This window comes from Balearica regulorum, chromosome 3 (genome assembly GCF_011004875.1).
Source record: "Balearica regulorum gibbericeps isolate bBalReg1 chromosome 3, bBalReg1.pri, whole genome shotgun sequence".
Taxonomy (NCBI): Eukaryota; Metazoa; Chordata; class Aves; order Gruiformes; family Gruidae; genus Balearica; species Balearica regulorum.
In genome coordinates, this window is record NC_046186.1 from 34,579,193 (window position 1) to 35,097,295 (window position 518,103).

The following is a 518,103-nucleotide window of genomic DNA, read 5'->3' on the forward strand; positions in this document are numbered from 1 at the left end:
CTGCAGTCACTTGGTGATGCTCTTGAGTTGTATTTCAGCTTTGGAACAGATAATTGGCAGAAGGGAATATATTACTTAATTGTTCTTCCATTTTCACTCCTCTCTCTCAGCTGATTCCTGAATTTAGGATAGGGTCCCACTGTACGCTCCTGAGCTCCCTCCTAGGTCTCTCCTGCATAGACCCAATGACTGACGCTAGACTCATTGTGAGTTCTTCTGTGCCAGAAATGATCAGCCCAGGAGGTGGGATTCATCTCACTATTTCCAGCCATCTAAAAATATCCACTGAAAAGTAGTTGTTCAGACTCTCTTCATTGTTGCTAAAGAGACAGAGGCCCTTCCAGAGAGTACTTCATCTCAGCTCACCATAAACCAGGTAGCCAACTCTCCTTTGACCACTGAAGCAGCCTACATGAGTATTATATACTAGATTCCTATTTTTCTGGGGTGCCCCTCCCTAAGTTCCTTTCCTCTTTTTTGGCCCTGTGGGCTAATCCGGTCCCATGTTCATTCACAGTACAGCAGAGAGACAGCAGAGAGCATGTCATGCTATAGAAACCAGCATGAGGCATATGACCAAATGTTCAGAGATTTTTGCAGTATCTTGACTGTAACAGGAATCCAAAGAGCAAAACCATATCTTGAAACGGTGCTAAAAATAGCTGCCTCAGGTCTGCCCTGGTATTTCCAAGACTTTCCAAGACTTCTGTTCATGCCAACCTCCCGCGGATGCACTGGGGAGATAAGTCTTCTGAAACTACAGTTGCTGAAGATCTGGTGTCTTGGGACTATTCTGACACATTGCTGCTCATCTGAAACACTTAAAAAGTGTTTGGAGTAATAAAACAATCTAGTCAATTCTGACTTGTATACAAGGCCAGAGAACCCAGTCACATTTTATTTTTCAGCATATATATCTTTCTGTAGCACCTTTTCCCCCAGACGGGCATGATCTTTAACATGTTGACTCCTTGGATGAAAAGAATATCGTAAAGCATAAATACTTACATATGCACTTATGTTTTGTGTTTTAACTGTGTAACAAAGGAAGCTACCTTTGTGATGCCAGAAAATACGCCTTAAATAACTGGTGTTTCTGAGAAAATAGCTGCAAGTTACACAACTGATGATTTTGTATTTAAAGGAACTCAGTGGGAAGTGGATGACTTTTAAACCAGACTCAATATAGATGTCTTTTTATTGGCAATGTCCTGTCTTTGCAAAGCGTATGCTTGAAAGCTGTGAGTTAGACTTCATTTGTTTCTTAGGCCTCATGATCTGACTAATCAGACAGCTTAGAATTTGTGAACATTGAATCAGCACCAGTTTTCCTTAAATTCTGGGTATGTTGATGTGTCATTTGTCTAGGCATGACTTTTCAGTGTTTGTTCTTGATCAACAGCAATTTGAACGTGATGTAGCAGACTCTGTCGGGACTGAATTTGGCGTTTATGTTGCTGTGAGATCTCAAATAAATGCTATTGGAAAAGTTTATTATCTGCTGTGAAGAGTGGAAATACCAACAAGGAAGGTCAATTAATCTCAAACATTATTTTCACACTGACACATCCTGAGGGTCACTTAAACCTGATCAACTGTATGGGGATGTAATGGAAATAGGGTACAGTAACAAAGTGGAAAAAGCTACTGAAGCACTGCTGAAACTCCATCACGTGTATCCGAGGAATTCTGGCAAAAAGGTGCTCTAAGGGAAGCTTGCAAGCCGAACGCAGCCTCCTGTGGCTCAGAGTGTCAGCGGCTGAGCCACTCCTACCATCGAGCTGTCACTGAGGCTGACCTGAACTTGGACTTTCTTTTTTTTTTTCCAGTCTGCAATGGGTTGATCGATGTTGCTGGCAGATTTGCCACTGCGGTATTTTCTGATCCCAGTGCCTGGAGGCCCCTCTCTGCTCGTGTAGAACAGATTATCCTGTCACTGCAACGCAATGGCCATGGAAGTTTTATCCCTCACTCTAGGAACAAAAAGGAAAATGAAGAATCCAATTAGAATTGTTCCTAAGCTTTTAAAAATAAAATGCACATGGGTCAGAGTCCTTGGCCTGTGTGCTCCATCTATGGAAAGAAATAACTAACTGCCGAATCAGTGAATTCCTCTCTAGTAGATTTCTCAAGAACTATAAAAGAGTCTGATACATTGAGTAAGACATCTGTGTTGAAGAGTTGAAGAAACGCTTATTCCTATTTTGTCTCAATCTGTTTTTCTTTCCTTTCTATTTATTTTTCAAGAAAAGAAAACATTCTCAGTAGTCGTTGTCCTGATATCTGTTAAATATTCTGCTACTTTTTCTGAATGACCACAGAAAGAAGTCTAAAGTTGTATGTTTACTCCAAATTTTATAAATTATATGCATTATTAGTCATACAAAAATATTATTTTTATAAAACAAGGAAGAACATATGTTTTCTACTTGATGTAAAACACAGTCGTCTTACAAAGAGACAGAAAACAGTGAATTCCAAGCAACAGAAGAAATAGTAATCCAGAATAGTTTTAAAGTTTATTGCCACAGCCTATGCCAGTCACTGAAGGTGTTTTCCACTCCTTCCTCCACCTGTTTGGTTTCTTCATACAAAACCACACTGTGCAAGAAGAGGGATTTTATATCAGGACTTGATTGATAGCTGAATGTAAGTGGTGTTTTTCAACTAACATGTTTGAATATTCAGTATTAGCCATTTCTGGCAGAATGGGTGCCTTTAAAACTTAGGAGGTTATTCTTGCAATAGTTACTAACTTTATTCACAGGATTCTCCGTTTTAAACGTAGTTTATACTGCAAATGACATATTGAAACCAATGATTTCAGTAACCTCAGAATATAATATTATTTGTAGATTGTTGTTTCTAGGCTAAATGGTATGAACAGGCATCTTTTTACTGCATTCTAAACTATATTTGAGTGATGTCTCAATATAATTTAACTGATGCATCCAGATAGGATAGACCTTGTGGAAAGATGATTGAGTGATACTTCTTAGGTTGGACTTTCCTAAACTTGACTGGTTACCAGTGAATACCATGAAAGGTTCTGCAAATTTCTACTGCAGAAAACTTAATTGAGTCAACTTTGGAATGGGTAGAATGGGGGTTATATCTGACTTACAGAGTTCTTTAGCAATCTGGGAATCAAACTGTGTGGATTTAATTCCTGACCTGCCTAGTGGGTCTAGGTATAGTCCCCATGTGCAAAACTGGAGGGTCATAGGGGCTACAGCTAAACTGTGGAGCTCAAGGTACTTCATAGCTCCCAGCAGCAGGTAGACATCACTTGTGGTCCAACCCCATTTAGGACAAGATCTGCATGAATGTTAGCGCTCCTTCACCTTGCTTTTCATTGGAATTGGTGGCTTGGTAGGGAGCTATGGATGACTAGGGGCCAGGATTATAAGGCATTTTAGGTGTGCTAAATATATTAGGATCCGAGCCCAGACAACCCAATTCTCTACTCAAATGAATGAATAAAACTGCATTCTTTGAGTTTTGAGCTGCTATTTAATAATTGTTAATGACAGATCTGCTAAATAGCTTGGAATATACTGAGCAATCACTAAAATGTGTAGTTTTGTGGCAAGCCAGGAGATAATGGTGCCTCTGCCAGCAGCTGTTGGTGCAGAAGACCAGATATAGTCTGCACAGTTTCCATCTCTTGTTCATATGCTGAGGTGTTTTAGAGCCAGCTGGGTCTAGTGGAACCACAAAGATGCTGCACGTTGAGGATGGCCTGGGAAAGGGGCATGAGATACTGGCTCAAAAGCACAGATGCCTGAAAGGTATTAAAGGGATCAAAGAACAGTGGGTAGGCAATTGGGAAATAAATGCCTTGAAAAGGTATCTACATCAAGAACAAATGTGGCACGGCGTGTTCCTACCCAGCAGAGGGAGATCTGCTGTGAGTGCCTCAGCCAACCTGGCAGTGTCACCACATGTCACACTGGGTCACTTTGCCCCAAGGTCCCTTGCACTGGAGCACCAGCACGCAGCGGTGTAGCTGCAGTGATGTGGACTCAGAGATATTTCCTTGAGACCAACTCTGTCTTTTGCAGTTACTGGTTGGATGACACTTAACATAAATTTGCAATATTTAGTGAGTCATTTTAACCTTCAGTTTCTTTCATGTAGAATCACTGCCTAGCCGGACTTTTCTGCAGCTGATTATGCCTAGGCAAGTGTGTAACAGTATTCTTACCAAGGTGTTCTTTGAGGTCAGTTCTTTATTTTGTGCATCAGCATTCCCATTCTACCTACCCCAAACTTGACTCCAGCATTTTTATGCCTTTCCAGCTCTTTCCCACTCCAGCATCACCTGCAGTTTCAGTGGCAGTGCTCTCTTTGTCATTGAGATCATAAGGGCAACAGCTGTAGATCCAGAAGAGATTCCTCTGGAATGCTTCTTGAGATTCCCAGTTTGGAAATTAATCTCTGATAATTAGCCTCCAGGCACATTTACATGAAAAAATTAAACATGCCAGCGAATGATCCTGGGGTGAGGACTCCATCATTTGTGCTATTTATAAACTGCTAGAACAGTTATGGTTGTGACTTTGGTCCAAGACAGCTAACACTTCCTCAAGTGACATTTGAGCATGGGTGAGGTTGACATGGACCAGAGGACATGGATCGATTAGGCTGAGCCACAGGCATCTAGATGTTGTCACCATGTTATGGAGGGGAAGTTAAACAATGTGGACATAGGATGTTCTGTGCCAGAAAATGGGTCTAAGCATAGTTTACTTCCCTTGTAGATTTGCGTTGTCTGCATATATTTTTTTCATAGCAGTGGCAGTATTTATTTACAATTTGTACATTATTTATTTCTAAGTTATTTATGAAAATGTGATGTAGGACAGTGCCAGAAAGTGTGTGGATGTTAAGAAACACAGCATTTCCCCTACCTATAAGGCCCAAACTCCTTTTGTAGGAGTAAATTAGATGGATTTGTCAGCACTATATTGACTGTGAGTCATCTCTTTGCTATTTTCTGAATGTTTTCAAATAACATGGATTTTCATTCTAGTACTGACCTGAGGTTAGGCTAACTGACCTCTAATCCTCTGACTCCCATTTCCCTCATTTTCCAAAGGAAGACCCAAGACCATTGATCTGCCCTTACCAGCCTTCTGGAGCCTCAACTTACCTCCATGAACTCTTCAGGGTGATGGCTTTGAAATGATGTCAGAGCAAATTTAATCAAACCAGCTTTTATCACTGCTCTTTCAGCTGCTATTTCCCTGCTCTAGACTGGATTCTTGTTCACTCACAGTAATATCTTTATGTCCTTCAAACTTTTTAATGTTGTTGTAAGCTTTCTTTTTCCACCAGAAGGGAACCATTCTTTGAAAGGTCTTCAGATATTTACCTTGAAATAAGACACAATTTTTAATAAATTTGAGTATTCGATTGAGTTGTGGGAAAGTAAGGCATTCATTGGTCTATGATCCCAGAATAAAACCTGTATTTTTTTAGTCATTAAATACATTTGTGTGAAGACATTTGAGGAAATGTGGCAAGGAGTTGTGTCAAAAGCTTAAAGACTATGTCATTTGCCGCAGTGATTCTTTTACCTTTAGTGGTCATTACACTGTTTAGCTTAGATAGGAAAGAATGGCTTATGCATGGACACATGGCAAAGCATATAGAAAATCACTTTATCATTTGTCAAAACCTGTGCTGAACAACTTGAGACAGTGTTATGCAGTCTTTCTTTTTTGGGGAGTGATACGAGTGACTAACTTGGTAATGGAATTGGCAGATACTGTGTTGGCTAAGTGCTTGGACCAAGAGCTTTGATGTAATAAAGCTGCAATTTCAAGGCCTTTTCTGCAGTGTTTTGGATAGTCAGGATATCCAGTGATTACTGTTCCAGCGGGTATTGCATGCTGATCCCCACCAAGTTGCTTAAGTGCATTAACTTCCAAGAACTTATAATTTAACTAATTCAATTTTATTTTTTTTCATTCTGGATTAGATTTATTAATTAGTCTTGTATGGACTTAGAAATTCCATGTATGTCACATTTATTTCTGGTATGAATGTGAGTGTGGTGCTGAGTCTTAATGGAAATGGAAAAGCCACTTTAAGCTCTTCTATCAATTTCATTTCGACCAAAACCTTTTGTTTTCACATGGACTCTAGTTAGGAGCATTCTTAATAACATGGTTACTGGTAGAATCACTACAGAATTTTATCTCTGTTGCAGGCACAGTCTGCCCAGTGAGACATGATGTATTCATCATCTGTTCTCACGTATAGAACATATTTAATTATAGTCTGACATTTCCTAGTTTTCTGACTTGATATTCTGCAATGCTATATTTTGGGTAGAATTAGAATACTATCATTAAAAAATAACTATCACATTTTCTAGCAAAAGCCAGCAGCTCCTCTTAGACATTGAATACCTGAAATACATTGTTATGAGACTGATGCTTCCACTCTACCAGTAGAGTGTTTAGCAATTTACTGACTTCTGTTATTAATATATGGTAAAAACCGTAAAATTTTATCAAAAGGTTGGTCAGTAGTATATAAGAGACTGATCAGTCTTTCAGGGTAGGATTCATTTGAGACTGAGACACCTAAATTTAGATCCATAAATATAGGTGCTTGGGAGTTCCTATTACAGAATCAATGGTGCTTGGAGACCAGCCACTAATTTGATTGCCTGAACTTAAGGTCTCCACCATTACTTGGGGTGCCTCAGGGTGTATGACATCCACAGGACAACACCACTCTGGAAGACTGTGGTCCTTCTGCAGTGAAGATTAAGGTGAAGCAGGGTGTCCTACTTGACATTATACAAAAAGCAGTGAGAGTTTCATTTCAGGCAAATGAATCAAGCCCTCGACATTTATTTTGGGGCATGATGAACCACTCTGCAGGCTCCACTGACTGGGATGACCAGAACGCTGCTGTCTGTGGAAAGCTTACACAGCTGGCTCACACGTGGATGCCTACACGTATACATCTGAATTTAGGTATTCGAATCTGCAGCCAAGTTCCACTGTGGTGCAGGAACTGAGAGCTTGCGAACAACTTGGAATATTATGCATATGAAATCCTTGTACATGGAACAAAGAGAAACAATTCCATGTTTTAAAAAAATAATTTCTGTGAAGTTCATGGAATACTGTTAGGGAAACATATTCTTTATCTTACATCTTCTATACCATCCCTATTTTCTCCAATGACTGGAAACATACTCTCTTACCTATCAGAGCCACTTTGAAACTTTTGTAATTCATGGTTTGCTGCAGATAGCATTTGGGCTTCACATATGAGTCAAACCTGTGGTCAACATGAATGGGTGAAACCAAGCACAAAATGCTGTCTTCAATCACTTAAGATGTTCTCTTGAGAAGGATTTCATCCTCCTCTTTGCATGGAAAGGCATATTCTTTAGCCTTTGTGTGACCAAAATAGCCCTTTTAAAGGTGTCCACAAAACATCATTGACAGTTCTATGTTCTCAGCTTTCTCTGTTCATGAAACTCCAGAGAAGACCCTCACAGCTAAGCACAGAATTATGAAACAACTGTACGATAGGGAAGGCTCAGAGTTTCCCAGTCCAGCTGCATAAAAGCTTTGGAGGGCACATATAAATGCTTTCAGGTGCATTAGGAAACCAACCTAGATTTTTAAAACCTGATAACTAAATTATCTGGAAGTAATGCTGTTCCCTTACTCATCATGCAAAAGGTATGAAAATGAGCCCTCATGTAAGGGAAAGACTATAATCATTCATTTATGCCAGTCGCATGTACTTTAAAAGATTGGGGCATAATTTTCAAATCTACCCAAGGCAATTTGTATGAGTAAGCAGCAAAAAATATCTTTTAACTGCATTACGGGTGAAAAATTCTCCTTATGTGGGGGAACTTAGCTGCTAGAAGGACTGCAAGATCACCCTCCAGTCTCCAGTGCCAGCTCCCTTGTTACTTGCAGCAATGGAAAGTAGTTGTCCTTACTTGTGCTGAAGCATCATCACAGAACGGTGAGAGGCACTTCCTTTCTTGCTTTTATGTTGGGCAGAATTTGGCTGGAATGAGCTAAAGACCTAAAACCATGAAACCTGAGGCAACCCCTTTGTTAGTGGTGGGACAATGTCAAATGAAGCCTCTGAAGAAAGTTCAGTGTAGAGGCTCTTTGCACTGCGATATGCACTCACATTAGACATTTCTGTATTGTTGATTCAACATTGCTATAAATCTGTATGCTAAACTGATTATAAATCCCATCTAGCTTGGCAGTAGTTACAGACTGGTAATCCTGTTTGAGGCTTTCAGCTGATGTCATGACACATAGCTGGACTGAAGAAAGTAAAAAAATTTTCAGTAATGCTGGGCTTGTTTTCTGACGTAGGCTTGGTTTAAACAGCTTTCAAGATCTGTCACATTTTAGTAAAATGGAAGTTGGGAACTCTTTCAAAAAGCAGAGAGATGCTTGATAGCATTAGCCACAATAAAATCTGGTGTTGCTAAGAGAAGAAACTACTAACAGGCATTTTGCTTTTCATCGTGAAGCAGATAATACATGTAAGGCAGCACAGTATGTAAGTCAGGGTTTTTCTCTGATGGAACATCTGCCTGACATACATTACGGCACTAGTGCTCAGTTTCAGCACTAGCTTTTACTTCTTTATTTATGGAGAAGGAGTATTTGTTCATTCTAACACCTTGCATGCAATTAAATTGATGAGTTTGCGAGTCACGGCTGTTTTAGGAATAAGCTGGGGTATAGTTGAAACAAAGTTCTCTGCATGGCAAAGTGGAGGGTATGTTTCTAATAGTGCTGGGCACCTTCAGGTGGCATTGGTGGCGGTAGCTTTGGTTCTCCCTGGAGAGGGAAGGAACGGCGTGCAGGAGGTGTCTGTCTCTCTGGGCTGCCCCAAGAGTGGTGGAGTTCCACTGCAAAGTGTAATGAATTCCTGCCAGGATATTTGCCTGGAAAAGAGCATGTTTTTACCAGCTTAATAATAAATGAAGTGGCTCATCTTTTGCAAGAGCTCATCAGGGTTTGGAAAACAAGCACACAATTTTCTTGACGAGTAACTCTCTGACCAGATCACTGAAATCTGAAATTCTTGCCATGATGTTAACACTACCTGCATCTTAGGAAAAAAGTATGAAAATGCAAGATTATATGGTAGGTAAGGAACAAAACATTTCAGAGTTCTATTAATTTGCACTTCCCAGTTTCATATGACAGATTTTTCTTTCTTGTCCCTTGAGCTGTTCTCCACTTGATATCCATGTCTCTGCTTCTTGCAAATTTGCTGTATAAGTGATATGTTTCTCTATGTCATGGCATTCAGAGTCTTTTTCCCCTCCCAGATATTCCTTAGTGTTACATCCTGCTGTCACTTTCAAGCTATCTTTGGTTTCAGGTATATACCTTGTATTTTCATGTACTTCTACTATAGTACCACAGATAACCTTGGAAAAGCTACACTGCTGAGAGACTAGACTACCCATAGTACAGGGTCATCCACCTGTGAGTTCTCCTGGTTGCACAATGTAGTCTTTAAGGTTCTGTTCTGGTGGTGTGAGACTTTTTTTCTTTTTGGACAAAGCTCTTCTTATATTCAAGTCAATGGAAAAACTGTCATTTCATTACAAATATTCCTCTGATATCCGTAGTTCTCTGTGAAGAATTTACAAAATCTTGTTCAGAGTAAACTTCCTGACCCTTCATGTCATGCCATGTCAGCAAAATATGACTCAGATCACCTTGATTTCTTCCTGAAAAGATCCTTCTGTCCACTGACAGATAAAATCCAATTGGTCTGGCTTCACGCACATGGCCAAGGTCACGCCTTTATGGGACAAAGCGACTTTTCATGCTGACTACTAGCTGATATTCCTAGCCAAACTGACATCCTGACAGTTGTCTGGCAGTACCTTAGCAAGTTATTAACATCTGAAGAGAAAACCTGAGCAGTATTGGAGTTTACATATTCTAAATGAAGACAGGATATTCAAGAGTATTCCTTGTTGACCTGATGGCATTATCGCTGTGAAGAAAGGCAGTACTGCCAAGGCTTGGGCTAGGAGGCAATATAGCGTATTTTGCAAAACATAAAAGAGTCATAGTATTTATTAGCCTTTCTCTCTTTCAATTTCTTTGATAAATTGGTGAATTTACCATCCAGATATATGGCTAGATATAAAAAAAAAAAGTAAATGCAAATTCTTTCATTATCACAGGCTAGAAAATATTGGAATCTAGATGGCTTTTATGGGAGAATCAGCAGTTAATAATTATCCAGACAGACTGAAAGTGCAGTTGCAGAAGGAAGCTGGTGTTCTGTCTCTGGTGAACACAAAATCCAAATTTACATTTCATTTTGTGTTTCTACTTAAGAACTGTAAGGTTCCCAGTATAAAATTATTTTAAAATAATTTTATAGAACCATTATTATTTAAGTCTTAAAGGTTGTTAAATTTGTGCTTGAAAAACAGAGGGATCTAATGGATTTAATGGTAATTTCAATATGATTAAAATGCACTAAGCTTCATTCCTTGTACTTTAAAACTGTTTGCATCAGATTGCTGTGTGTGTACATGTGTGAGTTCAGAATGTGCACATGTGAGAGTCAGGGGACAATAAGCATGCCTGGGTTTGCTTGGACACCGTTTCCATTCCACAGTTATAATCAAATGAAAATATGTAGAAGTTTAATTTAAAAAGCATCATTAAATTGTAAAACATAGTAGTGCTAGGACACAAGCTGTGTAACAGACCACATGGGAAACCGATGATTACAGTTCTTGTGGGTTCTGTTGGGTTCATATGACGTGTGCTACCAAAGTATGTCTGTTCTCCTTTCCTTTCCTCAGCAGAACAGAAGTCTTATAATTGCTGCTTTCCTCTGCATTAGCCATGGTGTTTTATTTTGCTCTGTGGACGTACCATCAGTCCTGTCATTTATTTTTGTTTCAGTGCAATGTTTAGGTCCATGCAGTGTCTCCATGAAGACAAGCAGGACTTTCCTCCCGCCCTTGCTGTGTAGCAGGCAGGCTGGCAAAGGTGACACAGCGGATCTCAATGGGTTCATTATGTGTGATTGGTAGCTAAAAGCACTTCCCTACATGATTTATTTATAGATGATAACTGGTAGAGGCTGGACTGTGTAATGAAGTAGATTACTTGGTCTCTTGTAAACAATATCCTGTTTCTTAAGTGAAGGCGTTGAAGAATTACTGGGTGTAACCCTGCAAATTGACACCATTCCAGCAGTTTTGGTCAACTCATAAAGCCGACAGCTTCCAGTGGCAGTGCAAGTGGCACCTTCTATTTTTCAGCATTTCCCCCAGCCCGCTACAACTATAAAGAAAGGCTATGAATGGTTTTATTATGAATCACTGAGCTGATGCCAAGTAAAGATAGACCAGAACTCTCTTCCACCAAAGATCCTAAGGGCTTGCTCACGACCCTGTAATTCTGGCCCCTGGCAAACTTGGCAACTGTCAGACTGATCTGTCTCACTAGTAAAGGGTGGGACAGTGGTGGGTCATACAAAACAAGATACTTCACCACCCAATTCGCTCACCTGACGAACTGAATTAAGCTCTTTCAGAGGTTATCTGAAGTCTTATTAAAGACGTTCACAGCAGTTCTGCTGGGTGAGCTCCAGGGTGAGTAGAAGTCTAAATCCTGAATGGCAAAGAAGGGAGCTGAGGAGAGGGAGGCCTTGATGTGTTGGTGAGAGCTTGAGCACGAGGAGCACAGCTCCAGCTAGGCTGTGTTAAATGGGTCATCGATGGCTGCATTGGAAAGAAAAGAGGCCACAACTTGGGTGACAAAAGACAGGGCTCTGACAACTTGTTAAAAGGCTGGTGGGACACCTGGACACCTGCCTCAGGGGAGGGCTGCCAGTGTTTCTCTTGCTACCAAATAAATGTCCTGGCTCTTTTGGGATGCAGCCCACGATGCCCAACTCTCCCTTACACACAAGTGTTGGAGGGGGCTCACTTACTTATGGGCATCACTTCAGCTTTGCTAAAGCCTGGCCCGTGAGTCCCTTTTTTGGGAGCTTACAGACCTGCAAAAGGTATTTTAATGCCAGCCTTGTCTCTGTTGGTAAAGAAATTATTACTCTTGAGAAAAAAAATAAAAATCTATGTATGCTGACAGAAACTCATACACTGTAATTTAGGTTTCTAAACTATGTGATGTAGCCCCCACATTGATTACACTGTAGTTATACTGTGTAGCTATTACTTGTCTCTTGTAGGATGTGTTTTGGTATGATAAAGTCTACACAGAAAAACAGATCTGCATTTTCTAATTTTCAGGATTACTAATCTCTTTCATCAGGAGCCTAAAAAACATGAGTGTGTTAAACAGAAAAGCCATAACATATGCAACATTCTAATAGATTTTTTAGTTTACAAACTGACTAGAAACTAAGCTGGGCAACAACTGTAGACTTGAATATTTGTCTGTAATTGAAAGACTGCATTTCACTCTGTTATATACATGTAAATTCGGAGTAGATCCAAACTCAGGAACTTCATTTTCAGCATGTATAAATGTAGAGACTAGACACATTGTTTTTGTCTTGTGAATGGAAATATTATTGTATTAATTAAAAAAATACCCAGCTTTCACATAAGTAATATTTCTAGCCACAGGAAAAAATAATAATTACAACAAGACTCACATGCTTTTTCTTTCATGGCTAGTAATAGGGAAGAAGGGAAAATCACAGGTCTTAAAGAAAGAGATGTTTTACTCCATCACAAACAGAAGTTAAAACCTTGGAGAAATTACTATTATAATTTATTAAAAAAAAAGTGGTTATTTCTATAGCTGAATAACCAGGAAAATAAATCTCTCTAATATGTTTTGACTGTAGAAAAGTCACATCAGCTGTGCTCTGCTTATGCCTTGTGTCCTAGACTTGCTCTGTAGAGAACAGGTGGTTTGAAAGAAAGGAATTCATCAGCTGGCACGTGAAAAGATGCCAGACCACAGGCAAGGTCTCAGTCAGCAGGTCGTTGATTTTTGAATGCATTAGATTATTCTGAAAGAGTCTTTGGGCCATTATTTAATCCATTTGCTTGGCTAGCTGCAGGCTCATGGAGTTCACCATCATTCTTGACTCAGGTGTTTCGCTTGTTGTTACCTCTTCAGTGGCAGACATTCTTTGACCGTGGAGGTGCTCCAGTTCAGCACTTTTTTAGTCCTAGATTGATTTCGAAATTTCTCTCCCCTTTTCTGCGGTTTCAAACCAATGACTTCTTGTCCTGCTCATGGTAGAGAGCAATTTATTTCTTTCTTCTCTGCAGCAGGCTTATGTATATGAAGACTGTTACCAGTCTAGTTCCATCTAGACCAAGTATCTCCAAGTTCTCTAGTTGTGTTTTCTGAAAATAATTATGTTTTCATTTTTTGTAGGCTTTTGCAGATCTCCTCTGGAATCTCTCCATCTGCTTGAATGAAATGCCCTCAATTGCACTGTGTTGTGCCTAGAACAAAATATGTTTAGGTATAGTCAATTTTAGCTAGCAACAAAAGTGGGAAAAAAACATTTTTTTGTGTTTTTAGTAAGGGTTTCCCTGAAATATGGTTTAACAGAATTCTCCCTGTCATTCTGTTTCATATTACATTCTCCCTTCCAGACAATAAAAATCAGTTTACATTTTGGATACTATAGTTGAGTAATCATAAAATAAAATGTATGATGTTAAGATTAAAATAAACAACCTGAAAGCAATCTGGCAATATGATAAAGGACTGATTTAATTGTGAGAAATGGCCAAACAGATAAAAGGGGAAACCCAAGTAAGGATAAACGCAGATGAAAGCCCTTATAATGGAGTTTTTGTTAACTTTTTAGCTAGAATAATCCTTAGCTATGACATAGAGTTTTTTTATAATATTTTCCAGAAAACATAATAGAAAAGTCTTTGTAAATCATTAGCTGATCAAATGACCACTGTAGAATTATAATTTCTCTGTTATGCCATATAAATTATAACTAAGAATCCAGTAAAGTTGTGTAATTAACTTTTTATTGTTACTTATTCCTGAGGAAATTATTAAACTCCACAGAGTCCAGAGAAAAATACACATAATAATAAGTTTTATGTATTCCAAATTCTCTGTTGAGGAGTGCCTATCCATTTCTAGATGGGCAAATAAGCTTCCCCTTAACTTTTGTGGGTGATAGAACTCTTGCAGAAATCCAGGTGAATGAGGGTGCTCCATAGTCTGGAGGAGCAGCCTGATACCATTCTACTCTTCCATATCTGGTATCTGCTCCTGTGTATTCACTGGCTGGAGATCAGCTCTACTTGATCAGAGACCCCATTTCTCACCATTGTAAAGAGCTTCCATGTGTCCCTCTACCTTCTCTTATGTTAGGGTGGACACTCCTCTGCTAAGGACTGATTTGCTGAACTCTTGTGGCAGGGGATGTTTTTGCAGTCATATGAAAACATGAGAATCAGTAGAGGAAGGGAATTCTCCCTTCTCCTCTGAGACTGATCACCTGCTGCCAGAGGCAGCATATCATAGATGGACAGACATCCATAGATGGAGCCCCACATCCTGGTGGGGTTCACAGAAAATCTGTTCCCCACACCTCAAACCACAAGACCACTTCACAATGTCCCCCAGCATTGTCAACATTCGATGGTTGAAGCCAAAGGTGAGACAAAGCTACAAAAGCCTCTCTAAACGGTTCTACCTGGGAGTGCAGGGTCTAGCCACATGCACGTCTAAGCTCAAGTCAGTGCAGCCTCCCTAAACTCTCGGTTTCCACAGAAAGAGAGCTTGGCTGTGTGGGCTGAAAAGGAGCTGTGGAAGACTGTGACCTATTGCCCTGCCTGGAGGTTTGGAAGATCTGGAGCACAGAGCATGATCACACTTACTATAAATGTTGCCTGTGCTGTAGGATTATACTGATTGTTGTGATTTATTTTGTGAACCCTTCAGTCAGTATGTTTGCTGTAATTCTTAAAAACATCATCAGATAGAAATCACAAGAAGAATTACTTCATTAAGGGGTTCTGCTGAGATCTGGGATTATGGTAATAGAAGATCCTATTTCAATTTTGCCATTACATCAGACAAATGACTGCTATTACTGCTCTAGTGGTTGTTTACTCAGCAAATGAATTTAATTCCTATTCACTTTATTGTACTTAAAAATTTATTTGCGTAGTGTTGTTTACAGTGTGACTAAACTGACCAAGGCTTTACCATGTTTACATTGAGCATGCTGTGAAGAAAGCTAAACGAGTTGGTGTGTGTCCCATGTACAGCAAATGTTCCACTGTGGCAAGCCACTAGCAACTTGATACATACTTATACATAGGAAAAAGAGCTGCTCAAAACTGATGACCTTGTAAACCCACAATTTTTAACCTACACTTTTTATTTTCACAAAATAAACCTGGTAATCACATCTTCCATCTGTTTTTTAGAACTTTTTGTTATTGCCAGACGAGTTAGTGTATCCTTACGATTGAGCATGGTCTCAGGTCCAGGATATCCTTTCTAATACAACCCTGCACCTCTCTGTGCCATTACCTTTTTTGTCCTGGCTTAGCACAGGTCTCGATCATAACAGCCTTCTGGTAAGTTGTATGCAGCAAGTGATGCAGGGTTGAATTCTTCAGGCTCTGCTCTTTTGCAAGTTCACATCCACATGCAGTGACTTTTCCAGCCTGCTATGATTTGGGAGAAGAGTCACTCTGTAGCATGCAAAACATCTTGTGTCAATAAGGGAGGTTTGCACTCTTAAATCCAGTTACAGCAATGAGTAGCACCAAGTTTCACTCCAGTCATCTGGAGAACCAGTGGCCTCCCTCACATCAAGTCATCACTGTTTGCAAAGACCATGTGTTCCAGAATAAATGCTTAGAGATGGCATTTTCAAGAGTCAAACAGAATTTTATACCAGTGTTAGTACAGCTGGTAGTTTGCTTAAATAGGGCCATAGACGCCTCTCTTAGGCTGGAGAATATTTGTCAAATAATGTAGTTTGAATCTGGGAGTGTCTGTGCTCATTTGACTTTTCATTCATTGAACTCTCATTCTGCTGCAATGATAAACACAGCAAATTTGAACTGATTAGGGAACATGACCTGCAAGAGAAAACATACAATAAAATACAGCAGTTACTGGAAAGTATCAAAACGTTTTTATGTGGAACCTTTTGGATGAATTTGGTGGCCATTTGGAGAGTTGAGCCAGTGTTGGAGCCAGAGGATGGGGGCATGTATGCATCCAGGATTAATCATGAATCAAAACACGTGGAGAATAAAAAAATGGATGGGATGCACATACTGTGGAGTTGCATTATTATGGGCCATGTTAGTCTGGGTAACCTGGTTAGCTGAGTGCTATCCCATTGCCACCTCTGTAGCTCCTGCTGACCTTGTTTTCACAAGAACCATGTTTTTAAAATTCTCTGCACTTTATTGTTTTTTAATATTTTGTTTGAATCTGGTATTACTTATTTTGGAAAAAAATGCAATTGTCAGTGTTGTGTTTTAAAGAATGTCTGCTGTAGGAGTTCATGGCAGGCAAATCTGACTTGTTCTTAAAATAGAACAAGCATGTTAAAATCACTGTTCATTCACATTATTGACACAGTATGTTTTCTGTAGATGGCAGAAACTGCATTTTAACTAAACAGTTTTCCCTCTGTCTCATGGCACTATTTGGGGTTGTGACACATTAACATCATAACCCTGAAAAGAGTGCTATGAGGAAGAAACATGTTTGTCTTCATGACAGAAGTTATTCACTGTGCTTGTGTTATGCACTACATGGAACACTACAGAGGCCAATTGGTTATAGTAAAAGAATTGTATTCAGTGACAAAAATGTCCCAGTAGAATTATTTTACTGATAAAATAAAAATAGAAGAGCAGACTCTAGAAAATAATTTTGCTACATTAGGATTGCTAGTAATTAAGGTTTTCTGTTTCCTGTTATTCTGTTCATTATTTTTTTATGTTTCTGATGTAATTTTTAGAATTTTAATAACTGCATTTCTAACTGCACTGGGTAAATTATAGAGTAAGATTGATACATCTTTGTGAAGTTTCTGTAGTCTAAGACAGATGTGAAAGAACTTTAATTTTGGAGAGGTCAAAATGAGAAGCACAAGTATGTAGAGATTTTTTTTGTTGAATTTCTTTGTTTACCTTAAGAAACGCTCAACAAATGAAACACATACACCAGTACCTGAGAGTTATGGGAAGAGATTTACTAACTTACATCTGTTGCTGTTAGCATGTTTTTAGTTTGTCTTGTTTACAGCTCAACCCCACAGCAAATTTGGCCTGTAAGTTATTCATCCATGCTAATGCTAATGAGCGTATGTGTATAGCTACATATTACTTGTCTGTGGCTTTTTCTGGAAGAAAATAATTTTCCCCTGTGCTAAACCCACAAGAACAATGCGTGTATGGCTTTCTGCAGCAGAAGACTGTTAGTGCCATATTTCATTTTCCTTGCTCTTTTCACTATGGTATGATATTATAACATTTTAAAAATAATCCTGTATATTTTACATTATAGTTTATAAATCACCCTTGAATTGTTACCCAAACATTTCCTAATAAGGATACATAATTCTTGGATTAACATCTGTCCAATAATGTTTTGGGTTTGTATCAGCAATACATAACAGTTATAGCAGAAATTAAATTTCAGATATCATTCCTAGTAAGAAAAAGTGGTCTTTGGCACACGCGTGTAAGACCTTCCACTAAAACAATCCATGTATTCTTTATAAACATCTTGATGTGCTCAATATTATGAGTCTGTTTCTTCAAGAGGCCCCTATTTTTCTGATGTGTATGCTGTTTCCCACACAAATAATTGAACAAGATAGCATGACATTTGCAAGCAGAAGAACCTGCTCTCCAATGGCCAGCAGAGACTCAGGTGTTACTGATTTGTATGGACAGTAAGGACATCCTTCAAAAAAAACCAAAAAAAACCCCAAAACCAAAACAAAACATGGCAGCAGTGAAATGCTTGGTGTCTGGCACCTTGATGGAGATGGGAACTGGCCTGATGTTGTTGGCTATGCTGGTGTTGGTGATGGCAGAGAGCCTTTCTCTGCTGACAACAACCCAGCCCCTCTCAGGCTGCGCCTGTGTGAGCTTCTACAGGCAAGCATGCTCCAGCTCTGCTACAGTCCTAACAAATGTGAGCTGGCTCTTGCGACTGGTCGAGTCGGAGCACAGGCGGGTCTGGCCTGTGCTTACAAAAGGTGATGTTGATAAACCATTCATTTCACTGTCCTTAACAAGTTCACATGCATGATAATGATAAGCGGAAGGGAAGTCTTTGGGCAGAAGGAACTGGGTAATTAAAGCCAAGTGTTTGCACCCAGTGTGGGCTTAGTATGTGACGGAAAACTGGACTGCCAAATACTAAACACAGCCTCAAGATCAGTTTTACTTGCCATTCCCAGCGTAAACATTTGAACACACACTAAACCAGCCTAGCTCAAACACTTGATACCTTGAGAAGGAGAATTCAGGCATGCATGATAACATATTGTCAGCCCAAGCTCTAACTCAAGTGGTTTGGATGCACCAGGTGCAAGGCAGGATTACTGCAGTCCAGTCTATCAGCAGGTGTCCTGTACATGACTCTTCCTATGCATTTGGTAGATGTTTCTGGTGCTGGAGCCAGAACACAGCTGAGTTTCAGACATCATGATGTTTGGCAGGTACAAACCTCAGCTTCACAAGACAGACATGACCTCAGGATGCTCAAGTAACAAGGATTCTAAAAAATTCTGGGAAACAAGGGAAAAAAAGAAACACAGAACAAATCCAAGTAACCTTTGAGAAGCTACTATGAAATGTAAATCCATTTCTTTATCATCTTCTCCTTCTACATCAGTAAATTTGTATTTTGGAGATGAAAGATGAATAGAAATGTACTGAATTTTCCAAAATGCATCAATGTCTATTTGTATGTACTTTGAAGCCAACACTCAAATTAATAACTATGGCAATTTCTATAACAAAGTATATGGATTCTGTGTCACAATAACATTCCATTTGGTGCAGTACCCAGTCTTTGCCAGTGGCAAAGAGTAGGTGCTGGAGAGGAGAAAAAAAAATATCAAGCAGATGGTGACATTCCCCAGAGTAATGTAGTCTCCAGAAGTCTATGACTTCTTCACTTGAGGCAGTTTGTGTGAATGAATGTCTGTAATTGCCTTTAGACTTCTGACATCCTGTTGAAATGAATTCAAGAGGTTAAGTGGATATTGTGTGAAGAATACCTCCTCCTGTTCACTCAGAACTTGTGATGTGCTGACATCTTCTGATAGCCCTCTGTCCCCCTATTGTGGGAGACTTCAGAGAGGCCAAGTACTGGAACAGCAAAAAAACAACAACAAAAAAAATTGTAGACTGATGTATTTTTCAAGAGCCCTTATACAATCTAAGTAAAAGCCTTTGGCCAAATATGAGAACACTCAGACCTGACGGTGTTTGAATCCAGGCCCACCTTTGCATTTTGTACCCATTTCTAAGGAAAACACATTTGTGAAACAGGGCTGAAGCCACTCTCTGAGAGGTTCCCATGAACTGCTCTGGGGAGCCGTGTTGTACGGTCACCCTCACTGTGATCTCCCATTGCCATTGGAGGCAATTCAGAGGGCAGAAGACGTGCAGGACAGCCAGTGCAAACCTGTGATGCGGGTCGGAGATAGTTTCCCTCAAAGCATTCGAAATAGCAGACAACAGCTGGGGATCATTTCCTTTTCCAAACAAACATCACAACCTGATCTGGCTCTTCAGACACTTTAAAATTCCATTTTCTTCAAAAATTCATCCAAAGTAATATGTTAGAGAAAAGATCTTAAAAGCACTATGACTAAAAGGGCTCTAGGGAAACAAGATGAACTGATTAGACATTTTTGTCTAGTTTGATAGTTCAGCACCTCTTATTCTCATATTTTTGGTACATCTAAAAGTAAAGTATTCCTTACTCTATAAATAGCTTGTTGGCTAGAGAAGCAGAGTGACAGATGATATATTATTTGGTTGCTTTGATTTAAAAGATGTGCTCTGTTCTAAGTCCTGCAGAGTATGCCTGTGTGTGTGTAGCTTTTGAGGGACAGTCTAGTGACTGCCTCTGTCTATTTATTCATCTCAGGATCCCTCAAATAAAAATTTTTATCCACATGAAGGTATAGCTCACAGAAGGATGTGATAGGGACTGGCAGGCCAAACCTAAATCAATATTCCTTGTTTTATACTGAGCCTGGAATGAGTTTGTGGAGAGACAGCAAGGATGATCTATGAAGAATGATAGCTTTAAGGTCAACAAGCCTTTGAAAGACAGCCATTGCTAAAAACATTGCTAAAAACTATTTGGATCATTAATGCTCCACTGTCTTTGAGAAAACTGTGAAGAAAAGTCCTGCTCTGGTACCTCTGAACTTGAGGCTTTCATAGCTGAGCTTTTAAAGCTGCAAATAGAGATGGTAGGTCAGAGATCTTCCATTCTTTCCTCAGTCAATGATCACATAGATGGATATATTTACTTATAGAAGTGTGCTGCTGTCAGGATGTACTAAACAAACACTGTGAGAAGACGTTGGTTTTCAGTGGATTTGAACTTCAATTCAAACATTTCTGAGAATATTTCCCTTAGTTTTGTTGTCCTCTCTATTGTCCTCTATTCTTGTTCAACAACTGGGAATATCTCTGAGCTCGTAATCAGCCGCTGCAATTTTTGGAGTTCACCACCAAATGTTTTTGTGCAACTCGAGTAAGCCCATGGCATCCTTTTCTCCCAGCTTATCTGCCTCCAGCCTGTCTGTCTGATTTACTAACCCTCTGGAATGAACAGTTTCAGTCTTTGGTATCCTCCAGGTGCTTGCTGCCTTCTTTTCTCACAACCCCCTTCAAATTTACTACATAAATTCACATTCTGTACATGTTTATTATTTCCTAGCAATAATAAGACTTCTGCGGCTTGAAAAAAGCAAACATTCTGCCATGGCATGCTCCCCATGAAGAAAAGCTCTTCTAGTAAGTTATATACACTGCTTCTGCTACGAAGTTTAGAAATGTGAAATAAAACAATGAACTGCTGTTTAATACAATAGCCTTGTTCGAGTATTGTCTTCTGGACAGAATGTTTGCTCAGGTACAAGCATTGCTTTGGGTTCCAGAGGCATATCTGTATGTCATCTACTATGTAAACCTACCTCTACATATTATACATACAATTTTAAAGTATGAACTTGGTAAGAACATAACGCCTGTGATAGTGCATGTGGTTTGTATTTGGATACTTCAGCACCTTTTGCAGAAACAATGTATAGAATTGTATGTGTGGCAACCAAATTGGGACATTTGACTGTGCAACCTGTGAAAGAGGACTTTTAAAAGGGAGTGAACCTCTTCACCGGGAAGAGACGCATGCTTATACAGCACATAAAGGAGATGCTGAATCTGGTAGCCTGACAGGTGAGGCTGCACAGCTCCATGCCCTGGGTTCAACCTCTAGTAACGCTGAGCATGTATTATTTCCAACAGGCACGCAGGCAGATGTGTACATGTGTGCACTACACGTATCCACACATCTGGCCACACAGATTGACACAGGCACACACACTCAGCACTCGCACAAACACAAAAAGCATCAATGTCATCATCATGTTCCCATCTCTGACTGATCAGGAAGAAGGTCTGTTATTGGGAAATATGTATATATATATATGTAGAGTGGGGGTACCCCCAGCAGCTGGGCTTAGCTGCTGGACTCCTGTGATGGGCCTGAGAGGAGCTGGGGCTGATGGTTATCTGAGTTCCCCCATCTGCCATTGTTCCTCTGCGCTCCTTTCCATGTCCATGGAGATCAGCTTTTCATCGCATAAGCTGACATGTAGTATGGAATTAAAAATTATCCTCTTTGAAATACTGGCTAGCAATGGAGTGGAAAGGCGTCTGGAGAAGTCAATAGAAATCCAGGGACAACAGCTGCTGTAGTATACTTACAGGCAATCTGCAGCAAATGTTAAATGTTAACAGCTAGCATGCAGGCTACAAGGGTAATGTACCCTCTGCACAATGAAATAAAAGTGTCCAGTAAACTGTACTTGGTTTTGGCTTTGCAAACCTTATGTTTGCTTTAGTTTTCAGCAGAGAAATGATGTGAGTGCTCAACGTCCACTTGTCATCTTGCATCATAACACTTCTGTTTAAAAGGAGCTTCGGGATTCAAAACACTGAGCAGAAAATTCTAATAAAATGGAATGAATTTAAAGGTTTTATGCAGATATTCTAGAAAAAAAATTGAATTTCAGCAAAATTACATCTGCAGATTTGACCTTTATGTCTCCCTGTTTCCTATTCTGAATGTTGAAGATATGATTATTAACAATAATAATAATAATAACAACAACAGCCATCGTAATATAGGGTGTGGTCTCAGATGAAATAGCCATGCTCACGCAGAATGGTGGCTGCCCGAATGCTTTTCCAGCAGCATGAATCCTCGGATAATGCTTGGCAGTGCTTTTCCACTGGTTCCCCACATAAGGCTTTGTGTTTCTTATGGGGGGTGAGGGACTTGGAGTTGTTTGGAGACATGAAAATAACAGGAGTTCCATTAGATTTCACAAAATTTTTCACTTGCCTCCAACAAATGAGCGAGACATGAAAGTTTAATGCATGCAGCTGATGTTTGCTAAGCCTGAAAAAGATGACTTTCCAGGACCTCTATACTTTTGGGCTTGAGAACACGTTCATGAGCAGTGGAAGGTCACGGCTGACACTGAGCAGCTGGGCCTGTTTTGAAAGTTCATGGTCTGGGAGCAGTAAGATAAACAGCAGCTCAGCAGAGTCCTACTAAAAAATAAATAGACCATGTTATCCCCAACTTTTGAACAATTAGGAAAAAGTACCATCATGTTGAGCAAGGCCTTTATTAGTTATAGTTTGAAAAAAAGTCCAGAAGGCCCTGATTTGTGGGAATTTGAGTTTGATCTGGAGGAGGAGAATAATGCTGTTCGTAGCAGTTAGTTGTGTATCCCACGATCTTCATGAAAACAGCAGATTGATTTTCGCCTGAATCAGTTTCCTTTATGTATAGCTGATATCCAAAGTTCAATTCGTGGAGCTGACTGTGTACTACAGCTAATTGTGCTTAAAGATTCATTATGACTAGGTTTGAAGGTTTATTCTGCATTTTCCCTGCCCCTCGCTTCTGTTTATAACTTCAGGCAAAAATGGCATCCACAGAGTGTTGGTCTCAGAGCTGAATATGAAACTGGTGGTCCTGAACTAGACTCCTGCAATTTACCATAGACTTGGCCTCTCTTCTCTTTTTTAAAAACAAATGATGATAACATCTATTAGTTTTGATTTTAATGCACTAGAATTAGCTGTAATATAAGTTTTCCAAAGCACTGTAAGCAGAAGTATGTAAAGTTGTGCCAAAAAGACTATGAATAATAGATCTGAAGAAAATCCTGGAATTGCATGGGTTCCACTATCAGACTGCATTAGGCAGAACTAATTTGGCAAATTTACTAGGTTTTAGGGAGTATTTATTTTTATTTTTCTTTGTTCCATTTTTGCTCTGTGGAACCAGAATTCCACACACTATATATCAGCCATTGGATGGGAAATTTGTAATGTTTTACAGAAGAAAATAGATTAAAAAATACCTTTTTTAAAAAAAAAATAAGAACTTGTCAGTTGCTTTGTTGAATGCGAAAGAATACTTGGAGAAAAGTAGAGAGCCTTGTTGGTTTCTTTCACACACAGCCTATAAGAGTGTGTATCTTCAGACCTTCTCCACAAATAGCTCCAAACCCTTAAGGCACTTCAGAACTGTGTTATTGCATTCAGGAAGCTATTAAAACTTAACTTTTTCTATATTTCATACATTCAGTGGTTTGGAAAAATAAGGATTGAAGAGATCAAAATAATAAAAAAATGAAATTAGTTCAGTGCCCCTTCCCAAGCCAGGTGCCTGTTTGTTTTTCAAATTTAAGGTTTGGCTTGACAATGAAGAATCACTACTATTTGTCTAAGGGGATAAAAAAATATTTTTCTCTTTTTTTCAGCTACAAGTCAATGTGTACACTTTTAATCTTTTTGAGTGCTCCTGTGTGTTTCTTTCAGTTCTTAAATTCAGCTCTAGCCAAGAATTATAAAAGTTCTTAAGGGGCAGTGTTTTAAATATGAACTATTTAAATAGTGATATAATGACCTAAACAAACAACAATTTACAAGCTGAAATGAAATACAGCCTTATCTTATAAGGAGCTCCAGGGCAGAGGTTTTCAATTAGTCAACTTTTATCACAGGTTGCTTGAAGTATTTAAATGTTTTGTTTGCTTCTCTTAAACTGCTGTAACTTAGGCTTAGATAAGTACAAGGAATGGTCATATTAAGAAAGGAAGTATATTTTTTCTGAGGCAGAAGAGGTATAAAGATCTAATACAGATGCAGTAGAAACATTCAAATGGACAGACTGTGTTCTCTGACTCATGGTGGGATGGAAGAAATGTGTTTGTAGGCAGGGAAAGTTAAAGAAAAAATGCTCCAAGGTCTGACATAGTTTTGGTTCAATTACTGGTTCATTACTGTGATTAGATCTGCGGTATAAGAAGAGATAACACACTTTGCTGTTAATTTGTTACTTTTAAATAGCTGAAGCAGATAGGTAGCTTTAGAGTTTGTCAGCATCTGAAGTAAAAGATCACAGAATCCACCACCAACGAGGTGGAAAACCACCACAAGTGGTGGTTTCTGCCAAGCTGCTTCCACTGGTTGGCCTCCAGCATTTACTAGTGCACGGGGTTATTCCTCTCCAGGGGCAGGACTTTCCATTTCTCTTTGTGGTCATGAGGTTCCTTTCCACACATTTCTCCAGCTTGTCCAGGTCTCTCTAAATGGCAGCACACCCATCTGGTCTATCAACCACTCCTCCCAGTTTTGTATAGTTTGCAGCCTTGCTAAAGGCACATTCTGTCACATTGCCCAGGTCATTAATGAAGATGTTAAACAGTATTGGTCCTAGGATTGACCCCTGGGATACATTACTTGTGACTGGCCTCCAACTGGACTTTGTGCTGCTGATCACGGTCTTTGAACCCAGCAGTTTAGACCCCTCATTGTCCACTTATTTGGTCTGTATTCCATCAGCTTGCCTTTGAGGATTTTGTGACTGATAGTGTTGAAAGCCTCATTAAAATAGGGGTAAATTATGTCCATTCCTCTCCACTTATTCACTGAAATCGTCATCATAGAAAGCTATCAAGTTAGTCAAGCATGATCTCCCTTCATAAATCCATGCTCACTACTCCCAAACACCTACTTGTCTGTCATGTGTTTGGAAATGGCTTTCCAGAATTAGTTGTTCCATCATCTTCCCGGAGATTGAGGTGAGACTGAGTGGTCTGTAGTTCCCTGGATCCTCCTTCTTGACCTTCTTGAAGACAGGAGTGACATTTGTTCAGAGTTGTTCAAGTTGCCTCTGCATGGTCATGTTAACTTTTATGTTGAGCAACAGTAAGTGCATGGGGAACCGAGATAGGCAGCGGGGGATATCCCATGCTTTTTGCAGTTCCTCTATTCATTTCGAGGCTGTGGTTTAGCAATCAGCTTAAGTCAGGCTAAGCTGGCATGGCTGCCAAAAGGTGACATTCAGAAATGTGCTTCTGGGGTGGGTGAAGGAGGAGAGTGCACCGCTCCTTCCAGTGGAAGTATGATTGTAGATGTCCTTAAACCGACTGTGAAACCATCCTCTGGGGCGGACTACAGTGCATAGGAAAGGGTGTGTGTGACTTTAAAATGGATAGGGAGTCCAGCCTTTAAAATTCCATCACAGAACAATTTTCTGGTAATGCAGACGCAACATCATCTTCAGACCAGGAATGTTTAGTGTAAGTATTGTAATTTCCATCTCCCCTCTTGCATTCAAAACTACTAGAAATTATTAGATTGATTCCAGACGATTGGGAGATATAACTGATTTACAGCTCTGTTCCACAATATACTGAGTGGAAAAGAGTTACATCAGGTTCAATCAAAGTTGTAGTCATTTTTTTATTCATCCTTGTAAGTGTCCACTTGTTTTACTTTCAATATGTTGAGCAATATATTTGCTCAATATATTACAAGTATGATTGACTAGATATTTCTGATATGAAATAGCTTCTGGAAAAAGTACACTGGTTAGTTTCCATGATACATTTTGTACTGCTGTTCTCTTGAAGTAGCTCTCAAAAGGGAAACCATCACTTAAGTCATTTGTCCAATCTGGCTATAAATCAGTGGAGACTACACTGCAGAAAATATTCCTTCATTGGCAGGCACTGCGATGGGATGACCTCATCATTTTTTCCATCTCCAGTATGGAGGTGTCTAAGATTTATTACAATCTTAATATAAATTCAAGACTATGGATATGTTTTTATGACTTATTGTCAAGATAATAAAAAAAAAGGCCAATATAAGTACAAGATAGCTTTATAGTGTCAGGATATTAAAATATGTCAATCCAAGCTTATGGCAAAATTAAAGTAGGGAGCATCTGAATATTGGGTATTTTCTCATCTCCGTTCTTTTCTAATATATTAAACTAATTAATTCTATTACAGAGAAATAATATTTTTCCTATCAATTCAATAGACGACTTTTAAAAAGCAAATTGCAATTTCAGATTGATTTTAAAACTATACCATTGCTAATATTTCTGGATCAGATTCCAGGTAACCATGGCCCATATTGTGACAAAGAATTAGAGTAGGAGCCAGATCTAAAAAAAAAAAGACTACAGGCCTGAGTAAGAAGATATAGGCAGACTTCTGTTGCCTTGTTCAATGATGTAGTCTGACTACTTCTTACCTAATAGTTCTGTCATTCTTGAGGTTTTTTAAATGTTGGTAAGAACTGAAACTCACAACATTTAACCTAATGGCTAGATACCTACCCTCCATCTAACCATCCCTAGAATCCAGAAAAAAGACAGGGACAAATTTAATAACCTGAATGACTTTTCTGATATTACTGTGCAAAGTAAACCCTGAAAAGACTTTCAGTAATGTTGATGCTAGGGTAACAGGAGATATTACTGAAAGGTTACTAAGATACTGAGAGAAAAGCTCAGAAACAATAGAAGAACTAAGGGTATGAGGGAAACCCCTCAGATAGGGCAAGGAGGTCAAAAGGGCACTTGTTAGGAGTGAGAAGGAAGGCTAGGCAGGACCACAGAGTAAAGGGTTATACCAGGCAAGGGAGCATAAACAGGGAGTCTGGAAACCATCCACACAGAATGGGATTTGCAATACCCCCTATATTCTATAGAACCTGCTAAAGATGAGAAGGGGAAATTTAGCATTGGGGGCACACAGTTACCATGTAAAGCCCAGCTGTAGTTTTTCAGCACTAATCTGCAGAAGAAGACACAAGCTGTGGGCACAGCCAAGTGTCTGCTGTGTCCTCAGCTCAACCTTGCTCCTACTGTACGTACAAGCCATGTGCCGATTGTGAGTCAGGACTGATCTGGCTTTCCTGGAATCCAGATCTTTTCAGTAGGTGATAGATCAGAACACTGAAACTATCCAGGCTACTGTCTACAGGATGTTGGACCAGTTCCTGAGGTCATGACTTCTCCCCCTTCTGACTTAATCACATTTCCTCTTGGTTCTGCCATGCAACCAAAGTAGATTTAGCTGTCGTTTTGCCATACCCTTTCTTAAGGGTGAGATCTTTGGCACATTCATATTTGCATTTGTCAGCAGATGTCACAGTTACACAATGAAGAACTTTCTCATGGCTGGCCTCTGGAGGACAGTTTGGACAGCCCTTCTGAGCGTCCTTTAACCATGACCATCAGATGGCCCTTTCGAGCTTCCTTTAATGATACGTACTAGATGGTCAAGATACAAATACTCTCCAGTTAAGTCACAGAAACCACCCCAGACTACTGACATCTCTTCAGACTAACTCTTATCGGACTACTTTGTGACTGTGTCCCTTTTTTCCCATGCAAATTTGATAATTCATCTTTGTCTCATTTGATTTTTCATCTGCAATGGTCCAACTAGTCTTTGCAATCAAGTGACATTGCAAGTGTAGCCATAAAGTCCAGGCCACTGTCAAGAACCACCTGAAGCAGGAGACTTCAAGCATCCCTTGTCCTAAAACACTCTCTAGAGGCAGAGCGTGTGTGGATAGCAACAGCAGGCAGACTCTCTGAAGCATATGCTCTGTCCTTTTATTTACTTTGGTGGGATGTGAGAATGATATGGAAACAAGAAACCAAAACCCAAGTCAACATCACTGAACTTTCAAATCAGTGACAAATCTCATCAAGCATCCCATACACGTAAAATTTTTTTTCTTTGCCTGTGGTTGCTCTGTGATGTTGCTCTCCACACAAAATATATATAGTACATACAGGCTGGAAGGCTCAAGATGAATATGCAGTGTGCAGTGTGACATACAGTCATGGTGTCTAGGGAAATGCACCAGGGAATGGCTGATTGCATCAAGCGGGGTGGTGATTCCCCAAGCACTCTCCAGAGAAGGACTGAGAGCTGTGCATTGATTAGGGCCACTTGCCTCTACTGAGATCATGAGTTTTTGATGGTACCTGGCAGACAACTGAGAATAATACCAGGGCATATCACATCCTGGGGTGAGTTGGCACAGTTGCAATGTCAACATGATTGGTAAAAAGGAATTTGGGGCTGGGAGGAGACTGTAGGAATGATCTGGGAAGGAAGGTGGAAGTGGATGGATGGAATCATTGTCCCCAAGCAAAGTGGAAAAATGGTTTACTCGGGATGTCTGGTGATCCAGATGGCTAGAGTGTGTCAGAGAGAAAGGGGAACAACAAAGTAGCTGAAGGGGGTGTGTATGAGCAGACATGGAAAGGAAAGATGAGGAAGAGGAAGGTAGAAGTGCAGTAGGTCACCCAGGACTTCTGTGGAGAAAAGAGGTATACAAGGGTGAAAGGAATGTGTGGTGAAGTGTGATCCCTATAAAGGGATCGATGAGGAAAAATAACCTCTTGCCCATACTATTGCATTTTCAAGTTAAAGAATGATTATAGTAAATATCACGTATGACTAACTTTCAGATACAGATATTTAATTAAATGCCAAATTCATATGTCAATGAAGTCAATTGCAAAACTCTAGGTCAAATCAGTCCAAAGATACTACCAATACAGTATAAAACACTACTAAAGGAAAAAAATTCTCATTTTGGTTTTGTATAAAATAAGTAGATTAACTATAGGAAAATTATTTTTCCCACCTTCACCCCTGTACTTTCCACCATCATCCAAATGCCCACATCCCTCGAAGACTTTGGAACTGGCTGCCCATTCATGAATGCCTCATAAGGTATTTATCATAGTCATAAGTGTTGGCCAAATGTGTTTCTTGGACTAACAGCGCGCAACAGTCTTTTTTAAGCAGTTGTTGCTTCCATTATGTTATTTCCTCACTGCTGGCTGCTGTTCTATGATTCAGATTTTTTGCTGATCATAATTCGTTTCAGGTCACAGTGTTCATTGGCTTAGCTTCTCCAGAAGACCAGGTATTAGGAAGGTAAATAGGTAAGATCACTAGCATTGAAGACGGAAGAGACACTTTCATATTTGCAGGAATGCAGTTACAGAGGAAGAAGTCCCATACATTCATAGTACAGGAGCTCAGGAGAGACCAGTATGCCTGGTTCGTTTCACTTCAAACAGCCTGTAGATTTCTGGAATGTCTTGTAAAAAAGCATCAGAACTCAGTGTTATCCATGAAAATGAAGACAGTAGTTGATCTTTCAATACTTATGTTGATAAGAAGTGTCTTGGAAACTTCTGTGTAAGGACACACCTATAATATAATGTTTGTGGTTCCTCAAGGCTGACAAATTTAATTAGTGGACAAATGCAAGTGTGGTCGTTAGACATAAGATCACTCACTGCTCAGGTGAGTTCTGACAGGTTTTTGTCCCGTTCACAAAAGGAAAGGAATTGCTTTATTTGGTTATTTTCCAAAATGACCTTCTTTGTGTATCACAGTGAAAGAGGAAGAGTATCAGCTCCACCAACTAAAAGTTCAGTCATGGTTCACAGCTGATTGGTCCAAGGGAAGCAAAACTGGTTTTGCACGTATGTATATGTGTTACAACTGTGGCAGGATCTCCACTTTCAAGATAATGGTTGAAACACAAGCCTGTGCTCATACACTGAATATTGAATCAGTATTTTGATGCCTTGCTGCTGTTGACAGGTTTCTTTTTCTTCTGTATAATTTCCTGCTAAGACTAGGAGAAAATTTTGTCTGTGAAGGCATGGGAGTGTGGAAGGTGGCGGGCTGCAGAGCTGGAGGCACTCAGAGGGATCAGCTCCAGCTGCTCTCTCATATCCTGCCTGTTTTCGACAGGGCTGGGGGAGACTGGTTTGCTCTGATTGATGTATTTAGCATCTCTCTATCTGCACTTGCATAATGATAGTGATGGAGAGTCTATGGAGTGTCTCTTGGATTTAAAGCTTCCACATCTTCCCTTTCCACCCCAGATCTCCAGGCTGAAAGTGACACAGGTTATTTCATTAGACCAAAATTCTGTTTCCTCTCAATGCTGCACTTGGAATATAGCTGGCAGCAGTTCCAACTGCAACACTGTAATTAAATTGCCAGTGTTTTCCACTGTAATTATTATGCCTTGCAGGATAGGTGTGGGTTTTTAACAACTTGTTGCCAAGCAAAGACTTTCTCAGTAACGTTATTACTTATTTAAGGGCTGGGCATTTTTTTTTTTTTTTTTTTTTTTTTTTTTTAAATAATGGCATATACTTTCTTCCTTGCAAGAGTTTCTACTTCAAAACAAGATTTCTGTCCCTGCTCTGATAACATGGCTGTGAATTCCACCTTCACCATTCCCTTTGGTAAGACAGCCTTTTGGAAGGCATTCTTTAAGGATGTTTAGACTTTTGTCATAGGCTTTCATCCGGTTTATCCTCCTGTGAGTGGATCTTTCATGAGATCTGTCAAGTATACTAAGAAGATGGATTATGAAGTGATAACAGCAACTTTCAACATTCCCAAATGACTAGTCATCCAAATGCATAGCACTGTACTTTGTAAAAACCTCTGTTTATAGTGTTTTGAACATGGGTGACAAGCTACGTTTCTTAAAGTGTATTCTAGAGTATATCAGGAGGGAGAAAGTATTTTTCTGATCTGATAATTTTGCTCGACCTCCTGAGAAAGAGAGACCTACGTGAAATAAGTGAAAGGTAATTTCCAATAACCAGTTAGGTCTTTTGTTCTGATGTGTTGGACATTCCCCATGCACTACAGCAATTTTTAACTGAGATTAGATGATACTCGTGAACCCAGGAGGCAGCACAAACTAACCTGAGGTGAACATTTTAAAAAAAGAGGCCAAGTGCAGTATTGAATTAGATTTATATCTGATACTACAGACTGGTTAAACCATAAAAAGCCTTAAAGATTGGATTCGTATATATTCATGCAATATATTCTTAACAAAGAATTACTGGAAGAGTCTTGTAACTCCAGACTTCCAAGTATGGCCTGATTTTTTCACACCTTATGGGCTCATCAGCTTCCACACTTTCCATGTAGAACAGATGAAGCCCCTGTGACATCTAATGTATTTGAAGCCCTGCCATGGATGTGCAGCTATCCACCTCGGTGGTGTATTCTGTGTATCCTATGGTAGGAGAAATGACAGACAGAGGAAGACGTGGGGCTCCTTAGGACAGCAGTTCTTACGGCCAACCTAGCTAAATGTTGTACTGAGTGCACTGAAATAAAACACTTGGAGAACACCCTGGGGAAAGGGAGTTTTAATTCTGGTACATAAATGAAAATATTTTAGGGTTCTACTTGAATTTTATATGTGAATTCTTGATAATTGTGGCCTCAGTAGGCTTGTTAATTCAACTGGCACTGCAACTATACACATCTGCATTTCATCAGTCTTGACCCTGTGGATCTAAGGGCATGAAAGGACAAATAGAGGTGGTGAGAATCAGCCTAGGGGCTTGCCTCCTAACTTGAAAATATAAAATCTTCTAGGTCAGAAAGAGGAGGGATGGAGGAAAGGCTAAGCTGTTTCCCAGAGAGGACAGACAAGGCTCCCTGATATGGAGAAGTAGGCAGGGTTTGGGGTTTTTTTATCATTGTTGTTGGTTGGAAAATAAAACTGATTCTGAGCTGTTTCATCCAAGTAGCTGTGGCAGCCATTGACCTGGCTTGCAGGGGGGTACAAACAGCCCTTGTTGATATCTTAGTCAAATTTTCAATGCAGCTGATATTTCATTCTGAGGAAATTAAACATTCAACTAAGCCATTCATTTGGCCCAACAGATAAAGGTTATGTTGGTATTTTACAATTTATGAGACAGCAAACCAATAAGGAGAATGTATATAGGCTGAGCTTTGGTTGGTTATTATACAAATGCCATTGCTGTTAGACAAATGGAAAAATTTATTTGGACAAGCTGTTTAAAACTTCTCCAGAGTCAGCTGAGGGCTAGTCCATTAAAGTGGAGCTGCCTTAAGATAGGCAGAGGCAGGGGCCTTGACAAGAAATATATATATGGTGGCTTCTGGTGAGGTTTTCTGGAGGAGGCTGATGAAATTTGTCTCAGCTGTTTTGAGAAAGGATCCCTGTAAGGAGCAGAACTTTGTCCTAGTACAGAGGTTGCTTTCAGATACGCACCTTTGTGAGATCTCAGCTAGGAAAATGAATGAAACTGGACTCACACATTGATTTTGTGTATAAGATATCAGGACTTTTAAATCTGCTTCCAGTAGTAAGTGATGTGCACTTAACAAAATGCCAAAGCCAAGGGCTCATCCATTTCATTTTATGCATTCCATTGTGCCTTAAAATGTCACAAATACCACCACTTGAACTAAAGGAGTAATTACATCAGTTACGACTGAGGAAAAGTGCATTAGATGAATCTTGGTCTGTGAGACCTGAAAGTATCCTTGCTTTTCTTAATGTAATTTATGCACAGGAAAGTTAGGCTCCTAATTTAAATTAGACTTTTTTTATTGCCAATAGACAGAGAGACAGACAGCTCTTAAAGGGGGATTCATCTGATTCTAATATCCCAAGATACTTGTTTCTTTGCAACAGTATTTTGCAGATTTCAAGACTTTTAGGAAGTTTACCTTCAACTTTCTTTCCTTTAAGCTAAATAATTCCAGTTCTTTCAAGCTCTCCTCATAGCATATATTTTCTTAAGTCTGTCCAATTGATCTACAGTCAGAGAAAAAAAATGAGCAAAATAATTCAGTTGAGGATGACATCAATTCAGAGTAGAACAGGTTTACTTCACATGGGCTACCATTGACTCCTGCTCACATATCCCATAATATTGTTTGCCCTTTTTGTAGCAGCATGACAACATTAAGTTATGTTTAGATCGTGCCTGTTTAGACTGCTGTTAAGCTAGTTGTCCCCCACCCAGTTGCTCATTGCTACAAAAATGTTGAAACTTGCACTTGTTTTTATTATATTGCATCTTACTTTTTTTCCAGACCACTTCTCCAATGTGTCAAGAGAATTTTAAATTCTTATCCTGTCATTCAGTGCTCTCTTAGCTGTTGATCTGCTTATTTACACCTTTTCCCATCATTAAGATGAAGATACTGACCAGGGCTGGAACTGTAGCATAATCCCACTGAATACTTGCTTTCATTTTGATACTGTATGTTTTATATCTTCTGTCTGAATACTGTTTTCAAATAAGTTTTGCACTACCCTAAAATCGTTTAATCTGGGCCACATTCCCCTATTTCATTTCCAAGACTACTCGCCTATTTCACTTCAGGAAGGCAATGTCAAAATTCTTACTAAAGCTGAGATATACGTTACGTATGCTTTCTTCTATCCCCAGTGTCACTTAGAGAAATATTGTAGTTAATCTGAAACATAAAAAAGCCACGTTATTCATACAAGTAACGTATTAAGATAATCTACTAAAATGACAGTGAATAATACTACTTAAAGTGGTCTCTACATGACCTTTTTTCAGTCCTCTTATAGTGGTCTTCATCAGATTATACGTAAATATGGCTGTGAATTTTGTCTCTGGAAAGCACTTTCCTGTGACTACTACTTTTGGCTATGTATTTTCATGAGTTCTTTTTACTAAAGGGAAGTGCTCTCCCTGTATAGAGGAGACCTCACAGTCAGTCCTCTATTTCCTTTTTTGTAACACTCCAAAATCCATCTGACTTAGGGACCTATTTAGAAAATTAATCTCTCTCTCTCTTTTTGTCCCGTCAAAAGAACAATGGAAATCACTAAAAAATTAGACCACTGGGTTAGCCCCTGCAGGCCCTTATTTTTAAAGGACTTGTTTTTTACATCAGTGGAAGGCAAAGATGTATTGTACTTGGCACATGCAGAGACAATGGAAAAACATTTCCTTAAGAGTAGGTTTCCTGTACTTCAGTAGTCTTCCTTTCCATCGATTTGAAGTGCAATACAGTGAGATTTTAGGAAAACAAAGGAATAAATGCTCCACAATAATGATTGCCAAAATATCTCTGCAAATAAACCAGAGTTCATGCAAATGAATGTGAAGAGCCGAACATTTATGTTCACACTTTATTTCACATTCATGAATTATACAGAATTTGTTGCAAAAGCTTGGTTGCCACACAATCTTATTTTTGTTTTCATAGTGTTTTGAGATACCTTATATGAACATTTCTGAAGAAAATTAGGCTGCCCTGAAGTGAATTGGAATTACATATTTAGTTTGAGCTTTTAAAACAGATAACGATCAAATGAACCCTGGTAATAAACCAGACAGCACTCTGAAAACAATTCTTGTAATATCTGTAATATCTGATTAAATCATTGTGGATGTTTGTGGTACATCTTGTAGAAGCAGCACAGAGTATTCCTTCATATATGAAAAACACAATCTTGGCCAATTTTATCATGCAAAACTTTTTTCTTGTTTCTTTCCCAAGAATATTGTAGTAGTATGGCAAGTGGCAGCTGTGTTCTGGTCCTGTAAAAAAGGTGGTTTTCCCTTAGTCCTGAAGGACAGTGAAGGCATGTCACTGCACTAAGAGGAAATGGTAGATATTTGCAAGTCTGCTGTGAGGCATTAAATATATTCTCATTTATTATAACTACATTAGGGTTTCTGAAATTCCATCTACAGGAAAGAGTATCTTAAACTTAATCCCTCTGACATTAATTTTTTGTAGTTTATGTATGCACATATTTATGTATATATAAGGATAAATATTAGAGAAACGTATATGGAAAATAATATGCCTGGTGAGAGACAAAGAAAGACTTTATTTGACCATATCTTAAAGTAAGGTTTGTTGTCTTCATTTTCAAACCAAAGTTCTTTCCTCTGTGATGATTTGTCTGTCTAAATTCCTTTTTCATCACATCATATATGGACACTTCTTTGTTAGGAAAGTCTCCTGCAAAGTCTGATGTAGACTACTTATTTCTTTGTTTCCTGACAAAAAGCCAGCACTTCTATTAAACCAGTCTTGCTGTATAGGTTAACTATTCATGACATTTAAGAGTATTGGCTAAGTTTATACTAGTAAATTAGTACTTGCTAAGGCCAGTCCACTACCACAAGGCTATGTGGCACAGTCTGGTGACCTCCCTTCTCTTCATCTGTCTTACGCTACAAAGCAGGTGGCTGCACCCAGGTGTTTGCTGAGAATGAGCCCTGGTCCAGGCCAGCTCATCAGCCATGCCCGGTACTCATCTGGGAGAGCTGCTGTCTGTCTGGCCAAAACCATGCTGGGAACATTGTAGAAGATCATGTTCTTGTGCCTGGAAACATTCCCTGGCACTGCTGGCTTTACTTGTATAAATGTAGCCGTGATGTCTAACTTGAACCCACTGGTAAATAGGGCCATTAGGACAGTAAAAGTTATGCTTCCTAAACTAGATTTAAAATAAATATATATATATATGATGGTGATTTATAAACAATCTGATACAGATAGTTTATTTATTTACAAAGGAAACAGGTGTAGATTGTTATAACTGCTGTCTATATGGAACTGTAGCAGTGCAGCATATGTGGTCGGTACATGCAGGATGCAAAATGTTGACATGCAAAATGTTGACATACAAAATGAATTGTGACACCATGCTGCCTGCCCACACGTGCACCCTGCCCTGGACCCTGATGAGGCTGATGGCTGCAGTGAGGGACAAGACACAGGGGTGGATTGGCTGGCATGGCTGTACTTTATCTTCTTATTTTCTCTTTATCTTCCAAGCCCATGGCCCAGGATCTCATCCGTGTCAATCCCCCCGGGGCCATCAGCCCCTGCCCCAGTGATGCTACAGCAGGGTCAGCCTCCAGCTCTCCTGTCCCAGCCTTGGCCCATCCATATCCCCAGGGAGGTGTCCGATGGCTGGGGCTGGGGCTGCCCCGGTGTCCCCGACTGCCCTGCTCCTGACAGTATCATAGCAATTCCTCTCTCTCCTCCTTACCCTTCTCAATACCTCTGTGTTCCAGCTAGAGGCAGAAAGACATCTCTCTTCATGGGAAACCACCAAAGCAAAGCAGTCTGAAACCTTTTCTTGGTTATTTTAAATATCACCATCTGGCATTTTAGGTATTGCTGCTCTACTAGCATTGATCTAGGAATTAGAGTAAACAAGCTACTGTGAAGAAAATTAACTCTAACCCAGCCAAAACCAGCACATCCCTAGATACAACTTCCTGAGTAACCTTTCTTGACTTAATGTAAATTGCTAGTCGCTATGATTACATTAAGAACTTTCCAAAGGTTTCAACCTCTCATCAAAAGCACATGCTCCATCTAAATATTGTTATACTTACGCAAATGGCAGGACATGTGTAAGCTTTCACACCGAAGATGAGGAATGCCATCATGATGACATTCCATACATGTAACAAATCTGGGAAAGGAAAATTCTGAACACTTCAATTTTCAGGAGAAATGGCAATGCCAATTTTATCTGAAGTTCCTGCTGTATTTAAAATTTGCATTTCTATTATTGAGATCAGGCAACTAAGAAAAATGAACTAACCCCAGAAGGAATTTTTAAAACACAAAAGGTTTGCAGACTTAATACAGAATATACATAAAAAGAAAGCATAATAACCCCCCAAATAATATATGGAATTGTATTTTGAAATGATCGTTAGTGTTTTATTTTAAATTGGCTCAAATACAGCTAAGAGGCAGGAAAATACAGCATGTGGTTATAAAATAAAGATGTTTTATGTACATTGGTAAGCTCATTAATACCTTAAGTAGTTCAATAGGTTACATGTGAAAAATTAAGTATTGTTTCTGAATTCCTAGATCACATAAAATTCAAAATTATTTAGATTACTCAGGTCAATAGTAAAATACATTCATTTCCTACGTAATGGAATTTGGTTTACTGTGCATTCTTTAATTAATTAGCACAGGGTGCGATAATATTTTCTACTTATTTTCAAGATTTTAACTTTACCATCAACAAACAGTAATTGTTATACAGAAATTCTAATATTTTAAAGAATATAACATTATTCCAGTTCTTGAAGGATTCTTATTTTCATCACCTGCAAATCAAAAATTGCTCATGGATTTCATATAACCTTTACAAATAAGTTTTTTTTTTATATTAATATTTCCCCATTTATATAGAATGAATTCAAGTGCAACACACTGCAGGCAAAGGGAATGGATAATGTATTTGAATCCAGAAACATTTTAGCCCTGCTTGTGCTGAATGAAGACAGGATGTATTGATGAAAAATAGCTTTTATGGGTAATTGATATCTACTCTTTTATATGTTACATTTTTCAGTACCAGAGTCAGTCATCTTTCACAAATAAAACTAATATTCAGTTGACCTTCATAACCTTGCCCAGACATTGACATCCATCATTGGTAAGTTTGAGGATGACAGAAGTAGTTCAGGGGACATCAGAAGACGGTTTAGTCCAGAAGTATGCACTGAGGGATTCTGAACAGATGTAAAGCAAACCTGCCAAAAATCTCCAAAGATTTTCTAAAGCATTCTAGCAGCCTTTTAAAATTTTTTTTTACCAGCCTGCTGGCTGGAGTTTTTGCTTCATGTTCAACACCAGATCTTCCTCTTTGGAAATTTTATCAATTTATTCTGCATAGCTGTTGAGTCTGAATGAGAACAGCTGATTTGCCATGGAAAACAGCTGGTTACTATCCTATAGCTTTTTTTTTATGCACTGGAAAAAAGTTATCCTGTTTTCTTTCTGTCTTTTTAGAGTAATCAAAGCTAATGTCTTCATCAATCATGTCTCTTAAATCTCTCAGTGTTCTTGCTGCTCTCATCTGGATTATCCCAAATTATTGACCTTTTTCCTTGAAGGACAATCCTTGGATTGGACCCAGCAGAAGATTTCCTTCTGCTGTATACACTCAAATATTGACCTGCTGTGCCCTGCATGGGATGCTTTGTTAATAGAATCTAAGAATTGCTTTCTTTTCTTCTTTATATTTTTTTATTTTTTTTTTTTTATTTAATAGAAAAACTTCATTGCTATTGCTGTTTTATATTTCCTTTGTAAACCGCTAAGGCCTCCAGATCTTGCTCCACCAGATCTACCACTTTTTCCTTTTTAGAAAATTTTTCATTCCCACTTCTGTTGTATCAGCCTTTACAGATAATTTCTCCATTTCAGCATTACTTTCAATTGTAATGTGCTTGCAAATCTTCCCAGTCTTGTATCAACCACATATTTTATCAGTACAATTTCTACTCCAAATCTAAGTTATTAATTAAAATACTGACCAGATACAGACCTCTGTCTGTGTTGATGTGTATCTTTTCATTGCTTACTTAGGGCATCCTATGCTAATGTAGGTTTAAAACTCTCAAATAGGGAAAACTTGCTATGAATACCCTGCACGGTGATGCCTTGGTGCACGTATTATGAACATTTAATCTGCTCTTTCAGGACTCCCAAGGGGTCAGTGATAAATTGAAACCGTGATCTAAAGTAAAAGCATGCAGCTGTTTTGTTTGCGTTTGCAATCTCCAGCTTCATGGCCTTTTCACACAGTCTTTGAGTCTCTGGACAAGATTATCACATTTGATTTTCCTGTGCTGTTGTAAGCTGAAAACAAGGTGATGGTGTGATATTTGCTTAATTTCTCTCTATTTTTAGATAGTTATATATTTTTGAACATTTTCGCTAAAAGCAATCATTCCTTGGGTTTTTTGTGGACTCCATTCAGCCACACTCTGGCTGATTCTGTACCGTAATCCCGACTGATGCTCCCTGTCAACTAGAAAAGAAGTTCTGAAAAGGCATACAAGAAGTCTAAAGCAAGTTATATATGCTGTTCGACTTTGGCTGCGAGTCTGGCCCTGAGCCACTGTACAGCTTTAGAGTTGTATTATAATTCTATTTTAGAACCCTAGGAAATATGTAACATTTTAAAAGTGTATTATCCATTTCAAAGCATACTACTGTCCTTGAGCCTGCAGGTTTTGTCTCTTCTGTGAAGATTTTTAATCTTACAACATCAGTGAAGATGTGAGAATTATGTTCCCACTTTCCTATTGTGTACGTTAGAAGTTACCATCTGGAAGAGCAAGAACCTGCAGTTAAGGACAAGTCCTTTACCAGACATGATGAGGGGAGGGGGTGAGAAATGTGGCTTGAATTTAGTGTTCTGCTTCCAGAGTTGAAAGCCAAACCTACTCCTGGCATGTCTTCGAACAGCCGGGGGGATGCACTAAATAATTCTGGCTTTATGCCTGCTAATGACTCATGTAAGCATTCTTATCACAAAGGGACTTCAGCAGAAGCCAAGGATCAGACCTTATTTGTGTATCTGTGTGAGTGATAGCAGAAGGGAAAGAAGCAATTCTTCATCTTCTTTTTCTATAGGTAAATGCTTATCTTGTTCTTTAATGAAATGTTTTGCATGGGAAGGAACTAGGCATCAGCTATTCATTCTTAAAATATTTTTGGAGTTGTAAACAACTTCTTGCATATGCAAGTCTTCTGCAAATGAATCTGTGAGAATTGAGCAGAGCATGTCATTTTTGGAAAGAATGTGGACTTTTTCTAAATGGGAACTATTAGACTTCAAGCCATAAACCCTTACAACTCCTTCACTTTAGAAAGTGTTGGATATTGCCATCCCTAAGGAATGGAAGTTGAAAAAAAAAAAAAGTGCAATTCTGATCTACATATATAATATTTTGTGTCATCACGGTGCATATGAAAGACTTGGCATATCATTTGGAGCTACGGAAAATTAGCATTATATACAGCACAGTTTACCCTGTTCTCATAACTTCCATGCACAAGCAAGGTAGGATGGTATTTCCTAAAACATGGTTTTCAAAACTGGAAGGTAGGCTCAAAGTAATATAAGTTGTGTATAATGAACAAAATCGTGTTTTATGTATGCCCATTAGCAAATGCAGAGCTCAAATGCAGTGGCTTTTTGTGATGCTATTACTCGTGAAATTCAAAACTAGAATTCAACAGTTTGTTTCTAGTTTCTCTCTCTCTTTTTTTTTTTTTTTTAATAGATGGTTCTGTTCTAGACTGTAAGAGAAATGAGAATGAGAGAAGGAATTGGCAAAACAAGGCTTGGGAAGGTAAAAGAAGGAAAACTGTCACCTACAGTAGAGAGATACATAATTTTTTTTTGTGAAGGGTATTTATCAAGAGATAATGTCAAAGTTGAAAACTGAGATGTGTAAAAATGACAAATGTTTGCAATTCCTGTAGATGCTTTACCTAACAAAGTGAAACATCAAAGGGATTGTCTTTGGAATTCCTCCTCCAGTAAAAGGCCTCATTATCACTCACATCAAAAAAGCAGTAAAAGTGGGCAAAGTCAGGTCCCATTCTGAATGAGCACAGAGATTCAAAGGTTGTGATTCAATAGCAAATTTAAATAGGAGATTTAAGATTTCATTTTACTTTGAAGTTTTCTGTTTCATTCAGTTCCAGGCTCGAAAGTAACTTGAGAAACTTAAGAGAAATAGTGTATGTTCACAAGAAATTAAATAAAATATGCAGACAAGCCTTTGTTCACGTGAAAGCTCCTACCATTGTGGTGTGATAGTGCACACAAAATGATAAAATACTGCATGATGGTACAATGCTTATAAGAAGTATGAAATGTTTGCAAGCAGCAGGGCAGTTGTTTAAAGCTTCTAGGTCAGAATAGAAGTGTATGACCAACTGGAAAAGGCTCTTAAAGGACCAAACCAAAAAGAATCAATGAGGCAATAAGAGACATTCTTTGTTCAAATAATAGAAATACAAGAGAAAAAAAATTGAGACCTAGTGGAGTAAATTGCTAGAGGATAAAAGCAAATTATAAGATATCAGTGTATTTTTAAATACATTGGATGCAGAAGCCTGGCAGAAGTCTGATGTATAAAATGTGTCAAGGTCATCCATGGCAGAAAAGTTGAGCAAATTCATTGTGTTAGTAATATCCTTCCTCAGATCTTCCACCCTGAAGTCTTTAAAAACTTGAGAATTAGACAATGTCTCAAGTGTCAATGGAAGATTTTTTAAAAATTATAAAAAAATAATGAAAACAGTATTCAGTATGGGTTGATAGTCAAGTATGTAGTTAAAATGGAATAAACCCCAGACTGCTTCTAAACAGTCTGACATTGCAGGGGTTGCTGCTAGATGAAGGCTTACTTCATACTGGCTCTGTTTCTTACACTGTCCCTCAGGATGTGCTGCGTTACCTCTGTTGGTACTGGATACTGGGACAGATGAAACTGTAGTCTTAACTGATAATGGTTCTGACATTCTCCTGTGTTTGCCTCAGAAAACACAGAAAATTATTACAGCTACTTTGTAGTTGGACTTTTTTTCATGTTATTCATATTACTTTATTATTATTAGGATGACAAACCCAAAAAACTTCACCCATCTGGTCTAAAGCACATCTCACAAGGCAGTAAGCTTGTCAGTTGTTGCAACAGCCCTTGTGGTGGTGGTTACAGTATTTTATCTGTAACTAGAAAGAAAAAAAAAAGATATAAAGGAAAAGTAAAAAAAAAGCTGATTGTGTAAGTAAGCCTTATGTAGTAGTGTATAGTTATTTGGAAGATACCTCTGTGAATTTTCTAATTGTGTAAAAATCAAGGATAGGACTTTTGTAATACTAATTAATAAAAAGATAGAGATTTCAAACTTATATCTGTAATAATCCTAACTTCATTTTTTGTTCATAACATGAAAACCAAAGTCTCTGTGTTATAAAAAGAGAGAAAAAGTTTTGACTCGTAAATCAGGAGAACATAAGTTTGCTGAAGTTAGAAGAAATTCACCGTATACTTTAAATACTAATTTGCTTCAAGTTGGTTTTTTTGGTAGTTCAGTAGTAGCTCAGCCTGCCTTATATCATCAACATTCATAAAAAATTATAAATACCCTGAAACTCTTGTTTCTAGTAGGCCAAAAATTTTCATATGAGAAAGCACTGTCCTTGTCTTATGCACATGATGAACTCTTTTTCTGTCTCTATGTTGCTGCCTTTATTGTGGTGAATGGTTAAGATTGCCATCTGATCATAGCAAACTGTGATTAATAATGACCTTTTCCTATCAAAGACTGACACACACACACTTAAGAGCAACAACATACAAGCTGAGAAGTGCTCTGGATGAGTAATGCATATTTGATGACTCTTGTGTTCCTCACAACTCTGAAAAGGCTTTAGTTGAATGCTAGCAAATTATACCTCATTGTATGAAGTGAGCCCGTGGGATTAAGTGAAAACTTCTTTGGGAAAGGAAGCAATCCAGCTATTGCCAGTAATTGTTGGATACAACATAAAAAGTGCTAATAGTAACTTGAAATCTGAATAAAGTAATTTTGTGATATTCATTGAAAAAAATCTGTCTGAACCTTGCTTCAAAAACATTGAATCATTTTGCTCATCTCAGTTTTTCTGCTGTGCACAGATACACACTGACTGTGTGTAGGAGGGAATCTTTGAAATTGCCTGCTAAGTGGCACAGTGACCATGAATGTACTAAACCATGAATGCAGGGCATCTGTGCTCAATAAAAATCCTTTTTCAGTAAGGGTTAGGAAGAGTTAAGAGCTCTAAAGAGGGATGGCATTCTCACTGACTGCTGCAGAGTAACTCCAGTTGGTGGCAGGAAGAGAAAGCCTTCTGCCGTGCCTCCCATCAGACTGCTCCCGTCAGACATCAGCATGAAGTCTCTCAACATTTTGTATGGCTGTCTTAGCATGTTGGCATCTTGGTAAGTGTAAAAAAGGAAAGTGCATTGACCTGTTAGGATAAGATTACTGTGCTTTATACCAACACCACTCAACTTTTACTGGTGAAAGGAAGGGAGGGTATGTGCCATTTTTGTATAATAGGGATAAGATATTTGAAAGCACAACAGGAATACACTCTCAGCCAGAGAGAAGTTGTTGGTGGTGAAGTCTGTGATATGGAGAGGGAGAAGGGGAGCATTGATACCTCCAGACAATGCCTTCCTCTGCTGTGGCTGTGCTGCTGCAGGGCTGGGAACACCTCTGCAGAAGGCCTGCAGAAGGCAGTCCTGGAAGAAAGAGATGGTCCCACATCTGGCTGGCCATCAGGACTGTGCAACTGGGATGGGATCTTGCAGGGACAGGGCACCAGTGGGCTATGGACCAGGGACATTGGTCCTACTCTCACCTATTGCTGCATGGAGCAAGAGGGAAAAGAGCAGAGGCAGCAGAGTTTTCTCCAGGAGACTGAAATGGTAAAGGAGTCTGGGCATGGCTCAGCTCAGCACCTGCAGTTCTGGAGAGCCTGTGACTTCCAGACAGCTCTGCATGTAGTTTTCCTGCAGCTTTTTGACATCGCTGTAAGATTGGGCAAAATGTGTTCATAGTACGAATCTGTACCAGACTTCCATTTGAGTAGTCCAGTGAAGACTGAGAACTCACCTGGACAGGAGAAAGTTAAAACAGATAAGACAGATATCATAAGAAATGGAGATAATCATCAACATGTTATAAAAAATATTTTCCAAATTAGAAAAAATATCAGAGGAAGTAATATCTTCTGAAAGTTAATTTATTGGGAGAAATGACAGGGGTTTTATGAATGGTTTTATTGTCACAGAAGGCCAAAATTCTTGGAGGACTTTGAAAGTGTCATAAAAGTATTTATATGTGCTATATTAAACACAGGTAAAGATTGTTACAGGAGATTCTTCATAATTTACATAGAAGCCATAGAAAGACTTTGGGAGGAAACTTGATGCCACCTTGCAGGCTTATGTACAAGTTTATATACAACTTCAAATACAGTCAAAAAATTTATTACCATCAACTGTAGCCATCAGACTAAACATCTGATGCAGCTCAAAACTGATTTTCTTTTGTTGAAGAAAAAAAAATATAACTAATCACTCCAAGTTTCTTTATCTGTTACAGTTACATCTAAAATGCTAGAAGAAAGTCCTTGTTTGGAGAAACATCGTCTTGTAAACATTGTGTAAGAAAGCTGTACAACAATAAATATAAGAAAACTAACAAGATCCATTCCATTAAGTTTTCTGAACTGTGAGTAGAAATAAAGTTGCTTACAGCTGCTTGAAGGAATATACCTGTGATTCATTAATTACATTCCAACATGTTAATAAACTTTGATTAAAACTATCTGTTAGTAGTAACTAGTAGTGGATAATGATTTTTATTAAAGAAAAATTAAAATATTAAAGCACATTAACAAATCTGCTTTGCTTTCATTTACTTCTTTCATTTGCTTCCAGAAGTAGGGCCACGAATATGGCCAGAGGCGGGCCACAAAGATGATCAGAGGGCTGGAGCACCTCTCCTATGAGGACAGGCTGAGAGAGTTGGGGTTGTTCAGCCTGGAGAAAAGGCAGCTCCGGGGAGATCTAATTGCGGCCTTCCAGTACCTGAAGGGGCCTACAGGAAAGATGGTGAGGGACTGTTTATCAGGGAGTGTAGTGACAGGACAAGGGGTAATGGGTTTAAGCTGAAGGAGGGTTGATTTAGATTAGATGTTTGGAAGAGAGTGGTGAGGCACTGGAACAGGTTGCCCAGAGAGGTTGTGGATGCCCCCTCCCTGGAAGTGTTCAAGGCCAGGTTGGATGGGGCTTTGGGCAACGTGGTCTAGTGGAGGGTGTCCCTGCCCATGGCAGGGGGGTTGGAACTAGATGATCTTTGAGGTCCCTTCCAACTCAAACCGTTCTATGATTCTATGATAATTAGAGTTTTTCAAATGTATCTGGAGTTTTCTTAGTTGCTGGTAACTCGCTTCTCAATTTTGGCGATGGATTATGTAAATATTCACTTTGGTGTCCTTTGGAAAACAATACTAGAGTACCTGTAAAAGGTAAAACCCATATCTTTATAAGTTTCCTATAAATCAAGCAATTAAAGCTGGAAAAATAATTATGATTCTGAGCTTGATATATGCCCTCGTATTACTAAATACTGTGGCTTTAATAGTTTTCTGTGTAGACGATATGTTTTGCTATTGACATCACAAACATATATCTAATTTGCAGACTGATCTTCCAAACTTCTGTCGGTACTTGGGAAACTCCAAAATCTGTAAGTACTCTTTTTCTATTGCAACAGTTCCCTAGGAAAATCTGCTAGTGAGCATGCCCCATAGGGCCTGTAGTAATTGCTTCAAGTGATCATCTACTTGATTAATGCCAATGGGTCCAAAGAGTTGTCTGTGCCTTGTCTACATAGGTGCGAATGTGCCAGTTGACAGCTTAGACATGCTGCCACCTTTTGAAAAACACTATGGATCCATCCTTGGTTTTAGAAAGAGAAGATGACCGTGATTAAAAGTTCATTCTCTCCATGGGGCTGGTTACAAGTGGAGCTCCTTGGGGTTTCCTTCTTTGGAGGTTTTCAAAACCTTAAGAAAAAAGCACCTAAGTAAGCTTCTGTGAATTCAGTGTTGACTCTCCTTTGAGCAGGAGTTTGGACTCGAAGACCTCCTGAGACCTGAGTTATGCAGGAGAGGACATTCTGCTGTGGATCCTAAGAGGTTGTGACAACTTAGTTCTGGGGAGACATAGGATGCCAGATAGTTTATATAGTCATACTGGCTAGATCAGGTTGGTCCTATCTTAGCATGGCGGCTTTTATGGGTCTCATTCTTGGATGCCCAAGTCTTCTTTATAACATAATGAACTGATATTATTTATGACAAAAACCTAATTAAAACAGGCATCATAAAGTTTTTCTCTCGTGTAAAAGAACATCAGAATAGAGGGCTCATAATTCAATTTGTATCAACCCCATAGCTAATCATTACTAGCATTTTTATGACTGCTTCATGGCAAGGATGATACCACTGAAACTTGCTTTGGGTGAATCATTCAGATGAGGTGAGCCAACATTTGCCTTCCTTTTTTGTTCATAAATTTTATTTAATGGGTATTTTATCTATCTTATTTACCTCAAGATATGTGTGTTTATGAACATTTATCTTCCACAATTGTCTAGATATCTCACCATCACTTACAAATTTTATCTTTCCACCAAGAGAGATGGGAACAGTCATCATACTAAAGAGGACGAACAGAAGACAATGAGAAGATTACATGGACATAGTCTCATACGATGACCAAACAAGAAGTGTTACCTTAATCTCTGCAAATCCGCTCAAATAAAGGAGCTGACATAGTATGAGTGAGAACCAACTCATAGTCTGTCTATCTAATATCCTGTTTCTGATGATGAGTCATATCGCTTGCTTCAAAAGAAAATATGGCAAAGTGAAAATAGATATATAGGTGTGGAAGATTATACCAGAAAAGTTTCGCTCTAGTCTCTAGTAGTTACAGATTTGTTTAGCCTTCTGAAGTGTTTTTTGGATGTTGATAACTATGGTAACTCTTAATCTATACAAGGATCTGCTCACTCTTTCCTATCTGAGAACGGGAATGTGAAATATTCATGAGGGAATTCTGAAGCCAGATGGAAGACCTTGACTCCCTCAGTCTTACGGAAAATAACATTGGCATTCCTTATAATTTACAGACATTTCCCAGTACACACTAATTTCAAGATGCCTTTAATACAATCCCACACAATATAAAGAAGTCCAGCTACTCACAACTTTACCTTTTTCAGTTTATGCATTTCTCTCCCATATAAATAATCAGACTTAGGTGAGACCAGAGCACGTGTACATGCATGTATACATGCACATCCACACCTTTCCCTGGAGACTAAATTTGCTGATCTTCCTGTAGGAGTTCAAAAAACATCTGCTAAATATTTTCTGCTCAATGAGAAATGAATGGTGGGTGTTTTAACCTTTACTTTTTCAGCCATTAAATGATGTTTATTCTGCATATTGTTAGAACATGAAATCATGCTCTTCTGCATGACTTTTACATTGCTTTACTATCTGATATAAGAAATACTATACCAATTAGTCACTATCCTCAAATTGCTTCCTTCATGATATTAAGTTGTTGAGTCAAAGACTGAGATAGAATAATCTAACTGTAGGGGAAATTATTAAAAAAAAGAAAAATCAAAGAGATAGACTCCTGGGAAATTTGAGATATTGTACAGACTTGAGAAACCTGCCTCAAAATACCTTCAGTCTAATGATTTTGCCATTTGCATCTCCCTTTTCTAAGGAGATTGTGACATCTCTAGCTCCAGGCAACAGTTTCTGAGAAAGGTGAAACTGACACAATTACATTTGTGACGGATGCCTGTTAATTCCTGACCTCAAGTTACTAGCATACATCTGCACTGACAGACAGAGCCTGGCATGCATGATGCCTTATTTTGCTCCCCTAAAGGCTTACTGTTCTTCCATCATGAAGAGCAGTTCTGACAAGCGTGGACTGAGATAGCAGGTATCTTGCAAGTGAAATGGAAACTCCCTGAGATAGAAGAATCAGTGTCAGAACTAGGCATAATATGGCAGAATTTCACCTTTTCAGATTAGTGAAAAAAATTAAGAAACAGCCTGCAAGCAGCAGGCACAGCCGGTGCGAGCCACATGCCTCATTCTCCTGTTCTTTGCTGTGGATCTCCTGAGCTGCACTGGAGTCTGGAAGCACTGACAATCCAGCACATGGTCCTGACTCTTGTGAAATGGGGGCAGACACAACATTGTGCAGCCTCCCTGAACCTTGTCTTGCTTCACATATGGTCTGTATCCACTCCTGTCTTTTGAACAGTACAGGGTTACTTGTTTAAACACTCAGCCAAAGCCTGCCTCCCAGGGATCTTTAACTTCCTGAGAAGTCTTGTGGGTTGTTTTTTTTTTTTTTTTTTTTATTCTTTGCTGGAGGCAGACAGAACTAAAATGTCTTGCAAAGCTCTCTGTAGTGAGGGGAAGTAACTAAACCTTCCAATTTATGACAGTAAATTGCACCAACTCTGTCATTTTGCTGTAGAAAAGACAAAAGTCTGTGTTAGGCAATGAGCAGCATTCAGGTCAGTGATATCTGCCAAGAGGAGGATGCAATTAGGAAGGTCTCTGATGAGCACTGACCTTATCAAGAAAGGCTTTAATGGTGTTTACCTTGAAATGAAAAAGGAGTCTAATAGGGGAGCAAGACCAATAATCAGTCTCCAGCCTAGGCAAAGCATCCTTCTCTGACAGAGAAGCAAGCGGGAAGGAAAGAGGCTAGCAAAAGGACTGCCTCTTGCTGTCTCAGGGGCAACAGAGACAGGATGAATGCAATGCATGAAAACAATGAAATATTGTAGAATCATAGAATTTAAAAGAAGCAAAAGGGTGATTAGCATACTGTATAAAACCTAAACTAGGAGACATAGTGTATAAAAGGCTGCTCAGGAAGGATTCAGAAATGGCAGAAGTATTAAATCTTTAACAAAGGCCTGTGACCTTCCAACTGTCAAGCTTCTAACTATTAAATGCATGTTTCAAAAAATGAACCAAAATTTGTCTTTAGGGAATTTAATGGAAAATTTCTGCTCTATTAAGTGGTTCCTCTTGATAGAGCCTCTGTTCTTTGTTTCGGTTAAGCTCACCTTTTTTCTGGCTGTCCAGCAATTACATTTTCTCTCCCAGTTTAATGACCCGTGGTATCATATATAAATTAATTTTTAAGTGGAATATGAATCTTTCTGTCAAAGAAAGTCCAGGTATGGATAATCTATGTTCTTAAAAAGTAATTATTTGGTACAGTCACTAGCTGAATAGTCTAGGAAAATGGGAACTGCTGACTTTTTCTAAAAAACCACAAGGTGAAGGTGAATACAATACTGTTTATATTAAATTAATTTTGGGAAACTAGAAAGAAATTAAAGGCTCGATCTTTACTACAGTCAAGTGTAAGAAGAGAAGCTGGAGGGAAAAGTGCCATTCTGAGCAGTTTCTCTCCAAATACTGCAGTGTACAGCACAGGACAGTGGTGGCAAAACTTTTTACTTCATGGACTAAGTGCATTTTTCTTGCTTACTCTGGAAGGTACACAGTAGGCAGTTCCCCTCTGCATGATGTCAGCAGGGAGGGCCTGGTGCTGTGCGGCATCCTGAGGAGTCCTCCTGACCCAGTCCCAAATGCCTTGTACACCAATGCCTGTTGCTTCCTGGACTTGGCATGCATATCCCAGAGAATCCCATCCGCCTTCGTTACACCATCAGTATTCACTCAGATGATGGCTTCAGACCTCACCTATCTCAAAGACGTTGAATTTTTCCATAGTTCACCTTTTTTACAATGTGTGGCTCAAGGTTTCTTACTAATGTTGGTAGAATTTCATATTGCCAAAGATAAAGTGAATGTTTCAAGGACCATCCTCTGTGAGCCGTTCACGGTGTTCAGACCTGGCAAACTGCTCGGACCATCAAGTATTAGTGGGCCTGATTTTGTGAATGCCTCCACTCCTATTCCCCTACACTGCTGAAAGCTAAAAGTTTTGGTGCAACTAGTACCCACCAAAACTGTACATCCCTCCTGCCAACTTCATCTTCACAATGATTGATTTCCCTGCCATATACCTGAGGGATGAAAAAAAAGGGGGACATCTGGGGCAAGTCACTCTGCTTTACTGCTGAGCTAGCACTGACCATGGAGATAACACTAAATGTGAAACCCAAAAAATGTCTTGCAATCAAGACCATAATTTTTTGTGTTTCCCTCAGTCTGCTGTCCTCCAGTTATAAGTAAGTGAAGTCTGCAAAATATTTCACCAATACTTCACCTTCTTCTGATACTGATCAAGGGGAAGTCTTTTGGCCTTAATTTAGATCAGGCCTTTAAAGCAAAGAAGTGGTTTGTTAACTTGAGGAATGTTCCAGTTTCTAAGCATGGTTGATTTTGGCAGGGCTCACGTAGAGTAGCCAATGTAATGATAAACTGTCAACTGTTATGGAGCTGTGAATCAAATGTTCTGCTGAGGAACTGAAGGTCTGCCCCTTGAAAAGGTTATCATCTTGCATAGTCCACAGTTTTTCTTTTTTTTCCAGGAAAATGACTTCACTTGTATAACTGTCAAAGGTTTAATATATAGGCTGTAAAAATGAAACATTTTCTGCCTTAATTAGCCTAAAGCAGAAAGAAAATATTTTTGCCATTATAGCAGTTCCCCATTGTTAGCCATATTTCAACATAACTCAAAGCTTGAGCAGTGCTCAAAGTTGGTTTTTTGGGGGCTGAGAAAAAGTACGACTATTTTAAAGAATCTCACATAAACCACATAGCATTATTTCTCTGGCTCAGTGATCCAATTTTTACTGTTTTATATTTAGGTGGACAGTAGATACACTCAAAACTCTTTTGGCCAGAGAAGAGCTAATGTGTGGGGGGTACACTGTAAAATTTCAGTGATGGATGGATCTTTTTTCTTACATTACAACTATGATTTCAATTATTATTCAAAATTATTGCTGTGTTTTATAAACACAGAAATGGACAGGGTTATTGACACACAAATTCAGTTTATTTATTCTTATTTTAAGTGAATCTCTTAGGGATTGTCATATATAAACACGAAAAAGACCTCAATCAATGTAAGTTCATCTGAAATGCTTTTATTTCTGAAATTAAATAATGCTTGTCATCCCTCTTTATGTCATTTTTTTTTCAGTTGTATGAACAGATAAGCTGCACTGCAATGTTCCAAGTTTCTGTCTGAAAAAAAAAGTAGTAACATCACATTATAAAAGAGATGAAATTTTAATGTAGATTTTCCAAATATTAAAACTAGATATAAAATGCAAATCCTTTGCTTTTCCTTTGTTTTTGCTTTTTTCTTTGTACTGGACAGATATGTATAATGTGAGACTCATTCCAAAGTAGTGTTTCTGGATAAATCAAAGCTACACAGCAACAGGAGCTCTGTCTAAATTGGTGACTGGGACAAAGTGCTTAGTTTATTCTCTATGCAATTCCAGAAGTGAAAAGATAGCACTGTTAAGCTGCAGTAATCAGACTTAGCAGCTCAGCAGGGTATCCACAAGGCTACCTTACAGTTTGGAATACAGTCTCTGGCAAGTCTTAACGAATTTTGTAGTTGTTGCTCAAAGCACTCTTGTGGTCCATTGCAAAATAATGTATGGCTGAAATACTCACAAAGCAATTACAATGATTCAGGTTTTGGAAAACTGGGCTCACTGGAGGTAGAATCAGATATTCAGCTATTATAAATCACTGACTGCATTAATGTCAATACAGACTTATACTCTACAAAGGCCTGATAATCTTGGTTTGTAAGAAGACAGTTCCCTAAAGATGTGATCCAAAGACCAATGAAGTCATCGGGAGGTTTTCCATTAATTTCAGTGACTTTTAGATCAGTCTGCAAGTATTTAATGTTAATCTATTTTTAAAAATAAAATACAGGTAACCTTGGAAGCAAGTACAAACACACATATATTCAGAAAAAGACATATCCAAAGCATTAAACTTCAAATGAAACTTCAAACGAGAAACAGATTCAGAATCTCTAACAACTTTAGGCAATGAATTCCACAGATTATCACCACTTTTACAGGCTGTGCTTTGCTCTCCCACTATACCTTTCTTTAGTTTTTATCTCTGCTATGAAGTGGATGTAAATACGTGCAGCAGTATAGCATAGTACAATTACAATGCAGAGAAAAGGGTTTATAGCAAAGACTTGGAGCTGGACAATTAATGAGATTAATTTTGATTGGTGTGTCCAGCTGAATCTATTGTGATCTATCCCATTTCCATTTTTTTTTTCTTGTTTATTATGGCTGACCACTGGAGGCCCGAAGCGACATGTTTCAAGGTGATATGTGTGTTTGTGAGCTGTTTGATTGACTTCATGTATGCACTAGTGCCTACATAACAGTGTAACAGGGGCAAATGGTTATTAGAGGACAGGAAGAGAGACACCACCCGTTTTAGCAAAAGTACTGTTACCTTGTGCCAGAACAGACTGCTTGTGGAACTGTAGTGTAAAATAAAACATAGAATTAGACACTGATCTCATGAAGAAAAATCCAGGTCATTAGGTCTTTGAGCATATATCCCTGATAAACGCATGAGCACGCTTGTCATTAGATTTCAGACATCTATTTCTGCCATATTTGGGACCTCTTAATTCTGCCTTTTTTTCCTCTGATGGCAGTTATTTACAGTAACATTTCTAAGATATCACACTGTCTTGGCTATTCGCAAAAAATAACTCTTTGTAATAACAATGGTCTTTTGACCGTTTTGAAAAGTTATTTTTATTAATATTGCAAAAGATTTATAGAGAATGTACAAAATCATTAAAATCTTGCCCCAGACATGGACGTTTTATGGGCAGGAAAAAGTGACTCCTTCCATTTATGAAAAATAGAGTCACATCACAGGAAAAAGCATTATTTTACCCACACACTCAATCACATATGAAGAGTGAAATAGTACTGCTAGCACCCAGTTTATACAGTCATAAAAATTATGACTTCATTATAAAAAAATAGTTAACTGAAAATGCTTGACAAAGTTTTTTAGTCTTTGTCCAGCCTAGGGGAACTAGTATGTGTAAAATTATTATAATAAATTATTTAAGGAAAGTAATGAGACCTGGGTTTTAAACAGTGATTCTGGTTTTGAATTATTAGACATTCAGGGCCAATTTCAGACATCATGAAAGAAAATTCAACTTTGTTGAGGTTGGTGATTGTAAAAGAGGCAAGAACAGGTCATACTTCCCTCAAATTATTATTTCTACTACCACTAAATAATGTCTTCTGGTTTAGAGAAAGAGCAATATATTGTGGGTATTTTTATTTGATTCATTTACTCTTTTAATTATTTCAAACTGCCATTATTTTGAAGCAAAGATCAACAGAGTTAGCATAGGAAAATGATACAGTATAAGCTTCTATAAAAAATACTCTTACTGTACCAGGTAATATGTTCAGCTACACTGAAGTCAATATAGTCTTTTGGCAACAATTATTTGTTGTTCTGTAAACAAATTCACATTTTCAAAGGACCTTTACCCTCTTCCTGGAGAGCAGTACTGCTGCTGGCACTTTTCCCTTCTTTACATTCTGATCTGATGCTATTCAGCAGAGGGGTTATGCTGCTGACTCAGAAAATGATGTGGGAAGCAGGTCCTGAGATGAGGCACATGGCAAATGGCAGGAGAAGACACTACTGACATTGCTGTGGCAGACCAGAGTAGTCTGACACTTCCCTGAAGATAGTGCTATCTCTTCACTTCCCATTGGTGTCTTGAAGGTTGCTTATAAGCTTTTTTCCTACTATTTCCCATGATGTTCCTGTATTTCCCTCTTCACCCCCCAATGTCCATCTCTCTCCTACTGAAAGCAGAAAAAGTTGCCACCCCGGTAAATTTACTAAGATGTGGATCTGAAATCCAGCATGTTCCATGTGAATCTTTCCCTGGACATCTCTGGCTTTGGAAAATGTTCTAGACACAATCAGAAACAACTAGTCTTCTAACCTTTGGGTCTTTCTGCTGTAACATGAAAATATACCTTTTTCTTTTTCTTAAGCTCCCATGTCTATGGTCTCTGATGATGAATCCTTCTGTCATTAACTTAAATGGAAGAATTCCATAAAATTCAGGTGTAGCATGTAACTGGCATTTTGCAGTGTTTAGTTGATGTGCACCTCTGCATTTATTCTGAGGAAGTAGGTGGAATGGTACCAAGCAGCAATGAACCTTACCTGTCCTGTTTAGAAAATGAAAATCATGAGCTCAGCCATAATTGTGTTACGCTATTTTTGACAGGTTCTAGATGGCTTTGAATTATTGGTAAAATTATATATAACTTTAGACAAAATAAACTATATTCCCAATTGGCTTCTGCTGTCAAGCTGTTTTCGTTTATTTGATACTCAGCAGTGTCATAGTAAATTGCTGAAACAAAGTTATTTTTTCTTCTTCTTTACCAGTATATGAGTGGCATTGATTTCAGCTGTTAACAACCCTTTTGATGTATTTCTTACTGTACACCAAAGGCACTGTCATAAAAATATGACTTAGGGTCACGTTTAAATAGGATACCTACCACAGGAAATTCTGTCATGATCAAGTGAATGCAGATTATATTATCAGGGAAACATACTCTGAAATGATTTTTCAACTTGAAATTGTTGAAAATTTTTTCAAAAGTTTCAGTGCTCTGTGAACAGAAAATCTGTGTATGGAAGTTTTAGTCTCAAAAAGATTCTTCCAAAAGTTGTAAAAATGAAGCTGAATTAGAAATAAATTATTCAAACCCATTTGGGGCCCTGAGTTATACTGTCTGTTTCTTGGCATTAAGTGTCTATTCTTGCTGGAGTGTGTCATAGTTTCTGTTAGAAAGTGTAAAAAAGCTGACCAGATGATGTCAGCACAGACAAGGTGGCTCCTGGCAGCAGATATTAAGTAATAGCTGGGCTTAAAAGCTGTGAAATGCATTTGGCTAGCTGGCGTCAGGCTGTAGTGTGTGACCTCTCCTTCTAGGTGCGTTAGCCTCAGCCAGCAGAGTCCCTGGCACAGGGATGTGAGCACGAGCTTGGAAACATGTACTTACTGCAGGCAGAGGCGCGGAGGCAGCTCCTTGCCCACTGCTGGCTCCTCTTCGCTCTCCCCTGGCGGGAAACACCTCCCTGAAGGTTGCTTCCTGAATCGGTGAATGTTTTTTCTCTGGAAGGAGCAAAACATGTTAAAATTGGGGAGGTGGGGGGATGAGGGGTGGGTTCCCAAAGTTTTCTTTCTGGAGGGCTATGTGATAGATGGGAAGACCATAATAAAAGCTGACTGCTTGCCAAGGCCTAAGGGCTTCCCTGTTGTCTTTCTCCTCTGCTCCAGAGGCTGTATGTGAAGCCAGATACCTGGTCCTTTTGTCTGTCCAGCTGCTGTGACTATCCTGGATTATTGCCCAGTCCTGGCATTGCCCATGGAGCAGGCCCTGTTGAAGCTTCTTGGGGTTAGTGTAAAGGTAAAAAATGAGTTGGGGCCTGAAGCATGCACTGCAGTCTCCAGGATCCATCAGGTGGGTCAGTGCCAGCCTCTGACCACTGAGAGTTATATAGGTCCTGGCATGAGGATTGCAGCTCTCTTGGGAATCTCTCCACTAGAGGGGACCTGCCTTGCACCCTCAGCTGAGACTGCCATGCTGTCACTCCCTTATTTGTTAAAAAATGCATTTCTGTACTTATGCAACAAATAAAGTGTTGTAAAACAAGGAAGCAAAAGCCCACCTGCAAACCAACAGACGAACCCGAGTGTTTTGTCAGCTAGGCAGCTGGATCTGCCTTCTGAATTTGCTGTTTGTAAATCATAAAGTCATAGATTGGTTTGAGTTGGAAGGGACCTCAAAGATCATCTAGTTCCAACCCCCCTGCCATAGGCAGGGACACCCTCCACTAGACCACGTTGCCCAAAGCCCCATCCAACCTGGCCTTGAACACTTCCAGGGAAGGGGCCTCCACATCCTCTCTGGGCAACCTGTTCCAGTGCCTCACCACTCTCACAGTAAAGAATTTCTTCCAAACATCTAATCTAAATCAACCCTCCTTCAGCTTAAACCCATTACCCCTTGTCCTGTCACTACACTCCCTGATAAACAGTCCCTCACCATCTTTCCTGTAGGCCCCTTCAGGTACTGGAAGGCCGCAATTAGATCTCCCCGGAGCTGCCTTTTCTCCAGGCTGAACAACCCCAACTCTCTCAGCCTGTCCTCACAGGAGAGGTGCTCCAGCCCTCTGATTAGCTTCGTGGCCCTCCTCTGGACTCGCTCCAACAGCTCCATGTCTCTCCTATACTGGGGCCCCCACAGCTGGACGCAGTACTCCAGGTGGGGTCTCACAAGAGCAGAGTAGAGGGGCAGAATCACCTCCCTTGACCTGCTGGTCACGCCTCTTTTGATGCAGCCCAGGACACAGTTGGCTTTCTGGGCTGCAAGCACACACTGCTGGCTCATGTTGAGCTTTTCATCAATCAATACCCCCAAGTCCTTCTCCTCAGGGCTGCTTTCAATCCATTCCTCGCCCAGCCTATAGCTGTGCTTGGGATTGTGCTGACCCACGTGCAGAACCTTGCACTGGGCCTTGTTGAACTTCATGCGGTTTGCATGGGCCCAGGTCTCAAGCCTGTCCCTCTAGATGGCATCCCTTCCCTCCAGCATGTTGACCACATGACTTGGTGTCATCAGCAAACTTGCTGAGGATGCACTTGATTCCACTGTCCATGTCACCAACAAAGCTGTTAAACAGTGCCGGTCCCAGTACTGACCCCTGAGGAACGCCACTTGTCACTGGTCTCTACTTGGACATCAAGCCGTTAACCGCAACTCTTTGAGTGCGACCATCCAACCAATTCCTTATCCACCATGTGGTACATCCGTCAAATTCATGTCTTTCCAATTTAGACACAAGGATGTCAGGTGAGACAGTGTCAAATGCTTTGCACTAGTCCAGGTAGATTACATCAGTTGCTCTTCCCTTATCCTCCAATGCTGTAACCCTGTTGTAGAAGGCCACCAAATTTGTCAGGCACGATTTTCCCTTAGTCAAGCCATGTTGGCTGTCACCAATCACCCACTTATTTTCCATGTGCTTTGTCACCAATTACTCACTTATTTTCCATGTGCTTTAGCGTAGTTTCCAGGAGGATCTGCCCCATGATCTTGATGGGCACAGAGGTGAGACTGACCAGCCTGTAGTTCCCTGGGTCTTCCTTTTCTCCATTTTTAAAAATGGGTGTTATATTTCCCCTTTTCCAGTCAGTGGGAACTTCACTGGACTGATGCAACTTCTCAAATATTGTGGCTTAGCCACTTCATCCGCCAGTTCCCTCAGGACCCATGGATGCATCTCATCAGGTCCCATGGACTTGTGCACCTTCAGATTCCTTAGATGGTCTCAAACCTGATCTTCTCCTAGAGTGGGCAGTTCTTCATTATCCCATTCCCTGCCTTTGCCTTCTGCGACTTGGGCAGTGTACCTATAGCAATTGCTGGTGAAGACTGAGGCAAAAAATACATTGAGTACCTGAGCCTTCTCCATATCTCAGATAACCAGGGGCTTGCTGTGCGCCCTTCTTGCTGCCCTGCACCATTTCATTGTCACTGCAGCCAAGGCTGCCCTTGAGTTTCACATTCCCCACCAGCCCCTCCTTGTTGGTGAGAACAGCCTCTCCCCTCAGCATCTCTGTCTAGGTGGGGTGGAGGCATCAGCCACTGCTGGGGTAGACAGTGCAGACCTCCCAGCCAGAGTTGCAGCCTTTGCTCTCAGACGAGTGCCCACCATTCTGCCTCAAGGGCCAGGTAAGATGGGTGCCCTTGACCTGTCACTGAACAGTGCCCAGTTACTGGGTGATATGTGCTTCAAGTCTCCCACTGGTGGAATATCCCTCCTTTGACCAGGCACCCTCCCACACCAGCTGCCGTGCCATGCCCTGGCTGAGGCGCCATGCCCCGTTTGCCGGCTCTGGTCGCAGTGTTCCTGGTGGCTGGTGCTCCCTGGGCTGCCTTGGGTAGTTGTGGGGTGGCCGCTGGTACTCCTGGCCCTGCCCAGGCCGTGGCAGTGCCTCTATGAGAGCTGCTGGCTGCTGGTGGGTCTCTCTGCTCCCCTGACATCTCCCTGCCTTTGGAAATACTACTGTGCACCAGGATCTGCTGCTTCACTGCGGGTCAGGCCAGCTCCAGAGCAGCTCCCTCGAAGACCCTTCAGATATAGTTTGAACTCCTCACTTGACACACTTGCTGCTCCTGTAAGAACTGGCTCAACTTCCCCTGCTGCTGATGTGGGAATATTAGCCTCACTTTTTTCTTCTAAAGAGGAAAAGCAAATACCGATCCATGTTTCAGGTTTTTGCATTATCCTGTTTCCACTTGTCTCACCTGGAAACATGCAGCATTGATCCTTTAAGATATTTGACCTCTGTCTTTGGAATTACTCAAAACCAGTGTGTTTCATATATCTGAAAAAGAACTGGTTAAAACATTTTCTTTTCCTTGCCCTTGTTCGGTATCACGCAGTGTCCCTGACAGCCTGCATGCAGTTCTGAAGAGCTCCTGTTGGTGCAGGTGGTGTTATCTGACTACCCTGCAACACCAATGTCTCCCTCAGACCAAACTGGCCGTGTTACAGAGGTGAAAGAATCCTTCTGATACAGGAAATGGTTTTCACCTTTTCCTTTTAAATGAATTTTTATTGCAGAAGGCTACAACTCAAATGAGCTCAGAGGCTGCTAATGACTTCTACTTCCTAACACTCATCCAAACACCTCCTGCTGCCCTTTCAGCTTCGTTCATTCACTCCAGTACCTTTTCTCTCCCCTTTCTCTGCTTAGCTTGGGCTGTGAGACACTATGTGATGTGCTGCCCAGGAGGGATAAGAGGGGAGAAGAAGCAGAGGGAAGTGGCCAACCAGGAGATGTGAGTCCTCTGGCAGGGCCAGTATGTGGCAGAACTTTCTCCTAGGCCAGCCAGCAGTCAGGAGACATAAATAGTCTGACTGGCACCAGCTGGGAAGTGCATAGTCAAAAGGCACATGTTGCCTCATCCCTGGTGGGCAACAGAGACTGTCTTGTGGGCCAGACCTGGCCTGCAAGCTGGCTGCAGTGCAAGCCTGCCTTACAACCTAAGATGGAGAATATAATTTTCCTTCTAGAATAACGAAAAAATTGCTGTTAATTTACTGAGCTATTTTGGAATATGAGATGCAATTGCTATGTTAGTTACTTGGATCGGTGTTGCTCCCTTATTTGAATTTTCCAGAGAATGACGTGCATGCCATCAGCAAGGCATGCCTTTCTGGTTCCCGCTTCTCCTCACCTCATTCACCTCCACAGTGCTCTTTAGACATGTATGATTTGCTGCCTGGCTTGGAATAACAACCTCTGCCCCGTGGCTTCATTCTGTACTACAACAATCTTTCTTAAACCGAGGGCTGTGTTCTAGAAAATAGTAGCATTTTCCAGTTAAAACACATGTTTTCTTCCTGTATGAAAAATACCTTTAAACTTCCTCAGAAGATTGGTTCCAAATAGCACTCCTATGCTGATGCCCCACTCTTCTCAAGCCCCTTGCTTATTTAGTGTTGTCAGTTACACCATTTTCCATTAATATTCTTCAGTAACCTTGGCAGGGCACCATTTTCTACAGCCCCCCTCTACAAGAGAGAATTTTTTCCAGCTGTTCAGGTAATATAAAAATGTATTCTTGAAAACTAACCCATGCCTCAGGCTACAACCTTTAGTTTTAACTCACAGACAGGTACTATTTGATAGAGGAAGAGTTCAAGGACACTGGTGGCTTAGAATTTGCAGGTAGGTAGTTTGTAACCCTATTCCTGTAGTAGTCTTTCCAGCAGTAGTGGGAAATCCCATTTAAAATGTCCAATCCTTTTTCTTTTCATATGAAATAACATCCTCTGTTTTACATACAAGCAAAATTTGATTCTCTGCTGTTTATTTCCATTGGCTTGCGTAAATTTATACTTTGTGTTGCTATTTCCCTTCTGATCACAAGCAATGTTCTCTTTGATATAGTTTCTTCTCTGCTGATCCCACACGCTTTTCTAGCCTGCAGACCAGTGCACCTTTGCTGTCTGGTCCGATCGCTTTGCTGAATGTTACAGGTTTGGGATTCACTATTGTATTCCTATAACTCTGTGGCTTGCATTAGCAATGAGGTAGTTTTGTTCTAGGCTAGCCTGTACTGTCACGTCCCACACTCTCAGATTTTTTTGTGGCTGGATGCCCGAGATGATTTTCTAAATCTCTGCAAGCTTTTCTAACTTCTTATTTCTGTACAGGTATTTTGGTACAAGAAAAAAGTGCAGAGGGAAATTCTAGCTTCTCTCTATTCTCCAATTCTCCTGTCTAGTAGGAAGCACTTAATGATCATTCTTTCCAAGATTACTTCTTAATTTGAGCGTTTTCCCTGGGTATTCTGATCAAGAGAAGGAAAAGAAATGCCTCCTGGGAAAAGCCACAGCCTTTTGGGACTACCTATGGATATACTGCACTCACAGAACCATGAAGCACAGTATTATGCTACAGGATTTAAGACACATCAAACTCATTATTTTGGTAGAACAGGGGAGGAAGAGTTAGAGGAACCTGCCTTCAACTTCTCCATGAGAATCAACCTCAGAGTACAAAAAGAGCTTCATTAATTGCCTGGGGAGCTGATAAAATAATCATAATGGATGCATTTGGACAGAAAGACAGTTGTTAACATGCTCCTTATTTTCTGGCAACAGGAGCGTGGGGGCTGAAATCAATGTCATTTCACTCTATCTGTGTGCAGGAAAAGAGCACAAAATAATCTGATTTTTTATTGTTAAGCTGGCACTACACAGACTAACAATTTCTGAGTTCTGGAAAGCCAGACATTCTTCTTAACTGAAGAATATTAACTTAAGACAGCTTGAACTCTGCTTTAGGCCCAGAAGTGTAAATCTGGAATAAGTTCACTGATTTTGATGAGGATACTTTGGATTTACACCAGTGACTGAGAATAGAACTTGGGTCTGTATCTTACCCTACTCATGGTAGTGAAAAATACGATCCTAATACAGACGTGCAAGTGATCACAGGAGTATTCTCATACTGGTTCTACACTTAACTTTTAGATGCAGGATTTAAGACTGTGGAACAACATCCAGCTTACACAAGAGTACCTTTCAGCAACCTGGTAAAGAGGATCTATAAGAGGAGTAGCAATCTAATGCTTTCATGGCTCATACAGCTTTCCTGTACAGGCCTCTCCTGCCTCATGAGAGGACATTCAGAAAATATTGTTGTGTTTTATTTTTTCTTTATTGAAGTTTATGGGTATAACACACAAAAATAGTTTATGCAGTAATTGTTCAGGAAAAGGTTATGTGGAGATGGGGGAACTGAAAAAGTCGGAATAGTTTTTATTGTCATGCCTTTGCAGAAATGCAGATCATTATAGACACTGGCATTATCAGCTTTTGAACTGCAGCATTTTTCTTTCTAGCCCAAACTTGTTTCCTTGCAAGTAACTGGTTTGCAAATGAAAATGTTCTATACACAGTAAAGCTTCATAAACCTCATGTGCTGTTTTGACAAGATCTTTTCTTTTGTGAGAATATGTATGGAAAGTGTCACAGTCATAAAGCTCAACCAGTTTTACCCTTCAAAGGTTAATTATTTCTTTTCTTTCAGATAATATTCCATATCCTGCTATGACTTTTCAGTTGTTTACTTGCTATAGTGCAAAAACTTCCTGAGCCACCCTTCTTGGCATGATAAATCCACAGATACTGTGCTTTAAAATGATACACAGATGGGAAAGTTTCTAACAGGCATCAAAGCCATTAGATTTGTATTGCTTTTCTTATTGTTTGGTAATCATGGAGAGGGATTGGATCCCTCTGTGACCTGGCTAATTGAAATGAAAGTCACAGAGTATTAAAAACAAATGGGAAGATGGAAAAGAAAGTTGCAGCAGGATTTTCAAAGGAGTTTTCAATCTCATGGACACTCATTGTCACTTGAGTGCCCAATTGCCTCAGGCTGCACTGGAAGACCCATCATGAGAGATGGAAAAAACAAAACCCCAGCTAACCCATATCTCAAACTTAAAAAAAAGAAGAAGCTACAGTCACAGACTAAATAGAGCATGATTTGGGGTTATGCTGTGCTCTGCCACTGGCTTTAATTGGGCAAGCGTGTTCATGTGCTTTGATTTTTCCTAGAGACAGAAAAGAATCAATAGAAGTGTCATCAGGCAGCATATTTTGCTCTTTATTCACTTTGGTAATCCCTATCTTTAGCTGGAAACTGCTGCCAGTGTACTTGAAACGTAACATCATAATCACGCAATTCCTTAAACTCAACAAGGTGACATTCTTTAAAGTTTAAAGAGATGATACAAGAAAACCCAAACAGTTTTAGTGCTGAACATTCATGAAACACAATTTCTGTGGCTTTTCTCTCATTTCTGAATACTTAACAGTTGAAACCAAGTGATGTCCCAGTCCAGTAAAGCACTTACAGTTTGCATAATAGTTGAGGGACATGAATGGCTTAATGAAACTAATTAAACCACATATGAAGTTAAAATAACTACGTAATGCTTTCAGATACATTCTAGCCTATTTTACTTCAAGCCAACAAATAGATCTTCAATTTTTTTATTGTTTGTTACTTTCAGCCTTCATTTTCCATCATTCTCTCATTGCATGAGAAATTGGGATAAACCAATAGACTGACTTCACTAGCGTGGGCTTCTTTTGAGGGAGAGAGCCATGTCTTGATGTTGTAAAAGAAGTATCTAAGCATGTCTCATCGGGCATAATGAACAGGGCTTTTATTGATGTCATTAGAGATGATATATTTTAGTGATGTCTACTTTCTAATGAAGAGCATGTTCAGTCACACAGATTGCACATCTGTTTTATATGACATTTCTTGAGAGTTATTTACATGAAAGTCCATTACTATTCTGGATTCTGTTTATATTTGTGGGAGTTTCCCACATGGGGTTGTTGGACATACTTAATACCTACAGAACCACCAGCACAGTTACAGTAAAATACATACAACTTCCTGGGTAATCAAAGTGTGACATGAGTGAAAACATAAACGTAAATGATCTCAACATGATTGTCTGGGTTTTTTTTTTTTTTTTTATTTCATTTGCTCTATTCATGGAAAATATTCACAGTGTAGATCCAAGTATTATGCAGACATCAATATCTTCTTTTTATGCTCTCAGTATTCTTTGGGACATCAAGAACTTTTACCAGTGGTCACTATGTTCTGCTAGTGGTATGGCAGAAATATTGCTAGGGGTTGACAAAGCTCTTACTAACCTTCCTTGACCCTTCTGTAATAATGACACAAGGCTGAAAAGTTTTCTCACTGCTATGCTGATTGACAGCTGTATGGCTGCACACTAAGAAATCTGAGATGCTCCAGTGGTGAGAGTGTCTTAGGTCTACAAGGGAACATTCTAATTCGGTTTTTCTCTATAACCTTCAAAACCAAATATTGTTCGATGTGCTCAGACTGTAGCTCAGGTAATTCTACTACTTTTTTGCTTATTAGATATGTATTTAGTCAATGTTTTTTCTATCAGTATAGCTATTAAACACTGCATGGGGTAGCAGCCAGTGGGACAATTAGTAGCACTACTTGCAATACAAGTTGCGGTATGCCTATATTCAGTTAACAACTAATGGAATCAGAATACAATTACCAGTTAATATCATCATGGTTGTTAGCTGATCATTCACCAGTTAGGTAGAGGAACACAGCATTAGAAAAAATGGGCATATATTCTATTTGCATTTAAAATGCTACTTCTTAACATATATGAACTGATGGTCTTTCTCCAAAACTCTTCTTCAGTTAAAGCTTTGTCTTATTAGCCTGACAGAGTTTGCATGAAAATAGGATACCAGATTTTACTCCATAGTCTGAAAGCATAAAATAGGATACAGTAAGGATAAGATAAATACCTTATTTCTTTGTCAGAGGTTCCACTGGTACAAAATGCTATTGGCAAAGTGATATTAATGAGAAAACCACAAATCATATCAAATCCTTTTGTTTAGAAAATGACATCCAAGAAGGGAAAACTAAGTTTAGATATGGTGATAGATATGGCAATTAATAAACCTTAGAGTATACATCTATTGCTACAGAAAAAGTTATGTCCCTTCTAAGCTGGTAGAGTATTTATGGCATCTCAAACACTGACACATTGCTGAAAAACATTCTTAATTCGAAAGTCCAAATTCGTTATCTTTTCACACCGCACAGCTGACATCAGTCAGGGTATTGAAATCCATGGTTTGACATGCAATGCTTTGAATGTCCTGGGAGCATGGAAAAAGCTGTGTGACTGTATCTTTGTCCTCTTTCAAATAAGTCTTTCAGGCACAGTTCTGGCATTACATCAGCAAAGCTTAGGCTGACAGTCATGGCCAGGCCAGTAGGAGGCTTTTCTTCTTCTTCCTTTCTTCTTCTCTTTTTTACTGGTCCATGTGTAGCCCCATCTATTCATCCTTCTATTCTGTCTTCCAAAGAATCAAGACAAAACAAAAAAAAAAGAAATAAATCTTGCGACACATGTAACTAAGAAGGCTGACTGGATTTTTAACCTCATTTATTTGTATTTTTACTTCATAAATCCTTCACAGCAGGAACTGTCTCCTTCCCAAGATTGTACAAGATGCAAACCTGGAGGGGGCCTTTGGGAATGACTGCCATCAATCCTAAAATAACAAATGCTGAGTTTGATCCAGAATGTTGTGTTTGCAGAGCATATGCACAGTATATTCTCAGTTTCCAAACTTAGAGCAGTTAACAGAGTGAAAGGAAAAATCTTCCCACCTCTTCCTTATATGACTAAACAAACATTTCTAAATAGTTTTCATTAGAACTAATAGGCAAATTTCACAGCCATCAAGGTCTGATATACCAAAAACGAACTACGCTACAACTTCAAATCTTCAGCTGCATTTCTACATAAATCTGAGAAGCCCCTGATTGCTTGAAGGTCTGAACGAGTTCCTGCATGTAACTTATTCTTGAAGATGTACATACGGTAGATAAGTATAGAAATGCCATAGCAAGTTTTGTATTTTAAATTGAATATACCAATATATAGGAGTTGTTATATAACATAGACCAATAGTTCTTGCATAACATATCAATTTTCTCAATCTTTTCTGCAACTTGCATTTCTTCTAGCAGTTCTTCCCTTCTTAAGCTTTCTGAATGCCTCATCCGTTTTGCAACTATTGAACTCACTTGTGACAAGTCATGCTACTTTCAGACAATGGTAACTAGTAATCAAAGTTACCCAGTGTGTCACCCAGGATTTAACACAGTAAACTTTGTGGTGGTGTGAGCTACAACCCCTTGAGTGGTTGAAGTCTCTACCACAACCTTCTGACAGCAGCAGGGGGGCTTGCAAGGGTTGCTGCATGGGACAAACACTTACAGGGGTGTGAGACCCACTGCTGAATGTCAAAGATGGGTGTTCATGAGTCATTCACTGCCCATGGTGCAGCATGGGTCTGTGTTCTCCAACTCTGCTCCTGCTGTGCCTGGTTTTTCCAGCTTGATCTCTTGCCTATTGTTGTGCTCCCAGTTTCAGTTGCTCTTCTGTTGATTTGGCTGTAGTCAGCAGGGTTTATGACTGTCTTATACAAGCCCTGAGAGACAGCTTTGTTGGTGTGAATAATTCTTTCTCTAAGTCCCCTAATTACTGCTAATATTTGTTTTGTTTTCATAACAGCTCCAAGCCAGATTTTCCATGAGGAGGTCAGCAATAATGCTGCCTGCCCTGAAGAATTCATGTGCATGCTCTCCTGCTGTGTCAACTTTTTGCTCATTCTTGGTAAACAGATCTTGTCTGGGACAAGTGTGGCCCGAAAGATGACATGTGGTGCACTGATGCTCATCTGGGTTTTAGGAAAATGCATGACCAGTTGAAGTCAGTCCCATATCTGTCTGCCAGTGGTATCAGATTCCCCTCGCACACTGTCTCCTCTGTGTGAGCAGCCAAAGCCAAGCTGCTTCAAGGTACAGGCCAGATTACGGCAGTGCCGTTTAATTTCCTATCCAGCATTTAGCTCCCCACATTTTCCTCATGGATTGCTCCAAACTGCCAGTCCAACCACATGATCCAATGTGCAGCCAGCTGGCTGGAGTACAGTCAGAGCCTGGTCAATATTTGGAAAGTACACATGCTGCCTGATTTCAGCTGAAATAATGGAATATTCATAAATATAACATGATTTTTGAAGAGGCTGAACAGCTAGCCATTTGACAGATTGGTTAACTATGCCCTTAATCTATCCATCAAGCAAATTAAAGCGCTGCTACAAAAGCAAATCAGAAAACAAGGTAGTGCAAAACTGTCTCAAACACCTTGCCAGTGGTTCAAAACTTGAGCTTTGCCTCTTGCAATTCTGTTTCTCAAAAGAAGCAGCAAAAGCTGGGGAGAGAGGACAGGATTATGAACTGGTTGCAGGATAGCATGTATGTATTTCCACAAAGATGTCTCTCCGACTATTTAGTGAGGCTTAGGTCCTCAATTTCCCTCTGCATTTCTGTCTAACCTTTTGAGTTCCAGTGACTTGGGCAGTTTGGACAACAGCAGCCTTATGCTACAAGGGAAAACAGAAGTAGGAAAAAAACTCCAACATTCCAAGAGAGGGAGGATCTCACTTTTGCTGCCTGATTTTCCTTCATTTATTTAAGAATTTACAGAAATGCACTCTCATTTCTATTCTACTTTGGAGTTGGGGTTTGGTTCATTTGCTTTTGTAGGAGAATTTTCAAAAAACCCCTTCATCTTAGCTTTCACTTAGCAGAACAGAGCTTTGTGAATGTGAAGGTTTCAGTGTTTGTTTCCCGTTCAGTCATACAGGAACTTATACAGGAAACTGCAACCAAGCTGGATGATATTATGAAAATATGACAGAGTATTAATAAACTCTGAAGAATGGTGAAATGGCATCTCATGACCCTAGGTCAGCAACAGAAGAAAGATATATTTCATTCAACACTTAATTTAATAGAAAAAAAAAGATATGTTTGCTCTACCTTGACCAATAAAACTAACTAGGGACAAAATGTTCCTGGTTGTGTATGTTAGACATGTAGTGATTCTAGGGTGTGAAAAATAATAACATATAGAACTGAAAATAACCTGGACAACATGCAATAAGGTACTGTACAATCTGCCAATGAACAGCTATATCTGGCCTGAGTACGCATCTCACCTGTTGTCCCACTGATATTTATGAACATGTTTCTGTGCTCCACCAGGCCCTGGACAGCAGGGGGTTAGCCCTGTCATATGTACCAAACCACACTACCTTAACGATAAATATGAGTGCATTTGTAGAATGAAACCACAGGCAATGAGGTCTTGATGCCCAGACTATGTGCATTTCAAAGGCATATACTTTGGAGTAATTCTAGTCTGTGTTCTTGGGCTGCTGGGCCATAGTGGTTGGGAGGTAGAATCATAAGAGCAGTAGAATGGTTTGGGTTGAAGATCATTTAGTCCATTTCCCCTACAGGTTAGACATTAGAGGCATTCTTTTCTTTTCAATCCCTTTTTTCAATCCAGCTTGTGTCTTGATACCACTGCACAATGTGAAGTCAAGCATGGTAAGGGGAGGTGGCACAAAGACCCATGCAGCAGTAGGGTGCAGTAAATTCATGAGACCACTGGAAAAGTTCATACTCTACCAGAAGATATGCCAGGCTGATTCCTAGCAAGGCTTCACTGCCTGGACATCAGAGAAACCAGAGAACACCAGATCCAGATGCAGAAGCCAGTAACAAATTACAAAAACAATGTGGATAGTTTAAATGACTTGACTTGGCAGGGTGAACAAGACATGACAAATATTGTTAGTGCAGATATCCTGAGACAAAGAATATACCTAGGCTAGACTATAGCAGAATTAATTCTATATACTAATTTACTTCTTATTTTTCTAGTTACTAAAAATGGGTAATATTTTTAAATTTTGCTACAATTCCAAATGCAAGCTCCCCTGCACCTTCATAGTCTGGTTTGCCCTTATCTTTATAGACAAGAGCTGTCAGAAAGATTGGGGCAGTAAAAAGAAAAACATACTTCCAAACAACATTGTGGGCTGCATGGGCCGCTGTCCTATTTTGAATACCTCTTGACTTGGTCTTATGAACTAAAAGAAGAAGAAAAGTCAGGGTGCAGACATCAGATCTGAGAACTGCTGAGCAGAAGCTGTGCAGGGGAACTATGCAGCAATTACTAATTTATTTCTTGTCATAGATATCTCGTGCTTTCCATGCCATGGCCACTTGTCTTGCCCTTTAACTAGTTGCTAATCAATCTACATTAACCAGCCTGCTTATGGATAGGAAATTCATTAATGAGTTTTTTAAGTAACTGGATGAAATCCTGGCCCAACTCTCATTTACCTCAATGCGAGGATTTTACCCCTCACGTCTTAAAAAAGACAGTCACTTAGGTATTGCTTGCTTCCTTAAGTACAAACAGCCTATGCTATTAAATTACCTCATCATGTTTGTATTAATGTGGGATTTATTTATTTATAAGGAAGAGTGCAAACATGATCGCTGTAACACAGCTGAGAAACATAGTGAAAAATAAAAGAAGGATGAATGTCTTTCAGTAAATACATTTGCTTTAATTCATGACTCAGGCCTAATTCTTGCCATGATTTTGTTAGAAGAAATTCTAAAGAAAATAAGATTACAGTGATAAAGCAACATCTCTTACCAATAAGTACCTAGTGCACACATGCAAACAGTTAGGTTTTCTGCCTACTCTGCCAGCTGAAAAACACCTCACCTAATCTTTCACTATTATTTCCAAAACCATCTTTGAAGCTTGATCTGAAACAGCTCATCCCCTGAACAATGACTTCCCTGCCCAAAAAATAATTTGATTAGAAGAGAAACAAACAATCCTTTTTTGATATGCATCTGAGTTGCTTGAAGTAAGAGATGTCTCAATTACAGCAACCCAGAAGTATTAAAAATGAAAAGTTTTTGGTTAGGAAATATAATTTTATTGAAAGCAAGTTGTTCCTCAGGAAGGAACAGTTTATTCTTTTGATCTAAAAGTAAAAATAATTTTGAACTTTTTATGATGTGAAATTTTAGCATTTTTAAAATTAATTTTTTTTAGTATCTGTACGAGCATAATAAATCCACAGTTATTTGTAAGTATATGACATTTAATGATATGTAAAAGGTTAGGACTAGTTAAGAGATGCTTACTAGTTAATTCAATGCTTACATTTGAGAAGATGTTTCAAATGAAGAATGAGGAACACATGCAGTAGCCTATGCTTTGGCTTTTGTGTTATCAGTCAAGAGAAACTGACACTATTAAAGTGCAACAATTTTACATGTTTACTTTAGGCTGAAATGATTTACACTTAAAAGTACCTATAAATATGTACTTTCTAACTTACGATCACTATCTCAACTACAACTGTCTGCAATAGGTGAGATGATAAATCAAAAGGAAGAAGAATTAAAGTATATATACTGCCATGTTCCATCTCTTCAACTTTCCTCATAATTCCTGTTTTTCTGTGCTTTATCTTAGTATACAATTTCAAGGCTTTCTGTTTCTAGAAAACTAGGTTACTGAGAGTAAAACTTCCACTCCCACTAGTGTTTTCCAAGTTGCATACAGTGATTTAGTCACTTGCATATTGCAAAATCAGCGGCATGAAAAAGAATGAACAATTCCTGTAATATTTTTTTTCCATTTATGTTTTTATAAAGTTGTCACAGACAGTTACAGTCTTGCAATGTAGTGAAGTTCACATTATGAGACAAGAATCTGATTGGTTATAACAGGAGCAATAAATGGAAAAAACCTAATCTGTCAATTTTTTGAGAAGAAAGGAAAGCACTAAGATTTTATAATTTTATCTCTTTATTTAGTTAATTTTTATTTTGTTGTACCAAACTGGATCTCAGTGTTCTAGTATACCTCTGGTGACCATCGGCTGTGAGATACCTCTATGCACGGAGAGGAAAGGAGAGGAGAAGAGAGGAAAGGAGAGAAGAAGAGAGGAAAGGAGAGGAGAGGATAGACTATGTGAGTTGGGAGGGACCTACAATGATCATCTAGTCTAACTGCCTGACCGCTTCAGGGCTGACCAAAAGTTAGCGCGTGTTATTAAGGACATTGTCCAAATGTCTCTCAAACAGTGACGGGCTTGGGACACTGACCACCTCTCTAGGAAGCCTGTTCCAGTGTTTGATCACCATCTCAGTAAAAAAATGCTTCCTAACATCCAGTCTGAACTCCCCTGATGCAGCTTGGAACCATTCCCAGGCATCCTATCACTGGATCCCAGGGAGAAGAGTTCAGCACCTCCCTCTCCACTTCCCCTCCTCAGGAAGCTGTAGAGAGCAGTGAGGTCACCCCTCAGCCTCCTTCTCTACAAACTAGACAAATCCATGAAAATGTAGAGGTTCGGAAAAAAAAAATCAGAAAAATGAAAGGAAAACAAAATTAAGCTATTTGCTTGGTCTTTCCCTTGAGGTAGCAGATAATCATCAGATGATTCCAAAAGTGCAAAAAAAGTTCAAATATGATGTGTACGTGTGTGCCTGTGGGTCCCTGTGCATGTCTGTTGTTCCTAAATGCTTGCTGATCCTTTTCCATTCTTGTGAAACTAGTTGTCTCCAAATCTTCTGCTCTAATTTCAGACTTTTTAAATTGCTACTCACCAGTTTCCATTAGCACAAGTGGAAACAAAGTTGCAGTCATTTTTGGTTTTTTATTTTTTTTTGGATCTGAAAACTAGAGGTTTCACAGGCCCATCTTCTGTAATTTTCTTAGCCATCTTATTAATCTATTAAGCAATAAAGCCTAGAACAATGGGTTCATAAAAAAGGACAGCTTTTCCAATGTTTTTCTTATGAAAAATACAGTTTAAATGTATGATTCAGATATACCCCAGCAAACATAGTATTCAGGGGTTTTTTACTATACCATGAAATCCCTGAATGTATAAGTTGTGACTAAAGCTGGATCTCTTACCCGCTGCAGTTTTCTGCTGAGATGCCATGAGAATGAGGGTGCTTTATGTCTAATTAGGAAGTGAACAGAAACTTGAATGTGTAAGTGACACTCAGTAGAGTTACATGCTTAAGTTTCTTGATTATATATTGAAAATGGGATGTCAGCTTCCATGTTATTCTGGTATCATTAAAGATTGTATCATAAATCTTTTAAAGTTTACTGCTCAGCTGTGGTAGTAGTGTATGTCTCATAAATACATATGTCAGACTAGCACAATAGATCAAATTAGAAGATACAATCAGGTATTAATTTTATGAATATTTGTAAATATTGTGCAACAAATATAGCTTCATGAAAAGTAGGTATGCACAGATACATATTCCCCATCATTTGATGACTTATGGAATTATTTCAGTTGGAAAAGACCTCTAAAATCATTGAGTCCAAGCATAAACCTAGCACTGACAAGTGCTAGGGTTTAATGCACTTAGGGGCATTAAACCATGCCCCTAAGTGCTACATCTACATGTCTTTTAAATACCTCCAGGGATGGTGACTCAACCACTTCCCTGGGCAGCCTGTTCCAATGACTGACAACCCTTTCAGTGAAGAAATTTTTCCTAATATCCAACCTAAACCTCCCCTGGTGCAACTTGAGGCCATTTCCTCTTATCCTATCACTTGTTACTTGGAAGAAGAGACCAACACCCACCTGGCTACAACCTCCTTTCAGGTAGTGGTAGAGAGCGATAAGGTCTCTCTTCAGAAAAGCCTCCTTTTCTCCAGGCTAAACAACTCCAGGTCCCTCAGCTGCTCCTCATAAAACTTGTGCTCTAGACCCTTCACCAGTTTCATTGTTCTTCTCTGGACACGCTCCAGCACCTTAATGTCCTTCTTGTAGTGAGGGGCCCAAAACTGAACACAGTACTTGAGGTGCGGCCGCACCAGTGCCGAGTACAGGGGGACAATCACTGCCCTACTGCTGCTGGCCACACTATTCCTGATACAAGCCAGGATGCTGTTGGCCTTCTTGGTCACCTGGGCATACAGCTGTCTGTTGACAAATACCCCCCCAAGTCCTTTTCTGCTGGGCAGCTTTCCAGCCACTCTTCCCCAAGCCTGTAGCATTGCATGGGGTTGTTGTGACCCAAGTGCAGGACTTGGCACTGAGCCTTGTTGAATCTCATACAGTTGGCCTCGGCCCATTGATCCAGCCTGTCCAGATCCCACTGTAGAGCCTTCCTACCCTCAAGCAGATCAACACCCACCCAATTTGGTGTCCTCTGCAAACTTACTGAGGGTGCATTTGATCCCCTTGTCCAGATCATTGATAAAGATATTAAAGAGATCTGGCCCCAGTACTGAGCCAGATCAGAGACACCACTTGTGACAGGCTGTCAATTGGATTTAACTCCATTCACCACAACTCTTTGGGCCCGGCCATTCAGCCAGTTTTTTAGCCAGTGGAGAGTACAGACTACACCTGTCCAAGCCATGAGCATCCAGTTTCTCCAGGAGAATGTTTTGGGAAATGGTATCAAAAGTTTTAGTAAAGTCTAGGTAGACAACATCCACAGCCATTCCCTCATCCACTAAACAGGTCACCTTGTCATAGAAGGAGATCAGGTTAGTCAAGCAGGACCTGCCTTTCATAAACCCATGCTGACTGGGCCTGATCACCTGGTTGTCCTGTATGTGCCACATGATGGCACTCAAGATGATCTGCTCCATGACATTCCCCACTTGATGAATTGCTAAGCCTACTACAGCTTCAGCAAAAACAATTGCTTTAATCTATAGTTTTGATTATCAATTTAGGCTACATGGACATTTGTATGGGAGTATAGGCTGACCAACACCTATTCATCCATAGCAGTTGTTAGAAATGGTAAGATGTCAATAAACTGTATGACTGACAAGATCTTTTTACAAAATTTTAATCTTATTTAGCCAAATAATCATGTGAAAAAATAATACTATTGTTTGAACAAATTAGTAAATGTAGTGTAATTTTCAGTTTCTAAAAATGTAGATGTGGGTGTATGTGTATGACATGTAAAACACATTTTGAAATTGTAGTATTTAATGTTGTTTCATCGTTCTTTTCTCTTGTGATTTATTGTTCCAACACTGGTATGTATCTATAACATTGTCAGTTAGCCATGCATTCTGATATGCTACTTTTTTAATTTAATGAACTTGCTAAGGATTTGATAATCTTTACGTGTGACTTAACATCAACATCAGTGTAAACTGAGTGCGGCATCTTGGCCTGCCAGCATGTATTTTGGACATATACTGTTAAATATACTAGTAGGCAAAAGCAATTCTTCCTAGGTGGCATAACGACAGAAAAAAGCTATGTTAAAACCCAAGTCAGTGGGAAAAGCAAACTGGTTTAAAAGAAGGTGGTGGATAACTGAATTGCCTTTCACAGAACACTCTGTGCTGCAAGTCTAAATAAGAGAGATGTACAGTTCCTGCTGTGATATACATCATGAGTTCACGCCAGTGATTTGGAATAGCATTTCCTCACATCTGATCCTTCTTTTTCTGTGTGTCAAAAACTTTGGAAGAAATGGTTTGAAACCACTTAAAGACTTGCATTTTTTTTTTTTTTTTAAATAAACCTTTTTCACATTAATAGTCTATTTAAACATGACATGGTCTGTCATAACTCAATCTGCAGTCTAGTTTTCTTACGATTTGTTTTATACCACTGTGGTTTTTTTTCTTGGAAGCATAGCTTCCAAATAAGTGATCTTCATGGATGAAGGTAATTGTTTGTCATGGTAAATAACAGGAAAATCATGGAGAAAAACCACAATAGCTGGCTTTTTGAAAAAGGCATAAACCAACACTCCCTGAAACCTGAACAGAAAAATTTAATTAAGGTATTTGTCCCAAGGACAAGAATAGTCCAAACAACCCTGATTACACAAGGAAAATATTTAGACTCATGTGATGGTAGTAAACTAATAATTTTTAATAATTTTAACAATTTTCACTCTTTTCTGAACTACATATGGTACCTTACTGTTCTAATAACTCCCAGTTTACAGCTTTGCTACACTTCACTGAACTACAAAGATCATTTGCATTCCCGTGGACCAGGTCTTTCATCACCTTATATATGGCTGAGTTGACTCCCTTAACCCCTTTATTTCAGGCTATATACAGCTTTTTTTTCCCCATTGTCTGGTACACACTGAGGACTTTAGTACATACTAAGGACCTTGGATTAGTTTTCCAGAATGTATTTATATTTTCAATTGTCTTGAGACATTTGTCTATTCATAGTATCAGATCCTGGAATTTGTTTGTCATCATCCGAAATTCTGATTTAAGCACGTTGACGGCAGGGTACTCAGAGTGCTCAGGTACTTTTATATGTGGACTGTAAGGTGCATGGGCCTTAAGTGGATACCTGTCTGTTTCTTAAAGATTGCAGGCAACCTGGCAGTGCACACATAGATGTTATACCTCTGGCAGTGTTTAAGATGAAAGTGTTGTAAATTCTTACTTTTCCCTGGCTGTGCAGGAGGTCAGGCTCTGGCTGGACACAAGATTATTTGCCTATTCTTTTGAACTCAGACACAATAGCAGGGACAACACGTAAGAGAGAATCTGATAAAAGGGGTCCTGAATATGGGTCTTGCACACCATACTATTACTTTTTCTACAAATGCCTTAATAAAAGAGATTGGCTGGGAGTACCCATATCTAAGAAGATTATGAGGGATTCTTCATCTGGATGATTGCAATATTGCTACTGTTTTTGTGTAAGGGATGTATAATTTAAAGCATGTACAACAACCCTTTTTGTAACTGTGATTTTTTTTTTATAACAGTTGTATCCTAGCAAAGAGTGTAATGTGGCTAGTTAGGTTTGCTAGCTTTTAAATTTTATTAGCAATTAGAGTTCAGGCATGTAGGAACTGAAACCAGCCTGCTAACTTCACTTATAAAACCTCTGTGATGTTGACTTAGCTACTGTTTTAGCTAATGTATGTTAAGAAAGTTTGTTTGTTTGTTTGTTTTTCTGGTTTTGTTAAGCAGTGTGAACATATCCTGTGAATGAAGATCAGAAGGAAAAAATGAGACACAGGGAAAGAAAGAAGAATGAAGAGATGAAACTACAGATCATGAGAGTTCAAGTTTATGTTGCTATAGAGTGTGTAACTATGGAAATAACTTCCCATTTCTATTGGATTTTTAAAAATTGCATCTTGCCACACTGTAAGTTCTATTGTGGAGAATTTTTTTCCTCATTAACGAAGTTTACTTAAGATAAGTAAAAATAAAGTAAAATGAAACTGTTATAACAGAGACACATGCTGGAGGGAGCAGATGGTAAAAGAAAGAGATAGTTAAAATAAGAGGAATGCACAGGTATGTTTGGTACCAAAGTTAGGAATATAGTTACTTAGAGTCTTTCTATAGCCAGTAGGAGACCTATTTCCAGTGAGTGATTCAAACCTTCAGTGAACAAGAAAAGGCTCACCTGAACTTACTCATCAATACAATAGCTATATATACATGAAAACCCCAGCAATCTTGAAAGACAGGAAGGTTGTGGTTTTCATTGTTTTGATTGTTTAGTGAAAAAAAAGGAGAATGTGTTCTCACTATCTCTCATCGGCATGGGAACTCTAAACATCATTTAGAAAATTACTAACATCTATGCATGATAGAAGGTTATAACATTAACAAAGTATAAGCTAATGGTCAGTACTCACAAATGAGGGAGGTTATAGCCAGTGGTCTTTGGCTTTCAGATGTTAGATGCCTGGAGCTCACTGCATTGCAGTTTTAGCAGAAATATACCCATGACTTAATTGCTACTTTCTGAGTTGTCTAAATGAAGGTGCTGGAAAATAGAATTCATTTCACTTAGCATCAGAGGTCCACTACTCACTCTAGGTATTCTGTGTAGCCAATGAATAGAAAAAGGCTCTTTGAAGGTGTAAGTCCTCTGAAGTACGTTAGATAGCTGCCTCAGAATAAGAAGAATCAGTCTTTTCTATTAACTAATCAGAGAATTCAGAAACTAGCTTATAGGTTGAGATGCACATTTGGTACCATGGATCCCACCCTGAGGGCTGAATCTGCTGCCAGGTGATATTTATGACTTTGGAATTGGTAAGGAAAACAGACTTTGGGAGTACCTGGCTGGGAACAGGGACTCTGGAGGGATCTGCAAAGCCTTGGCGTTGCTGCAAAGAGGATAGGAGATGACTCCAGGAGGAACATCCATCAAAGAGACAAGAAGTGGTCATGTCACTAACAGACATCTCGCTTGAGTAAGATGAATCCCAAGCTTAGTCTCCACAGAGCTTTTTCTCATTAAAATACTGCTAACTATACAGGGATTCAGGGGATCCTTCCACCTACCCAGGGCAAGGCATTATGAAGTGAGAATTTTATGACTATTTTATCATTGACATCACTATGTGGTAAATCTCCCCTGGAAAGAAAAAAAACATCTCTTCAGGTTTCACAGGGAGCCTGATGAACAATATTTCATAGTCTCCAGAAGCAGCTGAAATAATACTGCTGTGTTGATATGCTCCTTTTCTATCAAATGTTTCTTTTTGATAGAGAGAAACAGACATTTAACGATTCAATGCCACAGAGGTTTGTAGTATTACCATTGTATATGTGAAAAAAAGAACAACAATAGATACTATATGAATTATCAATATATTTCTCAACAAGGATGATCACGAGAGATCAGATTGTGTTGGCAATGACTTGTCATAAATTTGGCATTTCCTTCTTTCTACGTTGTCAGTATATTTCTATTTGCTTATTAGCTGGTTACCTGTGTTACATATATTGGTGGTTTCAATCTAGTTTCTGTTGCGCCAGCATGTATCTGTGTCTGTATCTAATGCTGCTTCAGTCAATTCAGCTGAAGATGAAGACTTTTGAGTGGTTGGGTAAAATGAGCTTCTTTCTCCCACTAAAGCTAGTACCTGTCTATCAATCAGAGATGAGTATAATTGGGAGACCAGCTCTTTATATCATCCTGAACAGAGATGCTGGAGCACATGGCCTATCTGCAGTTCTGGTAATATAAATAGAAAAATACTGTATGTACATTATTTTGGACATACTTTTCCTGAGAGCTAAAAGAACCAAACTTATTGATGCTTAACTAGACCTACAGAAATACTAAGTTAATTTACCAGTAGCACAAATGCCAACAGAAATCTTACAGAAAGACTGAGTACAGGATGTACGGCAGAGAACAAAGATGTTTTGTCAGTGAAGACAAAATGTTCTTCCTTTTGAGTGTGCTGGCACAAAACCCTGTTGATTTAAAGATATCACTAGTAAGGAAGGGACCAAAGTGATAGACTGGTTGCAGTAGCAGAATAACTCATTTTCTCCAGCTCCCATAAAGCTTCCAGAGGGTTAATGATGAAGTACAGGCTTTGTGTGTGGAAGACTCAAGGCCAGACATGCTTGCTAGTATGGGGAAATAGCTGAGGTTTGTTTTTTTGTGTTTGGGGTTTTTTTTTGTTGTTGTTTTGTTTGGGTTTTTGTTGTTATTTTTGTTTTTTAATTCTATGAAGAATGAAAACTATTTTGTAAGGTGTTTCAAAATTAAGTACTAAATGGAATGAAACTCTCATCCTTCATGTGCTAAGTTTATTCCTTTTGTGGTATTTCCTGAACAAGAAGAGCAAGAGTTTCAGCTTCCATCTGGATGCAGTTCTGAAATATGTCAAAGACAGTGACCAGGCCCTGATATGGATGAGGTTAGTGGAAAAGGAGTTTCATAATCATAGAAATATTCTCTATCACAGCAAAAGATTCACAGTCTAATATATTTTATAGTAAAATTTCTGTCTGATTTATCAAGATTCATTCTCTGCAGATATTAAAACACCCACTAACAGATGAACAATTGCTAATGTATACATTGGTATATATACATAAATCCTTTATATTGTAAATTTAATTATAAGGTATTCCTAGGACTGATAAAAAGGCAAAAATGAATGCCAGATTCTTTCTTCCATTTCCAATACCTGTACAGAAAAATGATATGAAAAAAAATTGAAAAGCATTTGTTTTATACATTCCTATAATAATCTTGCTGTATGTCTTCCCTTTCTCTTTTGGAATTCCTAGTAGCCTTTCCAGGATGAAGTTTAAAAATAACCCCCAAAGACCTCCTCTTTTAGTTATTTTATCAGGGCTGGTTCCTGTGAAGGTACAGTTACTGCAAAACTTCTAGGAAGAATCCTAAAAAAACCCAGAATCTACCTTTAATAAATACTATGTGTGACCTCATAGCATTTATTCATTATGTTCTCATGGTAATTTCAGTACAGGATTCTTGTTCTTCCTGTTAATTCCCACTGCATGCAAATGGACTATGTAGGACGCCTCTGTCTCCAATCAACGTGCTAGAGACATTCTCAGAAAGAAGGCATGGTTAGAAGTAGGTCCAATAATTCCAGAGTACAACAATAGAATCACTGCATCATCTCAAATTGCTGTTAAAAATATTTTCTTAACTTGCTTTTCCAGCTGGCTTAAATTCTTTGTTTTAGCTCTGTGGAAATCAGATTCATCTTGACCCTGAACACATTGATGAGTTCCTGGTCCATTTGTTATTACAAATGGTTATTTTTTAGAGTACAAACAGTGGCAAGCAGAAATGTCACAGAAATGTTATCTTAACTGTGGTAGACCATGGGAAATCCAAGTTTGGGCAAAATTTTAACCTTTTACTTTCACTGCAAGGTGGGAGCATTTCAATTTTACTGACTTCTTTTAATTTCACATTTGTTTAAAAAGGGCCTCTGTTGTCTGTAACAAATTCTGTGGGTCTCCAAAAGCAGCTATGTGGACTACATGTGCTGTTTTTCCTAGTATTTCATCAGGCTCATCGTTAACATTAAACATATCAAAGAGCCAAAATAAAACAAACTGCAACAGCAGAGATGCACATTTCTGTATACTAGCAGGCTAATTTGTGAATTATACTTTTTAAATAACTTCATTAAAAATTGTCATTTGGAAAAACCCAAACCACATATCTATGTTTTTTTTCCAAGCTTTTAAGCTTTTTACTTCCCTTGCATTCCTGAAGTGATGGAAACATGGTGCAAAACATGGCCAAGGGATTACAATAAAATCTTGAAGGGCAGAAGTAACGTGCTTGAGATATTTAAAAAATTCAAAACTGCGGCCATAGCGGTTCCCCCAGTACAACAGAGTTACTGGGAAGCTGAAGTAAACTCAGAGGGCTCCCTAGATGGTTGGGCAGCTGGAAAACATGGCGTGGGTGGACTACTCCCACTTAAATATCACAAAGATATTTAAGTTATTTTTGGATTTGCTATGGTTTCTAATTACTTGTTCTTGAAGTAATAACTTTGAAAATTGGATAGGAGTATTTTCCCAAAGGCATAGTATCTTACACCTTGTTTGACAAAGACTGAGCATGTTTTCTTATTAGACAGTAAGGCTTAAATACTTAGGCCTCACCATGAAAAAAACCCAAACAAACAAACCAAAATATTTAGGGTAGGAATTGAAGAAATTCTTGAAGTTGTGCAAATGAGTGACACTGTTTAAATGACTCTTGTAATAAACAGACATATTAATTTTCTTTAGAAATCAATGCATCAAATCTGGGATGTGAATCAAAACCACAAGCAAGTTATCTAAGTACATTTAGAAATTCACTTTTAAAACTACTGAATTTGAATTTTCATGTCAATGGGCTCTGACGTTAAGTGGGTTATTTTAAACTCTTCTGTGAATGTTCCTCATATTGCTCACTGGGGCTGAGTCTCTGGATCTATGTGGATCTCAGAAGAGAGGACAGTGAAACTCTTCCTATTAGTTAGACTGACCCAAGCTAGCTGATCAACTGCTTCATACTCTTGGATTCCTTGCTAAGCTCTCACATCACAGCGTTTGTGAGTAATGTTTCACATCATCTCCAGTTGGCTCAGAGACCATGTCCCATTCTGGCGGGTGATGACCCAGTGACTATTATTCATGTCTTCATCACCTCTTGGCTAGAGTATAGTCCTGTGATAAACCTGGACATGATGCCTACAGCACGTAGGAAACTACAACTAATAGAGAAGGCTGGAACACGTCTCTGCAGGCACACTGGCTACCATGGGTACACCAAGCCTCCCTACAGAGATTTCCCATGGAATTTCAGCTCAAGTTCAAATTCCTTTTCTACTAGCAAAAAACCAGATTCTAACTCTCTGATGAAGATTATGATTAAGAGCTCTGCTCTTTTTCCACGGACAGTGTATTGTAAATGGAGCAAAGCTTATCTCTCAGAGCTTTCTTGTGGTGCAAACTGAGTCCTAGACTTCCTGCAGGGACAAAAGATCATTAATTTCTCTTCCTCAAGTCCTCCTCCATTTTGCCTTCTTTAATGTAAACACATAATAGTTTCTGTAATCCTAAAGCTTAGACCCTGCTAGAACACTGTTCCTTCTGGAGAGGATGAGAAAACAGAAATCATGCCAGAGACGCACAGTCCTGTTGCTTACTGCAGAGCAGGAGGTCAGGGAGTAACTGAAGACTGCAGCCAGGAGGACCTAGGTGGTGGACCAGACTGATCATGCACAACTAATAGCAAGTTCAGAGTCAAAGTTGTGCTTTTCTTTCGAACAGAGGCTGTTAAAAGGCATAGTGGCTAGATTTAGTGGTGGAAAATATTATCTGAGTTTGCTGAAAAATTCTTTTTGTTCACTACCACTAAAAACAGTTGATAAAATCAGAGAAATATTTTAAGTCTTTAATTCATCAGAGTATTTACCCAGACATCTAAGTCCATTCCTATTTAGTGAAGTATGTGAGTATTTTAGTGTTTTGCATCTACAACTTTTCTATTCATTCTGGCCATGTGAAAAGTAGGCCTGGATGTTAATACATGAAGGAAGCAAGTTTCAGAGTTTTCTGTTGTGGAAGCAGAACATCTGACATGTTAATGCAAATACAAAATTGGACAAGCTAAGAATGCTTCGCTAGTCCCTCTGAAGTAAGCAATTAGTCCTCAGAGCAGAACTGAAGAAGTTACAATTTATATAACTTGGACTCCTGATAAAGAAGAGATTATGGCTCTATGTATGACTGATACGGAGGTACAATTCCTAGATCCATTTCAGGTAGAATAATAATAGCAAAAAAAGTTGCCAGGTAGAGCTTCCAAAACTCTGCTTCCTGAATATAGTCTCTAGAAAAAAACCTCCACAAACAAATTTCTAAATATTTAAGTGGAATCTCTCCACATAACTAACTATGTCTTATCCTAGGGAACTCTGTAAATCTCCTCTATAATGTTTTCCTTAATTCATTCTTCTGTACATGATCCAGTGAAAGCAATCCCTTCTATGTACCACAGCTGACCTACTGTACCAGTTCAATTTGAGAGAAATGCAATAAAAACTAGCTAAAGAATGTGCTGATGAGAACAGTTATTGAGGGAAGCTGTCATGAGGTTTATAGAACCTTCTTAGTTTGCTGGTGCCCAAGATCAGCTGAGCTAGGAAAGCAGATACCTGCAGCTGGGAATCAAAGCCAGCTTTCAAATGCAAGTATTATCGATATTATGGAGGAGTGCATCTGAAGAGGAAAGCAGGATATGCCTTGACAGCACCAAAAATCTGTCCATCGTACTGTTTTCCCTAGACCTAAGCATTTTGTGGTCCAGCTGGGAAGAAATTTAAAGGATTACAACAGCTAAAAAGGCAGGAATATAGGTCTGTATGTAGGTATATTTCAGGTTCAGAAGAATTATTTTTTAAAAATGCTATATTAAATTCAGTGTGAAAAGCCTGAACTGTTCTGATTCTAGTCAATTCAAAGGAGTCTTAATGATTTTGTGGCTCTGAAGTGCACTGCAGTTGCTTGCACTTCTATCGTCAACATTTGAATAAGGTCTTGCAGTTCACTGAAATAATTCCGATTCCTCCACCCATTTCTGGTTTTTCCATATGACTTTCTAGTCAGTGTGTCAACAGGGAACTCCAGCCATGGTTAATGAGGATGAACCAGTTATCTGACTGTGTTGGTTTTGCGTGGCAAGGTTTTGGTAGCGGGGGGGCTACAGGGGTGGCTTCTGTGAGAAGCTGCTAGAAGCTTCCCCTGTGTCTGATAGAGCCAATGCCAGCCGGCTCCAAGACGGACCCGCCGCTGGCCAAGGCCAAGCCAATCAGCGCCTCTGTGATAACATATTTAAGAAAGAGAAAAAACAGTTAGAGAGAGCTTTTGCAGCCAGAGAGAGGAGTGAGAAGATGTAAGAACATCTGCAGACACCAAGGTCAGTGAAGAAGGAGGGGGGAGGAGGTGCTCCAGGCGCCGGAGCAAGATTCCCCTGCAGCCCGTGGTGAAGACCATGGTGAAGCAGGCTGTCCCCCTGCAGCCCATGGAGGGAGGATGAGGGGGTGTAGCGATTCCACCTGCAGCCCGTGGAGGACCCCACGCCGGAGCAGGTGGAGACACCTGAAGGAGGCTGTGGCCCCGTGGGAAGCCCGCGCTGGAGCAAGCTCCTGGCAGGACCTGTGGATCCATGGAGAGAGGAGCCCACGCCAGAGCAGGTTTGCTGACAGGACTTGTGACCCCGTGGGGGACCCACGCTGGAGCAGTTTGCTCCCGAAGGTCTGCACCCCGTGGAGGAGACTCACGTTGGAGAAGGCCGTGAAGGACTGTCTCCCGTGAGAGGGACCCCACGCTGGAGCGGGGGAACAATGAGTCCTCCCCCTGAGGATGAAGAAGCGGCAGAAACACCGCGTGATGAACTGACCGTAACCCCCACTCCCCGTCCCCCTGTGCCGCTGGGGGGGGCGGAGGTTGAAGCCGGGAGTGAAGTTGAGCCCGGGAAGATGGGAGGGGTGGGGGGAGGTGTTTTAAGATTTTGGTTTTATTTCTCATTCCTCTGCTCTGTTTTGCTTAGTAATAAATAAGATGAATTCCCTCTCTAAGTTCGGTCTGGTTTGCTCGTGATGATAATTAGAGAATGATCTCTCCCTGTCCTTATCTCGACCCGTAAGTTTTACCTTTTCTCCCCTGTCTAATGAAAGAGGGGAGTGATAGAGCGGCTCTGGTGGGCACCTGGCCCTCAGCCAGGGTCAACCCACCACAGTCCTTTTTGGCGCCCAATGTGGGGCACGAGAGACTCGAGATAAGGATAGTAATTGGAAGAGGTAACGGGCAAAACATTGACTGAACGTAACTTGAGAGTGATATATTTGTGAAGGGACTAGAGATAGATTTTGTGTGTAGATTGTCCACTCTTGTTTGGTGTTGTGATAGTGTTGTTTTGATGTTGGTGTGGGGAATTCTTTTTTTTTTTTTTTTTTTTTTTCTTTTTCTTTGTTGATGTGATTAGTGTTTGTGAAGTTTTGTGTTGAATGTATATTTTAATGGTAATTCTTAAATATGTGATTCACAGAGGCGAGGGGTGGAATGTGTTGGTTTTGCGTGGCAAGGTTTTGGTAGCGGGGGGGCTACAGGGGTGGCTTCTGTGAGAAGCTGCTAGAAGCTTCCCCTGTGTCTGATAGAGCCAATGCCAGCCGGCTCCAAGACGGACCCGCCGCTGGCCAAGGCCAAGCCAATCAGCGCCTCTGTGATAACATATTTAAGAAAGACAAAAACAGTTAGAGAGAGCTTTTGCAGCCAGAGAGAGGAGTGAGAAGATGTAAGAACATCTGCAGACACCAAGGTCAGTGAAGAAGGAGGGGGAGGAGGTGCTCCAGGCGCCGGAGCAAGATTCCCCTGCAGCCCGTGGTGAAGACCATGGTGAAGCAGGCTGTCCCCCTGCAGCCCATGGAGGGAGGATGAGGGGGTGTAGCGATTCCACCTGCAGCCCGTGGAGGACCCCACGCCGGAGCAGGTGGAGACACCTGAAGGAGGCTGTGGCCCCGTGGGAAGCCCGCGCTGGAGCAAGCTCCTGGCAGGACCTGTGGATCCATGGAGAGAGGAGCCCACGCCAGAGCAGGTTTGCTGACAGGACTTGTGACCCCGTGGGGGACCCACGCTGGAGCAGTTTGCTCCCGAAGGTCTGCACCCCGTGGAGGAGACTCACGTTGGAGAAGGCCGTGAAGGACTGTCTCCCGTGAGAGGGACCCCACGCTGGAGCGGGGGAACAATGAGTCCTCCCCCTGAGGATGAAGAAGCGGCAGAAACACCGCGTGATGAACTGACCGTAACCCCCACTCCCCGTCCCCCTGTGCCGCTGGGGGGGCGGAGGTTGAAGCCGGGAGTGAAGTTGAGCCCGGGAAGATGGGAGGGGTGGGGGGAGGTGTTTTAAGATTTTGGTTTTATTTCTCATTCCTCTGCTCTGTTTTGCTTAGTAATAAATAAGATGAATTCCCTCTCTAAGTTCGGTCTGGTTTGCTCGTGATGATAATTAGAGAATGATCTCTCCCTGTCCTTATCTCGACCCGTAAGTTTTACCTTTTCTCCCCTGTCTAATGAAAGAGGGGAGTGATAGAGCGGCTCTGGTGGGCACCTGGCCCTCAGCCAGGGTCAACCCACCACACTGACAAAGCAATTCTATTTTACTGTTTCACATGGTTCAAAAGAACATAGTTCAGCTGTAAATATCACTTTCTCACATGTCAGTGTGAAAATCACATTGTCAGTGAAAATAAGTCACCTGTGGAAGCTTTGAAGATTGCTCTCTGGAAGCCTGTGCATTGGTAGAAATTAAATATGCTATGCAAACCCTATCAATTTAGCAGTTAAATAGTTTGCGCGTTAATCAGGGCCATACACATTTAAGTGATGCAAGTAATTGGTACAGCAAAAGGAAAGAAGGCGGAGGAATAACGAAATTAACACAATAATCACAAGTAACTGCTGGGAACTTTCCTAGAACTGCTAGGAACTTACCTAGTTATCCCATGGTATGTTTAAGGTATACTACTGAAACAGTTTCAGTTGCACAAAGAAAAAACAAATAGAAGAAAAAGTAAAACCAATTTTATTGTGTTCTCTTTAGTCACATATGTGGCAGACCTACACTTCTGTTCCTTAACCTGGACAGACCATCTGTGGGTCATCCAGTACTTGGTGGAACTCACTGATAATTTGGTCAGTGGCTTTGTTCTGTTATACTGTGTTACATAACAAGTGCATTATATTCCTCTTCTATGCAAAAAAGTGCTGTTAGTACCTCAGTGATAATTTGCACTGATGAATGAAAAGATATACATAACCGCAGATGTAAAATGAGGTTGTTAATACAAATGCACACTAAGATAAATGCTAGCATGTAGACATCATTTTCATTGACATTATGCTCTTCAGAGTCTTTGCACAGAATGCTTTTACTGTTTCCCTATAAAAGCTATTTGTCACTCAGTAACAAATTAAGGTCCCAGTGGTCAGTCTATTTTTTCTTTCTTCATTGTTCTTTATTTATAACTTGATGCATAAACTACACAGGAATTTTCCAAACATAAAGAAAGACAAGAACTATTGCTTCATACCCTTAAGCATCTAAAATAACAAAGATATTTGGAAATGCTCTCACTGTACTAAATCCCAGATGACAGCATTAGCTCATTTCTATTGTGATTTCCTTTGTTTGTGTTCCTAAGTATAAATGATGCGAATAGTATGACTACAAATAATATCATGATTGTGCACTAGTTCATTGCTGGCAAAAAGAACTTTAGGACAGCCTTATTAAGGCTAACTCCATACTTTTCGCCTTGGATACTCTCTATTTACTGCAGGGCAAGATCTATATTTATCTGTTCTGACAGCCCTCAGCACAGCATCCAATGGCTCCAGGAGCTGGCCTCTGGACTGGCAGGCAAGCTCTGTTATGAGCAGATTTGTTAATGTAATTCCTCTCATGCTTAAAAAAACCCATTTCCCTGTGAGATGTTCAAAACACTCTAAAAAGGAGATATCATAAACTTTCTCTAAAACAAGAGAAATGTGCCCAGATTAAGTACTATGCAGAAGTTTTTTCTGTGAATCAGGGGTATTTTGCTATTTTTGATTCACATAATGTCAGAAAAAGTATGGATGGACATGAAGCAAAAGGTACAACTTCAAGAAGCAAAAGTCAAAACTTTCTGTACAGGAAGTTGTATCACTCCTCTGGCCAGTATGAGATTTCATCACCTCCAGATGGTGGTGTAGACACGACTTGATTTAAAGACATCAGAGCACTCTTGAAAAGTTCATTAGCACTCCCAGTCTCATACACATTATACACCTATATTGTGTATAGTGGCCTTTGCATTAAATTATGTATTGCGTGTGAGTATTTCTCTATAGAAAAACACAGATAAATGATGTTATTGTATCACATCCACTTGTATCTGCAGGATACAATCACACAACAACCAGTATCAATGCCCAAAGAAACTCCCAAACTTTCTAGAACTGTTGTGCCATTTCAATTCACAGCTACAAAGACAAGAAAGAGAGAAGGAAAAAAGCAAGGAAAGTAAGCATGGTGGAGAAGAGATACAATGGAGTAACAATAATACTTGGACTGTGTGAGGGTGCTCATTAAGAGAAAAAGGACAAAACCATGAGGCAGAAACTTGCATAGTCAAGTGAAAAAACAACAATGTAAAATTGAAAGAAGAGCAGAGAAAATACAGTTGGGGGAACAATGCTCAATGGAATTGAGATACAAAACATCTGAAGGACAGTAGTGGCCAAAAAGGTGAATATATATTATTTTTCATATGCTCTGTGGGTCCATGGCAACACCCACCACCAGACTTTGTCATAACGTGATAAATTTCATAATTCTGAATGCACTTTTGGGGTAAATTGTTTTGACATTGTAAATCCCAATGAATTTACAATTTTTTCCAGGGCCAAAAATGATAAAACTAACAATAGAAATGAGACTGTTCTGAGGATGAAACAGTTTACCTCTACCAGTAAAAAAAAAAAAAAAAAAAAAAAAAAAAAGTCATGATTTTTTTAAACATTATTCTTCTAAGATATTTTATACTAAAAGCATGAAAGATCTGTAGTGTGATAGGGAAAAAAGAGTAAAGAACTTTTTTTTTGTTCCCTCCAGATAGCTCCTGAGTTACAAATAGACTGTCAATTTGAAACTTAAAGAATGGTATCAAGGATAATCATAGTGCCTAGCTCCATCTGGAACTTCATCTCATACCATATACATGTTTTTTTTAAATGTCTGACAGAATTGGGTTTGCTTAGCATTGAGAAAAGAAGGCTTAGAGGTGACCTCATCACCATGTTCCAGTACTTAAAGGGTGGCTACAGAGAAGATGGAGACTCCCTTTTTACAAGGAGTCACATGGAAAAGACGAGGGGTAATGGGTGCAAGTTACTCCTGGGGAGATTCCGATTGGATACAAAAGGAAAATTTTTCACACTGAGAACAATCAGCCACTGGAATAATCTCCCCAGGGAAGTGGTGGATTCCCCAACACTGGACACTTTTAAGATTGAGCTGGATGGGGCGCTGGGCCATCTTGTCTAGATGATGCTTTTATCTAGACAGAGCTTTTGCCAAGAAAGGTTGAGGTCCCTTCCAACCTGGTATTCTATGATTCTATGATGTGTTGATCAGGTGGATTTAAAAACTCTGAGAAAAAATATTCTGAGTAAATAATATCCTAATTTATAAATGTCAGTCATCCAAGGAATTCTCTGAGTTTCTGACTGGGGAGTTCATTTCTTAAGGATAAGCTGCCGCAGGGAGGCAGACCAGTTTATCATCAATTTTTTTTTTTTCCCCCACTAGTTATAATTATTGTAGTTTCATGCTGGGCAGCCAGTGCACTGTGTGTATATGTGTAGACTTAGGGGCAAGATGGAGGGAATGAAGACAGAAAAAGATAAAGTCAGCTTGATGCTCTTCCCACTGAAAAAAAGCCTGATTACTTACCTAGACTTTAGACTATTCTCTCTAATTTTGCTCAACAGTTCTATTGACGTCAATGGAAATTCCAAATGTAGAATAAAGACAGAATACAGCTTATTGTCATTTTGGAGCATAACAAAATATAAATCAGACATTTATAAAATGTTTCTAGTTGCAGTCATTGCAGAATACATCATTCTTGATAAGTTTTCACAAGCATGAAGGTAGGAGTCACCCAAAGCGGTAATCAGAATTCAATGCAAAATAATATAAATTTGTATTTTTAAGGCTTAAAAAGCATTGGCTGTATATTTCTCCCTCGCAAATGGCAGCCAAGAATTGTCAGATGAAAGATACATGTTATCCCTGCTAATGATGTCACCAGTTTACTTTTTAATGTGCATATATTAATCATTTTGTTTATAAGGTGATTTTCCAAAGAAAAAAAAAGAGAGGTCAAGCTGCCTCATTAAAAACAACCCAAGAAGAGAAAGCAAATGGGCACAGTAGATATTAAATAGTTATTAAAAAAAATGTTATCATTCATTAATCAGTTTAAGTGGTTTTATCTGATTGCTGTGCCAGTTAATATGTCTATGCCTGGAACTCTTATAACATAAAAAAACTGGAATGGGAGAGGTAAATCATTTATATAAGTCTATTTCCAGCCAAACTTAATCCAAAATCCAGAAAGGAGGCAGATTTTGATCTTACTGTGACCCTGATGACAAATGCACATAAGCTGATTTCTTGGAAGTTCTTTTCAATTGTCTTTTTGGTATGTAGCAGAGGAGTGCTGGATGAAAAAAATAGAAAATACTGAACTGCAATTTTTGAATCATTTCTTTTGCTGTAACTGTGTTTTACTGTTCAGTGGCACACATCCTCCATCAGAAATTTTGTAACCTACCAATAGTTTTTCTGTGAAGACTTGCCGAATGTAGCCAGGTCCGTACTTCCAGGTGGGTTGGCCATTCAGTCAGATGAAATGGCTTTAGGATGTGGGAGTTCATAGCTAATGATGATCTAGGTTGGAATATGGGACAGGAAAGGACTTTGGAGATCAAGTTCATTGTTTTGCAACTGCAAGCAGCACTGTCTCTTCCATGGGCTTTGTCTGCCCCTCCTTCCACACAGTAAAACAGAATGTACTTGCAAAATGCCAGAAAACACAAGATTGGCAACATGCTCTGCTAAGCCAGTAACTGCTTTCAAGTTGGCACTACTGCAGTCCTGCAAGAGGAAAGACTTTGGTGGACCAGCTCAGAATCTGGTGAATAATGAAACCTGTTTACTCTAAAAGAAAAGCTAAAAATATAAATATAAAAACATCCTGGTTTCTGCCACAGCAGACTGGGGGAGAATTCCTTCTCGAGCACTAATCTGATGTTGGATACATCACAAGCAAAAGCCATTGATCTGGCACTGGAGAGATTTCTAACCATCAGTAGATGATGCAATTCCTGACTAAGCAAAACTCAGTGAAATTATTGATACTTTGAAACTAAATTTATACTTGTTCAGATGACAGTGGACCCGAGTATGAACAGATTTGCTGTTGCTGGCACTGTTTACCAGCTCTGTTCTGCATGCACCACATGCTGTAGTAGGATTAAAGTAGCTCATCGTTTCATCTACTCAACATCTAGGCAATGATAATCTTGACTACTGAGTGAAGAAGGTACGTGCCACTCAATGTTATCAAAGCATTTACAATGAAACAATTTGCTCGCAAGTGTGGGCCCCAAATAAATCTGTTTCCTTTGTGAGAGCGGTATACCCCATGATCCTAGAAACCTGGGATTTGTGGTGAGTTTTTTAAAAAACATTACTTGGTTATGATGATTATTCCTGACTGGACAACGTTCTGAGCAACCTGCTGTCTTTGTCCCTGCTTTCAGCAGGAGTTTGACTGGATGATCTCCAAAGGTCCATTCCAACCTCAATGCTTCTCTGATCCTGTATTTCTATTATTATGATTAATTGTGTTAAATTATGATTACATGTGTTGACTAATTATTAAAGAGGCATATGCAAACATTTAGTGCTCATGGGTGTATAGATCTGTGTATGTACAGGTACAGCTTTGTTGTGCATGGAGCCCTGAAGAGATACCAGTCACCATCATCTCCTGCTAGGTTACCATGGCACTGGCATCCCTGGAAATGTAATCAGGGATATTACCATAAAAGGTTGGGTTACCAAAAGCACTGACGCTGGTGAGACATACTCGGAGGGGAGGACTTCAAGGCTATGGGAATCTGTGGTTTCTGGTGTTGTGGGAAGAACCTTCCCCCACAGTTGGCATGCCAGGGCCTGAGTGCCTTGCTGCTGAGGCAGTCCTGCCCTGTGAGAGGTGGTAGGCCAGATTCCCCATCCACACTGGGCATGATTCCCTTCTTACCTCTTCAATATGTGGCGGTGATGGAAACGATGAGACAATACATAAATGCCAGAAGAATTTTTGTACATATCCAAACAAAAAACTAATTTAATCTAACTGTCTCCTGGCTGTGTCTTGTTAGACGTAAACTGTATTGAACTTTCAGAAATGTTTAGCAATGTCAAAATTTAATTACTATTTAGTGGGAACAAAGTTACGTACGTAAATTGCACAATTTTCAGGGAAAGTCAACCTTTGGATGGTGTGCTAATAAGGACTGGGCGATCTTTGGCATTTACAGTGGAAAGAAATGCATTACAGAATGGAAAATAAAGCCTATGTTAAGCATGTGCAAAGGTACAACATTAAGTAGACAGATACACTGGAAGACATAATTATACTGAGCTCATGTTTCTAGCTACAAGGGTGAATTTTCTCCACAACACTGCAATGGCTGCAAGATCCCTAAGCCTCAGCATTTCTTTGTTGTTTAGTAAATCACTGTGAGGTCTATTGAATAGTGTGCCCTTCATCCTTTTCTAGTGGTTTGTCCTCACAGGGAATAACTGCCTCATGTTCCAGCTCAGTTCAGATAGCAGCTGCAACCTGAAATATAAGAAAGTGTAAAACATCAGCCCTTTGAAAAAATAGTAAACTTCTCACATCAACATGTAAGGATGTTCTGTGTGTCTAAACCAGGGCACCACAAATAAACAGGCATGCAAGAGTTTTGATCTGACATATTTTAATAATTTATGTCGGAGTTTTCCACCACAGATCCCTAGTTAGCTTCAAAATGTTCACTCCTCACTTTTCCTCAAAGTGACTCTTTTGCCTTCAAAGCATCCACTGTTGAAGAAAGAGCTCATGGCTCAGGAGCACTCGGGGAGTCCTCCAGCTGGACTTAGCAAAGTCACTTTACCAGTTGCCTTCTTAAACTCTTTGCCAGCTAATATATTACCTTTCTGTTTCACTTTTCTTTTAATGTGAGAAAGGAATTCAGACAGTAGATTTACTGTGTGGGTGGGGTGGTGTCTCAGAGAAAACAGTCAAAATTAGTCACTGACCTGTGGACCTAAAGTAGAATAAAAGATAAAACTGATGCTTTCTGGAAGAACTTGAGACAATAATGAGCAGGTGCATTGCATCTGCATTCCAAGAAGAGCATATGATTTTAAAATCTAGAAGTCCTCTAATCTCAGAATCCCTCAATGATGACTTCAAATTAATCTGAGAAAATAATATGACAATCTTTAAAATAATCTGAGAAATGTTCTACTCTGGAACATTTTAGTATTTTTGTCATTAATTAGAGCAAACTCAAGCTCTAGCATGAATATCTGTTAACCTGCTTTTCCAGAATTCTTTTGTCTTCTTTTAAAATTTCTTTCACTTTTCTGTAGTTCCTAATCACTGGGCAATTAAGCATTGAAATGTTCCTTTGCAAATATAGTTCACTGTATATCAGGCTTGTTTATGGTAACTGCTCACACAGGGACAATGATGCTGTTATGATCCTGCAATCTACATTCAGATCTCAGTCTTGAGAACCAGACTCCCAGGAGACATTTCAGGGCTACTATCATTCCTTTAGTGGTTTGTTCTGTTCCGCTTCTACTGATACTTAAAGTTAGATGGTCACAACATTATATCATCTCCTTGGAGGACATTTAAACAATATTAAAATAGAGTGCAAGTCCATATGATTCGTTAGAAATTATTTTGAATTGTCTTTATATATTATTCCATAATTGATTCAGGATGGGTTATACAATGGGAAATATAAAAATAGAAGAATTCTGGTGCAGTATATGTAGAACATGCAAAAACACAACCACAATGACATGTAAATTAATACATATCACAGTCTCTGTGCACTGCCACTTGTGGTGGGTAACATTTCTAGCTCACACTTTAACTAGCAATTCACTGAACTGTTACTTGAAATTGAGGTGTAGGTTTTAATGTAGTTATGCAAAAACTTTTATTTTGATACTGTGGAAGGTTGAATCACAAGTAGCAACGATTTAGCAAAAGTCATGTAATGATGTCAGCAGCATGATGTCTCTTGTTAAAATGTTCCACAAGTCTAGCTGCACAGCTTTTGTGCCTGTGATCAGTATGGTCACATTCACCTATATTTCTTGGAAACATCTGAAAATAGTACAATCTGCCTGAAGTTCCCCTTCTTAATCCCGTTTCCCCCATTTTTTATATGGTGTCTAAGCAAGCACAGTATGAAACTTTAAGTTCTCTTGCAAGATCCCATACGTATTTTGAAGAATGATGATTTTTTTTTTAAACTGATAGCATCATATATTAAACCATCACACACATTATTCAAATCACAGTATAAAAATAAATTCAAAAACAAACCTCAAGGTCAACAAACTAGCATTTCAGGAATCCTATCTTAGTCATAGCAATGACATGAAAAAAAAGCAAAGGACAGCCACTGTATGTGAGTATGAGTCAGTGGTTCCTAAGTTAATCAAAGATAAACAAAGATGAGAATTAAAGAAACCAGATGCACAATTTTATTTTCCATATTAGGAAAGTATTACAGTTTTATAGCTTCTACAGACATACTCAAATGCTAATATATTGTTAAAAAGCCAAACACGGAGTAGGGGAAATTTTAATGGTACCACACATTAAATTTTCCCTCTTGTTACCTTAGTGAATTTGACAGCTCTTGTTCTCACTAGTGGAATCTGAAACTCTAGACTACATTTTATTTTTCTTTGTCAAACAGAGGACAAATAATGTATGAAGAAAGTTCAAATACAGATGAACTACAGCTTACTAGACTGCAAGTGGCGTGCTGCTGGTATTTGTCCTCTGATGTGCTACTGATTTTGTATCCAGTTTCTGTTGCTTCTTAGTGCCTGAATTTCATTCTTCCAAAAGTCAAATACTGACCCACAACACTCTCCCTCATGCTCCAAACAGGTGACAGAGGCCTCTGAGTAAGCTCAAAATCTGAAAAAAGTCAAACCAGAAGTAACAAAAGATGTGCGTAAGCATGCCTTAATTGTTGTTTTTCAATAGAAAAGGATGGAAGAGGGAGGGATAGGAAAAGAAAAAAAGGGGGGAACTATATTCTTGTTTAGATTCAGAACACAGAAGTTTTGCTTTTCAGGCTTGACGTGACTTCCTAGTGACATTGAACAAATCCTCTTCAGCTTTTTTTTGCATATCTATTGTTGCTCATACTTCTCTTGTCTATCTTCATGGGATGCTGGTTCTGGCGAGCAAGATGATATTCTCGCCAAAGTAACACTAATGCTTTTATAAACACCATCCCGGAATTATCACTGACTAATATAAATGTTGTGGTGTTTATTTGTGTCCCAGTGAACTACACAGTTCAAGTCAGAAATAAGCAACATTCACCATCATGTGGACAGAAGGAACCTAATTCTGCCAACTCTGGTCTGTTGAAGTTTCGCTCCATCTTTAGGCTGTAGAATTGGGATGTGCCTTTCTTTGACCCTCTCTGTTAATCTAGCCAGCTCCCTAGTCCTTAAATCCTCGTAAAACATTTACTTATGTCCTAGAAATGCTCTGTATCAGAGAAACCCACAGCAAAGTTCCTGCGATCCACTGCCAAGATTCTGCAAGGAGTTAAGAGCTGACTGTGAGGGATTGTCTGCTTCCAGAGCCAGGAGCCAAATCTTTGCTACAGGAAATAAGATAATGCATCAACAACTGAATTTATGTTCCAATAGAAGCGCCTTGCCTTGGGGAGCTACACTAAATGCCAGATGCTGTCACACCAAAATCTGAAGCAATTTCAGTATTGATCTTTCAAATAAGGAATAATCATTTATTCAATTTATAGTTCAGAAATCTATTCAAGGCGTCCCTCTTAAGGACTTACAGAAAATAGGGAACCTAGAGTGTTAGTTGCTTGCAACCACATGTATCAATGGCAAAAAAGTAGAACAAAGCCAGAGAAACAGTCTGTCAGGGCCCTGAGGGCACCAGAAGACCTCCACTGGGGCCACTGTCCACCCATGTCCATGGCCCAGGACCCTCTTTCATCCCAGCCCACAGCTGTCATCCCCTGTCACAGCGACATCACCGCAAAGCCAGCCTCCATCTCCATTTCCATTCCTGTAAGTAACTGCCCTCCTGGATGGACCTCCCCCCCCACAATGTACCCTGCACCCTGCCTCTGGCCCCAGCTCCTTTTGGACCACCTGGACAGACCCTGGTCCTGGTTCATTGCTTGGTATGTCTGGCATGGCTATAGGTAGATATGACCAAAGATTAAACCAAGTCTTCAAGCAACAGTCATCTTTTCTCAAAACCATTATTGCATTGAGTATATTTCAGGACTGTCCTTGTGCTTATATGCTAAGTGGAAGCTTGGACAGCATTTTCTGAAGTCACAAGGTGATGAGAAATTAGTCAAGGTAAGTCACGGGAAAAACCTCTATAGTTAATAATAACTTAAACTGCTGATCCTTTCAAGCATGGAAGAGGTCTTTCAGAGGGTGAAGGAGAAATTTAATAAAAGCTGGTTGACAGTTGAATTAATCTACCTGTTAGATAGTCTTTTGACTCAGATCAACAACATTGGTAGCCAAACTGACAAATCCATATCTTAGACTATTTCTCTGAATAATAGCACAGGTAGAAACTGGTAGTACAGAGGGAAGTAAATGTTAGTAGTAAATGAAGGAAAAAGAAAAGCCTGGAATTAAGTGATAAGTGGGTGGACTTGGGACGAGCTTTATTAGAAGTTTTTCTAAATTACTTCATAGCTGGAAAAAATTACATAGCATTAAATATATTGATGATACCAAGATAATAGAAACTGTAATTATTGTACCACAGAAGAAAAAAAGGAATAGACCAAGGGAGAGAAGTGGGGCAATAGAGTAATAGATGAATTTAGCACTACGAATCAAAAACTAATTTGAAGCATACTAAGAAAAACAAACAATTTGAACAAAATGCGGCTTGAGGGACCTGAAGGGGATAGAAATAACAAGCTAAATAATTAACAAAACTGCTCAAGAAAAAGCAGTAAAAGAAGTACTAAAGAAAGTAACAAATTGGTAGGAAGATTACTCATAAAGGGACTAAGACAACAGCTTGATTATTACATGCGGCACATGTCAGCCTTTGATTGAACAGAGAATGTAGGCGTTGATTCAAAATCCAGTACAGTCAATGGAAATATTCTTTCTGAGTAATAAAGAGCCTTGGGACAGGGCCTCAGCTATTGGGGTGTGTCCAGATGTCCAAGAAATGTCTTATTAGGAAAAAAGGTTCAAGAGCTAAAGCAAATGGAAGAAAACTGCAACCTTTTCTAATGACAGATTGTGGAGACTTGAGCAGTACCGCAATTATATGACATTCCAGTAGCAAAACCTTTATGCGCATCTGTGTAAGGAGATGTTCTGGTTAGAGATCAGATTGCATATTTTCAACCAGAAATGTTGTTTCCATTCAGACGTGGAAAAGGACAATTTTCCTTTCCGAAGTAGAGGCCATCAGTATTACGTGTTATGTAAGCCAAGACTAGTGTGAATATAAATTCATATATTTATATATAATTATATGTGTAGAAAAGCAGGTTTTCAGGGGTAGATTTGATTTGTTTCAATCCAAACAGTTATTCTTTAAAATAAATACAAAATTGATTCTTCATTTCTCCATTATATTTCATGTGGACATTTGAAGTTTTCTAAATTCTGCACTTTTCTACTCTTATTGGCTTGCTAATGGTATTTTTGATTTAACATTGCTCTTTCTGAATTTGAATATTATTCCAGAGTTCTCTTATTTTTCCTTGTCAGAAGGATTGGAACACTATAAGTTTGCTAAGAAAAAATCTTCCCAATGCATATAGAAATTAATTTATTAGTTATCTTATAGTTCTTATGGCCACTTTTAAGGCTCTAGGTTATAAGCAAATAGCCTCTAGTAACTATTTGGATGCAAGTAGTTGATTCATAAGTCATATTTCAAGTGGTGACAGTTTTATCACAAGTCTCCAAATATTTGTTCTTTATATAAGAGTCTCTACTGCTGACAGAAGTCATTACATGGAAAAACTCAGCTTTTACTCACAAAATGTTCCTACCTTTCATGAATGTGGAAGACATCTTGACCTCATGAGCTAATAGCTTGTCCTCTCAGAAACAAAAAAGTTAAATAATCCCCCCCTTTTTTCTTTTTTTTTTTGAAGTGTGAGGACACATTTTAACACAGCTGATGACATGGTATGATTCTCAGTTTCCTGACTGAATGACCTCACTTCTGCAGATGAGAATATTAGAAAATTACCAGTGCATATATTTTATTCACTCTGATTCTCTGAATTCATCTTCAAAAGAAGATAAGTTAAGTATAGTAAAGCAAAGATTATCCTGAGCTTACAGATAAGGAATGTGGTAATAGGGTTATTTGTCAAAGATTAAATGTAGGTCAGACTGCCCAGATCTTCTGGCTTCCAGTCTAGTGCCTTAAGCACAAGACCTTATTTGAACTTCAAAGATTTCAGTAAGAAAATTGAGGGCACTGCAGAGAAAAAAGAACATTTTGAAGTCTAAAGTCTACTTCCATGCTCTGGAGAGGTACTCCTGTAGATGATGGGGCTATCCCTCTTGGATATATAAACATATTTCTCTTGTTGGATTAGAGCCCTGCTAAGATAAAGATACTGAAGCAAAAAACTATGCTTACACATTGATGTCCCCATATTAGTGTTCTCATAGTTAAATCAGAATACAAACACAAAGCAATCATAGTGTAGGTACATGAAGAGAAGTGAAGTAAAAATAATTTTGGATTGAAGCACAAGATGTGTTTTCTGAACCATTTGTGAGTGCCCCGTAACTCTTCGTGTCTACATTCTTACAGTGCAGAGAACACTGTAAGATACCCCTTGCTGGTTGTGACTTGGGATTGTAAAGCCACTTTGCAATGTTGTTTTTCATTATAAAGCACAGTTAGGGTGATTTCAAAGCTTATTATTGTATGCCATGACTGCAAGAACTTTTTTTAATCCTTTTTTCTTTCAGATATTAACATATCTGAACATAACTATATCAAAGACAGGTCAGTTTTTGATGCAATATTCTTTACTGTTATTAAAGTGAAATTTTACTTAACATCAAGGCTTCTCTATTAAATTGTTTCAGTCAATTTAATTACAAATGACAGCATCAAAGCTGTAATCTACTTAGGAATTCCTTACTTTTGGAATCCTAGAAACCTATATTTTAAGAAGAGTTGTACTGTAATATTTTCATTTCTTCTTGGAGTTCAATAAGATGTGAAAGTTTAAGTACTCAGTTTAACACCTAAAATGAAGTTTGCCATTCAATCTGTTACACCAGTGAGTTCAAAAGAATATGGCACATTCTTATCTCACTTTGTGTTCTTATACATGAATAAATGGCTGAAGTAAAATCAGGTCTGAGTCTTGGAGGTTAGAACAGGGTTTAATACAGGAGATCAATTATCCCATGCCTATGCTAGTTCTTTAATGCCTCATTCTGAGTACTTACAGATGGTCATAATTATGTAGGGTGTTGACCAGATGGATTTATGGTCTGATCCAGTAAAGAAAAATGTAGGCATCCAGAAATTTCTCTGTTGAGTGAATAGAGGAATTAAATAGATATTTATCTATTTAAGTCTCTGCACACAGTGCCACAATTGAAGCAGCTCTAGAAGTATTTTGACTGAATTTTGAGTGAAAATGCTGGAGAAAAAGGGGATCAGGACATCCATATCCTCTCTCTCAAGCAGGAATCACAGCTCACTGACATTTTTCCCCCTTTCATATACAGTCTAACATCAGTGTTCAGCAACCTTCTCCTGAACAAGGCAAGAAAGCCTCCTGATACCCTTCCCAGAGACCCTGGGATCTGCTGGCAGATGCCACCAAAGCCATCTTTTCTCCAGGCTGAACAAGTCCAGTTCCCTCAACCTCTCTTCAAAGGACAAATACACCAGCCATGACCATGTTGATGGCCTCCATGGAATTCACTCCTGTTTATCAATGTTTTTCCTACACTGGGGAGCGGAAAACAGACTGCAATATCCTAGATGTGATAAGTAGGAGTAAAGGGTGAAGATCTCTTCTCTTGATCAACAGCTTGTGATCCTGTACGATACAGACTAGGATGGCTTCTTGCTGCCCGGGCCACTGCTGGCTCATACTCAGCTCACTGTCTGCCAGAGCCCGAGGGCTTTTCCCACAGAGCTGCACCCTGGGAAGGCACTCCCAGCCTGTACCGCTGCAAGGGGCTCTTCCTTGAAGAGGAATTCCTTCCTCTTCAAGAATTTGTCTTTCTTGAATTTCATCACGTTGGCTCATTTCTCCATCTTTTCTATGTCCCTACAGATGGCAGCCCTGCCCTGCACCACCCAGTTTCCTGTTATCTGCAAGCTTGCTGTTACCTCCTCAAATCCTTCATAAAGATATTAAACAGGACCCCACAGTACTCCACTAGCCTCCAGGTAGACAGGAATCCATTAGCCATTGCCCTCTGAACCTGTTCCTCAAACCAGCTTTTTACCCATCTGGCTGTCTAAAGCACTACTTGTTCACGTGCTATTCAAACATTTCATGTATGCTGACCTTTCTCATCTGGGAACGTGAACAAAGACACACCAAATTCAGAGAGTCAACTTTTTATATTTTACACTTTACACTTTCTACCTTATGGATTCAAAAAATATCTCTTAGTTAATCTTTTTCAATGCCGCAGGCTCATCTTGGGAAATCTTGGGGAAAAGGGAGACAAAATGTTAAAATAACCCTCTGTCACAAGCAGTCTTCCTCAAGTCCCATGCCTCTGAAAGAAAAAACAACCTTCTTAAATTGCTACAATGGGCAGCATATTTCCTATGGGGTTTGATGACACCACACTCAAGCTAACACTAAGATATTTTGGTGGCATTTAGAATTGTTTGCTGCTGGCTTATCTTAATATTCACATACAGTTTCACGGTACGAGCGTACAGGCTGGCAGCTATAGATCAGTCTACCATCAGCCATTTTATAATGCTGTATGTGATTAAACAAAATAAGGGTATATCACCTTTCTTGGAACATAAGTGAACTAGGAATATTAAGATTTATCTTTCTCACATAAAACTATCTGTAGCACACAAAGTGAAAATTTATTTCTATACAACATGTTTTCTAAAGATCACCTGATAACATAGCTACATAAGGTCTTTTGAATATATATATGTATGAAAATAAGCCTCTTTTATTAGGGTGTCTATTTTGGTTGGTTATTAGAACAAGTTCTGGCAAGCATCAGTGGAGCCTGCTGACTGCACTGATCCCTTTAACCAGAATTTGTTCTTGAGGCAGAGTTGATTCCAGACAACGATTCTCCATGTGCTGTTTATGACCAAATATGTTCCATGACTGACTTATTTGTATCAACAGAATTGATTGCATTAATATCTATCAGGAGCTACAATACTAGGAACTTGGAAACAGAAGAAAACACTGAATTATTCTCTTCAGAAAACTAAAGACTTCTCACAGTAGGGGTAACTGTCCTAGAGTGATGAGATACAAGGCCACATACCAATTTATGTCTGGATCTTAATTCAAATTCTTGCAATGCCATGATTTTGTATCATTAATTTCATCTTCATTGAAAAAAATGCCATCATGTACCAGTAGACAGACTGGTCTGCATTACTATGACATGCACTGTGGTAACTACCTACCTTTATGGAAATTGTACAGATACAATCCTTCTCAGAATACAAACCTAAGAATTCTTTTTCTAAAAATGGAAATTAGTATCTTTCATTACTAATATAATATTAGAAATAAGCAGGCAAATCTACTACTCTTTTGCTCTGTATGCTTTTGTCCTCTTGATGCCTTTGCCCTCGAGATTTTTTTTCTGCCAGGGTCTCTAATACCACTTTTGCCAGCTCCTTATGACCAGTAGTAGATGAACGCTGCCAGTTTTCCTTTACTCTGATGCCATGTGGAATGATTCACGTGGGATTTTTCTTAAAGTCTTATAAGGTGGTTGCTTCTAAGGAAGATAAGCTGTAGTGAGAGATTTGTCCTTATACTTTTTAGTGTTTGTGAACTTTTGTGCTCATATGCTTTATCTTCTTGTCTGCCCTGACAGCACTTGCAATGACCGTCCTGCTGGGAACCCAGGTAACTCATTGTGTCCTTACCACAATACTAACTGGATGACTTCTTACTCCTTAATTTTTCTTTTCCAGTAACCGTGCTTTTAAAATGAAAGCTGCAGTTAGCATTATCCTTGTGCGGTAGCATGTGAGGAGATTTGCTGAGGGAAATTCTCTTTTCAGTTTTCCTGCAGTCCAGTAACACTGTTCCCAGACTCTTGTGAAGTTCAATGTTTCACAGATATTCCCAATAACTTGCATCACAGAAGGCAGCAGCGTGTTTCTCTTGAGCATTGATTTATCTTTCCATTCTTTCTGACTCGTCACAATGGTGAATCAATTATTTTCATGTATGTAGAAATGTATGTAGAAAGCTGCTCATGGGAAACAACTTGAAATGTAAAACCACTAGGAATTCTGAGCCAGAGAAAAACCTAAAAATCCAATAAGTGGTGTTTCCTATTTTAGGGTGTTATTATTTACTGTGTAGCTTTATTCAGAGCCCTGCCTTTTGAAGAGCACTTTAGAAATCAAAGTTATGAAGACAGTTTTCTAGCACATTCCTTAGAATAAGTACTTCCAAGCAACTGTTAAGAAATCCATCACTGGACAGACAGGCAGATAGGCTGAACTCAGATACCATAATTCAGCCCCATTCTCTATTTTATGGGATGTCCGGTCATCTTCTATATTGGCTCAGGTATCCTAAGGCATCTGTGGCTCCTGCAGTTATTCAGCAATTGTGTTAGAGCTTCTGGATCGGTGGACTTGCTTGTTACATTATACTTATCTTCTTCTACCAATGAGCCTTTGCCAGGCAAAGGCTATCCCAACTCATTCTGCACCTAACCCCACTTGCCAGGCCAACAACCCAGCCCACAGACCTCCATCCCCTTGGTGCATCTCCCTCCCGACTGTCTCTTCCTCCCTTGCTCACTCCATCAGTCCTACTTCAGCCTGTACAGGATAGCACCGGTCTTTTAGTATTATGTACACTCAGAGTTTCTGAGTGCATAGTTCTTAGGAATAAATGGTGGATTTAGAGTTGGGTTATAGCTGGTCTGTCAGCGTTAATCAAACACCTTGAAATATCAGCTATACAGAAGACACTCAGTGACGGCAACCCAGTAAATCAGATTGAGTTTCATCCTCAGAGTTTGCATGAATTGTTAATATTTGGAAGCAATTTAAAATCTAGAGAAAGAAACTCTCCCAGAACAAGCTCAGATCAACAAAAGATAAATTTTCTGTGCATTTCTTATATGCTGTGAGAAACTCATTAAAAAAGGAGTTGCTACATTTTGTTGTCTTCCCCAGAGAGAGGTGTATAACATCATTCATTCTATGATTAGCTAAATTTCAGATTTACATTTTGGCTTGCTCATGCAGTTTCCAGTCTTCCAGATTATTGCCTTCATTCCAACATAACTCCGTGGAGATTGAAAAACTGAATTGCTACACATTGCCTGTGACATACTCATTAACTTTTTCAGAGCATTTGTCCCAGTTTCTCTGCATCCTGTATTTGTGAATCAAACACAGGTCACTGGGCTCAGTGTTCAGCTGCTGTGAACTATCTTCAGAGGAGCTATGTTGAAATAAACCAATTGGTGATTTGTCTTATCATGTGGAAAGGGAAGCCAGCGACAGACCAAATAACTTCATGATTGCTTTTCGTCGGTAAATGTCAGTATGGTATAGCTTGGTCAATAGGCAAAAGGTATTAAGTTTACAAGAAATCTTGGTTGTTTGACTGAGGATATGCCCCATTTAGTTGGGCATAAAGGATCCTGAATTGTTATATGAAGATTGTATTAAAATGAGAAAATATAAAAATGTGAAAAAATGAACACTGGCTATAATATTTTCACATGTTATGAATGAGTTTATTAGAAAAATAGAGAATTAGCTGGCTTAAGCATATAGAATAACTACTGTTAGCTTCTAGCCAAGGTAATTTATACTATTTTCCTGGATAATTGCCACATCCTCTCACAGTTTGTTTTTGTTTTTGGTTTTGGGTTTGTTTTTTTTTTTTTTATTTAAGTGGTATTTCTTTAAATGTCAAGTTGAGCTGTGCTGAATTATGTCAGATTATAAAATTTTCTAGGATTTAACTTCATATAACATAATTAATAAGCAAAGTTTATATTTCATGAGAAATGCAATATTAAGAAATAAGTTTTTGGGAATAGACCAAATTTCATCCTACCAGTGACAAAAGATAATACTTGGACAAAGCATAGTAAAAACTAGGCATAGGCAATTAGGCAAAATGAAACAGAACTCTTTCCTGCCGGAAGTTAATTTACTGGACTGTGTTCTCTAAGTGTTGCCAAAATACCTGTGTAGGCAGCTGGAGAGGATGCGTTAATACTAATTACAAAATCCTAGGGTTGCTCAGGTTATTAGGACTTTGGTGTGATTGGGATTTCATCCACAGGTTGTATAGGCAGGTAATAATTTTAAGAGACCCCCAAATGAGGAATAATAAACCCCACAGCTGCATTGGATGCTGATGTTTCAGATACTTGTCTCAGACAAAGCCATTGCTGTGTTTGCATCAGTCAGATCTAACCACACAATATGTGGTTCAAATATGGTACAGAGTTGATGCAGCATAAAGATGTTTCACCACATGGCCATTATTAGACAAGCACTATCAGCACTCTTATAACTAGGGCAAAATTTTGCACTTTTTATATTTAGAGGCAGAACAATTCCTGAGAGCTAGAACTAGGTATAACAACTGCAGCCTGCTTTTTTTGAATATGTCTGCTATTGCACAGAATCAGAAACATTGACCCTTATATCAGGGATTGAATAAAATTGAAGGAGAATATTTCTGAGTTTTCTGAATCTTAGTATGTGAATTGAGATTATAATAACAGTTTTCCCCTTTTTCAAAAGAAAGATAAAAATTTATCTTCTTACATTTTTCTTCTCTACATGTAGATCTCCTGGCTCATTTATTGACACAGTATAGTGTATTTTCAATGCAACGTGGAAGCACATTTATTATTACAGTGTTTAATGCTGGTAGAATAGAATATATATTTTGAAAGAGAAACAGTATCGAACTGAACTTTTTTCCTTCTGGAAGATACTTGCCAAATTAAAATGTTTTAGGGTCTTGCATCAGTCACAAAACTATATCCTTATACTGTGACAGATGAAATAATACCAGACCCTACAGGGAGACATGTTGGGTGAAACTGTAGTTCACATCATTGTTTTAAAAAAGATGCTGACAGTGTTTAGGATGCTGACTTTAAAAATGTGAATGCAAAGGCAAACTTTATGGGTATAGATAAACATCCCTGTTACGCATACAGAAAATTGACTTATTTCAGTGTCAGATTCCTTAATCTGTTCTGGAGGAGGGAGGGAAGCAAACCACACTGAAATTACATTTCTACGTGGAATAAAGAACTCTATGTACTCTTGATTTTATCTGTTATTTCACACAATTTTTAAAAAGAAACTGAATTAACTAATTTAATCTTATAAGGAGATTAACATCATATTCATTTTCTAGATCAATAAATTGAGAGCATAACTAAATTACTCATCACAGACTGTGCTAAAAATTACTTGAGCACTGATTGAAAACAGTGCTAATGGAATCTCCATCTACACTTTTTTGCAAATTAAAATGTGAGCAGGTAAAATGTTGAATAGTGTTTAATTTGATGCAATGTGTTTAATGTTTCACATTTATAGTAATTTACAATAATATTTCCTAGCAAACTTAAGTTACTTGTTTAGGAAAGCCCTCAAAGAATACTGTGCTGGCTGTCCTGCAGCTTTTCCTCCAAAAGATCCAGAAAAAGGTGATGTGGACAATATTTTCTCAATCATCCATGCAGCTGAATTGCTAAATGTAATTTTCTGCTCACCAAACTTTAAGCTATACTGAAAGATGAAATCAATCTTTTTTCAATCAACATCAGAAAGAGGTAAAATAATTGATGACAAATATCAGCTGTCTTCATTGAAATTATATCAAAAAATTCACTTGATTTAGAAATTACTTAGCTCTGTATTGCTTCTGAGCAGTTGCTACATGCTAATAAAAGTTATGTCACACCAGCAGACCTCACTTCTTGTTAATTCTGGGGCTTGTGCTATGTAACTCTAAGGCCCAATTCATGAAGTCTTGAGGCAGCCTCCTTGAAAGCTCCCCAAGTTGGAAAAATGATACCTGCAGCTCGTATTAAGTCTTTGTGATCAATTTTAAATGTAGATTGTAACTAAAAAAATGGGATGCCATCATTTTTACTCTTTGAATTGGGGAAAGCAAATGTGTTTAACAGGTCTGGTTTCTCACTTATTTTTCTCTGCATTTCTCCTGGCAACGTGGCCAAGTTACCTCTTTGTTGTTTCAGAAGTGGATAAACTGCTATTTAGTAATTTCCCTTACATTAGAAATTTTTTTCTAATGTCTAACCTGAAACATCTCTTTTGAATGTTAAGCACATTACATTCTTCTTGCGCCCATGACTGACATGAGGAGAGGTAATGCCCCTTCTTTGACAGAAACTTTTCATTTCAAAGGCCCTCTCAGTTCTCTCAGTCTCTTAACAACAATCATTTGATGCTTTAATCTTTCTGAATAAGTCATATTTACTGTAACTCTATGTATTCCTGCTGCTCTCTTCTGCATTGTCATTGCTTGATTGTGGTGTGGTGCTCACAGACTTGGTTTCCTGTTCTCTGCAGAGAACTCCAGCCAGGGCACTGCAGATGTTGGGTATAACAGAGTCACCCTCCACATGTCCTGCAGGTTCCATTCATTCTTTTCAGATCCAGATAATGATGATTATTTTTCTCCAAGACAGCTTGGCATTGTGAGTCATTATCCAGTTTGCAATCTGTACTAATCAACCTGCCCTCCCTTGGCCAGGTGGGATGTATCTAGATTTGTCATATACTCGTCTTGGTCCTGGTTTAAAGTCATTCTCAAAACCCAGCAAGGCATTCTTCAGCATTCTTAGTTTTGTTGGTGAAGAAGTAGAGCTGTGACAATATTGAAGGAAACCTTCACATGGGGAGCAGCACAGTCAGTATTATTAGCAATTAGGGTGGTGCAAGGTTGTAGGCCTTCTCTTCAGCTGTTGAAAGTTGCTACTGGTTGAAACTTGCTACTGGTTGAAACCAGTATAAAGAAAAAGAGTATGCTTTAGATTTTATTAGCTGACCAGTTTACTGCTCAAATGCCTGTTAGATGCTAATTGAACTATTAAAGAACAGGCATTCAATGTTCTGTAAATACTGTGCCAATCTCACTGGGATTGTCTGCTTATCACCGCTAAAGGAAATAAACATTTTAAAGACTAAATATTGAAATTCAGAATATATTAAAATCTAGACTTAGGAAAAGCCTAATAGCCATTAGAAGAGAGCTTCTCTCCATTTGGTTTCAATTATTACAAAGTGGTGTGGGCTGAATTCTAAGAGTTGCAGAACCTTTCATATGTTTTTCAGGTAAAGGTTAGATGGTTTTGCCATTACTGAGATCCACTTATGTTCTTTATATTAAATTGTTGCCCTGTTCTTCTTGAAAGGACCAGCTTGGTGCTAGGACACAAGGTTGTCAAACATCATTACTTCAAAGAGGATTATTTTTCACTCCACCAAGACTAATTTGGGCTCCTCAAAGCCTAAGTTGCTTGGCGAAAAAAGGAAACAATTCTTCATCAATAGTCATAATGTCTCCCAGGCACATGGAAAAATGTCATGCTGGGCAGATCTTAAACAGAAATTGCTGAGCTTAAGTAGTGTGTAAGCTGGAAAAAGAAAGAAGCTGGGTGCAGTGTCACTCATGTATTTTTTCTATATGACTGTTCTGCAGTAACCAGTCCCAGTAGTGCAATAGAGCAACACACTGGGAAGCTGATTATAAACTAAATTTCTCTAGTGTGTGGTCATAGTTCAGCTCAAACAGCTTTCTACCTGGAAAACAGCCTTTGAGCAGTTTGTTTCTTAACTCCCCAAACACTTCGCTGTTGCAGAACAGCTATCCCTCATCTCCCCTGGCCAGCCGTGTTCTGCAAAAGAACCCATGGCAATTTTAGCCATTTTGCTTATATGGCTTGCAGAAAAAATGTGTTTACCTGCAAGAAAGCAAATTCATAGGAGAAAATCCCAGCTGCGCGTACTCACATACGCTCTTGTTTCCAAGTAAAACATAGAGTGGTGGGATATTTATTCATCGTAGGACATAACGTATAATTGAACTTGTCTGAGGTAAGTGAAAGATCTTCTTTCCATAGGAAACAATGACTATAGGAAGTGTTTAGTTATATCATTAAAAATAAGATCATATTGCTTTTTCTCAGCTGCAGATCCTACAGCAAAATAAGATTTTTTCCAGATAGTGAGATGAAGATCCAATGTCAGTCATCTTCAACTACTTCTTTTTTTTTTTTTTTATTGGAACCTGCTCCAATTTCCTATTATTTGCCAAATTTCTATCATTTGTATTTCTCTGTTGCCAAGAACAAGATAACAGATGACTTTACTAATACATAAAAGAGTGATACATTCTTCTTTGATGACTATTTCCTTTTAGAAAAAAATATCCCTTAGTTACAAGGAGAATGGAATTTTTAGGAGAATGACATATTTTGGTTTATATGTAACATTTTTTGTTTGAAACATGATTATTACAGATATATGTACATGTTTGCCTGCCACATAGCCGCAGACCTATTTCTCTGAAATTCAGTGGAAGTGTTGCTTTTGACATCTGTGTTAGCAGGTCTGTTTCTGCTACAGGCAATGCTGTTAGTGCTGTCAAATACTTATCCCTTACTCCCTTTGTTAGACCCCGCAATATTTTTTTTTGCTGTTATCCTTGAAAACCTAAATTGAAAAGGATTGAAATTGCCTTGGCTTGAATAGTAAAGAAAAAGAAAAGAAAAAAAGAAGGTGCACATCCAGGAGCTGTTGGAGATTTGAACTAACTTTGTCAAAGAGGCTGAAACTGTGATCCAGGAGAAGAGACAGGAACAGAGATTGGGGGGTGAAACTGGGAAACACACTGGGTTTGGTGGCTGGAAGAAGCTTAGACAGTTTAGGCAAAATGAGGAAGACCTGAAGAGAGATACTGGAAAAATGTAATTCAACAAGGCTGCAGGGAGAGACACAGGCCAGAGGGATGTGAACGCTGAGACTGGTTCAGAAAGAAAATGGGCACCAAGAACCATGAAGCAAGATGGAAAAAATATTTGAAAAGGTGCTGTGGGAATGGCAGGGCAATCAGGTGGTGCCTGGGATATAAAACGAAGTGGAGTCAAGGAGACACAGTATGGAAAGAGTGAGAGAGAGAAAATGGAAATGGGAGGGAGTGGATAGGAAGGGGATGTAAATGGGACTAAGACTGAAATAAGGTAAGGTGCTGAGGAGGAGTTAATGGATTTACTGAGTGAAGAGATGCAAAATAATCGCTGGATCTCTGTCACAACTCTCTGCTTTCACACTCGCTTTTGCTCTTCTAAAAGAGACTTTCTCTTAGTATTATCTCTTTGGCTAGCCATTGATCACAGCAAACTCCAGTTGTGATGTTTCCATTTTCTTTCTCAGTTTCTTCCTTCTCTGGGGAAATTGCCCTATTCACTTTGTGTTGGGCCATTCCGTACTATCCAGACGTCTATGGAAACCCAGCATTGCACTCTCTCTGGGCTGCTGTTGGGATGAATTTAAAGTCGGATTCTGTGGTCTCTTATCAGTTGCCGTCCACTCCTTGTCCTCCTGACCACTTTTTCCCAGTTTTACTGCCAGATCATTTGTAACTTAAATCTTTTTTGTTGTGCAGCTCCACAAACAATTGTACCTGCACAAAGTAGTGGTGGTGGGTAAGGAGTACCACGTGGAGGCAGATGACAGTGGCAGGCAGAAATGCTTCAATTAGTGCAGTTGTTTATACAGTCTCACCCCAGCAGAAGTCCCTGAAGACACTGAAGCAGGTAAAAAGTTCCTAAAAAATACTATAGAATACATTCCCATTGTTTTCAGAGGGGGTGGGCAGAATGCTTGTTCCCATGGGGAACATGGCCTTGTAGATCAAGCGATCTGGAGGTTTCATTGTGCTCTGGTACCAGTAAACAGCTTTAAAAGGCATTGGCAAAATGCTTCATCCCATCTAATATCCCCAATGCCCAGAATGACAGCATTTTAGTGTTGGTGTTGACTCTGTTAATACATGTGGTGAGTGGGTTTACTGAGTCCACTTGTCTTTGATGCTAACCATGCAGGTGTTGATACGATGCCAAAGGATGGATGGATCTTTGCGCATACATCTATGCACACAAACTAAGCTCCTATACAAAGAAGTTATTTTGTTTATGAATATGGCGCAGAAATTACATGTGTTTTCCCACTGCTGAGGAACAGCTGATGACTCTGGTTCTTTTAATTTAATTTAATATGAAATTATGAAGCTTGGAATTGTTTTCTTTAAACTAATGGGTAACTAACCAATTCCTTCAGCTGACAGCAATTATACTTCACTTAGGCACACTACTTAGTTACAAAAAAGCTGAACTGAGCTGAACTCTTGTTCTTTTAAGTATGACAACTTGTTATTGAAAGGGAAGATTTGTTTTTATCTTTACATTGCATTAGTTATTTGAGTAGATTTTTTAACTAGTTCAAAATAAAATATAAAATCTAGATTTGGAACCCTATGTCCCCTAAGCATATGGTATAAGTGAAAAAAAAAGTCTAAACAAATTAAGAATGCCTAAAAAAAAAGAGCATTGCCAGGGATTGGAGAGAAGTGATTTTTTTCCTCTATTTAGCACTTGTAAGGATTCATCTGAAGTACTGTTTTCATTTTGAGGCTTCCCAGTTTGAAAGGGACTGTTAAAAATGGTTAGGAGTCTGGAGTACATGATGTATGAGAAATTTGACTTGCTTTGACTGGATCTGGCTGCCCAGAGAGGCTGTGGCGTTTCCATCTATGAAGACTTTCAGATCTTGACTGGAAATTTCCGTGCTCAACCTGATTTATCTGTGAAACCATCCCTGCTTTGAAAAGGAGATTCAACTTCCGGGGATCGCTTCCAACCTTAATTATTCTATTATGATGTAATGAAAGAATGTTATTAAGCATAGTTACATCAGCAGTAGTATCCTATAAATCAGCCTTACTGTCTCACATTTATTGCCTACAAAATATGTTTTACTTGCCTTTATTTGTTTAACAGATATCCCATTGCCACTTACATGAATTGAGGTGCATAGTGTATATGTTCTTGACTGCACATACTGCTTCCTGAAGCCTCCTCTTCATAGTCTCATCTTTATAGACATAAGAGATTTTAAAGACAGAACAGACTATCTGATTATAACATCTCACTTCTACACTCTTCTACCTACTTATTTCATGTACTATCCTACATACTGAAGGTAGTAACATGAGCTTGGATAAAGTATATATTTAAAAAAGTATTCTGTTTTCATTTTAAGTTTTCAAGAGGTAGAAAACCCATCAGTCCTACCTTTCAGGTGTTCTCATGATTAGTCATTCTTTTTGCTAAGAATGTGAATACAGTTTTTAATTGGAAGTTTTTGGCTTGTGTTGGGTACAAACGGCAGGCTTTCTGTGGCAGTGGGCTACAGGGTGCCTTGTGTGAGAAGTGGTGTGAGCTGTCCTCATCCAGTCACAGCCAGCTCTGAAACTCATGCAGGTGCCCCATCATGCCCCAAGACTGCAAACAGGTGGGGGAGTGTACTGAACTGGGGCTCAGACACAATTAAGAAAGAGCAGCAGACCCCAAGGTGGGAAATATATGAAGAAAATATGTTTGGAAACATGCAAGGAGGTGCTCTTGGGAGGATATGTGGAGGACATGCGTTGGAGATGCATTGAGAGAGAAGCTGCCAAGGAGACATATAGCCAGAGGTGTGCTTGTTGGAGAAGGAGCTCTGTGCCAAAGGGGAACACCCCTGAGAAACTGTGGCTAACCCACACAGGGACGTGGAGACCCCTGAGGGAGTGTGGCCTGTGGAGGAACCCATGCTGTGGCAGGGACACTGCGATGCATGAAGTGGAAGAAACCCACTAAGAAACATGGAGCAGCAGAAGGAAACCTTTGTGCACATGATCCATGCTTACTGTGTTGCTTGCTGCTCCACCAAAGGGATTGGGACTGAGTGCAACCACAGAAAAATGAGGGGAGCTGAAAATAGGCATGGGAAGGACAGGTTTTTGACAAACTGGCCTGTGAATGGGGTGGAGAGGTGTTTACCTATGTGTTTGTTTAGCTGTTTGTATTTTCTTTTTTCTCAATACACAAATCAGTGATTAGAAGTTTGTGTTAACTAGCAAAAGAATAAGTAAAAATTCCCCAAGCTGAGATTCTTTTGCCTGTGATTACCTTCCAGCAGTTGGTCCTTGCTATTGCTTTCTCTCTGAAACAAAGAATTCTTTAATATGATATATTTCCTTTCCAACAACAGATGTCTAAATTGTAATCAAGCTGACTACAAGTCTTTTTGGTGAATCTATAAATATATTAAAATATTTATGTCTCTGTCACTAAGTCAGCCCTTGAAATGATTAACTGGGAGTTCCCTATAGCCTCTTCAGTTTTCAGCCTCCTTTTAAATAGATGGACAAAGCATTGAGATACTTGTCTGTGCCGCTATGCAAGAAGATAAAATAAACTTTCTCCATACTGACTGTTCCCATATTTATCTAACCCACCTTAAATAACTTCTGCTGATATGTCTAACCAAGAGCTTATGTTGAGGTCCTCATTCACTGCAGTTCCTTCTTCACCTTTCACAGGTATAACTCCTGTCCAACTCTGTCCTCCATAAGAAGATGGGCTCTGCATTCAATCTCCTGACACATTACACTTGTCTGCAGTTTGTAAATTGGCACAGCTTTCAAAATGTCCCAAACCATTCAGTATGACTGCCCCATTCTCTTTCAGAAATGGATAAACTTCTCCCTTCCTCTCTACTCCCCTCCTCACTGCCTTCTGCCCCTGACTACTAGTTTCCTTATGGCTATTAGTTTCCATAAAGAACCAGTGATGATGGAAAAAGTGGATATTGTACAAGAGAAGGTCAAACATAGTCCTAACTTTGCAAAAAAAGGAGCAATAAGGAATTACACATTGGCTAATCTAATTTGGCCTCAGAAACCATGACTCAAGAAATTATAAAGCCATCTATAAAAAAGATAAAGCAATCAGAATGTAAATCGCCAGAAGACAAGGCAAAAACTAGCTGGTATAGTTTTATCAAGGACAGGTCATATCAAATAAATCTAATTTTCTTTTATGACTAAATCTAATTTTCTCCTTTGACAGGATAAGTGACTAAATGGATAATGGCAAGGTACCTGCACAATGTGATATATTCTGAGCTTTATAAGGCTTTTCATGCTTTTCTGCATGACATTCTCTTAACCTAAGGAAATATGATGCAGTTATAGTGACCATAGAGTAGGTACAGATTTGGTTGAAAAAATTGTCTCAGAAAGCAGTTATCATTGTCAATCCAAAAAAGATGAGGTCATATTGACAGAATGATAGTATGGAAGAAAAAAATAATTTTCAAGGTTTATAATGAAATATGAATATATCACTTTCACTTTTTTAATAACAGCATTGTAAATTTTTATCTTTACTGGGAGAGTAGATATATGGCATAGGAAAAAGTAATGCTTAAGACCAGACATCACTTCAGTTTTCTCTTATTCATTAGATTTTATCAAAGTATTTGCTGGACTTGCCTCTAGCATATGGGAGTATCTGCAAATGAAGGAAGGGAAATCTCAAGGTAAAAACTGCCCATAAAATGTCAGTGAAGAAAAAAATTGTGTGTGGAAGATGCATATTTGAGGCTTTTACTGTTTTGGGTGAATTAAATCAAGAATCCAAAGAAATTTTTTCTTATGTTGTAATCATTAGTAGTCATTATCCACATAATCATTTCTAATACACTAAACCCAGCATTTCTTGATTCTTGTGGGGCTTCTGGTACACTTGTCACAAGAAGGGAAGAAAAGATTATTATTCTTCCCTAGAAAAAGAAGGGAGATATACTTACTGTGGTAAGCAAAAGCATTCAGTCCTGACAGGAGGGGTAGACATCTGCACTTCATTAGAGAAAGTCTTTATAAGAAGTGTTTAGGTTGGGGAAAAGAACCTTCTTTCCAAACAAATATTGCAACTAGATCTTTTCATACCCTGACCTTTTGCTGACAGGGCCACAAATGAAGGCCTACAAAGAGCCCATTTTGCAGTCACAGTACTGCTTTCATATATTGCCTTATGAGCTGAAGGTCCATGAAGACATGGGTCCCAGGAAAGGATCTGAAATGAAATCCTCTTTCTGGCCTATAGCTATATAGTACTTCGCAATGTTATGCCCTTAAAATTTGAAGCTGACAGGGCAAAAATCCGCCCCCCCCCCCCCCCCCCCCCAAAAAAAAAACCAAAACACCACAAACCGAAAACCCCCAACCCAATTCAAAATAATGGCAGAAAATTAGAGAGATTTTAATAGAAATATTAGTAGGATGCCTGGTCATCTTTAAGAGCATTTCTTAAAGGCGATGTGTTCACATGTGTTTAATCTTACCAAATTAGAGGTGTTTAACAGTTAAACATTCAGAAGCAGTTAGTGGTCTAGGATCACGCTGTGACCATATCATCTTGAGAGCTGACTATGCCATATTTCTGCTCTGAATGGGAGCCATATTGAGTTAATATTTGAATCGGAGACATCTGCTGAAAATCCCGTAGGTTGAGAAAACTGAGGGATAAAATTATGGGGCAAAGGCTATCTAAAATTAAGGGTGGTATATCTGAACCAACATGTACTTTCTTGTCATATAGGTTTGATTTCCTTCAACTCTGCCTTTGATCCTTACAATCTTGTATTTCATTGTTTTGCAGTGGCGTGCTGGCAAAATAAGGAATGTTCAACGATGGTTCATCTGTTTCCACTTCATGGCCAGCCACAAGTGTTTGGGTGGCTAAGCATTTCCAGCTTGATTAGGTGTTTCTTTCTAATTTCTGCCCTACTGACTCAGGTTTTTTTTGTTAGCTTTGTTTTGTTTTGTTCAGGCAGAGCATGGGAATTGTATTAGCTGACAGCTAGTTGCTTCATAGTTGCATGTTTTCCCCTTCCTTCCGCTCCAAACCCAGTGCTAATTTCACCAAATTTAGGTTGTGAGGGACAGATATTACCAGAAACAATTACTTTTACAGAACAGTATGTATTTCATTGCATATATCTATATTTATTTATATGGTATAGGAATACAAAATTTATTCTCAATAAAGTAGCTGTCCCAACATAGGAAGTTTTCCTATAGATGTTTATAAATGTTAACACGGTGAAGAAGTTGGGAAAGAGTCTCAAGGTCAATGAAGATTAACTTTATTTCCTAGACTCCTTTCCGTCATCTGCTCATGTCCACTGCTGGAGAGCAGTCATGAAACTAGATGGCCCACTGACAAACCAGCATGGTTTGTCATTCTTACATTCTTACATTCTTTTTTCTACACTTGTAAGATCTTTCTGAGCTGAGCTGTGCAACACAGACAGATGGGCGGACACACAATTCACCATTTCATGATTCCAGTGTGGGAGAAGCATTTCTCTGTCTATAAAGGTTTTATTTCACCCATATTCTTAATAGAGATGTCAGGCTACTCTGAAATGATGGTCATTCCTTCCACATATCTCGCTTGTTTCAGACCTGTTACGAGAACCTCTTAGTTTTCTTCTGTCACTGACTATGTCTTTGAATCTCTGGTGTTAAAGACTATTAGAGCAGAGTAGAGCAGAATAGAATAGAATAGAATAGAATAGAATAGAATAGAATAGAATAGAATAGAATAGAATAGAATAGAATAGAATAGAATAGAATAGAATGAACAGAACTGAACTGAAATATTTCAGTTGGAAGGGACCTACAACAATCATCTAGTCTAACTGCCTGACCACTTCAGGGCTGACCAAAAGTTAAAGCATGTTATTAAGGATATTGTCCAAATGTCTCTTAAATGCTGACAGGCTTAGGGCATTGACTACCTCTCTAGGAAGCCTGGTCCACTGTTTGACAACCCTCTCAGTAAAAAAATGCTTTGTAATATCAAGTCTGAACTCCCCTGGCGCAGCTTTGAACCATTCCCAGGCATCACTGGATCCCAGGGAGAAGAGTTCAGCACCTGCCTCTCCCCTTCTCCTCCTCAGGAAGCTGTAGAGAGCAGTGAGATCGCCCCACAGCCTCTCCCTCTCTCTGTGGATTGCCCTCCAGGTTTTAATATTTTCTTCTATTTACTTCCTTGTCTCACCTCTGTGTCAATGAGTCCCAGACTTAATTTTTTATCCCAACATATGATCACTTAATTTACAGATTTCAGTGGATAATCTGTGATAAATCAGCCTCTTTGGTGGTAATTATGCTACTACTTGCTAGCAGTTTTTTAGCTAGCACTTGTCCCATACAGTGTGATGCTCCTGGGATTACAGGGTGAAGCTCTTGTGGTCTGCAGTGCTTACGAGCCAATTATACACCTGCCATGAACATGTGAAATTTTTAACTTGCCTGCAGCCCCTTAAATGGCCTATTTCAAAATGATAATTGTAGGTTGCCACTACCTTTCTATTCAATCCTTAGAGGGAAAAAAATGTAAATGACTGCTTCATTTTATGACTGTAAACATTTAGATACATTAACTGTGTCACGTTTAGATACGTTGACTGTGTCCATGAGCGTGCAGAGACTGCGGCAAGAATTGTCAGTCACACTTCAGCTCACAGAACTTCAGTCCCAGGAACAGGAAAACAAAACCATGGAAAGATAAAATAAAAATCCAGAAAATGCAAATTTAGACCACAGCAGGTATCCATGGTCAGATCAGAATGTCCATATGCAGGAGTTGCAGCATATCAAAGCATAACTGTCCTGTCTGTTTTTGAAAAACCCCTTTTAAAGTACAGGTTGTAAGGCCAGTTAGGAATCAGACAGTGGCCATCCTGGGAGAGGATGGGAAATTCATAGGAATTACTTAGAATAACATTTCTCTTTAAGGCAGAAATCACATCTCTGCAAAAGAGCCACACCTGATCTCAGGAATCACTTGATCCCTGGAAAAAAAATAAATTCTTAATTGTCTGAGATTTGAATTGAAAAGCACTGAAACGTAGAATATCCTGTAGGAAAGGAAGTGAGAAGTTTTCTCCAGTCCGTGTACACAGGGCTAGTATTAAAACTACCAAGTGTTCGTGTGCTACATCTGATTTATATCCCAGAGATGCTCAGATACTGGGCTGTAAAACAAGGGCAACAGGGGCTGACGAAGGCAATGACGTGGACCTGGTTTATTCTGTGTACCAGGAGCTATGTCATCCACCAACGAGGACCTTTCTAAATCCATAAAAATATACATCGTGCTGAACTCCTGGGAGTGGGAATCTCAATGGTCTTATGGTCTCTCTTATAGTTTTCCAGCCTGACCACATAACAGAGCTCCCATTAATATCTGTGGAAATCCTTTTTCTCATGAGCTCTGTCAGATGACGTCTCTGGGCACTGTCTGTAATCAGTATGTATTAATGAGCTTTCTCTTCCAGTGTGTTTTAGAAAGTCACATTTTTCCCTCTGTGTTTTGTTTTCAGAGACAGCAAAGTGGGGTATTTTGTGTGATATTTGGGGAAAACGGTTGAAGAAAAGACAATTAGCACCCTAAGGAAACAAAGCGAAAGAAATGTACATGTGAAAATTACAGAGCATCTGCCCTTTTGTAGATTTTAGTAAAACACAGAGTCATTGGGGACTTTTCCCTACAAACCAGCACGGGGCAGTGTTATCCAAGCAAACTCAGACTGTGTCTACTTGCCGATACATCAGCATCAGCATCTGTAAGGTTTAGACATAAACACCTGAACAGACTTGGAACATCTTGTAAGCAACTGGCTTGAACAAATACAGCTACATAAAGAAGAAAAAAAACCCCAAAGTACTGTCTTCAGTATTAATCTTGTTGCTTTGTGTTACATATTTTAGGAAGCAAACAGTGTGTTATAACAGCAAGGCACAGGTGCCCCCAACTGTGATGATGATGATGACGATGACGATGATGATGCTAATGATGATAATTAACATTGTGTCCAGTAGCTGAGGATCAGCAAACAGTAAAGCTAGTCCTGTTCACTCATACTAGAAAGGTAATGTAGAGAGATGCAGGCAGAGGGAGGCACCAGAGAAGACAAAAGACATGGTACTCTTGAGCAAGATAAGCTGTGGACTCAGTAGGTGAAAAAGCCAGATTTTACCAGGTTAGTTTGTATGCATCTTTACAAATGAGAGCTTTGTGGAAAAATGACAGGATTTTTAAAGGTAGCAAAAGAAGTGTATAAATATAACTTTCAAAAGCTGTACTTTACCAGCATGCTCAGCTCCTGTTGCTTCTAAATGATGTTAGGTATCTGGCTAAATATAACTACATTCCATCCCTGAATTCAGAAAAATCTATTTATTTCATTATTAAGAGATGGTAGTTAAGGTCTGGGTTTAACCCATTACTACTTCCATATCGTAAGACTACCTTCCACAGAAGCATATTTTCTTGAAAAGCAGCCACATAAATCCTGCTTTAGAGTTCTATGGACACTCAGGCACTTATTTATACACTTGCCAGGACACTTGCATGACAATCAGGATCATAGCAACAATGCTGGAAAATGCTTTCGCTAAGCCTATTTGTGCCTTTTCATGTGATGGCTAGACAATAACTCATCTGTAGCACACAGACAGTGAATCAAACATGGACTATTTTAGGAAGGATTGTGGAACCCGAAGAGAAATCTTACAGCAGCTCCTTAAAGATGGTAATCCACAGTCACAAAGTGGTACTTGGATGGAGCAAGAGTTACCACTTCACAGTCACTGCTGATCACCAGGACAGAGGGGTAGAGGGAGCCTCCTCTATTGGTGGTTAGAAGGAGCTCCTGAACCCTCCTGCAAGCCTGTTAGAGGACAATGCTAGAGCAGAGATGACCCCCTGCAGGAATTGTACAGCCTTGTATGTGGATAATGGTAAAGCACTTGAAAAATAGGGCTTCTCTGTTGCTTTATTTGAGTTCTATCTGTAAAGAGGTATTTGGCCTACAAAAATAACCATTTAGGCCTTCGAAGCCCAAGATAAAAAATAGAGGAACAGGAAACGAATTCTGTTGCTGCAGAATTTACTGGGGCTGATGATTTCTTAGTACGTCATCAATTGCACTGAAGTTCATGAAGTCATTTGCAGAGGGACAAACTGATTCAACAAACCAGTTGTTCTGGGTGTCTAGATTAGCTGGTTTAGTCAACAACCTGAATTTCTGGTAGTTTTCCACACTGTCCTAGGTCTCCTTTACACCCTCTGTCACCTCAGAATCTACTGAGGGTACATTTACATTTGTACTGTGCCAGGCACAATGGGGACTTTGTCTTGGCAAGATCTCTAGAGGTTTGTTATCAAGTGTCATTGTAATGATGAACTGAATAACTTTGTCTTGGCAGGATCTCTAGAGGTTTGTTATCAAGTGTCATTGTAATGATGAACTGAATAACAGGCTCTGAAACCTGTTACTGCTCAGAAGCTGAAGACACAGACTTGTATACTATTCTGACCTCCTCTCCAGCCGTGACAGATTTTCTGCTCTCTCATGTTACTTTTCTTCCTCCTGGAGTAAAATGTGCTGAAGCATGGACAACATATATGCTTCAATGGTACAGACTAATTTTTGGCCTTAAAAGTTTAAGTGTAATATCCCTGATGCACAGATTTATGATGTGTTTAATTATTAACCATTGTAATTTTTTCCTTTCTTACTGAAATTTCCTTTGAATATGCTTTTTAGAGGTTTTTCTGTTACACAATGAAATGTGCCACTTGTGGGGGCATGCTTTTAAAAATAGAAGTAGGTATTTTCAGGGATGTTTGGCTTGGGAAAAAAGGGTTTTGTTATTAAAAATAAATAAATGTTGAAATATTTGTTACAGATGATACTAAATATTTTTCAATGCCCCCTCCCACCAAATGTATGCCTCTCAGTTCTTCTGGTGGCTCTGTGTGGAACTAAATGTCGCAGGTGCTGAACTGTCAAAACAACAGTGGTAGCACCTATTAGTGCCTGTAGGGTCTTCCCCAGAGTTTGTACAGCCTATTGTATCAGACTGGAAATCTTCATGATGTTAACAATTTTAAAAGCAAAATGAAATAGATTAAAATAGGTATAACTCTTGCGTTCTGAGTAAAATCACCAGTGTGAAAGAATCTTCATTCTTTTAGTTGCATGTATTAAAACCATATTTAAAATGATGATACAATCCTGTGTTATTTACTTAGTTTAATATTAATATTAAAAATTGATTTAAAATTAGGAGAAAACATAAACAGATTTCTCTCTCACAAAAGGAAACAAGCTAGATGGTGTTGAGGACTTCTATCATTTTTGTTCTTTTTGTTCTGTTTTATGTTGGATTCCACCACTGCTGACGACTTCATTTAATGTGATTATGTGTTTTCTTCTTTGCACCTAACAGCTCCAGAGAAAATGAGGTTTCTTTTGTAGAAACTGAATGCTAAATGGAGACTGTCAGGTATGTCATCGCATTTAATTTATCACACACGAAGAAAGTAGTGTTTGCCTAGATGATCTGATAGTAGATTTAGGACAATGCTATTTTGTGGATTGCTGACAAATTGACAAGTTGGCAAAACAATAACTTTGTTAAAAAAAATAAAAAAAATAGGGGCTAAGCCAGTTTTTCTTCAAATAAACTGCGGATAATGTTGCTGAGTCTGTTTTTTATTCTTAAAAAGTAAACAGGAATGAAAAGTCAGGAAAAAGAGAATTATTAAAATTGATACCAAAACATGTTTAGCATGCACCTCCTGTATAAAAATAAATAACAAGATGGCTCTATGATTCAATGTATAATTTTAAAAGACATTTACAAATAGAACTGGAAACCAAATACTTTTTAATAATAGCCAGATTTCTGTGATATAATATCCCTGAGATGGAGTTATGTGACTCTGGGAGCAAGTACACTGTGGGGAAACACAATTCAATTTAAATATTTTGAGAAGAAACTAAGAAATGAGATTTGAGAATAGGAAAAAAAGACTTCAGCGTTAACAGTACATTATCTGTAATGTGATACAGAACACAGAAAAACAGACACTTTCTGTCTTATTCTATCCCAAAATCAATTGGTAACATTAACAATTATTTCTAAGTAACAAAGCTGTGAAAAGGCACTTGTAGCTCTTGAGGTATTTGAGTTCTGTACATACACAACACATTAAATTTTCAAAGAAAATTACTCCGCTTTGTGAAACATTTTTTCCTCCAGAACCGATGTTGTGGTGCTATGAAAACAAGAAATAATTAAATGTCCTTATTAAAGGTCTTAAAAATGCTTCAAACAGAAATCTTCACAAAAATTAAAGGGAGGTAAACTTTTAAAAAAGAAGTTCCAATCTTAAAAGCAAAGAAACATCAGAGGAACACAGGTCAGAACAACAAAAGGGTACAGCAAAACCCATTCTGTCCTGACGCCCCTGAGGAACCAGCCCCTGGCAAATTTACACTTGTGGTTTGAACACAAGAGAGGTTATGAAATGCAAAGAAGTACAGTACTGCCAGCTTCCAACAAAAAGTACAAACTAATTGGGCCAGACAGTGAAAAAAAGGGAAAAAAAAAAAGAAAATAAGAGAGAGACTTCACATTGTCAGGGAGGAAAATTTGTAGCTCAGTCTCTCAGGTTGGATCACTTGTGCCATGTCTGTGGTACATATTTTCAGCTCAGCCTGAATTACTTTTGCAGGATTGCCCTGGACAATCCATTTGTTTAAAAGTACGAAGTCTTAAGTGTTCTTTAGAAGAATGAACAGACATTGCAGTTTGGAAGAATGTTATTTAAAAATCCCTTTGGCTGGGCCTGGTGCCTCAGTCTTTAGTCACAGTGAGTTGTATCTGAATGTTGCACTGAAATTATGCTAAAAACCCTCTGGTGAAGAGGCAGCTGCCTTAGAGAGAAACCCTGGGTAGAACTGGACTTGTGATCACAGTTTCTCCTTTGGTCTTGCACTTGGAGAAGAATGATTTGCTACAGATCTTTACCAAACCCTGGGGCTAACCTCAGGCTTCACTAATCTACTACAGACTTCCACCTTCTCCTTGCCCTGTGGCCCTGGCAGTTGCTACGTGTTTTGCCATCTTTTTTCTTAGGCTAAAGAGGTCCATGTCTCACACGAACCATCTCGAGTCAGCACAGGGTGCTGGAAGGGCCCAACACTGGGGCCACATGGCCAAATCTACCTGCTGTCTAAACAGGGCAGGAGCCAGGTCTGAGCACAATCCCATGCTTGTTTATACTGTTTCACTGCTTGACTATGCTTTGAAAATTGGCAAAATTCTTTGAAATTTTTCAAGTAAAGTGTATTAGAGGTGATAATTCATAATTAGAGTAAATAAAAAATAAAGAGGCACAAGTATATTCCATTGTGCTGGTTTTGCCTGGGATAAAGTTGATTTTCTTCATAGGAGCTAGTATGGGGCTGTGTTTTGGATCTGTGCTGAAAACAGTGTTGATAACACAGGGATGTTTTCGTTACTGCTGAGCAGTGCTTACACAGAGCCAAGGCCTTTGCTGCTTCTCACCCCACCCCACCAGCGAGGAGGCTGGGGGTGGACAAGGAGCTGGGAGGGGACACAGCTGGGACAGCTGACCCCAACTGACCAAAGGGTTATCCCAGACCATATGATGTCATGCTCAGCACATAAAGCTGGGGGAAGAAGAAGGGAGGGGAGGACGTTCGGAGTGATGGCATTTGTCTTCCCAAGTAACAGTTAGGTGTGATGGAGCCCTGCTTTCCTGGAGATGGCTGAAGATCTGCCTGCCCATGGGAAGTGGGGAATGAATTCCTTGTCTTGCTTTTGCTTTACCTACTAAACTGCCTGTATCTCAACCCATGAGTTTTCTCACTTTTACTCTTCCGATTCTCTCCCCCATCCCACCGAGGGGGAGTGAGCAAGCAGCTGTGCGGTGCTTATTTGCCAGCTGAGGTTAAACTATGACAGCCATACATATAGCTAACATTTGATATAATTAATTTTATAAAGCTCTATTTTTAATTGGTTTTCCATATTTCAAAATCACAAATTTTATGCATGAAATTGATAGCTCCACTAGTTCAGAGCAAATCTTATCAAAAGTATTACAAGTAAGCATTTAGCAGAATAATCAGGACAAGTATTTCACAGAAAAAAATAAAATTAAAGATCCCAAATAAGTTCTTATAACCTTTATCAAACCAATGAGCTCTAGCAAATCTATAAATGGTAAATTTAAGTTTGATTTCTGATAAATTATTCTGTTTGACATGCAAACCATGTCTTCTTCTGAGCAAAAGTGTTAAATTTTGAAGAATTTAGCTAGTAATTGACATTGCAGGAAGAAGGAAAGTGTGAGGGATACTACAGAAGAGCTGGGAAGAAACGTATGAGAGTTTAGGATTTGCAACATCAAGATTTTGATGATATGGAAAGTCTGCTTCAAAACATTCTAAAATAGTGTTTTTTGTGTTTGAAACTTATGAAATACAGTGTGAAAACCTCTTAGGATAACTAGGCATCAAAAACTTCAGGATAGAACTCCCTTAGTAGATGATATTTCCATGAATATCATTAAAAAAAACCCCCAAATTATGAACATAGAAGTTTTCTAAATAAGGAAAAGTCATAATGAGAAAGGACAGAAATTAGAGGGAAACTTAAAAAAAAAAAGTCCAGCAACTGTTACCAGCTTCCTAAATTGCAGCAAACTCTTCTGTGTGTCCCTGGGACAGGTGTCTCCCTGCAGCACTTCTGAAGCCTGGATCATCTGAGGATCATCTCCCTTCTCAGGCTTTGCCTGTGTGATGGTTTCCCCTTGCTCAGTCTCTTCCCCCTGCCAGCTTGCCCTGCCTCACCTTTACATTTCATAATGTAATGCTGATTGTTTTCTGTCCTGTCCATTAGGTGGGACAGACCATTAACTTTGTCTCCACTGTCTTACATGATTAGAGATTGTTTTCCTTCATTACATTAAGCAACCTCAGTTAATTCAGTCTCTTTTTGTATTTTCTAGGTTACTGATCATTGATCATTTCTAAAGTCTGTTCCCTGGACTTTCCACATTCTGTCCAAATTCTTCTTCAAGAAAAGTGCCATACATACAACAAAAGATCAACGTCTGAAATATATAAGGCAACAACCAAGTTCAGTTTTGAAATGCCACTTCTCGATTCCTTCTGGGAGATGCGATTCTCTGGGCTTTCCTGTATGTACAATTTGCCTGTGAAGTACATCTCTCAAGATGCATCACAGTCTCTCCTCGTGGTGTAATGAAACTGCTGCATCTTAGAAACTTCAGAAAAGAAAAGGGATATAGGATAGATGAACTATAACTCCCAAAAATATGGAACTGAAATAATTTTGGCAGCACCATTTTTTAGATCAGCCTAATACTTTTTACAGCTTTGTCACAGGTTTTTTCTTAACTTAAAGACTTCATTGTAACCTTTTATTATCAGCATACATTGTCTTTCACAAGAAGTTCACACTTTTCATACTTGAGCACATTGGAAAATACATTTCTGTGGTCATCCTAGTACTGTGCCCTGAAAATCTCTATCCCAAGTAAAAATTCCTGCCTTTGAGAGACAGGAAGTTTTAGTTTAAGTTTAAACCAGTGTTAATATAGCCCCATACCTTTCAGATGATGCTAGACAGATTTATATGGAGTGCGAGCAGAAGCAGATTGCATCTGCTTCTAAAATCTGTGTGGATAAACTGTGTGGAGTACTGAAATACACCCAAACACCAAAACGTTTACAAGCAATATTTTTTTGGTAACCTGTCTCTATGGAAGTAATTGTTAGAATTGCTAGATGCCCACATGGCTCTAGCTGTTGCAACACACAGAGGATTTGACTTTGAGGTCTTGGGTGTATGTGCCATGATATGAAAGCTAACATACAGCCACAGCCTTGCCAGCCTTATACTTTAAAAATGGTGAGTCATGACCTCAAGACATGAAAGAGCCTTATGTGATGGGATCCCCAGTCAAGCTAGTGCCTTGAGTTGGAATTGCTCCACCATTAAAACTGAGCAGTTCTCTAAAACTAAGCATGCCAAAAGACACTGAAGGCTTCCAATCTCTAGAGGTATATTTCAATAAAATCCAAAAATAGTAAGCTGGAACATGACAATTCTTTCCAGAAAGAAAACTCAGGATTGCTGGGTGAGATTGGTTAAAAATGAGTCTTGAAAACAAATTTTCTTCTTCTTCTCATTTGCATCCTGGCAGGACAGGACTTTTTCTTTTGGCTTTCCTTTTGGTCCAGCAACCTTCAGTAATTTCCTAAGTTGCAGAAACCATACACAGACCCTCTGGGGTCTCCAGGAAAGCCTTCTCTAGGAGTCCTATGGTGCCTCTTGACCCCTCGGTTGCTCTATGCATGACTCTCCATTGGTCTCCTCTTGTAGTTGGAGACCTCTGGCTGCAGATATTCATTTTTTCTGTTGAAAAAGGAGGAATTTCCCCTCCCTCATGAGAAGTTATGCTGATCCAGAGGACAGCAGCCAGAAAGCAGCACATGGTCATTCTTCTCCCAGACTCTTTAGCAGAATGTATAATATGCAGTGACCTGAAAACAAAGCAATTAAACTGCCATATCCATCTGTCATCACTTGAAATGATGAGATTTAAGGCAATTTTTTTCTGAACAGTGAAATCAATGATGTCTGATTTCCTAAAGATTTATTTCCTTCTCTACAGTCCCACACATTTCAATAATCCTATTTTTCCTGTAATGGCCCCAGGGTAAACATTACGCCTAGTTTGGAGCTGTGTGCCTGCTGATCTGTCAGGTCAGCAAGCACATGCTGTTTGGCCAACAGGAAGCTGCAAAAATTCAGTGTATAAATGTGGAGTTTTGCTTCCCTTTTTCTGCATGCATCAGGAACTTTCTTCTAAACCAAACTGATTTTCATGACACTTATGGGATTATCTATTGAGACTTCAACTTATTTTTTTCATCTAGGTAAAACTAGGTAATAGGTTCCAAAATTACGAGAAAGGGAGGGGCAGACAGATGGTTGGACAGAAATACATACAGAGAGACACCTAGATGTCATATGCATATTAAACAATTTCTGGGTGACACTAAATTAAAATACTGAACTACTCACAGATTTTTTTTACTTATGTCTTTCTTAATAACCTTTTACTACTCACTTTGCTGCCACTTTCAAATTTTAGTGTATTTTCTTTTAATGATATCTGAGTTTAGTCATTGGATTTAAATGTTGCACTGCTGAGTCTGGAACTTAAACAAAAAAATATAAAACTTGTGATGAGATAATGAGATCTGGCAGTACCTTTTCTCTGCAGCTTTGCTCATAAGGAATAAAGTCTATCGAAGAAGGCATGGTTTGGTTGATCCCTGTTTTTCATTCCTTTCCACTAAACCAGACATATTAGTATAGAATACAGAGCTCAAACAGTTGCAAGGATTTATTTAATGTTTAAAATGTGTATTACATTTATTGTTTTTATGATTTCATACAAAGGCCTTTACAAACAAAGTTCAGAGGTACCTGGGACTACATTTTCTGTAGCATTGCCGTTCTCATACAGTAGTTTCACAATCATTAGGGAAATAAAAATTTATGTAGTTACAGATTGTTGTACTTGCTGTTCTGTTAGAGTTCTGGCACTCTTGCAAAGTAAAAGAATGTATCACCGTTATACCCTAAATCTAAACAACCAGAAAAGATTTTGTTTCAAATGAGTACATTTTAAAAAAAATAAAAAATAGAGAGGGTGACTATAATGTCCATCTAGGAAAATTCTCAACAGATAAGGGAGAGTCAACAGGAGAAGGACGAAAGGAAGAGGTAAAAAGGGTTTTTAAAAAACTCCTGAAAAAGTCAGTGTAACAGGTTCCATTAGATCCTTGTATTTCTGTCTTTGCAGTGCTTCTGCAAATTTGCTTCTTGGCTGTTTTAGCAATTAGTAGCCTGCTTCTCTATTTACATTTTCATAATAGAGTTTTAATGTAAAGGAAAATGCAAATATTGCATCAAACACCAGTGTAAATCCAAATGTCAAATATCATTTGAAGACTAGGTGGAATCTAGCTGCCTGAAAAAAAAGTTTAATCCAAGATCTGATCTCACCTACAATGTGTATATACATGCATATATCCTGTCATCTATTCTTTATTATTCTGAATAAGCTTGATAATATAAAGAAATATATTATGGTTCCCATCAGTGCCAGTGAGGTCTTAACTGAGGCAAGTTTCATTAAAATTAATACATTCTTCCTAAGAAGCTTATATATCTTCTTTAAAGCTGCCTAAAAATTTTAGTGTACTTCTTGTAGAGGAGGTAAATTGGACAGGGAAATATTACATTAAGAAGTCATATAGTAAAACTTCCATGCTATGTATTTTGGGTGAAGTAATAAAGCTTGGGCCATCCTCTGACAGACCTATGAGTTGTGAGTTTGTATGCTGATCCTGAAAACATTGTAACAGACAGAAAAAATTTACAGTATCTTCACATTTTTATGAATAGGTGGTCTTCATTACATTTCCAGTGGTTTCTTCTTTTTCATTAGCTCCCAAACCTTTTTCTAGTGCAATAACAATATTCAGGGACACTCTTCGACTGCCTCGAAGTTTCCCATAGGTTATTTTCAGAAATAGTGAATGATACCTATATGACCAGATTTATTTTTTTTTTCCTTCTAATGGGGAATATAACTATTAACCTTCTATCCACACTGGCGGACATAGACTAAAAATTGACTCTTTTAAGGCATGGAGCTCATGAAGGTGCTAACCCAGACTAGACAACAGCATCTTGTAATTTTAATGACTCTTAATACAGGTCATGTATTGACAGTAAGATTACCAACAGCTAACAAAACAAACGTCTGCTCTGCTTTCATATGCATTCCAGGATTCTTTCCCTGTATTTTCAATCTTTACTATCCTTGAGTTGATTTTGAATGTTGCCTAATAACATTTTGTTTTTAATATTAGAAACATGCATGCTCTTGCTGTCTTTTTTTTCCTGTCATGCTAGAGAGAAACCACAAAATCAAACAGAAAGTCCAAATGCTATTGTAAGCATCAATAAAGAAAGGAAAAAACCTATGCTTATAAGAGCTGTTAATCAACTAGTTAAAACAAAGATACTGGTAAGTGCTCAAAGGATTAAAAATCTAGACTATAAGTATAGAAAATTTCCAAGATTTTTCTTGTGATTTGATGTAATTAAGCTAAGTCAAGAGTATAAGGTTTCTGCTTGCCAAGAGAGCTTTTCTGAAGTGAGATGGAAAAGCTCCACAGATATACTTGAGGAAATGGGATAAACCAGAATCTGAAAATCACCTGAATATTTGCTTAATAAAGTAAGAATCTGTGATGGATGGGGTGAAACTTGCCTAGCTACATAAAAAAATTATCAATTTATAATTCTCTCCTTTGACTAGGAATCTGAGGAGCTGGCAACTGCCAAATGCCAGTAGTTTTTGCTTATATAGCTAACAGTATAAGGTGATAAATGTGCACTTTCTTTTTTTCACTTTTACTCAGTTTGTGCATCCTCATCTTGAAACTTTGGAAATCCATTTTAAAGAATAATGAAGAATGTGCTTTATGCTAAAGCAATATTAAATGCAACATAGACTTTAAACAGCCAAGTTATCGCCCCTGAAGGCTAGAAAACAAAAACCAGGGTACGTTAAAAGATAGTACTCATGCCAAAACAATGAACTTCACAACTTTTTTATGTAAAACCATATGATGAAACAATGCTCAAAGGAAAATTGATAGTGAAGGTAGGTAGATCACATGCACATACTACTTTTCATAGGAAAACATGACAGTATGTATTTACATTACCTTATACATTGCCTGGGAAAGAAATAGTTCAAATATGCTGAACTTCAGGATATATGATTTGCTTATGAACACATGAATATTGTTTTAAGCTGAAGATAAAACAGGGAATGATGCAATGTTTATGTTGCATTTAGTCTTTATTATTATGTGTTCATTTTTATATTATTTGTACATGCTACTTCTAAGTATATTTCACCCAAGCCTCTGGAATGCTTAGAAAGGTGCTTCCTGTCATTATTTTATAAATCCAAAGAATGAAAGTGACAAACCAATAGTTTATATTCTATATTTATATTATATGACGTACAGAATCACTTTGGAAATATGGCACCTTCCTTAGTTTTTGGGTAGGCAACAGTTGAAATAAGAGACCCAAGTAATTGGTTTCCTGTGAAAGTTCTTACAGAACTGAGGTACATTATAAATTAAAACCAAATATTCTTGCTTAGGTGGAGATTTTAGAAGGTGGAAAAGTCGAAATTTTTACCAGGTTCTACAAAGTGAGAAAGGTGAGACATGCCTCAGGAGAGGCTAAAGTGATGTGCAGGCAGAAACATGATGAACTTCATGAGGCCACAGGTTAGGTGGGGTAAGAACAGAAGGGTAGGCAAGAGCTACTGTCCTGCAACCCTCTTTCATGGTAGTAGAGGAGTGCAGAATTGGAGACGATCTAGACCGCTTGCAGTAAACTTTGGTGGCTATGGTAGAGGAGCAACCCCACATACTAGGAAACCGGTTTGAGACTCAGCCAACCCCAGTCACGATTCAGGAGGTCTCCCACCTTCGTGGAGGTTGACAGGATTATCTTCTGGTGTGGTGAGATGATTTCTGTCACATGAATGCACTGATAGTGATACAGCAAGGGTTTGGATTCTGCTGGTCATTGCAGGAGACTGGATACATGGCTAGCTAAACCTTTAGTGTGAACCAAGACAGCTGTTCTTATATTTATGTTGCTCTTTATGTATAACCAATATGAAATGTAAGAGTACATTTATAAATGCATTCATTAAGACATATATAGATAAATAGATGTATAAAGTGGTCCAGCCCCACCCAGTCTGTGAATTTACACCTTATTAAGATCCACACAGAGTATTCAATTCTCTGGTGAAAACTGTGCAACACAGATGCACAGTTCTATAAAGTATGAATATGAAAGCTATTTTTCTGATGTATCTGTTTTTATGACTTACCAGTCTTAAGCATGAAATGTCGATTGAAGTAATCAGATTTCATAAGAGCAGAGCATGACACATTCAGGCAGAATTCAAGAAGCATAAAATGATTAATTTAATATAACAAATTAAATTTCTGTTACGTATTGTGAGAAAATCCATGTGAAGTGTTTCCAGTGAAATGTGGATATAGATGAAGTTCAGATGTAAGCATATTTTGTTATGAGACTTGGCTCATATTTGCTACAGTTTGTGAATAGGATTCCAGGTAATCAACATAGGCCAGTCTGTGGTTCAAATGAGAAAACAGGTAGAAATTCACCTTGAAAGTTTTTGTCCTGATAATTCACTACCCAGAATTAAAGTCCTGAGATAAAAGATTATGATGTAAACCAGGTGTAAGAAAAACTTTGATTAGAAATTAGCCCAACCTGTATGAGAGTGACTGTATGATGTACAGATGTTAAAATCTCCATTTAAAATAGTACACATTTTTGATTTAGGGCAGAGTTACATTTGGAAGGGAGTCCTCCAGAAATTTAAACTTAATCAGTTTCATGCATGGTTTCATGACATTAGGACCAAAAAACCAATGTATGTTTCTTATGAGAACGGCTAATTTTATGAGAATTCTACATATTTGTGTTAAAAACTCTCAAAGAGTATGTAAGACTTTGGCATTTTTAAACATCCAAACTAAATATCTGCCTTCCTGAAATGAGTGCTGTGCACCACTGTCGTAAACGAATCAGAACAGTTCCAAGAAATGATGGTAGTGTTCTTGGAAATAAAAGAATTACTACCAAATGCAAATTTGTTAGAAGTTATTGGAGGAAAGCCAGTGGAGTGAAAGGCGTGAGGCAGAGAGATTTCTGTAGGCAGTGGGGCACTCAAGCTGGAGCAAATATCAAGGAGGCCAAAAAGACCAGTCTTTTCTGGAGGTACTACTCAAAGTTGTAAGACTTACATGTCTCTTCCTTTCAATTATTTTCTTAGACCTTTATTATTCTGATACCCACAGACAAATACCTTTCTTAAGCATTGTTGCCAGACCTCATATTCTTTTAAGAGGTAAGTATGTTTTATCTGTGTAATATTTTGTGTTCTGACAGATAAATTAACTGGTATTTTGCTTTAATTTAATTCTTTGGATATAAGTAACAAGTTTGGAAAGGACAGGTAGACTTTGAGTGTGTCCAAATGGTCCACATCATTCCAAATGGAGGAAGGGAGTAAGGGTTAACAAGCCCAGATGAACTCTTTTCCTTCAATTCTATTTATGTAAAGGAATAACATTTTATTTTTTAAATTTCACCTTTATTAAAAAGAAAAAAAAAAATCAAGTTACAGGCATTAAAGTAGATTTATGCTTCATTCAAAACCAGGCTAAAACAGTACTAACAGTGTACTTTAATAATTTTAGAAGATTTGGTCTCCAGTACTCTAAAACCTTGTTCTGTGTGATAGTTATCTAAACCAGACATTAGAAGAAACAGATGTTGGCTTTTTTTTCTCTCTGCATGGAAGGCATAGGATTTCTCCAGAGTAAAAGACATAGAAACCAAGAGGAAACATATTTTCTTGGTGCACATGTTTTCAACACTTGGCCTGCTAAACTGTGATATTATGGTTGCCAGACGTGACTCCTTTGAAATAGTAGATATGGAATAAAATACCCATGGTGTGAAAACACTTGAAGGTGACATCAAATACAACCTGATTTATACACCTTTGAAATTCCACATAAATTTGAATGATTCAGGCAATTCTATTGCTTTGCTCTATAAATAGGCTATGTTTTAATGGTACCCATTTAGAAATGTGTAAATAAGTACTCAATAGAAAAATGTACAATGCTGGGTAAATAAAAAATAAAAATAAAAAAAAGAGAATAAAGATCAAGAAATAGGTTAATTGGGAAAATAATGGTTCATATTCAAGTATATTAATTTCAAGATCAGTTAGAAAAAGAAAAAAAGGCATAGTAACATAAATCTTGCAAAGATGGTGAAAAGGAATGCAGTAACATGTTTGTATTTCTTTAAGACTAAGTACTTCTTCATAGTTGCATAGCATTCCCTTTGGCTCTATTTAAGTTTAATAGACAGCTATAAAAGAGAGAAGCCCAAAACAGTTGGACACAGATAATATATTACATTATAACCAAAAGATAAAATTATGAGCAGAAGAGAGTTCATTCCACTTGGAAACATATAAATAAGATATTTGGTGAAACTAATGCAAAACATGGATAGCCAGTGACTTGTAACACAGAGATGCCAAAAAGAAATGGCAGCATGAATGGCTAGCTCTAAGGGTTAGCTGTCAATGGAATGTGGCAGCAAAGGCGGACAACAACATTTTGGCCTAAGACATTAAAAAAAAAATCACGTCATAGTGCAGGGAGATGGAACTGCAACTTCATATAGCGCCTAGATTGCATCTGGAATGCTCCACAGCTCCCAGCATCTCACTACTGGAAACACATTAGCAAACTGGATGAAGTTCAGGGAAGGATCACAAAAACAATATTAGATTCATGAGAAAAGTTTAAAATAGCTAGATAAAACATAACTTTGTTAAAACACAGACAGTTGAGACAGACATGCTAACTGAAAAGTGTATAAGGATGTTTTCTTCAATTATGTGTGGCTATGAATGGCAACAGGAAAGAAAAAATTAGGCTCTTCGGAGAAAAATTATTTCAAGAATAAGATGTAACTGGTGTATGGAAACCATATGGGCAGAGTCTAGTACACTTAAAACAACAAAACAATTATTAAATGTAGAAAACAAATCCATAGTTACAGAAGGATTAAGTGGACATAACAAAACTTTTTTTTTGTACTTCTGACTTTATGGAAGTACTTGTCTCTGGAATGGACATCTTAGCATTATTCAGGAAAGTGAGATGTCTCAAGTTGTTGTTGTTCTTTTGTTGTAACCTAGGGCTAGCTACTTTAAACTGTTATTAGCTGTTCAGAAGGAGAGATCAGCTGTTCTTTTCTAAGTTTTTACATTAATGCTTATCTGGATGAGGCCTTTGTTATGAGCATAGAGTAGGGACTAGGAGAACAAAATAAGTCTTCATGAGAACTGAGCTTGGCTGATGTCCACAGTAAACATGTGCAGCAAATATAAGGATGATCAAAAGAGGGAAATGTTTTTTCAAGGTTTACATGACAAAAGCTCTGTACCTTTAAGTCTATAATCTATAGCACATACTATAGGCCTTTTGCTTCTGGGAACTCTACAGAACCTGGGATATCAAAATCAGCCAGAATGATCCTTCAGACAGGTCAGTGACTCCGCTGGCACTTTGTGCTGTTCTTGTAAAGAAGGTTCTACAGTTGGTGTCTGACTTGCAGATTGATAAAATGAGTTCTCAAGAAGTCGGGGAGGGTGGGGGGTGGGGGGTGGCAAAATATATGATATTCATACTGTGATATCCAGTGTCACTCTTGGATTAATATGTATCTTTCCTAATTTGCTTATTGCTTTCCTCCTGCTTTGTGGGTATCTTCTGGTTTACAGATTAATTATGATATGGCTTGAGATAAACAGGGATGCTGAGATAGTCGGAAAGGGCAGGATGTTTGGGATAGTACTACAGAGGCACCTGGTCCATTGTCTCAATAAAGTAACACAAAAGATTAATTAGTGTTTACCTGTACCTGCTACAGCTGCTGTGTAAACATACGTTATCATTAACATGAACTGACCACATCTGAATTATGAGAGTGACTTTTAAGGAAGTTTATCAGACTTGTCTAATAAATATTTGCAGGTAGATAAGCTTAACATAAAAGCATCTAAATTTAGGCCAAATGAACTGTTCTGATTGTTGTTGAAACTGATTATTAAGAGTGCATTTGTGCTACTGTTTGTGAGGAGTTCCTTATGGAATACAGGATGTTTCACCTTTTTGTCCTTTCTCGCTATCTCTTTTTTCTTCATGTATTTGGTTTCACACGTGATACCTGAACTACGTAGCAGCTGTGTGCTATAGTGCTCCTCAGACTGTTGATCCCCTGATCATCCAAGCCAGGGACATTACATGGTTTTCTGCAGCTCCCCATGGCTCATGGCCTCGGTCTGTGTGTCATGGCAGGGTGGATGTAACACATAATAGGGAGTCTGACTGTGGTTGCCGGCAGAACTGGATGTGGGACCTGGGAAACCACCCTGGATCCTTTAGTTTAAACAGGGTAATAAGGTGTGATGTTTACTTGGAATGACAGAGTACAGGGTCTTCTTTGGTCCTCTTTCTAATCTTGTTCAATGGCTTGACTGAGAGGGGTGGTGAAGACATGGTTTGGCTGAGCTTTGCTTATTTGCAAGCCCCAGTGTGTCATCTCTGCCATATCCAGACTCATGTACGGCCACAACTGGACTCAATGGTCTGGTTCAGGGTGCTTCTGAATTTGAAAGGACGGAGTTAGAGGACCTTTTTTTTCTTGTGTTTTCTTTATGCAGTTGTTTCTAGAATAAAAATTCCTTTTCTTTCAAAGGTAATCCTGACACTCTAATTAATTTGAAAACTTGTATAAAACGGAAAGTAAGCTATATACAACCTATTTTTACACATCAACCTTGATCTACTTATATTTTGTCATGTTCAAGTATCTGAAAATAGCTATTAATATTTTATGGAACAGAATGTTCATATTTTAAAACAATAAATCTGCTCACTCTAAAGCATTAGATTCTTTTAGCTTGAATTTATCTGTTGTTTCAATAGTATGAAGAGAAACTATGAATTTCTACTCCCACAAAAAGAGGTTTAATATGTCTACATTTTTTATAACCCTCAGATTTGTGTCAGAAAATACAGGAAGGATCTGTGACTGTAAATCAAAAAGATTAGGACTCACATATGAATGAACTTTGATTTAGATATGGGTTGCAAGGTCAAGTGGGATAAGATTGTTTGTACTAATGCATTTTATCTTTTGCTGAATACTGAGGAGTTATGAAGCAGTATTTATAAAAAGTGTGTTGGTATGTCTCAGTAGTGCAGTATATTTTCTCCTAAATTCCCAGGTCAGAGCATTTTTCTAATCTCATACTGAAAAAAACAACCAACCAACCAACAACAACAAAAAAAACCCCAACAAAAACAAACAACCAAAAGTAACATTTAATATTTGTATCTCTGCAACATAATTAGCTGAAGTTTTCCTTCTTCAGTTTTTCATTTATAATTTTCTGATTTTAAGCTGTCTGTTGAAATTCTCTGGCACTAACTGTACTACCATTGCCAGATAAAACAGGTGAGAGTAGTCCAAGATGTCACTTCTCAAAGTGTTATAAACATTCAACAAAATGTTCTTCCACGATTCCACGTTTCAAAGTATTACTAATAAATGTTAAGTGACAGTATTCAAAATGTATTAGTAAAACATACTAAAGGCATAGCTTTTACTGCTTTCTGAGATAAAATTAATAGATGACAGACTGTTACTAGAAGACCATGCAAACGAGTCCTCTTAGTACTCGAAGCCTTTTCTGTGCTATTAGGGGTGTTGGTGCAGGAGCCATGATTTGCTCTCGGCAATAGCCAGTAATCTATGACATTTCTGATCTGATGAATTCATCAAAGTTGTGCTAAGAAAGCCTGCTCTTTTTGACCTGATGCTTTTGGATTGTCTTTTGTTATTTGCTGCTTTTTCATTTGGAGAAATCGCATTTTTCATATAATTGATAAGGCATTTAATCTGATTGATAGCTTTAAATTATTTTATTTTCTGAAGGCTGAAACTATTCAAGTTGTAGCAATGGTTTCCTGAAGTATCTGAGAGCAATTTATTGGAAAAAAGCCCCAAACTCAAACCAAACAACCCTACTAAAATAGATTCTTATGACAGAAGTCAGTTGATGTCTTTGCATTTATCCCAAATAGGAATGGTCCCTCATATAAAGCTTGGAGTAGCTGCAATTTGTGGGTGTAACTGAGAAAGCAGCTGAATGTCACTTGAAAGGAAGTAAAAGCCATGAATGAAGCCTTGGGAGAGCTCAGCGCTTCTGAGGACGTACGTTTGAAAAATCAGATCCAAAATGAATTGTTGGACTCCAGCACCTACTTACTAAGTTCTGTCCTGTGCAGTGCCTTGGTTAGGGCTTGAATGAACAAGAACCTGCATGCAATTTGCTACTATTAATTTTACAGCGAAGTCTGAATGTCACTGCTGTAGAATTGATTTTAAGCTTACTAAATCAGGAAAAAAGATTACCTAACCTTAAGAAGAATGAAGGTGAAGAAGAAATGTGCTTTGATGTATATGAACTGCACTATCTGAATTTATTTCTCAGTCGTTTACGTAGTCTCTGAATTAATCAGTGTCATCTTTGCTGTGAAAACTACCTGGAATCAAAGCCAAAAGAAAGTAATGTTATGGCATTGCTTTCATTTTGGGAACATTATTACTTCAGTAAAAAGGAAGTTCTAGAGAATATAATGAATGTTCTAACTATGGGGCAAAAATCAATGTAATAAGTTCCCTTATACTGTAGTTTAAAATAAGTGCAATGTTAGCAGCTTATTTTCCAGAGCTGTGATATAATATCTCAGAGAAATAATTTTGATGTTAGACAAGTTCACTTTATGTATTAGATAAATCTCACAACTGAAGATGCCAATTTACTGCTAGTAATTCTAAATTTTCCAAAGAAGCCAAGGCTAAAGCTGGCTACAATCAGTACTGCAGTTATTCCACATTTCTGGTCAGGGCACCGTGATTTACAAGGCAAGCTATCTAATTGGTTGTCCAGGTTAGGTACTCAAATCAGAAAATATTGCTTTGAGTCTGAGGTTTGTCTCAGGTGACCGTCAGGTTTCTTTTAAAAATGAGACATACTGGTATTAATCATTTTCCTCTTATAGCACCATTACTCAGGCTGTGGAGATAATGGCCCTGAGAATTTCTAATGAAAGTGGTTGATTAAAAAAGCCATTTGATGCAGTTGTTTTTCAAAGTTAGCTTACTCTGCCAGCCATGGAGCAGATGTGAAATCTTGATAATGGAGCTGAACCTCCCCTCCAGTGGCTGGGCTTGCTTAGACTGCATTCTCCATATGACCACACTGAGAGGCAGAAAGAGTGGAGATGTATTGTAGACACCCTTTCTGGGATGTGGTAAATCATATTTTGAATGTGCCCATCACTCCCTAATGACTATATGGAGAAGGCTTGGGGGTTAATGCCTTCCTCTTCTGGAATCAGAAACAGTTAAAGACAGTCAGAAATTTTCAAAGAAAGAGTACATCTATTAAAAACAACTGAACATTGTCTAAACACAAATCATTCTTAGAAATTATTTTTTTTTCAAATTCATAATGTCAAATATATTTTTTGAAATTTTAAAATCTCCTATCTAGAATAATCTGTACTAAAACAATGCTTTAGATCAAAAGGAATTTTACAAGTCAAGCTCTTTATAGCATCAAAAAATAAGAAACACAAAAAATTATCTAAATAAATGTATATTTTTATTATTTTTACAACTTTAATTTATGCTCATCTACAGTATTTGACTTCTGAATTGTTTTTGAACTGAGAACTGTGAACTATGCCAAGCTGCGATATGCCTTTGCCACAGAAACAATACACAGCAAGCGTGTATAGTCACGAGAGTGAAACTCACAAAGAAAATTGGAGTTAGGGTTAAAACCAAAATGAAAGTCAAGGAATTCTCAGATGTTTTTAAGATCTACTATTACTTTGATCCTTTTCTTACAAATCTTCTCCTTACTGATATTGTGCTACCAGTTGCTACTTCATCAATCTGTCACAAGTTGAATGTGTTTTGATGAGAGAATATGCAGTTTTTCTTTTGGTGTGCATCAGGCCCTTGTGGAGCAAAGTCCCTTGTGCTCAGTGGACTGGAGTAAGGGAGTGCATGTGGAAGATCTGTATTACCCAGCTTGTATGTGCATCACAACATCTCTCATCTGGCAAGAGTTTGGATGGTTTACAGGGGAACTGATCTGGTTGTCAGTTCCATATTGAGATAGGAAAAGGGATGTGTACTTGCCCCCGATCTCAGATACCCCATTATTGACTCATTTCCAAGTTCTTGATGGTGTGGTATTCACCATCTGTCTTCTTATCTGATTAGTGTGGAAGTGCAATCCCTCTCCGATTTCCTGGTGGTGGGACAAGGCTTAGCTTTGCCCTCCTTTTGACCTCAAGCCCCAGCTCACAGAGGCAATAAAGGATAATGAACAGCAGTTAAATACGAGGTAAGCACCAAAGACAGTTAGCCCATATATTTTGTACTCGAAGTTATAGTCTGAGGTGAAGGTTCTGTTTGTGTTGTTGAGGAACTTCCTAATGACTGCCAATGATTGACCCTCCGACTCTGTAATGCAATATATCTACTCATTCTTTCCAAGTCCTCTGAAGATACTAAGCCATAAAGCATTCCAGTAACCAAATATCCAAGGTAGTAATGGCTGTTTGTGCTGCTATAGTTCATAAGAGTTTAGAGTGAAAAGGAGACAGGGCCTGCTGGAGACAGGGCCATATGTACCAGGACCAAGCGGAGATGCTCCCTCACTTGCCTGGCCTCCTGTGCAAGTTCCTCACAGGCGGTATGGATGCAATGGCAAGAAATGGTTCCAGTTGTTTTGAGAATCACAAACCAGCCTTGTGGCTTCCCAAGGGCCCCGCGATTCCCTGTGTTGGTACAGCAAGTCCTCTGGCTATAACAACAATTACACTAGGAAACTGCACAAGAAAGACAACCTGCGGTCTACTATGACTGCAGGTTTTGTTGCTAAGCACAACTGGTTCTGTAATGCACATGCCCGTCTGAACAAAATCTGGTTTGGATTGTAGCTGGCCTGTGTGTTTGGGGAAGTTTCTTCTTCAGCAGATGGTAATAATTTTTTACCAAACATTGCAAAGAGTTAGACATTTACTGAAAAACACATGCTCACTGCATGATAACAATGCATCCCTCGTTTGCATAGCACTGCCAAAACCTTCCACTGGCCTGGTTTGCATTTGCATAATGAACTCAAATTTGGGTCCAGAATGCAATACAGAAAGGGGCTTGCACAGATTTCTCCCAGCACGTCCTAGTAAACTTGACATTGCACAGATTTAAAAGTCTGGATGCTCAAGTGTTAGCAGCAAATGCTGTAAAATCTTTCCTCAGATATGCTCACTGACTAGTGTCAGCCAAAGTCGCTGGTTCTGCAATTGGGAGATGTCACGGAGTTCAGGAAAGTGCAGAAAGCACTATGAATCTCTTTCTGGAATTTCAAACCTTATACTGTCATTGTAGGATTATAGGATTTTTGAATCTTTTCCACGTTCTGATGTCAAGTGCAATGTTGATGTCAGACATGCACAAGGAAACGATGCTATATGCATTCTGCATACCATGTATATAATCAATATATAATGCATTTTGTACGTCACAAACCCAGCCTTAGCATTCAAGCCATAGCCAAACACAAATGACGAGCAAGAAATAGCATGGTCTGTAAGGACCTAATGGATTTTAAAAAAAATTAAACCCTGATGTAGAAAACAGAGAAGAAAAGAAGTGCTAAATAAAAGTCTGTCTTGAATTCTGTAACAACACAATAGCAAAAAATAAGAATAAACAAACCTCATTACTTCAAATGTTCTTCTGCCTCTTACTCCTCTGAATTATTTGTCACATTACAAAAAATGAAGAAAATTTAAGAAATGGAGAAGAGAGCTGCCAGATGAAGAAAACAACAAGACACATCACTTCAGCAGATGGATTCACATTTTCAGCTGAAACTTTCCTTCCCTTATACCTAGAAATGAATGGAATGTTTCTTTTGCAGAAAGACCTATACAGTATTTAGGTCAGATTAAAAGCTCCGTACGCTTCGTACTTCTTTTGCAGAAAATATGTTAATACTATTTGTCAGCAATATGATGATGGATGAGGCTGAATCTTTAAAATATAAAAATCAAAAGCTGGAGATGAAAAGCATTATATAAAAACAATGACCATGTAAATACTTATATACTAACGGCATAGCTGTTTGCACAGAACTTTGGCAGTTACTTATTAAAGAAATAGGCAGGAGTGTCGTTCCTTTCTGCTTTAGGGTCCACGTGGTGTCAAATTCAGAGTGTGTGGGGGAAGAAAAGCATTCCAGGGAGGAGCCAGATATGAGGATGAAAGAAGTATGTGCTGGGAGGATCCACGAGATCAACATCAGCAGGGCTAGAGGCAGGGATTAATTGACACTGGTGGGGTTATCAGAGTCTTTTCCACAGACTTCTGCTTTGGACATTCCCCTACTCTGCTGAATGTCTATGTGCTTGAGTGTTTCTGCCTTTTCGCTTACAGACCAAATGATGCGTTGCGAGAAAATACAACATGAAGATGGATCCACTAAGCGATGCAGCTGTGGACTTCTGTACACAAATGTTCTTGCAGGGTTTTAATGCAAGATTAACATCTCTGTATTCTCATAAAGGTTTGCTATTTAGAGATAAATGAGCTGATTAAGCTAAGCTACAAGCGCGTGCAAAGGAATGATCGAAGCACTGCAGAAAGATACCCTGCTGAACCCCCCCCCAAAACCCCAGTAACTGAAGTTACACATGAGCAAAGCACCCTGCTTGTGAGCAAAAAACACTCCAGAAGTGTGAGACTGTATTTGAAAGGGTGGGAAACAGGGTCCTTAGCCTTTGAAAGGAGGTATCCTGCTTCAATGAGTGAGTCTGGTGCATCTGCCTCAGGGTGGGAATTCCTCACATGGAAACCCAGAACCAAGAACATCCAGATCCAGATGGAAATTTGGAACAGGGAGCAAAGGTAACCTCACCAATCCCAACTGCCTTGGAGGAACAATTGGTTGCTCAAACAGTGTGGGCTTAAGAATGAATGCTGAATGAATAGGAAAAAATAATAATCATTCAGACATGTTTTACCTTACTTTTTAATAAAAACAAAGTTCTACTTTATTTGAAAGGATTTTCTTTATTTGAAGAAATAAGTAAATAAAACTCAGGCAAAATATTAAAATCTGTTGGGGGAAACAAACTTTAACAATTCCACATGTTTTTTAAGATATTGCTAAAAGATGCTGAATCTGCTCAAATAGACTGTAACATTTTTGTGTGTATTGTGCATTGTTCAACGCTTCAGCTAATTCAGAGTATTCTGGCATTCTGATGACAAACTAACTTGATTAAATGAGAAAAGGATGTAAATGCCACTGGCAGCTACTTATAATATTCCCTTAAAAAACCCATACCAATACACCAAAAGTAAAAGCCTCTTGTTTTGTTTTGTTGTTTTGTTTTGTTTAAAACTGATATCCCATATTGTGTTGAATGATCAGACATCTTGAGAACAATTCGCAACATCAATATTGATACCACTATTTAGTTTTGACTTACAATTATAAAAATGATAGATATTTAGCATATTTGAAAACCAAGCAATTTTCGGTGCCTAACTTTAGACTATTATGGACATTTTAGCTGTTGTTTCATTAGACAGTAAGTTAAAGGAATAAAAAATCCACATTATAAATACAGGATTCAATACACAGCATGTAGCTCTCTAATTCTTCATTCTAACAAGTGTTTCTCTTACACTTAGTTGACCTTTCTGGTGGTTTTCAGTACTTAGCATCTTAACACCTAACCATTTTTGATAACCCAGCGATGACTGGAAAGAGTTGACTCTCTTCTTGTTGATTATAAACAAACAATTAAAAAAGTAAAAGGCATATATATGCAGATATAAATTGATATATTTAACTAGGGCACACTTTTTTCCTACCTAGGTCTATCACTTCTTTCAATCAAATGTGTTTCTTCATTGAATTCTGCATAGTCTCATTCACAGGTCTAGAGAAAAATGTACTCAGGAGAAAATCATTCCAGCATAGAAACAACTAATTTGGAGCTACTTGGGGAAAACAAAGAAAGAAAGAGAAAGATATTTCACATATTTGCAAAGATCTTAGCAGAGTGGTACATGAGTTTTGGCTGGAGCCTTTGGCTCTGCATAGTGCAAAAGCTAAAAAATGATGACTGATGAAGACTTGTATGGTAAAATGCCTAAATAGGCACATCTTGCAACGTCCTCGTGCCTCACACAGCAGCTAACTAAAACAATTTGGACCCAGCCTGTTCTGTGGTTAATTGACATCTTGAACTCACAACCCTTCAGTGCATGCTCTGTCCTAACTAAAAAAAGATTTTCAGTTTCCACCACTGCATCCAAAGACTATATTGGCCACATAGTCAGCAGAAATGTTTCTCTCAGCCATCTCCAGTCTTACTCCTCACAGCAAAAAGAAGACTTTTTGTACAGTTTTGAAAGTCTTCAAAGCAAATTTCCAGAGAGCAGAGTATTGTTCTGGAAATGGCAGTAAATATGACAACGAGCTTTAACAGGTTAAACCTGCCTTCACGAATAAAAATGAAACCTGTGAAAATTACAGGATTGTTCACCTTTTCAAGATGTACTGGAATGTCAGTTGACTGTTTAATGGGATATGTGGGTCATATAAAGTTTTTTTCATTTCTTTTTATCCCGAGTTTACAATCTTTGTATACCTAGATAGGCACTAAAAACAATGGTAGTGCAGATGAGGAATTTCTAGTGATACAGTGCTAATTATGATTTCCAGTGGGGAACATCTGGAGTTCCTGTGTTGGTGGATCAGTGTGTGGAAAGAGAACTATCTCTTTATTTAAAGGAATTTATTCACCTTATTTTCTGTCCATGATTCTGGGAGGAGTTAATATGGATGTATAAGTATAAAAGGTCAATCCAACAATTCTGAACCTGGCAGCTTCTCTAGTATAGCCAAAAGTAGCTATGTCTAGTCAAGAAGTACAACAGAACTGCAAGCAACAAAAGTCAAGGTAGAATCTCTCAGTTATGTTGTTTCCTTCCATGATATTATAAAAGTGGGCTTGCAGCTACTCACAGTCCCTGTGACAGTGCACCCCACTGAATACAGGGGGTTATCTGTAGATTCATACAGTCAAAGAAAAATAACTTTTAGAGCATAGCTATTTTGACCTTTCAAATGATGACTGATAGTTTCCTTAATATTCTTAAGTGATTCCTCACATTGACGAGAGAGAATTATTCATCTGAATCGTAAGTAGGTGAGACTGGCGGTATATCTGTAGAGGGAGTTCTGTGCTGAAAAACATTAGAGGTAGCATTAGAGATATGGGGCAAAAAAAGGAAATGAGGAATGCATCTCCTAATACCACACAAAAGACAGCAGAATGTAGCAGGCAAATGACATGCAGAAAGATAGAGAGAGCACATAGCTGAAAAGACAAAGAAGTCTTTAAATCCTACTGCACACCTAAAGCCTGTTCAAAAACTCCCCTGCAACCCTTTGGAAAGATTCCTGCTGACTTTTGGATGCTCTTCTTTATGAGTTCTTTTGAAAACAATTGGGATCTGTTGCTTTTGTAGTAAGAGGAATCTTAAACCAGGCCGTAGAGTCTCCACATGCCTTAAAGCAAGAGCTTGAATCGTCTGAGTGGTGCAAGTGGTTTATTCCTTCGGACGGTGGGGAGCTGCAGGCTACTCTTTAGCTGCCAGGCTAATGTTTGTGGAGTACTTGCAATTCTATGATGCTATGATTCCATACTCGCTTACCACTCTCCCTTTTGACTACACAGTATATCAGAGGGAATATTAATGTCTAGGCTGTGGTTTTCCCCATTTGAATAATGCGAAAAAAGGCAAATACTTCTAACTACTGTCTAGAAAACAGGGTAAAAGTGTGATGTTCAGTCACTGGTTGAAGAAGCCAGACTGGGTTGACTGCCGAGAGAAGTTGTGGAGGCCCCCTCCCTGGAAGTGTTGAAGACCAGGTTGGATGGGGCTTTGGGCAACTTGGTCTGGTGGAGGGTGTCCCTGCCCATGGCAGGGGGGTTGGAACTAGATGATTTTTAAGGTCCCTTCCAACCCAAACCATTCCACGATTCTATGATTCTATGAAGTGTGACAACTTGGGAGAGCTTTTCTCTGACGGCGGGCACAAGCTGTCACACAGCACAGGTGGCTTCAGGAGGGACCCTCTTATTCATTAAAGACAGGCAGCAGTGAACTTTGAAAGCCTGTGCCAATGGACTTAAAAATACACACGTGTTTAAGTGATTTAAAATGAGAACTGTAATACAATATTTGCATGGAAATAGCTCTACAGACACTAAAAGACCTAATTGTCAATAATTCCCAGGATCTGGAATTTAAACCAGACTTTCTGTGATGCAAAAGCATACTGAGCAATTTGGCTTCTACTGGCTTCATAAAGGCCTTGAACCCTAAACCTCATGGGTATAGATAGTTTTGATTCCACAGAACCTATGCTACCTAACTGTGGTGTGTGCTAGCAGTTCCTAAGAAAATACTTTGAAGAAAGTTATAGACAGTGTATTAGAAAAAAAATTATTTTTTTCCTGGAACTGCTCATTACAATTTTATCCTTGCTACAACTGCCTAATGGTGTGTTTAAAGATCATTCTTTATTAAATACTATTTGTCTTTTTTCCACTAGAGCCTTTAACCTTGTTGATTCCATACTTAACTTCTATGGAATTTTGCTTCAAAGAAAGTGTCTTGTCTGTAGTTAGTCCAATGATAAGGCAGGAGGCAGTAAATGTACAAGTAAAAAAAAAAAAATCTTGGAAGTTAAAAAAAATTTTGCTAAGTGAGGATCTGCTGGAGAGCTCTATGACCAGGAAAAGCACTGCTGGAAAAAATCCAGGGAAGGAGAAATAGGGACTGGTGCCAGGTACTGTAAGTGCAAAGGCTTGGGATAGATGTGCAGCCAGTGAAGTGTCAGTGCCGTTGGTGTGGAAAGCTGCCACTTAAAGCTGTGATGTGGCAGGGGATCAGAGACTACTGCTGTTGCAGCTCTGCGCAGGGAAGAAGAAACATCACATAACAGTTGGGCTCTGTCACACAGGCTTGAAGACTTGCCCAGGTTGTCAATCAAGCTTTTAAAAAAAGTAGTCTGCCACTGGATGACTCTCTTTAAAATCTGCAGACATTTTTGAGAGATAACTCTGTCTTCTTTCTCCCCCCCCCGCCCCGCTGCCCCCCGCTAAAATGGAAAGCAGGAATTAAATTTGCATTTTGTTTTTCACAAAAATATTAATTTTCTTTTGATTGGATAAACAAAGAAGAGACATTGTTTACGCCTGTTTTACAATGTGCATACTTTTGTGTGGATTAGTGGAACCCAGATGATGAAAACGTCCATTTGCATAGGCTTCCAAATGGCAAGACGCATGTCCAGATTTGTTTATGGTAATCATTTCCGCTGACCTGTGGATTTGTATGCTTGAGCTTTTGTTTTAAAAGCCAAAGGCAGAAGCTGACCTTGTTGTCTTGGATAGCTGACTGAAACCATGAATTTTGTTTTCATAGTCAAACATCTTCTCCAATGCCTCTCATTGTCATTTGGGACTGAATTTTTTTCTTCTTTCATTAAATGCCATGGAGAGGGCCAGCAGGGGTGGGGGGATGACTATACTCAGCATTTTATTGCTTTGTTTATGAAACTGTTCAAGACTGATTCAGATTATTAAGCTTTTAAGGGGCTGAACGTACAAGATCATCATTGCTTACGTTCCACTGAGGTCTATTGGAGCTTACAGAACCTGCCAGATTTCGGACTTCACCCTGAGCAAGGATGACTGTACAATTTCAAACCTACTCATCAGTATATGACAAGATAAAAGAAGCATGCCAAACATATTCATTATTATTATTGTACAGAAATAAACATTTCTGTGTATGGATAAGGATGACCACAAAACTTGGATGTAAATTCAGGGGGGTATTGGGAAACTGTATGAGTTTGGTACATCTCTGGAAATAAGCAAAAAACCTACTGTGATGGTTTAGTCACTTTTGTCAAAAAGCCTATTAAAATTGACAAGATTTAGAAAAGACCAGCAGGTTTTTGAAAGCCTGACTGAAAAAGTGGCTGACCAGAAAAATTCAACATATTTAGTTTATCCAGGGCAAGGTTGAAAAGTTCAGCAGGAATCTCTTGCAAAAAATGAATCTAGGAGAAAAAGGAAAATCAAGCTGTACTGGTTCTATTGTATAGGCAAATGTTAGTAAATGCCTTCGTAGATTCTTAATTATTAATATAAAGACAAACTAACTCTCACATATTATCACTTTCAAAATTTAGCACTCTATTGAACTAGTGTTGGCAAAAAACTGAAACTAAATATGATTTCAACATGACAGAAGATAACAATGTTTTCAAAGTCAGGAAAAGGAATCATGGAGAATAGATATATTTGTAAATGTATATTTTATGTAAATAAGTATACATAAATGTGTGTGTATATACATTTGTATATCTAAGCTTATAAGTATCTATTTCGCTTTTTATTGATAATGCTGTAAACTTGTGGTGTTTAGGTGACATTGTCTCTGGAAAAAATATAGATTTACATTGTCTTCAAAGACTGTTCTTCACCCAACAGAAGTAGTAGAGGTACACATATAGGTGAGATACTATTAAGCTTAGGTCAGATAACAGGCAAAAGTTACTGAGAAAAAAGTTTTAGTATAACTTAGGACTGCAGATGCTGTCTACATAGAATGACAGCTGAAAAGTTACCACTATTAAAGTAATTTATTTTATATATACTTTGCTTTATTAAATCAAAAATTGTCTGCAGAAGAGACAATGTATGATCACTGTATACTGGTTTTTTCAGCTTAATTATTGACTGCCATCTTACTTTACCCCATATTTTACCAAGTTTCACCCCAATAACAAAAGAGTCACCTAGTGCTTATTGCAAAAGCATGTTATTTTTTAGTTCAATATAACAACTTTAAGGAGACCTTACAGAAGGAAAGCATTGATTTTTGAAGTTTTTTTCCTATATTTTCAGTGCCAGGTTATTGTAAGGGGGCTCCATACACTTTTCTTTGTGTTTTGACATTCAAGTTCAGAGCTGGTTACATACTTGAATACCAAGAGCCAATAAAAACAACTCAATCTGGGATACATTAAGACTCTAAAGGCAAAGTAACTGCAAAAGCTGCAGTCAGTGTGCATGACCATGATTTACTGTAACTTCAGGTTTGGTTGTAAAATATTATGCTTATCATGTAGGGTATTATGTTATTCACTATAATCCTGATAATTTATCAAATGAATTGAGAAGTTATTCATTACCTGTTCTAGAGAGAAGGGCCTTTGTAACATTTTTTTCATTAGGTCTGAACAAATTGAGTTCATATTTTAATATTGATGTAGCTTCTGTCAGATAACACATTGCTTTACAGTTTAGAAGAATTATTTTTTCTACTTTCCATATAATTTCAGAAACTTTCTTAATCCCTTTAATATCTGTTGTTGGCAGATGAGTGTCTATCCAAGAGGATTTTTCATTCAGGTGTTACATGCTTTTACTGCAATACTACAAAAAGTGCAAAAAAGGTTAAGCACTTTTGTGTAACATGACTATATTAAAAGAATGTGGGATACAAGTTTAATAGTTTACTTGAAGTATCTCTTTTACCTATTGGCATATATAGGTATGCATTTGTGATCATGTGTGCATGTGACTCTGATATACAAAAATCCCCAACTTCTAATTTATTTTTTTTTTCTGAGTAACGAATTAGGTTACAACATCTATTAACACCTTCATCTAGTTCCTGAATGTGAAAAACTGCATTATATTCTCAGCATCTATTGTATTTCATATCTTCTTGGAAGATAAAAAGTGTCAATAAATGAAATAGAATTACATATAAAAATAAATTCCAATACTCAAAAATACATATTTTTACGTAGAACAAAAATACACTTTACCCAGATACTGTAAAATATCTAGACCTCCTCTACTGTATGTAGCTATTTTAGGCTGTATTCAAGCTGGCTTACTTTTATGAGATTTAGGAAATCAGAAAAAAATTATCTCTGCCTTATTTATTGCAAAATCTAGGAAAAATAAATCTAGGAATTTACAAATGTTGCACCTAAGAAAACATAACTCTAATCGTTGTTCCGGATTTCTTTAACACTGACAACCTGGATTTCCTTAGCAACTTCTAACATAAACTCAGTGACCAACATTCTTCCATCAATTTTTTTCTGATAATCTCCTACATACGTAATAAAAACAATTTAACCTCCTTAAGACATAGGTTTTAGTACCCTTCTAATTTTCATGATCATCCCTCCATCTGAAAACATGTGAAGCTCTTTTTCTGTTCATCCAGCAAAGGTAGTGACATGACATCTTTTCTTCTCCATATCCAATTTTCCTCAAGTTGTTTCATTCCTTAATTGAATTTTATTGGATCTACAGTTCTATATTTAGTTTCAATTGTGTTACTTCCTGTAGAGCGTCTAGCAGAAAACCATATCAATTTGTTTAATGAAAACTATTATGTATCCCTACAAACTCAGCCTTTGGTGGTCTGCCACCGGCCGTCCCAGTGGCCACACTCCTTTAAGAGCACATTCCTGATTGTGTTAATAATGTTGCCCAGTAGTTCAGATTGGGCAACATTTAAAAAAAAATCCAAAAACATTTCTAGTTCAGTCTTGCCCAAAAAGGAAATTCTGCCAGAGCAGCATTGACAATGCAAATCAAAATCTCTAGAAAACTACTTTTAAATGGCAGCAAACTCTCTCTGACCCCTGTGACTGAGAGGACAGCAAATGACAGGGCAACTTCACAGAGATTAAATAATTGTATCTGGAAAAGAATTATTCCCAAAATTATTGGGTTACAAACAAAGCTGTATGTGTACCACACAACTGTCATCACTGTTCTTGCTGAATGACTGCAAAAATCAGTGTGCAATCATCACACCAAGTCTTTTGGTCAATTCCATATGGAAGGTCTTCCTGTCTTGTCCTTGGTGGTGTAAGAATCTGGATAAGCTCTGGGATGATGTCTTAGAGCCTTTTCAAATTTTTTGTCATCAAAAAAATACTCTTGCAGGCTTGGCTATACTGGTCTGGGTACACGGTACACATTGGACAATTAGCTGCACAAAGCCATTTTAAACAGATAATTAAAATGTGGTGAGGAGCTGGGAATTAGGACAGTGAAATGAAGAAGAATGCAATCAAGGAACGTTGCGTATCATCATGGTAATTATAATGGGGTATTACAGCTAGAGTGTTTGCTGTAACAAGGAACATGTATTCTCAGAGTCTATCAGGCAAAACCAAATTAAGATTGTATGGGGAAACTGTAGTTGTGTCTATGTACTGCTAAGGTGTTAAGAAAATTGGACAATTTCCTCAACAGCTGGATTGAAAAACCTGAACTGCAGGCACCATTGGGCATCACGTTAGCATCCAGAATGAAATTGAATGGAAGGTCTCTGCTAGACCTCATGCTACCAATGGGCTGTGGCATCACAAAACTGGAAATTTTCATCAATGTGAAAAGTGGGAAGCAATAGATTAATGATCACCAAAGTATATGTGATCAAAGAAGAGTCTGGTTACAACACTCCTCATCTGAATCTTTCTTTAGGGATTTTCCTTGACAGAATCCTTACAGAGGTGTGTGAAAAGGAAGGCATTGTCCATGCCTTTCCAACACTTAATCCTCCCAGCAAAAGAAAAAAACCCCACACATGAGATCAACACCCTCTTAAACATTGAACTTCTCCTTGTGTGCAGCAGAATGTCATCATTTGGGAGCACTAGAAACAGCTTCCCTTAATTTGATACTTTGTGTGTCAGTGATGAATTAATTTAATGTTAGACATATCTTCAAAAGCAAAAGAATTATTTTGGTTTTAATTAGAACCCATCATTTTTAGAACTGAAAATTTAGATCCTTTAGCTTTCTGAAATTTACCACTGTATTTTTGGAAATGTATTTCTAAACATTTGCCAGGATGCATATAGCCATGTCACTACCCTTCCTAGATTTGACATCTGTTTATACCACAGAGTGCATGTTGTAGTTTTGTCATACTGGATGTAAATGTACATTTTAATGAGTTAATTTATTTCAGCTGTTCTAATGCCAGTTATTCATTTAAGTACCCTGAAGAACTCTAAAGAATACATTGGTTTAGTCCTTTTAGTTAGTATAGTTCCAGCTGATTAATCTGTAAGAAAAAGACATGCTAATTTTATATTGTCTCAAGGTTGTTTGAATTAAGTCATGTATTGTGATTTACATTTAATACCAGGAATATACAAAAAGGATATGTACATTTTTTCACTTGTGAATACCATGCCAGAATATTTTTGTACAGTGAGGTCAAGATCCAGAAAGATATTTAGGCATGTAATTCGTATTTACCAACCACAGGGTTTCAACTATTAAAACACTTAAAAAATTCTGGCTCCTGTCCACTCTTGGTTACTTTGGACCCCGATACCTGTTTGGCATTTCAACTTTTCCTAAAGAGATCACGCAATGCACTTTCACATGTAACACAAACCCTGCTCACTGTTAGGACTCTTTCTAGTCTGTCGTTTTCTGGTGTATCTTCTCAGCTGAATACTTTGGTCTGTGTTTGTTGCCCCAGCTAGAGCAGTGCTTCTTTTCTCAATAAACTTGTAGTCTGGATCCCAGTCTTGACTCTCACAGAGAAAGAAAGGTAAGACGACATATTACAAGACACAACTGTATTTTCTGTGCTGAGACTAATTATTTTTCACCTTTAGATATCTATTTTACTACAAAAAATAATAAGTTGCAAGTAATACTAATCAATACACAGTACTGGAAATGTGCAAGGAAAATGAAAACCTTTCAACAGTATTTCACTTCTTTAAAAAGACTTTAAAAAGAAAAGGAGATTTATATAATCCATTTTTTATTGTGTCCAAAACCACAAAGACATTCTGGCATGTTTATCTAATTGAAAGGCTTCCTGTACAACATTTTTGGGTGTACCATCAATGTTTAAAGAAATCTTTAGAAATGCATATATATATATATGTGTCATGCCAGTCTTCAAAAGGGGCAAGAAGGAGGACTTGGGAAACTACAGGCCAGTCAGCCTCACCTTGATCCCTAGAAAGGTGATGGAACAGCTCATTCTGGGGGTCATCTCTAAGCATGTGGAGGAAAAGAAGATTATCTGGAGTGGTCAACATCGATTCACCAAGGGGAAATCATGCCTGATCAATCTGATAGCCTTCTATGATGGCATGACTGGCTGGGTGGATGAAGGGAGAGCAGTGGATGTTGTCTACCTTGACTTCATTAAGGCTTTTGACACTGTCTCCCATAACATCCTCACAGGCAAGCTTAGGAAGTGTGAGTTAGCTGAGTGGACGGTGAGGTGGATTGAGAACAGGCTGAATGACAGAGCTCAGAGGGTTGTGAGAAGTGGCGCAGAGTCTGGCAGAGAAGGCCAATCATATCCTGGGGTGCCTTAAGAGAAGCGTGGCCAGCAGGTTGAGGGAGGTTATCCTCCCCCTCCGCTGTGCCCTAGTGAGGCTACATCTGGAGTACTGTGTCCAGTTCTGGGCTCGCCTGTTCAAGAAAGACAGGGAACTACTGGAGAGAGTCCAGCAGAGGGCTACAAGGATGATTAGGAGACTGAACCATCTCTCTTATGAGGAAAGGCTGAGAGCTGGGTCTGTTTAGTCTGGAGAAGAGAAGACTGAGAGGGGATCTCATCAATTCTTATAAATATCTACAGGGTGGATGTCTAGAGGATGGGGCCAGACTCTTTTCAGTGGTGCCCAGTGACAGGACAAGGGGCAATGAGCACAAACTGGAACACAGGAAGTTCCATCTGAATATGAGGAAAAGCTTTTTTGCTCTGAGGGTGACAGAGCCCTGGAACAGGCTGCCCAGAGAGATTGTGGAATCTCCTTCTCTGGAGATATTCAAAACCTGGCTGGACATGACCCTATGCAACCTGCTCTAGGTGATCCTGCTTTAGCAGCGGGGTTGGACTAGTTAATCTCTAGAGGTCCCTTCCAACCCCTACTATTCTGTGATTCTGTGAACTGTTATTTGCCATGAAAGAAGAGAGAATGGAATAAATATTACAAAATCCCCATTACTTAATACTGAAACCATAATGAAATAAAAGAATAACAGCTTTGTTACTAAAGAACAAGTAAAATGCACTCATATTTTGAATAGGGTTAAAAATTAAGGAAATCAAAGCTTTATCTTTTTGAAATACCTAATAAGCACATTGCACAGAGTGCTGTACAAATGGTATAAGGAGAAATAAATGAGAAGATAAAAGGGCTTCTGGTAAGAATAAGAAGCAGCATCAGGGACATTTTCTATGCAAATCAGCTCAATTTAAAGCATCTATAATATCTGTGAAATTTTTCCTTTTGGGGTGTGACGGTTCTGTCTGCTTTTCCCTATTGATTGTGCTATTTTTTAAGAATAGGAACAACAAAAAGAAAGTCTTTACTGTGTGTTAGGTTATGTGATAAAAGGTTCCCACCTCTGCTCACAACGGTGTGCAGGGGAACACCAATAACCCCCTCAGAGACATGAGCTCCTGATGCAGCCCTTCCCAGGGAACCCCAGGAGGTTGGCGGTCCAAGGCTCAAGGTCCACGTGTATGTATTACCCATGTAGTTTTAAGTGCCTGTTGGGAATGTGTGCTCAGCCTGGCTGCTGGCTGGACCTGGGGAATTCCAGGGTGCATGGTGCGTCCATGGCTCCCTGTGGGGCTGCGAGCAGGGCTCTCCCGGGATGGGCAGGACAGGGGGCACTGGGGGTAGCCCCAGCCCCGGGCATCGGGCACCATCCTGAGGACAGGCCGAGGCCGCACTGGGACATAGGCCCACAGGTGGGTTGGGCTCAATGGGGCCCATGGCTGGGCAGAGCAGGGCTGTGGGGGGCTGGGGAACAGCCCTGCTGAGGCAACACTGGGGCAGGGGTTGATGGCCCTCAGGGCTGACATGGGGTCCTGGGCTGTGGACAGGGTGAGGGGATCCCCAGGGGGGCTGGTCAGGGACAGTTATGCCTAGTGGTGCCTTAGGGGTCATGGCAGGAACTTGAAGGGGTGGCAACCTCACCTGTGATGGGCTGCAGGCCTCTTAGCACTATTTCATTGCCAACAGTCAGAAGTGCTGACATATTTCACTCCTCCTGTTTGATTTAAATTTGAAATCTGAAATTTTGCTGTGAAGTGTTTTCAAAGAGAACAGTACTTCGGTCAAGCTGTAAAGTCTTAAAAAATACAGCGCTTTGATATAGTTCTCTACCAAGGTTCAAATAGGAATTAAGGTACATTATAGACACATGTCTTGTTGGTTTTGCAACTCCTATTGTGAACATGCAAATCCTATGATGTCCAGCTGCATATTGGAATTTGGGAATCTGACTGATGACCAGAAGCCATGATTCATTGACTCTGCTTCAGGCGTCGGACATGTGTTCCTAAATTCTGAGCTAAGATGTTGCCATTTGTGCAAGGACTACATCTGGAGTTTACTACTTAGGTTAGATTCTTGCAAGAAATGACCACTTGAAACCAATTTCATTGATGCTGAACCTCCTTTTTGAATTAGCTGCAAGCCAAAATCTTGCCTGAATTTCAATATAGTTTCCTCAGGAAATGTAGCAGGGCAGGACATGAGAAGAATACCTGTGGATCCCTGGTTTACTCTTCTGAGCCATCTCTAGATAGCAGAGCACAAATAATCAAATGCCAATAGTTTAGGCCCTAAAGGCCTGTAGGAGTTTAAGGCACAGTTTGTATTTTGCATAGTGCCAACATTTTTGTCCAAATAGCCTACTCACTTCATAAAATCAAAATTATTTTCTGAAAAGATACACATGTCATCTTAGTCTCCTGGAAGTGAATACAGACCCTTGGGTGTAATGACTATACTTCCACGCAAAATGTTTACTGGGTGAAAGTAGAGAAATGCTAGGGAGGATCCAGGAAATTTCTTGATATCCTCTTGAGAATACAGGAGTTTTCTTCCTGGTATACATGTAAGGCAAAAAGAATTAACTCTGATACAATACGGCTTGAACAAATGAGCTTCACAGGAGAGTCAGTTGAAAACTGGTTTCCCTATACATTTGGGTCTTCAAATATTTTGCAGTTTCACCATCTAGTAGAGCATTATTTGTTCATAATGTTTTCCTGAGTTCTACTCAGGTTGCAGTAAAACAACAGTCATGGAAACACCAGAAATGCTTTTTCTCATTTTCTCTTTCATGGAGATTCTGTAGAAAGATAAACAGACATACAAACATGGTTCAAACTGCTATTAAAATGTTAATTTGGAAAGTATTGTTTCTATTCCTTTTTTGAACATTAATTAGCCATCTTCCTAATGAATCAAAGGTCTCTGAAGCAGTGGCTCTCACTACACAGAAATTTTAAAATGTGTTCTTGTGATTTACTATTCAGAATGCAGTAAAGACAATTCCTGTTAATAAGCAGAAATGTTTTATGTCATTGTGGCACTGCAGTTGTGTAATACTTAGTAAATACTTGGGAACACCATAAACATTAAATTCTTGTTATCATTCATCCAAACCTAGGATTAGTGTGATCCAAAACAGATGAATGAGGAAAACAGCTACTGTTTTAAATAGTTCACTTGTACATTTTCCAGGCAGAAGACAAACTAACTGTAAATCGCAGTTGGTCAGTTTAACGTGGCTTTCAGAGTCCCATCAGAGTAAAACCAAACTCTGGAATCATTAGAATGCAATATTTTCAATGGGTGTGGCATTAACCCAGCCACAGGGACAGAGAAGCACACTTTATATGCTACTTTAAGCATCATTACAAATGATTCTTATGTTTATTAGAATGTCAAGTATATGATTAGTTATAAAAGTGATCATTGCTTCATATTGAAAAGGACTTTATAAAATAGGTTACCCCATAGCATTAAACACTGCATTATAACTACATTGCTGTTCTGGAAAGAAGGTGGTTGTATTTATGCAGTTGATACCAGAAAACTAATGAAAATCATTCTATTCTCACTGCTGTTAGTTTAAAGCTATCATAGTTATTCCACATTATCATGAAATTAAGATCTTTTCCACACAAAAGCCATTTACTTTTATTTGGCATTCTTACACTAATTCATTGGCTAGTGATTTCATAAGTTCATGATTATATTGCACTATCTGCTGTGTTGCAGGCGGGATCTCTCCTAAATTCAGTTAAGCTTCAGGGATGGTAACTAATAGATTTCTCCTTGTCTGATCAAGCAAACCAACCCAAGAAGCTACTCATTGCTATAAAGTCTATGGCAGACTGAGGAATCTCCTTACTAGCAAACATAAAAGGTTGTGTTTCCATACAGACTGACAACATTGGTATTTGCTAACTGATTTTCAGTGACCACGGTGGTCCTTTCCTGGCCATTGAATCATCTTACTTGAAGTTCTGTGTGATATAATATTTCATCCAACTCTATGCTCTTCACTACAGAAACATTTTCATCATTCAGGTGATTATGCTTACTAATCATACAATTTCTTAACTTCGTTTTGGAAACTAAAATAAACTGAGTAACTTTTCCAGAATTCAGATATGTCTTTTTCTGAATCTTTTCCCATTTCACATGCTTTAAGGAAAGCTATCAAGAAAATCCCCGAGCTGCCATTTACTGAAGCTGTAGATCAATCTATAACAACTCTTAGATTCTCCAGGCCTCCAACCTTGGTACTCCTGGGAAATAAGAAATATGTTTTCATTGTAATTTTAAGACTATTTTGAAAATAGAAACATGGGAAATTTCAAGTTTAAGTGTCTGGCCTTCTGCTGGATAGTATTGATAGTGAATTCTGCCAGATTCCCTTTTCTGTTTCACCAGGACAGGACTGAGAGTTCTCTGGAAGTCAGTGTACTTATTCATTTTCCTTGAATGTGAGGTAATTCCTGTGCCACCTGCTAGGAGTTAACTTCATCCTCAACAGTGCAACAAGCATTTAAACCAGCTGCAATAAAGCGTGTGCTGTTGCTCTGGATTGACGCTGACTTAATTAAACATACAAAGTACTGAGTAAAGTTGCTGTGCTTTTCTCACTCCTTGTAGATCATTTTTGTTCTTGATGGCTAAATAAATATTTTTGAGAGAAAATTCTCTTACCTGCCAAGAGGTGCATATTTACTTGTTTCACATCAGAATTCAGTCATATTATAAGTTTTTTTGACAAATAGGATGTTGAATCTCAATTTTCCCTTGATTTGTGGGGTTTTTATGGTGGAATATATTCAAAATACCCACTTTGATACAATATTGAGAGCCTGTTCACAAACAGAATGATGTTTCCATGAATACTCTCTCAGGAGTGACCACTTTGTCTCACTCGGGATACTTCACTTTATTGGAAGTTAAAATTTAAATTAAAGTGCCTTGGTTCAGCCTCTGGAAAAGATTAAACAGTGATATGTGTGCCATTTGAACTTTTCTGTGATACTCCAGAAGTGACGACAAACTTTTTCCCACAGGTAACATTCAGACTTTATGTGCAGCTTTCTGTGATTTTCTAGTGGCAAACTATTATTTTTTCCTCCACAGCTAACCAGAAAAGGGCACCTAACTGCACTGTCATTGTTCATAAATTATATTTAGGGACACATATTTTGTTCACAGAGTTTTGTTCTACTACTCTGGGGAAAATTGTAGGTCTAGTAAACTCAATAGGAGTTTGCCACTGACTTTTATGGAGCCAAGATTCCACCCGTGAATTAGACTTTTGCCTGTCTGGGCAAATGGGCAAATTTCTCTGGTATTGTAAATGAGCTAAAAGGTGAAGACTGAGATGTTTTCACATGGCCAAAGTACTATCAAGGGGTTCTAACCTATATGACAATTAGATCCTTAAAAACAGTGGAAAAAGTTAATAAAAATTATAGTCCAGATCCTCAGCTGTGATAATTCCATGTAGGTGTGTATAACTCATGAAGACCCCCTCATTGTCAGCTTTGCAAAACCCATGCCAAAACGAAGATGAGTTTTATTGGGTAAAACATCTAAGAGTGTCTTCTTAGCAGTCTATAAATATGTGGTTTATATAATTTTAATTCTATAGTTTTATTTATTTTTATTCTCTTATGCTGTAGAACAGAATTCTCTGTGATATGGTTGAATTTCACCCTATTCTCACATACAATTATACTTATTCATAAAGTGGAACAAGGAGTTGTCTACTTCCTTTGGGTAAGCAGACTGAAGAAGTTAAACATATGAATCATATACATAGAAGAATAAACTTGCATAGTTTGCATGATCTAAATAATTAGTAAGTACAATATAAAAGGTATCAGTTGTTACTTTATGTATAATATCTACAAAAAACTTGCATGAGGACCAGTTCTTGGGCAAGTGTGTATTTTGGTTTGTTATTTTTGATGAAGTTGACTTTATAAAGAGAAAGAAGAATGTGTTGTATGTCTGCTACTTAATGAGAACTTTCTGCAGGATATAAAGTCTATCATTTAGAATAAAGTGTCTAACTAAACTATAAAGAATACATTGCATTAAGCTGTTTTTTTAAGACTTTTTTTTAAAAAAATCACATAGTTTTATCATTACATTTATATACAAATGTTGAAGAGTTTTTTTGCCATAGAAGAAAGTTAACTTCAATATTACATGAGAAGACAAAAAAATTTATGAGATTCCACATTTATAAATAAAACAAAACCACAAATTAAAAAAAAAAAAAATCCTATAGCAGTGAAAATAGTTTTTAAACTGAAGTTAATGGGTGTTAATGAAAACTTAAGGCACAGTCAGTTCCAGAGTAATTTCTTATGCCCTCAGGAAAAAAATCCATGCAAGTGCAAAAGGAAGATTAATTTTAATGCATAAATTTTAAAGGATAAATCAATCAATCTAGCTCATTTAAACAAAATTACAGTCAAGTTTCTCACGGATTTAGTATAACATTTCTTTTCCAGAAGTGAAACTTTTAATGTGAAGGGGTAGTAAACTTTAGAAAAATTATTAGATACAGTTCATACTCTGTATTGGGATATAAGATGCTCTTACTTTGCAAGTTGCTGTTTTTCTTGGACTCTGTATACTAAATATGCTGTGTAGGAATAGGATAAGATTAAGAAAGTAATTTCATAATATTATAAAGTGAAGCAAAAAATTATTACTAGACAGTATATATTCCATACATATATATATAACGTAAAAAATGATTATGTGGTAAGATTTCATGGCACAACCCCTATTCCCCTTGAATAATTCTTGAAGGGGGTGTGTTACTGAGCACAGAAAGGTCAAGATTGCCATTGCAGCCCTACTTAATGATTTCACAGCAAGGTGTTATATTGTGGACAAAAAATGGTTAAAATTCAAGTTAGAATTACACAATCAGCTTTACAATGTCTTTTTTTTTAAAAATAAATTTATATTTTTTTCACCATTTATTGTGACTAAAAATTATAAATATTTTCTTGAAGTAACAGCTGTCTGAGATTTCATTTGAAATATGAAGTTTCTACATGTACACAAACTATGGCTATTATTGCAAAAATAGGATTCCTTTATGACTAAAATGAATCTTTTCCACTGAAGGGATTTATGTGTATGAGTTAGTCATTTATGCAGTATAAGTAAAAATGACCCTTTGAGGTTTTCTTTTGTTATAAGAATTTACAAAGATAACCACAACAGACTAAAAATTTGGTGAGCCTGAAAATATCTGTAACAAGGACAGAAAGAAAATTCATTTAATAGCTTTTCTATAATTGAAAGGAACATCTTGATCAGATAAAATTTCCCCAATAGGTCTTAATGAATTTGGCTGCTTTTTGCACAGGAATGTATCTAATTAATGCATTTTTTCAATGTAGTTTGAGGCCTTGATATGTGACACTTCTGTATAGAGGCAAAGTATTTATCACAGTGAGAACAACATAGCTAATTCATCTCCTGGAATATTTTTATGAAGCAAATGAGGGAGAATGAATCCCTGATGTTAGCTATTTATGTAAGAAAGCCAAATCCTAATCCATCTTGTGAGGATTTGTGCAAGTGAATAGCATTCCTAGCTTAACATGGATTTGAGTTTGATTGGGATCTAGATTTGGGGGGGAAAAAGGGTTATAGAACATTTCTGTATGTTTGTTCATGGATAGTGTGAATTGATGATTATAGCTGAATTTTTGTCTCTGCAAACTAATAACACAGACTTTGTCCTCTGATATACGCAAACAAAATATCAGTTAGATGAGAGATGTGTTATGCAGATCAGGACTTTATTTCTATCATACCTGTGAAACTGTTAGACCATTGGTATTTCCTGCATAATATTTGACATCACTTGGGTGATTATTGAGTTATTGGTGTGTATATAGCTGTAAATATAATTCTAGCATAATTAGTAAGGTAATTTCTTAATCTATAAACTGCATGAATTTTACTCTTTGATTATTATTAAAAGAGCTCCATGATGGATTTCTTTCTAAAAGTGAGCTAGATGGCTAGTGTTTTGTGGCTTAATATGTTAATATAATATACTATATTTTATCCTAATATCCTCTGAGAGGTTGAAATACATACAGTAGAATACTGTGTATTTGTCCATAGAGTAGTTATTAAATAAATGCTCGAGTGATGTGTTTGTTCTCCCATACTAACAAACACAGGTCTAACATTGTACAAGGTGTAAACGGGTATGAAAGCGTTACTTTTTAGCATCCAAAGAACTGATGCTTTGGGGCCTGCCTACAAACCTGGGAAGTTTTGAAGTCAACTGCTTTTTTTAAGAGAGACACTGCAAACTATTTGCTGGAAGAAACATTTCCATAAAACTCAACACGTAGTCTTGTCCTCACACTGTCTTTCAGAAATGCTTTCCACAGAGCCCTTGAAGACTCCTCTGACTGTTTTTATGCTAGAAAGCAGTCCTTGCTTTTTTGCTGAGGAGCACAGTATGGCTTGTCCCTCTATGACTAAACGCTCTCCTTTCCCCATACCAAATGGCCTTGCCCATATTGCCCATTTAGAGAAAACACTGGCTCATCCTGTCCTCCAAACTGTGCTCAGGGATCATCTGACACACATTAAAACTGTGCTAGAGAAATTGCTAGAAATGAAACAGTGTGGATATTTCCATGTCAGTGCTTGAACCTGCATCATAGCTTTTTCTAAGTTACCAATTAAGGCATAGCCTCTGTGCCCCTGACCCCTCAGATATACCTAAAAATACTGCTTTTCTTAGAATCACTAAGGAGGAAAGAATGATCTATTTACTTGTTTGTTTATTTATTTATCATAAAGAAAATTATCTTTCAGATAATTTTTTGCTATCACTACTTTATCTTTTCTCTTAAAAAGGTCAGTTTCTAGTACAGCTATTTTTAAATGTAGAAAAGGAATGTTTTTGTTATCATAGCACTCTATGGATTGCATGTGTACTAAGCCTGACCCTTTGGAAAGCCCCGTTCTCCACTTTCTCATAATGAGCTTTCTCTTCTTGCCCTCCTTAAAGGTTAGCTAGTCAATTCACAACCTGATGCATATGCCAGATTAAGCCAGTATGTTTTCAGCTCCTAGCATCTGTGCTCAGAGGACAGAAGGTGGCATAGCAATTCTTAGGGGGTCACAGCTCAGTATGAGTCACTTGTTTGGGATTTATTTTATTGTATTCACAGGTTTCTTTAAAAACTCTTCAGTAGCTTTTTTTTCTGTTAGTCCAAAGAAGCATAGATGTCACAGAGACCATACTTAACACATATTTATTCTGTGATTTTTTTCCACCCACTGCTTATAGCTTTGCTGTACAGCACATTTTCCTTTTACCAAACTTATTTATATGGGACAACAACTTGGTTTTGGAAATACTGATTGCTGATTCCTATATGGCTGTCTAAAGAAGGAAAATGAATGATGAACTTTTAATAATGATTTTTTTACAAAAAAAACACAACACAACACAGCCTTGTGTTTTTCATTACGTTATTTCCCACTGAGAACAATTCACACCTTAATTTCTAGCCACATTCCATCAGATTTTCCCCCAAATGAACAGTTATTTCCAGTGGTGAGATGTTACCATGTTCATTCTTTTAAGTGGTATTTTCAAATTATCCCTTTGTACATAACTCACCAATTAACAGATAATTCTAGTTATTAAGGGTTCATTCAAAGGGTTTGTTCATTCTTTCATTCAAGCCTTTTGGTTAGTAATATGACACATCACTGATATCTTTATATAAAGGCAGGTTAGGCTAAAGATTACTCCTTAAGCTTCCTCAGGAAAAAAAATAAATATATTGGAGAATCAGAGCTCTCTGCAATCACAGGCAACATCCTCAACCACGTCTGAGTTCTCTTCTGAGGTCACCATATATGGCTCCCTACTTAAGGTCTTAGTTTGCCTGTGCCATAAGTTGCATCCACTCTCATTCTTTCACGCTACTCCTCTAACATTATTGCCTCACTTTACCCGTATGCACACAATACACCTGTGATTTTCCAGTGCCCTGCCCATACCCACCTCTCAACATCCATGCTGCCTTTGCTGCAAAAGCACGTTGTTGCTGGAAAAGAAAATAAAAGCCATCACCAGGAGCAGAAGTCTTGGGTGCATTTGCAATGTCTGTGATAGGTCCTTACTTAATCACCTGAAACTGTAAGATTGCACAGGTCTCCAACCAGTGAGAATTATTACTCAGGGGTGGACTGCTGTTATCCTTGGCAGCGGACATGGATTCCTGTACCACTGATCCTTATCCCTCACACCCCTCACCTGGACTTGGCAGGAGGATCGGCATACACTGCATACAGATGACACTGTCATATCTCCTTTTCCAAAATCATCCTAGAGCTAATCCTAACTCTACCCTCTCCCCAACAAGGAATGACTGAAACTGACACCAGCTATTGCCCCAACACCACCAGTGCAGCATGAAACTGGTGCAGCTGCACAGCAGTTAAGGACCATTGCCACTTGTCTTGCAGGTCAACCAGTTGAGGAAATATTTTCAGTCAACTTATTATTTGATTCCTACAGAAGGTGGAAATGAACTCCCTGCAGTGAGGATGAACAACTATTGAAACTTATCATGACACTTTAAAGCATGGAATGGCACAGTGTGCCATATAGGTCAATAGCTACAGAATAGATCGAAGTAATGCTTCATCTCCTGCAAATAAACAAAGCTACAGTTAAGTGACATTTGAGTAGATCTTACTTGCCACTGTAGCAGAGTCCAGGTTCCTCTGCTGTTGCAAGGTCAGGTCCACTTTTCCTCAGCTCCTTACTTGTAAACTTAATACTCCAAGTGGTCTTCATGGTCTTCTTACTATATGAATAAGAGTGCCTCACATCATTGATTCTGTAAAATGCATTTGTAGTTTAAGGTGTGCTTCAAAATATTTTCAGGAATTTCTATCTTCAGCATCTTCAGACAAAACCGTTTCAAGTCCTAATCTAATTCAGAAGCTTAATTCAAATATGTCCAGCTGACCTTTCTCTCCAATGTAAGACAATATAAGTTATTTCCAAAAAATCACCCTTATCCTAAACTTGGGCTGGTGTTGACTGTGATCAGGAATTTATGTTTTCTTATTGGAAGGATGGGTCCTGTAGCAATCATTAGAGTTAGGATTAGGTTTGGATTACATTTTTGTAATATAAGAGCTTGAAGAAGCCAGCTAATTCTGTTCTGCCTGCAAGAGTTTAGAATACAGCTGGAGTCTATTATCAACACTTTTTTTTCTCTCTCTTTTTTTTTTTTTTTTTTTTTTTACTTTGTGTATAGTTCTTCTTGTCATAACTACTGTTATGTTGATGATGAGGGGCTGCAAATCTAAAACTGAAGTCTAGTTTTGTCCTTGAAACTGAGCGGCCTTCAGAGAGAAGACTGAAAAGAAGTCTGGAGTCAATTGTGGTCAACAGCTTATGTTCCCTTCACTGGATGGGTGGTTCCCTTGGCTAGAATTAATTTAAAGGGTAAAGTTATTTGGGGGAATGTAATGACTGAAGAACCCATTTCAACATCTGGTGCCTTGCCCTCAGAATAAGGAAAAAAAGAGTTGTTTTAGGTCAATACTTTGTGCTTTTTTTTTCTTATAATTTTTTCCATGACCTTGGTTAAGTTCAGCTCTTATGTTTGGGCTAGTGCTTGGGAATCTACAGACTGAAGAAGACAGATAAATGCTGGATGCTACATGTCTCAAGATTAAGAAGGATGTTAAGGACAAACTGGTGTTTGTTGGAGAGTAATGGACCAGAATTAGGGCTGGACTCAAGAGTTTGAGAGTTGGAAAGAGAAGAGCTCCTTTTAATACTTGAAACGGCATGCTCTTCAACATGATGAGAGGGAATTGTATTACCTGTGTATTGTCGTGTCCCGTCCCGTGCCCCCCCCCCCCCGCAGTCTTATTTCTATCTTTTCTTGTTAAGTTTCATTCCTGGGCAACAATTGTAACAGGTTCAGGAAAGGGTAGCTTGGGGTGAGTACTCATTTTATGGCTTGGATTGGGCTCAGGTTGAGGTTTGGGATGGTTTGAGAATTTAAATGTTGCATCTTTTTTTTTTTTTCTGGAGGATTTGGGAACTTAGGGTTCATAAAGTGACTTGTTTAATTGGAGTCTGTATGTTTTGTTCTACAGTGAATGTTGACAGCCAGGGTAAGACTAGATTTAGCCTCGATAACCTAAAGATCGAAGATACTGCTCAGACTGTGTGGTCCTAATAGTTGGAAGTGCTAGCTGTGGGCTATAGCTGAATTATGATTAGGGTAGGAAGCATGAAGAGCCATCTTGCTCATGAGATAACACAGGACCTTCACAGGTTGGTGTCTGTCATTATCAAAACATGATTTCCTTTGCTGTAGTTACATATGGTTTAGTTTAGAGTTAGGCATAAAAGCTGGGTAGAGCCTAGGTGAATTCCCTGTCTCAGGACACATGGAGTTAAGGAGGAGACTGATATCATGGAATTCCATGTGTTATTTCATCTCTCACCTGTAGAGATTAGTTCCTTAAGATATTAAAAGATACTTGTTTGTTACTAGTAAATTTATATTTATATAGTGTAAATAAATACGGGTTTTGTCAATCAGTTTCCATTGTACACTGCACATGTATTAATTTGCTTCTGTGATCCTTTTGAGAGGTTAGCTAACCATGTCTCTCTGAACAGATTTCAGCTCAAGGGATACAATTTGCTACTTGTCTGTACAATTTGCTAGAGATAATATGGGTAAGTTTGTGCCAGATTTGTTACCTTCTGTTCTACATACCCTTCAGATTTCCTCATGAATACTTCAGTTCTTAAAACACAAATTCTCATTGCTGTTCTAGAAAAGAACAGTGCTCTCATTATTATTTCCTTACATTATTTCCTTATTTCCTTCCTGTGCAGTTTTTGATCTCCCCGGTGCCTGTGCACTCAAGGATAGATACCCAGAGATACGTCTAGCACTGGAGAGTTCATTTAAAAAAATGCCTTCCAAGAAATATGTCTGTCTGTTACATGACTTCCTATTTTGTACTATCCTTGTCGACTGTCTGGAGTGTACCTTGGTCTTCCAGGCAGTGCCCCAGCATCCAGGGCTATGTTTATGAGTAAATGTCTTTCTTTCTGGCTCCCAGTGCAAGTGGCATGGCACCAGTCACAGCCACAGAGCTAACTCTTCCCTTTCCTGTTGCCCCACAGTGTAAGGCAGCCTCATCCATACTCTATTTGGGAACAGTCCCTACATTAACCTCTGAGCTGTACTCACACATTATTTGTGATAACAGTGGGTGATACAGGCAATCCACATGCATGCTAGTAATTATGTAACGTGGACAATTTCATATTAACATTCAACACATGCCTTGTCCTTGATTAGCTTATTAGTATAGACATGGCCCAGGTGTCCTTCCATGAGAAAAAACACTGCTTTCCTCTTCACATTATGACGTTTTGGGTAACCTGGTCTAGTGAAAGGTCTCCCTGCCCATGGCAGGGGGTTTGGAACTAGATGATCTTTGAGGTCCCTTCCAACCCAAACATTCTATGATTCTATGATTAATCAGTGGAAATCTGTCAGTGGAAGCAGACATTATGACAACTGCTTTAAGACATAGTTAAAATAAAAACAAGAACTTGAAAATGGAATTTAGAGGGAAAAAACCCCAAACCCTCAAAAAAGCAGATAAAGACAATGGCTGAAGCGGAAAGCCTGTCAGCAATTTCGGTTTTAACTCCCACTGCAAACTAATCCATGATACAGGAATTACGCTCAAGGTAAATGAAAGTGATCCATGTAGGCAAGGCAGGGCTTTGCTTTATTTCATTGCACGTTAGACAAGGTCTCCAAAAATGTGTTATATTTAGTAATGAAGAATGTAAATGCACATCAATTCCAAGGGCTTCGGTGGAGTGGTTTCAAGCATGAAAACCAAAGCAAAGCTTGGATCCAAGAGTCTGTCTGTGATAACAGTCATCAGAATAATAAAGGCAATCTCTTTCATTGCGCTCTGATAAAACACATGGTGAGGACTTGTTTTGGTTAGAAAATAGCAGCAGTTTATGTACAGCTCTGAAAATGCAGACTTTTAAAATGTCAGGAGCCAAATGTATTCCTTTGAAAGAATACCGTAGTATATAGAGTACAACAGGGAAGTTTATTTCACCACTGCATTTCTTTGATCTTGCTAGTGCTTTCACAACCCCATTTTTTCTTTTGTTTCTTTCAGTCATGAGGTCATAAACCCAGATTTATGATGACATTAGTCTTTTGCCACAGAATGATCAGTATGTCCCGTATTCAGTCTTGTGGGCTAAACATGAACAACTAAGAAAAAAAATATCTGAAAGAGATTTCATCCTTTTTAAAAGAAAAATATTTTTAGTAATAAGTGAATGGGGAAAATTAAAGCAGGTAAATATTAATTGTGGGATTTTTTAATATTAATTGTGGGATATTTGAAAATACTATTTATCTAGGAACATTATAAAAGTTTTATTTTGATAAGGATTATTCTGCAGGATTATTAACATTTCAGTATGTTATTTCTGAAAGACTGAAGTTATTAAGAACATAGAAAATCTCTGACTGTGCTGAGAAGTTCATACAAAGGACAGTAGTGAAGCCTTACTCATAGTAGCTATGCTGAAATTCATGTACTTTTATGTTCAGTGGTCATGTGGTTTGCACATCCCTAAGTGTTAGATATGCTGACAATGTTCCTGAGGGGAAAAAAAAATAAAAATTCTGGAATTATGATGGAATATTTGAAAATTTGAATATTATGTAACAACATTTTCAAATCCAGAGTCTGTGAAATGGAAAAGTTCCAGAAAGTTTTTCAGGTAAATTAGGATAGAAATCCAAGTCTATGGATTATGATATAGGAATTATGCTAAATTATAGTACAGCAAGCTGTCCCTCCTTTGAGTGGACATGACAACATATATACAGAAAATTTATTAATAAGTATGTCTGAATAAACATCCATAGACTGATACATTCAAGAGAAAATCCTTAACTGCCATGTCTTTCTAGTCTAAGTAAAGGTATTTGAGTTAGTCAACTTGGTACACTCCTTGAATGGTCTTATACACAGAGAAAAAAAATATTTCTGAAATATTGTGCTAATTGTTATGAAATAATCCTGGAGTCAGCCTCCATTTCAAAAAATAAATTAAAAAAAAAGAGAAAAGGAATTTGTGTTTCAGATCTTTTTGCTAGAAAACAAAATTTATCGGGAACAAGATAAGTTATGTAAAACAGAAAACTTTGCTGATGGCGACTAACTGAACAAAAATCATTCTGCTGCTGCCCACAGTGTCTTTAGATGATAAACTATTTCTTCAGAGTTACTTTTCTGACCGGCAGCTTTCAGTGACTTCCTGCTGTTTGCCTCACTGATTGCTCTGTCAAACCTTCTCCCAGCTACAGATGCTGGGGCAGGGGTGTGGATTTATACACTTCAGTTGACCATATGAGACCCTTGCCTACAAAATCTTCTTACTGTCAGAGCTGGAATGTTAGTTTTAGAAGTCCTCCAGAAACCTCCTGTGTCCAAATTTCAAATGCTGACCTTGAGTGTCTTTCAGAGGTGAGGAGATGGCTAATAATTATTCATGCAGTGAACTTAACCCTACATTTATATTTACATTTATATTTACACTTAAACTTATGAATATATTTATTTATGTTTAAAATGTTATGGTTCTTATTTCATAATGTCTTTTTTCTGGGATGACTGCAAAATGTGTAGCTTGCACTCTGACTTAAAACAGCATTTCTTTTTGAAATTCTTTTGAATTTGTTGCAGAACAGAAATTCCAAATTCAGCCAATGCTATAATAATGTTTTGTCTCCTCTTAGCTACACTTTACTTTTGGCTTAGCTACATCCCTTCCAGTATTAATGAAACCAAAGAGAATTGGGATTTATTGATGTTTTTTATTCAAAAGAATTGTCTTTCCATTGTCTTGAATCCTTAGCAGTTACTTACACATGTGAAAAAAGACTGAGGATGGCTGTGAAATCAGGGATAAGATTTATAACACTTCAAAAGTCTTTTGCCAAAGAGACCATTCTAAAATCTCTGCTCTACTGAAGGAGAATGGTACTAGAACAGGAACTGAGCAAGTCTGTAAGAAACGCCTTTTAAGAGAAAATAAATGGATTTCACACTCACTTTGGACTTATTGTGCAAAGTGAAAACACTGAATGTAACCACTTGTCTGAGAAATGATAAATCTACTACTAGCAGTCTGCCAGATCAACCTCTGCTCTTGGACATTTACTTTTCTAGAGTTGAACAGAAGTACACATCTGCAGTCTCTCCAAGAGGTTCTTACCTGATAACTGCTATGAAGTGGCTCATAAAGACAGCTGCTCAGGATTCAGAATTTCCATCCAGTAGGAAACTCCAAGATTAATCAGAAATTCTGATTAAAACAAAAAGTTAAATATATTTTTACATAGCAGTAAACTTAAATATGAGAAATATACCATTCAAGGAGGGTGGTAGAACAGCATTTTCACCAATATGTTTTGGTTTTTTTCCTAAATGAGATGCTCTTTTCCTTGAAATATATTTTCAATAGGCCAGCATTTTCCTATGGCAAAATATTCAATCAAGTCCACTGATGAAAAGTAGTTTCTGAGAAATGCAAGTCTCACACCATTTTTTGATTGATAGTAAGACTTTAAATGGCAGCCAAAATAAAATTAATAAATTGTAATCCCAAAACCACAATGCAGGTGAGGGGGGGTACTGAATAAACAAGTGTATAGCTTCCAAGGGATATCAAGGATAAACCTTTTATGGCACACTTTGATAGGTGAGGTGTGTATGCTGCCAGTTAATTGTAGCAAGGTTTTAAACACAAAATAAAAGACTTGGCAAATAAGGAAAATAACAAATAACCCTAATATTACTGCTCTAAAGGAAGCAAATAACAGGTATCAACCAAGTTCATCTGTCTTAGCTAAAAGCCTCTCAACAGTGGTAAGAAAAGTAGAAATCTAAAGACTAGAATTTTTAAAGACGTTAGAAATACCAGATAATTTCACCCTCAGTTCTGAATTTAGGATAACTTAACCTTAAATTAACCAAACTTAAAGTTTGGTTTCCAAATTGTGGAAAGGCCCACATGAACATGCACACCAACTATCCTGTCACTCCTAAAATAATTAGCAGATGCAATTGCACAGAGAAACAAGAGTGTTACACAGTCCATTTAATGAACTAATAATCCAGAAGATGCTTGTAGAGTAAAAAGCTTTTGTGTCTTTTCTAGCAGTTAGAGGAGAAAAGCAACACCCATCGTTAGACAGATTATCCTTTGTCTTATTACTGGAGCGGGCTATTTCAGTGGAAAGTTTTTCATACCCAGCCGATTAAATAAATTAAAGTAGTCTTCATAGACATTACTTATGTCACAGGTTTTAAGTCAGGCTAATATTTCAACTGAATAAGACAAACTGAAATATGTGTGCAGCCATATGGTCCTGTGACAATGTCAGTTTCAATGTTTAAAAATAAAACAAGGAGCAATAGTTGGACACAAATGCAAAGGAACATGGTTTGGTTCTTTACAAAAGAATAATTTTTACAGGAGAAATTTAAATTCTGTGAAAGTTGCTAAACTGAAACAAGACTGGATTTCAACATCTGCAAGACAATCTGATTTCATCCAAATGGATTTGTTTTTTGAATATTAGACAATATAAAATATATATGGCCAATCCCACAGCAGGAAAATATCATTAGATGATAGATCAGAAAATAAAATAAAATAAAGAAACTTCAGTTAATTTGTCAAACTAGCAAATTTCATATACTATCTTTTTTTACTAGAATTCATTTCTGAAACTAAACTTTAAAAAAAGAGATCTTCTATTTTGTTTTTTGTAGACCCAAGCACTCACATATACTTATGTCTAATTAGGACTTCAGGAAATTCTCAGCCACAGAATGTATTTAACAAATGATTTAACTTAAATTAAGCATCAGAAATGCCCAAAGTTCACAAAAACTTATGCCATTGAAATGTTCACTTTAAAGTCAGATATGCTTGACTAGAGCCTAGGCATTTCCTCTTTTATTAACATTTTCCTTTCTGTAGCGTTCAGTGTAGAATTTCTAACTACTGTTCCTTCTATTTTCTTGGCCGCCTTCTTGTATTTCATTTTCACTTTCTGCTAAATCATTCAGCTTTTTACTACTGCTGTATAAATATGTGTTCAACCTTTCTACTTGCAGTCAGTGGAAATGTATATTACTGTAATACTACCCTCCCAAACGCATCATGTTTTCCCCATATGTGCCCTTGCATCCTGCTAGTTTTAGACCTCTGTAAGGCTGAAATTTTGTTCAAACTTTGGGTTTTGGATCTGGTTTTATTTTTAGGTGTAAGAATAATTCAGGCAAACACTCCGTCTGTTTTTGACACATCTGCTAGTGTCTTCTGTGGATCTTCTTTGTGTCAGGCACAGTGCTGTCTCTGCCTGAAGAACATCAGAAGTACATTCACGAAAGATTAATATGTGGTAGTGGTGTATGAATAATTTAAAGAGGCCTTCTGTGACAACACAGGATTATGTTAAATTGTCTCATGACTAATTCTTCCTTGCCAGCAGAGCACTTGTGTTTGCCCATCTGGGAAGAATTTCTCCCTGAATCCTGTCACCGACCAGTGCTCAAACTGAGCCTAGAAACTTGGTGGGAAAGACACATGACCTTCCTTGAAATGCAAACTTGTTCCACATTTCAGACACTTAGAGGACTTGTGTATATATATAATGCCTCCTTTGAACATGTTATTTCTGGAGAAAGAGAGTGCCTTTTACTTGTAAAACTTTGCAGTTTTGCTTTTAGCAGGCATAATTAATGAAGAGTTAACAAGCAATGGCTTGGTTTTCTGTTATAGAACTGGGGAAAAAGTAACAGAAAAAACCCACGAACAAGGTCATTAACACAGTGGGTTAGAATATAATTGCAACACTTTGTCTAGGATTTTTCCTAGACGTGGCTTGGTTATTATAGAGCAAGGATCACCCTCTTCTTGAAATATATTTTTCAGCATCAAATGCCCTAACTCTGAGCTTTTGTCTCTTTCTTAGATCTAATAATTATCTCATTACTGTTGAACACATGTGAAGATTCAGTGTACCCTAGGAGCTGTGTTTTCCCTTACATTATGATTTTGGGAAATGTACCATCAGGTAACTTTGATTATTGATTCATATTTGTAAGAAAGCACATAAAAGTTCTTTTTAGTTTGATTAGTTGATTTCCTACAATATGCAAAAAGCTTTTTGGAACATAAATTGCTCATCTCTTTTACATTCTTGCTTAAGAAGTCAGTTGAATTAGAGTTATCTGACTCCTCTCTTCCCAAACAATATGATGTCCGCTGTGAACACTTTTCCCCTTGGTTTTGTGAGACCTTGAACAATATGCAGGAGGAAAGTTATTAATTGTACGACTGCTTGATTATGCCACAGACTGTAAGACATCATTGGCTTCTCATAGTAATTCTTTAAAATGTATCGATAATACAGATCAACTATTTAACACACAAATTACTTTGCCCAACTACTCCCTTCCATCTGCCTTGTTGTTGACTATGTTAATCCTAAAATTGCATCCTGATAGCTCTTATGAGAGATAAGCAGAGCATGCAAAGCTTTTGCCTTGGTGTAAGAATGAGAAGTAGGTACTTCTGAAAGCAAGAAAGATTACGTGATAGTCATAATCTTATATAACAAGACGTACTTACTCACATACTTACAATCTATCTCAAAAGGAAAAAATCAAAAAACCAACAAAAACTAGGCAGGTAGGAAAATATTATGTACTTTGGGCAGTATGAATGTGTTTTTAAATATTGGGCACCAGTTTTCTTTTCCCATGTTCCTGCTTACAGAAAAACCTACAAAGAGCTAGTAATTCTTCATTAAAATATGAAAAGTACTTCCATATATGAGTGTCTCTTGCCATGTCCCTTCGAAAGGGTCTTGTTCATCTGATAGATAGAAAAAATGAGTTTGGGAAAGGGCTGCTGGAGAAAATCTGCTTGTTATTTGTACTTCATAAACACTTGAAAGACTTAATACTGGCTTTGCATAGTGCTTTGTGGAAAAGGAATTTAGGAAGGGGGCAGAGATTATTTCCTAGAAAAGGATGGAGGGGAAAAAAAAAAAAAAAGAGTGAAGACAGTTAGACAGTTCTTCATTCAAGGTAGGCTAGCTATATGTTAGCCCATGAAGAAATAACAGACAAACATGACAGGAAGAGTAAGTACACTGCAGCACAAGAAAAAACCAGTAGAGATGGTAGGTCATGAGGTGCGATGTGAGGAGCACATTGATGGAAATATTAAGTCAAGTGGTGAATTAGTAAAGACTCTTACGGAAAATAGGGCTACACAAAGGATATTCAGTGTCAGTACGATACTGGGTGAAAGCTGTTACCCTTGGAAGGATAAGAAGCTGAAGAAATTTGCTAAATCCCAAAACATAGCTGTTCAGGGCAAGTACCATGAGAAGATGCCCTGGAATGGGATCATATGGTGAAGCTGTATATATAGGACCACTGTTATCCTTGCTGTACTCATGCAAGCAAATATTTGTTAATGAATATTTACATAAATATGAGACAGTTTTTATGTAGTTTTCCTCAACTTCTGTCAGAAATCTGTGATCTTCCATTTTCTCAGAAGTCCCTTGGCAAGGTTTACCAGAACGATGAGGATGTTGAAAACATGATTTATTGCACAATATTAAGGATATTCAGGAATCACGGACTTTACTCACAAAATCTTAGGATTAAGTGAAATGCTGAAAGTTATCCCAAATTTCTATAGCAGCATCTCCAGACATGTGCACCAAAGCCTTATACTTCCTTTAAGACATGATTTCACTTAGGTTGTGTTCTGTGATGATTATCATGTAAGAATATTTTTGAATTTTTAAATTCAGCTTTAATGTTTGGGTTGTATTGATTAAATTTCTTGTGTTGTTTAGAATTATTCAATTTGCCTTCTTAAAATCATTAGCATGCTGTCCCCAGAGGATCATATTATAGCTATAAATCATGGTAAATATGAAATTCTCTGTGAATCTTTAGGTTGTTCAAAATAACTTTTATTATAAACAGACAGCACTAAAAAATCTTATGTCTAATCAAAGCCAAGAAAGTTTTAACTTGATTACTTAAAAGAAGCTGATTGTCTTGAGGCAAATTAACAAGTATAAGGAACTGTACACTCAATTTAATCCTTCAACTCTCTTCCAGTAAGGAAATTTGTCTTATTTGCCCTTTCCAGGACAACTGTGTTGTAAATCCTGGAGCTTGGGTTGGTCCAGGTGTCAGCTGCTGTTGCTCTTCCTGGGCTCAAACCCTTTGTGACTTGGATCTCTCCAGCTCTTGTGATGTAATTTCCACATATGTTTCCAATACAGCATTATGGTAGCATCTACCTTATTTTCGAATAGAAGAATTTTATAGAATGTGCATGGCCATACTGTGCCATATAGTATCAAAGCCAGGTAGTGGGCTGTGGCACTGTTTAATTTACTGTGGAGGCTTAGCTCAGCTCAGGCTAGGAAATTCTCTGACCTACTTATCTTAAATATCCAGAAATCCAGAAGAATTTCATACTAAAAAGATCTGAGTGAGATTTGCAGCGTATGTGTTCCAGACTGATTTCTTCTATGATGACATACTACTTCTGATACTACCAAATTGTGGATAGTTTCATAGGGACTGATACGTCAGTTCTTCTGACGTTTATTAAAAGAATATTTTGTGAGAAATTTTCACTTATTTATCTCTTAGTCAAAAGTCTTTTACTCAGTGTGGTACTTAGGGCAGGATCTTATATTCAAGTGGTAGAGCAAGAAGTCTGGTTTTAACTGTCCTCATGCATGTGGAAAAGAAGTGAATAAATAAGTATTTTCTTTGTCAGAAAAGTAAGGAATAGACTACACTTACCATCTGCAGTACTTCTGTTAAATCTGCTAAAACCTATATTTTGCATAAATGATTGTTCGAAACCTGTTCCTGAAAAATTGACATGAAACACAGCTACTGCTTGTTTGCATCTTCTGTCAAAGTCATTAGTACAGAATCAATGTTGTGTACACTACAAAGATGTAGCATAAGGTATAGAAACAATTTGGTACTGTCTCTCCAGTTTGCATATATAGCACTTAGAGTCCTCTGCCTGCTGCTTGTGGAGTAGGGCTAGGCACAATCTGTATATCTCAAACTCATTTTTGTGTGGTTTGTGTTTGTTTGTTTGTTTTCTTGCTTGCTTGCTTGCTTGTTTGTTTGTTTGAATCATGAACTGTATTAGAAGTCTTTAGATAATTCTGAAATCTCTAAATTACAATTAGTGTTCAATATTTGTCTTTCATTTTCAAAACATGATGTCCACTCAGGCCACTCTCCTCACAAGGTTTCATGCAACATCCTTTGTAGTTCCTATTATGAGGAGAGGCAAACACAAAACATGTCAGTTTAGATCTATTATTTTAAAAGGAGAGACTGATCCTGTAAACCATTATTCATAAAAATATTACTAATGACTTCAGGTTTGCTCTTTTACATCACTAAAGATGACATAAGGGTAAGGGTTGAAATATTATTGCAAAATCTAGAAAAAATATTTAAGACTTAAATACTCTTTAACAATAATCTGCCCTTAATTATTATCTGTCTAAGGCTCTAACCCTGAGATGAACAGAAACACACCCAGAAAGAATGGCTGTTGTGACAGTATCCCATCCCCAGCAGAAAGTTTACATTTCAAGAATACCTTCAGAAGATGAAGAGCTGGACTGAAATAAAAAATTCTGATACAACTGTCGAGGATGAAATTTTGTTTTTCTTCTGAATTAGAACAAAACTAAACCCCTTCAACTATTTTCAGGAAAGGGAATTGTGGTGAAACATCTGTTTTGTGATCAGAAAGGTCAACCTTTGAATTCATGTGTCTTGCCACTGGAAGCAATCCAAGAATCTACCCTGAACGCTTGAAATCTCCCACTGTAAATGTTGTCAAAATCAATATTTCTCTGCAAGACATCCTGGCTTTGATGCAGCTGCTTGTTTTGACCAAAAACAAACAAACAAGTTGTCAGGCCTACTGACTAGTTCTAGTTAGAAATAAACTAAATGGAAAAGATGGGAAGGGGACAGGAACTTTGATATTAGCAGTGTGGCTTAACTATTCCCCAAGAGAAAGTGTGTAAGTGGGGAGCCAAGGCCATAGACAACAGTGATTGACTCTGGTCTGGGGTCAAACTCCATAATCACTGCAGTTGAGTTCCTACTGCATGCAACTCTTCCTGCTGCTTCTAATGAATCATTATTTCCTTTTAAGCTTTATAAAATACACATACTGACACATGGTAATTCATGTTTATTGTTTTAATTTGGTCATACAAACAAGGGCAACTTTAGTCAATTGAAAGTTATTACCAGAATGTGTCAAGCACCAAAACAAATAGCTAGAGCTGTGTATGCTTTCTTTGTTGTCTAATATACAATGCCATAGAATAACTGTGCTGTGGAATTTTATTGGAAAATGTAAAATCAGATTTTATAGAGGGCTCAGTGAGGTAACATATTCTTGGATTTTATTGAACCCTAACATTGTTCTTAGACATAGTATGTTTCAGTGACCACGATGTTATTCCCAATAACTATTGTGAACAGATTCTGGTAAAGGCTTATATAGCAGTTATAGTCCTCAGCAAGCCAGTATTCCCAACAGAATTTCTCAGTTTCACCACATTTAAAATTCCTTTGTGCTTCAATAAATGTTGAGTCAGCTCTACTTAGGTTATGCAAGGTTCTTTATGAGAAAGCATGAGCATTGAGCTAACAAAATCTCAGCACTTGATTAGAGCAGAGATCAACTGTATTATACAATTTATTCTGCTAAATGCTAATGCTATATACTGTAGCCTTTACTAGTGTCTCATATGAGCCTATATTTCCCTCATTCTAAAGTTCTGTACATAAATTTAACAATGGCACTAATGACACTATCTGACCTGAACCAGGATTACCTGAGCTTTTTGCAAAACTGAGCACTGTGCTTTGTACATGCCATTCTACACATTGCTCATGTTGTAAAATGCACTTCAGAGGACTTTGTCTCTCAGTCAGTGACCCTGCTGATGTGTACAATAAGGCTGAACAGGTTGGGAGAACAGGATGGAGTTTCAGCTGGCCTTGGGAAATGAGATACAGCTGTTTCCAAGTTTTATGAATTTCTGAGTTATGCAAGCAATTTTTCATGACAAACATAGCTTCATGGTTTGCTTTTTGTGTGACCCTGCTGAAGCAGAAATAAAATTGTCAGGGACTGGGGTGATTTTGGCTGCTGTTGGTAGGCAGAAAGGAATGACTCTTTTGAGGTTAAGTGGCAATAATCAACAGGAGCATGCCATAACCAAATGCCAGGCAAAGCACAGGAACTAATCCATAGATTAAAGTCTGCTAAAACCATGTGCAGAGCTCAGTCTCCCCCCTACCATCTTCCTCCTGTTTTTTTCCAAGAGTTCTTCCTATGATCTGTGAGGTGGCAAGCAGAGAGGAGATAAGGATTTAATTCCTTATCTTATGGTGTTAATTCCTAACGTGCTGCATATCTGTTTCTAGTATCTTGCATTATGGAAGGCTCCCTAAGAAACGATTCTGGGAGTCCTTACACAAGCTGAAGTTTTACAATAAATTCAAATATATATGAATAGACATTTCTGATACTAGACTGTCCTCTGTGTCCGTGTCCTCCTTGTTGGTGCTAGGAGAAACAGTGCTTGCGGGGGCCTTACAGGGTACTATGACATTTTCATTATGCTGTAGAAATCTGTGTGCACTGACATGCTGGCACTGTGTTAATGCCCTTCAAACCTTCACGCAGCCTCCTTTTCCTGCAGTCTCTGACAAGCACTCTGCTGGAACAATGCCTGTGACATTATAAAGGCTCTGACATGCTCTTTCTGATAGAAGGAACTGCAGTTTTGTTTAATGGAGTTTATCACAAGCAGTGCTACGTAATAAGAGACACCTATCTAACTTTTCCCTTTTTATTCTTATATTTTCAAAGTATGCAACTTCTTGCACTGAAGCCATTTAAATTCTAGTTAAAGGAATTCGCCTTTGCACAGCTTGATCTAAGAGATGCTCGTTACTCTTCTTTCACGTTATTTTCCATTTCCCAGCTGCTCTTCTGTGCAGGAACAGCAGGAGGAGCTTCTGGTTGTTAGGCTGCAGGTGGTGAGGAGGAGGAAAATGAGGCAGAGGCAAGGGAGGGGAGACAGGCAGCTGAGGCCTCTGTGGGACAGGGGTGATTTTGATCCTGCAGCTTGTGGAACATCTTAGCTTATGAGCCAGTCTCTTGCTGTTGAGACAGCCTCATGTGCTTTTCCTTTGCCATATACACTGCTTGCCAAGCGCATGCGGCTTCGGTTCCAAGAGGCATTTGCTTTGTCTCAGCTTATGTTAAAGGTTACCAATGAAAAGTGAAGCAAATAGAAGATTTTTATTAACTGTTTAAGGAGAAAATTATATTTGCTCAAATGGATTTTATAATTTGATCTGTTTATATAAGAAAACATTTAGTAGTTTATTTTAACACATTTCTAAAGCAACCAAACAGTAGTTTGTCTTGGGAAAGACCTGATAGATAATTACAAAAAACTTCCTTTAATGAAATTGTTTGACTAAGACTGAGAAAAGGGGAGAAAGATGCTATGCTCCTGTGGTGGGTTGACCCTGGCTGGGGGCCCAGTGCCCACCAGAGCTGCTCTATCACTCTCCTTCATTAGACAGGGGAGAAAAAGTACAAGGAAAAGCTTATGAGTCGAGATAAGGACAGGGAGAGATCATTCACTAATTATCGTCACAAGCAAAACAGACCGAACTTAGAGAGGAAATTCATCTAATTTATTACTAGGCAAAACAGAGTAGAGCAATGAAAATCTTAAAACACCTCCCCCCACCCCTCCCATCTTCCCGGGCTCAACTTCACTCCCGGCTTCAACCTCCGCCCCCCTCAGCGGCACAGGGGGACGAGGAATGGGGGTTACGGTCAGTTCATCACACGGTGTTTCTGCTGCTTCTTCATCCTCAGGGGGAGGACTCCTCTCACCGTTCCCCTGCTCCAGCATGGAGTCCCTCTCAGTCAAGGGCGACAGTCCTTCACAAACTGCTCCAATGTGGGTCTCTCCCATGGGGTGCAGACCTTCAGGAGCAAACTGCTCCAGCGTGGGTCCCCCACGGGGTCACAAGTCCTGTCAGCAAACCTGCTCTGGCGTGGGCTCCTCTCTCCATGGGGCCACAGGTCCTGCCAGGAGCTTGTTCCAGCACAGGCTTCCCACGGGGCCACAGCCTCCTTCAGGTGCCTCCACCTGCTCCGGCGTGGGGTCCTCCATGGGCTGCAGGTGGAATCTCTACACCCCCTCATCCTCCCTCCATGGGCTGCAGGGGGACAGCCTGCTTCACCATGGTCTTCACCATGGGCTGCAGGGGGATCTTGCTCCGGCGCCTGGAGCACCTCCTCCCCTCCTTCTGCACTGACCTTGGTGTCTGCAGATGTTCTTACATCTTCTCACTCTTCTCTCCTTCTGCAAAAAGCTCTTTCTAACTATTTTTTTTTCCTTCTTAAATATGTTATCACAGAGGCGCTGATTGGCTTGGCCTTGGCCAGCGGCGGGTCCATCTTGGAGCCGGCTTGCATTGGCTCTGTTAGACACAGGGGAAGCTTCTAGCAACTTCTCACAGAAGCCACCCCTGTAGACCCCTGCCACTACCAAAACCTTGTCATGAAAACCCAACACAGCTCCTGACACTCAGCTTTGTTTGCACAACAGGATTTTGTGTTTTGGTGCAGTGTTACGTTTGGGGGACTTTATCAGCCAGATATGGGGGCAATAAGAAGAAAATATCAACATTTGCAGAAAAGTACATTTCTACAGTATAATATGACAGTCAGCCTCAGTTCTTTTTCATAAGATAATACCACAGAGCAGTTCAGGTCAGAGATGAAACCACAGGTATTTTTTTCTGGTATGTTTTAGGCAGATGTGAGCTGGTTCATGAGAATGGTAGCCAGACATCATGTAGGAATGCCGGTTCAGCCTGAGTCCAAGGTAATACACCCTGCTTGACAGCAGCAGCCTGACTCAAGCTGTAGAATTACCAGCCTGCAGGGGCTCCACAGGCAGATGACTTGGCATACAGTCGGGATTTAACCCCGGCCAGCAGCTGAGCTCCACGCAACCACTCACTCATTCCCTGCTGGTGGGGTGGAGGGGAGAATCGGAAGAGAAAAAGTGAGAAAAGTCATGGGCTGAGATAAGGACAGTTTAACAGATGTTCTCTTATTTCAGGAAATCATAGGTGGCACTAACCGAGATTTTGAACCTAAACCCCGTATCCTGCCATCAGCTATATACTTAGAAGTTCCTTTCAAATCTAGGAGGCTGATGAGCTCTCTACGTCTGCATGTTGTGTGTTTGGAGAAAATACTGGGCTTCAGCAGCCTGCCAAAAGAGAAATCCCTTTCGCCCTTATCAACCCTTTTACATATTCTCCTGCTCTCTGCTGAGTTCCTGTTAAAGTTTCTGCCTAAAATTTCAGCTATTTCAAATTCACTAAATTTCACTTTTGGAAAACAGCTTTTTGGGATCCTCAGTTGTGCTTGCATTCTCTTGAAGATCTTACCATTATTCTCTGCGTGTCTTAATACTCTGTCTTTATGCCAGGCTGCAGAAGACAGGAAGTCTTTCTATGCATAGAACTTCATGCATATGTCCGTAGGATAGCTGGGATTCCTGCATACCACTATCTTAGAAATAAATACCATTGACACTCCTACAGGATTTTCCTGACTATAGATTGCTTCAGCTACCACTCAACTACTTTATTTAATACATAGGTTACTAACACATAAAAACTGTTGCTTGGAATCAGTTTATATTTCTGTCTTTGTCCTAATTGTAAATCCCCTCTATTCATGCTAAGCCACTAGCAAAAATATGTTCCTAATCCTGTGCTATCATCTTCAGTACAGAACCTCTTTCAAAATTATTGCTCTGGGCTTTCGTTGGCTTTCCATAGTTCTAATTATGCCGGTTTTTCTTACCCACTGATAAAAGCCATTAAATATGCCATTTCTCCTTCTTGAAAATGGATGTTGGTCTTTTTTCCTTGAGTCACTGTCCTCTTTTCTGCTTAAACAATGAGGCTAAGGAATAGTTTAAGCCTCAGGCAACATTGTTATTATCTACATAGTGTTTCACTTTGAAATGTCTCATTCTCCACTGTTTGCTGCTTGTTTCCATGCCTACTGTGTGCAATACTGACAGGAACCTTCATCCCCTTGCAAACAGCATATTTTATTTAACCACCCCACAGTTTCCTCTATTTCTCATTCTCCTTTATGCAATGCCATTTGTTTTTAACTGGCATATGCTAAATCTTATTTAAATAACCTTTTCCTCTCTCATCAGGTTGGAAATTTAAATATGCCACAGTCCAATAAGCTGTTTCATGCAGCTGGGCTCAGATCTGCTTAAAAACCACCACGTGTTTGTGAGTACCTTCATGTGGGTTGTACCCTCACAAGACAGTCTGTATGGCTGGTGATAGTGTCTTGCGCAGGAAACAATTTGATTTCAAAAAGGAATAAAAGAATCTCTTTAATATCAAGTTATAAATACTTCTTCTGATATAGTTGCCATGCTAGGGCAGGACTTTAGCTAACACAGGACCAGGATCTCAACCTCCCACAGAAGACAATGGGTCTAAGCTGAGTTGACTGGTGCTACCACTGTCATGGGCCAGACAGAAGCAAGGGGCAACCCTGGTGTCTCAGGCTTGACCACCTGTACCTTGGGAACAGGTCCCTGGTGTGGCAGGTGTCTCTCTCCCAACCAGTTCCCCGCTCTGAGAGTTGGCGCAGGCTGGGGCTGTTCCCAACAGGCAGTTTGGGCACTGCCACAGTGTTTTGGAGGCTGAGTTTGACTGTATAGATGTGGCCAACTCATGTCAAAGAATGGGCTCTGGAACTGTTTAGGCTATGTAGTTGTTTTTCCCTCCATTTCATTGTATATTTTCTTTCTAATCTGCCTTTCAGCTCCCAAGTGAAGAAGGAAGTGCAAATCACTTTTCAGTTCATTTTCAATCCTGTTCCTTTATCAACGAGCTCTTTGTCTTTCTCTTACATAAAAGAAATGATACACATGGCTTCCATATATGTTGTACAGATATATAATTGTATGCATAATTCCTAGATGATTTGCTTGTAATCCCTTTGAGTGTTCATGCAAATATGCTGGGTTATTAGACAATAATACATGTGTCAGCTGGAATATTTATTTACTGCATAACAAACACTGAAGTGTAGCTGTGACCTCAGAACTTGGAACAAATGAGCTACTAATCAAGAAAGCAGCCTGACCTTCCCTATTTGCATGGTACTGTTGTACCCATGGCTTCTGTATTTCCATTTCCAAGTCTGAATTGCTGACTTCTTAGCTTAAAAACTGTAGCCATAATTATGGAGAAAAGTAGATGGACTATTTTAAAAAAGCACTTAATCCAACATAATTCTTCTTCATAATAACTGTACTTAAGAAGTTGATGGTTGAATGGCATTTCATTGAACATGCAGTCATAGTAAATGATGGCTTAAAATATAGACAACTATGGAGTGTATTAGCAGTAGATGCTGTATCACTGGACAAAGATATTTATCATATTAGATGGTAATTCATATAAAAATTGGTAAACAATATGTGATCTATATCTGATAGCTGCTTTCCAATCAGAAAAATGAGTGTATTTCTGCCCCTGCAGTCAGAACACAAGAAACCTGGACTCAAAATGAGAGAGCAGGAGGAAGGGTAATTTTGCTTCGGGCTTCTGTTGGACAAGACCTGTTCATATGCATCTATTGGTTTGCTTAGTTGTATTCCTTTTCTCCTTTTCTCCACCTCTGCTCATTTTTTGTAGAACTGGTAGCCCTTTGGGTTGGAAATTTTCATTAACAGTGAGACGAAGGGAGTTTCTGTATGGTGAGGGAATTGGAAAATGTGGCCATTTACACATTATTTGGCACAGAAGACCACAGCTTGGTCAGTGTCCATGAACTAAGAGAATATAAATGTTGATTCATATACTCATTGAGAATGAAGAAAGGGAAATAATAAATGAACAGAAAAAGACTAGAATTTACAAAAATGTAATGACATATACTATGTATCATCCATCATCAATACAAATTCCTTACAGCTAGTTTTCCTTTAAACTAAGAAAGATCTTATAAGACTATCAACAAAACTTTATTTATGCATCAGAAAACACATGATTCTCATCTGTGAACCCAATCAAGTCTTGGTTGCTTCTGTTCCATGCAGTGAGGGTTTTTTCTAATTCAGAACTTTACTCAATGCAAAAATAGTCACAGTTAAGAGGAAGTATACAAAATGTGCCTACACTTTACAGGAAATATGGATTCTTCTATGTTACCTGGTGTAATGATATCAGAGATGACGTGGAACAGCATTCTTTCAAGGCTTATTAAAACTGAACTAGAATCTGACAAAGACTTGCTGTGAGACAGAGCTGCACAGCCAAATCTGTAGCTTGTCCTTGGCAGAAATATATTTCTTGATTCTGTGGTTGATAACTTCCTTCCTTCCTTCCTTCCTTCCTTCCTTCCTTCCTTCCTTCCTTCCTTCCTTCCTTCCTTCCTTCCTTCCTTCCTTCCTTCCTTCCTTCCTTCCTTCCTTCCTTCCTTCCTTCCTTCCTTCCTTCCTTCCATTTGCTAGGTCAGAAAACAAGTATAGTATTTGTAAATGCCTCTTTGCAGAGAAGGAAACTGATACTTTCCTGAACAGAAGAGAATCATGTGCTCTAGAAGCTAAAGGATAACTTGGAACTTTTTACCTTCCATTACACTTTCAGCCATCATAACTCTTCCAGCACCCTAATTGCTTTGCTAGCTCTCATTTGCTCAGGAGTGCGTATGAAATATAACCTGCGACTCAAGGGTGAAAGTGCTGCTCTTCAGCTTAATATGAGAATGCCAGTGCTCAATCAAGGCTGCCTCACTAACTTGTCCCTGAAGAGAAGAAATGCATCTCCTCACTTCAATTTTCTCTTTCTTCCCTCCCCCTCCATACATTTATTGAATTTTCTTTTTTTACTCTTCTTTAGACAAGCAAGCTCAAATATAGCACATAATCTGATTTTCATTTCTGTGTCATCCTCATCTGAGGTAAATCAACAACAGTCTGCTGCTGTCAAGAAAGCTAAATGAGTCTTTACTTGATAATGATCCAGGGTTTTTTTGTTTGTTTGTTTGTTTAAGTAAATAAGCTAAGGATCTGGAAATACGAAAAACAGAGGGTTTTTATGTATTTATGTTTTTATGTTTATATGCTGCTATATTCTTTGCACATGATTTATATGAAAGCAATTATGCTTTGAGACTTATACCATATATTCTCCTGCAGATCTTTTTACCATATTTATCCATGAATTCATCTGTCTCAATAGCACTCATATAAAAGCATTGCTGTTTGTGAAATCTGCACTAGACAATCAGGAGACACGGAAAAAAAAGAAAAAGGAGGATGGGTTTTCTAAAGTCTTTTTCCAACTGCAATGGCTTCATAAAACACTATGAATCACATCATAGAAAAAAATTCCCTTAATTTATAAAAGGATACGATATAAGATAAATAACAAAATGGGTGCCTTTGGTACAAAATGAGGAGTCATGAAAAAGACATTTGTTGGGAGGTACAGTTGGATTCTATTGGGATAATGTATGTAATTTAAAATCACAGAAATTAGACCCTTAAATTGGGTGAAATATGTAAAAGAATGTAGGCTAGAAAATCAAACTTTGCAGAAACTCTTCATGTGGCTTTGCAAAAGGCCAGTCCACCAAATAACTTCAGTGTTTTGACTTTTTTTATAATAGCCATTGAAAAATAAACACATGTACATATAGAAACACATGTTATGGAAGAAGGCATCGTATTAGATGAGGAGAATTACCCTGATAAAATGTATGGTATGCTTTTGTTTCAGGTAATATGATAATTCATTCTTGTTTCTTTCACCAGTATTTCTTGTTATTTACATTATTTATGTGTTGCTGCTTCTCTTCCTTTGCTCCTCATAGACAAATTCGAAGTTGGCACACCATGGCACATCGTCTACCCTTTTTATATAAACTGTTCTTAGTAACTTGTACTGTGAAGGGGAATAGGAGAAGAGAGGCAACCACTGACAATCACTTCATCATGATTTGGGGAAATCCTACATCTCCTTGTTGGCTGCTTTGGCATCTCTATTTGCTAAATCTGTGAACAGGCACTGCAGGAAAAACAATATTTCTCTCAGTGAAGACTTCAACAAAAAAATGTCTCTTGGCTTTTGTCTGATGATATTTAAATATAGTATTCCAAACCCAAAGACATGTCTGTCCAGTGAGTTTAAATAGTTGTCCTAAAATACATGAAGTAAATCCTGGCAAGGGTGGCCAATTTAGAGCTGAGCAGGACGGTGCAGACGAGGTTTCCAGGACTGGTGGTGAGCACACCTGCTTCGTGCCAAGGACTGGAGAAGATATTAGCTGGAGAGCTACCATGTTTCTATCTAAATACAGAAAAGCAATCTAACACCTTCTGGCATGGTGTTCCTCAGATAGGACCTAACCTTAGAGAGTGCTTTACAACTTGGAGGATACCAGTCTGACTGTTGCACAGATGTGGCAATTAATGTTTTATTTTCAGCATGTGAAAGGCTTTGTAGAAGAGAAAAAGTATTTCAATTGCATTTTTTTCTCATAAAGTAAATTCACCTACTAGTAGGCTTCATAGAAAATAACTGCAACTTCAACAAGGAAAAGAAAAACCAAAAGGGATGTCGTTTAATTTTAATTTCTTCTGGAAACATCACCTGGTAATAAATTGTATGTTTTTTTAAAGAAGGCTCTTTCCAGTCACTGTTACTCTGATCTGGTCCCTGCTAAGGCCTTGTTACTTTCCTGTCTAGAGGAGGTTCAAAAGTAAGGTGTGCTTTTCTGTGGAGCAAAAGTGTCTTCTCTGTGGTCAATAGCAGAAAACACTCTCCCCCTATTTTCCTAATTGTCTATTCCTAGTTGCATTTCCAAGTCAGGTTTACCCTCAAATGAAAATCCTATATGCATCAAACACCTGTCCTGGATCCCTGCCTCTAGGGAAATTACCTCTAGGAAAAAAATGAGTCCAGTGGAACTTTGATATTAAGGAGTAGCACAACTGGCCAGTGGTTCAAAATCACGAAGAGCAATACATCTTCCAGTCAGCACTGAATATCATTCATGAACAACAGGTGAGGAATATGTAGATGCTCACATGGAAAATCACCTGATTCTGGTCATCAGCAAAGGATTCCAGAACCAGTGGCACTTCAGAAAGGGGAAAAAATATTGTACTAGCAGCAATGTTAGATTCCTGCTTCCCGATAATGCTTTTAACAAGATAAACTGTCAATAAGTAGATAACATTACCTCATAAAAAACCTCTTAAATTTATGGCTACAGTATAAGCAGCCAGGATTCATTGCCAAATACAGTATATTAACTGCTTAACTGTAAATCAACTTTATAGTTTGCATGTGTTAAAACCGTTTCTTTTAAACTGCAAATAACACTTGAAATGTCCCCATTTGGTAGTAACAAGGGATGATTTTCAACCAAGAGAACATTAGGCCAAGTGAACAAGTTCTGAAGTACATTTTATATTTCACGAAAGCTCAACTGAAGAGAAAGTGATGAAAGTATCCAAACATAGGACACTGATGGGTTAGTATACTGTTTAGTTAATGTGTTTGTTTTCCAATCATTCAATAGTTTCAACATATATATTGTGTCAGCCTGGAAGCAATAAGGTTGTTATGTTTAAAACTTAAGATGAAAGGCAGCTGTACCTTTGCTCTGGACCCCACAGACTCAATATTATTCATTTATCTGTGTGGAAAGATAATTTTTTGGCACACTTCAGTGAAAGGAAAATATGTGTAAAAATTATAGAGATATCCAGAACCTGAATGCTAAAGAATGGATTTTTGTACAACATCATTAGTTATTTTACATACTAACATAATTAGGCATTTTACAGCTCATACAGAGCTGTTATGCAGATTTCCATTTCTTAAGTGTGTTGGGTTTGCATGGCAAGGTTTTGGTAGTGGGGGTGGGGTGGGGGGTGGGTGTCTACAGGGGTGGCTTCTGTGAGAAGCTGCTAGAAGCTTCCCCTGTGTCTGATAGAGCCAATGCCAGCCGGCTCCAAGAAGAACCCAAGGCCAAGCCAATCAGCGCCTCTGTGATAACATATTTAAGAAGGAAAAAAAAAATAGTTAGAGAGAGAGCTTTTTGCAGCCGGAGAGAGGAGTGAGAAGATGTAAGAACATCTGCAGACACCAAGGTCAGTGAAGAAGGAGGGGCAGGAGGTGCTCCAGGCGCCGGAGCAGAGATCCCCCTGCAGCCCATGGTGAAGACCATGGTGAAGCAGGCTGTCCCCCTGCAGCCCATGGAAGAAGGATGAGGGGGTGTAGAGATTCCACCTGCAGCCCATGGAGGACCCCACGCCGGAGCAGGTGGAGACACCTGAAGGAGGCTGTGGCCCGTGGGAAGCCTGTGCTGGAGCAAGTTCCTGGCAGGACCTGTGGCCCCATGGAGAGAGGAGCCCACACCAGAGCAGGTTTGCAGGCAGGACTTGTGACCCCGTGGGGGACCCACGCTGGAGCAGTTTGCTCCTGAAGGTCTGCACCCCATGGGAGAGACCCACATTGGAGCAGTTTGTGAAGGACTGTCGCCTGTGGGAGAGCCTCACATTGGAGAAGTTCGTGAAGGACTGTCTCCCGTGAGAGGGACTCCATGCTGGAGCAGGGGAACGGTGAGAGGAGTCCTCCCCCTGAGGATGAAGAAGCAGCAGAAACACCGTGTGATGAACTGACCGTAACCCCCATTCCCCGTCCCCCTGTGCTGCTGAGGGGGGCGGAGGTTGAAGCCGGGAGTGAAGTTGAGCCTGGGAAGATGGGAGGGGTGGGGGGTAGGTGTTTTAAGATTTGATTTTATTTCTCATTGCTCTACTCTGTTTTGCCTAGTAATAAATTAGATGAATTTCCTCTCTAAGTTCGGTCTGTTTTGCTTGTGACGATAATTAGTGAGTGATGTCTCCCTGTCCTTATCTCAACCCATAAGCTTTTTGTTATACTTTTTCTCCCCTGTCTAATGAAGGAGGGGAGTGATAGAGCAGCTCTGGTGGGCACCTGGCCCCCAGCCAGGGTCAACCCACTACATTAAGTGTGTGTGTTTAGAATCTAAGTTTCAGTATTTTACTTTGTTAAGAGAAAATTTAAATAAATTGTCATGATTTACATAAGAATCCAAAATTGCAATGAATTAACTATTTAATTTAACTTTTCCTAGTATGAAACATAGAAGCTTTGGACAGGACATGAAAGAGAGAAGCTGTATATAAAATCTTTGAAGAAGAAAATTCAACAAAACTTAATTTGGTTGTGGAGAAGATAGCTTAGGAGACATCCACAGACACACTTTGAAGAAGTGTGTCTCATTGTTTCTTTTTACGGATGTGACAAAAAACCATGACCACCAAGAAGCAACTATGTTTTCCTTCATGAAAATGTGTGATGTAAAAATTAGATGAAATAAGAAAAATGTACATATTCAAGATGAGTAATTTCTGAAAGAAAACATCTTCAGAGATTCCCATTATGTATGGATGACGCTTGGAGATGGCTTTTCTCTGCGGTCCTGCTGCCGGCAATAATACATCTATGCTTGGTTATGTGCCAATTAACATGTGTAGCTCCTGCTGACACATTGTAGATAGCGTAAGAGTCCTCTATAATATTCTAAGAGAGCAGTGTTGAAATCCAGAAAAAAATGTGTTAAATGAAGAATGACTTTGTATATCTGGACTATTTCAGGAGGAGATGACATAGGGGGCCCTAAAACAGTACTATTGTATTTTCAGGCATCAGTTATAGTAAGATAATTGCAGAAACTTAAAGGATGTTTCTGGGTTATTTCATAGTCTATCATTGAACTGTTTGTGATTTTCAGCTATGTATTCCTCCCCCTGCATTTATAGAATTTTCAAACCACCTTGAAGTTCTTGAACAAAATATTTGTATATTGTTGCTGTGAAACTCAAGATAGTGTGTGGTTATAGTCAAACTAAGCCTGGCTTTGAGAGCTTTGACAGATATTTGATGGATACCTGAGGTTCTGCAGTTCTTCAGAAATGAAGAAACATGCAAATTCAGAAATACTTGTATGAACCAAGATACAAGAGAGAATAGACATTTAAACTATGGACATCAGTATTTCCAACATTCACATCTGAAGAGTCAGCTGTCCCCAAAGTCATGGGAGCCAAACTCAGAGAAGAATCAAAGAAAATTCTGGAGTAGGATCCATTTTCTGTTGTATCACAGTCTCGGTATGTTTATTTTGGTATTTTTATTTAAGACTCAATTCAGTAGGTTTTCATAATTTCAGAAAACCTCTGTCTTACAACCATATAGCAGAATATGGTGTATTAACCTCTTGTGAATGAAAGACTCTTACTCCTTTGTCTCTATGCAAATTAAAATGCTGTGAAAGTGGTTATTTTATTGACATGAGTCATCTCATCATAAACAGCTATCAGGTTAGTTAGGCTTGATTTATCCTAGGTAAATTCCTACTCAGTCTTCCCAAACCCTGTCTTTCATGTGTTTAAAAATGGCTTCCCACAGGACTAAGTCCACAGTTGTCATGGGGTTAGGCTGAGTAAGCCTGTATCTTCTTGATTTTCACCCTTGCACTTCTTGAAGATGAGTATGATATTTGCCTTCTTTCTGGTTGTCAGGAAACTTCTGTGATTGCTATCATCTTTCAAAAATTATTGAGAGTGGCTTTGTGATGGTATCTACAAGAACCCACAGGATCCATCTTGTCTCATTCTGTGGAGTTGTTCATGTCCAAACAGCTTAAGTGTTCCTTAACTGTTATCTTCCTTACCAGTTACTGATTTCCCGCAGATTCTGTGGTATCACTACATCTCAGTATTTCCAGTGATGTCATAGATGTCTGACACTGCATGGACTCTAATTCCTCCTACATATTTCTCATGTGCATGTATTTGTGCACAAACATTTGAGTTGATAGGCTCCAGCTGTACCACCTTCTGAAGCGGAATGGGAGAGATGGCGCTGCCCTTTGCATATTTCTTCTCTTTCTTCCCTTCACCCACTTTGCTTTGGTCACCATCCTCAATGCACCTAGTTTAAAATCCTCCTCACTAGGTTAGCAAAGCCAGTTGGCAAACATACTCATATCCCCCCTTGTCAGAGGGATTTCATGTCTCCTAGGATTTCTCATTCCTTATTATAAAAGCCAACACTTTGCCTGCAATGTCAGTCATGTAGACAGGTATTGGTCTGCAGGACACATCCATTCCTGTGTCCCTCACCCTAGCTGCTAGAGCTGCTTGGTCCATTCATAGTTTCCCTTGGTGATGTCATTGTTTCCCATAGAATGAGTTGTTACAAAAAGTCTGAGTGTGACAGGACCTTTCCACAGATCATGCGTCTTTCCACAATGCAGCACCTCCCTCTCCCATAGTGCTGCACAATGACAGACTCCCTTCCCACATGGTGCTCCACAATGTTGCACTCCCCTCCTGCAAGGTGGTTCTCCAGGAGCCACATCAGAGGCAGCAGTGGAGTCAGGTCAGCCAGCCAAGAGCCTTCCAGAAAAACATGTATATCATGATCTTGCAAGAATGATGTGCAGTATGGATGACAGATCACAGTGCTGTTTCTCTTCATATACCATCTACTCCTATCATTGCTGCAAGAGGAAACAGGGTCACTCTAGTATGATTTTAGCTGTATGTCCTCTGCTGGCTTTCCTAACCTCAGGTAAACTTCAGCCTTTCCTCTTTTGTGCACAATAAACAATCTTGCAAATCTCTTTGATTATGTTATGGGGTTTTTTCCCCAACATTTATGTGAAGAAAAAGTACAAATATTTTCTAATTGGAAGCTGGTTAGAGTTCCTTATGGCACCTTAATAAACTAGAGATCCAAAATTCTGTCATATCCAGATTTACTGCCTGAAATAATAATAATAATAATAATAATAATAATAATAATAATAAATCCATGTAATGATTCATGTATTTTGCAAACAGAGTAAAACTACAAAAATGAGCCAAACAAAAAAACAGTTAGCAGATGCTAGGCTTATGGTGTACAACATATTTTCCTTCTGAGGGCACTTCTATTATTTACAAAAGAAAGTTTAGAAAATAAGTGGTGGCAAGGTTTTGGGTTGCTCAGAATTCCTAAAAACTGAGCTAAAGATTTTAGTTCAGTCCCCATAGCAACTATTTGGAGGGGGCCTCACTTTTCTTGTAATCATCTTAATTAGGAATTCACTGAAGGTAAAAAGCCCAGTGTAAGAAATATGAAGTGTATTCCTACTAGGAGTGATCTGTTAAAGTGATAATTGTTTCTGTGTTGTTATAAAGTTCTATTTAATAGGTAGATTTTCATGTTGAGCCCCAGGTTTCTACAAACTTACTGTGTCAAAGCCTCTCCAGGATTCACAGAAGACCAACTTCCAACTGTGCTGACAATGAAGCTTCCCTGTGCTTATCTGTGTGATTGCTAGCAATTATTTGTCTCTTTGCCACTCTGCAGTAATTGCTGGAAGAGGAAAAAGAGTGTCATACAAGCACCATATATCCATCTAATTTTTGGCTTTTCTCCTCCTTTTAAAATAATTTTCAAAAAAAAAAAAAAAAAAGAATAGTTCATAGTCATCAAGGATCTTCACAGTGAATAATAGTTCAAAAGGTCAAAGAAATATAGAGCTGCAAGACCTAGAATGTGTAGAGGCCTGTTCCAGGTCTTGCAGCCTGTTGACCTGTATATACACAGAGACTTCTGGAGAATTAACAATCTGTATGAATTCAGGAACATGAGAACATGGCCAAAAGAAACAAGTGGAACAGCTCCATGGCATTTGTAGTAAAGGTCTTTGGAAGCTACGTGAGAAATGCATTTCAGTGTATGCAGCTGAACACTGACGGCAAAACATACACATCCTACCATTTTACATTCTTGCAAATAGTGCACAAGGGAGAAGATCAGCAATAAAAACCTAGAATAAACAGTATTGTGTGTTGGCCTTGGAGGAACAGTTACAGGCGTGGAAAAGATTCTGCTCTGACACCACTGATGTGAGAATGAATCCAGGAACACGTTAGCAGGAGGATTTTCCATGGCTCTGAAAGGTCTGCAACATCCCACAGCTGCAGCATTTGTTTGAATAGACACTTGTTTTCTGAGTGAAATTGCTTAGTAAAAATGCTGTTCAAACAACAAAGGCAACTAAGTTTATATCAGAAATTTGTAGCCAGGGTTCTTTACATAGCTGAGCGTCCACAGCTGTGACAGCAATCAACTGCACAAGGTTTTCTTTCCCTTGGTTAATTGTTGTGATGAAATTGTTTCTTATGCTTGGAGAAGTCAGTAGAAAGCAACTGGGAGTAAGGAAAATGGTTACAGACTCCTGGCAATTAATAAAGCAGAGCTGAAATGTAAACAGCACAGTGTAGGTAGAGACATTTGTTGCTAATCTTCCTGTGATTCTTCAGTAAATTACATAGCCTTTTTACCAGTGTAATGCTCTGAGGTAATGGTTTTAGAAGTGTTTTTCCAAGAGCTAATGCGTCAGAGCAGAGACACGTGGGCTTGTAGCATGACTGGTGAAGGAGGCAATTGACACCCTGGTGATGGCCAAACTGGATGGCTGAAACAGAGGTTCATGTTTCTCACCAGAAAACAAGTAGGAGAAAGAGTGCTGAGAGTCCTGAAATCTACTTTCTTCTAAAGAAAACTATCTTTTTTTTTTTTTTTTTTTGTCCTGAATACTAGTACCATTCTGATGGTTCATGCAAAGGGGATTGAAGAAGGACTGGGGAATGGATCAATGAAATACTCAAAAGGATCATATTGAATTATGAAAACATTGTTTTTGAAGTAATTCTCTTTCCTTTTCCTATCCCCAGTGTTTCTCCATACTTTTCACCTTTTTCTTCCTCCTTCAGTATTTAAATGCTATTCCTACTGTAAACACAATAAAAGGCAATGCGTAAAGGTATATTCTGTGCTCCAAGATGACAGAAGTAGTGTTAGGAAAAAAACTATCATCTCATCAAGTCTCCATTGCTTCGACAGGTATATATTCCATCAGGAATATTCTTTTTTTCCATGTTGGGCGGTACCAGAGCAGAACCTTCACAAACACAACACTATATGGCTTTTCTCAGACTGCAGGGATGCCAGCACAGATCTGCTCAACTTCCTTCCCTCAGTCTCCTGCTTTGATCTGCAGCCTGAACCTGGGCAATCTAACCCTTAGTACAGATAGAGAGCACTTAATTTTGGGTTAGCTTTGCCACCTAATTTCTTTACTTCTTTCCATCATTCTTAGTCTTTAAAGACTTTGCTCCATATATCCACCTATATCTAATATTACAATTTTTTATATGGTCATAACTTATTTCCTCATAACTTTCTGGTTCTGTATCTCTCTGTTATGTTCTCTTTTTTCTTTGCGGACACTCTTTGCCTCTTTGCTGGTATTTTCTTAGAATGACTTGTTATTTATGTGGCTCTCTTACCTTCTTTTTTCTTCTAACTATACCCTAGAGCTACATTCTGTTAGAAAAGCTTTTTTTCTTTTTTTTTTCTTCCAATAAACAGTGTTCTTACAAACCTGAGGAAAACTGAGGTCAAAGCAACATCAGCATATTGTGCATTTAAAAAACCTGTTCTAGTTTTACTCTGCTCTTCCTTTCTAAGCTCAGGAAAGCTGTCTGCCAGATGAAGACATCACAAATGTCACAAATTTGGTGGAGTTAAATCCAGTTGGCAACTGGTTAAAAGCAGTGTTCCCCAGGGCTCAGTCTTCAGGCCAGTCTTGTTTAATATCTTTATCAATGACCTAGACGAGGGGATTGAGCACACCCTCAGTAAGTTTGCAGATGACACCAAACTGAGTGGGAGTGTTGATCTGGTTGAGGGCAGGAAGGCTCTGCAGAGGGATCTGGACAGGCTGGATCGATGGGCCAAGGCCAACTGCATGAGGCTTAACAAGGCTCAGTGCTGGGTCCTGCACTTGGGTCACAACAACCCCATGCAACACTACAGGCTTGGGGAAGAGTGGCTGGAAAGCTGCCCAGAGGAAAAGGACCTGGGGGTGCTGGTCACCAGCCGGCTGAACATGAGCCAGCAGTGTGCCCAGGTGGCCAAGAAGGCCAACAGCATCCTCGCTTGTATCAGGAATAGTGTGGCCAGCAGCAGTAGGGCAGTGATTGTCCCCCTGTACTTGGCTCTGGTGAGGCCGTACCTTAAGTACTGTGTTCAGTTTTGGGCCCCTCAGCACAAGAAGGACATTGAGGTGCTGGAGCGTGTCCAAAGAAGGGCAATGAAGCTGGTGAAGGGTCTGGAGCACAAGTCTTATGAGGAGCAGCTGAGGGACCTGGAGTTGTTTAGCCTGGAGAAGAGGAGGCTGAGGGGAGACCTTATTGCTTTCTACCACTACCTGAAAGGAGGCTGTAGCCAGGTGGGTGTTGGACTCTTCTCCAAAGTAACTAGTGAAAGGACAAGAGGAAATGGTCTCAAGTTGCTTCAGGGGATGTTTAGATTAGATATTAGGAAAAATTTCTTCACTGAAAGGGTTGTCAAGCATTGAAACAGGCTGCCTAGAGAGTCACCATCCCTGGAGGTGTTCAAATAACGTGTACACGTGGCACTTCAGGACATGGTTTACTATACATGGTGGTGTTGGGTTGACAGTTGGACTTATCTTAGAGGTCTTTTCCAACCTTAATGATTCTATGATTCTATGATTCTATGATTCAAATGTTAAACTTAGCCTGGGAACACTACCTTTCTTTCTCCTCTGGATGACAATTCAAGGCAGAGCCAAATTTTAAAATTTCTGAAAGTTTTTTGTCTCCATTTACTGTAAGGATTAGGCTTTAACCTTCTGACTATCCCTCCCTTCATGCTATCATCTAGTTTAAACATACAACAGGTTATTAAATTTCCCCTAGCTACTCTTTTGCTTGAGCCAAATAACTTCTGTTTTATGAGAACAAAGAAAGACATCCTGTCTTGATTTGCAGAAGACAAAAATGGGAAATCCATCAGACCTCTCCTAGTGTGCTAGAAATAGCCAGTGAGCTTCACTGGTAAAATGTTTGGTGTTTTACCTGAAGTAGCTGAGCTCGGAGCCCTTCCATCACCCTTCTTGACATCTTCCTGTTAGATTGAAGAGCCCTGTAGTATTTGATTATTTCCCTTAGAGAAAATGATTCCACCTTTCACATGAACTAAGCAGGAAGTCCATTAGCTCTTAGAGACACGGTATCAAATTGGGAGCTGTGGATTAATTTTGTTCAAGTCTTCCATCCTGTCTGGAGTCACTGCTTTCTCCATTCTATGTATTTGCCCTGTTTTTCTGGTTTCTTGATTTAGAACTTTGTATTTGGATCTATTACAATGTGGATTTTTTTGGTTTTCTTTTGATTTTTCAAAAACTGTACTTAGTGCTTGATAAACACGTATCTGAGTTCATGGGCAAACTACCGTTTATGCCTGCTGTGTCGTCTGCTCTATTTTTCTTTCCACCAGTCTTAATTTTATTGCCGAAGCTTATCAGCAATGATTTGATATGATAATCCTGTGTAATTGTGCAAATTCTGTATAGCATTTGCCATATGAAATGCTCTAGGGCCTCAGGTTTAGTACCAATCCCTATGATGCTATAGTAGAAATTCACTGATTCACTTGAAATTTATTTATGATTACTTATTGTTATATTTTTTGTTAATAATACTGGTAGTACTTGGTAGAGTTGTCATCTGAGCAAAATAATTTTCCTTAACTGAGGTTTATTTCTTTAAGATGACAGAAACATAAAAAAGGTACTTGGGAGCCTCTGACTGTAAATTTTCATGCAAAGCCAGCTTAGTTTTTTGCATCATTAAGCAAGAAAAATGAGGTATTGATTTCCCAAGTCAGCTGCACTGCCCTTGTCCCTTAATTCCAATATTGTTAAGAAATCTTTAGCCAACTGTGAGGGAGGGAAGAGATTGAGGTGTTCCCAAGTGTGAAGGAATTACAAGCTAGAGGAAAGCTATCTTTATGCCAGTGATCCTTCACTGCTGTCACAGAAGGTATTTTGGGCAAGGCAAAAGTTGGAGTATACTGCATTCCTCCAACCTTTAGCAAAGGAGCAATGCCTATGTGATATTCGCAACAGAACAATTTTTAGCTACCTTTACACTCAAAAGTGGACCAAGCTGAAACTGGCTCTTCTCTCTCAAGTTGCTTTTCCCCTTTGAGCTTGTTGGAATTGAATTTGATTTATACTGACATATACATGAGGACTGAAGGTACAAATCGGATTCTCATAAATTCAAGCATGACTTCCCATGAGTCGAAACTTCAGAACACAGCCCTATAAAAGTACAAGGCCATCTGGAGGGGCAGATTTGAAACCAGATGAACTACTCACCTATTAAACTTGATGGAAAGTGGTTCCAGAACAAAAACTGTTAGCTTGTCAGCATCCAGGGGAAGAACTTGGTCATTATGCATGTTTTTGAAGACGCCAACTTCAGTATTAATTATTAACACTTACAATATATAAATGCTACTAATACAGTTGTGTAATGGACTGAACATTCTTCTAGTTAATTATCTTTGAGACATTTTAATTATTTTCTCTATATTTCCACCTAATAAGCTTCATACTGCACTTAAATGGCTTAGTTTTTGTATTAGAAATGCCTCCTGTCTATTTTGGACAAGAAAAGAACATACATATTAAGGTCCGTGGTAAAAAAAAATATTCTAAGTAAATGTGACATTGAAGAGCTATGGAAAATCACTGCTTTAGGGAGTCCACTTCAGTAAAATATGTGATGACATTTTACTTTGTGTATGCTAAGTCTTCATGGTGTTGTAAGCCTGACATGGCATCTGAACATACATTTTTCTCTGCATGCAGTCCCTAAATTACTCCAAATACAGGCTTTGTTATGTTGTAGAATACAGAGCAAAACCTAGTACCATTTCATGTTAGAGACCAAAATATAAACTATGAATATTCAGAAATATAAATATTCATATAAAATTATGGTTTCTAAATGGCTTCAATTTCTCTGATGTCAGTTGTAAAGCCTGCTTCCCTCCCATACGCTTCTGGCATATGATCATTGTTATAGATCAGTCATAAAAGGGTGGGGATTGTGCAAAAATCAGGTACAGACAAGGTTCTCCTCTAGATCTGAGCACCTGAAACTGTTTATTGGTACATTTAAATTTATTGCTCATGAATTTTAATGGCTAAGCAGCCAATTCAGTGTTCATAGGAGTCAGAGAAAACTACTTTGAAGTAACACAGAAGCACTGAAAGGAAAAGCTCTTTACATAGCTCTTGTTTCTTTGAAATCTTACTCTTCTGTCTTACCAAAAATTGGCAATAAGGTAAGAAGAAAATATGAAAAGGTTTGGATAAATCTATGATGAAGGAAAAATCAAACCCCAAAATGAACGTGTGCATTTAGGGTAATCCATTTTTAAACTATTGAACTCTGCCCTCAGATTCTCTTCAGAGATGTTTCCTCTCAAGAGTGTAAACGATTTTGAAATTACATTGTCTTTACTGTGAGAAGATGATACCACTGATTTCAATACCAGCATGGTGCAGGAACAACTGCTGGGCCCAGCCAGGCATACTTACAGGAAGGGAGGCTCAACCCAGCTCTTTTCCCTTGAGAATTCTGTTTGGTGTCTCAATAATCTTGACCCTTCAGTAGTGTTTAGCTGGATACTGGCTCATCTTTCTCAGAATGTGGTCAGCTTGGTCCCCTGGGAGCAAGGGCTCAAAACTGTAGGAGTGATGGTGAGTTCAGGTGAGCAAGGTGGTCCTTCCTTGGCCCATGCTTGACGAAACAGATATTTTAGGGAGCTTATGCTACTGTACTTCTCTTTAAAATATTTTCTGTGGAGCCCCTCTATCATGAGTTTCACCAAAAGAACCAAGGGCTTAAGAAAGAAAAAAACCTTAGAAGTTCTTCCACGAACTCTGCTAGTAAAATTTATTTTAAAAAGACCTTCTAGTTAAAATTCTCTTAAAAATAAGGGGTAGAATCTACAGCAACAAAGGCACAACATCTTTTCCTACAGATATAGAGACTGCAGCTGTATTTAGGCCTTATAGAAAGCAAATATTGTCATTCAAATGCACATCCAGACGTTTTTATATTCATTGTTCCATTGCTACTAATAATCGTATTCCTCCCAAGGCCATCTAGGAAGACAAATTATTGTATCAAGAAGGGTTTCAACAGAAAAGGGATACCGAGATGAAGAATTTCTGTTAATACAATTTATGAAGGGAGAGATTTTGCAGGTGTTCTATATTATACATTTGGATTTCCAAATCTGCACCTAATATTTTTCTTTCCATAGTGAGTATGGTAGATTAATCTTTATCCAAATATCTTTAAAAAAAAATTCTGATTCACTTGCCAAAATTGGATATGAATTTTGAAACAGAGAAAATGTTCATGTTTGCTGTAAGAATTGGCACCCCTTCTGTATCGCTCCAGGGATGGTTCCTGCACTAGTAGGCTGAGAAAAGGATGAAACTTTGTTTTAAAGGAAAATCCATTTATAAAATATAATATTTATTTATTTATTAGTGCTTATTAAACAGAAGTGGCTTTCTCCTTCTATACTGAAATTAATTTTTTCATTCATCTTTTGTCTAGTAGTGCCGAAAAAAAATATTGATTTTGGCACTCCCCATCCTCTCTCTGTAGCTTGAGGAGGAAAGCGTAAGCTGAATTCAGGCATGGTATGTATATGATATAAGCAGCTCCCTGAAATCCAGTGTAACGGCCTGAGTGTAACATGATAGGCTGTATATTCCAAGGGTGTGAAGAACAGACTGATGGCAAGAAAAAAAGTCAAGAAAAGACTTCTCTTCATTTTATAGCAAGTCCTTCTGGCTTTTGAGGCAATAAATAATCTTGACCCTTCAGTAGTGTTTAGCTGTATACTGGCTCGTCTTGCTCAGAATGTGGTCAGCTTGGTCCCCTGGGAGCAAGGGCTCAAAACTGTAGGAGTGATGGTGAGCTCAGCCAGAAGGATGAGGAACATGCCTCCTGCCAGTAGGGTGCTGTACCATCCAGAACTGGCATGATGGACTGTGGGTTTGTCTCATGATGAAAGGAAAGGGGTTTGATAACAGTCATGGAAGGTCTGAGGGATGCGCTTTTATGGCAGACCTGCTGTATATTACTTCACACCAGCAGTGATGTTAATGTGATCAAACTCAACATTTCTAATGTGATTTACATAGTAACAGCACAGCAATGCTTTTCAAATAAGACTAAGAAGCTGTCTAACAGATACCTGGCTTCCTTCAGGAGCAATGCTTCCTAATCCCTCTTTCTTGATCCACTATTAAGGAAACAAAATTGTTATTTTAAAAGTGTCATGAGCTTCACCGTATTAACATGTGTATACACCCTTCAGCGAGTGATGGATAAATTAGATTGACCGGGGATTTTTGATAGCTGGAATGATAAAAATAGGCACAGAAGGGGAGCCTGAAATATTTTTTTTTAAACAGAGCACTGGGAAAGGACTATCTGTCTCCTCTGAATTCCCTTACAGATCATTGAAGTCCTGATCAAATTCCTGGCATTGCATATTAACACTTACAGCTGTATTCAGACTGAGGAAAGAACTTGCCTGTGACACAGAAGAGACACACAATGCAAGTCACTTCCAACTCCTCCAGAGTGCACAGAACTAAGAATTTTAGGTGGTGACAAACTTAAATTGTTACTAAATGATATCATTCAGTTGACATGTATACTGTGACATAACATATTTCTTGACTTATTTTAATTCAGATCAGAATTAAAATTTTGGAAAGCTGCTGGAGAATTTATGAACTCTAGGATTATTTGTTGAGACAGCTTAATTCACAGTTACATAAAAATTTGGATAATACAATTATATATTTAATATCTTAGGGTAAATATATAGAGAAAAATATTGTCATTTTCCAAAGAAAATTCTTTTAGTCACACTTTGATCATGATGATTGGAAGAACTTTGCTCAGTTCTTATAGTATTGTACTTTCGTATCAGCTCCTGGTTATACTATTATTATAACACAGATTCATCAGGAAATACCCTGGGACATTCTGTTCATCTCCCAAGGAAGTGACAAAATAGAATGGCAAATGAGTGTTTGGGGTTTTTTTCTATTTTTTTTTTTACTTTTTTTCCCCCCTAGTTTTAATGCCACAAAATAAAATAAGCAAGTGAAATAATCAAAAAGTCATTAGCAAAAACACTGTCCCTAAAAAAAAGAACTTTGGGAAATTAAGTTGTCTTTCTAGAAACTTCTTGTTCGCCCTTCCACATTCATTCTTCTGTGTTTGACTAAAAATTGGCGGTACTTTTTGGATGTTTACTATACTTGACATCACTCATAGTATTACTGTATTATACAGTTCACTCAATTTCATTGTTCCATTGGAATATGTTTTTTATTGTTTTCCTATCAGTCTTTTTCACTTGAGAAAAATATGTATAAAGTATGTGGTCGTGTATAAGCCCATTATATGGGCCATTTTATTACACTTATTTCTGAGTATGTGCATGGGAGAGAATGATTTCCTCCTCTCAACATGTTTGTTTATGCAAAGAACTATTTATGTATATACTAAAGAATGCAGTGGTGCCTGGGAAAAGTGATACAAGCTGAAAATAATTTTGGTTTACTGAAAGCTGAATAAAGATGAGTGTCTAATTAAGTTTAGGTGATACTTTAATTTAGGACTGAGTATAAACTTGTAATAGTAGGATCCTTCTAACTTTAGCTTGAAACAATATTGAATTGCGGAAATATATAAAGATCTTCAATTAGGTTTGTAAGATCCTGAGATTATAACTTCCCTTCTACGTTTTCATCAATTAGAATATCTTTTGTAAAATTTAAACACAGCCTACTCTGAGTACTCTAAGTTCATATTCCTTCATCCAAGATATATTCCATTAGTCATTGGCTACTTGGGTTAAATGCACCATGTCCATTTTAGATCAGACATTTCTCAACCCCATATTAACTGTCAAAATAGTTAGGAAAGCCAGTTACTAGTAATGGTGTGTTTGGCAACTAGTAATAATTGCATAATCAGCTTTCATTTTCCATTGTCCAGTGATCTAATAGAAAAAACATTAGATACCATAGGCTGTTATTTTTTTTGTTTAATAACTATTTTCAAATTGCTATTTAGTAGAAAGTATCCTAGAGCAAGGGTAATAAATAACTATGTTCGCAGGTACTTGCTTGAATACAGTTAGTAAAAACACGTTTATAAACTGTTTCCCAATTTGTGTCAGACTCGTAATTTTTTACAAGTCACACATGACCAAGTAGTACTGCAGACTGGGAATAAATAGTTTTGCTATGGAATAAGAGGACTTCTCTGGCAGCTTTGTGCCTAGCCTGTTTTGTCAGGCATGGGTTGTTCCTCAAGATTGTTCCTAGCGTTTATAAACACAACCAATATAAATGTTCTAGATGGGAGTATTCAAGGACAGGGAAATCTAACTGACATTCACAGAACAACCAACCCTCAGATAAATCTACAGAGGGAGAAAGGTGTGAAAGCTGGAAAGCAAGAAAAAGGGGACATCATTGTAATACCAGTTAAAGATGGAAAAAAAATATCAAATTTTTAAAAGGTAAAAAAACCCCAGAAATTATATGGGCTGTTCATACATTGCTTTTCCCCATAACTACATGAAGATGTGAATAGCATGGATTTTTCTTGCAGAGGCTTATTCAGTTTGCTTCTCCCTTCTTCACTCACATCCTTGTCTTCTTTAAGCTTCAAAATATGCCTTTAGGCCTCTCCTCCTCCTCCTTCTCCTGTCTTTTCCATGCTTCCTCTACTTCCCCAGAGTCGAGTCTGCCTCCATGCATACTTCTTGTGATGCTCCATTCTAGAGGTTTGTTTTCATCCTTCAAGCCCTAATCCTATCTTATATCATAAAATCTGAGGCTTCAGAACTAGCTTTCCATTAAGCTATAGACAATTTTTCCCCTACCCCACCTTGTTGCCAGCAGCTAGTTAATGTACATGTAACAGGAATGCACTGCATAGTTGAAACCCTCCTTCTTTTCTGAATGTAGACAGTCAGTCTTTTTAAATTGAAACCATCCCTTGTAACTGAATTTGGTCCTAAAGAGTGGAAATCCCCACTTGCATTCTGCTTATATCTAATATATGCAGAACTATTGCCTAAAATTAATTTATATTGCACAAGTCTCCTTGAAGTATAAGGAATGAATGAAAGAAAATATAAGGAGATCTTTTCTTGGCTCAGAATTAGCATAGAATCATAGAATGGTTTGGGTTGGAAGGGACCTCAAAGATCATCTAGTTCCAAGCCCCCTGCCATGGGCAGGGACACCTTCCACTAGACCAGGTTGCCCAAAGCCCTATCCAACCAACGCATTAAAATATTTTTTAATGCGCTAAGATACATCACTCAAAAATTAGATTTGAAGTTATCAGGCTGGGAAAGTAGACAAAACATGATGTCCACTGAATTAAACTTCTATTTTCACTGAGGCAGTAGCTGGCATAGGTGTAGAGTGGCATAGTGATTTTGGGTAAGTGGAGAAATGGAACATAAAGAATACATTGCCCAAAGTGGGCTTCAGTTACTTATTACTAAACAAATAAATAAAAAAATCTTCCTAAGCCAAACCCAACCAAAACCAAACAAGCATACAGTTAAAACAAAATGGTATGCTAAAATTCTATATCGTGTTTTGAATCACTAAGAGGACTAGATATATTCTAAATAAAGCAAATATCTCTAGTCATTCAGTCTTCCTAAAGTCAGTCCTTCCATCTAACTGGTTAGACAACTTTTTTGAACAATAACATTTAATGTAATTACTGAGTATTAAAAAATAACTAAAACTGCTTGCCTGTATTTAGCATCTTGAAGTATTATTCATATATACACTCCTCTGTATTTTGTTGTCACCTAGGTTAGTCTTCCTGCTAATTAGCTTAACTGTCCCAGGGCTCATTTTCTGGCCCTGAGGCCAGTTGGTACAGTTTGACCATACTATTAAATTCCCTTGCTTTCCAAACTGTATCTGAATTACCTTTCAGGGATGGCCTGTGGCCCATTCTAACCCCTGATCTATGTTAGGGAATTGCTATTAGATGTCCCAGGCAAAAAAAAAAAACCAAACAAACCCCCCCCCCAAAAAACCCCAACCAACAAAAAACCAAAAAACCAACCAAACAAAACCCAATCATCCAACAGATTATTACATCTTAAGAGCACAGCCAGATAGTCAGTTGACTTCCAGTGTCTGGTTGTCTGCCATAGCAAATAGACATGACTTACATTGAGCAGACATATGATTTTCAGAACGAAGAGGAAAAATTTTACTTCTGAACCAAATAGAAGCTGTGCTGGCCTATGCACTTTGATAGTTTTTATATTAAAAACCAAAGAAAACTTGGAATGCAAATAACAGCAGAGCTATCTATCCTAGCTGGGTTTAATTTTTGTGATTCAGCACATTTTTGGTTGGTGGATTTTTTAATTTTTTTTGTTTACTTCATATTTTGCAATGCCTCGGATTCACTTAAAGCTGCAGATCTGTTAAAAACCAGTGTGCTAAAGGCAAAAGATGAAACTAATCTGAACTGCAGTCTTTGTAGTGTGATTTCTTCTTGCAGAATCTCCAAAATACACAGAACTTTACTTGTTTCCAAACCCTCCTGCTTGCTAAGATAAGGTTTATTGGAAAAGCAAACAAACCTGTTAAAAAACCTGTCCACATAGCACTTTTTTTGACCCAGGCTCTGCTGAAGATGGTTTGCTCCAGTTTGTCAAACAGGATGTTCAAATCGCAGCTGGTTCTTGAATACCTAGTTATGAGTCTCCACATGCCCTATTCCCCATTGCTCCTGCCACTTTTCCAGAATCAAGCCAGACACATTGGTTTAGCAAACAGCTCCTCTCTCTTTTCTTGCTCCTCAGACTTGGCATCCTTTCCGTCCTCCTCCTCCTGGTGGGATCCCCAGTCCCTGACAGCCATCTGGGCTTACTGCCACTCTTGACCCTACCCTTACACAAACTGGCCTCAGCTTTCAAGTGGGATGAATGGGCACGGCATCTTTGTCTTTGGCTCTTGCAAGTGCTAAGTGCTGTCCCAAATCTTAGGATCAGAACCCTAATCCTAATGGCAAATAGGCCATTTGATTTAACCATGCATTATCTGGATTTATATGTAGCAGCATTCCGAATTGACACAAACCTTCAGTAAATATATTCCAGCTTTCTTAACTGTTTTGCAAAAGACAAATTTCCAAAAAGGTAGGTTTTTAAAATTTTGAATGCCATTTAGATGTTTCTTAGAAAAGTTACAGTTTACACACTGCCCCCTATAAAACACAAACAAGACCCTGGGAAGAGATATTTTGTTGTTTGAGAAGCGTAAGATCTCCCGAGACAGAAACCCTATCACTGTGATATATTTAAATAATGTAAGAACCAAGACCTTCATTCCAATGAAACCAATTAATGACACCTTAATTTGTGAGGTCATAAATCAGCTGACAATAGCATTCTGTAAATCTGCAATATGAGCAAAAATCAGCACATATTTAAAAATTATTGTCTAAAAGCAAAAAGTAAAGAAAGATGCATGTTTTATAAGGAGCAGAAACAGCTGTTTTTGCCTATTTCACAAATCACTCATAATTCCAGCACAGCAGGAATTTCCATTTCAAATTCTCTGTTACCCGCAGAGAGAGAGAGAGAAGGATTAAAGAGAAGGCCGAGGGGGGATCTCATCAGTGTTTATAAATAGCTGATGGGAGGGTGCAAAGAGGACAGAGTCAGGCTCTTTTCAGTGGTGCCCAATAACAGGACCAGAGGTGATGGGCACAAACTGAAATACAGGAGGTTCCCTTTGAACATCTGGAAACACTTTTTGCCGTGACAGTGACTGAGCACCAGGACAGGTTGCACAGGGAGGCTGTGGAGTCTCCTTCTCTGGAGATATTGAAAAGCTATCTGAACATAGTCCTGGGCAACCTCTTTAGGTGGCCCTGATTGAGCAGGGAATTGGGCAAGATAACCTCCAGAGGTTTCTTCGAACCTCAACCATTCTGTGGTTCTGTGATTCTGTGATCACAGAATGGGAACAAGGACTCTGTTTCTGGGAAAGGGAAGGCAAGGAATCAGAGAACTTGCATGGTAGAAAAGGTCACTGCAGCATATGGACAGCATATGAACAGCAAATGTTAAGCCAAAAGAGTATATGGGGGGAGAAAGAAAACATGTGTGTAAAAATACTTTCAACAAATGCAGACATTATACAAAGGTTAGTAGCATAGGATCACAGAGTAGTTGAGGTTGGAAGGAACCTCTGAAGGTCAGGCAGTCCAATGCCCTGCTCAAAGCAGGGCCAGCAAGTGCAGGTTGTTCTAATTACATAATAAAGAGAGCATTTAAAGTCTGTTTGATCCATACTAACCAGAAAGAGTAGTCTTTTCTTGGTCTGAAACTCTGGTCTTCTGTTGCCTGAAACTCTTCCATCCAGAGTCATTGGCAGCCAGAACTGTCCTCAGGGTCTGTGATCCTTTGACGATGTTTTTTTTGTTCTTAAGTATTTGCTGTCCATGACACCATCATTTTCTGCTCAGTTTGCCTCTTGTTTGACATTTTCCTTTAAAATTTGCAAGGTCCACCTCGAGGAAGAACTGCTCCAGCAGGACCGATGTTTTCAACATGATGGAGCCCTTGGTAAGAACATAAGCATAGCAGTTCCCAGTTGCCAATAAGCAAACAGGCCTTCATAGAAAAGAATGAATTTATTTTATGGATAGGGCCAAGGAAATCAAACCATGCCAAAGAAGTACGAGGGGAATCGAGGACTGCAGATTTTTTTTTTTCCCTTCTTTTATTTTAAACTGATTTCCTTTCTGGAATCCAGGATAACTAGACTCCAAAAATTTTAATTTGGTAGAAGGACCCAGTCAGAATTCTTTGCCTGTGGTTTGCAGGCACATTTTTATGTACTTTTTTGTGAATTTTCTGTTTTTCTCTAGTAGTCACCCATGGATACCTTCAATATTTCTGCTTATTCTTTCATGTTCCATGGCATCAACATTTTATGTCTGAAGTTTCACCTCCAAACAGCTTTTTTTGTTTATAGTTACCCTTCTCTAAATTAATTTTGTCACTTTCAGTTAGTTTTCTCATTCCATATTTGCACACTGAGATTCGTCTCTCCTGTTGAAACAACAAACCTGTGTCAACCCTGAAACAGCTATAAAGACTAAATAGATTTTAAAAATGTTTTACAAGCAAGCTTGAAGTTGTACATACTCCAACCATTAAAAACATTCAAAAATTGAGTTATAACTTGACATAACGTAAAGCAGAAGACTTTCATTCTTGTAAGTTTAAAGAATGAATAAATATTGAACCAATGATATTATTTAATATGAGCAAAGATATAATACCCACATCCAACCTAATAGTTATTTGATTTAATATAGACAAAGAAACTGGGAGACAATAGTAGATTCGATGGTAAGGTATACTATTCTGGAGGAAGCTTACGAGTGGATTTTAATTTAACGGTGTCATCAATGACCTTAGTAAAAAAAAAGTTAATTATAAACTACTTGCAGATATTATGAGTGAGAGAGAGAGATCACAATAAATACAAGAGGAACTGAATTGTTTCAAGTATAGAGAAGTGTGATGTAAGGATAACAAAAGTAAATTAATTCCCATGAATTATCAAATTAAATATACTTCGTATTCCTGTACACTGATAAACTATGAACAATTGTGACCTCATACATTCGGAAAACAGCCTAGAAAGTGAATGTTTGTAGAATGGATTCTTAGATGATTTAACAAATATGGAGCATAGAGCAAGCAAAGAATAATTTGGGGTTCTTTAACAGATCAAAATGGAGGTTGAGAAGAGATCTCAGTTTTTATAAACATGATCAGGATAAACACTGAGGAACAGAGAAGGAGAAGGGAAAATGAAATAGTCTATTGATACAACAGTTTAACAGTTCTGTGTTGCCACTGCAATTATTATTTTCAAAAAATGGAAGTAAAATAACTATTTTCATGACTTGAATTATAAAATGCCTTCTGAATCTAGCCCCCTCCCCCTCCCATTTTTTTTCTTTCTATAGCTGTGAGATGAAATAATAGCTAACTTCTTGATTTTACTGGGTTTAGATAGTGTAATTAACATGGTATTCCAGAAATACTGAAATGTTTTGGTTACTGCAATCTGGAATCAAAGCTGTGTGAACAATCAAAAATTACATTAAACATTCTCACATCACTTCCAATCCAATTACCTGTTGAATTTCTTTTTAACATCAGACAAGTTCCTTTTATTCTTTTATCATCAGAGATGCAATGGGGAGATGTGCAAAAGTCAAATTCCAAACTGGAGTGCTTTTCAAGGATTATGAGAAGTATAGACTCTTAGGTTATATGACAAAAGCTCTTCTGCACACCCACGAAGGAGTGCAGAAAGGCAATGACAGGAACGGAAGCCCAAATATTACCCTTATGGGCTGCTCCCAGGCCCATCACAGGAGCCATCAGGTGGAGGTGGAGGGGACACCCAAATTAAGAAGTTGGAAGAAGGGACACCCTGTCCAGACCCCCTCCAGACTTGTCTCAGGATAGCCTCAACCAAATTCAAATGTGAAACCCATTATAATGGGTCAACAATGCAGCACTTTTTGGGCAGAGGAGGTTGCTGCTGTACGATACGTGATATCCCATGACTGCGGGATGAAGGCGAGAGCACTTCAGGATAGCACAGGGCTATGGGATGTTTGGGGGGGGAAAGGGATAGATTTAGGTGATTTGGAGAGGGACAAGTATGGGGAAGTAAAGGAGTAAGGAGAAAGTATGTGAAACTATATATGAGGCATACGAAAGGGAAAATATATGAACTCAGAATAAAGTAACTAAAGTGTCAAAAGTGCTGAAGAACTTTAAGTACTAATGGTAATGGATACACCTGGGTTAGTTCATTCTATATGTTAGACTTTAACAATATAGTACAAATCTAACAACCAGTTTTAAAGAAACCACAAAGTGTGCATTGCTTAAGGATTTCCCCATTTTTTGTTTACAATTTTAAAATAATTTTGAATTTCAGTGAAGTCTCTCTCGTGTACCTGCAGATACATTTATTTGTCCTTTCACAGTGTAGTGACTATGATCCAAAACAATAAAATAATGGAATATATGAGTATGAAAGTAAGCCAGATAATTTTGAAAGAAAACATGATTCAGACACAAGCTTGCTTTTGGGAAAATGTGAGTTTAATATATGAGAAGAAGTGAAGATAAGTCAAGAAGGACTGCTCACAGATGTGAGAGATGTCAACACTGAGGAAGAAAAGCTGGAAAAAACATTCATCCGGTGAAAGTTATTAGTGAAAACAGTCAGAGGAGTTAGGTCCAAGTCATTTTAATAAGAAGCAAAATGCTCTTCATGACAGTGTCTTGTTATGTACGTTATCTTTTTGTCCCAAAAAGTACAGTGAGGAATAATTCCAGATTCTGGAAATGATTGTCTTGAAACCAAATTCTTGTCTAATACTGACACAAATGTCCACCAAGTGGAGTACAAAGTTGAAATCTGGTCAATTTTCTTTAAATGCAATAATAGTTTAGTTGAAAAGATGAAAAAAAAATTAAAGATTTCTGGCTTGTGGGGCCGAGCAGTATGTGTTACAGCATTATGTTTACATTTCCTGTTTACCGACTTTCTGCATTTCCTTTAGGTCTATCTAGATCCTACTGCCATTGGCAGAGGGTAAGATTTACAATTAATGTATATCTAAACTTGTTGGAACAGCATGCCTATGTTACAAACTTGATGAGAAAATATCTTGTCTGGTTTATGAAAAGGAAAAACCCAAACATTTCATAGTGCTATTTTCCCTTGATATTCATCAGATGATACATATGAAAGTTAGCAAGAAAATATTATAACCTCTTTCTTTTATCCATAATGCTGTTCTTTTGTTGTTGACAAAAAACCACCATCATCCTTTGAAAGATCAACAGCACATGACAAAGGAAAATCAGGTTCATTTCTGTACTATCTGTTATGAGCATTTAATGAAACTTTATTTCAGAAGCTTTATAATGTTGAATGATTGTTTTAAGAAAAGAAACAAACAAATAAAAAGGCACGAGAAATGAAACAGTGGGCTGCTTCCACTTAAAGATCCTTTCATTTGGAGTTTGGAGTCACTGAAATGTACTGATATTTAAGAATCTTTCTTTCCTTTCCATTTATATTGATATCTTTGTCCCTAACCACTGTTGCATATTGTGGTGATATTTCTGTAAAACTTTTGCCAAACATCCACTTGAACCTGCTGATGATTTTAGTAGGATAGCACAAGCTATAAATGATGCACAAGCATTAAAAATGATCTAAGACCTTTATTGTTTTCAGTATTCATCTGTTGATGTCATAGGTCTTTACATAAAACCTTCAACATAATTTAGCTCTTAATTAAATGTCAAATTAATTCTTCATGGAAGCAGATCCTTTCTGCTCCTTGGTTTTTATGATTCCAGCAAAGCTGATTTTTGCTTAACTCTCTCTTTTCACTAACTGTCCAGTGCAGCCTAACAATTCCACAATAGTCCTATACTCCCCTTGTGTGCATTGCTGTAGGCTATGTTTTCATCTGTTGCAACATTCTTGGAGATATTAAATGTAAGTTGTGGTCCTGCTGCTAACCTCTTTCTGATACAGATCTGACCATAGTATTTTCAGTCTCAGAGATTAAAAAAAAATAAAATATTGGGTCGCATGACCCTGAAACCATGAGGGTTTTTTTCAATAAAAGCTATTTTGGATTATATTAAAAAAATATCTTTGGCTACTGAGCCTTTCAGAGAGTACTTTCAGATTCTCTTTGAAATCATAGACTTAGAAGTGCATTGATCTCTTAATGACATAGAGACTCATTTGTAATCATTGCACTCAAGGGTCTTTAGTGATGGTAAATGCCATGAAAGTCATGATTAAATTGTCAGTGCTCCTAATGCTGGGGCTGCCTCTAATAAGGCAAACTATAACTAATTGCAGCAAGATATTTTTGAGTGTACATAAAATTCTTGGTGTTGTGCAGGATCAGAGCAGTGAAAGGGCTTAGCAGAGCTGCAGCAGGCTGTCAGGGCCCACAGAGTTTTTGGGAGCCGTCCAAGTGTGGGCAGTGTGTGGTAAAATGACAGATTAGCAGGTAGGTACTGCAGCGTGCTGCTGAGTTACAGGGTGCTGGCATGAATGAATGATTCTAGGGAAGGAGAAATTGATGAAAGGTCAAAGGGAGAGACCAAGCAATTGTCAAAAGGCTAGTTAATTGAGAAAAGATTTGCATAACTTAACATCTGAATGATGATATTTATACAAACTATATTAAAGGGTGGAACTTTCAGCCCATCAAAGCTGAAATCCCATTCGGTGCTATCATAGATGGCTCCATGGCAACAGTGTGATGTTGCAAACAAACTGATGGGAATAAGCAGAATCGATACTTTTATGTAGCTAAGTCTAGATTTAGAAACACAGCCTCTCAACAGAATTTTTCTCAAAATTAGTGTTTCAAATTTTGCAGGAGACATCTTTCAACAATATTAAATAGAAACTAGATTTTATGAACAATGCTTTTTTGTTCTTAAAGGTGCTGACTAAAAGTAGATCATCTCTATTTGCCTACCTTTTCCTGACTGCATAAAAGTCTTTTGCCTGTGTATTTTCCCCTGTAGGTCATTCCATGTAAGGAATAATTGAAACTATAACACTGAAAATGTTATTTTCATAAGAAGGAAAATAAAAAGGATAATCTTTTCATACTTATATTATTGGGCACTTTTTTTTTGGCTCCTAAAATTGCTGAGAGGCAGCTGGAAAAATACCTGAGCCTTTACCACTGTGCAAACCTTTTAATTTATTTTCTTACTGACAAAAGTCTCTTTTTTCCTCAAAGGATTAATGGAGGACTTTCAGTTTCATGTTAACTGCCTCTCTGCTTCTTTCCCTGTCACTCAGTTTCTCCCCTACTCTGGGGTTTGTTTTTTTTTGGGGGGAGGGGGAGAAGTGTTTCTTCTGATCTCCTGTCTCATCACTAATATTCCGTGTCTTCCACTTGTTCCACAAGAGATGCAACATTAAGACCGATGGTTTCAGAAAATGTTGAAGGTCACTGAAGAGAATTGACTGCAGCTCTGGAGTGCTCCTTGTTTGGAAGAAAAAGTGAACACTGGGATGCTTTACTCCAGCTCCCACTGCACCCAGATGCCTTCTTGGGTGTCCAAAGGATGCCTGACTCCTGTATACAGCCAGGATGCAACTGGGGCGGTGAAGTGGCATCTAAAATTAGAGCCCTTGAGTACAGGGTATGAAAGATGAGCCAAATGGGGGAAGCTCTGAAAGTGCAACAATCTGAAAGACCCTTACATGAACAAACCTATGTATTCACCTCCAGTTGCTGTCCCACAAAATCTTTGTATGGATATTTTGAGGCACATAAATGGAATGGCATCTAGTGTCATATTATCCATTGTATTGCAGTACAGTCCCTGCTACTTTCCTTTTTCCCACTTCTTTTTTCACCTTTTTACCTAAACGTTTGCTCCCACTGCTCCAACCCCATTTTCATGTTTCTGTGACTGATGCAAACAAATCCATTTGACACATATAATATAGTGCTTGATTCCTGGATATATTATCTTAAGTGTATCTGAACCTTGTGCTTTGCATGGTTCTGTATCTTCGCTATGCCAGAATGACATGTTGCACATTATTTATGGCAATAAGCACTGATATGTGTATGCTTTTTTCTTTTTTTTTTTCCTCTGTGAAAACAGCAAAAGGTACACTCTAGAACAGTAAATCTCTGTGACAGTTCTGAGCCCTGAATGCATTCAGTTTGCCTACAGAAAACAGCAGTAGCAACATCCAAGCCACTAGAAATTGGAGCGGAGTATAAATATATTAAACGGCCATGACACTTTCATGATGTAATTTAAACTCTCCGAGGAAAGCATGTGTGTTCTTTTTTTGCTAATTCCAAGAGAAGTAAGGCTGTGCATACGACAGAGTTCATTTTTATTAAAGCTTCAAAGGAAACACTTTTCTTGGTAAAAGGAACATAAAATTTGTCTGAGAGAGTGTAAATGTAAGAATGAAAAGAGCACTTTTGTCTTATTTAAATCTCCCTTAGAAAATACGTTATTTCTTCAAAGTTTAACTGCAATTCCTATAAAAAATAATTAGTATTCTACACTAAACTTCTCATGAGGCTCAATATTTCCCTTTGTATTGGCACTATTCTACAATAAAAGCCACAATATTGGAGTTTTGTGTTACTTGTTTTGGACCAGACCTTATGGACAGGGCGGCTCTGCCTTCTAAATTTGCAGCATATGCAGTGCGAACCTTTGGTGAAATGGCTTCAGAATACTGGTAGAGAAGAATCGATTGACTAATGAAAACAAAACCAAAATTTTGCATCCCACAGTTTCAAATACTGCATCCACAAATTGATTCTTCTTCCAGTATTGGATTGTTGAGGAATCTACCCAAGAAAAGTGCCAAAAAAATGCAGAAGAGACCCTCAGACTCATACCTAGAAGTTCTATGCTGTATTTTGCAGGCATTTTCCCTTTGTTTATAGAGGCAGTGGAAATGGGCCATGGAAGTTCATTACAGTGACAGTGGGGATGTTACAGCAAGTTTACAGAGTTTGGGTTTTTTTTTACCTTTTCACAGTGGTTCTCAACCAAACACAGAGGATCATTGTCTAGATATATAATCTTGCCCTTTCCTTATCTGCTCAAAGTATTTTTTTTCCCCCATCTTCAAATCCAGGCAGGTTTCTGTTTCTTTTACTGTCAACTACATAGTTAAGTGAACTAGTGATATAGTTTGAGACAATGAGTATTGTCCTGGACCTGGGACTTTCAAATTGCTGCTGATATTTGACCACCAAAGCATAGTCTAGCACATCGCAGCTGGGACAGAGATGACACATGAACTAATCAGGATGAAGCAGAAAGAAAGATGTTCTCACGAACTTTCTAAAATTCAAGTTAATGAGGTGAAAAGCAGAAACCACTTAATCGGTATAACATTCTTGAAACTGAAATTCAAGAACAATAACAGCAATAATCCAACTCTGGAAACTTGAACCTGATTGTTTAGTTTAATTTGTTTTATTTTCCCAGACTTTCATTTCCTTTTGTTATTTGCTTTTGGTTTCCCTCCTACATCAACTCTTTTCTTTGCTCATTTCAGAAGAGACTTATTTTTGGTAACACAAATTTTCTTTTAGTTTTCATATAAGTCTGCTACAGTGTCAAACCATAAATCACTATTTTTGTGTATATAGGTTTCAAAAGCTCCATGCACTGTGTTTGGAAGCTCATTTGGTGTTTCTTTTATTATATAAGGAATTAAAGCACACATGACTGCAAATATAAGGCAGAAGAAAAATAGAGGCAGAGGGCATAGACTTTTTTTCCCTTCTGCATGTTCTCTACGTTTACAACTTAAAAATAATAAAAATTGCAGAACTAATTTCACTGGAAGGGCAGTCTAAAGGGTGCTTTGTATGAACCTGAACCTGTAACCACTGAAATTCCCTGACAATTTTGCCTTGCAGTGAGTGCAGGGTCTCCGGATTGCCTGCACCAAACATTAATAACCAGTTCTGCGATCCATTAAATTCACTATCCATGGGTCACTAAGCATTTCTGTGTGATTTACAGCAGCAGTAGAACTTAGATTAGTTTTTCTTTTACCCCAAAACTGGACCATAGCAAACTGAGCCTTAATTTTTTCTACTACAGTTCTATATTAGGCTGGCAATGCATGTCTGACCCAGCATCTCAAACTCTCTCTAGACCAGTTTTATTATTTTTTTTAATGCAATAGTGATTAGTGCATTTTTTTAATGCACTAATTGTAGCAACAGTAGTGGAGTTACTCGTATTGTATCATGTAACTATGCAGGCTGGTGAAATGAAGCCTGAGCAAGAAGAGCTGTTGCTTCCCAGCAGCTGGAAACAGTCTTCCCACGGGTGCTGAGGGCAATGGTGAAAAACAGAGCAGGGGGTGGGTAGAGCGGGCCAATACACAGGCAGAAACAAGTCCAACTTACACACAGCTTGGCAATAGCATGTGACACTTCTATTAAAAACAGTTCTGTTACAAAGTTGAGGGAATGATGTGATGTCATTCATAATCAAGTTGTGAAAAGCATAGGCAAACAATTTCCAGAGAGCCTGGGGTGAGGGTTTGCAGTGTGATCTACAGCTGCAGCCTGCAGCCTGGCGTGAAGAAAAACTGCACAAAGAATTCTGAGAATTATTTTTTTGGAAAAAAAGAGAAAATGCTCCATACTGAAGATGTCAACTGTGGCATGGATGCTAAATGGATCATGCCTATCAGTGCCTCCTTTCGCAGGAACCGAAATACTGCCAGAGGCTTCTGTGCAAGGAATGGCTCAGCAAGACATGGTTGCAGCAGAGCGGGAGCCCAGCCAACAGAGTGGATGTTAAAGCAATGTGGTGAACCCGGCTAATTTAAATGACTCTAAAAGGCCATGGCCAGAGAGGATGATTAGAAACAAATACAATTTGCAGGGATATAGGAGAACTCAGCTAGAGATGAATGGGGGGAACTGGTGAAGGGGAGCAACCAGCAGCAGCAGCTTTGAGTGGGAATAACAGATAGTTGATCAGGACGGGAGCCACGCAGTCAGGCGCTCCCGTCCCTGAAACCCCAAATGGGGCAGGCTGCTGAGGGTCTCCAAAACTCGGCCTCTTCCCTTCCTTGGGGCAGCCAGTGGTGAGTGAGCTGTAAGAGGGAAGGGAGGAGCAAACAGCTGCCCAGTCACGCAGTTTTCAGAGAACGACTTTGGCTTTGCACAACTACGAGAGAGCTTTGTTGAGGTTAATGGTAATTTGCCACTTGTGAATTGTTACTGTATTTTTCTTTCTTCCCTTCTGCCTTCTGTAGACCCAATGAACTCTTACGTGTTTAAGTCCATCTGTTGAACTCATTGCCTGACTGAGCATCCAGATGATTTAATTTCCTAGGACTTTGACTGGAAGTTCAAGCCAATGACTTTTTAGTAAGGACTTCTCGACAGATGAAGACTATCAAAGGCGAATGGAGAAGAGAAACAGAGCAGAGGAATGGGGATTTCAGATTTGAGTGCTGCTCCGACTGTGGGAGTAAGGCATCTTTGGAGGCTCTCACTGAGGTCATGGTGGCCATGAATTGATAATTCATAGCTGTGGATTTGGTAGAAGTGTGCAGGATTAGGAGATTTGCGAGACAGACACAGTATGGCTATATTTAATTTATTTCCTGAATGAGCAACATTTGGTTTCTGGTGACTGATGACACTTTGTCCTGAACGTCTCCAACTGTTCTCAGTTACTTTTCAGGCAGAAGGAGTACTCGTTCCTCCATGAGAGTGTGGGAATAACAAGCATGCAAAATAGTTCTATGGCATACAGAATTCAGTTTTTCTATGGCACAGAACTTGGCATATATTGTGTATACCCTGTGATATTAAAAGAGGTTAAGATAAGGTTAAGATTAGGCATAAATGCTAAAATATGCAAGACTGCAAAATTTTACAGCATAAATATGATAATTGTGAATAAAATGTAATTTGTGGTATGCCCACCATGAGGCCCATGAGCACTCTACACAGTACACATTGATGGTCTGACATTTTTCTGCTTTATTCCAGCAAAGTCTGTTTTCAGCGGAGAGGAAGTGGAAGGTCACTTATGTTGGATTGCTGTGGTCCTAACTTGATCTAAACTTCAATAGTCTCTCACTGAGACCACAAAAATGTTGCTTGTAGGAAGTGAAACTTGCAGTAATAAAAATGGCAAGTTAATGTGTTTTTCTGCTTAGGTCACAAGTAGAAATGACTTCAATGATCTCATCACAGTCCCAAGTGGACATTTGTCTCCATTAGAAACCATTTAAGTTTGACATGTTTTGAAAATTATGTGAAGATGACAACCAAGGCTGGAACAGCAGGCATTTAGCAAATGAGACGTTGTTTTGATTAAAATTTATGATGGAAGAATATTGTATGAAACACAATTCTTCCAGAGAAAGATAGAAAGAACTTTTAAAATAAGTTCAGCTCATTGCTTCTCCTTGTCACATATAAATATGTTTAATTTAAATACAGGTAATTCATACCCTCTGCTGTATTAAATTAATGAAGATCATTTGGTTTAGATCAATTTAGCTTCATTGAGTTCAGTAAAACTGCACTAACAGTACTCTAGCTGACTGGGTGGGCATATATATGACTCACATACAAAAATTGAAACCTTTGTAGTAAAGATAGGCAAAATACATTAACATTAGTACCATTCCTCATTAAAGACCCAGTCCTGTGCAATCTGTGTCTGTGGGACTGTTGCCAATATTTTCAGCGAATCCGAGATTGATTAAATCCTGTGAGGCAGGTGGTCTGTCAACTCTCCATCCAAAATCCCTGTGCGTGACAGTGGGGGGGGGTGTGGGCTCGTGGGTGAGACCTGTGCTCCTGCTGGGGCTGTTGCTGGGCAAAAGTCTGCCTGGGACACAGCTTCCCAGGTTGAGCTTCTGCATCCTCTCCTTGTCCACTGTCTCCCAGCATCCTGTCTGCAATGAAGACACTGGCCCTAGAGGACAGTGCTTCAATTTTGTTTTTTAATGGTATAGTAAAGCCAAGACACCTTAGTATGAAACCCTAGTGTTAGGTGTCTCCTTCATACTGTGCCAAGCCGAATTCAAACCTTGGCAGTGAGTATGTAATACTTAAAATTCAGTGAATTTTGTGGAAACGTGTATATATACACTCCCCTACTTACTGAGAGCACAAATTAAACCCTTGTATATATTTTGCAGCCCAGCTCAACAGAGAAAGTCAAGACAAGAATCAAATGGCTGTCAAAGCACATGTCAAACTGAAGCGTATGTCTTCTGAAGTAGCTATCAGCTGTAAATGCCTCCATTGGTCATATTAGATTCAGCACTACAATTGGAAAATAAGTTTTTAAATTATTACTGCTTGAATTAGATGTTTTACCTGAAAAAATTTCCTTCTTACTGTAACACAACACCATAAAAATATTTGAAACCAGGAAACTCACCTGTAAAGTCCCAATAGGCATTTACTTCCAGAAAGCTACAACTAAGCTACATAAATAATACATATTTTCCTTCAGAGTGGTGGGGGATGATAAATGGCATGTATGCTACACATGTAAATCTTAAATGCCTAATTTGAAATAAAGTAGTGACTCTGTTTCCTCTTGGCAAATGAGCTCTGGGATTTAGAGGAAAAGTCCACACATTGTTATTGTTATTGTTGTTGTTGTTATTGTTATTGTTAATGTTGTTAATGTTATTGTTATTGATTTACACAAGGATATTTCTGCAATAGCAGTCATCATGCGTTTCTTAAATAGGGATGGCTATAATGTGGCCCAAATACAGTAAGGAGACAGGCGAGGGATTTACTTTTGACGTACATGAGATGTTGTTAGAAAGTGGTTTTGATATATATTTGCTAGAATATTTATATGGTATTCTTAATAATGTGAAGTTTATTTCTTCTTGATTTTGCAGTGCAAGCATATGTTATTTCATACAGTAACTTTTATCACATTTATGTGACTGTATAGAAAGATGATCCTAATTAAACCAGAAGTACCTAACTGGCTGATCTTTATTTTACCGTCTGTAAGGAAAACAATATTCCTACCTTTGTTAAACTCACTGTTAATCTCTGAGTCTGCGAACACATGTGACTCGAATTTGATTCGGTAACCAACAGACAGCTGCAGGTGGGGATGGAAGATGGTGGCTATGGTGTATTTGCAGGTAAGATGATAGACCAAAAGACCTTGTCCCTGGGTTGAGTTTCCTAAATACTGAATACTTCATGGCCCAACATATCACATAGCTGAAGGCCAGCCTAGAATGAACCAAGAGATGTTTTACTTAGATAGGCAGGCATGGAATTATTCTCCAAAAAAAGCTGGAGAAAGGATTAAAATACTATTAGTAAAATTTCTCTAGAAGTGAGAAGCATCTGTCAGCAGCCACCAGTACTGAATTTACTGTCTGTGCATGTTCAACAAAAGGAAATTGTCAGGTGGTTCCAAATTCTTTGAAATTCTTAATAACAAAATGTCATTTTTTGTGGATTCAGATTCAACAAGCAGTTCTTCCACAAGCTAAATCCTGAATTGTTATGGTTGTTGATACCTTTGTTTGTACTGAAGGATGCTTTTGTTAAGCTGAATTTGTGCCAGTGAAATAATCACAGTGCAGCCACCATCTAAGTCTGCAGTGTTCACCATGACTCTTCTATATCCTGATTAAGTCAATTCCCATAGCGTCCAGCACCTCAATAGTTTGCAAATTGCTTTGGGGCCAGAGAAATAGCAGTATAGGAATATATGTCACCATCATATTGAAGACAGATTTCTAAACTGGTATGAGAGAATGTAGATTCAAATAGGAATGTTTTTTCATACTGAGCACAGAATGAATCTAAGCATGATTAGAAAAAGGCAGAGGTTTAATTACGCTTTCAGAAATCAAAAGATCAGGCAGCTTAAATATTGCAACATGAAACCTACTATCAAAAATAGATCAATTGAGAAGATTGATGGATCTTGTGTGCTTTTACAGCAACTCACAGACACATGAATCTTTGCTCTTCACTCATGTTACAAGCATATAACTTAGTAATCATTACATGCAAGCCTCAGAGTCTGATTATCACATTTCCATAGAAATTAATGTCTTCTGCAGAAGGAAAACTGTTTAAGTCAATTATTCAGAGTCTGTAGAAACTGTATTTTCTTTTGGAAATCTGGGGCCAAAGTTTGATACTCCTTACAACTAAACTAATCTGAGTGGCAAAGAAATGTCTTTGTGGTTGAGCAAAGGATGAGAGCATAGTATTACACTTTAGTTTGTACACTATAGCATTACACTATAGTCACAAGACATCGAAATAGACTTGAAAGAGCATATTATGCCACTTCTGGAGTGGAACAGAAATTCTAAAATGAAACTTTATACATCAGAAAACATGAATTGAGAGAAACCAGTACTTTTGCTATACTACATCTACTTAGATGGCAAAACCAACAACAGCTGTAATAGTTGCCGCCTTCTAGCGGGCCTTAGAAGAGTATCTGGTAAAAAAATCCATCTGAAAACAGACACAGTATGGGAGACCAAAAGGCCAGGTAGGGGTTCTTTGATCATTTAATAAAGCAGGACAATCTGATCATGACAAAAACCCCCTTGCCTCAAAGCAGACAAAGCAGAGCCTTGTCCGGAGCTGTGCAAGCCCCCACCTGCTGTGTAATGAGCTCACAAATGAAGTGACTCTTTATATCTTGTGAATTTGGTTTCCTTCTGCTAGGAAAAGAAAAAACACCAGATCTGGAATTTTTTCACCAAATGAAATTCCGGTTTTCTGAATAATTCCAGGGCTTCCCTGAATGATTTAATCACATCATTGTAGGTTTACATGGAGATCAGAAAATCACAGAACCGTTGGCTGGAAGAGACTTCAGGAGTTTGTCTTATCTACTTACTGCCTCTGACAGCATCAGTTTTGTCTTTGCTATTCCTGACAGATGTTGGAAATGTTCCTAAACATTCCTGATGCTGAAAAGCCCACAGCATCCCAGTTTTTTTGCTACATTTTTTAACTCCTTTTTTCCTGTTTCTGCTTAAGATCATTCCTTAACCTATCTGTTAGTAGCCAACAAGCATGTTTAAAGGAATTTAGGTTGTTCCTTTCATATCAATATTCCTGGCATAAAAAAATAGCCCATCAGATTGTCTGTGCCAATTAAATCCTGGTTTGGGTTATGTATTAGGACTTTCTATTTCTGAAGTTTACTTCCTGTGTCTCTTGCATTGGAATAAAGGCATTTCTGATTAGCAGCTGATGCACTGTTGCAGTTTCTCTTGCTTTTGATTCTGTTGTGCAAATTTTTGTCCACTATCTTTTAAGCTTCTGTCCTGTTTGTACTTACCTGGAGGAATTTGCTCCCTCTCCCCTCAGTCCTAATTTAAAACATTCCTCATTGCATTTGCAGATGTGCAAGGATAGTCTTCCCCATCCTCTTCTGGGAGAGTCCATTCTCACTCAGTAGTTCACAAAATATCATCCCATGGTTAAGGAAGGCAAAGCCCCGCCACTGACATTATTGGCATGGCCGTATTTACCCTCAGGCTGTGTTTCTCCCTGTTTGAACCCTGATTTTTTTCCTGGGAGGGTTGGTGAGAGTAACCCCTGCCACTGCCAGAGCACTGTAGTCACTGGTGGTCTGCTTAGGCTCACTCTGGCCGAGGCGTCTGTCTTTGCATGCAAGAGAATGCGTACCAGGATCCCAGATGTGCTTCTCTAGGCTGTCAATAACGTTTTGGATAGCAATACTCGGGGCTGGGAGACAGATGGGTCTCTTCACTGCCAGCAGGGGGAAGTCACCAACTACTATTACGGTTTGGTTTTCCTCCTGAGAGTGAGGGTAGTCAATCTCCCAGTATATCAGGTTTGTGTCTCTTCTTCCTCTGCCACTGGCATTACATCTTCCTGTGCTGCCCGAGCTGCATATTTATTTCTGGAAGAATTAAAAAGGAATAGCAGCCCTCCTCTGAAAAGGCAAAAGTAGTCATTGCTAGGTGGTGTGACTGTAGCTTTGCCCAAACTTTTGCTTTTGTGGCGGACTTTCTAGCTTGAAATGTGACTTAAAAGATCTGCATCATCTCCTTGCAAATGGACTCGACTCCTGGTTTTGGCTTCTGTTTTGGCGAAAGCAAGGAGCAAGCACTTGGCTTTATCCACAGACCATGTACTGCCCCCATATTACATAGCATTCCACTGGGAAAATACAAATATCTCTGGGTGTTCATATATAATTTAAAATGCTATTAATGAAACATTGTCACTTCAAAGTTTAAATAGCAAAATAAGGATGCATAAAATAAGTGCTAGCTTAGGTAATTATTTTTTTGTTATTGGCTTTTTCATGTCAAATATATCTTGATGGCATTCTTATACATATAAACAGTATTGATTTACTACAAAACAGTACTACCCAGGAGATGAAGCTAGCTAAATAACACCAACAATGAATTGAAGATATTTATGTGAGTAACATGAAAAATTTACTGCATAATATTTCAAACAGTCCATCATTTGTTGATCATGCGTGTTCACATAGTTATGAAGTTATTAATAAGAATATTTTTCCACATATAATTATAAATCGTCTGAAAATTTATCTGAGAAATAATTTTTGCCATTTCTATTTTTTAAAAGTAAGCATTCTTACCTATTCACTCAAAAAGCAGGAGTAGCATACGACTGAAGTGATTAGTCACACTCGCTAGAAATCAATCACATATAACTGAATTGGTTTTGAGTCAAGAAACCTGAAAGTAGAAATGACTTTGCAGCAAGTGTTGTTTGAAAGTTAAGCACACAAAATATATGACAATATTGATCTCCAGCAAGAAAGGATTTGCTGACACAAAAAAAAGAGCTGATTTTTTTGTGTGATATGGTCCTTATTAATATATAAATTTCCTCTTTTGCCATGGTAGATATTTGCTGATGAGAAGGGAGTTGAGATTAATACTTCTAATCTCTTTTTCATTTTTTTCATCTTTTGAATGGTTTTCAGTACTGATACAACAATACTTGCAAAATAAGCACCCAGTACAAACCAACTAACCAACCAACCAAACCAAAACCAGTTTGTGACAATATGTTTCAAATCTTAATTTAGCAAAAACAGGCAGCTGAGGGGAGAAATTAATCTTTTGTTATGGTCCTGTTTACTTGAGAATACATGGCACTGGTAAATCTGCTTGAATGCTGTGGCAGTGCTTTCACAGAGGAAGAATATAGTGCAAGTGAAGAGTGTCCCTGCCCATGTCAGGGGGTTTAGAACTAGATGATCTTTAAGATCCCTTCCAGTCCCAATCATTCTGTGATTCTATGATTCTATGAAAGGAATATAGTTTTCAGAACAGTACAGAAAGGGTAAAAAGAAGTGCAGAAAACAAATTTTTGTTTGTTATTTTCAGAGTTCTCAGTTGTCTTTGAGATCCAGCCTCATGACAAAAGTTCATGCAAAAGTAGGTGGGGGTTCACCCTCTTCAGTTGTTTGCTTGTGTGGAAAAAAAGAGTTGCTATGTCATGCAGCGCAGCTTCTCTGGGTCATTTATATAATTTACATGCTGGGTTGTTCTCAAACACTAAAGGCTGGCATGCAAAATATTAAAGGTCTGAAGGCAATCAGATAGGATACAGGGACTCTCTTATTATGGTGCTTATACAGCTAATGTTTCTAAATCCATCTCTTTGGAGCAAAGCTTTTAGGCATATACTTAACTGCACCTACACAAATAATCTAATTTAAGGCTATGTGCTAACAGATAAGTACTTTTTAAAGTGCTTTCCTGTTGCAGAATAGTGAGTGATTCATTTCAAGAATTAAAACTCAAAGTTTTGGGAGTCATGAGTTCCCCATGGGCATGGCGTGCTCAAGCCAAGCTCCTGAGACATGTTGCATCCAGGTTCAGCAAGAAGGCCAGCCATGCCACAGCCTGGCAGCCCAGGCTTACACAACACAAAAAAGTAAAGATGGTCCTTGTTCTCTCTCCACTTATCACAAGGGTCTTCTTGAAAAACAGAGTCAAGCACATCTGTAGAAGGGCTGGTTTGGATAGTTCACTCACTTGGCATTGTCTTGTATTTTTATACTCGATATTGTCATGATCACGTGATTTGGCTGGGAATGGATTTTGCAATAAACCTTAGAGGTGAGTCCATTCTTGATGTTAAATATACCACAATCTTTAACTATAAAAATTTTTGTCAGAATTACCTCGGTTTCTGATTCAGAGGAAACAAAGCAAGAACAAGCAGGTGTTCAACTCCTTGTGTGACTGCGGCACTCCGGGAGAAGTGGTGGCGTACTGCAGAGTAATCGATATTTGTCTTCAATCAATTTCACTTCAGTTTTATCTCTTGTTGAGTGCTGCCAAAATAAATGGCTAGTACAGCCAATCTCAAATGTTAGTTTTAATGAGTCACTCATATCGTTTGCTTAGCAAGTCAGATAATTGTTATTCAGTTTTTCAGCATCTTGTCTTGTTTCTTTGAAGTAGCAATGAATATAAATAATTTTTGAGTCAATGCAAGTGGATAATCTCCAGTGTCAGCGTGACGTGTTTCATACAGCTCACAGCGCTCTTGCTTTGCTTTCTGTCAGTGACTTAATCCATGTATTTCAGATGGACTGCTATTTGCAATGATTTTGACAATAGGGAAAAAATACCAGGAGCAAATATTTTTTACATCATACAGCTGTGATTTAAACAAAGATTGTCATGATTTTCTTGCATTCTTGTGGTTTTCATTCTCTGAGTTCAACATGATCTGGAGCTTCCCTGCCAAAAAAAAAAAAAAAAAAAAAGGGCAGGGCAGGACAGGACAGGGAACGGAGCTTAATTTTGTAAGCATAAAAGTTAGTTATGAAATAAAAGATAAAATACATCTTACCTTTCCACCAGAAGATACAATAAGTACAGACAGACATTTTATACTTCTTTAAAAGGGAGCTGAGAGTTGCTGAAGCCCCAGTGGAGAGGTGATTATAACTACTTGTGCTAGCGAGAATGCAGGAATGATGCTGTGGTCAGCCCTGTGGCTCAGAGGGGCTGGGCAGAAAGCTACTGAAATTGCTGATGATCACAGGCCTCTGGACATTTCACACAAGTCCATATGGATGTCCAAGCTTCTATACATTTAGCATTTTGAGCTAAAGTTACATCGTGAGAGATTCTGGGTACTGACGAGGTGTATGGTGGTGGAGCGTTGACGCTGATGAAGATTTGCAGGAAGATTTGGGGAAGTTATCAGCTGCATGATGGCAGCTGAGCAGGACACTCCGGTGCACAAGGCAGAAAACATCTGATGTGGTTCATGGGAGAGAAGGGTGGAACTGGGCTCCCTCGGTGTCCCTGCTAATGCCGGGAGCAGCAGATGAACAGGAGCGCATCTGAAGGCTGCCTCCCATGAAAGGATAGGTCAGGCAGTCTGGTCATGAGAAGACCTATGTCCTCTGCTCTTCCTTTCCCAGCTGTCCTTTAAGGCCTTGTAAGATTTGCGCTGAAAAAGTAATACTCCACAAACTCAATCATTACTTGGCTGATGTATATCACATAAAAGAAACACTCTGAGGCATTTTCCCATGTTAGAGGCTAATGGCCTTAAATTTTTGCTGTAATATATATGAATGCAATAAAACTTGATTCATGCTCCATTTTTCTGAGTAGAAACAGTTAGATCACGTCTAAATTCTTGGTATTAAATTTGACAGTATTACTACCTTTCAAAATATTCAACACCTGATGTCCTTTGGTGCAAAAACTTTTATATATTTTTAAGTATTGTATGAAAAGCAGAATGAAATTTATGCTATGCCCACCACACAGGCCCCATTGTCCTGGACCTGAAATGAGAAAACAAGATGGAAGGATGTGGTTTATTTAGGCCATACATTTATTAATTGAACTTGTCTGGGAATTGTGCAGCAGTAACCTTCACTTTGGGGATCATGTTCCCTTACGGAGCTCCATAAATAGCTGCCTCCCCTTTTCCCTAGCACCTTTCCTCACACAGGCATGACGTGGTATGCCAGCTTGTTTTGCGGATGTCTTCCTCTTAATCTTCTTCCAGCTCAAGTTTATGAGGAGGTTTAGCCCCTTCTGGAAGATGGACCTGTCTGACAACCCTGAAACCTGCTGCATGTCAACAACTGAATGTGTACCTTGTCATCTCCCCTGCTTTGTCCTTGGTGCTACATAGAGCGGAGAAACCTTGTACTGTAGAGACACCTCAGTGACACGAGGAATAATCCTTTCTGGTTTTCCCAGAAAGATGATTAGAGCAATCTCTGCAATAGGTCCCAAAAACACATCTCTATGTTAAGCTGAGGTCTGAATAGCACACCTGGGTGTGACGGGTTTTTATGATAGTGAAAAACACTTCAGGACTTTCTCAAAGGCCAGCAGAAACCAATGAGGTGCCAAATATCTGATCATTCAAGTTGTGCTTCATCCACGTTTCAAATCCAAAGTGCTTAAAGGAATATTTATTCTTTTTTCCTACCTGTCTAGGGAGTCTGCTAACATTTAAGTTTGTGACATCTATATTTATGTTTCTGTGATTAAATTCTACCAGTAAGACTCCTTGCGCAAAACTTGTCTCACTTAGGTGTGCTGGGGAATTTGCAAAAGGTGATTATCGACTATGAATATATTCTTATTCAAATTTGCTGTAGCAGAACATTGTGACAAATGGATTTTTTCTTTGAGAGAAACATAGCCTTTGCTCATGATCCCTGCAATCAGATTTTAAACATGTAAGGCCTGAGTAAGCAGCCAAAGATTGGTCTCATAATTGGCATAAGACATTATTTTAAACATGTTGTACTTACATCTACTATTTGTTGTTTACTGTAAGTATGAAGAAGTCTGTACAAGTATAAGTTAAATATAGGAGGAAAAGAACCTGTGTACTACCCCTATAATGCTTATCTTCCAAGAAGCAATGACATTTGCATTGGAAATGAAATGCTTATTTTTAAAAATTCTGTACTGTAATTTCCATAAACTGGTCAGTGGTGAGCAGCTCTCATCTGGAATGCTGACGTGGCCTCTGCTGTCAGGCATCTTTCCTAATAAGGTAAATCACACAGCCTTTGGTCGATCAAACTAAATTCAGGGAATGATCTCCAGCTTAAGCTCCTTCTGCCAAAAGACACTAGCAAACCACAGGTTAAAGTTTGTGTCCACCAATAATATATTGCCTATCCAACAAGAAACACAGTCAGGATGTATTGGTTACCTCTAACAAAAAGTGTATTATTATTTTTACATGACAGCTTTTCTTTAGAGCAGTCATCTTTCTGTCATCTGAGAAAGCTTATCTGAAACAGCTGGGAAATAGCCTTAGTTTTTTCAGAGCATTTTTTCTTTTTTTTTTTTTTTTTAATTAATTTTATTTGTTAGGTGTAGGACTAAGCAGTCTGCTTTTAGTTTGTTAGAAACAAGAAGGAAATGGCATAACTTCTGCATATGGCCTATCCTTATAAGTCTGTCCCATTGATTCTCTGGTATTTCTTGAAATTATTACAAAGTACTTATATGTACAAAGTACAGTTAGTACAAAGTTTATTGTGTGCTGTTTTTAAAATTTTACTGGTGGCTTATATTTAAGTAAGACTGTGAGCAGGTGAAAAATATTCTCTATGAGAATATACCCTGGTACAAGGTGTAGCATTGTGTAGAAGTAAACAGTTCAAACTTGCATCATATATAGCGTATACATGGGTCAACAGAGGTACAGATATGTGGGGATAACTGCAGATCATAGAATCATAGAATCATTCTTGTTGGAAAAGACCTTTAAGATCATCAAGTCCAACCTTTAACACATAAAAGTGTGGGAGCTAGACTTTTCTTTGGCTCGCTTCAGGTTAATAACTAGCTATCTGTCTATCTCCCTATGTCCCTATCTGATGGTTTTACAGTGTCATGCAGGATCACTCAACTTATGAATTTTCCATATAACATCAACATCAATGTGAAGCCAATTACTGAGCTGTTCAAAATCTTTCAGCCTCCTTCCTTTCGAGAGTAAAATCTTCTCATTTGTTCATTTTGAATTTTTATAAAACTTGATTTTCACTGATAAGGACTTATAAGAGAAGACCTTTAGCATAACAGGCATAATTTCTGGGTTGGTGGTTTTTTTTCCCCCCAAAGAGCAAGGTTTCCCACACCATCCCAACCTGTAAAGGTGCCTTATCTTCTCCAGGAACTGATGACATCTGTTCAGCTCAGACTGCTCCATCCCTAGCTCCAGCATGGCTTCTGGTCAGCATCACCACAAAGCGGAGCAACTACTAAAGGTGCTTATATGGAAAACTGCAAAACTGAGCCTTGTGAAATTCCTCTGAAAACTGTGATTCATGTCTTAAATGTGTGCCAGAGGATCATGAGGAGCCAGGGAATGGCTTTAGGGCTCCTATCCCTGAAGCGTCCTGGATCTTCAGGCTCAACATGAGCCAGCAATGTATGCTTGCAGCCGAGAAAGCCAACCGTGTCCTGGGCTGCATCAAAAGAGGCGTGACCAGCAGGTCAAGGGAGGTGATTCTCCCCCTCTACTCTGCCCTCATGAGACCCCACCTGGAGTATTGTGTCCAGCTGTGGGGGTCCCAGCATAAGAAGGACATGGAACTGTTGGAGTGAGGCCAGAGGAGGGTCACGAAGATGATCAGAGGGCTGGAGCATCTCTCTTATGAGGACAGGCTGAGACAGTTGGGGTTGTTCAGCCTGGAGAAGAGAAGGCTACAGGGAGACCTTATTGCAGCCTTCTAGTCCCTAAAGAGGGCCTACAAGAAAACTGGAGAAGGACTGTTTACAAGGGCATGGAGTGACAGGCTTTAGACTGAAAGACAGTAGATTTAGATTAGATATTAGGAAGAAATTCTTTATTGTGAGGGTGTGAGACACTGAAACAGGTTGCCCAGAGAAGTTGTGGATGCCCCATCCCTGGAAGTGTTCAAGGCCAGGTTGGATGGGGCTTTGGGCAACGTGGTCTAGTGGAGGGTGTCCCTGGCCATGGCAGGGGGGTTGGAACTAGATGATCTTTGAGGTCCCTTCCAACTCAAACCATTCTATGATTCTATGATTCTATGATCTTTACGAAGTGGGCAGAGTCACAAAATAAAGACTGGAACATGACCTTAATGCACTCACATATTGCTACTTATTGAAGACTATTACTAATATGCTATTAATTAATATCCTACTTATTATTAATACAGTACAATTAATGCAAGGACATTGATTTCCATACCAGAATCCCTATGCTTATAATGAAGCAACAAAAATAATTCCTTTGCATGCTAGAGGGAAAAGAAATCTATTATATTAATGCTACTTGTCACATAATCCTAATGAAAAAGGAAATTCTACTTTAAGGTTTCAAACAATTTGATAAAAAGAGGCTCTAATGAAATCTGAGACTGTCAAACCAAATGAGAAATGGAATAGTCTGAAGAGACAGTAGTTCAAAAGATGAATGCTTAAGCAGGGCAAAATAGTACTTAAACATGTGCAGAGCTAAGATTCGGTCCATTATGTTTCCTGCTATGTTATACTGTGACTGTCTTTGGAATTCTGAATTACGGGTGGTTTTAACAATTTAAGCCAGAAAAAGCTGTCTGGGTATTCAGTTAGATAAATCATGCATGATAAAATACAAAATATTTTTGTGGCTTCCTTTACAGTTTTCATTCTATAAGCTACTGAAAGTTTTCTTGAAATTGATACATTCGAGACTTTCTGCAAGAATATACATAATATCAGAACTCAGAAGAAGGCACATAGATATGGAAATTAAGCATTTGTAGTACCTCTTTCCGGGACACAGTACCAAGACTGGGATCCAAAACAGGGCAAAGATGTAAATAACTGTGCATGTGTATCCTCTTTTTGATCATCAGCCAGCTGGACCAGTCCTGTAGTGCAGTTCAGCTGCAATTGCATAGCTGTGTGATAGCAGAGAGGACACAGCAGGGAAATACTCAATACTTTGTCAGCCATCTGTTCAAAACATCAGTTTTTTCTCTGCTTCTGTGGGTTGCACCCCTGAGAAAGGCCCTGGTCTTGTGAATGGATCTGTGCATGGGGTTCGTTGTGTGAACCTATGTCCAAGTGGTTAAACAGAAACAAATCTACAACTTTCATTTGAAATAGAATTTCAATTTTATGTGTCATCTGTGCTACTTGCTTAAGTGTGAAAAAGATCTTATTGCTTCCTGTCCTAGAACAGATGCCAAGAGTAGACCACTTGATCAAAGTGACAGATATGCAGCTTCTTTTCCCACAGGGCTGAAATACTAGAGCGGATGCTGCTCCTTGATAAAAGGCATCTGAGCTTCAGGCCTTTCAAATGCATGTAAGTGTCTCTTGGCTTTACGAACTATGATCTAAACAGATAAATCAGGAAAAAAAGATTAAGTAGCAGAAGATCTGAGAGTACAATTTAATATTCACTTTGCATAATTGTGGTATAACTATGATTTTCTTTGAAATTATACGATACATTTGCCAACTCTGCAAATACAGATTCAATTCATATTGTTCACTGTTAATCCTGCATCAAACAGACATGCCAAAACTATCACAAATTTAACAGTTGGAACATCTTAATACTGCAGTCATTAAAGCTCTGCAGAAGGCAAAATATTCAATGCCAACTTTTTTCCATAAATCCTTCTTCTGTATTAATTTTGTCTATTATTGGTCAGAGTACTTATTTGTTTTAAAAATTACTAAATACGAAGTTGGATATCTTCTTTACCAAAATATCCATTTGTTTACATAGCTTGTGGTTTCCTGTCATAACTGGCAATTCAGTTTGACCTGTGGGGAGCTTTCCAGTCCATATAAATTGGACTGGAATTGGGCTGTGCTGGCCATTGACAGTAGAGAACCAGGCAGACTTTTCATAGTGAATAGACTATTAAGTATTAATTAACTATTCATGATGATATGCAGTCATCTGCAGACCAGTGTACAATTTTTTTTTTTGTTTTGTTATGTTGTATTGTGAGTAGGCAATTACAAGGAAATTGTGATGTGCTGTTTTCCTGTGACCTTTTATTTTCACATTTAAAGAAGGGGCAAAATTTAATTCCTTTAATTTAATTTAATTTAATTTTTTTCCCTGTTAATTAATGTAATCCTTTTTTTCCCCCCTTTCAGGCAAAGAAGGCAGTTTAACTGAGCTGTCCAATGTTTTGGGTGAGTTTACAAATCACAGATCTTATACTGACACAGCTGTGCCTCCTGCCAGTCAGCTCCGAGTCGCCACTCACCCCACGGTGTTGCGGTGGACACAGCCCATGGCTATGGGATGGCTTTGTCACTGCTCTGCTTATACTACTGAGCTTAGGAAGATTGTGACCCCACCTGTGGGTTGTTTGGTCTAAGGTGGCTGATTCTCTTCTTGCGTGATGTAGGGATTACTGACTCACAGGGACACGGGGCGCTGCATACCACAGTGCCCAGGCGCTGGTCCTGGGTGCAAGGACAAAGCCAGGTGAGACAAAAAGCTGTGACAGGGCTGGCTAGTGGTGGCCGCTGCTGCTGGAAGGGGTGGGTGAGGACATAGGGGAGAAACTATGACCAGGCACGAAGGGGAAGGAGCTCCCAGGAAAAGCCATCCCATGAGGATTTCCTTCCCACCTTCCAAGGACTGATAAGACCTATTCACCAAATCTCTCCAATTCCAGACAGTCCTTTTCTCTGCTATTTCCCTTCTTGTGACTGAAGATTTACCCCTCCATCTTGAACCTACAAAGTTCAATTTTGTTTACGCTGCTGAGAAGGCTTAAGTTGGCTACGAAGTCCATTTTTTTTTTTCCCCCAACAAAAATACAGTTTCAATGAAGCGGAATTACTTGGCTTTTTTCTTCATCTAAAAGTCTAACTGTCATAAAACTGAAGTGTCTTAAGAATACTTTTAAAAAACTTTTTTAAAGAAAATTATTCTGTTGTCATTGCACTTTTTTTTTTCCTTCCCCCCCCAGAAATAAGAACTCTTCTTTGGCTTGCCTGAAGCTGTTCTCTCTACAGACCACAGTCCATCTGACACTGTGTTACATAAACTGCAGACCATGGAGGGAAGAGGCACAAAAAGGGAATGCATATTTCTCTGTGATAGTTTTCAGCACATGTTCACAGTTGTCAGATCCTTACCTTCTTTTTAGTCTTGCTTCTTTGGAAAAACCTTTTTGGTGGGTGGGGCATTTGTCAAAGAACAAGAAAGGCAATACCCAGACAGGTAGATATGTCACAACCAGTTGGACCAGAGTCGATGTAAATTAAGTAGTTACACAGTGAAGTAATAATCTTTTCAAACAACTGATAATAATACAAATTCTTGGAACAGCAATGCTGGCTGAAGAGAGGTAAATCAAACTGAAAAACAGAAGACAACCAGCATGACAAATAGTGTCCAGTCAATCACTTTTCTTTCCTGAGGAAATACTGCCATTAATGCAAATGTAGGTATAATTTAATGTTGAAAACTTCCAGAAGGGTAAAAAGTAAATAAAGGACAAACTGTACCAGGAAAATATGACCGGCTGATTTGACAGCATTACAGAAATAGTCAGATTAAGAAAACATTCCATTTGAGGGACCATTACTTAGAAGTGATCTGATTCATAGTTTGGTTTTGTTTTGTTTTTCTTTCATAGCGTTTAGGTCAAAAGGGATCACTGGAAAATCCAGGCCACCAGCCTATTTGCAAAGAGACTTTACATTTCACCCAAAAGCTTACGCGTAAGACCCCTTCCTTCCTTTCTGGCTTTTTTTTTGTTGTTGTTGTTTTGTTTTGTTGGGTTTTTTTGTTTTGTTTTGTTTTTGTTTTGTTTTTTGTTGTTGTTGTTGTTTTGTTTTGTTTTTTTAATATGTTACATTCCCTGTGTTTGGCTGATGTGTATTCAGAATTACATTCAGTCTTGAGCTGAAGAACCAATGGAGTGTTATTCCATCATACCTCTTGGGAGTTCACGTCAATGATTTGTCACTTTCACTCAAAAATATCTTCAGCGATTTTTTTACTTTGATTTTCACTTATGACATGACATAAATAGATTTTGAGTAAGGCACTTACTAAAGCATTTAATACTGGAATAATTTTATTTAGAAATGGTTTAGAGAATCATGGTTAGAGTTATTGATAAACTGAGATTTCAATGTTTGTTAGGAAAGGCCTGTTTCTGCCTTCCAAGTAATTTTTTTCGTTCCAAACAAATCTTCCCAAATATTGTGCAACTTCTCCTTCTATTTTCACATGTTGTTCTGCATCTTAAACTCAGGCTACATTTCAGCAGGTTTCACAAGGCATTTGCAAAGTGCAAGTCCCAGGCAATACCTTTGGTCTATGCTCTATTTGGATAAAAATTGATGAAAAAGGGGAGGGTGGGAAGAGGTGGAAGGTGAGATGGTATGCCCAAATTGGCAAGCAGTCTCCTGGCATCTGACAGATGGGCTGAAATCCTTGCTGTACTTTATTCAGCTGAGAGACTGGGACTCAGGCATCTGGTAGTTCACACTTGCCTGCTCTAATGATTGGCTTTTATAAAGCAGCTGCCTTGTTTCTGTCTTTTGGAGCTGTTTCAGTTTCCAAACATGATTGAGTAAGCATTGATGTTGAGGCTTGATCTTAGCTCTCCCACATGGCAGAGAAGTGCACCAACTGAAGTGCACCACCTGTCAGCACCTTGTTCCTCCTTTTTTACGGGAAAAAATAATCTTAGAATACAGACGTATTATCACACACAATTAAATTATTTCATCTTAGTGAGATATCCCCGTGCCAAAATGTGGCATTGGAGTGTCCCAGCTCTAAGTTAAAATGCAGTAGTTTAAATGGCGTGATGAAATAGACTCATAAATTTCACCACTCACCTAAGATAAGTGAACAAAGCAGCCCTGAAATGACCTTGCAGTAAACTAGAAAGAGGTAACTTCTCAAACTGGCACAACTGGAGCACTTTTGGTTACCTGTCTATGCATCATGTTTCATCCTACTACAGAAAATGAGATTTTATGAAAGTTTAAAGGTTTTACAGTACAGTGGATTTGCTTTCACTTAGACTTACCATGCAATTGTTCCTCTACTTATTTACATTTTCCTCTAAGTTCTTTTATTCATACAAAATGACTGGCAAACAGCATATTTAAACAGTATTTAAAACCTTGTCTTAAAACTTTGCTACAAGATTTCTCACTTTCTAATGAAGACATAGTCTTGGAAATAGCTTGGCCCACGTGAAACTGTGAAATACAGGTACCTGATTCAAATTTAGATTGAATAAGAGATAATCAATAATTGACTCATTCTTTGTAGCAGCAAATATTTTTCTCATTCATCGCTTTTTGGCAGAAGTGCCAGGCACTATAATGAACAATGAGCGATTTCTTCTCTCTCCTCACCCCACCCTCAGGTACAGTATGAACCCAAATGTCAGCTCTGAATACTCCCACACTGTTTCAGGGAGGCAAAAAAAGCAATTTTGCATTGAAACATTATTGCCAAAGTCAATCCCACTAGCAGTCCAATCTTCTTTCTAAAAGAGACGTTCTAGCTCATGTTAGAGTTTCCATGTTTTTGCACGTTGTGACAGACAGTATAAAGGTTTTGTTTGTGCTCGGTTTACTGTACGTGCACTGTATGTTCTGCTTTACCAAAGACGTGTTGCTGAGCAAGGTAGAAGGCGGCCTTATCCTGTCTGTCATGTTCTGGGTCAGGTAGAAACATTTGACAGGAGGGGAGGTTGCCCCTTCCAGGGGAGCAGCTCAGCATGTGCATGCAGAGAGGACCCATGTGCTCAGCAAGCAGGGAGGTGGCAACGTGCGTCATGGCTGGGAGGCTCCTGGGTCACGGTCAGGACACAGGCCAACAGCCAGCCTTTGGAGGTGCTGGGAAAATATCACCTCGCGGCTCAGGTGGGACAACATGAACGCTGACACAACTTGGGAAGGTGCTGAAAGTTGCTGGGCTGAAGACAAATGTGGGGTGAAAGGCTGGTCCTGAATGGTGGAGTACACAGGGGGGAAACTGGTTTTCTAACCTTCTTGCTTGCCCAGAAGAGCTGAGTTTTCCCTTTTTCAAAAGTTATGAGTTAGAGAATAGTAGGGCTTTAAATTTTTGTAGTTTTACATTGGTCATTATGAAGAAAAAGTGTGTAGAGTCAAATTTAAAGCTCTGTCAAACATGTATGTAGTCTGTATTTCATGTAACCTACAGTGCTTTAAAAGAATTTCCTTTAAAAGACTTTCCTTTAAAATAATTTCCTTTGAAATAATTTCCTCAGAAAATCCTCACTGAATATAACCTGAAGTAGGAGGGAGCAGCATCAGAGAAAGTTTTCTGGGACAAAGTTCCTGTTGTACCTTAACACGTCTAACTGGTTTTAATACTTAATAACAAGTTTTTGGGGTTTTTTTTTGGGGGGGGGTGTTTTTTGGTTTTGGGTTGGTTTTTTTTTTTCAGATAACCACATGGTAGTAGGTCTGAATAAATAATAAGTCAGGAAAGACCTACTGCTTATGACATACAGTCAGATTAGGTGATGGCAATGGTCCTCTTTCAACTGCTGAGTCTGATATCATGGAGCTTTGCAGCTATATGAAGTGTGAACTCGTCTGAAATCTCCATTTAAAACAAGTAGAACATAAAAAAAGGAAATGGCCTGGAAGCATTTTGTTCCTCTTCGCTTTTTCCACAATTCCTTTCCTATTTGTATCTAATGACAGAAGGTATTGAGAACCTGAACAACTTGATCTAACTTTGAAGTTAGCCCTTTATTGAACAGGGCTAGACAAGGTGACCTGCAGAGGTCCTGTCCAACCTAAATTATTTTCTGATCCTATAACTCAAATTGTCCTCTCACACAGTGAATACAGTTCTTCTTATCTAAAGTTCATAAAATTAAAAAAAAAGAAGCCATAATTTACCCAAAATAAGAATCTATCTTTTCAAAGCTGTAGTGTTGTTTCAGACAATTGTGATGATAATTTTTCATTATTAGAATTCTAGATAATGTCTGTTACCTAAAAGAATCAAAGAGGAAAGAAATCTTAAAAATCTTTAGGCTGGTAATATATTTATTTTGATGCTTTGTTCTTTTATTAGTACAAATTGACCACACAAAGAAGATGCATGTTCTTATATTGTCATTGCTTAGAATCCAGCTACACATCTGTCCTGTTGTGTGCTACAGGACAGAAATTACAGAAATTACAGAAAGAGAAGCCCGTGAGATTATCTGAGCTGTTCAACCAAGCAGTTAAAATCTTTTATGTAACTCTATGTCAAATATTATTTCCCGCATTTGGGAATTAAGTGGTGTAATGTGTTGTGTCTCTCTATATACCAGAGAAGGTTCTTCTGCTGGTTCATTTCGCTACCTAGATTGCTAAATCTCTCAGCTTTGTTGACTGACAAATCTTTAGATTTTTCTGTGAAGCAATAGAAAATATTTGATATATAATACTGAAGAAAAAACTTATTTTCAGTATGTATCAGTTTTTCACTGTATATGCAAATATTCACTATAATGTGTGAAGGATAATCCATTTGGTATGTGCCACTGCACTATTCACTTCACCTATGACACATGCCAGGCTCTTCTTTCACTGCCTTTCTGCATCCAGTACATCTCTGCCATAAAGAATTTGTAAAATTCGATAAAAATATTCCAGAAATTTTTTTTGGTGTTTTAACTCCTTTGCCTAAATTTTCAAAGCTTTTTTTGTCTAGACATTCTCTCTAAACTCTCCTTAAATCTTTCCTCTGCATCTGTATTCATTCTCCCCATTTCACATTATATCGAAATGTACACTGGGGTTACATTCAGCAGCAACAGCAGTAACATCCCTGTTCAGGGTGATTTCCCTAAGGTTTCCATTCCAAACCAAATTTTGGACTTTCTGTACCATTTAATAAAAGCTCTTTGAGCATCAAATGTATCCTTCTGGAACACATCCAGGAGAAAATAGTCCTTGGCTTCTTTGAAAAACAGATCCAAATTCCATTTAACAAGCTGATTTTAAAAGGAAACATTAATTACAACTGCTTGTAACCCATTTTTGCCACATCCGACTTCCAAAGCAGCTTGCTAGCTGCACTTCAAATGGAGTCTGTCTGAAAGATTACAGTAAGGTAAAATGTGTGAAATTGAATGGATAACACTGAAGTGAACATTGAAGGCCAAATTAGGAACGGCTGAAAGGCATCAGTTTCATAAAGGTCACTGAGGTTCCAGTAATGAGCTTTACAAAACTGCTGATATCAATAAAAATTGCCAGACCTCCAGCTAGATTCCAGCTTTACAAACTACCTACAAAACACCCACACGTTACTGGAGAGCAACACCTCGGAATAATTCCACATGTGTCTCTGGGTAGCAGCTTGGACCTCATAAATCTCCCTTGTTTCAGCTGTTTCAGCACTCCTACTGAAGACGTTAGCTGATCCAGAGGAACATGCAAATTTTCTAGCCTAAGCACATGACATTTTGCAATGATCCCAACTTTGTCCTCCTACAAGAAGCTCTCTCTTCTAGTTCATGGCAGGGTTGGTCTGAGACAGTCCTGATTCATGGTCTTAAATCAGGATGAGCACCAGAAGCAAAACATGAGGGTCTTGCTCCTTGCCTGCTGCAGTCTACACTCTGCCCTTGCTCGGCGCACAGGGCCTCTCATCCCAGCTGTGCCACAGACGGACTCCCCTCTTGGTCCACTTCAGTGAACTGTGTCTATCTTTTAGTATAAATAATATGTTGTGATATACAGTTGCAGTTGTAAATTTACCTTGCGATGTCATAAACACTTTGTCACAGTAATGATTTTCCTTGAAATCTATCATGAATTAACCTTTTTTTCCCACACTTTGTAATGTCCCTAAAGACATTTTATTAGTATGGAAATTCTCTACATATTTTTATCAAGAACATGTAAGATTTCCTTTGAATTGTTTTGTGGCATTAATAATATATATGCCCTTCTTTGTGCTAAGCACATGGCCAAGTAGTTGAAACTCCTATCAAAAGGTCTAGAAGTAATTGCACATATCGTTATTTGTGCTGCTTTGATCGAAGATCAGATCAGTGAGCTAACATTTAAGTAATTTGATTACAGTTTCTAGAAATAAGTAATTGAAACTGAAGCACAATTAAAAAAAAATCCCAAAACCCACAACCAAACCAACCGAAAACAAAAATCAACATTATCTTTACTGTCTGAACATTCATATACCTGAACATATATTAGCCAGTGCAAATGCTCATCACCTTGTGGAATAAATAACACTATCATAACACTTACTGTCATGGTGTAAGTTGTCATTTTGAGGGCAGTTATTCAGGTAGATATAAATGAACTTTGGAACTTAACCGATGAATCTGAGACTACAATATTAAAGAATATCCTCTAAACTTTCACTCTACCTTTTGTGACACACACGGCTTCCATGCCCGTTACCACATAAGCCTATCTTGTCTCTCAATTTACCTTCATTGACTTATTGACCCCAACAAACAGAAGAGGAACTAAGAGAAATGTGACCTGACTGAAATCACACAAGAACAGTGTAAAAACTGGAAAGCAAAGCTTTGATTCCACAATGGTTAAGCAGACAGAAAAATCACATATCATCTGAATCCAGCAACAATTCAATTATTCTCATAGGTATGTGGTGACTCAAAGCAGAAAGAAAAGGCAGTGCAAAAAGATAACACAGGTTTACTAGACTAAATGTGAAGAATGTGTTTAAACCTTATTAACAATTTCTGGATTTTCAAATTAAAAAAGCAGTTGTAGATAATTTTTCTTTTAGAAAGATTTTTCCTAGTAATTGCTGAATGTATGCTACGTTAGGTAATTTTTGGCATTTTTATTCTTCAAGACAAAACTGCTCTGAAAAAAAAATAATTAAAAGTTATTCTCCTCCTGCATGGTAAGAAATCCCTTACTGCTGGGTAAAGGAAGAAAATAACCAATTCAAAGTGAACTATTTTTAAAATAAAAACAAGTTTCTTTAATATCTCCATTTGCTCAACATTAAATTAGTGTATGTGGCATGTCATGATGGGAGTAAAATGAGTTATGAAAATCAGTGATAATGAACACATAGAAATGCACAGAGAGAAAAACAACTAAATATACCATAAATAACTAAACTAGCTACCTACATGCGTGCGCACACACACACACACACACTTGCATAGCTGGTGATGGGCTCTGAGTTAGAGACTACTATTCAGGAAAAAAGTCTTGGAGTTGCAATTCATATTTCTATGAATAGTTCAGTAGCAGCCATGGAAGCAGCCCAAATAGTAAAAGTTACAGGGAAAGGCACAGAGTGGAAAAGTTTCATTATGTGACTCTGAGTCCACAGTGCAGCCCTGTCTTGACTACAGGGTACCGTTCTCTTCTCCACATCTCAAAAATGCTGAAGCAGAACTGAAAAGGAATCAGAGAAAGGAGATGAGGGTGACAAAGGGTCTGGAAAGCTGCCGTGACAAGAGTGATTAAATAAGGTAGGTCTCTTCAGCCAGGAAAAGACACAGCTGGGGCAGCAGTATGAGAGATGTCTGTGAAATCTCAGAGGGCACAGAAAGCATGAACAGAAAACAGTTGTTCCTTGTTTTTCATAATATGGGAACTAAGAGCCATTATCAGATTATCAGCTGTCAAGGTGCAAAATGGACAACAACAAGTATCAAAATGATGGAATTTATTTCCGTAAGACAATGTGGATATCAGAAATGTATGTTTCTTCAAAATGCAAGTACACTAATTCATATGCGGAAAAAATCTGTCAAAGGCAAGCTGGAGGCCATCTAAACCCAAAAGGACAATTTAAGGCCTATTAATTATAGATCTAATCATAGATGGCTACAAGTTAGTGTATTTTTTGGAAAATGATCTTCCACCCGTTGCTACATATCTATTGCTTTTGTTGATGGTATCAATCAGGATGGACAGGCATTCTTGTGGAAAATATGACTATGTTGTATCAGGTCTATTTGAAACAGGAATTTTGAATAAATTTCTCAATATTACAGCTAGATTGGACTATGTACAGAAAGATACAGAGAAATCCATTAGCATAAATGTCTGACAATATTTTCTGAAATACTGAGATAAATTCGCTCTAGCAATGCCCACACTCTTTAATATTATACTTTCTGAAAACTCTCCAAATGTTCATTCTCTTCAAGCTTTAAAATTCAATGAAAAATAATTTTTCTACCTTTCCTGATGGAAACAGGACTTAAAATGGGCATATTATTGCCAAAGTGACTCATGTTCACCTAGTTAGAAACACTACCTTAGTAGTCAGTCTGAAATAGATAATTCAACCCAACATCTGAATATCAAGAGTCATCTATTTAGTGAATTATTACTTATCTTCACAAAAGAAAAATTAATAATGAAAAAAATACTTAAAGTAAGAAAGACTGCTTCTGGATACTGACTGAGCATAAAGAAACTCAGATTTCAACACTGCAAATATTAGAGTCGTCATATAAATTCATGTTGTATTCTCTTGAATCCTGAGTTCAGTTTTGTCAAGTAGTATGGTTATAGCAAAAATAGAGAAACACTTCACAAAACAATAAACAAAAAAATTATTGTGTGGGAATGGAATTTCAGAAGATTGTAGATAGCTCTGTTGATCAATCTGGATGGTATAGTCTATGAGGAGTCCAAAAATCTCCAAATCTAAATCAAAAATCTGTAGCCTTGTAGCCCAGTAAATATGGTGTTGCCATTGCTTGTAACATGCCACAGATTTTTGTAAATCTCTTAATGACATAGGCATATACTATTCTCAGTTAGTTTAATCCTCAGCTTCATAGAAACGAATTTTAAACACATTTCTCATTAGTCTTTCATTGTGATAGTATGACCATTTTTTCTGTTCCACCATTTACAAACAGATGATGTTCCAACAAAAAATGATCAAACTATATTAAGTACTCAAACTTTAATTATTCTCTTTAATATTTCTGCTGTGTTTTTCATCACCTGTAATCACCCCTTCTGATTTGATATGCCTTTATGAAAATCTTGAAATAGGAATTAACTTTTGGCACTTCGACAGATTTTGTAGAGGAAAGTCAGTTGTCTTGTAACCTTTTTTTAATTATATGAACATGTGGTAGGTAGAAGAAAAATGACCTATTTTGTATTGTTTGTTTCAGTTTGCTTCTTGTTATTATTATGAGAATAAAATCTGGCAGCAGAATGAGGAGCTCTTGCTTCTTTTTGTATGGTGTAATGAGAGAAATAAAACCCTGGTGAAAGGGAAAGATGTTTTAATACTTTTGAAACTAAGAACGCTGCACTGGTGCCAATATTTCCTGAGCCCAAAGGATGCATACAAGTTTGGATAATGAAACCGCTAAAAAATAGCTCAAAATGGATTGAATCAGTCTCAAATTCAGCCAAAACAAACCGACTGGTTTTAATGATTTTTACCAAATAATGAGCTAAAGGATTCTTGATAGAGTCTTTCAGACAGAGAAGAGAGGGCAAGTGTTAGTACTAGGGTCCCACGTTCTCCCTTTTAGCTTGTAAAAACTATGCCAGATGTCTGCGCACATGGAAGAAGGGGCTACGACTGGGAGAATCTGTTTGTTTTTCCATTTAAGTAGAATACTTTCTCAGAATTGTAAATTCAGAGAGCAGCAACACAACTTGGCTAGGAAACTTCACGCTTGCTTGAATTTCTCTGGAAACACTTACGCTACGCTTCTGAAAAAACATGTACTTGGCCTACTGATAGACTTGGACTAAGGCTGAAAGCACCCATGGGGTTGATTTGTGGCTGCACAGTGAAGCAACTGCCCCTTCTTACATTTTCTTGTGATGCTCCAATAAATCCATCACTCCCAGTGTCTGATGCTACTTAGAAGCCACAGAACGATGGTGTTATAGAAAGCCCTTGAGTACACTGAATTTTTTAAAACAAGTTTTTTATGATTTGGGACACTTCAAGGGGAAAAGAAATTGAAAGCTCTTCAGAAACACTCCCTATGTCCTGAAGAGTTATTTTGGGAAGCAAAAAACCCAACAACTACAACAACAGAAAACAAAACAAAAAAACAAAACCCAAAAAACCAACCAAACAAAAAATCAACCAAACAAAAAGCAATCTCTATCCTATCAATTGATACTACATTTCCAATTCTTTTTAAGAGATACAGCAGTAATATTCTGTGATGTCAGAAGCTGAAAAAATACTTTATTTGTTCTGACAATTGTGTATTAGAATTCTAAAAGTCTTCCACAAGAATCTGCCACCTAATTAAGTTTAAGGAACAATATTTCACAATTGCTATTTATTCTGGCTGTTCTAAGTTGTTTTGGAGGGTGGTTGCAGATTTCCATCACAGTAGCCAGAATATGTCTGATTTGTAAGATTAAACTGTTTAGAGTTGGTTATCTCAGAGCATTATAATGACACTAATAAAAATGATCTCACAGAGAGTGATCAGTGTGGTTGGCCATTATGCAGCACTTGTTCCATAAATGTGGCTTTAAGAATGTGCTTGTTATGCTCACTTAGGCAAGCTTTAAAGTTTCTTGATAGAGTAATGTTGCCATTTTAGAGAACTTCTTTATGTTCTTAAAGATTCAGTCTTCATCAGTTTTACCAATTTTAAGGAAAAAAGATTATGAGGATGCATAATGAGCTTAAATAATGAGCTTAATTCAAATATTCTGAAGACAAATGAATGTTACAATACAGGAAAGTAATATAACTGAAATATATATCTAATTCTTACTCCTCATTCTAGCCAGTCTTCCTTCCACATGAATCACAAATTGCAATACTACTCAAAGATACTTCTTAGAATCTCAAGTGACAAGAGAAGGGAAATAAAAACTGTATTTCATTAACAGCTTGTAACTGCTGGACACATTGTGCCTGTAGTTTCTAAAGGAACCAGGCTTATGCACTGTCCCACCTGCTACTTTATACAGAAAGGTGAGATCTTCCTCCATTTCCACAATAAAATGTCCCTAAAGCTTTTTTATACTTTATATCGGAGTTCTGGGATGTTGTTACTGACAGTGGTGTTGTCTATCCAGAATAAAGAGGACAATATCTGGATGAGTATGTAAGTGTCAATAACTCTGAATACACACCATTTATTTAGAAGTTTATTTTGATTAATGTAAAGCATCTTTCGTTAAGATGTCTAGCCTAGACACACTGAAATTACAGCAACAAAAGCTGTACTCGCCTTCTAGGCAAGGGAAAGGGGATAATTCCCAAGCAATGACATTTTAGAGCACCAGTTAAATAAAGCTGCATATGCTATGTGCTTATCCCAGTAGCACTAAGGGGAAATTTTTCAGTTTGGTAGGTGAATTATAAGCAAATAACTCCTAACGAAAACTGATGCATATATATACTTAGTCCAATGTAAACTGAACATCTGTACCTTTTAACTAATTTCTCTTTTCCTGACATCTGGAAGTTCACAGCAATTGCACTTATCCCCATGGAAAATAAGGCTCTCGGTTCCTAGGGAATGCAATGAAAATAAAGGAATCCTGCTTACCACCAGGATGACTTGAGCAACACAGGACTGGAAACACAGCTTCCTGCAATAGAAATACAATAAAGTGTTAAGTATACAGGTAATGCACTGACGGGCAACCCAAAATTAAGACGCTAAAGTCAGAAATAACAACTACCGAGAATATTCCTCGAATGAGATTTTTCTGGAAACACAAAAGTCCTTGAGGAGTAGCCACTTTCTCACTGCCAAAATTTGTTTGCCACTAGGCTCTGCAGAAAGACCTACCTTACCCAGCACAACAGTTCCATCTTCTACCCTCTGATCACCAAGGCCTTCCTGAAAGCACAGGAGTATCTTAGATTACTCCTTTATTTGCACCTGAACCAAAGCATTTGCACAGCTACTTAGCAGTTTTTTGGGAACTTAGTGTTACAGTAGGGATTGTCATGATGCTGTTTGAAGAGGAACTGGCAAGGGGCATTGGTAACATGAAAGCAAAGGGTTTTAAATAGGCTGTAAGGAGAAATGATGACTAATACCCACGTAGGAGAAAGTTCTAGGATTGACTATGTGGCTCTAGTGCTAAACTAGGCTCAAAATCTGACATATCACCAGAGTAGAAATTTGGATGTAAAAGCTATTGGTTTACCATTGAGGATAGGTTTTGATATTTCTGAATATAACTGTGTCCTTCCTGATTGTTGTTTTGGCATTGCTGTTAACATTTTGGTTTCACCCACCCTGAGACTCCAGGCTGTGCGGTGATCACAGTCCCTGGAGCAGTGCTTGCCTGTGCTCCTTTGGGGAGGTGTGCCCAGCCCATCAGTTATCTCCCATGTGTATTGTGGTCCCATGACTATCAGTCTCTACAGCCTGCCAGTTGGCCTATAGATCTCCTTCTCACACCTCTTCTTTTCAACGTCCCTACAGAAGACACAGGAGTTCTGTGTCCGAGAGGAGCTTGGAGGTGCAAACATTCTCCAGCCTCTTCATACTCATGAGAAGGGCACCAGCTTTATTCGTATTCCACTAAGTATCATTACGGCAGGAAATCATCCAGCTGCAGGGCTTATAGGCTAGTGAGAGTGTACAGCCTGAGAACATATATCAAAGAAGAATAGTTATAGGTAAGTAACTTTTTTTCTTCCAAAGAAAAAATGTTTGGTTTGTTTTGATTTTTCTTTGTTTGGTTTTGTTTGTTTGTTTGTTTGTTTTGTTGCCCTTTTTTTTTTTCCCCAGAGAATTGCAACCAGCTGTAATCCAGATAAGATTCTATCTTATGCAGTTGCCTCAGGAATAGAAAGTTTAAAAACTGCTGTTCAGCAGGTACAAATCCAAGTGTAAACACCTGCTGGAAAACTATATTTATAACTATTCAGTGAATGTAACTTCCATACAGACTTTCTGTTTAATGCGTACATTTAATAAAATAGTTTCACTACTTCATGGTAAATGGAGTGTATGGAGCAGATTCAAATAGGAAGAAAATGTATCCTACTGAATTCTTATCTTCCTTCGAACAAAATGAAATTCTAACACTGGCATGTCTCTCCTAGGAATCATGAGAAAATACTTTTTAGCATTTTGTAATCCAGAACTGCCGAAATAGTTTTTGTAACTTAGTTTCATTTTTTAATCACTTGTAGACTCTACCATACAGTAGAAAATCCACATTTACAGTTGATGGTTTTGCTGAAATTAATAATTGAATAGATCAGTTTAAAACCTACTTGTTTTGCTACTGCTTGTTGAAGAAAATCTAAATTGCAACAGGATGCTTTTAATGTTCTTCTACATAGTGTCCGGAATGTCTTTCAGCTTAGACCATTAATATTTCATAGCTGAGCCCCCCCTAAAAAACCCTGAAAATCATTTTTTTTAGGACATATTTATGGATGCACTAAATAACTTCCTAGAAATAGCCATGACAATTTTAAAATTAGTGTATCTTTTTTTTACCTGAAGTAATGAGAAGGATGTTTTAACTGCAGTTACTTAATTTGCCTAGACATAATCTGTAGGATAAATTGGTTGACTTTTTACTTTGAATGCATATAACTGCATTACAGATGACTGCCCATGCCATATGGAATGATGCAGGCAGTTTGCAATCTGTATAGTATGTGTAATAGTATAAGGATTTTGCCATTAACTCTTCTATGTCATTTAGAAGCCATAAAGGAATGCAAAGAAAACCCTACATTTTTGCTTTGTTGTTTTCAGTGAGGACAAACCACTTGCTTCATATAGAGATATAATCAAAGGCAGATTTTTAGAAACTGAAAATAAAAATCTACACAAAATAAAAATAATATTATGCATAAGCTATGAAATATTTCTTAAGTGGATAAGACTTCAAAATAAAAACTGGCTATCTGCTTTCTTTCCACCAGTGCACTGATGTTTATCTCTGTATGTCAGTTATCTTTTGGTGCATTTGGTGTTTAAGAATAGCTCACTTGCCCTGACAATCTTTTCCACAATGCATATGAAGAGCCATTTAAACCACTCCAGATTAACATCAAATACTCTCTATGTCTCATGCTTAGAACAAATACTTGTTTTCAAACAAACTTACTACCTCTGGAACTAGCAGAGGTATGGTTAGAAAGCTCTTGTCTCCGTGCATTCCCAGTGCATGAATTCACATACTTTTTTTATGCTGCTGAAAAACAGTGACATAGATGCGAGCATAGTCAGCATAGAGGATTTTCTCTAGGTTCACTGTCAGTTTAAGTGGATCTTTATTTAAAGTTATCAAAACAGTATGAGGCTTTTTAGATTTTAAGCCATCAATACTTGCAACCTGTTATTTAGCCTCCATAGCATGTCTAGCTTGATAAATGTGGTCCCAACAGCTCCAGACAATGACATCAGCCCTCTGCCTTCCTCTGTTGTTCCTGGCTGGGTTTCAGCAGGAAGAACAGTAGTAAGCTTTTACTCTATACACGTCTTAGTGAAGATCACTGAAGTTTCACTCCGTTAGCCTGTCAGGCCAAAGCAAAGACCTTTTGCTCTGCTCAGTCATATGAACTTAGTCCAAGTTTAGGTACTTAGAGAACATACACAGCTCTTTGAAACACTATATTTGCATAATAATTGAAAGCTTATCTTTGTGAAGATTCAGTTGTAGCCTGTTGCACTATTCGTTAGAAACTCTACCTTAATGCTTAGAGACCCATTAAAATATTTGTCTCATCACATAACAAGTGGATTATACCTTCTTTGTTTATACTTGCTTGAAAGCAATTGTCAACAAAAATCTCAAACCCACTTTGATTTGCCAAAGATTTGGTGTTCAAAGCAAGGTCTCCATGTTATGCTAATATACATGAGTTTCTCAGAGGCAACATAGGTTCTAACACTGAGGTACAACACAAAGTCCACAGCTCACACTCATGTCACGCAAATACTGCTGTTGTAGTTATTTTCAACCTCAAAAAGGCAAATCTTCTGCCAAAAGCCATGGCAAGAACAAAAAGTAACATTATTATAAGCACTCATGTAAGGGTACAACATGCTGTTGCCCGCAATATGCCTTGCATCCAGATCTCTGTTTGGACGAGTGCTTTGAAAAATATCACTTTTCCATAACCTAAGTAAAACTGTTCTCTTAAGCTTATGGAGTGGTAAGGGAGGGTTGAGTTTTGCAGCCAGCATTGTAAATAGGCCATAACCAACATTAGGCTAAGTCTGTTTTCAGTTCATCTGGCAAACTATTTTATTCATCACCACTTCTTGCTGTAGGCTGCTGGAGCTGAAATAGAAAAGGAATACAGTGTGGCAAATGCTTTTTTCAAGTCTTCATAAAAAAAGAAGATTTCATAGCTGAGCTAGTACTTCAGCATACAGTTCATCCTTTGCAATCTGTTTCTAGACTATTTTTAGAATCAGAAGTCATCAGGGCAATTTAAATTAAAGCCTTAACAAATTAAATCTGGCCAGGGATGTCAAGGGCAACAAGAAAAGCTTCTATAGGTACGTTAGTGATAAATGGAAGACTAGGGAAAATGTGGGCCCTCTCCGAAAGGAAACGGAGGACCTGGTTACCCAGGATATGAAGAAGGCTGAGTTACTCAATGACTTTTTTGTCTCAATCTTCACCAGCAAGTGCTCTAGCCACACGGCCCAAGTTGTAGAAGGCAAAGAGAGGGACTGGGAGAATGAAGAACTGCCCACTGTAGGAGAATCATAGAATCATAGAATGGTTTGGGTTGGAAGGGACCTCAAAGATCATCTAGTTCCAAGCCCCCTGCCATGGGCAGGGACACCCTCCACTAGACCAGAAAAGGCACATGGGTCAGGGCAATCCCAAGCAGAAATACAGGCTGGGTGGAGAACGGATTGAGAGCAGCCCTGAGGAGGACTTGGGGCTGTTGGTTGATGAGAAGCTCCACATGACCAGGCAATGTGTGCTGGCAGCCCAGAGAGCCAACCACATCCTGGGCTGCATCAAAAGGAGGGGATTCCGCCCCTCTGCTCTTGTGAGACCCCACCTGGAATACTGTGTTCAGCTCTGGGGTCCCCAGTACAAGAAAGACATGGACCTGAGACCTTATTGTGGCCTTCCAGTACCTAAAGGGGGCCTACAAGAAAGATGGAGAGGGACTGTTTACAAGGCCATGTAGTGACAGGACCAGGGGTAGTGGTTTTAAACTTAAGGAAGGTAGATTTATATTAGGTGTTAGAAAGAAATTCTTCTCTGTGAGGGTGGTGAGACACTGGAACAGGTTGCCCAGAAAGGTTGTGGATGCCTCGTTGTTGGAAGTGTTCAAGGCCAGGTTGGACGGGGCTTTGAGGTGGTCTAGTGGAGGGTGTCCCTGCCCATGGCAGGGGGTTAGAACTAGATGATCTTTAAGGTCCCTTCCAACCCAAACCATTCTGTGATTCTATGACTCTATGAAGCCTAAGGGCCAGATCCTGATCTCCGCTGCAAGAAATAATAGCTATAGAGGCATCTACCCATACTGTAGGACTGACGGTTTTACCACAAAGTGGCCAACTGCTGAAATCATTACAGATTGCTGATTCATTGTTAGTTGAGCAAAATTCACCTTCAGTGGATATTTCTCCAGGGTAAGGATATTTGCACTGTCTGTCTACTTCCAGTCTCTCATCATCATAATATCTGCATATATTAGAAACACAGAAGTGAGCATTGCAGCATCTTAACAATATTATCCCCTATTTGGGGAATAAGGATGCAAAGAAATTGAATAACATACCATTTGTATCATAAGGTGTCTGTGGCAGAACTGGGAAATTATCCTGTGTTTACTGTATACCAATCCACAGCCTTAATGACAAAACTTCCCCTTTCTCTCTAAACCTAGTCCAGTGCAAGTGCCAATTAATGATACACAGAAGGTAAAGAAACTTGTTAACTGGTCAACTTCATGACAAAGCCAGTCAGTGTGCTTATTTAGGGACTAAGCTCTAACAGTTCTCTCCTTTGGGATTTAGAGATGCCTGTTTACAGACCTTGCGTTTTAGTTCATTTTTTCCAATTAAGCTCGGTTTCTTTAATGGGACTGAGCCAGTCCCCACATATAAACTTGGTGGTTATGCCTGATCACCACTTTCTGCCAGCTGCGTGTAGCAGCCAGTGAGAGCCAGGCACTAACGTAGGTGTATGCTGAGTCCCAGCATTCAGAGATAGCCCTGTCGGCCCCAGGGTAAACGAGAACAAAGCAGCTGCTCCTAGAGCGCCAAGGATGCAGAAAGCCATTATGTTATGCCGGCTCTGCGGGGGTAATAGGGAGGAACATTTCGTATTGTATATTCTGGTTTAGATTATTCAGGCATGGAAAGCATGCATAGTCTGCTGGATACACGCATGCCTATACAATGCTACACATTTCTGATATTTCTGCCATGCATACTATCTGAAGAATGCAGAGATGCTTGTCTCTTCAGAACTGTATTGGAATTCCTATAGAAAGGAACATTTAGCTAAATATAAATGAATTCTCAAGCTGGCTAAGAAGAAAAGTGTCCTAAAATGTGCTAGTACGTGTTTTGATTAGGAATGAAGGAACATTTTATTATGATACATATACAGACAATTCAAAACATATGCTCTGTACATAGTGTTTTGGGGCAAAGTTTCATCAGTAAAGCAAACTTAATCTAGACTTAGTGACTTACTGAGGCAACCGACCAAAGGAAACCCATATAGTTTTCATACTGTGTCTAAAAGAATAACTTAATATGGAAACCTTTCTTTTGCTGGCAAACAGGCATGACTGGTTGCTTGACTGACAGGATTAGGCTACTAAAATAAAAATTTTTGCTTATGGATAAAACAAGATGTTGAAGTAGTTATTTTCTGAGCATCCATGGATCCACTGAGGAATCATGTGTTTGGAAAGGACCATGCTTGATAATGCAATTGGTCATTTGTGTGATACATACTCACAGTATTTCTGGTCATAGAAATCAACCTGATGTATCAGACCAACTTTGGTTTTGAAGAGTATATATCTGAATTCCCACCTGAGAAATACAGATTTTGAGAACTCTGACTAGAAACAGAATCATTTTTAAGGTTTCGATCTGGTTCATTTACGTGCAATACAGAAGAAAGAAAAGAAAAATGCTCTAAGTTAAGTGGGGATTGTTAAAAAGTCCTTAAAATTTCATTTTTATGTTCTTAAAGTGCTGAATGCCAATTTGCTAATAATTTTTACAGCTGATAGAGCTTAATCCAGTTTGTAGCTGGGAGAATTTGGCAAAGCAGAGAAGTCTAAATGTCTGTTAGTCTCTGTTATACATGAAATAATTGGGCATAGCAGGGAATTGAGTGCTATCCTAGAGACATAGTTTACCAATTCATGTCTTTAGCTTCAGTGGAGGCTAGATTAGTCCAAACTCCTTGAGTTAAGAGAAATCAGAAAATTATATGGCACTAATATCTCATGCATTTCCACTGAAGTCATGGGGCAAGATGTCTGGGTGCAGACTCTGACAGCTAGCTCTGTGGCTGTCTGAACTTCTCATGTAAAATCATGGGAAATTAGGTTTGCTTCTTTACTCTGTTGCTAATTGTCATTACTCCAGGGATAATGTTAAGGTAAAAAGGGTAAGGTATTCACCTGACTTCATTTCAGAGATTGATAGCAGGCTACCCCCGAACACAGTGCTGCTTTCCATCTAACTACCAGCTATTAACAACAACAGTGTTTGTTAGAAATTACCACCATGACTCAATACTCATCACAGTCACCTTCACAGTAAATAATGACCTTGAGAAAAACCTTTTCCTTTCCATTGTGTTTACTTAAGCAATGTTTCAAACCATTTTCTCATCTTCTGAAGCAAAGAAGAGGTGTGGTTCAGATGCCAGATTGACACAAGGACCAAATCAGACTTTACAGAGGTCTTACACGTTACGCACCTGAATCCAATCATTTATCTAAAAATCTTTTAGAGTAAAACATTGGACACAATATTGGTGAACATTAATAAGCCTGAAACAACAGCAATAGTTAAAGATGGTTGGCTTGGAAACAATAGCAGAGAACTAGTATAGGTAATAAGGATGTTTCATATGCTATGCTTCCTCCAAAGAAGTCAAAAGTGAACTTTTTGTCTTATATGATATTGTCCCTACTACTTAATTACATTATCATATTGTACTAGTGTGGCTAATAAAATAGGAGAAAAAAAAAAAAGTTTGAGTCACATTTGTATAGATTTCATGGACTTGGAGGAAAGTTACAATTGTGCTCTCTTACATCATTCTTTGCTGTAATAAATAGATATTGCAAATAATTCTGAAAGTCTCAAAATTCCAATAAAGTTTTAATTTGATGGCAGTGACTTATTTTTTGTTTTACTAGGGAAGGTTCTTTTTTTTTCTTTCTACTTCACAGCAGCCTTATTTTGATTAGTGATATTATAGATGTAAGGAGTTTGGTAGATGAGAGAGCTTTATATTATACATATGTAGCAGCAGTGGTCTGTAGGGATTCTTGATGCATCTGCTGCATTAAATAAAGATGCAGTAATTAACACACTGAGAACATCATTTTGGCACATGCTGATTAGCTGTCACACTCTGGCAGAGCCTATTGACAACCCAGTGTAGATGTAGACCAGCATATCATGATTTAATATCATCCCAATTATTTCTTCATTCTTCTCTCTAAATAAGTCAGGGAAGCTACTCTTGAATATTAAACAGAACCTGAAGTTGTTGTTAGCGTTGTCATTTAATATAAGCAATAGACCATATGAAGTATATAAGACACTTGAAAATAAGTCAGTCAGGCTCTCCTAAATGTTTATTAGCTTTCAAACATCTGATTTTCTACCATTTGCTGTAACATAAAAATAGTAGAGTTACTTAGCTACCACTCTCTCTCCTACACCCAGTACTCGCTAGATTTTTCTCACCAGCTAGCAAAATCCATAGCTTTAAAATTGGAAGAAATGGATAACAGGAAAAGTGGCAAAGAGCTGCCACCGGGTAGGGAGCGTAGACTATTCTCTGTCACAAGGCACATCTGAAGGTTTTACTACACTACAAGCTATGTAGTGAAGTGGCAACAGAATTGCTTAAATGCAATTTTCAAATATAAACCTACATTATAGGAATAGTTTGTTGGCTTTGCCAGCTTCTGTGTTCCCTTTCCATGACTCTGAGTCTAAGCAGTGAGAAAAGGGTGGTATGTGTGGAGTGCACTGGTATTAAACGGTCCAACTCAAATTAGCCACTGGGAGGTTCTGGGACTTGGGAAGAATATGTGTGATTCATAAAATACTTGTGACATTCCCTGTGGAAGTTGGCCACCACAAAGAATTAAAATATTCTCCAGCAGGCCTTTTATGGTCTGATCCAAAAAAGGACAGTACTGTTTGGTGCTGAAAGTTAAGAAGCCATCTCTCCTTACAATTCACAGCTTTATTTGTGTGCTTTTTTTTGCTGAAGTTACCACTGGTAAGGTCTGCCTTCAGACCTCCCAGATTCCTGAGCTTAATAGCATAATCTGTGGGAATGAAGCATTACCCACAGTAGAGAAAGACCAAGCCTTGGAGCATTAGGCCAACAATAAAAACACAAGCCTATGCAGCAAGCCAGAATGCATCCAATGGTGCTGAGGAAGCTGGACCAGTAAATGATCTGATCTGGATGTTATGGTAAGAGTGGATTGTGGTGGAAGCTCAATGTGATGTGAAACGGGATATTGTAAGAATGTAAGATTCATTATGTTTAGATGGAGAATTGACAGGAGGTTGCATAACATGTTTGCCAAGATCTGGGGCATCCAAGTTGCTTCTGTTGCTCTACAGTGAAAAGTAACTCAACTTCCCTGTGTGGTGCTTTGACCCATAGGTCAAGCAAACTGGCAAGCACTTTGGCCATGATTTTCAAAAATGAGCTGCTTTGAGTTAGATGCCTTGCCTCAGGAGAGAACCCTGGGCTCACTCTCGAGGGAATAACATGAAACCATGAGTAATCAAGTAAGCCTCAAAGGAGGACAGAATTCAGACATAAAAATGTATTTAGCTTTTCCCAACATCTGGCTCTGGATGTCTCCTCAACAAACATGTGAGAACACTGAATTATTCCATGAAGTCTTCTAATCCAAGCTGCTGTTGTAGAATATAAATTCTTCTCCATGGGTTGTTACTGCAATATGATACTGACGCCTATGGTTTGCAGGTGGCCAGAACAGATGATCCAGCATTCCTTCAGCAGTTCATAGTATATGATGCATATACTGTATCCCATTACAGGCTTTTTCTCTCTGTAAGTTGCCCATAAATCAATCAATCAAGATAGATAGTTATTAATTTGCTTGCTATTCATGGTTGCTCAAGGGACTGTATTTATGACCATTCTTTGGACTGCAGGGATTTGGCAGCTATGACTATAAGAGCTCATTTGAATATAAACATTAAGTATTTGATTGGTGAAAATGATTGCTTAAATCCCACAGAAAGCTTTTATTGCAATTGAATGAGAGAAATGGTTTAATGTGAGTGTTGAATAAAAAGACTGATAGGGATTCCTCTCTTGGGAGAGAAGGGTGGGCCTGTATGCAGTATGCAGGCCAAGGATTTTGGGAATCAATCACAATAAATCTGTTATTGTCCCAAATAGTTGACTACATTTATGGCTGCTCTCAGTCAAAAAACAGTAATAAGCTAAGTGTGTTACCCTGATATTGATATTGTTGTCACGATATCTGTTTATGTACAAATTGATATGCTTATAAGGTTGAACAGATGGGTGTCATTCACATTTGAAATGTATATACTGAGGACGGGATCATCTGTCTTAGTCATCTGAATTTCCCTTTATGGCCAGAGGAGAAAAATAGGCATCTCTAGAAGGTGGGTCCTCCTATGACACACTTCTTAAGATAGGTCATATAAGTAAGTTTTTGTATTTTCACTTTGTCTTAGGTTGACTTAATAGGGTAGCCAATATTAAAGCTTCCTCATACAAGCATGTGATGGCAAATCAAACAACTGAATACATTAAGAAGTGGCCAGCTTTCCAACATACTCCCAATTCAAGGTACTCCATTCAGGCTGAACATCCTAATCTGCCTGTTGGCATTTCAGAGATCAAGTGAGGAGGAGATGTGGTGCAGTGACCAGTGGTATCCAGGAAATGCGGCAATTTCTGATATGTTATCAGGTCATGGGGTCCATGCCAGAAGCCCAAGTGCACCTAAGGTGTTTGTCATACTAGGACAAAACCATTTTTCTGTATCTTCCTTTTTATAAAGACACATGATTTTCAAATTTTTGGGGTCTGGTTGAAGACAAGGGAAGTAGATGGGTCAGAAGGCCATTGAAGTAAGCTCCTGCAGAGGGAGACAGGCAAGTGTTACAAATGACCTCTCCATCACTGGCTTTCCCAGTTCTACCCTGTAGATCTTACCTTGTAAGCCTTCATTTTTATGACTTGAGTGTAAGTGATAATATTAAAAAGGAGTAGGTCATAAAAAGTGGTTTGAAAGTGCATGTTTCAGCACTAATCTTTTACTTGACCAGCTAGTGTGGTCAAGTTACCCTCTTCAGGGTCACTGTCTTGTCTTCATTTCTGAAAGAGAAACAGGAACCTTAGCAACCAATTAAAACCAGAAAGCAATGCTCACAGTTTAATTAGGTGTTTATTGGGTCATGTCTGTAAGAAAACGTTGTAAAAATCTTGCCAGTAAAAGGGATGTAAGTGGATGGTTGGGGAAGAGAGACAAGTTAATCACCAAGGAGAAGAGAGATACATCTTGTTTGCAACTTGTGGAACACAATAGTGGGTGGAGGGAAAGGGTACTTTCTCAAAGTTTATGTGTTTTGTTATTCAGTAGACTTGTGGATTTTATTCCCCACATTAGTTTTTGGAAGATGTTTTTTACTCCCCTTTAAGGGCCAGACATGAGAGACCTGAGACTGAGTAGTGTAAACTGTTCCTTTGCTGATAGCTGAGTGGCTTTGTCTTTTATCAGTCCTTTCTGTGAGATCATTTTGCTGTATTGTGGTTTTTTGGTTTCACTTCTATCATTATTGTGAGGGTTTTTCAGTGCATAATAAGAGCAAAGTGCAAGTATAAGATCCAGAGATAATTTTGTTGGATTTTTTTAAGTGCTCATACATATGCATATATCTATAACTCGATGTATGTTATCCACCTTTACCATTAAAATCAGTTTTGAAATCAGCTCAGCACGTGAGATTCAGCAGTATATCTAAACCCAAAATTGCAAGGAATAACCAAAAAGCTGCACTGGAAAGCTTTCAAGACTGGCATTTTAAAATCTTGCTAACATGGCAACCCTTGCTGTAAAAATTCAAGCAACAGTACCTTGTTATACTACTTTAAAATACTTCTTCCAGAACATTTCTTAAGGCCCTACATATAGTCCAAAATGTGTCTTGACATTTAAAATGTGTAACAAAATAAATATTTTGTATGTTTTGAAATGCCTTTATTTTTTAAATTATTCATACCACTGACATTGAAAGTACAGTGTTTTCAAAGGCTTTTGAAAATTGCAATTAGATATGCAATCAGAGAAGGACTTCAGACAAAACTGATCAAACTTTGTAACCCAATAATGAATTTGTTACTAAAAAATCCCTATGAGCTATGTAAGCATGTCTGCATGCCTTTTTCATGCAGAAATTAATGGTAAGCATATCCAGGTTACTGAGGATTAGTACCAAGGATTGACAAAAAATTAAAAAATAAATAAAATAGGTATTGCTCAAGACAGTGCATAGTTTTAACCTAAATCACAAGGTCTTAAGGACACTATATTGCTTACACATTCTAAAGGGAAAGCACAAATCAGATGGAAAATATTTTTCTTATGGACGGTTACATTTCATTCCAATTATAAGGAAGACTTGGGTGATTTGAAATTTCCAGTAGATGAGTTGCTGACATTGATAGAACAGCTGATGCAAATGTTAATTTTACACCAGAGTTCTGAGAACATTTGAAACCTATTATTTTGGAGGCTTTTGTACATTTATGGTGACATCAGATGGTGCTCAGAAAATAGGCCTGCTCTTGTGTTCTTGGCTACTTTTTTGAAAGCATGTATTTAAATTAATTTTAGAATCTATTTCACTGGTACATGATGAGGCAGTTGTTAGGCTGAAGAAAATCAAGAGCAATAAAAAAATGCCAGTAAATTAAGAAAAGAATCATGGGCAAACGTTCTATCACAGAAAGATTCCTTTGTAGAAATCTGTCTAGAATAGTACGGTGTGTAGATCTGAAAAATAATAATAATAAAAATCTACTTTCATGTAACAGGGAATGAGCTAGAAGATACAGTCCAGAACTGAGTGATGCATAAATATCCTACCCCTCCTTTAGTACGGGGAGACGCTGCAGCACAGGGATAGAAAGGTCAAGGAAGTGACCAGCTAATTCTTTTTTTGCCAAGCTATTTATTGCTTGGTCCCTACAAACAGGCTGACGTGGACAAGAAAGGTAAGGCAAATCCTTCACTCCTCAGTGTCCAGAAGTCTCAGGCGATGGCTAGGCAATCGATGCAGAAATGCTGTGAGAGCTGAGGGTAACTCCTTTCCACTGCCTCTGTCTGCCGGCTGTTTGCCATCGCTGCCTTGCTGGAAGCAATCACTCCCACAGCAGGGTCAGTGGAAGGAATTGTTTCATCTGCCTCAGCCAGATTCAGAGTCAACCGCTTTATTTTACAGAGCCTTCAGAAGCAGGTTCAACTTAGGAAATTAATTTTTCACTGACATGGATGAGAATTGCTCACAACTTATCTCTTGGTTCATCTGTAAAGGGGCTTGTCTCCAGCAGAGATGTGATTAAAAAAATCTGCTCAAGGTTCAGAGCACAAGCATAACATAAACCAATGTGGCTATTTTCTGGAGTGACTTTTGACCACGGTCTTATTAGAAGCATCAGTCTTAGGAGTATAGAATCAGCAGGTATGTACTGTGAAACCCAGTGTAAAATGGCAGTAACAAAGATCCTAGATATCAGAGCCTTCTCTTTGTGGCATAGCACCCTTTGCAAATCTTATTTCTTTTGGCTTTATGCCATTAGGCGTTGAAATCATAAGGATAATTAATCTTTCAGAATATGTGAACCTAAATGTGCACATATTGTAATAAAAATATAGTTCTTTCCCTGATTAATATACGAACAAGCATCAAATAATGCAGTGCTTTCACTAAAATTATTTCTTCAGTGATTAATTGTTTTTAGGCACATATTAGAAAGAATATTAATTATAACTTGTTATTTTTAATTTATGAACCATTACGAGTGTTCATGGTATTGTGCTACCGATGTTCCTGATAATAAAGATATATAGCATAATAAATTTCTGACCTTTAAAATGATTATTCATGGGAAGGGATATATCTAGAGTATTAGTATTTGCATAAGGAATCTTCAATAGTCTGTTGAATTTTTTACCTATGAAGATTAGACAGGGAGGGAAGAAAAGAGCAAATGAGCTTCTAGCAAAGATGCATTGTGTGTGGGAGTCAGGGGGGTGATGGGGGTCACAGCTCCTTACTCCAACAGTTTCATGGTTTGACAGGCCATTTGCTTATGCCTTTTTGGGTAGGTTTGGCTAATAGATCAAATTGTTCCAATTGTCTTGCAGTAAAAATATTCCCAATCTTGGGAGATTTTAATTTTTGTTTCTCATTTCTGTTTTTGCAAGTAAAGTAATTTTTCTGTGTTGCGGATCTGTAAAATAGACATTATAATTTGTAAATTGCAGAAACTTTTACATGTTTTTTTAAATGCACAGCATGTTGAAAACATAGACTATTTCTAGGCTGTGTTCATTTTATTGCCAGAAAATCTGAGTCCAAAAACCTCAATGATGAGGAACTGCTGCTAAAAAGACATAACAACAGGGACTCAAAACATGGTGTATTTAAGGGGAGGACAGGAGAATTCAGCTGTGCAGCCTCTAATAGAGAATTAAATTTTCCCAGATATCCCTTGAGGATTGCAGGAAAGGAGTGGTTTTAATCTACCCACTAGTCTGCATGGGACCTAGGGACCTGCACTAACAAGTGCTGTTACTGTGTTTTCCAAAGCTCACCATAGCATCTCTATTAAACAGGAAGATTTTTTTTCCTCAAGCAAAAGACTGGAAGCTTGTAGAACTGTTGACTCTGCCGTGTAATGAAATGGCTTCTCCAAACTTTATAAATGTAGCAACAAAAATATACCATGTAACAGGAAGTACCACAACTTAATTTAGTGCCCTTTTAAGTTTCACTGTCTTTAAAAGTTCACATCAGTGGAAAATGTGAATGACTGTAAGTAGTATTATCATCAGAGTATGCCTAATTCATAATTACCTACTTTGTGCACAGCAACAATTTACAAGCCCTCTATTCACTGGCAATTTGAAAAGAACTTTCAGATGGGATATTTGGTAAATTTCAATTAGACTAGAAATGCCTTGGAGGGCCAGTTGCATATTGTGGTATTTATGCAGACATCAAAGATTTAGTTGTTTAGACAAGGAAAACGAAGGCCATCTGACTATTCAGAGTATTTAGGAAGAGTTCTGTTTATTTCAACCTAGAATTTTACCATAAATAGATGTCCCAGTTACAAAAAGAATTACCAATTCTGATAATCCAAACTTCTACATTGGTTGTGTCCATAACTTGAAATCTTCACATCTTCTTTTTTTTTTTTTTTTTTTTTTTTTTTAATGTATGGTACGGCATAGATAGAGTAATACTGAAGGAAATCCTTCACTGTCATTTTTGCCGTAGTTTTCATAAACAGAAATTCATAAGTACCACTAGAGTTCAGAATAAGTTCATATATTTTAAATCTTGGAAAATGTGTAGGCTTAGATTTTTTTCTGGACCATTTGATAATGATCTGGGTAGTCCACATTCTAAACCATGTGGATGAGTTGCATTTGAATTTGACTCTCCATGCTTGCAATGCTTTTTCCAATTCACAGTTGGTCCCTCTAAACCAACCCCAGCCTTTGCCAGAAGAGGCAGCAAATTGACCTAGATTTATCACCAAATAAACTGCTAAACTAATAAGCTGTTAAATTAATGACCTAAAAAAAAAAAAAAACCTGAATAAAAAGTCAGTCAGCTACTAATGTGTGAGGTGCTAATTACTAACACACAAAATTTCATTAAAAATCAAGCACTTCCACTGCAATGTTTTCTGGCAAAAAAACAGACCATGTTTTGCCCTTATTACTGGTCACATGCTTTCACCATCAACTTGGCTGAGTAAGGTGAAAGATGGTTCATTATTACTTGTACAGTGTCAGTCTGATCCTAAATCCTTGAAAATCAAGAGAAATATAATCTGAACATTGAAATAATCAAACCCTAGTCTTTCACAGCCAGTTGTTCTATCCATGTGATTGCATGTTAGCCACCTCTGTGTGCCTGCTTTTATAAGGCTGCTTTTTTAAGGAAGGCCTTCTTTCACAACTAATTTGAGCAAATTTGACTTCAGTTGCATCTTTATAAAAATACTAACATAGAAAAGGACTAATAAAACAGGCCAAATCCCATTGTAGGCTAAGGGCAGGGAGTTGTGAGCAGCATGATCTGTGATATGTAGGCATTTTGCCACCCTATAAATGCTGAGGGAATGTATTTCTTCATTCTTGGTAACCAATACATTTACCCATGTGTTCTTTTCAGTGTGATGAAGTGAACCTTGGTTATCTTCGGCTCTACTTGTGTATATAAAGCCAAGAACAGAGAAGACACTTGCAAGAGTTCAGCATGGTGTAGAACTTTACACTTTCCCCTCTTTTTCTTTTGTTATTCCCTAGAGTCCAAGGATGGCTTCCCAAGGCGACTGGCCAACAACTCAGCAAACCATTCTTCGGTGTCCCACAGGACTCCCTCCACACCACCATGCACCCTTGCTACTCACTTCCACCAGCAGCTGCTCAAGAGCCAGGAGACAATTTGCATTTTTTCATTTCTCCTTGACGCTGCTTCTAAAGAGAAAAGACACCTGGTACAAGGTGGGAGATGATGCTGCCTAAAGCACATTAATGCTCTACTTTTAAAAATTCTTATCTGGTTATAAATTCAGAGAGAGTAAGCAACTTCCAGTGTCATCAGGCACTTTTATGTGAGATGGTGAAAGGCAGAACTCGTCACACAGCCAACTTCTCAGGTTCCAAAACCTTTATTTGGGTCACTTCTAATAGGCTGTTGAAACATATCTGTCATCAGTACTTAACTACCATTATTTTATCTGCTCCCCATGTATGGTTTCTTGGAATGAATACAGTTCTTTGTGGGAGGGCAACATAAAGTAACTGTGTTTATATTTTCAGGTAAAAAACCCATGTTGTATCTTACCTAACCAACACTGGGCTCTACAGTAACTCTGCCTCCTACTCTTTCCCTTCGTAATTTATGTAGTCATAACATTTCTATAATTCTTCCCCAAATCTCAGGGATGAAAAAAAAAAGAATAACTAAGAAGTATAAGCCTGTATAAGCACCCTAGGTCATGACTTGTGCATGTGACTTTGGAACTGCATTTGGAAGTGGAAAAGTTACTAACACAGAGTATTCTGAAATTTTCTGTTTGCTTCCTTCTGATCTTCACTCTCTATTTCCCTGAACTTTCGCACCATTTGCTCCATTCTGTGTAATCTATCAAACCCATTACTTTATGACACTATATTAGCATCGTGTTCAGGCTCCTACACAAAGTCTTACAGTAAAGTCTCCTGATTTCTGTGTGCGTACCATTTTTCTAGTACAGACTAGTCACTGAATAGGTTTTGAATCCTGGAGACCAATAATATTTTTGCACTCAGATGAGAAATTTCTCCTTCAACATCAGAGTAGAGGAGAAGTTACCCTTTTTTCTGACTAGCTCCATTGAGTCTGTCTCTGCCAACGTTAGCCCCCCTACCTCCATCCTGCACAGCAAGAGAAATCAATAGGATCTTCCATTAATTTTAACTATTTTGTTTCTGAAGCAGGAGTTACCTCTTTTTTCCTGGCAGTCTGATATGTGGAACTTATCCCTGCAGAAGGGAGGAAATAGAAGCTCGGCTTCTTCTTGTCTTCGGCAGTGCTGAGAAACAGTGCTGCTTGGTAGAAACACAGGACGTGAAAAAAAAAAAAATCACTGGGAAGATAATTAAGCATGTTACCCACAGAGGTTGTGCAGCCTAATTGCACAAAGCCCTTAAGTAACCTGGCCTAACTTTGATGTTGGCACAGCTTTAAGAAGGGGATTGGATTAGGTGGCCTTGGAGATCCCTTCCCAGCATGCTGCTATGCAATCATACTTTGTATGTCCCAGCAGGGCATGTGCACCACAGGGCCAAGGGTATTCTTAACTAAGTGCAGCAGGGTGAGCGCTCTTCCTGCTGTGCCAGAGTCAGAGTCACCCAGCAGCCCTACCAAGTCTTCTGTTTCTGTCTCTGCAGTGGCTCAGCTTGAAAAGGCAAGGCGGGATTTTTCAAGGGTACCTGCTGATGCAGTAGTCAGGACATGTTCTGAGGTAAGGTTTAACCCTGTCTTTCCCATCTGAACTGCTATTGCCAAAGAGCAGATGATTGGCACTTTTTCCATTAAAGATCGCTTGTTAACATGTGAAAGCAAAGTAAATCACTTGGGGAACTTTTGGGCTAACTGTATAAATACTGAATGGACCAGGGATGTCATCTACCTCGACTTCTGTAAGGCCTTTGATACATCCCCCACCCCCTTACATCTAAATTGGAGAGATATAAGTTTGATGGATGGACTGTTGGATAAGGAATTGGCAGGATGGCTGAGTCCAAAGAGTCAGTGGCTCAATGTCCAAGTGGAAACCAGTAACAAGTGGTGTCTCTGAAGAGTCCGTACTGGGAACAATATTGTTTAATATCTTAATCGATGACATGGATTGTGGGATTGAGTGCACCGTCAGCAAGTTTGCCGACAACACCAAGCTGTGTGGTACAGTCAACATGCTGGACGAAAGGGATGACATCCAGAGAGACCTTGACAGGCTTGAGAGCTGGGCCTGTGTGATCCTCATGAAGTTCAACAAGGCCAAGTGCAAGGTCCTGCACATGGGTCAGAGCAAACCCAAACGTAGCTACAGGCTGGGTGATGAGTGGATTGAGAGCTGCCTTGCAGAGAAGGACTTGGGGGTACTGGTAGATGAAAAACTGGTTGTGATCCAGAAATGTGCGCTTACAGCCCAGAAAGCCAACTGTATCCTGGGCTGCATCAAAAGAGGTGTGACCAGCAGGTCAAGGGAGGTGATTCTGCCCCTCTACTCCACTCTCATAAGACCCCACCTGGAGTACTGCATTCAGCTCTGGGGCCCCCAACATACGAAGGTCGTGGAGCTGTTGGAGTGAGTCCTGAGGAGGGCCACAAAGATGATCAGAGAGATGGAGCACCTCTCCTGTGAGATCAGACTGAGAGAGTTGGAGATGTTCAGCCTGGAGAAAAGAAGGCTCTGGGGAGACCTTATTGTGACCTTTCATCACTTAAAGGGGTCTTACAAGAAAGATGGAGAGACATTGGATATAAGGAAGAAATTTTTTATGATGAGGGTGGTGAGGCACTGGAACAGGTTGCCCAGAGAAGTTGTGGATGCCCCATTGCTGGAAGTGTTCAAGGCCAGGTTGGATGGGGCTTTGAGCATTCTAATCTAGTGAAAAATGTCTCTACCTGTGGCAGGGGGTTTGGACTAGATGATCTGTAAAGGTCCCACATGATCAAGTGGGCCTAGAAAGAGCTATCAGATCAGTAAGAGATAGGGATAGTTCCACAGCAGGCAAGATTCAAGAAGCTCATGATTTTCTATAACATTTGGTAGCATAGAATCAAAAAAAATTATGAGTAAAATTGCATGGATATATCTCATTTCATATATGCTGGTATTTTTATTTGAAACGCCCTGGAGTACACAAAATAAACATGTCTGTACAGAAATGAAACACATTTTGGAAAATTCCTGAGTTTTATCAAAATGTGTTGTTTATTCCTCTTGTCCTACGCATAAAGCCATGTCATATAAGACATTTATTTTCACATTACTGTATGGCTAATGAGAGATTGGATCTATTTTGGGCCCACATATTGAATTTGTTTAGTGGTATGGCAGGCTGCTTATATATAGATCAGTTGAGAATAATTTGACATGAACATGCAATATTTCTAGTCAGTAAGGAATCAAAACAATATTCATAAAGAAAGATAGCTGTGAAATATGGAAAAAGAGGCATGCAAATGAAAAACATGACAACACAAAAAAATGTGGGATAAAATAAATCCATCTACCATCCAGACCAGTGAGTGTCTTTCTGTAACATGGTCCGTTCCTCCCCACATGTCATTTCATTAAAAGAACAAAAATGTTCCCTATTTTTTGTTTACAAATGTTCTTGGAACTTCAGAATTTCTCTTAGGGTTCCTTGGGAAACACTGGTTGTTCATTTCCATGAACACTAGACCTAGGACTACATACTAATAAATGAAACAATCAGAGGAAAGGACTGTTCACTGGCACACAGATGCCCACATGAAAAAAATTGGCTACTTCTAAGGGTTTAGCATGGGCTATGGGTTGTTTTCTAGCAGGTAGTTTAGATGTGGATATCCTATTTCAGCAGGTAGGAAAGGTCATCTGTCCATACAGAAGAGAGCCAAGTTATGCCAATTGGCCACAGGGCAGATAGTGGCCCCTAAAATATGTTATTTACTTGTGTGTGTGTGTGCTGTAGGGTTTGAGGCACTAAGTAGGGTTTGGCTCCTGGCTCATCGTTTGGCCCATCAGCAGGAATTTGGAAATCCTGAGAAAGCCAGCTGCTACTTTTGGTGTTGCCCTGTTCTAAGATGCAGAGCTAGACCCTGGGCTGGCTTCTGAAACTTGGACTTAGGTACTCCCAACTAGCTGAGCTACCTAAACTGCCCCAAAGTTAGGTTCTGTGAGCTTCCTCCTGTGAAGCTGATGTTCATTGAACTGCTTTAGCACTGTCTTCTGATTTCACTTAAGAACTGGGGCTCTTGCAGGCTGACTTCTGGTGGTGGTCGTGGTGGATTTTTTTGATTTATAATCTTGTTGGGTTATGGGTTTATTTTTTTAATATGGGTGTCAGATCTAATTTCTGTGAATGGAAGTTGAGTTGGTTTTCAACCAACTTGGATGCTGATGAATTGTAATTAGCCACATATGTGTTGCACAGTACAGATTTTTGTCTTCAACTGGAAGAATGTCACTCCAGACCAGCTGATAAGTATATTTATTTTCTCAAAAGTCACATCAAACAGACACTTCAAAATAATAATTTGAAATGTGCTGTTTCCATTAATACTGCTTGCAGAGTAAATGTTTGTTAAGATCAGGGGTTAAACAATGAAAAGAATATAGAGGAACAGATTTCTCTGTGGTCCAGGAACCTGTACTTCTCCATAATTCTTCCTTCACTTTGGCTGGTGCAGTGGGGGGGTCCCTCTTCGAAAAGGAATGAGAAAGGGAGAGAAATGCAGCCCAAATGAACTCATTCTTTTTTTAACTAAGTATTTCTGGAAAATATTTTGTGGTATTTGTTCAGCCCTATTAAATGATCCAAACCATTTTATTGACACTCGAGGTTATCCATATAATCATTACAGCTGCAATGACTTCAGTGGAACTATTCTCAGTTGTTGCAGCTGAGGGTCAAGATTAAAAAATCTGGCAACTCTACTATCAGACGCTCCCAGTGATACTGTATTAGAGGTTCACAACAGAACGAAAAGAGCTGTAGTTTGATAATTGGTCTATATTGTCACTTCGTTTCTTTTACCCCCACTGATCTTTGTCCATAGCCATGATGCCACATGTACATGCCCTCTATCCTAGGTATTTATTCATGTTGCTGTGATGATCTCATTTACCTAGTGTAACCACTCTGTTTTATTACACTTCCCTTTTAAAGTCACTCCTTCTTGACACCTAAATACATTTTCATGTACTTTTCTCTGAACTGTTTCCCTGTATATCTTTCCTGATCAGCAATAAAAACACCATAGCTGAAGAGAAAGACAATGATTTCATGCTTTCAAAATGCACTCCACTCAGAGAAGGGACTGCAACACTGACACTTTGATTTTTTTCTAGAAAGGTGTTACTGGGAACTGCATAGCACCAGCAAGATTCCTGGATGGGTGAAGACCATGACAATTTACCAGAAATAAGTAGGTTACAGGTCTCAGTTCCGTTTCTGCATCTGCACCCTAGATAGGATTTGGGTGAGCAATCACAAGAAATGCCCTTTCCTACAGGCAGTGTCACAATTAATACGGGAATTTCTCTACCGATCAGGTCTGAAACTCATCAAAGTCAGGGGAATGTGTCAGGGACTTCAATGGAATTTGAATCAGGCCTTGAATTAGTCCTGAATATACCTATTTGATGGCATTAAAAGGAAAGACAAACACAAAGATTAAACTAGTTTAAAATTACTATTTCCTATGTTATGTGGAGATAAATTACTGTCACAGATAACCTCATATACTTTCAAGTTTGAGCTCATTAACACCACAACAAGGTTTAAGACTGGAATAAAGATAGTGGTCTTCCAACTAGTCCAGGACAGGTATACCATACCCACTGAAGAAAATAAGGAATTTTTTATAGGACAAGCAGATAAGTGGCATATGCCTGATTTTGATATGTATCCAAGCATAGAAAAGAACAAAAAGTGACCATGAATTTATCTCCCATTTTTTATGATATTAATTTAACAAGCGTGAAGAGGGATCCCACAGGGAACATGATTAATGCCCAGCACAGAGGTAAAAACAAATACCTTCTACTACTGTAGAAACTTCCAGGGACAGATTTTTTTTATTGTAAATCAATTAGGAATCCAGACCTATTTTAACTAAAGAAAGTGTGAAATATATCTAAGCAGAAGACAAACTCAACATGACTAATAAAGAGTCTACCTACCCCTACCTATGCCTTTTTCAGTGTACAGGTTTTTTGGGCTAAAGACTCAATAAGATGCAGGTGGGTAAAAAAAGACAAAAAGAAAGTCTGGCTGTGGAAAACTCTTTCATTCCTTTGCATGTAGAATATTTCAGTATTTTTTCTCCTCTGATCTTAGATGCACAGATTTTTTCACTGGTGACTAGAAATAATAATGGGGAAGTTCTGTTGATATTGCCTTTTTGGTAGGTTTCTTTTACAATATTTATGACTAATATCCAGAGATGCCACATGTTAGACTTTTTGTTCTTTAACAAACAAGAGCTCAGTACTTTTAGTAGCAAAAACCCCTTTTGTACTTGGGAGCCAACTCTACACATTTTCTAGGTAGTTGCATTATTTTTCACTATTATTTTTGTCCAATGCACTCCTAGGAGCAAAGTTAGGGTAGTAAACTTCTTTATGATGACCAAACGGTTTTGTTAGATTGCAAGCTTCCTGGAGAAATGTGTGTGTTTAAAGCAGCACAAGCAGCAGACTTGGTCTTTCATGTGAAGTGAAGTGATGTGTTGGTTCGATATCATATGGTTGATATGTTATGCAATTTGTAATATAAGTGCCAATGCATTAAAAAAATCTCGGTAAGGATAGAGCATGTATGTACATAGAAGTGTTATGAAGCCACCTATATCGAATATGTAACACTTCAACTCACAAAACGATCACACACTGAGAGAATAACACCGCACTAGTTAGAAGACTTGGCATCTGTTCTGGAAAAAAAACCTCACCACATTTTCCTCACTTTATCATCCCCAACCTAAGGAAGACAGTATTCAAGAGGAGTGATAGATCCAGCGGTATTTCTGACAAGTCATTTCACTGTTCAGAACTGGGATTTCCTCACCAATTCAATGAAATAAAGACTTTGTCTTTGAAGTACTCTGTGGTCAATGCAGTTGTCAAATGTAATCTTCAGAAAAATTTAGTATCAATTTCAAATACAAAATTGTAACATAATGTTACCACTATCATTTCATGTTGTTATTCGGCACTGCTGGTATTTGAAATTAAAAGGCAAATTCTGCAGCCCCAAATCCCTCTGAGAAGCAGCTAGTTATGTGAGGAGTCCCATACCTCCTCAGTCTTCTTTCCATTAATCAATTTTCCACCTCTCCCACAGAGAAATGAAGAAAGCAGCTTTTGTACTCATCTGTTCTAAACTTCCAATAGGATCTGTAGAATTTAACCCTAAGATAAAGAAAGATGGCCTCATATATTAATGAACTTTTAAGACAATAAATCAGACTAAAGAATTCTTCATAGTGTTTCTATATTATTATCATAAATTCTGTTTGAACTAAACCAGTAGCTCTTAGAAAGTCACTCTGTCTTTATTTAAACAGTTCATATGATGAAGAAATCCCTATATCCCTAAATAAATCTCACAAGTCAGAGTCCCAGTGTGGCAATGACTCAGAGTAAGAGGTAGGAAAGATAAAGATTGTTTAAGAAATAAACATATGGGTAAGATCTAATTGTAAAAATATTACAGTAGTGAAGCGTCTTCTGAGATAGGAACAGAGTTGAATTCATCTGTTAATATCAACTGAACTAAAAAAAAAAAGGTCTTCATGTCAGAAATCTCCAAGGTTTCATTATCTCACTCACTTCTCGCCAATCTGTGTGTAACTTTTTTGATGTTGTCACACATCTCGGAACTTTTCAGAACTTGAGATAAAGAGATAAAAATCTTGAGAAATTAATACAGGTTCACTACAAAAAAGTAGGATGAAATGCCAGCTTTCCACAGAATTCAAATCCACTGGAACTGCTCTGAGATTTTAAAATGTCTCATTAATCTGCTTTGTCATTTTTGTTTGCATTTGCTCTTCTGGGCTTTGGCCAGGTCCTGGAGGAGAACAAGCATTTGTGGAACATAGATTATGACATATTTAATAAGGTGTAGTGAAGTGTATTATAATTATATGATTTGTCCAGTGAACACTTTCAAAACATGTTACATTTGGTTGTTATTTCAAGTCTTGCAGTTTAGACCATATGTGACCTAATAACAAGGATTTGAGCATTAATATTGACTTACTGTAGCTTATTTATAATTACATTTGAGATGTGTTGAAATGGTAAAGGACATCACCATGCCCTTCGGAGACATTCAGAAACAAGGGGGCATTATTTGCAAAAGAAAATACCTACCTAGCCAAAAAAAAAAAAAAAAAGATTCCACCTTCCACCTCTACCAACAACATTCCTCCTTTCAATACATTGATATGGAGAAGAATTTTCTGGAAGAGGAGTCACTAAGCACAAAGGTAGGTCCTTTGTAGACACAAGTGTATGCCGCATGTCCATATGAACGGTATTCAAAAGCTAGGGGAAAAGAATCCTCTAAAAATACTGTTGAGCAACAGTACACTTAGAGTGCCAGAAAATTATATTTAGGCCCATATCCTTGCGTAGCTAGAGACATACACAAGAGACCAGTCCCCTGGCCGTGGATGAAGACATGCTCTGAAACAGAGTCCTTGCTCTACAGTGAGACATTTCTATCCTACCACTGGGATGGGCTGCTCTATCTTAAGCAGATCTCTAGGGTATATCTGAAGTGTATGCTTTTTTCAATTGAATTTGGGTGTGAAAACTAATTCTTGGATTTGCTTGAGCATCTTTTTAGGCTGTAGCAATGTTATGCTCCCTGGCAATCTTCTTGGGTGATTCTGTACCTGTAGAACATTTCACTCTTTGCTTCATTTCCTTTCATCGTTCGATTTTATCCACTTCCTATGAAAAATCTGAAGAGCTAAAGATAAAGCAAAGCAGAAGTGTCATACTTTTACAATAAATGATTAGTGGGTATTGCAGTTGGAGGGAGATGGCAATTTGATATGAGAAGTTTTGACTCTCATATGTCTCTCCTGACCTAAATCTATATTGGCTCACTAGTTTTTTTGAGATGTTTTTTTCAGAGTTTCTGAAACCTTGCAGGTTTCCAGGCAAGCCAAACTTACTGTACTCAGTGTTTCTTACCGGTTAGATCTAGGCAGCCTGCAGCTCTGAGTGGCTTTGTCATGACCACCTTTTACAGGTGTGTGGACAACAGCCAATAAGGTACAATAGGTAGCTTCTCTGTGCAAGCCAGCTGCAGATCACTGCAATGATATTGTTTCCGTGAAAGACCATCTTGTAACTACATCAACATCTGGAAATGACTGACCCTTCATTTTATCCCTTTATTCTCTTCCTTCACCTTTTGAGGATGGTTTGCGGGATGAAGATGTCCTCTTTTGGGACCTTCCCTAGTGCTCTTTGGTCTGAGTTTCTGAAGTGAACTTGTAAAAAAAAAAAAAAAAAAAGTCCTGAAGGTATCACAGGTCTTAGTGATACAGATTATGCCATTAGTGTTGCTTTATGTCTCTATTGATATCTAGAATTTTTAAAACTAATGTGTAGGATAAATAGGTCAAAAGATGAAGCAAGAACATTGCTATTTATTTTGTCTGAAACAATGGATTCAAGCAGGTTTTCTCAGTAAGGAGACATGTATTTCTTTCATGTGATACTGTATCTTACAAGCATTGTATAAAGTTCAGGTTCTGTAAATGCAGTAGGAACTGGACAACATGAAGCAGCATCTTTGCTCCTGCTTCCAAACTTTTTAAAATATGATTCATCAGTTGGCTCAGAATCTTTTTCACTGAGCCTTTTTTATGGCCGCGTTTCCAATATTCATCTCACTGTTCCTTTGCATTTTCTGCACATACTCTTTCTTTATTCCTACCTCTCTCAAAACCACATGGATCAGGAGAAAAGTAATTTTATATAGTACTACAGTAACTGAGGTAACAATCGTTCCTAAACGAAGCTACAGCAATCATAAAATATTTATTCTATCACTATTATTCAAATAGATTTTATGTTGCTAACTCAACAATCAAAGCCAGTTATGTGACTTAAGGTTGATGAGAATGACTATGCAAGAATACAGCTCACGGGAGTCTGTATGCAATGAGTTATGACTGTATTTATTTGTTCCTTGCTTTATCTCTTGATTTCCTGTCATTTGCCCCAGCAATAGCAAATGTGTCAGAATTACAGTAGAACACATGCTAAGTAGCAAAGTGTGATCCAATAGTTTTTCACGTAAAAATTCTAGTTAAATTATTAGAATTCGCACTGAATTATTTACATTTTGCATCTTGTTTTTTCAGTCATCTCTTTCAGGTAAAAATAATTGCATAGCATGACATGATATGTAGAAGAATTACTGTAGTAATACAGCATAATAATCCATTCCAAAATTCTTAACAAGGTCTTTTATTGGGCTATGGATAGTAATAACTTTACTGTGGAAACAGCTGACTTTGCAGTTGCAAAATACATTCACACATTCTTTTTCTTGAAACAAGCTAGGTGGTCAGAATGCTTTTTGTATGTTTCTCTTATGTGTGTTTGGCTTCAGCCTCATAAAGCAGGCAAAAACAATACTGAAAACAGGAATGAAACATGAGGTAATTGAATTAACAGATGGAGAGTGTCAGAACTTCCTCTGTATATCATGAAGTAGGGAAACAAAAAGTTAAATGCAAAATGGAAACAAAAGAGAACTGGAGAAAATTCTGCCAATTTAATGAAGGAATGAAGATTTTCCTTAAAAATATTGCACAAGACTTTTGAGCAGACGACTTGTTTTTATCCTCTGGAGACTCCTCTGAAATGGAATCTCATGAAATTTTAATTGGATATATTGTTTTCTAAAAAAATGTTGTTTTTTTTAAAATTTCAAAACATTAAACCAAAACTATCACCACAGCCCTTAAGACAATGTACCTCTACTTTAAAAATGTTATGTTAAAATATTGAAGTAATACTATGAATATTATTTGTAATTGTTTAGATCATTGAATTCTTTTGTAATAGAACTATAATGGCTATATCCGTACAGTTAAATAAAGAGTGCCAGGAAACATTCCCAGTTACTGAAACTGTGCTGTCTGTATCGCGAAGCGGTTAGAAAGGTCTATGGCGCATTTTTGGTTCACAATAGCTAGCTCACTTTCTGACAGCTCCTGGTGAGGCTCAGGGACTAGACAGACCAAGGATCATTCCAAACAAGTTGTTTGTGTCCAGCTATGTAATTTCTCATAGGCAGTTTTGGACACTGGCTATTGAATGCCAGCTGGCCTCATTGCCAAAAGAACAATCCCAAGCACCTTTAATTTACTGCTATTGACGTAGTCATTGTGTCTATCCAATACTTTTGAGTTTGTGAAGAATCCAAGCCCAGCTGTTACCACAGGGATGACAGAAAGGGGCACTTTTTATATATTTACCTTCTGCCTCCGTCCAGGTCCCTCTAAGAAGTGAAGTATTCTGCCCCTACTCACATCAGTCTGGAATTTCACAGCTTTCCCATTTCTGCACTAAAATTTTGATTAAAACCTGATTAAAATTGCCTCTTTGTAGCAAGCAGTGAGTACTATGCAATGCTATAACAATTTCTTTCTTGGAGAAGTTTGTGATAAGTGCTATTGCACCAGCAACCTCCTTTAAATAAAAGCTCTCTTAAGAAATCGACAAAACATTCAAACATTATATACACTTATAAAACCACAGTCTACACATTTGTTGACAATCAGTCAATTTTGTGTGTTCATCTACAAGCTTCATTAAAAAAACCTCATCAGATACTCTCTTTCCAAACAGCATCTCTTTGGAGTCCCAGTAGCAGAAGAGATGCTGGATGTCTTCTTTTAGCTAGTCCAGGGGCATTGGGACCCATTGCTGTCTCTGGTCCTCCATGGAACGCTTCCTCCAGTCTGCAGTTCCTTGCTTAAGGAAAACTGCCTTTTTTGTAGACCTCAGGCTTCTGAATCCCCTTACCCTACACCTTCTACAAGCCGGGGTAGGTGTTCAGCATCCTTTTGCTAGTTACCTAGCCAAGACAGAAGTGCTTGATTTGGGCAGCCTTTGTGGGTTGTAATCACAAGCCTCATGTCTATGGGATAATGCTGAGACCTTCTCTCCCTGCTCCCAGCTAGCCATGGAGAAATCACATTTTGGCATATGGGTGGATATTTATCACCCAACATTCCTCTATATGTCACAACCGTAAGGATGTGTGCTATGCTCTGTCTCAATATCTCTGCAAGTAGAACTTTTTAAAAAACAAACAAACAAAAAAGCCATACTCAAATAACAGCAGTAATGCTTCCCTACAGTGTTTCATAACTACTTCACAAAGGCAATGATTAGAGACTTTTACATTATTTTCAACACTCAGTTGCCCAGAGGAAGTGGTGGAAGCTCCATTATTCAGCAATTTTAAACTAAGATGAATAAAGTGCTAAGAGATTTAGTGTAGAGAACAGTTTAACTTTGAGAGGAGGATGAAGTACATGACCTTCTCCATTTCAAATATCTACAATTTTTGACATATGCATCACCAACACTGAGTCTTTAGTAGGATGTTAAAATATTTCAAAAGATTCCATATGGCTTAGGGACACCTAAAAAGATAGGGAATCAGACATGACTTTTGAAAAGCGTATGACAAAGAAAATTTGGCTTGGAGAAAAAAAGAAAGTCAGTATGTCTTACAGAAAGTTTAAAGTTGCTTTTGGTGCCCTTAAATGTATTTACATCTGCTAAGAAACATATTCCTTTCAAATAAGTTTTGAGGGTATAGTTGAGAAGGATGATTTCTCAGATGTTTGGTTGCTTAGAATTCATTCTAGCTTAAAATAAGCAACTTTTGTTGTTTAGGTGAGGTTTTGTTCTGGAAAAAAAATGGATGTACTCATATACCTAATAGGGATCCAGCTTGTGGCAGAAAGCTCAGCTTGTGGCAGAAAGAAATTAATTTACACTTCAAGATAATATATATGCCCAGAAAAATATAGACTGAAAAGTATGCAGAAATGCTGAAAGATCTGTAATTACCAACAGGAAACACATTAAAACAATCAAACACCTCACAAAAAAATTAGTTCTAGAAGTACTATAATGCAGTTCATTAATGAATATTGTCATTAAATACTTTAGGTCTCCCAGTAATGTAGGATATACAGTAAACTATGAAGTCAGTAAAAGGAAAGTTATATTATTACTTTAACAAAATCTTGGAATAAAGGCTACCTGGTTAGACTACAGATTTCCAAACAGCATCTTGAGTGTATCATAGTTACCACTTCAGGCACTGATGCTGCTTTCATCTGTAAGCAGAGTAATGAAAGCAAAGTCCAGTAGGAAAAATAATAATGCCATCTGTCAGTAGGTCCCTGAAATACCTTGGCTTGTCTAGTGATGATGGTGTTAACTCTGAATGTCAAAAATTATTTTAGCTAAGGTTCTTGCACATATTTCAATATCATATTTGTGTGTGTGAGTATGCTCAGCAGAAGGAAATGGATGAGCCATCTCAAGGGAACAACATGTTAACAACTGTCCTTCTCTGTATATTTCTGTGTGTATATGTGAGTGTAGCTCCTCAGTGTAAGGCCCTGACAACAAGTGAATGTCGCAAACACCCGTCTTGACAGGACAGGGATGGGCTGATGATGACCAGGGAGTGCTGAACAAGAATGGAGCCTGCGGAGGCAGGATAAGATCTTGTGAGACCACTCCTCTATTCCTGAAACACGTAAACAATGACCATCTGTGCCCTGTGCGCCATGTGCCAGTGACAGATCACCACTCACTTGGTCAGCCCTGAAGGGGGGGGGGGGGGCAGTGAGACCCCCCAGGACTCCCACAACCCCCCGACTCATTTCTAGAACATTTCCGAACACTCCTGAGCACATACTGTGCCTGCTCAGTGATGACAGACCCCCGCCTATGGGGCGGGCACATCGAATTATAAAAAGGGGAAACACAAGTTTTCGGTGCACACCTACCACCTGAAGACTACAACTACAAGCTGAGAACATCGCTGGACCCAAGGGTGGTGATATCTTTTCTCTTTTCTCTCTTTCTCTTTTCTTTCTCTCTTTCTTTTCCTCTCTATCACTCTCTTTGTCTCTAACTTAATTTTTGGCACATTAGGGTAATATCGTCACATGTTTTGCTAAACCCTTACCTTTCATAGTTCTGCTAAGTTTTGAGCATTGTAATGTCTTTTGCCAAGCCTCTATCTTTTGTAGTTCCACTGAGTTTTAAGTAAATTTATGATTGGTTTGAACCCGTAAAGTAATTGTCATTACTCCTGATTACCACACAGAGAATTTAAAAGATAACCTCACCCTAACCCCCTGAGTGGGACAGGACACTCAGACTGTCAGAAATCGACATAAACAATCAAAGACTAAATCTAAGTGGGTCCTGTCATGTTCCCAGTCTTCCCACTTTACTTGCAAATCGAAGTTGAATACAAGCCTAAAATGTATCTGCTTGTCTTCCTGCAAACTGCGATATATTATTTTTGCAAGCAACATTAGTAGTAGTAGTAGTAGTAGTAGTCTAACTACCTGTTGTATAACTTCTTAATGCAACACAAAGGAATGAACTATGTCACTCAAAGGCATACATACAAGAATTTACTAATAATTTTGGAAATTATCAAAGGATGCAATATGAGATTAACTAGAATGTCACCAAACTAAATAGGTAATATAAACTGATCCTGGTTAGGATTATGAACTTTAAATACGTCTGCATGTACTCACAAGAAATACGTTCATTTAGACTTAGCATTGGAAAATGGAATTGAAAGGCTAAAATCTTGCCTGGGAAAGACAAGAATGTCAGACATGAATTTCTGCTTATCAGTACAAGATTATGGGAGGGGGCCAATAACACAAGTTATATGTCAACTGCTGATGTTTTGTTTAAATCAATGAAGACCAAATATTTCTTACATGCTAGTGAGTGATGCTAGAAGAACTAAGAATTTGCTAACAGAAAGAAAAACAAAACAAACAAAAAAAAAAGGTAGGTAAAGCCAAATAAATAAACAAACACAACAATAAATGTAATCTGGAGTCCTGAGCCACTGACCTCATTTCCAAACAATGACCATAACACTGTTCGTGTTTCTGATGGAATTGGTGACTGTAGACAAGCCAGGTCTCACAGGCAGTGTTTAGTTTAAATTTGAAGTTTGTTTTTTTGATGCATGCTGTCATGCACTTCTGAATCCTTTTCCAGATCATGTCCTTGTTAGCAACATGTAATGATCCTCTCTGAGCCATTCACCTTAACTTCCTTTGCACAGGAACTGAGGTGTGGAGAAGAAAGAGGGAGAAGGGCCCCTTACAGACCAGCACCTTAGCCTATCAGAGAACTAGGATAGGATGTGGTTAGGGCACATACCTGAACCCAGGCTTCCCAGATGGCAAGCATTCTTGGGAGTATAAATGCAGACATCTTACATTACAAACAAAATGATACAGTCTAATCCTAGTCTGGACTACCCTTAATTGTCTGCCCTGTCTGAATCCAAAGAAGAGTCCACTGTAAAGACCCATATTTTTGAAGGATTTAAACCTAGCAACAGCAGCTATTTTTGCAAGTGGAATTGACTTTTTTCTAGAATCCATTGTTAGATTTAAATGGAAATTGGTAATGAAACTGAGGGCTCCTAATATCAGACATACCTGCAGCTTCAGACTAAAAAATTATTATTTTAAATCCCCAGAAAGAGCCTCTAAAATTATTAATGCATGTGACCCCAGTGCAGAGAGAATAAGTTTTTGTTAATCATGAACCTCCATTCAGATATCTTAGGAGACTGGCTTGATTAATATGTTTGGCTTTACTGCTTGTTTCAACAAATTAATGAAAGGGCTGACTTCATGACTGCAGTCCTTTTAACTTGGCCACCAGGGATGTACTGAAGTTCCGATGCAAACTGCTTAGGAAAGACTACCAGCTTGTTAAAGCTGGCCCTGTAATCCCATGGGTCAGGCTGTAAATAAAATAATCACTGAGACTGTGCCTTGCTAAGCCTGCCTACTGCCTTTGAGTTGGAAAGTAAGGCCAGCACTAAATTAACTGACCCCCTCTTGCGGTTGGACTCTTCAGGACTGAAGGACTTTTTATTAGACTGTTTTTGCAATAAGAAAAGTTAGGAATTGATCCCCCCCGAATTGTTTAAGTATAGACTTTATTTCTAACACCTGACTGTTGGTCCTTGGAAGTGATACTCATGTGCATACAGGTAAGCATGTGCTGAAGGGTTTGGTTGAGTTGAGGTCCCAGGACTCTACCCAAACTGTTCATCATGAGTTTCAACTTACCTCTGGGACTAATTCTCTCCACAGAAGAGGAGCCAGGATGTGATGCCTGGGAGAGGAGACAGCCTGAATCCTCCTTTTCACTTCTTCTATTGAATTCATTAGTGTAATTGAGTTGAGACTCTGTAATAAATTTAGCCTCAGTTTTCCAAGATGCATACTGGACTGGCCCTTAGTTGCCGTATACTGCTTTGTCACATCCACATAAGCTGCCACTTAGACTGCATCCTTTTGCCGAATCTACCATACATATATTTAATAGGAATATTCTAGAGAAAACCATGGATAGCTGTCTGTTATCACTAATATTTTTTCATCTTCCCTTGCAAAACCTTTCCTATCATCTAGAAAATTAATTTCTCTTTTTATTTCTGATAAAATATATCCAAAACTATGCACTAATAAACTTTAATTAAATCAGATTTTGAATCTGTCTCTGAAGTGAGGCCTCTGTACATACAGTACTAAGTTGCACTGGTCTTTTTAAAACTGGGCTCTCACTACCCTTTGCTAAAGTAATTATCTCTTCTTTTCCTGCAGACTGGGACTAAGCTTGTATGCCTCCACCTTGCCAGACTTTTCCCTTCAAAATTCTTTCTGACTTTATAAATCTCTCTAGGCTTGGGTCTCCAGGACATACAACCAAGTACAGATATCAGCAGTTGCCAAAGGCCTCATACCCCAGCAGCCTGTGTCCTGCTGCTGCTGCCGTCTCCAGCTCTCCCCAGGACTAGTTGCAGGCTCCCAGAACCTTGTATTTTGATCCTGCCTTCCTTTTGAGAGGAATGCTGCCCACTGCTGACAGCTGCCATATGCCTACCACACTTATACAAGATCAAAAAAACCTTACTGTCACCAACATTTTATTTGTTTTCACTGGGCAGGATCTTTGAAATAATGCAGCTGGTTGACTAAGAGGCTGTGTTGGGTGTGCGTGGCAAGGTTTTGGTAGCAGGTGGGCTACAGGGGTGGCTTCTGTGAGAAGCTGCCAGAAGCTTTCCCTGTGTCTGATAGAGCCAATGCCAGCCGGCTCCAAGACGGACCCACCGCTGGCCAAGGCCAAGCCAATCAGCGCCTCTGTGATAACATATTTAAGAAGGAAAAAAAATAGTTAGGAGGAGCTTTTTGCAGCCAGAGAGAGGAGGCAGAAGATGTAAGAAACTCTGCAGACACCCAGGTCAGTGCAGAAGGAGGGGGAGGAGGTGCTCCAGGCGCCGGAGCAGAGATCCCCCTGCAGCCCGTGGTGAAGACCATGGTGAAGCAGGCTGTCCCCCTGTAGCCCATGGAGGGAGGATGAGGGGGTGTAGAGATTCCACCTGCAGCCCGTGGAGGACCCCACGCCGGAGCAGGTGGAGGCACCTGAAGGAGGCTGTGACCCCGTGGGAAGCCCGCGCTGGAGCAAGCTCCTGGCAGGACCTGTGGCCCCATGGAGAGAGGAGCCCACGCCAGAGCAGGTTTTCTGGCAGGACTTGTGACCCCGTGGGGGACCCATGCTGGAACAGTTTGCTCCTGAAGGTCTGCACCCCGTGGAGGAGACTCACGTTGGAGAAGGTCGTGAAGGACTGTCCTGTGAGAGGGACCCCACGCTGGAGCAGGGGAACGATGAGAGGAGTCCTCCCCCTGAGGATGAAGAAGCGGCAGAAACACCGTGTGATGAACTGACCGTAACCCCCATTCCCTGTCCCCCTGTGTCGCTGAGGGGGGCGGAGGTTGAAGCCGGGAGTGAAGTTGAGCCCAGGAAGATGGGAGGGGTTGGGGAAGGTGTTTTAAGATTTGATTTTATTTCTCATTCCTCTACTCTGTTTTGCTTAGTAATAAATTAGATGAATTTCCTCTCTAAGTTCAGTCTGTTTTGCTCGTGACAATAATCAGTGAGTGATGTCTCCCTGTCCTTATCTTGACCCATAAGCTTTTTGTTATACTTTTTCTCCCCTGTCTAGTTAAGGAGGGGAGAGTGATAGAACAGCTCTGGTGGGCACGTGGCCCCCAGCCAGGGTCAACCCACCACAGAAGCAAGGGTCAGGAACTTTCCTGTCTACAAGTTCAGCAAAAATTGAGATCCTCCAAAGTGTCTTATCTTGAAATGGTAGGTACTGGCAAAGCACCCATCGTTAAAGAAAATTTGGAAGATCAGGGGATAAAAAACACGAGTTCATCCTCATCTGAATCCAAAGGCATGAAGGATTTAGATAGCAATTGTGCTTTACTGATTGGCATTTCTGTAAAATTGTTAATGTATTACAAAAGTGTCTTGACCAACTCAGCAGGGCAGTTGATAGTACCATACTCTGCCAATGTAAAAGGAAAAGCTGTAAATACATTTGCAAACATGTTTTAATTATGTGTGATATCTTCCATCTCTTCCTTTTCAGGTTTTGTTGTGCCTGTTTGTGTTGGCAATCCAATCATGTAAATCACATTACATGGACTGGTTTACTCCAAACCTCTGAAGCCCAGACTGTTGAAATGTCCATTCTGGCAGCCAAGAGTGTCTCCTCTTTTTCAAGGCATAAACACACAGCACCTGCATTACCCAAGATGTTTTTCCTTCATCTAGGTAATTCTTCCCTGTGAGAGTTGCAAATGTTATGGCAGTGAGTATCAGAGCAGGGTACTGCAGGTGCCCCTCAGACCATTTCTCCATCATAGCATGTCCCAGCCTCTCCACTGAAGCAGCACCTTCCGTGCCAAATGGGCTAGGAGCCCACGCTGAGCTCTTACATCAGTGTGGATCCTGCACATTCCCAAACAAAATGGTCCAAGTTTACAATGTCTGCCAGGCCTATTTACACATTAAAGTGCACTGCTCATCTATCAGTTTCATCATACAGCTGTGGAGTCCTTGGGGTATACCAAAATAAAATCATTGCTGGAGTGAGACTGGGATAGTCTCAGCATGACCAGCAACATACTCGGGTCAAAACCCATATGAGAACGGCTTGATGTCTTTTCTTCTTTTTCTTTTGGCTTTTAATTACAGATTTGTTGGCTTCCCCTTCTTCCCTTTTGTATCTGCCTTCTGTTTCTCACAGAGTTATGACAAGGAGCAGGAGAAGGTGTGACTCCCAGGAGCAGAGGGCAAGCAGCAGTCTGGAGGTTAGGCAGGGATGTGGAAAAGAAGTCTTTGGGATGAGCACAAACCTATCCCACAGGGCACCCCCTTACTGTGGTAAGATGTTTTGCTGGGTACGGTAGTGCCCTGTCAGGGTGTTTAAACAGTACACAGCATTTACATCCAGTATTGGCCTTTACGCTGGCATGTACAAATTTGACCAGGAAACTTGGCTCAAAAGTGGAAACCCCTTGAAATTTGAAGGGACTCAGACCTGGGGTTTTGGAAAAGCCTAAGTGGAAGATAGAAATCCAGCTTTGAATTCCTGAATGCCCAACCTCTGGGAAGTATTTGGATACAGTGATAGTTTTTCAGCTCAAATAAAATACATGATAATTGTGAATGCTCCACTCTCAGGCACATTTGGGTATAAACTTTTCAATGTGAACAAAGAACCCTGTTCTTCCATTTCAATACTGAAGATGGAACAAGAGTATTTATTATCTTCTCTATTACACATTGTATTCATAAATTTTTGAAAGCAATGGGAATATATATGCATTTTGGAGAAAGTCCTCCAGGAAGGAATTTTTTGGATCATGGCTAAATGATGTGAGAATTTTTTACAGAGGCCAAGAGGCCCTTCTTTTTTGTTCATGTGAATGCTCAGTAGTAGAAACATCCTCTGCCAAGCTAAATGACCTTTCAGTAAACTAAGAAAACCATACGAGTAAAAGAACCAAAGTCTTGCAGACATCTGAAGTCTACAAAGATACACAGAGAAATTCTTTATTTCATTTTTTAAAAACACATCCTTTGGCTAAGAAATGTCTGTAAGCATCTGTATGCATACAGCATCAGAATGAACTGATCAGCAGTGACTGTGAATTCTGTTTTGTTAAAATGCTTTTGCTGAAGAGTGAAAAAAGTGAGAAGGTTCTGTAGAAGTTCCTTTCTGCTTGAAAAAGGCACCACAAGATGGCACTTTCTGAAGAGAATATCTAACATTTAAATGAAAAAAAAATTCATCATTTTATAAAGGACTGCTGTTGAACATATATGGTGGATATGAATGAATAATGCAACAAGGACTAAGCAATAAGATGTGGAAGCATAATGTAATCTTTGGCATTTATAAATATGCAATCCATGACTGAAAACATTTATATACATGTTTAGCTTTGTGACTAACCCAGTAACTATACTGTACATGTATATGTTACATACTTGTACCGAATGTCAGATCTTTAAATACATTTTTCACTCCTACACGGCAGATTTGGGCATAAGCTACTGAGCCTCCAAAATCTGTTCAGGGGACAAAGATAGCTGCAAAATACAAACACAACCCAGTTCTTTAAATCAGGAGATTAAAACTGTATTTTGGTGAATGATTATGGACTTAAATAAAAAAATATGAAAATTCTGGAGATATTTTGTAACTTAACTGGCAAGGAGGTGTAGATGAGAACAAATATTGTTCCTCACTGCAGCAACTTTTTCTCTCTCTAAATAATGTAGCTGTAGATTTGCATGCACAAACACATCTCGTATTTCTCATACACATAGGACGAGTACGTACAGAAGCACACTTCTCCTTGAAGGGCCTTTGTTTTTTTACCTTTTTTCTCTGAACAACTATTAGTAGTGTTCCTTAATCAAGTTGTTTTAAAGATAATATGACTTCTAAAGTATTCGAAAGAAGTACAAGTAAATTAATCACCTTCCCTACAAAACCTCTTATCAACAGAATTGTATTTGGTGGGTGTGCTTAAAGTATTACCATTTAATTTCTCTGCTTTCAACATTTAGTGATGTCCAACCCTTCTGCCGAGGGAAACTCTCCCACCTGCCCGTCACAGGTAAGGGACAGGATCTGTGCTGCCCGAGCGCTGCTGGCAGTGGTGCTCAGCCCCATGGCTCCCCTCCAGCAACCTCAGCTGTAACAGCCCACTAGTCTTGTGGCTCCTGAGATGGAGGGTTGGGATGTCAAAGCAAATCTAATGGTACACTGCCCTGGTTTTAAAAACTGTCCAGGGGAGCAGGAATGGGTGAGAATCAAGAGTGGCCTATGCAAGCTGATTTTCAGCCCAAAGGGAGATTTTCAAGAAATGTAGTTATCAATAGACTGGTTCAGCATTTTTGTCATGGATTCCTTTTTTAGCTCTGGAGCTCCTTGTGTCTTCTCACAAGTATGAATAGGATAGATGGTTTCCTGTTGGCATTGGTGTCTCTTTCTATTTGGAAAGCATTTTCCTGTGTTACTGATGGAGCAGAAGTTGGCATATTTTTTCAGATGTTTACCAGTGTGGCTGTCAGCTTATCCGATGCCAGGAATGATGGCAAAATATCTGTCTCTGGAGAAGGAACTGTTTGTTCGTTTAGCCTTCCTCTTTTTACTGTGTACTCCCACAGAAATAAAACAAATGGTTTGCAGTGATACTTCTTAGATAATTGACCCCTGGAGATCTGCCACACAAGCCAGTGAAATACACTAGACTGCCTCAGTGTAAAATGTTTGAAAGACCTTTTAAGCCAATATTATTACATAATTGAATCGAAATACAGCAGAGATGTGGTTAAAATTTTGTGTTATTCTTTCCACTTCCATGTGCAGACTTCTAGTGCAGAGCACTTCAGAACAATAACCCTCCATGAAATTTGTTATATTAAATTTAGACACTAGAGAACATACTTTACCTAATTATGAAAGGTTTGAAATATTTCAAAATCTGAAGCTAATAAACACTTGCTTCATATCATTTAATTGAAGATCTCTCTTCCTAGCCCATCCACTTGCTATGAGGTCCTGTCATAAAATCCAATTGTTTCATAGAAAATTTTACTGGCAAATTATTTTTTCTAATATTATGGGATGAACAGAGCAATAACAATTCAACAGAAAGCAGGTTTTCTGAAAATTAGTTATTAAACTATGTTGCCACCATCTGTGGAATGATAGTCTTTTCCCTATATACTGTAATTTTACATATCTGCAAGACTATACAGATAAACAAGACAAATCAATATTGTGTGTTTTTAAAGACTTTGTATTTTTAGATCAAAATGTCAAACACAAGATTTAAACACTGGTCATTTGCCAAATGGTTGAAACCACACAGACGGCAATTCTTTCTTATGATTAACAGAGGTCTTGCTTGCAAGCATGGAATTTATGGTTTCTGATAATCTGATATTTTCATTTGTATAAGGCATAATAGACAAAATGTATATACACCTGAATGATTAATGGAGGCAGAGAAAAATAGGGAGATAAAGGCAAGAGCCACAACATTGTGAAACAAAATGTGGAAGAAAGTATCTGGTATAATCTGAGGTTCCTATCAGTGACACAGACCCTTTCATAAACTTCTAAATTATGTCAGCCTGTAAAAATGGATTGCTTCATTTTCTAGGTAAGTCAGTGATATGTGAGTTCACTGCACACAATGCCTTTATAATAGCCGTTAATCTTCATGGAAAAAAATACCCTATGTGCTCTGGAATGCACTGCATCCATTCTCCTCTGAAACCTCATCTTTGTTCCTAGTAATTACCATCTGTTTCTAATTTCTGATGTTCTGTGTCGGTGGCAAAGACCATTCAAGCTTCTGTACACAGTATGAGCTAAGATAGTTAATATATTTTCATATAGGAAGGCCGTATTTCTAAAAGCAATAAATAAAATTTAGCTTGTAAAGCAGAATATAACATACTTCTGCTGATGCCAGTTTAAACAAAAGTAGGAACTGGATACCATTTACAGATCTTGCTGTAAGCAGCCCATACATTCTTCTTGCATGTATGCCAAGATTACAAAAAGTCTTTCTAGAACCAAACTTTATTCTAAGAACAAAAGAAAACAAAAATCCCTGCATCATACAGTAAAGGAGTCAAGCTATATTTCAATCCTGCAAGAAAATATTGGACACTCATTGTGAAAACTCCAAGATTTGCGCTTTCTGATCTTTGGCCTTCAAATCAAACTGGGGACTCTCAGAATCTGTATTTTAACATAAATCAAATGGCTAAGGGATCACACTGGAACAGTTCTGAGATAGAGGCTTCTCTCTTCCTTGGCTTTGATTTAAACACTTGCAAAGCTTGAAAACTTTAAAGATTTTTCAAAAGGATAGTATAGCTTGACCAGCAGGTGGCTTCTATCCCAGGTTTCTTTGGCCTGCTTGAAGGTTTACTTGGTTTGTTTGTTTTAACCCCAAATGGTATAGAAAATCTACATTATGTGTCCTTCTAAACTACATGCCATCCACTTAAAAGTAACAACTTCTCTACTGACTGACATATTGGGTCAAGGTTTGAGGAAAACATAACCCCCCAAAGAGCTGCTTGCCTCACTGCAGATTCCAGGAGACATTCTAATTGTTAAATAAAACATTTCAAGAATATGAACACGGTGGTTTTGGGGGAGTATGTGAGAGGACTCCTTTGAATACAGCTGGCCAATACTTCAAAAAAACCCAACAAAGAACAGTTCCTCTATCCAATGAGCCAAGACTCTGCATCAGTCTGGCATGTCAGGTAGTTTTGGGGCCTGATCCGAAACCAAATGAAATAAATGGAAACAATCCAATGGTGGATTTCCCAGTTGGCTCAGTTGAGCCTGTCTAGTCCAGGTATCTCATGACATCTACAATCTCTACTTCACACACACACACAAACTAGAAAAGAAGGAAAAAATAAAAGAGAACAATGTCATAGCCTCCAGTTGACAAGATTTTACTCGTTCTTACAAGTATATTCATTTTATACAGGCCTAGAATGCAACAGGTGCCCCATTTTGATGTGCTGATGGACCCTGGCTCTGCCCTGAATGCACCTCTACCTCCCATGAAGAAAAGAGCTCCAGGGCCTTCTGCAGGATCCTCTCCTCTGGCAGCACTTTCCAGTTTTCAGGAGCACTGGAATATTGCTCTTTGGATCAGGGCAACAATGAGTAGGATGGATAATATGCATGGGTAGGGAGATAACAGGAATTTGCCAGCCCACATATTTCACTTATTCATCCCAGCTTGACAATGAGAATATTTTCTTAACCTGATGCCAAAGTATCAGCTTATCTTGGGTTTTTTTGAATTGGGATCTATATAATATATCTTTGGAGAAATACAACTGTTGATAAAAAGAGCTGTTTGTTTTGTCCTTTTAATTACTAACCATGAATACAGGAAGAGATAAATAATGTGGAAAGGGAAGGGATATCTAAGTTAAAGAACAATGTTGGCACAAGAACGATCATGCATAAACTAGCCAGGAACTTGGTTTGGAACCTATAGTAATTCAAATAATCAAAGCAATGCTATTCTGTAATTACTTTCCTGGGGCTGTAGTATGGATTAGAAATCTAACCAATGTTAAGACAAATTTATGAACAGCATTAACTGAAGTGGTTTATGAAGTAGCAGGGCATTTGAATCAATGACACAAGAAGTACTTTCCAGTGCTGGATCATAAGATCATAAATTAAACTACTGCTGCTCTACTTCTCTCCTTCAAGTAGCAGCATGGAGCAAGAAATTAATTTCATGTCTCTATAGTCAATTCTGTTATCCAATACATTTTGAGATTGAGTTATTCTGGATAATGGTAGTGGAACATGCTGGCCAGGCCAGATGAAGGCTGAATCTGGCAGAAGCTTCTGCATTGAGCTTCCTGCATCCATATCCCAAGCAAATAAATTCTGACAGACCAGAGCTGAGCCCTGGAGCTCCTGGCTGCCATTGATGGGCTCCTGAATATTCTGTGTTGCAAGGAAGCTTAGTGTGGGCAAAACACTTCCTAAAGGTGTGGAATCAGTGCACTGCCACACTCAAAAAAGCTGGGAAGCTTCGTGCAGAGACCTAGGCAGCTCTGCAGGACTGAGCTTCTTAGCTCTGGCTTAACACCAGTCATGCCAGACCCTGCTACCTCACTAAACCAGGCACACCAGCTGTGCCTGTGTTTCGCTCTTCCTACTCTGCATTGCAGAAGCTGCTTTTGGCCTGAAGCAGAGGTGGACCTGACCTAGCTGTGTGCAGCCCCCTGGCTATAACAAATCCTCTCAAAGCACAGTCAGTTGTAAAAACGGAGCACAGACCTCAGTGTGGTCCTTCAGGCGCTAGAAGATATCTGTGTCCTTTGCAGACTTTTCTGGTGTCCAGTGAGTAGTGTTGGAAGTAGACTGTTTCATTGCCTACAGATAATGATATGATTCCTACAGTTGTGATATACTGATGATACAGGATACATAAATACATTACGCACCATGCTGCACACAAAATTTTAAAGCTGATAGACATACAACTTTGAAGGAACGTCTTACATTTGCCTCTTACTGGTCCTGCCAAGTGGCACAGTCTTTGTTTCTCTGCTCCAAATTGTTATTTTATTTTCATCCTCTTCCACCCTTAACCAACTTGCCTCATTAAGTACACAGAATGGATGGGTGCAAAGACGGGTGGTGCATAACCTGCATGCACAAACATCCAGTATTTTTCTTCATTCTTGTGGAAAGACTGGTGGATAGAGGCTTCTCCCTTGATTTTTGTTTTATTGATGTAAACCAGTATTTTTCTCTATCTGTTTTTCAGCAGCAGCTGAAGTATTTTGTCTGATATTTTCTAAAACTATTCAGCCAAAAGAAGACACCTGTTACACAAAATTTCACATATATGGTTTACATTTGCAACATTATAAATACCTATCAGAACATGGGATGTGCCAGAAAATCTGACACTCCTCCCATGTGCTTCATCCTCTAGCTGCTCTCTCGGTTTAATTCCAGTTACTGTTGATCAAAACTTCAAGAGAATTTCTTTCTCTCGGGAAACCCTTTTACTGTTTTTAAAGGTCTTCTCTATAAAGTAGAAAGAAAACTTAATTTTAAAAATATTTCCCTGGAAATAACTTTTTCTTTCCCATAGCCAGTTCGTCTTCATGGATGAAGGCACCTGGAAGCCTTGAGAGCCCTGGCCCTAGGACTAGAAGATAGACGCTAGAAGCCCAGGAATTCCCAGCCCTTCCATACAGCAGAATTGCTTGTGAAATATGAATTCTGGAAATTCAGAGTTCCTGAACATGATCTGACAAAAGAAATAGTTTTACTGGCAGAAATCCTAGCTGGCCCTATTTTTACTGGCAATTCAAGGCACTGGTCTGAACTGTCCAAGACAGCAGGTGACTGGAGATCATCTCTCTGGTCAAGACCCACAAAGCTGGCTGTTCACGAGATTCAAACTGAAGAGCAGATCTGTATTTCTCTCCCTGGGAAAGCAGGTGCTTAAAAGGTAGTTGACTGGAAATACTAGGCAAAGAGAGTAGCTGGACACACTCCTCCCTGGATCTGGGCATCCTCTTCTGAAGACATGAATGCTAACTTTGGCAAACAGCCTCTCAGTCCTAGCTCACAAACCTAATTTCTCTCTGAGTCTCGAGGGATTCAGCCTCAGAGCTCCTACTTCCCAGAGGAGTACCTCTAGGCTCTACTCAGAACTGCAGAGCAGGGACAGCCTCCAAGGACTGTCTGACATGAAAGGAATAAACCACTGGGTGAGCAAGGAACGAGGTTGTCCTGCTCAATGAAAGGAAGGACAATGGTGGCTGTAACTCTCCACTGCTACTGACCAGCATCGGTCTCTTGCCACCCCATCATTTGATGCAATCACTTCCAGCTGGGGCAGGTCAGAAAACCCACCAAGGCTGACTAATGTCTGATACAATCTAACGGCTGGGGCTATTCTCACACAGGTAAGCTTTAGCTGAATCAAGTCCCAAAAGCTGACTTCAGCACTATAATACAACAATATTTACAAAAGATGCCTTTGTTTTTTCATCTGGCTAGGATGTGAGTGCTACATCTGTGAAATGAAATTACTAGATCAAAGGACTAATCAAGGTAGGTTTCACTGTTAGCTAAATAATAGGTTGGTGAAGCTAAAAGTCTCTAAACAAACCTGACAGATTTTTATACATTTCCACAAGGAGGAATTTTATCATGTGTGCCTAACTGGCTTCATCTTTGGTAACTCATGAAAAATGATAGGTGGTTAACAGTTGGTGCCAGAATCAACATTCTTTCTTTTCCTAGAAGCTGAAGATTTAAAGATTTTCCCATCAGAAGGATTTATGCAAGGATTTATGGATCCTGAAAAAATTGGCCTAATCTGTATTATTCCTCTGTCTTTCGGAAATTTTATTTTTAACTAACTTTTTTTTTTAATATAAAAATAGTGAGCACTTCTTCATGAAGTCCATGAGACCACATTGTAAGCTTATCTTTTCCTTTTATTTAACACTTTTTGCAGTAGTAATAATACTTTGATCACCAATGAAACCTAATTGCGCTAAATCCACACATTCAGAGCTCATTTGTTACTCAAATTAGTTTCCTTTCTCTGGCAGCCGTTTCTGCTTTCCGTCACCTTAACAATAATGACCTGGAGAGCATGACTCTTGATCTATTCTGGTGCAAATGACATCAGAATTATGTCTTGATCTATTTATTTGTAAAAGAATTAAGTTTTCTTATCTCTTCTGAAACATTCGAAAGGGAGATAAACACTGTAAAAATCTAACAAATGGTGGCAGTAAGAAAATGTGAACCCACGACAGCACTGCTTTGTCATGCAAAGATTAACTGTGGTCAGAATTTTAGCAAAATTAGTATCACTAATAAAAAGAGAGGAATTGAAGATAGAATAGGAAAAATGTTTGACAAATACTCATCCAACTAGAATGTTGTCAAATCAGCTGGCCCTGCTATAATTCACCTGAGGACACTTACAAAACTCACTGAAATAATTTCCAAGGTACTAGTGATTGTTTTTGAGAACACACAAGGGAATGGTGAAGTTCTGAGAGCCTGAAGGATGGCAAATACAGAGCCTATCTTTAGAAGTGGGAAAAAGAGTGAGTCGTGGATTTGTGGAGGAATCATTTTAACTTCAGTTCCTGGAAAAGTACTGGAACAATAATCAACTAAACTATTTGTAAGCATTTGGAAGATAACAGGGAGGTAAGTAAGAGCCAACATGTATTTGTTGAGACTAAACCTCTACAAACTAGCTGCACTTCTACTTATGACAGAGTAGGAAGCCTTCTGGACAGAAGAGACTCAATAGATGCCAGATATCTCTTGACTTTAGTCAGAATTTTGACAGTTTCTCACATAACATTCTCATAAGCAATTTTAAGATATATTGTCTTAGCAAACTATAGTAAGATTAGTACAAGACTAAAGTGTAACAGTAATTAGAATTTCTACTTGTCTTTAGAGTGATTGTAGGTGTTTGGATAGAGAGTGATACTATTCTTTTTATGGACAACACCAAGCTGGGATGGCCCTCAAGCACACTAGAAGGCAGTAGTGTGATCAACAGTGATCAACAGCTTAGGTAGCAATTCTTCAGGAAAAGTTCAGAGGGTTATAATACATCACAAACTCTGCATGAAACAACAATGTCACGTGGCTGGGGAAAAGCAAATATTCTAAGATGTATAAACAGAAATTTAATCTATAAGGTATGTCTACTCAATAGGATAAGACAACAGCAGGAGCACAATGTTATGCTTTTGAGGTCTTTATTCAAGGGATATATAGATCATTTGGAAAAAGTACAATGAAGAAGAACGATCAGAGGTCTAGAAAGTATGATCTATGGAAAAAAATATGCCAAAAGAATTTGGAGTGTTTAGACTGGAGAAGGGGTGGTTGGAGGAGGTGACAACACTCTTTAAATATGTAGAAGGTAATAAATAGAACAAATTGTTCTGTCTTTAGCAGGCTGAGATGTTGTAGCTGAGAACCAAGTGACGAAACCCTGTCAGTGAGCAGAGCAAGGACTGGAACAGGCTGTCTGAGGACACTATGGACTCTCTGAAGACCAGCATTAGACAATCATCTGCAAAGAATGGCTTGGATATAGACAGCCATCTTGTGTAGAAGGATTCACTGACTTTGTGAGGTTTCTTCCACTCTGTTTTCCATGGGATATGATAAATATAATATAACAATAAAACACTGTGATTTGGCCCTTTAAATTCAGTATGTGGACAGTTCTTCTGAAATAGGAGATTTTTATAGTATTATATTGCTAAAGAGACCACATTTCAGGCAAGAAAAATGGGGCAGTTGAAAACATCCAAAATGTCTCCAGTACCTGCTGTGTTACACTTACAAAGAAAACAAAATGTTCCCAAACTAAAGAGTACAGCACGTACTTTGGATGTGACTTTCAATGAGAAGTTATGTACCATATACTTAGTGATAGTTTCTTATAAACTTCTGGGGTTTTATTAACGATCAGCAATAATTTGACTGTGGTGTTGAGGTAATGCCCTGTAGCAAGGATTCATCACCTCAAGATCATAAACCACCCTAAATTATGAGAAGCAATATTAATGGCAAGCCTCTGACTCAATTTTTCACTCAATTTTTTAAAATACATTTTTATAGTTACCTCAGTACACAACACAATTGTTAATGATGAATAAATCTTTTATTGCCTTTGTAAGGTTTCACTGAAGTTTATAATGCAACATAACTCATCAGTGCAAGGGGGTCAGTGCCTTGGTAGCAGAGGGGGTGCTGGCATCTGTGTCCATGAAGCCTCTGAGCTGGTGGCACCTGAGCCCTCTGGCAGCACTGGGAGGCAGTGGTGGGAGACTCTCTGCTGCAGGACAAAGGCCCCTGTCTGCCCACCTAGCTTGCTGCCTAGGGAGGTTCACTGCATGCCAGGAGCTTGGATCAGGGATGTTTTGGAGAGGCTGATGAGGCTTGTCCAGCCCTGGGACTGCTGTCCCCTGCTGCTTTTCCACAAGGGCAACAATGATATTGTCAGGGGCAACCTGGAGCATATCAAATGTGACTGCATGGCTCTAGATGTGATAGTCAAGATTAAGGGGGGCCCAGGTGGTGTCTTCAGATGAGAATGGAGGATTTGAGGAGGACTGGATGGATCCTGCAAGTAAACAGCTGGTTTCACTGCTCATTTTAACAACAAGGAGTCAGCTTTTACAACCATGGGAACTCCTTTGAGGACCAAGGACTGCCTGGAAGAGATGCAATCCATCTGACTAAGTGAAGCAACAGGCTGATCACCTTGGTGAGGACAGGTGATTAGGAGTGACGGGGGAAGGAGAGGATGATCAGCAATGAAGTGAGGAATTGGTGAGCTTCTTGGCAAGCAAAGGCTGTGGGTTGATATGAACACGGCAGGGCACAAGAAATCCAGGAGGTTTCTGGAGTGCATTGAAGACAGCTTCCCGACACAGGTGATCAAGGAATCACCGTAGGTATATGCTCTGCTGGACATACTTGCAAACAAGGGAGAACTGCTTGGGGATGTGAAGGCTGGAGGCAGCGTTGGCTGCGGTGAGCATGAGACGCTGGAGTTCAGGATACTGAGAGGAGAGAACAGGACAAAAAGCAGGGTCACTGTCCTGAACTTCATGAGAGCAGACTTCAACCTGTTCAGACACCTGCTTGGAAAAATCCTATGGGAATTAGTCCTGGAAAGAAGAGGAGTCCTGGAGAGCTGATTGATATTCAAGGATTACCTTCTTCAAGCTCAAAAAACTTCCATCCCTATGTACTGGAAGTTAAGCAAAGGCAGCAGGTTGCCTGTCTGGCTGAGCAAGATGTTCCTGATAAAAATCAAACACAAAAAGGAAGAGGTGGAAGCAGGGGCAGAAAGGAATACAGAGACACTGTTCAAGTGTGCAGGGAGAGAGCTAGAAAAGCCAAAGTCCACCTGGAATTGAGTACAGTGAGGGATGTAAAGGGCAACGAGAAGAGCTTCTACACGTACATCAGCCACAAAAGGAAGATCAGGTAAATTTGAATGGGGCAGGAGAACTTGTGACAAGGGATCTGGAAAAGTCCAAGGTATTAAATGTCTTGGCTTCAATCTTCACTGGTAAGACAGGCCTTCAGGAACCCCAGAGCCCTGAGACCACAGGGAAAGTCTGGAGCAATGGAGACTTATCCTCAGTGGAGGAAAATCATATTAGAAACACGTGAACTGAACATACACATGTCCATGGGATCTGATGGTGTGTGACCATGAGTACTGAGGGAGTTAGCTGATGCCACTGCGAGGCCCCTCTTGATTATCTTTGAAGGGTCATGGCCTTCAGGGAAGGTTCCCAAGGATTGGTAGAAAGCAAATGTCACCCCTACCTTCAAGTTCTTGCCCAGAGAAGTTGTAGATGCCCCATCCGTGGAAGTGTTCAAGGCCGGGTTGGATGAGGCTTTGGGCAACGTGGTCTAGTGGAAGATGTCCCTGGCCATGGCAGGGGGGTTGGAACTAGATGATCTTTAAAACCCCTTCCAAACCATTCTATGATTCTATAATTCTACCCAGCTGGAAAGCAGCTTCACAGAAAAAGACCTGGAGGTCCTGGTGCACATCAGCTTGAACATGAGCCAGCAATGTGCCCTGCCCAGCAGTGTCCTGAGCTGCATTAGGAGGACTGTAACCAGCAGGTTGAGGAAGGTGATCCTTAATGTCTGCTCAGTGTTGGTGAGACCCATCTGTACTGCTGCGTCCAGTTCTGGGCTCCCCGGTGCAATGTGGAGTCCAGCAAAGGGCCACTAAGATGATTAAGGAACTGGAGCATCTCTCCTATGAGGAAAGGCTGAGACAGCTGGCACTGTTCAGCCTGAAGAAGAGATGATTAAAGGGGGCTCTTATCATTGTGTATAAATAGCTGAAGGGAAGGTGTACAGAAGATGGAGCTGGGCTCTTTTCAGTGGTAGTGATAGGAGGCAGTGGGCACAAACTGAAACACAAGAGGTTCCTCCTGAACATCAGGAAAAACTTTGTTTTGTTTTGTGTTTTTTTTTTCTGGTGACTAAGCACTGGCACAGGGTGGCTGTGGGGACTCTATCATGGAGATATTCAAAACCTGACTGGACATGGTCCTGACTAAGTTGCTCAAATTGCCTCTGCTCTGAGCAGAGTGGTTGAGCTACTCAATATCCTGAGGTCCCTTCCAGCCTTACTGGGAGAAGGATTCAGTAGCTTCAAGTTCCAAGTTCATTACCAGCAGCTTTCTCATTTGCATGTGAACATACTAAGGTTTGAAAAAAATAATTTTATACTTGATTAAACTGATCTTTTATCTTGGCCCTTGCTTTTTTTTTCTCTCAGAAATAAGGCATACACTCCCATCATATTTGTTCAAAAAGGTAATATAAGAGCATAAGTTTAGAGCTCTTTTAGAAGTATGTATAGCATTAGACACAGTCATTCAGCTCTGAAGAGACTTATTTCTGATCTGTGTCTACTAATTTGTGACAAATGTGTTAAAATATCAAAATCTGTGAAGTATTACTTCACAACAGGGTGATACTGAGTTTTAACTGTGTGTGAGAATGTTCCCTTTGGATGTCTCCATGGAAAATTTTTATCCTGAAAATTCCTTTCTTTTAGTATATAAGTAAAATTCTCACTCCGTAACTCAGCTAGTCCATGGTACTCATATTCAGTAGGAAATGCAGTTTATTTTGTTATGACACATGAAATTTTCCTTCTCTCTCTGTTTAAAAAGCTGGCATCCCAATCCAGAACACAGTAACCATTTAGAGATTTCCTATACCACTGGTATTAAATCAGTTTTCAGCAACAAGTAGTAAGTCAAGTTTCTTTAAGAAGAGTCTCTAAAAAGGTTCATAAAGACAGTGTTTTATTCTGTTGAGAAAAAGTATAAAAGAAAAACAGCATAAAAATATAACAGAAAAGTGTAACAGAAGATGAAAGCTAGAATCTAAAGAGAGCAGCTCAGGCAAGAGTAGCGTGCTAATTTGACAGGGGAGGGTTACTGACAACCAAAACAAGTTTCTTAGTGGCAGGAAGGATTTGCTATCATGAACACCTCTAGATCGAGACTGAGTGGCTTTCTAAGATAGGCTGCAGATATGATGAAGAAGTCTGTAGGTGGATAGATTAGCAGTTTAATGTGCTGGAGAGGTTGTATTTTATGCACATTTGCCTTTAGGCTCAATCTCAAGAATGAATCAGTTTTTCTCCTGGTGCAGGGCATACAAGATCACCCCAACTGCAACGCAAATGCAAGATCCTCCAGCAGTTAACTCTATACATGTGTGGTACAGATGTAAGACCACTGTCTGGCAATAATTTCATTACCAGAAAAGATATTTGTCAGCACATGGTCCAGGAACCATCACAGACCACAGTAAATCAAAACCTCTTCATTTTCTCTTTGTGTTTAGGAGCACCCAGTAAGTAAAATGCTGTAATGTATTTGGCCCTGGAACAAAACACTATGTGCTGGGCTCTCTGAAAGTCTTCAGAGACAGATTTCCTGAAGGAGAAGGGGTATGACATTTTCCTGGTTTTCTTTGACAATTAATATCTTTGTGATGATCCAGAATGCAATGCAAGATCTTTAATTTATTTCTCATGGAGCCTTGTAGGGATCTCTGTTCATCAGCAGCAGTAGATTGTGTTATGTCATCAGTAAGTCATTGTTCTACTACTTATTGTGTTCAGTTTGGTAAATATGACTCACTGAGTCATCAGTGACAACTCAGGATTTATGAGCAGTGCTTCTTATGAGATAAGACATTTTCTGTGCCATCACAGCAGTGTTATTTTAATCTCATGGGTGATTGTAAATAGCTTTGTTTAAGTCACCTCATTATTTCCCCATCATTTGCAAAGCAGATTTTCTGAGGGCTTTCAAGTCTGACTTCTAGTGAGAGTATAACTGATAATGACTTTAAAAGTTTTTGTTTCCTTTCTTGAATTTGAAGTCATTCCTCCACAAGCAAAGTCAACAAAGCACTTTCCACTGATCTTTCTTATGTGATATCAGCAAATGATTTAACAAACCTCTTTGGAACCAGATTATGCAGAATAGATGTTTTTGTGAACACTTCTTTTTGTCATTTCTCTTAGTCATATTCAGTATCCCTGTAATGACTCTTTAGAAAACAGTTACTGAAGATATGTGTGATTGGAATATGGAAAAGCATGTAAACTTTTCCAGGAATCTCTCTACTTCGGGTACTGGTGTTTGAAGTACTGCTATTCGTGTTAGTCTCTACTTTGTCGTTTACTCAAATGAATACATTCTTCAGTTAATTTGCACTATGTTATTCACCAAGTATGTAAGATCCAGTCTTACTAGAACAATATTTTCCTTTTTTATTTTCTTGCCATAGTTTGAGAATGGTTTATTATGCTCCTCTGCTGATCCAGAGCCATCGTCCAAGTTGTGGCATCATTTCCATCCGCTAATGTGTCTGCCATTTTCCTGTGGAACATTTCTGGTTCATCTGAGATACCACAAGAAATGTCGTTGTTATCCAATAATATATCACATTTACTCATTAGTGATGTGAAAATATGTAAACATAAAAAAATTGGAAATACAATGTTTCCAAAAGAAGAAGGGTCAGAATATGACACCAGCTGAACAGAAGATAATGAGCTGAGTCACATAATGAAGCATAACTTTCTCCCTAGTGGGTGTAAAATGTGTATATGCTATATGAGTCCCTGGTTGATTAACTGAAGTACTAGCTTCCCCCGGTCCCTTAGAAGCATCATGATATCTGATATGTGGCAAAGGCAGACCACAACTTCTGCACAAATACAGATATCACTCGGCAAGGGCTGAAAGAGTCTCACAGGAAGTTTGATGCATGTTTAAATAGGAGAGCAGTCACCAAGTGCAGAGGACCCAACAGATATATTTATAGATATATTTATTGAAGAAGATGTGAAAGCAATTAGCAAGGAATCTCCTTGAGATGCAATGTACTAAGACCATATGTGGCATTGACACTAGGAACACTTACTGTGTAGTCAGGGTATTTAAGAATTAGGCAACTTAATCTTTGTATCAAAATCAGAATCTCAATCTGGACCTCTATTATTCAAAATCTTGTCCCTACGCTGCAACAGCTACATAAACATTGGGGTTTTTTTCTCAGTTTCTACTGTGTTCAGTACTAAAACCAGATCCTCATCTACTGAAGCTGCTTTGAAATGAATGACCACAACTTCACTAAATTACAAGTGAGAATCTGGTTGGTAACATTTAAGCAGAATAAAGCAGTTATCACATTTTTCACACACACATGCCTGACAGTACATAAATTCCCTTTCCTTGCTTTTTATTTCTAAAGACATAAATAGAATTAGAACAGTTTTTACAGTTCTCCTTCTTAATTAACTAGCAGTATTTGTCATTATCTGCCACCGAAGTTAGTTATGGCTTGACTGGTGAGCTTGTCAGTGACTGGCATCTTTAATGTCTAGACAGCCATACCTGTCCTCACCAGTACTGTTATCATGCAGGTGCACTGGTAAGATTTCTGGGGATGTTTCCTGTATCGATATGTTGAACCACTCTGGTACTTTCCCAGTGGACAGTGGGAGGAGTTGTTTTATCTGGAAATTCTGGGAAAATGCTAGAGATATAGCATTTGCTTAATTTAATGCATGCACATTAAAACGGGGAACTATTACCAGTCTTACTCAGCTTGGCCATTTAGCCTGATCTGAGGGATCATTTGATCGAGAGATTTCCTTGTGCAGCAAAAGTAAGGCTGAGGAGTAGCACTAGAGCAAGAGCGCAGGCTACTTCTGCCGTGGAGGCATAACCAAGAGAATAGAAGCCTGTAAAATGATTGTAGTTATTTAGACTTCTTTTAATATACAAACTCTTCACAAACTGTATTCCAGCCCAGAAAACACATCATGTGATTTTTTAAGCTCTCTTGAATTCCTTCGGGCTACAATAGCCACATATATTTACAAGTAGTATAGCCGGGAGGTTCCTTTCGACCTTTGCCTACCATTGGGATGTCACTTTGACAGCAGTTTGTTAGTCAGGCTGAGGCTATCAAAATCACATCATTGAAGCTTGTGGTGCTGGTTTTCTTTCTCTAGTCTTTGAAGCTGAACTACAGATATATAGCTGGCTGGATGCACACACATAGTACAAGCCAAAAAATAAAAAAAATGCAGTTTCAACAGTCTGAAGTAATTATACAGTTATCTAGGGAATGAGAAGGTAAACTCCAGCCAGTAATAACTAATTGACCTTAATTCATTAACCACTGCATAGAATAGTGCATGCACAATCCCTGTAGTTACTTTTCTCTGTCTCCTAGATGCAGAAATCCAGACAGCCACAAAATCAGTGAAATGCTTAGGAATGTGTCTGTTTGCATCACTCCTGGCTGCCTAAGCCTGAAAGGACAATCTTGTATCTAGCCCATGAGGATCAGAGCAAGAAGGTAAGCGAAGGAAATGCTTGGCAATGATTTCAAAGTGACAACACTTTGGGAAATATTATGTCTGGATAAGTAGGTTATCTTCAAGAAGGAATCCACAGATGCCAATTTTGCTGCTGACCTGCTGGGTAGTTTTCAGGAGGTCCTTTCAGTTCTCTGTGATGTATTTGCACCATCTGTACATGGAGATTAAAATGTCTCTCCAGAGTGCTTTAAGATTGATGAGAGCTGTAAAGATGATTTTCACAGTACTTACCCACAATAGATACATTGCAAACAAAGAAAGATGCCTCAAGCCTCCAATGATGCCGTACTAATCAAGGGTCTATTCCAGGCATGACTCATTCTATGAATTTATAAAATTACAGACAGCTGAATGTATTGACCCTGTGAAAATAGCTACTTTTTTTTTTTTTTTTTTCTCTTATGGTATCATTGCTTGAGATTTCTTCAGTAACATAAAGTTATAAAAATATATAAAACCTCCTAGCAATTTGTCTCAACAAAACCTGCCAGCGAGGGCTAAGATCACTGTTTATAGCAGCCTCTTCATTTCAAATTATGACCAGAACATGCTATTGATATATCATCAAAAGACAAATGTACACAACTTAGGAGATGAATATGTTTTAATAGCATGGTACATACCATGGGTTACTAGGCAGATGCTTGGTGGGTATCAACTTGTAAGCAACATTTCACACTTGAGAAATATTTTGATGCTGTTTAAAAGCGTTCCTTTAAAAGAAAGAAACTTTATTTAAGTTTCACAGAAAAAAAAAATTAAATTGTTAATACCAGAGCGATGGCCCAGAAACAATAAGGTACTTAAACATGGTACTGAGGGCCAGCCATAGATTTATGCTAAGCACTAAGAGAAACCCTTATCCATTAATGTCAGCCATTGTGCTCACAGACTAGATCACTGAGCAGGAGAGCAGCTGTAAAGTTTTCCTGTTTATGCACAGCTGCATCCAGCCTCTCTGGATAACCACTCTGATTTATAAAGGGTAGTTCTTCACTATTAATTTAGTGCTAGGTTGTGTTATTCTAGCCAGTTTGCTTTTTCATTTCTACTGGTGTACTGGTGCAGAAGTGACACAATGCACTTAAAATACCAGCAGTAATGGGGTAACTGAACAGCTTTTGCTTTAGACTAATAAAACCAAGCAGCATTTAGGATGTCCCTGGATAAATGAATACAGAGTATTATTATAAAGTGGTCATTCATTATAAGAGAAGACTAACTCAATGACCTAGCAAGTCCCATCCTGTTCAAGGTTACTGTGAGACAAGAATCAAGGCCAAAAATTTTACCAAATAGGTAAAATGAGTGTACTTCTTAAAATGGTTCTCAAAATTCTCAAAATATGTCTCAAAAACAGCATTTCACATATCCTTGTTCCATCATTAATTCCAAACAAAATGAATATTTATGACATTTAAGTCTTGCCAATTACAGTTCATGCATGAAACCCTGGCCTATTTGTCTGTGATTTCAATAGGGATAGGGTTTCACCCCATATTCCTGACATGCTGTAACTCAATCCAAGGTACACTACAAAGTTGTCATTAAAAAAAAAAAAAAAAAAAAAAAAGGTTTTCTGCATTAAAACTGTGTTTCTATTTTCTAAATTTTCCCATGTTAAGTAGAATATTTCTGTTGGTATTTGCTGAAGTATACATAAAACTGATTAATAGAAAGAGTGGTTATTTTCAAAATCTAGCTCTAATCGGAAGGTATCACTTCATATTATTTGGCTGACATTTCAGCAGCAAATAGTGAGGTTTCTGTAATGGAGAAAGAGTGTCAAATGTGTGTTTTGTACACTTGTCAACAAAAATGATTTTACTAATCATATCATGATCAGATAATAACACTATATTTGGGTATAATGTTCCCAAGTGTCCAGTTTCTTAGTGTCTCACATAGGACCTCTGGACCTTCAGAATGGCATACAAAACTTGAGAGCAGTTAAAACTAGAGGAAGCAAACTCAAATTGAAGGAATTTTCCAGGAATACAAGGCCATATGTAAGACACTGGCATGGAGCAATGAAGCTCTTAACAGGAAGAGGTGATAGATTTAAATTCCCTAATGTAGCAGTGTGCAGAGACACCAGCTTGGGTGTCAGAAGTTGTAAAACTGTGTTAGGTGGCTGTCCTGGTTTCAGCTGAGAGGACTGATTTTCTTCAAAGTAGCTGGTGTGGGGATATGTTTTGGATTTGTGCTGGAGGCAGTGTTGATAATATAGAGATGTTTTTGTTCTATGGACCTATTGTTGAGCAGTGCTTACACGGGGCCAAGGCCTTTTTCTGCTTCTTGCACTGCCCTGCCAGTGGGATGGCTTGGGGTGCACAAGAAGTTGGGAGGAGACACAGACAGGACAGGTGACCCAAACTGACCAAAGGGGTATTCCATACCATATGACATCATGCTCAGTTTATAAGGAGCTTGGGGGAAGAGACGGGGGGGGGTGGCAGCATTCGGAGTGATGGCGTTTGTCTTCCCAAGTAACCGTTAGGCGTGATAGAGCCCTGCTTTCCTGGAGATGGCTGAACACCCGCCTGCCCATGGGAAGTGGTGAATGAATTCCTTGCTTTGCTTTGCTTGTGCACATGGCTTTTGCTTTACCTATTAAACTGTCTTTATCTCAACCCACGAGTTTTCTCACTTTAACTTTTCCAATTCCCTCACCCATCCTGATGGGGGGAGTGAACAAGCGGCTGCGTGGTGCTCAGCTGCCGGTTGGGGTAAAACCACGACAGTGTCACTGAGCAAAAACTAATCTGGCTGAGCAGGCTGAGCACAGCCCCCATCAACACAGCCTGGGTGCTTTGTCCTGGAGCTGCCAAATCACTGCTAGTTTGCAGGCCACAGAACCACAGGTCAAGGCTGGACAACACCTCTGGAGACCATCTAGTTGAAGCCGGGATCAGCTACAGCATCTTGCACACAGTTGTATCCAATTGGGTTTTGAATGTCTCCAAGGTCAGAAACTCCACAAGCTCTCTGGGCAACCTGTTCCAGTGCTCAGTCACCTTCACATTAAAAACCTCACCTTTCTCTACATCTAAATGGAATTTCCTGTATTTCAATTAGTTCCCAAAGTCTCTTGTCCTGTCACTGGAAATCCCAGAGACGATCCTGACTCCACCTTCTTTACCACCCCCCCCACCATCATATTCATAAGACCCGCCCTGAGCCTTCTCTTCTCCAGGGTGAACAGTCACAGCTCGCTCTGCCTCTCCTCATATGAAATATCTCTGTATGGTACTGTTCTGTACTCTGTAACTGTGCCCTGAAGGAGACTTTTTAAATTGCAACTTGCAAGAATCTTAATTTTGCAACCACATACATTCTGATTGCTAGGATCCATGTACAAGAATATTATAAATCCATTTGCTTAAAATATCAGGAAAACATTATGTGAAGAGGAAGTACAACTTCAGGGCTCCTGTATCTAACAGACCAATATCGAGGGCTGCACTGGAAGTTAGTGATTTCCTGAGAAATGTATGCCTGAAGCTGAGGATAAGGTTTCATCCTGTGCACATCTGTAGACTCCTTAGTCCCATATGTGAGCAAGACTTCTTTTTTTTTATTTTTTTTTCTTAGATGATGTCCTGAAAACTCCTTTTCTCTCCACCTTCTTCTTTCACTCTCTGGATTATGGGCTTTTCCTTCAAGCCACATCTGGCTGTGTCTTCTGGATAAAGTTCAGAGACTGGGAAAAGAACCAGCTATGCTGGTTGGTTAAATCTTTATTGTTCTCTCTCTTGGTTTCAAGTCCATGTTACAGAGGCCCTGAAATGCATTATGAGCATATGTACTGTATATGAATGAATGAGGCGAGACGGGCAGTTATCCAACAATGACTGTGCCTAAATGCAATTCTGACCCTAACCACTTCACTGCAATGCTGTAACAGAACGGCATCCTGTTGGCACTGCGCCATGACTTTAAAAAAAAAAACAAAAACCAAAAACCAAACCAAAGAGTCTTGTTTCAACTCTTTGGGGATTTACAGTTCTTACCAACCTTTAGTAGCTAGATGTCAGGGCTTTTTCTGGCAGTACCCATCCTAACCAAAATATTGTGCTTCTGTAGTTCAGCGTACTGCAGGCATTTTTTATCTGCTCTGGGCGCCAAATGAATGGACAGAGTATGTTGGCGAGCGTTATCAATGCAAAGTTGAAGTAATGATTTTGATTATTTCAGTATGTGAAAAATGTAAGAGTCTTCACACAAAAATTTCACTTTCAAGTACAGCGCTTAATGAACTGACTAAAGAAAATAATTGAAAATATTGAGCTCTTTGAGGCAGCATGCCTCAGTAACTGTAGTGACTCCAGTACTAATCTGAACAGTGCACCAGGATACAAGCATCCTTGACACCAGTTTGCCTATGTCGTGAGGCCTTCACTCTGTAGCACTGAATTCCTGCAAAACTTAGGTAGTCAACAGCTGGGTCCTCGCTACCTCGTGCGGAGTGTACTCTGATACGATGAGGCCAGTAAAGCTAGTAAAAACCAGAATGAGGGCCATTCTCTGGCCATAAGCCCAGTAGCTCAACCTGTCTTCTCTCCCCAAATCGCAGCTCTCTTCCCCTCCCAAACCAGGGGGTCCCCATCCAAAGCTCACACTGGAAATGGAGCCTGGCAGGGGCTACACCTCCGTCTGTGCCCAGCAGCGTCTGGGAGAGGGACGGTGGCACGGACTGGGCAGCGCTACGCAGTAGGGCCAGCCAGGTGCCAGGACATTTGCCCGTGCTTTGCATTTACCAAATTAACTACTAACAGGGGCTGTGACATGCCTGGTGTAACAGCCTGGCCATAACAGCCTGGTGGCTGATGTGAGCAACGTGTCATGCTGCCCTTGTAAAACTCAGGCTGCCCCTCAGAGACAGGTGTGCCCGCCGGGTGGCTAACACACAGCCTGCCCAGTGAATGCAGAAGGGACTGGAATTGCCTTTTAAACCGTGAATCATGGAACTTGGCATCCTCCTGGTCTCTGCACCGATAGCCTGGGTTTCTGCCTCCATCCTGGCTCAAGTGTGCACACAGCCTGCTCCCTGGCACCTCAGGCACTGTGCCACCCCTCAGTAATCATGTTTTCTTCTGTGTCTACTGTCACTGAGCAAGGCTGACTGTTCTTTGAAAATATGCAATTCGGCTCTTAAGGTCAGAGTGCTCTCTTGTCTGTATGTCAGTAGCCTCTAATCCTACTTTGGAAAATTCATCCTTTTTTCCCTTGAGTGCTGCTATCATTTTATTACCGTTTGCACTTGGATTTATGCTTAAATCACAGCCATAACCTATGTATATGTATTTACCATGTATATATTCTAATTGGTCAAATCATTATGAAGCTTACAGCAGTAGTACAGTTTGCTTTCCATACCCATCCAGGCTTACAATCCCTTTCGCAAAACACATCACTATGATCCAGATATTTGAGCATGATTTGTACATTTGTTGAGAAGAGATTGGAGTATAACCCCAAATGAATTTCACACAGGCTGCTAAACAAGTGACACATCTCCCACGTTGATGAGGACTGAAACAAAGCCATTGACTCAAGTGTAGAAGCTTCCGAAGGCTGATGCCATTCCCATGAGTCATTTATGGTAGAAACACTTGTAGGCTAATATACGCATATAACTATCTATATGGTCACAACCTGTATACATCCTCAACAGTAGTATGTTTTGATTGCTCTTGCACTAAGTCGTTTGAAACCTCACTCTCTTCCTGATGTAGTAAGACATAAATAAATACAAGTAGTGAAAGAAGAGCTGAATAATACTATAGAAAGAAGTATTGTGGATTTTAAATAAACAAACCAGAAATTTTATAATAGGCAGATCTGTTTTAAAAAGTCTCTGAAATTCAGGACTGGAAACGCAGCCATCAGGCCTTATGGGACTGTCATCACTATGCATAGGCTTCCCTTCCCTCTCTAGCACATGTGGTCCTAATTGCTGTGTTGGCGAGACCGTGAAACTGGATTCTTCATGAACTGGCTGTAACATTGGCAGACATTTACTCATCCACTGCTAACAGTTTTTAATGGAAAATCTGTGTCCATTCATGCTAGAAAAATGCTTATGCTAAAACAGAGGAAAATTAAGCAGAGAAAACCAGATATCAGTAGCTTTTCCAGCTGCCAATAGTAGATATTCTACTACTTCATGAGCATTTATTGTATGAAATTTGAGGACAAAACAATGAATGTGATCAAACATTAAAAAAATATTTTGCAGAATTGCACATAATTTTGACCATATTTCTGATTCTGCATATGCTACAACTTGAAGATTATACAGCATGTGATTATAAATTTGAAAGTTGTTTGTACCTGACTCAAACCTATAAGCAAGATACACTGGAAGTATCTTTATCCTTGCAGAATGGCAGCTGCCACATAGGATGACTAAGGCACATGTCCTTAGGGACATATAAGCACTTCACTCATGGTTGTGCATAATGTACAGCTGTTTGGCCAGTGGAATATTCATTCTCAGAGGTCCCACTTGCCTTTGCAACCAGACGTTTACTGCATTTTGCATCTCCAAAAACTTTCCTGGTATTAAACACTGATTGCATTGCCTCTGCCTAGACAGATATTTCTGCAACCACAAGAAGATGGGAGTTATAAAGAGAAGTGGGTAACCTTCCAGGTCTGTTACTCACTGTGATGTGAGAGATCACATTCAAATCTCTGATACGTTAACGTGGAGCAGTAGCTCATGTCTTGTAGTAATAGCAGAAGTTGTGTCTATAGCTGAACATAACAGTAAGTAAGACTAGTACAGAGTAAGGAAGAGTAATTAAGACTGGTGCAGAAAACTCTGTGTGGGTGAGAGGAAACACAAGTAGTATGTGTTAAAAAGGGCAGATTGGGCTGAAAAGAATTTATGACTGGAGCTCCTCAAGGATCAGTCTCCAGGCCAATATTATTTCACATTTTCAATATTGAACTTGGCACAAGTAGTAAAAACGGTCTAATGAAATTTGTTGATGACACAAGCATCATCAAATACAGATGGATATGTATATATATTTTTTTACTGGAAAAATCAAATTACTTGAAAATTGAAGTAATAAAAATGGGATTAAATTTGACAGTAGACAATTAGGGTATACACTTACAGACCTGAAGCAGAAGGGTTTCCTCACCTTTCCAGTGGTTCATCCATCAGCAAGGATAAAAAGAAGAGAGGACCAGGGCCTATGAACAAGTTGCACACTGGCTCAGAACCATCAGTGATTTTCCATATTGGGAAAAGCTGAGGGATTCTAAGGTCCATCCAGCAAAGTATTACTAGAAAAAAAGATAAAGAAGTATTAATGCATTTATGTGATGAAAAAAAAAGTCACATTGGAAGATGTGTGGAGGAGGGCTACTGGAATTTGCAGCAGAGAGAAACTTTATTTAAAAAGGAATAGTAAAAGAAATTTATTGTCTTACCTAAAAAAAGCAAAGTTTAGAATGGATATGATTCCTAGCTCCAGATACAGCAGGTGCACAAATTCCAGTGAAGAAAGAAGTTATTTAAGTCAAAGTACAGCACTGGCAAATGAGTGTAAAATGGTAAATTAATACTTTTTGATTAATGGATAAAAAAGGCAGTTTGACAATCAAAGCAGTGAGGTTCTGGAACTGTTCCCAGTCATATAGTCTCTTGGGTAAAATAGCTTTATAGTGTAGTTTGATTGTTCTATAAAACAGATCAGAAGACAGAGTTGCCAGCTATGTCAAGGTGGTGAATTCAATGATCCAAAACCTGCAGCCTTGGGAGCAGAGACTGAACCTGAAACTTGGTTGCCCACAAGTTCTCAGCATCCTTTGCCACCAGCACTCAATCACAGTTTATTTGTTCCCACCACTACCAAATGTGCAAATGTCAAACTGTTATCTTATCCATTGATGGTCTGTAGTTGGTGTTTCCATATCTTCTTGTGACATGTGCTCTGGCCTCTTTGTAAGATTAGACCATGCAGTCAAACTGGAAAAAATGTGTATATGTCATGGGCTTAGACATTCAACTCCTCTAAATAATCTGGACCAAAGCAACTTGTCCAAGATAACATGGGAAGTCTGTCGCAGAGTAGGAAATCAAGTCTAAACCTAATGGTCATCTTTCTGTGGGAATTTATTAAGGACCCCGAAGAACTAAGTTCAAATCTCTTTGTAAGGGCACTCTTACATCTTGGATGAGAAATGTTGCCCTAGCACTGAAAATTCTTTTAATAACATTGTGATTGATAAACAGATTTTTTTCCCCCATTTTAATGAACTGCTGTTTTCCAATAAAATACACTTTATTGAAAATCTTCCAAGCAGCTTTTACCCAACATCCTAACCACTGGGGTGTGGGCTGTTTTGGAGAACAAGCAAGACTGCCTCTTGTATTTTAAATTAAATATTTCAAAGGATGTCATTTTTATTCTGTTATAAAATGAAACCAAATGTTCATACTTCACCATTTTTCTTAAAACAGCATTCTTATTTTCCATCCAGGAACCTTCCAGCTGCCATTTGATTCACTAGGCCATGATTCTTATGAGTAGACAAAATAAATTACAAAATTCTCGGCAAAGCTGGTATCAGTATTTCTACAGCATCTTTGTGGTCGAGTCTCAGCACTGGCTTCTTAGCGAAAATGAATTGGTTATTTAGGGTAAATGGAATGTGGTATTTGGTATTGACATTTCTTTTTAAATGCTATTATCCTTTTAGTCACAATTACTTTTCCAAGGATCAAATCTAAACATAAAAAGATGGAAGTATAATAAAAATCTTGAGAACTCATAGAAAGATATACTTTCTGACTTCTCTGTCTCTCTTCACTTGTTCTCCTGGCTTTTGTCTCCTTGTAAATTTATTGTCAATTGTCAGCTTTTTTTTTTTTTTCCAAAAGGTGAAAGGAAAGCATATTTAGTAATAAAATAATCCCATCAATGCTTAATTAGAAAGCTGTAGAAACATTGAGTGATATCTTGATGTAAAAATCAAGTATCAATGTCTGCAGAGTTGCTAGCAGGTAAAACTCAACTTGGACAAAGGGAAAGAAGAAAACCATATTCTACTCTGTACATTAAGAATTTTTACAGTGAATCCTGGGATACTGGATGCTTACTTTGAGGACTAGTTTCTTCAATCATGAGGATTTAATTTTCATTTCTAATGATAGATCTAGCCTTCATAAGAAATATGTAATTTTTCCTCCTCAGTGTTTTCCTAGATTAGTTAGTTAGATTCCTAACTTAGTTAACGGATTTTTTTTCTTTAAGATAGTGTCCCTATCTGTCAACTGATTCATTAGAAATCATGCAGCCACAATACTGCCTTCTTGCTGCCTGCAACAACACTCTTCTGCCTTAATCAGAACCACATAATTATTTCACGATATCTCTATATGGAAGCTGTGAGGTTATCTGACTATCCAACAATGTATTTCTGCGATTTTGAAATATTTAGCATGGTTAAATTTATTTTCAATATAATCTTCATTCTTAAGATTCTGACTTTGTAATAGTGCTTTATTTCTGCATTTTTCCCTGTGCATTTTACCCTCTAATATTTGACATATGTTTTCACCTTCAATTCTTGTTTTTGAGCAGCTGGCTATGACATGGCACATAAGAGGTGGTATCATCTTGTGGTGGGTTGACCCTGGCTGGGGGCCAGGTGCCCACCAGAGCTGCTCTATCACTCCCCTCTTTCATTAGACAGGGGAGAAAAATTACAACGAAAAAAAAAACCCCAAACTTACGGGTCGAGACAAGGACAGGGAGAGATGATTCTCTAATTATCATCACAAGCAAAACAGACCAAACTTAGAGAGGGAATTCATGTTATTTATTACTAAGCAAAACAGAGTAGAGGAATGAGAAATAAAATCAAATCTTAAAACACCTACCCCCCACCCCTCCCATCTTCCCGGGCTCAACTTCACTCCTGGCTTCAACCTCCGCCCCCCCCAGCGGCACAGGGGGACGGGGAGTGGGGGTTACAGCCAGTTCATCACACGGTGTTTCTGCCACTTCTTCATCCTCAGGGGGAGGACTCCTCTCATCGTTCCCCTGCTCCAGCGTGGGGTCCCTCTCACGGGAGACAGTCCTTCATGACCTTCTCCAACGTGAGTCTCTCCCATGGGGTGCAGACCTTCAGGAGCAAACTGCTCCAGCGTGGGTCCCCCACGGGGTCACAAGTCCTGCCAGCAAACCTGTTCTGGCGTGGGCTCCTCTCTCCATGGATCCACAGGTCCTGCCAGGAGCTTGCTCCAGCATGGGCTTCCCACGGGGTCACAGCCTCCTTCAGGTGTCTCCACCTGCTCCGGCGTGGGGTCCTCCACGGGCTGCAGGTGGAATCTCTACACCCCCTCATCCTCCCTCCATGGGCTGCAGGGGGACAGCCTGCTTCACCATGGTCTTCACCACGGGCTGCAGGGGGATCTCTGCTCCGGCGCCTGGAGCACCTCCTGCCCCTCCTTCTTCACTGACCTTGGTGTCTGCAGATGTTCTTACATCTTCTCACTCCTCTCTTTGGCTGCAAAAGCACTCTCTAACTGTTTTTTCTCTTTCTTAAATATGTTATCACAGAGGCGCTGATTGGCTCGGCCTTGGCCAGCGGCGGGTCCGTCTTGGAGCCGGCTGGCATTGGCTCTGTCAGACACAGGGGCAGCTTCTGGCAGCTTCTCACAGAAGCCACCCCTGTAGCCCGCCCCGCTACCAAAACCTTGCCACACAAAACCAACACAATCTCTAGAAGCTCAGGAAGGAATGTTGTGTCAGTGAAATGCTCTGTATTACCATTTTCAGCCCAAGAGATGTCTGCCAGCTTCTGTCGCTGCAGTCATCCCTTTTACTGGGCCTTGGTGACCATGGTGAGTCATAGGTATGTGTCCTCTTCCAATGGGCAAAGGCTGTGATTAAAAGAAAATCTTGGTAGTCAACAATAGTCAGCATCAACTGAGAGCTAACACTCATGCCTTCCAATCTCACAATTTGGCCTTGCAAGCAGCTGAATATCTTTGTCCGTGCAGTAGGGTGGAGCTGAGTAAATTATACACTGAACTGGTAGCACTGCCTAGTATTAAGGCTGCAAATATTTCCTGTTATAAGACCTAGTTGTTTATACTTTTGCCAAACTAACTGTTTAGGTTGAAATGTTCCATGCATGGCGTTTGTCTTATGAAGAAATCTCTTGGAAAATTTCAGCCAAAATGTTTCTGCTGTGAAGCAAGTGAAAAACATGCTATTTTTTGCTGTTAAAAAAATAACCTTGTAACCTTTACTTTGGCGGCTCTTGTGCCCTCCTCATATATTGCAGCAGGAACTTGACATCTGGCAAAAAGTGGTCTGTGTGTCACTGATGTGCTTTTTGCTAGCCCTACTAGAAACCACCCATAATGTAAATCTTGGAAAAGTCCAATTTGTGTGAAGTCTCTAGAAGTTTGCTAAAGCCTGACCACAAAAATCCCAGAAGTTTCTGTTGTTACTGAGCACACCCAAGCTCCTCCCCACTTCAGCACTTTCTGAAGCTGTCTGCCTATATGTCATTCCACAAATAGGCTGTGATGCTTCTCCTCTTATTTGAATGGTTCACTCATTAACCCCAGCATGGGACTGTGCTGTCATCCCACATATACTTAGAGGATTCTGGGCTTTTCTTAACATGGTTATTTCCAGGCTGGGATGGGTCCAGGCATGAGAAGGGAGAGAAAGAACCTCCTGTCTCTGCACTGTGAATGATCCACTTGCTGACACCAGCAAGTGTCACAGGAGATGTCTTACACAAAGGCACACAGGAGAGGAGCTGAACGTAGGACACCACAGAAATGCAAGTGGAACAAGCAAGAAAGGTGGATGCCGTTGCAGAGCAGAGACTAGTAGTAGATGTGAACTCCGACTAGCTGGTCAAAAAAATATGGCTTGAAACCAAGAAAGGAAATCTAGAGGCAAAACAAAACCCATGTGAAATGTAGGGCAAAGGAGACTGGGTGGCACAGCTGCATTGCTTGTAACTAAAAATTAGCAGGACAAATTGAAGGATATTTGCGTTAAAAAGCAGGACTCTATGAATAGTTAAGTCTAGATGGAAACCTTATAAAGGAGTCAGACTTCTGAGAAAAATAATGTTTCTGAGGAGAAAATAACTCCTCTAGTACCAAATCCCCTTGTCCACTGCCATTGTATGTCATGTTTCTGCACCGTACCACTGGCACACACTTAGGATAGCAACTTGTTATTGCTCTCTGTCGCTTCTTTAGCTCAAGCATCAAGCTTAGGGGCAGATTTACAGGTGACAGGGAAAAGCAAAAGGCCTAGTACCATCAGGCAAAACACATTATGCAGGAGTCCACACATCAATGAGGAAAAAATGTTAAGGACTCACAAGCTGGAAATGGTTTAATATTGCTGGTTTTCTGACAATGCATGTGGACATTAAACAATGAAATTTATAGATTTCAGTTTGCTTTTGACAACATAACGAAATTGCATAAACATGAGAAAAGAATAACCTAAAGTTGCAGTCAGTTTTTTAGCCAACTATCTCCATTATTATTCAATTTTGCTTCTCTATCAATGTAAGTCTTGCTTATGCACAATGGCCTTTAGCGATTCTGTATGAAAAATGGTAAATTATGGTTGAATTGACCATTGCCTCCTAACATATAAGCATAAACTGGGCAGCTGGTTTCAGCATTTCATAATGTTGAATGATTTCACAACTGAAATGAAAAGTTTAAGGCTCTATTTTAGCAGGACTTTTTCATCTATCTCTCTTCTCCAAATAATAAACCAATAGGATTACCAGGTTAAAAGGCAATAATGAGAAATGTCCAAAGATTAAAATCAGTACATGATCTTATGTGCCTGATGCTGTGTAAATAACACAATAAAGTTTTTTTTCCACTTATCAAAACATTGCTTTCAAGTATTACATAATAGTTCTGAATTTCCATTACCTAACACATATACAAACTAAGGCTTTTATTTCTTTTCTTCTCAGTTTAATTGTCTTGCTTGTCTTCCTAATTTATCCACTTCAGCATCCACTATTCATACATTTCTAAGAACACTAAAATTAATGGCTTAAAGTTGTAACAAAACTTCTATCCCAGATTTAGGTGGATCTACCCTTTCTTGTACTGTAATGTAGTAATTTTGTGTATTTACAAACTGTGTTTGTTCTGCAATCTTTCAAGATTAAAGAACTATCAGAAAAGTGAGGGGGGAAAGAAATGTCAGTTGTGAGGAACAATGTCATATAAATCCTGTATGAAATTTATGCTAACAAGTATACCACTAAATATTGTAATAATAATAATGAACCCATTTGAAATGTATCATGAAAATCTTATGGGGACGTACGGCAGTGATAATAATATGGAGATTAGCAGTGGTTTTTCATAAGGATTTTAACTGTCTGTTGCCAATAAATGTTATAATTGACTCACTTAAAACTGAAAAAATTCCTGGTATACATGTGATATATGCAATAGATGACAGTGGGATACAAATCAGTAATATAGCTTCCTAGACTGCTCATTACTGAATAGTTATTACAGAATCACAGAGTGGTTGAGGTCAGAAGGGATCTCTGGAGCTCGTCTGGTCCAACCCCCCGCTCAATCAGAGCCACCTAGAGCCAGTTGCCCAGGCTCAGATACAGACGGCTTTTGAGTATCTCCAAGGACAGAGACTCCATGACCTCTCTGGGCAGCCTGTGCCAGTGCTCAGTCACCCTCACAGTAAAAAAGTGTTTCCTGATGTTCTGAGGGAACCTCCTGTGTTTCAGTTTGTGTTTGTTGCCTCTGATCCTGACACCACTGAAAAGAGCCTGGCTCTGTCTTCTGCACACCCTTTGTTCCTATAATGTATTTGTACACATTAATAAGATTCTCTTCATACATGTGGAAGGAATTGTACCATACCATGCTTCTGGTAGCTTTCGGAGAGCAAATAACATAGCTTGCAGCTTCAAGCCTGTTATATTTTTTCTTCTTAAATTTTACTATGGCTTTTTAAACAAACATTTAAGGGAGGGGAAAATTGTTTATTCTTCTTAAAATTATTTTTAAAAAATCTTTTATGTCCAGGTTTTCCTTCAGCATTTTTTGCAAAGGTATTGCAAACTAGCTTTCTGTCTACAAATGTTTTTTTAATGGCCAAGAAAGAAAAGTTTCAAATAGCAGGAAGATGAATGGAAATGTTACTGCATCCCAAGAAATTGTGTTGTGCTGGGTGTCTGCTTTATAGAATAACAGCAGTTGCCACATAAGAGCTTAAACATAATTTTCTTAAATTATGCACTGAAATATTATAAATTACACTTGCATATGACTACTACTATGTAGACCCAGAAAACCATTTCTGACAGAAATGAAAATACTTTAATGCTTGATTTGCTGTCAAAAGGGACTGTAAACAGGTGTGGTCACAAAGCATTCTAAACACAAAGCAGACACTGCTCCAGCCTGTGTCACCATCCTCAGATTTATTTTCACTGATACCTTAAAATAACATCAATGAATCATAACCAGCAGCCTAAACTTTCTTATGAACCTCTCTTTTCCTGAGAATTTTGTATAATGCTCTTTAACCATGACCTTGTTTTCCATTCCTTCCAATAAACATTAAATTCTTTTACTCTCCAGAATCAAAGCTTGTGTTATTTTTTCTGGTCCATATCACAGTGACTCACCTTGCAAACCTAGCTCTTCTATGGCATTTCCTGGGCTGTGATTGGAGTCACCAGTAAGCAGCCAAAGAAACTCTATCCTAGTACAAGTTGTGAGATTTTCGCACATGGATATGGAGACTGAGAACCTGGATCTTGGAACTGGCAGGGCTAATTTGCACGAAAGCTGAGAAAAAGACAAGTCTACAGCGTCTTTTAACTTCATCCTCAAGGTAGCCAGAAGATGATTTTTAAATGTAGAGTAGGTTAAAAAGCCTTCATATTTGTGACATATAGATGCTGAAAAACTAAACACTATGAAAAATAGCCAAATATGTGACATCTGTCCTAATACCAGCTTACACACAGATGGGCACTTTGAACTTTTTCCTCTGTTGATTCATAAGACATTGTTGCAGTCTTCCTGAATCTAAAAGAGAGATGCTAATGAAGAGCTCAACAGAAATTCAGATTAAGAATAAAGTAGAAGCAGGGACGGAAATAATCATTCCTCTTTGGTTGCACATGCTGCGCCAGCTCCCCATACGGGCTACTTGAGAGGTGGAGATCCTTCCAGTCTGGACTAGAAGAAAAGGTAGTACTGCTGAACTCACACTTGTACCCCACAGTCCAAGAAAAGAAATGGGGCAGCCCTCTTAAGCATGATAAGAAGGACATAGCTCAAGAAAAATTCTGATCAAAGCAGCTCAAAGGGTGGGACACCAATTCTTCTGAGATAATTAACACACCAAAGCAGCTATAAAAGAATGTCTGATTTTTAAGTACAGATAGTGAGTTTATGTCTTATTCTTTTCCTTCAGAACTGTCTAATCTATAAATAATTTTTAATGATGACCTTGATAAAACCAGTGTTATTATACTCCTGTGTTCTAGCTTAGTCTAGCAATAAAGTGTTTTCTGTATGGTCTAACAAGGACAGGGGACATGTTCCTTTGAGAGTGTTGAATGAATCAAAGGAGGGAAACAGCAAACTTTCAGTGTGCCTTTTGAAGTGGGGATCTGCAGTCAACCTCACTGAAGTAGGAATGATGTAGGAGTGATGTAGGCTGACAAAGGAATCGTGGACTTTCATACCTATCACTGTATGATGCTGCCTCATTAGGAGAGTGATAACCAGGACGTGTTTGGCAAGAAACAAAAGGAATGTTGAAGTGGCTTCTGCTACAAGGAATACAGACTTTCACCATTTCATCAGTCTCTGCATGGTTTCACTGGCCCCCACTGGGATTACTTCAGAAGCCAAGTGTTGCTGAAATTAGAGAGCACTATGAAAAGCGTTACACAGTTTGATTACCTGTGAGAGCAGATAACTTAATCCAGTCAAAGAAATTATTCTAGGCTTTTTTTTCTTATACTACCCATACCCTTCTCCTCTCTCATATTGTTTCTCCAGTTGTAATTTCTACATGTGTATCTGGACAGTAAACCAGCTTTAATTATATTCTGGTTAGGAGACTCAGTGGGAAGCATCTTGCCTATGTTGACAGGTACACATAGTCAGAGGTCTGCTTGGCTTTTAGTGAGGAACACAGCTGGCACTGCACTGGAAACCATTTGTACACAGTAGCACAGAACTGGGTTTGTTGATCCAGCTCTCCTTTCTGAGAGGAAGCATGGATCAGTACAACCACATGTCAATGTGTCTGAACAGCTTCTGAACCAAAGTTGGCTTGGACTGACCAGCCTAGACACTGGAAAACTTGGTCTGTACTTCTCTGCACCTGACTATAGATGCACCTTAACTCCCAGCTTCAGAAGAATTGGATTTTGAGTGACTGGGGAAGTAGTAATGTTTTCTCTAGCAAATTTCCTATTATTCTTTGCTGCTGTGTCAAGCAGGCTTACTTGCTGTTCAGGCATCTGTCTCTATAATAGACATGGCTAACCAGATGCAGAACATGTACCTCTGAGTCAATAGAAAAAAATGTTTCAGTTGTCAACAAGCAGTCATAACAATAATTAAAGTTCAAATCTTTTTAATGAAAATTTATGTTGAGTAATCTCACACATGTTCTTCATAGTGACTTCAGTATTTTACTTCTCTCAGCCACTTTTGAGTTTTCAAATTAGATGTTATTTATATGTGGCATTTGATGGCAAAGCCTTGTGGAAGCTCTTTGGGTTCATATGTGACTGAAGGGCAAAACAATCCCCACTCTAAGGAAATGAAGGGCAGTATGCTAGCTTAGCTAGAGAAAAGGCTACTCTGAATGCCAGGGTGGTGGCTGTATTAGCTAGCATAGCATAACAACTCGTGTACTCTATATGTCTTACCCACTTATATTTCTAAAAGATTTGTGCCCAGGAGTGGGCACACCTGGTATTAAAGGACATTGTTAGATGTGCCAGTAAATCAGGCATAGGATCATACATTGAACTAGAGAATGGATGCTTGATAAGGGAGCATAACGCCTCCTCTGGCCTGCTAAAGGAGATAAGGATCCTGTAGAAAAACTAGCATGTGATCACACTATCACAGACTGCATCCACAAACAAAAATAATTCTGCTTTATATAAATGTTAACTACTGGACTTTGCAATAATATTCTTTTGAAGTTTGAATATATGAGTACTGCACATGTGGGATATGCATATTCACCATGACTCATTACAAATACATATCATTTAAGCCATTAGAATAATCATGGGGAAATATGTGTAACTGCGATAGTGTTCAATACATATACCAAGAAGTACATGTGGTTTTACAATATTTACAAAGCAGACGTCATTGTTGTTACATGAAACAGAAACAGTTTGAATCTCTAATATTATTTGTATACATTTAATCCAACCTGGGGTTTAGTGGGGATGTCTGTGAAAACAACTCTGTATTAGATCCATCATTTTACATTCTGGAAAGGATTAACATTATTTCAACAGAAATAATTTAAATTTCTCCATGGCTCATGAGGAACAAATATTGCTAGCAGAAATGTTTGGCAACTCAGCTAAGGTTGAAATACCAATACTAACCACAGGCATGCATTTCATCTTCCTCAGGATACTTTGGTGAAGAGGAAAGTCTGAGGAATTCTCTTAAGACTGGCTTTATAAAGTCTTTCTTTTAAAAAATAAATCAGTATCAAACCTATGTTGCTGTCACAACCTGAGTGATTTATGATTAAGCATTTCAGGATCATCAAGGTGTATTGGGTTTGCGTGACAAAGTTTTGGTAGTGGGGGGGCCACAGCGGTGGCTTCTGTGAGAAGCTGCTGGAAGCTTTCCCCATGTTCGACAGAGCCAATGCCAGCTGGCTCAAAGATGGACCCACCTCTGGCCAAGGCCAAACCCATCAGCAACAGTGGTAGCACCTCTGAGACAATTAGAGGTATTTAGAAGGGGAAAAAAAACCCTGCGCAACACCAAGAGCCATTGCAGCCAGAGAGAGGAATGAGAAGATGTGAAAGGAACAACTCTGCAGACACCAAGGTCAATGCAGAAGGAGGGGCAGGAGGTGCCCCAAGTGCCAGAGCAGAGATTCCCCTGCAGCCCGTGGAGAAGACCATGGTGGAGCATATATCCACCCGCAGCCCGTGGAGGACCCCACGCCGGAGCAGGTGGAGGCACCTGAAGGAGGCTGTGGCCCCGTGGGAAGCCCACGCTGGAACAAGCTCCTGGTAGGACCTGTGGCCCCATGGAGAGAGGACCCCACGCCAGAGGAGGTTTGCTGGCAGGACTTGTGACCCCATGGGGGACCCACGCTGGAGCAGTCTGCTCCTGAAGGTCTGCACCCAGTGGAAGGGACCCATGCTGGAGCAGTTCATGAAGAACTGCAGCCCATGGGAAGGACTCGCATTGGAGAAGTTGGTGGAGGACTGTCTCCCATGGGAGGGACCCCACGCTGGAGCAGGTGAAGAGTGTGAGGAGTCCTCCCCCTGAGGATTAAGGAGCGGCAGAGACAATACGTGATGAACTAACCACAACCCCCTTCCCCATCCCCCTGTGTTTTTCGGGGGGAGGAGGTAGAGAAATTGGGAGTGAAGTTGAGCCCCAGAAGAAGGGAGGGGTGGGGGAAGGTGTTTTTAAGATTTGGTTTATTTCAAATTACTTGATTCTGATTTGATTGGTAACAAATTAAAATAATTTTCCCCAAGTCAAGTCTGTTTTGCTTGTGATGGTAACTGGTGGGTGATCTCTCCCTGTCCTTATCTTGACCTTTAGTCATATTTTCTGTCCCCTATCCAGCTGAGGAGGGGAGTGATACAGCAGCTTTGGTGGGCACCTGGCATCCAGCCAGGGTCAATCCACCACACATGGTCTTTTTACTACATCATCTTCTGAAATGCCAATGCAAAACTGTAGGAACAATACAGTATCATGAAATACAGCAAGAACACTGTTTAGTTTAAAGGGCAGTGGCTGGCATTAAGATCTTTTCACTTTATTCAAGTAGAAGATTTTAAATTAGAAGAATATCTTAATAATGCTACATAGGCTTTTTTTTTTTTTTTTTTTTTTTAGGTAGAAAATCTGTTTCTTCTTTGAGGCCTGAGTGTTATATTTTTCTACATATATGAACAAAAACACTGATGATTTATCAGAAATCATCAAAGTTTCAATTTTCAGACAAGGAAATAGTTCCTCAGAGCTGTTACTACTTTAGTAGCACTTAGCTCATGAAGAAGAGTCCCTTTATCCTCTGCTCCCCTTGGGTTATCTTTAGTTGTCCAAAACCCACAGGAGTTTCAGCAGTACCACTTTTGTATACCAACTTCCAACTCTAAAGAAATACCAGTCCTTTTTGATCCCTGTTGGATCCATGTTCCATTGAATACTGTGTTCATCTTCAGCTACAGCACTACCTACGGCTCTCATGAGGAACACCTCTTTACTAGTTGGGCTGCTAATGTCCCTGTGGTTTGCGCTCTGTACACCAGTGCTGGTACATGCAGAAATTTCCAAAACAGATGTTATGCATTGCATTTTTTTATAAATTCTCACCAGTTGGACATCCTCAGTTCTCCAAGTATGGTTTCTAAGTCATCTAAAAGTTCAAAAGAGTGTATTCTTTCTATGATATGAATTCTTAATCACATGATTTTCTTGCTTTAATTCTGACAATCGTTGCATAGTTTTAATTCTGAATCTTGAATTATGGTATCACTGAGATTATTTTTCCCAGATCTCAATCAAAACCAATTCTGTTATCTTGAATTCATGTAAATTCTCCAACTAAAATTGTAAGACTGGCTGTTCAGCCTCACAGCAGTCAGGCTCAAACTCTTCCACAGTTATATATTGCTTTTATATTCTCTTAAAAAAAAATAAATATCCAGATGTCTTTATTTTTTTTTATTTTGAATGCTGTACCCCACTATTTTTTGCATCAGTTTCATGCTGGTCTGACAAATAATGACCATTAAGGTGGGAGACCCATGAGCAGAGAGTTCCTCTGAATGAGTTAAGGATCTGGCTGAACAATCTTATTCAATAATATTCAGAAATAAAATTTCAGTTACATACCAAGTTTTTAGTGGTTGCTAGTGCTGATCATGAATTTTTCAACTAAAAACTTTTTCCCAGGAAATACACATTCTCTGAAACCCTCTGAAATCCTCTGAAAGTCACTATAATTTCTCAGGTCTGGGACAGAATTTGTTGTTAAACACAGCTAAGAGACCTGATAGCCCAGAGTAGCTACCAGCCCAGTGGGTATAGCCCCCAATGAGGTTGTGTGGGAAACTAGGTAGCCCACAAGCTGGACACCTGCCTCTTCCTTTCAGTATCTCCTGTTGCTGCTCTTCTACTCTGCGGTACATATGAAATTTTCATTAAGCCTGATGGCTAGATCAGCTGGTTAGCATGAGGTAGTCTTAGGTTTACTTAGTGTCACAAATCAAACTAAGTGACGGTAAGGTTTCTGTATTATCAGGCATGCGCTGTAAATTTGGACTACTGGTACAAGCTCTGTGCAAAACTAATGTCTTCTTCGCTAGATGCAACTTCACTAAAACCCAAATGCATTGGATGCAACATTTTCTCAGGTCTAGGATGAAACTAGTTAAACACCCTTGAGAGAAAGAACTCTACTCTTTAAATTATTTAATCTAACATGCACCATTCTGACAGAGATGGATTAGAGACTGATTTCCTATGCTGTTACACTGACAGATTTAGTCTGGTATCCTCTAATGGAGGAGTTGTGATCAGCCACAAAGAGTAGGCTGGAAGCAGTGTCAAAAGTCAATTAAAACACCAGCCCAAATGCAGTCAAAAAAACATGTCTCACTGGCACCTGATATCAATTATGACAATCCCAACCTCTTTTCTCCCCCTTTCTCTTTACAATGTGACTTATGCACTGCTGGCAAACATAGGCTAGTTCATTTGATATGTTTTACTCACTGGTATAATTGCATTATGTGTTGTTCAAGGAAATATACTGTTTTCTTTTTATAGTCATTACCTTAATTACAGATGATGATACTGTTTACTCCAACTTTCTGGCATTCCCAGTGGATGATGGCTAATCATTCTTTCAACCCTACAGAAAATGAATATCATACACATTTTCCTTTACTTTCTGAGCTGTAATTCCTTGCAAGCCTCCTACCGTGCCTAGAAGAGAGCATTTCCTTAAGAATTGATATATTATTCTGTAGAGGCAAATGACTTTTGGCTAAGGAGGTTCTTATGGCAGAGCATTGACAACACATTTCCATTATGCTTGTGTTCCACCAGAAAATATAGCATGCCAGGGCAGACTCCTGATCTTTCAAATGAAGGAAGTGGCACTAAATATTTAAAAATTATAAGGCTCATTTAAGTGGATATGTGTGTATTGCTTTTTTCCATTACACTCTAGAATTAGAAGTCAGTTAAAACATCTGCGGTTTTAGAAAAGAATGTATATTTTTAAAGAAAAAGATAACAGAGTACGAGTGTATAATCAAAACTGTCAGGAGATGCATAGATTTCAATGAGATGTTTTTATCTTTATGTTTTGGTGAACTGTTCAATGAAAAAGAGGCTCAGTTTAATTTTAGTGAGTATGCTGACAGCAAACTACATGGCTCATCTGCATGAGTACCTATGAGAAAAAACGTCATGGTTCTATAGTTCTCAATACCACTAAAAGTGGAAAATGTGTTTCTAAAGAGGCACAAAAGTTCAAACTACAATAAATATGGAAAATAATTATTTTCTTTATTTCCCTAAGTGTGCTAGAAGGGCAAAGAAATATATGAAAGACACAGAATAATGGACTGAATAAAGCCCAGTCAGCTGGATTATCAGCAGAGGTGTTGAGGATATTATTATCGGACATTGATACCCCTGTGCTATGCTCTGTACACCACTGAGCAGCAGAGGAACTTTGCTCTGAGCAGATTATGCTTTGAATAGGTTTGACAGACACAACAGTAGGGAAGGGAAGTTGCATACATCTGGGCCATACTGTGTGACGTTGGCAAATGCCTCATTAGTCTCAAGACATATGCTGCACAGGTAGGTTTTAACAGGAATGTTTCAGACTAGAAAGAAAACTGAAGGAAGAAGTGATGAGAGGGGTTAGTCCGGGTAAGAAGAAGATAAAGTAGTTTATGTGAGCAAATCCTGCAAGATGAAGGAAAAAAAAAGAGGTATTTGTGGTGATACCACATCAATCCAGTTCATCTGAGCCTCAAAGTTTGATTAGGCCAGCTACATGGGTTGGCAGCCTCTTGCCTTCAATGCCATATGCAGGAATGATACGGTCAGGATTCACATATAATTGCTTCTCACCCCTCAGACCAGTCTCTAGGTAGTGGTGATGGTTCAGGTGATAGCAGAGAAGATCTCGTCTGAGTCCAGAGCACGTGTCAAATCCATGTTACAGACCTGCAGGAAATTACTATAACCACTCTATTACCAAAATGCAATGTAGACATGCTTTTTGCTTTCTTTATGCTTGTTTCACGTGGTGCATATAAAAGCATCTCTAGAGAAAGATTATATAGCAGATGATATCTTCATTGTTGCTACATATATAGACAGCAAAAATGAGAACTGGAAAAGTAGTAAAAACAGAATGATGTCCTCAGTCATCTTCTCATGACGCTGTGCTGGTTTTGGCTGAGATAAAGTTAAATTTCTTCATAGTAGCTAGTATGGGGCTGTGTTTTGGATTTATGCTGAAAACAGTGTTGATAACACAGGGATGTTTTCGTTACTGCTGAGCAGTGCTTACACAGAGCCAAGGCCTTTGTTGCTTCTTACCCCACCCCACCAGTGAGGAGGCTGGGGGTGCACAAGAAGTGAAAGTATTCTTCCTAGAAACACTATCATATTTGCTTTTTCAGATGACCGTGAGATTAAATCATGAAATATACAGTTCTTAGCAAGAATTCTCGAATAATTGCACAATATTTTGGCATTTCAGATCAAGTTTATGCCTTAACATTTACTGACTGTTTTATTATGTTTACAGATTTGCAATGTCCTAGAACTGTGTGATTCCATATAGCACATATTCTTCATGTCTGCAACTTTTCTTGCTCAAGTTGTAATGTCTTTTTTTTTTTTCCCTATCAAACACAGAGCACTGATAATGAAAATGAAATGCCTAGAGCAAAGCTTTCATCAAGTGTCAGTAATTTATGGACACCAAGCTGAAAGTGAACATAGGCAGAATTATGAAAAAGTAGCATTTTTATTGAAGCATTTAAAACTATTGAAGCCAGCATTCCTCCACTTTGGTGAAGGTGGATTCATTCCTTACTCTTATTTTAGTAACAGATTTTTCATCCAGCAATATTAAAATAGCTCCACACCTCACAAATCCTCTGCAGCACAATTCTCACCCTCCTCCTCTTTCCTGGAATCAGTGGTGGACTGCTTTCTCCACTGAGATTGGGATCTACTTAGAGAAAAAGAAAGGAAGACTTCATACACTGCCTGAATTTTCATTTGGGTCATCTCAAATGCTTATTCTAGTACTGATTTATACAAGCTGAGATGGGGAAAGGAGATGTTATAATTTACGCAATTAGATAACACTTAAAAAATGTGTGCACAGCATATGAAATCTAAGAATAAGAAAAGTATTGTCTTACACAGCAGATATCACCCTGTTGCCAGGTAATTGAAGTAGGGGGGCATTTATATCATTATTGTGGTCATGGATATGATCATAGTAGAGCTATCTGGGCAAGCTGAGAATCCCATAGGCTGCTGGGGGCATTAGGGGTGAAACAAAACAAACAGGGGGCAGCAGATATGTCCATTAATTTGGAGACCCACTCGGTGCATCTCAGAGTAATTATGCCTAGAGTTAAAGCTATTTTTCAAGTGTTGGATGTCTTAAAAACTAAATATGGTTTCAGTCATTCTTGCAAAATTTACAAATTTAGTCTGAATTTACTGATTAGTTGTGAATCAATTTGTTTTATATATCTACCTCCACATAACTCTAGGGGTAAAAAGTGCTAGACTGGGTATTAGTGCATGCAGATTTTCTTTTCTCCTTTAACCAAAAGATTTCAAATGTATGCTTGAGGATCCTGAATTTACACTTTGAAGGATTGCTTCAGAAGCTCTCTTTGTGCCAAGAGCTATGTGAAAATGGAATAGAAAAGGTCTGACATGAGGGCTTTAGAGGCATCACCTTTAGTTTTTATATATCCAAGTGGCTACATAAACCATCTGACAGGCAGGGCCTTCAAGTCTCAGTCCACTCTAAACATTTGACTCAATGTTTTCCATCTCTCTCTTGAGTGCCATCAAGCTGTAAGGTTTTGTGAGGTGAAGTGTTAAGACACTCCTGTGTAACTGCCCTGCTTTGCATGAACTATTTAAAGAGCAACATAAAAGTTATGTAAGTACATAAGGATAGGAATTGCCGCCTTCTCTGGTGCTTCAGGTATTCATCTGGCAGGTGGGACTCCAGGGATTCATCTCACTTTGCTTTAAACATCCACTGTGCCTACATATCTCCATGTTGCACTTGTGCCTCCTGTCAGGACTTGTTCCACGTTAAGGAAAAAGAAATAGAGAACCTTAGTTTAAATCACTTGAACTGTTGTTACAATACGCCTAAGAGGAAGATAGTGCTATAGAGGCCTCAACCCTGTGGTTATCCCAAAGTGGATAAAAATATAACGGTGATCATCCAGTCCTAGTTGAGAGGCAGAAACAAGCTCTGTTTAGATGCTTAGATCATACAGGTAAGTAGAATAAGTAGCATTTGTATTTTATTTTCTCACTTTTATCTCTCAAAAACACCTGTAGTTGTCTATATTAAGTGTTATGAACACATGTTTGCGTCTCCATTTTATTTGCCCTGGCTTAAGTCTAACTGGAAAGTAGAAAGGCATTCTTTAGCCAAGAGCATGAAAAATATACATAAACTGGACATCTTGGATACTTGAACAAATGTCAGTATCTGCCCAGCTCGGCATCCACTGGTTTTAAAGAGTAACAGAGTGCCGGTATGATCTGTATCAATCAGGCTGAGATCTGGCATTGTAGAGGGCAGTGTAGACAGAAGTGTCCTCTGTCATGTTAAAGGTTGCTTGGCATACAGTAAAAGAGCTTGCTGGCCTAAGGAGGGGATGCACATTTAGGTCTTGAAGGTCAAAGAAAGATGTCGTGCTTATTTTAGATCTTAAGATAAGGTGAATCAAATCCTCAAAGTGCTTATTTCTTGCTTTTATTTAAAAGAAGCTGCGTATATCTAGATGTAGACATCTGAATTTAATCAGATGAATCTGACTTTTGTGTAATGATGAATGTTACTTAAAGTGAGTGTAAAAATATCACAGGAAAGGAGATCACTCTTTCTCTTAGAACGGTGTATAGCCTGGTTATTAAGGCATTTTCTTGAAATGAGTTCAAAACTGCAGTAGCTGGACCTTTTTTTACAAGTATGAGTGAAAAGTCAAACCTTGAACTAGTGGGTAAAAGGTAGAGGAAGAAAACAGCAGCAGTTTAAGGAATTTTTATTTTGTGAATCCTCCCTTCTTTGTTTTACTTAGAATATATGAAATGTTTCATCTCAGGCCAAATGTAACATGTTATATTGTATTAAACTATTTTTACTTCATTTTCATTTCAGCAAGGATGAGAAAAAGAAAATATTTATAGTTTGATTCAAATTTGTTTTCCAGCTTGGCTGTTAAACAGAGAAAGCATCTACTCAAACAACCATAAAGTCCTGATATTGATCTCATACCAGACTAAATCAGGAATTACTCCAATAAAGTTATTTGGGTATGTTGGTATAAAATGGTGCTATATAAATGAAATCAGAATCAGGCCTTAATAACAACCCCCATGTAAAAGAAACATACTGAAACCTCATCTAGACAGGAGGAAATGAGCAGCAAAGCTCATACCAAGAAGGTATTCCAATAGAATTTAACTGTTCCAGACAAGTTCCCATGTGAAAACATTATTTCAGAAAAAAAAAAAAAAAGCTTTATTCCAAGCTAAAGCTAAATCAGCTAAGCTGATTCTACAGTCTTAATTGCAAAGCAATTATTCTGGATTGAAGTCTTTTTTATCCAAATTAGTGTCCTCACAGGGATCCGTTATGTAATGGTTATTGTGAAGTAGTTATTTCAGAGAGCTGCCAGTCAAGGCAACCCTTATCCAGTTGCCATTTGTTTCCTTTTTCAGTGGATGAGCATCTTGCCTTTTCTGTATTCTATTTTCTTCTTTATACCAATTTTCCCCCTCCCTTACCTGTTTTAGATTACTTTTACCTCTTCAGCTGTCTTATAAGTCTTCATTATAGACAGAAGTCTACATGCTTTTTTATATCACATTCAGAGCAACTTGAAACCAAAGAGAAACAATATCAGTTGAGAACAGACCAATAGAAAGACAAAGAGATTGCTTAAATATCTTAATGATTTGTGATTTCAGTGTAAAAATATGAAGTCAGACTCAAAAATATGAATAGTGACATAGCTAGATACATGAATGCTCTGTTTTGGAGGTTTGTACTGACATATGATCCTCCAGGAAAAAATGATTTAAACAGAAAATATAGTTCAGATGACACAGATGGGGCATAAACCATAATACATTGTTTCTTTCTGTTTAGGGCAATTGATCTCATAGCTGCATCTTCCTCAGAATGGGGAGAACATGGAAAATTACCATGATCATGTATTCCTCATTGATGAAGTCTTTGAACCCATTTTGGAAGGAGTCATGGGAATATAGAACTGTAAGAGTCTGAAAAATAAGACATAGGTGAGTGACTAGTAGCTGAATAGAAGCATGAGAAAAGCTGTATGGATTCAGTTTAAAGGTCTGTTTTGCTTAGTATACTGTCTCCACCAATGGCCTTAAACATAGGCATGAAGGAAGAAGAACAGAGCAGGCACATATATCATTTCCCCAAGTATTCTGCTAGCTGCTTTTTGTTATCATCTCTTACACCTAATGTGTTCTGTCTACCTAGTAACGGCAGTAGATCTGTATTCCAAGTACTTGTTCAATTTCCCCTTAAAACCAGGCAAACTTTTTGAATGGGCTTTCTCTCTCATGGAGGTCCGTTCATGATCCACAACCACCACTTCTTGGTTTTTTTTTTTTTTGATCACAACTACTGCTGGTTTGATCTGCAGACCCTTAGTTCTTGTGTTAGAAGAGCTAGCAGTCACAGTTTGCCCTCTCCATGCTGTCTTTCATATCACCAGTAACTTGTAACCATAGACTGACAGTCTCTGTTGCAAAACCAATCACCAGCAGGAACCTGTGTAACTGCAAAGCTAATGTTTCCCTCTTTATGCTTAATTTTTTTCAGACATAACTTTAGGGGACATGGGGGGGGAAGGGTGTCATCATAGTGGGAAGTCAGACTCTCAAGAGGAAACCACTCTCTAGAACTGAAGTTTCCTGAGCTTTGTCACTGTTTCTTGGGCCTGGAGTGTTTTACAGCATCGCTTCATCCTTTTGTCTTTCATGTGGTCTCATGGCATATTAGACACCTTTCCTGGTTAATGATGACGACTAGAAGACACTTCTTTCTCTCAGACTCTTCTGTTACTGTCTCTGAAATCATACATGTGGGTCAGGGAATACTCTTTGCTACTCTTTATAATGTGAATTGGGACACTGGTCACCCTATGCTTTCTGATCATTGTCCTAAAGGGCAATGCTAAAACACATAAAAGTATTAATTTATACTATTTAACACAGACTGCACAGTCACAAGGTTTAGAGGAAGAGGTGAAAAGGAACAAAAGAAAGTGATGCATCTCTTTACTTAGCATATGGATGATTTAGCTTGACTCTGTATGGTCAGGCAGCCAGAATGAAAGATGTGCCTCAGAATTCCCCACTGTGAGGGGACTTATATGAGGTGCTTGTTCTCATATCATCCTATTTATTCACATGCTTATGAAAAATACTTGGGGATCTAAACAGGCTTAGGGAACTACGCTTTCTTTCCTAGTCTTATATTTGGGGATGGATTCAAATTCAGTCTTTAAATCGTCTACTTATGGTTCACTGACTCAGTTGTGACCTGGGCTTTCCTCCCATCAGCCCATTGCCTGCTGTGTCCCACTTTGGAAATGTTAATGTCCTTTGGGAATGACCACATATGGTTCTTACCTGCCATTAAAATGAATAGAAATAGCCAACAACTATTTCCTTGTTTCATCAAGCGTTGAAAAGTTGTTTACTCTCTGTAAGGCCCAATGTGCCTTATTGACAAGCTAGGCAAGTTTCAAAACCCATTAAAAAGCCAGTGAAGTCCCTTTACTTCTTCAGCCTCCACTCTGCCTGCAAATACAACTTGCTACTCACTCAAACTTTGTAATATTACAGAATTAGAATCAATGTGGGCTCTAATCCTCCAGACACGATATGAACAAGTCATTAAGTATGGCAGTGGGTTGAAAGGACTTCCCTCCTCTCTGCATTGGAGTGATAGGTCCTGTGGCAGAGTGCTTTGAAGTCTACTTCAAAGTCTACTTCTACTTCATAGTCTACTCCTGCAAATAAGGAAGCATCACTGGTATGCTTTACTTGCAGGATAAGTGAAGGAGGATAGAGGGAATAATTCAAAAGAATCCAGCAAAGATAGAAGAAGATTATATCTGGTTTAAGGTAAGAGAGAAAATAATAAATAATGATTGAAATAAAACCAACAATGAGGAAAATGGCAGAAGGAATATTGTCTTCTTATACAAGAAGCGGAGTTTATATAACAAAAAGGAGCAAATGAAAAATGCCAAAAGAAAACAGCATTGGGAGCCTCTGTCACAAAAAAAAATTAGATATAAAAAGTGTAACAGGATAAGGAAAAAGCAGTGATTCAGCTGTCACTGAGAACAAAGAATGGTGCATGTGTCAACCCTTTCTTTCTTGTTACAGTTTGTAATAAATAGATGTTTTCTTACACAATGATGGTGTTCAGTGTCTGAACACTCAATCTTTACACAAATTTTTCAGTTGCTAAAGAGTGGTTACCGGATTAAACAATCCACATTCTAACTAATTTTTGGCATTTTTACTAAAAGATAAAAATACAATAAACTTTTGAAATGGTTGTCACACTAATACAACTTTTTTTTGTTCTAGGAATAAAGAAAATCTGAATCTTTTTCAGGCACTTACCTTCAATTAAAATTTCTTAATAAGGAAGCACCAAAAGGAAAATCTCAGGAAACCTCTTGTACACATAATTCATGTAAAAGTTTTAACCTAAAAAGAAACAGTTAAAAATGTTCTTACAAGTTTTTTTTTTATCATTTCACAGAGCTATCAGATGATGCTAGCATACATTCTTTAACTATGCTAAAATCGCACTAATTTACACCAGCTGACAAGCTGGTCCAGTGCTCTGGAAATCTCATTCAACTTGTTCATGTCCACAGCATGGATTTTTCCAGAAAAATACGTTTTCTTGACATTCTCTAGGCCTTTAACATACCTAAAAATAGATGCAAAATCACACATTCAGGTTTTATAATATCTGCTCTTGTAATTTTAAGAAAAATAAGTACATATGAATCGTTTCCTTCAGTTGCCGACTTGCGATTTCATGAACAAATTGCAATATAAATATACCTTATTTAACACCTCGTTGTCCCCCTGGTATGAAGATTTATGGATGTCATCACAGCTAGGATTGTTGTGGTTACATTGTTCTGAAACTGACTTTATAATCTGTCTACACCAGTGAGAGAAATCTTACATTTTGGAGTTCTCCCATATTAGCTGAGCCTGAAAACTTTAAGGCACAGAGTAAGCAGTGGAAAAGAAGTTAAATATGTATTTTGACTTTGCATTGCTTGTATGAACCTGGTATTTCAAAGCCCTTTGTTTTTCAGCAAGAAATGCCTTCCCGGCAAACAGTCTATTCTCATGCAGGAAAAGAAAGAGAAAAAATCCACAATCCAAATGCTTTGACATTGTCATCTATCTTCAACTATTATATAGGCTGAGTTACTGAAAATTCTGTTAAACTGCTAGAATTGATAAAGGCCAGTGCTTTCTTAATAAATATCATCAATTCCTGTTTCAGGCTGTCAGCAGGCTGCTTAAGTAGAAGTTGTCTCATGCTGGGAGCAATGGTGTTTGGTAGGGGCAAGTGGCCTGGGGCAGCTACGTTATCTCGGGTCACTTCATGGAACAGAGAAGTGAATCACCAAAGCTTATTTAAGGGCTACATTTGTCACTTCAGTGCTCAGCAGTTCCTGTCATCTTTGACAACAATTTCTTGGTCCAATTTATGCTCTGTCACAGAGAATCAGCAGGCCCTGGTTGGAATTGCCTTAAAGTGCTTTTTAAAAACCTATAGGCATTTCAGTGCAAGCATGTCTGTAACACAGTAAAATTAGTGTCAACAGTGCTTTAAAAGTGGAAATTAAGTGAATTCTCATATAAATGGATGCAGGGTTTCTCAGTGAAATGAAGCAACCTATTTTACATAATGGAGTGCATTACTAAAATGAAATACTCAGAGCTTATTCCTAATGAATGTAAGGAAATTCTCTTTGTACTGTACATGCTGAGTGCATGTTAATGAACAGGGTGGTTTTTCATTCAGTCATGAATTGGAAGAGTGCTTTTTCTTTGCATTAAAATTTTCTTTTTCCAAAGTCAATCACAGACTAGTTTCTATTTGAACTTTCTCTAGAGTTTACCAGATGTTCTGTTTGGATTCCACGTTACTGCATTGTGTTTACTGGAGTTCACAGATGGGCTTTCCACTGAACTAATGCAAACCTAATGAAATCCATGTATGTATTTAGCATTTGAGAATACAATATAATATAATGCTTTCTGTTGCTGTTAGTCATTCATGTTTAAATCAGCAAAGCAAATGCAAACCTCTAAGAAACATTGTGAGTTTGCAAGCAGCCAGAAGTTTTTGCTTCTCTTCTCTCTTACTATGTATATATGTGCCCCCTGCTATCTTGTCATAGTAGATAACTGCACTTTCAGTGGTGCCTGTTTCAGCTAGTAAAAGAGAAAAGCTGAAGGTCAGATAAGAGGAGTGTTCAAAAGCATGTGTTGAAAGAGTTGGTTAAACTGGAGGGTTACTTGATATGAGTGGAGAATATTTTCAGGAACAGAAATCAGTGAGGAACTGGGAAAAAAAAAAAAACAAAAGCATTTTAATCAGTTTCTGTTAAATAGCAGTAGTGGACAGATAACCCCAAACACTATACTTCCTACAGTCTGGAGTATGAGTACTTGACAGGCACAGAGGGTTTTGCAGTATGAAGTCTAACCAGAAGCCAGTTCCACATGGTATTCCCCAGAGGCTGATGCTGTTCAGTGGCTGCTGGGATGGAATACACCCTCTGCAAGTCTATGGGCAATACTAGATCATGGGGAGCAACCAGCATGAAGGAGGCCAGGGCTGCTATTCAGACAGACCTGGACAGGCTGGACAATGGGCAGAGAAGAACCTCATGTAGTTAAAAAGAAGTAAATACAAAGTCCTACATCTGAGAGAGAATAATCGCATGCAGTAGTGCAGGCTGGGGTCTGACTGTGAAAAAAGTAGCTTTGTGGAAGATGATCTGGGTTCCTGGCAGTCAACAAATCAAGCATTAATCAGCAGTCTGCCTTTGCAAAAAAACCACGAAGGCTAATATCATACTGAGCTATGTTAGCAAGAGTGTAGCTAGCAGATAAGGGAAAGTATGATTTGCTTAATTCCCTTTATTCAGCCTTTGTGAGCTACATCTGGAAGTGTCCAGGTTTGGACTCCCAAGTACAAGAAAGACATTGACAGACTGGAGGGTCCAGGACAAGGTCACTGTGAAGATTAGGAGGCACATGACACATACAAAGGGATTGAAAGAGCTGAGTTTGTGCTTCTTTGGAGAACACAAGGTTAAGAGAGGAATCTTAACACTGATCCCATCTATCCAATAGGAGGTTATAGAGAAGATGAAGCCAGATTCTTCTTGAAGGTCCACAGCAAAATAACGAGAGACAATGTTGCACGTTTCAGTTCGCTATTGGAATGTTGCATGTTTCAGTTAGCTATTGGAAAATAATTTTTCACAATATAGTCCAGAACTGAAATGGATCACCCAGAGAGGTTGTAGAACCTCAGTCCTCAAAGGCAATTGCAATCCAATTGGAGGTGACTGAGCAACCTGATCCAGCTAGCTGGATCTAGCTTCGAAGCTGGCCCTGCTTCAGAAGTCTCTTCTGAGTCCTATGTAAATGATTCTGTGGTTATATTTGGATCTTTATAATGCCTTCTAGTGACACTCTCCTATTAAGAAGAGAATATTATTAATACTGAGGAAGTAATGATTAAAGTCAGTATAATAATTTTGCTTTCCTCTATCTCCAAAGGTACTCTGAATGCTCCCTAAGGAAGACAGCAGTGTTTTGAAAGCAGGCTAATGACTTTACATTTGAAAAGGAAGATTCAATTTGAAAATCTTTGGAAAAATCATTAAGCATTCTGGAACATGCAAATAGCCGCCAAGTATCCAAGTAATGAAAATGGTGGCTCCAGCAATCATACTGAACAGAACCCATCACTTCATTTCTAAAACACTCACATATCAATTGTACTATCTTTTTACTAAGGGTAATAGAAAGATTTCTGCATGTAATCTTGGCATTGTGACCAGGTAATATAAAGCTATAATTATGTTTTCCTTTCCTCTATTACTGAAGATGCACTCTGGGCAGAAAAATAACTGTATCACTTTCTTGTCTCAGCATAAAAACTGGAGAATTTTTGTTCTAGGAAGATATACTAGGAAGTTTTGTGACAGACAGTTTTTGCACAGGGAAATGAGGATCCATGACCACATGACTCCCTCTCTTCTTGGCGGTAGGTGTGACAGAGTTGGGCTCCTTGCAGTTCCCTGGTCCTCTGACACCCCCAGGCAGATGCAGGCAGCCAGCCTCCAGGTCGCTTCACCAGCTCCCAGGCTCCAGTGCTCCTCAGTAGACTGTCATAGAACAAAGAAGCCTGGATGGCACAATGGATTTCAGAAACATGGACATGTTCCTGTAGTGGAACCAGAGATTTTGGCTTTCCCCCCCAAAAAAAATCCTTTTCAAAATATCAAATCTTTTTGGCAGAAATGAAGGTAAGCTTCCCAGCCAGGTGGGTGTCTGTGCTGAAGATCCATCCAATCTTGACTAAGCTTTTTACTTTAGTCACAGGGCATGCAGTAGTGGCTGTGTAGCCTAGGAAGGCTCATCTGAGGCAGAGCTGTCTTCAGATTTTCCAAAGCAATGGGCAGTGAGTGTCCCAAAGATGGGACAGGTGTCAGAAAAATGCTTTCTCCTATTTGTTAAAGAAACTGATGATTCCATAGTACATTCCTACCACATCAACTCATGGAAAGACAAATGACCTGAGGAAAATCATGAAAGTAAATTAATATTACAGTTGTGCTGCATTCCCTGGAGAAAACACGTGGTTTTGGTTCTCCACTCATGAGAGTGAGTTTGGGGGAAGTGAGCACATTTGACTACATATATCAGTGTCTGCACCCATTCTTTAAAATGCTTGTTACTTTTCTTTATATGAAGAGTAGTTTTTGGAAATTATGAGGCAATATATTATATAGTGCAGATGATACTAAATATGATTAACATTTAAATCATTGCAGTCTGACAACAAGGATTACCATAATGAAGAGATGAAGATGTGCAATACATAAATCAAGTCCAAGCATCAGCCTTTTTAGGTCTCAACCAGGTCTAAAGAGAAACATACACATGTGTTAGTCATACATCTTTGAACTACAGACATGTGTTTGCACACCTCTGAGAAAATAGATGACATTTCTATATTCAGTTGGAGTAATGGCAATATATTTTTGTCCATGAGAGGGGCTCTACCTCATTTTGCCCACAGCATTTCTCTTCTTCCTTTTCGTTTATTTTGCATGTTCCTTTCAAATGCTTCCTTTGCATTTATTTTGCCAAGCCAAGAAAAGGACACAGACAGGTACTAGGCAAATGGAGATAAAAGTTTCTACCCTGAAAAGCTAATTCTCTAGAAGGATGAAACAAAAAAACCCCATAAGATAAAGATATGTCTGACAGACAGAACATGTGAGCAGATCAGATTCAAACACCCAATTTTAGTGCATTAATTAATTTTCTTTTGGTTTTGTAGTTTACATTGTAAGACCAGGTTGTGAATCACCTCCAGGGTGCTTTGTTAACTGGAAGATGGTGGAAGGTGTCGGAGATGAAGACAGGAAAAAAAAAATGACACAAGGCATGCTGAGCATGTTGAGCATGAAACCTACAAGGGCAGCAGTGCCTAGAGATCCCTGCTGAAGATCAATGCCAGGTTCCCTATTCCAGTCTCTTTCCTGAAAGGTGTCTGACTGGGAAGAGCAGAGGGACTGTATGAGACTTACTCCAGTAGAATTTGTTCTCAGGGTCTGCATTTGGGCCAGGGAAGGTATGTTTAACTATTTATTTGAGGACTTCCCTAAAAGCCAGAATCTTCTCAGCTCCTTTGGAGGTCTATTGGCATTGCCAAAATACTGGGAAGAAGACTTCAGTATAATGTAGGTAAATAATACATTATTTACTTAAATAGGCTTTATCTTATCTATAAGCTTCTTCTAAGAGCAGAAGCAGGTAATGCCTCATGGGAAGAGTTTGCTGTTTCTTTACACCTCATACTGACATTTTTCCCAGAGAAGTGCATTGCAATGGGCCCCTGGCCTGAACAGGGATGATGTCTTTCCTTTAATCTCCTGGCTGACATTAGTGAGAGCTCTGCCTTCCTCTTTACCATACAGCCTATAAGCCTGAAGGACCAGAAAAAGAAAATCCTCCATTACTGTACTTCTTTTTCTCTCAGAAAAAGAACAAACACTGTATGAGTAATGGGGCATGCTCACATACACTGTCTGCACAGTATGTCAGAGAACCCCAGAACTCATTAAGCTACGCAGAAAGTGTGGTGAGTTTGATGCTGTTCCTCCACTTTAACCGCAAAGTTTTTTTCTGTATGTATAATTTGTTCATGGCAATTATATAAACATGAAAAAGGAGACAATCACCATTAGATAACATTTCAAAATTCATCATTTAATGAGCTCTTATTGCTGACCATTTAAAAGCATTTGGACTACCTTCTCTTTTCAGTTTTTTTTCCTTCCTTCAGAAAATCAACTGTGATATTTTCCACATAAAGCCGCAGCAGAGTGGAAGCACTGCCTGTGGTTAATCTCCTATTCTTGGTCGACATGTACGTTGGCCCCCAGCTCACTTGGAGCCAACTTGCTGGCCGGGCTAATGGGATTTCCAGACTTGCCTCCTCTCCTTACGGTCGCTGTTCCTCACACACCCTCAGAGTTCCCAAAAAGCACGCCAGAGAAGGGGTTGCCCTTCAGAAAAGCTTATCAGAAAAGGAGTTTAATAAAGAAGATGATTCTGTACTTCCCCAATCTTTAAAGGCAGTGACCTCTCCATCTCCGGGACTGTCCTTCCTCAGCTCAAGCACAAGTCAGTGGTCTCAGTTTTAGCACTGAAGCTGTCATTTGGTAGATGCTTGGGCAGCGCAATCAAATGAACACTAGAACACATTTTCCTGTGCCAGATTTGGACTTTGAAACTATGCGTATTGAGAAATCAGGCTGACCACATGCCAATGCACCATTCTAAGGACATGCAGCCAGAAACTCAAAATTACGAGTTTGTGAACGTTTGTGAGTGTATGAGAAACAGACAACAACAAAGGAGGCACTGATTTTCTATATTGCTTTCAAAACTTTTCATAGAGTTCACAAGAATTCTACATTCTTAAATTACTCTAGTGTATCTTTCAGCATACTAAATAACCTATTCCTGGAATTTGAAGATAGACATCATTGGTCATTAAATGATATTCAAAATAAACTGCAAAATCTGAAGCTCCTATACTTAGACCAAATTCAAGGGACATTTCTACCAGTGGCACAAATACTTGTCTTAGATTGTATTCCTTTATGCCTCCTAAAGATTTGCTGTGAGTTTAACTGACTGCTGTCTTCATTTACCATGCAGCCTTACAGAAATGGTAATGACACGGTGGCGGCTGGTGCTTTATTCACAAAGGAAATAAACAAATCCCTGCAACCACTTTAGTCAAGATTAAGTCATGATCTTCCAGAAGCAAAACCTACATATTTCCAGAAATACTAGGCTGAGACTGAAACTCATGAATTAGCTTGTCGATGAAAGAGTAGCAAAACACCTAAATACTTTATGAACATGTTACTTTCGTAGACGTATAGCAAAATGGACAGGTAGCAAAAAAGCATAGAGGTATTTTTAACCTGCAAAGGGTCTTGGTAACTGGCTGAAAGTCTACTTGCATAATTCTTCATGTTAACAGTACCACAAATTATAGCTGACACTTCTGCTGCAGCTTGTGCTGGTTTTTTCCTATATGCATGAAATAGTGCCAAAATATCAGAGACCCACATTTTCTTTTCTAATGGGTTCTGCTCAACTACGTCTTCCCAATAACTTGTTAACTCTGCAGGGTTTCTTCTCTCTAATTTTTCAATGACAAATGCAAATAAAGAAATGTGCTCCTAGTTGTGCTCATTGTTATTTGCTTAGATTATTGGAACTAAAATACTGAGATCTTTCAAAAAGAATGTTTGTGAAAAAAATGATAACAAAATACCATTTAGTAACATTAAATAAGAGGAAGCACTAACATGAGAAATCATGTATAGTAACACTCACTTGCCTTTTTAAAGCTTTTTTCTTTTAAGGATTATTTAACTTTTAAAAGGCAATAGAAGCCTGACAACAGCTCCTCAGCTTTGTAATATTCAAGAGTTCATTTGGAGAATGATGGGCTCCTAGAAGCAAATAAGAGGGAATTTTTGCCCGTGAACAAATTCACACAATGGATTTTCCAATGCATAAACTGTGACCCTAGCAAACTTTTGGGGAAACTAAGAAAAACTATTTGACAAAGTTTTTCTAGAAAGTCTAAGAAGTCTTACGTGTCTCATAGTCATTCAAGACAGCTTGTTTTCAATGGCTGCTTTACACTTTCAGGTATGCCTATTCATGAATTTTTACATATGTATACAAAACTGTATCTTTTTTTTTTTTTTTTTTTCCCCCTGGATCTTCTCTTTTCACATACCTGCATCTCTTCTGAAGTCTCAGTCTCTAAAACTTAAAATTACTTTCCCACTGAGGTCATACCAGTTCTGAGGACAGCAAAATAATAATTTCACTATCACTATACGATAGTCTTATGTATTTGCCCTTTTTTGGAGTAAGATCATATTTTTGATATGTTGAAACCAGACATATATATGACCAGACATATACATATGTATATGTAGGTGGATATCAAATTACATTAATTAGCCTCATGTTATACAGGAAAGGTAAATTTCCTTGTTTGTGTGGTGCTGATGACAGTATTGCTACATAGTGCAGAAAGGGCTGTACTTCATAGAATGTAGATGGTCTACTTAGTCTGGACATTTTTATCTGCAGGCTCAGTGGGCAGGCGAGTAAGTAGATCAGAGAATAAGTGAAATTTCCTTCAGCAGACATTTTTCAGAATGAACATGTCAGGATTGATCTGGCTGTGTTTGACACTACCTCAGAGAAAGGGACTGGAAGTGGTAAACCCTGAACTCTTTTCATTTCTTTAATTCTCTCTTGTGGTGATTTTGCCACAAAGGAGCTGTAATTCAGATTTGTCACTTCTCACTCTTATCATATTAACAAGACTGTGCCTTTTATAATGTATCTGGGACCACATGACCTCCATGTTACATTAAGGGAGATGAAGTTTAGGCAAGAAAAACAGACTTTTGAAGAAGATAGGGGCACAAGCCTCTACAAGGCAATGCAACACAGTGATGAAATGCAGTGTGATTCTGAAATGATTATTGGATTTTTCCTAAAAATCTGTCAATATACATGAAATGTTACAAACACAAAGGTAGCATTCAATCAGACAAGCTTCATCTAGTTTTCTAGATGTAACTGATTTCATCTGAGAATCCCTCTGTGCCTCCAGAAAGGATATCAAGATATATTCCAGCATATTGCATCTCTCTGCCTTTGCCACATGAGCTACTTTGATTTTGTCCTTTTACATATATAATGAAAATACATCTAAATACAGCAGTATTTACAATGTCTGTGTGCAGAGCATGGTGTTTTTTCTGTTCAGTGCTTTTAGCACAGGGAAACTGGGCCACTTCAGACACACGTAACCGGAGAATCAAGGGAAGGACTGACATGGCCTTGAGCGTAATTACGGTTCTAAAGCCAAGATGTGGGCATCTAGCTCCCCATAGAATCAATGGAAAGCAGTAAGCATCTCCACCTCTTTTTATGAGTTAAATGCCTATCATAATTACCATTGAGAGTGTGAACACCCCTTCTGAAAAGAATACAGATATATAGTCCCTGACAAAAGCCCATATTGGGAGGGTTTTGGAAGCTAAAAGGAGTCAACAGAACCATATCAGTGTTTAAAAGATGGTTTCTTAAAAGTTCGCAGAAATATTCACCATTCCGTTAAAAGAGGTGATTTTGAAAGACTGTATTTGTACCATCTAATTAAATTTCCCACGTCCTGCTGTGAATACCATTTCTTTGAGAAAGGAACCTTCAAGCTTGTATCATTGGAATCAAACATTCAAGAAATGTGATGGGGGGAAGCAGAGGCATCAGCAGATGGCAGCTTGCTTAACCCAATTGCTAGATGAAAAGCAAATGTATTAAGAGCTCTGACGTCAAATGCCAGGCATCTTTCCAAGAGAAATTCTGTCAGAACTTCATATAAATCAAAAGACAGATTGTGAAGCTTTTTTATTGGCAATTGCACTTGTTCATGAAGTAAGATAAATTAATAGGGAGCAGAAAGGTAAGCCAAAAGGCATCTTCATTTTGCAGACCTTGCCTTGCAGCTCTGGAATTTCCTGAACTGACAATTGTTAAGAAAATACGGGGATAGTGTGTTCATATCCATGATTAGCTGCAAAGAAAATTAAATTGCAATCACAAGAAGTGCTTCCTAACTAGATATTTAGATGGAATTTGAGACCAAGGGAAGCATGGGGAAAAGGTGCATTTTAGCCAGCTTTGCACTTCTCTAACAGTGGTCACAGCCAGGACCTTAACGCCAAGGAAATTTAGAGTAGCTCTAAACTACTTATGCCTTTGGATGGCTTTCTCTGATTTTTATGGTGGCATATAGTTCGGCCAGGAATGCAAAATGTGATCTTGGGTTCAAAAACTCTCTGGAGACTTTTCCAGACTGTCGCTGCTATGACAATTGGAAAGCAGACAAGTGTTTCAGTTACAACAGTCCAAGGGACAGCCTGTCCTCAAAATCACTGCTGCAAATGTAACTTTTTTTTGCCCAAGCCTAGATTGCTTCTCCAAGAGAGAACTGACAGAACTCACAGACAGCAGATAAACACTACAGCCAATATGTCAATAATTTTCTTGAAGAAGGCAAAAATTATTGCTCTTTGATTGTCTAGTCAAGCCTGGCAGTTTTAAAGTACCTGAAAAAAATATTGCTACATAGTTTTCCTAGCACAATAGGATAAATATTCTCAAGTCCACATTTTTTCTATTCAAAATGATTTCGCTAAACAAAATATAGTGAAGAACCAGTAGACAGGCAATGCCAAAGAGGGATTTATCTTTTCCTCAGAGAGATATCCTCCCAAGGTGCTTATCTCTCTCCTTTGACTACAGAAATCTACAGAGGAAACCTGAGTTTAGGCAATGAACTTCAGGTCTGAGATTTGTTTTTAGATTATTTATGCTAGAAGTTCTGATGGAAAAAGATCATAATATTGCCTTCATGCTTAAATGTCTTGCATATACCTGGGTTTTCACTGGTGGGTTACATTTGAGTTGAAAGTATCATTGTTGCATCTGCCTGGTTTTGTGAAAGAACTTAAATCTTTTCCTTCATCTATTCTAAAAAAACGAGCATTTGCATAAAGTTTTTAATTTTACCTGGTTTTACCAGTTATTTTGTTTTCATCCTAAATTGTTTTTTTATTTATTTTACAGAAATTAAACCTTGAATTTGGAAAAATGCATAATGCTTGTAAATAAAAAATGTTGACTTTAGGAAATCCTTGCTCTTGAGGAAAACCTCAAACTCAGCAACGAAATTCTGAGTATGGAGACATAAACCAACAAATACTCATTTTTCAAAGAATGAATGTTTATGAAAAATCATAGAAGTAGAAAAAAGCTAATAAAAACTTGATATAAACATTCAAGAAATATTTTTAGAGTTAGAAAATATCTTTCTTATTATTATCTTATTCTCATTTATGAATAATAAATCTGTGTTATAGTTAAAAACTTCTCAATGAAGTTTCATTGGTTGAGAATATGTTATGGTGAATTTAATTTAATATCATTTTAATAATATATTTGCTGGATGGACTTAGTAAAAACCTCTGTGGTGTTTTAACACACAGCATTAAAAACAGAAAAAAAGATTTGCAAAGATTTCAGAATACACATCTTCCTCATTGTAAGGGAATATGACATAGGTGTACTCAAATATCAATTGCAAACTTTCATGAGAAAGATCACTACAATTTAGGTGCTTGATGTAAAGATGTAATGAAAAAAAAAAATAAATGGGGACACCTTGGTTACTTCATCTACCCAAGCATCAAAACAAGGTTGTTTTTTGTGAAATAGTCTTTGTGTCCATGACATGCTTGTGTGAGTTCATCTAGAATCCTTGAGATGGGCATGAAAACTTCCTAAAAGTCCTACATACCTCTTCAACAACATGAGGAAGTGGAATAAATGATGCTGACTTAGCTGGGCCAACAATACAAGGCTTGACTCACAGTAAATGGTGTAGTTCTTGGCCTTCTCTTTTGCTTGTTGAGGAATGATGAAGTTCACAATAGCAGCATCTGAACTGTGATCAAGGGCCCTTGCTGAAAGGAACAGGCAATTTGTATTTTTTGGAGCTGCTCCCTGGAGCTTTAACATTTTTCACAGTTTCTTAGACATTTTTACATTAGTCGTAAAATATATTCACCATGTATGTTTTGTACTTTTTAACTTTAGCATCTGTGACTCTAATGAGGGCTAGAAACCTATTAACATGTTAATATTTTCTTGTACAGATAATTCCCACTAGAATGGGTCAGATGTTCCCAGTCAACCACAGGTGATAATCAAAGCCCCTGTGTGTTGATGCTGAGACGATGGGATCCAGTGGGAAGCAAACTTCGGCTTGGAGGGCAAGGTGAGTGAAGGGGGACTTGGTCTCTGGTATGCAGGTCAATTAATTCCTCTGTACTTTTGTTCCTTGGATAAAAACATCTAGAGATTAGAGATGCAACTTGAAAAAAACCACCCAAAAACAAAACCAAAAAAACCCACAAAAACAAGAGAGAGAGCAGATCAAGAAAAAGACAGTAGTGTTTCCCCCAGGATGGAGAATGCATTCCTCCTCACTACTACCATCAATAATACTGAAAGTAAATGATTAGTGAAATGCAGCAATGAAAATGTTGCTCTTCCCTACAGTTTGTATGTACACTTCTCTTGCTTTAAATTTCACTTAATCTTCCCAAACCTATATATAAAACATGTTGCAAAACAAATACTTCTCACCCGGACAGTTCGGAGTGTTGCTAAGCTTTTAGAGGGAACAGAATGCGATGGGATACTTACATATTTACACACATACACTTACACTTACATACATGAATCCTGTTCAGAAGTGTCTGTCTGCACCCGCACTGCAGTCTCAATCTCTTGGCTACGCAAATCCAGAAGAGGCTGAACTGCATCACGCTTCCCTTCCAGTCTGCACAGGTTTGGCTCAGCATGATGCAGGCATGCAGACAGGGCATACACAGAAGCCCAGGACCCACAGTCCAAACAAGCCATAGGGTAACTTTCCCTGGGCCTGGATATCAATTTCTAGATTAGAACTGTTTTCCAGACATCCAGACATCAAGCACAGCAATGCTGACACCTATTTCCTTTTGAGGCTGCAGCCTTCAATAGCCCACACCCTCCTGAGATTTACAGAAGTACAATTAACATCCCAATTGCACAGATAGGGAAGTGAGATACAAAACTAAGGCTGTTGTTCTCTAAATCCTTCAGGCATTTAACTTTCAGCTGTCATGCAAGAGCAAAACTGATAGATTGTTATATCCTAACCACAGCGCCATGTTCCTAGAACCCCTGTTCTTTTTTTTCTTTTTCTTTTTCTTTTTTTCTTTTTTTTTCTTTTTCTTTTTCTTTTTCTTTTTCTTTTTCTTTTTCTTTTTCTTTTTCTTTTTCTTTTTCTTTTTCTTTTTCTTTTTCTTTTTCTTTTTCTTTTTCTTTTTCTTTTTCCTTTTCTTTTTCTTTTTCCTTTTCTTTTTCTTTTCTTTTTCTGTTCCCCCTCCCCAGCATATTTTCTCAAGCATGAGAGATTGGTTTCAGCTCTTTTGGGGCCATTGACTTTGAATTAGGTTTATGAATATAAAGCAGCTGTGTGAAAGACTGTGTCTGAACACCCTCAAAACCTACGGAATGTTCTGCTCTGGGCTGAGCACCTTGCAGTTGAGATACAAATACAGCTTTCTACAGTGATCAACGCACTTCATTTTAAGGCTGTTTGTGTAACTAATTGGATGTAACAGAAAGTAGTTTTCCATTTCTTAAAAAATTAGATTTTCACAATTACTACCTCAATGCAAGCAAAATGCTACAAACATAAAAATGCTCCAGCATTCTTATCATATGTACCTATTGTACATACTCACTCCATACTAACTACATTTTCCTATTAACTGGGATCTAAATTTTTGTCACAGGCAAGGAATAAGAGTTGCTGGAATATAAAATTATTAGAAAAATGAATTCAAACCAAGTGAAGCATGAGAGAAATTAAATAAATTGGTCTTTGCTTCATAATGAAAGCCCACAGCTGATTGAGAGGTGTTAAAGGAGAGGGCAAAGGAGACTGCAATATGCTTAACTTGGGAGTATTGGCAGCTGTATAACCACGCGAGAGAAAATGTCTGCAGTGAAGATTCATCACTGTGTGCAGCATCTGAGTGTAACAAACAAACAGGGAGTATGGAAAAGAAAGAGTTTGCCACCTGATTGGGGCCATGTAGTTCTATAAGGCAGCTACTTACAGACCTAAGTTTGAGTCATTCAGTTCTTTGCAAGATATAAATAAGATACAAGTACTTGTATTCATAAACCCTCTTGGCTGCCTTCCTACGTGTGATCTCCCAGAGTTAACACACACATCTTGTGAAACGTGCATGTCATGAAACACTGCTACTCATGCCTTTAACTTCTGGCGATTCACACAATTTCCTAAACTCACCATTTATTTGCAGCTAGGGTTTAATATCAAAATTTACCACTCTTAAACCAGAAGTGGATTTGACTTTGGAAAACTCTTAATGTGAATCGTTGTGTTTGTCACAAAACCGTTGGCTTAAGTATTGCAATTAATGCTGGTCTGTGTTGAAAATTCACAAACTAACAATTGGATGTGCCCATGTAAAGCATTGATGGGCCATTGTAAAGCCCACAGTGTATCCTTACTTGCACTTCATCCACAAAAATTATTGTCTTCCAGATAAGAGTTGCGGATTTTTCCTGGCTTGATAGGTCTCTGGCTCAATCCTTATCTGTAATCCAGACATATTTTCATACCTTTATGCATCTCTAAATTGTTTCAGGGAGCAATTTTTGTCTGTGAACTGCTGGATATTATGTAAAATATATAAAGTGTATTATCAAGTATAAAAAAAGGCCATAAAATATAAATCAACATCAGTGACAAAGTTTAAGAACAGTATTGAAATAATTAGCACATTAGGATGTTATAGGCATATTAGGATGAATAAATCCTGGCTGGATGATCAGGCTCAGAGGGTGGTGGTGAATGGGTCATGCTCAATGTGAAGACTGGCAACAAGTGAAGTATCAGAGGGATCTGTACTGGTGTGGTGGGTTAGCCTTGACCTGCAGCCAGACACCCACCCAGCCACTCACTCCCCCTCCTCAACAGAACAGAGGGAGTAAATAGGATGAAAAATCTTGTGTGGTCAAGATAAAGACAGGAAGATTTCTTACCAGTTACCCATCACAGGCAAAACAGACTTAATTTGGGGGAAAATAGTTTAATTTATTGCCAATTAAAATAGATTTGGGCAGTAAGAAACAAAACAAAAAAAAGCCCCAACACCTTTCCTCTGCCCATCCCCTTTTGCCCAGAGGGGTTGCCCAGAGAGCTTGCCCAGTCTACACAGTCAGAAGTTTTCAAGACTCAGTTGGACAAAACTCTAAGAAATCTGGTCTGACCTAAGACCGGAAGCTACTTTAAGTAGACTGGACTAGAGATCTCCCAAGGTCCTTTCCTGCCTGAATTATCCTATGATCCTTTCATCCTAATAATTTATTAAATCAGAAGGAGAAGCAAAAAGGAAATGTGATCATCTGACAGTTATGCTAGTATGACTCACACGATAAATGCATGCAGTGATAAGTCCCGTTCCCACTGACGTCAATGGGAATCCTGCTTTTAATTTAATTTCCAATTGTCTCTTACACAGCATGAACCTGAGGAAATGCAAAATTTTGCCTCCTGAAAAATGTAGAAATGGCAAAATACATGGCAGAACAGATAAAGTACTGATAGAATATGTTCAGTCCAAAACATCTTTATGGTCTTACAAAAACCTCTTCCATTATTTCAAAATGTAACATGACTTCCCTATTTAAGGAACATACTTAAACTTTTATCTCAAGTGACAAAAGCTTCATCTTTTCTGAATATCTTGTCTTTTTTGAGCTGTACCTCTGAAGAATCAAATGTGTCTACTGCTACCTTTGGAAGAAGCATTGAAAATCTGTAATAGAAATGGTGGGTGAATACCAAATACTCTGTTTCTATATCCATGATACATTTTTTCCTGTGAATGAAATGCAATTACCCAATTTATTTTTTCCTCCTGTGAATAGTTTTAAGTTTAGAGAGATTTTTAAGACAAATTCCGCTGTAGTACTTCCAGGTTGTTCTTAGATATGTTGCAATGTCTTGGAAGTCATTTGTTCCCTAATTCTTGGTCTGAATGTTGAAATCTTAAGACGAGCATTGAAATGTGGATATAAACATTTACATACCAATACCCAAAGCCTTCCTTTTCCTTATATGGTTCATCAAACTTGAACTGCATAGAAACTTTAAGAAACCAGATGTTTTGTTCTCATGGACTTATTCGGTATAGTTCGTAAGCTCTTCACTCTGTGTGCAGAGAGAGATGGAAATTGGTGACGCTGCCAGATGTTACTTTGAAATTATGCAGCATGTTCTATTCTTCAAACCTACCCAGAGTGTGATCCACTCTGAGAGGAGAAATGGGGCTTTTATCCCTATTGCATGCCATTCACTGGCAATTATCAGAGCCATCCTTCACCACCGTAAGAAAAGGAGTGCCAGAATAAAGACAGTCCCACGCTTCTGCTCCTTCATGCTTGGGAATAAATACCTGGTCATCTGCAAGTGTCTCTTGGTCTGTCCTAAGAAGCCTGTGCCCTCAACACCTGTAAGCAGTCAAATGCAGCATTGCTATATAAAAGGATTACTTTTCAATAATGTATGTGTCATATTATTTATGGTGTAGAAATTGGATTTAAATATGCCCTAAGATTTATGAGTAGTTGTTAAAGCAAGAATGTTGCTGAGGTGTTTTTATGACTGTAATACTCATTGTTCACATATTAAAGAAGATAACTACAATAAGCAGGTACAATGAAGAATTTATTTCTGAAGGTGCAGATGTTCATTGTGGTTTGCATTTCTATCCCCGGAAATTCTTGGGGCTATCAAATGTTCCATTCCTGGCATTTGTGAAGATAATCTGCTTCAGAAAAAGTCAGCATTGTTTTTCAGCTTGTCTTGTGCTCTGGCACAAAGAATACATTTGCCTACAGGAAGGATTTCCAGGTTTAAGAATCCAAGGAATGCATGCGGTTCTGACAGAATTATTATATTTGCAACAGCGTATCTGTCTGAGAGAGATTAACAGCCTGTGAGTTCTGTAGCGGGATTCACAGAGTTTTGTGATAATACACACTTTTTTTTTTCCTTTCAAATTCTTTAGTAGAAAGATTCTCAATTTGTTTCATAGAAAGATAATTCTGATTATACCAAGACTCCTATGGATACCATGCTTAAGCTCCATTTATGATAGACTGCATCATCTTTAAGCAACACTGATATGGTAAGCTATATATGCTCTGCATTTGATAGGCCTGTCAGTGTTTGAAAGTTGCTTTGACTGGTCTCACTTCAGGGGAATACATCATGTATGAAATTGCACATCTGGACAGAGCCAGAACACCTGGAAGGTACTTCCACACAGCTGAAGTAAATTTGAAGTTTTTGATTGTCAGTGTCCAAATGAGATCTGAAATATGACTTATTTCATCCGTGTCACAGAAAACATAAAGCTCGCCTTAATTTAGTCATGATGACCAAGATGAACCTCTTCCCTGCTCCAGTTCTTCTTTCTGGAAACATTTTTGTTCCTACTGGAAACTTTTTGTTTAACTCTTTTCTTTTAACTTGGCACTGTTCTTCATGCCTGATTGCCCTACTTTCCTGAAGGATGGAAGTAGCCGCAGTAACTCTCCTACGAAAGCTATCCTTAAGCTTTTCCTCTCCAGATCATTTGCAGCCATCTTGAGCCTACTCAGGGAAACTAATTTGAAAAATAGTCTTTGGCTAAGAAACAACAACAAAGATAAAAAAGGTCTCTTTCTACAAAATGATGCTATAAAAAGACTGAAAAAAAAAAAAAGCAGCAGTACCTCAACCAGATTGAAGGTCAGCTTTTCCTTTGCTGCTTGACTTTTCTATCACTGAATACAAACAGCAGTGTTGGATGCCTAACTATTTTCCACAAAGAACATATGCATTTTTAAGTGTATTTGAAAGAAACAGTATATGCTGGCTCAAACTAAATACAGTACTGCCAGCATTCCTTTTCCTCTGTGAGGCAAGTCATGTCCCTGGAAGCTCAGAAGTGCCAATTTAGCAAAGGTCAGCATGATGCATATTTTTGGTATGCCCAGCAATCTTCTTGCTCATCACCAGTTAAGACATAGTGTTCGTAATCATAAAAAGCCAAAAGATCAGTATTAACACAATATAACAAACTTAAGACAGACCTTGACCTGAAAAAGATTTCTGCTATTTCACTTTATCCAAAGAGTATGAATGTGCAAAACCTATCAAAGTTAAAGATATTTCAATCAAATATTTGTTTGGGGGTTAAATCTCATTTCTTATATTTATTACACTATTATTCACAATTTCTTTTGAACATTCCCAGCTAGTAATGTATTTAATACAGCCCTCCATCATTCTGTAACTAATTATTCTTTTTTCCTGTCAGTTTTCCTTTTTCCATTTGTTTCACCTTCCCTGTTGTACACATGGCCAAAACATTCAGACCAGTCTCCTAAAGTCTGCTAAGCATTCAGTGAGATGAGAATATCTGGGTAACTATATGTGCTTTTTCAAATTGTCAGTGTTTACTTCCTTTGGAAGCTGACATGGGAAGATCATAGGCAGGAGTCCCACACCAGCCAGAATAACTAAAAAATAAATAAGTAGCCTTGCAGAATCTTGAAAATGGGTTATATGGGGTCTTCCAGCCCATGCCTCAATTGCAACCAGAAGCATTTATATCTTTGTCAGTAGTGATAGTAATTTGTTTAAATCACTCTTTAGGACCCCCACAACTGCAGACATTCCTCAGTTTCTCAGGCTCTCCAGAGTGTACTTCTACTCCTTATGGTAAGAAATTACCCTGATATTTAAACTGTTTTTCCCTGCTGCTGTTTATGTCATCCACTGTAGACCTGAGCATACTGTTCTATTTGTCTTTCTCAAATTTTCTGTATTTAAAAATTGTTATTAAATGCTTCCTCCTCTCTTTAATCTTTCACCTTTTGTATGTCAAGATTTCTGGATGTTCCTTTTTTTTTTTTTTCTCCCCTGCATTCCGCTATGCTGTCTCTAGTTTGTCCACACCATCTCTAGCTGGTCTACACTGATGTGCACTGAAAGACCTACTAAAAACTAGATATAGCTGAGGCCTTATTAATGTTAGCAAAGCAGAATTTTATTTCATGCCTCTTGCAAGCTATACTAAAAAATATCCTAGAACATTGCTATGTGACATAATTCAGTCATGTTCAGACTGGGATCCACTCTAACTGCCAAATTTGCTGAAGAGCAGTGTTGTGGGATGGGAGGCAATGGGGAGGAGAATGGAAAAAAAAAATAATCATGGGTTCAGATAAAGAGAGTTTAATAGGATAACAAAAGAAGAGAATAATAATAACAGTAATAACAGTAATAACAACAACAACAATAATACAGGTGATGCACAAATGCAATTGCTCACCACATACTTGTAAATGCTCACCACACTGTCTTGTAAGAGAAGCCTGTTTTCAGATGACCTTCTTCTAGGAACTCCAATTTAAATTCCCTTCCTCCCCTTGATTTCTTTGGACTAACTATTTACACCAGTCTAAGTGCTACCTCCACTGTGGAGGAGAGGGTTCATGTTTGGGAGCTGTCTTGAGAGGAGAAGGAACTCCATCAATTCCTGCAGCTACCAGATGAGACCAGCACACTTTCTGGTCAGCAATCTACCTGCTGGAGGTCTGATGAGACCTCAGCTTTGAACCACTGCTTTCCCTTGTTCACCTTTATCCCTGAGTATATCATTGAGATGCAAAGCTTACAGTGGAACAAGGAGGACAGCTAATGCACCAGAGCTGGTCTCTTGTTGCAAAAATTAGTTATTTCTAAAACTTATAAGTGCACTACAATCTATTAAATTCAATAAGCATGAAAGTCATCAGGGTCAGGTCCAATTTTGGATGATGGCACCATATATCTTGCTAGGGAAGGTTTTTTTAATAGCATCATTATGATGAAGAGCTGCAGTTCATGTCTCCCACACATCTGAGTGTGTCCAACACATCTGAGCTATTTAGTTTAAGCAGCTTTCTCAGAAAAGTATGGATAGAGGATTGTAAGCTGTTTGAATCCCAACGTGACCAAAACCATGTAGAAGAAAGGCTAGGGTGTTCAAGGAATACTTTAGCCTTCTGCACAAGGTCTTAAGCCTTCAATTGTGGAGCTGCTCTCATTCCATTGCATCTAGAAAAAGAAATTTGAGGGAAATATTAGGGATGGAAAGCTTAAATAAGGCTAAATTCCAAAGACACCAGGTGCTATTTTTAAAAGTTGGCTTCTCAAGTAGTCCTCTTCCATGAGAATGTGAGTACAGTGTGTATGATCTCTTGCTGAATCTCAGGAAACTCTGTGAGAGTTTACAAAAAATTCCATGAGAAAATCATCATTTTCCCCTGTTCTTTTTTAAAAGCAGGTTCTGATGGAAACACACACACACAATATAGTATGTTCCCTGTTTATGAGTTGTAACAAAAAATATTTAATTGTGCACTATTGTAATTCAGCATCCTTAACTGTACATTAAGACCATGGATACATTATGTAGCTGTGCCACGTTTTGGCTTCAGAAGGGAATACAATCATTTCAATTAACTGCTGTGGAAACAATGCTCATTTTTTCCTAATCCTTTTAATGTTTAAATGTTCATTTATTTTGAATAAAATTTTGTCCATTTTTACCAGTCTAGGAAGATCAGTGTGGAATTTCTTGTGAAAATGCACATTTTTCTGCTGCCTAGAATAGAAGTATTAAAGTTACATTTTATAAAGATATCCTTGTACCTTCCTTCAAATTCAAAACCAGAAGCAACATCTCTTAATGAAGTAGAATAGCATGTTACTGGGTTTCTTTTTTGTTTTATTTTATTACAGAATCATGGAAAAATGTCTTGAAAAACTATATTTATTTACTTCCAAATTAGTAACCTCTTTCAGAATAATGTGCAGTATTGCACATATTATCAGGTTTTTTAAAGAATAATATCAAGTGATTTATTGCTATCATCTTCACATTCTCACACACTTAATTTTTGTCAACTACAAAATGAAGCATTATTCAGTAATGTGATATCCTAAGACGTGTGACTTACTTAGGATATGGATCCTCGTTGCAGTTTTTCTCCATTAATCTTCTCTAGTAAAAGGCTAGACTTTGATGAGATGAATATATCCCACCAGAAACTACTGAAAAGTGGCAATAACCACTAGCTCCTAGAAATGGGATGACCTTCAAAATCTCAAAGGTTCTCCATCACAACTTATCTTGATCAAGCCTGGATTTCTTTTTTCTGCTTTTATTATTTGTTCATTTGTTGAACAAATAAAAATGCTTACATAGACCTCCAAGACAACCTAGAGTCTAATCTAATACGGTCTATATTTCCTTTGCTGTTAAATACTTGCTTAAGATTCTCATACATACTACAACAAAGAAAAAATAGAACAGTTACAATAGGAGAATCTTGTTTCCAGATTCTAACATGACCAGCAAAGTGAACTGCAAAAACATATGGTCATACGGCGACTCCAGCAAAAGTTAGTCTGTGCGCAGTGTGTTTATGTGAAATTCATCAGGAACTGGACACAGAGGCAGCAGCAGCAGCCCTGTCTGTCCTCTGTCCTAGCTAGGCTGAACTGCACACAAAAGCTCAGTTTCAGTTTTCTTTGCAGAATCCTGTGTCTCATGTTCTCTGGACTGAAAGAAATCAATAGAGGGGTCTCGCCTGCAGTTGGTAAGAGCATTCCTTTCACCAAATAATGAGTAAGAGCTGAGGAGATTCTCTTTCCAAAAGGAACATATTTGCTTTTTCCAGAAAAAAAACTCGTGATATTCATAATGTGATCTTTTTTTGTACGAAAGACCCATCTGAGAAACAAATGAGTTCTGCTTTGACTGAAAATTAACTGAGATCCTAAAAAAAAGAAACTGTAGAAACAAAATCTCCATTTTGGGGGCAAGGAATAGGGGGAAGAGGCTTCTCATTTCCCCCTCTCTCGCTCTGGTGTGTGGCAAACTCTCAACTGCGAAGTGTGGAACAACTGAAAACACGTGTACAGGTTGGGAAAGAAGCTGGGAGTGCCCTGAAGAGGTTTTCAACATATGCCCATGATGTTGACTCCATCACATGCACAAGCTTGTAAAAGTGGAACGATATAAAAGGGAAAACCGCAATTACAGTTGATGCTGCCCGAGCCTAGTGGAGAGCCAAGATGATGTTTCAGATGGTTTGTTTATCTCTGCCTAATAGGGTTACAACCTCTGACATTTCAACAGATATTTTCCACCACGGCAGGGATGAGTTAGTGGGCATTCCCCACGCGTGTGGTTTTTCAGCATGACACTCCTCTCTCGCATGTGTTTCGGTGTAGCGCTTTGATCATGTGCACACATAACATTCTATTAGGTGCTGGTAAAATGGGAATTGTTCATAAGCACACAGGAATGGGGGAAAAAAAATTAGAGAACAAAGTATAAAATTCTGTTCTGATTTTTAGTCTAAGCACATGTCAAAGTTGGACCAGTTACTGGGACTCTTAAAAAACTGGAGTGAGATGAAATTCCTGTAAACAGTGTGTGTACTTCCTTTAAGTTTCAAGGCCTGTGAAGAGAAGATATTAGTGCAGGTCTTTCCACTCACTACAAGGCCTTTTGAGAATTCCTCTTTCTATATGGCCAACTTACTATGCTTGTACATATTAAAAGGCTGGAAATTTCTACTGCTTGCCAGACAAAATTTTGGAGAAGGTACTGGAAATTAGTTTGGAAGGTATTTTGTGGCTTGGAAATAACTAGAGATTTTAATTGCCAGGTATATATATTTTTCAAAAGAGGAAAATAGGAAGAAAAGGCCTACCTCTCAGAACTATACATGATTCATTAACAAAAGAACAGTTGTTTCAAGAGCTTATTTACAACATCTTTCTTTTGGTATCTGGCAGATGCCTAGTTTAAGAGATGGGGCTCCCTCTATGGTCAACATAGAGAAATACCTCTGCAAAGATGACTGCTAGAATCAGTTCTTTATAACCTAATTTTGCTGCTCTGATTTGTCCTCTTCAGGCATCGGTCTTTCTCCATTGACAAAAGAGATAGCTGATTTTGAGTATCTAACAACAGTTTCTTTGCCACCTATGTTGGACCGTAACAAATAGAATTTTTTGTCAGGAACATCAGTTATGTGATGACTGTCATATACCTTAAAGTAAATAGGCCACCTTGTATTTTTACTCTTTTGTTTCTTGTCCTCCAAGACAGTGCCCTCTGTCCTATGCAGAGGGCCTGTAGAGAAAGCAGGGAAGAATCAAACATGCTCCATATTTTGTTTCTTCTCCATAAATTTTGAATATTTGAAAAACAGTTCATGCTTGATGGTGTTTCCAGACATTTTCTGATTTGTATTAATACCATTTCTTTTTGCAATTTAATAGTATTTCCTAGAGAAATTACAGAAAACAACTGTCTAAAAAATCCAACTGCATCTTAGGTAGTCTGATGGACAGAAATTTTGATGGCGGAATGTCCTGGTTTCAGCTGAGAGGACTGATTTTCTTTGTAGTAGCTAGTGTAAGGATATGTTTTGGATTTGTGCTGGAGACAGCGTTGATAATATAGAGATGTTTTTGTTCTATGGACTTATTGTTGAGCAGTGCTTACACAGAGCCAAGGCCTTTTCTGCTTCTTGCACTGCCCTGCCAGCGGGATGGCTGGGGGTGCACAAGAAGTTGGGAGGGGACACAGACAGGACAGGTGACCCAAACTGACCAAAGGGATATTCCACACTATATGACATCATGCTCAGTTTATAAGGAGCTTGGGGGAAGGGGGGGGGGGGGGGGGGGCAGCGGCGCTCAGAGTGATGGCGTTTGTCTTCCCAAGTAACCATTAGGCGTGATGGAGCCCTGTTTTCCTGGAGATGGCTGAACACCTGCCTGCCCATGGGAAGCAGTGAATGAATTCCTTGTTTTGCTTTGCTTGTTCACATGGCTTTTGCTTTACCTATTAAACTGTCTTTATCTCAACCCACGAGTTTTCTCATTTTAACTTTTCCAATTCCCTCCCCCATCCCGATGGGGGGAGTGAACGAGCGGCTGTGTGGTGCTCAGCTGCCGGCTGGGGTAAAACCACAACACGGAAGCAAGTAAAGAATGATTTCCAATTGTGAAATAAAATTTTAAAAAGTGTCATTAGGAGGTCCCAGCCAGATCCACTATCGTAGATGGTGGGCAGGGGCTGTACTACACAAGTCCTAGGCTACTTGAGTCAAGGTCCTATTTCAGCTTTGCATTTAGAAATGTAGTTAAAATGTTCCTTACAAAGCACTGAAATGATGTCACAAGTTATCTGTGATATTACTTAGGCACAGGCCTGAAAAACAGATTTTCTAATCTGCTAAAAGTGTGAGCTGAGAGTTGTATCATACTTGTAGGAAAGGACATAGACATCACCTTTGTGTGCCCCATTTTTATTAAAGGAATCATAAAGCATCTTGACACATTGTGCTGATTGCACCCTGATGCCTAGATTGATTATGGAAATTGGACTTTAAATCACTAAGGTGAAAATGGAGGTTACATTTTCTAAAGCATGAATCTGTAATTTCAAGAAATTAATAAGCAAGTGGCATTTCAACTTGATCCCATAGATCTTTCTGTCCCTATTTGCTCTTCCTGATCCAGATTCTGACCCATTTAAGCCTTGATTTATATCTAATTTTACAAATGTCTCAATGAATTCTGTAAAGGACTTCCTAGACTAAGGTAGCATTTGAAAGCAATAAAGTAATAAAAGCAATAAAGATGACAAAATGTGACCCTGTAGTTGGTAAAACTATTCTGTCATGGAAACAACTGTTTCTCCTAATAAAATATGAGGGTATAAAAGGAATTGCTACAAATCCTCTTTTTCACCATATTGTCTCATGTCAGATGATTTAATTATTATACACAGGGCAATTAAAACTATAAGCACCAAATATGAATTCAAGGTTAATGACTACAGCCTGCTGAATTCAGGGGATTTATTATATGAATATAGAATTTCTATTACATTTGACTATCCCAGTTGAGGAAAGGAAATCAAAAAACAGCTGAAACATTGCAAGGCGATCTTTATTTGGAACCAAAATGGGTTACATAGCAAAGAAAAAATGTGTACAGACACCAGAGGTCAGTGAAACCTATCTTGTCAGCAGGGATTGAGCCGAAGAGTAGGACAAAGGTGCAACTTTAACCAGCATCTGAAATTAATTATATTTCCAAATGTAAATTCCAACACACGTGGGGAATTTGAGCTCTAAGTCTGTATGATATTCTGTACTTACATCCCCCCCAAAGTAATCTATTATTTTTGAATGCTTTATTTGCTTTATTTTGACTTTTTTTCCATCAGAATGATGTTCATTTGAATATGTATTACATAGGAATTAACACCATATCCTCTAATAAAACTGTTAAGAAACACAGTGTTACGTCTTAGACTGAACCTGCAAACACCATTAAAAGAAGAGAGTGGAATACAGAATGTATAATTTTGTTGCTATGTATAGGAGGTGATTCACAAATTTTGTAGTGTACTTTTTCACACAGCTGTGTTTCATGGAGACTTATACCCCATCTGGTTAAAAATGACCACAAAGCAGATCAAAGTCACAGAGAGATCAGGGCTGGAATGTCACCCTGGCTCAGAATAGTGAAGAATAGGTTTTCTGAGGTATTATGCAAAGTTCTTAATGCCCTGTTCTTTCTTCTCCAGCTGTCATCTCCCTTTTTTACTGGATTTTTTCCCCTGTATTTCTTTCTCACTCCTCTTTTTGTAAGTTTCCCTATGGGAGAAACAAATCAAAGAGCTTTTAATTTGAATCTGGCTTTAAAAGCTCCAAAGCTTAAGTGAATCCGAGATCAGATAAAGTTAATAAAACCCAGCTCTAACAGGAATCATTTCTGATAGTCCTCATCTAAGTTCCTCCATGGTTTCCTGCTTAGGAATATGGCTGTCCTCTTTCATCTTCTTTTTTTTATCTAAACTGGTCTTTCACTTATCTTTAGATGATGCAAATCACTGTAAGTCCACTGAAAGCAACTCAATGGTACTAATTTAGAGCAGCTGAGATATTTTTCTGTCCTCTGCTCTGTACTTATTTGGCAATAAGAAGTTTTAAAGTTACACTTTGTATTTTTGGTGCTTAGACATTTGCTCCATACTAATTTTGCCAAATTGATTTTATTTTTCATTCAAGATTGCTTTTAACTTTCCTATAGTTCAAAGACACACTCCCTTTCCTCTTCTGTTTTTCTCTGCTAAACATTTTCTTTTGGAACATCCTGTAACTCTATAATTCAGCCTCTTCCTTTGGGAGGAACCAGGCCTCTGTAATAGTTATTATGTCCTAACTTTCATTTGTCATGGTTGCGTCTGCCATTGAGCTTCTTTCTCTGTTTGCACTTAGTTAGAAGCACTTAATTTATTTTCCAGTTTCAAAAATAATCATGATTGAGATTTTATGATTTTCCTTGTTTTAACTCTGAATTCCTTTATGTATTCTCTATAATTGCAATATTATAAACATTTACTCAAAACAGCTATCTCCATCTATCTCCATGTTAAAATACAATTGTTTTCCTCTCTCTTCACCAGAAAGAATTAGTCCTGACTGAATATATTAAATTTTCTTTATAATTTTTCTTTTCTCTCTTTCCCACGTGTGTACGCGGGCATATTAGGTTCATTATCTGCTGCTTTGCTCAATGATAATACTCTTACTCTCAAAATGTTGTTATAGGCAAAATGGAACATACCCTGTAGAAGACACTATGAATTTATTGCTAGTCCAACTCATTCTTTAACTGTCAGTTAATCAAAATTCTTAGTTAATTTAATAATGCAGTTTAAATTGTTGCACAAAACCATCCCAGCACCTACCCCTTTCTTACGGTTTTATATTCAACATTCCAGTATCCCTCTGGGTCTTATCCTTGACAGTTTCTGTCTTCCTTAAAAAAAAAAAAAAAAAAAAAGATGTGGTGCTTACAATAAGTTGTCAACATTCCAAAGGACAGATATCAACATCACAAGAAGGAGCATGATGCTTGTTGTGAGAGTTTCTTTCTTCTCAGGAGGTGCATGATGTCGGTAGTGATGCTGTTTTCCTCCTTTTTCTTGGGGTTCACTTCTAGTTTTTAATTTTTTTAAGACAGCCTCCTCACATGGTCTTTCTTTTTATTGGTTCCCATTTACACAGTTCTTCTGTTCTCCTTATTATCTCTAATATCTCTATCATTTTTCTTTTTCTGACTCGCAAGGTTGCACTCCTGCCGTGGCTATTGATTGACAAGCCTGATTTGTGTTTACAGTCTGGGAGATGTGGTATCATCTTGAGCCTGTGCTCTTCTGCGCTGCATTTTATTCTAGTCGTATGTGGTTCATTCCATACAGAATAGCTACCTCTCTAGTGTAAACTGAAACTAAACTGCAACAACCTTAGACATTGATTACCTGACTGCTAGACAGTTGCTGCCACAACTGAAACAAGCCAATATCAGCTCAGGCCAATAAAAGCCCAAGTAAATCCAGAGAGTTGTATTGTCAGACTAGTACAAAAGTCAGAGTAAGGACACTGAACTTTGACTTCTTGGGAAAAATAATTTTTTATAAAGAATCAGCAATTTTATTCAGCAATTACCTGAAATTGCAAGCCAAAATTAATACTTCTACAGGTGATAGCACAACCTAATGAAAGCCAGACATAGACAAAAATTAAATAAATGATGCTTCTTTGCATCATCATTGTACAGGAACATCTGCTTAGACCATGTTCCCACTGGGGAACAAAACTACATATGCAAAAGCCCCTTTGTGATAGAGTGGATTAGAGGATGGAAAAAAAAATTAAAAAATCCAGTACTTTCCCCTTATAAAATTAGAATTTAGCCATTCTGAGATGCCAGGAAAATGGCTCATGAAACCAAAAAGCCTTGAAAAAGGGTACTGAGTACTTGAATAGCTCCAGTATGTTTGGTACACTGGCAGTAAAATGCCTTTTCCACCAGAACTTCTGCCACAGATCACCATGCTTCTTAAGAAATACGGGCCACTTGAAGCCACATAAAAGCAGGTTTGAATTCCAGTGGAGAATTTTAAGCATCAGAGAACAAATGAAGCAACAATAAATTTTGTTGTCCTATGTGATAGGGTAGGAAGTATAGGTCAAGAGCACCACTTTCTTCTCTGCTATAATGACCACAAATCAATTTCCTGGCACTAGTCAATGAAGAATTGTAGTTCCATTATTCAGAAATGGTTGTCCTGGTCCACAACCAATTACCACACTCACTCCAAGTGAGATTTAGATTCTTTACTAGTGACTCTTTCTGCACCTCATAACTTTGAGGCAAGAAGTTGTGAAATTTCTGCAAGATATCAGATCCACCTCTGCAACAGATCCGTATCTTCCTTTGATGACACAAAATTATCCAGAAACTGCAAGTAACCTTAAAACAAAAATGCTGTATTAAAGGAAAGCATCTTCACACCTTCAGAAATCTATTAAGGGAATCAATCTAAGTTTAGCTGCTGAAGCAGTGAACCTCACTAAATTTTTCTCACTGTTTGTTTCTCATTTCCTCTGGAGCTATTAGCAGGAAAATGAAGATCTGATTATAATGCCACTTTGGCTGCACTAGCATTCTTGATTTGAAATATATACGAAGTCTGTAGAAAAACAACGGCAGTTGGAACACTGGGATCAGGTTTTATGATTATACTACTATACAGAAGAAGGTTTGGTTTAAACCTCAATAAACCAGCTACCTAATTAACAATATTTCCATACAATGGCTGAAATGGGTTTTAATGTCTTGGACCAGCAGTTTCCTAACAGAAACCCACAATAGACAGGGTGGAAAAATACTTCATGACTGATATATAGTGTTATTGCCATGGGACTACAAAGAGGTAAGCAAAAGGGCTCAAATAGCTCCAGGTTTCACTTGCTGCTGTCTAGGAAAATAGGTATGAACTTCAGGTGGTTGTGGTGGGTTGATCCCACCTGAGTGCCAGGTGCCCACCAAGCCACTCTATCACTCCTCTCCTCAGCAGGACAGGGAGGGGAGAAAAATAAGATGGAAAAAACCTCATGTGTCAAGATAAAGGCAGTTCAATACAGCAAAAACAAAAGGTCACACCAGAAGCAAAGGAAAACCAAAAGATTTATTCTCCACTTCCCATTAGCAGGTGATGTCCAGCCACATCCTGGGAAGCAGGGCTTCAGTGTGCATAGTGGCTGCTCTGGAAGACAAACATTGTAAATAACAAGTGCCCCCCTGTCCTCCTCAGCTTTTATTGCTGAGCAGATGTCAGATGGTATGGAACATCCCTTTGGTCAGTTTGGGTCAGCTGTCATGGCTGTGTCCACTCCCAAGATCTTGCCCACTCCAAGCCTGCTGGTGAGGGGAGGGAAGTGTTGGAGAGACAGCCTTGGTGCTGTGCCAGCCCTGCTCAGCAGTAGCCAAAACACTGCTGTATTATCAACACCTTGCTAGCCACCAATACACAGCACAGCACTGTGAGGAAAATTAACTCCATCTCAATCAGACCCAGACAGTGACAGAGTAAAGGGGGAAGAGCAGCAGATGGATGGAGGATAATGTACTTAACTCCCTTGTTTTGGGTCAGTTTGTCTGGTCATCTTTAACGTGGTGCAGAGACTCTGTAAGCAGGATGTATGGAACTTGAAAGTGAAAAGCAATTTTTAATTAATTATTACACAAAGAATATTTAGGATTTGATGAGCTGTTAGATGAAGCATCCATGTGCTCAGCACCCCAATACAGCACCCAGAAAGTCTTTGTTGGCTAGGCAGGAGGGGAAGGTTAGTCCTTGCATCTTCTGGGGACAAGTTCTCATCCTGTTGAGTTGCCATTGTCCCCCAGCTCCATTGACACTGGTGACTCTGATAACTTGACCCAAAGCTTCCTAACTAACCTCAAGCGGACTCCCTTATTTTTTCCATTAGTATTATATACCTTTCCAAGTTTGGTATATTTTGTCTTGAATGCTTGAGCCACTAACGATCCTCCTGACTCAACAATCCCACCTCTACTTTTTCTCTCTTTTTATAGACCCTCTCACAGCTCTTTCTCATGACTGAGAAATTTATTCTGCAGTATGAGCCCAGGTGACACTACTGAGGCTGGTCGGTTCCTGGGATCCTGGGCTGGCAAAGGGGAAAATTGCAGTAGGGCTTATGGAGACACTTACACTGAGAAGATGCAAGAACAGAATGTATATTGAGCCTCAAATATTTCTTGCCAGGTCCACACGGATTCAGTGAAAATTTGAAAATATCATGCTCAAAAGCAAATAAAAAAAAGTAAATCAATTGATTCTGCCAAGAAGTCTGCATTAAATGTTTCACCTTAGACTGAAAGAAATTAGGTAGGTTGCAACCAAGCTGTACACAATGGGATTTTTTTCAGTGGCACTTCACAAGTATTTATAAACTTTCAGATTTTGCATCATTCTATCTTCATGAGTAAAGACAGAAATGAAAAGGTTTGTTGCAGTGATCTCAGGTTATCATATTTAAATCACTTTAAATATAGCAGAGTTTTAAAACATTTAGTACAGCAAGCAGAAAGTAACGGTGATCATTTATTTAGTTCAGAAAGTTTTGAATACCCTGACTGTGGCTTGCATGTTGCCTGACAGATAGCAAGTCTGTCCAGCTACATGTTGAAAATAGCTTGACTAATGTGTCCCTTTAGGCTCAAGTAGATGGAGGGGTTTTTGAGAGAGTCATGTTTTCTTTTTTTTTTTTTTTTTGGTTCCTTTTCAAAATTATTTGACAAGAAATGTCTGAACATATTTCAACTCATGTATTATATTTGTAAGTTATTTATCTATTTATGCTTGCAGATTTTATAGTACAGGGATACTTTAGATTTGAACAGCTTTAGGTAGTCCTTTCCTGTTACCCATAGCCCTCTGATACAAGGCAAACTTTGTGATCAACAGAAGGCTGTTGAAGGATGGGTAATCTAGAGATTCATGCAAGGTTCAAATTTCTTGTGAAAAGGAAGAAGTGAGAGTATTTTTTACATTCTGTGAAAGTCTTTCTCTTCCTAAGAGTCAAAGTGGTATTTACATTTATTGTTCATTATCTTTCATATGAGAAAGAAATTACTCTTTATCACATATATGCATATCCTACACCAGAAAACACCTAGACTTAGTGATTGAAGGACCATGACATCCATGCAGCTGTAGCCTTTCTAAGAAGAATTTACACTTAATTTTATGTTGCTATATTCCATCAAGCATATGTGCCTGTAGTGAAATTCAGTCCCTTTGCAGAGCCATACATCGCTTTTCCAGTGTCCTATTTAACTGTGCAGTACCTTCAATCCCTTTGAATTAAATTGCTCTCATTTTGGCATACTGGTGTGGTCACTGGTGTCTATCTTTCTCTATCATCTCATCTACAAAAAAGGAGAGAGTATTAATTTCCTTCAGTTGTCTCCCTGACAGCATTTTGAAGTACGAAAAGAATAAGTACCTCATAAGAAAATTGTTCTCATTCCTGTAGAGGTGTACGTACGTTGCTTGAAAATACTTTGGCCATTCCAATCACTTTAATTAAAGAAAGAAGCTCTCTAAAAATACCTTTGAACAGTACTTTATTCTTTATTTGCTGAACAAAACAAAATTGTTCCTGAGTCCCAGACTCAAAGAATTAAGCCCATATTATTTCTGTTTATAAATCATTAGTCATAACGATTCTCAGCCAGTAAACCTCCTGATGTCAAGAAACAGACACATGCACACATTAGTGTGCTCCAGCTACCGCTGCTTTCTATGGGCTCAACAGCTGCTGACTACTGAATACTCAATTTTATTGCAAAATTTGAAGTGCTTTATATTGAAAAACTAATAAAGGATCACATTTATGTAACTTTTTCTGACTATGTTGAAATTCAGTGTCAGAAGTATTATCTCTTCTTTCTAACTTTCACTCTAGCTTTCTAACTTACCCCCCCTCTCTTCACACATTGCATGATAAAACAATGCTTTGTTAATATTCTTTAAAGTTACAGAAATATTGATGGCATTCATAAAATTTTAAACACATTACTTTCCATATAAATCCAATATTTTTCAATCAGTGATAATTCAGTGACACCACAAATTTGCAATTATATGGTAATATTTCCACAATGTTTATCATCCCATCTTAATTTCTGTGCAGTTGCTAGCTCAACATCGCATGATATTTTGCTTTACTCTTTACAGAATTATGTTACTTGCTTTCAATCTTGCTTTCTTTGAGCTTTACTATTCTCTCCAGGGTAGCACTGAGAAAGGTTTGGTCCTGGTCAGTTGAATGAGCTGTTAAAATTGCAGCCAATTCCCATATCACCTGTTAAAATCCCACTTGCAACTGCTCTGCTTCCTGCTGCTGCTGTTTCCTTTCTCGTGGGCCAGACCGGGTATTCTTAGCTGAGAAGGCAGTGCCACTTGAGAAGTTCACAGCCTGGAGGAACGAGCAGAGGAAATTCATCCCTGCCAGCTTCTCACCACAGACCCTACAACCTTTTTTCCATGCCACCATCAGCACCCACCTTTAGAAACAGCTGGTGCCCAGGTAACATAGTGTGTCAGACATTCACATGAACTCTTTCCATTGTTGGTTTGCATAGTAAATGTAAACATGCATATAACTTGTAGGTAACTTTTTGGACTGTGAACCATTTGCATTATTGTGCTCATCCCATATAGTATTAATATTATTAATTAATTTTCATTTTGGAAATCTGCAAAATCCTATTAAATCTCAGTTAAGGAGGACTGTAAATAGACAACTGTTCTTTCACATGGATGTAGGTAGGTAACGTGGCTCCTGCCCACAAGCTGTGTCCAAGGCAGGGAGTGCTCCCAACAGGTAAGGGGAAGAGTTTGGGAGTTAGAATATCGGTATTCAAATTCCTGTGGCCAAGATATTTCTGGAAGTTAATTTTTAATATAAGTATAATGTTACTCATCTTTACTTCCCTCCATAGATTGCAGTCCTTTGATGATCAATATGTGTAAAGGCGCTTTGAATTACTCAAGTAGAATTCACTATATTCTATTATATTCTGTTAGTACTTTGTAGTTGAGTTTTATTGCTGCAATCACTTCTTCATCTCTGATTCCAAGTATGGTAACTGAAAATGGCATATTTCTCCTCTAAGTCACTTCTGTCACTCATGAGGTCTCTTGGATCTGTGTATTTAAATAGTTCAAATAGGGAAAAACAGTAACGTTTTGACATTTTGTTTTTTTGAATGTGCTTTGGTATTAACTAGTAGCAGAAAGCTTCCTGTGTTAGGCAATAAAGCAAAACATTTTTTTCCATAAGTGGAATGTCATGTATTATCAACCTCTGTTCTCCCTGTTTCTAATAGTTTTCCCATGTGTTTATTTAAAGGGTCTTACTGAATCACAGCTTGAATATTTTGATCCAAATTTATTTTGAGCCTTTTATTAGATTTGGGTGAGCTGTACACTTGAATCATTGTTATTATTTATTAGTACGCTGCTCCAGTGGCATGTATGTGGAATAGAATATTAAATATTTAAATTGTTTAGATGACATTTACCAGAATAGTCATCACAATTTAGTTAATAGAGAAGCTATCTTGTGATAGTTTGCTTATGAAAACACAGAATAAATCTCTCAGAAGCAGAAGTCTGACATTTATTATCATTCTTTGTTTATATTCTGTAATTTAACATTCGCATGTCTTCTCCATAGATGTATGGAATAGTTGCATTAAAATCCATACTCAAGCTACATTTTACACAAATACTGCTTAAGATATAACATTTAAACTCTGTACACTTTAGGTAGGGTTTACGTGCTCACCATGTAAACAGTGTTGTACAACATGCTCAGGATTTATGTCCCAGACTTTGATGTTTTATAGTGTAGAGATTTTTTCAAAATGCTATTGGGTCTGTGTGTTTTCCAGTAAATCCTTAGAAATCCTCAACTCAAACCAGAAAAGTTTCACTTTTTTTTCATACAGTTAAGAGTTACTCTGTAATAAAGTTTCTAATCACATTTATCCCTTGTGGACCAGTACAGTTCCAGAACATATTTGGAAACATTGTGGATACACATTTTGGACACTGCTCCCTCGACTGTTGCTATATTTACATTTTGCACACAGTTTTGTTAGATCTTCAGATAAAAATGGAGAAAAACTTCACAAAAGACACAGTTACACATCTGTGACAAAACTTGCAAAACGACTACATCTATATTTTTTTCAACCTTAATAAAGTTAAAATAAATTGGAAATGAGAGAGAAATTAAAAAGGCAACAAATGTGATAGCTGTATTTGCAGCATAGACATACACTGTAATTCTGTGTCCTCCTTAAAGGAATGACATGTCTGAGCTGTATTGTAGATTGCAAGTTATCTTCAAAGGTCAACTTTCTTTTTCAGTTTAGTTAATTTTTTTTTTTACTAAGGTCCCTTTTTTCCTTCGTTTAAGATACAAGTATTTGGTTCTTCAGGAAAAACATGAGTTAGTATCAAAGAGAATATTCATCAGGATTAATCTCTTCCCCAGCTTCTTTAGGCAAAAATAGAGAGAGGAGGAGACAGACAGACAGATTCTCCTTTGGAGAATGACTCAGGAGAGGAGCTTAATTTAGACTGGTCTCTGTGTTTAAAATTAGCCATTATGAATAAGCTTTGTTTATCCACCCCTACTAGTTCTCAGATGATAACATTGACAACCTTTAAAGGTTCCTCTAGATGATCTTTAAAGGTCCATTCCAACCCAAACCATTCAACAATTCTATTAAAAAATAAAAACAACCACTCTAAAAAAAAAGAAACAAAATACCAGCCCAAAATATGCATATTCAACTGTATACTTCATAGAAGCATGGATGTAGGAAACAAGCATGCACAATGCAGTAATTTCTCACAAAATGAGAATTCAGCTTTGTCTGTGATTCCCCTTTTAAAGAAATCAGGTCTGATCGTCCTTTGCAGGGTTCATCATCTCTGAAGCATTCAGTCATATTGATCTACTGTATTAGCTAAAGATATATAGGTTATCTGTAGTCCCCATGGATTCATAGAGCTAAAAACCTACCTTACTGTTTGTTCAGTTTACAGCGGTACATCTGCATATTGCTATGTGACATAGATTGTTTCTTATAGAGTAGTGACACTAATTATTTTATGTTTAGATAAAAATTTATGTTTAGAAAGGAACACCTGAACATTTTGGCTATATTGCAGAACATGTGCAGTGCAGTGACAGTTCATAGAATCATAGAATGGTTTGGGTTGGAAGGGACCTCAAAGATCATCTAGTTCCAACCCCCCTGCCATGGGCCGGGACACCCTCCACTAGACCAGGTTGCCCAAAGTTCTCACCCAATACCTCGTTTGAGCACCACCAACTATTTTCTAAAGAATCACAACACGCAGGCTGTGCTGCAAGAGCAGCCCACAGCTGGGGACAGCACAGGGGCTGGCAGCAGGCTCAGCACGGGGGTGTCTGCTTGTGAACCTGGCACCGTGTCCAAAGGGAGTGAAAGACCCGCTCTGCCATCTTCAGCCATGTATTGTACAGACTGGAGGAGCACCTCTGCCATTGTAGGGCAGACGTGACTGTTTAACTGGGGGGAAATGTGAAGACCCAAAAGCTGAACACCTTTTAAGAACTGACCAGCCCATTCTTTTGTCAAAGATGGGCAGTGTGTAGAGAGAAGGAAAGTTGGGCTATCAGTTTGTCATCCAGAGAAGGACTTGATCTGGGCTATCACAGCTGTGTAAGGGGCAGAAAGGATCAATATTGCTACCTAAGGGTTACTACAGGTAACTAAAATGATTCATTAGGTTGTTTGGCTTTCTCTTTTACGATAAACTCCTGCTGGTTCGAACTCAGTTGTTTAACCCATTTCCTGTGAGTAAGGAAGACGTACTCTTCCTTAAGCATCAGGACAACTTTACTTCCCTAGAGGGCTGTGTGCTGATTTAAGCTACAGGTTTTGTGGATTTTATGTCTGGTTACAGAAGCAAACTCCAGAAAACACACAACAAATGATGATATTTCATTTGCATTTTATAATTCAGTGGCACTTTCTCACCTTGAGCTTGCATTCATCTTTGCTTGCCAACTTTTCTCATAGAATCTAGCTGAGAGTTAGGAAGTGATGATGAAGGTCACTGGGTAGCTATAAGACAAAGAAAAGTTGTGTCTGAACAGCTCTCATGAAAGTCAAGATTAATATGAATCCAGGTTTGATAGTTATTTCAGTATCGTTCACCTCTTTTATTCTGCAGCAGGCAGAATACAGAAAATAATTAGACTAGAAGTTCAAGTGCTTCTAGCTCGTGTCCCTCTCTGAAACAAGTTAAGGAAAATTATTCTGTGTAGTGAATTGCTCCATAATTGTCTACTTCAGGTTTCCCATGTTTTCTTCTGATACGCTTAGTACCACTCACTGCCCAGGTGCTGGGACATAAGGGAGCAATATACATTTATTTTAACCTGATGCTCTTGTTCCAGAGAAAATGTAGTCCATAAGGAGTTTCTATACTATCATAGCTCAGAAGCCTGATGCGCTGAGATGAGGTTATAACTTTGCTAAAGTGATCATCACAAAGAGGTGTTTCATGAGATAAGTTAGCTTCAAAAACACATTTGCTGGAATCCATGGCAGTCACTAGCAGAAGGGAAAACAAAATTGTAAGTACGTGCAGAGTCTTGCAACAGGATAGTGCTGTCACAGACAATAGGGCTTTATGGAGTTCTTGCAACACACAACAGGGACAAAGGGTATGACCAGGGACAGATAAAGGACAAGAAGAACTCAGCTTTAAAAGAGAAAGGAAAAGGGGAAATCCATAAGAAATCAGTTGGCCAAACCCAGCATAGACAGATGTGTCATCAGGGAAGAAAATATTACAAATTATCTTGGTATGTTTTCCTTTTTGTAAGGAAGATTTCATAAAATATTAAAAATAGCTATTTTACACAATGCTATATAAAGAGTCTGTGCTCAGGTCAGCCCTCTTTCTCTTGCATGCGGTCATTTGATAATCATCTGCTACAAATGCTTCCCAGCATATGGTATTCTCAAAAATGATGTTTCAGATCCAATAAAGGAAGCCGCTTGCTGTTCTTGAAATGTCATTCCAGACAATGCAACTCCAGCTCAGTAGTTCATAAGGCACCAAAGGCTGCTTATTTGCAAACAATCACTAGGAGTTAGTAGCTCATTGACTGCAATCCTAGTGCAAGTTGGACCGATATTATCCCAGTTTACAAAAAGACTGCACTGAGATGATCTTGAGGGCAATGTAACTTTCCTTACTAGGAATGTCAGTGGATCCCAGAGGAGATGTTGGGACTAGTCACTTTAATGCTTTAATTTCTGTTCAGACACCTCTGGAATTCTCAAGGAACAAAGTACTTTTTTGGCTGGAGGGACATTAGATGCCCATTCTAATTTTGTATTTTGAATGTGAAATGACTATTTTTTTTTTTTCCATGTGCAGAAGATTGCACAGATCCCTCAGACTTTTCGCTGTATTTAGAGAAAGGACCGTAATACCTGTTTGTATTGTGAAGTCCAGTGACTACTAAATGCTGAGCTGAGCTTTACACTTCCCTCAAGACATTCCTTTCCAGGATGCACCCTCACCTTCACAGCATTTATTTTTTCAGGAAAGGGGATCTTCCCACTTGCTTTCTTCAGAAATCTAGTTTTTGATAATGTTAGAGGCTGTTTTAAAGCTTGAACAGATTGTTCCATGTTTATCTTAAGTTTAAGTGATGTATTTTTTTTCAAAACAATAGCTCAGTCAGATCATTACCCTCTAGTGACTTGTATTCCCTTTGAAGCAGTTATTTTTAGATGAAGTCACTACTGAGTCAGAAACACAAACTCCTGTCTTCTGTAATATATGTGATTTTTCAAACAACATTTCACATTAGAAAATTCTGCCTAATCCACAAACATAGAGGAAGGGAGGTGTGGGATTCTCAGAAGCCACCTAGAGCATCTGCATGCTAAGTTTCCATTAATTTTAATGGAAATTTGGCACTCTGACCCTTCAGGCATGTTTGAACATTTTCTTTTTAAAATACATACTGCAGACAACTTGAAAATGTTTTGCACTAGAGCTTTTTAAAGTTTATTCATAAAGCACAATAATTTTGTTATTTCTCACTTTACTGATGCCACTTAGCAGAAAATATGTCTTTTCGGACTGCAAAGATAAAATCACACAGAGGAGCATATTTACTGGAAATTATTAAGTTCATAATACTGAAAAATATGGATACTTCCTAGAGACACTTTCCTTGCCTTGGAAGTGTCTCAAGTCTTAGAGCAGAAGATGACAGACACGTAAAAGCACTCCAGGCTGCCATCACTGTCCTCTCATCCACATTTTTCCACATGGCCTATGAGCACTATCCTCTTCCAATAGAAGGATTTGAGAGATTTGATTTAGAGCAGAACCCACAACCATCCCAGATCCCAAACCCAAACTGCTTTCCAGTGTTTGACTTCTTTCACTGACAAGAAATTCTTCCCTGAGAAAGTTTAATTGATTGAAGTCAATGTCATTGCACCAAAAAGTTTTCATTGTGATGAACCAAGTTTCTTTACAGATATAAAAATGTCACGGCAATCCACATCCCTTTAATGCAGTTTCTTAGAAAGAGACAGTGGGAATCTCCTGCATGGCCATGCAGCAAAGGAGTAAGCATACTGGGGCCAGTAAAACTTGCTCAGCCCGTATACAAAACATAGAGATGTTCATGATATACATGCAATGGGCTCGGTCCTTTCTTGGTTCTTCTGCAGAGGATTATGAGTGCCCTGGGTGGGAAATGGCGTGTGGAATGGACCTTCTACCAACCAAAATGAACCCTTACTCGTGCCTGGATTTAAGGGCAGCTGCTCTGGTTTGGCTCTGTTCTAGCTCAGTGTGTCATATATGTCAGATCCTGTAAAAGGCTTCAGTAAAAGCTAGGAAAACTGCCAAGAAAACCAAGTGAAATTTACTGCCTTTCCCAAAGTGATATTACTGGCCCTCACAGCTCTCCTTTACCTCTCAGGCTGATTTCAATATTACACCTTGACTGACCAAATTTTGCGTTTCCTGCATTCACACAGTTCAGCATACACTTGATGAATATCTGAACTCTCATTTTCATACCATAAATGGCTCTTAGTTCATTACCAGTGCTCACATATGTTGCTCTGCTGAGTCAGTGTACTTAGGGGAAATATTTTAACATCTCTTTCAAGCTGAAACATGCAATATGGGAGTATTTTGCCCTCACAGATTTAAGAGACAAAAAGACTTCATCAGCCAGAACCCCATGAATGTTCAATGGCAGTTTGACGAAGCATTGCACTGCTGGCTATCTGGCTATCAGCCTGCATTCAGTTAAAACTCGGCCTCACCTTGAACCTCAGACATAAAGATGGGTACATTCTTTGAATTCGGTGAAAGTTTAAATCAAACATTCAATTGCACTATAGCTGTGTTCCTTCTCGCTACCTCACGCTCATGCACAGGGTCAGCCTTACACCCACAAATGTCTTCCATTTTTTTCAACCTTTTTAACCATGTGTCACTGGCAGTCTGTTAATTCTCCATTAGCCTCTGCAGCTCTCACCAAATGCCTTTAGAAAGAGACTGCAACAGACCAGAAGACCAGCTGCTGAGTGAAGCTGTCTTCACAGTGTCACCGATTTGATGGCTATGATTGCAACTCAAGTCTAAATGATGCTGGGTTGGGCCCAGATTCCAGTTAAGTCAATGGAAAGATTCTCTTTGACTTCAGTGAACTTTCGATTAACCATAGAATAAAATGTTCCTTTTGTACAGACATAACAAGGACTTATAGGTTGTTTGGCTGGTTTGTTTCTTATGTCTCATATTTCTTATGCTCACTCTTAGCAAAGTTTTGTGATATTGCAAATATGCAAACATTGCTTCAAAATGTTTCTACTATTTGGAAATGCACGTTTCCATAGAAAGATTACATGATATGGGGCCACGTTGCTTGTTTCAAGAAGATCTGTAAGGCACGTTGCCTAAGATTAATGAGTATCTGCAAGAGACACCAGCATGTACATCTTCCACTCGCCATCCTCCTTTGTTCACAATCCCTATGCCTCCAACTATACAAGCCAGAAAGCCAGAAGTTTTGGCTATTCTTAGCAACCTCATAAACAATGAGAACTAGCCCTGCAAAAAATGTACATATGAGGGGAAAACTTGTTTTCCTGCAGGCCCTGGTTCACCCCTTTCACCTGCAATTCAGAAGGGAAATAAATGGCTAATTTCTTCAGTATTTGCTTTCTCCTTTCTGCTTGTTCAGACCATGCACTCCCTCCAATGGCATTAAAACTATTTAAATCCTTCAGATTGCCTTCTGACTCTCTCTGCCCACCAGCTTTGTGCCAAAATGAATGCACTGTTGTCCGCTAAGTGTAGCTAATGAGCACCTCAGAAAGAATTCAATAGCTTTGAAAGTGAGCTTAAAAAAAACGCCAGCTGACAGCAACAACAACAAAAAAAACCCACCTTTCCCTTCATTCAGTTTTTCCTTGGGAAGGCTTTCATTCCACCTCATTAATTTTCACACTAGCTGAATGAATCTGTGCTTCTGGGTCCTGCTGGGCTCACGTGGCATCCGTCACATTAAAGAAGTTATATACAATGTCTGTTTGCCAGCACACTTATGAGAAGGACATAAGCAGTAGGGATCAGGATATATTATTTAGTAGAAAGCAAAACAGTAAATGAAAACAAAGTTCTGGCAGGCTGGCACCGTAACAGGATGAAGCAAATGGCTTAAAAGATGTGGAGATAGAAATAAGCTGTGATGAGAAAATACAAATTAATATCCTTGCAAATAATCTCCATGATGAAAATGATAGCAACCTTGCCTTGGATATGACCTTTCTCTCCTCTCCCCATATTAAAAGGCCATTGTTCTTTTCCTCTCCAGAGCGTAATTACCCCCAGGAAGTCCAAACTCAGCAAATGAGAATGCTTCCTGGCTGCCAGGCGTGGGTGAGCGCTTCGGCAGTGCCCTGGCTGCACGTCACGATGCGGTGTGGGCGTACAGCACCCACCCCGTACATGCCAGCTTCGGCTGGGCTCATAGCGAGGGGGCTGTAAGGCACTGCTGCAAGTCTGCCAGGCAAGTCTGGGTTACGAGGGACTGCGGGGCACACTGCGGAGCACACCCCCCTGCAGAGTCGACAGAGGAAAGAGTATTCCTCTCTCCGTTCACCCCCAGCATTTTGTCCTGAGTAAGAGAGTAAGATTAAAAGTAATGGAAGAATCCTTACAATGGGGTACTATACTCTGCTGAAAGCGCTCTTACGGCACCCACAACCCTCAGATGCGATACAATTTAACAAAGATGACATTAGTAAACTGAATAGTTAATTGGTTGAGCAATTCCTCCTTTTTTATTGTTTGCTGATTGCTTTTTAAGTCCTCTAAGGAGAAGGCTGAATAAAAGGACAACAAATTGTGAAAAATGAAAAGGCAGAGATCTAGGAACAGTCACTGAATGAGAGGGGCAGATCCGAGCTGGTCAAAATTATTACAGTTTCACTGAATGTCATGGAGGTATGACAGCACTACATGAGGAGTTGCTCAAACTGTTAATTAAATGAGTAATAAAAACATCTAGTACTTTTTGGAAATAGAGAAATCTTATGGGAAAGTGCAAATCCTATACAACGGTGTGTGCTAATAAAATTAATAAAGGTGAGAAATTTAAAATATCTGATTTATTCAGATAATAACTATTCTGCTCTAAGGGAAGTAGGACTGTGAGATAAAATATACTGAATCAAAATGTGAGTATCTTGAGTAGAAAGATAAACTACCTCTCCGTAGTATAAGCAGATCAAAAATTCACGTGAAATTAAAGTGAAGATCTTGTGCACGTCAGAATGAGAGAAGACTGATGCAAAGATATACAGAGAAGTTGGAAAAATGCACAGAAAATAAGATGGTCAGCTGTGACGTGTAGGTACTTTAATTTTAACTTGTTCACCATCCTACATAAAAACATACAGAAAAATAATATGTAATTAAGTAGTAACTCATTGAACACCTCATTCCAACTCAATACGCTTTTGCTTACGTTTACAGCTGTCCCAAATACTGTTCCTCAGCCTGTTTTCAATCAGATCTAAGTCAGCTTGAATTGGAAACGAAATGTAATGAGATATAGAAATGTTTCTACAAATACTTAACCTCAGACTCAGGCAAATACTGAGTTTATGCTCCTAATTCTGACATTCTGTTTTTAAACCATAAAGTACCATCAACTGTGTCTCTTCTTTATAATTGTATTTGTCTCATTTCTTACAATTTTGGCTTTCTGAAAGTTAAAAACAGGTGGCGCCTTTGACTATTTTATTTTCCTTGTTGAAGACATTTCTCAAAAGACATGTCTCTTCAGTGTAATCCCTGGCTTGCACTCTGTCTTCCATCTTAAAAGATAACACAGCAAGACCAACACTCCTTCCACTTCTGGACAGGGACCAAAAAAGAAAACCAGCTTCTCTGAAACTAATGCCTTCTTGATTTATTCAAAGGACTTCCACGATCAGAGAAATCTATTAAAATAAAACATACTACATACGTCAGTATATAACCTAAACCTTTTCTTCTCTTGCAAATTAAGACACACTCCATTCAACACAGCTGTCCTTCACTGGACAGCAAGGTACTTACAGAGTCTCTGCAGTTTCTGCCTCTGCTAGCATCTTCCTCTCAAAGGTTAGCTTACATCAGTTAAAAATCTGATTTTTTTTTTTTTTTTAATCTCAACATTCTGAACTGTATCAAAAAGTTTCTGGGCTGTCACTTGGAAGCTAACCCTTCATGATTTCAAGTTTTAGACCCTTAAGTATTTGCTGGACTATGCCTTATGTGTATAATGTCTTGCTTTCCTGCTTTTTTCTCTAGAGCCCATTATTAAAAAGCATATGAATATTCTCATTATTACCATAATTAACATAAGTAGGCATAGCTTAGCATGGCCATCTTTATAAGCAATTCATGTATTTACAAAAAAATTACAGTTTAATCCTGTAGTCTCTTCATTTTCACTTCTGCAAGCCTCAAGTTTGTAAAGATTTAGACACATATTTAACATTAGCAATTGGAAGCCAGCATGTACTATCATGTGCTTACCAGCAACTCTACACTATCTAAAAATAGTGAAAGTATTAAAACACTTTCTGAGATTTTTGCTATATGTACATGTACTTGGAAATAAAGGTACTCAACTTCTGCTGGCTTTGGGGGAAGGCACGGGCTAGTGGCTTAAGATGCCACTGCAGAGTGTCTTGCATAGAATTCCTTTTCTTAATACTTGTGCCAACTTTTAGTGTTGAAGTCAGTTAGTGATTAGCAGTGATAGTTAAGGGGCCCTGAGGAATCCCTTTCACCAAACATATTTGAAAAAGAATCTCTCAGCTGAATATATACCACAGCTGACAAAGGCTCCCCTGCACAGACTAGAAAATGTTGCTCTGCTCAATCACAAAAAGAGTTGGGACTGTTCAGCCTGGAGAAAAGAAGGCTCTGGGGAGATCTAATTGTGGCTTACCAGTACCTGAAGGGGCCTACAGGAAAGATGGTGAGGGACTGTTTATCAGGGAGTGTAGTGACAGGACAAGGGGTAATGGGTTTAAGCTGAAGGAGGGTCGATTTAGATTAGATGTTAGAAAGAAATTCTTTACTGTGAGAGTGGTGAGGTACTGGAACAGGTTGCCCAGAGAGGTTGTGGATGCCCCATCCCTGGAAGTGTTCAAGGACAGGTTGGATGGGGCTTTGGGCAACCTGGGCTAGTGGAGGGTGTCCCTGCCCATAGCAGGGGGGTTGGAACTGGATAGTCTTTGAGGTCTCTTCCATCCCAAACCACTCTATGATTCCATGATTCTATGAAATTCCATCTGATGAGCTATGCTCAGTTAGCTATTAGAAATTTTGAAAAGTTGGATGTAGTCTATGGAGAAATAGTTCCTCTTTCCAAATAATTTTCCCATATCCACCAATGGCTTGAATCCATTGCAAATCACTCCACAAAACAAATGGTTGACATCCCTCCTCTGCCTAAAACTCACAAAGAATTTTTGGCTTGATATTGAGTCATACACACTAAGGAAAACTTTGACCAAGAAAACTAATTGTCGTGCAGTGAACTAAAAATAAATAGTTCTTCAAACTCTCCTCATCTTGCTGCAGCCTTACCTGACAAGTGGTGCAAAGATCCTAAATGAGAGGAGAAGAAAAAGAAAAGTAGGAAACATGAAATACCAGACTAATTTCTTCAGCAAAAAATATTGCTTTAGAATCTCAGTCTGAGATCCAACTTTCTATAAATATATAGCATAGAGCAATAGATGAAACACGTATATGCTAAAGGTTAATTTGCAATCTTAGTAGAATTTTCATTAGAAACAGTTCTATCCAAACTTTCCAACTAAATGCATTTACATAGCAAAGAGTTGGAAGAATTTCAGGAAGCTCAACACTTCACAAGAAGTGGTAGAGATGATAAAGGCATCTTTTCCTCTGAAATAATGCATAAACTCACTGCCTCAGTTCTGTGCTACGCACTTTGAGCTTGGAGGCACCTTCAGCTTCCAATATGTGTAAACCAAGTCAAAAATACTTTGTAGTTCCCAGAGAATTTATGGCATTTTCTGTATGGGAAGGCATGAGAGCTATAGGATGAGAAGTAGTGTGCAGAGTTAACTAGTTACTGATGAGGAGTACCAAGAATATTTTGGAAAAGTCTGTGCAGATGTGGTCTAAAAAAATAAATAATTCCTTAAAGATACTCTCATGGAAGTACGGTTTGCTATAGCACCATTGGAAGGAATGAATAACAGCAATTTAAAATTCCTCTAGACTCAGAGTCTCTCATGCGCTTGGTCAACAGGCAAAAGTCACAGGGTGCTTAACACCAAGTTTAAGCTGGCAGCACATTGTCAGCATAAAGGGCGGTCAGGAGAACATGTAGTTACATTAACACAGTCTCCAAATTCACCAACTCACTTAATTTAGCCCAGTGTTTCATGGCAGTATCAAAATTTTCCTTGCCTCTAGACAATGAGAATATTTAAGAAAATGCTGTCTGACTTGAACTGCTTTTTATTTTTTAATTATGTAACTCAAACATGTAAAAACCTATTAATAGCTAATTGTCTTCCAGTCTTGAATATCATTACGAGTGGAGTTGCCAGCTAAACCATAAAATTCAATGTGGTTTGTGAAAGCTATTTTGTGCTTTTATTATTTGTTTCCCTTGTGTGTTTTATATACTGCTAAAATTTGAAATTGTCATTAAAGAGATAAATTTTAAAAGATGACAGACACATTCCTTGAAAGAGGCAGAAGAAACTAGTAATCTCATTTTAAAAATAGTAAAACTATCTACTAATTTCAGTAAATAAAGCATCAGATATCTAAGTGATTGATAACTTCTATCCTTCTAGAACCACAAAGAAATTTTGAGCAGTTTAAAACCAATTGAACAGTTATTGTTAGACTTTTATCCTGAATTTAATATGCACTCGATCCTAATCTACAACAACATTTTAGAGCAATACACAAACAAATGTCTTTCCTCCTTGTAAGCGAGGATATCTTGTTCTTGTTCTTTTTTTTGGTTGTCATTGGAGATCAGATACTGTTTAAAATCCTAACATGAATCAAAATCGTCAAAAAGACTTTATGGTATCTGTCAGCTAGTTAGTATATTGTTCCTGTCATAAAATAGCATATGCTTATTTTTCTATCTTTCTTTCTCTCTCCCTATTGGTTAAACTGGAGACAAAGAACAAAATTAACTCGTGCATAGATGCTATATTTTTTTTTTTTTTGATACATGGAAAAGCAATCAGACAAATGTAGCACAAGTGCAGGAAAAGAAACAGCATAGTCACAATGTTAGCAAAGGATCTTCTTCAATAGATGCAGAAACAATTTTCGAGCCAGAAAAGTTTCAGCACAAATTTACCTAATGTTCCAGTGAGCAGATTCAAGAGGCATATCTTACATTCTTGGAATTTGGCTTCCTGGAAATTTCCTCCTTCAGTGTTAAGGCATATTGCTTTCTGTCCGTCTTCAAAGGAATGCAAAATTTGCTAAAAAGAAAAGATTTCTGCTAATTCATGTCATCAGGAATCAGAAACAACTTTTCTCTACTAGACTTGCACATTTACAGTCCATAGCACAGTGCATAACATTGTGAATTCTTAGGACCTTTTCGAAACATGAGATACACTGATGTTAGAGTGGGTGCAAGTGGTGTAATAAGAGTTATGGACTTAATACTTCTCCCTTACTTGTATGCAAGAATTCTTCTACATTAATGGTAAGAGTCCTTTAACCTAGAAAGAGTCTCTTGCCATGCAACAGTTTCTCTGCGCCTGGATTGCCCAGCAGATATGGGGAACTGATTTGGAAAAGACATTTATAATGAATTGATGTTTCTGTAAAAATAAGGCAGCCTCCTGATACTTGTGCTCTTCTTTAGTCAGATGGAGTTGACTCCAAGAATGGCAAGTGATTTTATGAGCTTCTGGCTACCCCAGGGACTGTGCAGACCTCATGAATCTGCAGAGTCTCAGGGAACACTCTGGGAACCGTGCTGCATTGGCCCAGAGGGTAAATGAATGAGGAAACTTCATGATGCAAGTCTGTGAGGACCTCCTGTCTCTTGGCCATGTCTGTACTTTCTCCCCAGGGAAGGGTGTTGATCATGCCCCTGATTTAGGGCATAAGGGTTTGGCTCTCCAACAAGTGACTGAATATAACCTACAGTCTTAAAGATGGAATCAAATTGAAAAGCTGCCAAGTAGTCAGAAGTGCACTTCTCAAACAGTCAGCTGCTTTGTTTGCCATTTACTTTCTCTCCCCAAAAAGGTTTCTTTGTAATATGCTCATCTGTGTATTCATAGCCTTCTGATTCTTAGACTTTGGAAACGTCATACTGCTAGGCCACATTTTAGTACAGCATCATGTAAAAGGGCAAATGTAAGCTCAAATCAAAAGTAAGACAAATCTGATTCTAAAGCACCAGTAATAACTACACTCATGTCTGTGCACCAGTGGAAATTCACATGTAAAGTACTGCCCATAGCATCAGAGATACAGCTTTGTTGAGGGTGTGAATGGATGTTGACCATGCCAAAGACTGCCTTAAGTCAGCAGGATTTTTGTACAATCTATTTAATCACAAATACCTTTAAACATAAAGTAAATATTTTTAAAATTCTGCACTTAAAAATTAATCTAGATGGTACTCTGTTGAGTACATATTTTGAAGGGTCCTGAATTTCAGAAAAGGATCTTTTAAGGTCTCTGTAGGGGTTCTGGTGCATTCTGATATAATTTTGATATTTTCAAAGCAAAATTTTGAACCCAACAAAAACAAATTCTTTCATAAAATATTCTGGAAAAATATTCCCTTTCTAAACAAACCTGATTTTTAATATTTAATCTTAAGAACGTATCTTTGCTGTCACACAAAAGGGATTTCTCTGACATACCAACATAAATTTTCTGTAAATGTATGTACTTTTTGTTAGGCTTTATAAAAGGAACTTGCTCTGCCAAGGGGGAAAATAACCCTATTTTTTTCTTTATGCTGATGAACCTACGGCTTTTGAGACGTTTTCCTCATTGGGAAATACTTGTAATACTGTCCAAGGTCAAAAAGAAATTGCCATTTGATGGGTGTTTGGTAGGCTGTGTGAAAGGAATCTGCAGTCTCAGTTTAGTTCCCAGTCAACAAATGTCCAGCACAGCTGTCATTAATTGGCATTCTCCCTGGCAGCCTCTGCAGAGAGGGCAAAGGGTAATGGACATGGAAGCTGACCTGTTTTCTGACTTTATTAGCAGTTCTGCAGAACAGGCTGCTCAGTGTGAGGAGGTGAACACTGGTTCTTACTGCCGTTGCTGGGGCTGTAAGCTTTCTTTGGATAAATAAACTCGGTTTCCAAAGCTCCCAGTCTGGCATCTTTCATACAGGCTAAAACCCAGCCAAAAAGAAATATTCATACAAAAAGTAACTTGATGATGCACTGTTTGAAACAAAGCATATTAGTACTCACACTGAGAAGGCCATATCTGCTAAGTTTCTTTCCAGAAAGCTATTTGTTAATTAACTGTTCCTGTTTCTTTTTCCAATAATATTGTCAAGTAGATATAAGCATCTTCCGCCAAATACTAATTCTGTTATTCAGCTGTCTGTAATTTCTAACACTCCTAACCATGCTGATTTTCCAGGTGACATTTATTAAACTTGATAAGCACTGGCCAATGTCTTTATAGGCTAACCCATAATAAAGTACTACTTTGTATCTACAATACCCCATATGTCCGTTTTCTACATTCACTTTTCTGTAATAGGCAAAGTTTTCAGTATCACTGATGACCCTGTTTATAGAAAAAGCAACTTATACTCCCTTCTGCTCCTACATTGAACAATTTGCTAGCTATGCCCCAACGACCAGCAAAATATTTATCACAGAGGAGGATAAAAGAGAGACGAGACGAGACACTAGATTTTTGGGTTGTAAGTACAGTTTGCAATCATGATATTACAGAGCATTCATCCTCTAGCTTGTAAACTGAGCTAAGTTAATATGGAAAAAAGTGGAATATGGAATCTGAGAGAAATTAAGTACAAAACACAGTGATGTCATTTGTTCCGTGCATACTTGTACTTTAAACTGCGACACTATTGTTTTGCTCGTAACAAAAATCCTAAACTGAATACAAAATACTACCCATTCACCAAGAAAATGTTGATATCATAGTCTAGAAGTAAAAATTAATTTATTGAATGCAAAGGACTATGTTTACTATATTTCTATCAGTTTGATGAACCTGAAGGACTCGTATTCGTTGATGAGGAGGCATATACATCAGTGCAATTAAGAGAGATGTGCAAAAGAATGTTTCATGTTCCTTTCCAATCCAATTTTCTCATTTTAAAGCTACCTTTTGAACTTAAAAGAGTTTGTTTCCATTTCCTTTTACAATAGGTTCATTTCCAGCTTTGTGAGCTTTAATTTTATAAGAATCTTTTTGGCTTAAATCAGCTTCTGAATTGGACATACTCATTTTCCTTTCGTTCACCAAGCAGACAAATATAAAACTCTCCAAGTTTTTATTAAAAGCATTTTTTTCTGTTTATAACATAGTTGTATGGCTTTTAACATTCATGTATGCTTTGAGCCATCAAGACTGTTTTTCATTGCTCTAAATGTGCTTGTTTATTTACCCTTCCGATAGTTTGACATTTGATGTGTTGAATTTTCTCTATGGAAAAATATTAGAGGGAAATTACTCACAGTACATTGCTCTTGCATATTTTTCCTCATAAAGCAGATTTTCATACACAGCAGACCTCTTGAAAAAGTGAAGTCAATTAAGTGCAGCATACAGTTAGATCTTTTTAACCACTGTCATACCACATGGCAATATTCAAGGACAGGTTAACTGATCACTGGTCGCCCACTCCAATCTCTCATAAATATGTTTTTTAAGACTGTTCTATCTGAGTGCCACATAAGCACATGTTTTCAACTTAAAATGAATCACCAGTCAGGACAACATATCAAACCAGCTGAAATAAGCTTGATAACCTTTTCCAGCTGGAATGAATGAATGAAATATATGCCAAACCACAGCACGTGTACTTTTTCCTCTTTGGTAAACACGGAAGTTTTATAACTATTTTGTCAGGTTGCATGAAAGTTATGAAAACAAACAAACAAAAAGCAAGCTATCCTTCATTCTATGGATATGAAACAACTGAGTTTCGTCTAAGCATGAACACTGTCAATGCAAAAGATTTTATATGTGCCAATAATAAGAACATACATGTCACAAACTGTATGTCTGGTCATCTTTCCTGTAACGTGCCTGTTAAGAAAGATTCATGAAAGTATCATCCAGAGTAACTAAGCATTTACATACATGCCCCCTATCTTTCTGTCTCTCTATCTCTTTCTTTGAAGCTAAGAGGTTATGTGGTGCTTCATGACAGCAGCAAGTTCCCATAATTACAGACGGACGTCACAGAGGAGACAGTGAGAAAATTAGACAGGAAAAGGGATGACACCAATATTTTCAAAGAGCAAATTCCATGTATTCCATCTAGGTCTGTCATTTGCCCTTCATACTTTGAACTGCTTGAGGTTTTTCCCTTATAGTTTTCTCAAACTTCCCGGTTGCTTTACTTTCAAGGGTTGCAGCTTCAACAGCAAGCTTTCACCACATCCATATTTCTGCTCCAGATATGGTTTTCAAGGAGGAAAACAGAGTCTAACCTCTTCTCTCCAAATTTATGTTTTCCAGGGATGGTCAATGCAATATGTTTTCCTATTGCAGAAGTTCAGCCGAGGACCCTCTGCCTTTCTATTGCTGATATATCAGCTGAAGCATTATTCTTCTTCCTATTGCATTCATTACCTGTTGTTTTCTTTTGATGACCAGAGTTGTCTGCTGTTTTAGATGCATAATCACTGGTATCTTCTTGACAGTGTAACCTATGTTTGAAACTACTAGAGTCCTTGCCTACACAATGAGTTGCACAGCTTAACCTACACTATCATTTAAAACAATTTTAGTCATGTCCATGTACCTGCAAGCCAGACTCAGATTCCTTCTGCCTATCTTTACAGTTCTTACACGTGCTGAATCACTATCTGGTGATGTTGATCTCTCGCCAGTGGCTGAAGAAGGTAATTAGACATGTACCTTGGTCTTTCCATTAACTCACAAAAGTTGAGACAGGATGAATTCAAACATCTCATTAGTTTGAGATCAGTTTATTTCCACTTGTCCTGGTTTTGGCTGAGATAGATAGATTTAATTTTCTTTCTAGTAGTGGGTATAGTGCTGTGTTTTGGATTTAGGATGAGAATAATGTTGATAACACACTGATGTTTTTAGTTGTTGCTAGGTAGTTGTAGTGTCTACATTAAGTCAAGGACTTTTCAGCTTCTCATGACCTGCCAGATGCACAAGAAGCTGGGAGAGCACAGCCAGGACAGCTGATCCAGACTGGCCAAAGGGATATTCCCTAACATATGACATCATGCTCCATATATAACTGGGGAAGCCTGCTGGGAGGCGGGATCATTGCTCGGAAACAATCATTGCTCGGATTGTTTTATTTTCCTTCCACATGCAGTGAGCAATTGCATTTGTGCATCACTTGTATTATTGTTATTGTTGCAATTATTCTTATTATGGTGGTTATTATTATTATTGTTATTATTATTCTCTTCCTTTGTTATCCTATTAAACTGTCTTTATCTCAACCCACAAGTTTTACGTTTTTTCTTCCTTTTTTTTTTTCTTTTCAATTCTCCCCCCCCATCCCACTGCGGGGTGAGTAAGTGAACAGCTGTGTGGTTGTTTTAGCTGCCTGCCAGGTTAAACCATGACACTACTGAATTTACATCAACTTCTAAAATTAATTTTTGGCCTCCTTACCCAGGGATTTGTATCGGGTTTGTATCAGATTTGTAAAAACTTTTTTAAGAAATAATGCACATCATTGCTGTAAGTTTACAGACCAACAAGTCCACTTTACAAGTGCACACTAACACTAGTGATTTCAATATTATAATAACAAAACATGCTTATTTTGAAGGTGTTGAAATATGTTCTTCCACATTGAAAAAACAATACATGATTTTACAAAATAGACATCTGCCCATTTTCAATATTGTTCTCCTTCTTATTTGAAAGTAAAGCTACCCCAGTAATTTAAAGGATTTACTTTTTAAGCAGACTCTCCTGCTGTAGCATTGAAAAGTTCAGGTTATAAAGTACCCTAGTCTCACACTGATATTCCAAGAGTTGATGAGATGACTGATGGTATGACTACGCTAACCTGAGATCTAGACATTCTTTCCGAGTCATCAGCAATGAAGTTATCATATTTTATCAAAGTTTGTATAGCAGTAGTGACAGCAGTAGGAACTGCATGGCTCAGTGGACCAGCTTAGCTAAGATAAATTTTATGAGATGGAAATCATAAGATTCTTCAACTCCTTGAGAATTCAGACAGTAATTCAATGTCTTGTTACAAATAAGTAGAGCTACTCAGCATCATAACATCCAAGTCAGGTGGTGATCCAGGCCATTCAAAACACCAGTCCTTCTGCTAGTGGCAGGTAGAACAAGGTGTCATGATCTTTGGTGAGGATTAATAAAGCACTACTTATTTGACATTTAGGAGCAAAACATGCTACAAAACATCCACATGGCTTATTGGAAACTGTATGAAATAGGTATTACAGTGAAATGAAGGAGTTAGTTACCCAGGTTGTTGGAAAGTATACACATGAATTTCCTGCAATTTATGGTAATAACATGCAGATATGCCACTCAAGCTATGTTTCTGTCAGATCTCATAAGTTCAGCTAGGTTGGGTCTGGTTAGTAACAGAATTAGAAATCTCGAAGGAGTATCATGTGTACAGCATGAAACGATGCTAAGTCTGTAAATGACTCTTTTCCCTTTGAATCTATAATGGCACAAGGTCTGTCAGTGTATAATGTGCCATCATGCTGAGTTGGTAACATCTGAAGGACAGAGATTTTAATTCATATAAGTGAATTTTACTTTCTTGGCTCAGTTTCAACTGGATATAATATTTTTCTTCACATCCTGCCCTCTGAACTACTCCTGTCAACTGCTGGAGCACATTATGAAGTGGTTGCAGTGCTTCACCCCAGAGGTGGCCCGAACATCTGCAGGCCCTGCATTTGGTAAATTACCTACATTTTTACAAAAAAGGAACAAATGACCAGATAAAATTGCATATCATTTGGCTGATACTATTTTAAACTAGAGTCTGGCCATGAACCTTTGCAATTATATTAGTTACCTAATGTTCAATTAGTTACAAAGTTCCTTCAGGCACTTAATCTCATTGCGTTATTCAGCTTAAATATTTTCTCCACTGCTGCCTTAGCAAGATCTATTTGGTATTGATACTACCCATGCTGTACTATCATCTACCATTGATCACTCAATTCCTTAAAAAATATGACTGCTCTATGAGCCACAAGATCTCCTTTTCTGAAGATAAATGGTTTTTGGTGGGCAGGTCATAAACTGAAAACCTGAAATCATGCTTCACATCTCCATATCAACAAATGTTAGCCATATCCTACAGAACTGAAAAAAGTTACCAGCTGATGTCACCAGCCCTCACTACCATTCAGTAAGTGTTTAGGATAAGGAGATGTATCTGACTATATGGTAAAGATAAAGAAGTGTGTGAGTGTGTGGCACAGAGAGAGAGAATGTGTGTGCATGTGTGTGCATGCACACGTGCCCATGTGTATGAGTGCACGCATGTGTGCCTATACACACATGCCAAATATATAACTGGTTAGCTGGGAATCTGTAATTTTCAACGAACCTGATAAAAAGGGAATATGCACATAACAGACAACTTTAATATATAAGAAGTTATTTTTCAGCAGTGAAGAATCTTCACCTTACAAAATTTATCATTTTTGTCAGTGGTAGGAATGAAAGATGGCAAGATTGGTAAGTACTGAAAACCAACTTAGTCACATTGGGTTGGTGACACAGGACATGCTGGATTGCTGATAAACAGGCACAGGCAAACATTGAACAGTCACACATCAAAGATGGAAGTCATCTCTACAGGGCAGTAGATTCTACTCATGGTTGCAAATTATGTCTTTGAGCAATCGAGATGATGCTGGGGTATAATGAATTAGCATGATTCTTGCCTTTATAAACAGACAATGTCTATAATGTTTCAGCTCTCAACAGCGTGCCAGCAAAGAGGCTACACTACATCCACCTCTGGAACAGGTATGAGTCCAACTGGAATATTATGGACAGTTGGATGTCCTCATTATGTTAGTTTAACCCCGGCAGACAGCAAACTTCACGTATCCCACCGTGGCAGGATCAGGGAGAGAATCAGAAAGGCAAAAGTGTGAAAACTCGTGTGTTGAGATAAAGACAGTTTAATAGGTAAAGCAAAAGCTGCACATACAGGCAAAGCAAGACAAGGAATTCATTCCCCACTTCCCATGGGCAGGCGGGTGTTCAGCCATCTCCAGGAAAGCAGGACTCCATCACGCCTAATGGTGACTTGGGAAGACAATTGCGATCACTCTGAACGTGCCCCTCTTCCTTCTTCTTGCCCCAGCTTTATATGCTGAGCATGATGTCATATGGTATGGGATATCCCTTTGGTCATTGGGGTCAGCTGTTCTGGCTGTGTCCCCTCCCAACTCCTTGTGCACCCCCAGCCTCCTCACTGGTGGGGTGGGGTGAGAAGCAGCAAAGGCCTTGGCTCTGTGTAAGCACTGCTCAGCAGTAACGAAAACATCCCTGTGTTATCAACACTGTTTTCAGCATAAATCCAAAACATAGTCCCATGCTAGCTACTATGAAGAAAATGAACTCTATCCCAGCCAAAATCAGAACAACATTTAAGGAAAGCTGTTGGTAAAGTCAAATTGTTCAGGGAGAAGCCAGAAGAGTGACTGTAGGATTGGAAACAATATTTTACAATGAAGAACTTGAAGAGACCAATATACTTACTTTAAGAGAAAGTTAGTGTCCCAGTCACAGCCATAAAAGCATTGATATAGAGCAATATTTTCAACAGAGGGTTCTTTATCAGAGAAATTTGAGGCACCACAACAGTCTTTGGATGGTAAAATTAGAAAAATTCAGCTTAGGAAAAAGTCAGAGTCTCGTTTGAGGGTCTTTTTTTCTTTGAAACTAATTTATCTGAGTAATGTTTTGCTAACAATTATAAGAGCCCTTGTGGAGAAGATAAGATATATAGTTGAAAGCCATGCTCTAGTTCAAAGTAGAGAAAACCTATGGCTTAAATTATATAGGAGGTCAGATTAAATTATCAAAGTGATCCTTTCTGGCATTCTGGAAATGGCACCTTAGATTCAATCTTTCTACAACGGAAATTTCAAAAGTGTCTAATATCAACATTAAAGAAGAAAATGTGAAAATCTAAGCTTTACTTACCTGCAATTTTACAATCCAGAGCCAAAGAACCCATGGCTGTGACTCTCCTATGCTTTGTTCATGAGCCAGAGGCAGACTTGAACACCTGTACAGCACATATTTTTTAGGAGGTTTTTTTTTATTTGTTAGCATGTGATCATCTAAAAAGACCTTTCTGTAGACAGTTTTGCCTATCAGGAGATCAATAGTATTTCTATCTATTTAAAAAAGAATTCAAAATAACAACCACAGCTACAATGCAAAACCAAATCAGGAAAGAAACCAGAAAGACAATAATATGTTTTAAATGCAATAACAAAAGCCATATCCCACTTTTCTGATCTGCTTAGACTGCAGTGTAAAACCAAAAGGGATGTGAAGCTTCCAAAGCCAGCTATAAAGTTTTTCTTTGTTGTATTCTGTATTGGAGTTTTATATCTAAATCAAGGATGCAGCTTTTTATAGCAGTAGTGACAGCAGTAGGAACTGCATAATCAAGTAATAGTTTAAGTGCCGTAATTTTTAAGGTAACAGAAGCTATGTTACATCTCAAGATATAAATATAATCCCAAACTTGCCTCTCAACCAAAGAATATTCAGTGGTAGCTTCTTTTTTATGATTCACCTTAAAGATGTAGAGTAAAATTGAGCTCCAGATATTCTACATGTAGGTATCTACATGTGTGCTAGAGATGTACCAGCGCCCTAGATATTCCCAAGACTTTGAGGTTATTGACTGGCATCTGGCTGCCCCACAACTCTCATAAAGTCACATCTGGCAGTCCGACATGCATGTGTCAGGCATTTTTCACATAGGATCTGAAATCACTCCAGAAGCCTAGGTGAGAGTAACTAACATTACAAGATTACATGATAATTGCTGGAGACAGCATGCTACTCAACCACCTAAACTTTGACAGGTAGTACCATTTGACACTCCATAAAGTACCTTAGTCATCTGCATAGTGTAGGCAGATATGATATTGGGGATATGTGGAACACCAAAACTGGTACCAGCTACCTTAGTTTGGACTGAACCAAGTACCAAGTCAGTACAGTAAATGTAAGTGGAACAATTCATTTGATAAACCATTAGGAGCAGAATTCAATACAGTGTCAAGACACATAAATTTAAATGTCTATATGGAGGTATATACTGTCATGGCAAATATCAGAGTTCCCATTATCATCAGTGGAATCTAGTCAAGGCAGTCAGTGGAGCGTAGGAGGAAATTCAGCTCACCTTAAAGTAGACACTCAGTGGCTAGTCCACTAACAGATCTCCAGGCTCCACCATGGCATCATCTCTGTTATTATCTATTAGTGATCTTCATTTTCTTTAATGGGAGCTTAGGCACTTATGGCATCAGTGGTACACCTAAAAGTAGACCCTTAGACTTAGGCATCTTATTCTTAAACGGAATCATTCCCCAAGGTCTCAATTTAGTTGCTTAAGTACAGGTATTTGAGAATGTCTCTGCATCTCTCACATGGGTTCTAGCTGCCAGGCTGGATGGACTCAGTTGTGCTATAGGTCCTGTGTCATATCTCACAACATCAGATGGACAAATTAAATAGCACAAGGCTTCTGGTTTTAGGTGGCTGAACCAGATGTAGATATTTCTTTTAAGGTGACCTGAATCTGCTGATGCTTGAAACCCCAGTGAGTATGAAATATGTATCTTCTTAGAAGTCACTGAACCTCAAAAGGATGACAGAAATTCCAGAATAATATGTTTCCTGCAGGATTTACAAGTTCGTTCAGGACATAGTGATTCACAAAGTTTATTTATTTCAAGAAAATTATGACTGGAAACAGATCAAATTCAGATAAAATTCCTCTCGATTTTCTGCCAGCAGGCTCCACTTCCAGGGTCCACCATGCACTCCCACAGCACAGGGCAAGGAGCTTTCCCTTTTCATGAAGAGTGTTGAAATCATTTGCTTTCTTTAACAAATCAAACTGCAACCAAGCTTCAAAATATGGAAACCGTTCAGGAAAAAAAATTACCTTTCTCCATGCAGTTCTGCTCAGCACCTTTTAGGAATGCGACCAAATAACAGACAGAGTGTGTTTGAGTTCTGCTATTTCCTGTCCATCTTGGGTTATCATCTTGAAAGAAATGAATGACAGACAAATCTGCCTGCAAAAATAGGCTGGAAATAGGCATTCTCAAGGGATATCTAACTTTGGCTTCCCTTCAGGATGGAAATACCACAAAAGCAACCTTCCAGTAGTGTTTGTATTTCAGCACATCTGTTTTTATGGCCCACTGGAACCAGGAAGTTTAGAGCACATAAAAATGAAAAATCACCTCAAGAAAGTTAACCAAAGCATCAGAGGTCCAATTCAAGTTTTAAGAAAGATTCAGTTCCATTGTTATTTTAGCCTATGTGCTCACTCACCCCTAACTATTGGGACTGTTGCTTCAAACCTCTGTTAAATAAATATGTAATGGTATAGTACAAAAGCGAGATCCTCAAAATAATTTTCAAGTGCTATTTTTCACTAATGTTTGGAAGGTCATCATCACCTTCTATTTATAGGCAGCAGAAGTAAATTAGAAACAATGGATGGCACTCCCAGATCAGTGATAGAATCAGTAGCAGTGAGGGTATTAAGGCCCAGAGGTTTTGCTTCTGTTGCCTTCCTAATCCATAATTATATTCTTTCTGCTATCAGCCATTATTCAGCTTCTTTTCTGTCATATTCTCTTCCCTCTTCATTTTCTACTCACACTTTTCAGTAGGAAAATACTTACTGAAGATTACAATATAAACACAACTGTGGAAAGGAGCAAAAATCCATTAATGTAGTCTTACACTCTTATAAGATGCCTGGGATAAGAAAATAATTTATAAATAGCTCCAAGCATTTAATAGAGCTTTCCATTGGTACAGAGATGTAGGAAGTTTAACCACATATAAGGGTATTTATTGTCTTCTAATTGAGATTATTGCTTAGAAATTCTGGATTTCCAGATTTTCAATCACTTGCAGTAATCTATGTGCAGTATAGTCATTTGTAGTAATGGAGGTAGGAAAAGGCTTCAGAGAATCTGAGAGGAGCAAAGTTTCTCTAGTAAATTTTCAGGATTTGTAATGGTATCTGTTTTCTCATTAAAGAATTTCTCAGTCACGTATGTCCACCTTTGAAGAAAGATTTTATAGAGCAGAGGACCCCAAACCCTTTGATAATATCTTTTTTAGGTCTACTATCATGAAGTCCTAAGGCATGATCAACAACATTTTAAGACATTTAGACTAAATTAGTTCTCGTCCTCCCGTAGCCAAGAAGCTGAAAGCTATACACCAAGCCAACTCTCCTTCTGTTTTCCCTTGGATAAAAGAGAATCCACAAAAATGTTGATACTTTCTTTAAAAAAAAAAAAAATAAGTACTCTAAAATGCCAGCACTGATTTCTGTCCAGTTTGCTCTAGCTATGCCAGATGCTGTAAAAAAAGTTGTTTCTTCCCTGTGATGACTAAATGTTCCCATTTTGATGACCAGTGTCATCTGCAGTCTGTTAGATGTGTTTATGCTTAATCAAAAAATAATCTAACTGGATACAGTTAACAAGGTAATTTTCTCAGTGGTGGGATCTTTAAATTTGAACTTCTGTGTTAGTTTTATTGATATTTTTACTGCTTATTTTCAGAATAACTTACTGCATCACTGGCATGCATATTTCTACATGGAAATGCACTCAAACACCTAAGCTTGTGTTTTGTCTGTAAATCACATAAAGTATGCCTGGCTGGCACCTAGACATGAATCTCTGCCAAGCAGGAAGATTCACCTATGCTATAATCATGAAGCAGAAAATTTTCTAGTGCCAGGATAAAATATGCCTCCTTAGCATGCACAACAAATTCCAGTATCTCATCCTATCTACTTCCACCTGCAAGACACTGAAATATCAACTTGATGTATGTGAATAAAAATTTGACTCCTTTCACTGCCATGTCAATCCACAGTTGCTGTGCTGTGAGGTGGCAGCTGTACTTTTGCACGCAGGCTCTAACCTACTTCAGGCATTGCAAGCGCTGCCTGTAACTGAAGAGATGTAGCAGATATTCCAACTTCTGCAGAACAATTTCTGCTAATGTTTATCCAGTACATATGCATTTTGTTCTGTTTGTGGGATCAGAAAACCCAAAGGCCACAGACATTTTTGAGGTTAGTGGAGGTTGACAGAGGACAAGAAAAGAGTTGGCAGAGGAGGATGATGTGTGCTATGGTGGAGCTGGGGGTATTCTCCAAGCCCTCCTCCTGGACCTCAGTGACAAACTACTCCTCACTTTAAGACAGTTGGTGGCAGTGTGTGGAGTTACAGTTCAGGAAGCAGCTCATAAATGCCAGCTGAGGGACAACATTGTCAAATCGCTTAAGTATCTGAGAAGCCACAACCACCTAAATTCATTAACAGTTCATTGTCAGGAGAGGAAAATTTGAGTTTATTTTCAATGTTGTTTCAAAAAATGGTAAACTCTCTGATAATAGAATGACTTTCAAATACAAATGCTTAAATTTTGTACAGCACAAAATGTCTATGCTTTTATTTGTATCATGCGCTTTTCCTCCACCTTCCTCCCTTCCTTATTCTCCTCCATAATTAGAAAAGTAATAAATGGAAAAAAGTAAAGCAAAAATGTTCATGGAATGATTCTTTTTCCATTGAAGACACAAAGGAACCATAATCATATGTTCCCCATTACCAAAGTTTCAGCAAGTGTTTGAAGAGATTAACATAGATGACTACTTAATGTTGTTTTCTTCATGAAATATTCTGAGTAAAAATTCACAGAATTTCTACTGTTTCATTTGGAGAATGATTGCTAGCTCCCAACAGAAAAGGAGTGTTCCAGCAATAGAATAATAGAAGGAAGCGATATTTAATCTCTTACTTAAAAAAAGAAAAATACAATCTGTTTACACAGACATCTTCCTCAGCTACATCTCTCTTTCCTGCTAAAAGCCTTGAAAAGGGTGGTTGTAATGCAGTGTGCTAAGGTAGTACTGGTGTTCTTCACCAGACCTGGGCATTTTCTGATTTGGAGATAGGTTTAGAGCCAAAATTGCCATACTTAAAACAGTCACTGGTTTCCTTTTGATTAACAGTACTATTTTACCATTCCTATTTTGAAACACATGGATTTAGAAATAAACCTGCAGATGGTAACCAAGGTTAAAAGAACTATTTTGAAGCAACTCCCATCTTTCTTCATGAATGTTTTGGAGTTCATTATTTGATCTGCATGGAACACACTGAGTGCAAAGTTCTCTCCTCTCTTTCCTCCTGCCCAACGTGTTTGTAAGTACAGAAAGACAGGTTGGATATACCTTCTCTGGGCTGTATCTCTACCTCATTTTACACATTGGTGGAAGATAATTCAGCTTTAGGCAGAGAACAAGCTCTGTTAGGTTTGCTTTTATATCAGTTCTTCTGAAAGAGAATATACTTAGATGTTCATATTTGGGCATTGGAGTTAGTGCAGGTGAAGCTGTACCTACCAACAGCCCACTACAGAATTCTGATTATTGGTGTGAGTCGGGAGGAGTGTTAAGGACCTGATTTTTTTCCAAAAACACACTTGTGCTGGGTTTGCGTGGCAAGGTTTTGGTAGCAGGGGGGGCTACAGGCGTGGCTTCTGTGAGAAGCTGCTAGAAGCTTCCACTGTGTCTGATAGAGCCAATGCCAGCCGGCTCCAAGACGGACCCGCCGCTGGCCAAGGCCAAGCCAATCAGCGCCTCTGTGATATCATATTTAAGAAAGAGAAAAAACAGTTAGAGAGAGCTTTTGCAGCCAGAGAGAGGAGTGAGAAGACGTAAGAACATCTGCAGACACCAAGGTCAGTGCAGAAGGAGGGGGAGAAGGTGCTCCAGGCGCCGGAGCAAGATTCCCCTGCAGCCCGTGGTGAACACCATGGTGAAGCAGGCTGTCCCCCTGCAGCCCATGGAGGGAGGATGAGGGGGTGTAGAGATTCCACCTGCAGCCCGTGGAGGACCCCACACTGGAGCAGGTGGAGACACCTGAAGGAGGCTGTGGCCCCATGGGAAGCCCGCGCTGGAGCAAGCTCCTGGCAGGATCTGTGGCCCCGTGGAGAGAGTAGCCCACGCCACAGCAGGTTTGCTGGCAGGACTTGTGACCCCGTGGGGGACCCACGCTGGAGCAGTTTGCTCCTGAAGGTCTGCACCCCATGGGAGAGACCCATGCTGGAGCAGTTCGTGAAGGACTGTAGCCCATGGGAGAGACTCACGTTGGAGAAGGTCGTGAAGGACTGTCTCCCGTGAGAGGGACCCCACGCTGGAGCAGGGGAACGATGAGAGGAGTCCCCTCCCTGAGGGCAAAGAAGCAGCAGAAACACCGTGTAATGAACTGACCATAACCCCCATTCCCCGTCCCCCTGTGCCGCTGAGGGGGGCAGAGGTTGAAGCCGGGAGTGAAGTTGAGCCTCGGAAGATGGGAGGGGTGGGGGGAGGTGTTTTAAGATTTGATTTTATTTCTCATTGCTCTGTTTTGCCTAGTAATAAATTAGATGAATTCCCTCTCTAAGTTCAGTCTGTTTTTCTTGTGACAATAATTAGTGAATGATCTCTCCCTGTCCTTATCTTAACCCACAAGCTTTTTGTTATACCTTTTCTCCCCTGTCTAGTGAAGGAGGGGAGTGGTAGAGTGGCTCTGATGGGCACCTGGCCCTCAGCCAAGGTCAACCCACCACAACACTGCATAGTTTATGCCTGAATGCTTAAAGATAACTGTTCTCTAGATTTACTGGACATGCATGAGCTAAGAGACCTTCATTTTAAATGGTGGAGCTGCTGCATGGATGTTCTTCATGAGACAGTCTCTCTTTCAGTATTTGTTCCCAAAACCCTTTGAACAGATGTATTAACTTTCCAGGTATGCTACAAATTGTTTCTGTTATCACATAATTTTCTGAAGGAAAGAAGAAAAAGGATTGAAGAATCTGTTTTCATGTGATTTGATGTAGTGGGAAGAAAAACTGTATCTAATAGTCCCCACCTCTGTCCCACCCTTCCTTGGACAGACGAGTGCAGAGCAGGCCCAAGGGAGCGGAAAAGCCAGTGATTTGAACAGACACCACTAAACTGGCATAAGATAGTCTTGCAATTTGCGTGTTGTTACAAGTCAAGTAGCAAGGCAATTCTCAACTTTTTAGTCTTTTCCCACAAGAATGAAGCATTGAAAAAGGAACTTTCCTCTCATGCACAATATTTCAGTGTAAATTTGCAACACTAATTTACAAATTCTGCACACTACTTACATTCAGCCTCCCACCCAAACAGTGGACTTCACCCTGAATTTGCTTCCTTTTCATGTTTTGATGCTTCTACTACTCTTCCTTTTAAGCAAGCCAGTTACAAAAACAATACTTCACCTGAAAACACTAAAACATTTAAGCTGTTTAAAAAAACAGGTTAGCTACTGCTTTTCATTTTAAACATTCTCTTCCCTGTCTCTTCCTTAACATTGGAAAGAATGTCCAAAGAGAAACTTCTAAATGTCAAAACATTAAGGAAAATAAAATGTATTTTTGAGAGGTCAATGACTCACTCCAGCATAGCCTGCAGAATTGTACTCAAAGTGAAGGTACATGTAATTCCACCAACACAAAAGAATCAGAATTTCCCCATAGCCTTTCCCATGCACATGAAGAGGAAAAACATGGGTTTCTGATTATATTAATATGTGAAATAAAACAAAAGAATGTAAGTAACATAACGTACAGGTAGATGAAAGCAGAGAATGAAATGGACCAGTTCTTTTTGATTCACCCATAATAGCATCAAGCACTGTAAGGAAAGCTCATGTTAAGGCCTGAATAGCTGTGTTATATACCACTTGAGGGGGAAAGGAAGCAGGGCTGTAAAGCCTATCCCAAATCTTGACACAATGAGATAAAATGCTCTCCAGCTCTTTCTCGTAGTTTTCTACGAGGTTAGAGTAAAGTCCAAGAGGTGGGCAAAAAGTTGAAAATTCATTGGTGGCTATAACTGTAGCTGTGTGATATCCCTAGCTCAACTTGCCATGGTATTCAGTGCCAGTTTCACATAGGCATAATACTTTTGTGGAACTTGTAATGAGTCTCTGCTCAATGACATTTATCTTTTATATCAGTAGTAAAAAGTACAGTTTTGTGTAATGTAATATAGGTAACAAAATATCATACTTCCAGATGAAACCAGGTCATTACACTAAATGAGTTTTGCACAGAACTATCTGCTTTTCTATTGATCTAGCAATAATTTGAGCCCGGTTTAGTACATCAGGTTTTAGCAGGTGTTTTGGCACATCCTGAATTACCTGTGAATCACAGTTTAGATGGGAACTAAATACCTGGACCTTGATATTCCTGAGCTTATAGAGATCCAGGCTGAAAAACTGATTAGGTTTACGTGGCAACATTTTGGTAGTGGAGGGCTGCAGGGGTGGCCTCTGTGAGAAGAGACCAGGAGCTGCCCCCATGTCAGACAGAGCTCATTTCAGTCATCTCAAAGATGGACCCACGTCTGGCCAAAGCTGAGCTCATCAGTGATACTGGTGGCACGTCTATAATGACATATTTAAGAAAGTGTAAAAAATGCTGTATAAGTGTGTGAGAGGACTGTGAAAGAAAGAAACAACCCTGTAGACACCTAGTTCAGTGAAGAAGGAGGGGGAGGAGCTGCTCTGGGCACCAGAGCAGAGATTCCCCCACAGCCCATGTCGAAGATTATCATGAAGCAGGTTGTCACCTTGCAGCCCATGGAGTACAATGGTGGAGCAGATATCCACACCTTAGCATGTGGAGGATCGCACACTGCAGTAAGTGGATACGCCCTGAAGGAAGCAGCAGCTCATGGAGACCCCAGGCTGGAGCAGGCTCCTGGCAGGAGCTGTGGCCTTGGTGGGCACCTGACAGCCAGTCAAGATTAACCCACCACAAAAGCACGGTGACTGATGGATTGATTTGCTGTCATATTTTATGACTTCCAGCAGTACTTTAATGGAGGTGACTGAGTTGGGTTTTAAAGAAAAGGAGGCTGAAATCTGCATAGACCAGAATCTAAGTGCGATTGTCTGAATTCATCCCTGAAGCACTCTAAGAGTCTACAGAAATTATTTGGCACCCTAAAACAGATATGGTCAGGACTTTTTCTTCATAAAATACTAATGCAAAAGAATTGTAAGGTTTCAGAGAAGTTTGAAGTAGACCTTGGGTGGAGCAAGTTTCTTAGCTCCAGGATAAAATTTCCAGATAAATCCAGAGAGATGCATGATAACCACACTACTCATCCTTGTTGGCTGGATCAAGAAAAGCAATGGCTTTAACAAATGCATATGTGCCCAGTACACCTTTAAAAAATCTACAGATTTGGAGAAGTATATGATCTGCTTTTATAGGCCCTAAAGCAACTTAGTAAAGAGGCTTACATTCCTATAGATGTTGGCATCTAGAAATTATTTCTCTAAGCCTGAAGTAGTTATCTACGTTGTCTTTCTAGTCAGGAGAGAAAACAAAGCTATTAATTTCATCTTAATATGACACAAATTAATTAAACTTTGGCTACCAAGGCAGTTTAGAATAATGTGGATGGAAATGACTACCCCTGGGCTATTTCAGAGTAGGTGACTTAAATCCCATCCTAAAAAACTTAAGGTAAGGATTTCTTAAGTTTAACCTAAAATGTGAAATTCCTAATTCTAAACCCCGACAAACAGAAATATCTGAAAAATAATCACTTTTCTTCCAAGTTTCTGTGAAGTATACTAGCATTCCTTTCTCTTATAAGGATAATTTTATTGAAATCACTGTATCTTCTGTACGTCACATACAGCTCTGGCTCAACTTTGCTAATAATTTAAAAAAAATTAAATTTATTACCTTTTATAGGGGTGTTTACTGTCTGATAATCCAATCAAAATGAACAGGATACAGAAAGTACATTTTCTTATTCTAGTGCAATTCTCTTTGCTTCATAATCTAATGTCAAAGAGCATTATTAAATATTTTAATATACATATTTGCCAGTTCCCTTACAAAACAGCATATTATTATTATTATTATTAGTTATTAAAGAAAAAAAAGAAACAACCTCACTACGGGTAAGTAATTCCCAGAATGGTAAGTTTTAAATACAGTTATTCTCTGATATGAATACATATTCAGTAGAACAGGAAGCTTATTCAGTGGAAACAGGTGGAAGTTTTCTGGATGGGCAAGTCTATACTAATTTTAAAATGTTTTCCATTTTGACTTACACAAATATATGATACAAAGTGGAAAGAATGACTAGGACATCAATACAATGAACTTACTGAACTGTAGTAGAAAAACACAGACTTTGTTATCTGAAATACCCATAATACCTTCCAAACTCAGTTAAAGAATAGGCTTTTGATCATTTAAAAAGGCAAGCCCAGACATTTTCCATCAAGGTATTAGAGACCACAAGAATGTGGTCTTGTCTGAGGTCCTGATGGGCTTGTATGTATCATCCTTGACACTGTGTAGATGAAATGACACAACGACAGGAAGATGATTCTGGCTGTAGAGCTACAAGTATTCAAAAAGTACCCAGCTGATAACTGATCTTTTAACCTAGCCCATACAGAAGGATGCTTGAGTTTTCATACTGCTTTTGAAACATGAAGATTAAGGGAACAGTGTCCAAGGTTCTATCTGGACAAGCCGAAAGCAAAGCTAGTACAGAGGGTACTGGAAAAAAACAGAGCATTCTTTTGTCCTACTAATAAATTGGTAATTCAGATTTAATATACAAATGTCTGTATTTCAGGTATGTTCTTAGTCCTCTGTCTTATTCTTCCCCTCTGACTGGATAATGGGGTGATATTGGTGCTAAATGTGCTTTTTCCTGTACAGCTAAACAGGCACACTCGCATTTTTCTTTCACACCCAGGTGCAGGCTTTTTAAAGCCCTATGTGTGGCTATTCCCGAAGGCCATTCACAGTCAATTCACCAGGCTTGCCCAACCTTCACATGTCCGACTTGAGGCTTTGATATATAAAGCTGTATGAACATTTCTGTCCAAAATGAAACCACAAGACTCTCTCCCAGCTCCGTGTGTTAATTAGTCTATCTGGGATGGCATGCTAAGGAATTATCTTACCTCTGATACTCAAACAAGCTTTGATCTCCCACAGCAATGTATTATGACACATTCATATCTCTTGTAACCTGGCTATTAGTGACACCTTCTTTCTTTTCATGAGTCTCTCTGACAGTTTGTTCCAGCTGCAGATGTCTAGCTAAATGTCAACAGAATTAAATATTTAGCCTGTTGGTTTATTTTCTCAGCAAAAGACCAACTGCAGTGCAATATATATCCCCTGGGGCAACCATACAAAGCACATTTCTTTGTTGAAGATGATTAAATGGGGTAATGACGCTTTGAGATATATAACTTCCCTTCTAAGAGAAGAGAATAAAAACAGAAATGCATATGTATGGCAATTAAGAAATTTATTCTGAAATATAAACAATAGGCATCTTTTAAATGTGAAATTATAGTCCAATATTTTCATGCCAAAAATTGTAGATGCCAATTTGCTGTCAACAGAATTGCACTGCATTGTATCAGAATGAAATGTAAAAATCTTGACCAATCTTCGCAATAAAAGTAATCTTTTTAAAAGAACTTCAGCAATCCAAAGTTTTACTTACTCTTTGGTTTAATGAATTTAGTTTTATTTAATCTGTTACTATAATTACCTTGATTTCAGAAGAAAATGCCACCTCAAATGAGGAAACCAAAATGCATCATTTATCAAAAGTTCAATAAACATATTGATATCTTCAAAGCTTTTTTTGTTTCTAATCAAGAAATTTGGTAACCCTCACTTTTCTCAGAAACGCTTCTTCGGGCAAATCTTTCTGACACCAAGACTTCTTGAAAATGCCTCAGCTGACTGAATAGTCTGTGAAAGCATAAAAAATAGTCCTTTTACAACTCTGAGATAAAACTTTTCCATACTATCAGTAAAGACTAATTTGAGTTTTCTCCTACTCATACCTTTTATAAACAGTGATTACAATTACATATTCAATCCTTTCTGGTTGTCTTTCTCACAAAACATGAAAGGAGGGAGCTGTTTTCTATTACTGGCTTCCATATGACATGTGTGGCAAAGTATTCATGTTTTTTATTTCCTGTCATGATAGTCCACCATTTTCCAGTTCCCTTAGTTCTACTTACATCACATACAACATGGTTACATTTTCATTATTTGATTAACGTCTTTGGTTTTCTTCTGTCCTGAAATGACATAAATTATAAACAAATGATATTACAAGCCCGGCTGTGTGGCCCTGTCTCATGTTCTTTAAATAAATGCTTTTAAGCTTTTATATAATTTAGCTGAATCTTTTATAAGGATTTTGATTAAATCTCTACAGTTAAGTATGCTACCAGTGATTTTTCTGACCCCATGCTCCTTTATTAATGATAACAAGTAATTACATTTTCTTGCAATATTTTCTAATAACCAAAAAAGTCCAGATTTTTTAAAAAATCCATTACATAATCATGAACAGGGTAACACAGTTGCTGCACAAAGATATACAGAAGTTGCAAAAGGACGTGAGCAGACCTGTATTTTGCAGTGTTCCTTTTCTGCAGACTTCATAAAAACAGACAGACTACTAGTTTAAAATGTAATACAGTTCAAACCTGCCTACAGTTCTGTAGAGGAGCTATGTTCTTCTCAGGGCAATGAATAATTATTTTAAAAGTGTTTGAATTTATGAAAGTACACAAAGGCTTTTAATGGAGAAAATTTACCAAGTCTTTAACATTATGGATAAAATAGGCTTTGGCCAACTTCCAGATCCCAGATTATAGTCTGCTGAACTTAAGTAAGTGGTGCATACTGGAAAAAACTCATTAGCTCAACACGCTTCAGTTTATCCCTTGCTGAAGCTTAAGTACGTCCTTTTCCCCTTGATGTGCTTTCAGAGTCCGTGTCCTGAAGATTGCCTTTTAATTGAACTGTATTTTGACTTAAATCATCTGAAGCCATTAACAAGTGACTGAGAGAAAAATTAAGTGAGTCTCAAATTTTTCCAAGTAGAGTAGCTTTAAACATTCATTGCAGATGTTGGATTAAATGATGTTGTCAAATTAATTATAGAAACCAATATCAAGCAGACTCCATCTTTGCTCTTTATGTTCACATTCCTCCTTTTCTCTTTCATGTCTTATAAAAGCTCTCATTAAATATCTTTTCTAAGAAAACACAGGACATGAGATGCTAATTTTAGTTAAATTAGACTTCAGAGACTTCATGCTCTCTTTTTATATTTATAGATTCATAAATCTTGACACAGCATGATACTGTATTCAACATTAAACTAATTTACATTTAGATAAACTTCTATTTTGAAGTATATTTTCAGTACAGTAAGTGAAATCTTGTTTCTCACACTTTACAAACTTCTTTTATCTATATCAAAATATATCACCACTAATAAAGTCCAGAATTCTGTGTTAGGTTATGTGATAAAAGGTTCATCTCCACTCAGACACAAAGGCACAGAGGTTCAATGGTGGGCTGGGGATGACCAATAACCCCATCAGAGACATGAGCCCCCAACCCAGTCCTTCCCAGGGATGTCCCGGGAGATCATCAATCCATCATCATGAGTCAAGAGGTTCCCTGAGTCACTTCACTGCCTGCTGCACCATATACCCATATATGGGACTCATTATGGGTGCAGAAGAGAAACTTGGGATTGTACTAGGCTTATCATGGGATGTTTGGGGGAAGAATCAAGGATGGGAAAAGGGAGGGTAGAGCTTATCACTTTCTACAACTACCTGAAAGGAGGTTGTAGCAATGTGGGTGTTGGTCTCTTGCCCCAAGTAACAAGTGATAGGACAAGAGAAAATGGCCTCAAGTTGCACTAGGGGAGGTTTAGATTGGATATTAGGAAAAATTTCTTCACCAAAAGGGTTATCAATCACTGGAACAGGCTGCCTAAGGTTAACAGTTGGACTTGACAATCTTAAAGGTCTTTTCCAACCAAAATGATTCTATGATTCTATATACAAGTGTAGATATATGTATATTTCCTACTAAGTGGAAGATGCCATGAGCGGGACAGGATTAAACCACATGTTCCATCTATGTTTGTGCCAGTGTTTCTGTATATTAATTTGTGCACCCAGACATGTGTGTATACACGTGTGTATGTGTGTATGTATCCAGAATACATGCCCAGGTTCAGCTGCACTACAGGCTGGACCTGGGGACATGGAGCTGTGGCAGTCTCACCTGCCAGGCTGCTGGATCTGGCAGCTCCCATTGCATTCTGAAATATCACAAATGCCATAAGCGTGTCATTTGGAGAGTCTTAAAATTAAGATATCTTTTGTTGATAAAGACAATATTCAGCTTTGCTATCAAGTAAAGACATTTTTTTAGTTGGGTGTTACAGTCTAGGCTATTTTAATTTCAGATGTTTTTGTTTAGCTGGATGTAATTCACAAATGGAAAAGGTAAGGAAGGAATGTGAGATTTGTCTATCACCTGAAATTTCTAAATTAAGATTAGGTGCTTTCTTGAAATACATGCTCCAATTCAACTACGAATTGTTAGAAAGAACAGGCTGTGAAAATTTATAATTTACATTATACACCAGATTTGGTTGCATATATCCATTCCTCATGTCTGACTGCGATAGCTGTAAAATGTTTACTGTATAATCCTCCTTCTGCAATTGAAAATCTACATGTAGGTTTTGTGAAACACTAAATTTTTGCACATTAATCATTATTTATTCCTGATGTGGCTAACTATTAATATATTTTACATAAGAGAGGTATTATAAATTTTCTCTGGGTAGCCTTATAAAATATATTATCAAATGTCACATTAAAATTAATTCCATGCTTTACTGTTCACAGTTCACATTAATATATCACATTTATACATGCTCCCATGCTGTATAACAACTTTGTGAAATTCTTTAGTATGTTCACATGTTTTAAGTGGACTGAACTTGCATTTCCAGGCACCCCGAAATGATAGCTTTATAAACAAAGATATTAAAAGGAGAAAGGAACGTGACTTGTTTTTTCCTGTAATTGAGAGTTCTGCATGTCCATAGATAATGTCAGAAGTTGTGGCTGACATTAGACAGAGCTAACCACATGTTACTGCAAATCCACTACGTTTTCAAGGCCTAAGAAACAAAAGGATAATTTTTAATGCTTGAGATTTGTGTGGTAATCATAAATTATCTGGTATTTATGATGTGGCAAGTTGAAACCCATATGATAATACCAATAATAAGCAACTGCTCATGTGTTTTCAAATACGACTCATTTTTAACACTGAAATGCCTAAATACATGCTAGATATGAAAACAGGTATTAATAAACATGAAACAGGCATCTTCCCTTGCACTTCCCACTCTATCATCCTGTTACATTACTTGCCACTTCTGGAAAATGTTGTTTGTAGCTACAGTAGAAATGGGAATAAATAAAACAGTTTACACACAAAATTAACAGATGGAAATATTACTTCTCTAGGCTGTCAAGTTATGCTTTATGCCACTATTATATCACTTTGAGTGAAATTTTCTGCTATTGTCAAAACATTCTGTTGCATTTTCTGAACTGAAATTTGGCACAAGCTACCCAGCTTTCTGCTTCCATTGCAGCCATTTGGGATTGTACTCACCATCTGTAAGGACCACCAAAACATCAAGACCTGATGTAACTATCATCATTAGGAACATATGCATGTGACAAGACATCTTTTCTGTCTGCGCAAAAATTAGAGTTTGCATAATGCAGATATTCAAATGAACTTTCTTCAGCTGTGGATTTAATCACAATAAATGAACAATCAGCTAACAAGAATTTTAGCTTGACTCTTTTCATGGGTTTAAATACTAAGAGGTTCCTTCTTTAGAAATGGTTTCTCCACACTCGATATCCTTTCTGCCTGAGACTTGTGAGATAGCTGGTATGTTTCTAATCACCTGCCAAATGCTCATGGTTAAATCCCTCTCCCTGGAAGTTTACTGAATTGTTCTGTTGGAATTCAGCCATTTAAAGAAATAACACCATCCTAACTTCACCTAGCTTGGCGACATCATCCTAGCTTGACCCAGATGGTCAGATTACATGTATAAAAACACATATAGTGATATGTTAATCATATCTGCTAGTCTTCCGAACTGCTAATCATTTCCATGCAAGAATAGATGAAAATGACAGGCAATTTTAGCCAGTGGAATATGTACATAGAATCAAGAACTAGTTTTTTAAAATACTATAAATACTCAGTCCCAGCCACTAAAACACTAGTTGGATAACACTTACTTATATATTAATTTAGCAGCACAGGATAACCTATCTGAAAGAAATGCCCTCAACTCATAAAGATTTCATCCAGGCTTCCAACTGAAGGAACTGAGGCTGTCCCATATAGCCCTCCTTAGGGATGCACTGTCTTCTCTTCTTCCCAGGTTCCCTCTGGACTTGATGCAGAAGCAGAAAATGAAGATCTTACAACTTCTGGTCCCTAGAGTACATTTGGAAGATTCATTCTTCAATGAATGTGTTTATTCTATACTTACACCCTCTTTTACTGATCCCACTCCTTCAAATCCAACCACTTGTTCAAAGGGTGGTACACACTCAAGATGCTTTAGAGGGAAGCTTAGGTTTTAAGTTTACCTTCTGCCTGCCAAGATCCTGTACACAGGAAACAGGATATATGGGATATGTCAGATGAGGGACAAATCTGAATTTTACGTTGGATCCAGATTATTGTTCTTTTTGTTATTCAAGCAGATTTGCTCTCCTATTGCCAGTGATCTTACTATCATGTCATTCAGAGCTGCATTTCTGTCCATTTTGGGGATGCTCATGTCAGTGGTTACCATACTGCAAGCCTCGTATTTGTCCCTGACATTCACAGATTCATTTCATTGCTTATGGATCTTGACCTTCTGTGAAAAACAATAAAGGAATAAATATAATTCATCTCATAGTAGTCACACAACACCATAAGAAATATAGTAGGGCCATAAAGTGCATCATCTAATCATGAAAGTAGCAGGAAATGAGCCAAAAAGTTACAGTTATTTCAGTTGGCATAAATGAAAACAGAAGGAGAATCACTGCGAGCATAACAGGCTGATTTTTGTTTGTTTCCCTTTTAGTTTTTCTGTTTAATCTTCAGCACCAAGCATGAAAAACACAGTAGGAAACATTTGGGAGAAAACAAAGGCATCTGCTGAAATCCAGCAGGGATTTATTTAATTTCTACATCTCCTTTATTAAGTGTAGAATTATTAAAACTATCTTCCTACGCATCTCCTGACTATTTTGAAAGGAAACATTTTGAGACACATGAAACTTCCATTTCCGTTAGTCATACTGTAGGTTTCTCTGATTATTCTAGATGTATTAGCTAAAATGCTAATTTAGCAATACATTGTCTCCAATACTTGCTCAGGCAACATGGTAAAAATACAATTGTGTTTGGAATAAATTCCGAATTATCTGACCTCTATTCATGACGTACATTTGCTTTTCTAAGTGTCCTTGAGTGGCCAGAAAATAACCGTAGCAGGTACATACAAGTAAACTGACGGCAAGAAAGATGTAAGAAGCTGTGTGACAGATATTCAATGACAAAATAGTCATATCATTTGCTCCTTTTAATTTTGCTTCATAACAGGAGCAAAGGGATTATTTGGTTATACTGAAAACCCATCAAATATTACAAATCATAGCTGTGTTTTTTACTAATTTTATCTATAAACTTGCTTGCTGCTGGAAATCTCTTTAGCTGACAGGTTAATGGGATCAATAAGCATCAGACTTTGATTAGGATAATGAAAGCAAAGATGTTTGCAATATATAGATTTCCTTTTCAAGTCTATAAACCAACCACTAACTGACAGGATTTGAAAGAAATATTTCTTTTTTTTTAATTTCTCTTAGAGTTTGCTCAGAACTGCAAGGTAAATGAATTTATACTATAGACCACTACAGAAATTCCTTTCTGGAGGAAAGTTTTAAGGAAACATTAGGGCAGAGCGCTCCTTTCTAGACATCAAATATAAAAGAAAAAGTAAATTGATTTGAGTTACCTATGTAGAGGCAAGGTTTGGCAAACTCCTGCAGACCTGCCTCTGAGCAAATTCAAGTACGAGAACCCATGAGACTGGAAAAGCCCAGATAAAATTATCCTATAATATAACAGAAAATAGGGAGGAAGGATTGTGAAATATGGAGTGTACTCTGTAAAATGAGATTAGTTTCTGGTCAAATACATTAAGATATACAGATTCCTTTATAGTGTGTTGTTGTGCTGCATCAAGCTGTTCAAATATTATTTCTAATAAAGGAATATATTTAGGAAAATGTTTCCTTTTTTTTTTTTTTTGTTTAATTTCTCTTTGCAAGGCCTCATCTCCAGTAATCCTAGACTCTCCCCAGCCCATGCATATACTGCCCAGATCAGTAGCACTCTGTATTCTAAGACAGCGTATTGGCTTCTACCCCAGTAAGCTGAGACATGCTCAGTGGTGTAAAAATGACTATGGGAGGCAGAATGCAGATATCATTCCTCTTTTCAGATTTGCTCTACCCCATCAATAGCAAGACATCTTTTATCTTCTTCATGGACATTAAATTAGTTTAGCTAACACAAAACAACAAGTCAGTTTCTCTTAAATGGTTTAAAATACAAAAATATTTTATCCTTTGTTCTGGCTCAAAATAAGCCAATTTTCAGGCATAATCTGTGTTTCTTGTCACCTATGAAAGTGACCATAACAGTGAATAGGGCTTTGATAGACCAGATCCATTAGCTGTGGTATCATTTTATTGACTGTTGGTATGCTTAGCGAACATAAAAACAACCCAAGGAGCTTGCAGTGTATGGTTGTGCAATTAGGTAGAAGCAGTAGGAGGGCAAATATTTCTCACACCAGTAGTGAATAAGCGGAACTGAGAGCCGTGACAGGGAACGTAAATAGCCCTAGGAGAACAAGATGAAGCTGAGTGGGTGTGCAGGGTACTGGAACACAGTTTTCTGCTGAATTTTAAAGATTCCAAATATAAGAAGTAAAGCTGCAATAAGACAAATTGAAGAAAATGAGAGTCATAGCTGGGAAAAAAAACCACAAACAACCCAATAAACAAAACCTCCAACATTTATAACTTGGATAAATAATTTCAAATAAGAATTTACAAAAGAGTAGAATGTAGTGTAGAAGAAAAATTTGTACTGTCCCTTGGAAGGTGAAAAAGTGGTCCCATACATTTTTCCATCTTGCATGTGCTTTTGTGCATGCGTGTTTAGATTTAGATTATCTTCAATACATTATTTCTACATCTGCTTATAACCCAGATTCTCAGTTTTCCTTTCAAGACATTTTTTTAATTTTCAAATGGAACACACAGGGTTTACATTAATCTAACAGGATAGGCCAGAGTGTTCCCCCAAAGACAATATATGAGGTGTTTGGAAATGCTTTCTTTATGATATTCTACTTTACTATCTGCATGACTCTGGCAGTTTCCTTCCTCTTTCATTTTATATTTTTAACCTGTCCGACTGGAAATGTTGCCTATTCTCCCATCAAGAAAGTAAAAGTTGCTATAAGAAAAATGTTATATACAAAGGATTTTGACCACTGCATCTACATACTTGCTACACCTTAAGACTAACAGTGGCTTTCAGAGATAAAAATGTGAGGCATCACTGGTAATCTAAGCATGAGAAGAAGAAAGTAGCTGAGACAAAGCATGATGAGGAAAAATGAAATCTGTAATCCTGACCGTGCCTCCAAAGGTTGTAAAACCTACTATATGTAATACTTTTGGTGCGGACAGTTTAAGTGAGGATAGCGCTGTGGGGAAGCTGCAGTGTCACTACTTGTATGCCTCTGCATAACCATATAATATCAATGTCTGGTTTTCTGTTGTGTACAGAAGGGTAATCCAAGTCCTCTTCTAATTTTTTGGTATTCCCTCCTGACTCAGTACACCCTTGCTGAAGGTACTTGCTCCATACACTTCTCTGCACCGGAGTTGCAGAGCACAGGATTTTTTTGAAATGGTCAGGTAGAAAGTCTGGCAAAATCTGTGTCTGATAGAGCCAATGCCAGCCGGCTCCAAGACGGACCCATCGCTGGCCAAGGCCAAGCCAATCAGAGACAGTGGTAGGACCTCTGTGATAACATATTTAAGAAGGGGAATAAACCCTGTGCAACAACAAGAGCAATTGCAGCTGGGAGAAAGGAATGAGAATATGTGAGAGAAACACTGCAGACACCAAGGTCAGTGAAGAAGGAGGGGGAGGAGGTGCTCCAGGCACCGGAGCAGAGATCCCCCTGCAGCCCGTGGTGAAGACCATGGTGAAGCAGGCTGTCCCCCTGCAGCCCATGGAGGGAGGATGAGGGGGTGTAGAGATTCCACCTGCAGCCTGTGGAGGACCCCACGCCGGAGCAGGTGGAGGCACCTGAAGGAGGCTGTGGCCCCATGGGAAGCCCACGCTGGAACAAGCTCCTGGCAGGACCTGTGGCCCCATGGAGAGAGGAGCCCACGCCAGAGGAGGTTTGCTGGCAGGAATTGTGACCCCATGGGGGACCTGCGCTGGAGCAGTTTGCTCCTGAAGGTCTGCACCCCGTTGGAGAGACCCATGCTGGAGCAGTTCGTGAAGGACTGCAGCCCATGGAAAGGACTCACGTTGGGGAAGTTGGTGGAGGACTGTCTCCCGTGAGAGGGACTCCATGCTGGAGCAGGGGAATGATGAGAGGAGTCCTCCCCCTGAGGAGGAAGGAGCAGCAGAGACAATGTGTGATGAACTGACCGTAACCCCCATTCCCCATCCCCCTGTGCCACTGGAGAGAGATAGTAGAGAAATCAGGAGTGAAGTTGAGTCCGGGAAGAAGGGAGTGGTTAGGGGAAGGTGTTTTTAAGATTTGGTTTTATTTCTCATTACTTGACTCTGATTTGATTGGTAACAAATTAAGTTAATTTTCCCAAGTCAAGTCTGTTTTGCCTGTGATGGTAATTGGTGAGTGATCTCTACCTGTCCTTATCTCGACCCATGAGCCTTTCATTATGTTTTCTCTCCCCTGTCCAGCTGAGGAGGGGAGTGATACAGCAGCTTTGATGGGCACCTGGCATCCAGCCAGGGTCTATCCACCACAGTGTGAAAGATATTCCGTCCACCGTCTGGACACTGTCATCGACACAAGTACTGCTAAAGTTATGGCACAAACAATTTGCTTCCTCTGTTTTGTTTCATACTCTTACACCTTAATGTCAGTTTTGACTTTTACGAACATTTCTAAACTTATTAAAATAAAGTGGCCACATTGCTCTTCTCTTCCTTTTTATATATTACAGTTGAAAAGAATACCACCAATCTGCTCTCCCAGCAGGTGTTTCTCAGTTGCACTGTACTTTTCTGCTCCCCACTTATTCTCCCTTCTCCCAGGCACATTACCTTTCCAAGGAATGCTAATCTGAGGTGGCCAAGCCTTTGCCTCTCTTTCAAAGCTATGTATGGCTGTTCTTTTGCTGTTGCGTTCAACCTCCCAATCAACCTAATTCTTGATCATACCTCTTTGCTTTATCATCTGCCTAGTGCAACTTCCATCTGCTCTTCAGATGTCACGTAGGCCCTAGCTAACAGTTTTTCCACTGTCAAATTGCCTGTAGTTGGTCATTTTTCTTGTAGCTATTTTGAGTTTAATCATAGAGAGAACCATTCCCTCAGTTTGCCAACCCCATCAATGAATGCAGTGTTCTCTTATGAACTGTATAGAGGTAACCTATTCCTCAGAAGTTTCATCTAAGAGTGTCTTTCTATGGAGTTATTTTTTCTACATCCTGACATCAAAAGTCTCAAGTAACCTGTCTAGAATTTGTTTTCTATGGGCTTCCTCAAATATTTTTTCACTGGGACTCAACTTTGCATCTGCTTCAGGCCCTGAGAGGAGGAATTTGGTTGACTTTATTCACCAGTCTCATTCTCTGCAGTGTTTCCAGTATTTAATTCCATAGGCTGATTGCTTCTGGTGTCAGTCTGAATATAAGACATGCCACATTGCCGGTCTTGCACTAGACCAATTGCAGGAATGGGGACCTACAGAGGAAAAAATAAACAGGATCTGATTAAGACTCTTTTAAAGCATGTGCTAATCTCAGAAGTTCAGCTAAGCAAGAAACTATCATACTTTTAACTTCCTCACCTATTTTAAAGGCATAGATCATTACTTACCTCACCATTCATGACACTATACAAATAGTACATAGCTGACAGATTGGACACATTTATTAGATAATTATAGTCTAAATATTTATTCTTGGGTCTTATTCATTTTCCAGTCCTGGTGGAAATGTCATGCCTTTTCATCTGCTTATGTGATGTGGTCAGGGAAAGGAAATATTTTAAATTTAATTTTCATAATGAATACAAGTATAATAACCTGCTTTTCTTGCTAAAAATACTCTGAACAACATGACTAATCACATTAAAATAAATCTGCTATTTTAAATTTATTAACTTTCTAGTATTTGATTTTCAAATTTTTCATTGTAGCCATGACTCTTGCATAGCCTGGAGATACTGTGAAGATTAATTAGATCCACCACTTCCAACTATTCCCTCTCAACATACACGTTCCATGCATATTGTTTAATTAACAGGAAATGTAAAGCTGCATAAACTGTACCGACTTTCAGGTTCTAGAAAGATATTTAGGTTATTGAAGTTTTATATGGTTAGAGATTTTGTGTGATTAACAGATCATGAGTATCTGATTTCATGATCTTTCAAGAATATTCTATTGAAAATATGAAAATAAAGTATCTGTTACATTACAGTGGATTAATATAAAGATTTTTTTATTATTTTTTTTTTCTATTTGAATTTTATTTGCACCTGATGCCATTTAAATGAAACTTACCCTGAAAATTATGGTATCTCCATGAGGAAAAAATTGTTTTACATTTAGTTAACAATACTGTAACTCAGACTCTAGTACCACGTAATTGCTGTCAGTTCAGCATTAACCAAAGCCAAATGTTTGACTATATATACACATTTCCACCTGATCATTTCTTACTAATAAAGCACCCTGTTATCACCTTTCAGAGTTCTCTTGACCCACACTTTTGTATATGCTTCAACTAGATTCTACCATCTGAATCCAATGCTGTACCATGAACTTTGGTGAGCTGGTGAAAATTAAAGATTAGGTTTCTTTCTCCCCAGCTGAAATATAATTCTCCCTGCTTTGAACTATTTTCTTTTTGTATTACTAAAATTCCATGTTTACTCTTCCAAAACTGTCGTGCAAAAAACAAAATAAAAAAGGATATTTTATTCATGCAGATTATAACAAACATGAATCTGACATTTGCAGACACTAGCAAACCACCAAGGAGGGATACACTTTTTTACCAGTTTAGATGATAAACTACAAGATTTGCACTGTGGAAAACACAAGAAATTCAAGGAACTCTAGTAGGTCTAGTAGAAGGAATGACTTCACTGGCAGTATTACAGATCACACTTGCCAGTGAATATCCTCTCAAGTAAGGATACTACTCACCTCCATTTGGCCCTGGTCAAGCAATCTCTATTGTTCTAGTCTCTAGTTTCCATCTGGCAAGCTCTCCCGCATGAATAATTATTCCTTTTAGGATTATATGCCTCTGTGCTGAATTCAGTCTCCCCTTTATTTTGTCTTTCAATCAGCGCCTCCCCTTGTTGTGTGCCCTTCCTCTCCTCCACTCTCACCTTTCCATTCGTTGTCTTTTGCTCCTGATCACCATCCCATTATCTTTGTGTAGCTTCACTAGGGACATAAATATGGCGGTTTATGTTCTTAGAGTCTGATAGAATATTCCGTCATTCTGCCATGGAGTTCAGATGGAAAAGTGTACACAAATGAGATTTTTGGGAAATTATGCAAACAAAAGACTTCTGTCAAAGACCTGTGATCCCTGTCCTCTAAATTACTATGTGTGTGGTCTAGTGCTGCTTAAGAAACCATGACTCCAGTTATAATGGAAATTCAAGCAATACTCAGCCTCATTAAATGTGTCAAGTATTAGAATGATAGTATCAAATCAGGATGCTGAGCTGAAAAAAAAAGGTAGGACTGAACACCGCAAAAATTCGAAACTTAGGTGCTTTTAATTCAGTGATAACATGGTTTGTCTAGCCCAGGAAGTGGAGGAGCACAAACTGGCATTAAATTTTCCCTTAAGAACATTTTCCAGGTTGATTCCGAATAGTTGGGCTTTGAAATCAGTAAAAACTAGGACGTCATGTGACCTTTCCAGAAACTCTTTTTTCAGTCAGGCCAGACAAAATTGCCTTGAAACTGAAAACTAAGTTATACTTTTTCCCACCTTTTTTTTTCCCCCAAGTTTTGAAAGTCTGTGTTAGATTTATTTTGAAGGAAAACTAAAGTCACCTTCACTTTTACTCAGTTTTTCCATCTGATGAGTCAAGACTAGTTCAGGTTACAAACTGAACAAGCTTTGTGGTTTGATTAATTCATGTTTCCTTGTGATCACTCTAAAAACCCACTATGCTATTCATAAGATTCTATCAGTGAGAACTACATGCCAGAATTAACTGGAATTAATGAATATTGAATTAATTATAGAATTATTGGGTATTGTTTGTCAGATTACATTGACAAATCACCCTGCACTTTGCCTTATCTACTTAGTGGTATCAACTGCTCACATTCACATCTATTAGCACAAATTAAAACCATAATTTGCCAGTTATTTGTCAAAACAGTTGTGTGTGCTTGGTTTAATTGGCTGCATTTGTCTGTCCAGTTTAAATACAGCCATAAGTCAAAGACACTTTTTACTGTCTTAAAGGAAAACTGTACATGACTTAATGCAAGCAGAATTCTTTTAGTGATATTCAGAAAAGAAGTCATCTGCACCATTGAACAAGAGCCAGCAGCATGTAGGGTACATGGCATTTCAACAGAGAATTACCAACTGCTCCCGCTTATTCACTAAGATTGCCAGCTTCTCACACAGGCTATCCTAAAACAAATGCCTGGATTATTCTCCTTCCAGATGCCTCCTTGATATGCACAACCCTATCCAAGCACGTGTGAAAAGTGACACGTGTTGAATCTCATTCAGAAAAGGCCCTCCACGCTTGTACTGGAACACCTCACTGAACATGGGTTTTCATTTCAAATGCTCATTCTGCTCTCCAGGGAATCCTGCTGTTATATTTCAGGCCTGGTTTATATCACTATAGTCATAATCAAAATTATTGTTTCAGTCTGAGAGTTTAAAGCATTTGTTAAACAGAGCTAATGGTGCATGACTGCATGAAAGCTGGATTCTTCATATCATATTTCAGGTGGAGAATCTGAAAATCTATTTCAGTAATAGTCCCAATGCCAACACATACATCATAAAATCTTCCTGCTTACTGCTAACAGCAGTGGTTTTAGAGTAATCCTTCTGCCACCAAATTCATGAATAAAAGTATTTTTGGCTTTAGTGATCCACAGTGATACTGGTTCCTAAATAAAAAATGTACTTCTCTTCAGACTTAAATAGGAACAAGAGAGTGAGACAACAAGAGAGCAAGAAAGTGAGAAAGACACAGAGAAATGACCTGCTTTTTTTATTTGTGGACCAACAAACAAGAGGCTAGTACAAAGGGCATGACATGAAATTTAAGAGAAGAGGGTTTAGTTCCTGGCTTAGACTGATATTTCTTTAAGCCTTGGGAAACCTTGAGTCTCAAGTCCTTTTCTGAATTCCCATCTCCTAGTGTGGTGCTGGAAGGATAAATTCCCCTGAGGCTGGACAGGACCATGTGGAAACCAGTAAGGAAAAGCCCCACCCTTATAAAGACAATCACTCTTGAAACCAATTACTTCTAATCAATCGATCCCTGGTGAACAACTACAAAGACAAAAAATAGGGAAAGATATTTCTTTCCCAAATCCATCATAAAAGTAAGTGGCAAGTACCTCTCAGTGTATAAACAACCATTCACATGGTTATAAATCTCTATGAGCACATACAAAGGATTATAGTGAGTCAAGGAGCTTACAGCAGAGAACAATGGTAATGAGCGGAGCAAATGACGGGTCCAAGGACTTGCCTAAACCCTCGTTTCTTACAAAGGACTTAAACTGATGTTATTCTAATTGTGCCTAAAATGCAGTCATCTTCTCTACAATTGTTGCTCAGTATTCCTGTTCAGTGGATAGACACAGCCATCTTCAAATGGCAGTGTACCCTGTCTTGCTTGAGACAGATGTCAAAAGCCTGCAGGCTGAGATATCCTGTGGGCATGTTTGTCTCTCCATTCACAACAGGTAGAGCTTAAGCAACCAGCTAAGAGTGCATGGCTTAGCTTTTAGATAGCTTGTGTTTAATGAGATGAATCTCAACCCTGATCACCATTTGGTAAGCCTCCAAAAGCACAAAAACTTGCTGAGTTATTTCTTTGTCGTCCAATTTGAATCCTTCACTACCAATATTGTGTTGTTCAACACCTAACTGCCAAAATGTAAAGCTTCACCATTTATGTCAATCAGATAAGGACCTGACTTTAAGATCACTGCAGCTGATGTTAATCAAAGATTTTATGATTTTTGTGTTGGCCACTTGGCTCGTATAGTATATAAAACACATGGAATGGCACAAAACAGAAATTGTGTGAATACTCAGCTTAAAGGTTTGTTGGAAATTTGAAACTTTGCTCAGGATCATGAACCTCTTCAAGCAAACTTGAAGCAAGAGATGACTCAGGTTTAAGAGATGTGCAGACGGTGCTGTAAATGGAAACACAATGCTGCACAACAACATGGAAGATGATATGGTTTGCTCTTTAGTAAGAATTCTATTTAATTTGAAGTCTGGACCATTTTATTATTATTACTATCAACATCTCACAACAAAGAGAAGCAGCGTACTCCTAAATGAAACCCTTCCCATCCCTATCTCCTCTAAGAGAAAATTCAGAGAAACAAAAAATAAAATATAAGGCAAGAAAGATTTTGGCTATATTTTCACATGAAAATAATACACTATTTAGAACCGTTGCTCCTTCTTCTGGCTTCTAGCCACGCCCTTTGTACTCATACTAAAATGATGAACAGATATATCTATATTTTATGGCTCTTTATTACTACAGCATTGTACATTACTACCATAAAGTCAGAAAACACAGAGTTCCAAATCATCCTCCTGCCCCTGAAAATCCTTCCAAATATCATTCAAAGACAAGCAGAAGGGGAAGTGGAGGGGGTGTGAAGCTTGCACCATACCTTATTTAGGTATTTAGCAGCTAAGGGGACAGCGTAAGATGCACAGCTGCTAAGTCCAGACAGATACCAGTTGCATTCAGTAAGCTTTTAACAAATAGAAAAAGGGCTTTACATTTGACATCCCTGTTGAGCTCGAGAATTGCAGAGGTATCAGACAAAGGGAGAAGATGTATTATTGAAAGGTGAAGTGCTTCTGGGTCAAAGTCAACATTTTAAACTTGATAGGTAGCTCCAGTACAGCCCACTCCCGCTTTATTCAGCCTCGGTGCGGCCTCACCTCAAGTACGGTGTGCGGTTATGGCCCCGCAATTTAAGAAGGATGTGAAGGTGCTTGAATGAGTTCAGAGGAGGGCAACAAAGCTGGTGAAAGGGCTGGAAGAATGTCCTGTGAGGAGCAGCTGTGGACTTTGGGTTTGTCTAGTTTGGAGAGAAGGAGGCTGAGGGGCGACCTCATTGCTCTCTACGGCTTCCTGAGGAGGGGAAGTGCAGAGAAAGGTGCTGAGCTCTTCTCCCTGGGATCCAGAGACAGGATGCATGAAAATGGTTCAAAGCTGCGCCAGGGGAGGTTCAGACTTGATATTAGGAAGCATTTCCTTACTGAAAGGATGGTCAAACATAGGACCAGGCTTCCTGGAGAGGTGGTCGATGCTCCAAGCCTGTCAGTGTTTAAGAGACTTTTGGACAATGCCCTTAATAACATGCTCTAACTTTTGGTCAGCCCTGAAGTGGTCAGGCAGTTGGACTAGATAATTGTTGTAGGTTCCTTCCAATGGAAATGATCCCTTCCCTTCCCTTCCCTCCCCTCCCCTCCCCATTTCCATTTCCATTTCCATTTCCATTTCCATTTCCATTTCCATTTCCATTTGATTTCCATTCTAATGGAGTAAGACAAGGAAATGTTCTCCTGTGTATGTAGGACATCAGCTGCATAAGGTCTGGAGATAAAAAGCAGCATCAAGGATTCAAATTACAAGCTCAGGGGCGATCTCCATGGAAAATAGAGAAGTATTACATTCTGTTAGTGGTACGGTAACACATTCTGCACCAAGTTGTTGAAGTGACATTCAAGTGTGCCCTGGACAGAATATTTAAATGCTGCAAGCATAAAGGCAAGATGGCAATAGGTGCTTTGATCTCTTCTGCTTCACTCCCATGCCCCACATGTTAAAGACTGTACTACAGAAAAATTTGAACGAGTGATCACTTTCAGACTGATAATAAATTGACTGCCTATAAAATACAGGGAAGCTGTCAGTTGATCTTAAATGCTCCTTGGATTTCTATGTATTTACACTATGAGATATAGATTCTCTCGGTCACTCCCTTTTTCCTAAACATTTGTGAGATAGTGAGGGACCTGAGAACATCTCAAAGTGAAAAGTGACACTAACATTGCAGAAGTGTTTAAGGCACAGGCCATAGCAAGTTTTCTGTTGGACTCAGAAAGTGATCTATGTCACATGGTTTAAGTCATAGAGATACCATTCCATTATTTCTATAATATTTTGTTTAAAGTAGTTGAATATGGATCATTGCTGTGAGTGAAAATGGTATTCACCATATAAGCACAGTTGTATTTTCCCCTCTCTGTATAAAAGCTTTGTATTTGTTCGCTCTTCCAACTTGATTCCCTTTGTGTAAAAATAATCCAATATGTTTTGTTGTTTGTATGTGCAAAAATAATTTATCAAGACTAATAAACTGAGAAGTGTTCAATGATTCCAAATTAAAATCCTTGTTCGAAACACTATGGTTTGGCAAGATGTCAGCTGATGTCCATTTCTCCATCTGAACTTTGATGACTAGCTCTTGCAGTTCCCCAAACTAACCATGACACAAACATTTGATGTTGTTTTTAAAGATAAATTCATAAATGCACTATATTGCCACCTAATTAATCGTTTGTTTGTTTATATGAATGCTAAGAAATAACTGCTCTTTCTGTTGAAAGCATCTCAAAGACAATTCATAAAATATTCTTCCTACCCATGCAGCTACATTTATTTGCAGTTGAAATAGCAGATGTGAAGTGAGAAAAAACATAAAGGTAAGCTTTTCTTATATCTGTCACAAGAACACTGAAAATAGGAAAACAATTACTATGATTAGATAAGGACCATAAAGCAAACAAAAAGTATTAGAAAAAAAATCTGGATTTTTTTCTCTTTCTACTGCATTTTTATTTTCATTTTACCCAGGGACACAGCCAATAACAAGTTGTCTCATCTGGCATATTAAAGTGTTTTGTACAGCCATCCATTTGGTCTCTGAGGAAAAAGACGATCAGTTAATTTTCCATACTTGGATGAAGCTATTTGTGATAACATAGTTAGTCATGGGACTTGCCTAGTATTTTTTCAGAAAGTCTGAGAAACTATACCCAGTTCCAGATTTCTAACTGAAGAAATAGAAGAATCATTTGGTGTCAGGTACAGATGGTACCATGGAGTTGAGTCAACATCACATCCAGGATGGATGGAATGAACATTATTGGAGTATTGGGAATGTGCCACACAGATAATTCGATGCTCTAACCTAATTCTAACCTACTTCATCATCACTCATTCAATGATAAATGACGGGTCAGATTTGTTATTAATACATGTAGTTACACATGAAACATACATACAAAAATTTCCAGATGTTAACTATGTAATCTGCATAAGGGACTATGTTTACAGAAAAATGACAGTGAAGTCCAAAGTTGCACATACTCTTCTTGACATTATTTGTGTTTTCAAAACATTGGTTTATAGTCTATTTCTTTTATGCTCTGTTTAATATTGTCCTAATTTTATATATAACATAATTTAGAATTACTTATTAACACATTTAATGAGGTAATGAGATTTATTTTTTTCCAAAGTTTATATTTTATTCTTTGCCCAACTTCTTCATATAAAAACTGTTTGTGTAATTTTAGCTGCATGCATAAGTAGCCATTTGTCCAATTCTATATGAAGTTTACTCATAGAAAGTTTTCTGCAAGCAAAATCTGAAGAAGGAATCAGTGGAAACTGGACATGTGGAGAGACTAATTTTTTGTGTGTACTGAAAGGAAGGAATTAGTTATTATATTAGTCCAGTTTCTTATTTTTGGTATTTAAAGCACAAAATGTTGAAGAGATTCCCTTTGTTACTAAGTCACACCCCATGTTATATCCCTTCCATAGGCTGATGAAGCTATGGGCTAAGGCCACTGTTCTACCTCTGTGTTCTCAATCCTTATTCCTACGGCAGCAGGCACAGGAATATAGGAATGTATGACAAGAAGAATGAAGTGGCCATCACTTATTTCAGTTGCCCTTAAAAAAGGAGCGTAGTTTGGAGTTCCTGGGGCTTAGGAGATGCTTCCACTTCTGTAAAATACATATATGCATCTGTTTACATTAAACTCTGACTTTGCTCTAAATTTTTGCTCTGTTAGGTGGCAATTTTGGCTCTGCATCACTGGATCCCAATTGCCTTCCAGCACAAACATACTCACTTTGCAAGTAAAAATATTTTTTCCAGTTGCTAGGATGGCAAACAGTGTAGGAACTGAAAACTCAGGCTATTGGAGACATACTGTGGCTAGTATGATGAAAAGATTCACCTTATTTCCTTTTTCCAAAGCCTCTTACCTCCTGCTTAAGTGTCCCCTTGTGGCCACTGAACACCAGATCTTACAGTTCTGTAAAGGTTGTGGTGGTAAAACCTGAGTCAAGACTTCAATTAATTAAGAACATATGACAGGATGAAATATCAGTACAAAATAAATATAAATGGCCATATAAAGAATAGGAAGTGTTGCCTCTGACAAAAATCCATTCTGCCATTTTTAGACATTCAACGGCCAGTCTTTCAGCTTTCTTGAATTAGCAAGATCACATGTAATCCTTCAGGAATGCAAGAGACTGTCTTCCTTAGCTTTCATTCTTCCACAGAGAGACAATCTCATGGAAACACTGGTGATTATTACATTCAGATGTTTGTTTTTTCATTAAAGATAGCATTTATTAAAGATCCACCTGTCGATATAACAAGATAAAGTTCATTCTGAGAGGTAATTCCTGGTCTTTTATCACCAGAATACTTTTTAAAGTGTCTGGTTCAAATCTGTCTCTGTCAGTATCACATGCATGGGATCAGCTGACTCCTCTGGGCTCTCCTGTGTTCAGTGCTTTGGTAGTTTGGCTCTTGTGATTCCAGTCAAAATCTCAGTTCCAATCTTTCTCATTCAGGAGGCCTTTCCAGTTAGGAATAAAATGTCCTAGATGAGAAGAAGCGCTTGAGGTAACACACTTCATCCTATTTACAGCCCACTGTTGGAGGAATTGAGCCTAGTTTCTTGAGGCATTTATCAATGTATCAATAACAACTGACTATAAGGCTATAAGCAGTCAGGAGGAAAAAAATTAAATTTATTGTCTTTGTCACACAGACACTTTGTCACTTTGTCTTTTACACACTTTGCTTGTGTAAGCACAATTGTGTTTCCTCAAAATCACATTAGACTTCTAACGTGATATATCTATATAGTTCCTTTTTAACTCTACAGAAGCGATTAATCTAAAAAAATGTTGAAGTGGGGATAATGTCTTTACAAGATCTGTTGTATAAATTTTGTTATCAGCGTTTTGACCTCTACACACTGCTCTAACCAGAAATCTACTTACACCACACAAAAGATGCTGGAAACAAGATCCTGCTGAGAATGATCAGATGGAGCTATTTCTACTCTTTTGCCTCTCATGTTTCCCACACCCTTATCCACGTGAGTTTTTTGCTGTGTTTGTGTCAAATATAGCCCTTCAAGTAAACAAAGCATTGCTGTTATGGACTTAACCTGAGTTTCTTTATGACTTATGTTAAGCAACTACCTGCAAAGCTATTGTGCTCCTGAATTACCACAGTGCTTCTGTTTGGGTTGCTTGTGTTCTGAAATCAGGTTTCACATTATTTTGCTGCCTGCTTTGAGCAAATTCTGTCATTTTTCTAGCAGGGTCAAATGTTTGCACTTCTCCTTTCCCATTTTTGCAAGGATTATCTTAGTTTATTGGATTTTTATTCAAATGAAATTTTTAAGTGCCTGAGGTTACAGGACCACAATCTCTTGGCTGAGACAAAGCCTAACACCAGCTCAGATGAAATAGCCCAAAACCATTAAAAAAGAGATGGGTAAATATAGGAAGGTTCAAAGAAATACAATTTTACGACACTCTTGCTCTCATTACTTGTTCTATCACATTCTTATTACATATCCTGTAACATTAAATAATGACTCTGAGCAGTCACACCTAGTATCTCCAAAACAAAATTTTTCTGACTTGTGCATCATTGAACCAGGGCAAAGATCCAGCAAGACATATTGTGCCAGTGGCTTCATGTCCTAGTCCTGTTATTTTCAAATTCTGCCTTTTGTCAGGGTTTTGTGACACGTGGTTCCAATGAGCTCTACAAATACAGCCAAGAAGAATGTGGCCCTTTGGGAGCTTAGTAGGTTTTTTGGTGCAGTAAATGTAACAAAGGAACCAAGTCAGATTTCCCAAGATGCATTTGAGAGCTAAGTATTAAACATTATATTTTGTCATTCAGACAAAACCAGACAAGCTATGTATCAGAGGTAACATGGTCACTTTTTGGATAAAGCACACTTTCTGTGGAAGGTTTTCCTTTTCCTAATCATTGAGTTCCATTTTAACTTTTTACCTTCAAACTTATATATATAATAAATATCACCAGTCTCTTTCAGAGGCTGATAAAAACTCTGAAGTTCCTTCCTACCTGTGTTTCTTCCTCTCTTCTGGTGTACTGGTGACATGAGATATGTAATAGGAGTAGAAGGAGCAGCACACCAATATGCACAGGAAGAACAGCAAACAGCAAATGTTCCTTTCCCTCTTGAAGGTCTTATCAGATCCATAAAATATCCGTTGAAGAAATGTGGTGACAAACATTTGCTATTCATGCTTACAGCAAATATTTCTAGTTCACAAGTTATAAAATAAGAAAATTTTAGCATTGGATGAAGCATCAGAGAATACGGCATGTGCTCTCAAGAGATGCTCTCTCCTAATTGTGATGTATCTTAAAAGAAAATACAGAGCTCCTGTAGGATTCAAAACATTTTCCTGAAAACAGTCATATCAGAAGAGCAGAGCAATTGTGGAGACATATTATCAGGGGCAGACAGTGAAACATTGCACCACTTTCAACCACGCTTTTCAGCAAGACCCATCGACTGATAGAGGATAATTTGTCCGCTTCCTAAAATGTCTCCGTTTTCTTCATGGGTCTTTCCTGTTGGCCTTGCTTAAGACTGAAATTAAGAAACAACATGGTTTCCACAATCAACAAAAATGTGGTGAAAGGCAGTTTTGTATTTTATTTTCTCCAGATGCAGCCAGTACCATCACAAAGATGTCCCAGTGCCCACTAGATATCTATATGCCCAACTAAAGAACTGCCCATTCCATGAGCGACCAACCAATACCAAAGACACTCTCCAGTGGAAAAAGGTACAATATAGAAGAAGGTTGCTGAGAAACCTCGTTTCAGCTTAGAGCATCAATAGGTCATTGCCAATGCAGAGAAGGGGACTGCTTTAAACTGGATACCACAAAAAAATCCACAGATCTGTTATGTCAGATCATTTTACAAACGAAGAAATTCTTTTCTGTTCAAGCAGAATATAAAATGAAACTACAAATTTCAATAGCACTGACCATGAAATATATCCAGTTTCACAAGTACCCACTTACTTTCCGAATAAACTTCAAGATTTATTCAGTCTTACCTGAAGGGAAATTCATATATCTGTTCTTTCTTAACCTCACTAGGAAAAGGAGGTAAAAACTAATTCATTTTACTGAAGTAAGAAAAATTAATTTCAAATAATAGATCAAACTTTATTTTAGGAACGACCTGAGATAATTAGACAGTGATGTGAAAATATTTGCTTAACTTCCTTTGAGTCTGTTTTCTCTTAACTTCTTAACCATACCAGCAGACTGCATGGCATTCCCATCAGAAAATTAACATATTTTCTTTAAGAGCCAAAGGAATGTAACACAAATATGTAAATAACAGAAGTCAAAACTACATGGCTTGGTACAATATTTTAATAACCAAACATTACAATGACGAGAAGGAAGAAACCATTTCTGGTTGACAGTGCTATTTTCATTTACTGTGCTCAACAAAGGAGTTGAGATGTAGACAAGAAATGCTAGTCAAAGCACAGACGCAACCAAGCAATTTCACCAAGTAAATAAGGAACTGAGGTGGCTCTGGAATTTGGATCTTCTAGGAGCCAAGCTTATGCACTTGCAAAGAAGGCATCTGTTCTTTAACATTACCACTGATCTATCAGTTATAAAATTTCTTGGGCATTGTTTATTGATATTTTTTCACCTATTTTATGTGTTTTGGAAGCCACGACTAGGGGACAAAATGGAATATTTAGAATAGAAGGACTCCAAGAACATCAATAACAAACTTAGGAAAGGGAATATGGTCTGTAAAAAGAAGAGATTAAGGCTGTGTGCAAGAGACTTTTAATCTTCAGTAACACTGAAGACATAGTTTTGCAATAACAGTTTTTAATAAATGAAGGTCAAAGCCAGTCCTTTGATTTAGGCACTAAATGCTCAGCTATGCCATAAAAAGCAATCCTGATATCTACTTTACAGTACTTCTTGCCTCTCAGAGCAGCTAAACTCATGATATACCTTTTTTTATCTGGGTCTGAAGACTGCCTCCCAGGTTAAACCTCTCGCCTCACTCATGCTCAGGAAAGCTTTGTTTTATGGAATAAATAGCCGGGGTGCCAATGTGATCCAACTTAAGGTATCTATCTCTCTAATAGATCTCTAAGGAGCCTGAAAAGTTAGTTCTGATTACAGCTATGTCATGTGCTATTGTGGTTACACCAGTACTTCCTTTCTGCTCAATTTTTAAATAAATACAGCACTTAAAAGAAGAGATATTATCTTCTTCTCAACCTGAGGAACTTCAATAGTTGTCCTTAGGGTACTCTAGAAACAGTCCTCACTGCTTGTGTTAAAACAGGGCCACTCTTCAGTTAAACATGCAAGAGTCATTGGCCATGGATCACAGAGATCCTTAGTGTACCAAAGGCATCAGTGTACTGGGCAATACTCTGTCTGACTCTAAAAGATGTTCAGGAGGAGAACTAGTGTTCTGAAGTGAAAGTAAATGTCTTCAAGGAAGCTGCAAGTAGTTCAAGACTATTCTCTCTTGCATACTTGCCTTCTGGCACCTTCTCACTGTCCTGCTTTTCCAATGCCCCAAATACATAAGGGGACACTCTGGCCCCTCACAGTGATCCAAAGTCTGGGACACACCACACTGTCGTAGGACATGGGCACAAACCCATAAGGATTCTCTCACATCTCATTCTCTCAGTAAGTGCTCTGACTACTCTGTTCATAGGCAAAGGCATGTGAAAGGGACTACTAGTGCATCATCCATTTCTATTCTGGTAGCCATCTGCTCTCAGAAGAGGAACTAATGGACTTGTGCCAGAAATCTTTGGTTGTAGAATATTGGCAGAACTGAAAAATAATTTATATAAAGTTGAAGAGTATGGCTTGGTGATAAAGTGGCAGACACCTGCAAAAGAATAAGAGATAAGTAGATGCTAACACTGAGCTAGGCTTGAGAGGCAGTGGGGTGGACGTATCAAGCTAAAAAATTTAATATTGAGGAAAAGTAAAGTATGGGAGAATTAACTGAGGAGTTAATTGCAGTGAGGAATGGATTGAGGTGATAAGAAACTATTCGTGTACATGGATTTGTGTAGTGATCCTGACTGGAAAACTATTGTACATCCAGGAGTTAGTGATCCACATAACATTTAACCTGAGCGAGTGCAGACCTGTGCTGTGCTGCACATGCAGCATGACCTTCAGGCCTGCATTGTGCAATGCATATTCCTTGGCCATAGGATAAACCTTGCCAGATGATTGTAGAAAAGATGAGTAGAGTTGTTTTCTGGTCAGAAAATCCTGTTAAATGTCAAATGACCAAAATGGAGTAACTCTTTGCATGGCGTGCTGCACATTCATTGGAGGCTCATTTGAAGCTTCACAGCTCGGGGTTCCCAGCGTCTACAGGGAAGTAAGATTTCTTTATCATGCTAGCTCTAACAAAAAGCATTTTAAATGATACTTCACAGAATCTGAGCACCTTGCTCACTGGGATAATAACAGTTCAGCACCTCCTGGTGTGAAGCAGCTAACACAGAAGAGTGGTGTAATGAAGCTTCAGAGAAGGGAGAAGGGAATGCTGATGGAAGAAAATCATCCATGAGATGAGAAGGTGAGCAGAAGAAAAGATCAAAACGATGAAACTTCAGCAAATCTTCTGTAGCCACCATAGACATGAAATGACTTGTTAATGAGCTAGCGTCAAACTAATTGGATTATGTGTGACTTACAGTTCAATGTAATAACAAGCATTCTGTGGGCTAGTTTATAATTTCTCAACCAGCTTTATCAACTTATTTTACGATTTGTGTTACTGTAGCTAGCCTGCAGTATTTACCTGAGCTTTGTCAGAGTAAGACTTGGATATCTTTACATTATGCTGTAAATACACTAATGGAGCTGAAAAATCCTTTGGAATGGGAGAGCTGAATCAGTGTTTCAGATTAAAAAAGAATGCGAAGGGAGGAAATATTAAGAAAGGTCATCACTTGAAATGGGAGTTTTCAACAAGGAGGGTGGAAAATTCTTAGAACAAGAAGATGGAGAAACAAGAGGCAGACTTATTCAGAAAATACTCATGGAAGAAAAGATGATAGGTGTTGGGTAATAATGCCAGATGAAATGGTCTTAGAAAGAGGAAGAACAGAGGAGACCAGATGACTGGAAATTATACTAATAAGAAAGAAGTAGCCCAATACTTCCACCAATATGACATTCAAGAGTTGGAGTATGAGAACAAGAGAGGCTTCCCTCGCAGGAGAAAGCTACATGGGCACTACCAGAAAGAGTGATACAGGTCTTTTTTCTGTTACAAGAAGCCCCAACTGTGATTTTACCCACATGGTTACAAAAGTCAGAAATTCTTCACACTTTGCTATGAAATCATCACTTACGAATTTTGCGGTTGCTGAAAACTGACATTCAGGTGTACCACCTTGTTTTCAATGAAATGCAGTTGGTAAGCACAGTTTTCCCCAGGAAGTCTGCCAAAAAGCACAGAAAATTCTAGGGATTTTCCCAGTATTCCACAGCCAGCAGAACACATACTACATATTTTAGTGTAGAGTCCAAGTTCATGGAAGTTCTTGGAGACATGTGAGGAACATATTTTGCCCCAGGTCCTTTTGTTTTCCAGCCCATTCTGATCTATTCCGCAACTTCGGTTTACTAACAATACTGTGCATTAGCATGTGATACAGCTTCATTAAGATACTATGAAAATTAGTAAAACAATGTCTTTAATTAGGCAAAGTTCTTTTAGCTTCAGCCATTGGGCCCAGTCTCCATGTGTTGAATATGTAAATTGCAAATAAAATAAGCACTGAATTAAAGCATACCAGTTAATATGTTAATCCTTTCATTCTGCATTTCAAATTGTAACTCATTAATTTCCTAGAACACAGCAATTAAAAAGAAGAAATAACTGAACAGCTTCTATAAACATTTTTGCTTATGAGGATGCAAAAATAAATACATAGTTAGGTAACAGGTCTAGAAATCAAAAGCTCTCACTCCCATTTCTGGCTATGACATATCTCTCTTCTAGCTCTAGCAAATTATCTGTGTCTCAGTTTTCCTGCCTGCTGCCTGGGATCATAAATAATCTGGTCACATCATTTATGAGAGTCATAACAGTGGCAAGGAGCAGTCTCCATGACATTCAAAACTGAGAATGAGAAGGCTGCAGTGGTTGCTGAGCAGACAGCAGGAGCAGACATTGCCGAAGAGAAATTGATGCAATTTTATACTGGAACGTCATTGTTCACCTCAAAATGTAATCCTAGCTAAGTGCTCTGTTTATATATTCTCAAGCTGCTTAAAAACTGCCTAAATGGAAATCCTGTGGTGACCTTCACTGACAAGACCCACACGCATAAACTCACAGAGAGTACATAGTCCTGCCCACCCTCCCAGTGTCCAGTCACTGAACCATGACACTGCCTCTACTGCCCACCCCTGGTTTCCCCCCAGTGCAGTCAAGTAACAAGTGGGGCATGCGACAGAGAGAGGAGCTGAAAGGCACGCCTCAGTGCTACAATTCACATAGAGCTATTTTAACCAAAAAGAATAATTTATAATTTTCTTATTACTCAGAGACTTGGGAAGCTGCCATTTTATCTGGCACACAAGTAAATGCAAAAGCTGAAACAGAAAAAGATAAATGCAGCTGATGAAAGCTTCTGCTCTCATTTACTTGAAATTTTCATTTACTTGACCACCTAACATTCTCCACTGAGTGGAGTAATTCCTGGCTTATCCAAGTTAAACGAGAGAAGAACTGGGCCTCGTGAGATTAGCTGGAAATGTTTTGTGTATGTATGTTTCAAAAAGGTACATACTCAAAACAAACAGCTCCAGATGGTCTTCTTGATAGCAAGGAAAGTTAAACTTTGTGATCATTTGTTTAATTTGGTTCACTCAAGCAAAAAGAAAATAGAGGATTAATCCTTCAATCATAGTCTTAGTCATCATTGTTTGTCATATGCATCCAAAAAAACAAGCAAAAAGACCAGAAAATTAAGCAAAGCAATGCCAAAAATAGAAAACAGATAAAATCAAAATGTGGTCATAGCAGAGTTCTATGGTATCTAAGTTTCTTGGGTATTTTCTGTAATTTGGGCAGATGTTTTCAGTATGCAACAGATTGGTTCATAGTTTGCAGAAAACTATCAGTCTTGCAATGCTCTCAAAGAACAGGGAAAGTTACACTTAATAAAGGAAATTATTTTAAGCAGCTTAAGCCCTCTTGCTTTAGTGAAGTTATCCAATAAAAGGAAGGGAAGGGAAGGGAAGGGAAGGGAAGGGAAGGGAAGGGAAGGGAAGGGAAGGGAAGGGAAGGGAAGGGAAGGGAAGGGAAGGGAAGGGAAGGGAAGGGAAGGGAAGGGAAGGGAAGGGAAGGGAAGGGAAGGGAAGGGAAGGGAAGGGAAGGGAAGGGAGAATGAGTCAAGAACTTTGGTCTATTTGCATTCATAACATATAAAATAACTGAAAATTTGTGTATTTTAGGGCTGGAACACTATTGCTGTACTTGATTTTCCTTTTATTTTGATCTACATATACTGAGCTATCACTTCAAACAGAACTTAGAACAAAAACCTGTCACAACCAGAACTCTAAATTTCAAGACTCCAGTGGTCTGTCTTGAAATATTTTCCGCCATTTGTTGCATTAAGACCAAAGGATTTTACAAAATTACATGCTAGATGTTAAAGAAAAAAATGTATCCAAGGACAACCAGCTTGAGTTTCATGGCTATATGTTTGGTTTTGTGTAAAAACATGCATTTGAGCTAAAAGCATTTCACGTGATATTAAATGAGTAAGAAACATATTACCTCATGAGCTAATAATGAGCTGAACAGTCCTTGATAGTTCTTTCTCATATTTATTTTACAGGCTGTTAATTTTTTTTTAACTGTGTGGTTTATGTACATGCAAATCATCAGCAATCAATGTACAGATCTATGGAGTCATAAATTCCAATATACTTCCAATATGTCAAGGCTTAATGCCAGCAAGGAGATTCTTTAGTAGTAGGTGTCTAAAAATCAGACTGGAAGGCAAAATGCCTTCCAGAAGACTTCCAGACTGAAAGGCAAAATGCCAGCATGAAAATCAAGTCAGTACTGGTTCTTAACATAGCTCCCCATCATCCCCATTCCCACTCCTCCCTCTGGTGTGCTAACATCTCTCGAGAAGGGATATAATTTAAAAATTCAGCATAAAACTGCTTGTAGACGAACATCTGCATTTGTCAAGAACACACTAGATGAAATACTATTGGTATCGTATCAGTTACCCTTAGAGTTTTAGTGTTAAAATATCTCATTCAGATAATCAAGATAAGCATAAATAAGCAGGATAACTCAAGAACATTGCTAAAGAAGTAGATTTCAGACCGAGTGTTTGTACGCAGTTTGAAAAAACCCTACTATTTAGAATTCTGAACAATATTCCCAGCTAAGTTAAGAAAAAACAGTGGAGTTTTTAGTTCCAGAAAACTGCTAGTGCGTCTCAGCTCATTCCTGAGGTAACACATGTTACTGTTCCCTCTTCCTTCTCTCTCCCCTACCCTTTCTGCCACAGAAAGCAACCAAGGACCAGTAAGCCCCATTTCAGCCCTCTGTTTAAAGTGAAGTTTTCTTTGGAAGGGTGTACTGATGAGGCAATTAAAGTGCTTCTTGCTGAACTGTGGATTAATCAATGGCATTGGTGCCAGTAGTTGCTGACAGGTTATCCCACCAAGGTATAAGGCAGTCAGGAGGTGGGTTTTACCCACAGATTCTTGACTTTATCCTTGTGGGTTACACCTGTGGGACTGGTGGCATTTGTACTGGCATATATGGAAAGATACAACGACACAGAGCAGCAGCAAAATGGATTTGTCAGAGGCTTTTTGCCTGTGCTAGAAGCCTGGAAAGGTTGCTCCAGCAGCTGCAATTGCCAATAGGCAGACTGGAGCATATATGGCAGTCTTGGAATAGCAGCAGCATTTGTCTCCCTTCCTGCCCTACCATTTCAGCACTATCACTTACCCTTCTCCCCCATTCCCAAAACAAGACCATCTTGGCCGAAACACGGTGGTAGAACTGAAATTTTGCTTCCAGTGCTGAGAAGCTCTGAGCTGCTCTGTTGGCAAGGCAGCTGTCTGTGGGACTGCCTAGCGATTACAAGCCAAACGATGCTACCTCTTTTATTCCATTTGCCAAACTCAAAATGAAAGCTAAAAGAATTATTTTTGAGGGTATTTACTGAAATAATAACATCACACTGAATTTGGTCGGGATATGACATTTTAAACTGTAAAAGGGTTCTAAACCCTATAAAACTATGGTAATAATGGAAACAATGAAGACAGCCGTAATATGCCAATTCTCTTTGGAACTGATATTTATTCTTAAACAGTGTCAGTGTCCAGACATAGTGACCCTGCTTGGTTAGGCCATTCCAGGCAGGGCTTCTGTGAAGTATGTGTCTTCTTGATGTCTGTTTCATATTTATTTTTATTTTCTGAGTAGGCTGAGCTCGTGTCTGTTCAGATTAAAATAGCAACCAGAGCAGGTTTTACCTACATTTAGACTTACATTTCTGACAGCTTAATCCCCTATAGGTCTGGAGGTTTTTTTAACTAGTTTACTTTGGAGGACTGAGAACAGATAATCTATCTGGAATCAGGAAATGAGCATCTGAAATTGTAACAGGAAGCATATTTATATGACAGTTTCCTCTCAGTTGACAAAAAATAAGTGAAAACCTAAATATTATTTGTTTTCTTCTTTAAAAATGGATCCAAGTGCATAAATTTCCATCATGTGTTCCTGTAACATTGTGTCTTACGGTGCAATGATTAGAAGGCAGACTTCTATTTTAGCTTTGCATAAAGCCACACAATGATAATTTTTCCACTTTATTTTATGTACAGCAGGAAATTATTTAAAAGCACTCTTCAAAAAAGTGCTATAGTTGTAAATTTGAAAATCAAAATTTTAAAAATGCCGAAGTTACTTTTACTCAATCATCCTTAACTTATTCCTGTCGTATATGTACACAGTATCTTCAGTCTCGTCTCCATTAATGAGAGCTTGCCCCAAGTCTTCCAGGAGCTTTGCAGCAGTTTGTCAGATGAAGCCAGCAGGGTCAAGAAGTCACGGTGAAGGTGGAAGCAATGGAAGGAATCCGTTACCTGGTCTTCTGGAGGCCAGCACAGGGCCAGCGTTGCCCTGGAAAGAGTTGCTGTGGTTCAGGCAAAAGGTTTTCTGATTCACAGTGTCCCTCCACAGGTCTCATTAGACTTCTACACCTTTGTGATGCCTGTTAAAATCTATGAGCTGCTTCCCTAAAGAAGTGTTGGATAGAAACAGCATGGAATCTCGACAAGGTGAGCACATCTTATGTTGTCACTGGCTTACTTTTCAATTTACATGGGGCTGTGAATGCAAACTGATTACAAACTGCTCCTTTGTTACTGGGGCACAAACCCTCCTAGACACAGGCCCCAAGTGAGAGTGGAGTTATGAGCTACGGTCCTTTACACGACACACACCTTTCCCAAATCTGCTTGCTTATTTGAAGCAAAACTATATTGCCATGCTGAAGAATTTTAAATAAAAATTCAGAAATAAGTATAACTGCTAAAAGCACAGAGCAATAAGAGGTGCTGAATTCCAGGGTATTCCAGAATATGTTTCCATCTTTCTACTGTCCAGGGACAAATAGAGCTTCCAAGAAGTAGACCCCATCCTGTCTCACATATCGATGCAGTGCTCCAGAATTAAACTAATTGTTGGTTTCAGTGGACATATTCTATCATCCTCAGTTCGCCTTTATCCCTAGGCTATAGCTTTTACAATCTTTGCCTGACACCTGCTTCTAACTTAATCATTTAGTATCCAGCATTTTTCCCATGTAACCATATGCACTTTGTTTATTTTTTCCAAACTTTTTTCCAAACAGTTTAAATTGCTTTCAGACTTTCAGTCTATACTTTCAGAGCTGGGATGTTGTTTTTTTCCCAGCTGAACTAAGAAACACCAAGCATGCTTTTTTTCTCCTTTCCTCCATTTCTCTGCTCCAGGCTAGAAATAGAAGCACAGAACAGGTCTTTCTATAAAGCACTACCCAAAGATTTAGAGGCTGATAGGCAATCCAGCTCTGCTCCTTGCACTATGGTTTAACAGGTTAAGTATTTCTTTCTGGATTATTCATGATTAAAGCCACCAATGAAATAAAGAAAGAGGTTTTGAACCATTTTTTCAATCTGTGCAAAGAAGCCTACATTCAGCTGGCTTGTGGGCTACGTTTATTAGGTGCTCCTCTGCACACCCCAACTGGCAACTGTCCTTCCACCTAAGTGCCACTTTTTTCCAAGGAGGAAGGGAATGTTGCCACTGCTGAGCACAGCTCCCACCCTATAGAGGTTCTGTGTACTCACAGGACTAATGAAACTCCCTTATTTTTCCACATGCTATAGGTGAGATGCCAGAGATATCGTCCCAAAGGTAGAATTTGGTGTCAAGATAACCTTCTCTGTACTAATTTGATTGCAGTCTTGGATAAAGTCTAGTCTGGGAAAGAAACAGTTCAGAGTTTTGTATACATCTTTCCTGCTGGGCTTAGGGAGACTCTAGAGATTGAAAGGCTGCTGCACAACTTGCCACCATCGCTAACATGCCAGAAGTAATTACAGGATCTCTTAACAAAAAAAAAACCCCAAACAACGAACTGAATGTTCTCAGACCCTCTGACCATTTCTTCAATGTCATCAGTAACCCCAACTATTCTTTTCTTTTTGTTAGAGTAGATCTTTCCATTCTTTCCTCACCTGTGTACAGCACAGAACAAAACCCAGATTTTTCCTAAGGAGTTCCAGTCTAGCCATTTTTCTATAAAATCTGGCTGTAATTTATTTATTCCTCTCCTCAGGCCTCATTTCCTCCCTTTTCCCACTACTGCATTGTGCAAAAGATGATGTAACATGTCTATTCTTAACCTCAGCTATGTCTGTGACACAGTTCTTTTTTCATGCTAAGGGACTTAGCTACGTATGTTAGCTTTTTCCAGACATAAGTCTATTTCTTTTCCTTCTTCTGCCCCTCAGTATTTTCTCAGAAACTAGGAATGTGACCTAAATGCCATTTCTTTTTTTTCTTGTCCTTACTGAACTGTTGCCACATTAAACTATTTGCTATTATAGATATTACAGTAAGCCTCAGCAGCTCACTGAAAAATAGTCTCCACAGTGCTTTGTTTCATACAAATGCAGTTCCTTCTCTAATAGGCTTTAGCTGCTGAAAAGACAAGAGACAAAGGGCAGGAAAAGGGGAAGAATACGCAGAAGACTGAGCCCAGTGATGGTACACAAACTGCTGCATTAGCTGCTTTTCTTTGTTAACTCCATATGTGTCTTCATTAGAAGGGGAATTAGTTAACAAGAAAAGGGGAGACAAGACTAGACAAGGCAAAGGCAAGGCAAGGAAGAGAGATCTTCAGGTGAAAAGTGTATGTTGGGGATTTCATTCCAGGAAATCTGAAGGAGTTATACAGATACTGAATCTCAGAATAGGTACAACAGTGTCTTTCAAGGCTAAAAATAGCATCATAGTTGTAGTTTGCCATTTCAGAGATGTATATTCACGCTGCTTCCATTCTGATGTAATGGTAATAATCTTTTCTCAAAAGGGAGATGATCCACAAGGGATACAAGGTTCAGCTGAATTTTGCGTTAAAAATTCTGCTTGCTTATAAATTGCAGTCTACCTTCTAGCAGCAGGGAAAATTTTGTCCAGTACTTGGTGGTAGCAGAAGTTGTTTAGGAGATGATAATGGCTGCAAAGGGGCTATGAAGTAGCCATAATAGCAGCATTTGATAGTAAATCACACATACTGGTCTCACACTCTTACTGAAGTTTCCAAACATAGGCTCTGTGCACTGGTCTAGACCTTCACCAAAATTAACAAACCAAAATCATCAACTGGCTTTACAAAAGTGCATCACAAATTACTACCGAAGGGTTCATGACTGAGTACAAATCAGCTTTAACCTTTTACTTTCTTCTCCAAGGTCCTCTCCAAATGCCTGAGAACTCCTGGCATGTGGACACCTCTGAGGACCTAACAGGGCAAAAGCACAGCTTCCCTCCCCGAGCCCTCAGATCTTGGATACAAACTCAAGAGAAGTGCAGAAGGGCATGCTTACTTTAAAGCACATGATCAGTCCCATGAAAATCAAGTGTGCTTAAAGTTAATCGCAGTTTCAAGTTCTTTGCTGGACCAAGTGTTAAGCCAAGGATTTGTCAGTTCAAATAGCTAAGCTGATCTCCACTACTGTAATGTCTCAGGAAATAAGAAATGACTTCTCAGCAAAGACAATGATAGACCACACAAAGACGAATTTAAAGTGCAGACAAGAGAGTGCAAAAGGCAACCTATAGAAGAATGTGACCTGGCATAAATGAAGTTAGGACAAATTCTGAACTCATACATGAACACAAATATAATTTCATTTTTTCTAAAGCAATTAATCCAAAATCCACTGCTCCTTTCTAGAATGATCATAACTTTTAGAGTGAAATACTATTTTTACTAGTTTATAACTTTGTCAAAAGCCAATGATATAACCAATAAAACAGTAGTCCTCTGCAACTGCAAATAAATAAATAAATAACCCAAACAAACCAATAAATAAAAGCAACAATGACTGCTAAATGAGCAATCTGAAGCCATTCCAATACTAAATCATGCTAACATTTTTACTAAATGCAAATGTTTAAAGATCAGAAACATTTTACAAAAGGACCCAATTGCCAATTTTATAAATGAAGCAAGTGAAGTTGGAATGAAATATTATGCATTTGATCTTTCCAAGAGAAAAATCATCTAATGTACAGTTGGCATTTCGCCATGAAATATCTATTCTCTCCTTAGGCCACTAGAGTAATTTTTCTAACAATAAATACAGTATAAGAGTAAACATGTTCTTTTAAGTGTCTTCAACTTCAGTGTTTGACCACTGGCTAACAGGAAATTACTATGATTAATGTTGAATAGTGCAACTCAGCCAGTGTAAGAAGTTGAGGGTCTGCCATTGGGAATACTGGGAGAAAATGTGAGACAAAAGCTGAATCATTTGCAACACTTCTGTAAGATTTACTCTGTAGAAAAATACATGTACTCCAACAAAACATAGCTCTGTGTTTGCTACAAGCCAGCCAATGAAAAGATAAGAAAAACAGAGCGTTGGACTGAAGAAGAAAGAAAGGAATGCATTTTTTAATTTATTATGCATCTGAAAGTTTCTCAAGATTAAACCACCTGTTCTGTTAGGATTTCAATGCCTAGACATGGCTTCCTAGAGAACTTTCTCCACAACTTCTTACATATGCTGAGGTGAAGCTGACTGGTAAGTAGTTCCTGATTTCTCCTTCTCTGAGGATGATTCAACCATTTTGGAAGATAGATTAAATGTTTGCCTTCCATTGTTCATTGACAACGGAGATCAGCCTTGCAAAGACCTCAGCTAATTCAACATGTTGCATCCTACCTGGTCCCATGGACTTAAATACGTTCAGTTTACTCAAGCTGTGCCAACGATATCCTCCGTTACCACAGGTAGTGTCTCTCTCCCCCCCAGATTTGCTGCCAGGCCCAGAGACCTGGGAGGCCCAAGATTACCTATAGTGTCTGTCTATCATTCATTCTCGCAGTTGTGTTACCTTTCCAGCCCTCGGTGGCACAGCAAACTTTGTCAAGGTAGATAAATAATGCATCTTCCTTTCTGAAGGTCATCATTCATAAGATTCCTTCTTCCCTTTGCCCACTATATATCTTCTCTCTCTCCTAATATGTCTTTAGAGAATAAGAATTTTCCTCATTATCCTGTCAAAAGAGCTAGTCTGTGTTAGATGTGGTATATGAGTATTACCTTCAGTGTCAACAACTGAAAAGCTATGTAAAACATAATAAATATCTCACATTGGTGATTTCTCATGTCTCATTGCTAGGCAATGACTTATTCTAAATGCTATATTCTGTCCCATTCAAATTAATGTCACAGGCATTAAAGCAGTATATTTTCAGGCTCTAAATAGTAGTTTGCTATTCATTTTTAAGAAGTTCTTTTTAGTTCTTTTGAGAATAAAAATTTGTAGTTTGATATGAAAAACCAAGGAAAAAAAACCCACTGGCTTAGTTACCTGATACAGAAATAAAATAAAATGTTTTCTTTTTAAAAATCATTAGCAATTTTCTGCTGCTTATTAAATAGCAGAAAACTACCTGTAACTAAGGAGAAAAATTTTTCCCAAAGAGGTTCTAAATGTCATAGAAATGAAATCAAGATGAACTCTCTTTCCTAACCTCTTTTACATTATATATGGATTGCACCAAAGTGCATATGTTATTGCACACACCTGCAATATCTGCCTCAAAAATAATATTAGACAAATGATACCCCATGCAGCAATAACACTAGTCTTCCTTTTACAGTACTCCATATATTTCCTCTTTGTAGCCAACTTACTCTTTGCGAGATGGAGCCAGACCATCAATGCACTTTTGTTTGCATCTGTGATTATGTCAAATTGTCCATTTTGAAAGAGTGAAGATGGCATACTAAGATCATTATACGAATTATCTCAAGATATTTTTATATCAAATAACATATTTCTGAGAAGTGATTTTTTAAAAGCTTTTTACTCCACATATCAAATCAGTTGGGAGTAAAAAAAAAAAAGAGCTTATATTTCTGCTAAGTATATAGTCTGTGGTTAGATGCCTGAATGTAGATTTAGTTCATGATCTTTATGTGTGTACACTTACGGTGAACTGCTGGCTGCAAAAGCCAAATTTTTACCATAGCTTTCTTCACATTTGTCATGCAATGAGAAGCACTTTTCACACCCAAAATAAGTTACTATTTCATGAGTCAGGGGTGATAAACATCAGGTTTTTATGCCTACATATCCATTGAACCTGTCAAGCTGCAGAGGTCATTCTATTATATTGGACAATATTCTAGAATGAACTAATAGATTTAGGCAGGTTTTATACTTACAGTAGTTCTGTTGGTTTAGAGTATCGGTACTTACTCAGATAGGAAAAGTGAATTGTACAAGCCTGTCGTGAAATTTGTGACTTCATAATAATCTAAGCACAGAAGGAAGACATCCTCCTTTAACATCTGTATAACAATGCTGGGAGTCTAGGTTGTCACCATGATGAATGGTGTGTAGATGTCCATGTATGAGAAAGACTACAAATCAGGTAGTGCTGCAAAGTGACAAGATGAATCTAATTGCATGAATATTGCAACTAATCCTGTAATTTGCCTTTAGAAAAGTAGAATGACTGGAAGAAGGATGAGGGAGAGGAAGTAGCAATTCACATCAAAGACGCTCCAGCCACAGAGGACTCCAAACATGGCACTATGAAAGTTTATGGACAGAAGTTCTGGTTAATGAAACTAAAGAAGGTACCTTTCTGTTACGATCTTAATCTTTCATGCACAGTGCAAACTGCTCCTTAAACCACAGCTGAGATGCAATAGGAAAAAAATGAGTGTTGCCAAGAGTGACTTCAACTCAAGGGGTCTTTGCTGGACATGTTGAATAGCTAAGAGCAGACAGCATGAGGTAACTCAGTATTTGGGCATTATTCCTACTGGCAGAGATGCGGCAATTACTTACCTAAAAAAAGATGCCAGTGATCTTAATATAGTTAGATTTCAGTTACAAGAACAGAACATGGCACTAACCCATTATCAGATACCTGAACCCTGAAGTGGTCACTTTTACCAGATTCGAAGCAACTGATGATAAGTGACAAAGCACATATGTTTTATGTGGAGTGTTTTAATAAAAGCCAGGAACTGTTCAGGAATATCCTGTTGGGTATTCCATAAAACACAATTCCAAGGACATGAAAAAAGTTTTTTCTGGGTAGGAGGCCAGCATAGTTAAAAGGGGATGTTGAAGGCCTGCTAAAACAGAAGGAAAGCTAATATTGAGAGGACTGGATTACAGGTCCATGTCCATCTCTATGACTCTGGCAAAAAAATGAATTACAATGCAGAAATGGCCAATAGACATTTATGCGCTGTATGTGGAAAGAAGCATGAGGTTGTATGTATCCCAGATGCTGTTGCTGCTGTAATAGCAAGTTTACCATGTGTAGCAAAGAAAGATGTAAAGGAACATCTGTTGAAATTAAACATTTGCAAATCAACAGGCCCAGATAACTGACACCCAAGAGCCCTAAGAAAACCAGCTGGGAGCTTTCAGAACAACTCATGCAATATTTAACAAGTCCTGGGAAACTGAAGAAATTCCAAGTGATTGGATAACTACAAATGCAGTTCCAGTATTTAAACAGGATAAAATGAATAATCCTGTGAATTACAAATCAGTTAGCCTAACTTATAGGAAGGCTAAAATCAAGAAGTTTAAAGACATTCATAGATACATGCAAATAAAGATAAAACTTGGAATTTAAAGAAGTCAACCTTGTTCACAGACAATAGTCTTGTCAGAAATAAATTTGTGGTCTTTACTGACAGCAGTACAAATCTGGTTTCCAAAAGCAATGGCACTGACATAGTATATTTGGAAGATAGCACATTCCGATGGTTTACAGTCAGTACTTGACTTATTACTATATGACATTTTCAATATTGCATTATATACTAATAGCAGGACAAAAATTAAATTACTTGAAAGCTGTGTTGTTGACAGAGCTGAACATATAATTTCCAAAGCTAATATGTAAAAGACAAATGATTACTAATAAGAAAAGTTCTTGGATCAGTGCTAGCAAGTATTTTTATATTATCAAATCTTTCTGGTAAAAATAAAAATTTAAAAAAAAAAATGGCATGACAGTAAGTAATCAGGAGAAGTAACTGACACAAAGAATTCTGTATAATTTTCTGAAATTGTCAGAATGCAACCAGATGTGTTCAGCACAACTAAACAAAAAGTGTTACCTCTGGGAATATACCATGTGAGCGATAGAGCAGCGTGCATTGTTTTCAGAGTAGAAAACGATGCAAAGTCAGATGTATGGGACTGTCACATGCGAAAATGCTCAGTTCACCTACTTTAAACAAAAGAGTGGAAGCAGTTTATTGATTTATTAATGACATGTAATAAACCAGTCATCAGTGAACTCTATATCAGTATCAGCTATACAACACAAACCGCCAGACCGTCATGTGGAGATGTGGGTGCTCCAGCTGTGTATACACACCTGCCGCTGCCAGCACCCCACTAAGGCACCCCTGGGGGCAGGTGCCCTGTGTGCACCCCAAGGAGGGGTTCCCCCATGCCACCCCTGCGCTGTGGGTCCCTGGCTGGGTGCAAGCTGTTCCTGTGCCCCACAGGGCACTGCTGGGCCCAGCCTGGGCAGGGCTGGGGATGACGTGGGGCAATGCCTGTCTGTGCCCACCTGATCCTCCTCCCACTCCAAGGCCTCTCCCAACACCCATTTCAGGCTTTAATGCTCCTGTGGCACTGTTTCTTGAGTTGACGCTGCCTTTGTTTCCCAGGCTCTTTAATTTGCTGCATACTCTTCAATTGGCTTGTTTTCATCTTGCTCTTTAACATAATCAGTTGGGGCAAACTCCCTCTCAGTTTTGGGTGTCTGGTCGCATATGGTGTTACCCTCCTATACCAGGCATTGTTATCAGGCCATTTTGTCCCGGATTTTGTCAGAGATTTCAAGAGTGCCATGAAAATGGCCTAGAATTGTAAAAGATCTTTTGCTGTGTGTGCTTGAGGCAGCCCAACAGCAGATGTGGGATTAAACACTGAAAGAGTTGTGCAAGGGTCATAGTGGATGGACATTTGGTTGGAATTTTTGAGGAAAAATTAATGTAATGTTTTTAAAAAAGAACATGGTTTGTTTTCTGCCTGCATCAGGTGAAGACAGAGTAGAGATGGCTGGGCAGGACAACCCTTTCTAGCATTACAATGTAGCACTTGTATATATAGTTGTATACGTATATGTTATAGCTCAATAATACTTATTAATAAACTCTTAGGTTCAGAGGGTTAGTAGTAATTGCATAAGATGACTTATAAATGAGGAGAATTTTGATTAATTTTTTTTTTTTCTCCACAGCATCAGACATTGATCACAGAGTGCTAACCTTAGAGCTGAAGACTGCAGCATCTTGAGAAAGGTGGACCAATGTTCAGCTGTGCATGCAGAAGCCCCCCAGGTGCCTGACTGAAGTATGCCAAACAAAATTTATACTGATCACTGATTCTTCTCTTTTTTTTTTTTTTTTTTTTGGAAGGAGCTTTTTTGCCTTAGCAAGCTTTTTCCTCCTTCTGTAGCCTGATTTACCATTCAGTGATCATTTGGAATCTCATATCTCACTCACTGACACCATTTATATTGCTTTCAACTATTTTGCAATTATTGATGGAATATTGGTCTCTTCTGGTTTTTGTTGAAGTGTACCGAAGCTTTGCCAAAGACAGTGGTGCATTTGGGTGAAAGTACATGGTCTGTAATATACAGATTAAATTTAGGAAATTTTGGAGCTCCTCTTGGTATTAATTTTTGTGAAAATTTCTATGAAAGCATTAATAAGTTTTAAAATCAGAAAACAATTTAAAAAGCTTGATGAAAAAATAGGCAATGATTCTGATGTCACAAAATAAAAGAATTAGAAAGCCTGCAATCTAAATCAGGAAAAGAAACTGCTCAGTTTCACTTAAATGAGCGCAGATGGTCAAAGTGACCACTACTTTGTAAGAAAAGCTTTGCCAGAAAAAATAGTGATAAAATATTGTTTATACTATGATAGTGTGTGTTTGTTTTGTTTATTTTTTTTAATTCTGCGAGAGTGTATCTTAATTTGAGACACAAACAACAGCCCATTAAAAATTAGAGGCTTTGGATCAGTCTCAAAATCATTTAACATAAATGGCAATATTAATTATTAAGTCTGTAATATTATTCTGTATTTGAGTAACAAGAGTTGAACATGGAAATGCCAAGAAGATACCAGAGATCTCATCAGCCATGTGAGACATGGTTGATTTGTGATTTGTGGCATGGAGGGGAATTGCAGTAAACAGCAGGCAACAAAGAACAGGATGTGCTAACTAAACAGCAGGACAAACAAAATATTTGAAACTAGAAAAAGAGCAAAAAAAGAAAGCAGAAGGAACAATTCAGTTTTTCCAAGTAAATAAGCAATGCTGGTGAGAATTTATATAAAATTCTGAATTTCAGTCTTACATTTTTAGCTGAGTTTAGATATTCCATACCTTAAAATGTTTATTTTAAAATTTCCTCTAGAGAAAAAAAACAACCCACTTGTATGAGTAGCAATTATAGAATCACAGAATCACAGCACGGTAGGGTTGGAAGGGACCTCTGGAGATCATCTAGTCCAACCCCCCGCTAGGATCACCTAGAGCAGGTTGCACAGGATCGCATCCAGGTGAGTTTTGAATATCTCCAGAGAAGGAGACTCCACAACCTCTCTGGGCAGCCTGTGCCAGGGCTCAGTCACCCTCAAAGTGAAGAAGTTTTTCCTTATATTCAGATGGAACTTCCTGTGTTCCAGTTTGCCCCTTGTCCTGTCACTGGGCACCACTGAAAAGAGTCTGGCCCCATCCTCTAGACATCCACCCTTTAGATATTTATAATTATTGATCAGATCCCCTTTCAGTCTTCTCTTCTCCAGACTAAACAGACCCAGCTCTCTCAGCCTTTCCTCATACGAGAGATGCTTCAGTCCCCTCATCATCCTCATAGCCCTCCGCTGGACTCTCTCCAGTAGTTCCCTGTCTTTCTTGAACTGAGCATCCCAGAACTGGACACAGAACTCCAGATGTGGCCTCATGAGGGCAGAGTAAAGGGGTAGGATAACCTTTCTCAACCTGCTGGCCATGCTCTTCTGAATGCACCCCAGGACACCATTGGCCTTCTTGGCCATGAGGGCACACTGCTGGCTCATGGAGAGCTTGTTGTCCACCAGGACTCCCAGGTCCTTCTCTGCAGTGCTGCTTCCCAGCAGGTCAACCTCTAACCTGTACTGGTGTTTGGGGTTATTCCTCCCTAGGTGCAGGACCCTACACTTCCCTTTATTGAATTTCATTAGGTTCCTCTCCGCTCAACTCTCTAGCCTGTCCAGGTCTCACTGAATTCTGTATTAGTTAACACTATCAATGCTATTATATGCTTAGTCTATGGGACCTTACCGATTTGAGAACATTTAACCTTAGCAAATAGAGCTGCAGAGCTATCGTTGAAATATTTCACATTACAAGTAACTTATTTTGATTTCCTCTTGTTAAATCCTAAAAGCATAGATAAGCAACGGATGGAGCATTTCTTCCTGTTTGCCTACATTTCACTAAATCACCGAGGTTTTTCCTTGTTCTAAATTCATGTTTAAAAGCCACCTTACTATCTTTTGCTCAATCCGGTATTTACATCTCTTTTTCTCATTCTTCAAGTATTCATTCTTCTTATTCCCCTTGTCTCTTTTTAATAGGATGGCTTCTCAGCCAAAGTAAATTTTTGTAGTTCTGGTTTTGGGGTATTTGGTAGGATAAAATGGAAAAGATTTTGGTTTCCAATGCTTGTATCTATTTTAAGAACTCAGTTGTTTGTGCTATACACTGTGCTTTAATCTGTAAGTAGCCCATATAGAGTTTTCCTCCCTGAAAAAATTACTGTTTGCTGTTATTGACAGCTTTTTAGATCCTTTTTCTGCAATGCACACAAGAGGGAATGTAAGGCTGCCCCTACCCTGATGTGGAGTCCCAACACTGACTGGAGTGTAATAGCAGCTGACATTTACATTGGTGAAGCTAAGGGATATTGGTGGTAGGCTCCTTGCACCCATTCAACCTGCCCAGAGGATCTCACAGCCACTTGATAACTATTCCAGATGGTTTTCCCCCTCTGTAATGCACTTTGCTTCAGTTTAGGTGACTATACAACTACAATTCAAATTTGACCAAATTTGGCAGCAACCCTGAGCTACATGATCTGAACAGATTTTCTGTGTGTGGCTCATGTGGAGGGCATGATGAGGCTTGACCTTGTGTCACCACTCAGGTCACTTGTAGCCAATGGAACCAGGCATTTTAGCTGTTCTTGATGAATATACTGAGAAAAGGCAGGGTTGTCTAAGCAGCAACATTTCACCTTCCCACCCAGGTATTGGTTGCAATTTTGTGTCAGAGAGAGAAGTATTCCAGGAAGGATTACATCATCCTATAGAAATGAGATGACCAGGAATGGGTCCAAAACATCTGGCTATCCTCAACAGTATCCCCAAGGTCATAAAACAGTTCACTAACTGTAGCGAGGGCAATAGGCAGGATATGCATTGTCTGACACACGGCATATACGGCTGCTTGAATCACAAGGATATTCCATCATACTCCAAGTCTCTGTTAATCACCATGACAGTTTCTTACACCATGACTGAGTACCTGACACCTGTTTCTGGAACTAAGGTGACTTCAAGTACAAGCAATGCAACTTTATTTCATTATTGAACAACTTCATCTACATGTACACTTCACTTCTAAGGGCTTAGTTAAAATATTCCTGGCAGATACCTGTTTAACCAATTCTTAAAAGCCTCTAACAATGTAGACAAGTATTACACAACGCTTTTAGGCAATCTATCTTGGTATTTCACTATCATTAGAAAGTTTTTCCTAATGTCTAGCCTAAGTCTCTTTTGCTGAAGTTTAAGCCAATTATTTCTTACACTACCCACTGCTGAAATATTTCCTTCCATTGTGCAGTAGCTTTTTAAATATTTGAAGTCTGTAGTCATGTTTCACTTCAATCTTCCCTTCTCTAGACCAAACAACTACAATATTTACATCTTTCCTCATCAACTATATTTTCTAGCCTCCAACTATGCTCACTGCTCTTCTTTTTCAAATCGATCTACACCTGTCTTAAAGCATAGTCCCCTAACTGGAGACAGTGGTCCAGCTAAGGTGGTGATAATGTTAAGCTGAGCAGAAAAATTTCTTCATATGTCTTACAAAAGACATGACTCTGTATAGTCTGGTATTCAGCTTGCCTTCCGTACTACATGCTGTGATGGTGATTCATGTCCAGCTATGATCCACTACAACCTTGGGATACTTATCTGTAGAACCACCAGGCAGTCAGTTGTTTCGTATGCTGCTTTTATGTAGCTGACAATTCTTGGCTAAATATAGAGCTCTTTGCTTATCCTACTGAATCACATTCTATTTTTCTCATATCTCCTCTCCACTTTGTCAAGGTTCTGGCTAAATTCTAACCTTGTCCTCTACTGCGCTGTTCCAGCTTGGTGGTGTCTACACCATGAATTATTTCTTAGAATCATAGAATCATAGAATGGTTTGGGTTGGAAGGGACCTCAAAGATCATCTAGTTCCAACCCCCCTGCCATGGGCAGGGACACCTTCCACTAGACCAGGTTGCCCAAAGCCTCATCCAGCCTGGCCTTGAACACTTCCAGGGATGGGGCCTCCACAACTTCTCTAGGCAACCTGTTCCAGTGCCTCATCACCGTCACAATAAGGAATTTCCTCCTTATATCCAATCTAAATCTACCCTCTTTTAGCTTAAAGCCATTACCCCTTGTCCTGTCACTACATGCCCTTGTAAACAGCCCCTCTCCAGCTTTCCTGTAGGTCCCCTTCAGGTACTGGCAGGCTGCAATAAGGTCTCCCCAGAGCCTTCTCTTCTCCAGGCTGAACAACCCCAACTGTCTCAGCCTGTCCTCTCAGGAGAGGTGCTCCAGCCCTCGGATCATCTTTGTGGCCCACTTCTGGACTCTCTCCAACAGGTCCATGGATTTCTTATGTTGGGGGACCCAGAGCGGGACGCAGTATTCTACTCCACATAGGGTCTCACGAGAGTGGAGTAGAAGGGGAGAATGACCTCCCTCAACCTGCTGGTCATGTTTCTTTTGTTGTAGCCCAGGATACAGTTGGCTTTCTGAGCTGCAGAAAGATGTTCTTTCTTCCATCATTCGTGTCATTAATGAAAATGTTGACTAATGCCAGAAACATTGTATAGTCCTGGACACAGGACAAAACTTCCTTCTTTATTTAAGTGGATTGACAGTCAGCTTCTTTACCTACTGTATAGGATAGATCACTGGCATAAATAGGCTAAATATTGGCTGTATTGACTATGCCATTAGCAGTAAACCATACAAACTCTCCCAGGCAGAATTTTACTTTCTATTTGCTTAGCACTTGCAGTATATCTCAACAATGGGGCCTCTGAACTAAAAATTTTTAACTTTCTTAGACCTATTATCAAGATTTGCATACCACAACAGCTGGGTACCTCGAGATCTGAATGCTTGTGTGGCTGGTTTGGACATCTAGACTAGACAAATTTGTCTGCCTGTATTTCAAGGAAATATTTTCACTGCTTCCTTTTCTGCTGAGGTATGCCTCAACATGCCCAAACCTTCATGTACACAATTGTGCACTTTTATATATTAGCTTTTCTCCAGCTATACTACTTTTGCTCTACAAGTTCACAGGTTTCTTCAAATTGTTGCTCGACAGAATAAACTACCTTTCAAAACTAATCAAAGCAGATTAAGCTGCTTTGCATTTGATCTGATCTTCTTCTCTAGATCAAGATGTCATATATTCAGACATTACAATCTTCTATATCATTTAAAAAAAAAAAATAATTAAAGAATCCAGGGCCAAAAAGAATTCCAGTAGGATCTTTAGGAAAGAGTGAATTCTAATTTTCTAAGAACAGTCCTCAGAAAGCTCAGGTGAAAATATTTGGCACTGACCCTCTCATCAGATATACGTTCTCCTTTGTCTATTGCAAAGATTTCCATTCTTTATATTTTTTTAGTATTTTGAAGTGAATGTATGTGTATGTGTAAATATATAGACAAAGACTTTTGTTTAAATAATGCCCATTAAGTTTATTGATACTGTGGATATTGTGTGTTTCTCTCTGGCTTCTAGATCAATATGTTTTCATCCCTTGAATTAGTTGAAATTTCATAGAATTATTTTTCATTTACATATTGCACAACATCATTAAACCTTCCCAGTCATTCTAGTTGTTCACCACTTCTTCTCCCAGCCTGTCAATGAGTCAGAATTTGATATAAATAATAGGAACCTTTTCTCCTAGTACTACTATAAATTTGTTATTTCTCATTTGCTATTCCAAACCTGTTTAGCTGATAGTAGCAGAGACAATTGCACTGTTGTGAGGTGCTGGCATTCATGTGAGGATTTATGCAGTTCTGAAAAAAAACATGCGGCTGCAAAAAGTACATATCAAACCACCAGAGCATAATCCCAAAGCATAATCAGCAGCTCAAACTACAGCAAGAGCCTACTTCATGATGAAAAAGGATGTTAAAATTTTCAACTGCAAGTTTATGGCCCGGAAGACCAAACATCCAAGATTTTCATCCTACTGAAAGAAGGGCTTTACAATGATCTGATAAGCAAATAGAATAGACAGCTTGCTATTCAGAACCTGGCTGAGGACCAAATCATGATAAGAAGATGGAAGAGACATATGACACTCAGCAGCATATAAAAGTATAACCAGAGCTTTTTACACCAGATGGGTTTGGTGCTGAAAGATTTAGAAAAGAAAGGAAGTTTTAAAACAACTAATGACTTCTTCCACTCTTCACAACTTAACATGACAAGGAATCTGTAATGAGATGAACCACACAGGAGTGCAAAGAAACCTGGAGCTGGCTACAGATATACTTTATTGGCCTCAAGCAGCATGAGCAGTAAAGAGGAAATGTCAGACAAGTGAGAATTGTTTCAGAAGAAAGGCTAAAAGTGAGATGGCTGCCAAGCCATTTCCACAAGAGAGAGCAAAAGTGGAATTGCTGGAGGCTGTACATACAGGTGGGATAATCCCACAAGTGATAGCTAGCATTCAAAAAGGAAAATTATTGTCTTGGTTCAACTTCACAAACTTAGATGGAGAATTTTGAAACTCAAACAGCATGCTTCAAAATTATGGAAAAAAAGCATAGCAACTTCTGTAATGATACCTCTGTGACATTTCATGCACATTCACTGGTTCCTACCACAAAGTCCAAGACAGCCATTACAGGTATATATGCTGGATACCAGATAAGAGGGACTGCTTAATGTAAACCACTGGGGGAACTCTGAGCTCTATTCAGACTAGCTCCTGCACCTACAATGAAGTACACAGTTGGAATTTAAATGCAAGAGAGTAATAGCTGCCAGCCAGGGCTGCCAGACCCTACATTTCAGACTGAAAAATTCTCCAGTGGCTGAAATACAGGAGCTAGGAGTTCTCAGTTTTAAGCCCCTGCAGGAAAGGACATTTAAAAGTCTTTTATTGCATTCATTTCTAGGAAAATGCCCAGTTCATCAGAATATTCTGTAGTATAGCCTGTGAAGAAGTTGGAGCTAGGGGAGACTCTCCATCTCCACTGCAGAAACTGTGTCACTCTGCAGAAATAAATACAGAGTGTATGCAAGAAGCAGAGATACAAAATGGAAACAGGAGAGTACTCAATGATGAGAATACTGTCTGGGAATTCCTGAGTTTTTATGGCATGAGCTTTGCAGGAAAGAGTCACTAAATAAAAGTCACAAAGGATGCAGACCAGAAGAGTACCACTTTGCAAAGTCATACAGTGTTCATGGCACATACTAAAGTCCTATACTTTAATAGACAGCAGAAGAGTTATTTAACACAAATATTGGCACAGCCTCTCCTCTTTCCTATATCCTATGACTTGTCAATAGCCAGAAGCTTCAAAGGGAACCTCTAGGTTGGTTTCTTTACTTATCGATGCTGGCTCCTTTCTAAGATCTTGTTGAAACTAACAGATTTTCTACCCAAAGACAAATTACACTTAGCTACTAGCAAAAAATATCTGTCCCAAAGGAGACAATGTTTTGAAATAGTAGGAAGTCAACAGGAAGATAATTAGGCTATTGTGATTATATGGAAGGGTTCTGGATAGACAAAATACGGCCTACCTATAGGTATTTATGTGAAATGCATGTTGTGTCTCTGCTCTTTGTTTATAGTACTGATTTAAATTGATGCTGGCAACATGAAGACCATTTATTCAGGCTTATGTGGAGTTTCATATTGCCTGCCAAGTTGTGCTTTTTTTTTTTTTTTCAATTTACCTTGAAATATGTTCCTTAAAACTTACCTTTAGAGACATATTGATTTTTCTAAGACTATTAGAACCCAAACACTAATACTGAAACCTTCCTGTACACCAGTGTTTGTTTGACTTTTGTTAGTATTTTTCTGGGCTGAAACACACTATGACTAACTATATGCCTCTTTCTAAGTCATGTTAATTTCAGTAAGAGATTGATAAGTAAAGAATTCAGCAAGGTTGAATTTGTATAGCTCACAAGTTGGATTTAGCATTCCAAAAAAATGTTACCTATTCCAGGTCAAATTCCCTATGTAGGTGCTAGTTTTAAAAAAAATATATATCCAAAGCCAACAACCAAATAAAACCAACTTAAAAAAACAAAACCACAGAAAATCAGATTGTATATTATACTAATATATTTCCATCCACTACTTTTATGTGAGTTCCAGGTTACCCAAGTTCACTATCAAAGTTAAATTTTCTTTCATATTGGTAATGGACCCCATAAATACAGAGCTTAGATTTTTCCACATCACTAATGAGAAAATTCACAGAAAACCATCCCTGAACTAACTGCTGAGGAACTCCACTGTGATTTCTGTCCTGCCTAATTTTTCCCCAGGCAACACATCTCCTTGAGAGTTCTCCTGAAGACACTTCTGGTCTAACTCTGGCCCAGTGCCCATATTTTTCTTTGTGGAACTGTATTATATGTGTTAATGAAGTCCAAATAGATTAGATTCATAGATGGGGGAGGGTGTCTTCAATGTTTGTTGTCTTGTCAAAGAAGCTTTTGGATTAGTTTCACATAAATCCATGTGGTTTTAAAACCCATTTTCCTGTGGTCTTCACCCTTTCTTTCAAAATATGTTCTAGAACCCAAAATACAGTTTCTCCTTCCTAAATACAGATATTTTTATCAATTTCTTTCCTAACAGTTTGCTAAAGAGCCTATTAGGCACAGATACAGATATATTTCTTATATCTGACAAGATCTTGAGAACCTGCTGATAGCAATCATACTTCTCATGGGCAAATTCTTACCGTAAAGACAAAGATTGTAGGGAATGATTGTACCACAGCTAAAGGTAGTTTCATTTAAGTCCTGCAGAAAGTAATAAAAACCATTATGCTTGAAGAAGATTTCATTAGGTTTGAAACAATAAATCTGAGAGAGCATGTGAGATTCAGAAAAACTCTCAACCAAATCTCATAAGACATGTAATAAAGTCACAAGAGTTGGCAACAATCTTGATCCATCTCATAAAATCTAGATAAATATGAACAGAAGTAGATAGTGTAATTAAATTGATTGGGAAGCTTATTTCCCAAGAAATCATTCTGAGAATCAGAATTAGATACAGACCTCTTGAAATCTAATTGATTTTTGAAACAACTAAAAATACTTTAAAGCTATTTTCCTCTGAGGTTTTTCTAATTATACTTTCTTGTTCTGAAATATTTTCACTCCCTTGTGACTATATGAAATATTCATTTTATCAATGATAAAGGAGGATAGCTCTTCTAAAGAGTAAACAATGAAGCTGAGTATAAACAGAGTCCTATCTAATACACAAGTGAAAATTTCCCTAAAAATAAGATAAATAAAAGTCTGCTTTAATCCCTTTCAGTAACAGCAATTTTAAATGTAACTTAGAGCAATAGGTGCTTAAAAGTCCAGAACTTTTCAAGAAAGAGAAGTTAAAGTTATAATAAATAATTAAAACAGAAGAGAACCAGAGGAAATCAGGAACACACTGTTGAAGCCACTGGAGCCATTTTCTGAAACCTGCTGTGCTATTGAGATTATCTTCACTGGGATCTGGAGGCCATACATTTTTAGGAACAGACAATAATCGAAAGACAAGCTATTGTAGCATTGTGTAATGTCAAAAGCTGGGAACATTCTTTTACTTAGCTCTTCCAGCCGTTTGGTCATTCTAGTGTAAAATGTTGTTAAATAAAATACGATTTTAGCATTTTTCATATGCTTACCTCTTTCATATGTTTTTGATACATTTTTTTTCTAACATGGTGCTTCTACTAAAACAAAGAAGTACACAAATAGAAACAATCATCATCTCAAATATCATGAAAATATGAATTAGAAAATATGTACCTGACTGCAAGCTTCCCATATGAGCTAAAAGGCTCATCTTGGGCCAATAAAGAAAATAAAAGAAAGGTGAAAAAATTACAGAGATTTTATTTCCTCCAATGTTTCCGTGACAGAACTGACCAACATGAGTTCTGTCCTCAGTTAGGCTGAAATTTGTCAGACAAATGACTAAAATAAAAAGAAGTTGCCCATCCGCTGGGACACCTCTGAAGCCTAAAACAAAGATTCATGGCAACTACATGAAATCACTCCAAGAACTGACAAAGGTTCTGAGTGTCAGTCAGGGTTATTAGAAACTAAAGAAATTTAGGAAAGGCTGTCTATTGAGGGAAGCTGGGAGAAGATCTAGAGACCATTTTAGTGCTCCAAGAATAATCTTGTTGCCTAAATTCGAGGTACGTGTCAATTGAAAGTTCAACTTTTGTGTGATCTTTTACTCATCTTTTAGTACATCTAGCACACTTATGTGTTGAGATACTCTGCACACCTACTGTTTCTAGCCTTATTGAGTTGATTTGTGATGTATTATCATCTTTTGGAATGGTTTAAACTCCCTCTCCAACATGAAGGTGCAACCCAGAAAGTCATTACCGCAATTGTGTCTCTTGTGCATCCTCATATGTGAGGCGTGTTTATAGCGTATTTCTCTGAGATCAGCTGAAAAACCCATGGAAAGTTTCCACCTTTCAGGTGACATGCAGAGCTGAACTTCTTTTAAGACTTTTTGCGTATGTGATCTATTTTGCTGAACTACTAAACAACAGAGTGTGCTGGAAAAACACTCACTTTCCATACCTCTTGTTGATGCTGGAACCATGGACAGTCAAAACCACAGTGGCAACGGGTGCTTGACTTAATATTGTAATGACTCAGGAGCTTTGCTGGAAAGGCGGGAAGGTGTGGTTCCAGTCATTGTTCTCTTCAGTGTTTCTGTTTTTTATCCAGTGAGGATCTGAAGTAAAATGCACAAACAGTTCTGGGCACATGGCCCAGGAGCCAAGCTTTTCCAAAAGCAAAGTGAATTCTCTAACCACTACGTTACAAAGCCAGTCTGTTCTCCCTGTACATTCCTGTCTGTACCATAGCCCAGCATAACCAGAGTGAGGATTGCTTGCTATGCAAAATGTTGGGTGATTGGTGCATTTCCTGGCCTGAAACCCAGGTCTCCCACTTCCTGGAAAAGTACTCTGATTGTCAGACTAGTGTCTAAAAGCTCTTAATTAGATAGTGGGATCTGGTCACCTAAACCCTGTAATTGGCTTCATGTTCGGAAGCATAGTTTTGCTAAGATGTCAAAGTTCATACAAAAGGTGAGTTTCAGGTACACCCCTTTGGGGATTTGCAGGGGGTGGCTGACCTGACATACTAAAACACAACAAAAATTAAGGGGCTAATTTCCTCATGTGTAAGAATTAGGCCCTTCGATCGTAACAGGCAACAGAAGAATAATTACCACACCTAGGGACATTTCTTATTTCAGCAATTTCTGTATATTGCTATAACCACCAGACTATATCTTAACAATGCCACCTTGCAAAGCCACGTGTGCCATTTTCACCAGCTTTCCTTCAAAAAAAGTTTGTCTGGAGATATAACAATAAAACCATACTTAGGAAAGCAGCATAATCACTGCAGAAATGAAAATTGTTTACTCAGAATCAATGCCATTTTTAGTTTATGTGGCAGCCAGGTACGATACCTTTGAATATAAAAGGTGTTACATAGCTAGCTTTTACTATACTTCAAATGTAAATTCATCTGTCACAGTGAATAAAGGAACATCGCAGGTTCATCTCTTATGAAAACTATGTCATCATTCATTACTGTACATATGTTATAACAAAACCTGGTTAATTAATTATGTTTATTGATATTGTCAGCTAGACTCTTCTTTTAACCAGACCTTTCATCCATTTCTCCCACACTCCATTTTCCACTTGCACATAGCGAGTCTCTGACCCTAGGAGAATCCATTTGTGCCTGTGGTTATGTGGTTGCCACACCTAAGCAAAAGAAATATTAAAAAAATTCCTGGATCCACACCAACGATTGTCTTTTGAGAATGCCTGGAAATGGTAATTAAGAGTAGGCCAGAAAAGAATCTTTCATCATAACAAGTCTGAATTTCACTGTTTCAAATAAAAAAGCCTGCTGGAGACCACAATCATGTCCTTTCAGTAACACTAAAAGAAGGAACGATTAAATGTCGCTTGTTGAGCAAAAAAGGGTATAATGAAAGCCATGGCCCAAACCAAACTGAAGGAAAACACAGGGGCCAGGAATTAATTAGTGAAGCTATTTGTATTCATTTGTCCAAAGAAGCTGAGATGCAGCCAGAGGACAGGAAGAAACTGAGGAGGCTTCAAAACAATCAGTGAGAGTATAAACTTGAAAGACAATAAGACAAAGCGGGAAAGAGTTTCTTGGGTAGAGCACTGGATAGAAAGTTAGGCGGAGAAAGCAAAGCAAAGGAATTCCCCTTATTCTTTCTGTGTTCTGGAAAATAGAGTTTTGCGTATGGGATTCAGTAAATTATGGCTTGAAAGAAACAAATCAATCCCAAGCACAACTACAGGCTGGGCAAGAAATGGATTGAAAGCAGCCCTGAGGAGAAGGACTTGGAAGTGTTGGTTCATGAAAAGCTCAACATGAGCTGGCAGTGTGCGCTTTCAGCCCAGAAAGCCAACTGTGTCCTGGGCTGCATCAAAAGAGGTGTGACCAGCAGGTCAAGGGAGGTGATCCTGCTCCTCTACTCCACTCTGGTGAGACACCACCTGGAGTACTGCTTCCAGCTCTGGGGGCCCCAGTACAAGACAGACATCAAGCTCTTGGAGCAAGTCCAGAGGGTCACAAAGATGATCAGAGGGCTGGAGCACCTCTCCGACAAAGACAGGCTGAGAGAGTTGGGGTTGTTCAGCCTGAAGAAGAGAAGGCTCCAGGGAGACCTTATTGCAGCCTGCCGGTACCTAAAGGGGGCCTACAGGAAAGATGGTGAGGAACTGTTCACTAGGGAGTGTAGTGATAGGATGAGGGGTAATGACTTTAAAGTAAAAGATTAGATTTAGATTAGATGTTAGGAAGAAATTCTTTACTGTGAGGGTAGTGAGGCACTGGAACAGGTTGCCCAGGGAATTTGTGGCTGTTCCATCCCCGGAAGTGTTCAAGGCCAGGTTGGATGGGGCTTTGGGCAACGTGGTCTAGTGGAGGGTGTCCCTGCCCATGGCAGGGGGGTTGGAACTAGATGATCTTTGAGGTCCTTTCCAAGCCAAACCATTCTATGATTCTATGATTTTATGAAATGATTCTAACATAAATTTGTCTTAATAAAACAACAAATGAAGCCCCAAATATTGGCCAGTTTCTTCTGCCAACTAAATGACACTGTAATGTAGATCTTCTGGGGGTTTACATTGTGTTTCCTCTCCTGATTTCTCAATGCAATGTGATTGTCTAATCTCAAAGCAAATTTTTGACAAGCATGTGACTTATGCATATGTCCTTCTGTCATTGTTCCACAGCTAAAGAAAGAAGTGGAGCCACAATACTCATCTCCTCTGCTTCAGCTCCCAGTGAGAAGGCATGGAACAGAGCTTTAAACTATATAGCCTCATCAGCCTGAAGTGAAAGATGACAAAATAAAACTTGGACAAAGGAGATGATAGATAGTTACAGAAAGGAGTTCTCTGCATATCTGTTATTAAGAGACAAAGGGACTGAACAGGAACTTTTCCACATAATGTTTTGACTTCGAGAGACTGAAATGAAGATGAGTCCTACTTTCTGTTCTTGAATAATATGAACAGTTAAAGCCCTCCTCCTGCTCCCATGAAATTAATGAAGCTCCCATAGAATTCAAATATTAAAGATCAGGTTGTCAGTGCCTGACAAGACCCAGAATTTGGAAAATTGCCATTAAAATTGCCATTAAAATTGCCATTAAAATGCCACTGATGATGAAGATGATTAATTGCATCTAGGGAACCAGCCCAGTATCTGGAGTTTGTCCTTTTTGTACACTTTATCCTGTCCTTGAAAAATCTTCACCCCTCCTAGGCAAGTGTTATCCACACATAGATGGAGGTAGAATCATAGAATCATAGAATTGTTTTGGTTGGAAAAGACCTTTAAGATCATCGAGTCCAAATGCTAACCTAGCACTGCCAAGTCCAACCACTAAACCATGTCCCTAAGCACCACATCCACGTGTCTTTTAAATACCCCCAGGGATGGTGACTCAACCACTTCCCTGGGCAGCCTCTTCCAATGCTAGACAACCCTTCTGGTGAAGAAATTTTTCATAATATCCAATCTAAGCCTCCCCGGCACATTTCCTCTTGTTCTATTGCTTGTTACTTGGGAGAAAAGACAACATCCACCTGGCTACAGCCTCCTTTCAGATAGTTGTAGAGAGTGATAAGGTCTCCTCTCAGCCTCCTTTCCTCCAGACCAAACTTCTCCAGACCTTGCATCCATCACTATAAATATAGTTGGTGCTTTTCCCATAAGAAAATTTTGAAGAATTCCAGCCAATTCAAGTTTCACAATGCACTAATGATAATTGCTTTTGCCTACATTGGGCATTCAGTTTACAGTAATGTCGTGCAGACCATATTTCACTAATTTGTGTGTGAGATGTCATTCCTGTATGAGGCTGTTGAAAAGTTTATTAAGGACAATCCCATTGTCCCCACCTTCTTCCTCAGATGCTGTACAAATGAACTAGTCAAAGGATCATTTACTTGGGTGTGACTTGCTAAGAACCGAGCTATACTAGCTGCTTCTTGCAATCTTGTTGTATTGTAAGATCATCTCAGTGTTCACAAATCAGCTGCACCAACACCCTTCTGGACAATGAAGTTTAGAAAATCAACCAGATTCTTGTCCTATATCTAAAATCCTATATTTGCCCTCCTCAGTTCTCAGAATCTTCTCCATCGTTCTCTAATTCTTAAGAGATTGCCTTGGATAGCTCTTTAAATGTTGTTGGGTCTTTAATTTATCTCATGATACCTATAAAATTGCTTGTCCAAAATGCAAAATTACTAAATTGAAACACAGCAACTTATATTGTAAGTATTGGCAGAAGAGGATTTGGGAGAGAGAATGAGAGTGACTCTGAGAAGAACAGAACCCTCCGGGAGTAGTCACGTGCACCAGTCATCACCACCATTAGCAGACTCATTACTTGGTTCAGTTATATGTGCTTTCTATAATTAAACAAAATAATAGCTTATTTCAGAAGCATAATGCACTGCCCTTGTATATGCTATTCTTTTAAAAAGCAAAATAATAATAAAAAAATTAAGCTAATTTTGGAAAAAGTGTAAGTTTCTTTTAAAATTCAACTCATTATTAATTCAACACAATTATTAAATTGAGGATATTAGGTTCTGGGCCTGTATGAGTAGGGTTACCCTACTGCAATACAACAATGGAAGATAGGAAGGTCTGGGGGAGAAAATAATCATTTCAGCTGGTATTCAGTTTGGTAGTAATATGCCCATGATATGATGATCACATTTACTACTTCACTGCCAATTAGAAATTCCTGATCAAAGACAAGTCCTTACCACAAAGATGCGATTGCTTGCATCTCAGCTGAGATGATAGACAGTTCTTTTTATTAAGCTGTTTTGTCCTTTTCATCCAACATCAAATTAAATTTGGTTTTAATAATTATAGGTTCCTGCAGATCATTTATCTTGGTATGCTGTGAAAATTATCCTTTGAAGGTAAGTTAATTAAATTCCCTGCCTCAGCAAGCATTCGGGCAACATTTTATTCCAACTTGTTCTTACTTGTGGTCAGGAGGAAACCCATCAGGGTTAAATTTGAAGATTTACATGCTGATTATTCTTTCAACCAAAGTAGTGGGATTTATTATCAATCCTCTTTCTTTCTCTATACAAAAGCAATCTTTCTCCATTCAACCTAAAGGATATGTGATCAAGTCTCAGTTGATACAAATTCTTTTTATGCCTTAAACTTCCCCTAAGTTTTGACCATGAGCCAGATTTTTTGTTGTTGAACTGAGTCTGCTGTTGAAGTCAGTTTATTCCATTATTTCATTCGATAAAAGTCATTAGTTACTCCACATAACTTTTATATGATTTTTTTTTTTTTTTTTTACCTCTGCCTATCTGGTAAAATTCTAAATAATGGTAGCAGCCAAAAAGTGAAAGCAACTTTCCTGTAGCACCACTGCTTTTCTTCAGACACCTTCAAATGTAACTGACTGATTACCTCTAAGACAAAGATGAGAAATAAGTCTCTCCATCTTGAAAGCAGGAATCCAATTGAATTTATTCTTTTCCTTATTGTCTACTGTTTAATTTCTCTGGAGGCAAAGGCAAATACATGTATATAGTTGAAGAGTTGAATATCTCTTGCTGGATCCCTTCTCCTCAATGATGACAGACTACTCAAGCAGGATTCAGCCATGCCACATCTGCATCTAATGCCATTTTAGCCCACCAGAAGTGTCCCATCTAGCAACCAGCTCCACTCCAGAAGAGCACAAGCCTCCTGTCTACCCATCTGTGTTGTAGGTGCTAGCTCTATCACCTCCCTTACAGCAGTAATGGTGGTAAGAAACTTAAGGTAGTTACAACATGCAGAGTTATAACATGGCATCTAGTCCACCCAACCTGAGAACATAATTTATCTCTTAATCTAGCCAGTAAATACCTATATTTCCTATTCAGGCAACAGAGGTTGATATATATATGTAGAGCTCTTGAAGGAGAACACTATTACTTTATATCTCTGCACAAGCACCTAAGTTACAGAGGCTGCAATCTACCCTAAGTTTATAAAATAAGACTGTTTTCTCACTTCAGGACACTGGGAAGCAGACTGAGGTAACAATACATTTTAAAAAAATGTTAGAAATTCAAAACATGTATAAGAAAAGCAGAAGTTGTTGGCTTTCTCTCACTTCGGGGAATATGTCCTCCAGTAGTGACCTCAAACTTGTTAAAGATGTCTTAAAGGACAGAATGCATCAAAGGCGAGCTTCTGCTATAGGCATTTGAGGAACAGTTTCCTCAAAAAACATATTTTCATGAAGTGTGAGGCAGAAGAGTACTGTCCAATATTCATTTCATTCTTATTCTGGCCACATGAGTATCAAATTAAGTATTTAAATAACACAGAGAAGTAAAATATCTTTATGTGCATTTATAATGCACAATTTCACTTCCATTTTATTGCCGCATGTGATCTTTAATTTCCTCTGTCACACAGGGGTTTTTTTACCATTTATTCAGCAATTCAGCTATGGCACTGAGTGACATGATAGCACATCAGAAAATTCCTACAATATAATTTTATAACTCTGTAGTAATGCTTTTTTTCTTGATCAGTTCTATTTCCATCAAGGGAGAGAGTAGGCACCCAAGAAAAAATAGCTTCATCTGATTAACATGTATTACTTCCACCAGCAAGTACTCAAAAATCAGACCTTAATTGAAGAAACAGTCCCAGAATTTTTTAAACAACCTTAAAAAATTCCATAATGTGTGAAATTTGAATGTACTAGAACCTAAATACATGGCTCTGAATCCAGACATCCAGATTTAGCAAAGTACTTGTTTCTCTCTGCTGGCCAAAACTCTAATGCCTCTCTAGTGCCAACAATTTTTAAAGTGCATTATTCTACATTTTAAAGTGGGAAACCATAATCCTTCTTCCCTCTGTCCCTGAGCTATCCCATGCCCACTAAATAATCCATTTTTCTAAAATTTTGCTTTAATTTTAAAAAAAATAAATCCTCATTTTATAGTGAAAAATAAAAATAAGCTTATATGCCAAAATAGTCTTCCCATCACAATTTCTAAGATGTTTTCTACTAACTAGATGGTCTTGGATTTTTTTGCAATGTGATGACTTTCTGCTAGAAAAACATCAATGATCAGAAAGTATTGCATTTGCCCCATACATACCGACTATTTGTCAAAACCTTGATATTTATTTAAAGATTATGGCACATAATTTAGAAAACAGGTTCTTTCAGAGATACTTGTCTATTTTACAGAGCCTATTTGGCATTGTATCACAGCGTCCCTCAAATTTTTATCTGACAAGATCCATACGTGCCATCATTATCATTTAACCAACGGGTAGTTGAGGCAAAGAGAATTTCAGTGTGGTTTACCCAGGGAGGCTACAAGCAGCCCTTGGGCAAAGCACAGGTTTGAGTCGTGGTCTGACAGTGATATCCCAGGGATATTGCTGTCCTGTCCTCTGCCTGGACAAATGATAACCACATTGTAATTTTAGACTGGTAGACATTTACATATACAGACTTTTTGCAGACTTATTTTGTGAGGATGTGTTATATTGCTTGCACTAATTCTCAGGGATCAGAGAGTGTCTTTACTATGTCCAAGGCATAAATTCTATACCTCTCTTGTTCCCAGCGCTGAGTTTTGAAAACATTTGCTGAACTCCTACATTCTAATAGAGTTATAGAGACAAAATACTACCACAAGGAATAAATAAGTCACAAAAAAGGGACAGAGAAAAAAAATCCGGAAATGCTGAGCTTATGCAAAGCTGGCTCATTCTCAAAAAAGCCAGTATTCCCAGTGGTTGAGATTTCATTCCATTGCACTCACATCCTTGATTTCTTATATCCTTGAAAAGATGATGGAAAGAAGTAGGTTATTAAATATAGGAGCATTTCTGCTAAAACTTGTCTAGGCAGACGCTATAAGCTATAGAGCTGATAGAGAAAATATGTAAGAGACAGTAGTACTAACTTTACACCAATTAACTGCTGCCACATTACCAGTTTTGTGGAGTCAACAACAAATGAACTATAGTGCGTAGGAATTTGTTATGGTTTTTTTTATTAAAGATGCATTCATTTATTTCTTTTTGTTAGTTACTACATATAGATTTCATTTGCATTTGGAAAAATAGCTCTTTGGTGTTCAAAATTCACTTTTGACAAAATACTTGATGGCAATGGCCCATCAGAAAAATTTGGTGCTATCATGTGTTCTTTCCTCAAAAGGTGTTTTATTTTTGTGGTTGCAATTATCCTACTACTTAGTTACCTTCATTTCTAAGGACAAACTGTTGACAATGTTTTTCACTGCAGGGCTTCATTTTTGTGGTGGCTGTAATTTGTACAGCAACTTAGCATCGTTTCAGATCAGTGTGGTTAGAGAAACACAGTGTACACATCAATAAAAGTTAAAAAAATTAAAAATTAATTTTAATTTTATTTAATTTTCACATTAAATAAACAAATGTGAAAAAAAAATAACAAGCCCAAGTCACAGAACAAACTGAAGTGGATGTCTTGTCTGGTAACAGGTCTTCTTTATCTGCCTGAAGGACAGAAATCTCAGTAACTATGTCAATGACCGTATCAGACATTATGTGCTATGGGTGCTCCAAGACTGCTGTCAGGATCAAATTAATCCACCTCCTTCACTCCAGCTGAGCTGCATAGAGCCCTCTAGAGCATGTGGGACCCTACATGTCCAAGTACGTGAGACCAGGCAGGTTGTATGAGGTGTGCACTAGACGCCAGAAAGGCAGTCATGAGTCAGAAGACAGAGATTTATTGATACAAGACATCCCAAGATGTCTTACTCTGGCACAGACATTGCCAAAGGTTTTAAGAGCCCTTCCATATCTAGATGCTGTCTATACATCTCCTGGGCTTTTTTTAATGCCTTTTAGCATGACCCTCATCTGGGCAATTCTGACATCTTCAATCTGAAGACAGACAAGTGTGGAGGCATCAAATGAGTGAACTCTATACACTAGTCCCCACCTGATTCCCAGTGGAATGCAAGAAATGAGAGCTGAAATGCAGTGTCAAGACAGGGAACTGTCAACCTCGGAAGTGGCCAAGTTAGTAGCTTAAGAGAGAGACTCAGGAAACTCCTAACAGAGAAATAATTCAATCTCTCTCATTTTTAACATACATGAAAATCTTCAAAAGTGGGGATAACTATTGCTCTGAATAGAATGGCTTCTGCAGGGAACCAAAATACACTGCTCGTTAATATCCATGAAACCATGAAGTTTTTGATTTGCTGGTGAAAAGGCAAAGATGGGTCAATACTAATGATGTAGTTGATATTGATATCTGAGTGCCACAGATGAATTGCTACCGGAAGCCTTATCAATAATGTTTACTAGTCTGGGATTGCTTACAGAATTCAGCCTATTGGGTCAGGAAAATGAAATACCATTTATCCCTAAATATCTCTGTGAATTTTCAGTGTAAATGGCACAGTTGCTGGGTCTGCAAGGCACATTTTGGTAAGTGTATGTGACACCTGGCTTGATGCCAGCTGGCATATCCTTAGAGGGCTTAAAATAAAACCAGCATGCTATCTGGACATGGTCCTGAGCAACTGACTCTAGGTAGTCCTGATTGAGAAGTTGAGTTGGACAAGATGACTTCTAGAAGTCCTTTCCAAACTCAACCATTCTGTGACTGTGAACATCTCAGAAGTGATACTAGGACCTGCAGGGTTATTACTAAAACCAAGCGTGATTCATTTGCCATTGTACAATGACAAAAGAGATTTCCTTTGCTAAGGTCACATATGTGAGAGTGTAGACATGAGAAAATAAGCAAAAAAATCAGCTGAGTTTTTGTATTTGGGTTGGGCAACTTTACACTTTCCTGGGCACATTGATTACATAGCCAACACCATTATTACTGCCTTAGGAAGAACGAGGGAGCTCTGAGAAGGAGAGGCCACTGAAAATAGGACCTATTGGGACCTCAACAAATCATCTAGTTCATTCCTCTTCTCTGAAGGAGGATCAACACTACAGTATCATTCTTAAATTGTCTTTTTTTTAAACCTTGAAGCTACCATTACCTACCTATGCTCTATTCAACAGTATATTACTGTTCGTTCCTCTTCTCTCCCTAATATCAGCTTAAACCTTTCTCTTTAGAGTTTACCTCACCACATCTTGTCCTAACCCATCTGGCATGAGGAACAGTCTATTTCCTACCTCGAATTAGTGATCATCTACCCTTTGCCTTTCTAAACATCCCACATTCCATTAACTCTTTTTCATAGGCCATAGTTTCTCAGATGTTTTATCATTTCACTGTTTTCCCCTGCGATTTCTTGAGCTGATCCATCTCTGTCTCAAAGTGCAGGGGCCAGAAGTGAACATGGTGTTCCAGTAGGAGACTCTTGTGGTGCCTCTATAGCAGAAGGATTATTTCACATTTCATATATGCAATAGTGCTGCGTATACCTTCCTGCTTAGTATTTGCTTTTTTCCAGATTTGCATGATATTGCAGATTCATAGTCAATGCATCCTCAAACTGTGCAGTGGTTACTCTCTAAATTCAGTATTTTCCACTTGTTCTAACCAAACCAGCAAACTTTTCTTTGGTAATTTTCCAACTTCTCAAGGACTTTTGGGATATTCACTCTCTTTGACTGGATCCCAAACTGTTAGATAAAGTTTAGATGAGATGGATCCCAAACTGTTAGATAAAGTTTAGATGAGATGAACCTAATTAAACTCTTTGCAATTATCCCTAGTGAACAGCATCCTTTTTCATAAAGTATCTCCAATGCCATTGGCCAATTTTGCATTCTCACCCTGTCCTACAGAGTTCTTTATCCTCTCTCATTTTGGCATAATTTCTGGTTTTAACAAATATATCTCTTGTTCAAGCACAAAACTTTTCAGTAAATAATGAAATGTGAATATTTTTGGGCACAGGAAAAACTCAGTCTGTACGTCCTTCCATTTTGACACTGGACCAATGACAGTGTGTTTCTTCCAATCAATTTTGAACCACATTTTGATTATTTCCTGCTGACCATGCTTCCTTCATTGCTTAAGAAATATTACAAAATAGTGTGAAAAAGCAATGATGACTGGTCTATAGTTCTTCAGTTGTTTTCCAATATTTCTCTTCTTGAAGAAAGGCATCACAAGATCCTTTCCTCAGCTTTGTATAACTTCCACCTCTTTTCACAGTTTTTCAGAGGAAATCATTAATGCCTCCACAGTCATGGATCTCACTTGGTGCAAGAATGTCAACATGGAAACTCCTAAGGCAGTAAGAAACAGCATAGATTTATCATTAGCAATGCCATAAATAATTCCTTAGAGTAACCACACCATCTGCTTTTCCGTGCCCTGCCAACTTTCATAGCTCTGATGGGAGAGGCTGCCAAGATAAATCTTTGCAGGTCCCACTGATACTGCTAGGGTGCCAGCCAACAAAGTTTGTCAGCTCAATCAAATTTCCTGCTTTGACAGGATAACTAGGCTTATAGGGTAGACAGGAAGAAGTAGATATGATGCGATATGATATGTCTGGCCATAATCAGCTTGTGATAGTGCCTCACATGACATCCTCATAAACAAACAATGGAAATACAGTCTAGCATGGTTGTTCACAAACTAGAGTCACAACCCCGCTTAGGGTCATGTCATTAGACTACAAGCTCAACCAAAATGCAGTTGTTTAAACAAGTATTTGGGTTGCACAAAATTATCAGTCTGAAAGTAGTCTCTCACAACCAGAATAAGTTTGCACATCATTAGTTAAAAACAAAGTCACTATATATTAGATGAATAAGGAGTGGAAAAACTAAATTGAAGTAGTAGTTATTACTATCAAACCAAAAGCACTTAGCAAGCTTGGTTCAAAAAAAGGTTCTAAGTATCTAGGTCAAATCTTATCATTATACAAAATACTATAATTTATTAAATAAATATAATTAAAATTTAGGAGTGATATTATCTTATTTATTATATATTATTATAAATAATATTCAATATTTATATGAGTGGCTTGTCTAACAAGAGAGATAATTCATTTATGAACAAGACAGTTGCAAAGAAAGTACGTAAGGATCATTAACAAGTGTCATACATAAGACAGATGAGGTAACAATACTTCTCTAGGCTTTGAATCTTTGTATTCAAAATTTTCATTCAATTATTTATTGCATGCATTTTAGCAATCTTCCAAATAGTTGCAAACACTGCACTAGTTTGAAGCAGCAGACCCTTAGTCAAATTTTAGACCTTAAAATCTAAATAAAATCATGGTAAGATAAGGAAAGACAATAGAAAAAATAGAAGTAGAAGAGGGACTGAAGAAAGGTGTACAGAATGAAAATGAATTGCCTTAATAGTTTCTCTTGCTGTTTTCTCTTGAGTGAAGAAAACAACATGTTGACAAGTATCCACCATGTAAGATGTCTCTAAATTGTAGTGTGCATATTTATTCTTTCTTTTATATATATACATATATATATATATAACTAAATGACCTTAATGTCTTTGACTTTCTAAATGCAGGAAATAAGTACACAAACAAGATGACAGAGATTAGCTTTAATTATTAAAAAATCTTTACCTTCCTAGAGATTATCAAACTATTCCATGATATTCCTAATTCAACTACGGCATTGTTCACCTGATGATATTTACCAGTCCTATTTCTTCAGGTCCCTTCTTTCAGTAGTTTTTGGATATCTGCCACAGTTGCTCTTTCATGGAAGCATGATCTGGCACTGCGTTCTCATCTTCATGTTGATTCTCTTCAAGCACAGGTGCTTTCCCAAGTCCCATTCATGCCATCGCTCTGCTTGTGAGCCAGCAGCAAACAATGAGGCAATTCAGAAAGAGAGAAGGATTTGGACACCTGACTGTGTTAAATATTTCCACTTAATCTAGCAAGCAAGTCACAACAATTCATTGATGAATATACAGCTTGGGTTTTTGGCAGTGATAAATGATGATCTGCATTACTGGTATTCTTGCATTTCTTATCTCAGTAACATCATAAGGCGAATAGGACACCAAGCAAATAAAAGACATAGCAGTAGAAATAAGGCCTCGGGTTTGAAAGCTCTATAGAATAAATAATCCATTTGTCTGTTCTGTAATGTTCTCTTAATGTTTCCGGAAAAACTGTTGCTCAAAAATACACCTTAAAAATTAAATCTAGAGAGTAGTCAGAAAAGGATCATGCTTATGCAGTACCTACCAGAGAAATCAATGTACTGGAAAAGATAAAGATTAGATAATCTACTAGTTCTTTATATTCTCTGCTTTCAATCATACATTTCTCCACTATATTATTTAACAGTCAGTTGGTATTACAGGACAAGGCCATAAATTATCCCAAATTTCCTGTAAAAATACTGTTATTCTCTGGAAATAAAACACCCTCCAGATTTCAAATCCAATTTGAGTAAATTTGTTAATGATGAGGAACAAATATGAGTACACTTTGTACCCGTTCAGGCATCCTGCTTTGGAAAGTATATCCAGGGACATAAATTTTAAGGCTCCCATATTTTATGAATATAGCTCTATAAACCATTTGGCATGGTTGGCATGCCAGGAAAAGGTCAAAAGTTACAAGTCTAAGCATAAAAACTAAAAGAGAGCCTATAGAGTTCATTAAAAGTCAATCCTATCCTTGTACACAGGATCAAATATTTGCTTTTTTTGTGTGTTTTATTGAATGAGAAAATGCACTTCTCATAACCATAACAATTATTTTTAACATGAGTCAAAGTACCAAGCACTTCCACATATGAGCTCATACTAAATAAAGACGAGGCACAAAATAAAGATGTTTCTATTTTTCCTTCATACTTTACCTCTAAATACATGGGCTTGTCCCTCGTGCTTTAGCAGTGCTGATGCTACCAGCCTCCAGGCGGAGGAGGGAAGCAATCCTTGGCAGACAGTACCTAGATCAAATTCTTCCCCTGATTTCATATTCTGAGGCTGTCAGCTCAAGAGTCTGGGCAGGTTTCTTACATAAAAATGAGGTCTGCCAGGACCCTCTGTAGCCTGTGTTCTAATGTCAAAGGAGTTACTATCTACATCTAGAGATAAAGCAGTCAGGTCACAGCAGTTGTTCTAGCCAATTTGTCTGGCTCACAAAAGAGCATGAAAAAGTAAATTTAAGCAAGAGTGCTGAGCCCTGATATACACTGAGTGTGAGCTCTGACAGATAATATAAAAAGAACATAATTAAAGAGATCCTCTGGGGTGAAAAAAAAAAAAAAAAAAGGAAAAAAAAAAGGTAGGAAAATGACCAAAGTCAACAAATCTGAGTTCTGAAAATAGAGTAAAGCAAACATGCACTAAGGGCTTTGCATGGTGAGGACATCCCCTTGATGAAGAAAGCACCCAGGTGTAAAAGAGAGTAGGACAGGGAGAAGATTTCTCTGAGAAGTTTCCTGGGTTTTGGTTTGGTTTAGTTTGGGGGGTTTTGTACCCTTAGAAAATAACCAAGGACCTTTTCTGTGGAAGAAAATACATCTTTACAGTATTGTAAATAATTTCCTAGGAATATTTCCACCATTTTAACTGCTGATCATTCAACACATGTACACAGATAATACTTGGCATATCTCATAGACGTGCCTGGGAATTGATAGAGAGCTGGCTGGTTTAGGCAGAGCTACACGACTTTGGAGGGACTGCAAAGCAAGATTAAGGGCTGTGCAGTTATGCTGCTACTGTTTCTTCTTGTTCATACAAAATCTTAGACTGCTCTGAAAGCTCAGAAACACTTTGCTAAGTGTTGCCAAACTCAGCTGTTATTTACTGGATGTGCTGCATCCAGATATACTTCACTAAAAATCGCAGAGCTGGTGATTGAACATGCCCCTGCCCAATGCAGGGGGATTGAAGTAGATCATCTTTAAAGGTCACTTCCAACCCAAACTATTCTATGATTCTAAGTTCCTCCAAATTTACACCAGTATTTGTACAAGAGGAGGCCACCAGAATGGAAAATTCCAGTCCAGAGACTGAAAGCTTCCAGAGCAATCAAATGTGTTTTCAGAAGAAACCATTTTGAATACTGATTACACTGCTCTTCCTGCCTGCCCAACATCACAGTGTTATTTATTTCAATACTTTTTAAAGAGAGAGAGAGAGAGAGAGTTTCAGTGCACTGTTCTATACGTGTGGACATGCACACACCTTTCCTTCTAGTGAGTGAATTCTTCAGATCCTGGTGTTCTGTTAGATGAAGCTGTTGAGCTTTTCCTTTTTCTTTCTTCTTTTTCTTTTCCTTTTCCTTTTTCTCTCTTTTTTTTTTTTTTTTAATCTTTCTATCAAATTTGTTTTCTGGTTTGTTTTTTTTCTTCTTTTTTCCTTTTTCTTCTTCTTTTCCTTCTTTTTTCTTTCCCTTTTTCTTTTCTTTTTTCTTTCTATTCCTTTATGCTTTTTCTTTTCTTTTTTAAAAAACCCTCTGATCTGATTTTCAATGTATTAAACTAATAAATATGTCTATCTTACTTTACCTGAAAGGTGCCTGGTAGACAAAAACAAGACATATAATAGACAGAAATGTTGCATATATTTCAATACGAAATGGTGTCTAGATAACAGCAGTCTAGTTCTCCTAACAAAGAAAGAGAAGTACTAAGTCTCAGCCTCTTTGAGGTATTTCAGGATCAAAGAGGTCATTTGATCACCCTCAGTAAATTAAGTTGAGAAGAATGACAAATGAAACTTCAGTGAAAGAACATCTGTGGTCACATCCCTTCTGTTGCCGTTGCAGATCAGCCCAGTCACAGCCGTGCAGTTGGACTGTGCTCCTAGGAACAGCACCAGAGCCCAGGCTCGGTCCTGGGGCACTTTGGCACATCCTGCACTTTCTAAGGAGGTGATTTCAGGGATGCACAAGGGCATTCCTATTGTATGTGCTGCTGGTGACAGGAATCAGCCATTAGCTGATCCTTGTTTGGATGGTCTTGCTTTTTTGAGAAGAAGGAAAAATAAAATGGGCACCTGTCTGAACAAGAAATAGCTCAGGATGTAGCTTGGAGACCAGGGGGCGGGGGGGGGGGGGGGGGGGGGGGGGAGAAGAAAAAAAAAAAGAAGGAAAAAAAAAGAAAACAAGAAAAAAAAAATTATTAAAAGTATCTATTTGCTGCTAGCAACAGAATAAAAGATTCTCTTCCAAATATGTTTCCAGCACAGCAAGCACAAGTTGGCAACATGTCTCATATTTATAGAAGTTGGATGTGATTTTCTGCTTTTCAGTCTAAAAGTATCTCCCTCCTAGTTTTCAAAAAGTAATGTGAGGGGATCCACAAATCCCATGAGCTGGTGCTGCTAGTCCCAGCCCCATCAGTTGCCATGCACATGAAACTAACCTGCTTAGAGATTGGGTACAAAATGTTCTTTCAGAAAAAGCTGTGCATAGCTATAGGCAAAGAGAAGAAAATTACATGGAAAGAAGTCAAGGGGAAACAAGAAGTTAAATAAATAAATAAATAAATAAATTTATAGCTATAGAGCAAAAGAATGTGCTTTAGACTGAAAACAATGAAACACATTTGAGTTGTGTTGCAGAAAAAGGACACGAAGATTTTCAGACACAAAGATTTCCTACACATGTTGTGGATATTTACATTCTTTTTTTTTTTTTTTTTTCCTTCACCTTTCTGGTGGGTATTTCACAGGTTTTTAGACCACCAAGCAACAGAAGCAAAGATAGTAGTGAATGACTCACACCAGACATTTCTAACCTATTAGTCAAATATCTGTTACTGGAATAAGTATTGATTCTGTGCCTGCTTAAATGAAAGATATGTCTGATGGCTCATGAGGGAAGGTATGCGATATTCAAGGATCGTGGTTTTCTCCAGTAAATGTACGTGTCTTTCCAGGCAGAGGTTCCCAGAGTGTGCTGTATGTACTGTTAGTGCTGTTGGAATGATTTCAGACCAGTTCTGCATGCGATGATCCCCAAATTGATTAAATTTAGGAATCCTGCTTTAGATGGAATCACTACAGCTTGCTGGTGGCAACCAGGGGAGCAGGTCTAGTCTGTCTGTACCGAGCCTGTCTGTCCATGGGAACGTGTTCACAGCAGAATTTAACAACTGATCATTGGTAATTCCCTATGTGGAGGTAGGTATGAGAGCCACAGAGCACTTGGCTATCTAGGTCACCAACGGGTGGTATTTGCCTGTCTGGAGAAACTCCCATGATAATTCAGGGAAGAGGTGAGAGGAGGTGAGGATAGTTCTGGTTTAGGAAAGCAGAGTGTGAGACAGAGCAATGAAGAAAATAGGTGTGCTAAGGGTGGGAATGGGAATGAAGAGGTTGAAAACACCCCACTGCTGAGTATGCACACAACCTGGCAGAGAGCCACGAGCTGTCTCTGTGTAGGAGGTACACAAGTGAATTAATGGAGAACCCCTGTTTTGAGGCTTTGACCCCAATTAACTTATTTCCATTTACTTCAAAGGGACCAGTCACATGCTCGGAATTAAGCAAAGGCTGAATTGTTTTCCTGGATCAGGACCCACAGTGCTAAATGGTTAATATGTGTTTATAGTTTCACTGTACTGTATTATTTAATTATTGGCTCACTTACTGACTAGCAGAGACATGTATATTCAGTCCTATGTGCTATTAATGTCCCTTTGTGACTCTTGGATTTGTTCTTTCCACAGCTGAGACTGTGGAATTCAGACTTAGCTGAAATCCTTGCTGTAAGGTCATAATGTCTGCTTAACCATTTGTACTTGAAGTCCTTATTGGAGTAATTTAATTTTCTTTTAGGACTTACAGAAAATTAATTGCTACTAGTACATCGGGAACCATTGCCATGAGGAGACAAAGAGTTTGAGGTGTTACCTTTTTTCTTTTACAATGCTTTATGTATTATATCTATATTAGTTTTTATATAGCTATATTTTTTTGCTAAATGAAAAAAATTATGTGCATGTGTGCACAAGAGGAGAGCTTGATAAAGAACAAATACAGCTTATTTATTTTAATCACAATTTTTCCTCTCTTTCTCCAGCATTTATTATGTCTTTGATTCAATGTTCTTCATAAAATTAATTCAAATTAATAGCATCCTCAATGTCACTCTAACGAAATTGGAACCTAAAACTAGAATAATGGGAATCCAGTGATGCTGGATACTCTGAGCTGGATAAGTCCTTATCCTTTCTTTGGAAAAAAAAGATGTTCCTCTATTTGTAGCTACATTAAGAACAAAATGTATGTGTGCTAAGGTAGAAAATAAACAGCAATATCTAAGCACAAGTTTACACAATGACAATCTTTGTCTGGTTCCTTCAATGTTTAAGAAAGCAACTGCAGATGCAGGCTGTAACTCTGGAAGGTAAAGTTGAGGCCATATTAATGTTAAAAAAAAAAAAAAGTCTTTTCTATCACTAATTTGATGTTTTCCCTTGTTTCTTTCAGCATTTGTCTCTCCTGGGTACCTTTATGTGCCATTGTTTGTTGCTCCATCTGCTTGCAGGATCCTCTGCACATATATTAAGGAAACCATGTTCTAATGTCCATCAACTTTTATTTCAAGGAACACAAACACTTACACCCCACCAGTCTCAAGAGGCAAACCGCTATTTAGCGCAAACAAGCCTTCCCTGATGGTTTGAAAGCCATCTCTAAGCACAACCTGCACAGTGAGCGAGGCCAGGCTTTGCATCCCCCAGCCAATTCACACGGGTGAATTATCTCATGGACAGCAGTTATTCATGTTCCTAAACAAAGTGAGGAAGCAGCATGCAGTCAACCCAAGGGATGAAATGTTGTACTCTTCTTTCCTTGGAAGAAAATGAAGAGCGGAACAAACTCCCAGGGAGGAACAAAGGACTAGAAGAGATTACATGAATCATCATATCCATCCCCTGTCCACAACCAGGTAACATACTGCTGGATCAAAGAACTCTACTCTTTCCCACACTGCAAAACCCTCAGAGTATTTCCCAACATCTTATAATACTTTCCAGACCTTTACTACAAAAAGAGCTGTAGACAATATTCTTGGCATCTCCCCACATCAGAGATTTTGTACTTTCAATAAAAATGCAAAGATCCTTCCTAATCAGAGCTGGGGGAAAATTCTTTCCTGAACCCATCATGATGATCAGTCTAACTCTGGTTAGACAGGAGCAAGAGACAGCAGACAGGCATGAGAGCCCTAGCTGTCCCAACTCAGTCTAAGGGAATGAGAGGCAAGGGGGAGGAAAAATATCTGTCCTTCTACCCACCAGGTGCTGGTGGGAGGCGAGAGGTGCTTTTTTGCCTCTTTGCTCTTCATTTTGGATGGAGAAAAGCTCACATGCCCTATTAAGGCCATTTCCTACAGTTCCCAGGAGTATTTCTCCCTTCTCAGCACAGGGCATAAGCTGGTTTTCAGTGTCATGCAGTTCTCAATAAGTTCTGATCTTCCTGACATCTTGTGTGTTGCCCTATATTTATCGCTGCAGCTATGCTTTACAGTGCCAATGAGAAAATCGATGTACCAGGCCCTTCAGCTAGAGTCATCAGTGTTCAGGTTCAAGCAGCTGACCTCAAAACTACTCTGAGAGCCCAAAGAAATGGTTAAAAGCTGCCCCAGACCCACTAGACGGCACTGTGTATGGCTGTTACCAGCCCTAAACCTGAGGCAGAGTTTAGCGTGAGCCCAGCAGCTTCAATCTCAGCTGCGTGGCTTTGATTTCCAGCACGAGTCCCTCTGCCTGGAACCTCACCCAGCTGTTCCACCCGTTCAGCAACTTTTGGGTTCCCTCAGTCACTCTAAATTAGTGCTCTTTCAAATAATTACCAGTATTTTTTTTATTTTTTTTTCTCAAGAAGCCCCACGATTATATTTTTCCAGTTCCTGGATCTTCCCCAAAACATTCCAGAGGTTTCAAGAAATATTTAGAAAGTCGGTAAGTCTGAGTATCCTGTCTGGCTGGTGTGCAGTGTGTATGTGAGTGGAAGGGTACAAACTTCAACTGAGCCTCCCAGAAATGCTGCAGATTACAGGAATTTTGACGTGACCCTAACTTTCCATCTTGGTCGCACCAGTTCTGCTCTACAGGCTCAGTCTGGATCCCAGTGAAAACAGTTGGGGAGGAGGGTTTCCACTGGGATCACTGCGAGTTGGATAGGGGACTCTGTCAGGTTTCCAAACACTGAAAATGAGTGTGCTGGCAATTGGTAAATCTTTCCCCCTTTTCTGATCAAGGTTTCTACCCATACTGGGAGCAGCGTTTGCTGGTTTCTGCTCACAGCGAAAACTGATGGGGCTGTTGGGAAAACTGATGGGACTGCCATTTTCAGTCTGCAGAGCAGCACTTCTGCCAAGCTCATTTTTCTAACTGAAATGGGAGTTAAAATCTCCTTCTTTCTCTGTCTCTCTGCTTCTATACACTATTTCCTCATAACCTGCTGTCTCTGGCTTTTAAAAGTGTCTCTTGTGTTGCAGCTTCAGCAGCATCTCGAGCACAGCTTTGAGTCTTCCCCCCCCCCCCCGCCCCCCCAAGTCTTTGGAATACTTTTTTGTGCCTCCTAAGTAAAAGTGCTATTTGAAGCATCTCTTCTTTGTCCTGTCACATCATTATTTAGTCTAATAAAGTGTATTAGGCATTTTCCAATTGTGCCATTCAAGATTCAGCCACAAACTAATCTATAAACCATATGCAAAATGTGCAAGTTGAACAAATATCAACAATTCCTGGGCCTTGTGCATTTGAAGCATTCTCTCAGAGAAAGCCTCCATGACTAGGCAGTGCAGGTCAGCAAAACCCTGTGACGAAGGGCAAATATGCTCACAAAGCCCTAAGTTGCTAGTTACTGCTCCTCATCTGAAGGCTACTGCCTCCAGACATGGCAGACAGGGTAAGTGACTGTATGAGGGTTCTTAGACCTCTCTCGTGTGGATGCCACTGCTCACAGGACCAGGAGATAAGCCAGGTATCCCTCCAGAGGGAGGTATCCCTCTGCTTATCAAGGGCTTATCTGGTGATATCCCTACAGATAAATCCTGGATAAAAGATAAAAGATGCTAATTGGAGAGCAAGAAGTGAGAAACAACTGTGTGAGACCGGGAATAGAGTTCTGTGCCCAAATCACAGGGTCACTGTGGGTAAAACCCCTAAAAGGGGCAAAAAAAGAGCAAAATATTCTGAACCCTTCTTTTTTCATCTTTTTCCTTTTTTTCTTTTTTTTTTTTCCTTTTTGTTTTTGTTTGTTTGTTTTATAGCTCACTGTCCCCGGATGTGCCTGAAGGCTGCACAAAATCCACCAGTGTCATGAGAAACTCCAGAAATTTAGAGGTATGTCTGGACACAAATTTTAGGGTTATGACTGGTTCAGTACAGTACTATGTCACAGCTTTACAGATGATTAAAATTGGCATTTCTCTTTGCTGGGCAACAAAATACTAAAAAAAAAAAAAAAAAACCCAAACAAAAAACAACAACAACAAAAAAAACCCCAAACCAAACAGTCCAAACAAAACCCCAATGTATCACAGTTACATCAAGTAGACCTCAGACCTGGGCATGATGAGGTTCCATAAACTCAGCTGAGCTATACTCACTGTAGGACCTTGAGAAGCAATCCTTGGGACAGTTTGATCTCCAAATGTAGGTTAAAGTAGCTTTAACTTGCACAAACTTGTAATAAAGTCCAGAGAACACTAAACAATAATATATTCTGGATTTTACCTATCCCATAGGGTAGAATTTACTGTAGTGATGCAGAAGACAAAACTTGATTCCTGTGTCTTCCACTACATCCATGTAACAATTTATTTCCAATTATGAAAAATATTCACTCCAAAAATGATGGGCACATTTCATTTCTGTATTTTCTCTACAGCAGCAGCAAATCATTTTGATGGTAATTTGTTTATCGGACTTTGCAACTGCCAGATAATTCCTGGCATCTCTGAACATAATTTTTGAGAACTCTGGGTCAGAAAACAGGGTCAAAATAGTTTGCCTCAGCATTCCTTTAGACCATGAACTTATGTTGTCTTGCAGCATTGTATGGTCTGGTTGAGAAGCTTGTTTCATAATTTTGTTTGCTTCTTAAGAGAAAAAGGTATTTCGGAAAAAGAACAAGGAACTAAAATACAAAAAACATTGCCATGATATTCACTAGGCCTATAAAGAAAACTTTTCACAGATGCTGACAGCTGTGTGAGAATAGTTTGTCCTCAAAGACAGAAAAGCTAAACAAATATTATGAAAATAGAAGCTGTGAAACATCAGTGGTGGTTTTCCATAAGATAACTAATTGCATGCCTGCGTGTTCATGTTTTGTTCTGTGTCCTTTTCCACTATTAATGACTCATATTTAAACAGCATAGAGAATATGTATTCACTTCTCTTGTAAGTTCTTGTTTGTCCGCTAATGAAGTAATTAACGTGAGCATGTGATATTACCAGGAAAGTTGTCAAATACAAATCAAACAGGTTTTTGATGGTAAGCCTGCAGGAATCCTCCCTGACCTCAATGTGTGCATGGAGATTTTATAAGCAATTAAACTCTATCCCTGAAAATCCTACCTTTAAAGCTTTTGGATCACCTGTAGGGTTTTATGGTCGGCTGCAATTAATGACAGTGTAGAAGTTTGTAGGAAAAGCTCAAGCAAGGAAAAGGAACATGAAACAATTAAGTTCAAATACACTTAACCTCTTCCCTGCTAGAGTGTTACTTTTCAACTTGTATTGATGCTGCTTTAAACAGATGCTGCATTTGAAACTTACTGGCAGGAGTATAAGGCAGCACAGAAAGTGCTTTGTCATTTCCCACGTTGCACCAAAAGAGCTAAATTTTAAGAAATACGACAAATGGTAGAAAATGTTCTACAAAGGAACAAAGTCTCTATGGGATGGAACCACTGGATTTTTTTTTTTTAACACTATAATATTTAGGCAGTGGCTTTAAATAGTATAAGATATCAGCCGTGTTTCTGTGTGTGTACTGCAACCTAACACATGATATCCATCACCGTCCTTTTCCAGCTTGGGCTTGCAGCAGTACAGACCTCCCCAAGCTTTCTCTGCTCCTTCTTGTGTGAATCATCAGCAGCAAATTATTGCCCTCCATGCTACCCCCGCTAACAAGGTCCAGTGACTTTACTTGCTGGCTGTAAGAGGACAAAAGAGTTGCAGCGTCCTGTTGTCATTGCCTGGTACAACGCACGTTTTGTAAAGTATGACAGGGAGTGTCTGTTCCCCATTAACATCGTGGCTGAATCCAGTCCTGATGGCCTTTGAACTGGGAGAGGTAGGACACTGGGAAGCTGTCTTTGCCCATTTGCCATTGCATGCTTGGACACAAAGTCAGAGAGAAAGCATGTGGAAAGGACACAGTGTGCGGGGAAGGAGCGTTTTGCATCCTCATTTGCCCCAGCGCAGGCTCAGAGCCCAAATCATGGTGTGACCAGTTGTCATTTAAATACAGACTGTCCTCAATTAAACTTGTCAAGACATTACTGGTCTAGCTATTCTTTCTTTTACAGCACCGTAACACTGCTGACTTCAACAGATCAAGTGAGAAAAATCAGATCCAGTTTGTCTAGACTGTTATTTGTCCATGGCTACAAACCGTAAGTGGCTGCAGGTTGCATCTGTCAGCATGTAAACATGACTTCAGCTGGTGTTCGTCACGGCAATGTGGCTTGTTTAAAGAGTTATGTATATCACAATTACCGTCAAACATTCACCACCGCAAAGACGCTGGTGGCGATACAGGCTTGACAGCAGCAATTATGTTCTTTGCCTCTGGAGAGACAACAGGGTGGGCAGTCTCTTCTGAGCTGCTGGCTGTGGTTTCTCTTTAGGTGGATCAGGAGAAGGTCCTACAGAGGAGATTTTTGGAGCCATGCGTTGTGCATCCTGTCCCAAACACAAGCAAAGCAAGCACGTGTTTTTCACAGCGCCGCTAGCCTGCTACTCCCTTCATTCCTGCGGAGCACGGCGCTCCGAGAGCACTGACAACGATCGCTGCTTAACCAGTAGGAGAATACATCACTGCTGAGCCAGCTGCCTGGAAATGTTAAAGCTGCTCTGTGGTTTCTTTAGGACTCTGGGCCAGCATTTACCTCATCAGATGTATCTTTCCTTTGCTGTCCTATCCCAGCCTGCACTCTATTCTCAGTGCAATCTATTTTCCATGAGTGACAAGCCTGGGGGTCCCCAAAGGTAGTTAAAGAAAAGCAGGATGCAAAATGAAATACACAGAGTATATGGGAAGAAAGGGGGGGAAAGAAACAAAAAATACATCCACTGCTGACAGGAGAAATCCTGGCCCCAGGGGAGGAGAACAGGCACAGGGGCTGAGAGGGGAGCACAGCAGGATCGAGGAGGAGGCTTGGGGGGGTGAAGAGGCGAAGATTGCGATTCCAGCTGAAGCTGATGACACTGCAGAGGAACTGAAGCTGAATAAATTTACAGAATCTACAGAAGCAAAAATAGAGTCTTGTAGCCATCTTTTTTCCGCAGAGACACTATTATCATCCTTTTTTCACCAGCAGAGAAACAAAACGTTTAAGTGATTTGCCTTTGGCAGGTTTGGACCCCAGGTTCCTCCAGCCTTCAGGCATAGCCATAACCAAGGGATTTCTGTTATGTGTATTACCTTCAGGTGACTTGGAGAACATTGATTAAAGTGACTTTAACTGTGGAAGACTCAAAATTCAGATACCAGATGTAGGGGAAGGTCTTCTTGGATCAAACCTTGGCTCTGACCTCCACCTTGCTTTCTTTGCTTCCTTTAAAATAAAGAAACAAAACAACAGTGCTAAAAATGTATGAAAGGAAGCAGGAGAAGCCTATTCTTGGTTATTTCGCTGTACGTATGTAGTTTTTGGCCTAGTGTTACTAGGCTTATCCTGTGAATCAGTTGAAGGGTCAATAAATCTAGAGCTCACTGTGATTGCATGCACATTACCTCTGCTCAGTGGTTTCTGACAGATGCACCCACTAGTTACCATGGCCATCAGTGTGTACTTTGCCTTCAGCAATAAAAAAAACCAATCCATCAGCCTGACTCTCCTGTTTGGTCAGATGGTCTGCGATGCTTGCACATGGCAGCTGGCCCCTCCATGGTGCACGACCCACTGCCTGTTCCCTTGTGACAATACATGTGTTGGTAATAAACTTCTCGTTCATAATCCAGCACAACTATTTGATGTGGCTAATCAGCTGACTAACCTTTTCCATTTCTAATATTTCAGAGTTTGTGGTGGGTGCTGCGCAAGCTCCTGTCTCCCTTTCCTCCACCTCACAAACAGCAAGGAATAATCTGGTGTAAATTTCTGTAGTGTCAGAAATATGACAAGGAAGAGAGATGCTGCATACAGTCTGAAGCAAACGCCATCTCACTGCCTTTCCAGTCTATGCTCATGCCTTTGTGCTACTGTAATGGTGCTTGAAAATGGACCTTCATTTCATAATGATATATGGCAATAGTTCTCTCCTGACAAGCAACCATGACTGCGGTTGGTAAGCATCTATTTGAAAACGGAAAAGCTAAATAGTCCTTACAGTAATTAAGTCTCAAAGGGTTTTCTCTTCCTACTGCAACTCCAAAAGAGAATCAGCTTCAAAACACATCTTAAATATTTCAACTGTGTATTTGTAAGGGTATTTCTCAGTAAGGTCTGAGGATTCAGAATATGGGGATATCGATTACATCCTCTTTTAGCTTTCCACCAGAGGTTTCCAAGGAGGTGGCTAACTAGAACTGAATAGACAACCACATTTGTGCTGAATAGCTAGAAAGCAAAGGAAACCCATTATGTGGTTTTTAAAAGTTTTGTGAATTGTGGAAAAGATATGTAATGTTTCTGCTGAAAAAACGCCATCATAATTATCTATATGTTCTTTATTTCACTCCAAGAATTTTCAACAATGAGTGTCTTTCTTGTGACCTTCATAAATAAATAACTGGCAGCATCACTGTCATGAAATATATTTATAAATTAGCTTACTACTACACAGCTGCTCTGAACACTGCATGTATTACATGTAAATAATTTTCCACCTCTGATAGGTGGGGTTATAAAAATTATTAGAATAAATAATGTTGGTTTGAGTTTTTGGGTTGGGGGTTTTTTTGTCTTCTTTTTTTTGGAGAGAATCACACTAAACCATTCCACAGACACCTTTGGGCTTACACAACATACAGCCCCATATGTGTTCACTTTTCAGGATTACTTCCAGACACAGAAAGGAACAGATGTGGAAAGGCTATTGCCTTGGGAGTTTGACCTGTACTGTAGGCACCTCACTCTTGTTGTCCTTCACTTTCTACTGATCATGCATCAGTTCCCTTTACATCTTCTCTATTCTTATACATGCCTATTCATGTCAGAACTGATTCTCTTTGGTAATTACACACGTCTTCAGATTTCCTTCAAGATCAGAAAAACATTTGCTTTACTTTTGCCTTTCAGTTCCCTGCCTGCTTTGGATAAAGCTGGGTATGGAAGTATTAAAATACCAGGGGAAAGCCTGCTGTCACAATGAGTTTGATCGAAAGTCCTTTGAAGTCATTCATAAACAGTAGTTCCCAATTGCTTTTGGGCTTTGGATCCACCCATAGCTTTCTACTCCAACAAGAAGCATAAGTATTAAAAAGTTTTCAAAAGATTCATCTGATGGGATTGCCAGTTTGATTTCCTGAATAATGCTCTCTGAAGATTCAGATAAGCATGTCACCACTTGAAAGCTCTCCCTATCACCTCAGGCCAGAATTAAAGCTCCTCTGCAGTCACGGTGCTCAAAGTTTCACAAACAGTGAATAATTTCAGCCTTACAACCAAGCTGCTCTTTTGTCTGAGAAAGGACACACTTTCTTGATTTTAACACCAGAACCATCTGCTGCTTTTGAAAGCATAGTCTTCATTATTGGAATTATTTGAATTCTGGTGCATTATTACTGGAACAGTCTTGGCATCATTTCATGCTGCAAAGAGGGTTCTTGGACAATTGCTCATTTGTTATTGCCATCTCCTCTTTCTAAACCAATGTGTTTCTTCCCAGTAGTCACATAATTTATATTTGAAAAGGATCATCTGAATGGAGGTCCTAAATTTTGCATCCACAGTCACGGACAGCAGTGACAATTCATCTCATAGAAACACCACCTATAGCAGGTAGACACACAAACATTTATAACGTGCAACTAATTGTTTAAACACCTAGTTTCTTTTCCCACAAAGTTTAGGTCCCCTAAGATATTTGGGTCTAAAAGCTTGAATTGCCTTTGGAATATTGTATAGAGGAATAGAGGATTCAATAGACAATTCTTTAATATTTGGTTCGGAATCTGAAATGCTACTACCATCTGAGGAACGTTTTTTTGGTCAAAATCTGCATACCTTTACTCATGGCTCAGTCTGCTAAATTCAAGTATGGTGCCCTGCAGGGCAGTGTAGTGATGCAATCTCTATAGTGTTCCCTTTTAAAACTAAACCCTAGGAAACACTGTACTGAGTCTGCATGACATGCAGGACTATATTGAAATTAACTGAGTAGAATATTTAGTAATGGCACAGAATTTTCAAATTTTAACCCTAGTGCTTTGCTGAGCTGATGCAATCAAGGAACTATTTCTTCCAGCTCTAGCTGAACACTGTACTTGGGCTTTGCTGGTTTATCTTCCTTCTTTGGGAAGTTCTTTTCTTTGAGAATAAGCAAAGTAACCAGAGCCATTGACAGGTCAGAGCAAGAAGGCAGGATCCCTAAGCACTCCTCTGAGCAATACCAAATGTGTATGTACTGTAGATTCCCCCAGCCAGTTGCTGCCATCACCCAGGACATTGAATAAGCCTGAATGCAAAATGAAACTACAGTTTGATTGAAAAGATTACTTAGATGTTCTGTATTTACTGATTCTGTTTGGAAAGAAATGTGACAAATATCCTAAAAAAATGGGACAGTCTGGTACAACCTTCTAGTTCTGCTTTTACACTGTGGAGGTTGGCCTTTATGCATGCACGTATACACGGAGCGTGGCAAGCCTCTGGTCTCTGCACAGACACACAGCCACAGGCACCAAGGGCTATTTAGCTCTTCAAGGAGGTGTGCTCTTTAAAAGCTGCTCCCATCTTCTCCAAAAGAGAGGTGGGAGCTGGATGGGAGCACCCTACAGGCTGGAATCAACCAAGGGCTACTTGGTAGAATATCATCTAGTGGTTATCATCTGGTATTTAAAGTTTTGCTTTAGTGTCAGTGATTAAAAATTATGCCTATGAATCTCATATGGTACCCTAAAATGAGCAGCACATGTTATTAGACATCATAGATTCACATAAAAAGTAGCTATTTTTTATGCCACTGGGAGATTCATCAGGTTATAAAAATGAGCATGAAAGAGTTTCCAAAATATTTCATTTCAAATTGCAGGAGGTTTTGTCCAGTCTGCTGTTTTGATTAATAATTGAAGAGTTTCCATAAAGGAAAAAAAAAATATTTAAATGAGTTGCACTGCAGTCTTGCCTTTTGATAAGCCAGGAAAAAAGGGACACAACTTTGCATAATTAGCAATTGTATCTTAGAAATTAATAGCTACAGAGGAACAATTAAGTGGCGTTTCGCTGGAGCCATCTGTTTGTCACCTTCCTGTAACCGTTCATATATCCTCACCACTCTGAATACATTGAGAAAAGGATGTATTTTTAATGTCTCCAAGCAATCATGGGTCCCTTGGTAAAGCACACCCTAAGTTCAGCATCACAGACATCTCATTGCTTTTTCCCACAATATAAACATGTTTTCCTATGAAAAATTACTCTTAGCATTCTCAGTATTTCTTTCTTTGGACACAAAAAAAGATAGTGTATAATCAGCAGCATCAAATAGGGTTTCTTTCTCCTCCACCCTCAATGGCATTGCTAATTTGCTTGTTGAGTTATTCCTTTGCTTGACATTACTTTAGAGACTCTTTGCTTTTCCTTTTAACCAATAGCACAGAAAATAAATGTCATCCAACCCAATCTGTTGCCTCAAAGAAATAGAGAAAACAAATAGTTGTTAGCTAATAACATCGGGGAGTGATACATCAAAGGAGCAGAATTTACACCCATGCCTTGTCTTGATTAGAATGCTCAAGTTTAATTTCGTATGCCACTATTTCCTGCTGGCTGTTCTTCTTCATCAGTAACAAACCCTCTTTAGAAGCTGTTGATACTGAACACATGGGCCCAATTAAATCTGCAATGAAATTTACTTATTTGCAGTTTCAGCCCTGATGTGGTCTGTGATTCATTCACCAAACGGTTTCCATTTACTGAAGGAGACTTCTTCATTTGTGGTGGAAACCTGAAGTGCACAACTGAATGTGCATTCAGCCAGTTACTGAGGTACATTGTAAAGGGGATAAATTAGGCGCTGAACTCTTTTTTTGGTGGAGACCTCCATTTTGCATTTTCAGGCACTTAAACAGTGACCATGCTAGTTATAAAGCTGTGACCTGTTCTGGTCAGTCTTGAGTCAAGGGTTATGATAAGAGCATTTGTTAAATACTACTATATGTATAACATTTTATATTAAATATGCATATATAGAGAGAATGTGTAATACAGTGTGTAATATAATGCTGACCAAAGGTATACCAACCAAAGCACCTGAGAAGATAAACTAACAAAATAGACAGCAACTAAAAAAAATCTGGTCATTTTATTCCTCTGCAGTTCAAGGTCACGATAATGAAATACAGGTGATCTGTTCACAACTCATATTCTGCCAGCAAATGTTTAGTATTATGATCATCGCAGTTCATTTGGTTATCCTTTTGCCTTTGAGGCAGATTGTAGTTCCAACGTAGTTGGTTGAGATGGAGATAATTTTTGTCATAGTAGCTTGCATGGTGCTGGTTTGGATTTGTGATGAATATAGGGCTGGTAACACAGGGATGTTTTAGTTATTGCTGAGTAGCGTGTATACAACTTCAAGGGCTTTTCTGTTTCTCACACTGCCCTGAGAGCAAGTAGGCTGGGGTGGGCAAGAAGCTGGGAGGGGACACAGCTGAGACAGATGACCTCAACTGAACAACAAGCTATTTCATACTACATGACATAGTGCTCAGCAATGAAAACTGGAGGGAAAGTTTCCCAAGGCTGCCATTGCTTGAGGACTGGCTGGGCATCAGTTGGTTGGTGGTAAGCAATCGTGGTTTGGGGTTTTTTTTGCATCAAATGTTATTCTTTAGGGGTTTTAGGTGGTGGGAGTTTTTTGTTTGGTTGTTTTGGGTTTGTTTTTTTTTTAACTTATTAAACTGTCTTTATCTCAACCCACAAGTTTTCTCACTTTTATCCTTCCAATTCTGTCCCCTGTCCCATTGCGGGAGAGTGAGGGAGTGGCTGTGTGGTGCTGAACTGCCAGATGATGTTAAACCACAACAACTACTCATACAGCAAATAACTAGGTTTTGTTGTTGTGGTTGCTGTAGCATCTTGCCATGAATCAGAACTTCATTGCACTCATAAACACCTTCAAAATGGGAAGTCAGCTTTCATATTGCTCTTTAAGGAGAGGGGCAACAGTGGAAATAGATGAGGGATCACAAGGAGGTAAATTTGGTTGATGTTAGTATTATTAGAAGTGGTATTGGCAAACACATTATGTTTGTGGAGGCAGAAGAAGTCCTACTGTTTGAAAATGCAGGGCTGATACAAATGGCAGCAATTTTTCTGACATGTCCTGGGCTCAACAGCACACACAGTGCTCGCATGAGGAGCTGTGTTCTCTAAGCCTGCTTACAGATTGCTAACGCCCTGTTACCTTCTCTTAGGAATCAGCCAAAAAGGTAAAAAAAAAAAAAAAAAATCAAAGCACACAAAGAAACTCAGAGAAAGCTTCTGAGGATAAAAAAATTATTGAGGTTCTGACTAAAGTTTATATTTGATTAAAGGACAACTGTACATATTTTACCCAGTGACAGGAGACAGAGCTGAAGAGGGATACAGTACATACAGATTTTTCACTAATTTGAATTCAAGTTTCAGAAGAAAAGAAGGGATAGTTAGATTTTTAGCATTTATCCAGAGCCTTGAGGAAAGGAAAGTATGGATTAGGGCAAAATTTATAAATATACCTCTCCAGGGAAGCCTTTACCAATAGGGAATCTGAAGAGGAGCAAAACCACATTACAGGACAATGTATTTCAGGTTACATAGACTCTTCTTACCTCCTGAAAGGGCAGTGACAGGCCTTATGACATAACAGCTTCTGGAGGCTGTGATACCTACCACTGTGGCAGGCAAAGAGGGCAGCACAATGAGCTGCATCAGGAGGTGGAGAGAAATCAAAGTACCAACAGCAAGCTCCAGCAGGGAGGCAGGGCATTTCATTTCTAACAATGCCTTGCTGTTAATTGCAACAAGCTGATCCCACTGCTGCCTGGGATGCAGCTGAGACATCACTGGCCTGCATTGCATGCAACTGCAAAGGGCAAGCTCTAGTGAACAGCTTTTGATTATCTGCACCCAAGAGGGTGCATCCCAGGTGGTGGTAATTGCCCATAACCTTGAGGACACACAAGAGCTTTAAAAGGTTTGATGTAGAAGGAAGTTGCTTAATGAATGAGCAGCTGACAGCAGGAAGAGAATTTTATTTTTTTTCTTTATTACCCCTTAGATGTTTGATACTGCAGATACACTGCAACAGTTTATATGGCCTGGCCTACCTGGAGACCATGTAACTATCTTTAACTTGCAGCTAAAACCAAGAGCACCTGTCTGCTTACAATTTAATTGAGCAATGGTGAAACAATACCCAATACAACAAATTTTACTAACAACATCCAATGGAATGACTCCTTCTTTTGGATTTTTCATGCTACTCCTTCACACATTTGTGTATTTTTGTCTCAGCTCCTGAGAGCAAGGTCCTTCCTTCCTATGCTTCTACGTTTTATAGAACATCTAACTGAGGCTAAGTAGGAAAAGAATATTTCAATTCAGGTTGGAAGCTGCTATGAGAGAACTGGTGGATTTAATTATTTATAAACTATTTATGTAGCCCCTCAGCCCCTGAAGAAGCATCCTTTACCAACAGCCTGGCACAAAGTATAAACTAATTATAAGTTGGTTTTGCTATTATCATGACTATCTGCTTTGCTTTCCTGAATAGGGTGTTGCATTGTGGGGCCAGAGAGGGTTTATCCAGCTATTTTTATTCTGGGTGGAAAAAAGCCCTCTCTTTCTTTGCTTGCCTTCATCACTGCTATTTAATATGGTTGTATGAGTGCTTTTGCCATTGATTCAGGATGGCACTCTGTGGGGTGTCAGTAATGGATAGTCCTTACTGGCCTGTGCACTGTTAATCTTTCATCTGCAAACCAAGTACAGAACACAAGAAGAGTAAGCTGGAAATGCTGTTGGTCTCTAGCACAGGAATGTCCGTCTTTGCCACAGGCAGCTTACAAAACCATATTTGTTTATATGTTTATACTTGCCTTGTTCTTTTTCTTTCCCCTTTTCTTGCATGTTCTGCTAAAGGAAGCCGCAACAGCCATCCAACCCACGCATGCTTCCTGGTCAAGCCTCTCAGCTTTCATGTCTCCTACCCCTGACACCAAAGACAGGATAGTAGCTGCCTAATGCATCATAGATGCCTTAGAGAGTTCTGCCCATATGACATACATCAGCACCACATCAGGAGGCATCTTTCTGCAAGTCCTTTGTCATATGTGCCAGCCCCATGCAGTTGTACCTCAGATACTGCAAGGCACCTAAAATGGCTCTATCTTTAAGAACCTGAACCTTTATAATATGACAGGGGGAGGGAAGGAAAAAAAAAAGAATAAGACCATAGAAAGATAGAGAGAAGAGCATTCAAAACTGTTGAAACTCAAAATAAATTGAGTTGGTTCCATCTTCCTTGGAAATGCAGGCTATCCTGAACAGAGGTTTTAAACCAAAGGTACTTCAAATCACCTTCATAAAATCCTGCTATGAGGTCCTAAAGAATTCTCTCCAAAGCAGAAATAGGTGTCTTGTCTTCACAGGCACAATTTGGGGATCTCTGAGAAGTAGGAGATATTTAATGAAGTTAATTTTGCAAAGAGGTGTCACCATGTACACTTTTTTTCAGCCAATAGGCTGGTGTTTGCAGTGCCTCGAGGTGATGGCAACCCGCCAGCTTCTCCTCGCAGCCGTATCCATGCCAGAAATGCTTAAGCGCAAATGGCACGTAAAACAGAAACACCTGTCATTACTGTGCTGGGTGTGTGTGTGTAGGGATAATTATGTGAAACTTTGCATTAAAAAAGTGTGCTTTCCTGCCCAGAGAATGTAATGAAAAGTTTTACTGCGTTGAGCAGTGTGGCTGGAGCGGTTGTGCTGGTTTTATCGACAGCTGGCCTCCCAGAGGGGCACTGCCCAGCCCTCCCTGGAAGGCACTGGCACACCTGGACCTCCCTGCCTCCTCCTAGCTGCCTTTTCACACCCACCTCACTCTGTTCACCCTCATGTGTCAGTCACAGAAGATGGCTACATTGCAATGAAGCTCACCTAAGAACTTTTCCTTTCATTTCAGAAGTAGTAAATCTGTCAAATTGTATATACACATTTTTCAGCAATAGCTCGCCACCTTATCTTCTGTCTCCATCAACAAGCAGCAAAGCTCTGCTGAAACACTGACAGCAGTTTTGCAAAGGGCATTCACGCTCTAATTTTGTGCCAGCATGGCATGCGGCCAACCCAGCAGATACGTACTGCTCCGCAAGCAAGCAAGCAACAACTCGGGCTCTACAGCTCTTTGATCTATGTAATACTACAGGACCTCAATACGTGTGTCAAGGAGCTGCTCTTTTGGTCTCGGGGCATCTGCCTCTAGGTGAGGCAGTCTTTGAGTTCAGTATGGCAAAAGGACATTTTCTTATGGATCACCTCATGTCTGTATGGAGGGCACCTCTGTGGCACGGAAGTCCTCATTTACCCTGCCCCCACCCCTCATCAGATGCAATGACACAGCGTTCTTTCCACTGGCAGCTGATACAGAACAGTGACTGGGGACAGCTGCTGAGATAATTAGGATAAACTTTCCTTCCATAAACATGAATGAAGCTGGTACTTGGGAATGAAAAATCCCCATCTGCAGAACATTGAAGCAAAAGTTCTCGTGGTGGCACTTAAAATGTAGAGAACACGGTACGTTGGAAGGCAAAGGTAATGGAGGAGAAGAGGAGGAGCACATTTTTATACAAGAGAAAATCTGTTTAGCTGTGGGACCTGTCCAGTCATATCTAGTTGCTCATAGTTAAGGAGGCCTATGATTCATAAGTGCATGAACAGAAGAGGAAGGGTATTGTATAACACAGAAGATGCTGATCTGGACCCCAAGAATATCTTACAGTGATAAGAGTCAGAGAAGTTTATGTTTCATCTAAATCAGTTACTGAAGTACAGCCAGACTTTTGCTGTCCTGCAAACTTGATCTCAGATGTTGTATGCTCTACTTACTATGCACCTCTGCAGAAGTAAACAGTGAAACCAGGCTCCCATCTGACTGGGGTTCGGGGCGGGGCGGGGGGGGGGGGGCGGTGTGCCTGGGCTACAATAGTATGACAGGACTGTAGGAGTTTCATTGTTCGTTGAAGGAGCCTAGCAACGTTGCGCACCCCACAAGTGTCCTTTGGAGAGCTTAGGTCATGGCAAAGCCTAGTCCATCAGATTCAGAGATCATCTTTGTGCCAGACTGTCAAGCACCACCTGGAGTAGTTATGGCCATCCTTCCTACTCGCCCTCTGGCCACGTTTCACAGGGTGAGCAAAGGATGCTTCCTGTGCTGTCATCCCATCCGCCCCACTGGTGCACATTGCCCAGCCCTCAGGCTGTACTTACAGGCTCACGAGTGACAGGGCTGGCAAAGCTGGTCTTGAAGGGTGATTTCAGGGCCGTGCTTACCAATCCATATAGATCTCTCCACGCTATTTCAGACTTCCTAAGCCCAGTGCCCTCTACTCACTAGCAGGGTACAGTTTGGGTTGTGACTCAGACTCTTAGCAACCTGGAAACCAGTAAGACTTTTCATATTTGAAAAGTAACTTAGGAGCTCAGATGAAAGAGCGGTGGCCAGGCACTACTTACCACTTGGAGTGGACTGTTGGGAAATGACAGAATTGGTGCCAGGAATTGGTCTCTGGTAAATTTTGAAATTAAACAGTTTCACATGCTGTGCTAAATTTTCATTAATAAGGATGTTTATTGCAATCTTCCCACAATTTTTTAGAGTGGACCAAAAAATGCAGCAGTGGGGGTGCATTTGTTGGGTTGATTGACTTTTAAAATTGGTTAAACGCCCACTTTTTTAGAGCCAATTTTTCATGTCCCTGCAGTAAAAAAGTTTGTGCTTGACCGTAATGAATATAATACAATAGTAATTTTTTTTGTTAGTCTTACAAATATTTTGTTAGTCTAAAAATTCTGCCTAGTTTTCTAGCTCTAGATTAATTAAATCTGGCCTGCCACTTCTCATGACAGCCCATAAAGTGCCCCTGAGTCCTGGCCAGGGCAAATGCCAAGAAAAGGGACTGCTAACTCCCTACAAAGGCCCACCCAGACATTTCATTCACCAAGTTTTTCTCAGCTCCATGAATTAAAATAGCTCTACAGGAGTATATGCACTTTTATATGTACTTTATACATGAAACTAATCTGTCTTTTTCCAGAATGTCTTTTTAACTAGAGAGTGAACCAATTTGAGATACTGATGCTTTCACTTTCATTCCTGTTGCTGCAGAATGTTCTCCCAAGTGGTTAGAAATTGAATCATACTTTAGAAATATCCTTAAAGTTATTTAATCTCACATAGTAACTCCTTAGTTTTGATCAGAGTTCCAAATAAAAGTATCTCATTGTGAAACATCTTGGGGCTGCATCTCAGTCTTCATCTGGAGACAATGGGCATTGTACTGATCCAGCTATTCATACATAGGTCAATTCTGCAGGCATTCTGTTAAATCAATTTTCATTTAAATTGGCATATTGAAGTCTGAATCGGATCCATTTCTCTCAGCAAGTTCATATAAATTGCAAAGAACTTCAGGCACTACCAAATTCAGGGCTTGGATATTTAAAAGATGCTCAGTATCAGTATGAGTTTTACCCAGGCAAGATTTTTTGCCCACATAAACTGGACAATAAAGCAACATGTGGAGTAATAATTACTGGAGGTTTGATAATTGCTTTTTGAAGAACCATATAGAAATATGTATCCAAGAATCAAACCTAGGCAATCATCTAGGGCCTGAAGAAGGTGACAGACAAAATCCATTAATGGGAAAACTATTCAGCACCCAATGCCAATGTAAAACAATCAAAATGACACAGATTTCCATACATGGTAGAGCTGAATTATGAAACTCACTTCTAAAGGATGTTTTGAGGACCACAGTTATAAGTGGGTTTCAAGAATGGACAAGACAAGTTCACAGTTGCGTTGTCAGCTGTTAAACATGATGGGCAGCATGCCATCGGCCTCCTGCTCTGGCAGCCTTACAGTCTCTGAATCCCAGGGGACAGGAAAGAGCCAATGCTGACAAGGCGCTTTGGTCTTAAGTGCTTTCTTTCATCATCCAGAAGTGGCTACTGCTGGAGATGGGAAGAAGAGCTAGACAGAACTTCAGTCTGAGCCTCTTCAACTGCTATTTTGTGGATGGTAAGAGGAATGGGGAAAGTAGGCTAGGACCCTCCTATAAAGAGGCTTTCTCTCCCTGCCCAGCATCATGCCGGGGACAGTCCATGTCCTGTGTTGTGTCTCTCTTTACCAGCAAGAGAATAGAGGTAATACTTCCTCACCTCACACAGGTAAGTTGGCAGTAAATCCTGTTAGAAGCTGTGGTGTGCTCAGATATAGGGGCAATGAGGACTATACAGCCACCCACAGTGCCTAGTGGTAGCAAAAATACAACCCTTTTTTGATTATCCGCGTACGCACCAAATGCCAAGGAACTCATGGAAAAGGGCAAAGAGCCTATACACTGAACTAGAAAATCCCATAAAATGTTTATAGGTCCACAAATTGAAGAAGGATGAGAAAGCAACACAATAGTGCTTTCCCTTTCCGTCATCATCTCCATACTACTTAATAAAAATGAGAGCCAAATAAACTAAGTAGCATTTGCTCATTGTCTAATGGTTTAGGAAATTTATCTCCTTCCTGACTCCATAAATACATATCATAATCACTATAATTACATAAATACATTTGTTCAGTCACAGTGAAAAGTATGATGGGTTCTCATGGGCCAGCATCTTGATAACATAGTGTAAAAAGCCTTATTTTAAATTATTTCACTTTGAAAAAAGTTCCATGTCTTGAGTTCCCTAATAGAAAAGATTACAAATATCCAGGGATGATTAAGCAACTCGCTGAGACTTTGGGTGAGTTTTATCTTTTATTGTTCATGCAAGTAAAATTGACGGCAGTGGGAATTTCACTCTTGGAGAGACTCAGTTCCTGCCAGTTACCATCAGTAAAAATTCCATCTATGTCCTGTACAGGGTAAGCCAGGGTAAAAAGCAGATTCTATTTCTCTCATACTACAGTAAGTGAAAATATTGACAATTTGTAAGAGGAAAGTTAGAAAAGGAATCAAAATCAAAAAAGTCTTGAATGCTGAAATCTAAAGAACACAGGTGAAATTTGAAGTTCTGCTTACAATGGAATCCAACACTGGTTAAGCACCAGAGCAGGTTCCTTTAAGAGAAAGTGTTCAGGTTAACTCCGCTCTTTCAAGACCCAGGGCTTGTTTTTAAGAGAGCATTAGCATTTTTTATTTATAAGCATGAGGTAATAAGAATAGATAAGATGAGAGACCAACCCAAAAATAGCTTTTGCAGTGAGTAAAGTGTTCATTTTCCATGTAGTTCCAAGTTTGAGAATAAGGTAGAAGAAGAAACTGAACGTTCATTTGCCAGGCTGATGCTTCAGCCACTTGGCTTTTTGTTAGTAACTGTGGACTGTGACTTTCTCTGATCAAAAATCCCATTCTGGAGCCAAGCAGATTCCCCAACACGACTCTTGCCAAGGCCTGCAAGAAATAACTGTTTCAAAGGGGCAAGTGGGGGGAAACTGTCTAGCTACAAATTATGCCCTAACAGCAATAGTTCTGTATGTTGAGCATGATGAAATGGAGTTGATATATTTCTTCTGATTAAGAATTTGGTAAATCAGGATTTAAATAATTTACAATCATAGAATAATTCAAATCGGAAGGAGCTTCTGGAGGTCAGCCAGTTCAGCTTCCCTGCACAAAGTAAGGCCAACTTCAAAGCTAGATCAAGTTGCTCAGGTCTAATAGGTTTTGAAAATCCCCCAAGGATGTAGTTTTCATATCTCTGGGGAAGCTGTTTACCCCTTATCGACTCTCATGTCAGAATTTTCCTTGTTGTGTTGCTTCGTGTCCTTTTGTTATGCACTTCCAGGAAAAGTCTGGCTCCCTCTTAACTCACCCATTGGGCAGTTAGAGACAACAATTAGATCCCTCTTTAGCCTGCACTTCTCCAAGTTAAAGAAACCAGAGACCCCTCAGCCTCTCTTCATTCCTTGTATGCTCCAGCCCCCTAACCATCTTGGTAGCCCTCCACTGGATGCAGTCACTTGCTAGTATCTCTCTTGTTACTGGGGAGCTGAGAACTGGGCACAGTATTGCAGATATGGATTCACAAGGGCTGAGCAGAGTGGACTAATCACTTTTCTGGACCAATTAGCTACCGCTTGCTACTGCAGTCCAGGATGTGATCAGCCTTTGTCATTGCAAGGGCACCCTGTGGACTCTTGTTCAACTTCTCGTCCACCAGGACCACCAGGTCGTCTTCTACAAATTTCCTCCCTAGTAGGCAGTCCCCAGCCTGAAGTAATTCCCTCCCAGGTGCAGGACTTTGCATTTCTCTTTGTTAATTTTTTGAGATACTTGTCAGCCTCCATATCAAGGTCCCTCACTGGCAGTCCTACCTTTCAGTGAGTCAACAACTTCAGATAAGAATTCATTGATATTACCGTATGCAATCCACTTTAATAATTACCACTTATTCCTAAAACATAGTGCATTGGGGCTTAGCAGTATTCTGTGAAGATGTGTATGTCTCCAGGGTTAAGATTAAAGCTACCTTCAGTTAAAGCTATCGTTTCTAGAAAATTCACAGTGTCTTATTGTTCCCTCATTGTTCAAATTAATGAATAAAAAGCGATAACTTTGTTCTGCTCTGGTCTGCTAGCTCAGGAACAACAATAGGGCCAAGTGAAGTCTTTCCAGTCATTGGGTTTCCATTGTCAAACATTTGCCAAGTGTTCAGCCACAGCTTCTTGGCTTGCGTTTATAGCACCCGAGACTCCCAGGTGGTCTCTCCGTCCAATTACCCACCAGGCTGGGATTAGTTTCTGTGACAAGCTGGAGGTGTCTCCAGTCTGGCATAGCCACAGGCAAAATTCACTAATATGAAACATTCTATTTCAACAGTATGTTAAGCAATACATGTTTCCCAACTTCCTTTTTGGACTGCCAAGCAATTTCTGGAATAGGAAATTTATTAGAACTTGGGTTTAGTTTTGTCAAGATCCTCAAAGTTTTATCTAAATCAGACACTTCATCTGTGATCTTCATTGGAATATTCTATTTATAGTCTCAAAAAATCCTATAAAACAACAGAACAAGAATAAAAATTGATCTTAGTTTCCACTTTGATGCTACTTTCATCTTCAGTAATATTTTGCAGAGTTTTCCAAATTTCTTTCAAAATGGTATGTGGTGGCAGAAGAGAGACAAGTTGCAGAAAATTCAACCAAATTAGTTTAGGGAGGAGAGAATATGTGTCAGAAGGATGAAGAAGAAAGAGTGAAGGTGTAAGTCTTTCCTCATGTGCATATGGACCATAACAGAGACAGGAGCTGCTGCTGCTGGCACCATCACTGCTAATCTCTACCATCTGCACAATGGCAGGACCCAAAAGAAAAAATTTGGGAAGCTCTGCCCTGAAGAACAAAGACACCAGAAAGCTTCCACTAGCCATAGTGCAGTCATAATAGCTGACATAAAGGCTGATCAGAGAGCAAGACCTGGAGTGTAAATAAAGTACACAACATTACCATTATATGAGTTCTGGAACAGAGCCACTTGCTTCTCAGGCAACCTTGGAAAACTGAATAATAAAGTCTAAACCAGGGTTATTTTATAGTAAGCAAATCCAAAGAAATAGTATTCTTTCACAAAGAACTAGTGATGAATTGCTTGTATTGTGCAGATTATTCCCAGTCTGCCAAGAAATCAGCAGTATTGGAATTCCCAGTTTTAATCCATTTTACTAGGGCAATTTCAGGAACCTGCAGAGGTGTGTAACCAGGACACTCCACCCTGAAATCATGCTGAAGGCCTGACAATTTGTTAGGATGGTCTCTTTAGAGGTTGATGTTGGTTCATCACAACGAAACACTGCAGGTCCAAGATTCCTCTACATGCTGGTGTAACAAACCCTGTGGGCAAGGAACTGGGGCAAGGGGCTTCTTTCTGTTCCTCATTTTTATTAAGAAACATTCAGCAAGGGAGTATTTTAGTCTAGTACTGACTCAGAGTAGAGGAAATTCAGCTTACTCTGACTTCCTTGCTTTAGGTCTTAGGTGATACAAAAAAAATCAGAAACTATTAATTTTATTCACATTTGAACTGAGATTAAAGACAGGTTGTCTTCTTATATTTAAAAATGAACTGTGATTCTAAGATTCCTTTTTTTGTTTGTTTTTGTATTCTTGATAAAGCCCAGTATTTCCTCATGGTGTGTTTGCAAAGCTACATCTTGTTCACAATCCATTATTTTATTCCAAAAAAATGGGGTGGTATATTGCAAGCAAGAAGATGAAGACTCCTAAATATGGTTTTTTCACCCTTTTTTATGTGTTTTGCTGCATTCTGTTCCACTATCTTAGTCTTTAGACTTAGTAGATTGTGTCAGAAGCACTCATGTGTGGTAGCTTAGCCAATAAAACAAGCAATGAGTTTAGATGTTCAGATTAATACAGGAATAAAAAGAAATGTTCCTTGCTCAAGTCAAAAACATGCAGTACCTCTTTGTTCACAAAAATGGCAGGCTTTTTTCCTTAGTAGGTATAGCAGCTTTGTAATCTAGAGAAAAAAATAATGGCATTGTAACCACATTTACTGTCACCGCTTTTCTTATTGGATTTGCAACATGACAAGCAGGTTAACCAAGAGAATAATAAAAGCCTGTCCTAGTCGGTTCACTTGACCTCTTCTCTGTTTGCTCTGGGATGAGAGGGATTCACAAACAGAAGACACAGTCTTTCTCAAGCTGAGTACTGCTGTTGACACGCCTGAGGAATGGAATGCCATCCAGAGGGATCTGGACAAGCTCAAGAAGTTGGTCCATGTGACCCTCAGGAGGTTCAACAAGGCCAAGTGCAAGGTCCTGCACATGGGTCAGGGCAACCTCTGGTATCAATACAGGCTGCAGGGTGAAGGGATTGAGATCAGCCCTGAGGAGAAGGACTTGGGAGTACTGGTGGATGAAAAGACACATGACCCAGCTATGTGAGCTTGCAGCCCAGAAAGATAATTGTATCCTGGGCTGCATCAAAAGAAGCGTGACCAGCAGGTCGAGGGAGGTGATTCTGCCCCTCTACTCCGCTCTTGTGAGACTCCACCTGGAGTACTGCATCCAGCTCTGGGGTCCCCAGTACAAGAAAGACATGGAGCTGTTGGAGTGAGTCCAGAGGGGGACCACAAAAATTATTAGAGGTATGGAACACCTCTTCTGTGAGGAAATGTCGAGAGAGTTGTGGTTGTTCAGCCTGGAGAAGAGAAGGCTCTGGGGAGACCTTATTGTGGCTTGTCAGTACTTAAGGGGGGCTTATAAGAAAGATGAGGACAGACTTTTTAGTAGAGCCTGTAGTGATAGGACAAGGGGTAATGGGTTTCAACTAAAAGAGGCTAGATTTAGGCTAGATATAAGGAAGAAATTTTCTGCAATGGAGGTGGTGAAACACTGGAACAGGTTGCCCAGAGAGGTGGTAGGTGACCGATCCCTGGAAACATTCAAGGTCAGGTTGGACGGGGCTCTGAGCAACCTGATCTAGTTGAAGATGTACCTGGTCATTGCAGGTACATTTGGACTAGGTGACCTTTAAAGGTCCCTTCCAACTCAAACTGTTGTATGATTCTATATGGTCTTTTCCCATGGTGGAATCAAAAACTGAGCTGGTCTCTTGTGGGGTATCTGACAAGAGACAGTCAAACATTAGTGCAAGATATTTCCAAAAGGCTTTAGTCAAGCTGAATACACAATAGTGGAAGAGGAAACTCTAAAGCAGGGAACGTTAGAAGAAACTGAGTAAACAGAGTGCTTTATTCTAAAGCAGGAACATAGTATATCCAGGTGTGTAGGAATAAGAAGGATAAAGTTCTGTTGCAGAAATACTGTTGATATTTTTCTTACCTGCTTCAAAACATTCTTCAAATTAATGGAAAACACTTCTAACAATCTCTAGTGACAACACTGTCTACCCAAAATGCAACTACTCATTGGAACATTCCTAACTTGCAAAATAAAACAGAAGAGAACTTTTACAACTGCACTAGTACTGCTTATTCCATAAAGGGAAGGAGAGTTTTACCCTCTGGGCATCACTAATAAGGAGGTTGTGCAGATCTTGGGCTAAAAATTGCAACCAGAGCCTCAGTCTATTTGTCACAGTTCCTTAATTGAGACAGAAGTCAGAGTCTAGACTCTGCACCATTTGTCTTTATTAGAAGTTCTGCAGAAGTCAGGTCATCAGATGTCCCTGGACTGGCTTCTGCATACCTTGGTTGTTGCAGATAACCAATTACATCTATCAAGGTAGTTATGCTATAAAAGTACCATGATGGCCCAGTTCCTAGTTTGAGCTCTCTCCAAGCAGCTTCTTCCTTTCTTAACCTCTAGGTAAGGGACATTTTTTTTCCAAGAGGCTTATAAAAACCTGTATTTTTACATCATCTTAATCCTTGAAACAGGACTATTTTCTGAACTAGATTTCCTTGAAAAACATCTCATGGTTTTCCCAGGGCGGGGGTGTAACATGATACAGATGAAAGAAAGTGAACACACTGCTCAGGCCTTGATCTCCTACTTATGGGCATACTTAATTTCACATGCAAAAATATTCCCATTGATTTAGGACTCTTCACAAGGAGAATATGCAATGCATATGTATCCGTAAAACTAGGGTTCATACACTATCAGACATACCCAAACATTTGGTATCACTATTGGGGAAACATTGAAGTAAAGACGTGGATATTTGAGTGTAAAAAGAGAAAGAAATCATTATAATTTATAGTGTGGGAACCATTTCTAGGCTTGAGAAGAATCACAAAGTAATGGTTTTCTGGCTATCAGAAACCTGTTAATTGACACACAGGTTTTATGCTTTGCCAGGTCACCTCTTCAACAACATTGTCTAATGCAAAACATTTTGAAATTTCTCATTCCCTAAATTACTCCAATCTAAACATATCAGTGATTAACTTTATATCTGCATTCCAAATGGCATAGTCCCCTAACTTTTTAGTTAAGCTTTCTCTTTGCAGAGGAACTCTTATTTGCTTTTATTGCAATGTGACATTACTTTTGCTTTAGAACTGAATACTATTTAACCATTTAAAAATTAACCTGCTACTTGGAACAAGAGGACTAAAGGTTTTGGAAACTCTCAATCCCTTTGTCTGATTCCAGTAAACACCATAGACCATAACACTTCAAAAAAATTCCAACCATTTGATCAGCTTGAAACAGCTGTCAGTTTCCTGGCAAAAATTTCATTGAAATATATGCATTTAATAAAACTTGAATAATAAGAACAATTAAAATTCTGCTATTATGTCAGAGATCTGAGCGGGAAGCCATGCCTTCTTTTTGCCTCTGCAGCAATAACACAATCCATAACTTCAGTGCCCACTTTTCACTGCAAAGAGCAAGCTGTTTAAGGCTGTTGCCCACACCAGGTGTCCTCCTCCGCCATCCAATCTGCATTATTGGCCAACACATATAAACAAAGCAGCCCATGTCCTCCCTCCTGCTCATTCAAAATAACCAGGCATTAAATCTTCTTCCCTACTTGTACAGAGCACCAGAACCAAGGTAAAAAAAGAGTCCTTTTTTTCCTGTATGTACATTTCTTGCAAATGAGGTCCTAATGCCAGGACAATGCATTCATATAGGAGTATGTCCTTGATCAAGTAACATTTGAGGTGAAAAAGCATAAATCTACTGAATATAGATTATCATAAGCATACTAATAATATAACTAAGCTAATATGAACTAAAATATCATAGAATCATAGAACGGTTTGGGTTGGAAGGGATCTCAAAGATCATCTAGTTCCAACCCCCCTGCCATGGGCAGGGACACCTTCCAGAAGACCAGGTTGCCCAAAGCCTCATCCAACATGGCCCCGAACACTTCCAGGGATGGGGCTGTCACAGCCTCCCTGGATAACCTGTTCCAGTTCCTGTAGGCCCCCTTTAGGTACTGGAAGGCTGTAATTAGGTCTCCCTGGAGCCTTCTCTTCTCCAGGCTGACCAAGCCCAACTCTCATCCTGTCCTCATAGGAGAGGTGCTCCAGCCCTTTGATCATCTTCGTGGCCCTCCTCTGGACTCGTTCCAACAGGTCCACGTCCTTCTCATGTTGGGGCCCCCAGAGCTGGACGCAGTACTCCAGGTGGGGTCTCATGAGAGCAGAGGGGCAGAATCACCTCCCTTGACCTGCTGGTCATGCTTCTTTTGATGTAGCCCAGGACATGGTTGGCTTTCTGAGCTGCAAGCGCACACTGCCGGCTCATGTTGAGCTTCTTGTCCACCAGCACTCCTAGGTCCTTCTTCTCAGGGCTACTCTGAATCCATTCTCTGCCCAGTCTGTATTTGTGCTTAGGATTGCACCGACCCATGTGCAGGACCTTGCACTTGGTCTTGTTGAACTTCAGACTTATTTCTCTAATTATATGTCCATCTGTACTGGTATCAAAAAGTATGAGGAATAAATTAATGAATTTTGTTGCATTACTTGAAACTTTTTGATTCATTCACAGCCAGTTGTTGCACTTGACTAAATTGTGAGGTTCATTTGGAAATTGGGTTTAATGCCACTGCTTCAGCATCCACCAGAAGAGAGGTCAAATCACAAGGAATCTCAGTGCTAATAGTTCTTTCATTTTAGAACACAAACCTCTGTGAAATGTGGTGAAGAAATAGTAATAACAAGCTTTTCAGCCTTCTTTGGGCAGAATGGTTACTACTCCTGAATCATTTTTACCTACTCTAAGGTAAGTGGTTCCATTTCTACCTAAAGAGAACTATAGAAATGAAACAGGATGGTCAAAATCAAATTGTGAATCACTACAGCCAAATCCAAATTAGAAGAAAGAAGAAGGATTCCATTCTTCTTGGCAGTTACCAGTGGAAAGGGTTGTTCATTCCAGCTGTGCTTCTTTGAGTGTTGAAAAGGAACAAGGATTTCTGGTGAGCAGCACAGTTGATTGGTCTGAGGGCTTCCTGCCTAAGAGCATTGGATCACAGAATCACAAAAATGTTTCTGAAATGAACCTCTGCAGGTCTCAAAATCCCACTCAGAGAGGAACAATTGCCATTATTAGATCAGGTCTGCCATAGCTTTGTCTAGCCAAGTCTTGAAAACCTCCAAGAATGGAGACTCCATAAGCTCTCTGGGGGACTTATTCCTGTGCTTCTCTACCCTCCCAGTGCAAAATTTTTTCCTGATGTACAACCTCTCAAACTGCACTTTGTGCTGTGGACTCATGTTATATCATCTGCCACTACGGCAAAGAGTTCATCTCCATAATGTTTGCAACTGCTGTTCAGGTATTTGTAGGCTGCTGTCAGACTGTCCCTTAGCTTCCCCTTTGCCATGCTGAATGAGCCCAGCTTCCCAACCCCTCTGCAAAGGCCATCTGTTCAAAATCCCCAACCATTGAAGAAGGTCTCCATTGGACTCCCCCCATTTTTCAACATCCACTTGAAAAAGGGACTTAAACCAGGTTGCAGCATTCCAGATGTGATCTGACCAGAGCCATGCAGAGGGTTATAATAATTTCCTCAAATCTGTTGGTCACACCTTCCTAATGTATACAGTAGCCCACTATGCACTTTTCTTCATTTATAATGTCAGTGTACTTTTGGCTCATATTCAAGCAGCTTTGCAGAAAAGCCCCTGGTGTCCTTATGGAAAAGCTGAAAATGAGTCAGTAGTGTGCACATGCAGCAAAGAAAGTCAACTAGGTTTTGGGCTGTATTTAAAAAGAGTTTAGTCAGCAGTAAAGGGAAGTGACTCTTCCCTCTTTCTAGCTCTTGTGAGACCACATATTCTGTATCCAGTTTTGGGATCGCTCCAGTACAAGAAAGATACTGTCTTCTGGGCTCACTTCAGTATGAGAGTCACTAAGGTAGTCAGGGGGCTGAAGCACAGGATGTTCAAGGAGAGACTGAGGGAGTTTGGTTTGGTCAGTATGGAGAAAAAAAGGCTATGGGAGACATTATCAACAACAATGTACTGGGAAGGTGTAGAGAGGACAGAGCCACTATTCTCAGAGTTGCAGAAAGGACAATAAGCAACAAATACAAGTTGGAACACGGAAAATTCCAACTCAATATAAGGAAAAATTGCCAACATGAGAGTAGATAAGCACTATATCAGGTTGAGGTTGTGGAGTCTCCATCCTTGGAGATATTCAAAACACAAATGGGCAAGGCTCTGTGCAACCTGATCTAATAGCAGAAGGTTCAACAAGACAACTTCCAGAGACTTTTCCAGCCTAAACAAGCCTGTAACTCTGTTTTCCATCCACTGTATTTCCAAGATCCTCTGTAGCAAGGCTACTACTCACCCAGCCTGTTCCCAGTTTCCCAGCTGCAGATATGTCCTCTTTTTGTTGAAATTCATGCTGGCCCAATTCTCAAGTGTTTCACGGTCAGTCTGGATAGAAACTGTGTCCTTTGCTGTATCAGCAGCAACTCCCTAACTTAGTGACACCTGTAAATTTGCTGGACAGTGCTTTCTGGTTTAATATACAGGTTACTGATAAAAATACTGAAGCTTCATTATCAGCCCTGGAGTACTTTGCTTGCTACTGGCCACGATGCCATTGAGTACTACACTTTGGGCCTGGCAGACCAGCCAATTTTCAACTCACCCAATGGTCTGATCATACATTCTCAGCTTCCAGATGAGAGCTCCAGGGTCAGAAACCTTACTAAAGGCACATCCACCTCTCTCCCCTCATTCCCATAACCAGTCATTTCACTACAGAAGGTAATCATAATGACTGTTTCTGATTACCTCCTTGTTCTGTTTGAATTTAGAAATGGGTTCCAAGAGAAGATCATGCACATCGGTCTTTGCAGGGACTGAGGTGAGCCAGCAGCTGAGAGTGTTCCAGATCCTCTTTTTTGCCAGTCTTGAATATGACTGTAATCTTTGTTTTTTCCATTCATCACAATTTTTCACAGACCATACACAGGAGCCTTGCAATCACAGCAGCCAACAAGGCAACTACAACAGCCAACTTTTTCAGCACCTGTAGGTCAGTCCCAGGAATATGAATAAGTCTGGATGAAGTAGTTTATAACTTGTTCACCCAGTGCTGGCTCCTTCCCAAACTGTTCTGATATTTGCAGGGGTCAGGGAGAAAGTTCTGCCTGTGATGAGCAAGGTAAAAAAGGCCCTGAGAACTTCAGCCTTTCCCACATAATCCACATTGTGTTATCTCTTTACACATCAGCAACCCCACATCTTCCCTTTACAACTTGTTCTTATTGCTCAACTTGATGAAGCTATTTTTAGCTTTATCTGGGTTTTGACTTTCCTGATTTTGTCCCCAAGTACCTTAGCGATCCTTTTACATTCTTCCTTGTTGCCTGTTTTTATTTCCACTTCAAACATGTTCACTGTTTTTATTTTAGTTCATCAAGAATCTCCCTTTCAGTCAAGCTGGCCTTGTGCTGAAACTTCTAGTTTTCCCACACAAAAGGGTGGCTTGTTCCTACTCCCTCAGTGAGTTCACTTTGAAGGAGTCATCCAGCTCTGTTGGGCACCCTGCCCCTGCATGGCTGCTTCCCAGAGGATGTTGCTTAGCAATTTCTTCAATAACCAAGTCACTTCTCTGAAAGTCTAGAGCCCTATCTCTGCAGTTTTATTTCCAACCTTCTTCTAGATCCTTCATTTCATTGCCTTGCACTCCCTGAAGCCTAAGATACCACCGTGACTGTATTTTCCATCAGTTCTTCTCAGTCTGTGAGCAGTAAGTCCTACAGAACAACATCCCTTGCCACTTCTCTAATGTTTGCATTGGAAATGCGTCACCCACACAGTCTAACCTTCGGTTGTTTGCATGAAGCCACATTTCCCTCATAGAAGTTGTCTGTGGACAGTTGAGGCCACCCATAAAGATAGGTGCCTGCAGGTGGGATATTTTCCGTACTTGTTTGGAGAAGGCCTCTTTGCCCATTTCCTATCAGTCAAGAGGTCTGTAGCAGACTCCCAAGATGTCCCCAGAGTTACTTTCACCTCTGAAGTTGATGCAGAAGCTCCCAATAGGCGTGTCTCTAGTTTTGCCCTATAGAGCTCTGTGAAGTCATAGAATCATAGAATCACAGAATGGTTTGAGTTGCAAGGGACCTTAAAGACCATCTAGTTCCAACCCCCCTGCCATAGGCAGGGACACCTTCCACTAGACCAGGTTGCCCAAAGCCTCATCCAGCCTGGCCTTGAACATTTCCAGGGAGGGGACATCCACAACTTCTCTGGACAACCTGTTCCAGTGTCTCACAACCCTCAAAGTAAAGAATTTTTTCCTTATATTTAATCTAAATCTGCCCTCTTTTAGTTTAAAGCTGTAACTCCTTGTCCTATCACTAGATGCCCTTGTAAACAGTCCCTCTCCAGATTTCTTGTAGGCCCCCTTTAGGCACTGGAAGACTGTTATAAGATCTCCCTGGAGCCTTCTCCAGGCTGAACAGCTCCAACTCTCTCAGCCTGTCCTCACAGGAGAGGTGCTCCAGCCCTCTGATCAACTTCGTGGCCCTCCTCTGGACTCGTTCCAACAGGTCCATGTCCTTCTTATGTTGGGGCCCCCAGAGCTGGACACAGTACTCCAGGTGGGGTTTCATGAGAGCAGAGTAGAGGGGCAGAATCACCTCCCTCAATCTGCTGGTCACACCTCTTTTGATGCAGCCCAGGACACGGTTGGCTTTCTGAGCTGCAAACGCACACTGCCGGCTCATATTGAGCTTTTCATCAACCAACACCCTCAAATCCTTTTCTTGAGGGTTGCTCTCAATCTATTCTCTGCCCAGTCTGTATTTGTGTTTGGGATTGCCCCGACCCATGTGCAAGACCTTGCACTTGGCCTTATTGAACTTCATGCAGTTCGCACGGGCCCACCTCTCTAATCTGTCAAGGTCCCTCTGTCAAGCAGATCCTTAATATAAAAGATGACTCACTCCTTATCTTCCTTGCATATAAGTCTTCAATGGCCTGTTTGCTTCATGAATACCCTTCCTAGCATATTCTCTGTCCGAAGTGAACAGCCCCTAATGGAGATAGGTCTCACTTTTTGTCTCCACAACTCTTATTTCCTGGTTCATCAGGAAGGGGTCACTAGAGGCACCAATGCATCAAGGGCAGTGAATCATGCCAGATATTGCTCACTTGTCTGTTCGTTGGCAGCACTACCTATTGGATTGACTCAGATGTTCTGGTGAGACATAATAAATTGCGTGGCACTTTTTTCTGAGTCTCTCAGCACTGTATATCATTGCTTGCAATATCCTAGCATGTTAGCGGTATTTACTCTAGTGATATATCAGGCAATAAGGACTGAGGAGAACACTAAAAATGTCCTTGGGCAAGTCAGTCCTTAAAAGAGAGTCCATACAGGAAACAGAACTGGAAGAATCAATTTGCACAAAATACACAAATTTCAATGAAGGCATATAAAAGTTGTTATCAATGAATAGCTTATACACAATTATTCTTAGTAGCAAACAGGATTTTGAAAACATACTAAACCATCTGATATTTGCATAGAGTTGCATATTGATCTAAGCTGCAAAAGCATGGAATCTTAAAGGTAGATTGGTACTCTTCACCCTTGAATTCATAAAACTGTTTCAGGACTTGCATTCTTTGTGCTACAGTTTTAAGATTCATGCAAGCAACAGCCAAAGTGCTATGCCACGATCTTAAGTCCTTTCTCTATTAAATTCCACTAGTTTATGCTGGAGTAAGATTCACTTTATTTACATCTTTTCTTTGTTTTAGCTGCTGTGGCTCTTTCCACTGCCAGATTCTTTTCATTTGCATTAAATATTATTCATAATAATACTAAGCATTTCTATGAGCATCCACATATTGAGTATCTTACAGACAGTAATTAGTTCTATTTGCAGCAACTAATGTAATGTTGCTTTCAATTTGGTTTAAAATATTTATCTTTTCCTCCTGTGATTATATTATCCATTACAACTGCTGAGAAAACAGGCTCTACAGTAAAAATTATAAGTCATATTAAAATGCACTGGCTTCCTAAATGTAATGTAAAACATTTGGACTTCATTTTCTTCCAGACACATTAAGTTTTTATGACTTCATTTTTGAAAGATTATCCTGTGCTCCATCATTCATATTTGTTTCTGCTGTGGCACATTATCCATTTACTGACAAATTTATTATAAGATGGAGTTTGGAATTCTTGTATTTTGTGATTTTTTAACTTCTTTTCTGAGTTCACCTAGAAATTCACATCAATGTCTCAGTCAAACATAAGCAATTATCTGAAAGTCAAATGAAAGATAAATGCTCAAGCATAAGCAGAGTGCACTGTTTAACTCTTCTCTGGTGCTCAAAACAAGTATAGTAACAGCAGAGCTGCATTGAGACATCCATTTTTCTTTTATTTCATTCCATGTTTGAAGAACAGTATTATGACTTCAACAAAAGAATTAATATTTTCATCAGCCATTCTTTTAGTAACAAAAATTAGGTGCCATTCAATCCTATACAAAATATTTTTAGATTTTACATAAAGTCACTATTTTATGCACAAAAACATTTGCAGAAAACTTCATGATAGTTTCCATCATATGAAAAAACACCTTTTACTTTCTCATAAAATATAAGGCAGTCTGCTTTTTAAGAGGTGACTGAAGGCAACTTTTATTAGAAGCATCAGAATTTACCACCATCAGCCTCATCATACAGCTGTAACCTTCAGCATGCTTTGATATTCTTGACCACGTGTGGTTTACAGTTAGCCTCCAGCTTCTAGAGCTAAAGTTGCTGTCAGAACAAATATCGTCAGAAAGCTTTTCTCTCTAAAGCCAAAATGGTCTTTTGTGAGCTGATTTCTAAAGAAGGGCCTGCTCCTGCGTCTGCCACCAGCACTCCTTGCGACTCTGGGAAAATCACGTTACTCCCTTGTATTTTCTGGATAATAATGCTCTTTCATCTGCCTACTTCCAGCGTCCTCTTTATGGCAGAGACCGTCTCTTCCATGGTGTAAGAACTGCACCCAGTGCATAAAACAGAACTTGCTGATACCCAGGCAGGCAGGAATTTGACAGAATAAATACAACTCTTCCTTCTTTCAGACCCATATCAAATACAAGGTCCAAATTCTAAAACTTAAAAAATCTGTATCAATGGTACATTTAAGCCATGTCAAATTAGATATTTCCAGCTCCTGACCCTGAACCTTTTCTTAAAACTTGAACTCTGCAAAACCAAATTATTTTAGCTTCAAAACCCTTGGCTAATTTATTTTCATTTTGCTTCAGTTTTGTAAGCCTTTGTGCTTCCGGCTTCTGGCAATGTCTATAAGAAAGAATGCCAAAGTCCTTTATTCAGATCTTATGCTTCGCCAAATGAAAAGGGGAAAACACTCAAAAATCATGCAAGGCAGTGTTTCTCATGAGTCTTCTGTTCTCGATGAACTTTGTAGGCCAATTTTGGAAATGTAAAAGTTCATAATTTAAGAGACCAGATAAGGAACCAAACTTCTGGGATTCACCCATTTGTCACTAATTCCTCTTCCTTCTGGCAACAAAGCAAGACTGCTGAAGGGAGGAAAAAACAACAAAAAAAGGGAGAAAAGTTCAGAAATTTTAAAAAAAAAATGGAATGAGAAGATCCTTGAACAGACTCAAAAGTAAGTCCTGGAGGAAAAAAAAAAAACAAACATGACAATAGAATGGAGGGAGCTGCCTTTCAGAGGGTGAATTATGGAGAGGTAAAAAGGGATGAATGACTAAGACAGGCATCTAAGTGGATAGACATCTATGCTTTGCCTTAGAAGCCAAAACAGCTACGTTAGACTGAACACCTCAGTTCAGACAGCTAAAGCTGAGGTGAATGTTACCTAATACTGTCTTATAACCTTATTAATTCTTTTTTATAGATCAGTAATTATTTTGTTCAGCAATATTGGTAGTATTTAAGGATCCTAATTTTTATACACAGGTATTTGATGGAGTATTTATAATAGGCCTCTATAATTGTTACACATGCGAAACTCTTGATTGTAATAAAAGGCATTATTACAACTTACAGATAAACACTGTGGTGTTCGAGTACTGTACTACAATATTTTGGAATTTAATGTAGTTACATAAAAATCTTGTGTGGGAAAAAGGAAGAAAAGTATTCAGGTTAGCCTACTTTACTTACATTCACACATGTGTACATCTACCCATGCACTGCAGTGATCTGTGAACTCGCACCATGCCCTCTGCACTCCTCTAGCTATTTAAAGTTTTTTTGATATAAAGAGCCTTATAAATTTCCATTGTCTTGGAACTTGGAATTACAGACACTTTAATCATATGGTTCTCATGTCATCTGATCAAATGATCCTAATCTTCTGAATTTTCACAGCATTGCACGACTTTTAGCCACATGACTTTCATCACATTTGGTGGATGTCAGGAGGCTAAAACTTCACACATCACTTTGAAAATGTACTCCTTTAAAGTGCTATTGTTAATCATGTTCATGCGTGCCTGCTGGGATTCCTTACAGTGCTTTCTTAGGCTCACAGCTGGTTTTGATTTCTGTGGATGATGCAAAACCCTTCTCTTCTCACTCACCAGACACCAACCCTACTTTCTTTGCTGAAGTTGCAAGTCTGCAAAATCTCTATTTTTTCACTAAAGAAATGCTTTTTATGACTAACCTGATTTTGTTTTAGTTGATGTTTGGCAGAAATACTTTTCATTTTTATTCTTCATTTCTAAAAGAAAAAGAACAATAGTGATTAATGGAAGAAATCTCTTAATAGCAATCTAATATATACACTAAATATGCATCTGTCTGTGATATAAATAGATGTCTATATAAAGACATACTTATAAATGCTGTATATGGAAATAAGTACAAGTAGGCAGAGGTATGAAATATATATGTTCCTAAGATCTGATGAGAATTAAGACTAATCTTCTCTTAAATTTGACTTGATGCAACCACAGTTGCCCGGTTCTCAGCATTGGATGTGATCTTTACATTTATATCGAGTAGTGTGCAAATGGCTCAGACGATCATGGCCCAGAGTGCCCCACAATTATTGGGCAAAATTAAATTGCACTGCCGGCAGTCATATGTGCACCTTGTCTGGAAGCACCACTTCCAGCTGAGATTCTCTCTTCCCTTCTTTCTTAAAAGTCTGATGTCTCTTCTGAAAAACAAGACAAGCTCCAACCTACTGTCGCACAGTGGCCACAGAGCAGCTCTTAACATTAGCTAGCAAGTTCTCCTCTGAGCATTATCATAGTTGCTCTTCAACAAAGACCAACAGCAAGCATTTTTCCAAGCAACTCATTTATGGAGTTCTCTGATACCACTCCATCTTTCTTTCCTTTAGGTAGTATTTATATAGGGAACTCAGCCTCCCAAACTGCTGGGAGGAGCCCAGGAGTGCTGCCCTCACATGTAGAGCTCCACGCATTCAGCTCTTCTCTCCTGTTCCTTAGAAATAACTTTCAAATCAAGGAAAAGGATAACATTGCAACCATCAGTTAATATCCAAAACATTTCCCCTCCACTGTAAACAGCCTTTTGTCTGCTGCAAAAGACAATGTTGCACTATTTGCTGGCATTCACAGAAATGGTCCTTTATTAGAGATACCTAATCCTTTGTCATGGTTTAACCCAGCTGGCAGCTAAAACAACCACACAGCCATTCACTCACACCCCCTTTCCCAGTGGGATGGGGGAGAGAATTGAAAATGGAAAGAAAAAAAAAAAAAACACCAACAACAAAAAAATAAAATAATGTGTTGAGATAAGGACAGTTTAATGGGACAGAAAAGGATGATGATGATGATGATGATGATGATGATGATGAGAAGAAGAAGAAGAAGAAGAAGAAGAAGAAGAAGAAGAAGAAGAAGAAGAAGAAGAAGAAGAAGAAGATACGAAACAAGTGATGAACAGCATAATTTCTCATCATCCAAAGTCAATGCTCCACAAGACCCCAGCTGCCCCACCTTCTGGCTCAGCCCCCAGCTATATACTGAGCATGACATCATATGGTATGGAATATCCCTTTGGTCAGTTGGCGTTAGCTGTCCTGGCTGTGTCCCCTCCCAGCTTCTTGGGTGCCCCCCACCTTCTCGTTGGCAGACCCGTATGAGAAGCTGAGAAGTCCTTGACTGCTTGGCAACAACTAAAAACATCAGTGTGTTATCAACATTATTCTCATACTAAATCCAAAACACAGCACTATACCAGCTGCTAGGAAGAAAATTAACTCTAACCCTGCTGAAACCAGGACATCAGTATTGCAGAAATACAGGATGCTGGATGAGAGCCAGTGTCCTCAAGCCAGTAATCCTAACAGGGGGTTTATCTTCATCGAATCATAGAATACTTGGGGTTGGAAGGGACCTTAAAGATCATCTAGTCCCAAGCCCCCTGTCATGGGCAGGGACACCCTGGACTAGACCAGGTTGCTCAAAGCTCCATCCAGCATGGCCTTAAACATCTTGTTGCACCAATGTAATATAATTCACAGTAAGAAAAATCTTATCACCAACCATCTTGTTTTTCAGCCTGCCATAAACTTCTGTGCTTCAAGGAAGACATTTTAATTTCTGACCTCTTGGAGACAGATTCACCCACTCAGATGCCAGGAATTTAACGAACAGCACACAAGGTGCTGGGGTGGTCAGTGGGAGCAACAGGTCTGCCCCGCTCTGACCCTCCAGCCAACCTCTCATGTGCCTGGCGAGGCATGCCTAGGGAAAAGTTTCTACTAAATATACACTTTTTCAGTGAAATGCAGTTAGGAAAGGTTATTCCTTCCCTTAATTATTTCAGCTTTATGCCTAATGCTCGGGGGGACATATCCAGGCCTTGCTGATTCTGAAAGGCTCATGAGCCAGCCACTACTTTGAGGTGCATCTGTCTGCACTTACAGGGAGGGTGCCAAAACCAGCAAAGGTTTAGATCTCTACAGCCAAGAATTCTGAAAACACAGACCAAAAAACAGTAATTTTTGACATCAGAATGAGTCAACTCCAACAGATGAGACAGATTAAAACAAAAGGTTAGAAAACAAAGCTGCCCTTTGGCACGCAGGTCCTTTTCACCAGTCTTCTCTTAGGCCAACAGCTTTCTCCTGGCACCCTGGGTTGCAACAAACACTGGGCAGCCTGCGTGGGGTCCACTGGGAAGGTCTTCTTCCCATCACCTCCAAGACGTGTATTTGTTCCCTGAGCCTCTCAGAAAACTTCCAATGTCTAAACCCTGCAGGCTCCTGCCTGCTGGCTCCCTCATGCTCTCACACTGACTGTCCCATCTTCTACTCCAGATGTGCATAACTAGATAGTCCAAGAGAAACCTCCTCCTCCCAGGAGCTTCATCTGACCCAGAGAGCAACATTGAGGACAAGGCAAATAGAGGTCTCCTTCCTGCTGCCCAGCCACTCTTTACAGCAGAAGACATCTACGATAAGTAGTAAGCACATCAAGTGAATGTGCTTTCTTTCACCACCACTGCCTTTGTGAAAGGCCACAATCATTCTCATAGCAGAGGAATGCTTCTTATGAACCAGGTAACCATTGCAACTTCCAGAGAGTCTGCAGTATTGCCTAGTCCATCATTCCTCACCTTCAAAATGAATTCAGAACTCACTCGCATTGGAGCTTCCCACCTGTAGCAAAGGCAGAGGTTGCAATATCACTAGTTGGAACTGAGGATCACCTTTTTTTCTCTCTTTGCCATTCATGGGTTATTTCTAACAAGTTTTTAGCAGGACTGAAAGCACATTAGAAAAAAACAAAAACAAAAAAAACCCCCCACCAAACCAAACAAAAAACCTGATAGGAGGAAGTTGTTAAGTTTGCTGCTTCCTTCTCTATCCTTTTTTGCATCCTGTTTGCTGAAACAATATCAGCCTTTGATTATTGCTAGAGAGAATGGATTATTTGTGTTCAACTTGATTACTACATGTAGGTATCTATTTGTTATCAATATCCTATTCTGGGGTTTGTTCAGAGGATTGAGGCTTGATGTGGGGCTTTTTTCCTTGGCTTTTTGACTCCAGACATAGCCAGACTGTCAAATGCAGTTTCCATGTGCAAAGCTTCCAATTAAAAGGGCGAATCTCCTGGTTTTACATAACTGAAAGCTTAGATAAGTTTCATAAAGTGGTAAATTTTTATATCATAGGCATGTAAAAATTTTAAGCCATCTACCTGCATAAAGACAATAAAGTTTATACGAACACATTAATTCTCTTCCCTTTTTCCTCCCTCAGTTTCTCTTATTTTATCTTCAGAGTTCACAATTCTGTTGACCGAGAAAAAGCTTTCCTCTCTCTCCAAACTTCATTTTTAAGTGGGGAGTGTTTTCTGTTTACTTGCAGTTGTGATGTATGTTTACAGATGCTTCTCTGACTTTTCTAAACTTGGCTGAAAAGCTTGAAGTCTTTTTTATCACAGCCAGACATTTCTTCTATGATTTGTTACTTATATGTAATGGTTCTTCTTGTTTCATCATCTCTTGACGTACATACATCCTGATATACATCAAACATTTTATCTTTGTTATTTCTGATAACAGCTGTTGTTTTCTTCACAATTATCTGTTTCAATTTACTACAAATTTCTCTTACATTGTCTCTGGTCATAAATCTAAAGTCAATGTTTGCTTACAGAATTGACCTGTTCATGTTTGGGGATTCAGCAGATTATTTTATTTTAAATTTCAGAACTGATTCAAAATGCTGCAAATAAATATGCATACAGAACTGGCCAACATCTCTTCAGTCCTATTCTCACAATCCCTCTCCAAATTGAACAGCATACTGCAGTTATTACTTGTCAGTATTATCTTTCTACATTCTGTTCCATGGTTCTTAATCTCTGGAACTCACTTCTATATTTAGTTTTGCTTTTATGGTTATTAAATGCAAATTGAAATTTTTCTGTCTTATTTCCATTTAGCTGCCATCTACAATGGAAATGTAAATATTATTCCTTATATAAATTTAATCCAATTAATTTTAATTTGTTCCATAATTTTAATAATTTAATATTATATAACATTAACTTTCTATATTAAAAAAGATTATTCTGCTTCTTTTTGTTAGATGTTAAAAAAAAGAAAAAAAAAGCAGATCTTATTGTCTTTTAGTCTCCCTTCCTGGTCAATGATGTGAAGCATTTTTCTGTCCCCTGGATATAGAGGGAGCTCCAACAGTAAGTCTAGACCCATCTAGAGTTTGATACAATTGCTCACAGGTGGGTGTCAAGTGCCTTTAGAATGCCCAGGAGTACACATGGCATCCACAGGGGACAGGTAGATGTGTCACAAGGCCGATGGAGGACTGATACCCTCCCCGAGCAGCATCTAGAGGACAGGAAAGATTGCCTAAGACATCTCAAAAGGTATTGCCTAAACGTAGATGTTGTCATCATAAATTGAATTCCACTTCTTGGTTTCTGTTCAGTTGCACAAGTTTTAGTGCCTACTGCTGTTTCTGGGATTGTCTGGCCTCTGGCTGCCACATCCAAAGAATGCCTTACCTAGCACATTTCCCAGCCTTATGTTGCAAAGAATAGGTGCCCAATGCTGTTTCCATCACTCTAGGGTATTTAAGACTTCTGCATAAGGCTGACACGTATAGCACAGCTCCTACGGGATGCCTCATTACCAAAAATTCACCATCTTCACAGTCATTTCTCACACAGGATATTTCTAAAATCTTTACACCTTAAAAAGATTTTCCAGTGGAAGCACCAACAGAACAAAGTAGGCTAAACTAAAAGCTAGAAAGCTTTCTTCTGCTTCTCTACTAGGGATCACAGTATTCATTCTCAAAAAGAAAGAACCAGAATCCTTTCACAGTTGGATTAATGAACTCTTTTCCTCATTTGTGATGATTCAGCTGATGACTCATTCATCAAGTTAATACTGCTCTATTCTGTGTTCCCTGTTCCCCCAAAAAGTGACCCAAGAGTAAATTAAAACAAAGTAATAATTTAGTAACATAAGTAAGATATGTCATTACTTCAAGGCTACCACAGAGAGTAGAGTTCCTCTTTTCAGACATAATCAACAGTTTTTTCCTCTGATTAGCTTATCCTGGCCAAGAATTGAAAGAAAACAAGTACAACAGCACTTGCACTTTGTGGTAAAATAACTATTTATCAGATATGGCACTGTGTATTTATTGCTAATTGCCTTAAGTAGTCATAAGCATTAAAGAAGGCGTTAGCAAGTAACAGTTTCATGCACTCTTTCTCTCTCTCCCCTGGAGAGTCTGCCTATCTGCTTTTTGTATCATGCTGTTCTCCCTGTCCAATTCTTTTCTTCTTTGACACTTCCCTTGGTCTGATTTGAGGACCCAGGTTCTTCATTTCTTGTGCAAGAAACTTTGCCTCCAGTGTTTCACTTCCCACAGCTGTGCTAGGCCCTTTGCTTCTGCAAATTTTTCCCTATGATCAACTCTGATTACAGGAAAACAGTTTAAATTCCCTGTAAAGAGTCATGCAGACATGTGATAATACATTATTATTTGCTTAATCATCACAAGTTGCTCGCAGCTGAGAATGAACAGGACAACATAGTGTAAATAATATTAGCAGTTGTGCAACAAGACCAATGTACTGTAGGAGTCTTGCTGTAGTTGAACTGCAAGCCTGTGTCTTCACTCACACTGGTGCTCTTTTGCTGCCTGTTTACTCCTAACAGCTCATCAGAGTTGGCTGGTAGGTTACATACAATCAAATAAACCTCCAATGTCCATGAGGTGTCTTTCTCAGAAGACATCCTTCCTCTTTCTGAGTCTCAGCTTTGTGCATCGGAGCTGTGTGGGCAATGGCATTATGCGCTAAGAGGTTCTCGAGAGTTGTTTTATAGTTCACTCCAAAGGCTGCACTGGAGCACAGCTTATCACAAAAACAAAACCATGTCTGGACTTGACTGATTATACAGTCTATTCTGAATCCTTTTAGTCCCCTGGAGTAATGGTCATCCCTGCTATTAAAAAATTGTATGACTAATGTGTCAGCGCAAGTTAAACACTCTTCAATTTACATTGTGATGGTCTCATTCATCTTCAATGTCTCAGGGGCCTTTAACCATTTGCACAGAAGCTCATGTTTCATCTTGGAGAAATTTAATCTTTGAATGGTCTCTCTGATCTACTGATCAGAAAGATATTGAGGTGTTAGAGTGTGTCCAAAGAAGAACAATGAAGCTGGTCTAGAGCACAAGTCTTATGAGGAGTGGCTGAGGGAAATGGGGTTGTTTAGCCTGGAGAAAAGGAGGCTGAAGGGAGGCCTTATCGCTCTCTACAACTACCTGAAAGGAGGCTGTAGCCAGGTGGGTGTCAGTCTCTTCTTCCAAGTAACAAAGGACAGGACAAGAGACCTCAAGTTGCACCAGGGGAGGTTTAGATTGGATATTAGGAAAATAATTTCTTCACCAAAAGGGTTGTTAAGCACAGGAACAGGAGAACCATCATACCAGTGTCAAGGTTTCTGGGTGCAAGGCCTTGAAAGCAGCAACAAAAAACAACTGCATGAGAACAAGGGAAAAATAGTGCTCCAAAGGCTTTCAAAAGACATTGCAACAAGAGCTTAGGTGAGAGGTTACAGAGCTTCCAGGGAAAGGCAGGCCAGAGCCTTGCAAGTGGGAGGCCCTTGCAAAAGCTAAGGCACCTAAGGCATTGTGCCACAACACTCATCTCACACACCAGAGTGTCTGTGGTGCTCTATTCCTTTTTGAAAAATTAAAGCTGAATCAAACTTTGAAAGCTGATTTTGTAAAACTGCTGTCTAGCCAAGGCAATGATGGTTTGTAATAGCAGAGCAGCTTCTCTACAAAACTTTGAGCATGTCCCTTGCTTTTCTGCCACAGGATTTGTCAGCCTAGGATATGATTAATGTAAAATGTATTTATTTTTAACTAAGGGAATGGTCCACATTGCACAGTCTTTGGCAGCTCCTGAGTCTAGAGATGTCTAAAGCATGTCTGATGTCTCTCTGGTTGTCCTGAATGTCCTGCAAGCACCTGAAGCACATACTTGAGAAATGCTGGATTCGGCAGCAGCTCTTCAGGAAATAGCTGGAAGTTTTAGTGGTTCCTAAACTGAAAGGATCAGCTACGCTCTATTGTTGAAGAAAATAAAACAATGCCATTGGAGATGGAGAAACAGAAACCTTATTTGCAAAGGACATGAAAAAAAAAAAAAATCCTTTTTCTTATATTTAGGATGACAAGAGTTTAGCTGGAGTATTTTGTCCAGTTTAAGGTGCTGCAGTTTGAGAAACCTGTGAATCAATTAGGGAGAGTGCAGATGAGAAAAATCAGGAAGTCTAGGAAAGGATAACCTACAGGAAAAAATTGAAAGACACTGAAAAAATGTATGCAGTGCAGAAAAGTGCAGAGAGAAATAAGGCCCTTTCTTTGAGATGAAGTCTGTTCTTCCACTCTGTCATACCTATAAAAATCTTAAGGTCACCCAGTGCAGACTGCCTACTTTAAAGTGTTTCCACAAGGGACTGAGTTCCTAAACACCTTAGAACAAACGATAGGATGTAAGAATTCAGCTTTCTTACTTACTTTATGCTATCCCTAATAATAGATAGTAAACCCTAGAAACAACTGACTTAAAAAAGGACAATATTGTTCAGCTTCTGCTCTGGATTAAATGATGATGTCCTCAAGAATTAATCTTCCACTGCTACTCTGTTTCTTTGTAAATAGAATAATCTGCCAACTGCTACATTTGCACTCCTTGACAAGTGAAGAAGACATCACTCTTCAAATATGTTGTTGCTTATTGTTTGGCTTTTGATGGCTTTATCACTAGCCAGTTAGTATGTGCGATTTTTTCCAGTTATGCTGTTCGCATCAAAGCAGTAAGAAGCAGCTGTAGTACCAGGATGCTGAGCTTATGGAGACTGCAGTAATGTAATTTTTTCCCCTGGAAAAAATTTAGGAAGGATTTTGGATACTTTTCCAAGGTCAGTAGGTCCGTGTCAATGCATGTCATTGATATCCAGAGGGAAGAGAGAGGCATTTCTAAACATGTTGTTTTCCAAAAATGCCTTCGAGCTTGTAGATGTCCAGACTGTTACAAACATGAAAGCTTTTATTCTAGGCTTTATGTTCTGTCACCCTGACCCCACAAAACGTATGGGCACTAAATAGAAAGGTTTCAAATCAGGGGATTCATATGGTCACAAGCATTTTTAGGTTAGATAAGCATCTTGCATAACTAAGACTCCATGTAGACTGTTTTACATTGAACTCTCATTGGAGCAGGCACCCTGTAGAATGAGTCCCACCTCACTGAGTCTTTGAAAGGTTATTATCCTGATTAATGAAGTATATTAACTATGGCTCATATACTCACCTCTAACACTGCTCCCGTGTATGACATACAGTCTTTCTTCCATTACCTAAGTTTCAATTCTACTTGTGTAAGAGCATGAACTACAGATATCATCTGTGTAAAGGGTTTCTATTAGTGCCTGAATAAAGAAAAAATCTTCTCTGAGATCAGTGGCTACTCAGAACATACGGCAAATCTGAATATACACCTAAAGCTGTGTTCATTTCAGTTATTTGACTGAAATGTTAATGGCAATTTAACGGGTTGGGAAAAGGAGGGAAAAAGCTCAATGCTACAAAAGATAACAATTAAAAAGAAAAAACCCACAACATATCTTCCTTCTAGGATATTTCACTTCTCTTGTGATCTAGGCCAATGACAAATAAGTGTCTGAGGACAATGTCTTTTAATAATTCCTAGAAAAAGTACAGTAACTTACATGTCCATAAGCCAAAAATTCAGACTAGGGTTTACCCTAACCACAACATTAATGTAGCTCTGTCTTTGTAGAATTCTTGTTTATCTGTGGGAAGTAATACTGTAGTGGATAGTAGTAATTTTGGCAGTGTAAACGGCCATTAAGGAAATGATAAAATTTATCCCAAAAGCTAAACATTTAAAAATGCTTCAGTTGCCATTCTGTTTTGATTACCTTTTTTTTTTTTTTCCCCTTCCCTGAAATCTGTATGCAGCTATTCCAGTCTCTGCCAATCACCTCACCAGTCTTGTTTTCCACCCAGCTAAACATACACCAAAAAGTCTCGGGCTAAGCCTATCTCTATAAAAAAAAGGCTTTTGTTTATCCTCTACCCTTGTGTTCCAGTACAGATGTACATGCAGTGGGCTGCGACAGGGAAGATCAGATGTATTTCATTTCCTTGATTAGCACTAAACAGGCTGCTAGTGTCAGGAGCTTGATTCAGCTTTCCACACATAAGCATCTGATGCCCTTTGAGGTGCTCTAGAGTATTCTACCCAACTTCCAGCAGCAGATCTCAAAGAATTTTGTTTCCCTCCAGCTCTGTATCATCTCTGCTGGCCCACTGACGATGTCTCAGATTCATAAACTTAAATATCTAAAATCATTTTAGACAGCCAAAGGTAACTGAAACACTGCCAACAGCATGTTTACAGTGGGGTGAACTTGTTCTCTGGGCTCAGACCAATGATGAAAGGCTCAGTTAGGCACATTTGGGACATCCTGAAAAAGTCAGGAGAAAAATAAATAGCATAGGCAAGAAAGAAAGAAGCTAGACTGTAGTATTGAGCAAGAGAGCAAAAGAAAAACCTGGAAGTGCTTCTACTCTGATGATGGATACCTAAAAATTAGGACAGGGGAAACACTGCAGGCATTGAGTGGTCGCCCTGATAGAGCAGCACATCAAAGGCCTCCTGGAAGGACGACTTCCAGTGTGGTGTTTGGAGGTTATCAACGTTAGAGGGGCAGGATGCATAGGTGAGGGAGTAGTGCTGTACATGAAATACAGCAGTTCAAGTATCACAAGAAAAAAGAAGCATCCTGAAATCTCTATGGGTAGAAATCCCATACTCTAAAAGCAGAAGTGTAATACTAGAACTGTTCTACTGAGCCCATTTTGGAATGCTGGTAATGATCAGGAAAAGTTCAACAGGACTAGAGAAGCTGTGAATTTTGAAGATTTAGTAATAATGAGATATTTCAGATGCCCAGTTATGGACTGCTTCCTCAACCAGACAGTTGTAGGACCCACAAGAAATGATACTGTTCCAGATATAGCCTTGATTGTTCATAAGGCCTACTTCGAAATATATTAATGGGAAAGCTGTTCTGCAATAATAGCCACAATACAATTGATTTCAAAGCTGTGACAGCAGACATGAAGGTAAATCAAAGCATCACAAGGAATTTCAAGAAAGAGGACTCTCTAAAATCAGATAATTAGGAGGGAAAAAAAAAAAACAACAAACCCAAAACAAAATAAACCCACACCAAACCTGAAAAAAAATTGCAATCCAAAAAGCAAAATGCCTACAAGCAGCCTGGAAGCTGTTCAAAAACACCAGAATACTCAGGTAACCTCAATGCTGCAATTCAGAAAGAAAATAAAAGCATTCAGTTAAAAAAGAATGTAAAGGAAAAGATATTCTAAAAGATAGTAAGAACTACACAGGGCTGGCCGGTACTCACACCAGTGCTCTGAAGTAACTCTAACACGAAATTGCAGAGCTGCTGACCAAGGTATGCAACCTGTCACGCGAACGGCCACGATGCCAAAGGACTGATGATGTAACTCCCATCCACAGAAGGGACTCTGCAGGAAAACCTGGGCACCATAGACTAATGAGACAGATTTCCAGCTCTGGTGAGATGGTAGAGTCTATAATGGAGAACAAGACCACAAAACATGTGGATAAATCAAGCCCATCACAAAAAAGTCAGTGTGACTTCTGCAAAGGGAAAATCTTGTCTCACTAACCTGCTGCCCACAGACTTAATATATTCAGAGTTTTAAAAATCCTTTACCATACTCCAGACTAAAGTTATAACTGCCAGAAAGCAGCAGGAGCAGGGCTGCCCCATGAGAAGGCAAGCCAGGCGCAAAGTGTGACCCCAGCACAAGCAGTGCCCTCACCCTTGGGCACGCTACCACTGTACCACGGCACCTGAGCAAGGCCAGTGTGGTGAGTGTAAGAGGTGTCATCAGCTGCCCACTGATCACCCGGCAAGGTGAAGTCAGGCACTGAGTCACGTCCAGGGTCAAGCCAGGAAGTCCTGCCAGGAAGAACAGGAGATAGAGCAGGAGATTACCTACAGCACAGGTCCAACCACAAGACAGGGCTAGAGATAAGGCTATGCCAGCAATGCAATAAAATCTCAGCCAGTAAGCCAGGGCAGCAGGACAGAAGGCCAAGAACAAGATTACCTACAGCGTGGCTCAGGCTCAGGGCCAGGGCTGAAATGAAGCCCCTGGGCCCACAGGCAGAGGTGTGGTTGTGGACCCCGGGTGAAGCTGGTCAGGGCAGTTAAGGCTTATTCGTGCCCTCAGGTCCTGACAATTGCAGAAATCAAGTCACCATAGGACTGGAGTAAAGGCTCTTCTGTGGAATTAAAATTGGTTCAGGGAGAAAAAGCAGAGTTTCACTAGCAGAATCCCTTGGCAGTTGCTGCTGGGACTGGTTTTAGTTGCCATCTTCATCAGTGATCTGATCAGAGGAACATCTAGTGAAATCTCCAAGTCTGGCAATGATACTAAGGCCTTTCAGGTAGTAAAATCCTGAGAGAGTGGGAAAAAAGTGGCAGGTGAGTTTCAGTGTAGAAAAACAGATGCAGCTCTCAGGTCTGAGTTCAGCAACTCAATGTGCAACTCAAGTATCTGGAGTCACCTCAGCCGTCTGAAATCATTGGCTTAGTGTGCAGCAGCAGCCTAAAGACAGTCACTGGAGCGCTCTGTGTCACCAGAAAAGGTGTGGAGAACAACATGGTGGGCATCATTTTGCCACTATTGAAAACTCTTTTGCACCTGCATTTGGTGTACTGTCTGTAGCCTGGTCTTCATGTCTAAAGGGCGCAGGGGAGATAAATGAAGTGCAGAGAAAGACATTTAAAATTATCAAGATGATGAAGCAGCTGCCATACAGTAAGAAACTAAAAACCCTGGGACAGTTAAATTTGGAGAGAAGGTTGCATGGAATATTCATGAGGTTTATAAAGTCATAATAGTCATGGTTAAAAGGAACACAAGACTGTTTTTCACCATAATCCACAAGACTGTAACTGCAGGCACTCACTGAATTAGTAGGAGATTAGTATAAAACAGCTAAAATGAAGTGCATTTTTTACACAAAGGGTAGTGAACTTCTGGAACTTGTTGCCACAGGAATTTGTGGAGGCAGACAGTATCAGCAGGCGTAAAAGGAGATTAAACAAATTCAAGTGCAGCAGATCCATGAACAGATACTCTTGGACTAGAAATTATTCTCAGAGTAGGAAGTGGTCCTTTCTTTACTGTTCTGTATGATATTCTGATGGTTTATCCTTGAGGCATTGCTGGTGGTCATGTTTTTATAACTGGCAGTCTTACAGTTATCTGCAGTGGATGTACATTTGCTCAAACTATTGTCATTTTTAATGCCAGTATGAGTTGGGAGCAAAAACCACAGCAACATTTACACAGCAATAGAGAGTGGAGAGTTTGGAAACCAAGTAAACAATCTGGAACAGCATAGAGAAGACCGTTGAGCAGATGTACTTTAGCTAGGCCCCCACCTCCAACAATCTCTGAACTGCTGGATCCACATTGTATGTTCCTTGCTCTGTTAGCAGCCTTGTTTCAGAATAGTCTTCAAACTACTATAGTTCAGTATGATATCTGTCTCAGGCAATTCCCTGAGCTGAAATAGTTGGAGGCCAGAAGAGTACTTGGGGGAAATTTCTCACAGGGTTGCCCTTTAGGCTTCCCCTTGCTTCTGTTGTAAAAGGATATTGGGCTAGGCAGACCCTTGATCTGTGTCAGTATGGTTACTCCTACCTTGACCAGTGATCCTGCTGTAATCTGCGTATTGACTTTAGCAACAGAACATGCCGATATTAACTTTGTAATGAAATTTACTGATCTGTTGAAGCCACCCAATGGATGATGATATTCCCTTACACCAGTCAGCTCAACCAGTTGGGGGTGTTAAGAGTTGAACATTTCGAAGCCAACTTGTGGAAAGAGGATGTTCATGTAACAAAACCTCACTGGCTGCCTACCAGCAAATAAAATTCAGTCACTTCTTAGAGGTGCTATGTAGTAGTTTTAAAAATGCACTGGTTAGTCTGTTCATTGCTATTTTCATCCTCTAAAAGTCATGTTCCGTGACTGGCTTATATATTGTTATTTTTAGTATATTTTAAATTGGTCCATTTTTCATCTGAATGTCATTGTGCTTATATAACATGCTGAATAGAGCATTTTGTAGCTGATTAAAACACATTCAAATAACATTTTCCTTTAAATCACACAGTTAAATAACTTGCAGACCTCTCTATAATTATATGAGTTCACTTCTGTCTTACATCAAGCCCCACTATTTCAGACACCAGGTCTTGATGAAGCTAAAGAAAGGAGAAGTGTTGATTCAACATACAGATGGAGAGCCAAAGCCTGGAGATACTACGTGACTTGCTTGAAGTTAGTCAGGGAGCAGCAGAGGAGCTTGTATTGGGTTTGCGTGGCAAGGTTTTGGTAGTGGGGGGGTGGGCTACAGGGGTGGCTTCTGCGAGAAGCTGCTAGAAGCTTCCCCTGTGTCTGATAGAGCCAATGCCAGCCGGCTCCAAGATGGACCTGCTGCTGGCCAAGGCTGAGCCAATCAGCGACAGCGGTAGCACCTCTGTGATAACATATTTAAGAAGAAAAAAAAAAAAATCAACCTAAGGGAGCTTTTGCAGCCAGAGAGAGGAGTGAGAAGATGTAAGAACATCTGCAGACACCAAGGTCAGTGCAGAAGGAGGGGGAGGAGGTGCTCCAGGTGCCAGGGTACAGATCTCTCTGCAGCCCATGGTGAAGACCATGGTGAAGCAGGCTGTCCCCCTGCAGCCCATGGAGGAAGGATGAGGGGATGTAGAGATTCCACCTGCAGCCCGTGGAGGACCCCATGCTGGAGCAGGTGGAGGCACCTGAAGGAGGCTGTGACCCCGTGGGAAGCCCATGCTGGAGCAAGTTCCTGGCAGGACCTGTGGCCCCATGGGGGACCCACGCTGGAGCAGTCTGCTCCTGAAGGTCTGCACCCCATTGGAGAGACCCATGCTGGAGCAGTTCATGAAGAACTGCAGCCCATGGGAAGGACTCATGTTGGAGAAGTTCGTGTAGGACTGTCTCCTGTGGGAGGGACCCCACACTGGAGCAGAGGAAGAGTGTGAGGAGTCCTTCCCCTGAGAATGAAGGAGTGGCAGAGACAATGTGTGATGAACTGAACACAACCCCCTTCCCTGTCCCCCTGTGCCACTGAGGGGGGAGTAGGTAGAAATCAGGAGTGAAGTTAAGCCCAGGAAGATGGGAGGGGTGGGGGGAGGTGTTTTAAGATTTGATTTTATTTCTCATTGTTTTGTTTGATAATAAATTAGATAAATTTTCCTCTAAGTTCAGTCTGTTTTGCCCATGACAATAATTGGTGAGTGATGTCGCCCTGTCCTTATCTCGACCCACAAGCCTTTCGTTATACCTTTTCTCCCCTGTCTAGTTAAGGAGGGGAGTGATAGAACGGCCCTGGTGGGCACCTGGCTTCCGGCCAGGGTCAACCTACCAGACCTCTCTATAATTACATGAGTTCATGTCTGTCTTACATCAAGCCCCACTATTTCAGACGCCAGGTCTTGATGAAGCTTAAGAAAGGAGAAATGTTGACTCAACATACAGATGGAGAGCCAAAGCCTGGAGATACTACGTGACTTGCTTGAAGTTAGTCAGGGAGCAGCAGAGGAGCTAAATTAGTGCTAGATCTCTTGGGTCCTGAACCACAACCACAACATTGCCTTCCCTCTTCTCACCACTTCTATTTAAGCCACAGCTTCCCATATTAGTCTTCTACAACTACATTCCTAGGGAAACCCAAGGGAATCTATCTTTTTTGGGCCTTCCTTCTGTGTGTAGGTGTGCTGGCAGACGGGTGGGCGAGCAGCAGATGCCGTACATCTGACTGGGTGAGACTGTGCGGTAGCCAGAGAGCAAGGCTGCCAAGCCACTCCCTGCAGATGAAGGTCAGAGCCTGCCTGTATCCAGCAAATGTCCAAATGAGGATGTTAACAGAGAAACTTCTGTAGCAAGAGGCATGTATTTTGGCTCCTCCTCTTCCTTACACCACCACAATGACTCTTCCCGGTAAACCAAACTTGGAACAAGACAGAAACACTGAACATGTGTAAAAATGCAGTTTTATCCACAAGAGTGTTTTTCAGACTTCCTCTGGGGTCAAAGCAATATTTGCTTGCTCTGAACAATATTGCTCCTAACAATACAGACATTGTTTGAACAATGCAGATGCAGACCGAACAATTGCTCTTAATGCAAGCACTTAAACTTGTCAGCAATGCACTGCTAGAGAGGCTAGCAGAGTTAATGAAAGTGGAAAACTCTGCCATCTCCAACTATTTCCTTAGAAGTGAAATGAGGTGCCAAAAGAACTATTTCCAAAAGCTAATTTTCATCCAGTAACTCCAGAACCTTTCTGAGCAGGAGAGAAGGGGCTGAAAGCGGTAACCTGAAATGCAACAAATAGGTCACTGGAGGAAACTGTCTCCTTTCTTTGCTTACAGAGATGACTATTTGGGGAAAGCAGCTCCCCACATGTAGCACAGACCTTTGGAAATAATCCCAGGGCTTCAGGCCTTTGTGAAAGAACTGCACACACTCCACAGGGACCCCTGGGACCCTGAGCCCATGGGGCAGCCCTCTGGGCTCACATGTAGAAAAGGGGTTAACCCACCATCCTTGCAGAAGATGTGGTGAACCATCTCTCTCTCTGACACAGGGGCCTGAACTATTTTCCCACTCACATGGTGCTCTCATGTCCATTATCCTTCCACACCAGGGCAAATCATGTGGGATCTATTAGATATTAACTAACTGTATGTCATACATTCCTCTCTGTGCCCAATCCCTAGACCACATAAGTAACTTCAAGTTCAGATAACGTGCCATTAGATGCAAAAAAAAAAAAAAAAAAAAACCCAAACCAAAACCCAAACAACCAAAAAATCTCCACCACTCATAGCAAATGTAATATCTCCAACTTACCTTAGTTTGCCAAGAAACCTGGAAAATCTGAGCCAGGACAGAGAGACCTATTTACCCTTTCTTCTCTCATGACTATCTATCTAATCTGCTCATGGATCTTCATCGAGTGACTCTCAAAACCAGGTGATATATTTTCAAAGGGCACACAGCATTTACTTAAAGATTTAAATTGTGATGGATTACACATTCTTAGTTGTAGCATTTTAATAGTTAGTTACCTTCATTGTCAATAGTGCCACTAGGGTTTACTTGGCTTTAATTTCCAACTGCTGGATCGTCTGTTTTCTTTTTTAAGCTGTTTTGCTTTTTAAGCAAATGAAATTGATCTGCCTATGGAGAAGTCTGGGGAAGTATTTCAATAAATGATGGGACATGAACATAGGTTAGTTACTGGGTAACATCCTTTAGTCTGTAAGAGTTGATTTGAGCAATAATACTGTGAGCTACTTCTAGGTTTCAACCTACGTAATTATGCAAACCAGCAGTGTCAGGTAGTGATAACATGCCAGTTGATGTAGTTTTGTGTTTCTTTTGAGGTGAACTTTAGCTCAGAAACTCAGGGAGACAAGATTACTTTTTATAAGTAGAATGTAAAGTACCATGCAGAAGGATAACCATAGCTCAGGACAGTCAAACCATATCCCTCACTGCCTTTTGAAAACCACATCCTGTGATAATTTTGTGTTTGAACAATAACTGGATTTTTACAAGAATTCCTTAGGTCATCAGCTCAAAGTTTTTGTTAATTTTCTGTTGTTAGTCATAAAATACAAGGTCATTTCAGTGTATACTTATATGCACATATATATTTGTATAAAAAACATAGTGTGCATGTGTGTGTATGTAAATTTCTGTGTGGAGAGAGAGAACATGATAGTTTTTTTAAGACACAGGAACTGGAAGTTTAATTTAAAAGATGTTTATCGTATTCTGCAAACTCCCCAAACATTTCAAGGGGGCTGTTTGATACCTGTTTCCGTTAAACAGGTATACATCTCACCTGCTGGGTTTACACATCACTTTTATCTCATGTTTCCCAAAGAACCTGCGCTTTATCTGCCACAGCCTGTTTAAATTCATGTTAAATCCAGATGTTAGATTCATCTCCCTTTCCCGCAGACATGATCACTTTTCTTTTCTGTCCCACACGAGGCCCAGGATGGGTTACACACCTCACCCCCAGGCACTGGAGAACTGTCTTAGGCTCACAGAATAAGCACAATTGTCACTATTGATCTTTATTGATTATTTGCTTTGCAGTGATGCTTCTGTGTGTCAGTCATGGTCCAGGACCCTTCTGCACTGCACAATCACTAAACCAAGAATTGAGCTAATTTGCGTAGAAAAGACAATAGTTAGATCTACACAGATGGACACTACTTGGTCTCATAGGCAACTCTCTCCACTAACTAGTGTTGAGTCTCTCAGGTACTATAGAAAAGGAATATGCTAAAATATGTGTAGTTATTGAATTTATTAATATATATGAGGAGGTACCTCTCTCATGAGAAGAGCAGTTTGGGAAAATGCATGAAGATGCTTCTCATAAATATGTGACAGGAGGATGGTGATGACTTGTGCTGTATTGTTTAGAGCTGACATCCTGGGAATAAATGGATGATACAACTGCTTCTCAGTGCAATTGGAGAGGACAAGGAAAATAACACTTGCAGAAGCATTCCAAATTAGGAGTCAGGATAGTTGGCATGCCATTTTTCAATCAGGTGCTAAAATACTGTAGTATGCTAGTATGAAGCCAAGCTGAAATCACAAAGGAAGAAATCTAAGTCTTTTATTTACCCCACCAGCTATCCTGAATAATGGCTTTATATGGCTTAAATTTCTGTTAAGAAAAAGGCTTGGTCAATGAATCCCTTCTTCCAACTTACATGACTTCCCAGCTACACATTTCCCCCAAGAGCTGGCAGACCGTTGCTGATGGGCAGTCTAGAAATGAGAAGAAGCAGAAATTGGGGAGTGACTGCTGGGCCTTTCTACTCCCAAGGACACCGGTGCCTTGCATAGTTGCACCTGGGGCAGCAATTCCTCAAAAATGTTTACCCTAACTGGAGAGTTGGAGGACTTCTGCAGGAGGCCATACTGCCAAAAAATACAGTGGAGTAAACAGAGAAGTGAGTTGAGCCCAGGGTGAGGGCCGAGCCTTGGCTCACCCGCTCTAGAGAGGCAGCCTTGTTGCAAGCTAAGGAGGAACCTCTGATGAGGTCCTACAAACCAGTGCAACAAACTTCAAAGTAGCCCAACAGAAGTCACAGTCTGCAGCTGTCAGCAGAATTAACCAATATTAAAAAAAACACTAATGTACTAACTAACTGAAGCATAGTTTTGAATACACAAAACTAAGCCTCAGGCTCCTTATTTAGTGGCTCTGATTTGAGGCTTATATTAAAAATGGGGAGGAAAAAAAAACCAACAGAACCCTTCACTATGCTTTGTCTTGACTCTTACAAGCTAAAAGTAGCCATAAGGTTGTGTTTGATATGACCCAGATTTGACAAGAATAGCAGCCCTATCTATTGCTTCATTTTTAGGTAGCAAAAAAGGAGGTGCAGGAAATTATCAAATAGTGACCACCTGCTCTGCATGCATTAATGTTCTGGCATATACAAAAAAAAACCCAACTGGTACCAAAACAGAGACATGCTAACCTTAGAACTGCTGGTTTTGGTGCACACATCCTAAGACACTTTATGACTGTGTGGTCCTGACTATGCTTCCAGTTGCTGGCAGGAGAAAAGGGCAATGGAAATCCTTAAATTGCCTACACAACAGATTAAACAGTCTGGTCTCACAGTAGCATCAAGAAACTTGCTTGCAGACCTTGAGATCACAGGGCTGAACAGGAAAGCAAGACTTTGCTTGCATCATATCATTAAATATGTACAGTGGTATTGACAAAAGCCAGACATCCAAAGATTGCGTACATTTCCTTCAGGCAATCCACTCCAGATGCCGTCAAGTGACTTCTAGCGGTGCCCTGCTTGGAAAGAGGGATTAGCTGGCCCCAACTAATTCCAACATAAAAAATGTCACAAGGACAATATATAATAATGTCGTGGTTTAGCCCCAGCCAGCAACTAAGCACCATGCAGCTGCTCACTCATTCCTACCCAAGGGGATGGGAAGGAGAATGGAAAAAAACCTTGTGAGTTGAGATACAGACAGTTTAATAGGATAACAGCGAAAGAGGATTATTGTTATTTTTTATTATTATTATTAATAATAATAATTATATATATATAGAACAAGTGATGCACAAATGCAATTGCTCACCACCCACAGAGGGGGAAAAAAAAAAAGATGCTCAGTTTGTTTCCAAGCAGCGAATCTGCCTCCCAGCAGGCTTCCCCAGTTATATATGGAGCATGATGTCATATGGCAGGGAAAATCCCTTTGGCCAGCCTGGGTCAGCTGTCCTGGCTGTGCTCTCCCAGCTTCTTGTGCACCTGGCAGGGCGTGGGAAGCTGAAAAGTCCTTGACTTCATGTAGACACTACAACTACCTAGCAACAACTAAAAACATCAGTGTGTTATCAGCATTATTCTCATACTAAATCCAAAACACAGCACTATACCCACTACTAGAAAGAAAATTAAATCTATCTATCTCAGCCAAAACCAGGACAAATAATTATTTCCATTTAAATAGTATCTTAAAGTACGTGGTGTCATAAGTTAAGAAATATAGATGGGAAAACCCCAGCAGTGATGATGCGATTTGATTAGAACACTAATATGTTGTACAGCAGGAAGGAATTACTGAAAATGCTGCCATGCATATAAAGCTTTGCTTCTACTTACTAATTGACTCCTTCTTGTCTCCAGAGAGCTTCCAAAAAATTCAATTAGATTTAAAAAATATACATTTTGGCTTATACTTCTGTAACTAAAATGTTGTGGAAGTGTTATGTCTAGAATAGGAAATTCAAAATCTGACTATTAAACAGGATAGATATTTTTCAAGGACCTTATAGTCCAAATTGACTTAGATGTAGATTTAGGAGCCAAATACTCTTCATTTCAAAGTGTCATTGTGATTTTAGGCAATTCCAATTGCAAAAAGATGGGCAACTGCATGCCTGGACATAGTAAGAGAAAAAACTCCCCATGGTTTGAGGGTGGTTGAAGCTAGTGCTCCATACCTCCTTGCCTTCCTTCTGTTCTGGTTTACCCACAATTAGTACCTCAGGGGGACGAATGGATCAAAGATAGGATAATGCTGTACATAATAAGGAAAAACATGTTTTTTCCCCAACTGGACACCTATTTGTCTGCTGCTTCTGCCCATGAAGAAGTGGAAGTGCGGGTCATATGGCAAGAGGAGATGCTGGTACGTACAGAAAACACAAAGAGAGGGAGATAACTACTGGCAAGAATAAATCAGTGTATGCCTTTTCTCTGTCCCATATCCAGTGTATCATGCATCAGCTGCACTGTTCTCTCCTTCTCTCTCCCCACACTCAACCCTGGCTACACCAAACACTTTTTTCACAACAGCTAGACAACAGGAGTGCAGGGATCAGATAAATTAAAAACTTCCTTCTGTCCCTAAAGCTGTGGAGAAATTCAGATCGGATCCACACGGAAAAGGGAAATGGGAGTAGACAGGAGAAATAGCCCCTAGAAAATCTGTTGTGGGGAATAGAATCAATTCAGGAGGTGTACCAAGAGATGTGCCAGAAAGATAAAAAGAGTACAGCCTCATTATGAAGCAGACTTTTTCTGTAGATCCAGTGGCAGCCCACACAGAGCATAGGACCAGGAAAGCCACAGGGGAGATGCAGGCAAGCCTGATGTTTTCTCCCAGGAATGTCAACATGAACCAGGTCTAGCTGCACCATCCAAGGTCACAAATACAAGACTGCATCCTGAGCACCCATGTCGCAAGGCTACTCTGTCTCTACAGGTTTGACATTTGCCCTAAGTGGTGCCAAAGGAGGCAGCACCACCTGGAAATCAGGATAGTGCTCAAGACATGTTACACCTGAAAGTAAAGCCAACACACTCGCTGAGTGGTTCCACCACAGTCTGCTGCATGCTGAGAAGAGGGGTCGTCACATCACAAAGTCTCAGTAATTATTCAGAAAAGGAAAAACACATCATGAACACATATTAAATTCTTTTTTAGTTGATTCTATAATTGATGGAGATGGGGAGGAGCAACACAACCACCAACATCCTAGCCTTCATCGTAAAAAATTTTCATGATAGCAGTGGTTAAGAATATAGGAAATTTTAATCTGATGATTCTGCACAGAGGGAGTCACCCTCCAGCAATAAAGAAGCTTTTCTGAGTGAAAAGGTGAAAGGACTGTAGCATGCATCTGAGGGAAGACCATGTTGGGCTGCAGAATGAGAAATGCCACCTAGCTGACCTCTGCATAGTTGCTTTGGTACATCTTGACTCCCAGGAAAAGCTCTAAGGTTACACATACTGCTCCAGTTAGTCAGTGTCCAGTGAAGCTCTTCTAAATCTTTGTATGACACATGGGAAGAAAATCTAGACCCCAGGGGACTCCCTTGACTGGAAGTCAAGGTCCAACTCTGAGAAAACAAAATGGGATTTGACTCCACACCATTGAAAACTATGGCTCTCATGCAAGAAGCCTCAAAGTACTACCACTTTTCTGGACATTAATTTGTACAAACTCCATCTACCTGGGTTGTGCAATTGTGCTTACTGGGCCTGAGCATACGGGCACAACCTGATCATGGGCGACAGCCTTTTTGATTGGGGGAAGAGAGCAGTTGCTCTGCTTCTATTCTCCCAGGACTTATGGTGTCCTAAACTGACTCTGAAAAGGGCACAAGCTCCTGTTTCCTGGTCTTTCTGCACACTAAAAGGAACTCTTAGAGCTCAGCCCAGTGCAACTGGGCTTGCTTTGAACTATGGCTTTAAGGCTCATTTGAGATTCATGTGGTTAGGGTTTATATGTGGGAAAAAGCTGTTTCTCACCCCCACGTTCATTCTATGCTCACATATATTCCAAATCATCCATAAAAGGTCTGCAACATAATCATTACTCTAGTCAAATATGAAAGACAGTCTTGCAAAATTTTACTCACGCTCACTGCCTGTATGAGTCACCTTTTATTTTAAACAGTAAGTAAAAGCATTGTTTGTCTGTTGTTGTCACCACTGATGGAAGAAGAGATGAATAGATTTTCTGTGACTGTAAGGCATATTCTACTTCAGTGTTACTTTTCTCACGGCATTTTTGCAAGTCTGAAGTCAAAGTGTTTCATTCTGACCTATTTTACTGCATTTTCTCAAAATCTGGGTGCTTGCTAGACATGAAAAGCACCCAGTGCAAATACAAACCCTCATAATTTAATTTATCTGCCATTTTGCTTTTCAGGATTTAATCAAATAGTGATGATAGCCAGCTACACTTCTAGAGAATTCTCCATGACTTTCCTGAACAATGTAGAACTGTCAAACAGATCTTGCCCTCTGTGGTGTGTTCAACTGTGAATACAGAACATCTAGCACTGCTCTCAGCAGCGATGGTCACACTGGTAACCACCTAAGATTAAAACTCTTGTGTCCTGTTTAGAAAGATGCAATAAAGGTGGAAATTGTTCTATATTCCTGAAGCTGAGATTGATAAATCAGATTATAGGAGTCCCTTTGAAGAAAGTAATTGTTAGTCATTTTGGGAGTACTTATAAGCAAGAAGCAACAGATTTCCCATCTTTTCACTCCTGTTCGTTATACACACTCTTGGCAATATCTGAAGCATTACCAGAAGTTATTTTAATTTTCTTAGCTGACATGAGTAAGAGATTACAGATGCTGAATGCAGTTTACATCCTACTTAACTGTGCCATTGATTATGCTCACCTGGAGTTGTAAGAGGATCCTCCTCAAGATTACTCATGGAGAACTAATTTCAAGTATAGCTAACTGTCCTCTAGACCACCATTTCTCAAGAAAAGATCAACAAATTCTTCATTCTTTTGGTTATTTTTTATGCAATAATTTCTGCAGGCATTTTCCATATGTGCCTATAATGGTTCCCTGCAAACATTTTACCAATAGTCTAGTTTGCTCCAGGGAACAGAATTCTTCATATCTCTCTCTCTCTCTTTTTTTTTTTTTTTAATAGGAAGATGGAAAATTCAAGTTCAAAACACTCATTATCTCTTAAATATTGTACATAAAATCAACATGAGACAGAATTCTTAACTTGAGACTCATGATAGTTCTTCATTGCAGTATGACATTATGTTGCACTTGAATAGATTATTTCATTAGCTAGTGCAGCGTCCATAGAAATCTATCCTGTGTGTTTTTGCAGCTGCCTCAGTACCTGCATACTTTCCAGTCTTCAGTGTATTTATCATAATATACTTATTGAGCCTAGTCCCCACAATGGCAGATGCTGTACCATGTAATCCCTTCCTAAGACACTCTGGCTACTGACTTTGCCAGGATCAGAATGCTCCCATAAGATTCCCCTCCCTACACTTACCAATTTTACTCAAAACTCACTGCATTTGTGGGATTACTTAAATCAAGCCTGGTTCGGAAAGTCTCTGTATTCCTGATTTCCAGCCCAACTCTATTTATGATCATTTTCAGAATGATTCTTCCCCTTTGCTGAGATTTACCAGTTCCTGCCCAACATACTTCTAGCCAGCCAAGTTTTTGTTATTTTTTTAATAGCTAAGGAGTTGGATCACAGGGAAACTCAGCACTTTGGAGGACTGCAGCAGGTTGAATAATGGCATCTTTTTGTCTGTGTGACTTGGAATTGAAAAAGCTGAAGCTTTGAACTCTGGCCCATTCCCTGCATTTCCTGGTAACTACAACAGACATGGACGATTTGTGAACAGCTCAGACCTTTGGACGCCACTTACATACACAAGACTTAATCCAAAATCCAGTACAGTCAATGGAAAGACTTCTGGTTGACTTCCATTCTCTCTGGACCAGGAATACTTCATGGGTCTAGAACATACATGCTGTCTTTTGCTGCTTTTTCTCCACGTAGTAGCATATATATATATATATATTGCCTCTGCAAATCTTTTCCAATTAATGGTCCAAAATAAAGACCCAAGTGCTTTGGCACAAAATTTCCCTCTTCATGGCAAACTTCCAAGGAAACATAGACAGCAACGGTGAGTCACCACACCCAAAATGACAAACCAGTAAGTAGCAAATGTTCAATAAATATAATACAATATCTATAATGTGCAGCAAAACAAAGAAACAAATAAGCTTTAAAACAAGATTCCCATTATGAAGATGTGAGTTTGTAGAAATACTGATCCATTTATGAAACTTTGCAGCAATCAGAATTGCCAGGAATATTAGCATGAGAATTATGTGGGACTTTACCCTAGAAGCCACAAACGCAATATTTTGGTTTGTATGTAAAAAATAAATTATTTGTGCCAATATGTAGTGGAAGTCATTCACTGTTTTCAGTGACAAAAATTCTTACTAGATTGCCAAAATTGTAAAATAATCATGGGATGTTTCATTAAATGTAACAATTGAACTGAGCTCCTGTAAGAATAAGAGAACTTGGCAGACTGCAAATTTTGCCTCTTTGCACAACCTGTGAGAAAGAGGAGATGTTCCCTGGAGCTGTTAGGAAAGGATCTCCATGTGTTTAAAAGAGAGGAGAGCACAGGAACTTCTGTGCCTGGAGGAGCTGGGCTAGTAATTTTTGGAGAGCGGCAATCCTGGAGCCTCCGTTAGTATAGTATCACTGCTGTGAACAGCAGCAGTGGCCCCGCTAAGTTTGCATCCCATGTAACAAGAGCAGTCTCACTGAGATGGCATGTGGCTCCGTATGTACATCCAGAGCCACCTCAGCAGCACAAGGAAAAATTAGGTCTTCAATAGTAATAGAACAGCTTGCCCAGACACAACCTCCAAATAGCACCTCAAGGCACTAGGACCAGAGAAGATGAGCCCCCTTCCCTGCACACCTAGCCATGTGCACACTAGGTAGCCCTGGTAGCCAGGCACTGGATGTGCAGCCACTTGTACCACCTCACCCCATTACTTCTCCCCACTGAGGAAGACCTGGCTGTTCCTGCAGGAGTGAGGTATGGAGGCTGAGGCCATGTCAGCAGTTACTCAGGGCAAGGATAAGTGTGTCAGCTAGTCGGCCTAGCTAAGACACAAATTGGGCAGTTCCTACTGTGAAATAAATATGCTTGTGTGCATGCGTGTGTGTGCAGGTGTGCGTGTGTGCGAGTTCTTTAAGTTCGTGATGTGCTGCCCCCACCAGCCTGGCACTGCTTTTGTTATGCCTTGCCTGGCAAAGCTCTGGCTAACCTTACCGAGTTTCGCAAGCAGTTTTACAGCCCAGATTTATTTCCACGTTTCCCTCTCTTGGCTGACCCTGAACAGTGTTACTATGGGTGTCTGTCAGCAACACAGGTCACAGCACAGACCTGACTTACTACAGTGCCTTTGTGCAAGTAAGGCCAAGGCATTCTTCAAGCAGGCTCAGAGACACAAATCCATCTCACCTAACCAAATTAGGGACAAGGT

The 518,103-nt window shown here is 38.9% G+C and overlaps 7 long non-coding RNA genes across 11 annotated transcripts; 6 read left to right on the forward strand and 1 right to left on the reverse strand.

Annotated features, from left to right (window-relative positions):
- Positions 1-1,191: 1,191 nt before the first annotated feature.
- Positions 1,192-75,576, forward strand: LOC142600944 (uncharacterized). Of its 2 annotated transcripts, none has more exons than XR_012834443.1 (3): positions 1,192-2,649; positions 45,570-45,615; positions 75,061-75,576. It is a non-coding gene; the product is annotated as an uncharacterized LOC142600944 (long non-coding RNA). The 2 variants fall into 2 exon arrangements; XR_012834444.1 differs by lacking the exon at positions 75,061-75,576 and adding an exon at positions 46,568-49,318.
- A 7,245-nt stretch (positions 75,577-82,821) lies between these two features.
- On the forward strand, positions 82,822-399,385 carry LOC142600945 (uncharacterized). 2 transcript variants are annotated; one of them, XR_012834446.1, is made up of 2 exons: positions 82,822-82,847; positions 397,727-399,385. It is a non-coding gene; the product is annotated as an uncharacterized LOC142600945 (long non-coding RNA). The 2 variants fall into 2 exon arrangements; XR_012834445.1 differs by lacking the exon at positions 82,822-82,847 and adding an exon at positions 383,203-383,241.
- Positions 248,442-307,654, forward strand: LOC142600947 (uncharacterized). Its single transcript, XR_012834449.1, has 9 exons — positions 248,442-248,698; positions 274,155-274,292; positions 275,239-275,375; positions 282,179-283,001; positions 285,088-285,212; positions 289,489-289,594; positions 290,443-290,578; positions 292,402-292,527; positions 306,108-307,654. It is a non-coding gene; the product is annotated as an uncharacterized LOC142600947 (long non-coding RNA).
- On the forward strand, positions 252,497-255,799 carry LOC142600948 (uncharacterized). The gene is made up of 3 exons (XR_012834450.1): positions 252,497-252,509; positions 252,737-252,976; positions 255,707-255,799. It is a non-coding gene; the product is annotated as an uncharacterized LOC142600948 (long non-coding RNA).
- A 19,776-nt stretch (positions 399,386-419,161) lies between the features above and the next one.
- On the forward strand, positions 419,162-428,414 carry LOC142601257 (uncharacterized). 2 transcript variants are annotated; one of them, XR_012834860.1, is made up of 3 exons: positions 419,162-419,245; positions 425,199-425,335; positions 427,981-428,414. It is a non-coding gene; the product is annotated as an uncharacterized LOC142601257 (long non-coding RNA). The 2 variants fall into 2 exon arrangements; XR_012834859.1 differs by lacking the exon at positions 419,162-419,245 and adding an exon at positions 423,187-423,265.
- Positions 428,415-455,811: 27,397 nt separating this feature from the next.
- On the forward strand, positions 455,812-459,404 carry LOC142601258 (uncharacterized). Its single transcript, XR_012834861.1, has 3 exons — positions 455,812-456,048; positions 456,706-456,773; positions 457,360-459,404. It is a non-coding gene; the product is annotated as an uncharacterized LOC142601258 (long non-coding RNA).
- Positions 459,405-488,252: 28,848 nt separating this feature from the next.
- On the reverse strand, positions 488,253-509,130 carry LOC142600946 (uncharacterized). Of its 2 annotated transcripts, XR_012834447.1 has the most exons (4): positions 508,570-509,130; positions 495,079-495,121; positions 492,146-492,202; positions 488,253-491,030 (listed from the first exon to the last, which is right to left on the reverse strand). It is a non-coding gene; the product is annotated as an uncharacterized LOC142600946 (long non-coding RNA). The 2 variants fall into 2 exon arrangements; XR_012834448.1 differs by lacking the exon at positions 495,079-495,121.
- Between the last annotated feature and the right edge of the window lie 8,973 nt (positions 509,131-518,103).